This window comes from Macaca nemestrina, chromosome 17, assembly GCF_043159975.1.
Source record: "Macaca nemestrina isolate mMacNem1 chromosome 17, mMacNem.hap1, whole genome shotgun sequence".
NCBI lineage: Eukaryota > Metazoa > Chordata > Mammalia > Primates > Cercopithecidae > Macaca > Macaca nemestrina.
In genome coordinates, this window is record NC_092141.1 from 13,004,183 (window position 1) to 13,580,898 (window position 576,716).

At 41.6% G+C, this 576,716-nt stretch overlaps 2 protein-coding genes and 2 long non-coding RNA genes across 15 annotated transcripts; 2 read left to right on the forward strand and 2 right to left on the reverse strand.

Moving 5' to 3' along the window:
- The first annotated feature begins 2,597 nt into the window (after positions 1–2,597).
- LOC105473538 (Rho GTPase activating protein 44) lies at positions 2,598–205,950 on the forward strand. Of its 5 annotated transcripts, XM_071082365.1 has the most exons (22): positions 2,598–2,998; positions 108,341–108,380; positions 110,105–110,209; positions 122,573–122,649; positions 129,459–129,570; positions 133,261–133,337; positions 143,274–143,391; positions 154,216–154,284; positions 156,749–156,830; positions 157,225–157,352; positions 162,542–162,653; positions 163,052–163,133; positions 165,905–165,985; positions 169,299–169,412; positions 170,090–170,181; positions 172,358–172,538; positions 187,472–187,489; positions 188,254–188,475; positions 193,878–194,053; positions 198,356–198,733; positions 201,458–201,509; positions 204,358–205,950. In XM_071082365.1, exons 1-21 carry the CDS (start codon positions 2,946–2,948, stop codon positions 201,463–201,465), a joined length of 2,325 nt encoding a protein of 774 aa, XP_070938466.1. In that variant the 5' UTR covers positions 2,598–2,945; the 3' UTR covers positions 201,466–201,509; positions 204,358–205,950. The 5 variants fall into 5 exon arrangements, with proteins under 5 accessions (XP_070938466.1, XP_070938464.1, XP_070938467.1 ...); XM_071082363.1 differs by lacking the exon at positions 201,458–201,509; XM_071082366.1 differs by lacking the exon at positions 187,472–187,489.
- Positions 205,951–206,618: 668 nt separating this feature from the next.
- LOC105473539 (elaC ribonuclease Z 2) lies at positions 206,619–236,953 on the reverse strand. 2 transcript variants are annotated; one of them, XM_011727355.2, is made up of 24 exons: positions 236,641–236,953; positions 235,991–236,041; positions 235,781–235,851; positions 234,687–234,751; positions 233,606–233,663; positions 232,372–232,440; positions 230,842–230,961; positions 229,797–229,855; positions 220,038–220,096; positions 219,871–219,943; positions 219,106–219,218; positions 217,637–217,732; positions 216,591–216,729; positions 216,424–216,506; positions 214,363–214,481; positions 212,634–212,730; positions 210,760–210,898; positions 210,157–210,195; positions 209,921–210,030; positions 209,195–209,294; positions 208,996–209,116; positions 208,657–208,735; positions 207,922–208,066; positions 206,619–207,276 (listed from the first exon to the last, which is right to left on the reverse strand). In XM_011727355.2, the coding sequence occupies exons 1-24, from the start codon at positions 236,883–236,885 to the stop codon at positions 207,049–207,051; spliced, it is 2,478 nt and encodes an 825-aa protein (XP_011725657.2). In that variant the 5' UTR covers positions 236,886–236,953; the 3' UTR covers positions 206,619–207,048. The 2 variants fall into 2 exon arrangements, with proteins under 2 accessions (XP_011725657.2, XP_011725656.2); XM_011727354.2 differs by having other exon boundaries at positions 216,424–216,509.
- Positions 236,954–237,176: 223 nt separating this feature from the next.
- On the forward strand, positions 237,177–480,905 carry LOC105473541 (uncharacterized). 5 transcript variants are annotated; one of them, XR_011615396.1, is made up of 7 exons: positions 237,177–237,730; positions 242,804–242,922; positions 289,742–289,847; positions 442,064–442,167; positions 445,996–446,193; positions 479,767–480,172; positions 480,322–480,905. It is a non-coding gene; the product is annotated as an uncharacterized lncRNA (long non-coding RNA). The 5 variants fall into 5 exon arrangements; XR_011615397.1 differs by lacking the exons at positions 479,767–480,172; positions 480,322–480,905 and adding an exon at positions 446,339–448,881; XR_011615394.1 differs by lacking the exons at positions 442,064–442,167; positions 445,996–446,193; positions 479,767–480,172; positions 480,322–480,905 and adding exons at positions 374,099–374,199; positions 374,969–375,091; positions 400,386–400,993.
- Positions 480,906–517,116: 36,211 nt separating this feature from the next.
- LOC105473543 (uncharacterized) lies at positions 517,117–529,748 on the reverse strand. 3 transcript variants are annotated; one of them, XR_011615398.1, is made up of 6 exons: positions 529,615–529,748; positions 526,115–526,233; positions 522,712–522,880; positions 522,054–522,110; positions 517,977–518,101; positions 517,117–517,245 (listed from the first exon to the last, which is right to left on the reverse strand). It is a non-coding gene; the product is annotated as an uncharacterized lncRNA (long non-coding RNA). The 3 variants fall into 3 exon arrangements; XR_011615399.1 differs by lacking the exon at positions 529,615–529,748 and adding an exon at positions 527,786–528,027; XR_982298.3 differs by lacking the exon at positions 517,117–517,245 and adding an exon at positions 521,384–521,456 and having other exon boundaries at positions 518,033–518,101.
- Between the last annotated feature and the right edge of the window lie 46,968 nt (positions 529,749–576,716).

The following is a 576,716-nucleotide window of genomic DNA, read 5'->3' on the forward strand; positions in this document are numbered from 1 at the left end:
TTATGAGTGAGAGCATGCAGTGTTTGGTTTTCTGTTCTTGTGTTAGTTTGCTGAGAATGATGGTTTACACCTTCGTCCATGTCCCTGCGAAGGACATGAACCCATCCTTTTTTTATGGCTGCATAGTATTCCATGGTGTATATGTGCCACATTTTCTTTATCCAGTCTATCACTGATGGGCACTTGGGTTGGTTCCAAGTCTTTGCTATTGTGAACAGTGCCGCAATAAACATACATGTACATGTGTCTTTATAGTAGAATGATTTATAATCCTTTGGGTATATATCCAGTAATGGGATTGCTGGGTCAAATGGTATTTCTAGTTCTAGATCCTTGAGGAATTGCCACACTGTCTTCCACCATGGTTAAACTAATTTACACTCCCACCAACAGTGCAAAAGTGAGGAACTAAATTTTGAATTTTAATTAGTTTAAATTTCAACAACCGCTTGTGGTGAGGGGCTACTATATTCAACAGTGCAGTTCTAGAAGTTACCAGAGATAGTGTTGCTAAAAGTCATACAGTGACCTTAATGTCTTACTATTATTTATACACATAAAAAGCATGTTGTACTTTGCTTTTTTAAAAATCTCAAAATGGAAATAATTTCACTTAATATAGACATCATATAGACATTATAGGTACAACATAGTTGCTTAAAGGCAAATAATGGTCGGGCGCGGTGGCTCAAGCCTGTAATCCCAGCACTTTGGGAGGCCGAGACGGGCGGATCACGAGGTCAGGAGATCGAGACCATCCTGGCTAACATGGTGAAACCCCGTCTCTACCAAAAAATACAAAAAACTAGCCGGGCGAGGTGGCGGGCGCCTGTAGTCCCAGCTACTTGGGAGGCTGAGACAGGAGAATGGCATGAACCCAGGAGGCGGAGCTTGCAGTGAGCAGAGATCTGGCCACTGCACTCCAGCATGGGCGACAGAGCAAGACTCCGTCTTAAAAAAAAAAAAAAAAAAAAAAAAAAAAAGCAAATAATGCCTTCGTTTATTCACTGGCTAGAGCTGTCTGACCTAATAAGCAGAGGCTAAATTCACAATTAATTAAAGATTTCATGTTCATTCAGCCAAGACATGCCTCAAACCATTTTTTGTTTAGCTGGCCAGCAAGATACTTAGAGCCATATTTAGGACATCTTGCAACTATAATCAACATATGCAAAATATCCCGTTTCAAAGAAGATCCTTCCTTTATAAGATTAGTAATTCTGTTGTACGAATAGGATTTTTCTCTATTATGCTAAGTATAATCATTTTGTAGTAAATGAATATGGCAATGTACTACATGAAAATTTATATGTAATTTGATTATTGGTAATTTAACAAATAGTTCTCTTACCGGAGTTCAGGAAGCATATTTCTCTATCTAGGGATGAGGAAACAGAGGTTTGGAGAGGTTAGGCAATTTTCCTAAGGTTATATAACAGGTATGTGGAATTCTGACGCAGGAACTCCTATCTGTTTAATCCAAAGCGCCTAGCACCCAACAATATTGCTCTTACTTGATATATAATGATAAAACCTTGATATATAATGATAAAACCTAATTGCAATCACCTATCTTTTTCTTTTTTCTTTTTTCTTTTTTTTTTGAGACAGAGTCTAGCTCTGTCGCTTAGGTTGGAGTGCAGTGGCACACTGCAACCTCTGCCTCCTGGGGTCAAGCGATTCTCCTGCCTCAGCCTCCCGAGTAGCTGGGATTACGGGCCCCCACCACCACGCCCAGCTAATTTTTGTATTTTTAGCAGAGACAGGGTTTCACTGTGTTGGCCAGGCTGGTCTCGAACTCCTGACCTCATGATCCACCCGCCTTGGTCTCCCAAACTGCTGGGATTACAAGCGTGAGCCACTGCGCCCGGCTCACCTATCTTTTTCTAAGGATAGAGAACGAAGAAGCCACAACCCCTTTCAAGGAACCAGCTGACGTCCATGGGATGCTGTGGTGCAGGACACTTGTGGGGTGCTACAGCTCATGCCCCTTGGTTTCCTGCTGGTGGAAGGGAAATGGGACTAGATACGAGATTGGCGTCTAAGCCATACAAAAAAGCTGTCTCAGACAGGTTGGGCCAGTAAGCACAATGTCACTATCTATATTGGCTTCTGGTTACCTATTGGGTTTGGTTTGGTAAAAATTAAGAATCAGACTTCTGGGATGCAAGCTATGCCGAGTTCAAAATCTGCTGTCAGCCCCTGTGTTTCAAGCGTAACCCTGAACCTCATCATTAATCAGGTGACCTTAGACCGTTTTATCAGCTACGTATCTGCTAGCATAAATCTCCCTTCTGTGAATTGAGAACACAGATGCCTCACATTCACTAAAAATACAATGAGAGACAGATGCTCACTTTCTTTATTTGCTGTTGTATTCTTGGTCCCACTTTGCCATTTTTAAAACAGGAAAACGTTTCCCTTACTTGAACGCTAAAGTGCAAAGCTGCTGTGGACGCTGCCTTCTTCCACCTCCGCACTCCACTGTCCTTGCAAACTTTGGACAGAGGAAAGGTGGGCACGGGGCGCCAAACTACAAGTCCCGGCATGCACGGCGTTCTCCGCACAGGCGCACGGGGACAGCCCGGCCAGCCGGCCAGCCAGCCTGCGGAGACTCCCGGGTCCCCGCGCCGGACTGGGACTGGGGGCAGGCAGCCCGGGCGGAGCGGGCCGGTGCCGAGGGCGGCCCCGGGCATTGCTCTGCCCCGGGCATTGCGCGGCGCGCGTGAGGGGGATGCGGCAGGAGGCGGCGCGGCGGGAGGAGGCGTAGGCGGCGGTGCCCTCGGGAGGGAGCTGCGCGCGGGCCAGACGGCTCCCGGAGGCTCCGCAGTGCCGCCGCCGCCGCCGCCCGGGAGGCTCCGCGCGGGAGCCATGTAACCCTGCGGCGGGCTCCGGGCTGCTCCGTCCTTCCCCAGCTCCTGGGCTAGCGCGGCAGCGGGGCCACGATGAAGAAGCAGTTCAATCGCATGCGCCAGCTGGCCAACCAGACGGTGGGCAGGTAGGTCACCCGCGGGCACCGGGGCCGGTGCGCGCCCGCGAGGCTGCATCCGCCGGGGCGCGCAGGTGATGGATCCCGCCCGGCCTCCTGTCCTCCTTCCTTCCGTCCCTTCCCCTGCAGCAGCTGCCTCCAGGCGCTGCTCGCAGACGCGACCCCTCCTCCCTGAACTTCCTAGACCCCGGAGCCCTTCACACGCGCCGCCTTCTGCTCCGGGCTCCGGTTGCCAAGCGCAAAGTGTGACGCATCCTTTACCTGCGTCCCCGGCTGCCCCTTCGCTTCGTCCTCCCTGCCTTTCCCCGGGACTCCCTTCTCCCTCTGGCCGCCTATCTTCCTGGAAACAGGTGTTTGCTCAGATTGTGCTGGAGGCAGCTGAACCGCAGTCGGTCTCCGGAGATCTCTTTCCTCCCCTCCCCTGCGCCGAGTTCAGGGCTGCTCCCGGGTCCAGGGAAAGTGCTGGGCCTGGTCGGCCTGCCCCTCCCGCCGTGTTTATTTTCAGGGACTATGACTGTACGAGATTCTGGATCACTTTCCTGGCCGGGTTTCTTAAGGCGTTTGGTTGGGGGAAAGAGTGAGGGGTGGGAGAGGAAGGAAGGTGCTGGTGGAATGGCGTTGCTGCCTGCTTGGTGTTAAGACTGATTTCAGTGGAGGGAGGGAGGCTGCAAAAACGAGGCCCAAGTCCTCGGGAAGATGAGAATCGCAGCCAGGTAGGGGAGGGGGACAGAGGCCCCACAGTCAGAAGAGTCAGGCCCGGGGAAGCTGCAAGACCCCGCCTGCTGCCATCACGGTGAAAATGGGCTACATCTGGACTCCAGGAGCGGCTCTGCAGGGTGCCAACATCTATTAAGGTTACGTAAAAATCCTGGTGGGTCTCTCCCAAGACTAGGCATTCTTTGAGCACAGGATCGTTAGGTAGAGGGGATTTTTCCTGGAACCCGTACTCCTGGGGAGGGATTTCCGCTGCTGCTGTGGCAAAGGAATTCAGGTGTGCAGTTCTAAAGCAATCAGAAAGCAAAGAATCCAGCCTTGGGTGCAGTTCAAATGCAAGCTCAACGCATCGAGGGCTCTCCACTAGGTTTACCGAGAAACCAAATACCTTTCCGGGGTGGGAAGTGGAGCCTGAACTGGCACCTGGTAGGATGGGGGTGGGGACAGCCCTGGGGAATAGGGGACATCTGAACTCCCATCTAAGCATACTGCCCTAGTTACAGTGGGCATTTGAGGGCAGGGGATGCGGTGGCTTCTTATGCTTCCAGGGACTCCAGATGGTTTCCAAGTAACAATGTCTAAAATTGACTTGGATTCATTTTTCCTTCCCAAACACATGTGCTTTAACGTGAGGGGGAATTTATGAATAGCAGAGTCAGATTAGCCCAGATTTCTGGCATGGTATTGCCACAGATATAGCCTCACGTGGACTGCCTTTTGATGTGTTGGATGCCGAGATAGTGTTTCCTGGTATTCGTTGTTTAGCAGATGACAGTCAAGCCGACCCGTCTTTAATATCTTGGCTTCTTCATCACCCTGCAGGCGGGCATTGACCATCACCTGAGACCAGCCCAGTGACCAGGAGGCCCCTGACACTAGACTTGGGTTGCTGGTTTCTCTGGGTCTTGGGGTTTCCGTGCAGTGCTAGAATCTGAATGTTCAGAACGTGTTTATGCCTCCTCCCTGGCTTCCTGAAACACAATTCTATTTTTTCAGGACCTGTTTTGAAATGGGGGAACTTTTTGTGCCATGGCATCGTATCTTATTTTTCAGCCTCATCCATGAGGGGAATGCAAAATGGTGAGGGGAGGTTGGATTTCAGAAAAAGTGGTCTTAGGGATTGAGAGCACGTTCTTGGAAGTCCAAGCAGCTGGTCACCAAGAGGTTCTTTCCTCTTCTTTGTTGGGACTCTGGTGGATGTTGGCATATGGATGAATTCTGCGTTTCTCCGTTGGTAGCCATTGTGTTGTGCACTGGGCCAGGTGAGGGCCAGCCTGTATGGCTTTTGATGAAATCCAGAGCAAACCTTTTAAAGCAAAAACCAGTTCGTGTGACCTTGCTGCTGAAAAGCTTCCAGTGACACCTTATTGCGCTTAGCATCTCACATCTTGCCAGGGTCTTGCAGGACCATCCCTGGTTGGCTGTTTTTCTTAACTCTTTTTCTCCCCATTCTCATCTCTTCCACTCTTTCCACATTCATGGAGCTCTAGCCATGTGGCCTTTCTTGCCCCAAACACACTGAGCTCATATCCACCTTGAGGGTTTTGTTTTGTTTTTAATGTTTTCCCTTTCTTTTTTTAACTTGGCTGAGAATGTGCTCCTTCCAAGTAGCTTTTTCTCATCATTTCAGTCTTGGTTCCAAGACCTTCAAGAGGCCCTTCCTCCCCTATTTACCTCCAGCTCATCATTTTTTCATTTCTGGACAGCACTCATCACTGATTGAAACGCTTTTATTTTTTATTTTCTTGTCTGCCTGCCTCCAGCCGAATATATTGATTGCTGTCGTATGCCTGTGTAGACAGTGCAGTGCCGTTTAGGCTACTGACTCTCAATCGATGTTTATTGCCTAGATTAAAACAGCTTACCCCAGGGTCCATGAGGGTCAGCGAGAGATGCAGCATTTCTTCTATTATTGAGAATGTTTTGGGTTGTGATCCTGTGAGTATTGGAGTAAAACAACCCGCAGTTGCTTGTTAATTTCTTAAATCAGAAGCACATAGGATTGGAATTTGGACTTTAGGTGTACAGTTATAAAGCACTTGTTTTTTATCCTTGTGTGTTTCTAAAGTTTTCCTCTTTCTGAGGGAGGACTGAGAGGACTGAAAGTCCTTCCTCACGGCTCGCCTTCCCTAAGTTGCAGGTTCTGGAGTTCTGAATATAAAACTTCAAGTCATTTTAACAATGTAGGAGTTACCCTACTTAAACATACTCTGTTGGGTTACTAGTACTTTCTCTTGAAGTGCTTACATCCAAGGCGTATTGAGGGCGTCAGCAACTATGAAAAGATTTGATAAAACCCATTGTATTTAACTGAGAAAAGTTTCAGCCCCTCCTTGGTCTGTTTCCTTAGTCTGCACGTGTTCCTTCTGCTTTGAACTTTCCCCTTTCTGTCCCTTCACTTCAGTCTGTCCTTTGGGAGGCACTCCCTGGCCACTGTATGCCTCATGGTTAGGAGGACAGGCTTTCCACTGGGACAGGTTTAGTTTGTTGCTGACTGTGGAATCCTAAGCTTAATTCTCTGCACGTTAATTTTCTAACTTGCAAAATGGGAGTAATAAGGATTGTACTGTGGTAATGTGGAAACTGCAGTGATAACATGAGGTACTGTGAGAAGTGGCCGGGCGTGGTGGCTCACGCCTGTAATCCCAGCACTTTGAGAGGCTGAGGCAGGCGGATCACGAGGTCAGGAGATCGAGACCATCCTGAATAACACGGTGAAACGCCGTCTCTACTAAAAATACAAAAATTTAGCTGGGCATGGTGGCGAGCGCCTGTAGTCCCAGCTACTCGGTAGGCTAAAGCAGGAGAATGGTGAACCCGGGAGGCGGAGCTTGCAGCGAGCAGAGATCTCGCCACTGCACTCCAACCTGGGCGACAGAGCAAGACTCTGTCTCAAAAAAAAAAAAAAAAAAAAAAAAAAAAGATATTGTGAAAAGTACCTAGCAGTGCTCAGCACTAGAAAATGCTTCATAAATAGTAGCTACAAGTATATCTGGGCAAATGTTCTGAGTGCTATTGAATTATATACACTATGGTATATGTACATTTATTAGATACCTACTGTGTGCCAGACACTGCTCTGGTTCAGGGCGTATTGCGGTACAGGGCAAACAAAATTCCTGTTCGCTTGGAACCTGCATTCTAGACCGAGTGCCGTGGCGCACACCTGTAATCCCGGCACTTTGGGAGGCCAAGGAGTGTGGATCACCTGAGGTCAGGAGTTCGAGACCAGCCTGGCCAACATGGCAAAACCCTGTCTCTACTAAAAATACAAAAATTAGCTGGGCATGGTTGCAGGCGCCTGTAATCCCAGCTATTGGGGAGGCTGAGGCGGGAGAATCGCTTGAACCCCGGAGATGGAGGTTGCATTGAGCTGAGGTTGCGCCACTATGCTCCATCCTGGGTGACAGAGTGAGACTCCATCTCAAAAACAAACAAACAAACAAAAAAAGGAACCTGTATTCTAAAAGCATGCTATGGTTATAATGGCTCACTTGTATTATAATTTTTATATTTTGTTATTTACTTTTCCCCACTAGACTTTAAACTCTTTGGAGGCAGGGACAACTGCCCTAATACTGCCCTGTGTAGAAGGTCCTCTGTCATTCTTTGGCAATGGAATGAGTAAGTGAACAATAAGATCCATGAGCTATAGATAAGGGAGTCTTTTGAAGTAGTTCAAAGATGGGGAAAGCTCCTGATACCACGTTTCTTGAACGTTGTGATGGTGGTCAGAGGAGAAAGGAACAGCTGCACTGCTGGGCATTGGAAGGATAGAGCAAGATTTAGGGGAGAATTTGGTTCAGGCCTGATTGATGGCAGCATTTTTCTTTTTACCTTCGAGAGAGTCTAGTGGCTGCTGGAGTGAGAAGCATACCAAAAGGCATAGAGTATTTTTCTTGGAAGTGACATTTGGTTGGTGTTGGGTGGAGCAAAGCCCTGAGCTAAAATTTAGCAAGAGACGTACCAAGAGAAAGAAAATGGAAGAAGTAATGGCACCTTGATTTGATGGGGAGGACTTTTTTTTTCCAGTCTGCACAGGGGGTTCACAGCGGTCCCATCCTCAGAGGGCTGTCACGAGGTTGGAGGGAGCCTGGTCCACTGAAGTGCCCACCAAATGGTTGAGGTGGTTCGTTGTCACTGAACATCCATTCAGTCTTCCAAAAATAATGTTGGCCTCCTAAGTAGAAAAGGATTCTTAGAAACGATTTCAACAGCTACTGCCCAGTGATGGCCCAAGTGAGGTTTATGCTTTTGTTTAAAATGGATGATGTTCAAAGTGTCTGGGAGTAGGTGAGGAGCGGTGCGTGTGCGGGAAGGAGAAGGCTAGTTGGGTCGGGATGAAGTGTGTGGATTTAGAGGCTATGAGTTGGGGAGTGAAGACAAAGTTTTGTCCCTGGAGCCCTGTTTTCTATTCCTTGACTGCTTCGCGTACATTGCAAAGCAGGCTTGGTTTCCGATGCACAGCTTTGCAAGTATCGTTGCTGCTGTGCAGCTCTTGGAATTCAGCTGCAGAGGCCCAGGCATCAGCCAGTGGTGGGGAGCCTGGGAGCTGGATGCTGAGGCCGCAGCAGCCTCCAGGAGCACTGGTGCTGCAGACATTTTTGTTTGGGCCAAAGCTGCCAAAGTCAGTGAGGATCTTTTCCTTGAAGGTTTCTCTGAGACACTGCCCTGCCTTGTAGTAGCCCTTCTGAGAGCCATGACCCAATGAATAGGACATTAGAGGAAAATCAGAACCAATTCCAAATTTGGCTTTGGACTGCTTTGTTCCTTCCTTTCTATTTCCCTTACAATGAGTTAGACCTGCCAGACCAACACAGGTCCTGCCATGGGCTTCCTGTTAGCCCAGCAGGGCTGGGCAGACCCAAACCTGTCCCCCAAGGAGCGCTGCGCACATTGGGTCTCAGAGCAAAGTTTTTCATTAGAGTTTTATGGAAGCCCAGGCCTTACTGCCTGTTGTGCTGTATATATGTGAAAGATAACAGAGTGTACTAACCCACTGATTACTGGGCTAGCAAATCTGGAGAGAATATTCTTTGCTCTTATCTTCTAAGATCCTTACTGTGTGGGTCTGTTGGGTTTCACCTTCTGCTGAGCTGCTCTCAGCAGTCAGCCTGAAGCTGCCTAGATTTCCTGCAGAATTCCGTTATCCCAGACCTGCAAGTCATTGTGAGGAAGCCATGCTCTTAAATAGCAATTAATCATATTCCTTTCCATTTTGTCTCCATCAAAGAAACTTATCAGTGATTTTTTTTTTTAATGATGGGCAATAAGGACCATTTTTTTTTTTCCTCTAGAGAAAACGAATCAGTAGCCATACGAATATGCTGGTAATTTATAGTCATTCCTTTTAGAGGGGATTAGTAAGTATCCCTTTTATTAGTAATCAAGAGCAGATTATTTCAGATGCTATTTGATAAAGACAGCAAATAATACAATTATGCTTCAGCTCTGTGTGGATGTAGTTGTAGATCAGGCAGGAGGTTGTGGGGGAGAGTCAGAGCGTCAGGCCTCTTCCTTGGGGCGTGGGGCACCCTATTGAGCCAGCACCTGGAACTCCACCGCCTTTGGGAAGCTTGTGGCTGTCTAGCAATTTCAAATTCCTTTTTCTGTCCAGGAAGCAGATGTTTTGCTTTCATTTTCCAACTTTAGAGCTTATTTTTAGAATAAATGTTTATTTTCCCACAGAATTCAATTTACTTTTTTTAACCTTCATTTTGGTTATATAAGTAATATTTGTTTATGGTAGAAAAATCGTAAACTTATGGATGGACTAAAAGGAAAAAAAAAATCGCCTATAATCTCATTACCCAGAGACCATAGCTAATATTTTGGATATAGTCTTTCAGTTTTTGAGCAGTATATATATATATATATTATTTAAAAAGTGTAGAGACCATACTCTGTACACTGTTTTGTACCCTGTTTTTTTTCCTTCATATTACATCTTGGATATGATCCCATGTCAATAACTGTTAATCCCCAGCGTAATTTCTCAAGGCTATATAATATTCCACTGTAGTTAACTCATTTTCTTTTGCCATTCACTTAGCAAATATTTCTCATGAATTTAGCTTCTTAGGATGAAGTCTTAGAAATGTAATTGCTGGGTCAAAGAATATGTGAATTTTTAAGACTGTGAATGTGTATATTATACACACACACACACACACACACACACACACTACTTTCACTGCAGCCTTGAACTCCTCTGCTCAAGCGATCCTCCATCCTCAGCCTCCCCAAGTGCTGGGATTACAGGTGTGCAACACCCTACCTGGCTCCACCTCTTTTATTTTCTAGTGAGGCTGAATTTTTTTTTTTTTTTTTTTCAGACGAAGTCTCACTCTGTCACCCAGGCTGGAGTGCAGTGGCATGATCTTGGCTCACTGCAAGCCGTGCCTCCCGGTCCTGCCTCAGCCTCCCGAGTAGCTGGGACTACAGGTGCCTGCCACCACACCTGGCTAATTTTTTTTATTATTATTATTTTTTATTTTTAGTGGAGACAGGGTTTCCCCATGTTAGCCAGGATGGTCTCGATCTCCTGACCTCGTGATCTGCCCGCCTCAGCCTCCCAAAGTGCTGGGATTACAGGCGTGAGCCAGTGCGCCTGGCCTTGAGGCTGAACATTTTTTTTTTTTTTTCTTTTTTTTTTTTTTGAGACGGAGTCTTGCTCTGTCGCCCAGGCTGGAGTGCAGTGGCCGGATCTCAGCTCACTGCAAGCCCCGCCTCCCGGGTTCACGCCATTCTCCTGCCTCAGCCTCCCGAGTAGCTGGGACTACAGGCGCCCGCCACCTCGCCCGGCTAGTTTTTTGTATTTTTTAGTAGAGACGGGGTTTCACCGTGTTAGCCAGGATGGTCTCGATCTTCTGACCTCGTGATCCACCCGTCTCGGCCTCCCAAAGTGCTGGGATTACAGGCTTGAGCCACCGCGCCCGGCCTGAGGCTGAACATTTTTAAAGTTCTCTTGACATTAGTTGCCTTTTCTAAATTGCCTGCATTTGTCTTTGCCCCATTTTTCTAAAGTCATGTTCACAATTGTTTTCTTATTGATGGTAATTTCTTATTGATAAGGTAATTTTTAATATATTAAGCATATGTATGCTTTGTCACACACATCTCCCTACTGGTTTTAAAAATTTTTGTTGTATGTCTTTCTTTTTTTGGCCATATATAAATTTAACATTTTGTGATCTTAAGTCTATCTATTTGTAGTCTGTTCTTCAATGTTATGTTTGGGGATACTTCGCCAAGACGCAGATTATATAAATATGCGTGCATTTTTATTACTATTTATAATAATTTCATTTTACCTTCAGATCTCTAATATGTCAGTCATTGATTTTGATGTATGACATGGCTTAGGTATAATACTTAGGCTTTTCAAAATTGATTATCCTGCTATTGAATAGTGTAATTCATACCCACCGTATTGAAATATCATCATCATTATGTACTAAAACATTTCATCTACTTTTATCTTTTTCTAGGATTTCTAGTTTGTTATCTTGTCTGTTGGTTCTGGTAGGAATTTAAGACAGACTCAGCTACCCGGATAAGCAGTGGTGGGTTAATCCTTATCATGAGACCCCATCCATTGGGTGGGAGTGGAGTCAGGCTGAACTCCTCAGCTCAGCTTCAACCCGGGCCGCTCCTGGGTCTTCAGAGCTCAACAGCCTTTGCCTAAGGATCTTGCTGTGTCTTAACCACAGTTAACCTCCAAGTTGCTCCGTTATGAAAGAAAGTTGATCAGTTTTCTTGACTGTGCTCATTTGTTTATTGTCTCTCAGTATTACTTTTTAAAAGTATATATTAAGATGGAGAAAAATGGACATTTTTACAATATTGAGTATAATGAGAATTCTTCTCATCTGGGAATAGGGCATGTGTATTCCAATCTATTTATAATCCTATAAAGTAGTTTTTGTCCGTTTCGCTCCTATACAATTTTGCTTTTACTTATAGGTAATTTGTCAGTGTTGTTACTGTAGCTGCAGTGATTTGAATCTTTTCTTAAATTATATATTTTTTCTTACTCTTTATTGCTGCAATGTAGCAATGTTGTTGACTTTTATGTAATAATCTTAACAACTGCCTTCATGAATTATCTCATTACTTTTAAATACTTTTTTAAAAAAAATTAAGTCTGTGGGATTTTCTAGGTAGACAATCGTATCTTCTGCAAATAATAATTTTATATTTTACTCTCTAGTGTTTATACTTATTTTATTTTCTCATCTAATTGCGTTGCCTAGGACTTACAGAACAGTGTTAAAATATTGTGGCAATATGTGGGCATTCATGTCTTATTAACCTCAATTAAAATACATGATGATTGGTTTGAGATGTTTTGTTTTTTAATTATGTTACATATTGCATAATTTTATTATTTTACTTTGAGTTTTTTTTGACATCAAACTTAAATTTGATTTATCATGGCCTTTGCAGATAATCACAATGTGTTTTTTTCTTGGATTTTAATATCACTCAATAATTTATTCCATATGTATTTACTGGGCACTCTTATGTTCCAGGCATCATTGATACATCAATGATAGAGTCGGTACCCATGAGGAGCTTGTGCTTTGGGTGCTTGAACCTTAGTAGATTTTCTGATATTGAGCTCTCCTTGCCTTCCTGCAATTAATCTTGACTGTGGTGCGTTCATGTTTTTCTGTACTGCTTGATTTAATTTATTATTTAGGATGTTGGCATTCAGCATTCATAAATGAAAGCATTTGATTTTTTTCCCCCATATGTGTCATGTTTTGTTAATTGTGTAAAATGAGTTGTTCAGTGTTCTTTTTGTTCCTATAGAATGGTAAGATGGAGAAGTACTCGTTCTTTGAAGATAAAAACAACTTTCCAAGGGTGTTTTCTAGATGTCGTTCTTTGACAGTTTTCCAGATTTCTTGAATGGTTATTGGACTGTTCATGTTGTCTGTCTTTTCTTGAGTCAGTTTGAATAACATATTTGATAGAAAAGCATTCATTATGTTATGATTTTAAAATTTAATAGAATCTTTTTGAGTATATCGTCGTATTTCCATTGTCGTTCCTAATTTACAATTCTCTTTTTCCCTTTGACAAGTTTTGCCCCTGAGGAAGTTCTCTCCCTACCCCGGTCAGCTCTTTGGTTTAGGCTATTCTCATTTAGATTTCTTTCTTATTAGCTTTTGATCGGCATATATGTTTTCTAGTAAATTCTGCTTTTTTCAGATTCTTTCCTCCTGATTTCCCTGGGTTTACTTTGTTCTTTTCCTGGTCTTCAGTCTTCCATGTGGTATTAGGATAGATTAGGCTCTGCTATGATAACACATGAGCTCTGGAATTTCAGGGACTTAACATAGCAAAAGCTTCCTTTAAGCTCATGTGAATGTGATGTAAGTCAGGAGGACTCCCATGGACAGCTCTCCTCCTCTGTGTGTGATTCTGGAATCTAGTCTATCCATCTTCCCCTCCACCTCAAAATCTCAGTATGTGGTTTTCGGTAAGTGCTAAAGGTAAAAGAGAATATAGAAGTTATATACTGGCTCTTAGATGCCTGGGCCTGGAATTCACAAACGTCACTTATGTTCACTTTTCATGGGCCCTCGCTAGTACCCGGGATATGACTGGAGACAGGAAGCCTTCACCCCTGTTGAATCTCCAGCAGTCTTCTTTCTCTCTACTTCCACTGTGCATAACTGTCTTTTGAATCTGCAGTCCTCTCTGCCCTGTCCTACCCTCCGATGTTCAGGTATGCTCACTGCAAACTCCGCCTCCCGGGTTCAAGCGATTCTCCTGCCTCAGCCTCCCGAGTAACTGAGATTATAGGCACATGCCACCATACCAGGCTAATTTTTGTGTTTTTAGTAGAGACAGGGTTTCACCATGTTGGCCAGGCTGGTCTTGAACTCCTGACCTCAGGAGATCCACCCACCTCAGCCTCCCAAAGTGCTGGGATTACAGTTGTAAGCCACCACGCCCAGCCCGAGAAAATTAATTTTTTATTTTGAGCCCTTTCTACAACAGGGAGAGGAATAATGAAGAGAACAGAAATTATCCTACCGTACTGGAATGACACCTACTTTATGGGGTTCTTGTCAAGGTTAAATAAGATTATAAATATAACATCCTTAGAATAACCCCTGGTTGTAATAAATAAATGACAGTCAATAAATGACAATAAATGACAGTCAATAAATGACACTCAATAAATGACAGTTACTACCAGTATTCCTTGCTGTGCTAAAAGTGTCTTTGACATGAAGCATTTATTTTGTTACATTTGTATTCCTCATTACCTGAAAATTACAACTTGAAATTGATACCCGTTTGTCCTCTTTTCCCAAATCAAACCCAGTTTTTCTGTATGTAGCCAAGAGCATGCCTGAAGGCAGTACCTTGAGGTATCAGTAATTGTAATGGTTTCACTCATTGAATCTCCACTGGGACTAATAGTTATTGTATCACTCAATTTAAGTCTAGCTTAAGCTGCTGTAACAAAAGCCCCCAAATCTCAGCTGCTTACAGCACTGGCCAGTGGAGGGTTAGAGGCAGCTCTTCTGAGACCCAGGCTGCTGTGGGCTCAGTTCCACACATGGGGCAGTGATGGCAGAGGCAGTAAATGAGGATGTGATAAGTTATATCCTGGCTGTGAATATTTCTTCTGGAAGTGACACCTGCCACTTCTACTCTCAAAGTAGAAGGCAATCCTGATACTGGCCAAAAGAAATAGAGCCACAGAAGCCACATCTGTGTCATCTGTTTTTGGGAACTAGGTTATGCAGTTTATAAGCGTTATTTTAATTCACTCATTGCAACATCTCTGTGAATGGGACTATTTACAGCTCCATTTCACAGATGGGGAAATAGAGGCTAAAAGCAGCAGAGCCAGATTTGAACCAGGGCCTAAGTAGGTCAGTCGTAGGCAAATGCCTGTCCTGCTCCTCTCTCCCTAATCTTGTTATTTCTGCTGCCTCAGAGTCCCTCAAAGTTACTTCAGTTTAGGTGGTTTTAGAAATGCTAATTAACTGCTCATGACTTGAATAAAAGTAAAAATGTCACATTCATTTAAGATAATTGAGTGTCTTGTATATACCCTTAACCACCAGGAGCATCAAGTGAAATTTCTGCCAATAGAAGATTCTATCACTTTGTTTTTTATTGCAATTTCAGCAGAAAAGGTAAGAGAAAGTTCTTTGTAGCTCTATGCTGAGAGACAGCAGTTTATCTGCAAAAGCCCCTACAGACTCCCGTGTAACACGTTAACCAAACAAGGACCTGAAAACATACAATCTAAGAAAGGAATGTGAAAAGTGGACAGAGCTTTTAGCACTAGGAATCTCGTGCACACTGTTGCCTTTGCAGATATGTGTGCACACTGGCTTGGTGTTCATAGATGCCATTTAAGGGTGTCCTCTGACGGACACTTGTGCAGTATGGCACAGGCCTTCCTGTTTTATCCTCCCTCTTAAGAGTAAGTTCCCCTAAGAGTAGGTACTCTTAAGAATCCCTCTTAAGAGTAGGTTCTTGGCCGGGCGCAGTGCCCCAAGCCTGTAATCCCAGCACTTTGGGAGGCCGAGATGGGCGGATCACGAGGTCAGGAGATCGAGACCATCCTGGCTAACACGGTGAAACCCCGTCTCTACTAAAAAATACAAAAAACTAGCTGGGCAAGGTGGCGGGCGCCTGTAGTCCCAGCTACTTGGGAGGCTGAGGCAGGAGAATGCCGTAAACCCGGGAGGCGGAGCTTGCAGTGAGCTGAGATCCGGCCACTGCACTCTAGCCTGGACGACAGAGCGAGACTCTGTCTCAAAAAAAAAAAAAAAAAAAAAAATAGGTTCTGGTGTCTCCCCCATTTTCTATACAAGTCTCAGAGCAGATGAGTGCCTTGTTGCTGTTGGTTGCCTCGTTGGTGAGGGAAGTGGTTTGAGATTTGCTTCCAGAAATGCTGGCTCTGACATTGATATTTTTCATCACTGTACTTTAATGACTCTGCAGTAGGGAAAGAAGCATAAAAAATTAAATACCTAATATTAATGGAATGATTAAGTAAATTCTGGTACATTTACACAATTGTAACTATTAGTGTTTTTATGACATTCAGAAAACGTCTAAGGGCTGAGAGAGATGTTTATGATAAGGAAACAGGATATATGAGTGCGTACAGGGTTAAGATTGTACGGTATTTTAAAAAATGCATAGAAAAGTCTGGAAGGAAATCAGGAAAGACTAGAAGATTAAGCATAAAATGTTATCTCTGGGCAGGATTATGAGTGATTTGATTTCTGCTGCTTATGCTTTTCTTTAACTTCCAAATTTCTTAAAATAAACGTGTATTTTATTGAAGAGAGAAAAAAAAAAAAAAAAAAAGCTTCCAGGACTCAAAGTAGACAACTGTAGTCAGAATTTCTTAGAATGGTATTTAATTTTAAATTTGGGGCCCTGAAATGTCTAAGTACAAATATGTTTCAAGTTGCCTTGGCTCCTGGTTTTAAATGTGAGAAACCTCTTATCTTTAATGTTCTGGAAGGAACATCATGTCAGATCTCATTTTCTAGGATAAAATAGTCTGCCATTGGAAAATGATATGCTAATAGCCTTTTGGGTCATTGCTACTAATTTTAAAGACATAACATTTTGAGACTTGGTCTGCATGACACATAGCTGAAATTTGCTGGTTCCCCCATAATCGGTTAGGGTTCTCTGGGTGCAGCAGCAGAAATAGGCTCGAGCTAATTTTAGCAAAAAAGGAGTTTTGGGAAGGGTGGGGATAGTTAAAAAATCAAAGGGAAGAGCTGGACAGTACGGCCTGGGAGTGACCACAGAGTGTCCCTGCTGCAGGGCGAAGGACAGCCTCGTCAGAGGCCACTGGCAAAGGGGTTGCTTCAAAATTCTTTTCTGTCATTGGGTCACTCAGGTGATTCACATATGACAGTCTAGTTGTTTAAGTCCGATCTTCACTTGGAAGCAGTGGGAGAATAGGAATTCTTTTGATTGACAGTCTGTCATGACAGCAGTGAGGAGAGGCAGAGTGCAAAAGGAAAATCAGACTCTTGGCCCGAGGACAGGAAAGGGACGGTGCTGTTTAACATACCCAGTTGTTGACCAGGCCCTTTAATCAGTGACATCAAAGATTCCACCTTGATCAATTTGCCAGGGTTCTACTTACTGATTTAGTGTGTTTCCTGGCATTGAAAGTAGTCCATTCTTTTTTCTTTTTTTTTTTTTTTTTTTGATACGAAGTTTCCCTGTGTCGCCCAGGCTGGAGTGCAGTGACGTGAGCTCCATCCACTGCAACCTCCGCCTCCTAGGTTCAAGTGATTCTTGTGCCTCGGCCTCCCGAATAACTGGGACTACTGGCATGTGCCACCATGCCTGGCTAATTTTTTTTTTTTTTTTTTTTTGAGGCGGCATCTAGCTCTGTCACCCGGGCTAAAATGCAGTGGCGCGATCTCGGCTCACTGCAACCTCCGCCTCCCGGGTTCAAGTATTTCTTCTGCCTCAGCCACCTGAGTAGCTGGGATTACAGGTGACTGCCACCATGCCCAGCTAAGTTTTGTATTTTTAGTAGAGATGGGGTTTCATTGTATTGACCAGGCTGGTCTCGAACTGCTGACCTCAGGTGATCTGCCTGCCTTGGCCTCCCAAAGTGCTGGGATTACAAGCGTGAGCCACCACGCCCAGCCAAGTTTTGTATTTTTAGTAGAGATGGGGTTTCACTATGTTGGCCAGGCTGGTCTTGAACTCTTGACGTCAAGCCATCTACCTGCCTCTGCCTCCCTGAGTGCCGGAATTACAGGCATGAGCCACTGTGCCCGGCCCCCAAAGAAGTCCATTTTTATTTCCTACTTAAATTATATTTTATCTATTTCTCCTTTTTAATTTATTTAAATTTTATTTTAGAGACAGTGTCTCACTCTGTTGCCCAGGCTGGAGTGCAGTGGCGTGGGTCATAGCTCACTGTATCCTCAACTTCCTGGGCTCAAATGATCCTCCCATCTAGGCCTCTTGCTTTTTAAATTTCTATATCTTAATTATAGTCTGCTTCTCCAGCCTTGACTTTTACAGGGCCTCCTTTCCTTGTGCTCTTGCCCTGAATCTCCTCTTCCTCTGACTTCCCGCAACACAGCCCAGACCATATTTTTGAATACATGAACTGAAGAATGTAATTTTCCTTCTTTTTCAGGTTTCATTCTGTGGGGAAAAAAATCCTAGCACTGTTGGAAATACTGCATACTATAAATTTATCTTAGAAATTTACAAGCTATATTTGTATTTGAGGTTCTAAGAAGTTCTGCAGTTAAGAAAACTCGTGATCATTTGTATCTCTTGGATTGCTTTCGGTTATAACAACAGATGTCATAATTTAGAGTCGCTTAAACAATGAGGGAACTTTTATTCTGGGATGATAGGGCATCCAAAGGTAGGAAGAGTCCGGGTGCCTTGTCAGTAGGTCAGATGCTATCTTTCTCTCCATTTTTCTTTGCTTAGCCTTCGTCTGTGTCTTGGCCTGTTTCACTGTCAAAATACAGGTGTTTGCTGCAATTAGGTTATTTGCTTCCATGTTCACAAACCAAAGAGGAGACAAAGAAGCAGCCCAAGTGGTCCTGATCGTGGAATAAGCGTGCTTCCCTCTAGTCTAGGCCAATTTATTTCACACGTTTACTGTTGACCATTAACACATGCTGGAGGGAGGGGTTGCAGAGGTCTGATGGCGCCCATGCTTCTGTCTTTGAAGCCAGAAAGTACTATTATAATGACTGGCTAAGATCCATCAAGACCCCATCTGAAGTTGGACGTGGGGATAGCCTTACCTAAGTTGGGAGACCTTCGTGGCGAAGGGATGGATACCTGGACAAATCAGAGTTTTCATGGGAAGAAAGGAGGAAGAAAGCATTCAGCTAAACAACCAACACTATCCACTGTGACTTGGTTTAAGCCAGCATTTTGAGCGTGAATACTGTTTCTCATGGGATACCCATTCTTCAAACTAGAGTTTGTAGGATGTGTCATGGAGATTGTGCTTCAATGAAGTTCAAGTATTCCCCCTTAGCATTCAACACTTTGACCTTTGATCAAGCCGTTGCCTCTCCTTTCCATTTGTCAAAACTGTTCTTTCAGATTCGAGAGCGCTGGTTCACACTGAGGTATAAAACTTGGTATATTGTATTCTAGTTATACTTCTGCACACATCTGTCTCTGGTACTAATCTATAAATCCCCGGCACAGTGTCTGGAATGTAGACGTAGAAGAGACTCAAGAACTGCTTGTCAAATTCATTCTCAGAGTGCAATTCAGACATTCCCCCCTTCCTAGCCTCTTCCTTCATTCTTGAATAGGAATCTGGTGTCCACTATATCTGCTATGTTCTAAGTTCTCTGCTAGAAGTATGAGGGTGGTTAGAAAGCAATTAAATACGCTACTAAAATAGAGGTGGTATCTTTGATGGTAGATGAGGTGTTCATGGCATGATGAGAATATAATTGAGTTTGGCTGTAGTAGGGGGTTGGAAGAGGGTCCTAGAACTGAGAAGGGGGAAGCGTTGTTTCTTTCTTGGTGCTTCCACAGCACTCCGCTCATTTTCTTACACCACTTATTTTTTTCCTGCCTTGATTTTCAGTTGCTGTCAGTTCTGTTTTCCTTACTCAACTAGAAGCTGTATGTCTTTGCCGGGATTGGGGTTTCCTCATCTCTGTGTCCTGACTGGTGTCCACAGTGCTTTGCAAATAGCATAAGCAGGTCTTTATCAAGAGCGTGAAGAAGACACTGTATGTGCTCTTCTAAAAAGTGTCAAAGATGGATATTCTTACGGTCCCTAAATTGGGGTTTTTCGATGCTAAATATGTGTCTGTTGGCTTATAGTCATGCCTTCATAATCTCCAAGATTTTTCTGTACCAACAGGAATCTGACTTTGGTGTGAGAATTATTAGTAGTTCCTAGTGCATTGTCTTTATCTCCAAAGCATTCTCAAGCCATACCTATGAATTGCGTAGTCATATATGCTAAGAGAGGTATATAAGACATGGCAGCTTATTGAGTACAGATGTCCTTCATTAAACAGATATTTATTGACCACTTAACTGTCACAGCTTGGGTCTCTGCAAAGTGGATACTGAGAATAGCATGCAGCATGTTTACTAGGGGTTGCTCTTAGCATCAGTATCTGTGGAAGGGAGTGAAAAGAAGCAGGACTAGGAAGAGGGAGTTGAGCTGTGATGCAGTCTTCACAAAGGCTTCAGCTGGTTCCATGTCAGGGGTGAGTTCAGAGCTATCCTGAGTTGGGAAGAAGGAAACTGAGCCTTTTAACCTCTTTATTGATTAGTCATTGCACGTGGCCTTCCTTTGAAAGGTGGCGTGACCTTCAGCAGGTGCAGTGGCAAAGGGCAGATGACCAAGGGTGGCCATCTGACAGCATTTCTACCTAGCAGTGGGGAATAAGTCCTGTATTCCTGATGGGAAATCTGGTGTACACTACATCTGCTGTGTTCTAAGTCCTCTGCTAGAAGTATGAGGGTGGTTAGAAAGCAATTAAATAAGCCTTTAAAATAGAGGTGGTATCTTTGATGGTAAATGAGGTGTTCATGGCATGATGAGAATATAATTGTGTTTGGCTGTCGTGGGGCTTGGAAGAAAGTCCTAGAACTGAGACCTGAAGGGGGTAGCATGTTAGTAGGCTAAGGAAAGTGGGAATGGCGGGTATCATTGCCAAGGGATATAGAGTATGTCTCTTTTAAGAAAGTAAAATAAATTCTTCATGTTTGGAATATCATTGGGAGTTGGGGTGAGGCTTGCAAATAGGATGACCATCTAATATATTATACAAACTGGGACCATTTCTGAGGGTGATTATGTAACTAATAATGCCGGGGATAGCAGATGAAAACCTGGGTGAATTGTGTGGTCACTCTACTTATAAGACACGTTTGTGCAGATTTGGATTCCATCTGAGAACCAATGGTAAATTACTGAGTGGCCACTTGACCTCTCTGCACAGTTTTCGGTTATGAGTGTGGATTCTGATGTCAGATTCCCATAGGTGCATATTTTGGCTCTATCACTTACTAGTTGTAAAACCATGGACAAGCCATTTAGGTTTTGTCAGCCTCAATTTTCTTATCTGCAATATGCAGATAATAATAAATCTATCTTATGTTCAAAGATAAACTTAGGCACCTTTAAATTTTCATGACTTTATTTGAGCATTTAGGGATTCATGAATTGGGCAGCACTAGACCACTGGCGGTTCAGGGCTCTGTTGATGGGGGGTAAGAGGGAAACTTTTATAAGGGGTCATGGAAGCAAAACAAAAAATATTTGATTGATGGAAGTGGAAAGTCTGGTTAGAGGTAAGTTTCTGTTTTTTGCTTGGTAAAGTCTCTAGTTAGAGGTTAGTTGGTAGTTTCAGATTGATGAAGCTTAAGTTTCATTTTGCAACTTATATTGGGTTGAGTTTCAGTTTGCTTACATAGGAACCCAAGGCACAGGAACCATGTCATCTCAGCATAATGGCCTCCTAATTAATTTTATTGACACTTATATTATATGCATTAATACACATAAAGTGGAATTGAAGCATTGAATCGGAGCGATGCTGAGCAGACAGGAGGGCTGAGGAATAGTTCCTGGGACAGAGTAAGTCCTCAGTGACTGTGAATTGCCATTGTTATTATTTTAAATGGGAATAGCAAGGTCAGGCTTGGGTTTTAGGGTGATCACTCAGCATCCAGAGGGGAGAACCAGATGTATAGGATGTATTAGTCTGTTCTCACACTGTTAATAAACACACACCCCAGACTGGGTAATTTATAAAGGAAAGAGGTTTAATTGACTCACAGTTCCACATGGCTGGGGAGGCCTCACAATCATGGCAGAAGGCAAAGGAGAAGCAAAGGCATGTCTTACAAAGTGGCAGGCAAAGGAGTGTGTGCACAGGAATTCCCCTTTATAAAACTATCAGATCTTGTGAGACGTGGTCACTATCACAAGCAGAGCATGGGAAAGACCCACCACCATAATTCTGCTACCTCCTCCTTGGTCCCTCTCACAACATGTGGGAATTATGGGAGCTATAGTTGAAGATGAGATTTGGGTGGGGACACAGCCGAGCCATATTATTCCACCCCGGTCCCTCCCAAATCTCATGTCCTCACATTTCAAAACAAACCATGCCTTCCCAACAGTCCCCCAAAGTCTTTTTTTTTTTTTTTTTTGAGATGGAGTCTCGCTCTGTCACCCAGGCTGGAGTGCAGTGGTGTGATCTTGGCTCACTGCTAGCTCCGCCTCCTGGGTTCACACCTTTCTTCTGCCTCAGCCTCCTGAGTAGCTGGGACTACAGGCACCCACCACTAAGCCCGGCTAATTTTTTGTAGTTTTAGTAGAGTTGGGGTTTCACTGTGTTAGCCAGGATGGTCTTGATCTCCTGACCTTGTGATCTGCCCACCTCGGCCTCCCAAAGTGCTGGGGGCGTGAGCAACCATGCCCAGCCCAAAATGTTAACTCATTTCAGCTTTAACTCAGAAGTCCACAGTCTAAAGTCTCATCTGAGACAAGGCAAGTCTCTTCCGCCTATGAGCCTGTAAAACCAAAATCAAGTTAGTTACTTCCCAGGTACAATAGTTACAATGGGGATACAGGCATTGGGTAAATATACTCATTTCAAATGGGAGAAATTGACCAAGACAAAAAAGCTACAGGCCTCATGCAAGTTGAAATCCAGTAGGGCAGTTATTAAACCTTAAAGTTCCAAAATGATTTCCTTTGACTCCATGTCTGACATTCAGGGCACACTGATGCAGCAGGTGGCTCCCACAGCCTGGGGCAGCTTCGCCTTTGTGGCTTTGCAGGTTATAGCCCCGCTTCTGGCTGCTTTCACGGGCTGGCATTGAGAGCAGCTTTTCCAGGCACACGGTGCAAGCAGTCAGTGGGTCTACCATTCTGGGTTCTGGATGATGGTGGCCCTCTTCTCACAGATCCACTAGGCGGTGCCCCAGTGGCACTCTGTGTGTGGGCTCCAACCTCACATTTCCCTTCCATACTGCCCTAGCAGAGGTTCTCTATGAAGGCCCTGTCACTTCTGCCTGTACATCCAGGCATTCCATACATCCTCTGAAATCTAGGAGGAGGTTTTCAAACCTCAGTTCTTGACTTCTGTGCACCCACAGGCGCAATACCATGTGGAGGCTGCCAAGGCATGGGGCTTGCATCCTCTGAAGCTACAGCCCGAGCTGCACATTGGCCTCTTTTAGCCATGGATGGGATGCAGGGAACCAAGTCCTGAGACTGTACAAAGGAGTACAAATGAACCTGAGTCTGGCTCACAAAATCATTTTTTCCTCCTAGGCTTCTACACCCATGATGGGAGGGGCTGCCATGAAGACCTCTGATATGCCCTGGAGACATTTTCTCCATTGTCTTGGCGATTAACATTTGGCTCCTCTTACTTACGCTAATTTCTGCAGTGGGCGGGCCTGAATTTCTCCTCAGAAAATGTGTTTTTCTTTTCTCTTGCATCATCAGGTTGCAAATTTTCTGAGCTTTTATGCTCTGCTCCCCTTTTAAACGTAAGTTTCAATTCCAAACCATGTCTTTGTAAATACGTAAAACTGAATGCTTTTAAGAGCACCCAAGTTACCTCTTGAATGCTTTGCTGCTTAGAAATTTATTCTGCCAGATGCACTAAATTATCTCTATCAAGTTCAAAGTTTCACAGATCTCTAGGTCAGGGGCAAAATGCTTTAAGTCTCTTTGCTAAAAGATAGCAAGAGTCACCTTTATCCAGTTCCCAACAAGTTCTTCATCTCCATCTGAGGTGAACAGCATTTGGTCAAAGCCATTCAACAAGTCTGTAGGAAGTTCCAAGCTTTCCCACATCTTCCTGTACTCTTCTGAGTCCTCTAGACTGTTCCAGTTCTGCCTGTTACCCAGTTCCAAAGTCGCTTCCACATTTTCAGGTATCTTTACAGCAGAGCCCCACTCCCGGTACCAATTTACTATATTAATCTGTTCTCACACTGCTAATACAGACATACCCAAAGGAAAGAGGTTTAATTGACTCACAGTTCCACATGGCTGGGGAGGCCTCACAATCATTGTGGAAGGTAAAGGAGAAGCAAAAGTGTGTCTTACATGGCAGCAGGCAAGAGAGCTTGTGCGGGGGAACTCCCCTTTATAAAACCATCAAACTTCATGAGACTTATTGACTATGACAAGAACAACATGGGAAAGACCCATCCCATGATTCAATTACCTCCCATTGGGTTTCTCTCACGACACATGGGAATTAAGGGAGCTACAATTCAAGATGAGATTTGGGTGGGGACACAGCCAAACCATATCAGGGGAGAAGACTGGTGCCAGAGCGACTAGGTAGGATGTGATGCACTCAACCAGGCAGTGTATCCAGGCAGTGACTAGTTAGGCAGTCAAAGTGAGATAATGGTCATCTAGATCAGATTTGTGGCCTTGAGGAAAGGAGCCATGGAAGGGTTTCAGAGATAAAGATAAAGGCCATGGTGGAACTTGCGGGAGCAGCAGGAGATAAAGCTGCTGCTGGGGTTGGTGCTTGGGCAAAGGGTGCTTGTGCCAGTCACTGAGAAGGAGCCTGTGAGAAATGCAAGGAGAGAAACCTAACAGGCAGGTGGGATGAGTGGCTGGAGCTTGGGAGGGAGATCTAGGGGATGGTTGTGAGGAATCATCAGTGGGTGGAACTGAAGCATTTAATCAGGGCAGTGCTGAGCAGAGAGGAGGGCTAAGGAATGCCCTGTGGGGCATTAGAAAACACTAGGTGTTGTGGAAGTAAAGAGAAAATACTGGTAGCTCCCATTTAGCTTAGAGTGTTACTCATAAGGGAAATCCTCATTTGACCCACTTTGTTAGTTTCCCAGAACTGCCATAACAAATCACCACAAACTGGGTGGCTTAAAACAACAGAAGTTAATTCTTGCACAGTTCTGCAGGATAGAAGTTTGAAATCAAGGTGTCAGCAAGGCTGTGCTCTCTGAAGAATCTAGGGGAGAATCTCTTCCATGCTGTATTAGGATAAGGAATATCTTATCTTGGTTCCCAGTTGCTGGCACAAAGCTTCAAACATCTTTGGAATATCTTCAGTGATAGGAGTGTCTTTATTATGCTAATATGGTGACTCATAATGGGGGGATAGAAAGCTTGAGGATGAGGGCTGGTCACTAGAAAGAACAACCATGTGACAAATGGGTTAGAACTTTGAGCCACCTCAACTTCTGGGGAGGGGAGAAGCAGAGATCGAGCTCCGTCCTGTGGCCACTGACTTAATCAAAATCATGCATATGGGATGAGATCTCTGGACATTGAAGCTCAGTAGGGCTTTTCAGCTGGTGAGAGTACATTGATGTGCTAGGAGGGTGAAGCACCTGGAATAATTCCATGAGGAATCCCCTCCTCTTCACCCCAGACCTTTCCCTGTCTATGTATCTCTTTCATTTGGTTGGTCCTCACTTGTATCATATACAGTTGACCCTTGAAAAAGGAGGGATTTAGGGAGACCAACCCCTTGTGCAGTCGAAAATCCAAGTAGAACTTTTGACTCCCCCAAAACTTAACTACCAATAGCCTTCAGTTGACTGGAAGTGTTATCATAATACAAACAATCAGTTAGCACATATTTTATTGTTATATGTATTATATACTGTATTTTTACAATAAAGAAATCTAGAGGAAAGAAAATGTAATTAAGAAAATCATAAGAAAGAGAAAATATTTTTACCATTCACTGAATGGAAGTGGATCATCATGAAGGTCTTCATCCTGGTCTTCACATTGAGTAGGCTGAGAAGGAGAAGGAAGAGGATGGGTTGGTCTTGCTGTCTCAAGAGTGGCAGAGGCTGTAGAGGTGTAGAGATGGAAGAGGAGGCAGGACAGGCAGACACATTTGGTGTAACTTTTATTGGAAAAAGTCTATGTATAAGTGGACCTGCACAGTTCCAGCCCATGTTGTTCAAAGGTCAACTGAATGTACATCTGAAATGGGGCAGTTTTGTGAAATATTCTGTCCTTGCTGGGTCTATGTTAAGTCTAGGTGGTTAGTGTCAGCATTGAGATGAATTTTAGGACACTCAGTTGATGCAGGAGAATAGTATTGGAACAGACATACCTTTCTTTTAGTTTCCACTGTTGGCAGCAGTCCTTAGTTTTGTTTGGCTTATAGGCACATTCCTCCAATATCTGCCCCTGTCATCATGTGTGTTCTCTCTCTATCTCTCTGTGTCCCTTCTCCTCCTCTTAAAAGGGCATATATTGGATCCAGGGTCTACCCTACTCCCACTACAACCTTCTCCTTAACTAATTACATCTGTAATAACAACCCTGTTTCCAACTATATTCACATTTTCAGGTTCCTGTGGTTAGGACACCATGTCTTCTGGGGGACACGATTGAACCTACAGCACCCATGAAGCAAACATTTCTCATTCAACAAACAGTATTTTTTTCTGCCTGCTTTGTGCCACGGTCAGGTGTGGGGGACATGAGGCAAGCAAGCATGAGTAAGTCTGGTAATCTTACCCTCGAGGGGCTTATAGTCCAGTAGGAAAAATAAGATCTAAACATACCGCTGATACTTGAGGCTGGTTTTTACTTATGCCCTAAGATAGTATGAGATGCTAGAATAATTGGGAGGCCAGAAATAATCACGTATGGCTTGAGTAATCAGCCAGGATGCAAGGAACAAAAGGTGATTTCAGTTGGACTTCGGAAGGACGCATGGGATTTCGACAGATGGAGATGAGGGAAAAAATACAAGTGAAGATTTAAGCTAGCAAAGTACACTAAAGCAAAGGGGACATGCAAATCTAAGACCTGGATCTGGATGTGTATAGAATTTACTCCTTGAAACATTACTAATGCCTTAAATAGATTATGAGACATCAATAGATGAATTTTACCTGAATCAGATCCAAATGCACCAATATGCTGCCACCTCCAAGACACGCTGACAGGGGAACAGAGCAAGATGCTCAACATGGTATATGTATTTGACCTAATTTCTGTAAAGAGAAATAATTTCTGTATGGGGGATAAATAGGTTCACAAACACACATGGTTAACATGCTCACAAATGCATAAAAGATCTGTGGAAGAATATAAAAAATTGTGAACAGTACCTCTTGAAGACTGGGGAACAGGGAAGAGAAGCAGACTGCATTTCTTACCAAATGCAAGAGCTACTTTCAGCTCTTTTTTTAAACAAGTTACTCTTTGAACTGACCTTACTTTGGCATTTTGAAATACCTTATTTCCCTTAACAACTTAAAAAATCACAGTCATATGGTGTTCTATAAAAGTCTCTACTTATCCGGAGTATTGCCTTTATTGATCCACCTACTCAGCAATGGCAGGTTCCATGCACCCATGCAAGGGCCTTTGGGTAATTGGACCTTGATTTACTCAGCTCCATTACTTCTCACTATTGGCCAATGCTACAGTCAGGCCAGTCTCCTTAGAGCTGCTCTGCACCGTCCTGCCCACGCTATGTTTTATGTTTTGAATTTGCTTTGCATGCTCTGTTTCTAATCTACTGCCCTGGGTGGGGGTGGAAGAAGCTGAGGAGAGTCGGGAAGGAAATTGAACAGTTTTCTCACAACAGTTTAACCCTATCAGCCAACCGCGATTCAAGAATATTTATCACTTTAAGATACGTGAAAAGTAAAGGAGGTTTTTTGTTGTTTTTTTTAAGAAAGATAAAGAGAAACAGCAAATCAAAAGGAAAAATAAGGAGACAGCAGGAGATAAGAAGGAAGAGAGAAAAATAAGAGGAGTACCTCAGTGGAGGAATGTGCCAGATAGACATGAAAAATTAAAACCACTAACAGTATTTGTTATATGGAATGTAGGGGTGCAATAGATGTATGCTTGTCTGTATGCACATAAACATGCATATATATGCATACAAATACATGTATTTCTATCTGCATGTGAGCTTCCTTGTCTTTCACTGGGAGTTCTATTCAAGTAAAGAATTAATCTATATCTGCTGCAGGTACAGAAAAGTTACAAAAACTTGGGAGATGGATGCTCAGTAACAGGAATGGGTGTGTGACTTGGCACGTCCCCCACCACACAAGAAGAGTGTTTTCAGATTCTGATACGCTCTCCTTGGGTGGTGGGAGGCATGTTTATGTCCATATATACAAGGATACATATATTGCACCCCACATTGCATATAACCACGTGGGCAAATTATTCCCAGACTGCTGCAGGCTGGCATTTCTCCTGGCCCACGGTGAGTACCAGTGTGGAACTGGGACACATTTACTCCAACATCTGCCATCGTGACCCGTTACCCGCTTCGACCTCACCTTCTTGGTGTTATATTTCGGGATTTCATCTATATATTCATAAGGGCAATCCCTTCCTTTCTTTCGGGGTTATTGATTATGTTTTATCTTCTTATTGCTAACTGAAAGCTTAATTGTCTACAGTAGTGTTTGTCAGGCTTTCTTAATCCATGTCCCTTTTTGATAAGCCTGAAATGTGTATGCTTTTCTGTTTGGGGTCTTTCAGACTCTGATACACTCTCCTTGGGTGGTGGTGGGCCTGCCAGGTCACACATCCTTCCCTGTTACTCTGTAGTCATCTCTCAAACTGGTGTTTATTTTATTTTATTTTTTATTTTTTGAGATGGACTCTCGCACTTTCACCCAGGCTGGAGTGCAGTGGCGTGATCTCGGCTCACTGCACCCTCCGCCTCCTGGGTTCAAGCAGTTCTCCAAAGCCTCAGCCTCCCGAGAAGCTGGGATTACAGGTGCCCACCACCACGCCTGGCTAATTTTTATATTTTTAGTAGAGACGGGGGTTTCACCATGTTGGCCAGGCTGGTCTCGAACTCCTGACCTCAGGTGATCTGCCCGCCTCGGCCTCTCAAAGTGCTGGGATTATATGCGTGAGCCACTGCACCTGGCCCCAAGCTTGTTTGTGTAACTTTTCTGTACCTGGAGCGGATATAGATTAATTCTTTACTTGAATAGAGGCCACAGTGAAAGACAGGCAAGTTCATATATTGATAGGAATATATGTATGTGTAACATGCATACATATATATGTATATAAAACATGTGTATATATGTATGCATGTTTTATGTGCATACAGACAAGCATGCATATATCACACCCTCACATTACATATAACAAATACTGTTAGTGGTTTTAATTTTTCATGTCTACCTGGCAGACTCCTCCACTGGGTGAACTCCTCTTGTTTTCCTTTCTTCCTTCTTATCTCCTGCTCCCTCCTTATTTTTACTTTTGATTTATCTTTCTGAAAAAAACCCAAAAAACCCCAAGAGCAAACAAACAAACAAACAAACAAAACCCCAGCAAAAACCCTTCTTTACTTTTCACACATCTTAAAGTGGTAAATATTCCTGCATCATGGTTGACTGATAGGGTTGGATTGTTGTGAGGAAACCGTTCAGTTTCCTTCCTGACTCTCCTCACCTTCTCCCACCCCTACCCAGGGCATTAGAAACCCTGGTTTGATTTCCCTTGAACCTCCCCACCACCTGCTTTTACTTCTCCTCTCTCCTGGCTTTAGAGAAGTGAGGACAAAAGGACTGTGCTGCAGGTTGTTCTTTTGATTTTTTTTTTAAAAAGATTCTTGTCCTGGCTTTCCTGATTCTCCAGAGTCTCCTGGGATTTTGTAGAACAAAATAGAAGAGGGAGGAGAAGCAGGGTTCCCCTAAAGGTTATCCTGTAGGCATTCAGAATGTGCAATCTCATACACGGCTGTCTATTGTATTTCCTTGCAAACATTCCCCCTTGCACTTATTCTGTGAGGGAAATAAGCAGTTTCCCCACATAGCCAATAAAAGTGCATTGTGTTCAATACTAAGAGAAATACAGAAATAGCCTTGGTGGGATAGAAAAGGCTGGAAGCGTGAACAGTACAATGTAGCACATAACAAAGAGGTAAAGACTAAAAGATTAGAAGGATGTTGAGTGGGATAATGTTATGATCCCTGAGGAAAATGATAGATTTTTAAACTATTAGGAAATTAGAGCCCCCATGACTCCATTTTACAGGAGAGTAAACCAGTCAGGAGAAGATAAGAAATTTGCCCCAAATTGAAGCAAGTAAGTGGCAGATTAGAACCCAGTTGAATTCAGGAACTGCCCAGGTCCCATATTGGCCGTTGGGTGGTATATACGTAGGTCAGATAACAACAACATGACAAGAATCGAAAACTCTTGTTTCCTCTCCTTTTATTGCTTGAGAAGCTTCATGGAGGAGGTGGAACTTGAAAGTGAGCCTTTAAGAATAGTTCAGAGTTAAATAAGGAGATGAGCAGGCAGTCTGTAGGAAGAGAACCAAGTACATAGTGTTGGGAATAGATGTTGTGTTTCACAGTCACTGGACAGATGGAACTATTTAGAAGGAAGTGGGTATTGTGGAGGTTGGTGGAAGGTCAAATGCTGGGGAGACTGGGCTTTTAGTGGGGCTGTGGAAGCTGAGCACGGGAGTTGAGATGTGGTCTGTGAGGCAGTGGGAGTTACTGGACGCAATTGAAAGGGGAAGTGAGATTATAGGCATGGCTGATTTGGAACAGTACCTTAGTTGCAGTATGCAGGGCGAATTGAAAAACGGGAGCCTGCCATGAAGGAAGCCAACAAAGAAAATGTCAAGTAGAAGGCAGATCTGTTTGAGCCTCTTGGTTTTTAGGCATATTTGGGTGGTGAGAAATAGTTTTCTCTGCTCCTCAGCATTTTTCTTTTATTCATCTTGAAGCTATAAGCTTGAGCAACGAAGGTGACCTTCTGCAGTTGAGAAGGTATAAAACTAACCACACACCCGCCCCTGATAAAACTTTTTAGGACAAAATTAGTGGACACTTAAATTAATTTGAGTGGAATATGATGAGGAATTATTATTAGGGTAGGGAAAGTCATAAATCTTAAATATGATGAAAAGGATGACAATTGGAAAGGAGCTTTAAGCTGTGCTTATTTTCAGATATGATTGTTTATGTAAACTAAAAAATTCCTGCAAATGAATAATTAGAATTATTAAGAGTTTAGCAAGTTTGCTCAATTCAAAAGAAAGGTGGAGTGTATTTATTAACATATCAGATACAGTGGACTTCAGACCAAGGAAAATTACAGAGATAAAGACATTACATACTGATAAAAGAGTCAGTTTACCAGAAAGACAAAATAATTCTACGTGTGTATGCATCTGAGAATAGAGGCTCAAAACACATGAAGAAAAACATGATAGAACCAAAAGGACAAGAAGACAAATCCACAGTTATAGGTGAGGATGTTGACACTTCTCTCTTAGTTATTGATAGAATTAGTTCACAGAAAATTAGCAAGGACATAGAGGAACTGAACAACACTATAAACCAACTGGAATTGGCATTTATAGAATACTTCACTCAACAGTAAGATCTACAGGAGATACATATTCTTTTCTAGTACTCATAAAACATTCACCGAGGTTGACTATATCCTCGGCCATAAAATACATTTTTAACAGATTTTAAAATGTGAAATCATACAGAGTATGTTCTCTGACCATAATGAAGTTCAAACTAGATAGGAAACCCCAGTTGTCAGGTAATATAGTTATCAGTAAATAATCCATAGGTCAAAAAAGGAAATTTCATGGTAAATTAAAAAGTATTTAGAACTGAATGAAAATGAAAATACAACATATCAAAATTTGTGGAGTGCATCTAATGATTGGAGAGAATTTAATAGCATTAAATGCTTACATTAGAAAAGATGAGTGGTTACCCCATTTACCCTGTGATTATTACGCATTGCATGCCTGTGTCAATAAACCTCATGTAGTACATAGGTATATATACCTACTGTATACCCACAAAAATTAAGAAGTAAAAGAAGAATGGTAGCAAATCAATAATATAAGGTTCTACTTTAAGAAAATAGAAAAGGAAGACCAAAATAAACCCAAATCAAGCAGAATGAAAGAAGTAGTAAAAAGATGAATAGAAATCACTGAAATAGAAAACAGAAAAAATGTTAGAATAGATGAAAACAAAAGCTGATGTTCAGAAAAGATCAATAAAGTTGATCTGGCCAGACTGACTAAGGAAAAATATAAGTGAAAACACAAATTACTAATATCAGGAATAAACAAGGGGATATCACTACAGACCTGGAAAGTTGCTTAAAGGATTAAAAAGTGTCACACACTATTCTGCACATAAATTGAACAATTTGAGTAAAATATACCAGCTCCTTGAAAGCCACAAATTACTGAAATTCACCAAAGAAGAGCTAATTTATCTTGAAAAGTGGAGATAATTGGAATACTTTTATTACTATAAATAAATAGAGTTCTTTTTGAAAACAAAACTCTAGGACCAGGTGTTTTCACTGACAATTGTACCAAAACATTTGAAGGAATAATACAATCTCTTTCAGAAAACAGGAGAGAGAACACTTCACATCTGTTTTGTGAGGCCTTTGTCATACTGGTAATAAAACCAAAGATATTACAGAAAAGAGAATTTATAGACCCATAGTCCTCATGAACATAGATGTAAAAAATCTTCACAAATCAAATGCAGTAATATGTAAAAAATATAAAACATTATGACCAAGTGAGGTTTATCCCAGTAATGTATGGTTGGGCCAACTTTCACAAATCACTGTAATTTCCTGTTTAAAATGACTCAACTGCTACAGCTAAAGCAAATGAAAAAATTCAAAATCCATTCATGATAAGACATTTTACCAAACTAGAATTATTAGGAACTTTAAACTGGTAAGGTACATCTGGAAAACAAAAAGAAAAAAGCCTACAACTCACATCACATTGAATGGTAAAAGAGTGAATGCTTTTCCCCTAAGACAGAAATCGAGGCAGGGATGTTTGCTTTCATGTCTTCTACTTAACCTTGTAGTGGTGATCCTAATCAGTGCAATAAGGCAAGAAAAATAAATAAAAGATATACATATTGAAAAAGAATAAATAAAACCACCACTATTTGTAGATGATGTGATCACCTATGTATAAAATACTGAGAACTCTATGAAAAATCTCCTAGAACTAATAACAATTTATGAAAGTCTCAAGATACAGAAATGTCTAAACGCCACTTATATTTCTATATACCTGCAGTGAACAATTTAGAAAACAGTATTTAGAGAAGTAGCAAAATAAGTGCAGTGTCCATGTGCCAAAAGCTACAAAACACTGTTGAAAGACATTTTAAAAGACTTTTAAGTGCAGACACAGCATATTTGAGATTGTAGGATTCAATCTGTTTATGATGTCATTTCTCCCCATATTGATCTATAGGTTTAGTGCAATTCCAATCAGAATTTCAGCAAAGTATTGTTGTAGATACAGACAAGCCAACTCTAAAATTTGCATCGATAGGCAAAGGAACTAAAGTAGGCAAAACAATCTAGAAAGAAGAACAGAGTTGGAAGGATCACACTATCCAGTGTTAATTACAGTAAAGCTACTATGAACAAGGCAGTGTGGTATTGACAAAGACGTGTACATTTAGATCCAACTCAGCAGACTAGAGAGTCCAAAACAAAACCTATACAAATACGATCAATTGATTTTGAACAAAGATGCCAGGGTAATTCAATGGAGAATGAATTTCACATAAATTAGATCATATGGCATGTGTTCTTTTGTGCCTGGCTTCTTTGTCAATACATTATTTTTGAGATTCGTACATGTTGCATATATCAGTAGATTTTTTTGGGTCTTTTTAAGTATTTCGTTGCTCAAATATCCCATAATTTATCCATTCACCTATTGGTGTACATTTGAATTATTTCCAGTTTTTGCCTTTTTTGAGAAACATATGCTATCAACATTATTGAACAAATCCCTTTATGAATTGTGTTTTTATTTCTTTGGATAAGTACCTGGTAGTAAAGTTGCTGGATCAATTTTGTAAGAAGTCACCAGTTTCCCAAGGTATTTATATTGTCTTGTACTCCCACCAGTTATGTCCAGTTGTTCCATACCCTTGTTAATATTTGATATTGTCAGGTTTTGTTTTTGTTTTTGTTTTGCCACTTCAGTAGCTGTGTTGTAGTAGTTTATCATGGCTTTAATTTGTACTTCCTTAATGGGTAATGATGTTCAACACCTTTTCATGAGTTTATTGGACATTCCAGTGTTTTCTTTTGTGAAATCCTGTTCAATCCTTTGCTTATACCAAAAATGGACTGTTCGTCTCTTCTGTTTTGATTTGTAGGAGTTCTTTATATATGTTGCATGTAAGTCATTTGCTGGTTGTATTATTACCAATGCTACCTCCTCATTGTTGCTTGCCTTTTCATTTTCTTGATGTCTTTATGAAGAGAGTTTTTAATTTTGACCAAGTCCAAGTTATCGTTGTTTCTTTATGGTTAATAGTTTTTGTATCCTATTGAAGAAATCATTGCATATGCCGTAGAAGGAGACATTCTACATTTTCATTTGGAGGCTTTATGACTTTACATTTAGATCTGTAATCCACTTCAACTAAGTATTTGAGTGTGTTGTAACATAGGAGTCAATTTCATTTTTTTCCAGTTGAATATCCAATTTATCCAGCAGCATTTATTCCCCATTGTGTTGCAGTGGACTCTGTCACAAATCAGTTGATAGTATAGTATATTTAGGTCTGTTTCTGGACTGTATTTGTAGTTTATTCATCTTTAAACATTTTTTCTTAATTGATAATAATTGTACACATTCATGGGGTATATTGTGATGTTCTGATACGTATAATACCCATATTTTAAATGTTTTATATATTCTTTTGTAACTACTCAGGATTTAATAACGCAATTTTTAAAACTTGAACTAAAAAAGTCAAAAAGGAAAAAAATGACCAGTTATGATAAGTGGAGAGTATTAAATTCCAGGTTTAAGTAAAATTAAGGTTAAGATGTATTTATAAGTTATGACCTGGAAAATGGAGTTGATAAGCTGTTGTGGTGTTTGTACTGTGTTACTGGCACTATCGTGGGAAGTGAATAAGATGGATCTTGTCCTTGAGGAACAGACGAATGAGTGAGAGACCGTATAGTAAGTCTGTGTTCCTTCAACACCACATGGATACCTTCAATGAGGCACTCAATGTTGAATGATGTGATTGCGGGTTTTTCAAGAAGACATGGCTATCAAACAGGCAGATTTGAAAGACAGAGCTTACAAAAGAAGATTGAATGATAGAGATTTTATGTTATCCCAGTGTGATAGTTATAGAAGACATGAGAATATGTGAATCTGGGAAGAAGAACCTTTGTTTCTTTCACTTGTTCAGGCAGAGGCTTTGAAGACCGTATCTGAAACCCTGAAGAATGGATAGATGTCTCTTGGCTTTTTGGAAGAGAAAGAAGTTATAAAGGTTTTAACTGTAGTTAACTGCCCTAATCTTTATGTTTTTCCAAATATACCCATTAGATTTTAGTTTGGCGTATGGGAAGATATTTGGCACTGATGACAATCTCACTGATTTGGAGAATTTATCATCTATTTGAACAAACAGCTGAGTCAGAAGAGGTGGCATTATAGACTAGCAGAAGGCACTGGCCAAATCTGACTGAAATCAAAACAGGACAGTTGTTTTAATCCTCAGCAAGGATTAAAGACAAAAACAAAAACGTGGGCATGGGGATGAGTAAGGGATGTGTTGTCTTCAGGTGTTTCCGTTTACCTGGATATCAATGATAGAAAACAATGTTATCAGTAAAACTGAAGTTTTGAGATTGGATTGTTGTGGTTTTTGTTTATAACCTGGGTCAGAAGGTTATTCACAAATTTAAAAAGTTATAAGTGTGCCTTGAGCCTTGCAATGTGCATGGCTTCGTATATGCAGCTCTTTCAGCTTTGATACCCTTAAGGCAAACAAGATTCATTCTATCATACATTGTGCAATGCTAGAAAACCAGTCTTGTTACTGTACGAGTTACAGAAGTTGAACAGACAGCATAGGTGGGGCACGTGGCTTTCCCTGGCCTACCATGAGCTAGAGAGCCGTTACAGTGCCTGAGCCTTGATCTCAAACTTTGATCCTAAAACGCCAACTGAAGAAAATAGAAAAGCAACAAATAGGAAACAGAGCATTATGTTTCTTTCCTTTTGGATGTTTTCTGAACAATGTGAATCACAGTTGTTAAAATTTTACTTTCACAATGTTGCTCATTAAAAAAACAACATCTCAGCTTTGTATTGTAGAGCAACTGACTTACTATAGGAAAAGGTAAGTAGCCTAGTTATTGCTTTGATTTTGATTGGCATCTCCCAGGATTATTCTGACAGTACCATTAGAAGATTTATACACTACATTACCAACTTACATATAAAGACCTATAGTCCCGGTGTGGAATGGTCTTGGAATTTTGTTAGCTCTAGGTGCCAGTTCTAGTTGATTGATACTTTGTTGAGGCACTAACATAAAAGTATTGACACTCGGAGCCTGGGTTTGGTCAAGGAGGGCTACAATAAATAAGGGGTTGGCAAACTTTTCTGTACAGGGCCAGATGGTAAATATTTTAGGCTTTGTGGGAAACTACTCTGCTATTATAGGGAATACACAGTCATGGACAATATGTAAATGACTGAGCATTGCCATGTTCTAGTAAAAGGAGTTATAGTCATGGATAGTTGAGTTTCATGTAATTTTCATTTGTCACAGAATATTATTCTTTTTTTGATTTTTTTTCCAGTCATTTAAATGTGAAAATTATTCTTGTGCACCATACAAATCCAAGTGATGGGCAGAATTTGGTGTGTAGATTATAGTTTGCTGACCCCTGCAATGGGTCGTCACTGGTTTCCCTTGGCTTGGGAAGAAGAGAGATAGCATTCCTGCTCTTTACCTGGGTTAAAGCTCCGATACCTCGGGGAGTTCAATGCCAAGAGGTCTATGAAGCATACGTAAGGCCATACTCTGTTTAATAAAGCATTACTGTTAATTATTTATGGAAAGAAACCATAGTCTAGAATGCAAGCCATTGGCAAACCAGGATAGAATTGTTTCATCACGTTAGGCCTTGAGTGGAAGTGATGAGAGCTCAACAAAACAATTGTGCAGCCACAGAGCCAGGAAGAACATATGTTCAATAGTGAAATGTTGGTTCTCCTGGCTGCCCTCCTTGCCTGGCTACTCCACTGTCCTCCCCTTCCCAATGCACACATCTGACTCTGAGGCTGGACTTAGGTAATTCAATGTGAAGTCTATAAAAGGGGCAGTTGCACAGCTTGTGTTCTGTTCAAGTATCCAGATGGCGGTGGTCCTAGGCAGACCTCTCCCCTTGTCTGCTGCACTGTGAAGATAGATTTTGCTTGCTTTCTATCTTCTTTCATCTGCAGAGGCCCTTAACTCAGAAATCAGCCATGTTAAAATGTGCAACTTTTTGTCGACTCTATAATATAGGGTATATTGTATCTGTCAATCCCTCTTGACAGCAGATGCCATAGCAGCTTGTTTTTTGGGAGGACATGATTGTCCTTATGATAAAATGACTCTTCAGAGTCTCAGTTTCCCTTAATAGTTCTAATCAACTTGGTGACCATCAAACTCTCTTGAAATACTTCCCATGATGTTTCTGCCTGCTGCTGAGTTGGAGGAGGTGACTCCTTCTATGACTTCTTGGTACCACTTTGACTTCTTGACCGCTTAACTCAAATGAGCCCCAATTCTTGCCTCACAACCTTATGTCAGATCAGCTTATTCTTCATTCTCCAGAACAATAGTATTTCTTTCCTTTTCTACTTTCCTCAAACTTCTGCCTCCCCAGTGCTTTCTCTTATGGCCAGCCTCACCTTCTCCTTCCTAGAGAAAATTGAAGCTGTGTCAGATGGGTGGAACGATCTTAACTTTTTGCTAAGAAGTTGAGACTCACTATATCTATAACCATCCCTCTCTTCTGCCCCACCTGTTCTAATAAAAAAGCTATTCTTTCTCTATCCTTCCATCTGTGCTCTGGTTCTCATGTCTTCCTGAACTTTGTTTTATTATCAAATATCCCTTCTCTCTCTTGTATATTCAACTGATCTTTCAAATAGTTTGCTCCATTACATTTGAACATGTTTGATCTCTTCCATCTCAACAACAAAAGTTCCCTTGACTCTTCTCCATACCTCCATCTATCTTTCCTCCCTTCTATATTGCCAAACCTTGGGGAAGACTTGTCTGTATTCACTGTCTCCATTTCTTTGTCTCACATTCATGGTATATGTCACCCTATCTGGCTTCTGACCCTATTGCTCTACCAAACCACTCTGCCCAACCGCAATAAAGTATCAAAGTCACCAAACTCCATCTTGCTGAATCCAGTGGGACATCCTGTGAGTCTTTCTTATTTGACCTTTTAACAGAATTTGGCATGGTGGATCACTTTTTCTTGAACTGCCTTTGTGTTCCCCTTGGCTTGAATGATACCACATTCTTCTGGGTTTCTTCTTGTTTCTCTGGCCACTCCTTATGGGTCTCCAATGCAGGAAATAATGGATATCCTTGTCGATCACTCTACAGTCTCTCCCTGCGCAATTTTCTTCATGCCCTTGGCTTCAGGGACCCTTCTACGTGGATGACTCTCAAACTTACTTCTCCTGAGCCTTCTTTGAGCTGCACGTGGTCGATCCACCATGGAAAAGAGCTTGAATTTTGAGCAGAGGAGTGATATGATTTTGCTTACATTTTTGAAAAGACCACCCTTCCTGCTATGTGCAGAGTAAATAATGAAGAGGCAAAAGTGGAGGCAGGGAAACCTCTTAGGAGGTTAATGTCCAGGAAAGAAGTTATAGGGGCTGGGTCTAGGGTGTTGTATCCAGCCGGATGTTCAAAACAACCTCACACGCCCCATGTCATGACCTAATTCATGATTTCTGCACAGACTTCCTGTTGTCAACTTCCATCTGGTTGAGTTGGAAACCTCGACCCTACTTCCTTTTTCTAATTCATCGTTTGATACTCTGGCCCTCTTCCACTCTGCTTCTAACACAGTAGCCAGAGTTATCTTCAATACAAATCTGATGCCATCCCCAGGATAATTATTTTCAGTGCTTCTCATCACTCAGAGGAAAAAGACTAGAAAAATCTGAATATGTCCATCTAAGGTTCTTCACATCCTGGCCTTGATGTACCTCCCTAGCCTCCCTTCGTACCTCCTTCCTTTTGCTTCTGCACTTCTCTGCCTTCTGCTTGTGTTGTTCTCTGCCACTTTGACCATGTTTATCTACTCATCTCCTAGTCTTCCAGAATTTTGGCTGAAGTATCACTTTTGGGGAAGGTTTTCCGTAGTACTTAACTACCCCGGTTTAGGTCAAATTCTCTTATTTTATGTTCTTGTGGAACTGGGTTTCTTTCCTTTTGCAGGCTTATCTTAGTTTCCAACTACATACTCATTTATGTGATTATTTGATTACTATCTTTTTTGAGATGGTGTCTCACTCTGTCACCTAGACTGGAGTGCAGTGGTGTGATCACAGCTCACTATAGCCTCGACCTCCCTAGGCTCAAGTGATCCTCCTGCTTCAGCCTCCTGAGTAACTGGGACTACAGGCGCATGCTGCCATGCCCAGCTAAATTTTGTATTTTTTTGTAGAGATGGGGTTTTGCCATGTTACCCAGGCTGGTCTCAATCTCCTGGGCTCAAGCCATCCTCCCGCCTTGGCTTCCCAAAGTGCTGGGATTACAGCATGAGCCACTGCTCCCAGCCCTTTGATTACTAATTTTTTAAATGACATGAGGGACTGTATTAGGGTTCTTTAGATAAAACAGAACCAATAAGGAGTGTGTGTGTGTGTGTGTGTGTGTGTGTGTGTATTATATATATAGAGAGAGTGATTGATTGATTTTAAGGAGTTGGCTTCTGTGGTTGTGGGGATTGTTAAGTCTGAAATCTGCCGGGCAAGTGGCAGGCTGGAGACGCAAGGGAGAGTTGATGTTGCTGTCTCAAAACTGAAGTCTCTTTTTTCTGGGGGACCTCAGTCTTTTCCCTTCGAGTTTCCAACTGATTTGATGAGGCCCACCCACATTATGGAGGGTAATCAAGTTACTCAAAGTCTACTGATTTAAATGTTTCTTACATCTAAAAAATACTTCACAGTGAGATCTAGACTGATATTTGACCAGTAACTGGGTACTATAACTAGCCAAGTTGACACACAAAAATTAAACATCACAGGGACCATGTCTGCTTTAGCCCATTATTATATTCTCAGTGTCTGCCACAATGTATGACATGTAGAAGACAGTCAGTAAATATTGATTGTATGGATTTGAGAGCGTTAAATTTCTACTTTCCACCTGTAGCCAATGCCAGTGAGTGTTGTACATTTCATGGCTATAAGGACTGTTCTTTAGAGTAGTCTTTTGTGTTTGTTCTAAAATATTTTGCTGATAAACAGTTTTGTGATTTAAGAGAGATCTCTAATTTTTGACAAATTTGGGTTTTAAAAAAAATATTTTTAAGCTTTTATTTTAAGTCAGGGGTACATGTGCATGTTTGTCTGTTACATAGGTGAACTTGTGTCCTGGGGTTGTTCGTACAGATTATTTCATCACTCAGCTATTAAGCCTAGTACTCATTAGGTATTTTTCTTGATCCTCTCCATCCTCCCACCCTTCACTCTCTGATTGGCCCCCGTGTGTGTTGATGCCTTCTATGTGTCCATGTGTTCTCACCAGACAAATTTGTTTTCTTGTAATTCATTTATAGACCCTCTTAGCCTGTTTCTTTGTAGACTCTTTTATTCTCATCCCATAAAAAAGTCTTCTCAGCCATTCGACTTGACCGTTGGATTGGCTCTTTTCTTACATTCCTCTTGTGTCTTTTTTCCTGTATTTTCTTGGGTGTAGTAGCCAGAGCCAACTTTGTTTTCAGTGTAATTGGACCATGACTTTATTTAAGGAGATAATTGCTTTTTTATTTCCTAATGCTCTTCAATTTTATTGGCCATTTTGGCGACAGCAGCACATTGTGTTGAATATTCTATTTCTAAAACCAAACTTCTCATCCTGGCCCTGTGTCCAGAGTTTTCTATTTCTGTCTCTGGTGCCAGACACCAAGACAAGAATGCTTGGATTTATCCTTAACTTTTCCCACCCTCACCATTCCTAGTCTGTTACAAGATTCTCTTCATTCTTCTTATGGTTCTTCAACATTGATCCTTTTTATTTTTCCATTTCTTACAACAAGCCTTTATGGGCTCATGCGAGATAATGGATTTCTTCTTGGTGTCTCTGTGACTCTTGCCTCCCAGCTTCAGGTTTTTGTAGCCAGCAACCTCAAATGAATCTTCCTAAGCATTAGCTTGAGTGTGCTTTCTTCTCCCTGCCTGCCAATACCCAGTCACCACCTTAAGCTTCGTGGTCCTCTGCGTGCTTCAGATTCAAACTTGATTTCCTTTTCCTACTGGACCTTCCATACAGAGGATTAAGTTAATTTTACTTCTCAGGCCATGATATACTATCATTTTTGGTCTCTGTAACCCTGTTCTCTTATTTATTTAATTCCTTTATTCTCTTTTAGTGACAAGTTGAATATATTGTTTTTTGTCGTTGTGTGTTCTTATAAAATATGTGTTGTTGTTTTGGTTATTTTAATTTATATGACATGTACTCTAGATCTCATTTTATTTTGTTTTATATATTTCACTGCTTTTTCACATCCTTCCATGATGCCGTGTAAACACGCAGTCTAATGCGTCTAATTGCTGATTCTCTTTTTATTCACATCATTATAAGGATGATAAGAAAATAAAGTTATAAGTCAATTTTTTATGAATGTCAAATAAAAAATTCCAAAATAAAATATTAGCTAAACAAACCCAACTTTATATTTTTAAAATATATCACAATTAAGTAGTACTTATTTCCGGTAATGCCCACATAATATAATAATAATAGAATAATAATATATTCAATATAATAACCTTTCAATTTTATTTATTTCATATATATCTATATATGTTTATTAGAATTTAATACTTTACTCCCTAGATGTCTAATGTACTGGTTAAGTTAATTTTTCTATATTTCATGGTTTATATTGCCATTATGAATGATATACAGTTATGCTATATTTTATAGTTGGGTTTGACTGCTGTAGAGTCATGAGATTGATTTTTTAAAAAATTAGCAACAACACTGATGAAGTCTCTTACTGCCGAGATGGGTGGATCTCTTAAGGTCAGGAGTTCGAGACCAGCCTGGACAATATGGTGAAACCCTGTCTCTACTACAAATACAAAAATTAGCTGGGTGTGGTGGTGCACACCTGTAGTCCCAGCTACTCGGGAGGCTGAGGCAGGAGAATTGCTTGAACCTGGGAGGTGGAGGTTGCAGAACGGAGATTGCACCACTGCTCTCCAGCCTGGGCGATGGAGACTCCATCTAAAAAAAAAAAAAAAAAAAAAAAAAGTCTAATAGTTACTTATCTATTAATATTTTAAAATATTACATTGAAGCATATGGCAGTGCTGATGTTTGACCGTATTTTTGCCTATAATGTCTGTAATTTTAAAGATTTCAACCTAATAGATGATCATATTGTCTACAAATGATAGTTTTTTTTCTCTTTCTTTATACCTTATATTTTTTGTTTCTCTAGATTTTTCAGAACTTCTAGACTGTGTTAAGTAGCATTGGTAATGAATATCCTACAGTTTTCCTGTTAACTACATTTCTTCTAGGTTTTGGGTTCATGTGGAGGTAGTTTATCAAGCCTAAGAAATTCCTTCTTATCCCAGTTTGCAATGAGGTATTTTCATTTTTTTTCCTAATCACAGATGTTGAATTAGCAAATGCTCTTTCTGCATCTATTGAGATAATCATATAGGTTTTCCTTTGTATATATACATGAAGTAAATGAAATTGATAGGTTATTATATTGAATCATCTGGGCATTACTGGGATAAATACTACTTACTTATGATATATTTTAAAAATATAAAGTTGGATTTGTTTAGCTAATATTTTATTTTGGATTTTTATATTACATCCATAAAAATTGACCTATAGCTTTATTTTCTTATAATCCTTATGTGGCTTAGGAATCAAGATTGCAAAGTTTAGTTGCATTAAACAAGTTAGGCAGCTTTCATTTCTGTCTTCTGGAACAATTCGTATAAGGTAGGTATTAACTCTTATTAAAAGGTAGAACTCACCTGAAAACTATTGTGTCTTGGGGGGTCCAAACTACCTGTTCTTCCTATATCACCCTCTTACCTAATTGAGCTGGTCCATCATTCCTATTTCTATTTCAGCATATTTCTGCTTGCTGTTCTACTTGATGTAACAACTTCCCTTTCCTCTGTTTGTCTAAACCTTACCATTTAAGGCCAGGGTACATCCCAAATCACTCTTGAAACCCTTTCTGATGCCCTGGGCCTTCAGCAGCCCTCTTATTTTTGGCTTCTTATAGTATTTATTGTCTCTTTCACTCTTTTGACCCTTGGCATGAGCAACATTGCATAAATATTTATCCCCATATTTGTATGTATCTAGAACCTCTGCACCTCCTCATTTAAACCTGGATTTTAAGTCTCAATGGTACATTGAACCCAACCTTAGAAGTTCTATTTGTTAGTGGTGATTGTTTGATTGTATCACACTCAACTTCGATCAACCTGACCTGTTGGTATTGACATAATCACACCAACATATTCTACCTTAAGGCTTTTTCACTACCCTTTCTTCTTTTGCATCGTACCTGCATGCATGATTCCTAGTTTTATTGAGTCTGTGCTCAAATGTCATTTTCTTCATATGGCCTTCCTTGACTACTCTATTTAAAATCATAGTCCTACTGCCGCACATTCATGATCCAACTCCCATCCTCTGCTTTATTTTTTTCCCCACAGTACTTCACATTTCCTAACTCTACATATGTATTGTTTGTTTTCTTTCTCGTCCTATTGTAATGCAAGGTCATCAGGGTCAGAGATTTTAATCTGCATTGTTTACTGATGTGTCTTGGTACCTACAAGAGTGCCTGGGACCTATTTAATACTCAGTAAATATTAGAATAAATGAATGAAACCAAATATGTTAGCCTTCAGTTAAGAACTTGTCCTGCAGTGTCGTCCTCCTACCGCTATGTAACAGCAAAGGAGAACTGGTTATTTAAGTCCTGGGGTTTTGGGATTGCAAGGGGATTGAAGCCTTTTTCGTAAATATTTATTCAGATGCTTCCCCATCTTTGCCAAAAAGAACGATGAGTCTTTTTCCTCTGATTGCTAAATTCTCTTAAGCCCAAGAACTTATTTTTTTCTTTTAAGATGCTTTGTTGAGAAAATTATCTCTTTGGATACTTTTGGATAATTTTTGGATGATTGCTCTTTGGAGCTAGTTACAAGAGAGGTCTTCTTTTTTTCTTCCTGATTCTTTGACTGCTCTTGGGCTCTGCCTTCAGTCCTGTCCCTCTTACAGTCAGATGTGGCTGGGAGGAGAGTACTGATTCCTCAGATTGTTACCTCTTCGCTTCTCAGATTGTTTTAAATTTAGTGTCTCATGGCTCAAACTTCTTATCATTGGAGATATTTCCTAAGTCTGTCTTACGCTTTACTTTACGTGGTAACATGAGGAATCAGGAAGATGTGGTGGGATTAGTTTCTAGGTCCAGTCTAGTCACCATTTGCCTTGGGACCTTAGGCAAGTCATTTTATCTCTGGAGAGTCAAGACCTCCCCCACTGTAAAATGAGGGAATCAGATTAGGTGCCCTGTAAGGTCTTTTTTTTTTTCCAGCAGCTAAACACAAATCTAAGAAATATGTTATTATCTTTTTCTTTTTGATAGGGAGCTATTCCAGATAGCTCTCATCTGGTGTTTTGCTTAATTTACACACAATGATTAATTTACACACAAGCTTAGCCTGTATCCCTTAGCAACACCTTAGCAACTGCCTGCTTTCAGAAAGTCGTTCAGTTAAGGTTGTTTAAAGGGACATTATCCCATCTATCAAAGCAGAGAAGTGAAGATAAAGTTGACTTTGGGGACACATCCCCTTCTGACTTTGCAGTAATTTTTATTTAAATGTATTACATTCTCCTGATCGGATTTTGTCCACTTGCACAGTTTTTAGGAACCCTAACAGAAGTTTATTCTGGCTAGCTTTCAAAGGAATTACGTATTGAGTGTTTACTATGCTCCAGAACGTGATCCTAAGTTCATGCCATACCTTATCTCATTAAATTCTTCAACAACTCTTGTGAGGTCGATAGGGTGGTTACTGTTTACAGATTCAAGAAAACATCTTAAGGCTGCCCAGCTAGTCAGTGAAGAGCCCAGCAGTGAGACTGGGTTGCCGGACTCCAGACACCGTGCTGTTCACCCGTGCTGTGCTTTCTCCTGTTATTTTACCAAAATCTCCTGTTTACCTCTGTTGACAATCAGCAAAGCTGGACACTTGTTAAAGTGGTAGGGGCAGTTTAATGGGTAACATACTATGACAGTAGGGAAGATGTTTCAGCATGAACTGGACTCAGCTTCATTTGTACAGAGGTTACTGGTGTTTTAAAGGGAGAATAGGGGAATGAGCAGAGGCTCCATAGAGTCAGGGAAGTGAAAAAAATTACAAAGGCTTGCTGAGTGTAGATGCTGATTAGACCAACTGTGTCTATTTACTGTCAATGATCTAAGAAGTCAGGATTGAACCCTCCCATCGAGGCCCTGTTCTTTCTGATGATTGCATTTCGGAGGGATGGATGGCTTTCAGGTCCTCGAGAAAGACCCTCCTGAATTGTAGGAGATGTGTATGCATCTCACAGGGACACAGGAAGGATTCACCATTGTAAGCCCTTTTTACTAAGGAGTATAAGAAACAATGGTCAGAGGCCTACAGTCAGGTGTTGGCTAGAAAAACAGTAAATTCTTTTGAGTCTTCTCAGGCAAGCATGTTAATAGGGGATAGAGTCATTTGAGGGATGAGACTGTGACCTGTTAGAAACTGTTAGTATTTGTTAAATCTAACAAACTCAAGGAGGAGTTTGGATGATGCCATCTGTGTTGAGAGTCTTTAGTTCTTATAGGCCAAGACTGAATCCTAGCCAGAAGAAGGCTCTGATTGTAACTGCCCAGTGGGTTCTCTTTGCCCACTGCCCAGAAAGAGCCAATTTACCAAGACAGGGGACCTTCAATAGAGAAAGAGTTTAATTCCTGCAGAGCCAGCTGAATGGGAGACTGGAGTTTTATTATTACTCAAATCAGTCTCTCCAAAATTTATTCAGAGACTGGGGTTTTTAAAGGATAATTTGATGGGTAGGGGGCCAGGGAGTCGGGAGTGTTGATTGGTCAGGTTGGAGATGAAATCATAGGGGATTGAAGCTGTCCTCTTGCACCAAGTTGTTTCCTGGGTTGGGGACACAAGGCCAGAGCAGCCAGTTTATTGATCTGGGTGATGCCAGCTGATCCACTGAGTGCAGGGTCTGAAAAATACCTTAAACACCAATCTTGGGTTTTATAATACTAGTATTATCTATAGGAGCAATTGGGGAGGATAGTAATCCTGTGGCCTCTTGGCTTTATGACTCCTGAGCCATCACTTCTAACCTTCTGGCTAATTTGTTACTTTTACAAAAGCAGTCTGGTCCCTAGGCAAGAAGGGGCTTTGTTTTAGGAAAGGGCTCTTCTCATCTTTGTTTCAAAGTTAAACTTTAAACTAAATTCCTCCCACAGTTAGTTCAGCCTATGCCCAGGAATGAATAAGAGTCACCTTGGAGTTTAGCAGCAAGATGAAGTTGGTTAGGTCAGATGTCTTTTATTGTCATTATTTTCTCACTCTTATAATTTTTGCAAAGTCAGTTTCACAAGGATCCTAGCTAGAGTTTGGTGAAGGAGAAAATCTTTGTCGCCGCTATCGTTTGTAAAAGGAAAACATTGGAAGTCTGTAAAGATCATTTTGGATTGTCCATGGTTGGTTTCTAGAATGAATTTTGTTCCAAGTCATAAAATCACAGATCTCTCTTGTTCTGCTAGAAGCACAACCTGGCATGGCCTGACCTTTTCCTTCCCCCACGATAGCTATCCTCTGTTTCACTCATGGGCATCACAGCTTCTGTGCCTGGGCACAGTACTATTTGAGAGCTCCCCTGTGTTCCTGCTCCATTCCCAGGCTCTGGCAGAGCTGGGGAGACTGTCCTAGCTAGAACAGCTTAGGGTAGTCTTCATTCTGTTTCTCTGTTTTATCAGAGAAGGCAGTGCCACTGGATGGGAGCAAAGTTTGGGGAAGAAAGGGGACCAAGTAAGAATTACTGAGGATGACTCTGAGTATCCTTGAATAGTGCCCTGTGTCTGTGTAAGGCTTTAGCACTGCATAGTGTTTCATATTGATGGACTTTTTCATATGTGTCTGTCTGTATTCATCATAGTCCTGATGACATAATAGCCCCCATTTGACAGTTGGGAAGCTGATGTCCAACTAGTTTAAAGTCAGTGCCTCCCTGAGTCTCTTCACTCATTTCTGTGTGTTTTGTTTTTGTTTTTTCCTTTTGTACATTTTAGAATTCACATTTCCCATGGGTGGTGTTGCAGACCTGATTACCTTGAAGAAGGATGTTTCTGTGATGCTTGATGGGCCCCTTGGATTACCACCTGGTTCTGCTCTTCCTCCTCTTTCATTTTTCACTTTTTCTAACCCCTGGTGATGAAATGAGTCAAACTCTGTACAGTATTTGAAGAGATTTATTCTGAGTGAAATATGAGTGACACAGTCCTCAGGAGATCCTGAGAATGTGTCCCCAAGGTGGTCAGGCCACAAGTTGGTTTGATACGTTTTAGGGAGACATAAGGTATCAATCAATATATGTAAGGTATACATTGGTTTGATCTGGAAAGTTGGGACAATTGGAAGCGGGGCTTCCATGCCATAGGTGGATTCAGAGATTTTCTGATGGGTAACTGTTCGAAAAAGTTATCATTAGAAAAAAATGTCTGGGTTAATGTAAGGGGTTGTGGAGACCAAGGTTTTATCATGCAGATGAAACCTTCAGGTAGCAGGCTTCAGAGAGAATAGATTGGAATTTTTTTTTTTTTTTTTCAGACTTAAAGAGGCTGTTCTATCAGTAGCGCCAAAAGGGAGGAGGGTATAATAAGGCATGTCCAGCTCCCCCTTCCCATCAGGGCCTGATTTACTTTTTCAGGTTAACGTTGGAATGCCCTTGGCCAAGAGGAGGGTCCAATTAGATGGTTGGGGGGGCTTCAGAATTTTATTTTTGGTTTATACCTCAGTTTTTAGAATTTTAAGCATTTTAATTGCTAGGAGCTGCTCCTCTCTCCCCTCTCCACTGTCCACTTTTCTTGCTCCTGGCACTAAGCCACCAAGTCCTTGCATTTATTTCATTCTTGCATCTTCTTCCATATGTCTAACTGACAATATGCTCCTTACTCTGCTAAACATATACATTGCATTTACATTCTCTGCGTAAGGAATATATGTGTTATGAATTTCTTAAACATTGGAAAGCTAGCCATAACACTCAACATTTTAACATGTAGTGACACAAAAATCCAGCAGTGAGCTGTGATGGCGTTACTGCGTTCCAGCCTGGGCAACAGAGCAAGACCCTGTCTCAAAGAAAAAAATCCTGCACAAAAATAAATAAGTAAAAATTGTGTATTTTGCTTATTCATTCTACTAGTGAGTGTTTGTTATGTCTTCCACACTGTGTTGACACTGGGGATAAAACATAGTCCCATTACAAAAATGTACTCTTGAATAAAACAACATAAGCCAAAAACATATACAAACATAGTCCCGTCCCTCATGACATTTATTTTCTAGTAATAGTGATTTTCTCAGAAGAGACATAATATTAGGGTGTCAGAGAATAAGGTGAAGAAATCAGTGGGAAATAGACAATTTGGGTAAACAACACGATTTTTGTTTTCTTCATGATGCTAGCGTCTCTTTATTATTAATAATGTAAATACATGATACATAATTTTGTTTTATCCTATAATTATATCTACCATGTTAGATTATAAAAGTACAGCTTATTCTAATCATTGCAAGTTTAATTGCCTTTAATTATTTTGCGTTTTTGGTTGCTAAGGAGACTGAAAGGCAAGCTTGCTAGAGGGTTGTAAAGGTCTGAAAAACAAAATGCATTTTTAATTCATCCCAAATAATCTTGCATTAGAGAAATAGAGATTCTGTGTGATGTCGAGAAAGAACATCCCATAGAAACCCTTTTGGCTGCAGGGCCTGGCCTTTTGACAAATTTAATTTAGAACGGACATACCAAATCTTGGGGAAAGGTTTTCAACGAAGGTGTACATGATCAAATGGTGTCAGTTCGTGTGAATTTTAATTGAAAAAATCCAGTTGAGTTGAGGCTTGCCAACACCCTCAGTAATAAGAAAAATGTGTGCACAGATATATGCAGATGTGTATGTAGGGTATTTTTTTAGTCATGTTCAAACAAGATGACTAATAAGAAATATCGGCCGGGCGCAGTGGCTCAGGCCTGTAATCCCAGCACTTTGGGAGGCCGAGGCGGACGGATCACAAGGTCAGGAGTTCGAGACCAGCCTGTCCAATATGGCCATTTCTGCTAAAAATACAAAAATTAGCTGGGAGTGGTGTCGGATGCCTGCAGTCCCAGCTACTCGGGAGGCTGAGGCAGGAGAATTGCTTGAACCTGGGAGGCGGAGGTTGTAGTGAGCCGAGATCAGGTCACTGCACTCCAGCCTGGGAGACAGAGCGAGACTCTGTCTCAAAAAAAAAAAAAAAAAGAAAAAAAAAATCAGGTTCTGGGTGTTGATAAAAGGCAGAAGAGATAAATCAATACCGTAGGCACGATGATAAAAGTTGGTGAATAAAAAGGAGAAAATTAGACTCCTCAATTACTGTTTGTCTTCTGTCTTCTGAGAACAGTAATCTTCTGACTTAAAAAGGTAAAATGAGTATTTGTGATTTGGAGTTAGTACTCAGATTTTGTAAGAAAACATTATCTTGTTTTTACCATTGTTACGTGGCATGGTCAAATTGCCAAACAATTGGTGGTAATTTTATTTTCTATAATTAAAAAAATTAATTTTGAAAAACACGTGACATAGAATTTACCATCTTAACCATTTTTTTTCATCTTAACCATTTTTAAGTGTACAGTTCAATCTTGTTAAGTATATTCACATTGTTGTGTGATTGATCTCCAGAACTTTTTCATCTTGCAACACTGGAACTCGGCACTCATTAAACAATAACTTCCCATTTTTCTCTCCCTCCAGGCCCCAGTAACCACTATTTTACTTTCTGTCTCTGTGAATTTGACTACTTTAGTTATCTCATAGAGTTGGAATCATACCATATTTGCCTTTTTGTGTCTGGCTTCCATCTTTTGGCTATTGTGAATAATGCTGCTACGAATATGGGTGTGCAAATCTCTCTTCCAGATCCTGCTTTAAATTCTTTTAGAATTATATATTCCCAGAAGTGGGAATGACTGGCAACTTAAGAACTTGTAGATAAGGACAGAAATGCTTGAAGAGCAGAATGGAGCAAAGTTATGCCAATTTTTTTTTTTTAAAGAGTTTAGCAAGTGTGCTCAATTTAAAAGAAAGGTGGAATGTATTTATTGATATATCAGATATGGTGGACTCCAGACCAAGGAAAATTATAGAGATAAAGAGAGACATGGCCGCTCCCGGTGGCTCACACCTGTAATCCCAGCATTTTGGGAGGCCGAGGCAGGTGGATCCCCTGAGGTCAGGAGTTTGAGACCAGCCTGGCCAACATGGCGGAACCCTGTCTCTACTAAAAATACAGAAATTAGCTGGGCATAGTGGTGCATGCCTGTAATCCCAGCTACTTGGGAGGCTGAGGCAGGACAATTGCTTGAACCCAGAAGGCAGAGATTGCATTGAGCCGAGATCACCGAGATCATGCCATTGCACTCCAGCCTGGGTGACAGAGTGAGATTCTGTCTCAAAAAAAAAAAAAAAAAAAAAAGAGAAAGAAAGAAAGATACTACACACTAATAAAAGACTCGGTTTATCAAAAACACACAATAATCCTATGTGTGTATGCACCTGAGAACAGAGGCTCAAAATACATGAAGAAACAAGTGATAGAACTGAAGGATCAGGTAGAAAAACCTATCGTTATAGGCGAGGACTTCACCACTCCTCTCTTCGTTATTGGCAGAATCAGTTCACAGAAAATTAGCAAGGACAAGGGGAACTGAACACACTGTAAATCAACTGGATCTAATTGGCATTGATAGAATTCTTCACTCAACAATAAGATCTACAGAGGATACATATTCTTTTCTAGTGCTCATAAAACATTCACCAACGTTGACCAGATTCTCAGTCATTTTAACAGATTTAAAATTTTGAAATGATACCAAGTGTGTTCTCTGACTCTAATGGAGGTCAACTGGAAATCTGTAACAGAAAGATAACTAGGAAACCCTGAATGTTAAGGAATATAAGTAAATCATCCATAGGTCAAAGAGGGAGATTTTATGGGAAATTAAAAACATGTTCTGAACTGAATGAAAAGGAAAATACAACATGTCGAAATTTGTGGGGTGCAGCTAATGTTGGAGAGAATCGAATAGCATTAAATGCTTACATTAGAAAAGAAGAATGGAGACCCCATTTACCCTAATGTGATTATTATGCATTGCATGCCTGTATGAGAACATCTTAGGTAACCCATAAGTGTGTGCACTTACTGCGTACCCACAAAAATTGAAAAGCAAAAGAAAAGAGGGTTGATTTTTAACATATAGTTGATTGGCATGCTGGACTCAAATCCCAAGCAAGATGCTAGGACCAATGACTAATGAGTTGACCTGAGGAAATTTAGGAAAGGAAGCAGTGGTCACTAGGAATTAGCCTGAGAGGAGTAAGAGTAAGTCATGGGAGGGTAACTGCATGTTGTTGTTGTTTTTTTTTTTTTTTAAATCAGGCCACTAAACCTATAGATCAAGGCAGGTAGTAGAACTGGTGAACGCGCAAGGCTTTGACAACGGTTAACAATGACTTTCTGGGAGATACGTGAACAAGTGCGGGATGTATCATGGGGATGTATCGTTAGAGTTAGTGAACCTGGGTAAATAACGTTATTATACATTGGGGGCTCCTTTCTGGGTAGGGGTGGGAAATGGTTTATGATATTGTGCTAGGTGGGCCCTGCCTTGTTTACTGATGGTTTGAGTCAACATTATAATCTCATATTTGAAGATGATCAATGTGCTCCATTGAGAACCCATCCTTTGACTTCTCCAGCATCCTCCCTCTCATGGACCCCTCCACTTTCTCATCACCCTGTGCTGCTTGCGTTTGGCCGCCCTTAGCCAATTTCCTTCCCCTCCCATCTCTCTTTGATAATAGATAACCAGTGGGTTACTTTACTATTGTTCATTTCCTCATCATTATAAATATTTAAATAACATCTTATAAAAACAATTTGGTCATTTTATACATCTTATTTAAGAATAATTACTAACACTATCCTTCTCACTAAAAATGGTGTATTTACAGAATTTCCCAAGACCTGAAATGATTTGTTTCCCTGAAAAAATAGTGAGAAAAAAAAGTAAGGTACATATACATTTACATTTGTGTGTGTTCACATTTTTACAGTTTTGTTAAAAATGCCTTTGTTTGCATATATAATATCGAAAAGAAAATACATCCAAAAGTCGAAAGGTTTTGACTATTTCAGATGTATTTTTCTTTAGTAATTTCCTGCATTTTCCAAATGGTCAACTTTCTTTTGCAAATACCTGTATTAGTTTTTGACTATGATTCATTTTCCACGCTAGAAATCAGTGGTTCCAACTTTAAAAAGTGCCCTAGTGCTCACTATTTTAAAGTGAATCGGTCTTATATGCGGTGGCAGTGGAGGGAATTGGAGGTGAGGTTGACTTGCCGGAAAAATTCCCTCTGAATTTGTAGTTTGAGTGCAGGAAGATTCAAAAACCTTATCCACTCCCCGCCCATCTCCAGTTTTGTTTATTTATTTTGAGACGGAGTTTCACTCTTGCTGCCCCAGGCTGGAGTGCAGTGGCGTCACCTTGGCTCACAGCAAACTCCGTCTCCTGGGTTCAAGCGAGATTCTCCTTCCTCAGTCTTCCGAGTAGCTGGGATTACAGACACCCATCACCATGCGCGGCTAATTTTTGTTTTTTTTTTTTTTTTTTTTCAGTAGACATGGGGGTTTCACCATGTTGGCCAGGCTAGTCTCAAACTCCTGACCTCAAGTGATCTGCCCACCTCGGCCCCGCAAAGTGCTGGGATTACAGATGTGAGGCACCGTGCCCACCCCAAATTTAAAAACTAGTTTTATTTATATCAAGTTTGTAGCCTGATTTCATGTCCACCAAACCTTCTTTGTGTTCTCTGAGAATTTTACTTAATGGAGTAACAGCAGGAAAAAGATCCACTGCTAGACTGTTTATTCAACAGTTAAAACTGGCACACAAATGAAAGGGATATTGGCCATTTGTCATGGTCTGTTCCCAGAGTATCTTATTTCTTCCCAGGGGTTTATCTTTAGAAGGTGGTAATCTTCCTATCTCCAAATCGAGGACTGTGGTCCTGCCCCTTTGAGGCATGTGTCCCTTAGTGTCACTCACTCTTCCAAGGGAAACCTCTTTGACCTGGGCCCGGCTATCTCCTCGGTCACCCCGTAGGTTCTTTACCATATCCTGGGAGCTTTATTAGTAGAAATGAACTCTGGTTTGTTTAAAATGATCTCTTCTTGAATTACCACAAACAGCAGTTCGTTTCTTAAGAAAACGCAGTACCGCAGTGTAGTACATTCTTTAAACTGATGAGACTTGGTTTCAGATACCTTTTATGATTTCCATGTCTGAACTTGCTGGGAATTATTTGTAGATTCTTGGCTGGATTATATTCTGCTTCAGAGTTTTTCAAACCAGATGAACGGAAATCTGCAAAGATTTAGTAGAGGTTTTCACCAATGACCCTAGGCTTCAAGAGTTTTTGTTGTTGTTGTTGTTGTTAAAATGTGAAGAATTCAGTACTTTAAGTTGCGAGGATATTCATTTTCACTTTCCTTCAGGCTCCTCTTCTCTTTCCACATTATACCTCATCTTCATGTGGATCATATTTATTTTCAAATACAGTTAAGGGATTAACCCAGGAATAAAGCAAGTCAAGCACTGATACTTCCAGGAAAATCATGTTAGTTTTGTTCTGTGACCCGAAGACTGACCTAAAAAGGGAAAGAAATAACCGCCATTCACACTTAGTTATTTTCTCAGTTGTAAAAGTTTCAGATACAGCCCCCTTCAGCTCTCAGCACATCCCTCATACTTTATTGTTTTTTTAGTGAAACACCAGAGTACATTCTACCTATTGCCATTTGCTGTGGATGTATGTATTAACACTTGATTTCTTAATTAATTTTTTATGGCAGAGATGTTTTTGTGTCATCAGGAAGTTTAATAATAAACATATTTAATTCTAGATCACCATTGTTATGTATTGATCTGTTTTAGTAACCTCTGTGCAATCTGATGCAAATTGTTTTAGTCTGGCAGCCTGTATGTGGTTAGTTTATTGAGATCAAAACATCCATAGGACGATGCTTCTGGCTGGATCCTAATGCTTCTGCCATATCTTGGTTTTACTGTAATCTTAGATTTAAAAGGAATGACACATTATGTACCCAGGATGCTGACCTAGGGAGCCACAGTCAAACAAGTCACTTTCGTTTGCCACTAGTTGGCCGCTCTCCTCATCAGTCTTTTAGTTGCTTTATTTGTCCCCCAATTCCTTGGGATTCAACTTGTATCCCAGGTCACCTCTCCGTCTTCTAATAGGAACACCCAGTGTCTGGCCTGGGAGAGCAAAGTAGGGTGACTGGGGAGAGGTATTGGGATGGTTCATCTGGGTTGAGGAGGTAGAGAAGAGGTGCAGTTCCTGGGGGAGCAGCTTAGGGCTCCCACTCAGCATCACCACGAGGGGGACTGCAGGTTTCACCTGCTCAATGTGCCCCACACAGGAGCGGAGATTCATGTCAGAGACATAAATTAACCTGAGACGGCACAAGTAGACAAGCAAATTCTGGTGTCTTAGTCAAGGATATTGAAGCTGCAGGAGAGAACCCCAGCTACACAAACCCTGCTGATGACCGCGATGTGAACACACCATCCCGTTAGTGTGCAGTGGTACCCTGACCTGACCCAGCTCAGGAGTTCTCAGGGGTCGGTTCCCCGTCCTGCAGGACTCTGACCTTGGCCTGGTCCCCTCATAGTGTGTTTGGGGGTGATTAATGTGCACTGTCACCCGTGCCCGAGGGACGTCTGGGCAGGTGAAAGCAGCAAGGGTGGGAAAGCCCCTCCAAGTGAAAGTCTTCACACTGTGCAAATATATAATAACCTTAGAAGAGTTTTACTTGAGGGAGGTGCCTTTTCCAGTTTGCACAGAGGCACATCCTGGCCCAACAGCAGCCTGTACACAGGAAAGCACAACTTGGTGTAAATATGCTATGGAGGAAATTCACCTCAAGAATGAGGTCCCAGAACTAGGAAATGGATTACCAGTGCCTTTTAAGTTCTTCCTCAATACATAGTCTTTGGAGGGGCCAGGCATGGTGGTTCATGCTTGTAATTCTAACATTTTGGGAGGCCAAGGCGGGTAGATTGCTTGAGCTCAGGAGTCTGAGATCAGTCTGGGTAACGTGGTAAAACCCCATCTGTACAAAAATTAGGTGTGGTGGTGTGTGCCTGTAGACTCAGTTTCTTGCGAGGCAAAGGCAGGAGAATTGCTTGAGAGCCCAGGAGCCAGAAGGTGAGCTGAGATTGTACCACTGCACTCCAGCCTGGGCAACAGAGTGAGACCCTGTCTCTCACACACACACACACGCAAACCAACGAAAAACCAAAAGCCAAAACATAGTCTTTGGAGGGACACGCTCCATTTTCACTTTCTCCACTTGTGACCCTGAGCATGCTACTTTACCTCTCTGAGCTGCAATTTCTTCGTTGTTAACATGGAGATAATTGAGGCAGTTTCGTTTGTTTCTAGGTATGAAGCTCATATGATGTGGGAGGCCCTCTGAAAAGAATTTTAAAAAATTGTTCAGGGTTTGCAGATTTTACAAGCGCATATAGCTACGCAAACATGTTGAAGAAGAGCCTCCTGGTAGAAGGAATAGTGTGTCCAAAGCTGAGGAAATTCGAAACAGCATTACCAGTTTAGGGAAAGGAAAGTAATTCTGCATGACCTCTGAGGTCAGGAGAACACAGACAGCGGTGTTACGCAGCCATGAATCGCAGCCTTGGCTGAACATGAGAATTGCTTGGATCCCACTCCCAAAGATTTGATGTCATTGGTCTGCGACACACCTGGCCACTGGGTTTAAAAAAAAAAAAAAAAAAGTCTTTCCAGGGCTGAGACAGGAGGATCACTTGAGGCCAGGGGTTTTAAGACTAGCCTGAGCAACATAGTGTAGTGAGACTCCGTCTATAAAAAATATATATATCAAAAAATTGGCTGAATGCTAGCTACTCAGGAGGCTAAGATGGCAGGATTGCTTGAGACCAGGAGGTTGAGGCTGTGGTGAGCCATGATCATGCCACTGCACTCCAGCCTGGGTGACAGAGTCAGGTCATCTCAAAAAAAAAAAAAGAAAAGAAAAGAAAAGAAAAAAAAAATCTTCCCAGGTTATCCAAGCGTCCTGCTGAGGTTGAGAATGCTGATGTGAAATGTGGTTCTCCAACTTTCATTTGCATCAGAACCACCTGGAGAATCCATCCCTAGAGTTTGTGATTCAGTAGGTCTGGAGTGTGGCCGGTAAATTGCATTCCTAACAGATTTCCAGGTGTCCTAATGCTGGAGGTTGGGGACTATATTTTGAGAACAGCTTGCTTAACTGCTAGCATGTGATGTTGACTAAACCCTGACTGTGTATCCTGAAGACAGAAAAACAGGGAAGAACCTTAGAATAGATTTAGAAAAATAATTCTCCCAAGAGTAGTAGCAGGAAGTGGGAATTAATGTGTGTTAAACTCTTAGCATGGGATGGTAGAGAGTCATGTGGTATGTGGAGATAGCCCATTTAACACTCTGAGTAACACACATCATCCCTCAAGCCATCCAGGCTCCTGGTCACTCCTGTCACCTCTAGGTGCAGAAGGTCAGTATATTCTCCTAACTAAAAGGCTTTGCTGAAGCAGCCATCCTTATATGCTGAGGCTGGGAGAGGGTAATTTTCTATTAATCCCATTCATATAGCTCTCCTCTCTGACCTTAGCAGCCACATTGTCAGCAGCTGCCTATGGTGGAAGCCTTGTGTAAATAAATGCTGTGTCTGTGACAGAGAACATCCAAATGTCCCTTCTGCCCTATTATTGCAGCAGCTTAAGAGAGGTTATGCTGGCAGTTGACTGACCTTAAGGCCTCCTGACCTCTTTCTAATGCTAAACCTTCTCCCTGCCTCCCTCTGCTTCTCCCCCTACCTCCTTCTGTTTCTCCCCCCACCTCCCCATCTCAGGAAACCATCTGTACCTAGCTACCTTAATTAACCTCAGTGGACCTCACCACGGTTCTCTTCAGGTCTATGGCATCATCTGCCATAGCCGCTGTTCTCTGTTGAGAGTTGCTATCTGTTCATTCATTGTAAGCATTTTTTTTTTTCCTTTTGTGTCTTTAAGCATGGTTTTTAACAGCTGCCCTAAAATTCTTATCTGCTGATTTTGGCACCTCATCCATCTTTTTGTTGATCTCAATTGATTAACTTTTCTCTTGATTTGCATTGTGTTTTCCTGTTTCTTATGTCTAGTAATTTTAGTTTATATCCTGAATGTTGGGAATGACCCATTCTAGAAACTGTGGATGCTATTATATTCTTCCATAAGTCTATTGGTTACTTTTTTTTTTTTTTTTTTTTGGGACGGAGTTTCCTCTGTCATCCAGGCCGGAGTGCAATAGCATGATCTCTGCTCACTGCAACCACCACCACCTAGTTTCAAGTGATTCTCTTGCCTCAGCCTCCCGAGTAGCTGGAATTACAGGCACGTGCCACCATGCCCGGCTAATTTTTGTATTTTAGTAGAGACGGGGTTTCGCCATGTTGGCCAGGCTGGTCTCAAACTCCTGACCTCAAGTGATCCACCTACCTTGGCCTCCCAAAGTGCTGGGATTACAGGCATGAGCCACTGTGCCTGGACTACTTTTTGGTTTAGTAGTAAGTGTTGACTGAGCTCAAACTCCAAACTCTGTCTTCCCTCAGTAGGTAGCAGCTGAAATTTCTGTTTAGTTTTTTAGCCTTACGTGGACTCTTTGGAGGCTACCCTGTGCATGCGTAGTTCAGGAGCCAGCAAGAAATCTGGAAAGTTCATGTGTAGATTGGGGGCCACTATGCTGTAGAGCTCAGTCATCTTTTTCTCTTAATCTGTTTTCCGTTGCTATGACAAAATACCAGAGACTGGGTAAGTTATAAAGAACAGATGATTATTTGGCTCATGTTTCTGGAGGCTGGGAAGTCTGAGAGCCTGGCACCAGCTTCAGTGAGAGCCTTCTTGCTGCATCATAACATGGCGGAAGGGGAAGTAAGCACATGGGGCACAGGCACCAGGGGCTGCACTCACAGTATAGCTACAGACTCTTGTGATAACTAAGCTGCTACCACAATAACAACATTAATTTGTTCACGAGAATTCTGCCCTCATGACCCAGTCACCTCTTACTAGGCCCCACGTTTCAACACTGTTGTCCTGGGGATTAAGTTTCCAATGCATTAACTGTGGGGTACACATTCAAATCATAGCACTCACCTTTGAGCTAGGGTAGCTTCAAACTCTGTTCCCTGGTTCTTTAAGAACAGTAACACTGATGATACATACATACCAAGTTTTGGCTCCCCTTCATGGTGTAGAATGTGTTTTTTCCTTAGGCAAAAAGCTAGATAATGAAAAACTCACTCATTTTCATTTTCTTCTTCCAAGTGTTCAACTTTTCCTTTTTTTTTTTTGCTTGCATTTGTACATTCTCCAATGTCAGCAAGTAGTTTTATGTGTATTTGTTTGGGCCAGGCCTTATGGTTATCTGAGGGAAGGTTGGTCTGATAAGAGATACTGTGCTGTTATCAGAAGCAGAACTGACGTGTACTTTTATAGCATTTGCCAAGAATCAAACAAAACTAAATTGATGGCCATGTTTGCTGAGAGCTAGGCTCAGATTTAGTCCCTTTATTCTAGTCTGACTCTGTCATCAGTATTGAGAGCTTCTGTTCAGTTCTGAATCTTGGAGGGTCTATAGAAGATTGCCAGCTAAAGAAACCCTCCTGGACACCCTCCTATCCCCCATCCTCCACTTCTGTGAATTACTCTATCCTATTACCCAGTGTTCTGGTCTTCATAGCATTTGTCACTTTATGACATTCTGTGTGTTCATTTACTTGAAAAAAAAAATCATCTCGGCTGGGTGCGGTGGCTCACATTTATAATCCCAGCACTTTGCGAGGCCGAGGCGGGCAGATCACAAGATCAAGAGATCGAGACCATCCTGGCTAACACGGTGAAACCCCATCTCTACTAAAAATACAAAAAATAGCCAGGAGTGGTGGTGCACGCCTGTAGTCCCAACTACTCGGGAGGCTGAGGCAGGAGAATTGCTTGAACTCGGAAGGCAGAGGTTGCAGTGAGCTGAGATCATACCATAGTACTCCAGCCTGGTGACAGAGCAAGACTTCATCTCAAAAAACAAAAAAACAAAAAATCAAAACTCTTTCTTTAGAACCTAAACCCATAAAGACAAGGACCTTATCTGTCTTGCTTCTCATTTTATTCTCTGTACCTCTAAATCTTTGCACATAGTAGGCTCTTGGTTTTTATTAACTAAATTAGTTCATGCTTCATCTGACTATCCCACTGAGTTGCAGGACTTTTATGCATACCTGGGAAGGCTGGAATTGGTTGAGTATCCCAGCATTTGTGACATTTTAATTTATACTGTAACTGTATTAACAACTGCCTTTGCCAGATATTTACAACACACACACATGCACTATAACTCAAGAAATCCCCAGAAGCTCTCCCTTCAGTTCAGCAAATTTCAATGGAATACTTATTCTGGGTAAGCTATGAAGCTCATCCCTGTATATTGTGTAAGATCTGGGGTTCCACTGGTGGTAGGAAATACACATAAGACAGGGTTGTTCTGGTATTGAAAAATCTATTTAGGAAAACGTATCTGAAAATAGGTGAGTGAGAACTTTGACCTTGTTTTTAAACTCTGTTTTTCACCCCGTTATGAGGAAGGTGATATAGTGAGAAGGGTGGTTTCCAGGAAAAAAAAAAAAATTCAGCTGGCAAATGGATAAATTTAAGTATATTCGAGGGCTTCAGTAATATAATGCAGACTGTGATCTACTTAGGAATTAAAATCTACTAAAGAGTTCTGTCAATAATTTATCAACTACTTTAAGTTGGAAAACAAATTCATAAGCATGTTAACTTTTTTTTTTAACAGTGCAAATTTAAAGTATAAGCATTTCCACAACCCTGGATCTCCCAGGCCCCCTGTCCCATAGGCAGACCCCACCTATTAACAGTTACAATGGACACACAGCTGTGCACGCATCTGTTTGTGTGTGCGTACCCTCTTCCTTTTTGAAAAACATAGACACATGCTGTGCATACTTATACTGCTGTATACAATGGACACACAGCTGTGCACACATCTGTTTGTGTGTGCATACCCTCTTCCTTTTTGAAAAACGTAGACACATGCTGTACATACTTATACTTCTGTACATAAATACATTTATTAGCCCATGTAGGTGTGTTGTGCTTTTTAAAATGACTGTGTAGTATTTCATTACATTGATACATTGTAATGTATTTAACTAGTCCCCTATGGAAAAACGTTTTATACTAAATACATAATATTTTGAGACTAGATAAACATCTGTCAAAGAAGTAGGAATGAAAATTACTTTCACAGTGTTTTTGGTTATCTTGAAAACCTGAGACATCTTCAAATGCCAGGACATGTCGCATGCTGTCATTCATGAAGGTAAGTATATAAGTAAAAAAACAGAATGAATGAAAAACAGGACCACAGACTATTGACAGTCACTTCAACTGTGGAATCCTTTTATTGTTTATTTAGTTCCTTTAGGCAGTTGAATTTCATTTTGTGTGCACAGCAGTCATGTTGACTTATGCTGCAAAATAGTTTTAAATAACCTCTTATACAGAGGAAAACTTTTGTGGTGCTGGAATGGAGCTTAGAATTTTCTATTATGGCATTTTTAGGCCATTTAAGGTTAACCCACTAAGTAATGCAGCACAGACAGTGTCGTTGAAGTGGAAACTTGGGTTAGCCGTGTTTCCGACTCTTCTGAATTACATCCTTTTTACCTGTCATTATTAGCTCAGCATAATGTAGCACAAATTGATTTTCCTAATTTGATAGGTTAAGTTCTTTAAAATAATAATTAGGGATAGCAGTATAGGCTGATTTGCTACAAAATGTGTTTTGCAATGCTGATTGGGCCACACACATGATTGGCAAATGGAGGAACTATGTCTCTACAAAGTGGAGGTTGCATTGTTTCAAACAGTTTCCCCAGTATGTTAGTGCTTTATTTTACCAAGCAACTGGAACTGCATGAAAATAAAACTAATATAGCTGAACTTACGAGGTGTGGAGGAATACACTATCATTTATGATGCTTTATGTTGGGGTGGGAGAGATTTGGGGAGAGAATTCTTTTTGATCTTTGTGCATTTTGTTCTTCCCTCCATAACTTCATAGCCTCAGCCCTCCCCTACACCTTCAAGCTACTGTTACTGTTTTTAAAGGTGGAGACCCAGCTTAACTCTATTTTTCAAAAAGTAAATTAGGTTTTCTGTGGCTTTGCAACTGTGCTCATGTCTTTATTAGCATTGCTATTGCTTGTGTTAATGCTGTCCTAACAATATTGTGTAGGCTTGCCCCAACCCTGTCTTTCTCTTGGGCCTGGTTATTATTAGTGTACGCTTTTGCCTAATGTGTCGTTTTTCAGGAAAACTCGTATCTCATTGGAGCAGAGGTGTTTCTGTTCTATAGATATAGACAGTGTTGAGTTGTTCAAACAACTGGACAAGTGTTACTTAGAATGTGATGTTGAATAGAGTCAGATATCAGACTGTTTCTTATTACTTGCTACTTTCCATTAGAATGGAAAATGTGAGAACTCATGTTCAACTTATTTGATTAAATATAGCATAGAATCTTTCTCTTAAATGTTAATAATATATTTGAATCAAAGGGTAGAAGTGCCATTTTTTTTTTTCTGGGAAAAAAGCCATCTCTCCTGGGATCTCCTTTACTGCCTTTTCGGGTATAGATAGATGTTCAGACTTTAAAACGATTTGTTAATTCTGCATGATAACACCATGTGCCGCCTCAAACCACATTGTCAGTACCGACCCACTCATTTCTCACTTTTTATTAAATTTGTTGATTGGGTATGAAACACGAGTATCCTTGAAGTATTCCTGCTAATACATTTTTCCTGTAATTCATGCCAAAACCGATGAATTTTTTTTTTTTTAAAGTCAGAAAATACTTCTGGAAATGGCTTACCCAATTCTCTGTTAGTGACTGTGTAGGTCTCTGCCAGGGCGCTTGTATACTTCTGAAATCACTCATTGGCTTCATCATCTTTACTAGACTCAGCCCCTTGAGTGCAGAGACTCTTTCTTTTTGGACAGTATCATAGATTCCCGGAAGGAACTAAATACATGTTTATCAAAAGAAATGTTGACGCCAGGCATGGGTGGTTCAGGCCTGTAATCCCAGCACTCTGGGGGGTCAAGATGGGCGGATCACCGGAAGTCAGGAGTTTGAGACCAGACTGACCAAAATGGAGAAACCCCATCTCTACTAAAAAAAAAATACAAAATTAGCCAGGCATGGTGGCACACACCTGTAATCCCAGCTACTCGGGAGGCTGAGGCAGGAGAATCGTTTGAACCCAGGAGGCGGAGGTTGCAGTGAGCTGAGACGGTGCCATTGCACTCCAGCCTGGGCATCAAGAGCGAAACTCCGTCTCAAAAACAACAACAACAAAAAATGTTGACTAGATTCTAGCATTGAGATCCTAGCCCACAAAAGAGCATTCCAATTTCTAGGCACAGAGACCATTCAAAATGTATCCATTATGTTATAATAAGAATGAGTTTTTTTCTAGGGTCTGCATGTCAGAGATCTTAAAATGAGGGGTGTGTGTGTGTGCGCACGCACGTGTGTGTGCACAGAATTTTTCATAATCTGTATAAGGCGCTTTTCAGAGTCTATGAAAAGCACTGGGTGAAGCCAGCATTTAACCTATCCCTGTTGCTCTTCCTCTGTTCTATTCGTCACCCACCTTTCCAGCCCAACCCTGTACCAATCTGTGAGTCTGTGCCTGACAGTTTTAATGCTTGACACTCCTTACATGTATTTGTAACCTTGGCTGGGCTTGTTCACCTGAATCTGATTTTCTGTTTCTGGTTTGATTTGTGGTTGCTCCCTGGAACCAAATCTCTCTGCTTCTGACGTTGGTGCAGCAACCTAGTCTTTACTTCCTATTTTTGTCCTTTTTTTTTTTTTTGCTAGGCTTCAGTGTTTTCACCTTGGATATGTCTGACCCCAAAGGGCCCTGCTCTTGCTAATCAGTAAGAATTGCCCAAACTTAGTTCTTAACAGATTCTTATAATAAAGTTTAACAGCATCCACAAATTATTGGCTTTCTAAATTTCTAATTCCTTTGGGATCCAAAAATAGGATGGCATGTGTCATAAAAAACAAGGTAGCATTTACGTATTTATAACTTTGCTGTCTTTTTTCAGGCCACATTTAATGCTGGATGACTGAGTGTGGCATGGTCGTCCAAGAAGTGTTTGTTCGAGTGAGTGATTCTGTGATTCTGGGATGATTCAGTTTGTTTGTCGTTGACATGTTCATTTCATCCAAGACTGAAAAATAGCCCATAAAAGAGCATTCAGATTTCCCTTATGCTTCCCTTTAAGGGCAGCAGATTCACTTTGGCCTGCCAGGTTGGAAGATGATAATAAGCATTGCCGAAGTTGAATGTCACTGACGTATAAAGATTTGTCAAAGGATAGCTCAAGTATACCTAGAACATGATCAAATATTAGAGACAAGGAAACTCAGAGAACATTTTCCAGTCAGCTCCATTTAATAGACAAGGATGTGAAGGTGTAGACTGATGAAGGAAGTTGCTCAGGATTCAACCCACAGCTGAGTGATAAGGACCTGGGCCCAAGTCAGTCTTTCATAGTCACAAAATGGTATATAGCCAGTTGCTTTTCACTGCCTTTCTTTATGCAGTGAAGAAGGGACCTCACTTTACAATCAACAAGAGGACAAAGAGCAGAGCACCATTTTTTTAAAGAAATTGCAATTGCCTTACTCCGTTTCATTGGCTCATAAGGGATCCTGCCTTCTACCCAAGAGTGGGTAGTCCCGGAGCCCACATGTCCATGGGCAGGGCTCAGGGGGACGTCAAGGGCTCTCTCTTGCTCTGGCAAAGTTCACCTCTTTGTTGGCCTCCACATCACCATGGGGTGGAGTGGAGAGAGGGCCCAGGGGCTCCAGAAAGAGTCTCACCCTCCTTTTTCCATCCCCTTGGCACCAGCACTCACAGCCTGATCTCCCCCTGATGTCCGCCTGGAGACACCAGGATCGATCCTCATCTACCTGGGTCTGCATAGACTGCCAAGACTCCTGCCCCCAAAACTTAACAAGCACAGGTATTTTGTGTTCGCTGCTATGCCCCTAGGGCCTAGGTCAGTTCCTGGTATGTAGCAGATACTCAGTAAGTATTTGGTGAATGAACGAACGAGGACCTGGCTAAGGATAGAATCTTCTTGGAATCACTGAGTGTCATGCATGTAACAGGCAGGCCAGGACCTACAAGAACATCATAGACCTGGACTGTACTTCCCACGTCGACTTCGAACAGTGTGTCAACTTTTGGGAATCATTTCTGCTGTCCTCATTGGTAAAATGAGAGTAAGATGATATGATCTGTAGAGTCTGTTTCAGCTTTAAATTTGTGGTTCTGCGCTCCTCAAGAGTCAACAGAATGTGACTTGGAACAGCTTTGTCAGCATCAGAAGTAGCAGTGTTTATTCCTCGGGTCCTGCCTGTCAGCCACGTGGCCTGCCCACGTAAAGGCTGGCACCTCTGCCGTGGCCTCTCCCCGCATCTCCCACGTGCAGTTGGCCCGATCTCTGTCCGTTGAAATTAGCTTGAGTTGGTTATAATAGAAACATCCCAAACTGTAGAGCTATAAACCAAATAGAAGTCTTGGAAAAAAAGCAGAGGCTTATTTTTCATTTACAGAGAAGTCTAAAAGGTAGGAAAGCTGTGCTTGCCGTGGGGGCACCCACTGTCATCACACCCTCCTCCCTCACTGCTCCGTGACACACAGGCCATTATCTTTACTTTCTTTTTATTTTTCTTTTGAGACGGAGTTTCGCTCTTGTTGCCCAGGCTGGAGTACAATGGCGCGATCTCGGCTGGGATGTAGCTGGGATTACAGCCATGCGCCACCAGGCCCAGCTAATTTTGTATTTTTAGTAGAGACAGGGTTTCACCAAGTTAGTCATGGCTGGTCTCGAACTCCTGTCCTCAGGTTATCCGCCTGCCTCGGCCTCCCAAAGTGCTGGGATTACAGGCGTGAGCCACTGCGCCCGGCCCGTCTTTACTTTCTAAATAGGAGAAGGAAGAGGCTGTGTCTCCACTCCCCCAACTGAAGAAGGCTTTCCAGAAAATCAAGTCGTGCACGCTTTTGTGTTCATCTCATCGGCCCAAAATAGAGACGATGGCCGCAGCTGAGTCGAAAGGAGGCCAGGGAATATAATCGTTTGGTGGAATGTTAGTGTGCCCCGCTGAAAATCAGTTGGTATAAAAATGGGCTTGTCCTATTGATTTCTTTGTGCTTTCTTTATTTCGCTGTGGTTTGAAGGGTTTAGAAATGAATTGGGTTCCACCTCAAGGGTTCTTGGAGTCATGTGAGCGGATGAGGCTGAAATGACCCATTTGTTCCTTGTCTGGGTGCAAAGCTTGCATGCAAGGCTATGTGAACCTTATCAGATAAGGTTCAAATAAGGTTAAAATCTATCCCACATAAAACCACCCTCCCCTAAGATGAGGCAAAATGATAGGGAGGGTGGTTTTGTGTGGGATAGATTTTAAATGCTGATTAAACACATTTCACCACGAAATCTTCACTTTTGAAGCTTTTTTTTTTTTTTTTTTTGTCAGTTTGAGCAATTTTTATGTTTCTGGAAATTTAAACCAAAAATCTCTTCGTTTTCATTTCCAGTATTTGTCATTTGTGCCTTTGTTTTTTCTTGATTAGTTTTCCCAGGGGCTCGTCTATTTTATGTCTTTTTGAAGAACCTCTATTAATTTTCATTAATTCCCTCTATTGCTTGTATCTTTTGTATTTATATGAAAACATACATATACGTATGTATAAATACCTTTTATACATACATATATTTCTTATTTTTTATGCTCTTTGGTTTGTTTGCTGTGGTTTTTTTTTTTTTTTTTTTTTTTGAGATAGAGCCTCACCCTGTCGCCCAGGCTGGAGTGCAGTGGTGTGATCTTGGCTCACTGCGAGCTCTGCCTCTTGGGTTCACGCCATTCTCCTGCCTCAGCCTCCCAAGTAGCTAGGACTACAGTTGCCCGCCACCACGCGCAGCTAATTTTTTGTATTTTTAGTAGAGACGGGGTTTCACCATGTTAGCCAGGATGGTCTCAATCTCCTGACCTTGTGATCCACCCGCCTTGGCTTCCCAAAGTGCTGGGATTACAGGCGTGGGCCACCGCGCCCAGCCTGTTTGCTGTGTTTTAAAAAAATTGTTTTGTGTTTTGAGGGATAAATGAGTATAGATTGCATGGTCAGGTGGATTTTTTAAAGAGGAACGTAAGAGCAAGATATTCTAAGTGTGAGGAACGGTATTTGTAATAGGGTTCTCTAGAGGGACAGGACTAATAGGATAGATGTATATGTGAAAGGAAGTTTATTAGGGAGTATCAACTCACGTGATCTCAAGGTGAAGTTCCACAATGCGCCATCTGCAAGCTGAGGAGCAAGGAGGCCAGTCCCAGTCCCAAAACCTCCAAAGTAGGGAAGCTGACAGTACGGCCTTCACTCTGTGGCCAAAGGCTAAGAACCCCTGGCAAACCACTGGTGTAGGTCCAAGAGTCCAAAAGCTGAAGAACTTGGAGTCTGATGTTCAAGGGCAGGAAGCCTCCAGCACGGGAGAAGGATAGAGGCCAGAAGACTCAGCAAATATCACTCAATATTAACCATCACAGCACTTCACTTAGGAAGTATTTTGAGGCATCATCTACGTTTATAGCATATTAAGCACCGAAGGACCAAAACATGTCATGAAATGCCCATGTCCCAGGGTCCCTGATCTATAGAAGGAGGTGGGGGCAAAACATGAACTGCTAGAATAGAGTGGAGAAAACAAAAAATAGAATGCATGAACATCGAGAAGGCAGAAGTGGATCGTTTGCAGGAAAGGTTGGACGATCACAGAGGACAGAAAAGTAAATGTGAGGACAGAAAGAATGAGGGAGCTGGAGGCACTGGGGCAGGAGCGAGGTATCCTATCAGAAACTGTTTTTGTCACTGGCCTGTCAGTCCTTCATGTCAGCTAGATGTTCTCAACTACCCAAATCCACTGTAGATAAAATTCCCCAAGACGTGAGAGTTAACTCACATTTTCTCTGTTATCGGGGCGGCGTTTGTTGCGTGGCTGCAAACCTGTTCTACACCACCGCTTTGCCACCTTCACTTCCTGCCAATTTCTCATTTCCACTTCAGCTGCTGGAGCATTCTGTCTCCTGCCCTTCCTTTTCCCTTCTTCCTAGTGGACTCTTCATTTACCTCTGCCTGGCTTCTGATCTGCCTCTTGTCCCAGTTCCCCATTTCCATATCTTCTGGCCCCAGCTCATCCTGTTCCCGCTGACCTGATTTCTCACCTTATTTCCTGTCAATTCCTTCTCAGCTGTAGCAGGTATGCCTCAGTCTCCCCAAGGCAGGCTGCCTTGTGGCTTGGCAGAACAAAAGGCGGGGGGAGGAGGCTGGATTTAGAAACAAGTGTTGTGTCTGCTGGTGGTGATGAGCAGGCTTGCAGGAGCCCTTCCCAGATGACCTCCGTCCAGATGGAGGTGGCACGGGAGGGTGCAGGAGGAAAACCGCAGTTTCAAACAGCTTCTACAGGCACAGCAAGCAGGGAGAATGAGCAGTGTTAGCTGCTTAGGGATGGGGATGCATAAAGTTGGCTTGTATTAAGAGTGGCCTGATCTGCTGCAGTCTTTTTTCCCCAAAGCGTACCAGAGCCCTGAACTAAGTTAGAATGATATCATATAGAGAGAGTTTCTAACCGTTTCCCCCCGCCTCCCCTTTGACAATATTATGACAGGTATGCAGAAAGATTAATGTATAAGATGTTGATGGGTACATCATTTAAAATAGTGAAACACTGGAAACAAATGTCCATTGGAGAAGATAAAAGGAATGATGGTACAATTAGTGGTTTCTGACACAACTAATAAAGAAAGTGAGGTGGACCTATAAGTAGATGCATAAAAACATCTCTGAGACATGCTCTATGGAAGACGTCAGGTCACAGAACAGTGGAGAGAATATGAACCCATTATGCCAAAAAGAAACAGTATCTCGGCCGGGCGTGGTGGCTCATGCCTGTAATCCCAGCACTTTGGAAGGCCGAGGCAGGCGGATCACCTTAGGCTGGGAGTTCAAGACCAGCCTGACCAATATGGAGAAACCCCGTCTCTACTAAAAATACAAAATTAGCCGGGCGTGGTGGCGCATGCCTGTAATCCCAGCTACTCGGGAGGCTGAGGAAGCAGAATCGCTTGAACCCAGGAGGTGGAGGTTGCAGTGAGCTGAGATTGTGCCATTGCACTCCAGGCTGGGCAACAAGAGCGAAACTCCGTCTCAAAAAAACAGAAAAAAGAAACCGTGGCTCTATGTCCAGACACATCTGTATATGTATATAGATATATATAGAAAGGACAGGAAGGGGAGGCTTTAGGATTACTTTAGGGGACAGGTGTTCAGCAGTAGAAGACCACCTTGAACATTGAGTGGGTAAAAGAAATCTACTCAGCATTGTTCTTTCATATTTCACCTCGAGCTTTGTAAACTCTGCCAGAGGAAGATCTCTGGGGCCAGGAGTTCAAGACCAACCTGGGCAACATAGTGAGACCCCCATCTCTAAAGATAAAAATAAATAAATAAACAAACAAGCAAATAAACCCTACAATGGACCTTTGCAAAGAGAAATTAGTCCTTTGTTGTGTAAGTTGCAAATATTTTCTTCTAGTCTGTCATTTGTCATTTATTATCATGCCGTTTATCCTGTAGCAATGTAAGAAAATTGTGTCAGGAAGTCTTTCTTTTTTTCATTACAATTTCTAAATTTGGAGTCCTGCTTGGGAAGGCCTTTCTCACCATAAGATTCGTCATTATCTTCATTTTCCTCCCCTGATTTTTTTCCGGCATTTTATTTTTTTACAACTAATTTAATTCATTTCATATTTTTTTTCTGGGCGGGTGGTCAGAGTAATGGAACACATTCAAATGGATATCCAGTTGCCCCAAAACTATTTATTGAATAATCAATGGATCCAAGTTTGTTTATTCCCAATTCTCATACTTGTTTGGACTGCTTGTTAAAATTTGTCTAAATTTGAGTGTCTGTCTACAGAAACCCAATTAAGTGAGCCATTAATGTAGAAGATTTGAGAAACACTTGTGTGATGAAGCATCTAGCAGAGCCCTGGCACTAAATGGAAGATGCTATTGTAACACAGAAACAAAAATAACAGAGATAGTGTGGATATAAGGCTTTGAAATGCGTTGGGCAGGGTATCTGGATAAAAAAGTCATGCTTGTGGTTGAGCTCCAGGTGAGGCCCTGGATTGCAAAAGGCAAAACAACACAAAACCCTCAGGCTGCTTTAAGAAAAGTAAGCTTCCTCTTCTTTTTTTTTTTTTTTTTGGTAGAGACGGAGTTTTACTCTTGTTGCCCAGGCTGAACTGCAATGGCACGATCTTGGCTTACCGCAACCTCCACCTCCCAGGTTCAAGTGATTCTCCTGCCTCAGCTGCCCGACTAACTGGGATTACAGGCATGTGCCACCACACGTGGCCAATTGTATATTTTTAGTAGAGACGGGGTTTCTCCATGTTGGTCAGGCTGGTCTCGAACTCCTGACCTCGGGTGATCCGCCTGCCTTGACCTCCCAAAGTGCTGGGATTACAGGTGTGAGCCATCGCGCCTGGCCTAAAAAGTAAGCTTCTTATAAGGACTCAGCAGTAGGCATGCTTAGTGAAGCTAATGATAGCCAGTATCCCTGCAATGGGAGATAAACCACCACTGGGAGCCAAGACTTCTCCATAGCTGAGGGGCCACATCTCCTATGTTCTTCTGTCTTTCTGTCCTCAATACCTGTATTCCTGTAGATTTTTCTGCAGATGGTGCATTGAAATCACTGACCCTTACAGGTCTAGCCCCACTAACTGTCCTCTCCTGTTTTAAAATCCCAGGGGAATCTAGTAAACCGTACCTCCTCACCTGTTCAATCAACTCTGGCTGCAGGGATGGGAGTTGTCACATTGTCTATCGGGTGGCTGCTTCCAGAGGTTTTAGGGCAGATGAATCTCAAGTCTGTTGAGCATGGCAGATAAATACCCTTCTTCTCTGCTTCCCTACAGGTAGGCTGAGAGCAATAATTTTCTACTATTTTTTAGAAGCAGTATGACTATATGTAGGAAAATATCAGAAGTTGGCCCTAGGCAATTGTGAAATTAAGGAAGTTTATTTTTACATTCCTGTCCTCACTATCTTTCCCCATAGAAATTTTTATTTGGAAGGCACTTTGGGGATTGCCTGCATTTCTAAACTTGTGAAAGGCTGTTAGAACATACGGGTTATGAAAGTGACTTCTGAGGTCAGACTGGGTTCCTAATCTGCTTCTCCAAGCTTTGTGACCTTGGGCAAGTTTTGTAAGCTTGCTAAAACCTCAATTTCCCCATCAATAATATGATGTTATTAATAGTCCTGACCTCAGGGGTTGTTGTGAAAGTTAAATGAATGTCGAGCTTTAACAATCTGATGCTTAGTGAAAGCTTAATGTTTGTTTTGGTGCTTTCTAATGAATAAAGACCCTAATCATGATAATGCATTCTTGTTGCTCTTTCCATATATCCCTGTCCTTTCTCACATTTTGAGATTTATTTTCTGTAGTTTGTATTCTGAAAATAATATGTCATTAGAAGTATAATGAATATACTTTTTTCAAGCAAAATTTCTCTCTTCCCACCTCTTGCCACATTTTAGATATATATAAATTGCCTCAGCACTTTAAACCTCAATGACATGTTGCTAATTAGTGCAAAGCCATTAATCATCATACAGACCTCTGTTCCAAGTCCCTGGCAATCCACTTTCTTCCCCTTCTCCTGGGTGCTTGTTCATCTGCAAGGATCTGGTTAAATCCTTCCTGCTTAGGCCGAAGTGGCTGATGAGGTCTGTCTTAGTTCATTTTCTGTTGCTTTAACTGAATACCACAGACTGGCTATTTTATAAAGAGTAAACAGGGTAATTTATAAAGAATAGAGGTTGATTTAGCTCATGGTTCTGGTGGCTGGGAAGTCTTAAGAGCATGGAACTAGCGTCTGGTGAGGCCCTTCATGCTGTGTTATAACATGGCAGAGGGTGTTACATGCAAGAGAGTAAGAGTGTGCATGTCAGCTCAAGTCTCTCTTCCTCATCTTATAAAGCCACCAGTCCTATCATGGGAGCCCCATCCTGATGACCTTACCTAGTCCTAATTATCTCCCAAAGGCCCCATCTCCAATCAACATAATGAATTTGGGAATTAAGTTTCCAGCCCATGAAAGTTGGAGAAGAAAAAGATGGCCTTCCCATGCAGCTGTCCTGGAGAGGTTTTTCTAATATGGTAGAATAGCTTGGAGCTAGATGTCTTTTATAGGAAATGACTAGTGACCATGTTTTCTATAACAGGATACCCTAACCACCACAAACTTTATTGCTTCGTTTGCCCATGTTACTTATTTATTTATATCCTGCCCCATTCCAAAGGGGACTTGCAGATTTAGTTAGCAGGTATCACTAGGTGTTGCTAAAGAGTCTGATTTGGGACAAGATCTGCTTTTGGGGACTTGGATCACTAATAAACTAGACCACCTCAGCCACTATTAGTGGCTTGAGGATTGGCTGCCACTAATCCTGCTCATCCCCTTACCACTGATACTCCTTGTGCAAGGAACCCAGTAGGTTCTTGCATATGTATATTTTGAGATGCCAGCATTTACTCATACTTGGAAGGAAGAACAGGACTAAGTCTTATGCCAAGTCTGTAGTAAGCCTTTGGCTATGTATTAGTCCGTAGTGTGTGGGCACAGAAATCCTATGAATGGAAAGTTCCAACCAAGTCTGCTATTCTGAAAACACCCAGGTCAGCCAAATTTGTGAACTGTGTATATAGCAACCCTATCTCCTTCCCTTTCTTTACCTACCCTGCCCTCTGTTAGTCATGTGGACTCTAAAATCCTGCAACCACACCCCTACCGACTATCACCTCAGTTACCTGGGATGGATGATTAAGAAAGTCTGCAAATTACTGGCTGGAGTTATGACCACATTGGCTTGGATCTTGCAGGTGTGCAAAGATTCTTTTCTGTCTCTAAGCATGAGGTCAGACTAAATCAACCTTCTCAGGCCCTTTTCAAAAACGTTTAAGTCCACAGCCTTATCTTAGCATTTTGGGTTTTACCTTGGAAGTAGCAAAAGGGGGCAAATTAGGATGAACTAAAGAAAAAGAACTCCCAGGGTAGGAAGCTGTTATAGGTTTGTGGGTCAAATTGTATCTCCCCCAAAAGATGTTGAGGACCTAACCCCCCAGTATCTATGGATGTGAGCTTATTTGGAAACAGGGTCTGTACAGATGACTAAATTAAGATGAGGCCATTATTCAAGTGGGCTTTTGTATTAGTATATTTTCATGCTGCTTATAAAGACATACCTGAGACTGGATAATTTTAAAGAAAAAGAGGTTTAGTGGACTCACAGTTCCATGTGGCTGGGGAGGCATCACAATCATGGTGGATGGTGAAAGGCACATCTTACATGGTGGCAGGCAAGAGAGAATGAGAGCCAAGTGAAAGGGGGAAACCCCTTATAAACCATCAGACCTTGTGAGACTTACGACCACGAGAACAGTATAGGGAAAACTGCCCCCGTGATTCAATTCTCTCCCACGGGGTCCCTCCCACAGCGAATGGGAATTATGGGAGCTACAATTCAAGATGAGATTTGGGTGGGGACACAGCCAAACCATATCAGCTTTAATCCAGTATGACTGTGGATCCTTAAAAAATGGGATATTTGGACATAGAGATAGACATGTGCTGTGAGAAGATGACGTGACATCATAAGGAGAATGCCGTTGACGAGCCAAGGAATGCTTGCAGCCACCACAAGCTAGGCAAGAGGCCTGGGACAGATTCTCCCTCGCAGCCTTTGGAAGAACCAACCCTGCTGACACCTTGAATATAGACTTCTGGGCTGCAAAACTGTGTGGCAAAAATTTCTGTTATTTAAGACACCTAGCGTGTGGTACTTCATTATGGCAGCCATAGGGAACGAATACAGGAGCCTTTCATAAGTCCTAGATCTGCCCCCCTTTTTCCTGGCATGAACCCATTTCTCCATCAGTCAGTGCAAAAAGCCATCTTGTCATCATCACTTATGATTTCGTGGTTGCTTTACTGCCCGCATTTTGGATTGGCACCGGGGCCAAGATTGTTTCCTGACTCTTCTGTTGTTCTCTCTTAATACTTCCTGAGATGTCTCATTGTTGTTCTTGTTGAGTCATATCTGCCATCTTTTGCTGTTCTACAAATGTACCCAGGACTTGTTTGGAGCAGGTATAATACACACAGATGCAAAAACGATTGCCAGGAAGGAAGAGTGTTTTATTACATTCGCAGTCGCCAAGAAACAGTAAGCACATGAGCCCATTCAGGGCCACATGGGAAAGCACTGAAGCCAGATGAGCAGACACGGAGAGAGGGAGCTGCACGCAGGAGCCTCGATTGCAGTTAACACCGAAAGGAGTGGGCAAAGCAAAGTCAACACATGGCACAAGTTCACTATCACACTTAAATCTCCTGTGTGGTTCATGAAAAAAAAAATTTACTATCAAGCAGGCTCTGGGCTATAAGGGTGGTCCCCAGTTGTACCTGGCTCCATGGAGATTAGGGCAGAAGAATTGCCTAGCAGAGGCCGGGCACGGTGGCTCAAGCCTGTAATCCCAGCACTTTGGGAGGCTGAGACGGGCGGATCACGAGGTCAGGAGATCGAGACCATCCTGGCTAACACGGTGAAACCCCGTCTCTACTAAAAAAAAAAAAAATACAAAAAACTAGCTGGGCGAGGTGGCGGGCGCCTGTAGTCCCAGCTACTCGGGAGGCTGAGGCAGGAGAATGGCGTGAACCCGGGACGCGGAGCTTGCAGTGAGCTGAGATCTGGCCACTGCACTCCAGCCTGGGCCACAGAGCGAGACTCCGTCTCAAAAAAAAAAAAAAAAAAAAAAAAAAAAGAATTGCCTAGCAGAAAAGCAGACTCCTGGAGGGCTGGACTCTAAGTAGTTGGTTGGCATATCAAAGGCATGCCCACAAGTGAGTTACTTGTTACCTCTAGGAGTTAATTAATCCTGGGAGGGGCAGTTTCTTGAGTCCACAGACTCCAAATGCCACAGCATCAAGAATATAGAAAGTAGGAACATATAATTAATATATGGACATTATCCAGCTGTTCAGTTTTATATAGTTATTCTTCCCTCCCCACTTCAATTTACACTTTAAAGAATTCCTTATAAGGTCAACAAGGCTCCTGACAATAGCATTTGTGATATAACCTGTTGTCTCTTGTCAGATAACTGTCTGAAAAATCCAGACTTGTTATATAGCACCCTCTATCCATGGATTTTGGCTGTTCCATTTCTTGGTATTTCCTCTTTCTTCAAAAGCTGTGACCTTCAGAGGAAAGCAAAGTTGGAATGTTGTCAGTAGCCTAAGTTTTATCTCCAGCATTTCCAGTGCTGGGCAACATGGTGAAACTCTTATCTCTACAATATCTACAGATATATCTATAGATATATCAGGGTTTTGTCTGGCCCTCTCATTTGTCCTCATATAAGTTGGATATCTTTTTTATTTTCCTGCTTATTTTCCATGTCCCAGTCCTCTGGTTGTAGCCTCTGGTTTTCTTCAAGGAGCTATCCCTTCCCCACTCTTGACCCATGTGGTGTAAGTGGGACTAACTTCACCCTTTGATTCAGGGAAGGGATGTGACTTGGGTCTAGTCAAAATCATTGATTCAGGCAGAGCAGGTGAATCAAATTAGACCAATCAGTATATTGTTTTGTTTTGTTTTGTTTTTTGTTTTTGTTTTTTTGAGGCAAGGTCTTGCTCTGTCGTTCTTGGTGCAGTGGCGTGATCTCAACTCACTGCAACCTCCACCTCCCAGGTTCAAGTGATTCTTGTGCCTCAGCCTCTTAAGTATCTGGGACTACAGGTACTCACCACCATGCCCAGTTAACTTTTGTGTTTTTATAGAGATTGAATTTTGCCATGTTGGCCAGGCTGGTCTCGAACTCCTGGGCTCAAATGATCTGCCCACCTCGCCCTCCCAAAGGGTTGGGGTTACAGGCCTGAGCCACTACATCTGGCTAATTTTTGTATTTTTGTAGAGGTGGAGTTTTGCCATGTTGGCCGGGGTAGTCTCAAACTCCTGAGCTCAAGCGATCTGCCTACCTCGGCCTCCCAAAGTGTTGGAGTTACAGGTGTGAGCCACCATGTGCCTGGCCATGGTATATTGTTTTTCTATTCCTGCTGTGATAAATTATCACCAACTTAGTGACTTTAAAACAACACAGATTTATCATCTTACAGTTCTGGAGGTCAGAAGTCTGGCACAGGTGTCACTGGGCCAAAATCAAGATGGCAGCAGGATGGTGCTGCTCTCTGGAGGCTCTAGGGGAGAATTAGTTTCCCTGACTTCTCAGGCTTCTCTAGAGGTGGCCCACATGCTTTGCCTTGTGGTCCCTTCCTCCGTGTTCAGAGCCAGTAGCACTGGGTTGCGCTCTCCTCATACCACATCGCTCTGATCCTTCTGTGGTCACATCTACCTCTGAATTCCTCTTCTGCCTCCTCTTCCACTTTTTTTTTTTTTTTTTTTTTTTTTTTGAGATGGAATCTTGCTGTGTCACCCAAGCTGGAGTGCAGTGTCGCGATCTCGGCTCACTGCAACCTCCGCCTCCTGGGTTCAAGCAATTCTTCTGCCTCAGCCTCCCGAATAGCTGGCACTACAGTGCCCACTACCGTGCCCGGCTAGTTTTTGTATTTTCAGTAGAGACAGGGTTTTGCCATGTTGGCCAGGCTGATCTCGAACTCCTGGCCCGAAGTGATCCACTCGCCTCGGCTTCCCAAAGTGCTGGGAAATACAGTAGTGAGCCACTGTGGCTGGCCTTCCTCTTCCACTGTTAAGGACCCATGGGTGACACTGGACCCACCAGGATAATCCAGCAGACTTCTTATCTCAGGGTCTATCTGAGCCATCTGCAAAGTCTCTTTTGCCGTGTAAGATAACATATTCAGAGGTTCTGGGAATTAGGATGTGGACTTTTAGGAGGTGGGGCATTATTTTGTTCACTACAGTCAGTGGGACTGTACACTACAGTCTGGGACCTTGGCTGGGTCCCTTGGGATTCCTGAGCAGATGGGCTTTCAACCTGAAGCTGCCGCCAGCCACTTTGGATCTGTGAGGGGAGAGTCTGCCAAAGAATGGAGTCAACCTTAAGGAAAACAGACCTGAGACACAAGGGGAGCAAGACCATGTCTCGGTGTTGTCCTTAGGGCCACTGAGGCCAACTCTACCCTCACTCCTTTTAGTCATTGAGTCAATCGACTGCCACCATCATTACATGTGTCCTCCTTCTGAGGATGGTAATGCAGGTGCAACATAAATAAATTCCTCCTTCATTGTCCTTTGGAGCATAGGGTGCAGCCTTTTATCAAAAACATCTGCATTGATGACCCACAGGCAGAGTGTCATGGTGGCACATTGTTCCAGTACTGGAAATTCTGTTTCTTCCTTTCCCGTGGATCATCATCTTTCAGGTTCTTATCAGGTCTTTCGTCTCTGAAATAATGGGGTTGGATGTACACAGTGTTCTTGGTATCTACATATGAAGGTTCAGTAAACTTGCACGGGATGGCTGAGCTGGTAGAATCCTTTTTAAGATGATTGGGGCCAGGTGCAGTGGCTCAGGCCCATAATCCCAGTACTTTGGCAGGCTGAGGTGGCAGGATCACTTGAAGCCAGGAGTTCAAGACCAGTCTGGACAACATAGTGAGATCCTGTCTCTATAAAAATACAATTTAAAAAAGTGAGCTCTGAGTGGTGGTATACACCTGTAGTCCCAGCTACTCAGAAGGCTGAGGCGGGAGATTGAGATTGCAATGAGCCATGATTTGCCACTGCACTCCAGCCTGGGCCGCAGAGTGAGACCCTGTCTATTAAAAAAATAAAATTTAAATAAAGGCCAAGCACAATGTCTCATGGCTGTAATCCCAGCACTTTGGGAGGCTGAGGCGGGAGGATCGCTTGGGCCTCGGAGTTTGAGACCAGCCTGGGCAACAAAACGAGACTTCATCTCTATTAAAATAAATAAATAAATAAGATTAAGAAAATAATTTTTAAAAATTAAAAAAATTTTTTTTTAAAGGTCATTGCACCTAATTTCCTTACTTAACAGATGAAGGAACTGAGACCTGGAGAAGCTAAGCATCTTCACTGGAGAATAGACTGCTTGGAAACAGCCCAATGAGAAATAATAACTTCTGATTGCTAATCCTATTATATACCACATTTCTAAAATTCCTTGACCTAGTTAAGTGAATTCATGTAAGTGTGTTTTCCCCTACAATGTATAAAAAATCTGATGTCATTCACTGAGATAACTTGAGATATTTGAGTCTCAGTGTGAGAACTGACATAATATTTAGCATGTCATCTTTTGCTAAGTGTATTTTTATAAAATAAAATTATTGTATTGTGCCAATTTCCTCCCATTTTACCTCTCACAAGTGGATAGTTCTAGAATCTTTTTAAAGCCATTTCTAAGATCAAGGAGAGACCTGGAGACAATACTAAATCCTTGAGCAATATGAAAATTCTGCATCCAAGTATTAAAAAGGATTCTAGGGAGAAGCTGGTCTGAGTCCATGTCCCTGATTTCTTCTGGGGAATAGCACAGTGGACAAAAATGGTGGCTATTGTTATCTAATGCTCTCTAACACACCACCTCAAAACTCGTGGCTTAAAATAACATTTGTTTTCCTCTTGAATCTGCTATTTGGGCAGGGCTCAGAGAACAACCCATTTCTCTCACACTCAATGTGGGCTTCAGTGCTGGGGCTGGTGTCATTTGGAGTCATGTTCACTGTCTCTCCATCTGTGCTGGCCATCAACTGGGACCTTAACTGGAACTGATGGCTAAAGACCCTCATGTGGCCACTCCATGTGGCTTGGACTTCCTCACAGCATAGTGGCAGGGTTCCAGGACTGAGCATCCATGTCACCTACCCTGGGATGTCATTACTGTCACCTTTTATTTGATGAAGCAGTCAAAAAGACCTTCCCTGGTTCGAGGGGTTAGAAATAAACTTCATGTCTCCATGGAGTGGTAGAAAGGCTCTGGTGGTCATATGGGCTGGAAGTACTACTCTGGCAATTGTGTCTGAGGCCAGGATTTCATCTAAGATATCCAGAGATGAGACAACGCTAAGCTCAGTTTTTCATTTGGGTGTGTGGTTTTTCTTTTCTTCTTTGGCAACTGGGATGTGAATTTAGAGGCCAGAGTGTTACTCTCCTCAGGCTTAGGGTAGCTACTGTTGGTTTTGAAGGAGCCATTTGATACTGTCAACCACAAGAGATTCAGAGAAGGCTGAACTGGAGGTCTGAATTACTCCTTGTGATTAGGAAATGATGAGTATTTGCATCTAGTATTCTTCTAGTGCCTCACCTGACTCCGCCAACACCAGCCTACAAGAAATTGTATCTTCCACCATCTGCTGCTGTTGTACCACTCAAAACCAATATCTAACCTGTACAAGTACTGAGGGATCACACGACTGTGAGTAGGCAGAGAAACATCACAGCTTGCTTAGGAAGTCTTAGTAACATAAAGTTATGAGCACAAACTCTAAACTAGAAAATATGGCAGCTATTGAAATAGAACTGAATAAGGAGATAGAAGAGTACTTTAACAAAATGGAATAAGGAAGATAATTAGCATGCAAGAAAATAAAAGACTGTATGGAACTAAAAGCATTGTTTCCACAATATAAAAACTATTTTTTTTTTCAGATATACTAAAAGAAGATCACTGCTAAGAACATAATCACTATTCTGGAACATCAAGGGGAAGAAATTCTTTATCCCATAGAGTACAGACACTTAGAGATATGTAGAGGAAAAAGATACAAAACTTGGAGGACAGACTGACTGACTTAACATCAGTAACAAGAGTGCCTGGAGGAGAAAAAGAGCCAGAGAGAAGAAGAATAGTTAAATAAAAGTAAAAGAAAAGTTCTCTGAGTTCAGGCGAGGTGAATGAATATTTCAAACTACATGTATAGACATTTCCTGGTGAAATCCTAGAATTTTACGGATAAAGAGAAAGTTTTATACATCTGGAGAGGCAGAATTAGAAGAATCAAACTAGTGCCAGATTTCTCATCACCAGCCCTAGAAAGTAGAAGAAGACAATAGAACAATATCTCTAGATGATTTATACAAAAAACATTGTAATACAAAATTCTACATCAAGCTCAATAACCATATTTTTTTTTGTTGTTTTTGTAAGTTTGACACATGAAGGCTTGCAGTTTATTATTCTTGTAACTCATTAAAGGCTTCGTGGCCTAGAGTTTCTTACTCATATAATTTCGCTTGGGAAAGCAATTGGTAAAGTGTCAATTTCAGTAGAAATCTCAACAAGCTGGAAGATAAGAGGTCAGAAATCAGTAGTGAGCAGTGAATCTTGTGATGAATATGTCATTTAGTATAAGGAGATGAGATCATTTTTACCAGGACTTTATACTGTGTCGTAAGTAATGACTATTACAGCAAAGTAGACAAACTGGAAGGGAAAACCCTAATAATAGCTTGAAGTCAAATCTCAGCAAAACTCAAGAGTGGGGTGGGAGTTGGGGGTGGAAGACCTTGGAAAAATAAACATGTTCTAAATGTTTCCTCTAATGGATCTGGGGAGAAGACTGAGGAGGCAGAATAGGTGGATGGGAGGACAGAATTCTCTCTTACTGATATAGTAGAGAAGTTAAATTATGATTTTAGGGTTTGAAAGTTCCTGTATGAATTGAATCAAGATTTTAATCTCCTGGGTAAATTGTCCTACAACAGGGAGGTTAGCTGATCCTCAGTAGATAACTTACAGATCTGTATCTCATCAGCTGCCTTGATATATTTTGACCCTAAATGAATTGAGGTTATTTTGCTTGGAAGAGTTTTACTCGTAAGCTCCAACCTCAAGACACATAATCAGCACCCAGCCTTTGCACCCCACAGCATCAGCCTAGACCCCAGTTGCCTAACTTCATGTGTGGCTGCATATCTGCTAAGAAGCCTTCACAGTGTAGAAGAGAGAGAGAGAGGAAAAAAAAAAAAAATCTACCCTCTTAAGATCTCTGGTTGGGGCCCTGGAAATTAAACCGGCAAAAGATTAACAAGAGAGAAACAGAATTTATTAACATGTGCAGTATGCATACTTGCAGGAGAGAGAAGCTCAGCGATGAGCAATTCAAAGGGGTTATTGGAACCTGGGCTTGTACAGCATCTTAGCAAAGAAGAATAAATTTATAGAGAGGTGAAAAGACAAAGGGAAAAGGTTTTTAGGCTTCTAGGAGCTGTAAACCCTGGGAAGGTAGATGTGCGGGGGAAACTCATGGAAGATAAGGACTATCTTAGCAGTGTTTGTGCGGGTCTGTCTTGGTGCTGACTTTTCATCTTCATGTCCGTAAAACTTCCCCAAGAGAGGGGATTTATGGCAGTCTTTACTTCTTGGGAGTTTCTGCTTTTGGCCTGATAAGGGGAGCTCTGACAAGGCTGCTTTCTGCATCTGTTGATGGTCACATTTGCCTACAGCTCACAATCATCCTTACCGAAAGTGGCATATTATAGGGTAGCCTATTCTGATTTTCTACAACAGTGTGGCTTGGAGATTGATTGAGTCATGCTTATGAAGAATGTGGGATTACAGAAAGCGAGAGGAGAGATCTAGTATGTTCACCTGTCACTCACAAGGAAACATGACAGGTCACAGTTATAAGAAGGAACCAACTGACAGTTCCAGCAGCATTATGGGGGATAGGGAAGGATACCAAAAGAAAGGCCACAAAGCACTCACATGAATGTTTTATCTAGGCACGGACTCTTCTCTCGTCTCACGGAGGTAATCAGGGAAGAGCAGCCTTTCAAGCAAACTAGCTTTTTATGATTCTGTCATAGCCCTGCCCTGCTAGAAATGCCAGGGGTGGGAGGCATGTAAAGAGTAAGTCCCTGTTTCTTGTTTTAGTCCTCTCGCCAAAGTGAATTGTCTCCATAGTCCTGCTTACAGGAAGCGGGGCAGGCTTCCCGGGGGAAATTTGCAAGTCATAATTGTGCACCGGGATATTTTGTCATTTGAGCATCGCAGACTTGCACCTTGGAGACCTATATTTACAAGCTCCTTTCTGTTGGCCTTGATCACAGGTTTATCTTTAACACAGTACCCAGAACATTAGGCTGGCGAAAGACTTTGGCAAGTCTTGGAATCCATCCTTACACATTAGACAGAGTCACACATAAACTCCACCCAGGGAATCTTGTTTTCAATGACAGATATCAAGGAAAATAATGTGAAGGAGGGATTAGAACCCTCTTGGGACACTTTTCTTATAGATTAGATGCTATTCAACCAGATTGATGCCATGGTCTCTGACAAACCACATAAATCTGATTGAATAGCACCTAACGTCTAAGAAACCAAAAACTGAGAGTAGAGAGGTGATGTGGTTAGTGTAGGCAGTGCTTCCTGCTCTATTCTACAGCTCCGTGATTATGTTATAATCAACCCTTATAACCACAAAGGTCCCAGAGCCCTCAGAATTTGCAGTGGCCAAGAGAGGGTTGATAAGGGAGATGAAGAATATGCTTCGGGATGAGTCCGCTTGGGCTACAATTGCAAAAGTACCAGACTGGGGGGTTACATGACAAAGACTCTGTCCTCCTATTTCTGGAGACTGGAAGTCCATGATCCAGGTGTCAGAGGGTCGTTTTCCTCTGAGGGCTCTCTCTTTATACTGTAGATGCCGTCTTCTCTCTGCATCTTCATGTGGTCTTCCCTCTGTGTGTGTCTGTGCCCTTCTCACTTGCTTTTCTTATAGGGACACCAGTCGTACTGGATTAGGGTTCACCCTAATGACTGCATTTTACCAGAATCCTCTTTGAAAGACCGTATCTTCAGACACAGTCACATTCTGAAGTAATGGGATTAGAATTTAATATGAAATTTTGGGGGAACACAGTTCAGCCCTTACCAACTACAGAAATCAGATAAAACCAAAACCACCATATCCATTATATTTACATTCCAAAACCACATGCAAGATCATGGAGAAAGTCCATTCTTCACAACCCTAATCCATGTGCAATAAACTGAAAGACTAAAAAGCCAAAAAGTCATTTAAAAAGTCATATATATGCATTATTATGTATATATTAGAAATATATATATATTTTATTTGTTTTTTCAATTTTTTTTCCGAGACGGAGTCTTGCTCTGTCACCTAGAGCTGGAGTGCAATGGCGTGATCTCAGTTCACTGCAACCTCTGCCTACCGGGTTCAAGCATTTCTCCTGCCTCAGCCTCACAAGTAGCTAGGATTATAGGCACGTGTCATCACGCCTGGCTAGTTTTTGTATTTTTAGTAGAGACAGGGTTTCACCATATTGGCCAAGCTGGTCTGGAATTCCTGACCTCATGATCCACCCACCTTGGCCTCCCAAAGTGCTGGGATTACAGGTGTGAGCCACCGCACCCAACCGATGTATGTATATGTGTATATATTATACATAAAATATATGTAAATAAAATATATAATGTATAAATATATAATATATAAATATGTATACATCAGTGTATATAATATATTTTTATATATTATATATTATATATTACATATAATATATCTATATATTATATATTACATATAATATATCTATATATTATATATTACATATAATATATCTATATATTATATATTACATATAATATATTTATATATATTATATATATATTACCATAAAAGAACATAAAATTATTTGGAGGACACAAGAAATACATATTTAAGGGTTTGGTATAATAAAAGTAAAGACATTTGAGGTTAAAACATCTTATTTGTGAGAAGAAAGTTTTAAGCTTGGGGCTCAAAAATAACCTTGGGAAAGATTCATATTGTTGGAGAGACTCAGAGAGCAGTGAAGAATATAGGATTTGGATTAGAGATTTAAAAATAATGTCTAGATATTTTGGAACGAGCAAGAAAATTTCCCATTTTAGGACGAAGGAAAAGGTAACATTTGGAGAGAATCTAAAATATATACTGTATTTTCATAACTCCTCTTACAAATGTAGTCATTTGGTTAACATTAGCAGTATTAAGATAAGCTATCTATAACTTGGTTTGTTCATAAATTTATTACATGTAGTATACAAAATATTCCAATCTTCACTATTTTGTCATTTTTAATTTTTTTTTTATTTTTACAACTGGAAAAATACAATATAAAATTTACCATCTTAACCATTTTCAGGTGTACCGTCCAGTGGTGTTAAGTGCGTTTACATTGTTGTGCAGCCATCACCACCGCCCATCTTCACAACTCTTTCCATCTTTGAAGCTAAAACTGTGTCCATGAAAGAGTAACTCCCCACTCCCCTTCTCCCATCCCCGACAACCACTTTTGCAAATACATTTTACAGTCTATGTAGTGTTCATTGTAGAAGAATTAGAAAATTTAAAAGAATAGGAATAGAGAACTAGTAACATTTTGACATATACCTTAATGTCTTTTTTTCTCTGCATATACATATATGTAACTTTTTTTTTTACTATGCATACTGGTTTATAGTCTGCCCCTTCACACTTAGTATATCTTCAGTAGCTTTACATGTCAAATACATGTCATGCTTTTTAATATTGAAAGTCAATTTATTTAACCCCCTTTCCTTTTATTCCAGTCTGTGAAGGGTTGGGGACAAAAGACGAAGTACAAACATAGACCTTTATAGGGCAATCCTGATTACTGATTACTTTTTTTTTCCATCCTCAATTATTTCTTGTCAACAAATGCCATCTTTTTTTTTCTTTTTTCTTTTTCTTTTTTTTTTTTTGAGATAGAGTCTTGCTCTGTCACTCAGGCTGGAGTGCAGTGGCGTGATCTCAGCTCACTGCAACCTCCACCTCCCAGGTTCCAGAGATCCTCCCACCTCAGCCTCTCAAGTAGCTGAGACTACAAGTGTGCACCTCCACACCCAGCTAATTTTTGTACTTTATTGTAGACACAGAGTCTCTTCATGTTCCCCAGGCTATTCTTGAACTCCTGAGTTCAAGCAGTTCTCCCATCTCAATATTGCGGGATTACAGGCATAAGCCACCGTGCCCAGCCTGAATTCCTTCTTTACTTTGAGGAAGGTTTTCTCCATTTTTAGTCTTTTAATACATATTGCCAGATTGCCCTCAAGAAAGGTTGTATCAGGTAATACTTCCAGCAGCAGTGGATGAGCAGGCTTATTTCCAGACCTCCAGCAACCCTGTGAATTGTCCTTAAAGAAATAAAATTGAAATAATAGGTGGATGTGGTTTTCAAAATCGGGTAGTGGAGAAGGGTTTATAACGAAAAGGTATCGGCCCGCTTAGCCTGATCCAGCTCCTAGTCCTGCTCCCTGGAGACACTTTTAATACCTTCTGTGTTTATTTCCTCTGATGCTTTACCTCCATCTCTCTGCATAATAGGCTTACACTGCTAGTTTACACACACATCTGTTATTTACACACTATTTACTTCCTGCTGGTGAGATGAGGTTTTGGTTCCATTATACCACCCACTTCCTCCTCCGTACCCATTTTTTAAATTGTTATATTACCTTTTTACTTATATTTAAAACTCCCTGTAGTTAGCATGAGCAGTCCCGTTTCTCTTGACTGGCTTTAGTGAGCATTATAATAGGAATCGGACTCTTCTACTCTTTTCTTTCCTTCTCTACTTTTGGCTTTGATCAATTTTTTTTTTCTTTTTCTCTCTCTCCTTTCTTTTACTTTCTTTCCCTCCCTTCTTCCTTTTCTCTTTGTATTTGTTTGCATTTTGAAGATTGATAAAATTTACATTTCTTGTTTTGTAATCACATAGTTTGGCTTTCTATGCCTTGTCCGTAAGTTTACTCTAAAAGTTCAAAAGTCAATTAAGGCCGGGTGCGGTGGCTCAAGCCTGTAGTCCCAGCACTTTGGGAGGCCGAGACGGGCGGATCACGAGGTCAGGAGATCGAGACCATCCTGGCTAACACAATGAAACCCCATCTCCACTAAAAATACAAAAAAATTAGCCAGGCGTGGTGGCGGCGCCTGTAGTCCCAGCTACTCGGGAGGCTGAGGCAGGAGAATGGCGGGAACCCGGGAGGCGGAGCTTGCAGTGAGCCGAGATCGTGCCACTGCACTCCAGCCTGGGCGACAGAGCGAGACTCCGCCTCAAAAAAAAAAAAAAAAGTCAATTAAGTGCTTCTATCATGGCTCCTTAAATGTAGTTCCTGGTGGACCTAAGTAACATGTTGATTACAACATGGACACAGTTGGTTCTGTGTTCCCATCAACTCTCATGTCAAATTGTAATCCCCAGTGTGGTAGGTGGGGCCTGGGGGGAGGTGGCTGGATCATGGGGGTGGTCTGTCATGAATGGTTTAGCACTATTCCCCTTGCTACTTGTATTAGCCCATTCTCGCACTGCTGTAAAGAACTACCTGAGACTAGGTAATTTATCAAGAAAAGAGGTTTAATTGGCTCATGATTCGACAGGCTCTACAGGAAGTGTGGCAGGGAAGGCCTCAGGAAACGTACACTCATGGTGGAAGGTAAAGGGGAAGCAGTCATGTCTTACATGGCCGGAGCAGGAGGAAGAGAGCAAAAAGGGAGGTGCTACACATTTTTCAATAACCGAATCTCGTGAGAACTCACTAGCATGAGAACAGCAAGGGGGAAATCCACTCCCATGATCCAGTCACCTCCCACCAGGCCCCTCATCCAACACTGGGAATTATAATTCAATGTGAAATTTGGGTGGGGACACAAATCCAAACCATACCAGTCCTGTTCTTGTGATGGTGAATGAGTGAGTTCTTCTGAGATCTGGTTGTTTAGAAGTGTGTAGCACCTTCCCCCCGCCCCCTCTTATTCCTGCTCCTTCCATGTAAGATGTGCCTGTTTCCCCTTCACCTTCTACCGTGATTGTAAATTTCCTGAGGCCTCCCCAGAAGCCAGGCAGATGCCAGCATGATGCTTCCTCTACAACCTGTGGAGCTGCAAGCCAATTAAACTTTTTTTCTTTATGAATTACCAGCCTCAGGTATTTCTGTATAGCCATGTGAGAAAGGACAAATACACATCCCCTTCTCTGTGGATCCAATATCAAGATACCTATTCCTTATAAAGGAGAATTTTCTTAGTGCCAAGGCCAAATGGATTCTGTTTTCTTGCATTCTACAAAGTATTCAATCGTACGTGACTTTTCTTTGATTCATATTTGAATCATAACTTTCCTGGGCATATTTTTTTTTGCCTGCAATTTTATGGACTATCTTGTTTTTCCTGTCATGAGAATCATATGCCTTCATACCTTCCAATTTACTTATTCCATCTGTTATTTTGACTGCTTTCTTTATCTTGGAGCCCACTGAATTCTAATTTGGATAGTCTGCTTTCTAAGCTTCCTGCAGGTCTGACATCCGGGAATTTCTTCTTGCTGGACTTGGATTTAAGTCCATCATATCTTATTGAATTAGGTTTTTATCTTTATTTTTCTTGGAGTACATTCTCAAGAAACTTTCTCAGAAAGATATGTAACCTCCTAAATCGAAATCTGATTTAATTTTGCTTTTATATTTGACTGATAAGTTACCGTAATACGAATTTTTAGATTCAAGTGAATTTTCATTCAGAACTTTGGAATTGCTCTGTTATATGCTAGCATCGATTATTGCTGATAAATTCTGTTACTGGTTATTGTTACAGCTTGATAGTTTTTTCCTCTCTGAAAGCTTTTTAGGATCTCTCTGTTTTTCACTCTGCCCCTCACAGTTCAGGCCCTTTCAGTTTGAGGACTTTTGTGTCTCTTCAGCTCTATGAAAATCAATATTTCTCTTTATCTGTTTTTCTCCCTCTTTCTTAAAATTTTCCATTCTATTTTCCCTTTGTTTTCAGGAACTTCTATTCAATCATACATGACTTTATTTTGCAAGTCTCAGCAGAAAGTATTAGGAATTTTTTTTGGTTTTTAGTAAGTTTTCTCTGTGCTTAAATTAGTCAATTCTGCAGTAACATTGTTTTGAAAATGTGGATTTATCCCAACATTAGAGTAACCATGCCATTTTTCCCCTCCTCTCTCTTGTCCCCTAATTCCCATGAGGTGAGTTTCCTCTCCTTAGCTTAATTCTCTTTATTTAATGTCCTTTCATTGCTGCTAAGGGATAGCTTTTGGTGACTGCTTTGCCATTTCAAACTTTTTCCCATGTCTCTACGTGGCAGATCCTGCCCAGCCTTCAAGGCTTGCCTGTGCCCACTTCTTCCAGGAAGCCTTTCTCAATCACTCTCCAAACTATCTGTCTAGTGAGTATTTCTGTACTTAGGTTTATATACAGCTTAGTGTTATATGAAGAGCTTTAGGGAGAAGTCAATAATTGCTCTAGTGATTTGTGTGAACTATGTGCAATTTCAAGAACATCAAATAATTGCATTTTTACTCTGAATAAAACTAATCTTAAAATGTGTTCCTCTGCTGCAAGTATATTACACTAGAATTGCATTGAAGTATAGTATAAGAAACCACCAGCTGGGTGCAAACCACCAGCCGGGTGCGGTGGCTTATGCCTGTAATCCCAGCGCTTTGGGAGGCCAAGGCGGGTGGATCACCTGAGGTCAGGAGTTTGAGACCAACCTGGCCAACATGGTGAAACCCCATCTCTTCTAAAAATACAGTAATAAGCTGGGCATGGTGGCGGGCATCTGTAATCCCAGCTACTGGTGAGGCTGAGGCTAAGGCAGGACAATCGCTTGAACCCAGGAGGCAGAGGTTGCAGTGAGCCGAGATCACGCCATTGCACTCCAGCCTGGATGACAGAGCAAAACGCAGTCTCAAAAAAAAAAAAAAAAAAAAAAAAAAAAAAAAGAGAAAGAAGGAAAGAAACCACCACTTAGAATGAATGGCTTTAGACAGAGTTTGTTTCTGTTGAAAGTAAGTCCAGGCATAAGTGGTTGTTGGGGAATGGAACAGTGAGTCAATGATGTCATGTCTACCATCTCTGCAATTCTCTGTGCCAGTTCTTCATGGTTACAAGATGGTTGCTGCCACTCCTGCCATTACGTCAGCATTCAAAATAGGAAGAAGAGAAAGAGGCTGGCAGTTGAGTCTTATTCATTTTTATTAGGAAAGCAAAGCTTTCACAGAGGACTTTGCAGTATACTTCTGTTTTTGTCTCATGGCTGAAGACCTACTCCTAGTTTCAGGGGAAACTAGGACAGTATGGCTTTCTACCCTCTGTCGTGGGAGGCAGCGAAGAAGCAGAGGTGGAGATGAACTTTAGGAGAGCCAGCTAACAAGGTAACAGAGTCCGCCACAATGGGCAAGAGAAGGCATTAAAAGCAGTTGTGCCCAGGCGCGGCAGCTCACACCTGTAATCCCAGCACTTTGAGAGTCCGAGGCGGGTGGATCGCCTGAGGTCAGGAGTTCGAGTCTAGCCTGGCCAACATGGTGAAACCCCGTCTCTACTAAAAAATACAAAAATTAGGCCAGGTGCTATGGCAGGTGCCTGTAATCCCAGCTACTCGGGAGGCTGAGGCAGGAGAATTGCTTGAACCCGGGAGGCGGAGGTTGCAGTGAGCCGAGATTGCGCTATTGCATTCTAGCCTGGGGGACAAGAGTGAGACTTCGTCTCAAAAAAGAGAAATGTATTCATGATATTTTCTTATATTCTGTGTTATTCTGTCATGCGGGTCACACGGACCAGTTAGAGCTAGAAGCTCTAGCTACTTTCTTGAACTACAAAACACCTTGCCTGAGAGCATATCTTGGATATTCAAAACCAACCCATCCATACCCCCACTCAGCTCTTTTTATCAGGCCCCTGCAGCTCTGACCGCTTTCCTTGTGTCCTAAGTCATCCCAGGACCAAGTACTGGGCACTGAGGACCTTCCTATAGCCTTGAGTCCACCAAAATTATTAAAAGCTTCCAATCCCAAACCTGTTCAGCTTGCTTACCTTGCTTTACTAATTCCCTCCCACGAAAACCTCAGGAAAGGCTTTTGCTGGTACTCTCCCCTCACTCCCTCTGCCCCTTGACCAGCCCTGGTGTGTCCCCATGTGGCCCTACCTGCTGATTCTAGGGATCTGTGAGTATAAACTTGACAGCCATGTTCGTCTCTGTGTGTCTTATCATAGCCAATAAAACAAATCTTGCGTACACGTTAAAATAGTGATACATGGATCACGAGGTCAGGAGATGGAGACCATCCTGGCTAACACGTATTTAAAAAAAAAAAAAAAAAAAAGATAGTGATACAATACTTGTAAAGTGCCAGCAGAACACCTGCTAGGCACTAGGCAAAAGGGACTGCTGGGAGGAATTTTAGGAGGAATGTCTGAAGGTAGTGTGAAGGATGAATGGGAGGTGGAGATGGGGAGATGGGTTAGAAAGATATTGTGGGCTGGGTGTGGTGGCTCATGCATGTAATCCCAGCACTTTGGGAGGCTGAGGTGGGCGGATCACGAAGTCAGGAGATCAAGACCATCCTGGCCAACATGGTGAAACCCTGTCTCTACTAAAAATACAAAAATCAGCTGGGCGTGGTGGTGTGCACTTGTAATCCCAGCTACTTGGGAGGCTGAGGCAGGAGAATCGCTTGAACCCGGGAGGCAGACGTTGCAGTGAGCTGAGACTGCACCATACACTCCAGCCTGGCGACAGAGTGAGATCCTGTCTCCAAAAAAAAAAAAAAAAAAAAAAAAAGGAAAAACAAAAGATATTGTGATAGTCCAGGACTAAGTCTGACTGGGCCTAGCTTGGCACTATGCAAATAGAAAGGGACCAATAGTTGTTGAAAATATTTGTGATACAAAATTAAGAGGATTTGACAGTTTTGTCAGTGTTGCAAGTTGGAAACTTATTTATTTATCTGAAATTGTTGTAATAAGACCATCTCTGCATCATGGTTGAAAAAGCAGCAAATGCAGCAGGAAAAAAGTTCTGAAAGAAGAAATTTTGCAGTCGAAATTTACCCAGCAAACTGCAACATTTTACATCGCCCCTTTATTTACTTACTAAAGACGTTTTGAAAACGAACGCCATCATCTAATCATTTACCATCGACTGGCCCTGTTCATACAGCAATTTCTATTTGGAAAAAGTTGATTTGATCGATCACATGCCCTTGGAAAATAGGGGTGTCTACAAAAGACCTACCCTGGCTTAGACTCTTTAAGGGAAAAAAGGAAAAAGAATCTCAACCATTTTAAGATCATCGATGGTTTATAAAATTTTCAATGCTTAGTTATTTAAAGAAAATTTAATTAAAATATATTTAGGAAGTATAAAGTTTGCTAATATGCTCAAAGAACTTTAAAAAATGACCAAAGATCATCCTGGCTAATACGGTGAAACCCCGTCTCTACTAAAAACACAATGAGCCGGGCGTGGTCCTGGGCGCCTGTAGTCCCAGCTACTCGGGAGGCTGAGGCAGGAGAATGGTGTGAACCTGGGAGGCGGAGCTTGCAGTGAGCCGAGATCGCGCCACACTCCAGCCTGGGCGACAGAGTAAGACTCCGTCTCAAAAAAAAAAAAAAAAAAAAAAAAGGAGAAAGACCAAAGATATATAAACATTATTGTAATTAATAGGTTAAAAAAAATAAAAAAACTGTCTCTGCCTTAAATGCAGCCTTGCTGCTTTGTTCAGTGACTTCTTGGATGGCATCAGAGAAGTCCTCCTTGCTTGACTCTAGTCCAAATAAATGTCTTTTTGGATGAGGCCAGAACTCCCAGGTAGCAGGTTAAGGAAGATATTGCAAGAGTTAAGAGGTGCTGTAGAGATTATTCAGCTCCGCAGTTCCTAAAGTGTATTCATGTGGTGTTCATCCACACCACAGTTATGAATTAGCTGTTACGTGAAATATGTTTTCATATTTTTAGAGATGGGGAAATGACAGGTTAACTAAAATTAAGCCATTTTACTTATTGCAGAACTTTTCAGAGCCTTTAATACTGTAGTAGGACTCTGTTAATGGAAATTATTGTATTCAGTGTTTCCCTAACTCATTTGTTCACGGAACCTTTTTTTTATTTTTTCAGAGCTTCTTATGAATCTATTTTTTCATGGGACGCTTTTTGGGAAATGCTGTGGTGACCTAACATTCTGATGTATAACACTGATGGCAATCAAGATTTTTGTGGGTGGTGTTGATTGTTCTCCTGAAACTCATAAGTAGAACAGTGTACAATTTCAAGATCAGTTTGCCCAGGCTCTGTTTTGCTTTCAGTCTCTTGTATACAAAAAGTTTAAAAAGATATGACTTGTACCCAGACGTCATCTACACAGCGCCTGTCATCCTGTGGAATGACTCATCCCTTGAAAATGGTGGATAGTGCTTTTTACCTTGGTAATGAATAATGATCCTTGTTTCATTTACAAAGGTGAGACCTCAAAGACCTGCCTTCCTAAAAATAGTATCACCTATGAGGCCACTGCCTTTCCTTGAAGGTTGGCTTCCATGGGTCAGGCCTTCACTAATGCTGTAGTGAAGTGCTTCAGGGATAGTGAAGGAGGGAGGTCTCAGAGGAGTGGAAATTGGGCTAAGTGACCTCTGTTGCTCCTTCCAACTCAACAGTCATGAGTCTTTTCCCCAGTCAGTGAAACCTGTTCTAGAATCTTCTTAAATCCTTTTGATCATTAAATGAGTTTATGACCTTACATTTTTAAGAAAAATTTAAGCAGAATTTGTTTCTAGCACAAATCTTTTTCCTTCAAAGAAGAGAGCTTATTCCTCTCTTATCAGCTATGTAGCTACAGTACTTGTATTGGTAATTTTACTGTATTGTTTTTATTTCAATAGGTTTTTGGGGAACGGGTGGTGTTTGGTTACATGAATAAGTTCTTTAGTGGTGATTTCTGAGATTTTGGTGCACCCATCAACCGAGCAGTGTACACTACCCAGTGCGTAGTCTTTTATTCCTCACCCACCTCCCACCCTTTCCCCCAAGTCCCCAAAGTCCTTCGTATCCTTCTTATGCCTTTGTATCCTCATAGCTTAGCTCCCACTTATGAGTGAGAATATATGATGTTTGGTTTTCCATTCCTGAGTCACTTCACTTAGAATAATGGTCTACAATTTCATCCACGTTGCTGGGAATGCCATTATTTCATTCCTTTTTAAGGCTGAGTAGTATTCCATGTTGTATATCACATTTTCTTTATTCACTCATTGATCAGTGGGCATTTGGTCCGGTTCCATATTTTTGCAATTGCAAATTGGGCTGCTATAAATTTGCATGTGCAAGTATCTTTTTCGTATAATGACTTCTTTTCCTCTGAGTAGATATCCAGGAGTGGGATTGCTTATTGGTGATTTTAATTTGCATGTAGTTGATGTATGAGTACTTGCTGTAGCTAGCTGTTAGGATACCCTACAACTCAGCACTTGTTTTTAAGCAAAAAGTAGTAAAAACTTTAAAGAAATGTTACAGTTAAAATTATATATGTATATATGTTATATATATACATATAAATATGTGTGTATATAAATACAGTTAAAATATAAATATATATATATATATACACACACAAAGGGTTTGGGGCACTCATCCCTCATGCAGTTGAAAATTTATGTGTAGGTCTTGACTCCCTGAAAACTTTACTAATAGACTACTGTTTACCTGAAGTCTTACTGATAACATATATAGTCAATTAATACATATTTTGTATGTTATATGTGTTATATACTGTATTCTTATAATAAAACTGGAGAAAATATTAAGAAAATCATAAAGAAGAGAAAATATAGAGAGGGGTTGGTCTTGCTGTCTCAGGTGTGGCAGAGGTGGAAGAAAATCCATCTATAAATGAACTCATGTTGTCTGAGGGCATGTGTGTCTGTGTGTGTGTGTGTGTTGTGTGCACTTATATAGATACACCCCATAATATACAGATTCTAATGAATATTTCTTTTTGTTTTTCATCTTGTAGGAATCATTTATGTAATATGCTTACTTAGTACTTTGTTTTTGTTAATTTTCCTATTTATTATTTGATGCATAGATTCCATATGCTTGTATATATATTATGAAACATGTTAAGAAGAAAGCTATGAACCTGTACACAAATTTAGAACCAAAACATTACCGATTCTATTGAAGCCACGTGTATTTCCTTCCCAAACCCAGTCTCTTTCTGTTTTTCAGAGATAACCATCATTAAAAATTTTGTATTTATAATTCTCTTGCTTTCTTTTCACTTTATTACATATACATTTATCCTTTCCCAATAAGGTGTTTAATGGTGTTTGCTTCTGAGCTTTATGAAAATGGTTATCATAATTTAAGTAATCTTTTTGTTATTTTTTTTCCAATCTACATTGTACCTCTAAGAGTCACTCATGTTGTTTGGGTAAACTTTATTTTATTGCTCTTTATTACCATATGATATGGCATTATGTAAATATATTCCAATTTCTTTATTCTCCTCTTGATGGCCATTTTTTGGATGCTGGTCCACTTACTAGTGATAGTGAAATCAACTTAATGAGTATGGTGGAAAAGATTAGCGTGCATCAGATGTAGAGGAAATATTGTTCTGTTAAAAGGTGTTTCATTTGGGTACTTAGTTTCATTGTCAAATATACAAAATAATGACATTGTTTTCTACAATGCTTTTAACAAGTTATCCTTATAATAGTGGGTTCTCATTACTCCATATCTCCACCAGTTGGAATTGTCAGACTTCTACATTTTTACCAAAATAGTAGATATAAAATGGTAACGCTTTGTGGTTTTAATTTGTATATTCCTCATTACTAATGAAGTTGACCAAGCTTTTATATATCAGTAATCATTACAATTTCCTCCTTTAAAAAGTGTTAATCTTTAGCTCATTTTCTTTAGAGTTGATTTTTTTTTTGCCGTTATATTTTCTTATATATGTCTTTTTTCTAGTGTCTTTCTTTTTATTGTTTTTTCAACCACCATGACAATTAATTTTAATGTAAATATGTCTTTTAATTGTTTCTCTTATGGTTAGTGTTTCTTATTTTTATTTTCTGTGATGTCATTCAATGGTCTAAAGTATAAGATATTCTATATTTTTTTCCCTAGGCGTTTTAATGTCTCACCTTTTACATTTACATCTTTAATTCATTGGTGTTTGACTTTTGTGTGGAAACCCTATTTCTTTATTTTTTCTCATATGGACAAACAGTTGACGCAGCACTACCAATTAAATAAGTCATGTCTCCTCTCCCTCTCCCCCAATCTTAGATAACACCCTTTTTATCTGTCATTTTTTTCCATTTTTGTGGGTTTGTTCCTGAACACTCTCTTCTGTTTCAGTGACCGATGCAAACATTTATATAATGCTTTCTTAATTACTGTGACTTCAGTAAGTTTCAGTATGTGGTCACTGAAGCTCCCTCAACTTATTCTACTTAAGGATAATCGTAGTTTTTCTTAAGCCTTTGCATTTTATTTATTTATCATACACATTTTATTTATTTATCTTGTTGTTGTTTGTTTGTTTTGAGACAGAATATCTCTCTGTTGCCCACGCTGGAGTACAGTGGTATGATCATAACTCACTGTAGCCTTGTACGCCTGGGCTCAAGAGATCTTCCTGCCTCAGCCTCTTGAGCAGCTGGGACTATAGGCGTGCATCTCCACACCCAGTTATGTTTTCATTTTTTGTAAGACAACGTCTCACTATGTTGTCTAGGCTGGTCTTGACCTCTTGGCCTTCGGTGATCCTCCTGCCTCAGCCTCCCAAAGTGCCAGGATTATGGTCCTGTGCCAAACCTTCCAGATAAATTTTAGATTCTACTTGTTAAATTATTTTTTTTAATTCTTATTGAGATATTTAATTGAAGCTGCACTGCTGTGAAGAGAACTGACATGTTTTCAAAATTAATTCTTCCCATTCATATATACACTGTGTATCTCCCTTTACCTGGCTTCATTCATGTCTTTTACTAATTTTAAAATTTTTCCCTATAAAGACATTGCTCATCTTTTGTTAAACTTATTTCAAATTTCTTTGCTGTATGGAATGAGTTTTTAAATTAGACTTTTGAGTATGTACTGGTTATATTAATTTTGTTATATTGATCTTGTATCTAGCCATCTTTCTCAAGTTTTATTATTTATAATAATTTCGATAGATTACTTTGGATTATCTTTGTGAACAAACATATAATCTTCAAATGTCAGTATAGGTTCTTCCTTTTTAGTTTTAAAATCTTCTATTTTAGTTGCTTACTGGGCTGGGTAGACAGTAATAGTAGGAATCCTTGCCTTACTCGTGATTATAAAGAGTATGGTTTTATTTTTTTATTTTATATTTTATTTTATTTTATTTTACTTTATTGTATATTTTATTTTATTTTATTCACCCTCTCTCCAAGGGCATGTTTTTAACATTTCCAGTAAGAATAATGTTTTATAGGTGCTTTTTAAAAATTAAGCTAAGGATTTTCCCTGTTATATTTTTCATTAACAGACATTGAGTTTTATTAAATACTTTGTCTGCATTTTTGAGATAGTCTTATTTTGCCCTTTAATTTGTTCATGTGATGAATTATACTTGCAGGTTGCTAAAGTCAAACCATTCTTACATTCTCTAGTAATTAATCAAACTTTTTCATAAGGTGCTAATTTTTTTTAGGACTTTTGTGTCATTAATACATGAGGACGGTCTATAATTTTCTTTATACTGTCTTTTTCTAATTGTGGTATCCAGTTATGCTTGTCTCTCAGAATGAGTTGCACTGTGTTACTTCTTTTTCTATTCTTTTTCGTAATAGTATATTAGGCATATTAAGAATTTATATTCTTTGTATAGGTTTAGAAAGAAATATTTCTTGAAAATTTACCTGTAGAACATCTTGGTCTACTGTTTTCTTTTTGGAATGATGTTTAATTACTGGTTTAATTTCTTTGATATTTATAGAACGATTCAGACTTCCTCTGTATTCTTTAGTAAATTTTGTCTTGCTTTTGTTTTTCTAAATGGTCATTTTGTCTAAGTTTTTTTTTTTTTTTTTTTAAAGTTTATCACAAATGTTACCTTTCAAATCTCTGGAGCTTTTCTGTTTTTATTTCCTGTTATTATTTACCTGTTTCTTTTTCATTTTTTTTCTGAGTAAATCTTGTAGAAGCTTGCCATTTTGTTAGTTTTTTTTTTTTTTCAAAGAATTAACCGATATGATTTTTTCTATATTACTAGTTTCTTCTTTTTATGGTTTTTTCTTCTAATTTCTTGAAGTTTATTCTGCTTACAGTTATACTTCTTAAATATTTTGAGCCTCTCTAAGAAATTGAATTTCTGTATTTTTTTCTAAATATCATTTTGCTACCAAACAAATTTGATAGACAGTATTTTCATTGTCTTTCAACTCTAAATATTTTAAATTCCTAACAGTAATTCTTTTTGACCTGTTATCTATTTAGAAGTGCTTAAAAGATCCAAATTTGTTTACTGTTAATTTAAACTTGTTATTTATTTGAATTTAAATTACACTGGGGTCACAGAACGTCATCTTTGTGACTTCTGTCCTTTGATATTTGTTGAGATGTGCTTTACAAGTTTATAAGTGGTTAATCTTTGGAAATAAATTATTGTGTGCATAAATCAATCTAATAAATCTTGTTATCTTATCCTTTTCAAATCCTCTATGTCCACTTTATTTCTGCCTTACTTCTCTAACTGAAAAAGGAATAATGACATCTGTTGTGGTAAAATTTCCAGGGCTTCCCTGAGCTTCTGTCAGTTTGATTTTTATATTGTGTGATTCTTATCAGGTACCACCAAGTTCAGAATTCTCTTAACTTCTTGATGAGTTAAACTTTTCTAACATTATATTGCTGTCCTCTGTCTTTCATAATGTTTTTTCTCCCTCAAAGTCTATTAGATTAATTTGAAATAGCCTGGTATGTGTTTTTATTTCTCTTTTGATCTCCCTGATTGATTGTGTTTTAGATACAACTTTTTAGATTGTTTGTGTTTTAGATGCAACTTTTTATTGTTAGCACAGAGCTAGATTTTTTATATCTAAGCTGAACATCTTTTGCTTTTAACTAGAATATTTAGTTTACTTATGTTTTGTGATATTTTTGAGTTTGTGTTTACTCTTTCACTTTGTGCTTTCTATTTTTTCTATATTGCTTTATGCAGCACCATTTTTAATTATGTTTTCAATCATTAAGTTTTTATTGTTTGTTACTTTAGAAGATATATACTCTATTTCCACTCTTTCAGTGGTATCCTTGTAATGTTTATTGTATTTTAGTTTAACGAAATCTGTGCTAAGAGCTTAGAACACTTAACTTCAACCATTTCACCTTCTTGATTCACATATTGTCTTGTATCTCAGTTCCATCTTCAAAGTTTCTTTTTTTACTTTTAAAATTTACATGAAATAAAATTTACTTTTTTGGTAGACTCTTATTTGTTTTAACATAGGCATAGATTTATGTAACCTCCACCACAAACGAATTACAGAACAATTCTGTTACCTCAGAAAGTTCCCTCATGCAGCATCTTTGCAGGCAAACCCTCCCCACCCCCATCTACATCACCCACTGCGCTGCTTTCCATCCCTATGGTTTAGCTTTTCCAGGGTGCCTTATAAATGGAATCATTCAGTACATATGCAGCCTTTGGGGATTGGCTTTTTACACTGGGCATAATGGTTTGACATCTATCCATGTTGTAGCATGTATCAATGGTCCATTCCTCTATCTTGCTAAGCTTTTTTTGTTGTTGTTGTTTGTTTTTTGTTTTTTTTTGAGACGGAGTTTCACTGTGTCGCCCAGGCTGGAGTGCAATGGCACAATCTCAGCTCACTGCAACCTCTGCCTCCTGGGTTCAAGCGATTCTTCTGCCTCACCCTCCCGAGTAGCTGAGACTAGACACGTGCCACCATGCCCAGCTAATTTTTGTATTTTTAGTAGAGATGGGGTTTCACCATATTGTCCAGGCTGGTCTCGAACTCCTGACCTCGTGATCTGCCCACCTCGGCCTCCCAGAGTGCTGGGATTACAGGCATGAGCCATCACGCCCAGCACCTGCTGAGCATATTCTGTCATATACGCCTATTCTCTAGTTTATCCATTCACCTGTTGAAGGGCATTTGAGTTGCTTCCAGATTTTTAGTATTACAAATAAAGCTCTGTGAACATTCACAAAGTAGGGGTGTGTGTGTGGGTGTGTGTGTAAAATAAATGTTCTTTTCTCTAGAGTGGCTTTGCTGGGTCATATGGCAAGTGTATGTTCAAGTTTATGACAAATTGCCAAAGTGTTTTCTACATTGGCTGTACCATTTTTCTGTGCCCAACTCCCAGCAATGTGTGAGAGTTCCAGTTATTCCATATTGTCCAGTACTTGAAGTGTGTGTGTGTGTGTGTGTTTGTTGTCACTCAAATACTAGTATCTCATTTTCTCTTAATTTGCATTGTCTTAGGGGCTAATAATGTTGAACCATCTTTTCTTGTGCTTATTTTCCACTTATCTGTCTTCACTGGTAAAGTTTGTATTCAGATTTCTAGCCCACTTTAAATAGGATTTTTTTTTATTGTTAAGTTTCAGAGTTCTTTGCATGTTCTGTATACAATTCTTATATATGTGAGTTACAAATAATTTCTCTCTCTTTCTGAGCTGTCTTTTCCATCTTTTAACAGTGTCTTTCACAGTACAAAAGCTTTTAGTTTTAAAGAATTCTAATGTATCATGTTTTTTCTGTTGTGAATCATGATTTTGATGTCTTAACAATCCATTGTCTAAACCAAGGTCGCAGATATTTTCTTCTGTTTCCTGTAAATATTTTATAACTTTTTTATGGAAGTGTATGATCTATTATAAATTAATTTTTGTAAATGATGTACAAATGGGCCAGCGTTCATAGTTTTGCCTATTTATGTGTTCTGTCGCAATTTGGTAGACTATCCTTCCTCCATTGAATTGCCTTTGTACCTTTTTCAGAGATCCCTGATTATATCTGTCTAGGTCTGTTTTGTATATTCCTTATTCTGTTCCACTGATCTGGGTTTCTTTCTTTTTCCCAAGACCATATTCTCTTGATTGATTACTTAATTTTATACTAAATCTTAAAATTGGATCATGTGAGTCCTACTTTTCTTTCTAGAAAACTTATTTCATTTGTATTGTCATATCAATTTTAGAACCAATTTGTCTATAACTATAATCTTGTTAAGATTTTGATTGGGATTGCATTTAATCTGTGATCAGTTTGGGGAGAATTGATAACTTTGACATGTACAAATACCACGGACATGCTTTTTCTCTCTATTTAGATCTGCTTTTATTTATTTCATATGCATTTTGTACCTTTCTGCCTACAAATTCTGTACTTTTTAATGGGTTAACACCTAAGTGTTTTTAAAGAAACTGCCAGTGGTATATTTTATTTCAGTATTCATGTGTTCATTATTAGTAAGTACAATTTATTTTTATGTGTTTATCTCATATCATGCAATCTTGCAGAAACCATTTATTAGTTTTTGTAGGTTCCTTGGCATTTTCTACATAGACTATTTTATCATCTGCAAATAGAGACATTTTTATTTGTCCCTCTCATATCTACATGCTCTTTATCTTTTCTTGTCTTATTACACTAAGTTAAACTTTCAGGACCATGATGAATGAGTGGTAAGAGCAAATGCACTTGGCTTGATTCCTGTTTTGGAGGAAAGCATGTAGTCTTTCAAAAGTATAGATTTTTTCATAGATGTTATTTATCGAGTTGAGGAAGTTTCCCTCTACCCCTGGTTTTCTGAGACTTTTTTTTTTTTTTGCCAGGAATGGATTTTGAATCTTGTCAAATGCTTTTTCTACATCAATTGCTATGATCATGTGGTTTTTCTTCCTTAATCTTTTAATACAGTGAGTGGATTACACTGATTGATATTTGAATGTTGAACCAACTTTCTGTCCTTGGAATAAACCCCACTTGTTTTGTTATTCATAATGGTGAATTAGTCATAATGGTGAAAACTTATTTTTATACATGGCTGAATTCTATTTGCATTGACTGATAGATTGATTGACGGATTGACAGGGCCTTGCTCTGCTCTCCAGGCTGGAGTACAAAGGAGTGATCATGGCTCACATGGAACCTTGACCTCCTGGTCTCCAGCGATCCTCCCACCTCAGCCACCCTAGTAGCTAGGACTGCAGGCATGTAGTGCCACGCCTGGCTAATTTTTTCTCTCTCTCCTTTTGTTTTTGTAAAGTTGAGGTTTTATTATGTTATGCTGGCTGGTCTCAAACTCCTATCCTCAAGTGATCCTCCACCTTGGTCTCCCGAAATGTTGGGATTACAGACGGGAGTCACCATGCCCAGCCTATTTACTTTTATTTTGTTAAGGACTTTTACAGCCATATTCATGGAGTGATATTGGTCTATAATTAGTTTTTGTCATGTTTTGATATCAAAGTAATATTAGATTCATAAAATGTATTAAGAAGCGTTCTTTCATTTTCTGGAAGAGATTGTTTAGAATAGGTGATATTTCTTTTTAAAACATTTGGTAGAATTATCTAGTGAAACCTTCTGTGCCTAAAGATTTTTGCAGGGAAGTTTTTAAAGTACAAATTCAAATTTTTATAGCCATAGAGAATATTCAAATGATCTATTTCATATTATGTATATTGCGGTCATTTTGTTTTTGTTTTTTTTAGGAATTAGTCCATTTCATCGAAGTTGTCGAATTTGTGTGTGTAGGTTTTTTCAAAGGCATCCTTTTGATTTCTACAGGGTATGTAGTGATATTCCCTGCTTCATTCCTATTGTTGATAATGTTCTTTTCAATCTTGCTAGAGATTTTTAAAACTTTATTGATCTTTTCAAAGAACCAGCTCTTTAATCGAGTTTCTTTAGTTTTTTTTTGTTGTTGTTCTTGTTAAAGTCATTATTTTCTTCCCTTATGCTTATAATTTCCTTCCTTCTGCTTGCTTTGGACTTCATTTGGTCTTTTTTCTAGGTTGTTGGAGTAGGATCTTTTATTGACTTGGGACTGTTCTTCTTTTCTAATGTATAGATTTAATGGTATAATTTTTTTTCCAGCACAACTTTGGTTGTGCCCAACATTTTTATATGTTATGTTTTTATTTCATTCAGTTTAATTTTTAAACATCTTCCTTGAGACCCTCCATGGATTATTTAAAAGTTGTTTAGTTTCCACGTGTTTGAAAATTTTCTTCTTATCCTGCTGTTACTGATTTCTCATTTGACTCCATTGTGGCCACAGAACAAACTGCATGTGACTTGCATTCTTTCAAATTAGTTGAGGTTTGTTTTGTAGTTCCAGATGTTGTCTATCTTAGTATATGTTCCGTGAAACTGGAAAAGAACATGTATTTTGCTCATGTTGGGTGGAGTGTCCTGTAGGTATCAATTAGATCTTATTGGTTAATGGAGGTGTTGTATTTTTTGTATATTGTTGCTGATTTTTTAAATTTAGTTCTATTAATTGTTGAGAGAGAAGGTGTTGAAGTTTCCAACTATAGTTGTGTATTTGTCTATTTCTCCTTTTCATTCTATCAGTTTTTTGCTTCATATATTTTATAACTCTGTTTTTTGGTGGATATACATTTGGGATTGTTGTGTCTTAGGGCTTGACCTTTTTATCATTATTTCATGCTCCTCTTTATCTCTGGTAATTTTCTTTGTTCTGAAATTGTCTTTATCTGACATTAATGTAGATACTTCTGCCTTTTTGGATTAAAGCTTCCATTATGTCTTTTCCAATTTTTTATTTTCATGCTGCTGGTATAATTTATTTGAAATTAGATTCTTGTAGACACCATATTTTAAAATCCATTCTTCTAGTTCTTATCTTTTAATTGGTATATTTAGGCTGTTCACATTTAATGTAATTATAGACATGTTAAACATAAATCTGCCATTTTTATTTTTTTGTTTTCTGTTCTTTCTGTTTTTCATTTCTTGCTTTTATTTTTCTTGTATTTGTATGAGTTAATTTATCATTTTTGAGAATTTCATTGATGTATTTCTTGTGTTTGTCTTGTTCCATTTCGTGCTCTAACAGAATGCCACAGTCTGAGTAATTTATAATAAACTGAAATTTTATTTTCTCAGAGTTCTGGAGGCTGGGAAGTCCAACAACAAGGGGCTAGCATCTGGTGAAGGCCTTCTTCAAACATTATAACATGGCAGAAGGGAACACATGGATGAGAGAGCAAGAGGGGACCAACCTTGTCCTTTTATAAGAAACCCACTTCTGTGATAATGAACCCACTCCCACAATAACAGCATTAATCTGAACACTTCCCATTAGATCCCACTTCTCAGCACCACTGCATTGGGAATCCAGTTTCCAACACAGGAACTTCAGGAGACACATTCAACTTATAGCATTCTGCCTCTGACCCCCAAAATTCATGTCCTTCTACCATGAAAAACACATTTGCTCCATCCCAATAGCCCCAGAATCTTAACTGGTTCCAAAACCACCTCAAAAGTCCAGAATCTCATCTAGATCAGATATTGGTGAGATTCAAGGCACAATTCATCCTGAGGCAAACTTCTTTTAGCTGTGAGCTTGTGAAATCAAAACAAGTTATCTACTTTAAAAAACCGTGGAGGGAAAGGCATGGGATAAATGTTCCTATCTCAAAAGGCAGAAATAGGCAAGAAGAAAGGGATAATTGGTTCCAAGTCCAGTACCCAATAGGGAAAATGTTAAATCTTAAAGCTGGAGAATGTTTTTTTACCCCATGTATACCTTTTGAGCACATGGGTGGAGGTTTTGACCTCAAAGCCTTGAGCAGTCCTGTTTTCACGTTTTTGCTGGGCTCAACCTGTGCGAGCTCTTCCAGACTGGGGCTATGTTCTGGTAGCTCTACAGTTCTGGGGTTTGGGGGCAGCCCTGTCCCCATGTCTCCACTAGTGGGTACACTTTGCAGTGGTTTTGACCCCACAGTTCTGCTGGGCATCACCCTAATAGGGTCTCTCGGTAGTGGTTCCACTCTTGTGACATGTCTCTTGTGACTTGTCTCTGCCTGGATCCCTAGGCTGTCTGATACATCCTTTGAAATCTAGGTGGATGTAACATTGTGCCCGGGCTCCAAAAATTTATACCTCCACAGCTTATGAACTCTGTGCACCAGCAGAGTTAGCACTATATGGATACCACCAAGCTTACCACTTATGCTCTCTCGAGAGCAGCAGCCCAGACTGCACTTGGGGTTACTTGAATCACAGCTGGTATAACCAAGGAGCACTGCACGGGAATGCAGGGAGCAGAGTACCTGGGCAGTGAACCCGTGGAAGGCATCTTGAGCTAGTCTAATGAAACCATTCTGCCCTCCTAGAGCTCTGGGCCTGTAATGGGAGGAACAGCCTCAAAGATCTCTGAAATATCTTGCAGGTCATTCTGTCATTGCCTTGATGAATAGCACCTGGCTTCCTTCTATCCACGCTAAGCCCTTTCTCATAGGGGACACTTGGGACGTTTTTGTGTTCCAAATGGTTACGTTCTGCTTCTCTTTTAATCATAAATTCCACCTTTAAATATTTTCTCTCCTCTTGCATCTTACTGTATGCAGTTAAAGGAAGCCATGCAGATTCTTCAATATTTTGCTTAGAAATTTCTTCCACCAGATATCCTAGTTCATCACTCTTAAGTTCCGTCTTCATTAAAACCCTTGGGGATGGACATAGTTCAGTCAAGTTCTGTATAACTTTGTAAAAAGGATGGCCTTTACTTCAGTTTCTAATAAGATATTTTTCATTCTCATATAGACCTCATCAGAGTGGTCTTTACTGTCCATATTTTTACCCACATTGTGGTCATTAATATCTAAGTAATCTCTAAGAAGTTTTACCCTTCATACAGCTCTTCTCTTCTGAGCCCTCACCAGAATCACCCTTAACTCTTTGTTCACAGCAATGCAGGCTTTTTCTAACCCGCTTTTCCAGACTCTTCTAGTCTGTGTCCACTATCTAGTTCCAAAGCTTTTTCCACATTTTCAGGTATTTGTTATAGTGGTACCTCACTCTCTGGTACCAATTTTCTTTGTGCTGCCTTAAGCGAATACCATGGTCTCTAATTTGTAATAAAACAGAAATTTATTGGCCACAGTTCTGGAGGCTGGGAAGTTTGAGATGGAAGAGCTAGCGTCTGGCAAGGTCCTTCTTGCTACATTATAACATGATTGAAGTCATCACATGGGCAGGAGAGAGCAAGAGGGAGCTCACCTTGTCCTTTTGTAAGAAACCCACCCTCATGATAATGAACACACTACCACAATGACAGTATTAATTCATTGAGGGTTGTGTCCCTGTGACCCGTATACCTCCCGTTAGGCTCCACCTTTCAGCACCGCTGCTTTAGAGATCAAGGTTTCATCATAGGAACTTTGTGGAACACATCCAAACCATAGCAGTATTGTTGAGGTGGCTGTAGATGTTACATACAATATACATAACTTACCATAGTCTACTACTGTCATCATTTTACCAGTTTGAGTGATAGCTTCCCCAGTTCTGGTATTTAGAGTTTCCTTCTTTTATCATGTTTGGGTTTTTTTTTTTTTTTTTTTTTTTTTTTGAGAGGGAGTCTCACTCTTGTCACCTAGGCTGGAGTGCAGTGGCATGATCTTGGCTCACTGCAACCTCTGCCTCCCAGGTTCAAGCAATTCTCCTGCCTCAGCCTCCCAAGTAGCTGGGATTACAGGCGCACACCACCACACCTGGCTAATTTTTTGTACTTTTAGCAGAGATGGGGTTTCACCATGTTGGCCAGGCTAGTCTCGAACTTCTGACTGCAGGTGATCCACCTGCCTCGGCCTCCCAAAGTGCTGGGATTATAGGTGTGAGCCACCGCGCCCAGACTTTGGGTTGATTTTGGATAACTTTCTTTAGCAATAGGAAGCCTGCCGATGATAAATTCTGTTAACTTTTGTATATCTGAGATTGTCTTGATTTCCCCTTCATTCCTGAAGCATATTTTCATTAGCTAAAGGGTTCTAGGCTGACAGTTTCTTTCTTTCAACCCTGGAAAAATGATGTGCCACTTTCTTTCAGTCTCCATTTTTCTTGAGAAATCTGCTGTCATTCTAATTGCTTTTCCTCCATTGTTAAGGTATCATTTCTTGCACCTTGGTTTCAAGATTTGTCTTTAGTTCTTAGAAGTTTGACCATGATGTGTCTTGGTGAGGATTTCTTTATGTTTATCCTCTTTGGGGTTTGTTCAGCTTTTCAAATATGTAGGTTTGTGTCTTTTGCCACATTTGGGGCATTTTTAGCCTTATTTCTTTTGAGTATTTTTTAGCCTATCTTTTTTTAACTTTTTTATCATGGCCAACTTAGTCTAATATAGCTACCATTTTTTCCCCTCTTCTTTTGGGACTCTGATGACATAAAATATTTGATCTTTTGTTATAGGCCCACAGGTCCCTGGGGCTTTTTTTGTTTGTTGATTTGTTTGGTCTATTTTTGCCGTGTTGTTCAGATTGGAAAATGTCTATTATGCTTCCTCCAGTTCACTGATTCTTTCATCTACCCCCTTCATTCTGCTGTTGAACCCATCAACTTTTTTTTTAATTAGATGGTTATATTTTTCAGATCTAAAATTTTTCTTTTTTATATCTTCTATTTTCTTTCTGAGACTTCCTATTTCTTTCATGCATGTTTATTACTACACATTGAAGCTTTTTTTTTTTTTTTTTTTTTTTTGGAGACAGAGTCTCCCTCTGTAGCCCAGGCTGGAGTGCAGTGGCGCCATCTCGGCTCACTGCAGGCTCCGCCTCCTGGGTTCACGCCATTCTCCTGCCTCAGCCTCCTGAGTAGCTGGGACTACAGGCACCCACCACCACACCCGGCTAATTTTTTATATTTTTAGTAGAGATGGAGTTTCACTGTGGTCTCGATCTCCTGACCTCGTGATCCGCCCACCTCAGCCTCCTAAAGTGCTGGGATTACAAGCGTGAGCCACCGCGCCCGGCCACATTGAAGCATTTTAATGATGAATACTTTAATTGGAATCTATTGTCTTTTTTTCTTTCAGTTTGAGTTTTTTTTTTTTTTTTCTCTTCTTGGTGTGATGAGTAATTGAAGTCTGGATATTATGGCTATTATATTATGCGACTCTGGATCTGATTTAAACTTTGTCTTGGAGCTGGCTTCCTCTGATGCTGCTCTAGCAGGGGGAGCAGGAGTCCTGCTTTGTTTCTGATGAGTTGGGGTAGAAGTCCAGGTTCTCCACTTGGCTGGCCTTCACTGACCCTTCAAAGATGGAGGTGCTCCTTGTTAATACTGGGTAGGTGTGGGAGTTCTGGTTCTCTACTGGGCCTCCACTGATACCTCAGTGGCTGGTGGCGGGGTGGTTATGAGTGTCTGATTGTTGCTCCCTACTTGGCTTTCACTAATACTGCAGAAGGGAGTGGCCTCATTACTGCTGGGCATTGGCAAGAGTCCTGTCTGTCCACTAGGACTCCTGTGACATCACCCCAATGGGAAGGCGAAGAGAAGCTTCATTATCACCACATGGGCGTGGGTGTCCAGGTGACCATGTGATTTCCACTGCTCCTGCAGCAGAGGAAGATGGACTTTGTCAGTTGCCTAGTAGTGATAGATGCTCCCACTCCCTAGGGATGGATGCTGTCTTTATGTGTCTCAGTGTTCTCTGATGCTCCCACACTGATGAGGGGCACGGGCTTGGGTGCTTGTTACAGCCTGGCAGGGGTAGAAGTCAGGGCTCCCTACTCGGCTTTTGTTGGCGTGGGTGGAATACGACACAATTCTTTTATGTGGTGTTGGCTGCAGTGAGCAGTTTTCTAAAAAGTGTCTGTCTTGCTCAGCTGTTCCTTTCTTGGTCCTTTGTCTACAGAGACCAGGCTTTTGTTGGGGTTTGTTTTGTCTGAGCCTGTTGGTGTTTTAGGTGTTGCTGTTGCTAGTTTCTTAAGCTCCAAGGCTGAGACATGTGAAGGACAACAGTTTTACCATGTTATTCTGAAGGTTCCCAGCCAGTATGCCTTCCTTCTCCTTTTCGGGGTCTTGTGTTTCTACACTATCGTAGGTTTTTCGTTGTGTGAGTGGGAAGAATTGCTACAATACATTCACTCCTTCTTCGTGGAAGCAGAAGTCCTACTGCTTATTTTTTAATATGTCATTTGTTCTTTGATATTTTATACATGCATTGCAGTCTTTGATCATTGCAATAGTCGAAATTCTTTAGACTTCTCATATGTCGTTCCTTCTTTCTCTGTACTCTTAAATCTTGATGATTTGTTTTCATGTAAATTTGCTGTGTTTGCGTGTGAGAGAGAGAGTGTGTGTGTGCATGTTGTTAGAGAAAGTGAGAGTGAGAGAGAGAGAGAGAGAGAGAGAGAGAGAGCATTGAATTAGAATGCTCTGTTCCTGAGAGAATTAGCACTCTCCTCTAACATGAGGCAGGCGGTGCTAACGGGTTAGTTGGGTCCAATTCCTCCAATATCCAGGTTGTCTCAATGTAGAAGTTTCAGGTTCAAGCCCTCCATTTTCTTGTGGACCTAACACTTGGTTGCCAGACCATGGTGGTGGCATTTGCATTAGTTGCCAGGATTCAACACTGTCTCTGTGTTTGTTGTTAATTGATCCTTTCTCAGATTTCTGCTACATTAGCTTACTTATTTGGGGGAGGCCAAGGGTTATGGCTGGAGAAACCTTAATTCTGATGCTTAAAATATGTATGTGTCTGGGAACAAAGGCATACATTTGTTGTCATGAATCCAGGTTCCAATCTATAGCGGGAAAGTCTTCAGGGCATCTGATTTGCTGTGTTTGCTGATATGTTGGGTTTTTAAGTTTCCTAGTAAATTCTAGTTTTATCTGTGCTCTTCTTAAATGTTTCTGCTACTCATGTCTCTGTTTTTCTGGTACCGCCTTAATTGAAGAGATTGGGGAGTAATTATGAGGCTCTGTTGTTAGTTTTCTTACTGATATATTTCTCAATGTTCTTTTTAGGGCTGAAAAGACGGAAGTTTTGAGTGAAGACCTTCTTCAGGTAAGGCGGCCATTGACACCGGCTCACAGATACCAGAGATATACGGGAAGCTGAGGCAGGAGAATTGCTTGAACCCAGGAGGTAGAGGTTGCAGCTAGCCAGGATCGCGCCACTACACTCCAGCCTGGCGACAGAGCGAGACTCCATCTCATTAAAAAAACAAAACAACAAAAAAAAAAAACCCAAAAAACTAAGCCATCCCCAATGCAGTTCAAACTGCTCTAGCTGCTCCTTACAAACTGTTGGGAGAAAAGTTTTTTTATCTTTTAGGACTGTACTTTGCATGATGAATACTGGTTTGGGTTAAGCTCTTTCAGGAGAGGTTTAAAGTCATTTCACCACGGTTAGCCCAAGGGTCCTGGAGTCTGTGATCCCTGCCCCTCCAGTTCTCCAGCTTTAAAAGTGATCTCTCATTGTGGTTTTGATTTGCATTTCTCTGATGGCCAGTGATGATGAGCATTTTTTCATGTGTCTGTTGGCCGCATAAATGTCTTCTTTTGAGACGTGTCTGTTCCTATCCTTTGCCCACTTTTTGATGGGGTTGTTTGATTTTTTCTTGTAAGTTTGTTTAAGTTCTTTGTTAGAATGGCAATCATTAAAAAGTCAAAGAAACAACAGGTGCTGGAGAGGATGTGGAGAAATAGGAACACTTTTACACTGTTGGTGGGACTGTAAACCAGTTCAACCATTGTGGAAAACAGTGTGGCGATTCCTCAAGGATCTAGAACTAGAAATACCATTTGACCCAGCCATCCCATTACTGGGTATATACCCAAAGGATTATAAATCATGCAGCTATAAAGACACATAGATGTATGTTAATTTAAAAAAGTAAAAGGAACTCGGCAAACTTAACCTCCGCCTGTTTACCAAAAACATCACCTCTAGCATTGCTAGTATTAGAGGCACTGCCTGCCCAGTGACACATGTTCAACGGCTGCGGTACCCTGACTGTGCAAAGGTAGCTTAATCACTTGTTCTTTAAATAGGGACTTGCATGAATGGCATCACGAGGGTTTAACTGTCTCTTACTTTCAACCAGTGAAATTGACCTGCCCATGAAGAGGCAGACATGAAATAATAAGACGAGAAGACCCTATGGAGCTTTAATTTACATACATCTATGTGTCTTTATAACATGTATGTTTATTATGGCACTATTCACAATAGCAAAGACTTGGAACCAACCCAAATGTCCGTCAATGATAGACTGGATTAAGAAAATGTAGCACATATACACCATGGAATACTATGCAGCCATAAAAAAGGATGAGTTCATGTCCTTTGTAGGGACGTGGATGAAGCTGGAAACCATCATTCTGAGCAACCTATCGCAAGAACAGAACCAAACACCGCATGTTCTCACTCATAGGTGGGAATTGAACAATGAGAACACTTGGACACAGGATGGGGAACATCACACACCAGGCCTGTCATGGGGTGGGGGGTGGGGGGAGGGATAGCTTTAGGAGATATACCTAGTGTAAATGACGAGTTAATGGGTGCAGCACACCAACATGGCACATGTATACATAGGTAACAAACCTGCGCATTGTGCACATGTACCCTAGAACTTAAAGTATAATAATAATAAAAAAAAGAAAACTGCCTCTCCGGGAGTGCTTATCTTCATGGAAACATGAGTTGTGATTGTCCCCACCCACAATCCCTCCTCCCCTGACCTTGCGCTCTCTCAGTGGCACCACCCGCTCTTCTCTCTGCAGGTGGAGAAGCGTCTGGAGCTGGTGAAACAGGTGTCCCACAGCACGCACAAGAAGCTCACCGCATGTCTGCAGGGCCAGCAAGGGGCAGAGGCTGACAAGCGCTCCGTAAGTGCCCTCCCAGCCCCGGGGAGCTGAAATCTTGCCTACTGAGGACAACGGTCCTACTCCTGTGACCCCCCTGGATGTAGCTGTTTATGTAGCTGCTTACGTGCCTGAGAATTGACTCAGCAGCTCTAGCTGCCTGTTTTCTGTTTTCTGTGGATTGACAACCCTCCCTACTGTTCTCGCTCTTTAGCCCAGCCTGAAGCATCCCCTGCCCTCCCCAGGCAAGGTGAGGTCCTCTCCCTGTCCTCCCCAGATTGGAGCAATTGGGAAGACGGGCGTGCATGAGATCTCACCTCTAGGGAAGTTTTATCCTTGATGGATATCTGAACCCCGATTCAGCTCATTCATAGATTGCATTTGCCTCAATAGCATCTTAAGATCTCTTGGAAAAAAAGTATATTGTGGTTTTAGAGGTTACAAGTGACCTATAAAGGCCCTTGAAAATTGTGTTCGCTATAATGAGACACAATAAAAAGAGCCTGCTAAGTAAAGCTTCTCTAATGCCTTTGTCTATAAGCCACATTAGAAATAGCAGGCATTGTATAATGCGATTCCGTTTCAACAGTCCTGGGCATGAGCAGCCTCTGTAGGTTTACCTTCCTCTTGACCCCATGCCTCTCAGCCCCACCAAAGATTAAAAGATATTCTTAGACATTCACTTGGCTTTATTACAAGGGATATGCAATCTAGGCTTTCTTCCTTCTTCCTTGAGTTTATAATCTACACGATTGGTATCTTTTAGACTTTTTTCTTTTTTTTTGACTTGCGGTTATTGCTGACTTCCACATCCCCTTGGTCCCCCGATACCCTCGGCTTATGTTAGCCTCATTTCTGTTGGACTGTCATGTAATGTGCCACAATACTTCTTCCCAGCAACTGCTGCAGTGCAAAAACCTGCTCTGCTTGCCCTACCAGTCATTTCTTTCTTTTTTCCAAGCCCTGGTTTCTTCTTTCTTAATATTCCCAGCAGGAATCATTTGTGTGTGTATAAATAAAACCTTCACAGCTCTGAAAAATATCTATAGAAATAATTCTGTACGTATCAGGAATTCAGCAAGGGGAACTGTCTGAAGGGAGAGTTTGCAAAACGACTTTGGGCATGAAACCCTTTTATCAAACCCATATCTAATGGGGGACTCCAGGAACGGTTCCGGATGGGGATGCTGGAGCCAAGCCTGCCTTTCATCTGTGTCCTTTTTTTGTTGTTGTTCCAAGAGGCACCATTTTTAAAATAACTGGTCCAAAGTACAGTATGTTTTGGTATCGAGAGTATCATCTGAATGTTACCACCAGAGGCTTGAATTTGGCCTTTGGTGTTGGTAAGCGGATTAGTACTAACATTATTTTTCTGGGATCAGATGAATTTACCTGGATTGGTGACGTTTTCACTGAATTGAGAATCCCCAGTAAGGGGACATTTGGGTCCCTGAGTGATCTGATGTATAGTTCGTGGATAGAACATTTGAGGTATGCCAAAGGCAGATCAGGAGATGATTGCCAAGGAGAGAGAGTTATTCATGCTTCCCAAGAGAAGGGGACAGGCCACATCACCCAGAGGGCCACAGGGGAAGCTCCAGGGTTGGTCAGGAGGTAAAAGAGAGGACCGTGGGCCAGAGCCTTTGTTGTGGTGTCTGCAGCAGATATAGGATTGATTAGTTTGAATTATTAAGGACTATTTCTAGTTGTCTGGGACCTGACCTCCCAGTCGGGTAATTAGGGCAGATGGACAGTGGCCTGGAGTATGAGAGCCCCTTAGAGGAGGTTGTTGAAATGTGAACTCTAGATTAAGCTTGCATTTAAAAAGCATTCTGTGGGTGAGTTGTTTACTATTTCTAGGAATTGCCTAGTCTGGGAGGGGCAGTCCCTTCAGGATCAGCAAGGGTCCAAGATGTTGTCAAAGCATCTGAATACAGAAAATAAAAAAAATGGTTAATAACTATACTGCTTCCTAGAGACTTGAGAAAAAGGCACATAATTGCCTCACTTAACAAAATGTCTGATGTAGCCAGTTCCAAGGTTTATTTAGCAGCTTTGGGTCAGCATCTATGTGACGCTTGGGCCTCCATTTACAACTGTAATGTGGCTGCTGCAGCTCCATGCATCACATCTTCACATAACCACATCACAGGCAGGAAGTGGGAGGGCGCTAAGACCATGAATTAATTTCATGTATGTTTCTCTAGCGGCAAGGGAGGCTGAGAAGGTGAATATGTATCCAAGATAAATGGGTTTGCTGTGACTGGCCATGATTCACCAACTAGGACATACTCTATCTGGCTTCTCTTACTAGAGAAGACACACAGTGGTTATTATCAGGCTCTGAAGGCTGCAGTCACGTGCATGCAGTGATAAACGTGTAAACTGGGAGAAGTCTGCAGGGGAAGTAGGTGCCCAAGCACTTACAGGTCAGTGATTTCACTCTATGGATTTTTTTTTTCTTAAAGACAGAGTCTTGCTCTGTCGCCCAGACTGGAGTGCAGTGGCGCAATCTTGGCTCACTGCAACCTCCACCTCCCAGGTTCAAGTGATTTTCCTGCCTCACCCTACCGAGTAGCTGGGAACTACAGGTGCGTGCCACCATGCCCATCTAATTTTTGTATTTTTGGTAGAGACAAGGTTTCACCATGTTGGCCAGGATGGTCTTGATCTCTTGACCTCGTGATCTGCCCGCCTAGCCCTCCCAAAGTGCTGGGATTATAGATGTGAGCCACTGTGCCCAGCCTCACTGCATGGATTTTAAGTGCTTGATTTTGTCAATGATTTCTTATGCTGATCCATCTTTCCTTGTCATCATATGACTGAATAAATGGTCTGAAAGTCAAAGAGCCATTTAAAATATGAAACAATCAAAGAACTGTGGGAAAAAATTTCCAAACTCATTTTTTTTTCAGTTTTTCTCTAAACACATGAAGAGATGTGATAGGAAACATGACATTTATAAATCACCTCAAATAGTGAGATGCATATCCAGTTCTTTGTCATGATTAAGTAGAGAGAGATGTCAAGATCGGAGCAATTGGTGAGAAGGAAAAGAAATAAAATGAAAAGGATCAGGTAAAGGGAAGGTGGGGTGGGAGGGAGGGAGTGAATGAACAGACGCTGTCTTGGGAGTTAAATGTTGTGAGAGGGTCCAGAGATGGACAATCACAGGGAGAGTGTGGGTCTTGGAATCTCAGGTTCAGAAGAGACTTTATGGGGATCCATGCAATATTCTGCTTTTTATTTGAGCACATGTAAGTTGCTACTTGAGCACATGTAAGTTGCTTTTTGTTATTTCTCTTTTAACAAGCTCAGTAGCTCTTTAGTTGTGTGTTCCAACTCCTAAACTTTTGTCATACCACTTTTAAAAGTTTTACCCTGAAAGCTGTGGCTGCCAGCCAGATGTGGATAGGCATACAAATGGGATTTTGTTGACGTTATCTCAGTGAACAGAGAGAACATTATTGTCTTGTGGGTACTGAGTACAACTGGATTCCTTATGTGGGATGAAGAATAGAAAGCATATGAATTACCTTTCCATGTTGCCATCTTTTTTTATTTTTATTTTTATTTTTTTTTTGAGATGGAGCCTTGCTCTGTCGCCCAGGCTGGAGTGCAGTAGCGCCATCTCGGCTCACTGCAATCTCTGCCTCCTGAGTTCAAGCGATTCTCCTGCCTCAGCCTCCCGAGTAGCTGCGATTACAGACGTCCACCTCCACACCCAGCTAATTTTTGTATTTTTAGTAGAGACAGGGTTTCACCATATTGGCCAAGCTGGTCTCGAACTCCTGACCTCGTGATCTGCCCACCTCAGCCGCCCAAAGTGTTGGGATTACAGGCGTGAGCCACCACGCCCGGCCTCCATGTTGCCATCTTTAGTCCTGGATAATAACTAGTTAGTTCCTAGGTTTCCAGGACTCTTAATATAATGAAGATGTTTAGTTTTTTGAAGTCCTTACATTTCTCATTAGGAAGTCATGCCCAACAAATAAAGTGCTACCGTGTGAAAGTGTTTCTCCACCTTATTCAGCAAATATTTAGAAAGCACCAAGTCTGCCATGCAAGGCGGTGTGTATGCTAAGTGCTGAGTCAGCTGAGCAGGATTTCTGTGCTCCAGAAGCTCACCACCCAAGGGGAGACAGGCATCATACTCACAGTGCATTTGCTACTCAGACCATGTCTTAGTGCTGAGAAGAAGCGCTTGCTAGGAATTAAATAGTGGGAGGTTTCCGTGAGCAAGTGGCCGTTAAGGACAGGTAAAAGGTAGCAGCACCAAAAGGGGTAAACACACTTCTCAGACAGGGAGCAAGATGTGCTGGGTTCTGAGAGATAGGAAAAGTTTAGCTGTAGTTTTATTTTTATTTTTATTTCTTGAGACGAAGTTTCACTCTTGTTGCCTAGGTTGGAGTGCAATGGCACGATCTCGGCTCACTGCAACCTCCGCTTCTCGGGTTCAAGCAGTTCTCCTGCCTCAGCCTCCCAAGTAGCTGAGATTACAGGCATGTGCCACCACACCCAGCTAATTTTTGTATTTTTAGTAGAGACAGGGTTTCACCATGTTGACCAGGCTGGTATCGAACTCCTGACCTCAGGTGATCTACTCACCTCAGCCTCCCAAAGTGCTGGGATTACAGGTGTGAGCCACCACACCTGGCCAAGTTTGGCATTTTTGAGAAAAATAAAGGTGGCCAGAGTGACCAGACTGTAGAGAATGGGGAAGATGTGGCATGGGGCGGGACTGCAGAGGACGGGATCACGCCTTGTAGGGCATGGTGAGGGTTTGGACTTTATCCCTAAGAGTAGAGGAAAGCCAACATTTTAACAGGGAGAGACATGATCGGATTTGTTGAAAATTGTATGAATAAAGGACTCACGGGTGGGACCATGGCAGAAGTGAGGCCAGTTACACAGAGATGGGAACAATTTCAGTGAGATGCAATGAGGACCTGAAAAGGGAGAAAAATCAGTGTCCATGGTAGATCCTGGAGGTAGAGTATCAGGGCTTGATAACTGAGTGGATGTGGCCATATGAAGAGGAGAGAGGGGTTTCATGGTCTCTACCCCAAGTGACTGTTGAATCCATTGGAGCTGCTGAGATCACCTCGGGAGAAAATGCAGGTGAGAAGACAAATGGCTTTTGAATCAGGAACCCCAGGAACTGCAGCATTTCACACTCTACCAGGAGGAGGACCCAGCAAAGAGGGCAGAACAGTAGAGAATGGTACTGTAAATCCATGCACTTGCTCATCTAAATCCCAGACATCATTCTTTATTCTCTCCTTTCCATATGCCCCATGTCTAGGCTGTCAGTAAGCCCTGCTGACTCTTCCTCCAGAGAATTTCCATTTGGCTTCAACATTTACCACCCTAGTCTAAGCAGCTGTCAGTTCTTTCTGAACACAGTGACTCCTATCACGTCTTCCACCCTAAACCCTTCCCTCCTGCTTCCTCTTCCCTTCTCTGCAACCGCAGGAACCAGTGTTTGAATTGGAAATCCAGTCACGTCACCCTCCTGCCTAATCCTGCTCCGGGATTCCCATTGTAGAATAAAATCTGAACTCCTTATCTTGGCCCTTGGACACTATGTGTCTTCTACCTGCATCTCTGAGCTTGGCTCTGGGCTTCCTTCCCCTCTGTCATCGTTCTTCAGCTGTGCTCACCTGGTACTGAGCATGCCTAGCTCACTCTCCGCTTCAGCCATTGTGCTTTCTCTATCGTCCGTAGGGAATGCTCTTATCCAGCATTTCAAGCCAGCAACCTGTTCAGTTCTCAGCTCAGATGTCACCTTTTCAGGAGGCTTTCTTGACCACCTAATGTGTCTGCTTCCTCACTCACCCTAATCCCATCTCCGTATTTTATTTTCTTTATAGCACACATTAGTATCTGAAATCACTGTGATCATTTCCATCATTGTGATGGGACCAGGGATCTTGTGTCCCCATCAGTTCTGTTCTCCGTGCCTAAGAAAGAACCTGCCACGACAGGACAATGATACAAGTAGATGTGTGTCGTGAATGGATGGTCTGTGAATATTTTAGGCACAGAACTTGCCTACCACGCTAGCATGCCCTTCCTCTTCTGTAACAGGCAATTCTGAGGTTAAGCTCTGCAATCTGACCACCGAAGGGTGAAGCCCAATTCTGTCGCTTCCTAAGTTAACCTGAGCTTGGGCAAGTTCATTACCTCATAAGCCTTAGCTTCTTCACTTGGAAAATGGTCAGAATCATAACAATTCCCTACCCAGCAGAGTTGTTTGAGAGGTCAGTGAGGTAAAGCATGTGTATGCCTTGCACAATGTTAACTTAAGTAAATATTAAAGAAGTGTAACCTGGTGCTGTTAGCAGTGGCCCACTGTTAGGCTGGAGTGGCTGTTAAGAACCATTGAGACCAGAGCATCAAGCCTGGGCTGTATGTCTTGTTGGGGCTGAACCACAGAAGAGCTGGTTGCCTGGGCCTGGAATTAGAGGACAGTAGACAACAATTTTCAGAGATAGGGAATATATGAGAGAGAGAGAGAGAGAAAGAGAGAGAGAGACAGAGAGAGACAAAGAGAGAGAAAGAAAGAGAGAGAGAGAAAGAGAGAAAGAGAGAGAGAGAGAAAGAGAAAGAGAGAGAGAAAGAGAGAGAAAGAGAAAGAGAGAGAGAGAGAGAGTGTGTGTGTGTGTGTGTGTAGGAATGGGGTGGATATTAGAATGAGGCTTATTGTCTGGGTCATCCTACAAACTGTGTTGCTTATGCCCAAGATAATTTTAGAGAGAATAGTTAACTCAGACATGTCAGATTGACTATATATTGAAACCCTGGGACAGTCTGTCTTTCCTTCCCTTAATTCTTAAGGTTCTATCTGAACTCTAGAGCTAGGGAAAAAAATTATTTTCATAGCTCCTCTTTGTCTCTGAAAGTCACTGGCCAGCATGAAGTTTGCTAAGATCTTTTTACCTGGACACTAATATTTACCAGGGATCGGGACTGGCTGTGTCAGTATGGATCCTTGGTACTGGAGGGAAAATGATTTTGGGAGCTTTTCTAGATCTTTCAGCAATTTAATTCTTCTAAGACTGGATATCCTTTTTTAAGAAAATTTAATTTATTTCAATAGGTTTTTGGGGAACAGGTGGTGTTGGTTACATGAATAAGTTCTTTAGTGGTGATTTCTGATATTTTGGTGCACCCATCACCTGAGTAGTGTACACTGTACCCAATGTGTACTCTTTTATCCCTCACCCCCTCCCACCCTTTCCCCTGAGTCCCCAGAGTCCGTTGTATCATTCTTATGCCTTTGTATAAGATTGGGTGTCACTATACTTGAAATGGGGGCGACCAAAGTGTGAGGGAGAAAGCAAACAGTGTCTCAGTTAGAAGCAATCTTAGGTTATATGAGATTACTACAATGCCTGCCATTTCTTGAGCTGTTAATGTTCCTTCACCTTAGGGAATCTTTTTAGAAATAGAAATCATTTGTAGTCTGTTGTGGATTACAGTTCATTAACTTCTTCTTACGTACTGTCTTTGATTATGGGGTTACACTTGCCCCCTTTTGTTATGAAAGTAATATCATCTTAACGCATTCCTTTCTTTTGTCATTTGGTGACGTCCTTGTAATTTCTAGATTTTTTTTTTTTTTTTTTTTTTTTAAATTTGAGACAGAGTCTTGTTCTGTTGCCCAGGGTGGAGTGCAGTGGTGCGATCTCAGCTCACTGCAACCACCGCCTCCTGGGTTGAAGCGATTCTCCTGCCTCAGCCTCCCGAGTAGCTGGGATTACAGGTGCATGCTGCCACACCCAGCTAATTTTTTGTATTTTTAGTAGAGGTGGGGCTTCACCATGTTAGCCAGGATGGTCTTAATCTGCTGACCTCATGATCCGCCTGCCTTGGCCTCCCAAAGCGCTGGGATTACAGGTGTGAGCCACGGCGCCTGGCCAATTTCTTGATTCTTAAAGCATCTACACAAATAAAAACTCATGTTGATTTTCACTAACTTACCCCCACCTTGGAATCCAGGCTCTCAAATTCACCTTAACATCTCTCCTAGAGTGACAGTTACACCATTGATAGGGTACTTGAGTAAATACATTTTCTCATCTTCATTCAATGATCTGTGTAGCCATTAAAATAAAAGAACAAGACAGTTCCATATGTAATGATAGGAAATGATATGAAAGGTATCTATCTCTATGTGAAAAGGAAAGCAAGGCACAGAGTGGTGTGTAAATTGAGTATGCTAACGTGGGGAGAAATACTAAAAGCAGACGCACACATGTATGTATAATTGAATCTGCTTAGAATATTTATGAAAGGATACACAAAATCTGGTCACTGTCACGGTCTCTGGTGAGGGGAATGAGGTGGTTGAGGGATGAGTGAGTGTGGGAGAGACTTTTTACTATAAATCTTCTGGCATCTTTTAGTTTTATTTATTTATTTTTTTGAGACGGAGTCTCACTCTGTCACCCAGGCTGAAGTGCAGTGGCACGATCTCGGCTCACTGCAACTTCTGTCCTCCCAGGTTCTAGCAATTCCCCTGCCTCAGCCTCCCAAGTAGCTGGGACTACAGGGGTGTACCACCACCCATGGCTAATTTTTTTTGTATTTTTAGTAGAGATGGGGTTTCACCATATTGGCCAGGCTGGTCTCAAACTCCTGACCTCATGATCCACCCGCCTCGGCCTCCCAAAGTGCTGGGATTACAGGCGAATTAATTCTTTTACTATAAGAGATATGATAGAGAATTGAGAAAGGGCAGGAGGGAAAGGTTATGCTCCTTGTTAAAATTAAAAAGCACATCCGTTGAGAATTCACTTAATTCTGTCGTCTCTGCTACCTAAGAGGATCTCAAAATCATTAGTCCAGGTGTTAAATGACTCAAAATGAGAAAATGTAGCTTCCTTGGCTCAGGAGCAGGGTGCCTCCAGCCCTGTAACTCCAAACTGTGTTTTCCAGTCGCACTTTGCAGAACGGTTGCTTGGCTGTCCCCTTTCCATCCTCCCTCCAGAAGTCCAATCAACCTCATGTTCCTCCAGTGGCTGGTCTTGTCTTGTTGATCTTGACCTTCATTCATTTGGTCACCCTTGGGCACAGTTTTCTGTTCTACTCACTGACAGGATAATCTGGCTAGTCTTTTTCCATAGTTGGAAAAACTCTACTTACCTTCTGGTAGATGTATTTCTTCAAAGGATGTCAACTCTTGGACTGTCAGAAGTCCCCTTTACTATAGGCAAATCCTCTCTGTCCAATTTCAAAAAGATTCGAAAACGCTGAAGTCTTGCCCTGATGGCAGGTCACAGGACTGTGAATGTTTAACACAAACCAAAATGGTCTTTTTATGTGAGCTCATCAGTCCTATGATTGTACCATCTGACATTCAAGACGAAGCGTCTTCACTGACTTGTCACTGGGACATTGTAGACACTTGCAAATTAAACCTGGTTTCTCAAGCATGGCACTATTGACATTTTGAGCCTAGTAATTCTTTGTTGGAGGAGACCGTTCTGTGCATTGTAGGATGTTTAGCAACGTCCCTGGCCTCTACCCATCAGATGCCAATAGCATCTCCCATGCGGTACCAATCAGAAATGTCTCCAGATGTTGCCAAATGACCCCAGCGGGACAAAAATCACCCCTGGTTGAGAACCAATACCATAAGCTATGCCCTCTCTGTGAGGCTACAACTGGAATATTATGCCTGCTTCTCTGAAAAACACACTCTGTTTGTCTACACTTACATAACACTTCTGTGACCACATGTGTGGGGGGATTTTCTCCACACACCAAGCCGTTCTCCAACTCTCTGAACACCAGCTGTGTGTCTTGCAATTTATTCTGACACTGTATACCTGGAGTTAGTGTCAGATCTCACAGGTTAAGGACTCAGTCCTACAAGACTGCCCCTACTTAGCATGTCAGTTGCAAATCTAGCCTTCTGCTGTTTCTGATCAACCAGCTATAAATTAGGGGTTCTGCAACCCCCTCCTCAGGTTTGATAATTTGCTAAAATGGCTTGGAGAACTCAGGGAAACACTTTAGTTGTATTTATCAGTTAGGATATTATAAAGGATACAAATGAACAACCAGATGGAAAGAGTAACCTTAGGGCAAGGTATGATGATGTTTATTGTTTATCTTCACCATTAGAAGTAAGTTCTGTGGCTGGGTGTGGTGGCTCACACCTGATATCCCAGCACTTTGGGAGGCCAAAGCAGGAGGATTGCTTGAGCCAAGGAGTTCGAGATCAGCCTGGGAAACATAGTGAGACACCATCTCTACAAAAAATTTAGAAATAAAATTAGCCAGGCGTCGGGGTGCGTGCCTGTAGTTCTAGTTGCTTGGGAAGCTGAGGCAGGAGGATTGCTTGGGCCCAGGAGCTGGAGGCTTCAGTGAGCTATGATTGCAACACCGTACTCCAGCCTGGGTGATAGGGCAAGACCTTGTATCGAAAAACAAAACAAAACAAACAACAAAACAAAAGAAAAGAAAAGAAAGAAGGAAGAAGAAAAGAGAAAGAAAAGAGAAAAGAAAAATGTTCCATGAGAACAGTGTCTAGTTTTATTCATCACTGGTGTGGTCCTGCCCTGCATAAATGTTGGATTAGTAAATGAATTATAAGTGGAAACTCTCTGTGTGTTAACACCAGGAGGCTCTGGGCTGGGTGTAGTTCAGTCACTTTCTATTTGAAGAACTACCTTTGTAGCCATGTAGACTGGAAGACCTGAGAAGGTGCTAGTGGTTCTTACCTTGTTTTTGTTCTGTCTGTGTACTGGCTGATCTTAGTTCAGAAAGGAGAGAACTCTTTGATACTTAGCATGGGGAACAGGTTATGCTAAACTCCTATCACAGCTTGTCTGTCCCTCCCTGTAACATAAAATGTAGCACTTAAAAGTGTACAGTGGTTTTAACAGGCTATTTACCACCACTATCTAGTTCCAGAATGTTTCCATCATCCCCAAAGGAAACCACATACCCTTTAAGCAGTCCTTCCCCATTTTACTCACCCCTGCAGTCCTGTGACAAGCACTAATCTACTTTCTATCTCTGTGAATTTGCTTATTCTGGATATTTCATTAAATAGAGTTACACAATATGTGTCCTTTTGTGTCTAGGTTATTTCATTTAGCATGATGTCTTCAGGATTCATCCATATTATAGCATGCAGCATTCCCTTTTTCATGGCTGCATAATGTTCCATTGTATGGACATACCACATTTTGTTTATCCATTTATTCATTGGTGGACATTTGAGTTGTTCCCCCCTTTTGGCCGTTGTGAATAGTGTTGCTCTTCACATTTGTGTACCTCTTTTTTGAACATCTGTTTTCAGTTACTTTGGATATATACCCAGGAGTGGAATTGCTATACCATGTGATAATTCTGCTTAACTTATTGAGATACTAAGTACACTTTCACAGTGCTGCACCAGTTTAAACTTCCACTAGTAATGCATGAAGGTTTATGCTCACCAATCCTTATTTTTTTTGTTTTGTTAAGTATTAATATTATTATAGCCATTTTAGTGAGTGTAAAGTGAGACCTTGATTGGGGTTTCCCTAATGACTAATGAGGTTAATTATCTTTTCATGTGCTCTTCAGCCATCTATCTTTTTTGGAGTGTGTCTTTATTTTGGTGCTTACTCTTTCTGGGTTGTAATTGCATGTGAACACTTTTCTCTCTCTTTTTTGACCATAGCTGCCTCATTTATTTATTTATTTATTTTGGAGACGGAGTTTCAGTCTTGTTGCCCAGGCTGGAGTGCAATGGCACAATCTTGGCTCACTGCAACCTCTGCCTCCCAGGTTTAAGCCATTCTGCTGCCTCAGCCTCCCGAGTAGCTGGAATCACAGGCATGCGCCACCACACCCAGTTAATTTTCATATTATTAGTAGAGACAGGGTTTCACCGTGTTGGCCAGGCTGGTCTCGAACTCCTGACCTCAGGTGATTTCCCCACTTCAGCCTCCCAAAGTGCTGGGATTACAGGCGTGAGCCACCGCACCCAGTCACTGCCTCATTTTTAAAATAAGGCAAATACACTTTTTAAGAGATATATTATTTTTGGAAATTAAGGCATTGCTCAAATCTTTGTTAACATCATTTTAAATTTTTCTCATTTTTCCTTCTTGCTGTCCTACCTCATTTTAAAATGCAGCATGTTAGCCTTAGGCTTATTTCCCAAAGTGGCAAATACAATTCAGTTCTCGTTTTCTGAATTTTGACGTCTCTAAGTCTAACCCATCATGGTACACTATGAATTTCTAGGTTTAAACCTATTTTAAAGTCAGCTTGTTTCATAGCTGATAAAATACCTCGGCAAGTATTTGACTTCTTGCTGTTTTAGATGCAACAGATGAATATGGAAAGTAGCTTTCATTACACCATTTGCTTTCTTTTCAGAAAAAGTTGCCTTTGACAACACTGGCTCAGTGTCTGATGGAGGGGTCAGCTATCCTGGGAGATGACACACTTCTTGGGTAAGGTGACACCTTGCGTGGGTTGGCGCCAAATCTAGGTAAGTCCCCATCTATGCAAAGGGGACTAGACCCTCTCAGGGAAGCACCTGAATTCTCACTGGGGACTTCGGTGGAAAAAGACGAAAATGTTACCAGTGGGAAATCAGAACTCTTGGCTCTGAAGTCGTATTGTCTGTGCAGTGAGGCAAGGCCCAAGTAGAGAGATTAACATGAAACTGGTGAAGGACAATTGAAATCCCTCGGGCCCTAGCAGAAGCAAATATGAAACCTCTCAATTCAAATGTCAGAACTTACAAGATTCTCAGAAAAGCAGCCCTTGCTCATGTTGAGCTTACAACAAAACAAACTGAAAATAGAATCGTCATGAGAGAGCATCAGCAGACACAATCAGTAGGAGAGTCCGTACCCTGAGAACTAAAAATAATAGAACTGTATGGAAGAAAATAAAAAATAATTGTTTAAATGGAAATTTTAAAATTAAAAAAACAGAATCCTTGACAAGAGAATCAAACAATATTAAAAAAGAATAGGCAGGATTGAAGGCCAACCAAAGAGAACTTTCCAAAATTATGCTGAAAATGTTAAATGATCTTTAGTCGAAAGAAACTGAAGATTATACACAAATAAAGAATCACTGAACTTGAAAACAGATGTAGAGCCGCCACCCAGAATGAAGAGAATGAAGTGCAGAGATAAGGACGTAGGCATTCTTAAACTGAGAAACATGGGTGATAGAATGCAAAAGCTTAACATTCCATCTAGTGGGCATTCCTGAGGAAGAAAATAGGGAGAAGGGGAAGTTTGTGGTTGAATTTTTCTTTTCCAGATTTAAAGAAAAACATGTCTTTAGGTTTAAGGAGCACAAAATGATTTGATGGAGATCAACAAGAAAAAAATTCGTCCCTGGACATATTGTAGTAAGACCACAACAAGATCATCAACAAAAAAGAGAAAAATATAAAATTGACCAGAGGAAAAGAAGATCATTACTATAAAATAGCAATTAAACTGATAACAAACTATGTATTCGTCAGCCACAGTGAACGCCAGGAGATAATGGAGTAATATCTTCAAGTATTGAGTGAAAATATAAGAAACTTAGTATTCTATGATAAAATAGGAAAGAGTAAGGATATTTTCAGGCAAAGATTTGAAGAAGATACTACCTACATATTCTCACTGAAAGGGCTAGTTAAGGCTATATGAAATAGATTACATCTCTTTCACAGAAATAGAAGAAAGATGAGAAGTACAAGTACCAAGGTAGGAAAAAAATTGTGTTGTAGGAGAGGAAACTTTTTTTTTTCTCTCGAACCATCTTAGGTTCTTTGGTTGGGCCCTGAAAATTAGATTGACAAAAGGTAGATTAACAAGAGAAAAGCAAATAGATTTTATTAAAATGTGTAGCACATACACGTGGAAGAACTCAGGAATTAGTAGATCAAAGGATAGTTAGAACATGGACTTACGTAGACTTTTTTTTTTTTTTTTTGGAAATAGATTCTTGCTCTGTCACCCAGGCTGGAGTTCAATGGCACAATCTCGGCTCACTGAAACCTCTGCCTCCCGGGTGCAAGTGATTCTCCTGCCTCCACCTCCCAAATAGCTGGGATTATAGGCGAGCACCACCACGCCCAGCTAATTTTTGTATTTTTAGTAGAGATGGGGTTTCACCATGCTGGCCAGGCTGGTCATGAACTCCTGACCTCAACTGATCCACCCGCCTTGGCCTCCCAAAGTACTGGGATTACAGGCATGCTTATGTAGCATTTTAACAAAGAACAATGTTTTTTAGAGATGTGACAAGACAAAAGAGAAGGACTTTAAGTTTCTGTGGTGACAGAATCAGTATTTCAAGCTCCTGTATTGTTTGAAAGGAGGATAAAGTTATTACATTTAAATTTAATGTCCAAATAGTAAAAAAATAAATTTAGTGTCAAATATGCATGTTAGAAAAGTAAGACTAACCACAAAAAGAATAGAAATAAGATAATATAACTTTCAAACTAACAAAGGATAAAAAGGATAATTAAAAAAAAATACATAGAAGGCACTACAAGAGAAAAAAAAACAAAACAAAAAACAAAAAAGAACACACATAATAATTGGAAAACAGAAAATAAGGGTGGTAGCAATCATTGCATATATCTCTGCAATCGTAAGAGATATAAATGGAATAAACTCAACTGTTCAAAGAAAATTTCAGGTGGACAGACATGAAATCCTGTTGTATGGTATTTCCAAGAGTCATGCATATAATATAATGACACAGCAAGGTTGGAAGTAAAGATGACAGATTGAACATGCATCTGATTTTCTCTCCTTCCAAAATCCACTAAAACTACAATATGGAGATTTTTTTTTTTCTTAAAAGACATAAACCCACAATGGCAGGAAAAAGCAGAAAGACAACAGCAACACAGTTTTGTGAGCTGTAAAGCATATGACTGGGAACTAACCTGTCAAGTCCCCAAAAGCTGACTCCCAAGCCAGAAGTAGATATGCAAAGATCCCATGTAAATTACATCAGGTAATGCTTAGAGTCGTCAAGAACTAGCACCAGGGATCTCTGGAATAGTGGGTCTTTGGGGGTGGAGTGGGTGCTGAAACCCATGAACGTGGTTGAAAGCTTTTCCGTTACCACTTGGATCACTAAACCCTGCCCCATCCACACGTCTAGGTGGCTGTCATCCCCCCTCTCCCACCTGGGCAGAATTCTCTAGAGGGGATAAGAGAGCATCTCTAGAATGGGGGACTCTCGGTGCAGTGGAGTGTATGGGTACCATTCAGTAAAGAAGAGGCTTGAGTGATCTAATGTGTACTGGATGTGGATGCTGGTACTCCTCAGCCCTCTTCTTCCAGTCATGCAGCCCCCAGGCCTTTATCCTCTAAGCAGGAAATTCGAAGAGGCTTCTCTGGGGAATCAGATTAGTCCAAAAGGAAGGACCTAAAGATCTGAGGACGTTGGAGAGGGTCAGTGCCTCAATAAGTGACCCAACCAGATCTTTCTACAGATGAATTCACATACTCTGAGCTTTTTAGTCTCTGCTCTTAAATATAGAGAGGCACCAAAGATCATCAGACATCTGAGGAAATTCTCTAACCTGAAAGCTGGAGACCAAAACAATGGGGTGGATAAAATGCAGCTTGGAAGAAACAGAGATTGTGGAGGGGAGGAAAAAATGTTAGGAGAACAATCACTTATGTTTTCAAGTGGTAAGGGAAGATAATATGTCCATGAAATGAAAAACAGAATGTTAATGCAAAATGTTTATGGGCAAGAAATACCCTGAGACCAAAAGCAAGCTTGCAGAAATGAAAAAGTATGACAGAAGATCTGAAATTCTCAGTAGGAGGTTTAGAAGATAAATATGAAGAAATCATCCAGATAAGCAAGAAGACAAAGACACAGACAATAGAAAAAATTAGAAAATTCGAGGACCAATCCAGGAAGTCTTATGCCCGAATAACAGGAGTTCTTAGAAAAGGAGAGGAAGATATAATAATAAATAATCCAACAGCATTTTCCAGACCTTGAGGACATGAGTTTCTATACTGAAAAGGCCCGTTGAGCTCCCAATACAATGGGAAGAATTAAGTTTATGTCACAGAGCTCACCATCATGTATACTGGTGACAAAAGATTCTACAACCTTCTAGAGAGAAAACATGTCACATTCAGAGGATCAGAAATGTGAATGCTTCCAGACTGAGCAAAAGCAGCAATGGCAGATAGAAGATTCTTAAGCAGTGCCTTCAGGATTCTGCTTCTGAAGGAAGCATGCTCAGCCTAGGAGTTCAATATTCTGCCCAAGTGTCAATCAGTGAGAGGTTAGAGGAGAATGCCATGACATACGTGGCAAAAAAATTGACTTCCCATCTATTCTTTCTCAGCAAGCTAAAGCAAGACAGCAAGATGTGTCCTTGGTGAGGGAGAGACCAAAAGAGAGGTAGACCCAAGATAACAGAATGCCCAGCATAAGACAGAGGAAGAGAATCCCAGGGAATGGTGAAGAAAGATGCCAGGAAGACAGATGTGCCTTAGGGATAGAGGAAAACTCAGTCCGCATTGAGACAGGTCCAGGAGGGATTAATTCAAGAAGATCAAATTCATTTACATGATGTATGGTTCAATATTTTTTTGGTAATGTTTTTAATATATAACCGAAGAAACAAAATTAGCACACAAAACTCATAAATTTGGTGTTTATCACTGCTTAGGATGAGGTTTAATTTTTTTTAAGTAAGTTAAGCAAATTTTGGTTCAATATCTTGACAGACAAATTAGGAAAGTGGCGAAGTATTTTGAATTCAATTGGGTACATAGAAAACAAGCAAGCCAAACAAGGCAATTATTAATTCCAGGGAGAACAAATAAGAGTGCGGGGAAAACCAGTAATTATAGTATACTACCCAGATTAACTCCAAATAATATGAAGTCAAAGTGTAATATAAATAATAAGCATCTATTAATATAAATAAAGGGAAGGAGGGGAAATGGAAACATAGCTAAATTCTCATTTTCTGTGATGTCAATAGCTAATATTTAAATTTTTTAAATTAGTATTAGAAATATGGAATAAATACCAGAAAACCAGATATGAGACACCATTAAGCTGGGCATAGTGGCTCACGCCTGTAATCCTAACACTTTGGGAGGCCAAAGTGGGTGGATTACCTGAGGTCAGGAGTTCAAGAGCAGCCTGGCCAACATGGTGAAACCTCATCTCTACTGAAATACAAAAAGTTAGCCAGGTGCAGTGGCACGCACCTGTAATCCCAGCCACTCGGGAGGCTGAGGCACAAGAATCGCTTGAACCCGGGAGGCGGAGGTTGCGGTGAGCCGAGATCGTGTCACTGCACTCCAGCCTGGGTGATAGAGCAAGATTTCGTCTCTGAAAAAAAGACATCATTAAAAAGATGCAAGGATAAAAAGTACACCTGGGCGCTGACATTTGCGGCAGATAGGAAAAAGAGTGAAAATCTTCATTCACACACCTATGTATATGAAGTTCCTACAAATAAATAGATCCTAAAACAAAAATAGCCAAGGAATATGAACAGGCACTTCACGGGACAGGGATATTCAGTCTTACTAGCAGTCAAGGAATGTAAATTAAAATCAGAAGGAGATAATAATTTGTACCCACTAGTTTGGCAGAAATTAAGACACCTACCAAGATCAAGAGTTGGCAAGGGTATAGAGCAATGGGAACTCCCATTTGTGCTAGTGAAATTTTCACACATGCAAAAAGAGACAGCACAAGCATATTTACTGAAGCGCTGCATGTAATAGCGAAAAACTTGTTTGTGGGACAGCTTGACATAATGGTGGTATATTCATAGAACAGAATTCTCCATTGCAAAATGATCTAAATCTACATGTACCAACATGGGTAAGCTCCAAACATAATGATAAAATAAAAACGCAAGGCTGCCTGTAGTCCCAGCACTTGGGGAGGCCGATGTGGGTGGATCACCTGAGGTCAGGAGTTCGAGACCAGCCTGGCCAACATGATGACACTCCATCTCTACTAAAAATACAAAAAATTAGCTGGGCTTGGTGGCAGCCTCCTGTAATCCCAGCTACTTGGGAGGCTGAGGCAGGAGAATGGCTTGCACGTGGGAGACGGAGGTTGCAGTGAGCTGAGATCGTGCCACTGCACTCCAGCCTGGGCGACATGAGTGAAACTCCATCTCAAAAAAAAAAAAAAAAAAAACAAGAAAAAGCAAGTAGCATCAGGATATGTTCAGTGTAAAACCATGCATGTAGACTGAACTAAGCAAAGCAGCAGTATTAATATTGTATGGGGACACATACATGTAGAGTAAAAATGTGAAAATATCAACAGGAAAGGAATATCTTCACTTTAAAAAAGCTGTTACCTCTGCTCATACTTTGCTGAATTGTAAAAACTGATTTTGTTTGTTTGTTTGTTTGAGGCAGGGTCTCTCTCTGTCACTCAGGCTAGAGTGCAGTGGCGCTATCTCGGCTCACTGCAGCCTCTGCCTCCCAGGTACAAGCAATTCTCATGCCTCAGCCTCCCAAGAAGCTGGGACTACAGGCATGCACCATCACGCCTGGCTCAGTTTGGTATTTTCAGTACAGACGGGGTTTCACTATGTTGCCCAGGATGGTTTGTAAAACCTTTTTACTTGAGTTTCAGTTAACGTGGGTGCCAGACAATGAGAGAATGGTCTGTATACAAGTTGGGTAGAAATTAACATCTTTGAAATAGCATATTGTGTCATCTGGGAAGATGGCATTCAGGTCTTTCTGTCATTTGCTCATTATTAATCCACTTTTGGAATTTTTTTTTTCATTGGATAATTGTCTATATATCCCTGTACTAATTACAGTTTCATGGCTTAGGAGTCAGGATTTTCTTTCTATCAGAACCTATTGCAATTGAGTTTTTGCTGTGTATTTGAAGGTGATGGTTTGTTACCAGGCAGATTTTAGCTATCCAGTGCTCTTCTCAGAGAGAGAAGCATCTGTTTCTCAGCATGACTATTTTTAGGCATGTGAATTCGACATGTGTACCTGTTTTCTCCATGTGTCTCTTGTGTTTCCCCACATGTCCCCTTGTGCCCCAGGCACACCGTGAGTGACACCTTTTGGAAGCATTGATTATTTCAGAAATGCAGAGAGCTGGAGCAGGTTGGCCCAGGGGGAGCCCTGGAGATCAACCAGCTTATTAACACTGACTTGCAAACCTTGACAAGTAAGCTAGGAGGTGAGGAGAGGGTAACGCCAGTGAAATGTTGTCTTCAAGAGTATTCACTATTTGTTTCCCCCTTGGATTACAGGAAGATGCTGAAACTCTGTGGAGAGACAGAGGACAAGCTGGCCCAGGAGCTGATACATTTTGAATTGCAAGTTGAGAGAGACGTGATTGAGCCCCTGTTTTTGCTGGCCGAGGTAAGCAGCAGGAGTGAGGCCGGGCCCGAGTGAGCAAGGAGGTACCGAATAGGAGCCTCTCAGTCATTGTATTTCCAGCTTTCTACTTCTGTCCCTTAACCTTCTCCCCGATGTTGTTTTTCATCAGGGATTCTTAACCAACCACACGGTCAAGATTCCCAAATATGTCGTTTCAGCATTTGCTACCCCTTCTCCCACCCATCCTCTTCCCTGCAGGCATTCCTAGAAGTAAGGTGGAAAGCTGGCAGTTTACCCGCTTCCCCACCCACAGCCTCGACTGTCTTCACCCCCACCCTCCACCCATCTCAAGTCTTCAGTGATGTGAACAGCAGCCACTCCTTACTAGGATTCTGGGGGACCAGGCGTAAGAGACTCTCTGAAGCCTCTTGCAGTTTATGTTTTTTTTTTTTTTTTTTTTGAGATGGAGTCTCGCTCTGTCTCCCAGGCTGGAGTGCAGTGGCATGATCATGGTTCAGTGCAACATCTGCCTCCCGGGTTCAAGTGATTTTCCTGCCTCAAGCCTCCAGAGTAGCTGGGATTACAGGCACCCGCCACCATGCCCGGCTAATTATTGTATTTTTAGTAGAGATGGGATTTCACCATGTTGGCCAGGCTGGTCTGGAACTCCTGACCTCAGGTGATCCACCCGCCTTGGCCTCCCAAAGTGCTGGGATTATAGGCGTGAGCCATCGCACCCAGCCGCAGTTTATGTTTATACAGATTCCTTCTCTTTGCACTTTAAAAGACACTCAATTAAACTGTTAATTATTATTAATAATCAATGATTAATTAATTAGTAATTATTAATAACAATTTTACAATTATTTTTAATTGGTCATCTGTTAATAGATTGAGCATCTCAAACCTGAAACACTCCAAAATCTGAAGTGTTTTGAGTACCGACATGATTCTCAAAGGAAATGCTCATTAGAGCATTTTGGATTTCACATATTCGGATTTGCGATGCGCAACCAGTAAATATAATGCAAATATGCCAAAATCCAGACAACTCCCAATCCCAAACATTTCTGGTCCCAAGCATTTCAGATAAGAGACACTCCACCTGTATAAAATCTAACCAGCGCTATCCCCTAGAACCCTGTATGAGTCAGGGTTCTCCAGAGAGACAGAACCAATAGGATATATGAAAGAGGGTTCTCCCCTATTAGGGGGAGTTGGCTCACATAATCACAGAGCGGGAGAGCTCCCATGATAGACCATCTGTAGGCCAGGGAACCAGAGAAGCCAGTAGCATGGCTCAGTCCAGACACCTCAGAACCCAAAACTCAGTCCAGGACCTCGGAAGCTGATGGTGCAACCCCGAATATGAGGTGGAAAGCCATAGAGACCCCCATTAAATGCCAGAGAACCTGGAGTCCAATGAGGGGGAAAGGTATCTCACTACGGGAGAGAGGGAGGGAGAGAGAGGGCAGAGAGAGAATCCTCCTACCACCTGTGTGTTTCAGCTAATTGGATGGCCCCGCCCCATTGCGGGTGGGTCTTCCTCCCAGCCTGCTGATTCACACATTGGTCTCTTTTGGAAACACCCTCTCAGCCACACCCAGAAACAATGCTTCACCAGCCTTTGAGGCATCCATCAGTCCAACCAAGTTGACACCTAAAATTAACCCTCGCAGACTCCCTACCATGGTGGAAATATTCTCAGTCTGTGCCGTTTGATAGCCACTGGCCTTAAGTGGTTTTTGCGCACTAGTGCGATTCAGGAACTCAATTGCTTAGTTTCGTTAATTTAAATTTAGAATTTCATAGCCACGTGTGGCTAGAGGCTACTGTATTAAACTGCATTGCCCTAGACCCTGTCTGGCTTCCTCTCTGAATCACATCCAGCACCTCCACGTCCCCTGACATTCTTTCTGGGACAGAGGTGTGGGCCAGTAATTACTTATGGACATGAAAGTATTCAAGGAGAAAATCCTGGATGAGGTGCTTTGGGACTGACCAGCTCTTGGCTTCTCAGGTCATCTCCTTGCCTGGAGCATTCATGAGATCCCCTCTGTGCCTCAAAAGGAGGGTCCTGGCTCTGGCCAAAGCCTGAAGCAAACCAAGGAGCAAGTCCAGTGTGGGTGCTGGCAGTCACTTGGCTCATTCAAGATACCCAGTGGCCCTCCAGCTTAGCTTCGGGGCTGGCTGGTGACTCAGGTTGTCCAGGGACTTCTCCTTCCTATTGGAAGTTGTTACACGCGGAACATGACTCATCCCTGCTCGGGCGAGTGAATAGAAAGCACTTCAGAGAACTCTGGATTCTCCTCGAATTTTTTCCTTATATAAAAACCGCAGCCTGAGATGATTTTAGTTCAATTTTCGGCCAATTTTCGTTTTGCATTCTCACATCCTGCCCTACTTTTGCTGGGCCCGGAACCAAAATCCTGCACTGGGATGTTCAAGTGAAGCCATTTTTAGAATGAAAAATATAAAAAGAGCATCCACATACAACCAAAATGGAAGAACTCGTAGCCGAGAAAAGCCATGATGGCAATGTTTATTCATTATTGACTGGAAAAGTCTTACTTTATTTCTATAAATATAAACATTTGCTTCCTTTCTTTTTATAAATAGAGAATCTGTATCCTAGATGCAGCCATAGCCTCTCCACGTTCTTCCTCCTTCAGCTGTCCGTTTTGCCTCAGGTCTGTGTGTCAGACATGACTGCGTGGCTCCCTGCATTTTTTCCCACTTTTGGCCTTTCTGGAAGTGAAGAGGGATGTGGTTGAGCCCTGTTTTGTTTTTTTTTTTTTTTTTTGGTGGTGCCAAGGTGAGGGCAGGAAAGTGGCCAGGCCTGCATGAGCAGAGAAGCACAGGACCTATGAGGGGGTCTGGGTTGATGGAGAGCCTGGCTGGTGTCCAGCAGAGATGGAGCAGAGTTTTTAGCTCAGGAGAGGGCATCATTAATTTCATCTGATGTTGGTCAAAGGGTGCTAAGTTGCCTTTAATGTAAGAGGAGTAAATTCTGGAGACCTGATGTGTAGCACTGTGTGGTGATAGTTAATAATACGGTATTGTAGACTTGAAATTTGCTAAGAGGATAGATCTTAAATGTACTCACCATCAAAAAAAGAAAATAGAAACTATGGGATGTGATGGATATGTTAATTAGCCTGAGTGTAGTAATCATTTCACAATGTGTGCACATGAAAACATTAAACCGAACACCTAAAATATATACAGTTCCTGTCAGTTTGACCTCAGTAATGCAAAAGGGAAAAAAGGATTTCATCTGAAAATAAGGATTGGGAGACCGCTAGTAAACTTGTTGGGTGACTGCCAATAGTTCTTTAAGACTTGTTCTAAGGAATAGTTCTTTTTTTTTTTTTTTTTTTTGAGACGGAGTCTTGTTCTGTCACCCAGGCTGGAGTGCAGTGGCATGATCTCGGCTCACTGCAACCTCTGCCTCCCGGGTTCAAGCGATTCTCCTGCCTCAGCCTCCCAAATAACTGGGATTACAGGCGCCTGCCACCATGCCCGGTTAATTTTTGTGTTTTTAGTAGAGACAGAGTTTTGCCATGTTGGCCAGGCTGGTCTCAAACTCCTGACCTCAGGTGATCCACCTGCCTTGGCCTCCCAAAGTGCTGGGATTACAGGCGTGAGCCACCGTGACTGGCCAGGAATGGTTCTTAAAGAATTTATCTTGAGCTTCAGTTTGATTGTATCTTTTATGTCCTGTAACCACAGGTGGAAATCCCAAATATTCAAAAGCAGAGGAAACACTTAGCCAAGTTGGTGCTGGATATGGATTCCTCACGAACCAGGTAGAATCTCTTTACTTTCTTTTTTGCTTCTTTGAAGGGACAGTGGTCATATTTTGGGCGGGTGGGTTTTAAGCAGGCGAGTGTGTTTTCATTCACCAAGTTTTTCTTGACACCTAATGTGTGCCAGGCCCTGGAGGTAATCATAGTGAACTCGAGACACTGGGTCCCTGTTCTCATGAAGGCTGCAGTGGAGTTTTGGAGGTAGACACCAGGCAAGTGAAGAAACAAGACGGTTCTAGAAAGCTACAAGTCGTTTAAAAAATGTAACACAGGGAGGCCGGGCGCGGTGGCTCATGCCTGTAATCCCAGCACTTTGGGAGGCCAAGGCAGGTGGATCACAAGGTCAGGCGATCGAGACCATCCTGGCTAACACAGTGAAACCCTGTCTCTATTAAAAAACAAAAAAATTAGCCGGGCGTGATGGCGGGCGCCTTTAGTCCCCGCTACTTGGGAGGCTGAGGCAGGAGAATGGCGTGAACCCAGGAGACAGAGCTTGCAGTGAGCCGAGATTGCGCCACTGCACTCCAGCCCAGGCGACAGAGCGAGACTCCGTCTCAAAAACAAAACAAAACAAAAAAAGGTAACACAGGGTAGTTTTGGAAGGGGATGATGGTGAAAGGGAGCAACAGCATTAAGGGTAAAAGAGAAAAAGCTTTTTTGAGGTCGGTCACTTTGGTCTTACACTTAGATGATGAAAACTTGGCAGCCGTACAGAGATCTGGTACAAACCATCTATGGCAGAGGGCACAGCAAATTCAAAGGCCTGTTCAAGGCACAGAAGGAAGGTCGGTGTGGCTGGGGTGGAAGGAGCAAAGGGGAGAGAGGTAGGAGATGAGAGCCAGGAGGTAGGATGAATGCTATGTCCTGTCCATAACAGGAAATTTCGCATTCTGGGGATTCACCTTTTCCTGAAGCTAATAGTGTGGGTATCTCCTTTCTGTAGCCTTTCTCTTAACTTGAGTCCTTTCAGAGAGCAGTCAAGTACCTATAGTGCTGCTCTTCCACACCCATCTTCCACAGTCCACCAGAAAATTCCTGTAGTAGCAGGCGGGTGCCAAAGGCCCTGAGACGGCATTGCCTGTGGCTGTCAGAGCAGGAATTGTGTACATATGTCCTTTTATTTTATACAGTGGGGTATGTGTATATAAGTTGAAAAAGGCAGGTGCATGAGTATTAATATGGAAAGAACTATTTGGTTCTCCCTTAGGTTTTTCGTAGGCCAACTTTATTTTTTAATTTGTTATTTATTTATTTATTTATTTACTTATTTATTTTTGAGACGAAGATTTGCTCTTGTTGCCCAGGCTGGAGTGCAGTGGCATGATCTCTGCTCTCTGCAACCTCTGCCTCCCGGGTTCAGGTGATTCTCCTGCCTTAGCCTCACGAGTAGCTGGAATTACAGACACCTACCACCATGCTCAGCTAATTTTTGTATTTTTAGTATAGACAGGATTTTGCCATGTTGGCCAGGCTGGTCACGAACTCCTGACCTCAAGTGATCTGCCCACCTCAGCCTCCCAAAGGGCTGGGGATTTTTTATTATTTTTAAAAATTTTGAGACAGGATCTCACTCTGTGACTCAGGCTGGAGTGCAGGGATGTGATCATAGCTCACTGCAGTCTTGAACTCGTGGGCTCAAACACTCTTTCTGCCTCAGGTCTCCCAAGTAGCTGGGACTATGGGCACTACACCTGGCTAATTTTTTTATTTTTTGTAGAGACAGGGTCTCACTGTGTTGCCCAGGCTAGTTTCAGACCCCAGTGTAGGCCAATTTTAATCATCTTCACATCTCTTTTTCATTTTCTTGAAATAAACAGAATATATTTGGGCAGACTGACGTAGCATACAGAGTTCAGAATGTTAGATTTCAAGGTTCACATCAACTATTTTCTAGATATGTGACCTTGGTCAAGTCACTTAATCTCCCAGAATATCAGTTTCTTCACCTGGACACAAGGAGTAACATTCGTGGGTGGCTGTTTTGCGTATTACTATCACTTCCCAAGTGCTTTATAAAAAGAAGCTGAGGGCTGGGCACGGTGGCTCACGCCTGTAATCCCAGCACTTTGGGAGGCCGAGGCGGGTGGATCATAAGGTCAGGAGATCGAGACCAACCTGGCTAACTCAGTGAAACCCTGTCTCTACTAAAAATACACAAAATTAGCTGGGTGTGGTGGCAGGCACCTGTAGTCCCAGCTACTCGGGAGGCGGAGGCAGGAGAATGGCCTGGGAGGCGGAGCTTGCAGTGAGCTGAGATCGCGCCACTGCACTCCAGTCTGGGTGACAGAGCGAGACTCCGTCTCAAACAAACAAACAAACGAAGCTGATACTGTAAGTAATTGGTGCACTGGAATTCTGCATCAGGAAGAATAAAAGGTACAGAGCAGTCCCCTAAGACCAGACATAAAACAGGTTAAATCAGCAAAGAAACAAGGGTTTCTTTGGTTAACTTAGTGTTCCCCAAACCCTCAGTCCACCTGAATGATTTTTGCCATCTGTGTTGATATATCTTTTAGGAGAGTTGATTACTTTTTCAAAATAAATCTATTTTAAAAAGAAAGCCTTTAGTGCTACCATGAATTGGAAAGCGGTATCCTTTGCTAGAAATATCAGGTAAGCATAAAAGTGAACAGATGAAAGCAAAGCCAATGTTATTAAATTTTAGAGCCTGTTGACTATGAAAGAATGTCATCCTGAAGCTCATCTCCCTTTGTGCAAAAAGAAGAAGGGGAGGCGTTGGGTGGTTTTAAAATTATTCTGATGCAAATCTGAGACTATCTCTTTAGTGTGCTCGGAGGAATAGAGAGCAGAATGAGTGGGAAGTATTCGATTTGCTATTACTTCTATGACCTTGTGCCACGTAAAATTGCATCCCATAATATGAATGTTCAAGTCCCCTATTTTGGGAGTCATGTAAGATGGTTGAAGAAGTGCAGATTGTCCCATTGTTTTCATGAGGTGGACACCGTGCTCCTGGGCAGAGTGACATCCTTCTGTGAAACCTGGGACTTAGCTCTGAAGTCTTTTCTTTGCCTCTACAAAGAAAACCTGCATTTCCACCACAGAGCCTCTTGTTAGCGGGCTGAATGCTAGTATCAAAGCAGGTCATTACCATACATATTTTTGTTTTGTCTTCTTATGAGAAGGAGAGTTACTCCTGGTCACACTGATAGTCCATTTTGTCTAGTGTTATGTTTTCACTGGTGACACCAACTAGTGTGTAGGTTCTGCAAACGTACACACTGCTTGGTGTCATTAGGGACCTCTCTCCTGTAATTTAGCAAATGTTTTTATATCTTAAGCTTATCTCCCTATATACTAAAATCTGAGGAAATTCTACCTCCCCTATGCAAATTTCTGTTCTTATAAACTTCAACTTGGACCCTTTATAACCTTTGTTGTTTTAGACTAAAAAAGTCTTTTTTGCATTGTTTTCATATAAACTTGATCCATCTCCTTTATCACATCAGTGATGTTTCATAGCCCACTTTGTGTAGTTGTGAGTTTAGGGATAGGGAATTGCTTTGGGGGATTGTTTGTTTTTTCATTTTTTGGAGATGGAGTTTTGCTCTTGTTGCCCAGGCTAGAGTGCAGTGGCGTGATCTCGGCTCACTGCAACCTCCGCCTCCCGGGTTCAAGCGATTCTCCTGCCTCAGCCTCCCAAGTAGCTGGGAGTACAGGCGTGCGCCACTGCGCCCAGCTAATTTTTGTATTTTTTAGTAGAGATGGGGTTTCGCCATGTTGGCCAGACTGGTCTCAAACTCCTGACCTCAGGTGATCCGTCCGCCTCAGCCTCCTAAAGTGCTAGGATGACAGGCGTGAACCACCACATCCGGCCGCTTTCAGGGATTGTTGACAGTACAATCCCCTTGAAAACTCAGTTGATTTCCCCTTCAGGTCTCTGCTTTGGTAACTGTGGCAGGAGATCTAACTCAGGGCCTCAAGTTAGAGATTCCCCATCAGTATCAGTTGATGATACTGGATGAAAAGGGAATTTTTAGCAAAGTTATGCTCTTTGTTTCCACTTTACTCTCAGACTGGGCATTTCTAGCCTGAGTCTATGTGTCTTGTAGGACCTTGCTGAACACCATAAGAAGCCAACCCGGCCGGGCGCGGTGGCTCACGCCTGTAATCCCAGCAGTTTGGGAGGCCGAGGCGGGCAGATCACGAGGTCAGGAGATCGAGACCATCCTGGCTAACACGGTGAAACCCCGTCTCTACTAAAAAAATTACAAAAGATTAGCCGGGCGTGGTGGCGCACGCCTGTAGTCCCAGCTACTCAGGAGGCTGAGGCAGGAGAATGGCGTGAACCCGGGAGGCGGAGCTTGCAGTGAGCCGAGATCGCACCACTGCACTCCAGCCTGGGCGACAGAGCAAGACTCCGTCTTAAAAAAAAAAAAAAGAAGCCAATCCAACACAACTTTCTGCCATTTTCCCTAACTCCTCACTCTTAGCCAATATGAGGGCTGCATCCCAAGATATATAGCAATGAGAGCGAGATCAAATGCTGTGCTATTGAACAGCAGGGATCACCAGCTCCTCTTCTGGAACAGCTGCGTTCTTAATGCTCCCTGCCCGCCACTCCCCGCATTTCTTCATAAAGCCAATGGCACAGGCTAGCTTCTCATCCTTGCAACATCCTACTTCTCATTACCAAAGATTTCTTTCATATTGTTCTGTCCTTCACGAAGTGCGGTCTGCAGAACTACAACAGTGAATTCCACATACAGCCTTTCAAGACAGGAAGTAACTCTGTATATATTATCAGCACATCTTGAGCAATAGTCCCATGGCTGGATCTTTAATTTCTGCCACAATCCTGGTGGATACTGTCAAATCCCACTCATTTCTCCAGTGTTTAATTAGATCCCAATAAGATGTGTCTGTTTATCACTATTGAAGTAAATTTGGCTTGTCTCCTTCAAAAGCCAATGATACAGACCTCAATATTCTCAGAGAAACTAATGCTTACAGGAAGTTTTACACTGAATTAAAGGTTGTGAATTGAATTGAATGATACACAAATTTCTTTTTTTCTTTTTTTTTCCTTTTTTTTTTGATAGGTTTGGTTTAGCAGTGCTTAAAGAAGGAGTCTAATTTTTCTCCAAAGTCAGCCTGACTTTTTTCTGGTCATGTAGCTCAAGGTTAACCCTCCTGAGCCCAGGACACATACACTTTCCATTTCTGCCGAACCAGCTGCCTCTGGGCCCTGTGGACTGAATGGTATCTCCCCAAAGTTTGTATGTTGAAGCCCTAACACCCAATGTGACTGTATCTGGAGATCGGTTCTTTAGGAGAACCTTATGAAGGTTAAATGAGGTCATAAGAATGGGCCCCTATTTCACTAGGATTGGTGGCCTCGTAGGGAGAAAGGGTGAGCTCTCTCTGCACACACTCAGAGGAGAGCTGTGTGAGGACAGAAACAGCAGCCATCTGCAAGTCACAGGTAGAGGTCTCCAGCCTCTGTCTTCATCTTGGATGTCCAGCCTCCAGAATTGTGAGAAAATAAGCCTCTGTTATTTAAGCCACCCAGTCTGTGGTGCTTTGTTATGGAAACCCTACCTTCTTTGAAAGCGAGTGAACTAGTGTAAGACAGGAGGGTTTTGGAGTGGAAACTGCAGCCTATGGAATGAAGAAGTGGAATTCTGGAGGCGGGGCAGTGTGAAGTCTCTTTAGAATTGGCAGCGGAGTCTCGATGGCCATCAAAACTCGTTCCTCATCTCTCACCCCTCCTCATACAGGCGTCTTTTTCTCATATCCGATTTCTTCAAGGTCACTGGATGTCGCATGGGCTCATGTCTCCCCACTGTGAGCCCTCTTCCTTTTGCCCCGATTCTGAAAGTGCCGAAGAGAGGCTCCATTTGTCTGGACTTTGCTCATATGCAAAGTCTTCCATGACTTCCACGAGACTTCCATGACTCGTCAGTTGGGTCAATGTGAGGAAGGATGGCACAGGCTTGACTTGGATCAGAGGCCCTCACCTGGGCCACTCACTGCCTGGATCATGCAGAACCTGGCAGTCCCCTTTTCGACCACACATTCGTGCAGGAGTGGAAGCAGGAACTTAAAAAGTAGGGGATGCCCGTGGCAGAGGAAGGGGCAAGACTAGACAGAAGGAACAGTGAATGCTCCACTGAAGACACTCTCCTGTCTGCCTTTTAAAATTCTTCTTCTGGACATTCCATTGTCCTCAACCGACCTGCATTTACCTTCTTTAGATATTCCTGGTACCTGAAATTTTAAACCCTTCTTCCTCACCCTTCTCTCTCATCTCTCCCAAGCCTTCATTAAAGCTTGTTCCCGTCTTCATCTCCCCCAGATCAAATAGTCACAGTCCTCCTTCCCCAGAGAAGGATGGTGGCACATCAGCCACTTTGGCAAGAAGAAATGATCCTTGTGCTCTTCAACTTTGAAAGCTCATAGTTTCCTTGGACGATGTCTAGTGTCCCTGTTTTTCCTCTGACAGGGCAGTCCAGCTCTTGAGTTTATGTGTAGAACAAAGGTCTGAAAAGACTCCCAAACCTTGAAATTCATAGTTCTTGTCACTTTTCCTAAAATGACTATCTGTACAAACTTTTCCCAACATGACTCTCTGTACAAAATTCATGTCACCTTTCCCAACATGAGTATCTGTACAAAACTCTTCTGTTCACACCACAAGAGTTTACCTTGGTATTTTGTTTGCTATTTGTGTTCCACAAAGAGAACGTATTTTGGACATTTTGTCACTGTTTTAAAATATCAAAATAGACCAGGCACGGTGGCTCACACCTGTAAACCCACCACTTTGGGAGGCGAATGAGGGTGGATGACCTAAGGTCAGGAGTTCAAGACCAACCTGACCAGCATGGCGAAACCCCGTCTCTACTAAAAATACAAAAACTTAGCCGGGCGAGGTGGCAGGCGCCTGTAGTCCCAGCTACTCGGGAGGCTGAGGCAGGAGAATGGCGTGAACCCGGGAGGCGGAGCTTGCAGTGAGCTGAGATCCGGCCACTGCACTCCAGCCTGGGTGACAGAGCGAGACTCCGTCTCAAAAAAAAAAAAAAAAAAAAAAAAAAAAAAATTAGCTGGGCATGGTGGCGTGTGCCTGTCATCCCGGCTACTCGGGAGGCTGAGGCAGGAGAATCGCTTGAACCCAGGAGGTGGAGATTGCAGTGAGCCAAGATCGCACGCCACTGCACTGCAGCCTGGGTGACAGAGCGAGACTCAGTATGAAAAGAAAAATTACATATATATATATATGTAAAACTCACATATTGTTAATTGCAAATAAAATTTCTTATAAAAAGGGGAAAGGTGTATGTTTTTAAAGTATCAAGATATTGACTACAGGATGCAGTTTGGAGGAAAAAATAAATGAGAATAAAAAGAAAAGAAAGAACTTGGGAAAATGTCTTCATTTTAATATACATATATTTAGTGTGATTCTGTTTTTTAAAAAATTTAATCCTGAGTTACAAAGCCATAAAAATCTACTTAGTGTTTGTAGTCACTTTATGTATATTTTTAACACTTACATGTTGGTTAGTTATTTTTTCTTCAGGTAGCATGAGTCAGATGGTGGTTATAACTTAATTCCATAATCTACCATTGCGTTATAGTTATTGTCTGAGATGTAAATTACAGCCATGGCATCTCATATTTTATTTTCCAAAACTCCACAACGCTTTAATACTTTATTTGAAATGACTCAACTGGGAGAGTGTTAATCAAATATATCACTTGTATAGGATAAACCTTTATAAGAAAAAATTACCCAGGAATTCTTATTACTCTTGATCTGTTATTTTTTTTCAATTTAGATGTTGAAACATCTTTCAGTAGAATATTTCCTTTCTAGTTTGCCCTGAATTCTTTTCTTGGAATCAGGAATCTTTCGGAGAACATGTGTTCATCTCTGGAGCTTCAAGCCAGCTTGATGTCTCAAAACCTTTTTAAAGTAATTTTCCCGTGATTGCATTCTTTAAGTGACACAGAATCCTCATTTTTGCTCCTTTTTCTTACCAGCAAAGAGACTTTTAGTTTCCCTTTCTTGTGTTATAGAGTCTTGCATTCTTCTGTTTTTCCTGCAGATAGCAAAAGAGAAAAGAATAGTGGAGTAGAGAAAATACTAAATGATTAGATTCTCGACTCTTGACATGAGAATGACGTTCCACTTTCTGCCCCCGCATCAGAGGCTGCAGACTAATGGTCTGAAATCCAGATAGCTTCTGTCTTGTTTGGTCTGTAGGCTATTGGCCTGCATGGTTTTTGAAAGAAATTATTTGTTGCCACACTTCCCTGGGAGAATTCACATGACAATTTGCTCCTTCTCTAGTCAGTTGAAACATCTGGCAACCCACGGCCCAGCTTCCTACCCACCTCTGCTCCATCAGCTGGAGCTCGAGAACAGCTACCCTCTCTTAGACAAGGCAGGATCCCTCCTACCAAGTTCCCAGCTCCCCCTGCTCCCTCCTGACTTCCCAAGACTGAAGCCAGCCTTGGCTGCTGTTTGTCCTCCTGATTACAGGATTGTTTTTCTTAGAGCTGAGAAATAGTTTTATATTTCCTGTCTCTATTACAAGTAGGAAATAGAGGATCGTGCGGACTAGTTTTTAAGATAATGGCCCATTTGATTTATTTTATTTTATTTTTTTAACTTGCTGGCCTCTATAACCCATTGAGTTTACAGACTCAGGAGAGGAACCCACTGCTGAGACCTAATTCAGCTACTACTATCTAGCATAATTGGAACCATCTTTTAGGGCCTACTTTTGGTAACTCCCTACCGATAACACAGCAACCAGAAATATTTGTATTTCCCCCTAAAGTTTTCTGAGTAGCTTCGTCAGAAGGCCCAATTTTTAAGAAAACATTCATGAGGAATCTAAATGTTGCCATAAAAATTGTTTTGGGCTTACCAGTGGAGATTTTTGCTATCAGATTTGTTTTTTTTGTTTGTTTGTTTATTTATTTGAGACGGAGTCTCGCTCTGTCGCCCAGGCTGGAGTGCAGTGGCCGGATCTCAGCTCACTGCAAGCTCCGCCTCCCGGGTTTACGCCATTCTCCTGCCTCAGCCTCCCGAGTAGCTGGGACTACAGGTGCCCGCCACCTCGCCCGGCTAGTTTTTTTGTATTTTTTAGTAGAGACGGGGTTTCACCGTATTAGCCAGGATAGTCTCGATCTCCTGACCTCGTGATCCGCCCGCCTCGGCCTCCCAAAGTGCTGGGATTACAGGCTGGAGCCACCGTGCCCGGCCTTCAGATTTGTTTTTAATCTTACCAGCATGTCTTCTCACTTAGCATCCGTCCCTGGCTTCAGCCAGGAAGGAGAAGATTTCCATACTCAAATTCCCACAGGATAGGCAGGGGACTTAAAGCAATGATAGAGACCGTGCTTAAAGGGCAGTGATAGTTATTTTGAAATATAGAATATCCAATATATTACTATAATCACCCTGATTAAACTTCAGATGTCTCACCACAGAAAGTCACGAGTGAGGTGATGGATATGTTCACTAGCTTGATTTAATCATTCCATATTGTGTGTGTGCGTCCATGTGTACATATATCCCAACACATCACATTGGACCCATCGATGTATATGATTATGATTTATTCATTAAAAAGCACATTAAGTTTTTTAAAAAGACAGCAGTAGCGATTGTCATTTGGCTTTAGTGTTTGGAAGACAATAGTGAAAATGGTGACAAATCGGGGGATGCTTGTCCTATCTGAAGGGGCCGCAGATTCTCAGCTTCAGTCAGCAGTTGACGCATGGAAATGTTGGTCCACTGCCTCCTTGCCTAGTACTTGGTACCTTTTCATGACCTCCCTTTTCAAGTGAGGGTATGTAGTTCCCTGGGTGATGTTTGTAACCAGGTGTTTTCTCGGTGCTCCCATGGGATCCCCAGGGCTCTACCTGTCTCACGTCTCTTTTTCTCCTATTTTCCATCAGGTGGCAGCAGACTTCCAAGTCTTCAGGTTTGTCCAGCAGCTTACAGCCTGCGGGTGCCAAGGCTGATGCCCTCAGGGAAGAAATGGAAGAGGCTGCCAACAGAGTGGAGATTTGCAGGGTACCTGCCCTCTTTGCTCCTCTCTACTGGGACAGGCTGGGGAGCCCTTAGGGATTTCCTTTTTGTTCGCTGGAGTTCTCTTAAAACTCTGCCAGTGAGCCTCTGGTTGAACTGAATGTCCCCAAGCCCACCCGGCTAGCATCTCCAAGGAGTCCAGGATGAACCCAAGGAGTTGGGGCTTTGATGGTGACCTAGACAGGGAGGCAGCATTCAATTATCATTGGTGGTCCTGCATGCTAGGCAAAGAGAAATGACCTGTATTGCTGTGTGAAGCTTTTGTGTAAATCATCTGAGTCCCAAAGAATAAATTCTGGGTACCAAAGGACAGTTGAGAATTTGACCATAGAGGAGCCTAGACTCACTGTTTATACTTTATTTCCTTTTTGGCTGCCTTTTGATATTTCCTGAGTCACTTTATCCATCCTATGCCTCCTGGAAGACATGTATCTATGAAGTTGAAATGCTAGCCATGAAGAGAGTCACAGCAAAGAGAACTTCCCACCTGTTAAAAGAGAGGACATTGTTCTGAAAACTGCGACTCTGTACTTGTGTAATGATGTCCTTTGTTATACTCATTCAGATGTTTCCCATCTCCTTTATTTGCAAATATTTTATAGGACTAAATTAGCAATAGACTGTTCATGATGCTCTGCGTGTATGTACATCTCTTTACCTGCCTATATGTCAGCTTGGGTTTCCAAGGAAACCAAAACTCTATTTAGACCCAAGGAACAAAAACATCACATTTCTGTAACTATTCTGGGAACCTGTCTTAATCACATCCAGTTTTGAAGGAGAATAACCCGTTTGCCTGTGGACATCTCTGTTTTTCATGGCTCTGTCTAGTCTTAGCTTGTCCTTTGGCTTTTTCTCTTACGGCCACACTGTGCAAGTGGCTTTGACCTTGCATTCAGGTGACATTCAGAATCAGAGAGAATTTCTCTCTAGAATTAGAAACATGGAAAGATTTTTAAAGAACTCACTGTCTCCCATCCAACAGTACTATGGAACCAAGCAAAGTAAGACTAGTACTTCACAAGCAAGATTTTTTGTGAGTGCAGCTGATTTGTTATTTGAACTCCTGCATAAATGCCAAATATCTGGCATGTGTGGTATTCCTGGAGCATAATTATTCTCTCCTTGCAATTTCATTTTTACTGTGTATTCTTTTTTTATTCTTTTCTCTTTTTTTTTTTGGAGTCAGAGTTTCATTCTTGTTGCCCATGCTGGAGGGCAATGGCACAGTCTCGGCTCACTGCAACTTCCGCCTCCTGGGTTAAAGCAATTCTCCTGCCTTAGCCTCCCAAGTAGCTGGGATTACAGGTGTGCACCACCATGCCTGGCTAATTTTTTTTGTATTTTTAGTAGAGACAGGGTTTTACCATATTGGCCAGGCTGGTCATGAACTCCTGATCTCAGGTGATCCACCCGCCTCGGCCTCACAAAGTGCTGGGATTATAGGCATGGGCCATCGTGCCTGGCCTACTGTGCATTCTTTATCTACCATAGATCTATGTTCCTCTGTTAAGAATTCTTTTTTCTTTTAATTTCTTTTTCAATAGAGAAGAGAGGGTAGTGGTAAGCAGGGATGCTGGATGTGAATATCCAAATAGATCAGAATAAAAGTTCAGTAGCTTTATCCATTCCTGTCTTGCTTCTTGTATTTGCTATTGTGCCAAAAATATATTCATTTCCTCTTCAAAGATTAATAGTACACGCTCAGCATAATCAGTTAAAAAAATACAAAAATATATAAAGAAAAATGCTAATATTCTCCCCCTTCCTGTCCAGCAAACTTTCTGTTTCCAAACAGGATAGAAACCTCGCCGCCAATATTTGTTAAGACTTCATTATGACAGTGCATTTTGTTAGGTGCCAAGCAGTCATAACAGTTATAAGGATAAGGAAGCCAGTGCTAGATAACACCTGTGATATCATACTCCAAACTTTTCTTCATAATCATATGCAGTCATAGATAGCATTTTTCTACTTATTTATATGTTTGTTTTTGTTTTGTGTTTGTTTTATTTTGAGACAGAGTCTTATTCTGTTACCCAGGATGGAGTACAGTGGCACGATCTCGGCTCACTCTGCCTCCTGGGTTCAAGCAATTCTCATGCCTTACCCTCCCGAGTAGCTGGGACTACAGACGCACGCCACCACTCCTGGCTAATTTTTGTATTTTTAGTTGAGACAGCGTTTCGCTATGTTGGCCAGGCTGGTCACAAACTCCTGACCTCAGGTGATCTGCCCACCTCAGCCTCCCAAAGTGCTAGGATTACAGGCATGAGCCACCACACCTGGCCTATATGTTTGTTTTTAGTAAAACGGTCATATTGTTTATATTAATCTGCCATTTACTTTTCTCAGTTAACACCACATCCTGAACATCTCTCTAGGTTAGTAGCTGTAATTGTAACTTAGTCTTTTTTATAAATTGCGTGATATTCCACAGTAGGGATACACACACACACACACACACACACACACACACACACACACACACACGATTTATTTAGCTATTTTCCTATTGATGGATGTTCAAACTGGTGTGTTTTTGTTTTATTTTTTTAGCATTCCCAAAAATGATACAATAAATATATACTTATATGTATATCCTTATACCCTGGTAATTTTTTTTCTATAGAATAGATTCCAAGAAGTGACATTTTTGGGTCAGAGTCTATGCATACATTTTTAAATTTTCATAGCTATTGACAGTTTACTTCTGTGAAAAGGAAATTGCATTTTACATTTCCACCAGCAGTATATAAAACTGCACATTTTCCTTCATCTTCTAATGTATGTTGCTCCTATTTTCAGTTTTTGCCAATTTGGTGAGGGAAGAAAAACTACCTCTTCACTATTGTGTTCTTAATTTCCCTGAATATAAATGGCGATGAGTATCATGTATTTACTGGACATTCTTCATGTATTTATACGCATTCTTAATTTGTTGAATTGCCTATTTGCATTGGCAATTGGCCCAGTATTTCTATTGTTTTTCTGAAATATCAATTTATAAAAATTCTCTATATATCAGCAGTTTTAAACTTTTTTCTGCCTGCTGTGCTGCAGATACCTTTTCCAGTCTGCCATTTGTCTTTTGACTTTATGTTGACATCTACCATTAAAAATTTAATAATGTGTTTCCTTTGCATGGGAAAAGATCCTGGGTAGCCCTTTAGGCATCTTCTATGCAAAAGTTAAGTGATTTTTCTTCTTTAATTTTATGTTAAAGTTTTAAATTCATTTTATACACCTATTTTATACACTTTAATACATCTGAAATTTATTTTTGTATATGATGTGAGGTTGGGGTTTCTTTTTTTTTTTTTTTTCAGATGGATCGTCATTTATGCCAGCATTATTTGTTAAATAAGCTACCTCCCCCTGACGTGAAATTTCACTATCTAATTACTCAAATTTATTTCTGGACTCTTATCTTTCATTAATCTGTTTGCCTGCTCCTGAGACAATAGTATGCAGTTTCTATTCTAATGATTTCATAGCAAATACAATCTTCAGTAAGGTAGCCCCCACTCCTTTTTTTGTAGTTATCTTGGCTAGTCTGTTACATCCATTTTAATATATGAACTTTGAAATGATCACATCCAGTTCATGAAACCCTACTTTGTGCTCAAGGGAGTCTCATTTGTGTGCTGAGCTGATCTCCTTGAGAGTGCTCAGTGCTGATTTTGTTAAAGTTCTCTTCTGATTATTCTTTTATTTTTACTTTGCTGATTGCCAACTGTTTTAAATATCTACCTTGGTCTTCCTACCTCCCCTTGCTGGGGTTCCTTGAATGGAATCTCTTCATGGTTTTGTATTTCCTCAGCAGGCAAGTGTTTAGGATCTCCTATATTGTGGCAAATCAGCCAAGTGCAAATTTGTAGACTGAAAGTTAATGAAGTAGTAATCTGATTCCTCTTTTTTGAGGACCAAGCAGAGCTCCCCAGATCTTTGGGACCCAGAGAGATTTAGCCCACCAGGAAAGCCAAGTCAAGGTGGGTTCCATAAGACAAAACCCACTGAGACCTCAGGCAGGCTTGCAGGTGCAGCACTGCCTGCCTGTATTCTTTCAGAAGCCCATCCAAACCCTGCCTTGCTCCCTATTTCAAGACGAGACAAGCCCAACTCTTCATAAGTAGTACCTGCTTTCTCTTTTCTTCCCAAGGCTTTCTATAAAAGACCCCTGAATCAATATATCCAAGGAAGTATAAGTAGTTGATAATTTTTCAGTAAGAGGAGAGAAAGTGAAGAAGGACCCGTGAGCAATGATGTAATAATAGAGGACAGTGACTACAAACCTAATCCACTTGGCGACAGCAGTGTCAGTTTTGTTTTGCTTTGTACAGGAGACTGGCTGCAGTCTTAGGATTTTCACTGTAAGGTGACACTTTCCATCATCACCTTTCCTGCTTTTATCTCCCCATATTTCCTCACATAAATTCTTATCCTTGCTTCACTCACATCTCTGTTTTTCTCATTTAGCCTTGTCGTCTCTCTCTTTTAATTTGTATCTCTTCTTTTCTATTTTATTCTTCTTCGATGTATAATCTTTCCTTTTTGAAAACCAAACTTGAGTCTGGGAAAGACAACAACAGAAAGACAGATGTCTAGCTCATTTTTTCCTCCCTATAATCTGAAGAGCACATATATTGTTAGACTAAAAGGCAACCTTGAGTCTGAACCTACAACTCCTTATTACAAAATTAGTGCCATGTCATGGGAAGTAAATGAGATCCTGGAAGAACCCATGACTACTCTCTAATTTGGAAGGCTGTGGAATGGTCGAAAAGCATTTATGTTACTTGGAATCCCTTCTGCCAAAAGCATCTAGCCTGGCAGACCTATGGGCAAGCATGGCCACACCCAGTGAGAAGCCAACTGGTGGCAGAGCTTCCACTGGTGTGGATTTTCCTGAAACACGGCTGGGACCTTCCTTGGCGTGTCAGGCAGTAGTACCACAAGGAGTTTGGGCACAGCCAGATCATTTACCTAACATGGAGGACAGAAGACATCATGTACAAAGAGATGTTCCCTGGTCTGTTTACTTCAACAAATTAAAATAATTTTTATTATGATCTCTGAAGTTGACCGCATGCATCCTCTATAGCAGCAGCCCCACAAGATCTGAGTCACTAAATTTATATCAGACAGAACTTAGGTCTGAGAAGATTCTATCAGAGTGGGTGGGAGGGGCAGGAAAGAGATACTTACCATTTTAAGGTCAAAAAATAATCCTGAATAGATTATTTTTCTATGTTGACGATAATAATAAAGTATGCAAAAATAGAACACTTTTAAAAAGTATTTACATATGATAACAATAAATTTCAGACAGCATGTCTTGGTGCCTCAAATACGACTAAAGAGCATATGGACTAGGCGCGGTGGCTCACACCTGTAATCCCAGCACTTTGGGAAGCTGAGGCAGGTGGATCACCTGAGGTTAGGAGTTTGAGACCAGCCTGAGCAACGTGGTGAAACCCCATCTCTACTAAAAATACAAAAATTAGCTGGGTGTGGTGGCTCATACTTATAATCCCAGCTACTTGGGAGGCCAAAGAAGGAGAATCACTTGAATCTGGGAGGTGGAGGTTGCAGTGAGCTGAGATCGCAACATTGCACTCCAGCTGGGGCAACAGAGTGAGACTCCATCTCAAAAAAAAAAAAAAAAAAAAAGAAATCAAGGGAATGTGGATTTTAGGCACCAATTGATAAAGGTGAGATAAAATTGTCAAGTAAAGTGGAAAGGGAACTGAATGAGATTAGGAAATATTTTTTTAAGTAGAAAAATAATGTAGGTATGGCATCGATTTTAGTCAACAACCGAATTGACACTGCAGAAAGGTAAGCCAATGATGTAGAGAAGAATTTGAGAATTTCTTCTAGAATGTTAAGGTGAGAGCCAAAAAGAATGAAAGAAAAGATGACAGATGTTGAAGATAATGGAAAACCAAGGTACAGATAATAGGAGATCCTGAAAAACAAGCAAAACAAATCAGAAGAGCATAGAAAAATAAAATTGACCTGCATCAGAGATCTCTGTCTCAAATCTGTGATTCTGAAAAACAGAGATTTTGCGCTTTTTTTAACCTTTGAAATGATTTTTTACACAAACCTTCTTGAATCAGTAAACTTTATTTTTTAGAGCACTTCTAATTTTGCAGCCAAATTAAGTGGAATATAAAGAGACCTCCCATATATTTCATTGGCCCATAAACACACACAGCCTCCCCCAGTGTCAACATCACACACACAGTGGTAGAGTCTGTTACAATTGATAAACCTATATTGGCGCATCATTGTCTTCCATAGTTCATAGTCTACTCAGGGGTTCACTCCTAGTGTTGTATATTCTGGGAGCTTTGACAAATGTATGCGACTGTATCCACCATTGTAGTATCCTAGAGAATAATTTCATTGTCCCCACATCCTCTGTGCTCCTCCTATTTATTCCTCCCTGCCGACCCTTGACAACCACTGCTCTTTTTATTGTTTACATGGTTTTGTCTTTTCCAGAAAGTCATATAGCTGGAATCCTACAGTATGTAGCCTTTTCAGACTGGCATCTTTCACGTAGTAATATGCATTTCAGTTTCCTTCAAGTCTTTTCATGGCTTAACAACTCATATTTCTTTTTAGCCCTGAATAATATTTCATTGTCTGGATATACCACAGTTTATCCATTCGCCTACTGAAGGACATTTTTGTGGCTGCCAAGTTTGGGCAATTATGAACAAAATGCTGTAAACGTCCACATGCAAGCTTTTGTGTGACATACGTTTTCCATTCATTTGGGCAAGTGCCAAAGAGCATAATTGCTGGATCATATGGTGAGAGTATGTTTAGTTTTGTAAGAAACTGTCCTACTGTCTTCCAAAGTGACTCTACTCTGCATTCCCACCAGCAATATATGAGAGGTTCTGTTGCTCCACATCTGTGCCTGCATTTAGTGTTGTCAGTATTTTGGATTTTGGCCATTTCAATTAAGGTTCTGATCCTTGTTCAGTCTCTTTGTTTTTTGTCTTTTACTGTATCTGTAATTTTTTGTTGAAAGGTGGACATGATGTGTTATAAAATAAAGAGTGGTACATAGTTCTTTGGAGATATGGTAAGGTGTGGGAGAAGGGGAAGCATTCGTAGTGCTGTGATAGATCTCTTTCTTTGGTGAGCCTGTGCCTTAGGGCTGTGAATTTCACCAGTGCCTCTCATTTTGTTGTTGTTGTTGTTGTTTTAATTATTATTATTCCTTTCTTAGGTGGGACAGAATGGTTAGAGTGGGTTGGAGTTGAGTATTTCCCTTCCTCCTGCTAGGTTAGGCAATTTCAAAAGCCCCATAGGCTTTGGTAAAATAATTTCTCTGTAGGGCAGACCTTGTTAAGGATGGAGTACTCTAGTATATTTCAAAATGACTCCTTTTTTCCTCCCAGTGCTGAAAGCAGGAGAGGATTTTTCTCTGAAATTTGCTGTGAGAACCTGGTCCTAGAGCTCCTAGAGGTAAAAGTGGGTCCCCCTGGAGGATTTAACTTTCAGACTTGTCCATGCTGGGCCTCCATCAATTAGTCAATTACAGTATTGGTTTTCCTGCCCCAGTACTGATTTTGGCTGAGGTTTCTGCTGGTAGCTTTCTGTTTCAGTGAGTTGTAATTCTTGCGTTTGTCTGCCTGTGTCTCCAATTTTCAGGGCAGCAGTTTGCTCTATGAACTCACTTCTCTGCCAAATCTAAGAGTTGTTGAGTTTCAGTTTGTTCAGCTTTTTACCTGTTAGGACTGACTTCAAAGCCCCTTACATGCTGGACCAGAAACTGGAAGTCAGCAATAAAAATCAAGGTGTGCTTTTCACCAAGAAAAATTATTTAAAAGACCAGTATTTATAAATACCTTGGAGGTTTTTTTAAACAACAGAATATTTAAAATTCTACCATTGGCCAGGTGCGGTGACTCATGCCTGTAATCCCAGCACTTTGGAAGGCCGAGGTGGGCGTATCACCTGAGATTCTAGAGTTCGAGACTAGACTCACCAACATGGTGAAACCCTGTCTCTGCTAAAAATACAAAAATTAGCTGGGCATGGTGACACATGCCTGTAGTCACAGCTCAGGAGGCTGAGGCAGGAGAATCGCTTGAACCTGGAAGGCGGAGGTTGCAAGTGAGCCAAGATTGCACCACTGCACTCCAGCCTGGGCGAAAAAAAAAAAAATCTACCATAAAATCATGAGCTATTCTACCACAAACTCATGAATTGTAAATATTGCTAACAAGATTTGACAAGAAGACAATCTTTGACAACAAGAAGACATTATAAAATTGAGAGTTGTTTCTAGATTAGAAGAGTTCATATTATAAACACTTTGAATTTCCCAGAATTAATTTGATTAGTACTGTAGTAAGTAGATATAATTGTAGTAAGTTTTTCAAAGAATGAAAAAAGATTTCAAAAGTTAATGTGGAAGAATTACTAGAGCTTTGAATTACTAGCTCTTAAAATACATTATATAGTCACATGATTAAAACTTAGGAACTATTTCAGAAATTTATAGATCAGTGAAAAAAAGACATTGCAGCATGAAGAAAATCCAAATACAATGTGGTTTCATCTGATAAATAAGACATTTTCATACCATAGAGCAGTCTGCTCAATTCATGAACAGTTCTGGGACATTTGGTTAGCTATAAATTAAAAAAAAAAAAAAAAAAGCTGCCTGGTGGGATTATAGGTTAATTTGGTTACTTTTTAATTTTTCTGAGTGTGGATTAGTTGTAAAATTGGAAAACGTGATTTTTCAAAATGCATTAAATTCTGGTGATTAATGATGAAAGGGTTTTTTACCTTTATAAAGAAAATTTGCTAATGATTTAGACAAGTGAGAATTTGATTTATAGTTTCCTTCTTACTTGAAGTGTGTTTTTTTTTTTAGAATCTATATTGTTAGCTTAATAGCACAGTAGTCCAATCATGCCTTTAAAAATCCTTTCTTTTTCCTGAGGGCACATATAGATTTTTGTAGGGTCATCAGTGAGAGAAGGACAGATGCCAAATTGTTGAAGGTGTATTTGATGCAACGTTTAGTCCTTCAGGCCCTCCCTTCCTTTCCTCTGTCTACTGAGCCATTTGTATCACTTAACTCTGTTTTTCTCTGACTTGAAGTATCGTCCTCCAGCTGGCTGGCTGGTGATGGACATCTCCTGAGCACAGCTGCTGCAGGGAAGACAGATAAGGTTGATTCCCAACTTGGCAGCCTACAAAGCATTTATTTAAGGGACCTCTGGTGAAATGGAGCCGAGGTGATCTTTGAGCCCATTTTATTATTCTTTGGGAAATTTACCATCCTTGAACCTTAATTTTTTTTTCATCTGTTCATTCACCAAATAGTTGTGGCACCCCTGCTATGCTAAACACTTTGAGACAGTGGGTGACAAACAGATAAGATCCTTGATCTCCTGCTACCTACAGATCTGAAATTGGAAATTCAATACTTAACCTAAGAGAGTTAGAAGAGAATTCCTTGTAACATTGTGCCTGGCATCTAGAATGTTAATTTCCTTTACTCTTTCCTTATTCTGTGAGACTGGACCAAGCATAGCATTGTCTAATCTGTACTTCAAGCTCTCTAGAGAACACATTTCCTCTTTTAACTCTGTGACTCTGTTCTGTTGCCTTGTGTACAAGAACTCTTGAATGATGTTCTCAGCAATTGCTTGCCTGTCACAGATACTGAAAAGGAAACAGATTGCTCCTGCACATCCCAGTGTTCTTAATAAGAATAGGCTTAATTAGCAGCTAGAGAGACTGAGGGTTATGGGGTTGGTGCAGATTGCTTGGGGTTTCATGAAACAGGCTCTTCCTGATGCATATAGTTACCTGCTTTCATTGGTTCAGCATCTAGGTCAGTGCTCTTGTGCTGTTGCCATGTTTGCCCCAACCTGAACACATAGACTCTTCTCTCCTCAACTAAGTACCTCTTCTAAGGATCTCCATCCTAGAGCGGCTGCACAAGGAGGAACCTTAGGGATCGTATGACTTGAGCAAGCAAGTTCGGACAAGTGACGTGCTCAAAAATACAGTTAATGACAGTCCGCATTCCGCTCAAAATGTACTTCTATTATGCCATGCTATGAGTGATTCCATAGAACTGAAAACTGTTCTCCTTGGAGGACAAAACATTCCAGATTTCAGTGCAGCATTAGGTCATCTAATCTCATGGACAACTGAATCTAATACTGCACCATTAGATTTGTGTGCAGTATTGCAGGAGTCCAGATGTTGCCAAGTTTTGAGTCAACAATCCTTTCCCTGTGCACCTGTCTTATCCAAGCTTCCTCCACGCTGGTGCATTTCCATCTCTTTCCCATATGCTTGTGATCAACCAGTCAGTATTGAGTCAGTATTGAGAATGAAGGGAAGCAGACCAGTGGAAGGATCAAAGAGAAGAAATGGCATTATCAAAAGAGCAGTAGCACAATGTGTACTTGGAGCTTGCTTCAGAATTGGGGGGCACAAGCTATAAAGATGGATGGAACTAATTTGCACATCAGTCCTCTACACCAACTTTGACTTTCACTCTAGCTGTGGTCCACGTGTCAAAATCTCTGGGGAAATGACTGACCTCGGTGTTCTTTGCAAGCTTACACATTCTTCAGAGCTGTGGTTGACAAGTATGGAAATGCTTATGGGAAACTTGTAACATATCAAGCATTATTAAAATTGAGATTAAGCAGTGTTTAAGACTCTTTCCCCTATGATGTGTTGACGTATGCATTAGCCACTCTCCATTGGTTTATGTTTTACCTTGGTTGTATATTTTGCCTTGCACAGGACCAGCTCTCAGCCGACATGTACAGTTTTGTGGCCAAAGAAATTGACTATGCAAACTACTTTCAAACGGTAAGTGCCCAGAAAGGTGAGATTGCTTAAAGGCTGTTCGTAGGAGAAGGGAATGTGGGCATGGAATTAAGAGTCCCTTAGTTGAACACATCATAGAAAAAGGTGGGAACTTTGACCATTTTACTAGTGAATAAATCCTGCCATGCTCCTGATATGGATTTCTCCAAAAACCTTAGAATCAAACTCACTCCCATCCCTCGGGATTATTGCAACTCAGTCCAGTGATTCTCAACCAGGATTGATTTTGCTCTTTCCCCTGGTGGGCAGTTGGCAATATCTGGAGACATTTTTGATTATCACAGTTGTGGAGGGAGGTGCTACTGGCATTTAGAGGGCAGAGGCCAGAGATGCTTGTAAATATCCTACAATGCACAAGACAGCCCCCACACCAATGAATTATCCAGTCCAAAATGTCAGTAGGGCTGACATTAAGAAACTGTGGTCTGTACTAACAAGGGGCTTGAGATAGGAAGGCAATTCCTTCACCCAGCACATTTTTTTTTTTTAATCTAGATTTTTATGAAAGACAGTGACTGATAGGTAAATGATGATTGATGTGGCCTCTTTGCCTGCCTCTCACCAATCAAAGTGATTTAGACAGTAAGAAACAGGATCTGAGTCATCTAAACTTGAATAAACTGGTGCAGATAATTAAGGCCCAGGTTGTTTACCAGGGTAAATGCAAAGCAAGTTAGAAAACTTTGAGAGAGAAAAAAGTTCAAATAAAAACGATCAGTTATGCTCACCTGCCTTTAAAGTTGGGAATAAAAGGCTAAGACCTAAAAGCTCTTGATATATAATCGGGGAAGGAAAGGAATGATAAGGAGGGAAGGTAAAGAGAGGAAAAACAAGAAATTCTGCAAAGTTTAAAATGCTTTGATAAGTATGGTGGAACAACTGTGGGCTGTTAGCAATTTTCCAACATTTCATTAGTGGTTCAGAATGCAGAGAAGCCGCTTCTACTGGAAAAGGAGTTGATATGCATTACTTCCAACTTGGAAAGTTTATTTAATTTTTTTTTATTGTTATTTTTTGAGATGGAGTCTCGTTCTGTTGCCCAGGCTGGAGTGCAGTGGTGCAATCTCAGCTCACCACAATCTCCACCTCCCGGATTCAGATGATTCTCCTGCCTCAGCCTCCCGAGTAACTGGGACTACAGGTGCATGCCACCACGCCTGGCTAATTTTTGTATTTTTAGTAGAGATGCGGTTTCACTATGTTGGCCAGGCTGGTCTGGAACTCCTGACCTCGTGATCTACCCGCCTCAGCCTCCCAAAGTGCTGGGATTATAGGCATGAGCCACTGTGCCTGGTGGAAAGTTTATTTTAAAGTAGTAGAAATTTTTCAGGTGTATTCCATTGGTTGTATTCATGAAGCTAATATTTAATTTTAGAAACTCTAAGACATTAGAGTTTTACATTAGTTTGACATTAGACGTTACAATTTAGACTTGGAAAGAGAGCCTAATTGTCATTTGGGTACCATTTATTTCAATATTCTGATTTTTTAAAAAATTCATATTAGTTTTACTTTAATTTTACTTAAGGATATTAGTGTCCACCCTCCACAACAAGCCCTCAAACAGATTAATTTCCTCTCTTTTCCTTATACATGCCCAGTTTTGGGGAAGGGACAGGAGGATTCAGTAATCAAAGGAAGTAATTAGTGTTCATGAGTTTCATCTGCTCTTATCAACATGTTGGCCGCTTTTAACTAATCATATGGTCAAAATAGAATACTTTGAAGGAATTTGTTCTTTGGACTGCATCATTTTCACCAAAGCAATCTCACCTCCAGGGTATTTGAAGAAGATTGCACATCAAGCCACAAGTTTTCTGATCAGTGATGTGTTAAATTAACTTTGCAGAAACAAAAGATGTGTACAAATGAATGATATTTAACTCGTACATATCTCATAAATCAATTATTTTTCATATTTATTTAAACAAATTTGTTTGTATTTTAAGAGATGGGGTCTTGCTATGTTGCCCAAGCTGGTCTTGAATTTCCTGGGCTCAAGTGATCCTCCAGCCTCAGCCTCCTGAGTAGCTGGGATTACAGGCATGAACCATCACACCTGGCTCAGCAAATGTATTTCTAAATGTGTTTTCCGTTTATGTTTGCTACGGTTGCCCCTTTCTTTGTTGCCTTTTGCACTGAGGGTGGGGTGCCACAGGAGGAAGGGTGGTGATGAAGGCAAGCTTTCTAAGCCACGTTCCAGCTCTGAAGAGCTCCCCCTGTTCCTTTCTGGTTCTCCTGCTTCCCAAATTTCCACTTGTAGTGACTTTGTTGTTACGGAGGCTAAAGAGGAAGCACGCTCAATATTTTAGGTAGATTGGAGGAGGGAACGGGTGACTACCTCCTTCCCCATGTGGAAGCACCTTTCTGCAAAACGCTTTGCTTGCCATGGCAGCCTGGGTCCTTGCGCCTCGCTAAGGGTGATGCTTGCCTTGTGTCTTCTCAGCTAATCGAAGTGCAAGCTGAATACCACAGGAAGTCCTTGACACTATTGCAGGCTGTGTTGCCTCAGATCAAAGCACAACAGGGTAAGTGCAGGCCTTCCCTGGAGAAGGGAGGGCTGGAAAGCCTGCTTCCCAGATGAGATGAATTCCCTGTATGTCGTTGGCCCTTACACTCTGCCCAAAGGATCATCTATAGATGAGCCTTTAGGACTTACTTCCAAGCTGGTGCCTTGAGTCGGGGGTGTGTAGGAGTACCCGTAGAACATTAACCCCAGTGGCCCTGAACGCAATTGGTTGGCCATCCCCTGCCCCCTGGCCCCAGTCCTCCTGTTATCCCTAAAACCACAGAATGGAGGCTCAGTTGGGCCTCCTTCTCTTTGGAAATCTCAGGAGAATCTGGACGACAAAGGAAAGCGAGATTCCAGCATGAGTGACCTTGGCGAACAGCTGACTGACTCTTTCTCACTCCTCCCCTCAGAGGCCTGGGTGGAGAAGCCTTCCTTCGGGAAGCCGCTGGAGGAGCACCTCACCATCAGCGGCCGGGAGATCGCCTTCCCCATCGAGGCGTGTGTGACCATGCTGCTCGAGTGTGGGATGCAGGAGGAGGTAGGGATGAGCATGGCCACACGCCGCCCCGGGTAGGTCTCCTCTTGCACGAGACAGAGCCTACAGGATCCTCCCTCCTGTACCATCTCCACTCCAGCCCCCACAAATCTTGATGGGTTAAGACAGTGGCTCAGCCCCGTCTTCTGCAGAACACAAATCGATCCTACCTTTTACCGTGAGCCTTCATTTGTCAAGAAGAGAGGATTACGATGAGGAACAGATGGTCATATTCTAGCCATTCTTTCCTCTGGTTTAACATGTTTGGATAATTTGGGCATTCTGCTGCTATTTTTTTTTTTTTTTTTTTTTTTGAGACAGTCTCGCTCTGTCGCAAGGCCGGAGTGCAGTGGCGTGATCTTGGTTCACTGTAACCTCTGCCTCCCGGGTTCAAGTGATTCTCCTGCCTCAGCCTCCTGAGTAGCTAGGACTTACAGGCGTGTGCCACCATGCCCAGCTAATTTTTTTTTTTTTTTTTTTAGTAGCGATGGGGTTTCACCATGTTGGCCAGGATGGTCTCGATTCCTTGACCTCATGATCCACCCACCTCGGCCTCCCAAAGTACTGGGATTACAGGCATGAGCCACTGCGCCCGGCCCTGCTGCTGCTATTACTACTACTTCTCCTTCTTTCTCCTCCTCGTCTTCATCTTCCTTCTCCTCCTCTTCTGCTTCTTCCTCTTGCTTAATAAGTTACCTAGTTTTAGGTAATTTTAAACGTTAAGACTCTTAATCTTTTTTTATCACAACTCTTTTATAGAGATCCTGAAAACATGATTGATAGATATATTAGAAAGTACTTTTTAAGAGCCACGTGTAAAAAATGTCTATGAGAAATTGTTTCTTTCTTTTTGAGACCGAGTCTTGCTCTGTCACCCAGGCTGGAGTGCAGTTGCATGATCTCAGCTCACTGCAACTTCCACCTCCTGGGTTCAAGCGATTCTCTTGCCTCAGCCTCAGAGTAGCTGGGATTACAGGCGTGTGCCACCATGCCTGGCTAATTTTTGTATTTTTAGTAGAGACGAGGTTTCACCATGTTGGCCAGGCTGGTCTTGAACTCCTGACCTCAAGTGATCTGCCCACCTCGGCCTCCCAAAGTGCTGGGATTACAGGCATGAGCCACTGCACCTGGCCCAAGAAGTTCTTGATAAGCGTTGTTTTATTGCTGTGTAAATCATTTCCTGGTAGATACATCTCATCTTTGGTTTCTTCCATAGACTATTTGAATATTTTTCCTGCATCTTCCTTTGATCTGATTTGCCAATCAGTATTTATTTAGGGCATGCTGTACATGTTTTATTGAGCAAAGTATGAGATAGTGAGACAGGAGACTATAAACTTATTGCGGGAGATGAGCATAGCATCCCTCAGTTAAGCCTAATTTACGTAAAACAGTCTGTAAGTCTCTAAGGGAGACTCAGACAAAGTAAGGGCTGTGGATGAGAAGGAAGCCAGTGAGCGTGCGGGTGTATGTTGCATGCTTCCTGTAGGCCAGCCTGTTCTAGATGCTGGATATTCGAAAAAGAATGGGAATAAATGTATGTTTTTAGCACATTTTATGTGCCAGGCATTTGCATGTTTGTTATCAATTTTTTTTTAGCTTAGCTTAGCTTAGCTTATAAGACAGGGTCTTGCTCTGTCACCCAGGCTGGAGTGCAGTGGTGCGATCTTGGCTCAATGCAACCTCTGCCTTCTGGGTTCATGCGATTCTCCTGCTTCAGCCTCCCAAATAGCTGGGATTACAGGCTCCCAGAGCCTGTAATGGAGTTTCAGCATGCTGGCCAGGCTAGTCCGGAACTCCTGACCTCAGGTAATGCGTCTGCCTCGGCCTCTCAAAGTGCTGGGATTATAGGCGTGAGCCGCTGCACCGTGCCTCAATTTAAAACCGAGAAGGTCTGTACCATCCCTGAGAGAGAGTTTTGTGGAGAAAGATAAACTGGACCTTTTTTTTTCCTATCATTTTTTAAAAATTATGGAAAACCATAAACGCATAAAGATAAAATAATGAACCTTACCACTCAGCTTATGGGCAATTTTGTTACATTTCTGCCTCCATTTGCTGACCCCAAACCCCTGCCTTGGATATTTTGAAGTACATCCCAGACATTATGCCATTTCATTTATAATACTTGCATATGTATCTCTATAAAATAGAGGATGTTTTAAAATACAGTTTTTGACTGAGCACAGTGGTTCACACCTGTAATCCCAGCACTTTGGGAGGCTGAGGTGGGAGGATCACTTGAGCCCAGGAATTGAAGACCAGCCTGGGCAACATAGTGAGACCCTATCTAAAAAAAAAAAAAATAAAAAGAAATTAGTTTAAAAATAAAATAGGCCGGGCTTCGTGGCTCACACCTGTAATCCCAACACTTTGGGAGGCCAAGAAGGGCGGGTCACCTAGGGTCAGGAATTCAAGACCAGCCTGGCCAACATCGTGAAACCCCGTCTCTACTAAAAATACAAAAATTAGCTGGTGGTGGCGCACGTGTCTGTAATCCCAGCTACTTGGGAGGCTGAGGCAAAAGAATGGCTTGAACCTGGGAAGCGGAGGTTGCAGTGAGCCGAGATCACGCCACGGCACTCCAGCCTGGAGAGTAGAGCGAGACTCCATCTAAAAATATATGTATATACACATTATTATACCCCAAAAATAACAGTAATCTATTAGTATCATCAAATATCTAATCAACATAAACTGGTTCTTGAAGAGCAGTACCTTTGATGTCTCCCAGCTCCCGTCTCTGCTCTTTCTGGGCTGTTCCATTTCTCAACAGACCTCGCTGTCTCACTTGAATTTTTCCCTGTTTTGTGTCAGCAGTTTTAGTAACAAAGAGGTTCAAGTTTCCCCTAGCCTAAAAAAATATATCTCTTTTCAGCCCAGCCACAGCCTCATATTTCTTCCCAATCTCTCTGGTTTTGTTTTTTATGCTACCCAATTTCTTAAAATAGCTCTCAACATTTGCAGCGCCTGCATCCTTGCCACCACCTACAGATCTTCCTCTGGTGTTGCTTCGCCCTGGGCTAAAACTGTCTTCCGGGATCCCCAGGGACCCCCAGGTTGCCAAATCTGATGACTTACTGCCAGCCTCTTGGGCCACACCACTGCCTGGTGTTACTAATGTAACCCTCCACAGAACTTCTAGCTCCCTCAGCTCCCTGGTTCCCTCTGGCCTCTGACCACAAGGGCCTCAGGGTCCTCCATTCAGCACCATGGTCCCCTCTGGCCTCTGACCATGGGGCCTCAGGTTCCTCTGTTCAGCCATGGTCCCCTCTGGCCTCTGACCACGGGGCCTCAGGGTCCTCTGTTCAGCACCATGGTCCCCTCCCTGCCCCGCTAGAGCTGCTCCTCAGCCTCAGTGAGGATTCCCCCTGTGAAAAGGCTTCACTCGTGCTCACTGCCATCCTTCAACATTTCCATGCACACTTTCCTCTAACGCCCCTGAAACAGGACTCCTTAGCTAACATAACAGTCCCCTCCTCCTCCTAGTTTTTATGCTTCTCTCAGTTACGCAATCAAAAATCTAAAGCCTTGTCTGTGACAGCTGTTTCCTTCTCTTTGGCATTGTCCATCACCAAATCCTGTTGGCTCTTCTTGCATGGCAAGGGCATGGTTTTATGAAGATCTGAGTGACTCCTTTCATGTATTCTGCAGCTTGCTGTCTTTGTCGTAGCAGCCTTACCGATACACTCGTCCAAACGTTCATGTAGCTTCCTCACATATATGCCCAAAGAGCTTTGCACATCTGTTTATCTGATGTACCCTATACTGAGAAGGGAGTTAGTGGTCCTAGCAAGGCATAAGCTTAATATTCCAGAGTGGAAACACTTTTTCTAAAGGAAATTGGAAGTCTCTAGGGCCATAAAAGAGTAAAGGAGCAAGGACTATTCTACCTGCTTGTTTATCAGCCTGTGGGTTGCATCACTGAGTGCAAGGAACTAAGGTGGAACAGAAACCGATAGGTCTTTTTTTCTTTTTTTTGAGACAGAGTTTTGCTCTGTCACCCAGGCTGGAGTGCAGTGGCGTGATCTCGGCTCACTGCAAGCTCCGCCTCCTGGGTTCACGCCATTCTCCTGCCTCAGCCTCCTGAGTAGCTGGGACTACAGGTGCCCGCCACCACACCCGCCTATTTTTTTTTGTATTTTTAGTAGAGACGGGGTTTCACCGCGTTATCCAGATGGTCTCGATCTCCTGAGCTTGTGATCTGCCTGCCTCAGCCTCCCAAAGTGCTGGGATTACAGGCGTGAGCCACCACGCCCAGCCAACTGATAGGTCTTTAACCCATGTGTCACTTACCTGTGACATGGTTTCTTTCCAACTCTGATCTGCATTCATTTTCTCCTCCACACAGTCCTCTCCTCTTCTCTTTCGCATCATAACTCTCTTTCACTCTCTAAGGTGCAATGGTTCACTTGGAAGACGTGGCAGTGATTTGAAAATAACTTTTGAAGGCATAGACTAAAAGTATAGGCCAGGCGCTGTGGCTCACGCCTGTAATTCCAGCACTTTGGGAGGCTGAGGCAGGTGGATCACTTGAGATCAGGAGTTCAAGACCAGCCTGGCCAACATGATGAAACCCCATCTCTACTAAAAATACAAAAAAAGTAGCTGAGCATGGTGGTGGGCGCCTGTAATCTCAGCTACTTGGGAGACAGAACATGAGAATTGCTTGAACCCGGGAGGCGGAGGTTGCACTGAGTCAAGATCACGCCACTGCACTCCAGCCTGGGCAACAGAGCCAGACTCTGTCTCAAAAAACAAACAAAAACAAAACAAAAAGTATAGCCCTGGTGCCTCCCAACACACCCACACACCCACCCTGTAGACCGTCTCACATTCAACTTACCAGACTGACCAGGTCTTAGTCAAATTATTCTCCAAGATTTATCTTACACATACAAGAACAAGATGTCTAAGTGCCCAAGGTTCATTTATCCTCTAAATAGCTACTGAGCCAGTGTGATGAGCCACCCCTGCACGAGGCTGTGGGGACCCAACAAGTTCCTGCTCTGAAGCTGCTTATGTGCAAAGAGGGAGACATTGAGAAAGCAGGCAACTAGGGGATTGGGAAATGGTGTTGGGCGAATGCATCTGAGAGGTTTTGGAGAAAAGAAGCGGGCAGTCGTGGGGTCTGTGCGCTTTGCTGTTGTACCTTGGAGTTGCTGTGCGCTGACCCTCTGTCCTGCTGGTAGGGACTCTTCCGAGTAGCCCCCTCTGCCTCCAAGCTGAAGAAGCTGAAAGCGGCCCTGGACTGCTGCGTGGTGGACGTGCAGGAGTACTCGGCAGACCCTCACGCAATTGCAGGTGGGCACCTCTTGGGCGCTCCTGTGTGCCATGGAGGCTCACAGGGAAGGGATGGGTGGGGAGGCTGTGTGGCTACAAGTCCAGGACACTCGAGCCAGTGGCTGCCCAGTGCACTTCAGATGTGTCCACTCAGTGCCCAGTTTCAGGGCTGGGTACTGTGGCCCCTTGAAGGAAGGCCTCCTTGCATGCCAAGGGAAGACGAGGTAATTGCAGGAAGTAAGGGGGGCCAGGTCCCCTGTCAGAGCCTCATATGCATTTCCATAGGAAGCTAACATTAGCTGTTGACATGGTGGTCAGGAGGCCCATCCCCAGATGAAACCCACGTGGGCAGTGCTGGCTGATGGGTCTTGTCTCTGCCATGTCATAACCGTTCAGACCAATATTTTATTCATGCCTAGGAGCTTTGAAATCTTACCTCCGAGAGTTGCCAGAACCTCTTATGACCTTTGAACTCTATGACGAGTGGATCCAGGCTTCCAAGTGAGTACCCCTTGTTTTGGAATGTCCTGTGAGTTCTAGTTTATTTGGAAGTATGTGCTGAAATTATAGAAGCATGTAACCGATGATCTTGCAACCCCGTTTCTTGATCTCGCCATGAAGGAGTGCTTACGCATTTGCCCAAGGTGGCAGGTCCAGGGACACTGATGGTAGCATTATCTGAGATAGCAGAAGCCTAGAAGTCACTAAAGATTCATTGGAGAAGGGGGTTGGGAAGTGGCTAAGTGAACTGTGGAGTGTCTGTACCATGGCACACTCTGGAGCAATTAAAAATAGGTAGAGTTGTTCATGCTAACATAAACAGATAGGAAAGCAAGTTAACAAGGACTCCTGTGACATTCTATTGTTATAAAAAGGAAAATAAACACCCAGCACACTTAAAACAATAGAATTTTGAAAGGACCTATATTTGTGTGTAAGTGTATGAAAGAAAATTCTAGAAGGGCTCACATAGGCTGACAGCAGTGATTCCTTCTGGCCAGAAAAGTAGGACAAGTGAGTGGGCACAGGGTCTTTACCCTCATCTATAATAACTGAATATGTTTTAACAATAAGTAATAATGAACTTAAAGGGAGGTCACATGTCATGACACGTGGGCAGCGGCCTCTCTCTCTGCCCTCCTGAAGATGCGCCCAAGGGAGAGGCTGCAGCCCAGAGCCAGGCGCAGGGCTGTAGCAATGTGTCGGGAAGAGTACAGCTGCATGGAACAGGTAAAGCCCGCTAGCCCTGATACATGCTCTGGCTCCTACGCGTGGTTTTTGAGTCCTGGCTTATTTCCTCAGTTATGCATGCATCAGGATGGCATTGTATGTTCTCTTGGGCGTAGGTAAGAGCTGTCTTAAGTAGATAGTATTGTTTGGAGGAATGTACTTTTACTGAGCGAACGGACCGGTGTAGCGAGCAAACACACAACACCAGCGTGGGAGAATTGCTACCAGCGCAAAGATGGTGGAGATGAGGGTAGAGAGAGTCCAGGTGGGAGATGAAAGAGGGAGAAGAATGTTTTCTGAGAGCAGGACTAGAGCAAATAGCCACCTAAGGTGGGGGCCTGTGAAAGGAAATGATTTCTAGAGATTTCTAGTCACAGGATTTAGTTGTTGGTGTGTTTCTCAGCAACACCGTGAGAAACAGGTGTTGTTTATCATCCCCCGTCAGAAACAACAGTGGAATATGTGTCTGATGCTGCTCCTTCTACTTTTTCAAGAACTGGGCCTGGAAGAGACCCACCTGACCTGGAAGGGAAACCAGGCTCCAATGTGTAGGGCCAGAAAAAGCCAACTCCAATCAAGTTGCCTAATGCTATTTTATTTCCAAAGTAGAATGGAGATCATGCACTTTAAAAGGCTGGCTGAATATATGGTTCTCTTTTATCTCATTATGGAAAGGGAGTGCTGCGTTTCATCATATTAATAATCACAAGTGTTACCATTTATTGAATGCTTATTAGAGACTTGACATGGTTTTAAGCTCATTATATGTTTTTAACTCATGTAATTTTGACAAGACCTCTGTGAAGTGGGGTGTGCTGTTTCTCCTGTTTTACATTTGAGGAGTTTGAGGTATGGAACAGGTATGTAACTACAGGTTACCTGCTGGCTAATGAGTGGTAGAATGGGAACTTGAATCCAAGGAGTCGGTTTCAGGGCCTTGACACTTAACCGCAGCACTTTTTGCCTCTCTAGGACAAGAATGTGGTCCTAGGGATGAAGCCAAATGAGAACATATCCTTTGATGGAATCTGTCACTCTTATTATTTATTGGATATATTAGTGATCTTGATGATATACAGTTAGATAAAGGCAGGATAGCTCAGTGCTTCAGGACCTGTCCAGAGATACTTCTGTTCCCACTTCTTTTGCAAATGTGGGTCTCCATTAAGACATAGGAATGATCCAGATGACTCAAAGAGGTCAGTGTCTTTGAACCAGGGAAAAACAAGAACCTGTTTCTGCCGCTGGATGACATGCATGCAGTACCTAAGATCACATCCTCTCAACCAAGTAATTTTGCCTAGAACAGTGATTTCCAACCCTCTGCGTGCATCATTGTGTCCTGGGAAGCTTTTTAAAGATACTAATGCGTGAACCTTTTTTTCAGAGATTTCGATTGAATTGGTCTGGGTTCTGTGATTCAAAGCTCCCAGGGCTATTGGGTTGATAACTATGAACCTCTGATGAAGCTGAGTTTCATCAGAGGCCAACACTCACCTTAACAAGACATTGCACTTCAGGCCAGCTCAGCAGGACACAGACAGATCTGCCATAGGATCGGACATCTGGGAGTCCCAGGAGGAGCCAGGGAAGCAAGGGCTGAAGTTAGGGATTACCAGGACAGTGCAAGACAGCCTGAAACTCAAAAAGGACACATCATTGCAAGCCACTTAACGTGATCTGTTTCCATGCTGGAGTCATGAAGAATACAGGTTCAGAATAGCCCATGGGCCGAGCTCCCTGACTGGTGTCTGTGTCCTCCCGCAACCCCATAGCCCTGTCACACCAGAGCAGGTCTGTGGCTCTGGCACATATTCACTTGGGGCCTCTGATGTGTGCAGAGGAAGCATTGTTAAAATAGCACAGGACAAGACAGAAGGAGAACATAGAGGGGTAAATAATAACCAAATTTTTTAATGCTAGCTTGTTGATATGGTCAGTTACAATGGTTGGTATCAAATAGTATAATGATTGGTTAATATGATTTCCAATGAGACTATTGATTTGTGCTCAACCAATGACTTTTCCTATCAATTTCTCAGTATCCAGGAGCAAGACAAGAAGCTTCAGGCTCTATGGAATGCTTGTGAAAAGTTGCCTAAGGCCAATCACAACAACATCCGGTAAGTGGATACTTACCAAGTGTAGACACATGGCTTGGGCTTATGTGAGCCTCAGATACACAACTCCCCAGCTAAAAGTCATGGTAACTACCACGCATAGCATTTTATGATGTCCAAGGCATTATTAACATACGTGGTCTCTCTTTTGTTTTTTGTTTGTTTGTTTTTTTGTTTTTCCCCCCCCTTTTTTTTTTTTTTTTTTGAGACGGAGCCTTACTCTGTCGCCCAGGCTGGAGTGCAGTGGCACGATCTCGGCTCACTGCAAACCCCGCCTCCCAGGTTCATGCCATTCTCCTGCCTCAGCCTCCCGAGTAGCTGGGAGTCTAGGCTCCCGCTACCACGCATGGACTCTTTTAAACCCCAAACCACCCTGTGAGGGAAGGCAGGGATAATTATTGCCATTTTTTAGATAAGGAAATGGACTCAAAGAAGTGAACCATTGGCTAATTCAGTGAAAGGAGCAAAGGTGAATGCAAGCTATCTTAAGATGTTGGGGATTTATGGTAAAGACAGGTAGGTGTTGGTGGACACCTGGGGGAAGCTGACCTATGTGGGAGCTGGGGGAGGCAGAAGTGTCCTTAAGCAAGTCCACAGGAAGGAGGGGTGAGGGAGCGTGTTCTCCAGTGCTCCACCGTTCCTGAGCCCCAGCTGTGTTCCACGTCTGCCTCTCGCTTTTCTTGCTACCACCCGAGCTTCCACTTCCAGCACTCTGCAGATCCTTCTCCATGCCTTGCCTCCTGCTGCTTCACACTCTGCTTCTTTACCGCTTTGTCTTGCCAGCGCCCATCCCGGCCCTGCCGCCTTTCCTCCCAGCTTCTTAGGAGGCAGATTTTCAGCATCAGCACCTACTGCCATCTGCCTGGTTATTTCTATTTTCCTGTTAAAAATCCCCAGAACGATGGGATGGCAGTTCCTCAAACAATGAAACACAGAATTACTGTAGGATCCAGCAATTCCACTTCTGGGTATGTACCCAAAAGAATCGAAAGCAGGGACTTAATATTTGCACACTCGTATTCGTAGCAGCAGTATTCGTAGTAGGTAAAAGGTGGAAAACCAAATGTCCATCTACAGATAAGTGGATCAACAAAATGTAGTATGTTCATGTAATGGATGCCATTCTGATTCTTGTCATCACATAGATGAACCTTGAGGGCATTATGCTACATGAAAAAAGCCAAACACAAAAGGAAAATGCAATATATGATTCCACTTATATGAAGTACCTGGAGTGGTCAAACTCAGAGAGAAACAAAATGGGATGGTGGTTGCCAGGGCTGGGGATGGTTGCCAGGGGCTAAGGGACAGGAGATTATTGGTTTTTGTTTTGTTTTGTTTTTCTTGAGTCAGAGTCTCACTCTGTCTCCCAGGCTGGAGTCCAGTGGTGGAATCTCGGCTCACGGCAACCCGCACCACCCGGGGTTCGAGTAATTCTCCTGCCTCAACCTCCTGAGTAGCTGGGACTATGGATGTGCACCACCATGCCTGACTAATTTTTGTATTTTTTTTTTTTGGTAGAGACAGGGTTTCACCATGTTGGCCAGGCTGGTCTCAAACTCCTGGCCTCAGGTGATCTGTCCGCCTCGGCCTCCCAAAGTCCTGAGATTACAGGCATGAGCCACCGTGCCTGGCCAAGATTATTGTTTAATGGGGACAAAGTTTAGCTAGGGAAGATGAAAACATTCAGGAGATGGATGGTGGTGATAGTTTCATAACACTGTGAATGTACTTAATGCTACCGAACTGTACATCTAAAAATGGCTAAAGTAGTGAATTGTATGTATATTACAAATCAAGTCCCGAAAGCGGGAATCGGATGGGTTCAACTCTTGGCACGTTGCTGACCATAGCCCTAGGCCACTGGTCAGTCCATGGGTTGGCCTAAGCTCTCAGCTTAAGTCCCACATCTTGGTCCAGACCTGTGTGGCCTCTTGGAGGGTGAGGGATGGCCAGGAGAGGCCGTGGGTGGAGTTTTCACAGTGACAGCTAAGTGATTACATGGTAGGACATGAGTCTGCTGGACTTTCTACCGGGCTGATGAAGGTGAGCAGAAAATCCCGAATGAATCGCTTCGCTATGATCCAAGCAAAATGGGCTTAGGACCACAGCCTATTGTAACTGAGAGGCCAGAGAAAGCATGTCCTCTGGGGGTCCTGGGGCCTCTTGTCAGGGCCTGGCAGATTTTGAGTGTGGTTTGCCAAAGCTGTTTTTTTTTTAATTTGCCCATAGCTTCTTCATTGTATTTGTTTTATTTCTATATAGCTTCTTTGTTGGCTGTTTTGATAAAATAACTTTATTAAGCTATCATTTTCATACTATCAAACCTTTTTAACATGTGCAATGTAGTAGTTTTTAGTGCGTTCATATAGTTTTGCAACTATTAACTGGTGTCTCATTTTAAAAAAGAGATCCCCTTACCCCAAAAAGAAATCCCCTTCCCATTAGCAGTCACTCCTTATTTCCCCAACCATGCCCCTAAGCAACCACTAATGTACTTTCTGGCTCCATAGATCTGCATAGAAATTCTAGGCATTTCATATAAATGGAATACTATAATATGTGGCCTTTTGTGTCTGGCTTCTTTCACTTAGCATACTGTTTTCAGGTGTATCCATGTTGCAGGATGTGCCAATACTTCGTTCCTTTTTATGGTTGAATAATATTTCATTGTATGGACATACCACATTTAATGTATCGGATCATCCCTTTATGGACATTTAGATCATTTCCACCTTTTGGCTATTATTAATAATTATGATTCCGTGAACATTCATGTACAAATTTGTGTGTGGACAGCTTTCTTTTGGGTAATATCCCTAGGAGAGAATTGCTGGATCATATGCTAAGTCTGTGTTGGACTTTTTCTTTATTAGATCTTTCTAGAGCACCCAACTGAGGGTAACTCCAGGAAACACCACCCCTAGCACGTAGATGTTCCTGCCAAAGGTACTTAGACATACTGTTGATCACTCCTGCACACAGGGAAGATGGCAAGAAGTAGTGGGGTTTGTAAAAAGTGAGGCACTTCAGGTCATTATATACTGAGTCAGAAGGAAAGATGGAGACTTTCTGGCCAGTGTTAGTTGAAGTACATGTTGACACCTGACCCAGTGAGATCTGAGCCTGTCTGTTTTTGGAAAGAGGATGCAGAATTTCCATTTTCTGACACATGAGCCATGTTCATTACATTACAGGTGCATGAGTCTCCTAGTCAGTGAGATATGTGACATGAGAGAAGCTTCTATCCAGTCCCCAGGGGCACCTGGCTGGTGTTGAGCCTTGGTTGAACCTGGCCCTTCTAATTTTCTTTTAGATACTTGATCAAATTTTTATCCAAGCTGTCAGAATATCAAGATGTAAACAAGATGACTCCCAGTAACATGGCAATTGTTTTAGGACCTAACCTCCTATGGCCACAAGCAGAAGGGTGAGTACAGGGTGGAGAAGCGATGTGGGTGATCGAGTGGGACTGCAGGGCCTGGGCAGGGTGGGCAGGACAGCTGGGGCCCCAGCTGAGCGCCAGCCTCGTGTATTTTCCAAACCCTGTTTCTGCGTTGGCCTGCTCCTCTTTTAGGCTGAGGAAGAGGCACAGAATTCTGCAGATCTTTCTTTTTGTTGATGGTCCAAAAGCTCCAAGTCTGGAGTCAGGGTCTTCTCTGAGCTAATTAAGTCAGCATTGGGATGAGGGGGAAGGAGGGCGTAGGACACGGTGACACAGGCCACGCAAGCTCTTACACTGTGTCATAAGAGGACACATCCCAGCCTCAGGATTCGGAGGGATAGAGAGCTGTCTCCAGAGACAGGAGAGTTGGAAAGAGGTTGAGAATCACAGGGATGGCAGGGAGGAGAATCACACCTCACGTTGAAAGTGGCTGTGTAGGTCTTGTTCATGTGCCCTGGGGTTATATCCCCATTCTGCAGATGGAAAAAGAGAAGTTCAGAAAGGTGAAGTGTCCCTCCCAAGAGAAAGTCTGCTCCCAAACCTCCGCCTGCAGGGTTCCAGTCCAGGGCCCCTTCCTGGGCTCTGCAGCCAGAGGACCTTGGGCCTCAAGTCCTGCCTCAGCTGCTAACTCCACCCTCTCTGCCTCTGTTCTCTGTTTACAGGAACATTACAGAGATGATGACCACAGTGTCGCTGCAAATTGTTGGGATCATCGAACCTATCATCCAGCATGCGGACTGGTTCTTCCCTGGGGGTAGGTGACAGCACCTAGGTATAGGGACAAGAGGCAGACAACAGGAATATCACTGCAGGTTCTGAGCCTTTGAAGCCAAGTACCACTGCCCACAGACTTTTTTTTTTTTTTTGATTCCCCATAAACACACACACACACACACACACACACACATGCAGACACACACAAAGGCACACACATATCAGGGTACAGTCATGGCAGCTTCCTATTCTGTGGTCTCTATTTTTTTTTGAGACAGAGTTCTGCTCTTGTCCCCCAGGCTGGAGTGCAATGGTGCGATCTCGGCTCATCGCAACCTCTACCTCCCAGGTTCAAGCAGTTCTCCTGCTTCACCCCTCCTGAGCAGCTGGGATTACAGGCGTGTGCCACCACGCCCGACTAATTTTGTTTTGTTTTGTTTTGTTTTGTTTTGTTGTTGTTGTTTTGAGACAGAGCCTCGCTCTGTCGCCCAGGCTGGAGTGCAGTGGCACGATCTTGGCTCACTGCAAGCTCCGCCTCCCAGGTTCACGCCATTCTCCTGCCTCAGCCTCCCAAGGAACTGGGACTACAGGTGTCCGCCACCATGCCCAGCTAATTTTTTTTTTGTATTTTTAGTAGAGACAGGGTTTCTTCATGTCACTCAGGCTGGTCTTGAACTCCTGACCTCAGGTGATCCATGTGCCTCGGCCTCCCAAAGTACCGGGATTACAGGAGTGAGCCACTGTGCCCGGCCTGTAATCTCTATTTCAAGGGACACTCTGGCCTGAAGGTGTCCCACTGCCTGTACTAACCAGGTCCAAGGATTTTACTGGTCTAATATCCATACCACGGTTTCTTCAAATCTACAAATCTTAGAATGCTGGGGCAGGGAGGAAAGAGAGATCCTGTGACCCAGATCCTTCACTTTGTAGATGCAGAGGGAGACAGGGTCCTGAGATGGATGGGGACTTTTATTCAGGACTTACAGATCACCTGAGTGCCTTGCAGACCCCCCTTTTGCTACCCTAGGTTGTGCCCTTTGAGTTGTCCCTCAGCATGTGAAGGTGGGGTTCAATCTCAAAGGCAATGAGATTCTTTCTTTTATTCCTGCTTCAAAATTAGGCTCTGAAGGCAGCTTCCTAAGAGGGAGTTTCAGAGATGTTCTGTGCCACAGAAGCCTCACTCCATAAGTGGATGACTCTTAGTGGTGACAGCTTTGAAGAGATAGCAGTTGTTACACTAAATTCGGCATCTGCTTAAAAAAATAATAATTCGTTCTGTACCTTATGTTTGGTAGACATTAAGAGAATGCTTTTTGCTGTGTTGCAACAGCTGTTAAGGCACGTGGGGATATGTTAGTAATTCTATGCTCTGCCCATTAGAGGTAATCAATTAATGCTGTTCTAACATTGAAGAATTTTCATTGTCTTGCTTTTGCTTCATGTGTTTTAAGGTCTGAACTGCCGACTCCCTAAAAGTTGCTTTGATAACAGAGTTGGGTGGGTGTGGGAAATCGAGATAAAGAAATAAAGGAGATAGGAGTCAAGACAATAATCCTATAGATTCTGTGGCTGAGCTAATTCATTACCACTGCAGACAGGCAGAATTGTGCAGAGCTAATTTATTCTCATTGACTAGGAAAGGATGGGATGAGTACTTCTGTGTATCTCATTGACAGCCTAAAAACAACTTTAATGAAATCTCTATTTCTAGTATCTTGAATTTATTCTGTATGGTTTTCCAGAAAGGCAATATCATCTATAAATATTAATATTGCCTCTTTATTTTCTTGACTAATTCCAATTGGCTAGCGTTTCTTAAATGGTGTTAAGTAATGGTAGTGATAGTGGGCATTGCCATTTCTCCTGATTTGATTAGGACAGCTGTCGGCTTTCAGTCCTAAGCACGAGGTTTTAGAAAGATGATTTCATATATTTCAGAAAGTATCCATCTGTTTCTGTTTTTACAAAGTTTTTTTTTTTTAATCACAAATTGACATTGCTTTATTAAATGCCTATATAGGTGATCACGTGTTCCCCTTTTTGGCCTGTTAATGTGATGCATTATGTTAATAAGGTGAATTAATATGTGGAACCATGGGATGAAATTTTCTAGGGATGACATATGAGGGAGTGGGTGTCTGGACTCATTCCTTCCCTGACCAGGAAGGGTATGGCAGACCAAGAGTTCACGTGTACCAATTCTTTCTTCCCCGCAGAGATAGAGTTCAACATTACTGGCAATTATGGGAGTCCAGTCCACGTGAACCATAATGCCAACTACAGCTCAATGCCCTCCCCAGACATGGACCCTGCTGACCGGCGCCAGCCCGAGCAGGCCCGCCGGCCCCTCAGCGTCGCCACAGATAATATGATGCTGGAGTTTTACAAAAAGGATGGGTATGAACTGGTATCTCTTTCTCAGCACTGGGGATTGGGGGAGGTGGTAGGGGTGGATGGGTGACACATAAGAAAAACAGAATTATGGGAAAGCTGCACTGACTCTTAGCAGTTTAGGTGACTCGTAGCAATTAAACTGTATCTGCTCTGTCTAGGATGAGTTTCTTTGACTTGCCTCCCTTTAGACCAGAGGTCAGGGTAGCCTTCTTAGCTGACACGGTTGTGATCAGTATTAATTAGTTCTCATCAAAAGAAAGAAAAAATAGTCACTGAGGGGAATTAAAAAAAATACATACACACTTTATTTGGAATCAAAATGTATACATGTAGATCAATTCCAGAATTTGTAGTGGCTTTACTTTGATTATAAATCGGCTCATCTGCATTCTTCAGAAGCATCCTGGCATAAACAATACATTTAATGTAGTTTAACATTCCCAGTTTCAGCCTAAAACTTGAAACAGGCTGAGTGTAAAATCCTTCTAGGTTTTTAAGATGTTTTCCTATCTTTTCATATTAACATCCGTAACTACTTCAATGCAGTTATTAAGAGGCTTGTAAGTACATTCAGTTTAGTTTGCATAGGAACAACCCTGTCCACACTCATGTTAAATTAGTTTATATAATATTGAACTACATAATGATTCCCATAGCAAGAAAGATGGGCGTAAACAGGTTTCATAACAAGCACAGCTGACTCACAGTAAGCACCAGCTCAGCCATGGCAACCAGAGGACGTGGACTAATGAGCGTGTTCAGCAAGCTGCAGGCATCCACGAATACCTCTTACAGGAGGATATTGTGTGGGTCAGGCAAGTCAGTTCAGTAAACTTTGGTTAGAAATTAAAAATTACTACTGTAAAATAAAATTTAGCAACTGCTCCTTTAGGATAGATGAGAGCATAAAGCATTGAATGGGAGTATCGGAAATGCAGATAATAGGAAGTAAGCTAGCTAGAACCTTCCCCTTTCCTGACAGACCACTGGGCAGCCAGAAGGATGTGCTTGAAAGGTCCATGGCCTAAAGGGCACAGGAGGGAAGGCTGAAAATCCAAGAACTGTTAGAGGTGTGTGAATCTTACTTTTCACCCCGCTTCTTTCTGAATGGGAGTTGGTATTGGAGAACTAAAGTTGGCGGACTAGACCTAGGCTTGTTTCCTGGGATGATGGTAAAGCCTTCACAATGGCCAATATTTCTTCTTTGTTACTTCACCTATCAGAGACCATTTGTATGTGGCAGGTGGGAGTTGTTTGTGTGCTCTATGCTGGTGTTTATTGTTCTCCACATGGTGGAGAAAGAAAAAAATGGAAATTCTTAGAAATTCAAATGAGTAGGAAAACATTGCATTCTTTTTTGTTTTGTTTTAAGACAGAGTCTCGGCTGGGCGCGGTGGCTCATGCCTGTAATCCCAGCACTGGGAGGCTGAGGCAGGCGGATCACAAGGTCAGGTGTTCGAAACCAGCCTGACCAACATGGTGAAACTCTGTCTTTACTAAAAATACAAAAATTAGCCGGGCATGGTGGTGCGCATTTGTAATCCCAGCCACTCAGGAGGCTGAGGCAGGGGAATCACATGAACCTGGGAGGCGGAGGTTGCAGTGAGCCAAGATTGTGCCATTGCACTCCAGCCTGGGCAACAGAACAAGACTCCATCTCAAAAAAAAAAAAAAAAGAAAAGAAAAGAAAAAAAAGAGAGTCTCTGTCTGTCACCCAGGCTGGAGTGCAGTGGTGCAATCTTGGCTCACTGCAACCTTGCCTCCTGGTTTCAAGTAATAATTCTCATGCCTCAGCCTTCCAAGTAGCTGGGATTACAGGCAGGAGCCACCATGCCTGGCCAATTTTTGTATTTTTAGTAGAGGTGGGGTTTTGCCATGTTGGCCAGCCTCGTCTCGAACTCCTGACCTCAGGTGTTCCTCGCGCCTCGGCCTCCCAAAGTACTGGGGTCTCAAGTGTGAGCTACTGTATGCCTGGCCTCAGAAAAAATGTCTTTAATCTATAAAAAGGAATATACTTAGAATCTGAGAGAGACAGAGAAAAGTGGAGAGTGCATTGGAATTTGTTTTTAAATCTTATTAACTCAGGTCCTTTGTGAAATCTCTGTAAGCTGAAGGGATGCTCTTGAGGGTAAATTCTGGTCCTGGCTGGGTGATACAGCACTCCTGATATTCCAGGTGTTTCTACATCCAAAATGTGCCCCTCCATCCCTCCTCCATCCTCTCTGCCAGATCTGTTCTGATTCCAGTGCCTCCTGGGTGCACTCCAAATGGCCTCTAAGAGAGAGTTACCACTGCAGGTGCATTGCGGTACTCAGAGTTCACTGGCCCACTATCTGCAGGCAGATGCAAAAACTTGAGCAATATCTTAAGCAGATGCCTTATATCTGATCAAGCTCTCCTGCTTAAGAATTTTGTAAATGATGCGTCCATTCTGTATACTATTCTTATTTAAAGTTGAAACTGCCACCATCTACTTTAAGAGTACAGGAAATTTATTACATAATTTATTGTTGTACGTGAAATAAAATATATGTTTCAAAATGTGTATTAAATGTTAAATTCAGGCTGGGGGCAGTGGCTCACGCCTGTAATCCCAGCATTTTGGGAGGCCGAGGCGGGTGGATCACCTGAGGTCAGGAGTTCGAGACCAGCCTGAACAACATGCAGAAACCCCATCTCTACTAAAAATACAGAATTAGCCCGGTATGGTGGCACATGCCTGTAATCCCAGCTACTCGGAAGGCTGAGGCAGGAAGATCGCTTGAACCTAGGAGGTGGAGGTTACAGTGAGCCAAGATCGTGCCATTGCGTGACAGCCTGGGCAACAAGAGCAAAACTCTGTCTCCAAAAAAAAAAAGTTAAATTCAATGAAGGTCTTACCGGTTTAGGGTGGCTCTCCCTGAGTTGTCTGGGGTAGAGCATCTGTGCGTACGTTTTAAGGAATTGTAGTGAATTATAGAAGATCAGTTCTTCCCTGACCTTAAAGAGAAACCTAAAGTTGTGGGTGTTTGTGGGAGAGGAAAGAAATTTACATCTCTTGAGTCCCTGTGTTATCTTAGTAACATTACGGCAGCTCTCTATATTGGCCCCATTTCTGATCTTTTGAAATCTATGAGATGCATTTTAAGGTCTTCACACTGCTCATCGAAACCCTGACAAATTAAAGCTCATGTTATTGAAGGCTTTTGGCCAAGTTAAAAAAACAGATATATATATGAATTATATATCAATAAAGCAGATACTTATTTAAAAAGAAAATTAGAGGCAGAAAAACTGGGTAAAATTGCAAAGAAATGGTAAGTTCCCCGTCTGTGTCAGTGACACTTTCCTAGGCTGATGGCTGTTATGTCCTAGATGTCATACAAAGCGTCTTACTCCCCTCACAACTCTGGGCTTTGGTCCTGATGCCTTTCTGATTCAAAATGATGCAGGAAGCTGGATTTCTTTAGCAGGGCTTGGGGTCCAATTCAGGAGCTTCTATATACATTTTTCATCATTGTGGTAGGTTAAATAATGCCCATCCACTAAAGAAAAACAGATCTAAAGCCCTGGAAACTATTCATATTTCCTTATTTTGGAAAAAGGTCTTTGCATATGCTCTTGAAATAAGGAGATTGATGATTCTGGATTATCAAGATGGACTCTACATGACATCACGTGCATCCTTATTAAGAGGGAGGCAGAGAGAGATTTTACTGCACACACACAGGAAATGTGAAGATGGAACAGAGAGAAATTTGAAGAGATGGCCACAAGCCAGAGATTGCCAACAGCCACCAGAAGCTAGAAGAGGGAGCAAAGCCTTGCTCCCTTCTTGATTTCCACCTGGTAATACTGACTCTAATTTATTTAGAAAATCAATTTCTGGGCGAGGCGTGGTGGATCATGCCTGTAATCCCAGCACTTTGGGTGGCCAAGGTGGGTGGATCATCGGAGGCCGGGAGTTCAAGACCAGCCTGACCAACATGGAGAAATCCTATCTCTACTAAAAATACAAAATTCGTCAGGCATGGTGGCGCATGCCTGTCATCCTAGCTACTCGGGAGGCTGAGACGGGAGAATCACTTGAACCCAGGAGGCAGAGGTTGCAATGAGCCGAGATAGCACCATTGCACTCCAGTCTGGGCAATAGGAGCGAAACGCCATCTCAAAAAAAAAAAAAGAAAAAGAAAAAAAAGAAAAGAAATTTCCATTGTTTACCAACCTTGTGGTTGGTTCTTGTGATAGCAGCCACAGGGAGCCAGTGCTGTTGTCCACTGCAGCTCCACACCAAGAGCTTTGGTAAAGATGGCAGCAGATGCTTTGATTGTCCTCCCAGAGAGTGTTGGAATCTGAGTGCCCTCCCTTCGAGTCTGAGTTGCTCTGGTGAGTTACTTGACCTAGTAGGATGTGGCAGAGGTGATGTTCTGGGACTGCTGAGGCCAGGTCAGAAGAAGCCTTGTAGATTCTTCCTGGGTCTCTGGGGACAGTCACTCTTGGAGCCCAGTACCATCCTACATAGAAATCCAAGCAGCTCCTTGGAGAGAAATGGAAGTCCTCAACCCTCAAGCCCAGCTGAGCACTGTCCTGACAGCCAGCACAACTCTAAGCTCTGAGAAGGAGTCATCCCGGAGTCTTCAGCCCAAGTCAGACCACCTCTGCCAATGCTGTGTGTGCAGACAGGACAGCCTTGCGCCAATGCTGTGTGCAGACAGGCTGGCCTTACACCAATGCTGTCTGTGCAGACAGGACAGCCTTGCCGAGCCCTGCCAGAACTCTAGACTGGTGATCCAGATAGTCATGCTGAGTTTTAGGGTAGTTTGTTACATAAGAAAGATAGCCAGAACAAGCTTAAAAAAAAAAAAAAAAAGAAAAGAAAATTCTGCAACCCCGTCACCTGTCCCAAATCTCCCCATCTGATTTAAATGTTCTGGCCTGGAATAAGTATGTGATTCTAATGTGCTGGAATTGGGAACCACTGAATAATTTTGCCACTCTGAATAAAGCATTTGGCAATGGTACATTTTTTTTATTATTATTATTTATCAAAACTTTCCTACTTTAGCTATTGAGTGTTGGTGTGATATATAGGATGTCCTAACTCTGCCAGCACTCTGAGCAACAAAGTATTAAATCACCCTATTGTTTTCTGTGCTTTTTAAACTCCTTCTTAGAAAGTTTTGGGTGCAGACTATGTTTTTAGTGTCTTTTTTGTTTGAGTTGTTTTATTGGTTTATAGAATAGTGAAATGTGTGTCTTAGGTCATTAGTCCTAAATAATAAATGAAAGTAACTCTACAGTCCCTTCTATTTCTCTGACAGTGCTAGACTTCCTGGTCAAATCAATTCGTTTTTTCTACCGCCTTCAAAAGAGTTTGCCAAAGTGTCTACACTCTCTTGCTGGTTGGTGAGGGAGCACCCATGGAGCCAGCATTGGGCTTTGGACTCTAAGCATTTATCAGATGCCTCCACTGGCTGCATACCCAAATGAGCCTGGACAAGCTGGGCCAGGACTGTTGAGGGACCCGTGGAGAAGCCCAGAGGCAAGAACAGAAGTGACAGGCTGGGCACAGTGGCTCACGCCTGTAATCCCTGCACTTTGGGAGGCCCAGGTGGGCGGATCACTTGAGGTCAGGAGTTCTAGACCAGTCTGGCCAACATGGTGAAACCTCATCTCTACTAAAAATACCAAAGAAATTAGCTGGGCGTGGTGGCAGATGCCTGTAATCCCAGCTACTCGGGAGGCTGGGGCAGGAGAATTGCTTGAACCTAGGAGGCAGAGGAGGTTGCAGTGAGCCAAGATCACACCACTGCAGTCCAGCCTGGGCGATAGAGTGAGACTCCATCTCAAGAAAACAGAATAGAAGTGACATGGTTAATGTGTCCTCCTCCCTAGCATCATGTCCCTCCCTTCCCGATAGCTGTCGGATAGCTACCATCTTCCCCTTCTCTCCTCTCCTCTCTGTCTCCACGCTCTACAAGATGCCCATCTGAGACTTCAGTAGCCCACTGCCCACTCCCTACCTCCGTGTTTCCTCAGTACCTTCCTCCCTACTGCCTGTTTTCTTCTTTCTGGCTCTGGCCCCTGCTCCCGCACTTGCCCTGCTGGCTTGTCTATCTGTTCTGTTGCCCCTGCTTAGTTCTAGCCTCTCATAGCCTGAAACCCACGGATGACAAGGCCCTGAGAGCATCTGTGAAGCTGCCCCACAGACCCCATCAGATCCCGATGGGCCGGCGATCTGCCATGGAGATCCAGCTACCTCAGGCCTTGATTCTCAGAAGACCAACAGCATACAGCTCCTCTTTGCAGGCCTGAAACCCGACGCACCTACAGCCATTACACTTGCTCCAGCATGGTCTGATCCTCAGGCGTTCTCTACCAGAGCCAGTTGACAGCAACCCAGAAGGTCTATGGGATATTTACACCAGGGCCAGCAGCCTCCCTTGAGCTCTGTTTAGTGGGTAGCCCATTCTCAGACTGTCCTTGAGAGTTGCACTGCAAAGGGCTTGTCCCACTCCGGTGGATTTTTAATCTAGATGTTCAGTAATTTGGAAAAGGCACCCTTGGTTGAGAGAGTTCTAGAATAATTCAAGCTGTGCCTTATGGTATACCAGTTTCCACTGGTGGTTGGTTATATTATGAGTGGGGAGGAGGGTGGAATCTGATGTGTAATAAGTTCCTGAAACACCTGATCAACACATTGAAGCCAGTTTCTTTAGTGTATGACTTCTTAGAGTCTTTAACACACTGTTACAAGCCATAGACCTCCACAGGGGGCTGCGGCATGCATCATTTCCCAAATTTAGTAGATCACAAAACCTGAGATAAACTGCACCAGTGCCCCAAGGGACTTGTTTTTGCAATTGCAGACATGGATGTCCTGTGTCAATCCTGTGGTGGAGAGATGAACACCACATTAAAATCCCTGAGGCCAGGTGCAATGACTCACACCTGTAATCCCAGCACTACAGGAGGCTGAGACAGGAGGATTGCTTGAGGCCAGGAGTTCAAGACCAATCTGGGCAACATAGCGAGACATCATCTATATAAACAATTTTTTTTTTTTTTTTTTTTGAGACGGAGTCTCGCTCTGTCGCCCAGGCTGGAGTGCAGTGGCGTGATCTCCGCTCACTGCAAGCTCCACCTCCCGGGTTCACGCCATTCTTCTCCTGCCTCAGCCTCCCGAGTAGCTGGGACTACAGGCGCCCACCGCCACGCCCGGCTAATTTTTTGTATTTTTAGTAGAGACGGGGTTTCACCGTGTTAGCCAGGATGGTCTCGAGCTCCTGAGATCTCCTGACCTCGTGATCCACCCTCCTCGGCCTCCCGAAGTGCTGAGATTACAGGCGTGAGCCACCACGCCCGACCTATACAAGCAATTTTTAAAAATTAGCCAGGCGTGGTGGCACGCACCTATAGTCCCAGCTACTCAGAAGGCTGAGACGGGTGAATCCCTTGAGCCTGGGAAGTGGAGGCTGCAGAGAGCTGTGATAGCGCCACTGCACTCCAACATGGGTAACATAGTGACACGCTGTCTCAAAAAAAAAAAAAAAAAAAAAAAATCCCTGAAAGAGATTATGTCATGGATAAGTAATGCAATAATTTTAGTTGAGAGCCTGAACCTATGATAAGACAAACTTACCTAGAAAGTCATCTGCGTATGAATATGGAAAATGTGACTCCTGTTTTGGGTTAGGGTTGTCTACATGGAGAGGGATGTTTTTGGTCCAGGCTCCTTATCAGCCTTCTCCCTTGGAGTTAGACATTGTCGGATGCTGGGCAAGTCTGAAATGTTGTCAGAGGACTTGGCCTTTACATGTACCAGAGAGGATAAGGTACTTGGTTGCTACTTACTCCCAGAAAAGCTGGAAAATACTGAATTCAGGCCTCACTGGGTGCGTGTAGGCCAGGCTAAGTCTTACGAGCTTTGAGTCTCCTTTTCATTCACCTTCACTGTCCAGGACATCATCTGCTGACCCTGTGGTTCCCTGCCACAGTTCATCTTACAGCCCCTGAATATGCATGTCTACAATGGGTGTTTGAGAAGCTTCTGCGGATATCTGGAAAACTACCAGGGTTCCCTGCCCCCTCTTTCTTGGCCGGCCTGTGCCAAATGTCACTGATCTCTAGAACAAAAACCAAAACCTTCCAAATCTCTATAGACTCGAACACTTCACAGCCATATATTGGCTGACACCTTCCCTAGCTAGGATTCTTCCTGACCGGGAGTCAAAAACAGCACTGCAGATGTCTGTTCTTCAGAGGTCTGTTCTGCTAACCCCAGACAACTCAGCTAGAATGATCCACAGCAAAATTCTGCCTGGCGATAAGTGTATTCTACCTATAGATACCTATTCTTCTTGGAGCTGGGATCTTCCAAATTTTATATATTTTTTTGGCTTATTTTTCTCCTTTTTTTTCCCCCTCTTCTTCCTTCTCCTCCTCCTCCCTACTCTGCCTTTTTTTTTTTTTTTTTTTTTGCTGGGGCAGGTCTTTGTTTCTCTTTAATTTTTATAAGGTCTCCATCCAGGATGCGTCAATGGCTGAATAATGGCCAGGGTTAGACTTCGGAGTGTGAATCAGAAGATCCTGATCCACAGCTCTTTTTGCTTTTTTTTTTTTTCGGGGATAAGAGTCTTGCTCAGTTACCCAGGCTGGTCTCAAACTCCTGGACTTAATGATCCTCCCACCTCAGCCTCCCGAATAGCATAACCCATAACTTTTAGTGGGCAGAGACGCAATAGAATGTCATACACGGTGGTTGCAATGTCTGGAACTGAATTTGTCCACGCTCCCCTCCTGCCTCAATTCCTCAACAAAGACAGGCTTATTCTGACCTCTGCCATCATGGAGTGCCTGGGAAGGCATTTTTCTTACATGGTTTCCTTGCTTTCCCCATCACAATACCGGTGACCTTCTCATTTGGAGTAAAAGGCATGACCCCATTTTCTAAGTTCATGGGGCTTAGAAGTGAGCAGACACAATCTTCCACCGGTTTACCCTTAGCTGCTCTAGTTGACCGCTGAGCACCTCCTCACCAACACATCACTTCATTGCTTCCCTCTTGCACCCTGAGCCGTCGTTCCACTGGTCCCGGGCCTGATCCTTTCCCTATGTGGTCTACGAGGTTGTAGACTTTAAAAGAAGCATGCCATTTCATCTCTAGCATCAAGGAGCCATTTATAGCTCTTCTCTTTCTACTTGTCCCTGCTTACACTGTGTGAAAATAATAACCCTATAAGCAGAGTCTGAGCATTAGAATCAGGCTCTCTCTGAGTTCAACTCCTGGTTACTCAACTCTGAATGCCTCAGTTTCTTCATATGCAAAATGGGGAAATCATGGTAAGCACCAACTTGAGTCATTCTGAGCATTAAATGAAATAGTGCTTACGAAGTGTTTAGAATAAAGCTCAGCACATGGTAAATGTTAGCTGTTCTTTTTTTTTTTTTTTTTTTTTTTTTTGAGACAGAGTCTCGCTCGGTCGGCCAGGCTGGAGTGCAGTGGCTGGATCTCAGCTCACTGCAAGCTCCGCCTCCCTGGTTCACGCCATTCTCCTGCCTCAGCCTCCCGAGTAGCTGGGACTACAGGCGCCCACCACCTCGCCCCACTAGTTTTTTGTATTTTTTAGTAGAGACGGGGTTTCACCGTGTTAGCCAGGATGGTCTCAATCTCCTGACCTCGTGATCCACCCGTCTTGGCCTCCCAAAGTGCTGGGATTACAGGCTTGAGCCACCACGCCCGGCCTGTTAGCTGTTCTTAGTACAGGAAGCAGAGTTTTTAGTGACATCCTATGTTTTTAAGGTGGCAACATGGCAGAGCCCACTGACAAGGTGTCCCGATCAAGCCTTTTCCTTGCCACCTCAGGTGCTTGAATGTTTTTATCTGTCTCCACCTTACCATGAGCAACCGAGCTAATTCTACAAGCACGAAATATACAAACACCAAGGGCTTAGGGACAAAGCACAAAATATCCTAACAGCCAAGGACAGCTGACCGTTGCAGGAGGCTCCCCAGGAGGTAGAAAATCCTGTGTAAGCAGGAAATGCTATGATAATTCCAGGCTGAGCCTCCTGCGCCCTAGTGTATTTTGTTTTCCAAAGAACTTTACAGACAAGATAACTCCTGCCTCCTTTACTGCCCCAATGACCTGGGTTGGGCGGTAAGACTTAGAAGGGTTTGCAGGCATCCCCTCTTTGTTTGTTCCTTAAACCTGCAATCATCTAAGTAGGCTTTTAGCATCCCCTATTCTGAAACCCAAATTGGCTCATCCAACTCAGCAGAGCCCTGCAAGACTAAGAAACCTAGGGAAACGGGACTGATAATAACCTCCAGTCCCCATTTTTTGTTCCCTGTTCTATTTCTTTTTCTTTTTCTTTTCTTCTTTTTTTTTTTTGAGACAGAATTTCACACTGTAGTCCAGACTGGAGTGCAGTGGCGCAATCTCGGCTCACTGCAAGCTCCGCCTCCCGGGTTCACGCCATTCTCCTGCCTCAGCGTCCCGAGTAGCTGGGGCTACGGGCACCCACCACCACGCCCGGCTAATGTTTTGTATTTTTAGTAGAGATGGGGTTTCACCGTGTTAGCCAGGATGGTCTCGATCTCCTGACCTCGTGATCTGCCCGCCTCGGCCTCCCAAAGTGCTGGGATTACAAGTGTGAGCCACCGCGCCTGGCCTCCCTGCTCTATTTCTATCAGAGAACTCACCCCAAACATCTTTTCATGTTTAGGGTCACTGTTAGGAACGGAAGAAATCCGATGGGAAACCCCATAAATCTGGGTGACATGAGCCAGATGGGGTCTTCCCAGCATCTCTGTCATGCTGTGCCTGAATCAGTAGAGTGTCCTCTTCCCCTCTTTATCAACATATTTTAGACTTGTGTTCATTCTGTTTCTTTCTCTGAGGAGATTCTTAAAAACGAGTCATATGTGCTTGGTACCTATAAGCACAAAGCATTATCACTGACACTACATCTTACTGATTTCTTAGTCAGGGCTAAGGGCTTTATGGCCACAGTTTCATTGGCTCCTTACAACAAATCGAAAGAAGAGAAGCATATTATTCCATTTTACAAAGGATGATTGGAGGATAATCTGATAGAACTCCTCCATATTATAGAGTTAGTCATTGGAAAATCTAGGATTCATACCCAAATTCTCTGCTTTCAAAGCCCTACTGCCCTGAGCCGGAGAGGGTGCGGAGTCACCACGTTATACCCAAAAAACCCAAGCCAGATACTAGGCCTTTATATTCCCTCCATCAAGATGTCATCCGATTCTCTGAATCTCCAGCTTGTCCGCACCATAAAACACCATTGGCTTAGCTAGCTAGACCCTGTTACAACCCACTGTATGACCGACCACTCAGCTTCTGCCACCAGGTCATGGTGCAAGGCCATGCTAAATATAGCTCAGCACTCAATAATTGATTAACTGTCTTCATGGAAATGCCAGAAACAGGAAGGGAGGTATTAGCTCCATTCTATGGACGAAGAGAGAGCTCTACTGAGTCAGCGAATGGTTAACTGGGACTAGAGACCCAGGTCATTCCAGAACCGATTCCGTGATACTGTCTCATGAAAAATACCCACGTGTGCATTATGATAAATCCTATGCAAATATAAGACGCTGGCAGGGAGGGAAGATGGTTCTCCAGTGGGACTACCTAGCCAAAGTGAGGACTTGTCACCTGACTCACGCCCCGTGCATCCCAGTGATGAGCGGTGACCACTCTGGATTCCCTGCCCCTTGTCGTCTTACTCTAAAAGAGAGCAGTGGTCCAGCCTGGGTAATGTGGCGAAACTCATCGCTAAAAAAATTACAAAAATTAACCAGGCGTGGTGGCATGTGCCTGTAGTCCAAGCTACTCGGGAGGCTGAGATGAGAGGATCATTTGAACCCGAGAAGCTGGGGCTGCAGTGAGCCATGATCATGCCACTGCACTCCAGCCTGGGTGACAGAGCAAGACCCTGTCTCAAAAAAAAAAAAAAAAGAAGGAAAGAAAAAGAAAAAAGAGAAGAGAAGAAGAGAAAAGAAGAAAGAAAAGAAGAAAAGAAGCAGTGGAGAAAATCATCTCAGGTTCCATTCCCCAGATGCTGTAGGCTCCCTACCTCCTACCACCAGGAGTCACAGAAAAGCCGGAAGGAGGGCTTGTGCCTCCTGCTTATTGATTTCTAAACCCTGCGCTTCACATTCTTGCTGGCCTGTGGCTTCTTGCTTCCACCTTGATTCAACTATAAAGGGATTGAAAAGCCAAATTGTTCTCAGTTTTCAGCAGAAGCATGGGAAATCTTTGCCATCTAGACTGTCCTTAGGTATCCATGCAGGGATGTCTGCTGGAGTCAGATACGTTTTATTAATTCCACTTCTATGTTGCTCCTTTCTTAAGAAACAGCAGCGGTGCCTTGATTCTGGCTACTGTTTCTTTATGCAATAAGACAATGAACAGAAGCTTGTGAACTGCTGATACAACCTTTTGGTTGGATCCCCCCGTCTGTGAGTAGATTCTCCTTCTTGGCGGCACACTGAGCAGTTTTATTATGTCTGTCTTCAGGTTGAGTTTTATCTAGACATTTGAACATTTACATATACCATCTTGCTTTGGAAGGCAAATGCACTTTTAGGCTTCCAAGAGCGTTGCTGCTACCTTTGTGATTGATTTACTGTGTAAAGATTTATATTGCTGTCTGAAAATGTCAGTGAACATTTGATGTGAATTCACAGTGAACATCTGATGCTCCCTCTTATGACAAAGTCATTTCAGCTGGGAAAGTCGTGATTGCATATGGCACTGTAGCCTCTTTGCAAGAGGAGAAGTAGCATGTTGAACTCATATTTCTCAGCTGCTGAAGTTTTGCCAGTGTTATTTAGCAAGTCTCACCCAGTACCTACCCCATGCCCACCTGACACCTCCCCTTGGTAAACCAGAAGATCACCAAGGAGGCTGATGTCTGAGATTCCTGATGCTAGAAGGTACTGTTGGGGAAATAGAAGGTACCCCCCACCAACTCTGACCCAGACCTTCTCACCAGGTGGAAAACCTTTTACAAGTAGAAGAGAAAGGGGCAAGGAGGAGAAGATGGGGTAGGACTTAACATTTTTAGGGCTCCTTGTGCTGGTCACCGTGTGAAACATCTCACTTGCCTGCAATCCTCACCAACCATTGCAACTAAGTGGTATCAGTTCCGTTCCCCAAAAGGAATGTTAAGCTCTTTGTTCTTTTCATTCCCATACATTCTGAAGCCTGCAGACCACAGTTCGCTGATCCTCGGCAGCCTGCTTTAAATACCAGGGGATGCAACCAGACTCCGTCCCAGAGTTTCAAGTGGCCTCCAAAAGCATTTCTGGATATCCTGTAGGAAGTGTTTGTTTATTGGTAGAAGGTTCGCAGACCCCAGATGACTTTGGAAACTATTGGGTCCAGGAAGGAGACATCCCTCCCCTTTCCCTCCATCCCTGGTGCCTCCTTGAAGCCATCCAGCAGAGATGAGCAATAATAGCAATGGTACTAGACATGAGAAGGTGGTCCTAGAAAGGAAGGGGATCAGGAAGCCATTCCCATCCCACTGTGAGTTTGGTTTCAGCATCACTCCCCATATTTCCGTAAAGCACCTAAATCCCACCATCCTACCTGCTACAACCAGATCTCCTTACTTGAACTTTTGGTGTTATTAAATCTTGTTGCACCTCTACAAGGTAAATATGACCTTTCTAGGTGAGCAGGACTTCATGGTGTAATAGTTTTGTGCTTCTGACTAGTGTAGGTGACCATTTGGCAGGGAGGAGGTGAGAGTGAGCACATTGTAGCCCTCATACACCTATTCCTCTGTGCAGATACGTGATAGAGACAAATGCTCGTTGGGAGTGTATGTTTTCTCTCTGAATGAATGAATGTCTCTCCCTTAATGCTAGAAATGTGAGCCCTTACCTTAGTCAATGAAACCTTGGCTGAGGATGACAGCAGCAGTACCTCCTAGACCAGAGGAAAGGGAACTAACCACCTTCTAGTCTGTGTAACTTAGAAGTGAGTGGATAAGGCCGGGCGTGGTGGATCACACCTGTAATCCCAGCACTTTGGGAGGCCGAGGCGAGTGGATCACCTGAGGTCAGGAGTTCGAGACCAGCCTGGCCAAGATGGTGAAACGCCGTCTCTACTAAAAAAACAAAAATTACCTGGGTGTGGTGGCAGGTGCCTGTAATCCCAGCTACTCGGGAGACTGAGGCAGGAGAATCGCTTGAACCCAGGAGGCAGAGGTTGCAGTGAGTGGAGATCGCGCAACTGCACTCCAGCCTGGGTGACAAGAGAGAAACTCAAATAAATAAATAAATAAATAAATAAATAAATTTTTTTTGAGATGGAGTCTCGCTCTGTTGCCCAGGCTGTAGTGTAGTGGTGCGATCTCGACTCATTGCAAGCTCTGCCTCCTGGGTTCACGCCTCAGCCTCCCGAATAGCTGGGACTACAGGCGCCCGCCACCACGCCCGGCTAATTTTTTGTATTTTTAGTAGAGATAGGGTTTCACCATGTTAGCCAGAATGGTCTCGATCTCCTGACCTCACGATCCACCTGCGTTGGCCTCCCAAAGTGCTGGGATTACAGGCGTGAGCCACCACACCCGGCCATAAATAAGTAAAATTACAAAAAAAAAAAGTGAGCAGGTGAATACTTGTACCAATTGCTTTTTCCCTTCTGCCTCTTTCTTCCCCATTCCACACTGATATCAACTCTTCAACTGCTGTCTTTAACTGTGTGCATAGTAGGGTATGACTTGCCCTTACACAAATAGGAGAGACCAACTTTAGAGAGACCAACTAAATCGTATTAATTTTATAGCACAATAAAATCCCACCCCAAGACCCTGGACCGTGGAGAGAGACCCCTTGCAGAAAGACAACCTTTATGTCCAAAGGAAGGCCTAGATTTTTTGAAACTAATATCTGTATGTTTCTGTCCCTGCAGCCTTAGGAAAATCCAAAGGTATGGTATCCTCTGGTAGCTATGAGGCCATGCTCAGTCTCTTCAACTGAGCCACCTATGCATCGTAGTGAGTTCCACCAGAGGGTGAATGCGCCGCGTCTGGTTGCTTGGCCGACTGATTTGAAGCTGTGTGCTCATCATTAAAATAGAATCAGAGCCCAGAGGGACCATAGGCACAAGCAGCCCCTTCCCTGCTGTGTGGACAAGCGGGAGTGGCCTGCAGACGTGTGACCTGGCCAGGGTCCCAGCAGTGGTGGAGCTGGGGCTAGACTCCAAATTACAAAAAGAAGGATGCATATTTAGATGTCTCCTGCTGTCAGTTCCACGCTCCCCCCTTCGCTGCCCCTCCCACCTCGTCTTGCACTTGGGAGGAGTGTCCCTGCCCCCCAGTTAGGCCACATACCGCTGTGAGGAAGGCTGGCAGTTTACACCCAGGGAGCTTGCCGGGCCATCATCCTAAGCTGGCTTTGGCAGAGGGTTGAAGCACAGCTTGTGGTCGCCAGCGCTGCCGACTGTGCCCTGCTCCTTGCCTCAGTGAGGGGGCCGCTCTTGCCAGGCCCGGGCTGCCCAGGGCTGTGTCTTGGCCTCCGGGAGCAGCCAGGGCACTGGGAGCACAGCCCCCAATGCATCGCTTCCCGGGCCCCCGGGGTGCTAAAGCTGCGCTGCTCTTCTCCCAACGCGGACCTGCTTGAATGTGGGGGAGGGAGCCTGTCACCTGTCATCTGTCACGCGTGGGTAAGCGGTGTCTTTGTGTCCCTCGCCAGCATGGGCGTGAGAGTCATGGACACAAACTGGGTGGCCCGAAGAGGCTCCTCGGCCGGTCGGAAAGCGTCCTGCGCCCCGCCCTCCATGCAGCCTCCCGCCCCGCCTGCCGAGCTGGCCGCGCCCCTGCCTTCGCCGCTGCCGGAGCAGCCCCTGGACAGCCCCGCGGTCCCCGCGCTCTCTCCATCCGGCCTGGGCCTCCAGCCTGGGCCCGAGCGCACCAGGTAAGCGCGGACCAGTGCCGTCCGGGCGGGCTGGTGTGCGGTGCAGGGGGTGTCTGGGTTTGCTGCGCTGGAGGCCTCTTGGATTTCGTCGTTTCCCACGCCCCTGCCCCCATTTCTAAGCATTCACATTTGGCTTCTGAATCGCGCTGGTACCAAGTAAGTCATCCACGGCTGCCTGGATTATCACACGAAGTCCAGGCTTCCCCAGCATAACATCGCAAGCAAGCAGAAGGTGGCAGCTTGCGAAGGCGGGGTGAGGAGTCTTAGGTTCCCCAACTCTCTGTTTCCCCCTTCCTCTGTCTTTGACGTTACAGTGGTCCCCCATATCCGTGAGGGGTACGTGCCAAGACCCCCAGTGCATGTCTGAAACAGCTGATAGTCCCGAACCCTATACATACTGTTATTTTTTCTTATACACACATGCCTATGATAAAGTTTAATTTATACATTAGGCACAGTAAGACGTGAGCAATAACTAGTAATAAAATAGAAGAATTATAAGCATATGCTGTAATAAAATTATGTGAATGTGGTATCTCTCAATTTTTTTTTTTTTTTTTTTTTGAGATGGAGTTCCGGTTGGTCACCCAGGCTGGAGTGCAGTGGCGCAATCTCGACTCACTGCAACCTCCGCCTCCCAGGTTCAAGTGATTCTCCTGCCTCAGCCTCCCGAGTAGCTGGGATTACAGGCATGTGCCACCACGCCTGGTTAATTTTTGTATTTTTAGTAGAGATGGGGTTTCACTATGCTGGCTAGTCTGGTTTCGAACTCCTGACTTTATGTGATCCACCGCCTTTGCCTCCCAAAAAGTACTGGGATTACAAGCGTGAGCCACCATGCCCAGCCTGAAAATATTTTATTGAACTGTATGCACCTATTTTTGGGCCACCGTTGACCACAGGTAACTGAAACTGCAAAACCACGGATAAGGGGGACTACTGTATCCTGTTTCGAAGTTTACAATTTCTGTGTTTCTCCTCCGCCTCTTTATAGTCATAGCAGCCATTTTTTTTTTCTTTTTGTGCTGCTAAAATGGGTGCAAGTCAGGGAAGGAATGGAGGTGGCGGTCATTCTGGGCCTGATGACCTTCGCAGCTTGCCACATGGTTGAATTGCCATTATTTTAGGGGAAGGAAAAAGAGAGGAAAGCATTCCCTGGCTAGCTTGATGAACATGAACTGAGAACTTTCTCTTTTCAAAGATAGAAAGACATGATTGCTGCCCTTAAAAAGTTCACGTTCCAGTGAGCAAACAGGCCCTGACAAATAATGACAGCACTTGGTTATGCATCCCCAGGGGGGCAGGGGAGGAGACAGTACCTGGCCCTTCCTTGAAAAGGGCATGACAGGGGAGGCAGATTCTGGAAGTGAGAATTGCACCAACTTTGAAACAACTTTGCTGTTTGTCTCAATCTTTTCTCAAGCAGCAATTTAGAACACCAGGAAAGCAACATGAAATCAGATGCCACTGTGTCTCCTGTTAGAGGACATGGCATTCTTCCATGACCACTGCCAGAAAAGTTTTGGAGACTTTGGGAAGCTGAATCTTCTAACCCAAATCTTTCTCCAAACACACGTGCATACACATAGACACACATCCTCACACACCATCACCACCAGTACACAAATACACACCCACACCCACACCAATCCCCTACATCAGAGGCTTCCACTAGGCTTTTTAGTTTTGTTTCCTTTTGTTTAATGGGCAAAAAATATTTTCACAACCGGGCAGGGTGGCTCCCACCTGTAATCCCAGCACTTTGGGAGGCTGAGGTGGGCGGATCACCTGAGGTCAGGAGTTCGAGACCAGCCTGGCCAACATGGTAAAACCCCATCTCTACTAAAAAGACAAAAATTAGCTGGGTGTGGTGGCATATGTTTATAGTCCCAGCTACTCAGGAGGCTGAGGCAGGAGAATCACTTGAACCCAGGAGGCGGAGGTTGCAGTGAGCTGAGATGGCACCATTGCACTCCAACCTGGGCAACAGAGCAAGACTCTGTGTCAAAAAAAAAAAAAAAATATTTTCACTGTGAAACCAGGAGATGACAAAGGGACAGGGGGATAAATAGTCTTAGAGCATAGAAGGGGGCACCTGACCCTGCATATGCTGGGTTGCTATTGATGACTTGAACTCAGAGGATGCTCGGTCCTGGTTGTGCACTTGCTAGGCCACAGATGGACCTGAGAGCTGCAGAAGCAGGCACAGCAAGTTCATTGGGGAAGCAGAGCCTGAGAATGGTGAGGTCGACCAGGAGGACACAGACACACAGGCAGAAAATGAGCTGGGACCGTTTCCTTTTTGGACACTCATCGACTCCATCCTACTTTCCCATCTTAGAAAGGGGACTCAGTGCCATGTGGTATTTGGCATATAAATAATATTTCTAAAAAGTGCTCCTTGAAGATGGATTCCCCCAGGCTCTGAAGGCATTCCAGGAACATTCTCGATGGGTGGTCTCGCAGAGTCACTTGTGGGCAGGGAATGGCACCCTCTGGTTTAGATTATTTTAAAGGTCACTCACATTGCTCTGTGGCCAAATGTCTTTGCCCGGGCTGACCGGTTTTGTAACTTTGCTTTGGATGTTAGTGTTCTTTTTTGTTTGTTTGTTTTACACCACTCTTTCTTCTCTCCCTGCATGGATTTCTGCCAGTACAAACAGGTGGTCCATTGTTTTGTTTGTGTTGTTTTGGTTTGCTGTGTTGTCTGTTTCCTGCATGTTTGCAACCCGGATGATGTTTCCTTGAGTGACCAGATTCTCTTTCTGGCTCCGCCTCCCCTGAGGATGGCAGGCCCTTCCTTCCCTCTAACTGGTTCCCACCCTCCCACTCCCTACTCCATACCCTGCCTTCAGTTCTTTCCCTGGCTCTGGCCAGCCAGGCTCTGCCTCCACCTCCTGCCCAACTGCTTAGCATGCATGCTAACCCCAAAATTCTCCTTCCTGCTTCTTGGCACCAAGCTCACGGGCTGAGTCATGCTTCTTCAGCGCTAACTTGCCCTCAAACGTGCCTTAAGCGTGCCTTGCTCATGTAGTACCCCTAATAGCCACCCTACATCCCACCTCTCCCCATTGGGTCAGCTACACCTCTGCTAAAGAGAGAGGACAAGACTAAGTAGGTCAATCCTTGTTTCTGTGCTGGAGAAAGTATGTTCGGGCCAAGCGTGGTAGCTCATGCCTGTAATCCCAGCACTTTGGGTGGCCGAGGCAGGTGGATTCCAAGGTCAGGAGATCGAGGCCATCCTGGCCAACATGGTGAAACCCCACCTCGACTAAAAATACAAAAATTAGCTGAGTGTGGTGGCGTGCATCTGTAATCCCAGCTACTCAGGAGGCTGAGGCAGGAGAATAACTTGAACCTGAGAAGCGGAGGTTGCAATGAGCCGAGATTGCGCCACTGCACTCCAGCCTGGTGATAGAGCGAGACTCTGTATCCAAAAAAAAAAAAAAAAAAAAAAAAAGTGTGTCCAGTGGCAGGGAACAGAAGGAAGAGCTCATTCCTAGATCCTTGGATAAACATGTGTCCAAAGGAAGGAAGAAGAGTCTACCCACCCACAAGAAGCAATTTTTTGGTTTGCTAGTTATGAGATGTTTTTGGTTGGTTGGTTGGCCTTCCTCTTTGGCATTGATGCCCGGGTACCTGGTAACCTGGAGCCTGAGGTCCTTGTCCAGCCTGAGTGAGGCAAGGGTTTTCTGTTTCTGTTTTTCATGAACAGAATAGAGAAAGGAATTATTGCTCTTTTGGTTCCTCTGAATAAAATGGTTTTTGCCCCTTGGGGAACTAGGTTTAGTGTGTAAGACTCATCCCAAGTGGGAGAGAATGTGCCTCCACATTGAATGGGATCTTTCCTTTATTTATTTGCATGAGGAAGACGATCTGTGTTTTGACGCCGTGGGCTTCTCCGGCCCAGCTCCCTGCTCCCAGTCTTTCTCACTTCAGTGGACAAGAATGCTCTGTTGCTATTGGAATTTTCTCCAAATTAACACTTGGAGTTTCTAGATCAGTTTAGGAAAGAAATAGGCTGTGCCCGCCTTTTTTTTTTTTGACAGGGTCTCACTCTGTTGCCCAGGCTGGAGTACAGTGGCGCAATCTCAGCTCACTGCAACCTCCATCTCCCGGGTTCAAGCCATCCTCCTGCCTCAGCCTCCCGAGTGGCTGGGATTACAGGCACGTGTCACCACACCTGGCTAATTTTTGTATTTTTAGTGGAGACGGGGTTTCGCCATGTTGGCCAGGCTGGTCTCAAACTCCTGACCTCAGGTGACCTGCCTGCCTCGGCCTCCCAAAGTGCTCAAAGTGCTGGGATTACAGGCGTGAGCCACCACACCCGGCCCAGGTTGCGCCTGCTTTTGTGGGATAGAAACAGCCATTGCAGGGGATTTCGGTTCCCAGACTCTTCACGCCCCACCTATGGGCATCAGAATCCAGGTAGGTTCTAGCAAGGATGACAGATAGCTCCCAACGCTGGGGCATCTCCCCTGATTCACTAAAGGCCACCAGGAGTATTTTCTTGGAAAGGATTGAGAACACTGTGGGGAAAGTATGGAGATCAATTAGTCATATCTACCATCAGCGTGTCAGGAGGGCAAATCCCTGGTCTGTGGCGTGGAGTGAGGTGTCTTCTAATACACGCTTCATCCTTAGGAGAAGGCTGAGGAACAGCCTTGCAGTAACGATGGATCCTCTTTAGGACCTGGTGGCCTAGGCTGCCTCGTTGTCAATTCCAGGGGTCAGAGAGCAGAGCCCTCACTGCCATCGACCTCCACCTCTCTCGAAGCCTGGGACTGGGACTTGAACTGGCTCCCATTTAAGGGCATGGCCTGGATCTCTGTCCACCCTAGCCTCCGCTGGAATGGGTATTGAGTTTGAGGATGAGTCCTAGAATACCTCCTGCCTTGGGGGGTGGCTAGAGGCTCAGGGCCAACAGCTGGAAGAGCTGGGCCACGAGGTTGGCAGCAGAAGTCTGTGTCATCAGCACTCATTGGGCACAGTGGCCCTAAGAAGTCCTCTTGGCTATAGTAGGAAAAACACTTTGGTGTCCCAGTTTGAGAATGTTCTAGAATTCCCGGGTTGATGGCAGGATACAGTGGAGGCGCTCAGGCCTCTGCCCTCACGTTGCTCACGATCTCCTTGAATAGAGGGGGGCAGAGGCATGAAAAGGGTATTGGCAGTGAGTGCCAAGTGCCACAGAGATGGGGGCAGAACCCAGGCCGTCAGAGCTCCAGAAAGGACAGTCACCCCATGGGGCACCTGCCGAAGGCTTTAGGAAGGGGTCGAGACACCAGAGCTGGGACATACTTGCACGGGGCCCAGAAGGACACACAGGGTGGCCATCGGCAAGGCTGGTGCTACAGCTCACTGAGTTCAGGGCTTCTCTTTTGTCTCATATGCTTTCCTTTCAGCACAACAAAAAGCAAGGAACTTTCTCCAGGGTCTGCACAGAAAGGAAGTCCAGGCTCCAGCCAGGGGACAGCCTGTGCAGGGACTCAACCAGGGGCTCAACCAGGAGCTCAGCCAGGCACCAGCCCCAGCCCCAGCCAGCCGCCTGCAGACCAGAGTCCTCACACCCTCCGGAAAGGTATGCCCTGCTTCCCTTCTCCTTGGTCTCAGGCCGGAGGTGGCTATGACATTCCCTGAAGACTCGTTTTCCTCTATGAACTTGGATATTGAGAAACCACGTGGTTTAGTGACTAATGCCCATCTGGGCATTAGAGCTTTGGAAGTTAAAAGGGATCCTTTCTCTGTTATTCCTCAGTTTACTCATTGGACAGGTGGGCTCATTAGGGGCATATAGAGGACAGCGCTTCTCATACATCAAATGTCACCAGGGCCAAATTCGTTGTCCACAATGATGTGTGTTTTCCAGAGACCTGTCAGGCCCTACCTCTGTCATTTGAAAAGCTGTATAGGGTCATCTGCAGGAGCCTCCTTTCCCCCAAGGCAACCTTGCACAGCTGCCTACCCCTAGATCACTCATACAAGGTGACGGGAGGGAGTCAGGATAGCTCCTATAGTACCTGAGTCTCAACCCTGAGTACTTCTGCTCCGGAAGGCCCGAGAATGCCCACACTGACCAGTTATTATCTCTTTAGAGAATCGCTCCCACAAGCTAAAGGTCTGCTCCGTGTGACATTTCATAAATGGGGAGCTGTACTGAGCGTACGTATCTGAACCTTTTTGGTTCGTTCTTACCTGTGTCATCTCTTTGCAAAGTCTTTCACTCATCTGAAATAATACATCATCGTGTGTGTTCTACATTCAGACCGCTCGCACTTCTGGGAGCGGCTTTTAACTCCCGGATTTGTCGAATAGGGCTGGGTTTAGCTCATCCACACGTGCCTTCATGACAGGCCTTTTTCCAGCCCCCTTAGTTCCCATCTGCAGGGGCAGTTTCATTCTCTTTGTCTGCCCTCAAGCCCATGGATCTTATTCGATCTCTACTCGAGTAATTCCTTCTGCATTCTACACAAACGTGTTAAGTCCTGCTATGTACAGAGCTCTGTGCTTTCCAGAAAGAAAGGCAACGAGAAGGCAAAGGTGTTGGCACTGTGCTGGGAGACACCCAGGGTACAGTGAGGATACCTGGGAGCATGCTTTCTAGACTCAGGAGTTAGGACGGGTGGCCCAGCAGAAACGACATGGTGAAGGTTGAATAGGAGTTGGGCCGAAGTGGCGGCATGAGATTTCAGAATTTCAGAGCATTTCTCCAGCACCAATGGTTTCTCCTTGGTCTAGATACCATATTCTTGGGCATATCTTTCTTTCTTTTTTTTTTTTTTTTTTTTTTTTTGAGACGAAGTCTCGCTCTTGTCCCCCAGGCTGGAGTGCAATGGCCCAATCTCAGCTCACTGCAACCTCCGCCTCCTGGGTTCAAGCGATTCTCCTGCCTCAGCCTCCCAAGTAGCTGGAATTACAGGCGCCTGCCACCACACCTGGCTAATTTTTGTATTTTCAGTAGAGATGCGGTTTCACCATGTTGGTCAGGCTGATCTCGAACTCCTGACCCCAGGTGATCCGCTCACCTCGGCCTCCCAAAGTGCTGGGATTATAGGCATGAGCCACTGCACCCAGCTGGGCACGTCTTTGTTTTAGAGTCCTTTAATTGGCTGGACGCAGTCGCTCATGCCTGCAATCCTAGCATTTTGGGAGGCTGAGACGAGCAGATTGTCTGAGCTCAGGAGTTTGAGACCAGCTTGGACAACATGGTGAAACCCGTCTCTACTAAAATATAAAAAAGTCGGCTGGGCGTGGTGGTGGGCACCTGTAATCCCAGCTGCTCAGGAAGCTGAGGCACAAGAACTACTTGAACCTGGGAGGCGGACGTTGCAGTGAGCCAAGACTGTGCCACTGCCTTCTAGCCTGGGCAGCAAAGTGAAACTCTATCTACAAAAAAAAAAAAAAGCCTTTTAACTTTCCCTGCAGCACTACAATACAGGGGTGATGGCTAAGTCATTGTCTTATCCAGTGGGAGAGCCAAGGCTCCGGTAGCAGCCAACCAACCTCCTAATGCCAGTGACAGGTTGACCCTTTCCGTTTGTGCGGCACACCGGACCTGTGCATGCAGTGTAGCCTAGAGTGACTCAATTCCCTTTTCCCAAGTGACCTTCAATAGCTCGGATCCATCTTTTGAAAGGTATACATTTCTTGTGTACTCTCCATCATGCCCACAGATGGCACACTTAGCAGGCCTTTTTTTTAAAAAAAAAATTTTTTTAACACCTCAGTCTTTTGACAGCGTGCCTACAATTTCACATCCTATTCCTGTCACCACCGGAAGTGGTAAATGTCATGACAGACATGGTGATGCATCCTCCATCCCCCAGGTCCTTTGTGAGAAGGCATGTGCGAGCATTGATACCTAGGGTCTCCACCTGCTTCTCATCCAGGGGTACCCCTGCGTCTGTCACCCATGACCACGTGGCTGCCATGAGCTGCAGTAGCGGCTGCTGGAAACACTTCCGCTGTACTCAGGAAGTAGAGTTGAAAAGTGAAATTGGAAAGTTAAGTGGTTTTGTTATGTCGTGATGATGTGGGTACTTGACATTCATGATCTCATTTAATTATTACACTGCTGCAGAGAAAATCTTTTTCCTCCAATTGCATAGAAGATGTTTGAATAAGTTGACCCAGGGAATACAGCGGGTAAGTGGCAGGATAGAAATTTGAGCCCACATTGGTAGGATTCTGAAGGGCATGTCCGTCTATCCACACTGCAGACTGACACACCCAGAGAATACATGAGGTATCCTCCTAACAGACTTTGTTCCCTGGAGGGCATGGGGGTGGGGTGGGGTGAAGGAAGAGATTCTGACCTCTCCCTTGGGACTTACAAGGTAATTTCTTCTAGAATCAGACCCACACACGGCCGGGCGCCATGGCCCACGCCTGTAATCCCAGCACTTTGGGAGACCGAGGCGGGTAGATCATGAGATCAGGAGATCGGGACCATCCTGGCTAACACAGTGAAACCCTGTCTCTACTAAAAATACAAAAAATTAGCCGGGCGTGGTGACGGGTGCCTGTAGTCCCAGTTACTCGGGAGGCTGAGGCAGGAAAATGGTGTGAACCCGGGAGGCAGAGCTTGCAGTGAGCCAAGATCACGCCACTGCACTCCAGCCTGGGCGACAGAGCAAGACTGTCTCAAAAAAACAAAAAAAGGAATCAGACCCACACACAGCCAGTCCTCGCTTAAGCCTAACAGGTTAGTGATCACTGTCTCAAAGATATTTGCCCATCAAGTATCTCCTGGACGTTTGAATTTGTTGTCTTTACCAATTCATTTTCAGTTAAAGGTATAATGGATTTGTCATCCTATAGGGTGACTGGGAAAAGGGAAATGAAGGTAAGGCAAAGGAGGTCAGGGCAGTGATGTGCTTTGAAAAATGCAGTTGATTGGCCGGGCACGGTAGCTCATGTCTGTAATCCCAGCACTTTTGGGAGGCTGAGGCGGGCAGATCACCTGAGGTTGGGCGTTCAAGACCAGCCTGACCAACATGGAGAAACCCTGTCTCTACTAAAAACACAAAATTAGATGGGCGTGGTGGCGGGCACCTGTAATCCCAGCTACTCGGGAGGCTGAGGCAGGAGAATTGCTTGAACCTGGGAGGCGGAGGTTGTGGTGAGTGGAGATCATGCCATTGCACTCCAGACTGTGGCAACAAGAACAAAACATCGTCTCAAAAAAAAAAAAAAAAAAAAAAAACAACGAAAAATGCAGTCAATCCACAGACCGGAGGGTACAATTCTTGAAAGAAAAGAACAAGAATGAGAAGAAAGCCTCAGCAGCAAGGATGCAGGATTGAGGCACAGCATATAAAGTAATGGAGGAACAGGGGTTCTGTGGCTGGACGATTTGCTCACCTATCATTGTTAGGGGAGCCAGAAACCACTGGACAGGTTCAGCCAAAAGTCAATTTTGCATCCCGAGGACCTGCCCCTGGGTCAGGGCTCCACTGTCCATTACAGCAGATTGAACTGGAGTCATCCTCTGCTGGACCCTGCCCCACTGACTCACTCTTGCTCTGAGTGTAGCCACAATACGTCTCACCACTGGGAAGGCAGCCCACTCCTGTGGATGGGAAATTTGTTCTCTAGTTTGGCTGGGTGTGCATGTGTAGATCAGGGCAGAAAGCCAGAAAAGAGGAGGAGAAATTAGTTAACAGATGGGAAGATAGGAAAACGTGCAATTCTAGGTTAATTTTTAAAACTTGTATTGGGTGCTCTCCATGTGGCAAGAGGCCAGGGGGCAGGGCAGGGAGGTGTGGTGGGTGGCGAGGGGCAGGAGGTGGGGACAGCTTTGAACGCTGAAGGGTGTGTGAACAGGCCCCACAGTGGCTTCATTTAACAACTTTGTGTTTTGTTGTTGTGTTTTCTCTTTCAGTTTCAAAGAAGCTGGCACCAATTCCACCCAAGGTCCCCTTTGGCCAGCCGGGGGCTGTGGCAGACCAGTCCGCTGGCCAGCCATCCCCAGTCAGCCTGTCCCCCACCCCGCCCAGCACCCCGTCGCCCTATGGACTGAGCTACCCTCAGGGGTACTCCTTGGCCTCGGGCCAGCTCTCCCCAGCTGCAGCTCCTCCCCTGGCCTCTCCTTCTGTCTTTACAAGCACTTTGAGCAAATCGCGTCCCACTCCTAAGCCCCGACAGCGACCTACTCTGCCGCCTCCTCAGCCTCCCACAGTAAACCTCTCGGCCTCCAGTCCACAGTCCACGGAGCCCCCCATGCTAGATGGCATGTCCCCTGGGGAAAGCATGTCTACAGGTAACCAAGCCACAGGCTCCCTCATCTTTTTTTATGAACTTTAGTGAAATGTACCTAGGGGAGGGATTGCTAGTGTCACTGCCAGGGAACAAATTCCTGCGTGCTTTGAGATGACTGGGCTGGCACCAGGGGTAGCTCATAAGATCTCCTTAGAAGCCCACCAGTGGACAGCAACCCTGGAATCCATGTGTCCCAAACGGGGGCTTCTTATGGGATCTCTCTCAGTCTAAGCCCACCAGCCTGGAGTTCTGTTTTTGCTTTTAATATCGGGGATTGAAGACACTGAGTCATTTGGAGTGGGGCGTCAGGAGAGGCTGGTTATGATCACAAAACGGTATCAAAACTCAAGTATTCCCTGGATAGAGCCCGAGCAACCGACAGGTATAAATGCTTATCTGGAGGACGGGCTAAGAACCAAAGATGTTCTTCACTATTAGTAAAATAAACCTTGCTAGAAAAATACGCTTCTAGATAGATATTTAGAGAAGGGTGAATTTCAGAAAACCTGCATATCTCCGTTCCCCTCGCCCAGGTTCCCCCTCCCCGGCCAATTCCCTGAGGAGCTAATTGGACGAACCCACAACGACTTAATTTAGTTTGGATTTAAATTTAGAAACAAAGATAAGTCTCTTCCCCCAGAAAAATCTGTAAGCACAAAATCACAAACACACACCACGTTTAGCCAAAACCGTTCATTGGCTGGAAGGAACGGGACGTATTTGGAACATCTCCCCAGACACTTCAACCACATAAGATTATAAAGTCAGGGGCATATTTGTGGTGGCTGCTTAAAGTCATTTGAGCATTTTCCTTGTTCAGGGAGACAGGCACAGGGGTTGAGCTGTGTCTTGGGCTAGAGCCAACCCACTTAGTAAAGTGCAGTAGCATGGCTTTGAGCTGGAGCATATGTGTGCCTAGTGTTGTCCCAAGTAGCAGAAGGTGAGGCAGCTTGGGTTGGAACACACACACACACCACACACCACACACCACACACCACACACCACACACCCACTTCTTTCAGAGAACAGTGCTGTCCTAGGGTGCACTGGGACTTTTCGTGGATCATGTACTTTTCCCTCCACGTCCTTCTCCAAAAGAGTGATTTATTTCTTCCGTGTTTAGACGGAAGCAGTGACCCTGTGGGGTTCAGCTCCATGCTGCCTTTGAAAAGGCTAGTCCAGGCGGGCGAGGTGGCGGGCGTCTGTAGTCCCAGCTACTCGGGAGGCTGAGGCAGGAGAATGGCGTGAACCCGGGAGGCGGAGCTTGCAGTGAGCTGAGATCCGGCCACTCACTGCACTCCAGCCTGGGCGACACAGCGAGACTCCGTCTCAAAAAAAAAAAAAGAAAAAAAAAGAAAAGGCTAGTCCAATTTGCAACTGTGTGCTGGGTCAGATTTAAATATTACAGGGAAGAGCCATCTGGTGATTTGGCTTCTTTATTGTTGGATGTAATTAATGTTGAAGGTGCAGCTGCTATCATCTACCCTGAGGCTTATTAAAAATTAAGCAGGCCGGGCGCGGTGGCTCAAGCCTGTAATCCCAGCACTTTGGGAGGCCGAGACGGGCGGATCACGAGGTCAGGAGATCGAGACCATCCTGGCTAACACGGTGAAACCCCGTCTCTACTAAAAAAAATACAAAAAACTAGCCGGGCGAGGTGGCGGGCGCCTGTAGTCCCAGCTACTCGGGAGGCTGAGGCAGGAGAATGGCGTGAACCCAGGAGGCGGAGCTTGCAGTGAGCTGAGATCCGGCCACTGCACTCCAGCCTGGGCGACAGAGCGAGACTCCGTCTCAAAAAACAAACAAACAAACAAACAAAAACAAAAAACAAAAAACAAAAAAAAATTAAGCAAATTTCTCCCTGGAAAATGCACTGAGCACCCCTCCCATCTTGGTGGGTCTTGGTGCTGAGGCATTGTCTCCTCAAGGAGCCCATGATGGGCGGGCACATGCTTGCTGCCCTCAGGGAAGGTCACAGCTGCAGAGGAGCTGAAGGTCACCAGGTCTCCAGGGCCACTCCTCCCAATGTGTCATATCTGCTGACTCTTCCAGCCACCCCAGGGAAGGGACACAAGGTAGTGTTAATACATAAGCAATAGAATAAGCAGAAGATGGCTGGGCATGGTGGCTCACGCCTGCAATCCTAGAGATTTGGGAGGCTTTGGAGAATTAGGCGTGGTGGCACGTGCCTGTAGTCCCGGCTACTTGGAAGGCTGAGGCAGGAGAATCGCTTGAACCTGGGAGGTGGAGGTTGCAGTGAGCGGAGATCGCGCCACTGCACTCCAGCCTGGTGACAGACAGAGACTCTGTCTCCAAAAAAAAAAAAAAAAAAAAAAAAAGAATGAACAGAAGATATCAATGGAGAAGCAGAAGGAGAGGAGAAATTGGGGAACAAAAGTGGGCAACAGAAGGCCCGGGAGGACAGTGCCTTGAGGGCTCTGAGAAGCGGAATGGTTCACATTCCATCTTGCAGGTTGAAGAACTCCTGACCTTCAGGATTCATAACGTCCCTCGCCCTATGCGGACCCTGTTTTAATGTCCTTTTGGCAGCAGACTGTTTTGTCCTATATGTTCAGGTCTCAGCCAGTGTAGAATCCATCATGGTTTGGTGTGGCCTGCCTGGGACTGTGATATTGGCATAGCTTTTGTGTGTGTGTGTGTGTGTGACATTCATGTTTTGTCATGTTGATTCCTTTCTCCGAATCCTATCATTGTGTTCTTGCAGCTGTGTGACATGAATGGCGCAGTTTTGGATACGTGTGAGGGGGATTTTCAGGGTAAGCTGGTCCCGGCCTCGCCCCTCCACCCCGCTAGCTAGCCAGGCCAGCTGCCCGCTCCTCCCCTCCGCTCCTCCTCTCTGCATGTGGCTCAGACCATCCGCATGGCAGCTTCACTCTCCAGCCTTCCCTGGCCTCAGCAAGGATGAGCTGACCACGAGCTTATTTGGCTTTGGGGGACCCCTAGCCTCTTTTTCTTTCTTTTCATTAGGAGGAGCTGGGGGAGAACCCAGCCAACCCCTTTTCCGTACCTTCTTTCTCACTAGAATCACATCTGCAGCTCCTCCTCCTCCGCTCTCCCTCAGGTTTAGACCGTGGAGCGGTAACACATCTGTTCTTCCTATGAGACGTTTGTGCTGGAGACACCTGTGCCCAGCACCCTGGGGGACATGCACCTGCTCACCTTTGTTTAGGAAGGTGTCCTGAGGGGAGGTCATACCTGCTGCAGCTCAGCACAGGGTCCACACCAAGGCTTGGACCCCATTTTCAGTGGCCCTGAGTTCACACCAGCAGATCTCCCCTTCCAGACTTAGATCCTAACGTCTGGCTTCCTCCAGGCTGAGACTGCTGGCAAATCCTGAAGAATCCGTATCAGAGCTCATCCTGCTCCCCTTCTCCCTCATCCCAAGTGGATATGGCCAGACAGATCCTTTCTATCCAACTCAATAAAATGTGGGGGAGTATTTATATCAGTATCTGTTTGGTCTCCTCCTCCTATAAAAAGTAAACGCTCAAAGCATAACTGAGGGAAGGGCACGAAGCCAGGACTTTGGTGTATTTGCCCCAGTAAGTAGGGGTGGCCAAAGTAAACCAGGTGTTCCCCCCGATTCGGCCCATGGTCCTGCAGAGACTACCGAGAGACACCAGGGTGTCTGGTGCTAACAGACAGTTCTCCTGGCAGGTGCTTCCAGAGTGTCCTGGAAACAAGCAGCCAGTGTCCCTTTTCCCAGGAATGCCGATGAGGGCTTCTTCCCCTGAATCCCATTCCCTCGCATAGTGACTGTTCTCCCTTGAGAGTCTCTTTAAGGCAGCAACAAGGATAAAGGTATGACAGCTCACACAAGTGCTTGTTCTGGGCCCGTCTAAACTCATCACCGCCCTGTATTATTCCCATTTGACTGCTGAGGCACAGGGAAGGTAGGAAGCTTGTCCAAGCTCATGCTCTTCCTGCCTGACACATTTGGGATTTTTGAATCTAAGCGGGAGAGCTTGTGTTCTTACCTGATAGCGAACCCTGCACAGCAAGGGGGGCCCCGGGCCACTCAGCCTCACACCTGTGCAGAGACATGACCCAAGCAGCCGGGGAAAGGCAGAGGTGGGCCTGAGGCCACCTGCTTCAGAGGAATAAGTGGCACTGGCTGTTCCTCCAGCCCCACCCCCTAAATCTCTGCTTCTCATCAGGCAGCAAAACAAAGACTGGAAGGACATGAGGGCTGCCTAGGGGATGGGGCTAAGGGAAGACCTTTGTCCCAGAGCTTCCATGTTTGTACGATGTCTTTCAGGACAGTGTCCAAATGTATGTCTGTACACTTAGTATGGTATTCCTCAGTCTGAACATTTGTTCCCCTCCTCTGCCTCCTGAAGTGCTGCTCCCAGCCTCGCAAAGCTAAGTGAGGGCCAAAAACTAAGCAGGCAGGCTGGGCGTGGTGGTTCACGCCTGTAATCCCAACACTTTGGGAGACTGAGGCGGGTGAATCACCTGAGGTCAGGAGTTCGAGACCAGCCTGGCCAACATGGTGAAACCGAGTCTCTACTAAAAATGCAAAAAAAAAAAAAAAGCCGGGCGTGGTGGCAGGCGCCTGTAATTCCAGCTACTCGGGAGGCTGAGGCAGGAGAATTGCTTGAACTCAGGAGGCGGGGGTTGTAGTGAGCTGAGATGGTGCCATTGCACTCCAGCCTGTGCAACAAGAGCAAAACTCCATCTCAAAAAAGCAAAAAAAAAAAAACTAAGCAGGCGAAGGAGGGGGACAGCATGACGAGAGTAAAGAACCCAGGGGATCTGTGTTCTCTGGCTCTCTGGTGTACCACATCCCGGAAGAGTCAGCAAGCACAGCCTTGTCAGTTTCCCCCCCGGGGCGGCGGCTGCAGCAGCAAGGCCATTTTTAACATGCTGTGGCAAACAGACTTTGTGTCTACTCAGCTGCCAGTCTAAGGACTTCTGTCGTCTTTGCCGACTCACAGATGTCCAGACACTGAGCTGTTATTTCGAGTACATTTCTCCTGTTCATCTTGCCGGGAAAAAAAATGACCTTTTAATGCTCCTGATAAGGATGTCACTAGAGGTGGGGGTTTTCCTGCAGTTAGGGACAGTTGGCACCCATGACGACCAGGGTCCTGAGGGAGACCTTCTACTCCGCCCATGTCAGCCACCCAAAACGCAGCCATTTCTTAGACTGAGGACACTGGTTCAGGGTTCCCCGATTCACTCGTAGACTTGAGAGGAGAAAGGGGTACCTTTCCACTGTCTCAAGTCCTGTCCCTGCAGATTCTGGGGAATGAAATGCAGTCTGATATACATCCCCAAAGAGATGTCATTGAGACTTAGCATCCTTCTTATCAAGAATAAAGGACCCTGTGGCTTGGCAGGGAGGCGCTGTTCTGGCCTTCCTGTCTGAACCACGGTGGCACATCCTGGGTTTGCTTTGGTTCTGCAAACTTACGGGGTAGAAGCAAAGCAGGCATGACCACAACCTGATTGTGCCACAAAATGCTTAAACCAACCTCCAAATGATCTATCCCTAGAATACCACCACCCCTGCTTCCTAAGGCTGACATTGTTTGCCTGCAACTAGGTTCTCATTTGCCGGGAGGCCCCCTTTGAATCGCCTTTCTCTCTGCCGCCTTCCAGATCTTGTCCACTTTGATATTCCCTCGATCCACATAGAGCTCGGGTCGACACTCCGCCTGAGTCCCCTGGAGCACATGCGGCGACACTCAGTGACTGACAAGAGGGACTCGGAGGAGGAGTCTGAGAGCACCGCCCTCTGACATGGCACCGCCCATCCTGCCTCGCGTGTACATACATCACGGGCCCTAGGAACGCCGCCAGGAGCAGCGTCCGTGAGCTTGCCAAGTGTTCTCTGCTGGCTCTTTCCTGCCACTGCCAACGCGAGGTTGGAGTCTGGCAGGAAATTGTGATCGCCAGTCCGTGTGGTGATGCTGGTGGTGCAGATTTTGTTTGTTCCTTTCGGGTGGTGACTTCGGCCTTTTGTTTGACCTTTGCCTTTTGACTTTGTGCCTCTTTTGATCCACTTTCAGCCTCCATGCCAAGCAACACCCCCCTCTCCATCCAAGGCTGGTCAGGAACGTCCTTTGCAGGGTCGGAGTGGTGCCGGAGAGGCTCACTTTGCCTGGTGAGACCCGAGGGCTGCTACCTTTTCCTCGGACGGCTCATGGCAGGTCTTGCAGGAGCAGTTTAATGGCCACAGAAAGGAAGCAGGACAGCAGGGTCCCTGCCACCCACACCTAGACCAGGTCCGGGATTCTAGCAGTCCTGGGGCACTGACCTTTGCCAGCCACTCGGGGGAGGCCTTGCCACTGGAAAACTTTCCAGGCTGCCCCCATCAGTGGGCTCCAAAGTGGCTGAAAACAAAAATGTGTTTCGCTTCCTAAGTTTTCCTTTTTCCACTGTGTGACTGAAAGCTCCTATATCATTTTCTACTTCTGAATCTATAAAACAAGCCTGACGGTGTCTGGAGGCCCCAACGGTGGCCTCCATGTCCCCAAATCTATTGGCTATATGAGAGTAATTTTACTCCTCTAGGTACCTAAAGGCACCCAGCTCACTAGTCTGTGGGGTCCTGGAGCCTGCCTCTTCTTTCTGGAGGTTCAAACTGAATAGCAATAATTATGTTACCCAAAGCATGTGGAGGAAAAGTGAAACCGGCCACGGAGACACCGGGCCATGGGCTCGGCCTGTGGTGTGGCCTGCTTTGCTCACCAGCGTCAGCCGCTCATCCCTTCTCATGAAGTCCCATCCGGTCATGGGGACGAGGGCTGGGAGGGTACTGGGGAGCCTCTTCACACTTGGGGATTAGGGGAGTGAGAAAAGATTTGGGCCATGCATGCAAAGTAAAAGTTTAAAATTTTATCCTTTTAAAATAGATATAATATACCTATACATGATATAATATTTGTATATATGAAATCTCTCTATATTTGTTTAATTTGAGCCATTCAATCTAAACCAATGTACAGGTGTACAATGAAAAATTTAAATGCTTAGTTATTTTTCCCAACACAGTGTAAAGTCACCCTCCTCTGAGAGTGGGATGTGCAGACTTTTGATGTTACAGCTTTGCTCACTTCCTGGCAAGGGCAGTTCACGCCTCAATTTGTAATGGGAGTCTGGGGTAAGGGTGGGGGTTGAAAGTTATCTTTAAATACATGTACAAATCGTTGTCAAAAGTAATGTTATTAAAATAGATTTATTATCCCTGGGCTTGGCATCTGTTCTGGCTTTAATAAACCTGCGGGGACGTGGCTGTCAATCTCGAATGTGCGCCCGGTTGGCACCTGAAGGTCACCACTAGTGTAAAGCAAGTCACTGGTTGATCTCTCGCTTGTCGCTTGAGTTTTTAAAGCACTTTTCACGTTCTCCCGGGTAGGGAGAATATACAGCAAGTACTAGATTCGACTTGGAACATGCTCTCCATTTGTCAAGCACTAATCTGTGTCTGTAAATCCCACCAGGAGGACAAAAGAAACCAGCTCCGTGTGCCATTTCTCAAAACCTTCCTTCAAGGGCAAAGTGATCCTCACTCTCAGTATGGAAGCAACAGAGCAAATCTATTGTCTCCACTTTTACCCAGAACAACCAGAAGACTTGCATTTCCCTGACCACTGACACTAGCCCGGCCAGGCTCTCACTGATAGGGGAAGCACGCCCTGCTGTGAGCTGGCACAGCTTGAGTTCTGTCAAAAGACTTGGCGAACGAGGGTGGCTCTCTCAGGACAGGTTCCAGAGGTGCTCACTACGATGGGGGATGACTTCCAAGCCAGCCGGGTACCAGGCAGCTGCCACGCTGCAGCGCAGAGAGCCTTCTCCAAGGCGGTGCCCAGCAGACCCTGCTCTGTAGCAGCAGCAGGAGGAAGCAAAAGAACTCACAATTCCAAACTCAATCTTTATTGCAGCTGAAATACTATTTTCGTTGAGTCTCGGACACTTAGACCCAGTGTTCCTGCGACTCTGCTTGTCTCTGGCGTGCAGGGAATCACTTAGCTGGATGAGAGGAAAGGTGCTGCCGTCTGTTTCCATGACTTCTTTAAATACTGCCTTGAAGTGAAATTAGTTCATGTGCTTGCTTCCGTGTAGCAGCCTCCTGTTCCACGGCTGTGCCAGGCACCAGTCCTAAGAGGCGTCTATAAACTAGTGCTTATCTGGGAGTCCAAGCCTCGGCACAACTCCACACCACCTATTCTGAGCTGCCTCCTGCGTGGACCGTGCTCTTCAGCTTCTACCAGCAAGGAGGGGAGATACGGGTGCGTGCGTGGGGCAGAAGACACACAGCCGTCAGAGTTCCGGGTCACTCCCAGATCTTCACTGGGCTCTGACCTTCTTGCTCTGTGGCTCCTCTGTGTGGGCCCATTTCTGCTGGGGCTCCCCATCCTCCAGGTCGTCTGTCAGAGCCCTGGACAGGAGGGCCGCCCGCACCTGCCGCAGCTCCCGCTTCTCCCTGCGCTCCTCCATCTCCTCAATGTCGCCAGCAAACAGGGCTTTCAGTGGGGGAATCAGCTTGGGCACTGTTGGAAAGTCTCCAAAGGAGACCTAGAAGACACAATAGAAGACAAGGACATGCCTCAGAGGGGCAGAGGTGGGGACAGGAGCTGGGAGAGATGCAGTAATGCGCTCACACAGCAGCGCCAACGCCCCCTCCTTACACACAAGCCAACAGGTCACAGTTGAAATGGAAAAAAGCATGGCATGGAGGGAGCCCTCTAAAGAAGGGACAGAGTCTCGCCAGGCCTGGCTAAGGGCCTCCGGAGAGGGAAGGGAAAGCAGTCCAGATGCTCTCAAAGTCAAGCTCTTGAAAAAGGAGGCCTGGTTCGGGCCCCGCCCCTTCATTCCGGAAGGCCAAAGCTCAGGCCTGGCTTTCCCACTCACAAGAGGCAACCACCTGTCTCACAGGTCTGTGCTGAGGCTCAAATGCCATGACTGTGTGAGCAGTCCAGGCCTGAAAAGACTCTTCAGAAATTTCCAGTGGACTGAGACTTAAGACTAGCTGGCCCCTGCAGGAGGTGGGTCTCACCAACAAACCCAGCGTGGTTCGACCTGGTTAGTGACGGGTAGATACCCTTTTCCCACGGTGGCCCCAAAGAAGAAAGCTAACTCCAGCTGACTGTCCTACTCAGTGTGTAGAATCCCGTCTCCCTGCCCCGTCCCCGCCCCGTGCTGCCCACGTGACATACAGACCTTCATGTGGTCAAAGGCAATTCCCACTTTCTCGTTGAAGTCGGGGCTAAAGAGGGGGACCTTGGCGTAGCGCTGGCTGAAGTGGTTCAGCATGATGAACTCCGCGTTCATCCGCATCCCCACATGGATGGCTTGGGACGTTGTGCTGCGGGCAAAGGACAGAGCAGACTGAAGCTGAACCCAAGTGCAAGGCTGCAAAGAGTGGCACAGACCCTGGCAGTCAACTGCCAGGGTACCTGGGGAAGCTGGTGGGTTTTCTTAATGGGCACCTCTGTAGCCAGCACAATCTCCCCTGAGGGCCAGAGCCTTCACACACTCCCCTGAATGAAGCCCACCCTCTGTATTGGCTGCCAAATCTGTCTATGAGGGCACCCAAAGAGAAAGCACAGGGCCCACCTGGGGTAATGCACTCTTTCGTCGAAATTAACAGCCCAAGATTCAGTCCCCCAGCCCCCACCTTCTCCTGGCAATTCTCTGACGTGGTTTAGAGTTTATTCAGCTATTTCTAAATGCTTTCAAAAAACTGTGCCTCACTCTAGAACCTTGCCTAGAAAATTGTGCAAAAATAAAGGCCAAGGGCCTGTGAGCATTGCCATAGGTCAAGGAAGCCCCCATAGCCCTTGATAGGAAGCAGGGCAGCACCACATCAGTGGAGACACAAATGATGGCTGCTCAGTGTCACATAGTAGGGGAGGGGGAGGATATGGGGGACAAGGACTAACCGGCCTTTGCTACCTGTGTGTCTTTTCCACTGCTTCCTCTTCCAAACCATCTTCCAGGGTGGCTTCATGGATCAGGAGGGTGGCATCTTTCCCTGGAGAAAAAGCACAAGGATCAGGGCGGAGTTCTCTGCAAGAACAGCACACAGGCCTCAGTCACGTGCTGTTTCCTGGTCTCAACACTCGGCTCCCCTGGCCCTGGGTCTGCCTATTAGGATGACAACCAGAGACTCTGAGGGCAGGGACTTGAGTCTCCTGCCTCTGCTGCTGTTTCCCCACAAACTCAGCTGCATTCACCTCCAGCGACACAAACCCCAGAGCAACCTCACGGTGGCTGGCTTCTTCCTCTACTCACCCATCCGGACCAGAGCCTCACAGGGCATGGTGTCCCCGGAATAGACCACTTTCCAGCCAGAGGTGTGCACCAGCGCACAGCCAAACGCATGCCTGCAGTGCCGCACCAGACAGGTCTGAAACTAAAAGGGCGGGGCTGGAGGGCTCTGCAGCTCTGCTCCCCATCTCACCCCCACGATGCCTGCGGTGGTGCCCCTTACCTCTTCCAAATCACATGTTCTCAACAGCGAACTGATCAATCTTTCCACTGCAGGACTGGAGATCTCAGCCCCTACCTGAAGGTATTTGGCAGGAATCATACTGTAAAAAGACAAAACATTTAAAACATTTCTTGGACATCTGGAACCAAAGTTTAAGTCTTTGGCTGCAGAACCCCAAAATCATTCTTAGGTAGAAACATGATTGAAATCATAGTCCCTAAGATGAAGAAACAGCTGTCAAATACAAAGAGCCAAACCCAAGCCTCTGGGCCACTGGGAGAGACCCAGCAGGTGAATACCGCCTCCAGCTCAGGCAGCACAGGCCACGGGCGACTCCAGCAGAGGGGACTCCTTCCCCTTGGGGTGAGGATGGCGCCACCTCCCGCTGGCCACACACCTGGTCTGGACAGTCTCTGTGCTAGCCACTATTTGGGTGCTTGGCTCCGGAACTCTCATGAAGAAAAGCTTGTCAATGTTTAGAAAGCAGCTCAGAACTCAAATGAGGACTGGGAAGAAATGCTTCTAAGAAAATAAGCATGATGTGGGAACTATCTAATGGCTTCTGTCCTTCAGCCAGAGCACTTCTCTCCTGCTTCTGCCTTCTGGGACAATGTCAAGGGCAAGGCTCCTGGGGGATAGTGGTAACTGCCCCAGTGTCAACCTTGAGCTTCTGAAGGAGGTGGAAGCAAGCAACAACCCAGGGGCCAGGCTGCCCTGGATGCTCACCTGACGTGGTGCAGGACCTCCTGGCACTGGTTGTGGTACTGCTGGAGCCAGGGTTTGAGCTGGGTGGGGGCAACAACCAGCAAAGGGTGAAATGGCTTTCCCAAAGACGCCTGAAACAAAAAATCCAAGTGCTGACTCAACGATGGAACATCTCAATAAACGCTGGAGGCCAACAGGCGTGGCGGATGATGTGTAAACCACTGGAACTCAAAACGTCGATGAAGTGCCGCACTTACCAAGGCTCGTTCTCTCTGCAGCAAGATATTTAGCAAGCCCTGGCAAGGAAACAGGAAACATGCATTAGCCAGGCCCGAGGATGATCTCCTTTGGGTTAGGGTCTGCAGCCCTCCCTCTTGCAGGAGTTGCCAGCCCTATGTCACCCACCAGCCTCCCACATGGCCGCAGTGGGGGTGGCACATGCTAAGCCCCCTGCGCCATGACCCTGAAATGTCATAGGCAGAAAGCAATGGGACACGTATTGGGAAGAGGGCAATGGCCCAGGGCCCAGCACCCCAGGAGACCAAGGTGAGGGTCTCATAGCCACACTTCCGGCATCTGGCCAAAGCTTCCTCTGAGCAGGCCGTGTGAGATTCAAAATTCAAGGCTGGGTAAACCCAAAGCTGTCCTGCTGCAGGAAAGGAACTAAATAGAGAGAGAAGACATTCCTGTGGCACAGAAGAACCACGTGGAGTTTTGTAAAAGACCATTTTCTAGCTAGAGATGAGTAAGAAAAGCTTGGGCAAGTTAGGGAAGCAGAGGAAAAGATGCGGCCAAAGGGCCAACTCAGTGTGGCAGTGCCTCCTCCAGGCTCCAGCTTTGTGGTCCAGCCCAACACTCACCGTGTGGTGATCTGCGTGCAGGTGGGACACAAACACGGCAGCCAGGCTGCCCAGGACCCGGTCCACCTGGTCTCCATAATGACGGTACAGCTGCCCAAACGTGCCCTCACCACAGTCCAGTAGCAGAGACGTGTCGGGGCTACAGAAGAGAAGAGCAAGAGTCACCGCCACTGGGAAGGCTGCTGACAGTTCAGAGGCTGATGTCTGCTTTGGACAAGACCAGGAAGCAGCTGTAGAAATGTCTGGCTCTCATGCTTTTCTTTGAGGAGCTAATATAAAAGCCAATTAATTGAACCGTAAAGGTAATTTTACATGTGTCATCCTGTTTACAGCAAAGGATTATACATGGAACCCTGAAACCCTTTCAAGTATACTTACACAAAGGCTGGGCATCAAAAAAAAAAAAAAAAAAAAAAGTTTATAGGAGGCTTAAAGCATTTAGTCCTAACAATAAATCTGACTACACAGACTAACTGTGGCCACAGCCTCTCTTGAGAATACCAGGGCAGACACTGGGCCATATGAGACTGTTTCTAGGCCCAGCTGCTGTCGGACTTTTCCCCCTTTGCATGCGGTCGGGGTTTCCTCAGTTCATGTCCTCAAAGACACCTGGGGCCGGGCGGGCTGCAGGTGCTTCATTCAGGGAGCTAGTTAACGCAGACTCCCAGGTGTCACTCAGGGTTTCTGACTTGGTTTTAGGCAGGGCTCTGGGAGCTTGGATTCTGACAAGCTTCTTGGGCTATTCTGATGTGCAGTGCATTTCAGAAGCTCTGCTCCAAGGCAGAGAGAGTGCTGACCCGCTCTGGCCTTCTTCCTTCTCTGGGAGGAGCCAGGAAGACGGAGAGGGCTGCACCCATTTTGCAGAGAGAAGCCTCAGTGCTGAGACATGACCTTCCGGGGAAAAGGGAGTTGGGACACAAGGTGGCAATAGCACCTTCCCATTAGCTTCAGCCGGTTCAAAAGCCACTTGCAGGGGGGTCAGGTCAGCAACTTAAAAAGCCCTTCTTCCCCCAGGATCTCAGCCCCCGGGAGAGGCTGGCTCACTCCAAGCTGCTTTATTGCATGTCCTCGTCCACAGAGAAACACACCCCCAGATAGTGTATTTCTGATGTCAGGGCACATCTTGTCACTGCTGTATGTATTTAATGCACTATTTGCTTGTTTCTCATCCATCACTAGCATCTAAGATGACAAAGCAAAATTTAAAAACAAACCTACTAATGCACAATCTTATTTTCTTCACATACTATCTGCAGAGGTAACATGTACATTTCACAACGCGTTTGACTAATCTCTCTGCTGATAAATGACCCCAGGCAAACCCAAGAGAATCAACTAAAAAACATGTCAAGGGGAATCCAATAAAGGGGCTGAACACAAATGTGCAGAACCCTAAAGCTTTTTAACATACTAGCAACAGATAGCTGGGGGACAATACCAGGTAGCAATCCAGACCCCAAGTCCCCGCTCAAACTTCAGATGCCCTACTTACCAGCTGTAGGAACTACAGCAAGTCACCTCTCTGAGCATCGGTTCACCCCTCAACAAAATGGGTAGTTACTCACCACTTCATAGGATTAATGTAAAAATTAAACGAGATGATTTCTTAGGTGTAATGCACACAGTAATATCAGCTATTTTTATTAAAAGACATCATGGGATGAACTGTGGTGATTCCCAGGGTAAAAACATTGCTACTGAGGCTATAAAATGCAGTAAGGCCACGCTCCTCTCCTAGACACTCCAGGCGACATGACAAGTGACAGGGCTTGATACCGCTGCATTTTCAAATCGACTGGTGAGTGCAGCAGGACTTTTGTTTAAAAAGGAAACGCGCCTTTGATGGAAGGATGCTTCCTGGGAGAGCAGCATACCTTATGTTGACAAGTGTGGCACTGACATTTCGAATCTTCATCGGGACGGCAGACCCTGTTCCAAGGAAGACGATTTCTGGGTACTGACTTCTTTTCTCTGTGAAAAAATCCATGTGAAACAATCCGTTCCTTGGGGTCAAAAGGGAGCCAGCATGCAGCCCTGAGAAGGTGCAACGCTTTGAGTATCATTGGTTTGTCCCCAAACCTCATGTGGAAACGTGCTCCCCAGTGTGGCGGTGTTGGGAGGCGGGGCCTAGTGGGAGGTGTTTGGGCTACGGGGACGGACCCTCCTGAGTGGCTTGGAGCTGCAGTAGTTAGGTACTGGCTCTCAGGAGACTGGAGTACTTCTCAAGTGAATGGATTTGTTCCCGGGGGAGGCGGTTGTTATAAAGCCAGGGTGCGGCCCAGGTGTTCCCATCTTCACAAGCGTCCACTTCCTACTTGCCCTCTTCTGCCATGTTATGGCACAGCGTGAAAACCGTCACTGGGAGCTAGGGCCGTGACCTTGCAGAACCACGAACTAAATAAACCTCTTTTCTTGATAAATTACCCAGTCTCACATATTCTTTTATAATAATAAAAAACATACTAAGACAGATGGGTAAGCCACACAGTTCCGTCCAGCTTCCCAGGAAGGGGACTGGCAGGCCCCTGGCAACCGCCCCCACACGAAGGACTTCACACCAGTGTGGGACCCACTGGCTATTTGTCACCAAAGGGCTGAGAAGAAGAACAAATAAATTCTCCAGTCCCTTCTTCAAAAGAATTGCTGTCATTCTTTTACATTTAAAAAATGACATTTCTTTATGCTGGGAACTGTCATTTATTTCAAGAGAGCAGTGTGTGCCTTGCATCCAGCTCTTACTGCAAGACCATGCACTTCGGTCTCATCCTTCCAGTTCTATCAGGTAGGAAATGCTCTGCTTCACAAGGGAGAAACAGACTCAGAGGCCCAGGTTTCCAGTGAAGATGGTAAGAGGCAGGGTCAGGATTCAAATCCAGGGAGACCCGATGGTTCCAAAGCCTGTGCCTGGCCCTCAGCCTCAGTTGAGTGACGTGGCCAAGATCCTCCAGGGATGTGCATCCACAAAGCCAGGACGAGATCCCTGCCAGCCAAGTCCCTGTTCAAAGCTCTTTCCACAGGCGCTCACTAAACTGTTTCACTCAATGCGTGTCTTGTCAAGAATGCTGGGGTGCCATCGCCAAATGCTCTGATTGGGTGGAATTGGGATTCTTTTTTTTTTTTTGAGACGGAGTCTCGCTCTATCGCCCAGGCTGGAGTGCAGTGGCGCAATCTTGGTTCACTGCAAGCTCCGCCTCCTGGGTTCACACCATTCTCCTGCCTCAGCCTCCCAAGTAGCTGGGACTACAGGCGCCCGCCACAACACCCGGCTAATTTTTTGTATTTTTAGTAGAGACAGGCTTTCACCATGTTAGCCAGGATGGTCTCGATCTCCTGACCTCATGATCTTCCCGCCTCGGCCTCCCAAAGTGCTGGGATTACAGGCGTGAGCCACCACGCCCAGCCAGGAATTGGGATTCTTAAACTCCACAAAGCCCCCTCCTCCAATGGCCATAATTCTAACACAGAGCCAAAGTAGAGAAGCCCTGGATTAAACTGAAAAGCCAGGTTAGAATGTGCCCCGCCAGCACTCTACTCAATGCTGTGAAAACAGCAGGAGGGGGCAGAGCCCAGGAAAGAAAGGCTGCTCTGTGGGCTCCCACTCACCTGCTGGGGCTGGGCCGTCCTGTGCACTCCTCCTGTACTCCTGCACGCTCTCCTGGAAGTTGGGAAGCTGCAGCGCCTCGTCTATGAATTCCTCAGGATTGCAAGTAATAATGGCATCCCTGCAGGGGGAGAGAGAAGCATCTCAGGTGACGGACGGCGTATATGGCCTCAGCAGACCCTAATGTGGATGTCCAGAATAAATTCAGGGGGACAAGCTGCAGGAAGTTCCTTCCGATCAACACTGAAGGGTAAGTGACTAGGATTTGGGGCAGTTCTGCTCCACCGCCTTTTGGATGCTGCCTCGCTCTGCCTCAGGGCCAGTCACTACTGATGCTCAGGGCAAGACGTTTTTTTCTTTCCCTGTGGCCAGTGCTGCTGTCCTGGTGCAGGACCCCAACCTCTACTTCCTAGGCTGTGACAACCAAAAATGTTTCCAGACATTGGCAAACATCCTCTAAGGGGTAAATGGTCCCAGCTGAGAAGCAGAGCCCCTAGAGGAGGGACTCTGAAACTCATGTTCACATCCAGGAACCTTGGCAAAATGCAAAAGCCAATTCAGCAGCTCTACACTGAGATCTCACTTTCCTAGCAAGCCCCAGATCACACGGAGTGACAACTTCTTGGACAGGCGGCTCTTCAACCTGGCACAGCATTAAAATCATCTGGGAGCTTGTCTAAGTCCCAAGCCTAACTTTCAAGATCCAATTCACTAGGTCTGGGGCAGGCCCTATGCATTATTTTTCACAAGCATGAGGTAAATGTGAATGTCGGCTAGGGCTGGGAATCGCTGCTGTGTGTTAAGAGCCTGTGCAGATGCTGACAAATGGACACCAGGTTCTTTAACCCCGTGATGTTGCTGTGGGCCCGAGTCTTGCTACTACAGTCTCTTAAAGGGCCCCAAGTATCCAACCTCAACAGCACACAGCATCCAGTCATAATCCAGCACATGCTCTATTCTAATACAAACACTGTGGAGTGGGCAGGCAACTTAAAATCAAGGTTCAGATCTTTAAAAATTAAAACAGGCAGGGCGTGGTGGCTCATGTCTGTAATCCCAGCACTTTGGGAGGCTGAGGCAGGTGCATCACCTGAGGTCAGGAGTTCGAGACCAGCCTGGCCAACATGGTGAAACCCTATCTCTGCTGAAATTACAAAAAATTAACCAGGCGTGGTGGCAGGCGCCTGTAATGCCAGCTACTCGGGAGGCTGGGGCAAGAGAATTGCTTGAACCCGGGAGGCGGAGGTTGCAGTGAGCTGAGATCACACCATTGTACTTCAGCCTGGGCAACAAGAGTGAAACTCGGTCTCAAAAAGAAAAAAAAGTTACAATTAAGATGTGGGGCAGTAAGGCTGTTCACTTTCCTGGTTGGAGTGTACTGGAAGAGGCTTTCAAGATGGCATTTTACATTTATTAAGTACCTTAACAAGTGTCACACTCTGGGCCGGTAATCCCACATTTAGGAATCACTTGAAGGGAACAGACTTCCCATCAAAGATTTATATATAAGACATTTATTGTTTCATTAAAACAGCAAAATATTGGAAACATCCCAAATGAGCAAACATCCCTATTTGGAATACCAATAAAAATCTTGTTACTTAAGACTATTTAGTGACACAGGAAAAGACTGTCAGGCCATAAACCCACATACACAAATCAAGAAACACAAAATGTTATCAACCATTATCTCTGGGCCGCAGGATTATGGGTGACTTTGTTCATCATACATTTCTTATTTTCTATACTGTGAAACACATGAGCTCTATCACTGCTATTTCCATGCAAGGCAGTTTTAGAAAAGGAGAACTACTGGCCGCAATCCGCCCACCTCAACCCAGCCTGGAGTAGGCTGCTTTTCTAAATAAATTCGCACTGGCACACAGCCAAGCCCATTCATTAGCTTATTGTCCGTGGCTCTTTTGTGCTCAAAGCGGAGTTGAATAGTTGCAACAGAGACCATATGGTCTGGAGAGCCTCCTGAAACATTTACTATGTGGCTATTTACAGAAATGTTTCCCAACCCGACTGAGACGATTCCATTAGTTCAAGATGGCACAGACCTCTGCCACTCCCTCCTGGGACGGAGCTGGTACTTGAGGAGGCATTCACCCTGAACCACGGGCACGCTGAGGGTGGGGCCCTCCTTCTGAAAGAGACAAAATGCATTCATGGAGAGAAAGAGAGGGGGTGAGAGCTGGGCCGACCAGGGGCCGGTCTGAGACACTACCTTACGGGGGAAACTGGTGAGCAGGGGGAAGATGTCTGGGTGGATGAGGTTGAGCTGGGTTTGAATCTTGTAGCTGCGAAGGTTGTGAACTGAGGCACAGTTCTCATTCAGGACCAAGTGCTGGGTGTCAGGCCCAAACCTGCAATGAAACAGAGCTGGCATTTGCAGCGTTTGTTAGGAAGCACTTCCCCGAGGAGTGGTGCTGAGCTCGGGAGTGGTAATGTGGATGAGGTGTTCAAACAGTTCAGTGACTTGCCCCAAACAGTGTTACTACATGGCCAAACATGGTCCCACTCCTGCTGTCTCAAAGCCCGGCGTTCCCTAGCTCAGCTGCCTTTCAGGTGTGCTGGGAAGAAAGAGAGGAAAAACAAGAAAAAGATGATGTCCAGGGCATACAAATAGGGGACTCCAACCCTGAGGAATGAAAGAGACAGCAGGAGAGCAGGCCATGCAGCGAGGGGCAGGTAAAGGGGCCATGTGGGGAGACACAGGCAGGGGCCAAAAAGCAGCCCAAGGTCACCCCGCACCCGAGCTCAACTCATACACCTCCACCTGGCCCTGGCCAGCGATGTCCTGAGGAAAAAGTGAAGCTCCCTCTCCTTCCAGTGACTAAACATCTACCTCCCAGGGCTGCTGGGGACGACCCTAGAGGAAATGAAGTGAAATGAAGGGTGTTTCACACACTGCCTCCCACAAAGTGGGCATTCAGTAAATGGAAGCTGTCATTTCATATCTGCAATCTCTTCTTTGGGATTCACTTCTGGAATCCTCAACCAAACGGCAGTATTCGTTCAGACACCCTGAAGAGTGTGGAGGATGTAAAATAAATGGAATCGTGTGGACACTGCGCCACCTAGCGGTGCACTGTCTTCCTAAGTGTTGCACAGATCTGGGACGCCTAGAATTCTGGCAAGGCAGGAATCCCACAGAAAGTTTAGGCAGGCGCAGAAGGGTAGGGAGCATTTGAAAGAGCAAGAGGGGAGGAGAGGGGAATCCACCACTGCCCAGAAGAGTTACCCCAAGTGCCGCTGGGCTGGGCTCCATACCTCTCCATCCACTGCTGGTACCTGCTGTCCGCAAGCACAGATTCTGGGGCCATGTGAACCACCAAGGCCACGGGGGCATCTGCCTTTCCTTGGTACCTGGGCAGAAAAGTGGGGCTTTACAAAGTGATGCAGACTCAGGACACACAAAGACAGGGACCATGCAGTCAGGGAGGGGCATCGTGTGGCCCTCTGTGGGCACTGCAGTGAGGTGACAGGCTCCACACCCAGGCCATGCTCTCACAGCAGACCCTGCTGCTGGGCCATTTCCAATGGACACGGGGTTCCTCTATCTGGCAAGCTCTGCTCTGGGCCTTCCAGTCAGCCTGAGTGATCCTTTCTCAGCACTGCAGTTCCTTATAGGGGTCTGACCTGCAAAGCCAGACCCAGGCTCTCCCTGCCTCCTCCTGCTCCCGCTCTCCTTTCCTTCTCACGAGCATTTCCTCGAATAAACCTCCTACACCTCCAACGCCACCTTGGTGTCTGTCTTCCAGAGTACCTGAGACACAGGCACGGAAAATGAAAATCGTCTGAAATTCCACCACCTGGACAACAGAGCACTTACTAACATGCCGATGCGTTTCCCTCCAGTTCCCTTTAAAAAGAAATGCACACGGTAGCTACTTTTATCTACCCCACCATCACCATGCATCTGCACATGGCTCTCAAACAACACCTCATTCACTGAAATGAGTTTTGGGCTCTGCTGCCCAACACTTGATTAAAACACAAAGCCCGGGCTACCAGGGCACCCACATTCACCCACAGAGAATAAAGCAGACCAACTCCTAACACTCTGACTCGGAAGGGGTACAGCAGCCCAAAAGGATTTGTTGTGGTAAGTAGGAAAAAACAAGTGAAAAAATCCAGGTAGATACAAACTAGGAACAGGAAAAAAACAAGTAAACCATTAAAAGTGAAGGAAAAGACTCAAACTCAGATACGTGAGTCAAAGATGATTCCACCTGGGGTGAAAGCTGAACTGCAAAACTGGATAACTTTGATGGAGGACAAAAAACAGAGTGGCTGGTGGCCCAGAAGACATTCCCCAGCTGTGATTCCATCCCATAACACAGACTCTTGACCACGACAGTCTCACACGCTCTGACTCACCTCATTTGTTTCAATGCAGGTAATGGAAGAAAATTAATTCAGTTCAAAATAATCTGGGCATTAGTTAGAACTCAAAAAAGTTCTAGAATTTCTTCTAGTATAAGAGCTGTAAGAGTTCTAGCTGAATTTCTAGTCCTCAGTGGTTTCTAGTTTTCAACCTTTTCTAATTTCACTTTGAGGCTGTGTACACCGGAGCCCACCAACTACCAACAGTGACTTAAGGCAGGAGTCCCGGCCTCTGAACTGTAAACCCAGACAGTGGGCCTTCCCAGAAACACGGCTCTTGCCACAAGATGCCCATGTCGATGCTGGGCTGTGCTTCAGCTCTCACTTCTCCCACCCTAGAGACCCCTCATTACCTCTGAAAGGTGGCATTCTCACAGATGGGTTGAATGAAGCCTTCATCTGGACATTCTACCACCACAAAAGCAGCACCAGGATCTGGAGGAGTACACAGCTCTTCAGCCAAAATCTGCAAAATCAAAAAAGCCCGTCCACTGCGGTCACAGCTCAGCCACCAAACTGAACTGCCTTCAACGCAACTGCTAACATGACATATCCTATCCAGCGGGCTGAGAGGTAAACAAAGCACAAAACCAACTTTACACATCACCATCAACACCCTTCTGGTCTCTTTGTGGATATCTAAATAGGTAACTGTCAGGCTGAGGCACTTCAGGCCTACACTGGCCAGGAAAGGAGGCTTGGCATTAAGGTTTTCTTCAATCTGTGGCCACTGGTCCTAATCTCCTTAGAAGTCAGAGGAAATATCTTGACAAAGAATAAGGTGACATTCCTCTGGACCATAAACCCCAGGCCCATCCATATGGGGTCTGTTGTTAGACACTGTCCTGAGCTCAAGTACCAGGGAAAGCATGCACCCTTTAAGGAGGAGGATGACCAGCTCCTAAAAGGACAATCTACAAAAATGCTCGAATGCAGCCGTGTTGACATGCAGGACAAACACAGATAAAAGAGGCCATTTTGTCACTTAGCTGAGTGATGTCCAAACTGTTCTATGTCCTTCAAAAGTGGTGTCTGTAGGGCCTGAAGCAGACAGATCTGCCCAGCATTCCGGACCCTACCTGTAACTGCTGAATCATCAAGAAAACCAGGCATCTCACCTCTCTTCCCTCATGAGTGATGCTTTTCCCCTCCTTGACAGCAGCAATGATGGGAGCAATGGCAGCTGTCCCACTGAAATGAAGAGGCACGGCCTCCGTGAAATGAGACTTCCTTAAGTGGAAAGGTGTACCCAGTGGGTCCCAAGAAGCCTCGCCCCCACACTCACACTGGAAGGCCCAGCTCCTTTGCTTTGAGCACCAGGAAGCTTCCTCTCTTTAAGTGAAGCTGCAGCAAAGAGAACATAAATGTGATTTTAGCGGCTAATGAAGAAGTTTGGTTTTAATCAATTTTCTTAGAAGTGTGTTTTTCCAGATTAAAAAAAAATAACGCTGGCCGGGCGCGGTGGCTCACGCCTGTAATTCCAGTACTTTCAGAGGCTGAGGCGGGAGGATCACCTGAGGAGTTTGAGACAGCCTGACCAACATGGAGAAACCCTGTCTCTACTAAAAATACAAAATTGGCCAGGCGTGATGGTGCATGCCTGTAACCCCAGCAACTCAGGAGGCTGAGGCAGGAGAATCACTTGAACCCCAGAGGCGGAGGTTGCAGTGAGCCAAGATCGCGCCATTGCACTCCAGCCTGGGCAACAAAAGCGAAAGTCCATCTCAAAAAAAAAAATAAATAAAATAATATTATTTGCTTACAATTCATTAAAACACCTTTATTGCTTTCAGAAGGTATACTATATTCTGAAAAACTCATTTATTGTCAAATGCTTTAGTACTAAAAGCCAAAATGACTTAAATCAGTGTTTTATTTCCCAGCATTAACTCATTATACATTTAATAAAATGTAATTCAATATGAAAGTTAATATCCTTCAAGTATCATTGAGGAGAAACACTGTTCTGTCATTCTACATTCCTCCATAGCTAAAGGAATGTCACCAGGGCACTGCCTAACACAGCAACCAACAAGCAAACTGCCATGTAACATAATATTTCAATGACAGTGATAGGCTAACAAAAGGATGGATGATTTTATTTCTCTTGTATTTTTCAATTATTTGGCAATATAACGTCACTGCTTTTATCTTGGAGAAAAATTACAATAAAAAATCCCTAATAGGCCAGGCACAGCAGCTCATGCCTGTAATCTCAGCACTTTGGGAAGCCGAGGCGGGTAGATCATGAGGTCAGGAGATTAAGACTGTCCTGGCTAAGGCGGTGAAACCCCGTCTCTACTAAAAATGCAAAAAATTAGCCAGGCGTGGTGGCATGCGCCTATAGTCCCAGCTACTTGGGAGGCTGAGGCAGGAACCCAGCAGGCGGAGCTTGTAGTGAGCCGAGATCGCGCCACTGCACTCCAGCCTGGGCGACAGAGACTCTGTCTCAAAAAAAAGAAAAAAAAAACCCGTAATATATTATTATTTTAGAAAGGCAAACAATAATTCTATCAGGAAACTTCATAATCATTTTATAGAAAAAAAAAATTTCACACACAGTAACAGAAAAAAGTCAGAAATGACATGTAGGCCTTTGAGTGCCGAATGACATTTGATTTTCATTTTCTCCTTTAAATCTTCATCAACTGAGACGCAAACTACTCTGTCTGACAGCTTTGAAGAGAGCAGTGGATCTCCCAACACGGAGGTTGAGATCTGAGAAGGGACAGACTGCCCGCTCAAGTGGGTCCCTGACCCCTGAGTAGCCTAACTGGGAGACATCCCCCACTAGGGGCAGTCTGACACCCCACACCTCACAGGGTGGAGTACACCCCTGAGAGGAAGCCTCCAAAGCAAGAATCAGACAGGTACACTCGCTGTTCAGCAATATTCTATCTTCTGCAGCCTCTGCTGCTGACACCCAGGCAAACAGGGTCTGGAGTGGACCTCAAGCAATCTCCAACAGACCTACAGCTGAGGGTCCTGACTGTTAGAAGGAAAACTATCAAACAGGAGGGACACCTACACCAAAACCCCATCAGTACATCACCATCATCATCAAAGACCAGAGGCAGATAAAACCATAAAGATGGGGAAAAAGCAGGGCAGAAAAGCTGGAAATTCAAAAAATAAGAGCGCATCTCCCCCGGCAAAGGAGTGCAGCTCATCGCCAGCAACGGATCAAAGCTTGACGGAGAATGACTTTGACGAGATGAGAGAAGAAGGCTTCAGTCCATCAAACTTCTCAGAGCTAAAGGAGGAATTACATACCCAGCGCAAAGAAACTAAAAATCTTGAAAAAAAAGTGGAAGAATTGATGGCTAGAGTAATTAATGCAGAGAAGGTCATAAACGAAATGAAAGAGATGAAAACCATGACACGAGAAATACGTGACAAATGCACAAGCTTCAGTAACCGACTTGATCAACTGGAAGAAAGAGTATCAGCGATTGAGGATCAAATGAACGAAATGAAGCGAGAAGAGAAACCAAAAGAAAAAAGAAGAAAAAGAAATGAACAAAGCCTGCAAGAAGTATGGGATTATATAAAAAGACCAAATCTACGTCTGATTGGGGTGCCTGAAAGTGAGGGGGAAAATGGAACCAAGTTGGAAAATACTCTTCAGGATATCATCCAGGAGAACTTCCCCAACCTAGTAGGGCAGGCCAACATTCAAATCCAGGAAATACAGAGAACGCCACAAAGATACTCCTCGAGAAGAGCAACTCCAAGACACATAATTGCCAGATTCACCAAAGTTGAAATGAAGGAAAAAATCTTAAGGGCAGCCAGAGAGAAAGGGCAGGTTACCCACAAAGGGAAGCCCATCAGACTAACAGCAGATCTCTCGGCAGAAACTCTCCAAGCCAGAAGAGAGTGGGGGCCAATATTCAACATTCTGAAAGAAAAGAATTTTAAACCCAGAATTTCATATCCAGCCAAACTAAGTTTCATAAGTGAAGGAGAAATAAAATCCTTTACAGATAAGCAAATGCTTAGAGATTTTCTCACCACTAGGCCTGCCTTACAAGAGACCCTGAAGGAAGCACTAAACATGGAAAGGAACAACTGGTACCAGCCATTGCAAAACCATGCCAAAATGTAAAGACCATTTAGGCTAGGAAGAAACTGCATCAACTAACGAGCAAAATAACCAGTTAATATCATAATGGCAGGATCAAGTTCACACATAACAATCTTAACCTTAAATGTAAATGGACTAAATGCTCCAATTAAAAGACACAGACTGGCAAACTAGATAAAGAGTCAAGACTCATCAGTCTGCTGTATTCAGGAGACCCATCTCACATGCAGAGACATACATAGGCTCAAAATAAAGGGATGGAGGAAGATTTACCAAGCAAATGGAGAACAAAAAAAAGCAGGGGTTGCAATCCTAGTCTCTGATAAAACAGACTTTAAACCATCAAAGATCAAAAGAGACAAAGAAGGCCATTACATAATGGTAAAAGGATCAATTCAACAGGAAGAGCTAACTATCCTAAATATATATGCACCCAATACAGGAGCACCCAGATTCATAAGGCAAGTCCTTAGAGACTTACAAAGAGACTTAGACTCCCATACAATAATAACGGGAGACTTCAACACTCCACTGTCAACATTAGACAGATCAACGAGACAGAAAGTTAACAAGGATATCCAGGAGTTGAACTCATCTCTGCAGCAAGCAGACCTAATAGACATCTATAGAACTCTCCACCCCAAATCAACAGAATATACATTCTTCTCAGCACCACATCACACTTATTCCAAAATTGACCACATAATTGGAAGTAAAGCACTCCTCAGCAAATGTACAAGAACAGAAATTATAACAAACTGTCTCTCAGACCACAGTGCAATCAAACTAGAACTCAGGACTAAGAAACTCAATCAAAACCGCTCAACTACATGGAAACTGAACAACCTGCTCCTGAATGACTACTGGGTACATAACGAAATGAAGGCAGAAATAAAGATGTTCTTTGAAACCAATGAGAACAAAGATACAACATACCAGAATCTCTGGGACACATTTAAAGCAGTGTGTAGAGGGAAATTTATAGCACTAAATGCCCACAAGAGAAAGCAGGAAAGATCTAAAATTGACACTCTAACATCACAATTAAAAGAACTAGAGAAGCAAGAGCAAACACATTCGAAAGCTAGCAGAAGGCAAGAAATAACTAAGATCAGAGCAGAACTGAAGGAGATAGAGACACAAAAAACCCTCCAAAAAATCAATGAATCCAGGAGTTGGTTTTTTGAAAAGATCAACAAAATTGACAGACCACTAGCAAGACTAATAAAGAAGGAAAGAGAGAAGAATGAAATCGACGCAATTAAAAATGATAAAGGGGATATCACCACCGACCCCACAGAAATACAAACTACCATCAGAGAATACTATAAACACCTCTACGCAAATAAACTAGAAAATCTAGAAGAAATGGATAATTTCCTGGACACTTACACTCTTCCAAGACTAAACCAGGAAGAAGTTGAATCCCTGAATAGACCAATGGCAGGCTCTGAAATTGAGGCAATAATTAATAGCCTACCAACCAAAAAAAGTCCAGGACCAGATGGATTCACAGCTGAATTCTACCAGAGGTACAAGGAGGAGCTGGTACCATTCCTTCTGAAACTATTCCAATCAATACAAAAAGAGGGAATCCTCCCTAACTCATTTTATGAGGCCAACATCATCCTGATACCAAAGCCTGGCAGAGACACAACAAAAAAAGAGAATTTAAACCAATATCCCTGATGAACATCGATGCAAAAATCCTCAATAAAATACTGGCAAACCGGATTCAGCAGCACATCAAAAAGCTTATCCACCATGATCAAGTGGGCTTCATCCCTGGGATGCAAGGCTGGTTCAACATTCGCAAATCAATAAACATAATCCAGCATATAAACAGAACCAAAGACAAGAACCACATGATTATCTCAATAGATGCAGAAAAGGCTTCTGACAAAATTCAACAGCCCTTCATGCTAAAAACGCTCAATAAATTCGGTATTGATGGAACGTACCTCAAAATAATAAGAGCTATTTATGACAAACCCACAGCCAATATCATACTGAATGGGCAAAAACTGGAAAAATTCCCTTTGAAAACTGGCACAAGACAGGGATGCCCTCTCTCACCACTCCTATTCAACATAGTGTTGGAAGTTCTGGCTAGGGCAATCAGGCAAGAGAAAGAAATCAAGGGTATTCAGTTAGGAAAAGAAGAAGTCAAACTGTCACTCTTTGCAGATGACATGATTGTATTATTTAGAAAACCCCATTGTCTCAGCCCAAAATCTCCTTAAGCTGATAAGCAACTTTAGCAAAGTCTCAGGATACAAAATTAATGTGCAAAAATCACAAGCATTCTTATACACCAGTAACAGACAAACAGAGAGCCAAATCAGGAATGAACTTCCATTCACAATTGCTTCAAAAAGAATAAAATACCTAGGAATCCAACTTACAAGGGATGTAAAGGACCTCTTCAAGGAGAACTACAAACCACTGCTCAGTGAAATCAAAGAGGACACAAACAAATGGAAGAACATACCATGCTCATGGATAGGAAGAATCAATATTGTGAAAATGGCCATACTGCCCAAGGTTATTTATAGATTCAATGCCATCCCCATCAAGCTACCAATGAGTTTCTTCACAGAATTGGAAAAAACTGCTTTAAAGTTCATATGGAACCAAAAAAGAGCCTGCATCTCCAAGACAATCCTAAGTCAAAAGAACAAAGCTGGAGGCATCACGCTACCTGACTTCAAACTATACTACAAGGCTACAGTAACCAAAACAGCATGGTACTGGTACCAAAACAGAGATATAGACCAATGGAACAGAACAGAGTCCTCAGAAATAATACCACACATCTACAGACATCTGATCTTTGACAAACCTGAGAGAAACAAGAAATGGGGAAAGGATTCCCTATTTAATAAATGGTGCTGGGAAAATTGGCTAGCCCTAAGTAGAAAGCTGAAACTGGATCCTTTCCTTACTCCTTATACGAAAATTAATTCAAGATGGATTAGAGACTTAAATGTTAGACCTAATACCATAAAAACCCTAGAGGAAAACCTAGGTAGTACCATTCAGGACATAGGCATGGGCAAAGACTTCATGTCTAAAACACCAAAAGCAACGGCAGCAAAAGCCAAAATTGACAAATGGGATCTCATTAAACTAAAAAGCTTCTGCACAGCAAAAGAAACTACCATCAGAGTGAAAAGGCAACCTACAGAATGGGAGAAAATTTTTGCAATCTACTCATCTGACAAAGGGCTAATATCCAGAACCTACAAAGAACTCCAACAAATTTACAAGAAAAAAACAAAGAACCCCATCAAAAAGTGGGCAAAGGATATGAACAGACATTTCTCAAAAGAAGACATTCATACAGCCAACAGACACATGAAAAAATGCTCATCATCACTGGCCATCAGAGAAATGCAAATCAAAACCACAATGAGATACCATCTCACACCAGTTAGAATGGCGATCATTAAAAAGTCAGGAAACAACAGGTGCTGGAAGGGATGTGGAGAAATAGGAACACTTTTACACTGTTGGTGGGATTGTAAACTACTTCAACCATTATGGAAAACAGTATGGCGATTCCTCAAGGATCTAGAACTAGATGTACCATATGACCCAGCCATCCCATTACTGGGTATATACCCAAAGGATTATAAATCATACTGCTATAAAGACACATGCACACGTATGTTTATTGCAGCACTATTCACAATAGCAAAGACTTGGAATCAACCCAAATGTCCGTCAGTGACAGACTGGATTAAGAAAATGTGGCACATATACACCATGGAATACTATGCAGCCATCAAAAAGGATGAGTTTGTGTCCTTTGTAGGGACATGGATGCAGCTGGAAACCATCATTCTTAGCAAACTATCACAAGAACAGAAAACCAAACACCGCACGTTCTCACTCATAGGTGGGAACTGAACAATGAGATCACTTGGACTCGGGAAGGGGAACATCACACACCGGGGCCTATCATGGGGAGGGGGGAGGGGGGAAGGATTGCATGGGGAGTTATACCTGATGTAAATGACGAGTTGATGGGTGCTGACGAGTTGATGGGTGCAGCACAGCAACATGGCACAAGTATACATATATAACAAACCTGCACATTATGCACATGTACCCTAGAACTTAAAGTATAATAATAAAAAATAAATAAATTTTAAAAAAATAAATTAAAAAAAAAAAAAAAATCTTCATCAACTATGTGCATCTTCTTTTAACTCCCTGAAGTTAAAAAGTTACTCATGGCCGGGCGTGGTGGCTCACGCCTGTAATCCCAGCACTTTGGGAGGTCCAGGCTGGCAGATCACCTAAGGTGAGAAGTTTGAGACCAGACTGGCCAACATGGCGAAACTCTGTCTCTACTAAAAATACAAAAAAAAAATTAGCCGGGCGTAGTGGCAAGCACCTGTAATCCCAGCTACTTGGGAGGCTGACTTGGGAGAATCGCTTGAACCTGGAAGGTGGTGGTTGCAGTGAGCCAAGATTGTGCCACTGCACTCCAGCCTGGGCGACAGAGCGAGACTCCACCTCAAAACAAAACAAAACAAAAAAAAGGCTGGGCGTGGTGGCTCATGCCTGTAATCCCAGCACTTTGGGAGGCCAAGGCAGGCAGATCAGGACGTCAAGAGATCCAGACCATCCTGGCCAACATGGTGAAACCCCGTCTCTACTAAAAAAATACAAAAATTAGCTGGGCGTGGTGGTGTGCTCCTGTAGTCCCAGCTACTCGGGAGGCTGAGGCAGGAGAATTGCTTGACCCCGGGAGGCAGAGGTTGCAGTGAGCCAAGATCACACCACTGCACTCCAGCCTGGGCGACAGAGCAAGACTCCGTCTCAAAAAATGAAAAAAAAAGAAAGAAAGAAAAAAAAAGTACTTGCAGACTTAAGGCAGGGAAACCCATCTCCCTAGAGCTGAACTCGACCCATGGAAATATGTTCCTCTCTGAGGAATGCAGATATTTGGAAGGCTGCTGAGAGCGAGAACGCAGCCCACAACGCTCCAACAGTGCACCAGCTGCCTAAAGTCAAGGTCTTCCATCAGATGAGTTTCTCAGGTCCTCATGCCAAGAGACTCCTGGAACTTGACCTAGCTCAGCTTTATTGCTTTCCAAAACCCCACCTGAGAGCAGCAAATTAATTACAAGAGGGGAAAGGGGTTACGGGCTAATCCAGTGACAGCAGCCCTCAGAAGCGGCAGAAGACAGCAAGGAAGGAGATGGAAAAGCCAGGTCTGGCAGCTGGCAGCCCCTAGGAACGGCTGCCTGATAATAGGGCAACTGCCTGGGTGTGTAAAAGTGAGCTTGTCACTTCTCATCATGCTCACTGTTAGCTATTCAGGAAAAAGCAGGAATATGACTTAAAGATTACCATATAAAACAATTTAAAAAACAGTATAAACATAGATTATCAAAAATATTTTTAAAACTTTAAAAAATGATTTTGCTGTCTAAAACTCAAAAACGTACAAGTAATAAGCCTGTTAACAATAGTACTTAACTTTTAGGAAAATCATATTATTCATATACATCGACAGAAATGATACCGGCAATGATCTTGCCACTAAAATTACTACTTACTTTCATTATTATTTTCACTTGTAGGTTTTAGAATTTAGATAAAAATTCCAAATATATTTCAAAATCAACATTAAAAAATAATCTAATCCCACAAGAAGGCAATGAAATCTTTTCACATATTTAGACAAATTTGTTGCGAATTGTATTGATAAAATTTTAATGTGTAATTCTATTAAAAATAAGCCACCAGTCGGATCTTACAAACAGCTCATTGTAACAAAAATTTTTAATGGGATCTGACCAATTTCAGAGTTACAGATCTAGGCCTTTGTGAATGCTAGCTAATATTCCAATCAATCTGATGTTAGACCTTAGCTATTGCAGGGGAATGAAATAAAGTACAACAGAGTTAAAACTGACTTCAAATAAAGGCCTGATGGAGTTGAAGGAAAACAAACACAGCTGCGTTCAATAATTTCTGAATTCTAAAAGGACCAATCGTTGATAAATATAAAAGAATATGGACCAGGCATGGTACTTCACGCCTGTAATCCCAGCACTTTGGGAGGCCAAGGCGGGTGGATCACCTGAGGTCAGGAGTGAGACCAGCCTGGCCAACATAGTGAAACCCCGTCTCTACTAAAAATACAAAAATTAGCTGGGTGTAGTGGCGTGCACCTATAATCCTAGGTACTTGGGAGGCTGAGGCAGGAGAATCACTTGAACCCAGGAGGTGGAGGTTGCAGTGAGCCAAGATCATGCCACTGCACACTCCAGCCTGGGCGATGGAGACAGACTCTCAAAAAAAAAAAAAAAAAAAAAAAAAAAAAAAAAAAAAAAGGTATGGAGGCTGGCAGGGCACTGGAAAAAAATTTAAAAGGAAATAAAAGTATGGGGTTATTTTGAGAAACAGGGCATCTAAACTCTGAAACCTACAAGTGATGACAATTATGAAAGGTCAGTAGTGATACTTGTTGCAGGCTCATTGCCAGTATCATTTCTATAGAATTTTTTTTTTTCTTTGAGATGGAGTCTTGCTCTGTCACCCAGGCTGGAGTACAATGGTGCAGTCTCAGCTCACTGCAACCTCCTCCTATGTTCAAGCGATTCTCCTGCCTTGGCCTCTCAATTAGCTGGGATTACAGGTGCACGCCACCACACCCAGCTAATTTCTGTATTTTTAGTAGAGACAGGGTTTCACCATGTTGGTCAGGCTGGTCTCGAACTCCTGACCTAGTGATCCACCTTCCTTGGCCTCCCAAAGTGCTGGGGTTACAGGCGTGAGCCACTGCACCTGGACTTCCATCAGTTTTTTTGAAGATCTGCTCTCTCTTCTTGTCTCAGGTAACAGGAGCAGCTACCCTCAAATTATTGAAAAAGTGCACACCAGAGTTCGCTGACCAAGCCCCCAGTCATGTACAGCCCTCCAGAAAAGCTCCCTTACCTTACAGATGAAAGCTACGACCAGGGAAGGGTCCCTTACCCCTCTTCTCTGGCTAACACCTGAGGAAACACACATTTAATTATCACAAGGTAAATGTGAAAGTCGTCAAGACATCACAAACTGATTACGACCTGATACCTAATTTCACCTCGCATAAAAATCAAATGGACACTACTGTCCCAATACAAAGGCTGAAGACACTAATACACTCAAGAAGACTTTTCTCCCCCTACTTATGCGGAGGTTTTTTGGGTAAATGAAAAACACAAAACTCTTGCCAGAAAAACTTTAGAATGGCAAGTGAAATTTTTTTTAAATGACACATTTCACCTGGGACTGGAGGAGAGAGAGAAAAACATATTGTAATGTGCTTTATAACGCATATAACGTGAAATAACACAAAAGTTCAAAGGCCTGCAGAGAAAATGTTGGGGTCAGTCTTCACCCAGTGCCATCCAAACAAGGACAGCATATAGGGGTCAGCCAGCTCTCAGTCACTAGATAAGACCTCAGGACAGAAAGAGGAGCTGCCGAGCTTTGCCAACGCTGGTCTTCTGTTAAGGACAGCAAACTCCTGAAGCAGCCCAACTCCTGAGTTAATCTAAACTTGGACTTTTAACTCCATTTCCCAGTGGGCTGTCATTCTGGAAGAAGAGGTGCAGATCCTCTCTCTGATTTGACTGCCTCATTGGCTTTGCAGTTATAGTTTCCACATTAAACGGAAAATTTGCATGAAAGTTACATTAATGAAAAATACAAAACGAATCCGTTTGTCAGGCCCTGTTCTCTGGGAAAACAGAACAGTTTTGGGCCTACCCAGACCCTGTGGCCAAAACTGCGGACTGGTTGTTACTAAAGCTCCAGGCTACCACCTTTACAACAACCCTTCTCATTCCCCCCAAGGGCCAAGTCATAAGCAGCCCAGGAAGAAGTATCTGTTTACACACGTGGCTTTCTTATAATAACGACTCTCTTCAAGCGTTACGAGGCAGAGAATTAAGAAAACACGAGCTTTTCCGCCGCTCTGTTTTGTTTATACTATTACCACGGGGAAGGTGCGGCTCACTCTCATTTGACTCGGAGTCTGAAGATCGCTCTGGACTGAGCCTGCCGAGAGGCCTTTCTGGACTCTGCCATGGTTGGTGCTTTCCACTCCTCTGTTCACCTGGTCAGTACAGACACCACCACATTACACACTGCACAAGGTGAGCGGAGAGTCGAGGCCCAGATGTTTATATGTGGGAATGCCAGAATGCCAATGAAATCAGCACACCTTTTACTATACAGTAGGAAATAACTAGTTAGTTAACTTCCTACCTGGTTTCTGGGGTGCACTTACGTCCATTAATCTTCATGTTTCTGCTTAGCTCACAGCCTTGACCATGGTACCAGCTCAACAATGTGTTATATAAACAGCATGTGAGTTTTAGACATGCGTATTTATTATGACTCCCACAAAAAACATAGGCCTAAAGGGTACCTATCTCCAGAGGGAGCCTTGTTTTACATTTAGTTAAGGCTCAAGATCATGGGAAAAAAATTCGCTGCTCTAAGAAACTAAAGCACAGCTGCAACGATGATGAACATAAGTTCATTCATTGAGGGCTGCCAGGCACTGAAAAAACGATGGTCAGCAAAACTGAGCATGTTAACATCGATCACACAAGTGACACGTGAAAGTTACCTGTCACATGCAATGGAGCGGAGAACAGGGTGCTAGAAATGAACAAAGGGATGCAACTGAGGCTGGAGGTGGCTACAGCAGGCCTCAGGTGTAAGAAGGCATCTGAGCAGGAGGAGCGAGCCAGTCAATGGGACTGCTGATCAGCCCATCACCGCACTGGCCTAGGAGCACCTGTGCCATTGCTCTAACTCATTCCTCCCCTCCCTGCTACCTTCTGCCTTCAGTCAGCATAAGCCTCATCTCCGCCAGGTTCTGGACTTCTCTGGCCTTTGCTGGGTGCTCTGGTCTGTTACCCATCAGCACTACTTGGTAAGCATCGCATCAGTTAGTATTATCAAGGAAATACCCCTACTGCTTGGTACTCTCTTTATACGTAAGTAAAACCAGACAAGAATGTCTTTAGCCAAGCTCAAGGACAAGACTGACTCTTTTCCTAAGCTAAGACCACATCATCTGGCCCTGGTACTTCAGAATTTGTAGGAGCTTCTAACTCCCTTGTAAGTTGCTGTAATCATTATTTATTTTAAAAAATCTATCTGTGCAAACCTCTTCATGATCCTCTCATCAAAAGAGGGTACTTACGCCTGTGGGAAAAAACCTCCAAGCAATGAATGTGCAAACCTGAATGCAATCTATTTACTGAGAGTGCTTGATTATCTAATATTCCAAAGCAAAATCACTAACATTAGGCATGAGTTAGATGTGCTTATCCGTAAGATTATAAGCTCCTTAAGGGCAGGGGCCATACCTTAATTCCTTAGCTGAAGTTTCTAATCATGCTCAGAACACAAAACAGGGTGCCCAAAGCAAGTGTTCAGTTTCTATGTTCACCCATGTTTTCTTTACTCGGACCTATACCCTCCTCCTGGGAAACCTGGCTTTCATACTCACTGTGTATGGGGATCTGGTAAACTGTCATGGTTTCATCCTTGTATTCGGGGGCAGAGTGGGGCCGCACAGCTACAAGAAAAGCACACAACAGCAAAGCGATTGCATCAGTGAAGATGTGTGGGAAGAGTAATTTCCAGGATCACCAACCACTGAGCAACTGAACTGCCTCAGAATTATGGTGGGAATCTGACATGAAAACCAGACTTTCTAAGGAGATTACCATTTTTAGGAAATAAATAGAAGTGTATTTTGGTCAGCCATTTATATTTACTACAGCCAGATGAAAAGACATTATAATCAATGGTGACTATCCGTTAAAAATGTAAGAACAAGAAACCAGTACTCGACTTTCAGAGGCCCAAGTTAACAAACAGAATTGTGAAGCCAGGGAACCCATCATCTCAACCAGAGGAGCTGATGTATATTTTGAAACAAAGTATTAGTGTTTCTATAAAAGAGGAGTATTAAGCCACAGATGCACACCAGTGCCAGGACAAGGGCCCTGCTAGCATCCTCAGTGAGGCCTCTTCCCATCAAGAGTCTTCCCATCTGCTACACAGCTGGAGCTGCGTTTCAATGTACAAAGTTGGCCATAAAACCTTTAGGAGCCCCTCGTCACCCCCGCCCCCAACTCAAAGCAACTCAATGACGAGAAGCACCTCTGGAACTGAGGCAGAGCCCTGCTGTCTGGAGAATGCTACCCAGCATGTCCACAGGTATGCATCGGCTGTTCAATCACTGCTGCCGACCTGGCCCCTATTTTTGCAGCATGAGGTGGGAGCACAGAAAATGTCACTATTTAGAAAACACATCTCCAGCCAGGCGTGGTAGCTCACTTTCTCACTTTGGGAGGCTGAGGTGGGCAGACCACAAGGTCAAGACATCGAGACCATCCTGGCCAACATGGGGAAACCCCATCTCTACTAAAAATACAAAAAATTAGCTGGGCGTGATGGTGCGCGCCTGTAGTCCCAGCTACTCAGGAGGCTGAGGCGGGAGAATCCCTTGAACCCAGGAGGTGAAGGGTGAAGTGAGCTGAGATCGCGCCACTGCACTCCAGCCTGGTGAGAGAGCGAGACTCCATCTATTAAAAAAAAAAAAAAAAAAAAAAAAATCTCACGGTGGTGAAGCATTTGATTTTGAGATTTAATGTTGATTTTTTAATGGATTCTAATTTGAGAGGTCAGGGTATATATGAGTGAGAAATACCAGATAATGAGTCACAAAGACATACCCAGTTCTATTCCTTTCAATGGACCAGAAAATATTTTGATTGCTTCGAGGTATTTTTCCTAATGAAAAACAAAGAAATGAGCAGTTATGGCTGAACAAATGTAGAACACAGCAACTATTCAAGTATTTAAAGGTTACCAATAGGTATCAACATAAAACAAAGCTTAGTAAGTATTTTGAACATCATTTACTACAAATATTTACTGAGTATCCATTATGTCAGATGCCAAGGACACAGCAGGAAAAAGAGATGGAGTCCTTGCTCTAATCATGCCAGTGGAGGAGACAAAATGAAACATGATAACACAAACAGCTTAGTGGCATTATGCTAAGTGCTCTGCAAGGAAAATGAAAAATACAGAGGGCCGGGATCCAACTTGTCTGGAGAAGGAGACAGTTCTGGAGTAAATGACCCTCTAGCTGAGCCCTGAAAGTTCAGTAACAACACAGGCAGCAATTAGAAGAAGCAGAGGGAACTTGTGGAAGGGCGAAAGTCCTGAAGAAGACAGTTAGAGGGGCTACTGTAGTTTACAGGTGCAGAAAACAGAGATAAGGAAAGCCTCGATAAGAGACAAATGGATGGATTTCAAACGTTATTTTGGGGAAAGACTTAACAGGTCCTGGTGACTTTTTTCTCAAGAACTGGAAAATGAACTGTTACATTCAACAACACACACACGACTTCCCACGAGTGTAATAAGCTGGTCTGAAAGGTAAGAAGACGTCAGAAATGTACTGAATAAAACAAAAGCTGACCTTTCTTGTGTGCCTACTTGGTGCCAAACAAATCTAATAAAGCAATCTAGTGCTTTATATGGGCTACATCATTTAATCTTTAACAACTCTACGAAACATGATAGTAATTTTACAGATCAACAAACTAAAGCTCAGAAAGGTAAAGTAACTCGTTTAAGGTCACACAGTTAATCAGGCTTTGAACTCATTTTAACCTGAAAGGGGAAGCGTTTCAACGACCAGGTATCTCTGGAGGGCAGAAGACTGATTTGCAAAAAGGAAAACTCTTGTTACTGACATTACAAAAGAAAAGGTTGGTTTCAAAAGACGTGTCAGGAAAGACTCACCAGTTGCGGAGGTCCAGAAAGTACACACTTGGGAAGCCCGGTTTCCTTTAAAGTAAGAATCATTCCTAAAAAGGATGCATAAAATCAGATCTCTCATCAACTTCACCTGCCGTCACTAACAGGAGGAGCACCCTGTACTAATCCAGCTATTTATCTACATCTCCTCCTTCCAGCTTTGGAAGTATCACCAGGGAAGATGTACAGAGCAGAAGTGATGCCAGCCAGAGGTGTAATGGACATCAAATATTCTTTAAATGCCTCTAGAATAGGCTGAACTGTTACTAGGGTGAAGTAGCAAGGCACCCAGTGTGCAAAATTTAAGGAATCATGAAAGTGAAGGGCGGCACCCTAAGTGCCTCACCCTAGTCTCAGTCCTGAGAAGGGAGATTGGTCTAACACTTCACTCCTTCCTGTACATGCCACCAAGCCCACAGAATTTGGATGCAACACAATCCTGACCTTCTAGTTGAGAGACATAAATGACCGGGTAATCTGGACAGTGGGTATGCGTGCGGCTGCCAATGGCGTCTACGGTAAACATATTAACTATAATCACCACCACCAGACTCTCCAGTTTACTGCCACAAATCTCTGGCCCCACAACCCAAGAAACTAAGTGGATGGTAACACTTAAGAGGGGGTATCCATATTAAAATCTGTTCTTCTGAGTCACAGCTTTTAATGCTCTGTGCTGCAGCTGACTGGGCTGCTATAAAAAGAATTCCAGCCCAGGTGCGGTGGCTCATGCCTATAATCCCAGCACTTTGGGAGGCCAAGGCAGGAGGATTGCTTGAACCCAGAAGTTTGAAACCAGCCTGGGCAACATGGTAAAACGCAGTCGCTACAAAAAATACAAAAAAAATTAGCCAGGTGTGGTGGGGTGGGCCTGTGGTCCCAGGGATTTGGGAGGCTGAGGTGAGGGGATCACTTGAGCCCAGGAGGCAGAGGTTGCAGTGAGCCAAGATCACGCCACTGACAAAAAAAAAAAAAAAAGTCTAGCTGCCCACCCCACACCAGACGCGGAAAAACAGTCAAGCAGGTTAAATTCCCGGAGACTTCCCACCAGCCTCTGACACTGCAAAGAATATACTCACCACTTAAGCCACCAACATTAGACCAGTGCATTCGAGTCAGGAATATGTTGTCCAGGCGAGCAACTTTCAACCTAAGAAGGAGAAAACATTTAAACAGGATAACATGAACAGAACAAGGACCACTTTTGCTATAAAAAACACCTGGCCTCTCATTTCAGCTTTCAAGCCCCGTAATCAACTCCCCCCTCCAAAAGCAAGAGACTGACTCACTTGTGCTCCTGCATGAGTCTCTGAACGCCTTCTCCACAGTTGAAGAGGTATCTACAAGACAAACATTACACAAGACATTCAGAAGGTTTTATTCTGTAAACTGACACCAATTAGTTGCTTTATGGTAGACGCTGGAAAAAAAACAAAAAAGAAAAAAAATTAAAAGTCCATGTTGGACTACCGAACCACATTTCTGCTATTAGGATGGTGGGTTTTGAGTCCTCCATAGGAGAGGTGGAGAGGAGTGGGGGCCCGTGTGTGTGGGTGCTGGGACAAAACGGGTTCTTTCCCCATCACTGGCTACACACCAGATCTGTCCACTCCACACGCTAACAAAGACCTTGGGGTGCAAGGAAGAGGGTGGAGCTCCGAAAGTGCTGACAGCCACGCCGGGCCCTAGGGCTGGGAAGAGGACGCTCTGACCCAAGTCTGAAGTTCTTCACAGATCCCCAGAAATCACATGGATGCAAAGAATCTGGGATTTCCCACCCACCATAACTTTACGAACCCCCGCAACAGTGAACCACATTTGTGAAGTAGGGAAGCAGAAGCCCTGGGAGGTGCCCCGATGCTCAGAGGCTGCACCGCACTGAGGGCCCGGCAGGACCGGGTGTGGCTCGTTGAAGGAACCCCAAGCGCGGCGCACTGACCGGTTGAACTCGGAGAAGACGTAGAGCGCGGCGCCCGCGTCCCGGCTGCCCACTGCCACCACCTGCAGGTACACGGTGTTCGCGCCGCCGGAAGACCCCGACGGGCCGCGCTTCTCTCGCGTGCGCAGGTGCCGCAGCGGGTCCTTGGGCGGCCGCTGGCGGCGGGCGGATCCCTGCGACATGGTGCGTCCCTGCGACATGGTGCGTCCAGCCGCGGACCGCAACAGCGAGCAAAGCGCCCACATGCGCCCGTCTTCACTAAAACTAAGAAAAGCCGCCGGTCACCTCAGTCCGCGCGTCCCACGCACCGCCCCCCGCTCCGCGTGGCAGATTCAGCCAATCAGCGCGCCGTGCACCGAGCTGCCCGCCTACGCGAGGCTGCTCATCCAATAGAAAGGAGTCTTACTGCTCGGGCCTTGTCAATTGTCAGCGGCCATAGAGTAGAGGAATACTAGAGCGTCTCAAGCGGCCCCGGTCTGTTCCGGTTTCCTGGCCTCCATTTTTTCCGGAAGCTGTTTTTCTCCTGGGGCGGGACTTCCGGAAGCACCGTGTCAGGAAAAGCCTTTCTGTGGAAGGCGGGTCTTAGGAGTTTGGAGTTTCGCTGAGACGCGCCTGTTCCCACCAGATAAGAGCTGTGCCCTCAGGGCACGTCAGCTGCTTAGAGTTTGAGTTTGAGGTGATTGTAGGGGTTGTGAGGATTAAATGTGAGGAGATCAATTGTATTGAGCATTAGCATAAAAGGCGCTTTTGCTAATTTTGTTTCCATTGTAATTCGTATGCATACGTGTTAGAACATGATCATTTTTACGTGGTGGCGCGCGCCAGTAGTCCAGGGAGGCTGAGGCAGGAGAATCGCTTAAGCCCGGGAGGCGGAGGTTGCGGTGAGCCAAAATCGCGTCACTGCACTGCAGCCTGGGTGACAGCGAGAGCCTGTCTCAAAACAAAACAAAAGGAAACAAACAAAAAATTTAGTGTTTTCTGGAAAGAAAAGCAAGAGTAGAGGACAAGCTCTAAAGCAAGAGAGTCTTGGCTCATTCGTTAGCTGCGTGATCTTGACCTCTCAGAGCCTCAGCTTTCTTATCTCTAAAACGTGAGTAATAACAGCAATAACAGTATCTCCTGCTTCAGAATATATTTAGAATTCAGTCACCTGATAATATATCAATAGCCCTTTGAGTGGCTCTGTCACAGAAGAGGCACCCAGTAAATGATAGAAAATTAAAATACAAAATGTTTCAACTCATATACAATATAGCTGACCAGGGACATCAGAGAGGTAGATGTTCCAATACCAGCTCTTTGAAAAAAACACCTAATCCCCTCTTATGTAGCTAATGAGGATTTCTCCCTGAAAGGGATTTCAGTTAAAGTCGCTAGAAATACAGGGAGCTCCCTTAAAAGAGGGAGATAATTTACGTGGAAGGTCCACTCACATATGATTTTTTTAAGATAGTTTACCTGGAAGCTTCACTGAAATATGATTTTTTTAAAAAATAAATACTGAAAAATGTCACTTTTATTCAGGAAGTAGAGGAGATTCAAGTCATATAGATTCCTACTCGAAATTCTTGACACCTGACTTTCCAGGATCACATTTTCATATGTAGACCAGTTTCCTCTTGGTTTCTTCAGTTAAGTCAAAACTACACATCCCTCTTTCCCCATATATTTTTGCTCATTAGTGTATTTCTTGAGCTGTTTTCATTCAAATATGAATTTTTTTATGAAAGATCACTACCCACTGTGTGAAAACATTTTGTACTTGAAATAACCATCCCAGTGAGGGTCAGGAAAACGCTTCAGATCTACTTTACACAGTTAGAGGACTTTACAAACTGAGAAGATGATCGTACCACCATCTCCATAAGTATTCAAAATAAAAACGATAGTTTTTAAAAGCTGCTTAAGGGCTGGGCACCGTGGCTCATATCTGTAATCCCGGCATTTTGGGAGGCCAAGGCGGGAGAATAGCTTCAGGCTAGTAGTTCAAAACCTGCTCTGTGGCCAGGCATGGTGGCTTACACCTCCCAGCATTTTGGGAGGCTGAGGCGGGTGGATCACCTGAGGTCAGGAGTTCGAGACCAGCCTGGCCAACATGGCGAAACCCCGTCTCTACTAAAAACACAAAAATTAGCTGGGAGTGGTTGCATGTGCCTGTAATCCCAGCTACTGGGGAGGCTGAGGCAGGAGAATCACTTGAACCCCCAGAGGCAGAGGTTGCAGTGAGCCAAGATCGTGCCATTGCACTCCAGCCTGGGCGACAGAGGGAGACTCCATCTCAAAAACAAACAAACAAACAAACCAGCTCTGGCAACAAAGCAAGACCTCATCTCTACCAAAAAAGACTAAAAAATTTAAAAATAAATAAATAAAAATTAGCTGGACATGGTGGCACGCACCTCTTGTCCCAGCTACTCTGTAAGCTGAGACAGGAGGATCACATGAACCCAGGGGTTTGAAGCTGCAGTGAGCTGTGATCATACCACTTTACTCCAGCCTGGCTGACAGAAGGAGATGCTCCTTAAAAAAAAAAATTATTAAAACTGCTTTTAAAAAGTGTAGTGCAATAGAATACTGATTATTTTCCTGCGATGAGTGCTTTGATCCTTTTAAAAAAATATATCAAATTTCACACACACACAAAACATTGGTTCCTCTATTTTATTGGTGCCGTATGTTCACGTCTATCCATTGGGTAATCTCAAACTACTTATCTCAAAATTATAGGAGGAATCACTTTTGGTTATCTACTTATATAAAATTCTGAGGGCTGGATGGTATTCAGGTTGTTTCTAGGGCCCAGTGTACCTTTCTGCACTTACACTCTGGGTCATATTTTTATTCCTGGTATATGAAGACAATAGCTAGTACTTCTTCAATCTGAGGTTATACTGGAATGTAAATTTCATGAGCCTGGGATTTGTCTAACTGGTCCTCTGCTGTATCATTATCTCCTAGGACAGAGTCTGGCTTGTGGCCGACAATAAATACCAGGAAATTAGAAGCAAGCCAGTAGCTTAAACGAGGTTTTCAATTTACAACTAAGCAGGGCCTAAAATTCAATCAAGACAACAATGAATGTGTTTTCTGAAGGCAATTGGTTTGACTGGTGCCTCCAAAAGGACAGTTCAGAGAGTCTGAAACAGAAAAGTGTCTCTGGACTTGCTGGAGTAGAGGTCGCCTGACCATCGGGACAGCAGAGAAAGTGGAAATCGAGGTGACAGACTTTCAGAAGTCAGTGATATCAACAATTAATATAATCCAGCCACTTCCTCTTGCTTTGAGTCTCTTTTTGTTATTCATTTTGTATATGGGCAGCTTGTGGCTTGAAATAACCTTCAGTTCTTTTGTTGCTCACAGTTCTCTGCTCCTTGCAGTGGCTGCTGGGTGGCTCAATGGGAGTGGAACCTTTAACATGGCCCCACTCCCAGGTGTGGGTCCTGGGTAATGGCTCTGCTGGGGGTGCTTTGGTTCATTTCCCATTGCCTCTTCATCCATGTAGACTGTCCACATTCAGTAGTCAGACTGAGCTTCTTTGAATGGTGGTCAGCCTCCAGGAGGAGGAAGTGAAATTGCAGTGCTTCTGAAGAATTAGGCCCAGAAGTCAATGCAAGACACACACAGCACCCACCTAGATTCAAAGGGAGGAAAATTCTATTCTACCTCTTGAGGGGAGAAGTGTCAAAGTCACATTGCAAAAGGGCCCTTGAAATGGAAAAGTCCAGGCTTTCGTGGAACCCTTTGATTATTCTAGGAGGTTCTATGAAGAGATGGCTGCCAGGCAGAATCATCTGGCCAATGAATGCTGGGAACAATACATTTTCATATGCCTGTAGTTACAAAGGTATAATTTATAATTTGACTTTCTGCTGTACACGCTAATAACTATGGTTGCCATAAGCTGGTCCACTCATCTATGGCCATTTCTTGGGTGTATTCATAAATCAGACTTTTGTACCTACAAAGCTGGGGCAGTTCCTGGGATCCTCAAGATCTGGTGATCTGACCAAGGGACACATACTTTGGGGCTCTGTCTGAAATACCCTGTGGCCTTCACACAGACGTTCATTCATTGATTCATTCAATACACTCATACACACACACACACATGAGTTTCTAGACACTGTTCTAGGGTTCTAGATACTGTACTAAGACCTTGGTGTACAGAAAGACCAACAAGGTCTTGCTCTCAGAAAGCTCAGAAAGTTGGTGTCTTGGGCACTAGGATGGGGCCCCAGGGCACACAAGAAAATGTTATAATAGGCTGGGCGCGGTGGCTCACGCCTGTAATCCCAGCACTTTGGGAGGCCGAGACGGGCGGATCACGAGGTCAGGAGATCGAGATCATCCTGGCTGACACGGTGAAACCCCGTCTCTACTAAAAATACAAAAAATGAGCCGGGCGTGGTGGCGGCCGCCTGTAGTCCCAGCTACTGGGGAGGTTGAGGCAGGAGAATGGCGTGAACCTGGGAGGCGGAGCTTGCAGTGAGCTGAGATCCGGCCACCACACTCCAGCCTGGGCGACAGAGCGAGACTCCGTCTCAAAAAAAAAAAAAAGAAAATGTTATAATAGAATCAGGACAGGGATGCTTTTGTCTTCATTGGGTCTGAGGTGTTTCCGGTTTAGAGCCGTAGAAACCCAACAACTCCAAACTTGATGGCCACAATGCATCGGAGGGAGAATTGGTTTTTGAAACAAAAGTTACTTTGGGCTGGGCACGATGGCTCACACCTGTAATCCCAGCACTTTGGGAGGCCCAGATGGGTGGATCACTTGAGGTCAGGAGTTCGAGACCAGCCTGGCCAACATGGCGAAACCCCATCTCTGCTAAAAGTACAAAAATTAGCCAGGGGGTGCCTGTAACCCCAGCTGCTTGGGAGGCTGAGGCAGGAGAATCACTTGAACCCGGGAGGTGGAAGTTGCAGTGAGCCAAGATCATGCCACTGCACTCCAGCCTGGGCAATAGAGCGAGACTCAGTCTCAAAAAAAAAACAGTCTACAGTCTACAGTCATGCACAGCAATGTCCTAGACCTTCACATTCACTCACCACTCACTGATGCACACTAGGCAACTTACAATCCTGCAAGCTCCATTCATGGTAAGTGCCTTATTCAGGTGCTAATCTTTTTTTTTTTTTTTTTTTTTTTTTTTTTGAGATGGAGTTTCACTCTTGTTGCCCAGGCTGGAGTGCAGTGGTACAATCTCGGCTCACCACAACCTCTGCCTCCTGGGTTCAAGCAATTCTCCTGCCTCAGCCTCCTGAGTAGCTGGGATTACAGTCATGCACCACCACACCCAGCTGATTTTTTTTGTATTTTTAGTAGAGATGGAGTTTCTCCGTGTTGGGCAGGCTAGCCTCGTACTCCCATCATCGGGAGATCCACCCACCTCAGCCTCCCAAAGTGCTGGGATTATAGGCGTGAGCCACCACGCCCGGCTTAGGTGCTAATTTTTTAATACCACATTTTCACTGTATCTTTTCCATGTTTAGATAGATTTAGATACAGAAATACTTACCATTGTGTTACAATTGCCTGCGGCATTTAGTACAGTCACATGCAGCACTGGTTTGTAGCCTAGGCACAATAGGTTGTACCATACAGCACAGGTGTGCAGTAGGCTGTACCATGTAGGTTTGCGTTTGTGCCCTCTGTGATGTTTGCACAATGACAAAATTCCCTAACAAGGCATTTCTCAGAACGTATCCTTGCCATTAAGTGATGCATGACTCTACACCAGAAACCAGAAAGAAAGAAGAAAGGAAAGTAACTCAGCCTGGCTCAGGCTTGGAGAGGCTGCAGCTCTGCCGTAATTAATGCCACCCAAGCTTTGTCATGTTTAGATCCTCAGGGCCAAGCAGGTGCCCAGGAATTCCTGGAGCTCAGTTAGTGTGTACTGAGGGCATGGAGCATCTGCCCAGCCTGAGTCACCCCAGGCTGCCATCCCCAAATACCACAGACTGAGTGGCTTCCCCAAGATGTCAATTTTCTCAGTTCTGGAGGTTGAAAGTCCAAGATCAAGGTGTGGGCAGGGCTGGTCTCTCTCTCCTGAGGCCTCTCTCTTTGCAAATGGCCTTCTTCTTGCGGTATCTTAAGGTGGTCTTTCCTCTGTGCTCACATGGCCTGGTGTGTCTCATGTGTCCTAATCTCCTCTTCTTATAGGGACACCAGTGAGCTTGGATTAGGATCTACCCTAACAGCCTCGTTTAATTAATCACCTCCTTAAAGGCCCTATCTCCAAATGTCGCATCGTGAGGCACTGGGGGTTACAGCTTCAACAGGTGAGTTTTGACCAACCTGGCCAACATGGTGAAACCCCGTCTCTACTAAAAATACAAAAATTAATCAGGCATGGTGGCGGGCGCTTGTAATCCCAGCTACTGGGGAGGCAGAGGCAGGAGAATTGCTTGAACTCGGGAGGCGGAGGTTGCAGTGAGCCGGGATCATGGCACTGCACTCCAGTCTGGGCGATAGCCTGGGCGACAGAGCAAGAATCCGTCAAAAAAAAAAAGGAATGGTGTCAGAGAAGGCTTCTCACAGAACATATGGCACGATTCGGATTTAGAAAAAATTGAGAGATTTCCAGGATGGCAAGATGAGGAAGGCTATTCTATCCAGAGCGGGCGGCATGGAGACAGGAAAGGTAGGAGTGTGCCAAGAAGCGATAGGACACACAGCAGTTCACTGAGGGTTCACGTCATCATACGCACACTTTCCACACACGTGTCCAGATCACCTGCTCCTCCCAGCGCTCTTGTGAGGTGTAGCCTATTGCTATTCTCATTGCACAGATGAGAAACTGAGGCTGAAAGGGCTTACTTGCACAAGATTACAAAACTAAGTGATGCAGGTAGCATGCACACCCGGGCTGCTTAGTTGCTGAGTTCAGTTCACATTCCTCCCAGGCCACTATTTTGCCTCAAACAGTTGCTATTACTGTAGGATACATTCAGGATGAAGTAGGATGAAGGAGGGTCGGCGAGGAGGCTGGCAGTCGGCGAAAGTCACAACATGAAGGACGTTGGAGGTTTCCTTTTAGCCTTTCATCCTTTCATCCTGCAGTCCTGCCTCCAGTTCTCCGGGGTCAAAGGACAGGGCGCAGAATCGCGTCCTGGAGGCGTGCGATGCGCGCCCGTGGTCACTAGAGGGCGCAGAAGCGCCGGCCCTGGGGAAGGCTGAGCCAGGAGGCAGGATCTCAGATCGCTGCGAGTTTGATTTATTCTCAGGGTTCTGAGAATTCTAGAATTCTTCAGTTTAGCACTTTCCACTGAAGGTATTGTAAGATCATGCACACAATCACTGCAGGGCTGAGGGGGACCCTTACATAACTAGGAATGCTCCTCAAGTCAGTGTCTACATTTGCATTCCTGTTTATGGCGCTAATGGTGCCACATGATCCCCAAAGGACCAGAGTTTACTGTTTAATTCTTCACTCAAACTGGAGCTCAGAGATGCATTCTCAGGGGCCTCAATGTGTGTGTGTGTCCCTGTGTGTATGTGTTATGTGTGTCTGTGTCTATGTGTCTGTGTATGTGTGTATGTGTTGTGTGTGTATGTCTATGTGTATGTGTGGGGTGTGTGTGTGTGTGTCTGTATGTGTTGTGTGTGTGTGTGTGTGTGAATGCAGGTGTGTATGTGTGGGTTGTGCATGTATGTCTGTGTGATTGCATGTACCTGTGTATATATGTGTGTGTGTGTGTGTGTGTGAGAGCATGTGTATGTGTGTTTGTGAGTGTGCGTATGTGTGTGTCTTTCATTTAATTGGGTTCTTTATCTTACTCGCATTTGGGAAATGCCAGTGCAGGATCCCGAGCTCCCTGGAGGTATCCCTGAAGGTGAGCCCAGGTGTGTCAAGGTGTCCCGTCTGGAGACAGTAATAACCCGGCGTGTCAGGAGCTGTCCAGGGAGGAGGGTGAAGATGGTGCGGCTGGTTTCTGTGGAGATGATGTGGTGCAGTCAGGGGTTCATGGACTTTGGGGTGCTGAACCTGACCCGGAACAGCCAGGTAACCTTGGGCAAATGTCTTAACCACTCTGCACCTTGCCCTCCAGGATTGCCATGAGGATGAAGAGGTAAGGTATAGGCATCTCTCCATCCTTCTCCTTTTCCCCATCCTCTCCCTCTCTTTCCAGCCCCCTCTCTCCCTCCACCTCATTCCCTCCCTCTCTCCTCTTTCCGTCTTCCTTCCTTCCTCCCCCTCTCTTCTTTCTCCCTCGTTCTTCCTCTTTCTTCTCTCTCTTCCCCTCCCTTTCTCTCCTTCTTGTTCTTTCTTTCCTTCTCTCTCTCCCTCCCTTGCTCCCTCTCTTCCCTCTCTCTCTCCTTCCCGTTCTCTTCCTCCCTTCCTCTTTTCCTTTCTCTTTCTCTCCCTCTCCTTTCTTTCTTCCTTACTTTCCATCCCCTTTTCTGTCTCCCCATCCCTTTCCCCCATTTTCTCCTTCTCTCTCTTTCTTTCCCTTTCTTTCTTTCTCCCTTCCTTCCTTCCTTCCTTCCTTCCTTCCTTCCTTCCTTCCTTCCTTCCTTCCTTCCTTCCTTCCTTCCTTCCTTCCTTTCTTTTTTTTTTGACAGGGTCTCACTCTGTCACCCAGGTTGGAGTGCAGTGGCGAGATCTTGACTCACTACAACCTCCTCCTCCCAAGCCCACCTCAGCCTCCCAAGTAGCTGGGACTACAGGCTTGCACCACCACGCCCAGCTAATTTTTGTATTTTTGGTAGAGATGAGGTTTCTCCATGTTGGCCAGGCTGGTTTCAAACTCCTTGGCTCAAGTGATCTGCCAACCTCGGCTTCCCAAAATGCTGGGATTAGGATGTGATCCACCATGCCCGGCCCCTTTCTGTCTTTCCCCCGCTTTCTCTTTCTCTTGCTCCCTCGCGTCCCTTTTTTCTTTCTCCCTCTCCTTCTCTTTCTCCCTCTTTTCTTCTCTCTGTCTCTCCCCCTCCCTCTCTCAATCTCTCTCAGTTTCCCCAGGTTCAGAATGCTTTCCCATTTCTTTTTCTGGCAGTTAATACACTAAGTTGTCATCATTTACTTGTTATATGTCTTTCTAGACTGTGGCTTCAATGGGGCAAAGGACAAGGAGTTTGTATCTCATTCTAAGGGAACAGGAAACCCCCAGAGGGTATATGAGCAGACAATGGAATGATTAGGTTTTCATCTTCAGAGGCTGGCTCTTGCCGCTGTGTGGAGAGGAGGCAGGGAGGACACAGGGGTACAGTGGGCCTGTAGGGGCAGGCTTGTAACCTGGACGGAGGTGGGAATGGCAGAGATGAAGAGAAGCGGACAGATCAGGACCTGGTTTTACACGGAACCCTCAGAGCCTGCTGATGGATGACGGGTGTAGTCAGGGGGAAACAGTATTCAGGAATCAAGGAGAGCTCCAAGGTTTTGACCTGGCCAAGTGGGCTGATGAAGTTGCCTTTTATGGGGATAGTAAAAGACAGATGGGGAGCAGATTTTGGGTAAAAAGCAAGCGTTCTGTCTTCCACGTGTCATATGTGGATTGCCAATTGTAGGTAGACCCAGCACGTGCTCTGTTCTACCCCTGACTCTGGAGTTCTAGGAGAATTTAGGATTCGGGACATAAAATTGTGGTTCATTGACATTCGTATGTTGTATAAAGCCATGGGGCTAGCTGAGATCCCCTAGGGAGAGTCACTGTCTCGTATAGTGAAGAAGACATGTCCCAGGCCCAGCCTGGAGACTGTGACATTCCCAATATTGAAACTTAAGCAGAAGAGTTGGAGCCAGGAAAAGGAGGCCAAGGAGGAGCTGCCAGTGAGTCATTGGAAAACCGGTAGCACGTGGAGTCTCAACAAGAAGAAATGAAAGCATTTAAGTAGAGTGAAAATTTTGGCAAATGCTGCTGAGACGTCAGATTTCATATGAACACAGGTGGGCAAAGCACCCCCACTCTGCATGCTTAGCTACCGGTCATGGCACCGTTCCTTCCCCACACCCATCCCCACTTCACACAGCACCTCAGCATCCTTCTCAACACAGTGTTATTTCTTCTTATTTTATTTTTTTTGAGATGGAGTCTTGCTCTGTTGCCCAGACTGGAGTCTGGTGGCATGATCTTGGCTCACTGCCCCCTCCACCTTCCAGGTTCAAGCCATTCTCCTGCGTCAGCCTCCCAAGCAGCTGGGACAGCAGGGAGCCCCCACCACGCCTGACTAATTTTTGTAGTTTTGGTAGAGATAGGGTTTCGCCATGTTGGCCAGGCTGGTCTTGAATTCCTGACCTCAGGTGATCTGCCCGCCTTGGGCTCCCAAAGTGTTGGGATTACAGACGTGATCCACTGCACCCAGCCCATTTATTTATTTCTAATTTTTGCCATAGACGGAACAAATCAACACAGTGTTTCTGGAAACCACTACTCATGGACTGAAGATGGCATGTAAATGAAAACTATTTGCCATTCTTTGTGTAATCTCATCTCCCAGCTATCTAGATGAAGACATTGCATCCTAAAGAGATAGTTACCTTGGCAATACTTGACCACTACACATCCAATATTCACCTTTCAGTCTAGCAGTGTAGTGATAGGGCCATGAGGAAAGACATATTTGTGTGGATTCTATGACATTTTTGTGGAGTCCTTCTGCTGTTAGTCAGGGTTCTCCAGAGAAACAGATAGGATGTGAAGATGAAACGATAGATACATAGACTAAATAGATGATAGATTTCGGTATCATCTATCTAGATAGAGGTAAATAGATGATAGATTTAAATATACCTAGAAACATAGATGATAGATAAATATACATATAAATATAAATCTTTCGTTATTTATTTATTTGTTTGTTTGTTATTTTTTGAGACGGAGCCTGCTTTGTTGCCCAGGCTGGAGTGCAGCGGCGTGATCTTGGCTCACTGCAACCTCCGCCTCCTGGGTTCCAGCGATTCTCCTGCCTCAGCCTCCCAAGTAGCTGGGATTACAGGCATGTACCACCATGCCTGGCTAATTTTTGTATTTTTAGGGGTTTCACCATGTTGGCCAGGCTGGTCTCAAACTCCTGATCTCAGGTGATCCACCCGCTTCAGCTTCTCAAAATGCTGGGATTACAGGCGTGAGCCACCATGTCCAGCCAGATACATAGAAATCTTTTAATAAATATTTTAAGGAATTGGTTACAGTGATTGTACAGATAGACAAGTTCAAAATCTGCAGGGTAGGCCAGCAGGCTGGAGACTCGGTGAAGAGTTGCTGTTCAAGGCTGAGGATAGCCTGCTGTCAACATTCCTTTTTCCTTTGGGAAGGTCAGTCTTTTCTTGAAAGCCTTCAGCTGATTGGATGAGGCCCACCCACACTGCAGTGAGTCCTCTGCTTTACCCAATGTCCACTGATTTAAATGTTAATGTCACCTAACAGATCTCTCACAGAAACATCTAGAGTAATGTTTAACCAAATACCTGGCTACCACGACCTAGCCAAGTTGACAGAATGAACCATCACACTATTGGTTGACGTTGGTTACTTCTAAGAAACTGAGTTAAAAGTGGTCTCGTTTGATGTCGCAAGGAGGGGTAGGGGTAGAAAGAGCAAGCGTGGTGGATGCTGGCTGTCCCTTGATGAGGAAGCGTACCTCCGCCCGCCACGGTGAACTTGGCTTTGGTGATTTTAAAAGCACTGGAAAATTGAGTGCCCTCATGAAAGCAGTAACAGTTGCAAATTACTGAGCACTTACTGTGTACTCGGCATCCTGCTAGGTGCTTTTCATGGCTTATCTTGTTTGGAATTACTGTGGTCCCATCTGGCAGACACAGTGCACAGCTTTGCCCTGCCTGGGGTCAGCTACCTCCTCAGGCCTCTAACCCAGGAAGTTGGCTGGACACAAGGCCCATGTCTCTGGGACCCGCCGATCTCTCCGATCCCTGCTCCACAAATCGGGAGATGTTTTTCAAGAGGATAATGAGCAGGAGTTCCTCTTCTCCTTCCTTGGCTTTCACTCAAACTTTTTGTCCTCTTCATTTCCTCAGGGGCTTAGGCTTTTGAAACCAAATCCTGGAAGACGTCTTTGTTCTCAGCTCTCTCTTCTGCCTAGTCCCTCCCGAGAGTGGGCCTAGCTGTTTGGTGAGGGAAGGGCACAGGAGGACTTTTCTGGGAAGAAAAAATTGGTTAATATTTTTTAAGACATTACCCCACCTCGTTGGTGACAATTGATCATGTCAGCATATCTCCTTTCCTGGCCATATATTTTACTTTCTTTTCCCTTCCGTCCCTGCTTCCCTGCGCCTCCATAATGTCATAAAGGAAGGGAGATGAGCTCAAAGCTTTGAATATACCTGACCATTACTGACTCAAGACAATGCTACAGGCTCCTGTTTTATAAGAGGAAAAGAATTCATGGAAGCTTTTCTGGAATGCGGCTTTATGTTCATATTCTACCCACCCCTGTCTCTCTCCTCATAACTAAAGGGAGCTGGTAGCAACCACCCTGCTTTGCAGCTCAGCTGGTAGAATGCCTGGAGAGCAGCCAGTGGCCTGGGTTCAATCTCCTGATAAGTCATCAATTTCTTTCTCACCCAAAACATCTGGTTTGGGATCCTGAGTTATGAGCTAATATTAAATATAAAAGTTTATAGCATCACATATATAATGCTGTTGATTAGAAACATCAAGAAAAGTAATTGACTAGAAGGGGCTTGGTGTGACCAGCTGCTTGAACATCTGGATGGGATCCAAGGGGCCTGAATTGAATTCCCAATTCATCCATTCGTTCTTGGCCAGCAGTATCTGGTTTGGAATCTTTAGAGATTTGACTCTCCTCCTTGGCTATGGCTTTTTCTCAATGCTTTATATATAAGCATGTGAGTGTGTGTTTCAGTTAACTGAAAAAAGCTAAAATAAAATCATTGTAGTTTTTATCTTCTCTTGCATCTGTTCATTAGACATTTATGGTTTTTATGATTTCCCGAGCCTCAGCGTGTTACCAACAGTGAACACTAGGGGGCAGTGTACACTCATGTTTTTCCTCCATGGGCTAAGATTTCTGAAAAGCCGTCCCAATCCACCTCTCCATCTGGTTTGCAGTTGAGTTGCCCAAGAGCGGGAAGGGTTCCTACCAGCATGGGGCTTTGTTCTCAGAAAGCTTCTCTGAGATACATTACTTAGATACATCCGTACAATCCCTCAGTCAACTGCACCCTTGTGACCTATAGCCTGAAGTTAACCAAGCCTTTTCATGACAGCCTATGTTCTGTTTGCTGAATAGCTGCCTCTGCTTCCTTTCTCTTTTCTGTTGGGTTTGGTTCCTGCCAGAATAACACGGATTTGCCCATCTCCCCTGACACATTCCGGTCCAAGGTTTAAGCAGGGCAGTCATTTCCTTACTGGAATCCCTTCCCAAACAGCTTCTTCCCAAGCTGATATATCAGGCAGAAAGTATTTTGCATCTCCTGTGCCAACTCAGGCTGAGGTAGCTGCTTGGAGTATTGTTTTGAGAAGGTCTCAGGGTCCAGGCTCAAGATCAAGAATGTTGTGCTCGATTGGTAATGTCTTCCTCCCTTCCCTTCCCTTCCCTCCTTCCTTCCTTCTGTTCCTCCCCCGCTCCTTTCCTCCCTTCTCCCCTCCACTCCTTCCTCCTTCCTTTCTTTTTTCCTTTCTTGCTTGTTGAATTCCTTTGAAGAGCGAGGTACTGGGCTAAACATTTCAATAGTGGACAAGATCGTCTTGGTTTCTGCCCTCACAGAATTTACAAACCAATAAGAGAGACAGTGAAAAAACTGGGCACGTGGTAAGCCCTATGCTAGGGAAGCAATCGTGTGCTGTGGGGCACGTGGAAGAGGTACCTCATCCAGTCTTGAGCGTGAAAGATGAAACAAGGATGCATACCATAAAACCAAGGAGGGAAGGGGCAAAGAGACAAGAGTCAAGGGGGAAATGTTAGAGCAGAAAAATGCAGGCAGCTCTCGCTTTTCACTTTGCTGCTCTGAGTCCATCTTTGACTACAAACCACCCATATCCCTCACCTGCGGATGTCTTAGGTGGCTTTGGGCTATTGGAGTGGCAAAGTTTACCGCCTGCAGGGCCCAGGAAGGTGACATGGGTGATCCAGAGGATCAGAGCAAGCCAAGTCTTCGTGCTCCATCTGAGGGGGTGGTGCTCCGTCTTGGGCCAGGCAATGGTGGCTCTGTAAAATGCAGGCTCAGACGGTATCAGATCTCGGGACTGTTTTGCAATGGAGTCTGAAAACTAGATTTTATGTGAAATTTCCTGAAAATATTTACTAACACTTTATGGGCCAAAAAGATGAGGCATGAAGGCAAATTTGGGCCCTTTAATGGCGCTTTTGCGTCAGTGTCCGCCACCTAGTGGTGGATGTGAGTTGCTTCACTCTGTTTTTCTGTAACAGCAACCGGAACCAACTTCCTTCCTTGCTCCCTTCTTAAATTTGGCTTTTGATTTACAACAACAACAACAACAAAATTGTTATGAAACATTTAGAGTGCCACCCTGATGGCGGTTTTTAGCCTTTCTCTTCCGGAAATCAGTGAAATTGAAGTTGGGGGCGGATGGGGGTAATGTTGAAACGGTTGTTCGGGACTTGGTTGGGGGGTGATGACAGTGACAGGCTTGAACACCTGCTTGGCTGGTGTGAACTTGCAGGCTGATTCCAACTGATTGAATGAAATATGATTAACATCTTGACCTGTCTGGAGTCCAGATCCAGAGACTTCGAGTGCTCCTTGCAACTTTAAGGATATATGATTCCATCGTGAGAATGGGCCTTCTCAGCCAGGGTCTCCAGAGCCTTAGGGCTTTTTTTCTGAATGAGCTTCATGGTGGTCTTTGAGCCCCCTCGAAATTGTGTGCAAAAGTGTTTGCTTGTGCATTTTTCTTGGAGAGAGCTGCTAGCCTGAGTCAGATTCTCAAAGGGCCTATAACTCAGGAAGGGGAAAGGCAAGGCTGAAAAATGGGTTTCTCAAACTGAGTGAGTACCCCAATGCTTGTTAAAATGCAGACTGTGGCCGGGTGCGGTGGCTCATGCCTGTAATCCCAGCACTTTAGGAGGCCAGCGTGGGTGGATCACAAAGTCAGGAGTTCAAGACCAGCCTGGCCAACGTGGTGAAACTTTATCTCTACTAAAAATACAAAAATTAGCTGGGCATGGTAGTGGGTGCCTGTAATCCCAGCTACTCGGGAGGCTGAGACAGGAAAATCACTTGAACCTGGGAGACGGAGGTTGCAGTGAGCTGAGATCGCGCCACTGCACTCCCGTCTGGGTGACAGAGGGAGACTCCATTTTAAAAAAAATGCAGATTACTGGGTCCCACCCCCAACGTTTCTGATTCAATAGGAATGGGTAGGACCCCAGAAATTGCCTTTCTAGCAAGTTCCCAGGTGATCAGACCACAGGGTGCGGACTCCTGATGGAAAGCAATAGCACTTAGAGAAGAGGTCTCATGCATTCTGCCCTGATGCTGGAACTCATAGTTGGGAGTCTGGCTTTCAAGTGCAAAGCAAAAAAAACAAAACAAAACAAAAAAACACTGTGTTTTATTTCTTGATGCCGCCTAACTCCTGATCCCATCCTTTGCTTTGTCAAAAAACACTTTAAAGATTCTGGGTAACAACTCTTCCTTTTGGATCTTTGACTTGATTTGCTGCTTAGAAGCCAAAAGACAGTGAGCTGGCTTCTGGAGAATGGGAGACTGAGGAGTGTGATGGCGCCATAACAAGGATAGGCAGTATCTAAGGGCAATATAATCATATACACATTAAGAATATATCATATATCCTTAAAGTTGCAAGGAGCACTCAAGGTCTCTGGATCTGGACTCCAGAAAGGTCAAGGTGTTAATCGTATTTCATTCAGTAGATTGGAATCAGCCTGCAAGCAGCAGAGATGCGTACTGCCTGTCTCCTTCCCCACCGCTGCCACTGCATTAGAATTTGCTCAGAGGAGTGTCTTGGTGGTGGTGGCATGAATTGGTTCTGAGGGACATATCCCATGTCCCCTTAGTACCCTTGCGTGATGTACCTAAAGTTTGTCAAAGGAATGACTAAGACCCCTTTCAACTCTAGAAATTTCTGAAATCTGTGAAAAAGACACATCAGAATCTTTAAATTCTATTTCCAGGTAATCTTTGTCCACCTGCCATGTCTGCTTTCCTGGGGAAAGCTCATAGCCTTCTGCTGAGAAAATCACCTTGACATAGAGAAAATCATCATCCAAAAGGAATTCAGCCCTCATTGCATGTTAGATGCCTTCCTTGCCAAGGGCACTAAATGTGCCAACAGATGTCAATGTGCTCTGGGAGGTCATATTTGCATAGTGTGAGGCTCCAAGAGTAATGGGGATCCAGGCCTCCCATCCTTCTCTCCATGGAAGCTGGGAAGGTTCCAAGCTTCTAGCACAGCACTCGAGGTGGCCAGAGCTTTGTGGGAACCTGAGTAGGGTATTTGGCCTGCAGAGTCTGGGCCTGTGGAAGTCCTCCATCACCTGACTTCCTATCCCTACCTTCTCTGTTTCAAACTGTCCCTGTCTGTCTGTCTGCAAAATTAAAAGGTGGATGTTTGCCTCTTGAGACTGTTGTTTGAGGAAGTGGAATAGCATGCACGAAAGGGCTTTGGGATCTCTGTGAAGTGGGCTCTGCAAAGTAAGAGAGGGTGGGTTGAATTTTCCAGATGGCAGAAATAATAGTCCTCCAAGAGGTTAGGACTCTCCAGTACTTTAGTGGTGGCCAGATGTACCTAATGATGTGTCTGGTGGGATCCCTTTGCAGCCAGGAGCTGAGTCAGTGGGTAAAGGGTAAAGTACTCAGGGATGGGATAAGCAAGGTGCCTCCCTAACTTAGGGAAAATGGAATTTCATGAGGGGAAATCACTTTAATCTTTGTAACTGTTCTGCCCTCCACTGGGTGCTGCATGCTGAGAGTGCTTGGCAGTGGGAAGTGTATTAGTCCGTTTTCACCCTGCTGATAAAGACAGACATACCTGAGACTGGGAAGAAAAAGAGATTTAATTGGAATTACAGTTCCACATGATTGGGGAGGCCTCAGAATCATGGTGGGAGGCAAAAGGCACGTCTTACATGGTGGCGGCAGGAGAAAATGAGGAGATGCAAAGGCGGAAACCCCTGATAAAATAATCAGATCTCGTGAGACTTATCCACTACCACAATAACAGCATGGGGGAATCCGTCCCCGTGCTTCAAATGATCTCCCACTGGGTTGCTCCCACAACACTTGGGAATTATGGAAGTACAATTCAAGATGAGATTTGGGTGGGCACACAGCCAAAACACATCAGGGAGATAGGGAAGGGCTGCTTTGATCCCTGTTCTTTTTGGAAATAGAAAGGGGGATGCTTCAGCACTTTGGGAGAGAACATGTGGACTGGGAAGATTCTGGTTTCACAGAATAGCGGGGAGGATGCCACTGCAGGACATTGCAGGTTCACCTTCCTGTACTTTTCTGGGTGTCCCAGCATTAGGTGAAGGAGAGAGGCAGAGTCATGTGGGGAAAGAGCCTTGGATGGGAGTCAGATCCTTCAGCTCTTGTCTCTGTTAGGGCAGAACCTAGATATGATTTGGGACAAGTCTGTTCATCTCTCTGAGACTGTTTCTGAAACAGGCCCAATTTCCTTATAGAACTAATATTTTTGACTTTTTTTTGAATAAACAGAGAAATTGACCCTCCTGTTGTTGAAATGTGAAATTTCCATTTGTCTCATTTTAGTTCCTCCTCAAGAAACCAACCATCAAGCAAGGGACTAAAACTCGTCAAATCACTGCATCCAGATAATGAGATGCCAGGCCCCTCATCCATTCTGATTGCTTCCTTATTCCTCCCTAGTTCCTGTTTTCCCATCTTCCCTGCCATTTTAGTTTCCCTCCAATTTTAGTTTGTTGGAGAGACAGATTTGAGGCTGATCTCCCATTCTCCTTGGCTGTTGCAGGTGATTAAATTCTTCTCCAGTTGGCAATACTTGTTGTCTCAGTAATTGGCTTTCTGTGCAGTGAGCAATGGGACCTAGACAGAAACCCTGGCATTTTGGTAACATTTGCAGATCCATAAAGTGAGGACATTGGATCTGATTCCTTAATAAAAATGGAAATCTAACATTCTTGCCTTTCTCTTTAATAGGGAGGATTAGAGAATTTAGAAGTTGAAAATAGTTTGTTTTTTTTAAACACTTGCTTTCAAGTTTATTGAGGTATCATTCCCACACACGAATGCATCCACTTTAAGTGCAATGGATGAGTTCTGTCAGAGGCATATGCCTGAGTAAGCACTACCACCATTAGGAGATAGAAGGTTTCCTCCCCCTGGGATGATTCTCTGTGTCCCTTCCCAGGCAGTCCCCTGTCATCCCCTCCTGGTCCCAGGTGACCTTGCCACTTTTGACTTAAACCTAACTTTTCTGCATGCTCACTGTATTAGTGCCCCATTGCTGCCAGGGAAAACTGCCACAACAGTTAGCTCAACACAAACATATCCACTTACAGTTCTGGATGTCAAAAGACTAAAGTGGGTTGGCAGGGCTACCTTCCTTCCAGAAACTTTAAGAGAGAATCTGTTTCCTTGACTTTTCCACCTTGTAGATGCTGCCAGCATTCCCTGACTCATGGCCCTGCATCCCTTCAGTTTGCTTCCATCACCTCTCCCTCTCTGACTCTGAACTCTCCTGCCTCCCTCTTCTAAGGACCCCTATGATTAGAGTGGGCCCACTTGGATAATCCAGGATTATCTTCTCATAGCAAGATCCTTAAGTCAACCACATCTGCAGAATTCCTTTTGCCATGTACTCATAGGTTCTGGGGATTAGGATGTGGACACCTGTAGAAGAAAGGGAAGGGATTGTTGAGCCCACCACAATTACATAGCCCAGGAAAAACATCCAAGCTGACAGCCAACCTTTCCAGATCAGACTTCCCATCAGGGGGCCATGTTTATCTTCTCAGCCACATCTGCTTTTCTGCTTCAACTTCACAACACAAGGAGGTTTTCTTCCTGTTCAAATAAAAATAGGACCAGCTAATATGTGCTTCATCTCATATGTGCTAGACACTTTTCTGAGCACTTTATATACCCTTAACTCACTTAATCCTCACAGCAATTATATGAAGTAAATGTCATTTTTATTCCTGTTTTATCACTGAGAAAACTGAAACACCAGAAGCCTAAGGAGCTTTCCCAAGTCATGTAGCAAATATGTTGGATCAGGGATTCAGCTGAAGGAGGCTAATGCTGGCCTTCGTCCTGTGAGTCACTGCACATATCAGACTGCCTCTCTCCATGTTTCCTTAGCCATACACTTGGGACCAGACAGTTTCCTCATTGCTTGTGAAAAGAATCAGAACAGACCCAAATGTACCACTTAGGCCTATTGATCATCTTGAGTCAAAGGCAGTTGACAAACAGCAGGTGCTGACCTTCTTACCTAAAAACAGGACATAAATTTCCCATGAAGAATGCCCTTAATGTACTAAGAAGAGGAGAACATTCTCATCACCAGAGATGAAGAGCTGATGGCAAGATGAATCTGTACAAAGAAATATACTAAAATAACCCTTGCTTTTTATTAGTTACCCCCATATATTTCCTAGTCACTTTCCCCGTTTACTGCTCCTAGCCCAAACCCTTTTTCCTTTGCCTTGATAGTTCTCCACAGTTTATTGTTAAAATGGTATATAGACTCTCATGCCTAATGATTTCTTTGGATCCTCATTTTTTTTTTTTTTTTTTTTGTATATGAAGGTCTCTATGTATACATAAAGATATTAATATCAGGTGGGGTGTAGTGACTCACACCTGTAATTACAGCACTTTGGAAGGCCAAGGTGGGCAGATCACCTGAGGTCAGGATTTCGAGACCAGCCTGGCCAACATGGCAAAACCCCATCTTTACTAAAAATGCAAAAAAAATTAACCAGGCATGGTGGCGTATATCTGTAGTTCCAGCTACTTGAGAGGTTGAGGGAGAAGAATTGCTGGAACCCAGGAGGTGAAAGTTGCAGTGAGCCAAGGTCACTCCACTGCACTCCATCCTGAGCAACAAGGCAAGAGTCTGTCTCAGAAAAACACACATACACACACAAAATATTAATATCAAATAAAATGTGTATGCTTTTCCCCTGATAATCTGTGTTTTATCAACTTAATTCTCGGGTCCAACCACAGAACCTAAAAGGGTAGAAGAAAAGTTTTTCCTTCCCTAGAGTTCTCACGCACTTTATTTCCTCTCTATTTCCTCTCTGTGTCTACCTTGATTATTTTTATTATTTTTGTTTTGTTTGGTTTGGTTTGAGGTGAAGTTTTGCTCTGTTGCCCAGGCTGGAGTGCAGTAGACTGATCTCAGCTCACTGCGACCTCTACCTCCCAGGTTCAAGCAATACTCCTGCTTCAGCCTCCGAGTAGCTGGGATTACAGGCATGTGCCACCACACCCAGCCAGTTTTTGTAGTTTTAGTAGAGATAGGGTTTCGCTGTGTTGGCCAGGCTGGTCTCTAACTCCTGACCCCAGGTGATCCACCTGCCTTGGCCTCCTGAAGTGCTAGGATTATAAGTATGAGCCATCGTGCCCAGCCTACTCTGACTATTTTTAAAAGCCACATTCAAATCTCCCCCTTTTACATAAATGCTTCCTAGGTCACTACTGGCTTCTTGATGAAACTGCAGGCTCTTCCTCCACCCCCACTTCACCCTGAGGAGTAGGACAATTGTGCATATGAAGGGTGAAAAGCTTGGATGGATGAGACTGGAGAGGTTGGGAGAGAACTCGTAAGACCATCTACTCCCTTTCAGGTGTCACATGGTGTTGGTTTGAAATCTTTCCAGAATGAAAAGAACAACTTACAGGCTTCAGCGAAAAAGAATAGCTACTAGCTCAATGAAGTTTGAGGGCCAGAGGCAGACTTGGTAGGGAATCTTCAGTTATGACAATACCTAGGCACTTGCTATAGTTTGGAAGTTGGACCCTCCTAACCTCATGTTGAAATTTGATCTCCAGTGTTGGAGGTGGGGCCTGGTAAGAGGTGTTTGGGTCATGGGGGCAGGTCCCTCATGAATGGCTTGGTGCCATCTGATGGTAATGAGTGAGTTGTCGCTCAACTGGTTCCTTCAAGAGCTGGTTGATAAAAAGAGACTGGCACCTCACCCCTCTCTCGGTTCCTCTCTCACCATGTGATTTCTGCACACACTGGCTCCCCTTCACCTTTCAGCATAAATGGAAGTAGCCTGAGGCCCTCACCAGCAGCAAATACTGGTGCCATTCTTCTTGTACAGCTTGCAGAACCACGAGCCAAATAAACCTCTTTGTTTTAAAATTACTCAGCCTCAGATATTCCTTTATAGCAACACAAATGTTCAAAAGATATCACCAGGAATTTGTCTGAGTTCCACGCTCCTCTTTGTTGGTCTAATTCTCAGATGGACTCTACCCAGGAGGGAGCAGATGGATATTGGAAGCTCCAGGCAGATGGTCTATTATCTTAGAATCCCTGCCAGAAAGGGAATGCCTTGTTCACAAAGGTTCCAATAAAAGTCTTGGGGATGAGGCTCATTAGCTTTGGTTAGTTTGGATCGTATGCCCAACTCTGAACCAATCCCAGAAGTAGGGGGACTTCTTATTTGCCAACACAGTTTCCTTGCCCACCTACAGAATGAAGGGAAAGGGCCAGTCCATCCTAACCTTATAGACTGATGGCGAGAAAGAAATGGCCTCCTGAAGCAAAATAGGGACGACATTATCACCAGAAAAAAATCGTCTCTGGCCATCCAAAAATGACAGATGGCTCTTCATACAGTCTTTTGAATCTGGTAATTTTAGAGGTCTGCTGTCCTCTTTCTGGATTGGCCTTGGAAATATCTCTTTTGTCAGAAGACTGGGTCTACCCCTGCCTATCAGACTGTTTCTCCTCTTAATGTTGTTTTAAATTCTGTGTACTTACAACAAAGGAGTCACACAGTCACATAGGCTTAATCAAACCTTGACAAACATCTTTATAGCTCATACGCGTTCCAGGCCAGTAACCGGAAAGCCAGTTAACCAGAATATAAGGTTGTGTTAGATCCTGGCGGGCTGTACCAGATGCCCTTTTCAAGGCTCACACACCCATTTCCTAGCTTTTAGGAATATCGTTCATAGGTATGAGGGCTCACAGTCATGGTCATCACTGAGAGTTGTCCATGGCTAGAGGGAACTGCTTTACCCCAGGTCACGAGCCGTCTCCAGGTTCAGCCCAAAGTCAATAACTGGCTACAATGAGATTACAAAAGTTCAGCCCTCTTACCTCCACTGGAGGCATCTCTGAAGAGTTACTCCAATGCAGAACTCCCTGTTGTGCTGGCTGAGGCCTCAGTTGCAGCTACATTGTGGGTCAGTTTTCCCCTCTGCCAGTTCCTGCCTTCCCTCTTTCCTTACTGGTGTCTTTTCCACAGTGAACTTTCTATATACAACTCATTCCAGAATCTGTTTCCAGGGAACCCAATAAGACATCTGGCCTCCTCTCTTTATGGTCAGTGCACTTATAGCCCTACAAGAAATAAGTAAGTTTCACCTTTTAAAGTCTCTAATTTGGGGAATAGGTTTTCTGTTGTCCTGGTCTAACCTCTGTCTTAGGTAGGCTCTGGGTGCCTGGGCTTTGGGGCATCTTCCTGGGACAGTTTCACCAGAAACAACACACGGATGCAGGCATGCAACTGAATCGGCTGACTTCATATTAGTTGGATGAATATTTGGCTGAATTTTCAAGTGATAAATGCAGAATAGACTCAGGATGGAAGTGAAGTGATTATACTTAGCGGGAGAGAGAAAAGCAGATTTGTTTTTCTGAGAGCTGTTGTCTCATGGGTGTATGCTCATCCCTCAAGGCTCAGTTCAATGTTACCTCTTATAAGAAGCTTTTCCTGCTTGTTAAAGTCACTTGTCTGGCCTTTCTTTTTATGTTTTACATGTTTTTGTGAAGTCCTTGAACACAGACACAAATCGTTACAATACTGTATAATGTCTCCTCCAGAAAGGTGTTTTCCAAACTTCTTTTAAGAAAACACATGGAACATGAGATTTATTATAGGAATTAGATCCTACACATTGTAGGAGGAGCTGGGGAATGAAGATCCAGAAAGAGGAGTTGAAGGATTGGAGAAATGTCATCCACCAGGCCTCCTGAAGCACCAGCGTAGTGCTGTTACGTTAAGCTTACCCTAAAGTTGTCTTCTTGTATATATTTTACATTCAGTCTCCAAGTTGCTCCCTACATAGTGAACTGGAACCTAAGTGGATGTATAAACAGGTTGTGTCCTGTTCTTGTGCCAATCATGGAATTTTGGCCAATCACAGGCAGCCAACTGTTCAAACCCTGTTCAAATACGGCAGAGGCTAAGCTGTAACTGATTTAGCTGCTGCTGTACCTCACTTCCATTTTTTGTACATCGTTTTCCTTTTTCTGTCCATAAATCCTCTCTGACCACAGAGCAGCGCTGAGTCTCTCTGAACCTATTCTGGTTGGGAGAGGGAAGCGTTGCCCAATTTGCGAATCGTGCTTTGCCCAGTTAAACTCTGTCCATTTAATTTGTCTAAAGTTATTTTTTTTATTTTTATTTTTTATTTTTTTTTTTAACAGTGAACAAGTCAGACTTTACAGGGCAATCTGGGAGGCAGGCATGTCTAGCCGCTAGATTTTCAAATGTTTTTACCACAACCCACAGTAAGAAACATCTTTCATATCAGGAACCGGAAGGAAGACGCACAAACACATATATGAACAATTGAGAACAAAACTTCCACAAAATAACACTAATTCCTACCTTGTCCAACTGAGGTGTTATCATAAAAAATGTTTTCTCTTTGTTATTGGTTCTTGACACAGAACTCCTAAAACCCTTGGAATTTCCTGAGCAATAGGAATGTCTTTTGTATGCTAACAAGGTGACTCTTGGGGTGAAGTATAAGATAGCTTTAGAATAGGGGCTAGTGGTACAATTAAAGAGTTGGACTTTTCAGCTGCAATCCCCAGCCTCCAAGAGAGCAAAGAAGGGCTAGAGATTGAGATCAATCACCAGTGAACAGTGATTTAATCAATTATGCCCACATAATGAAACCTCTCTATAAAATACAGAACTGCAAGGGTTAGGGGAGTTCTCTTGTTGGTGAACACATCTATGTACGGGGAGGGTGACGCTCTGCAGAGACAGAGGCTTCTGAGCCCTGGGTCCTTCCTGACCTGACCTTCTACACTTCATCTGTCTCTTCATTGGCTTCCCTGATAATAAACTGGAATAGTAAGTATAGCATTTTCCTGAGTTCTGTGACTCATTCTAGCAAATAATCAAGATCCTGGTGGGCTGAGGGAGGTCACCAAATGCCGATGGAACCTCAGCTCCAGCCACTGTCCAGACTTGACACCATTATGAGAAGGAATTCAAGGACGAGTTGGAAAATAGTGAAAGAATGGAGATTTATTGCAAAGCAAAAAGGACACACTCATTGCGTACCCAAGAAAGTTACATGCAAGGGACTTTGGGGTTGTTACTTTTATGGGTGTCTTTAACAGGAGGTGGAATATTCGTGAAAGTTCCTGGAAAAAGGAGATTTCTTGGAACTGTGGTGCCACCCAGTTTTACACCAGATATGGGTGTTCTAGGAACTGTCATGGCGCTAGTGGATGTGTGTTGAGTATGTTAATGAGCATATAATAAGGTCCTAGGAGAAACTAGGTCAAAGCCAGTGCCACGTTGGGTCCAGCCTGCTTGGTCCACATCCTATGTTTCAGGGTCTTATCAGTGCAGGTAGCCTGGAGACCCCATTTGTTGTTGGCGTCTGAAGTAGGGGGTAGTCTCGTGGGGCTGAGCCTTTAACCTGTGGGGCCAGTGCTGACTCCAGGTCGTTAGTGTCGGAATCGAATTGAGTGGTTGGACATCAAATTGGTTTGGAGACTTTAAGAATTAGTTGTTGCTGTTGAGGTAAAAGTGAGAAAACACTAACAGTTCCTATTCTTTTTTTTTTTTGTTCTATTTTATTTATATTTTTTACAATGCTGTTTGTGACTAATTTTATAACTCTTTATCGGCCACACTGTAAAAAACACTCTGTAACGCACTGGAAGCTTCTTAAGCGCAGGAACATTGCAATTTGCCTTAGCATCTCCGTGCCTAACACAATATCCAAGACAGAGATGTCATGTATTACAATTTCATCAAATACATGTGTGACTGAATGAATGAAGTTGTCTGACTTTTGGTATGATTCATACTGGTTCGGGATTCACTTTTATGAATTTACCCAGTGTATTAGTGCGTTCTCACCCTGCTATAAAGAAACACCTGAGACTGAGTAGTTTATAAAGAAAAGAGGTTTAATTGGCTTATGGTTCTGCAGGCTGTACACAAAGTATGATGCCAGTATCTGCTTCTGGTGAGGTCTCAGGAGGCTTCCCATCGTGGTGGAAGGCAAAGGGGAGCCTACATGTCACATGGTGAAAGATGGAGCAAGAGAGAGAGGAGTGAGAGGGGGAGAAGGAGAAAAAAGAGAGAAGGAGGGGAGGGGCCACACACTTTTAAATAACCAGATCTTGTGTGAACTGAGTGAGAACTCACTTATCACCAAAGGGATGGTGCCAAGCCATTCATGAGGTATCTATCCCTATGACCCAATCACCTCCCGCCAGGCTCCACCTCCATCACTGAGAGTCATATTTCAACATGACATTTGGAGGAGACCAACATCCCAATCATATCACCCAGGGACATTCAGACTTACTTAGTGTGAATTTGTTCCTCAAATTCAAGCCTCACCTATTGGAAAGTTAATGTATTAGTTCACCAGGAGAACCATTTTGGGTGGGGTAACTGGTCTTGGTCAGCAGGGGAAGTTTGCTTACTAAGTACAGAATTTATCAAATGGCATTGGTTGTTCTAGGCATTATTTCCTTCAAGGTGGGGTCACTAGAATTGCCCTTTCTAGATGCTTCTCTCAGGACCTGTCTGCCAAGGGCAGCTCCACCCCTCGTTTCTGAGAACTTCGTAATAATAGATGCCTTGTATTTCTTAAATTTCACTATTCTTCCTCTTCTTCTTCTTTTTTTTTTTTTTTTTTTGAGATGGAGTTTTGCTTTTGTTGCCCAGGCTGGAGTGCAATGGGGCGATCTCGGCTTACTGCAATTTCTGCCTCCTGTGTTCAAGTGATTTTCCTGCCTCAGCCTCCTAAGTTGCTGGAATTACAGGCGTCCGCCACCACGCCTGGCTTATGTTTTTGTATTTTTAGTAGAGACAGGATTTTGCCATGTTCAGGCTGGTCTCGAACTCCTGACCTCAGGTGATCCACCCAGCTTGGCCTCCCAAAGTGCTAGGAATACTGGTGTGAGCCACCGCGCCCGGCCAATTTCACGCTTCTTAAATGGCTACGGAGACAACATGGCTTCTGGGTGGAGACTGAGGGAACATCTCAATCTTATCTGTAACACATTGCCAAGAGGCAGTTTTCCCCTACTGATGGCTAATTGCTCCAATTTCACGTTCCTTCTTATTAGCTTCAGTCTGAGAAGGTAATATTTTCTGACCTTGTCCTGAAATTCTGGCACTGAACCTTCTCTGAAACCTGTTGACCCTTCTGTACTGACTACACACAAAAAAATAGTTGCTGAGTCATTAGACTGATATTATCAACCACAGTTTTGATTTGTGGCCGACCCGGTCTGACCTGTGACATCTGGGTTCCAAAGGCTGTTAGGATCATCCGTGGGGTCAGCTTTATCCAAGACGGGTGAAGACCTCTTCCCCGACCAGGTACGAGCCTCCAGCCAATTCACTATCACATAATGGTCAATGCAGATTTCCCAGAACAGAAGACGAATGCAGGAAACACACCTCCTATTCATTTTCCATGTGGAGCATATAAAAATGTACTTTCCTCTTGCAAAGGCTCTCTGACTGACCCATCTGGTTTGCATTTGTGTGAATTGCTGCCTGCCGAGAAAAGGGTTAATGACAACAGGGAGGGAGAATTCTGTTTCCAGGCTCTGCTTTGTAGGAGTTCAGTTTCTCCCAGAAGTCAAACCCAATCAAAAAACGATCCAGGAGGCTGAGGAGCACTTCCTGGTAGCCCTGATACAACTCTATGTTAGCAGGATAAACGTGGCACTGAGAAAAAAGGAGAGGAGAGGATGACATTTTGGCCACTGAAGGAGGCAGCAGCAGCGGCAACTGTGCTGCTAGGAGAAACATCTGCTGCAAGTATGGCCTGCGTAATAACCACTAGCACCGTAATAGCATAATGAAAATCACATTTCTGTAATTGTATAATATACAGGCCCAGGATTTTAGCATCACTTGTCTAAATGTGATACAAATTGGACACAGAAGCTTGGTTCCTTTGGCAAACGCTTATCCAGGGATTATTACATTCATAGAGACATAATTTCAGACTGGACTTTCAGTCTTATTAAGGCGGACTTCCTTTTCAGATGGTCCAGTCTAAACGTTAACCCTTTCATGTTCTCCTTTCTAGTCCTGCTGGAGGTTTTCAAGAGTGTACCATCCACCCCCAAACAAAGAGGAACACTTGGATGTGCGGGCTGGGGCACTCTGGGTGCCCTTATTTCCTTAAGGGCTCTTATGAGAAAAGAATTCACATGAGGCTAAAGTGAATCTTTTTTCTTTTTTTTTTTTTTCCCCAGAAGGGCCAGTCTCTAGAGATGTGTCAGCTGGAAAGATGGCCAAGCTTGAATAAGCAGATTTGTATAAATCTCATTATTACCATATTAATAAAATGAGCCGCTGGGCACAGTGGCTCATGCCTGTAATCCCAGCACCTTGGGAAGCCGAGGTGGGTGGATCACGAGGTCAGGAGTTCAAGACCAGCCTGGCCAAGATGGTGAAATCCTGTCTCTACTAAAAATACAAAAATTAGCTGGGCATGGTGGCGGGCGCCTGTAATCCCAGCTACTTGGGAGGCTGAGGGAGGAGAATCGCTTGTACCTGGGAGACGGAGGTTGCAGTGAGCCGAGATTGCACCACTGCACTCCAGCCTGGGCAGCAGAGTGAGAACCATCTCAGAAAAAAAAAACAAAACAAAGAAAATGAGCCAGGACCTTTGATCACTTCATATTTTACACAGAGGCTGTTATTATAATGCAAGGACTTGTCTTTCTGCTGTTAGACCAGAAGGAAAATAAAATGGGATAGTATATTAAAATGCAATGTGGGACAAACAGTGCCACATGTGACCAGTGAAAATGTTTGCAGTTCTTTCTCTATAAGATGATTTTGCATCCCGTATTTGCTAATACTGCACTCCACTGAGCCCAATGAGAAGTTATCAATACTTTATCATGTGAAAGTGTGTTGAAATTTCTCATATGTAGTCTAGTTCAGCCTTCAAAGCAGCCATGTCAGATTAGGCAGGGCAGTTATGATTTCTTTCTATTTTTCAAATGGTTCAGTGGCATGTGTAGTGCACACAGATAGTGATGGGAACAGCTGCATATTCACACTTCTGTGCAAGTTTCCACCCTACCACACTGGGTGTCCTTTCACATAATTCCCCTCTGCTATCAGCATAATCCGGAAATGCAACAAAGTAACATCCATAACGCCCAAGCAACATGAAAACGACAGCTACTACTAAAATCCATTTGCATTAAACCAGCACTAACATGAAATCCAGACATTTGATTTTTTTTTTTCTTCATGTCGCAATGGATATCTCAGAATAACAGGGCACTTCTGATCTGGTTTCTATGAATTTCTTATGAGCTACAGCCGTGCTATTCAAAGTGTGGTCCACAGATCAGCAGCAGCAGTGTCACCTGGGAACGTGTCTGAATGCAGAAGCTCAGGCTCCAGCCCAGACCCACTGAATACAGAGCCTATGTTTTCATGACAGCCCTACATGATTCATATGCGTGTTGTAAGTTGAGAGCCGCCGCTTCTACAACTCATGCTTTTGCTCAGCCTTGCCTGTTGTAGGTAGTGGGTTTGTGGTTTAAATCTAAGAGGGGAGAAGAAGCGCATAGGCAGGACATATCTGTGTGCTCACTTTCAGTAGGGACTGGAGAAGATACATTGGAGACAGGGAAAAACTGTGGAAGAGAGAACGTGGAGAAGAGTTTGGAACCTCAGAGGAGGTTGCAGATAGCTGCCTGTGGACATCTGGTTTGTGGTCTCAAGGAAACAGAGACAATATTGATTTTTGAAACAAGAGGGGCTCCAAGTGCCTGTTATTCGGGAGCACTTTGTGAAATATCACTTGAGAAACCCTGCAGGGCTCCTGAAGGGGGACAAAATCAGGCTAACCATTTCTAGATACAGTGACCTGCCAAATGGGCTGTTGGGCTGGAAGAAATGCAGATTGCTTATTGCTTCCATTTATCCCTGGGCTCCTCTCCTGTCATCCTCCCTTCTCGGCTTCTGCAGTCTCAGCTCTGGGCAAGAGACTTACGGCTCCCTCGATCCAGGGACCTCCCCTCTAGCTGTACTAACTTGGCTCCCTCTTGAAACTCAGAATTTATGCAACCCAAGCCCGGATTCCTTCACTGGCAGGTCTGAAACCGACGCCCTCCTCTCCTGCTCTGCTCTTCCAGGCCTGCATCTTCGCTTTGCAGGAGGTGCCAGACATCAGATTGCTCCATATTCTGTGGCTTCAGGACCCAGGCAAATGTCCGTGAAGGAGAAACTTGTAACCACTGAGACTTGGGATGAATGCAGGGCCCTGGACTCTGTTGTGGGCAAATACGTTGAGCGATTTGAAATGGCTCTCCCGGGAGCTGGTTGTCAAATTTTTGGTGTGTTCAGGAAATGTCTGCCACATTTTACATCAACATTTTCAAACGGCAAGTGAGTGAAGTGTTGAATTGTAACAATGAGTGAGTGAAATGAATGGATCGCAGCGCCAGTGGTAAACCAGCTTGGGTAGTAGGAGTAACTCATTTTTTAATTACGAAAAAAAAAAAAGCAAAGCTTTGGTGTAGCACAACTGTTCCTGGTGCTTTGCTGCATGGAATTTAAATCCCATCCTGATGTCACGTGAAGCCACAGTATGTGGAAGTCTTTTATGTGGATAATGGTTGGAAAGAATGGAGTGCGTTTTGGCTATTTGCCATCCCTCATATTTCAAGGTCGAGAAGGGCCAAAGTCAATCAAAATTGAGTTAAATATGCTTCTAATCGTCTTCTTATTCAATGCCCCTGGGTTTGTTACTGAAGGACTTCAAGGTATTTATGTTATTACCTTTGTGATTCTCAGCTGCTTAGAACTCTACTGAAATTCACCTTCCTCCCTGAAGCCCTCTGCCCAGCTGGGATCAATGTCTCCTTCTATCTCCTGGTACAACTTCTCCAGTTATGTTATGTGAGGTCCTGCTTTCTCATATGCTCTCTGCTGGCTTAGATGCATTCTCTTTGTTCATCTTCCCACCACGCTTGCACAAGAAGAAATGGGAGCTCAGCTCCATCAGCCTGCTCAAGGTCAGGCAGCTATGATGGGGCAGGAGCAGCATTTGAACTCAGGACTATGTGTTCCTGAAGCCTGTTCTTGTCTCTGTACTAATGATTCTCAAAGTGTGGTCCTTGGATCAGCAGCATCACCTGGGAACTTGTTAAAAATATAAGTTCTCGGCCTGGTGTGGTGGCTCACGCCTGTAATCCCAACACTTTGGGAGGTCGAGGTGGGCAGATCACGAGGTCAGGAGATCGAGACCATCCTGGCTAACATGGTGAAACCCCCGTCTCTATTAAAAATATAAAAAATTAGCCGGGCATGGTGGTGGGCGCCTGTAGTCCCAGCTACTCAGGAGGCTGAGGCAGGAGAATGGTGTGAACCTGGGAGGCAGAGCTTGCAGTGAGCCGAGATCGCGGCACTGCACTCCAGCCTGGGCGACAGAGTAAGACTCTATCTCAAATATATATATACACACACATATGTATTTGTGTGTGTGTGTGTGTGTGTGTGTGTGTGTATATATACATACATACACTCAGACCCTACTCCAGACGTATAGAAACAAAAACTTTGTGATTGGGGCCCAGAAATCAGTGTTTTAACAAGTCCCCTGGGGATTCTGCTGCATGCTCAAGTTTGAGAACCACTCTTCCATACCCAGCTTGCTGCTAATGTGTGGTTCTGTGATATATGTTATCTTGGTCACTAGACTGTAAGCTACCTGAGGGCAGGACTTCTGCCTTATTCACGTGGGAGCAAGACACTAAACTAGGTGCTGCTGTGGAAATGTAACAAGAGTAACAACAGACATTTATTGAGCTCTTTATGCCACATGGCATGCTAAACCTTCATGTGGTTTATGTTATTGAATTCTCAGAATAACCCCTTGAGGTCAGCACTGTTATTATCTGCCTTTTACAGAGGAGGACACTGAGGCTCAAACGGGTGAAGTAACTTGCTCAAAATCCAATGCCTTGCATGAGGAAGCTGGGATGTAAACCCAGAGGATCTGACTCCAGAGCCCACACTCTTACCCAGCAGGCTGCCCTGTTCAGTGCCTACTTCCCATATTGACTATAACCATCTGAACTCTTCCATACATCATGTGAAGAAAAAGTCTCAATTGTAAATGAGGGGAGAAATGTACACAGAGCAGCTTGTGAGGATAGAGAGGGCATGGATGTCTTTCTGAAAGGAAGGCATCATTTTCTTTTTTTTCCTCTAGAGACAGGGTCTCGTTTCGTCACCCAGGTTGGAGTACAGTGGTGTGGTCGTGGCTCACTGCAGCCTTGAACTCCTGGGCTCAAGCAATCCTCCTTCCTCAGCCTCCCAAGTAGCTGGGACTGCAGGTGTATGCCACCATGCCCAGCTAACTTTTTTTTGGTGTCGTGGGGGTGGGGTCTTGCTGTGTTGCCCAGGCTGACCTCGAACTCCTGGCCTCAAGCAATCCTCCTGCATTGGCTTCCCGAAGTGCTGGGATTATAGGCATGAGCCATTGAGACTGGCTGAAAGCCATCATTTTGTTAGAGAAACAAGAAGCATTCTCAAGTTCCCTTAATTTCGTTTCTGATAGATGAGTTATCTTGACCTCCTATACAGGATAGGGCCAAATCTACTCAGTCCTGTTGTATCCAGGGTACTTAAAGGTCTTGAATTCCTGCACCAGAAGATGCAGGCTTCTGGGGAGTCAGGGTAGGGGGTCATTGGGGGCACAGGGGAAAGGAAGGTCTACAGGTTAGGACTCCAGCAGAGATGCTTGAATTTAAATCATGATTGTGCTGCTTGAAATCAATGTCACTTTAGATATAAGCTGCTACACTTTCTGGAACTTGGTTTCTTCAACTGTAAAATGGAAATAATGATAATAACTGTTTTATTTGTGTTGAGCATGAATGGACCACTGGGAGTTGCAGCATAGGGAGGTATGGAGGAGATGCCCACCAGTCTTGATTTCCAACCTGAGATTCTTTTTTTTTGGTTTTGAGCTGGAGTTTCACTCTTGTTGTCCAGGATGGAGTACAGTGGCGCAGTCTCAGCTCACTGCAATCTCCTGGGTTCAAGGATTCTCTTGCCTCAGCCTCCCGAGTAGCTGGGATTACAGGCACCTGCCACCACACCCAGCTAATTTTTGTACTTTTAGTAGAGATGGGGTTTCACCATGTTAGCCAGGCTGGTTTCGAACTCCTGACCTCAGGGGATCCACCCACCTCAGCCTCCCAAAATGCTGGGATTACAGGTGTGAACCACCATGCCCGGCCCAACCTGAGATTCTTTTCTGCCAAACTTCCTTCTGTAGAACACAAGCATGTGATTTCTCAGTGCTTGCCGGAGATGCAGACCTGTTCCTCTGAGGCTGGAAACAACTTCACAGTCCTTTTCAAACAGTAATTATCTACAGAAAAGTGCCCTGAGACCCTCGGAGACCAGGAACTGAGAACCCTTTATAAGGACACGATGCTATTTCTCATCCCAACCCTCAAGATAAAGGCATTTCTCTGCCTGGATTTGTAGAATCCAATTTGGATGCCTAAGTTCTGGGTTTCCCCCACGGAACAGCCTCCTTCCCTCTCCTTCTCACCCATTCCTCTTCAGGCACCAAAGCCCCTTCGAAAATGTCTTCACCTTTCATGTGACACCAGCACTCAAATCCCCCATTCCAAATAAATGAGAAAGAAACCCCTTTCCACCAGGTTTTGCTTGTGCCCCGGTAACCCAAAGCTAGGATACAGTTTCAAGGCAGGGCACATGTGTGTGTAATTGCTTCTTGAGAGGAAGACCAGGAAAGCCTGCTCCAAATGAGGTGTTAATGATAAGCGCGGTAAGATTTGTTACTGTAGCGAAGTCCCATCTGGATGGACTATATTAAGTTGCTTTTTAATGTGGCCCTTTGATGTGGCCCTTCATAGAGTCCCTCCCCTGCTTGTTAGTTAGGGAGCATCCCACGGTAGAAAAAAAAAGCAAGAACAAATCCAAAAACAAGAATAAGAACCACCCTTTTTTCTCAGCGGAAACACTGCAATCATGCTAGTTTACCCACGGTGTCAGCTTCTTTCAGACCCGTGACCACATCTAGGGAGGGGCTTCCTTAGAGGAAAAGAACTTGAAACTGTTTCTGGATGCATTGTTTTAAGCATCAACGATTGAGCAGTTAATGAAGAATCAGAATATCTAGAATTTAGTCAGAAACGTGAGGTTTAGAAAAGACTAACTTGAACAAATTTCAGGAAGATTTATGGGTAGTAGTTTTTCCATCTGTAAAATAGGCTTCATAATACCTGTCCAATCTCATTTTATCCTTCCAAAAATGCTGGGCAAGGTGGCTCACATCTGTAATCTCAGCACTTGGGGAGACTGAGGGGAGAAGATCACTTGAGTCCAGGAGTTCAAGGCCCGCCTGGGCAATATAGTAAGACTCTGTCTCTACACAAAATAAAAATGTTTTTCAGGCATGAGGGTGCGCACCTGTAGTCCCAATTACTCAGGAGGCTAAAGTGAGAGGATCGCTAGAGCCCAGGAGGTTGAGGCTGGAGTGAGCTGTGATGGTACCACTGTTCTCCAGCCTGGGTGACAGAGCCAGACCCTGTTTAAAAAATAAAAATAAAAATAAAAAAATAAAAGAAAAAAACTCTTCCAGGTGATATATCTGTAGAATGGTAACATTGAAAGGAACTATAGTTAGAGTTTAGGTCCAACCACCTCATTTTCTGAAAAACAAGACAGAATCGCGAAAAAGAAAAGCATCCTGCCTGAGGACACAGAATTGCTGAGTATTAGGAGGAAGAGAATTGCTGAGTATTAGGAGGAAGAAGAACCCAGATTTTCCAGCTTTGAGAGGGAAAGTTCAAATTTTGGCCAAAATAGAGCCTTGCTAATCCCTAATCTCTCCTCTGCAAATGACTTCAGTCTCATTTTCCTAAGCAGCAGAACCATTTGGCTGGCGCAAAGTGTGGCTGCGGCCCTGGCATTCTCCACTGAGTGAGAAATTTATCCCACTTCTGTTCTCATCCTACGTGCCAAGCAAACAAACCATCTTGTTGACTGCAGACATGGCCTCGGAAATCCTAGCCGCCAGAAAAAGCATTTTGTCTCTCGATGAGGAAACCAGTGCCTGGAATTCAATAGATGTAATTTGAATGGGCTGAATCCAAGTAAAATTCTAAATTTTCTTAGCTATGACATCTTATTTACTCTTTCTTTTATGAAGACATGCTGTAGAGTGAATGTATATGTCCTCCTGAAATTCACATGTTAAACCTTAATGCCCAAGATGATGGTATTTGGAGGTGGGGCTTTTAGGAGGAAATGAGGTCATGAGGATGGAGCCCATCATGAAAAAAATTAATGTCCTTGTAGAAGAGGATTGAAGGAGCTCATTCTTCCCTTCCACCATGTGAAGACAAGCAAGAAGACGGCCATCTATAAGAAGTGGGCAGTCACCAACCACCAAATCTGTCCGTGTCTTGATCTTGGACTTCCCAGCCTCCAGAACTGTGAGAAATAAATGATTATCATTTATAAGTTACCCAGTGTATGGTATTTTTGTTACAACAGCCCAAACAGACTAAGGCAAAACAGGACAATTAGCTTGATAAAATAGGGAATAGTTAGAGCCTTCCACTGTGGTTGGGACCTGTTTGAGTGTCTGCGTTCCTGTCAGAGAAGCGATAGTTTTAATCATGTAGTCTCCTGAAAAAAGGAAAATTGCGGGTCCAACTTTGGAACTTATTTCAACCAACTGACTTTGCATAAATAAATAAATTTTCTTTCTCTTGTTTAAAAGCAAAAAGAGATTTCTAGAACGTTTGCTGCGTGTGGCAAATGGGAGACGTTAATGTTTTCTAAATGCTCTCAAGAAAGACCCGATGTTCATTGGTGTTCATCTATATTCTGAGAAGGGATTTGGCTGTAGTGTGCTGTGGTGAACACAATGGGATATGTTTCATTAAGACTGCACCTTCTTCTTTTAATTAACTTCTTGTTCCTGTCTTTGGTGAAATATTAATTATTTTTTAATCATCACTGGGATGCACTTTAAGGAGAAGCAGCTGGAATTATCCAACCTTAGTTTCATTATACAGATAGGTGTTATAATAATTAACTTAATTAGCTTGTCACTGCTTGCATAAAATATGACTGTATTTGGAGAACAGATATTGCTTTGCTGATCCAAGGTTAATTAAAAAATAGAGTGTGCAAGAGGTCAGGGTAAATGGAGTTGGCGGCACCCTGATATCTGGCCAGTGTGATGAAGAATGTTTCTGCAGTGGGCTGGGACCAGAAGCCAGGCAGAGCAGGGTTTTGAAGCCATCCTTGGGTGTCCACACCTGAAAGGGATGGAAAGTCACCAGATCTGGTAGACTGTGGCCCACTTGTGATGTTCTCTGTCTGCGTCAGTGGTCCTTATTCTGGACTCTGGGGTATCCACAGGATAGAGGGAAAAATTAATGGAGCACTTTCTTTTTCTTTCTTTCTTTTTTTTTGCTCTGTCACCCAGGCTGGAGTGCAGTGGCGCCATCTTGGCTCACTACAATCTCCACCTCTAGGGATCAAGTGGTTCTCCTGCCTCAGCCTCCCCAGTAGCTGGGATTACAGGCACGTGACACCACGCCCAGCTAATTTTTGTATTTTTAGTAGAGATGGGGTTTCACTATGTTGGCCAGGCTGGTCTCGAGCTCCTGACCTCAGGTAATCTGTCCACTCCCACCTTGGCCTCCCAAAGTACTGGGATTACAGGCATGAGCCACCTTGCTGGAAACACTTTCTTTAAGAGGAAGATGGTTCTTTGTCATCCCTTGAGATCTGGATGGCCCTGATTGCAAGATAATAAAACCAGGAAAGAATGTGCTGGGTGGATGCTGCTAACATTTACTGAATGCTTTTGATGTGCCTGGTACTGAGTTAAGTGATTCATATGTCATAATTCACTTAATACTTACAACAATTCTTTTTTTTTTTTTTTTTTTTTTTTTTTTTAATAGAGCCTAGCTCTGTTGCCAGGCTGGAGTGCAGTTGTGCGCTCTTGGCTCACTGCAACCTCTGCCTCCCGGGTTCAAGCGATTCTCCTGCCTCAGCCTCTCGAGTAGCTGGGACTACAGGCACGTGCCACCATGCCCAGCAAATTTTTGTGTTTTTAGTAGAGATGGTGTTTCACCATGTTGGCCAGGATGGTCTCGATCTCCTGACCTCGTGATCTGCCCACCTCGGCCTCCCAAAGTGCTGGGATTACAGGTGTGAGTCACTGCACCCAGCTGATCCTCACAAAAATTCGATGAGGCACATAGTATTATTCCTATTTTAGAGCTGAGGAAACTGAGGCCCAGAGAGATTAAATAATTCATCTGAGTTTACATGGTCAGTGGTAGAGCCAAAATTGAAACAGAGTTTGGCTCCAGAAGCTAATTTTTTTTTTTGAGATAGAGTCTCGCTCTGTCACCTAGGCTGGAGGGCAGTGGCGTGATCTTGGCTCACTGCAAGCTCCACCTCCCGGGTTCACGCCATTCTCCTGCCTCAGCCTCCCAGGTAGCTGGGACTACAGGCGCCCGCCACCACGCCCAGCTAATTTTTTGTATTTTTTTTTAGTAGAGACAGGGTTTCACCGTGTTAGCCAGGATGGTCTCGATTCCCTGACCTCATGATCCGCCCACCTCGGCCTCCCAAAGTGCTGGGATTACAGGCGTGAGCCACCGTGCCCGGCCAGAAGCTAATTCTTAACCACTGCTCCTCAATAATCGCTTTGGAATGGAATACTACTATACTCTGTTGCCAAGTCATAACAGTAATAAAAACAAATAGTTATTCCTGGGGAAAGGAGATCTAAAATGCAGACTCACACCTCCAGTAGCAGAATCCCTTGCAATTCAAACACTGATTTTCTGGTGTTCCAGAATGTTTAATCCTAATAAAAAATGCCGAGGAGCTGGCCTGGGTCTGGAAGAGTAATTTTGCTCACTCCTTGTCAATAGATGGGTGTGCTTAACGTTTATAACTGTTTTTGTTTTGTTTTGTAATTACATAGCAGTTCATTACAAGTTGATTTGGTTCCCCTCTCAGTCAAGCCTTCTAACAACTCATTTGGAAGAGTAAATATCCTGCCCAGAGAAATTCACAGCTTTGGTCACGATGAGATAAGAGCACGCTGCAGCCCTTGAATGTGGCTCGTCTAATAAGGGTTGGGCTGTCTGGAAAATAATGGAAATCTCAAACAGAGGTTGTTACAAAACAGTGCAAGATGCTGTTGGCATCAGCCCTGAAAGGTTAACTGTGCTCTTTGGTGACTGGAAGGAAATTTCATATTCAACAGATGCTACCTACATTATAGACTGAGATGGATGATGATTGACCTGGAAGGCTTGTCTGCATTTCTGAGAAAATGATCTCAAAATCATTTGCTCTGATTCCTCATGGACTCCTGGGTTTGATTTCACATGGTGGTTTACTGACTCTCTCAATTGGAATGACTGAAATTTATTTTAAACCTAACTATTTGCTCAACCCTGCTATTATTTTACTTTAGGCTGTTATTAATTTGCCCTGGAGTGGTGTGTGGTTTGGATTCCACCGTGCTGATGTGGTTTGTCATATATGATGCTAAACATAGGACAGAAGCTTGGAAAAGAGGAGAATGAAAATGGTACCCCGAAAAGTCAGTTACTATTACTGTGACTGAATTAGCTGTCATGTGCTGCTACTATTTGGATCAATATTGTCCTTTTTTAGATTATGTGATCCAAAAGGTGCAGAGTAATTTAGAAACAGGGGAAGCATCATGGGATTTACGTACACAGGAAGAAAAATAAAATCCAGAAGAAAAAAGGATAAATTGCTATTGCATATACAGAATATTACCTCTCACCATGGAAACAGTGATGCCTTCCATGAGACGCACACTCTAGGGTTAGAGGGAGCTTGGCCCTGAGAATCAAACACCATTAGATTTCTTGCTTGAGTTCTCCCCTTCCTTGAGCTGATGAGTGAGGTGAGATGGCAGAAAACATTGTCACCCAGGCAGCCGCGGTAACCCGGAAAGATGTTCTAGTAAAGTGAGTAGATTAACGAAGTATGGTGTGTCTGTATAACAGAATACTACTCACCAATGGAAAGGAATACATTGGCCAGGAGTGGTGGCTCAAGCTTATAATCCCAGCACTTTGGGAGGTCGAGGAGGGCAGATCACCTGAGGTCAGGAGTTCAAGACCAACCTGGCCAACATGGTGAAACCCTGTCTGTACTAAAAATACAAAAATTAGCCAGGTTTGATGGCAGGCGCCTGTAGTCGCAGCTACTTGGGAAGCTGAGGCAAGAGAATTGCTTGAACCCAGGAGGCAGAGGTCTCAGTGAGCCAAGATTGTGCTGCTATACTCCAGCCTGGATGACAGAACAAGACTCCATCTCAAAAAAAAAAAAAAAAAAAAAAAGGAATAAATTGTTGATATGCACAACAACATGGATAGGTTTAAAAGGCCTTACACCAAGTACAAGAAGCCAGACTCAAAAGTAACATATTACAGAATTGCACTTATATGACATTAAAAAAAAAGACAAAACATTTGGGACATTAAATGGATCAGTGGTTGGCAATGTGATGTGACAGGATACCTGACTATAGACGGATGGCAGGAGGCAGTTTTTAAGGTGATTTAATTATTCTTTATTACTATTATAGCATTATTCACACACATCTTTACGCATGCTGAAACTCATAGAAGTGTACATATACCAAAAAAGTTACAATTACTGCCTGGTCTTTTGAAAAATAAGTATTTAGGCCGGGCGCGGTGGCTCACGCCTGTAATCCCAGCGCTTTGGGAGGCCGAGGCGGGCGGATCACAAGGTCAGGAGATCGAGACCATGGTGAAACCCCGTCTCTACTAAAAATACAAAAAATTAGCCGGGCGCTGTTGTGGGCGCCTGTAGTCCCAGCTACTCGGGAGGCTGAGGCAGGAGAATGGCGTGAACCCGGGAGGCGGAGCTTGCAGTGAGCCGAGATCGCGCCACTGCACTCCAGCCTGGGCGACAGAGCGAGACTCCGTCTCAAAAAAAAAAAAAGAAAAGTATTTAGATGTTTTATTGTTATTTTAATTAAATCACTTCCATATTTAATGCTAACACTGGCTTAAAACCATGTCCCAAAGATCTACCGTGTTTCCATCATGTTAAATTGCCGCTCTGTTTTCTTGTATCTGAGAATTGTCGGGGCTTTCCATGAAAGAATCAAGGAGTCTGGAAGTGTTAGTGGATTGGTTGATCCCTTAGGGGACCTCCACCAATCAAGCCTAGGAGAGTCACAAGGACAGGTGTCAAGGCGCTTTCTCATCCAAGTCAGCTCTTTTTGTTTTTGAGATGGAGTCTCATTCTGTTGCCCAGACTGGAGTGCAGTGGTGCAATCTTGGCTCACTGCAGCCTCTGCCTCCCGGGTTCAACCGATTCTCCCGCCTCAGCCTCCCAAGTAGCTGTGATCACAGGCGCATACTGCTACGCTTGACTAATTTTTGTATTTTTAGTAGAGACGGGGTTTCACCGTGTTGGCCAGGCTGGTCTTGAACTCCTCACTTCAGTTGATCCACCCATCTCGGCCTCTCAAAGTGCTGGGATTACAGGCGTGAGCTACCACACCCGGCCTAAAGCCAGCTCTTTTCAACCATGCTTGCATTCTAGGAACAAGGACCATGCAAAGGAATCGTTGGGCATGTGTTTGTTTTATGAGAACTTCAGTTACCTCAAGTAATGGGGGCTCATTGAAAATGTATGCTAGCATAGAACCCAGGAAAAGCCGGACATGGAGGCCTCGAGGAGTTGGAAGTTGTAGGTGGGTGTCTTCGTCCATTCTTGTACTGCTATTAAGAAATAACTGACACTGGGTGATTTATAAAGGGAATAGGCTTAATTGGCTCGCAGTTCTGCAGGCTGTACAGAAAGCATAGCAGCTTCTGCTTCTGGGGAGGCCTCAGGAAGCTTCCAATCAAAGGGGAAGCCGGGCATCTCACAAGGGCAGGAGCAGGAGGAAGACTAGGGGGAGGTGCCACACACTTTTTTGTTCGTTTGTTTATTTTTTAGACAGAGTTTCGCTCTTGTTGCCCAAGCTGGAGTGCAATGGAACGATCTCGGCTCACTGCAACCTCCGCCTTCTGGATTCAAGTGATTCTCCTGCCTTAGCCTCCTGAGTAGCTGGGATTACAAGCGTGTGCCACCATGCCCGGCTAATTTTTTGTATTTTTAGTAGAAATGGGGTTTCACTACGTTAGCCAGGCTGGTCTCGAACTCCTGACCTCAGGTGATCTGCCCACCTTGGTCTCCCAAAATACTAGAATTATAGGCGTGAGCTACCTCGCCCAGCTGCTACACACTTTTAAACAACCAAATCTCATGAGAACTCATTCACTATCATGAAAATAGCACCAAGGGGGATGGTGCTAAACCATTGATGAGAAGCCAACCCCATGATCCAATTACCTCCCACCAGGCCCCACCTCCATCACTGGGGACTACAATTCCACATGAGATTTGGCTGGGCGGGGATGGAGATCCAAACCACGTCAGTGGGCTTGAATCCAAGATGGCTCAGTGGACTTCCACAGCTGGAGCTGGTCAATCTTTGCCCTAGGTTCTACCGTTCATCATGATTAAGCTATCTTCTCCTGTCTCACTACTAAATGGTTTATTCTTTACCTTAATTCTTCATATCCTTTCTCTATCTCGTAGCTTTTATTCACTAAATCCAGCTAATGGCTACAGCTGTACCTCAGTTCAGCTCTCACTGCTAACTGTGTGTTTCTTGCTGCATAGGAACTGGTCCAGCTATGGTTTCATGCCAGTCCACACCTTAGGTTGCTGGCCAGCTTACAAATGGGATCCAGATACTAGGTGTGGGAAACGCCACCTGGCGTTTCATGCTGCATCTTCTTGGGACAGTCTTATTTGGAAGAGGCTGTGGGCTTGGAGGCACCATGGTAATCCCATGGAGGATAATATTCCACAATTAGCAAACTATATAAGATAGGACATAACAAAATGACACATTTTGTTTAAGAAACAGTAAGAGCCAGGCCGGGTCGGGCGGCTCATGCCTGTAATCACAACACTTTGGGAGCTGAAGCGGGTGGATCACCTGAGGTCAGGAGTTCGAGACCAGCCTGGCCAACATGGTGAAACCCAGTCTCTACTAAAAATACAAAAATTAGTTGGGGGTGGTGGCGGGCACCTGTAATCCCAACTACTCAGGAGGCTGAGGCAGGAGAATTGCTTGAACCCGGGAGGCAGAGGTTGCAGTGAGCTGAGATGGTGCCACTGCGCTCCAGCCTGGGCGACAAGAGCGAAATTCTGTCTAAAAAAAGAAAAAAAAAAAAAAACCAGTAAGAGCCAAAGACTGTGAAAAGCCTGCCTGATTTATTTTGTGCTCGTTTTGGGTTGAAGCAGAGACAAATGAGGACATATGATGTGATGGGCCGTAGGTGCCCTGAGATGTGGACATCTGGGACAACTTCTCTCATGGCGATTCCTGCAGTATCAGAGAAGTTCTTAAGTACCTTGAGCTGCCCATGGTGGAAGGATTAGTTCTCCTACCGCACTAGCAGCTTGGATAATTTTTCATCCACAAGGTGTGCCGATGCCTGGCTCCTGGGATAGAAAACTAGGCTTGGAGCCATAATGGGAAGCAAATCTCTCTGGATTGGGGTACATGAAGTGATGAAAAGCTTTAACGGTGGGTGAGAGAAGGAGTGTTGATCCCACAACCAGCGGCATGGCGTCTATTAAAACCAGGCCTCCCGCCCCATCAGCCACACAGGTTTCTCTTAACTCTGCCCATCAGGTATGAAAACTTCTAGGAAAATAGCATTGACCAAAGCCCAGGGCTGCGACTGGGGAAGTGATCCTTGGTGTGCCGAGACATGAGTCCATGACATCTGGAATGATCCTTTGGGGACATTTGGGGCTCCAATTAAATATTATTCAGCCTGGGTGGTCAGGCAAACCCTCAGGGACCCATGTGACCGGCCCAAAGTTTTCACCACTCTCCACACAGAACAGTATTTTCAAAGTAGTTTGAAGCACGTTGTACTCCCATCTAAAAAATAACCCCTTCCAGCCGGGCGCAGTGGCTCGTGCCTATAATCCCAGCACTTTGGGAGGCCGAGGCGGGTGGATCACGAGGTCAGGAGTTCAAGACCAGCCTGGCCAAGATGGTGAAACCCATGTCTACTGAAAATACAAAAATAGCTAGGTGCGATGGCAGGTACCTGTAATCCCAGCTACTCGGGAGGCTGAGGCAGGAGAATCTCTTGAACCCGGGAGGCGGAGGTTGCAGTGAGCCGAGATCAGGCCACTGCACTCCAGGCTCGGCGACAGAGTGAGACTCCATCTCAAAGTAAATAAATAAATTAATTAATTAAAAAAAATAGCCCCTTCCACATTTAAACACATTTTAAACTGAAACAACCATAGCCCCACTCCTCAGGGATAACCATTGTTTACATTCTGCTGTGTGTCTTTCCAATATTATTATTGTACATATATATGGAGGTAAAATAGGCTCATACTGTCAGTCTGCACAGTTCAATATGGTGGCCACTAACCACGTATAGCTCTTCAAATTAGAATGGAAAAAAAAATCAAAATCAAAATTCAAATTCAAATTCAGTCTCTCAGTTGTAGTAGCCACTCAACTGAAGCTCAGAAGCTGCACATGGCTTTTGGGAAATACAGATAAAGAACATTTCCATTAACTCAGAAAGTTCTGCTGGACAGCACTACCATAGCCATAGTCCTAAAAATCTTTAGTCACTGTGATCATCTTTTCATGTTACGAAATACGACTGTGTAGTATCATTTTTAATGACTGCATAGTATTCCATTGTGTACATCTACAATCACTTTTTTTTTTTTTTTTTTTTTTTGTGAGACAGAGTGTCGCTTTGTTGCCAGGCTAAAGTGCAGTGGCTCAATCTCGGCTCACTGCAACCACTGCCTCTCGGGTTCAAGCGATTCTCTTGCCTCAGCCTCCCTAGTAGCTGGGACTACAGGCATGCACCACCATACCCAGCTAATTTTTGTATTTTTAGTAGAGACAGGATTTCACCATGTTGGCCAGGATGGTCTTGATCTGTTGACCTCGTGATCCACCCATCTCAGACTCCCAAAGTGCTGGGATTACAGGCGTGACCCATCGCGCCCAGCCTATAATCACTTTTTAAAAACCTTTTCTCTAAAGTTGGAAATTCAAGTTATTTCTAGTTTGTCACTACTATAACAATGGTTCCATAAACCTATTTTTTTTTTTTTTTGAGATGGAGTTTCACTGTTGTTCCCCAGGCTGGAGTGCAATGGCTTGATCTCAGCTCACTGCAACCTCCACCTCTCGTGTTCAAGCAATTCTCCTGACTCAATGTTTATTTGCATGTGTGATTACTTCTTTACTATTACTACTGGAGCAGATTGCAGTTTTTACACATTTTTCATTCCTACTACAAAATTGCTTTCCAGAAAGATTGAATAGATTTACACTCCTCAAAATACGATATGGAAGTGCTTCTTATCCTAATCTAGACAACAATTGAGAAATTTGTTGCCATTTTGACACTTGAAGCAGCATTGTCCCAAAGATGTTTTGCTTTGGAACTCTTGGATTTCCAGTAGGATTTATATCCACTTGTATTTATTTTGTGACTTGCTTTTGCTGAGTTTTTAACTGAAATGTGTATCCCTTTCTAATGGAGTCATATACGATTTTTTTTTTTTTTGAGACAGGATCTTGCTTTGTCACCCAGGCTGGAGTGCAGTGGTGCGATCTTGGCTCACTGCAACCGCTGCCTCCTGGGTTCAAGCGATTCTCCTGCCTCAGTCTCTCGAGTAGCTGGGATTACAAGCATGTGACACCACCCCTGGCTAATGTTGTATTTTTAGTAGAGACGGGTTTTCAACAAGTTGGCCAGGCTGGACTTGAACTCCTGACCTGAAGTGATCTGCCACCTTGGCCTCCCAAAGTGCTGGGATTACAGGTTTGAGCCACCACATCTGGCCTCGATTCATACAAGATCTTTATATATGGAGGGGTCAAGTTTTACCACATAACATACAAAAGCTTTTTGTGTTTATCATTTGCTTTTCACTTTTAAACTTACGAATATAATAAAATCATATTTAGTTGAATTTCACAGTGTTTTCCTTTTAGATTTCTGCTTTTGATAAAATACTTTAGCTCTATCCTGCTAAAAATTACACATAAATATTTACTGTTTTATCGTTTACTTTTTTAACACCTAAAACATCTCATACATCTGGAATTTATTTAGGGTGTGGTGTGAGTTCAGTGTTTATTTACATTTACTTTTAAAATTTGTTGAATGATTTATTCTTTTTCTACGGATTTTAAATTTCACCCTTATAGAATACTACACACACATACACACACACACACACATATATATGAAATATATATATACATGGGCATGCTTTTATACTTCCTATTCTGGTTCATTACTGTTTTTCTAATTTGGCGCAAGTAACATATTGCTTTAATTATTTGTACTATGTGTCACATGTTAATATTAGTGTGGCAAGTCCTTTCTGTAACTCTTCTTTTCCAAAATATGTTTGGCTTTTATAGTGTGCATCTCCTTCCATATGAATGTTAAAATTATTTGGTAAAATTTTAGAAAATGGTCCTGTCAAAGGTTTCACTAGCGTTGTTAAATGTAAAACTAAATTTGTAAAAAATTAGTTTCTATCAATACTAAGTTTCCCCATCAGAAATATGGTATTCTTTTTTGCTTATTATCACTTTTTATATCTCTCAGTAAAATTTTTTTAGTTTTTTTCCATCATCTAGACCCTGAATATTACTTATGAATTTCACTCCCACTTTGCCAAAAACTTGAATAAAGTTTCATCAGGACATAGTTGGTACTGGGCTCGGTGGCTCAGCCTGTAATCTCAGCACTTTGGAAGGCCGAGGCAGGTGGATTGCCTGAGCCCAGGAGTTCAAGGCTAGCCTGGACAACACAGCGAAACTCCAGCTCTAAAAAAAAAAAAAAAAAAAAAAAATTGAAAATTGAAAATTAGCTGGGCATGGTAGTGCACACCTGTGATCTCAGCTACTCCGGAGGTAGAGATGGGAGGGAGCATCACGTGAGTCCAGGAGGTGGAAGCTGCAGTGAACTGTGATTGCACCTCTGCCTGGGTGACAGAGCAAGACACTGCCTGGATAAAAAAAAAAAAAGACATACTTGGCCTTGGCTTCTGGGGAGTAGTGGGGAATTAGGCCATAATAGATAGGAAAATCCATGGATGGAGGCACATGATATGATATAAAACATTTAAAAATTGCTTTTATAAATGAGATTTTAAAATGTCATTGTATTTCTTTGTTTTATTTTGAGATAGGATCTTGCTCTGTCATGGGATGGAGTACATTGACATGAACACAGTTCACTGCAGCCTTGACCTCCCAGGCTCAAGCGGTCCCCCCACCTCAGCCCCCCAAGTAGCTGGAACTACAGGAACCACCACTCCCAGCTAATTTTTGGACTTTTTTGTAGAGACAGACCATGATGCCCAGGCTAGTTTCAAAGTCCTGGGTTCAAAAGATCCCCCTGCCTCAGCCTCCCAAAGTGTTAAGATTACAGGCATGAGCCACTATGCCCAGCCCTCCATTATATTTCTGAACATATTATTAAGAAAATATAGGCAAGGTGGCCAGGCGCGGTGGCTCATGCCTGTAATCCCAGCACTTTGGGAGGCCAAGGTGGGCAGACCACAAGGTCAGGAGATCGAGACCATGCTGGCTAACATGGTGAAACTCCGTCTCTACTAAAAATACAAAAAATTAGCCGGGCATGGTGGCGGGCACCTGTAGTCCCAGCTACTCGGGAGGCTGAGGCAGGAGAATGGCGTGAACCCAGGACGCAGAGCTTGCAGTGAGCCAAGATTGCGCCACTGTACTCCAACCTGGGCAAGAGAGCGAGACTCAGTCTCAAAAAAAAAAAAAAAAAAAAAAAAGAATAATACAGGCTAAGTATAAATGTTGAATATTTATTTTATATAATTAACTTTAATAGCTTTGTATATTTGTATTAGCTATAATCATTTTTAGGTTGGATATCTTGGGCTTTGCAAAGAGATAATCATATTGTTTGCAAGAAATGTTTGTCAGTACTTAGAATTTTTACTTCTTTTTCTTATGGACCAATATAGTATAGTGCTAAAAAAAAAATAGGTGTTTGAGACAGACAGACCTGGGCTAAATTTCAACCGTACCACCTATTAACTTGAACCTTCTGCAATTCATCTAATCTCTGAGGGTCAGTTTCCTCAAAGAAGCATAATAATACCTACTTTAGGGAGATCTTAGGAGGATTAAATGAAATATTGTCTATAAAGCACATAACCCAGTAGCTGGCACATACAGCTGCTATTATTGCTTGTCTGATTGCATTGGCTGGAACTCCCAGAACGTTAAATAATAATGGTAATTGTGGACATCTAGACTTTAATGGTAATAGAGTCATTTCTAAATGAAAATACCAGGCACTGTTGATGATGATGATGATGACGATGAACATTTATTAAGCATTTGTGCCCCATTCAGCATATATATCATAGAGACAATTGCAGGAAATTACCCCAGCATCTTGCATACTTGCTCTTGATAACATTGCTTTTATTCACTCATTCCCTCATTCAGTTAATTCATTCAACAGACATTTGTTGAGCATGTCTAGAGGCTCTCATTTATTATGCCTCAATTCTAGCTATCTTCATTTTGGATATGGTGTTACTTATGTGTTGAAGGAGGGAGAAACAGATACAGAAATAGTCAGTGGAAGATAACCGCATTGAGGCTTCATGTATAAACCACTCATAGAGCTACCTATGTGCATAGATTATGGCACTGTCCTTTTATTATGTCCTTTCTTGTCCTTTATGCTTGGGCTGTCTGGCCTCATTGAAAGCAAAGAATGAGGTTTAGAGTTTGTAATGAGATGAAGGATGGGACTGAGCTTTTTCTGATGGAAGCTCATCCATTCATTCAACCATCATTGGCTGATGCTAATAAAAATAAGATGGATAAAGTGTGGATTTTGTCTTGGAGTTTTCATAACTGAGAAAACCACGAGTGTGAGGAATATTATTCCAGAACATATAAAGATGATGAAAACAGAGAGAGAGAAGTGCTGGTTCAGGAAGGCAGGGGGCTTGAGGGCTTGTTTGAGGGTGGAGACGTGGGGCTATAGAGACGGTGGAGTTAGGACTGGCCTCCCCAGAGTTCTGGTGTTATGAGAGATTGGCAAGAATTTTCTGGGTGGTCAAGAAAGGGCATACTGGTGGTGGGAACGGTTATGCAAAGACGCAGAGACTTGTGGGAGCGGGTCGCTTAGTCTGCCAATAAACAGCCGTTCTTCCACAGTGGAGTTGTATGGAAAATAAGTGGATTTTGTGACTGAATTTTATTTGATGTAGCCCAGCTACAAATTAGAGCTTATCTTGGAGAGTTTAATGAGGTCAGCAGAGCAGAGAAGGGAAGCAGCTATGCCTTGTTAATATTCATAGTCATGATATTTACTGGGACAAAACAAAAATAAAGCCCAAAAATATAGTCTTTTCTGGAAAAAGATTGGGGAACAAATGAGAAACTGAAGGAATTTACTGCCCCTAGCAAAAGCAAAAAAATGAATTAACTTCCTTCACATTTGCTCAGTCCTTCTATTTCCCTTCCCATTTTTCTTCTCCTAGACCCTTGCTGAGCAGCAAGTTTCTTACAACATGGATGAGAAATATTAGCTGGGAGCATAGAAGAAGATTATTTAACTCTCTCCCTAAAAGCATATGCAAATGGTGTACACAGGAATGAATTCAGAATTTGGGTATTAATTCATTTTTCCTCCAGAGTCAGCTTCTCCTTCTTTCTCTCTGTATCCTGCTTCCTTTCAGGTATGTGGGTTTGGCAGGCTATTCATGGGTGGAACCCACAGACACAAGGAAGTGATTTTATGGGCTTTCTTCTGGGCTCATGTACAATTTAAAAAAATTCCTTTTGATCCTCGAAGATCCCAGCAGCCAACTCTGGTTAACATCACCAAGAAGCCAGCCGCACCCAGAGCTGTCCTAGGAGCTAGACTTCTCACGTGCCAAGCTGCTGGCAGTTCTGTCTCCTTGCCTGAGACAGAAGGCATCTTGAGAAGATTCAAATGAAGGGAAATGGAGAGTTGGAGAATTAGCATATGCATTTAATTAATGTTTACATCTGTGAAAAGCATTTTGTACCAAATAAATATCAGATACATTTCTTAAAACTTCCATCGCCGTCTTCCCCTCTCTTGGGGAAAAGAGTTAACTAGCTTTAATCCTTGTTTTCTATACGGAAATTCCTGCGTGTGGGTCCAGTAAGAGCTTAAGATTGATCCTGTCCTGGTCATCTGAAACTTCTTCCTGTTTTTCTAAAATTCCTAGAGGTGTTTGTAATGGAACGACTCCTAGGGCACATTGAGGGGTTGGGGGAAATGCAGGGAAAGTAGAAGTCTGGAGAGGAGCAAGTGAACAGATTTTCAAAAGGGGATGCCTCAAAAAGTAACCATCCCCGTGAGCTAGAGAGCAATTATTGTCTAATGAGGCTGGACCAGTCCTTTAACCTGAGACTCTCTCCTTTGGCCTTTGATGAGGGCCACTGAGCAGGGCATTTGATGGCTTTTTGAGCCCTTACAAATAAAAATGGCCATGTATTAGTTATGAATGTGTTCCCGACTGGACCCATTCCTTTAATGGGACTACTAGGCTAGTTCTATCAAGGAAGTACTGGAATCCTAGTGTATATTAACCAACATCTTGCTTAACTACTTCATTGAATTTGAGTAAGGTTTCTGAGCTATGCACACAAAGTCTCCCCATGTAGATAAATTAGAAAATTATAGGTTGGTGATAATATAATGAGAAAGAATTGCATGCCATTGAACACCTGGGTTCCAAATATGAAGAACAAAGATTAGCATCAATCGGGGAGATTACCTTATTGCTGAACCGCAGGGCCCTGTCATATAGGACATTTTTATTTATGGCATGTTTGAAGGCAGATTTTGATTCATTATGTTCGTAGATAACATAGTGGAAACACTAAATAATGGAATTGTACCCATCAAATGAGCTGGAACCATGAATCAGAAAGCTATAGCTGGAAACAGTAGAAATTGATCTTCTATTTTCTTCTCCCTCTTTCTCCACATCCTTCTCTGTCTCTCCTTCATCTTTACAGCATGTATAAATTTATAAACTCCATGCAGTACTGCCGAAAAATTAAATGAGATGAGGAAAAGTGGGAGAGGTAATATTATTCCATATACTCTTCAGATGAGACTCAGAATTTTAGGGAGGTCCAAGATCACATAACTCCTAAGTAGTATCAGTAGGGGCAGAATTCAAATCCTAGCTCCCCCTCCTGTTTTAATTTTCTTTTCCTTTCTTTTTTTTTTTTTTGAGATGGAGTCTTGCTCTGTTGCCCAGACGGGAGTGCAATGGCACGATCTCAGCTCACTGCAAACTCTGCCTCTTGGTTCAAGTGATTCTCCTGCTTCAGCCTCCCACATAGCTGGGATTACAGGCATCCACCAATACACCCTGCTAATTTTTTGTATTTTTAGTAGAGACAGTGTTTCGCCATGTTGGTCAGGCTGGTCTCGAACTCCTGACCTCGGGTGATCCACCTGCCTCGGACTCGCAAAGTGCTGGGATTACAGGTGTGAGCCACCATGCCTAGTCTAGCTCCCCTCTTTTGCATACATAGTATGCTGAAGTTCTCTAGACATATTCTTTGAGAATGACAATGGCTGCTTTGCTGAGCACAAGCATTCAATGTAATAAAATGGCGGCTACAGAATTAGGCACATGCTTAATATGTTCTTTCAATCAGGCAACCAGGCCTGGGATAAAGCAACTCCTGCTAACATGTACTTCTGCTGAGTCAAACATCAAAAAGATCCCAGAGCTAAAAATAAAGGGGTCATAAAATGTATTCAGGCCACAAGATCAAGAACCAGCACTTTAGATGGGCAACCGCATATGCTGAAAATAATGATTCAGTGCTGAAAACGAAAATTTTAGAGCAAAAAGGGACTAAAAGAAATAATGTAATGTAATCCCCCACTTGGATGTGGAGAATGCTGAACAGAGAGAACTCAGTTGCTTTGCTCAAGATTACCCAATTAATAATTGGCAGGATTGGTTTCTTGTATCTGGTTCAGGGTTCTCTATTCCATCATAGTGTTCTGACTTATTATAATGGCAATGACTTACATTTGTGAAGTAACTCTTTACACTCTAAAACTTCTATTATATTTAAAAAATGTAAGGCAAATATTATGCCCATATTACAGATGGGGCAACTGAGGCAAAGAGAATCTAGATGATTTGCCAAAGGGCATACAACTAATGAATGATAGACTATGACGCAAGATTTGTCTTGGACCCTTTGCCAGGCTTGCAGCAGGGGGCACCCAGTCTATTTGGCTCTCTGGGCTGCATCTGGCTTGCACAGTTCCTGCGGTCGTGTAACTGCACACTCAGCTCCTGGTGGGAGGGAGTTTGTGAGTGAGCAAGTGTGGGGTTCAGCTGGCCGCTGCAAGCCCTGACACAGGAGCAAACTCTGTGTGGGGCCTGAGGCCACACCAGGCATGTTGCCCTGAGGGGACCACAGTTGCGTGCAGGCAGGGATGCCTGCAATCCTGAAGCCCCAGAGAGAGTATTACAGTGTGCTAATTAGTTCTTTTAGTTCCACTGTCTGCAGCCCAATAGATGGCTGCAGGACTGGCTTGGCCCTGATGCTTCTTCCATCATGTGGGGTGGCTGCCCTCTACCAGCAAGGGCAGAGGGCCAGTGTCACAGTCTTTCTGGGTGCCCATGTTTGGTGCATCCTGAGCTCTTGTCCCGCATCCAAGAAGAATGAGGTCATGCTGACAATTGAAGGGTGTTGAGGTGGGAGAATTTTATTGAGCAATGAAACTGCTCTCAGCAGAGAGGGGATGGAAAGGCTGGGTTGTCTCAGTGTGGCTGAGTCTGGGGATTTTTATAGGCACAGGATGGGTGAGGGGCAGACCATAGGTAGTATTAAAAAGGATAATATTTGATTGTTTAAAAGGCATTATTCAGAAAGAGCCAATCAAGAAAGGGCAGACAAACAGGAACAGAAGTTCTCACTCAGGGTCGCAGGTTTCATCTGGAACCAGCAGTCCAGGCTGTTTTTGGCTTGAAGGTGGAGTTTCACCAGGGACCTGACCCTGTTTGCTTAGGCATTTGTCTGCCTCCTGCCGCCCTCAACAAGACAGTCAAACCTAAGTTTTTTGGCTTCCAATCTACTTGCCTCTGAGCTGTTTTACTCATAATACTTCTGATGCCAAATGTGTGGGATTTTTCTTCTACCTCGAAACCCATTCTCTGGTTTTCCTGACACCAGCTACGTGTCCTACAATTCCTTTATGCCACAGCTACCTGGAGTTGGCAGAGACCCCACAGGTCAAGACTCAATCCCACAAAACTACCCCAAGTTCAGACACCAATTGCAAGTTCCAGGTTTCTACCTGTACTTCTGACCAACAGGCTATAAACAGGCTGCTCCCACAACCCAGTTCTCATGTTCCATAATTTGCTAGAATGTCTCTCAGAACTCAGGAAAGAGCTTTACTTAGGGTACAACAGACACATTGGTTTTCCATCTCTTGATGCTTAGGGCAAGGTATGGGGATGGGGCATGGAGCTTCTATGCCCTTTCTTGGTGTGCCACCCTCTCAACACCTCAGTGTGTCCCCATGTAAAAACTCTCCAAACCCCCTTTGTTTAGGGGTTTTTATGGAAGGCTCATTATATAGGCATGATTGATTAAATCATTAACCATCAGAGATTGACTCAGTCTCCAGCCAGTAGCGATCAGAGGATAGGACTGAAAGTTTCAACCCTGTAATCACACCAGAGTCTTTCTGGCCACCAACCCCCATCCTAAAGCTATCTTGGAGCCCTAAGCTACTAGATCTCTCGTAAGAATACAAATGACACTTGCTTTTGCATTTTTTTTCTTTTTCTGAGACAGAGTTTCACTCTGTCACCCAGGCTGGAGTGCAGTGGCGTGATCTCAGCTCACTGAAACCTCGGCCCCCCAGGTTCAAGCAATTCTCCTGCCTCAGCCTCCTGAGTAGCAGGGACTACAGGTGTGTGCCACCACGCCAGGCTAATTTTTTTTTTTTTTTTTTTTTTGTATTTTTAGTAGAGACGGGGTTTCACCATGTTGGCTAGGCTGGTCTCAAACTCCTGACCTCAGGTGATCCACCTGCCTTGGCCTCCCAAAGCACTGGGATTACAGGTGTGAGCAACTATGCTGGGCCACTTTTGCCTTTCTTTAGCATAGAAAAGGCGAGGGTTTTAGGAGCTGTGTGCCAGGGACCAGGGAAAAAAGATGAAATATCTTTATTTTTTTCACACTGCCTATCCCTGCACTTGCCACAGGGGAGGTGTTTGAATAGACTGTGCAGGCTCTTTGGCTGGGTTCACCAGGGTGCACCTGAAGGAAGTGGCCCTGGTCTGCTGCAAGTACAGGAGCCTCACTCAGCATCCTCAATACATTCTTGGAAACTGGTTTGAAGCAAAGCAACATACAGCAGGTCCTTGAATAACATCATTTCCTTCAAGGTTTTTACTTTGTTATCAAGTTGATGAGAAAAACAATATTGTTTTGTTATTTGTCGTTTTGCTTAGGTTGTAGTTTCCAAGAACCGGTCAACACCATCAAGTGAGGATTTACAGTACTGCTTCTGCCATCTTTCTCATGGTACTTGTTTGTCAAAGGAAGAAGTGGTGGAGGGTGAGCTATTATCCTTACTCAAAAAATCAGCAATCTTCCCTTCCCTTTCCTTCTCTTCCCTTCCCTTCCCTCCCCTCCCCTCCCCTCCCCTTCTCTCCCCTCCCTTCCCCTCCCCTCCCCTCCCCTTCCCTTCCCTTCCTTTCCCAACTCCATTGTGCTATAGATCATGAGTTTTTGTTGTTGTTTACCTTGACTTGCCCAATTCCAATTTTGTTGCTGTTCTGTAAAGACTAACCTCATAGCTAGAGCAAAGGACTGACAACTGTTTTTTGTTTGTTTGTTTGTTTGTTTGTTTTGCTTACTGTGTTGGGCAGAATAATGGCCCCACCCACTCAAAGATATTTGTGCCTTAATCCTCAGAAAATATGAATACTTCATGTTATCTGGCAAAATAAACTTTGCAAATATGATTGATGAAGGTAAGGGTACAGGCCTTGAGGTAGAAAGGGTATCCTGGATTATTCAGGTGGGCCTAATCTAGCCCTCTCTGACTGTGGTCAGGTCGAGAGAGAGAGAGAGAAGTGATAATGGAAGCAGGGTTAGAGAAATGCAACTTTGCTGGCTTTGAAGATGCAGAAAGGGACTGAAATCCAAAAAATTCAAGGAGCCTCTAGAAGCTGGAGAAAGCATGGAAATTGGTTTTTTTCCCTAGAACTTCCAGAAAGGGATGCAGACTTGCTGATGCCTTGGGTTTAGACTGGTGAGACCTATGTTGAACTTTGAACCTACAGAACTGTAAGATAACACATTGGTCTCGTTTTGAGTGACTAAATTTGTGGTTTTTTGCTGCTATAGCAAGTTACAGCTTCTCCTCAGAGACAGGGTGGACCCCTACTCAAAATTTGGTTCATATGTCAAGCCTGGTGATGATGCCCTCAATATATACATTTGCCAACAGGGTAATAAAAGGTTTGTTACTTACATAATAAGTCTTTCAGTGTGGCTCCCAAGCAGGTCCAGAAATAGCTTGAAAAAGCAGAGAAAGGAGACTGGCTTGCAAGTATTATGGTAGTTAGGCGGTGGGGATGGAGTAAAGGTTCTCGTGCACGGTTTGATCGTCCCATTGGCTCCAAAGGAGAGAGCACCCAGGCTTTCTTAGCAGCTTGCCAAGGTGTGGGGTAGTAAAGGAATAAGGTGGAGTGAGGCTTAAATAATGTCAATAGTCAAACAGCAAGAAATGGAGTCAGACTCTATTATACAGCAACAAGAGAAAGCTGGTACACTAATCTTCCTCTAGCTCCATCTATGCAGACTGTGAATCTGCCCATTCATCCACCCTGTATTCTATTATGTATCCACTGCATGCCAGATATAGTTCTAGAGATTATGGATGTAGCAATGTCCATGAAATAATATTTTTTCCTGTTGTACTCACAGTCTAGTAGGAGTGAACACTGAATTGACTCAGAAGTATTTGATTATTTGCTGAGGATCACAGTTGTAGTATTTTGAGGACCATAAGAGACCACAATGGAGAGGGAAACTTTTCTTTATACTAATTTTAGGAGAACTTTCCCTGGAAAGATGAGAGTTGGCATAGTTGAACTGGCAGTTCAACACCCAGTGGTAGAGACGAAAGAATTCTAGGCAGAAGAGAAAAGCAGAGACAAAGGCATAGATGCATGAAGTTATGTCTGTGTTGCAGTCAATGGGATTAAAACATGAGGATTTTTTTTCACCCTTTGATTGTGGGCTTGGGATTGGGGAATGAGGATTAGGGGGGCAGTTTGGAAGGAAAAGCTGGAATAGTAAGAGAGAGTGGGGTTAAAGATGACCCACTGTTGGTTAGCTGCATGTTGACCTAATGTAAGGTTGTGAGTTTGTTTTCAGTCTAAAGTCATTGACTCATACCCAGTTTAATATACTTGAAGGAAAACATATGAGATCTATAAAGTAGACAAGATTGGAAAGAAATTGTTTCAAGAAAAGGAAGTTAATCAGTAACTGAGTCTAACTGGTATAGACTACAGTTTCTTTTCCAATAATGGCCCAAGGAAATGATGCACAAAGTATGTGGAATTATGATTGCTCATTGAAGAGGGAGTTTGCTTTGGGGGTGGACTGAGGGGTTGGCGAAGGAATAAAGATGCTCATCATGACTCAGATTATGTCTTCTCTCCCTTGGGTCCTCCTCCTGGTGACACCCTAGAACATCCTGGGACATTGCTGTTTTTATCTTTTTTTTTTTTTTTTTTTTTTTTTTTTTTTTAGATAAAGTCTTGCTCTTGTCCTCTAGGCTGGAGTATAATGGCATAATCTCAGCTCACTGCAACCTCGGCCTCCCAGGTTCAAACAATTCTCCTGCCTCAGCCTCCTGAGTAGCTGGGATTATAGGTGGCTGCCACCACGCCTGGCTAATTTTTGTAGATTTAATAGAGATGGGGTTTCACCATGTTGGCCAGGCTGGTCTCCAACTCCTGACCTCAGGTGATCTGCCTGCCTCGGCCTCCCAAAGTGCTGGGATTACAGGTGTGAGCCACCGCGCCCGGCCATCATTGTTGGTCTTTAAACTCCATTTCTCCCCAGAGGGCTGGTACCTTGGTAGTAGCCTCTACCCTCATGTGGGTATCATCTGGGGCAGTCTGGATTTGTATAAGAATTCCAATGTTAATGATGGAGTTCTGTTGGAAAGAGGGACAAGTCTTCTTTCAAATTCTCATCCCCACCTGGTGCTGCGTTCTCCCTTCTCTCTCCCTCTGTTTTGTATTTTAGATTCAGGGGGATCTTTCACATATATAACAAGTTCTTGCTTTGAACTTAAAAATAAACGCTATGAAAAAAGAAATGTGTGTTCCAATCTGACTTGAAAATGCCCAAATGTGATTAGTATTAGACTGTGAAATACCTCTGCTTATCTCCAGGAGCCAGCTGCTGGGAGCATTTTGAGGGATCAGGCTGGTTGTTGTGGGTGATGTTTTTTTAAAACAAAACATAAGCCCCAAATGATCTGTGTATAGACTCTCCATGAAGTCCCCTTTGTCAAAAACTCTGTCTTTCTAATTTTTATTCTCCCCTCATTTGTCCCAATCCCAATCATGGAAGACAGTGTGGGAGTCAAATAGGTTCCAGTTTCAATCTGGCCATTTCCCTCTTGCTTCTCTCTGTATTTCAGCCTTTCTCTTTTCTAAACTTGCCTGGCTGCACCTAAGGACTTTCCACTTGAGGAAACAAATTATTTGGGTCATACAGGCCACCACTGCTATTTATGAGCCAAAAAAATGCCACTTGGCATTTGGAAAACTGATTTATTAATACACGCAGGGTCTTGCATGTCGACAACTGCAAATTATGGATAACAGATTTGCATCTTCTATAATTTCATGGCCTCATTCAAAAGGACCTAATGAGCTAACAAAAAGGGCTAAATGATAAAATGTTTTTTTTCTCTCAAAGCTCTTTTTGACTTACCTGCCTACCTCTCCCATCAAAAAGTAAGAAAGAAGAAGGAAAGAAAACAAAAAATATTAATTTACTGAAAAGCTTAACTTTAAAGCATTATGAGATTTTAAATCCGTGAATTACTCTGTATGATATACGAGTCAATTACAAAAAGAATAGGAAATAGTAACAGGTTTGCATCAATCTTCAGCTAAACTGTGTTCAGGGAAATGAAGCTAGAATTCAATCGAACAGGGAGCTAACATTAAATTCCTTCTGAACACACTACTCTGGAAGAATATTTGAGGGACACTAAAAGTGAAAAATAAGGTATATTTGTGTTTGGTGAATGTGCACTATATTTGAAGAGACAAGATACTAAAAGTTGTGTATTGACATCGAAAACTTCCTTAGCAATGTACTCCCAAGAGAGGTGAAGCAGCAGAGGGTCATTACTTGGCAAATAAGCAAAAAGGATAATAATTACCGCTAACTGGAGGCATTACTGTGGGATTGTAGGGATCTGTATTAGTCCGTTTTGTGTTACTATAAAGGAATACCTGAGGCTAGATAATTTATGAAGAAGAGAGTTTTAATTGGCTCATGGTTCTGCAGGCTGTACACAAAGTAGGGTGCCTGGATCTGGTGAGGGTTTCAGAAAGCTTCCAATCACGGCAGAAGGTGAAGAGGAGCCAGGCTGTCACATGACAAGAGAGAGGGCAAGCCAGAGAAGGGAGAGGTCTCAGGCTCTTTTAAACAACCAGATCTTATGTGAACTAACTGAGCAAGAACAGATTCATCACCAAGGGGATGGTGCTAAGCCATTCATGAGGGATCCACCCATATCATCTAACACTTCCCAGTAGGCCCCACTTCTAACATTGGAAGTCACATTTCAACATGAGATTTGGAGGGGACAAATAGTATGTCAGAGTCTGCAAGGATTTCTTTCTCTCACCCCAGCCCCCTCCATTCTTTTTTTTTTTTTTTTTTTTTGAGACAGCATTTGACTCTGTTGCCCAGTCTGGAGTGCAGTGGCATGATTATGGCTCACTGCAGCCTCAGCCTCAACCTCCCAGGCTCAAGTGATTCTCCCACCTCAGCCTCCCAGTCCTCAGTCTCCTGGAACTACAGGTGTATACCACCATGCCCAGCTACTTTTTAAATTTTTTTTTTTTTTTTTGAGATGGAGTCTCGCTCTGTCGCCCAGGCTGGACTGCAGTGGCCGGATCTCAGCTCACTGCAAGCTCCACCTCCCGGGTTCACGCCATTCTCCTGCCTCAGCCTCCCGAGTAGCTGGGACTACAGGCGCCCGCCACCGCACCTGGCTAGTTTTTTTTTGTATTTTTTAGTAGAGACGGGGTTTCACCGTGTTAGCCAGGATGATCTCGATCTCCTGACCTCGTGATCCGCCCGTCTCGGCCTCCCTAAATTGTTTTTAAGAGATGAGATCTCCCTATACTTCCCAGGCTGTTTTCAAACTTCTGGGTTCAAGCAATCCTCATGCTTCAGCCTCCCACAGCACTGGAATTACAAGTGTGAGCTCCTGCTCCTGGGCCCTGAGAGGATTTCAAGTAAGAGATAGATTACTTCAAGGCTGGGCGCGGTGGCTCAAGCCTGTAATCCCAGCACTTTGGGAGGCTGAGATGGGCGGATCACGAGGTCAGGAGATCGAGACCATCCTGGCGAACACGGTGAAACTGCGTGTCTACTGAAAAAATACAAAAAACTAGCTGGGCAAGGTGGCGGGTGCCTGTAGTCCCAGCTACTCGGGAGGCTGAGGCAGGAGAATGGCGTAAACCCGGAGGTGGAGCTTGCAGTGAGCTGAGATCCGGCCATTGCACTCCAGCCTGGGAGACAGAACAAGACTCCGTCTCAAAAAAAATTTTTTTTTCTGGATTTCAAATACAATCAGGATCCTGGTAAGTTGGAAAAGCCAGGAGAACATCTCACAAGAGAGGGGATGAAAAGAAGACTTGCAGAAGGATGTTCTGTGGGTGCTCGGGATTTTGTGTACAGAGGTTCTTTGTTAGTTTGGAGAATTAATGGAGAGATGTGACTCAAAAGAGCATCACAAACATCCAATGCCTAGGAAATGCCAATGAAAGATACTCGAGATTCCTACACAGAAAACTACACACAGTTACTGAGGATAAATGGAAGGAAATACCAAGTTCATAGATTGAAAGAGTCAAGGTTGTTTCTTATTTTCTTGAAATTGATCTATATATATTTAATTCAGTCCAAATCACATCCCAGCAGATTTTATAATTGTGGAAATTGACAAGCTGATTCTATAATTTATATGGGGCCAGGTGCGGGAGGCCAAGGTGGGTGGATCACTTGAGGCCAGGAGTTCAAGACCAGTCTGGCCAACATGGCAAAAACCCATCTTGACTAAAAAATACAAAAATTAGCCAGGTGTGGTGGTGCATGCTTGTAATCCCAGCTACTCAAGAGGCTGAGGCAGAGAATTGCTTGAATCTGGGAGGCGGAGGCTGCAGTGAGCTGAGATCACACCACTGCACTCCAGCCTAGGAGATAGAGTAAGACTCCAGAGCTAAGAATGGCCAACGTCAAAGATGAGTAAGATGTATTAAACTTTAAGATGTATTTAAAACTATAGTACTTAAGGCTTTGGGTTACTAACATGATCCATGGATCATATTAGATGTACTACTGAAACTATAGTAATTAAGGCTGTGGGTTATTAATACGTTCAATGGAATAGAGAGTCCAGAAACAGACTCACACATATTTGGTCACCTGATTTATGACAGAGTTGCCAGTTGCATTACTGCTGACTGTAAATTGGTGCACCTACTTTGAAAAACACATGAATATTCTGAGACACAGCAGTTCCATATTTCAGTATATCAACGGAAATGTGTACGTGTGTACCAAAAGACATATCCACGGGTGTCTATAACATCACTGTTTCTTATAACCCCACCCCTCATTACCATTGGAAACAACCTGAATGTCCATCAACAACTAAATGACTAATAAATTATAATTCATTCACACCACGGAAGACTACATAGCAGGTTCGGTAAACTTTTTCTGTAAAAGATCAGATGGTAAATCTTTTAGACTTTGCAGGCTGTTCAGGTTCTGACACAACAACTCATCTCTGCTTTTGAATCATGAAAGCGGCCACAGAGGATACATAAGTGAACATGGCTGTGCTTCTAGAACTTTATATACGGATACTGAAACTTGAATTCCATACAATCCACTTTAGAAAATATTCTTTTTCTTTAGATTTTTTTTGACTATTAAAAAATAGAAAAACTGTTATTAGCTTGCAGGTTGCACAAAAACCTGTGATGAGACATACATGAAGAAGGACCAGCAACTGCTACACACTCCACAACACGGACAAACCTTACAGATTTGATGGCGAATAGAAGAAAAACAGACTAAAAGCAGCATACACATTATAATTCCACTTATATAAAGTTCAAAAACAGGCAAAACTAATTTATGATGATGAAAGTCAAAAGAGTGATTACCTTTGAAGATGGAATTATACAGCAGGCTTCTGCACTGTGGCTGATGCTCTGTTTTGTGATCTAGGTGGTAGCTAGTCAGATGGGTTCATTTTCTAAAAGGTCACCAATCTGTACTGTGAATTTGCCGTATCTCAATAGAACAATGTTTTTGGTTTATTTGTTTTAAAGAATCTAGGAGTAATTTAAGAGGCAATATCATGCAATATCTGAGAGTGTAGATTCTGTACACAGACTGCTAAATCCCAGTTTGATCATTAGCTGTGTGACCTTGGGCAAGTTGTTTCACCTCTCTGTTCTTTAGTGGTTCTCAACTGTAAAAAAGTGATCACAGTCGTACTCAGTTGACTCAATAGTCCTTGATACTTATAGTACTGCTGTAAGAATGATGAGTTAAGCCATATAAAGTCACTTAGAACAATGCTGGCATACCCTAAGAACTCAGTAAATGTTAGATACTATTCTTGTGGCCAATAACTTTTTTGCTGTAGGTCTTAAGCTCCAGTTTGTTAAGACATTTATAAACTCTTGATTCTGCCACAAATATACTTTTAGATTAAGCAAGGCCAGCAGCACAAAGAAGCCTTTTAAAACTCACATGTGGTCCAGCCCAGCTCACCAGGAATCTGATTCTGAAGAGTCTGGGAATAAAGGCTCAGAGTCATAAATAATATAAATATCCCTTGTCTTATTTAGAATGCACATATTGCCTGTGAATAGTTGCAGTGTCAGTAGGTGTTAGCTGAAGACTCTGAGATCTGGGATTCCAAACAAATATATACTTCCATTCTGAGCTAATCATTTTTATAGAAAACAGACGAGGCTTGTTGGGTAGGTGCATGAACAATATCTTATGCTGCTCGCCTGTTCTCTAGGCCGAGGTCCTGCATCCAAAGAGTGCCAGAGGCAGGATATCTTGACCTCCAGGAATTTTATAAGGTAAACCCTGCTCATCCACCTAAAATATTTTCCTGGAAAAAAAAAGCCAAAAATAAATAAAGTCCGAAATATCATCTAATTCCTACCCTTTATGCTCCTTAAATGACTACTGTACCATCCTGGGAGGCATTATATTCCATGACTTAAAAAAACGAAGCAAATATGCCAGGCACAGCGGCTCAGGCCTGTAATTCCAGCACTTTGGAAGGCCAAGGCAGGCGGATCGCTTGAGCTCAGGAGTTCATGACCAGCCTGAACAACACAGTGAGACTTTGTTTCTACAACAAACACACCCACACACACACACACAATTAGCCAGACATGGTGGCATGCTCCAGTAGTTCAAGCTACTGGTTGGAGGTGACAAGATCACTTTTACCTGGGAGGCGGGGGTTGCAGTGAACTGAGATCACACCATTGCACTGCAGCCTGGGTGCTAAAGCCACACGCTGTCTCAAAGAAAATTTTTTTTTAAAAGAAGCAAATAACATTTTTACCAACTGTAAATATCCATTCATCTGTTCAATCATTCAACAAATTTTATTGAGTGCTTAATATATGCTGTATAAAAGGCAAAGGAAGTTCCCGAGTAAAATAATTTTTTGACTGTATTCTTTGTTTATGGTGATGTTTCTTTAAAATTTCTGACCGTGGAATGCTACAACCCCTTCCTGTTCTTCTTTTTTATTTTTTCTAGTAACACCCATTCATATCACAGGATACACTTTGCGAAATGCTGAGTTAACTAATCTTTTATTGCTGAATACCAAGGTTTCCTAACTCTTTGCTGTCATAAATAACACTGCAGCGAACATTCTTGTACCTACAGCTTTGCACACATGTTGGATTATCTTTTTAGGATACATTTCTAGGAGTGGAATTGTTGAGTTAAAGGCTCTGTTTCTTTTTATGTGCGTAAAAGACCCTATGTCAGTTTACAAATCTTAGGGAATCACAGACTCGTAAAATATCAGAGTTGGAAGGGATCTTAGGGAGCATCAGCTCAAGCGCTCCTGTCACCGTGGGAAGACCAGGGCTTGAAGCCAGGTCAGTCTTAATGCACTTCTCACAGCTCCACGTGGGCTCCTGGGGCAGCTGTCCAGCAGAAGAAAGACATTACAGGGAAGTCAGCGAGGCGTCACGAGTGTTAGCATTTGCCCCTTCTGGCTCAGACTACGCTCTCCCTATTTTTCCTCAGGGTCTTTCTGGTTTAAGCCTTTGTGTCATATTTATGAGCCACGGGGTATTTACCAAGAAGAAAATGTCAGGAAAACAAAGATCCAATCTAGCACCCATTCTTCCCCTTGAAAACCAGATAAGAAACCAGGTAGTTTGCAAAGGGCACAGGTTTTGTGTGTGTGTGTGCACGTGTGTGCATGTGTGTGCATGTGTGCACTCTCCTGTAGTAATTGCTTTGGGAAGCTTGGGATAAGACACACACACACTACACCATGCGATACTGATTTCTCTTCAGTGCAGCTATGGCCCTCAGGCTTATACTGCCTTAAGAGAGGGCTATGTTGGGGATTGTGTGAGTTATTTCCTAGTCTGGCCCGCTGTTTCCAGTAGAATTAGCTGCCATGTGGTGAACGCATGTTTTTGAAAGATTCTTGGTAGGAGGTAGCATGCGGCTCAGGTCAACTGATTGGAGCAGCCTTCTAGGCAGGGGAGCAGAGTCGAGAGTGACTAAACCCAAACCAGACCCAGAAGCTGGGGCACTGGCCAACTCTGCCTCCAGACAGGGATGAAGATGCATTCCCTGGCGTCTCCCTTGGTATCTCTCTTGGTTGTATTTGATTTGAACAGAATCCAGCTTTCCTCAAAAGGAAAAAGGAGCGGGAGCTTCCAAGTTGCCTCTAACTTTAATTTGGGGAAAAACGACATCTTTTCTCTGTTGTACAGACACACATCACCACATCAGAGCAAATACCCCCGAAGCTCCATTCTGATTTCCGGCTTGGAAAAGTTCTTGATGTTTCACAGAAAACCTTCCCACATCCTACCACACCCATCTTATTTTTCCACCCGCCTCAGTCATCTTCTGCCTCATTACTGAGGTATTATTAATGGAACGGGAAATTGATGAAGAAATTCTTGTCGGTGGCTGGCTGGAGCTGCCCATCCAATGCCATCTGCCCAGCCTCAAGCCATCCTGGTTTCTGTGGCTCAGGAGATTCCTTTGAGACCTCAGGTGGGAGGTGATGCCAGGGAGGGCCCTGATGGGATAGTTTGTTCAGGGTATGAGAGCCCTCTTTGGTTTGCCTTGGAGTCAAATTAAGCCCCGATAATACTTGAGACAGAGATGGTGTAAGCATCTCTTTCTTTCCACGGCTTCTATCACATCCCTGGTCACACATCAGAGATTCAACAAACATTTGTTGAATAAATGAGCAAATGGCTTGGGTCTTGTCTTGATTTCAGATATATAGTCTTTTTTGGTCTATGATTGTGGGCACACACCTGTCTGTGTTTACTTTGACTTCCAGCCATGTTCACCATTTGAGAATTTCATGAGGAGGCAGGACAGGGGATGGGATACCATCTTCAATGTTAAAAAAATCATTTTTCTTCTTTGCGGAGTCCCTTCCCCGCCTCCACCTGTTGCCTGCAGTGATGCTCTTGGGCTTACCAAAAATGAAAGACTAATGCCAGACTTGGTTTCCGGCAGAGATATATTTGACATTGAGTTACAACTAGGCCCTTTGGGAAGCAGAGACAGACAGAAAGAAGAGGAAAAGGTCAAGTCCAGGTAATGGAGTAAAATTTGGACCTGGTTCCAACATTTAAGGTTTCCATGTATCCATGGGCAGTTTGGATATTTCATATGTGCCAGCGGAGGGGATGTGTTGGCACTCATATTCAGCCTACATACAGTATTCTTGACACTACACACTCTGTCACAGGTCAGAAGCATCGTTTTTGTAGCACAAGGACAGTAACCGATCACCAAGTTGGGCATCCGCTCATTGGGGATGGTAATTTGCACAGTCTTCATACATGGCAATGTGGCTTGAAAACTCAATTCCATATTTTATGTTTCTCTATTCTTTTTTGAATGTCCTGGATGTGTGAACAGTGAGTGTGTGTGTGCATGTGTGTGTGTGTGTATGTGAGAGAGAGAGAGAGAGAGACAGAGTGTGTGTGTGTGTCTTTGTGTATGCTCTCAATATGGCTCTAAGGGCTGAACTGAGTAGATGGTATTAAACTAGCACAGGCTCAGAACAGCGGCTCATGTTTGTAATCCCAGCACTTTGGGAGGCCGAGGCAGGAGGCTTGCTTGAGGCCAGGAGTTCAAGACAAGCCTGGGCAATATAGTGAGTCTCTGTCTCTAAAAAATAAACATTAAAACAATTAGCCAGGTGTGGTGGTGTGTGCTGGTAGTGCTACTTGGGAGGCTGAGATGGGAGGATCACTTGAGCCCAGGAGGTTGAGGCTGCAGAGAGCTATGATTGTGCCACTGCACTAAAGCCTGGGTAACAGATCAATACTCTGTATCTAAAAAAATCAAATACATAAAAATAAAACTAATGTACTTGTATTTATGCCAAAATGCCCTCTCCTTTTCTCCTGATAGCTGAGTAGAGAAACAAGCTTTCTGAGTGAATCTCTTCTTTCATTTTCCTGGCCTAGAATGGTGGACAGGTGCGTAACCACCACTTGGCCAATTAAACCCTTCCCCTCCCATCTTCTTTTCCCTGACTTTGCATGGAAAGGAGGGAGGCATAATAATGTGACCTGCAGTGTCTTCCCCATTTTGAGGTGTGGGCTGGGGAGGGAAACTGGGAAGGTTAGAAATGCTCCAGGTGAATTCACCTCCTTCAAATTGGCCACGCCATCTCCTGTGACTTCCTGACTTTGCTCTCTCAGTTTCTAGGAACTCTTTTTATTGCTCCTTATAAATTGACTACTAAAACATGGGTGGCTGTAAGTACTAGATAGAGCCCATAAATCTAAAACCAAGGGGACCTCCCCCTAGTAGTTCCCATGGTCATCCCCAGTCCTCAACTTCCTCATCTTTAAAATAGAAGTGCCCATTGATACGGCCCTAGGATATAAGATGGGCCTGGGAGAAGCTGTGTCTAGTCTGCAGAGTTCCTGGGCTCCTGGGCACCTAACATCACAGGCATTGTGCCAGCACAGCCTTTTGATGTCCTCCTGGCTCTGTTCTTTTCTTGTTTTATAAGCTGTAAATCATCAAAGACTCAGCACTTGTTCCTTTTAGACATCACAACTCACCCCTTTTGCTCCTATCCAGATCCCCCTTTTCCTCCTTAACTCTTCCTTAATTTATAGACTTCCATGTAAAGAGAACTACAAACAAACTGACATCTCTGAATGATGGCACATTCTTTAAATCAAAATTCAGGCTCACGGTAGTTTCACATTAGCAAAGGATAATTCTCCCTTCACGGCGTTGGCTAGGAGTCAGAGGAGATTCAGTTTGCAATGTGGAATCCGGCTTGATCCTCATTTTACCTCCTCGGCCTCCCACATAATGTAACAGCAACATCAGTTTTTTCTTGAGTTGGAACAAAAGTCTTTTAGATTTGCTCTCTTGACTTAATCATCTTTAGGTATGTATGAAATCGGTGAGTGAATGACAAAAACAAAAACAAGTTGGTGAGATTGAGAGTTCGTGGTTCTTGACCTAATGTCCAGGAAGGCACTGCCCCGAGACACTTTGATGTGTGTGTGTGTGTGTGTGCATGTGTGCATGTGTGTGTGCACACAGTCGTATATTCAGAAAGTTTCTTTCCTTCTAATACTCAGTGACTGGCAAGAACAAATTGAGAGCTCCATATATTAAAAAGAAACTTTAGAACAAAGATGTCAAAGAAGAGTAGTTTGAGACAAAGGCAGAAATATGAAATGTCTTACATGCTTTGTAATTGAAAGAAAGATAAAATGATGTCTAATAAGAATGAGTCACAAATAATTTAGTAATAAGTTATAGTCATATAAAGAAAGAGGGAGGAGGGATGGGCTGAGGGGAGTCAGAAACCAGAAGAAATATTAGAGAAGGATGGGGATAGCAGAGGGGAGGTAGAGAGTATATCTTAGTCTGTTTTGTGTTGCTATCAAGGAATACCTGAGAATGGGTAATGCACAAAGGAAAGAGGTTCATTTGGCTCACAGTTCTGCAGGCTGTACAGGAAGCAGAGCACCAGCATCCACTTCTGGGAAGGCCTCAGCATACTTCCATTCATGTGAAAGGGGAGCAGGCATCACACAGGGAGAGAGGAGGAAAGAGAGAGAGGAGGAGGTGCCAGGCTTTTTTTAACAATCGGATCTCAGGAGAACTAATAGGATGAGAACTGACTCATTACCACGAGGACAGTACCAAGCCATTCATGAAGAATCCGTCCTCTGATCCAAACACCTCCCTTCAGGCCCCACTTCCAGTGAAATTTGGAGGGGACGAATATCCAAACTACATCAGACTGTGAAGAGAGAAAGAGGAAGACAGGAAGAGACAAACAAAGATAACAAAGACCCAGGACACAGAGACCCATTCATTGATTCTACCGATTTTTTTTTTTTTTTTTTTTTTTGAGACGGAGTTTCGCTCTGTCTCCCAGGCTGGAGGGCAGTGGCGCCATCTCGGCTCACTGCAAGCTCCGCCTTCCGGGGTCACGCCATTCTCCTGCCTTAGCTTCCCGAGTAGCTGGGACCACAGGCGCCCGCGACCTCGCCCAGCTAGTTGTTTGCATTTTTTAGTAGAGACGGGGTTGCACCGCGTTAGCCAGGATGGTCTCGATCTGCTGACCTCGTGATTTGCCTGCCTCGGCCTCCCAAAGTGCTGGGATTACAGGCTTGAGCCACCGCACCCGGCGCTATCGATACTTTTTGAGTAGAGCTCAAAACGATTTTTTCCACCAGAGTTCTATATTGCGCCACACCCTTCCCCATGTGTTACTTTCACTCTCTCCATAAAGCCAACATAGGTGGATAAGGGAACTTGACTATGGATGGGGGAAGCAGGAAGCTGAGGTCTGCAAAGGCAAAGGTAGAAAGGAGAGCAATTCTAGGTGTACCCGGTCGGAAGGTGCTGTGTGTGGGAGGGAGTGTTTCTCAGCACCATAACCCACGTGGCTGAAGGTGCTCTGGGCTGCCCAGGCAGATGGGCACCCTTGACCACCCGCCTTGCAAGAGTTAAGTCTTACAGGTGGCACCTCTGACTAAACACCATTTTCCACTGCTGTGATGAAATTTTGAGTGACTACTGGGTAACTGGAGGTTTAGAGAAAGCTGGGCTGAAGATTAAGTCATTTTTATGAGAACCACTTGGAGTTTTTGTTATAAATGCATACACCTAACACCTCACTTCCCAGAACCCAAATTTGGTAAGTCTGGGAAGGACAGGAATGTAAATTGTTGAGGCACCCTGCAAGTGATTCTTGTTTTGTTGCTCTTTTTTCTTTGGTTATTTTGGAGATCTCTGCCACCTAGGTTGGAGTGCAGTGGCACGATTGTAGCCTCGACCTCCTGGGCTCAAGTGCTCCTCCCACCTCAGCCTCCCGAGAAGGTAGGACCACAGGTGCATACCACCATGCACAGCTCTTTTTTTGTAGAGAGGTGGTTTTGCCATGTTGCCCAGGCTGGTCTTGAAATCCTGAGCTAAAGCAATCCACCTGTCCCGGCCTCCCCAAGTTCTGGGATTACAGGTGTGAGCCACCACACCTGGCCCCAACTAATTCTGATGCAGGAAATCCTGGGCTGAAACTGAACACCTCCATTCATTGCATGTTTCAAGCCCCGGCTTCTGCTTTTAGGTTCCATGCTCCCAGAAATGTTAGACTCTGAAAAAAGTCACAAGAAGGGTTGGATGGTGTTAGGAAATGATGAGTGTCATTGATAACTTTAAGGCCATTACTTCCCCTAGATTTATTTGCTTTCTTTGTGTGGTAGACTGTTAATGACCCTCCCATAGATTTTGACCAACCCCGGAAAAAAATCAGAAAACTTTCTTCTGCATCATAGGTGGGTATTTCCTGTATATCCTAAAATACACCCTCCCTAAAACCCTGTTTCTGCCTGAGTGTTTTTACCTGGCCTCTAGGGTATTGTCAGTCAGTGCTGGACCTTGCCAGAAGCACCAGGGAGTTATCGCTAGGATGGACTCTCATGCAGAGATAAATGGGAGTTGGTGGATAAATACCCCAGCTTCCTTGCCTCCTGAAGAGACGGTTCTGAAGCATCTTCTATTCAGTCTATAAAAAGCCCCAGTTGCCCACGCAGGAACTCACTCAATCATGTCAACAACTTACACCCAAATCATTGTCCCAGAATCTACTTGGGGGGAACCAAAACTAATACTTTTTTTTTTTTTTTAATTTTTAAATGCTCCTTGTAGCCTTGAATACATTTTCAAATACAGCTGGAGGGGAGGAGAAACAGCTTTTCCTCACCCATCCCTAGGTTCACAGCCGAGGATCCTGTAACAAGAGACAGATTAACAAGAGAAAAGCATACACATTTATTTAATGTAAGTTTTATGTGACATGGGAGCCTTCGTAAGGAAATGAAAACCCAAAGAAACAGTTAAACTTGTGTATTTTTATACAAAGTTTGGTGAAGAGCGGGTAGTTGTGAAGAACTATAATTGGACAAAGGGAGTCTGATCTAAGGGAATAAACTGGGGAAAACTCAGCAAGGCCTGTGTGATCAGTGTGAACTTTCAAAGACAAGAAAGTTCCTTTCCTCTGGGTACACGAAGGGCAACTCTGGAATGAGAATCTTACGACCTGCTTCAGGAAAGAAGGGTTGGGGGGTGGGAAATGAGAGGGAATTTCCTGCTTCTGCTGTTTTCTCAAATGCCAACATGCCATATTTTGGGGTAGCATGTCCTGAACCACATCATGGCCAAGATGTGTGTCAGCAATAACAGGGCACAATAAAAATTCGCTTAACCGTGAGTCAGAAAAACAAACAAACAAAGAGAAATTTAGTAACAACCTTGCAAACTCCCTAGCTGCTGTACATATTTCCTTGTCATCTTATAATTCAGATAACCGCTCAACCAAAATGGCATATAAGAGACCAAAAAGATTTTTTTGTTAAAACGCTTCATTTACATCTCATTCAGATTTGATCAAGGGGTACACTATTATTTGAGCTTGACATTGCCTTGGCCTGTGGGTGACCAGTGGTGCTGCCACAATTTTCAGTACCTGAGCACCTCCAACTCCGTAATCAACTGGTGCAGAGCTTCACACAGCCATGAGACTACATTGTCACCCCATGGCATTCCCTTGCATTTGAAATGGGCTTTGTAGAGCTTCCATATATGTTATCTTGCTTGTGCTAAATAACCATCTTGTGGAGCAGTCAGGGCATGCTGCTCTATTCTCTATTCTATGGAAATAGAGGGTTACAGAAGGCAAATAGTTTGACCAAAGTAAAAATGTGGAAGTGTCCATTATTCATTCATTCACTGGACAGTTAGTTCAAGCTAAACAGCCTTTCCTAAGCCTGCAGAAAGAACGCTCTATTCAAAATTGTTTTCTAGACATTTTTCTTTTTTGCCTTCTATTAAATGGTTGATACTTTTTATTAAACAGATTCACCCCATGAAGTCACAGGTCTTCACAACCCTATCTACAAATTGTAGAGAAGTGAATCACCTCTGCCCCCTTCTTCCCTATTGTCAGCTTGTCAGCAGCAGAATTCCAGAGATGGTGAGCAACCAGGGTGATCCACAGGTTCTTTGGCACTTCCAACAGGCAAGACCAACCCTCAGCCCTCCTCTTGCCCCCTCCCCGTGCCTGCTGGTGCCCATTCTTTTGAGCCTTTAGGTCTTGTGGGAGTCTTGCTCTCCTGCCCACTCTATAGAAACACACATTCCCACCACTCCCAGCACCCTCCAGCCTTCCAACAACGAGCATTTATAGCTGCAGCACTGCAGCTGGGAGCCATAAGGCATGAATGAATGTGTGTCCACAGTTTGGAGCCGATTTTTGTCAGGAAGGTACTAAACACTTCATAAATTAAGTCCTTGGCGATCAAGCTACCTCTGATATCAGATTAGTCATCGCTAGCCATTCCCTGCACAAAACCCAGGGGACAGATACACCGGATGGTGCCAGGATTTTTCCTTTTCTTTCTTGTTCTTTTTAATAGAAAATGTGTGCAGAGGAATAAGCCACTCGTCCTGCACTGCACAATACAGATGAGTGTGATACACATTCCTCCTGGTTTTCCCAGCTCTCCAGCCTTACTGTCCTTTTCTCAACATATCCTGTGTGCAGAATGGCTTTTGGCGGAGTGGGAGAGGCTGGCAAAGACCCTGCCTGCCTTGGACTCTTCCCTAAGCTTTGGGTGCACCAGGAACTGTTGTCAACACTGTGTATGCTTAGAGAAATTCAGTCCTTACTGCTGTCTTACAAGGGACTTCCTGCTATTGTCTCCATTTGACAGCTGAGGAAGCTCAAGGACTTGAGTAACTTATCCAAGGCCGTGTAAGTAGTTCATGGCAGAGCAAGGATTCATTCCACCTGCCAGGGCCCCCAGCCACCCACTGCAGTACCTCTGCTCAGGTACATCAGACCCATAGTCAGAGCTACTCTGCAGGCACAACAGGGCAGGAGACGTTGGGGTAGGGGCACTAATCTCAGTCCAGTAATGCCTTCTTATTCATTTATTGATGCAATAAACATATGTACTCAGGACCTAGCAGCAGTTTCTGCTACTCTATTAAATTATATTGAAATATATAATTACTTTACTCCAATATATAAGTCATGCAAATTAACTCAAATATATGTTCCAATAAACAAAGTAATTCAAATCAGAGCTTCCCTCATTGAACAGAAGGTGGGGGCACAAAATGCCAAAATCCCCCATCTCTAGAGGTGGCTCTGAGGCGCTCCTCAAACCAGGTCACTAAGGATATAAATTGATAGTTTTCCACGTATATTTAGGAGGCACTGGTATTGAATATGGGCAAGGGCAAAGCAGGGTGACAATGGCACCAGTAGTTGTGTTTTCTTCAATTTTCTGGAACCCCTGAGCTCTGAACACAAATTCGCGTGATTCTTAATGCATCATAGTTAGTTAAATGACAGGACAGGTTAAAAACAAAGTGTGCTGTGCAGGACCATGAAACATTTCCGTATCCCATGTGAACCACGGGTGCAATGGGAATAGTTCAAAAAAAATAGATGTTAGTAACTCAGGTACACTGTGTTCCTCTGCAGGGATTCACTAAGGAAAGCACAGTTATAGCTATGCACAGCTTATGGACAACTGTTCTTAAGAGTAATAACATTGAATTTCCCAGTATGCTTTTGCCTGCAAATGAGAAGAACATAACTTAAACTAGCTTAGACAGAAAGGAAATTTATTGACTTTCACAAGCAGGGGACAGCAGTTGATCTGCCCAGAGCACAGTGAAGACTAGAGGTGTTGTCCTTCTCTTTCCTGTCTTTCTTGTCTCTGCTTCTTAATACTTGCTGATCAATTTCTCTCATCCTGCAGGTGGGCAACCTGCATATGCATTCTGGGTTATGGGGTTGCCATCAGCTCCAGCTGCCCATTTTCCCAATACCTAGATTTCAAAGCCACGAATTACTTTCTTACTAGCTCCAACAGAGAACTCTTGGGACCTGGTTGGCTTGGATTGAGTCACATGCCCAGCTCTGAAATAATCTCCAGAGTCACTTGTTCTCTGATTGACTAGCTTAGGTGACATGCTTGCCTTTGGGAGAGGGCAGTGGGTACCATGATTTTCATCCTCCTGGGAGCACAGTAGGAAAGGAATTGTTGCTCAGAGGAAGGGAAGCAACGTCATATATTCACTACGAATTGCCATCATTATTATTTGAGATGGAATTTCGCTCTTTTACCCAGGCTGGAGTTAAGTGGCGTGATCTCGGCTCACTGCAACCTCCGCCTCCTGGAGTTCAAGTGATTCTCCTGCCTCAGCCTCCAGAGTAGCTGGGATTATAAGCACCTGCCACCAGGCCCGGATAATTTTTGTATTTTTAGTAGAGACGGGGTTTTACTATATTGGCCAGGCTGGTCTCGAATTCCTGACCTGAGGTGATCCAACTGCCTCGGCCTCCCAAAGTGCTGGCATTACAGGCATGAGGCACTACACTCAGCCTACAAATTATTTTTTTTATTTTTGGGGGACAAGGTCTCACTCTGTCAGGCTGGAGTGCATTTGCACAATTACAGCTCACTGCAGCCTCAGCATTCCCAGGTTCCAGTGATCCTCCCACCTCAGCTTCCTGAGTAGGTGGGGACTACACGTGTGCACCACTGTGCCTGGCTCAGTTCTGTATTTTTTTTTTCTCTTTTTGTAGAGATGGGGTTTCACTGTGTTACCCAGGCTGGTTTCAAACTTCTGGGCCCAAGCAATGCCCCCCACCTCAGCCTCCCAAAGTGCTGGGATTGCAGGCGTGAACCTCTGTGCCCGGCTACTACAAATTATTTATCAACATTCCGTGACTAGAGTGACCAAAAGCCTGAATTCTCTCATTCTTTGATTTATTATTCATTTGTAAAATCTCTGAGGTTATGTACTGGGGGCCAGGCGGTGTCTGTGTTTTGGTGTCCAAATTAGTCTCCTTGGGCTGCCGTAACTAAGTGCCACACACTGGCCAGCTTAAACAACAGACATTGTCTCGCAGTTCTGAAGTTCAGAAGTTCAAGATCAAATCAGGGTTGGTTCCTTCTGAGGGTTGTGAGGGAGGATCTGTTCCATGTTCCTCTCCTGGATCAATCACTGGCAGCCCTTTGGTCGTAGAATCATCACCAGGCTTTCTACTTTCATCTCCATGTGGTGCTCTTCCCTTGCACATGATGGTCTCCAAATTTGCCTTTTTTTTTTTTTTGGAGATGGAGTCTCACCCTGTTGCCCAGGCTGGAGTGGTGCAATGGTGCAGTCTTGGCTCTCTGCAACCTCCATCTCCCAGGTTCAAATGATTATCCAGCCTCAGCCTTGTGAGTAGCTGGGATTACAGGCATCCACCACCATGCCTAGCTAAGTTTTTTTTGTATTTTTAGTAGAGACGGGGTTTCGCCATGTTGGCCAGGCTGGTCTTGAACTCCTGACCTCGTGATCCGCCTCGGCCTCCCAGAGTGTTGAGATTACAGGGGTGAACCACCGTGCCTGGCCCAAATTTGCCCTTTTCATAGGGACATGAGTCATGTTGGACTAGGGCCCACCCCAACTACCTCCTTTGAATTTTAGTACCTCTATGAAGACCCTATCTCCAAATAAGGTTACATTTTGAAGAACTGGGAGGTAGGACATAAACATATAAACTTTGGGGGTAGGGGGGCTGAATTCATCCCACAAGGGTATTGTAATCATAGGATAGGTCAAGCAGTCTAAGGAGGGGGCAGGATGAGGCTTAGGATGAAATTCTCCAGCTCTTTACGTCCCAGAAGATACTCCCTCTCCTGTTACAAAAATTCACTGTATTCCTAAACTTTGACTGAGAAGGAATCCTGGTCCAGATATTCTTTTAGTCAATGAGCCTTTGAGCAACAGAAAAGATAATGTTTAAATCTAGTTTTCAACTACTTTCTTTACTAGGGATAAAATTGATCTAAAGTTTCACCTTAAATTTGACCATCTCATCTTAAATAGTTTCGGTGGCTTTCTATTGTCTAAACATTTAGACCTAATAGATCTGGAAGGAAGCCCAGGAAGCTGAGTCACAAATAGATCTTAGTTAGATAATTCTGATACAGGCCACGCTTTGAAAAATGCTGGCCCATGGGATAAGAATTACACTCATAAGTATACCATACGAAGTTCTCCGTGACCTGTGTCTTGCTTCCCTTTTCCATCTTTTCTTCCATGCCCCCTCTGACACCTCAACAAACATTACCCTTTAGAAACTCCTTGGCCAGGCGTGGTGGCTCATGCCTGTAATCCCAGCACTTTGGGAGGCCGAGGCAGGCAGATCACCTGAGGTCAGGAGTTCAAGACCAGCCTGACCAACATGGAGAAAACCCTTCTCTACCAAAAATACAAAATTAGCCAGGCGTAGTGGTGCATGCCTGTAATCTGAGACACTCGGGAGGCTGAGGCAGGAGAATCGCTTGAACCCAGGAGGCAGAGGTTGTGATGGGCCAAGATCAAGCTATTGCACTCCAGCCTGGGCAACAAGAGTGAAACTCTGTCTCAAAAAAAAAAAAAAAAAAAAAAAAAAAAGGAGGGGGGATGGAAATTAAACTAACAGAAAAAATTAACAAGAGAAAAGAGACACAGTTTTATTAATATTTATGTCCACAAGAGTTCACAGGAAATAAATGGAACTCAAAATAGTGGTTAGACTTGGGGGCTCATAGGCCCTTTGAAGAGCTCTATAAGAGGGTTTTGGTATGAAACACAGCTTGGGCTTCAAGTGATGACACATTGTAGGGAAGTGTCTAGAAAATATATCAGGGACTAAAGGAAGATAAGGGGTATTCTAGTAAGATCCATTTACACCAACTTACCTTGGCATTAATTCCCTGTCTTCAATAAGAAGAGTCACTCTTCTGTCTCTGGTAAAGGAGGATCACCTTCTCAAGGGGAGATATGTCCTACTTTTAGGATATAAGGGGAGGGCAGGAAACTCTTTTTGCATCTATTGATTCTTAGTTATCTTCAGGTTAAAATAATTCTTATGCCAAAATAACATATTTTGGGGTGGCATATTCAATTTTAATCAGGAAGATGGATAAAAATGTCAAGTAAAACAAATAATTACAAATTTTGGCAAATCTTACAAATGAAACAACGACAATATGGGAAATAGGTTGAGAACAAAGCAAGAGACACAGTTTGGATATGGTGGTCTTGGAAGGCCTCCCTGAGAAGGTGACATTTAAGCTGAGACCTGAAAGAGGAGAAGGAGCATCAGTGATCAATGAGGGAAGGGATCTTCATGCAGAGAAAGCAACATGGGAAAAGGCCTTGAGGTATGAGAGACTGAAATACAGACTGCGCTGGTCACGGTGGCTCACACCTGTAATCCCAGCACTTTGGGAGGCCAAGGCGGGTGGATCATCTGAGGTTGGGAGTTTGAGACCAGCCTGACCAACACGGAGAAACCCTGTCTCTACTAAAAATACAAAATTAACTGGGCATGGTGGCACATGCCTCTAATTCCAGCTACTCAGGAGGATGAGGCAGGAGAATCACTCAAACCCGGGAAGCGGAGGTTGCCGGGAGTCGAGATCGAGCCACTGCACTCCAGCCTGGGCGACAAGAGCAATACAGACTAGCCATGGCCAGACCACATAGAAAAATACAACTCGAATCTACAATCTGCAGCAACCTGCACAAGAAACCATTTCATTAACCAGCTCAGAAAGCCAGACAACTTTCTAAAAGTCAGATTTATAGGAAGTCAGACCACTCACAATTGTCAACAATCAAAGAAACCAAGCTAAATCCATATGACAATTGGCTTCAAATGGCCAGGAATATATGAGGGGACTAAAGGAAGATAACTGGCAGTTTACCTAAGTTTTGTTCCTGTTTCTAAATTAGGATCAATCTGCCAGGCTCCATGGCTCACGCCTGTAATCCCAGCTATTTGGGAGGCCGAGGTGGGTGGATCATTTGAGTTCAGGAGTTTGAGACCAGCCTGGCCAACATGGTGAAACCCTGTCTCTACTAAAAATATGAAAAATCAGCTGGGTGTGGTGGCGCATGCCTGTAATCCCAGCTACTTCGGAGGCTGAGGCAGGACAATCACTTCGACCCGGGGGCAAAGGTTGCAGTAAGTCAAGATCGCACCACTGCACCCCAGTCTGGGTGACAGAGTGAGACCTGTCTCAACAAATCAATGAATAAATAAATAAATGAATAAAGACGAATCACAGAAGGCTAAGCATGTTCCCCTAACCAATCACAGGATGCCCCGCTTTTAGCGGGCCTACCTGCAGCTTCCTTATGCCAACAGCCTCCAATCAGGGCACACGTGAAGCCTTCCCTTTTTCCATTGTAAAACTTTCCCACTCTTCTTCCTGTTTCTGAGTCTGTCAAAATACAAGTGATGATGGCTAACTCCTTTCTAGTAAACTCTAAGCAGCTAGCTTTGCTTGCTCTCATTTGGTTGGTCTTCATATATTTCCATAGGTGAAAAGGAGAAATAAGAAATCAAGGCATTGAGAAAGCACAGGGACTGAGCCTAGCGGGCTGGAGAGAGTGGGATGGGATGCAGCTGGAGACAGTGAATGAATGGAAGCCGGGTGAGGGAGGGCCATTAGTAGGGGTTAAAACTTTATTCTAAGTGCAATGGGAAGTGCTATGGTCTGAATGTCAATGTTCCCCCTCAAATTCATATGTTGATGCTTAATTTCCAATGCAAGAGTAGTAAGAGATAAGGTCTTGGGAAGACTATGCCCTCATGAATGGAATGAGGGCCCTTATGAGAGAGGCCCATGGAGGCTTGTTTGCCCCTTCTGCTGTGCGAGGGCACACTGAAGTTGCCATCTAAGAGAAAGTGGTCCCTAACCAGACACCAAATGTGCTGGTGTCTTGATCTTGGACTTCTTAGCCTCTAGAACCACGAGCAGTAAATTTCTGTTGTTTATAAATTACCTAATCTAAGGTGTTTCAGTACAGCATCCTGAACAAACTTAAGCCATTGAAGAGTTTTGAGCAGACAATATTCCACTCTGATTTACATTTTAAGATCACTCTTGCTCCGGAGCAAAGATGGAAAGGGTCAAGGATGGAACTAGGAAAATCTGTCTTGGACCAGGAGGGCAGTGGAGGTCGAGATACATGGGTAGATTTAAGATAGATTTTTGGTTCAGGCCAAGTGTGGTGTCATTTACAGAGATGGATATGATCGATGGTTGTTGGACAATTAGTTGTTGATGGGAAAGGGGAGACATTTAATTTTGCGATACATCAAAGTACAGATGACAAATAAGTAGTCAGATATTAAAGTCTGGAACTCAGGGGACTAATCTGAAATGAAAACATGTCTTTTGGCATATCAGCACATGGATAATTTTAACCATGAGAATTGATGAAATCTTCTAGGGAAAGAAATGGAAAGGAAATGGGCCCGTCCATCTGGTGATTGCACAGAGGAAGATGAACCAACTAGACTGACAGGTAGGAGGAAAAGCAAGGATAATGTGGGACAGAGCAGCAAAGAGAGACAAGAGTGATTCACTGTCATGAATGTTTTTGAGAGGGCAAGACGAGACAGGGAAAGATCTCTTCATCGCCTTGCCAAATAGAGGTCACTGTCAACTTTGTCGAGTAGTTTTTGGAGTGACAGAGTTGGAAGCTGGATGGAAGGGGGCATAAGAATAGAAGTGAGAAAGTGGAGAGAGTATGGCTAACCCTCTTGCAAGGTCAGCCTAGAAGGAAAGTAGCAACACATGGCAGAGTGGGAGACCACAATATGCCTCCCCCAAATATAAAGAATTGTTGAGCTGAAGACAATTAAGAAGCAGCAGATGCAGGAAAGCTCTCTGCTCGCCCTCCATTTGCCTAAAAGCAGGGCAAAGATTTGGAAAGGCAAAAGGTAACCTGGCCCCTCTCTACCAGGGAGAACAAAGCTTAACCACTGACGTCACCTTTACATGTTTATCAGCCTGGAGATGGTACCAGAGAAATCTACGTTCACAAGCTTCACTAGCTAGCCCTTATCTGCCATTTCTTTGCTTTTTTATTGCTAGTAGAGACTCAAGGTTCTTTTTGCTTGTCTTGTCACTTCTCTAAAAATTTACTATTCTTTGTTGAGGGTGCTATATAGACTGGAATTCAAAGTCACCTCTTTGAGAGCTACTCATTCTCCAGGTGTCTTCCATGTAGAAGTAAAATGTACATGTGCATAAAGTTCTGATAGTTTTTTTTTTTTTTCTCGTTAATCGATCATTTGTAACACGGATCAATTCCAACCAAGAACCTCTGCGAGTTACTGTCTTTTCTCTACAACAGAAGATGGTGGGATCATCTTTCTTTTTTTTTTTTTCTTAAAAGAGGAGCTGCATTAGCTTCCATGCAGATGGAAATGATCCAAATATTCATGGTATCTTTGCTTTTTAAAAAATGTCTAATTTATTTGTGTCATTGTAAAGCAATATTCAACATGTTTTGTTTTGCTTTTATAGGTAATAGAAAAATTCAGAAAGTTTCAATGATTTCCATAAGGCCACATGGCGGGGGGAGTCAGTGACTGGATCATGACTTTACCCATGTGGTCTCCAAGAATAAGGCCTTCTTCAGCCTGCCCTGCCCCACTTTCCTGATGTTGATTAAAACCCAACAAACCATTATTAAGTGGCCATATGCCAAGAATTTTGCAAAATCAGAGCGGAGTATTATCAGAAAATGTTTAAACCCAGAGCAGAGTATTATCAGAAAACATTGAAACCCACTACAAAGATACACTGGAGAGAAAAAAAAAAAAAAAAAAAAAAAAAAGACAATTTGTGAAATTAGCCAAGGAGGAAAAGGATTCCTTAATCCACCAACCAAGTTCATCAATAGTTAAGTGATAACTCCTTCCCTTCCCCGGCATCCTGTATTTCCCAAACAGGGGCTTATGAATGGAGGGTGGGGAATCTTAAACGTTAACTTCTCTGCACTTTTTTTTGGCTTCATTTGTAGATTTCACACCTTCTCTGCTTCCTTCCTCCAGGGTGTTTTTATTATTGGAGATGAGAGCCAGGTGAGGAAGCAGGGCTTGGGGCTGGGTAGTAGAGGGTTCACCTAAAGGAGGGCTTTGTTGGGGATCCCTTGACACCAAAGATTCCTGCAAGCCCTGCCTAGGACAGCAGATCATTTGTGGGTGAATGAGGAAGCACCCCTTGAAGCCCCTGGACTTGGTTTTCCATGCCTTGTTTTTCCCCAGAAGGTTGTCCCCATAGCCCCAACCCCAAACAGCTCAAGTGAGCAGACTCTTGTTTCAGACTCCGCTAAGAATTCTCGGGAGAGTGTCTCCATCTCCCACCTGAATTATCACCTTTTTTTCTCAGAAGGTTCTGTGATGTGTGCGGGTCAATTGTCAGGACGTCTAAGTTAGCCATGGCTGTGTTAGCTTAGCCGTCTCTACTACCCATGGCCACTGTCCTAGCCTCACCAGGCTTCTCTTGGGGAGTCTATGGCTTTGAGTCTACGAAGTCTGCAGCACTGAACCTGGCTCTACTGCTTACTGGGTCTGTGATATTGGTGCTCCTGAACCTCTCCAAGCCTCAGTTTCCTCAAAAGGGGATAACTCTACTCACCTTACAAGTTTAATATATATATAACACCTACTTTGTCAGGCATGCCGTAAACGTGAATTAGAATCCTCATAACCATCCTAAAAGCAGGATTCTAACATCATCAACAAGGAAAAACACTCTATTTTCTCCAAGGAAACAATGCTTTTCCTAAAAAGTTGAGAATTTAGACCCGGACTCAGCTGAGCTGTTTTACTGATTTTTGCAAGAGCAAGAGTAAGATGACCCATACAGGGAAAATCATCCTAGACTAAACTTCTAAAACCATAGATGTTGCCTATCAATTATAACCCAGGTGGGGCATCTTTTCTGCTGCGACATGCGTACCCGTCAGCAAACATGCGATGAGCTCCCACGTTCAGACCTTGGTCTGTCAGCTGTCACCACTCCCTTATCTCCTGCTGGAAAGGCACACCAAAATACAGGCAAGTGAAAGCAATATTTATCCTGGGAAAACTTGGGATTTGCCCTAATTTTCAAAAAGAGTGAACTTGAAACTTAGGCATTTAAATTAATTATTGTGTAATATATTACACGTGTTGGATTAGCTTCTAGTTAAAGCTGTGTGTGGCATTGGAAGGTACTTCGGTGTTTTAAGCAGGATCTGCAGGAAACAGCAATACCTGTAAGACGAGATCTTTCTCATGTGTGGAGAAAGCCGGAAGTTTCTTTGGACAGGAAGTTAGGATGACTCCGATTGGACTCGGTGTGTCTGTAGGTCTGGCCCTGTGGGAGCTTATGACATTGAGAGACCTACAAATCCCCTGACACTCTGGGTCCTGAAACTGTTCCCCACAGCACAGGAGATCTGGCAAAAAGCTGTGTTTGTGTCCTATTTCCTAAGAGAATAACATTTTAAACCAGTTGTCCAGGAATTGTTTCAAGGCAATCTTCTAAGTACTCATAGAATAAACAACTCTTGCTTTCTGCTTTACTCAAATACTTTGTGTCAAAGAGATTCTCAGTTAAGCATGAAAGGGGACTTGATTTGAAGTCCAAGCTCTGGCTCCAACAGCTTTTTTTTTTTTTTTAAATATATATATATTTAGATTCATCAGCTGCAGGTAAAGGGCTGGATGGCCCTTAAAGTACCTGCCAGCTCTACCTTTCTATGATACCAGTGATTTTGATACCATTTATTGACTGCCCACTGTGTTTCAGGAATTGTTTTGTTGTTTAAAGTGCTATGCTGTTATTAGCTCATTTACTCCTCTCGGTAATTCTTTGATGAAGGTGGTATTTGTACTTCCATTACACAAGTGAGGGATCAAAGGGAGAAACAGAAACCTCTAAGTTCACTTTGTGAAATGGGATCCTCCCCTTTGCAACATGGCTCTGGAGACTTGCTCTTCGCAATGACATTTCCAAGAGAAAAAATTACCCAATGACACTTGGTAAAGCATGGTAAGTGTATTCATCCATTTCCATGCTGCTGATACAGACATACCTGAGACTTGGTAATTTATAAAGAAAAAGAGGTTTAATGAACTTACAGTTCCACCTGGCTGGGGAGGCCTCACAATCATGGTGGAAGTCGAAAGGCATGTCTTACGTGCCTTACGACGGCAGGCAAGACAGAATGAGAGCCGAGTGAAAGGGGGAACCCCTTATAAAACCATCAGATCTCATGAGACTTATTCACTACAATGAGAAAGGTAGGGGGGAAACCGCCCCCATGATTCAATTATCTCCCACCAAGTCCCTCCTACAACACGTGGGAATTATGGGAGCTACAATTCAAGATGAGATTTGGGTGGGGACACAGCCAAACCGTATCAGTAAGGAAGACTATTCAGGACCACTTCGACAGGCATAGGGACCACTCCAACAGGGTCTTGCAGTGGGGGAGAGAGACTGAGCTCAACTTTGAATCTAGCATGGGCAAGTGGGAGTTTACAGCCAAAGAACAGGGTGGGGGGTCAGTGGGTGGAAAATTACCAACAGAAAACAATACGAATAAGGGGGATCCTGACTAAACCTACCTAACAGGATTCTTGCTGAAGACCTACCAGGGTGACCTGACATCACCTGGTGGGTGGTGGAGGTTGGGGCACCTGAACACATATCAAGGATGATTTAGATATCCAGGATTGGGTGGTTCTGGCTAAACTGACTTACCAGGGTTCTTTGCTAAAACTCGATTTTACGAGAAAGTGCATAGATGGGCCTAGGAGAAAATTCACAAGTCCAACTAAAGTTTGGCTAAGCAAATAATCTTTGTCACACTGGATTGCCAATTTTTTTTTTTTTTTTTTTTGAGACGGAGTCTCGCTCTGTCACCCAGGTGATCTCATCTTACTGCAACCTCTGCCTTCCGGGTTTTGAGCAATTCTCTTCCTCAGCCTCCCGATACTGGGATTACAGGCATGTGCCACCACGCCTGGCTAATTTTTGTATTTTTAGTAGAGACGAGGTTTCACCATCTTGGACAGATTGGTCTTGAACTCCTGACCTTGTGATCCACCCACCTCGGCCTCCCAAAGTGCTGGGATTACAGGCGTGAGCCACTGTGCCCGGACTGGACTGCCAATTTTATGAGGCTATAATAGAAATGAGAAGTAAGGCAATGAGTGAATAATAATCATTTATCACTATCAAATCAATAGCCAGTATTTATTGTGCAAAAGGACATGACATTTTCTTTTATTTAAAACATAGTCACTTAGTTTACAGACTTGAATTCTCACATTTTCTTAGCAGAGGAATTAATTTCTTAAGAAACGACAACACTAAGGGGCTATTAAAATGCCAGAGCATTTTAATATGGATGAGAATTTGATAATAGATCATTTCGCTTGAAATAGATGGGCTCTTAAGTTAGGCTTAGACAAGGATTCTTTTTCATTGCTCTTCACGTTTAATACTGATTGATCAATGATAGACAGAAAAAGGAAAGTGATGTACAAAACACGGAAGTGAGGTACAGAAACAGCCGTATTGGGGCCGGGTGCAGTGATTCACACTTGTAACCCTAGCACTTTGGGAGGCCGAGGTGGGCAGACCACTTGAGGCCAGGAGTTTGAGACTGTCCTGGGCCACGTGGTGAAACCCTGTCTCGACTAAAAATACAAAAATTAGCCAGGAGTGGTAGTGTGTAGCCCTAGCTACTCGGGAGGCTGAGGCAGGAGAATCACTTGAACGCAGGTGTTTGAGGCTGCAGTGAGTTGAGATCACGCCACTGTACTATAGCCTGGGAGACAGAGTGAGACCCTGTCTCACAAAAGAAACAAACAACAAACAAACAAACGAAACAGCCAGATTGGCTGTAGCTCAGCTGTTGTCTTATTTGAACAATTTGAACAGTTGGCTGCCTTTATTGGCCAAAACTCAGTGATTGGCATAAGAGTAAGTTATGGTCTGTGTAGACTGTAAGTTAGACTGTAGTTCACTATGCATAGAGAAACTTGTAGGCCAAACTTAAAATAGGCAAGGAGACAGCTTTAGGCTAAAGTTAAGTTAACAAGTTTATTTACAACCTCTGTGCACAGGGTTTTGCCTCCACCTGCAGCATTTGAAGTTGTTCCTGGGGGTCCAGGGTATGCTCGTGAGGAAGGATAGTCCCGGCCCCTGGAGAGAGTCTTCAGGCCTGGGGAGGCATCCATTGGGCTTCTTCTTTCTTGTGCTGTGTTGCTTCCTTAGCTAGGCGCTGCATCCTGCCTTCCCCCGGACACCGCAGTTACTCACACACTGGGGCTCTGGAGGGACCCGGGCCCCAGAGCGGGGAGTATCTTCCTCTTCCTCTCTGAGACCCTCTCTTTATTAGGTGACAGAACGGTGTTTCCTCCACGAGAGTGCTGGGAGCTTTCAGTCCTAATAGAACTTGATTTTAGTCTCTTTGAAAAGCAAACATGAGTCCGGGAAGGCTGGCCTGGAAACAGTGGCTTGCTGTACACACCATCGTTTTTCTCCTCTGATTGGGAAGTCCTTGTTACGGGTCACACTGCTTCCCTGACACTTTTCTTTTCCATTGAGTTGTGCCTGGACCCTCAGGCTTTCTGAATGTAGATTTCTGGCCGACAGCCCCCAAATTGTGTTAGGCATGCTTGAACATGCCTGAACTTGGAGTAGAAATAGCTTAGGACCAGGCTGGGGATAACAGAGCAACCCACATAAGGCTTATTTCCTTAAAAAAATAGATGGATTTGTTTAAAATTCAATTTCCTGTTAAAGGAATTCCCAAGTCCAGTATCCACTGCTCTTCTCTGCAAAATTTTAAAGAAATTATTACTTAAAAATAATTCCTCTAAAGAGACTCTTGACTGCAGTTAATATTTTTAGCAAATATTTTTGGTTTCTTTAGAAAAGAGGTTTTTTGGTTTTTTTTTTTTTTTTTTGGTGGAGCGGGGACAGCCTGGTGATAAGTATCAGCTGCATTAACTCTGCTTAAGGGGCGGGGTGGTGCCAGCAAATCCGCCAAACACAGGCTTTCAATGAATCCCTTCATTTTAGGCAACCATGCTTCCCCTCCACCAGTTACATTGTGCAGATGGTCTCTGGTCTTCTCTAACTCCCTCCTGTGCTCCAAGCTGCTGCATTCAGCCGCCTGTTGCTCTGCCCATCCCACCTGTCAACACTCAGGCATTCCTTCTATGTCTTCTGAGGAAATTTGTTGAAATTAGTGATTTCCCCCCTTCCTGTTCTTTTAATTGCTCAAGGATAATGTTTTCATAACGTCTCATTTTTATTTCAGAGAACTTTCAGGAAGGCACCATTGGTCTTGAGCCGGAAGCCCGCCTTTTAGTTTTGAAGAGAGAGGGCAGTACCCAGGCTGTGGGGCTGCCTGGCAGATCGCGGAACATGAGTCCCCTTCAATGTGGCTCTCTTGTCTGCATGCCAGGGAGCTTTCCAGCAAATCCATAGTTGGTTCCAGTTCTCCCTTCAGCCACTTTTATTTTTTTTTATATTTTTTAATTGTGCAAAGTACACATAAAATAAAATTTATCATTTTTATGTGTACAATTCATCAGCATTAAATACATTCAAATATTGTGCAGCCACCATCAGAACTTTATCATCATCCCAAATGGAAACCCATACCCTTTGGCAGTGACTCTCTCTTTTCCCCTCCTTTCTCCCCTGTGGAGAGGAGGAAAAATATCTTTTTCTCTACCTATCCTCCATTCCTGGCTGAGGTCCCACATCGCAAAGGAGATTAATAAGAGAAAAGCATACAAATGTATGTAATAGAAGTTTCTTCATAAACTTCATAAGAAAGTAGAGTCCCAAGAAGTAGCCAAACCTGAATATTTTTATGCTAGGTTTGATGAAGAATGGACCATCATGGAGAAATAGAACAAAAAGAGTGTAATCCAACAGCAATAAACTGGGAGGAACTTAGCAAGGTCTATTTGTTCAAAATCTGTGTCCTTGTGTTTTCAGAGAGGAAGATGTTTCTTTCCTCCGGGTATAGGAGGGCACCTCTCACATGAGACTCTTATGACCTGCTTCAGGGGAAGGTCAGAAAATCCTTCCTGCACATACTCTTTCTCAGATTCCTTTAGCTTAAAATATTCCTTCAGCTTAAAATATTCAATATGCCAAGGTGCCATATTTTGGGGGTAATGTGTCTTGAAATTCCATCATCTGGAAATCACGAATCTACTTTCTGCCTTGTGGATTTGCCTATTCTGAATATTTTATATGAATGGAATCGTATTCTAATCGTATTCTAAAAGGACTTTTGTCTCTGGCTGGCTTCACTTCGTGTAAGATTTTCCAGGTCCATCCATGTTATAGCCTGTGTAAGTACCTCATTCCTTTATTTAAGGCTGAGTACTATTCTGACATATGGATATGACCCAATGGTTTATCCAGCCATCTGTAGATGGACACTTGTTTCTACCTTTTGCTATTGGGAGACATTGTGCTGTGAACATAGGAGTATAAGTTTTTGTCTGGACCTCCAGCAGCATTGGCTCTGTGTTCCCAGAGAGCTCTCTGTGCCATCATCCCCTTGTTTCTCTTTCAGATCTAGAATTCCTTCATTTCATTTTTAAAAAAATTTTTTGAGAGGGAGTCTCACTCTGTTGCCCAGGCTGGAGTGCAGTGGTGTGATCTCAGCTCACTGCAACTTCCACGTGCTGAGTTCAAGTGATTCTCCTGCCTCAGCCTCCTGAATAGCTGGGATTACAGGCGCCTGTCACCACGTCCGGCAAATTTTTGTATTTTTAGCAGAGACAGGGTTTCACCATGTTGGGCAGGTTGCTCTCGAACTCGTGACCTCAGGGGATCCACCCGCCTCAGCCTCCCAAAGTGCTGGGATTACAGGCGTGAGCCACCATGCCCTGCCCAGACCTGAAATTCAACCCTGGTGCAGTCCATCTTCTGGAACAGGTAGGACAGGCTGTGGCGGGAAGCAGGAGAGCTACAGGGAGTACCTTGAGGGAGCTCCACACAGGTGCCCCTTCTGTGACTGCAAGTTATACCATGCAAAATGTTTTCTTAGGTTGAATGCCCAACCCTTTCTCTCCCTGTCAAACTGTGACTCACGTTTTATATCTGGTTCAAATGTCACTTCTCTGACTTAGGTTCTCGGCAGTATTCTTTTGGGTATAAGATACTGAAAGAAAAGATGGTGTAAATCCTAAAGAAATCCATAGGCATTAAGGATAGGAGCTATGGTAATAGCCAGGGCTCATAGTAACTGTAAGCAAGGAATGGAAAGCTACCAGAGCCGCGCTGCCACTTTCTTCATCTCCCTTCGTCCCAACCCTCCCTCTTGTCTTCTCTCCATCTCACACCAGATGCCTAAGTATCTTTGTCTTTATTTTTGCTTTGTCTCTACTGTGGCACATGACCCAACATGGCCATTGCTAGTCTTTCCACATTGTAATCCTTCAACTTCAGTTACTGTTTTCTGGCTACCTCTCTTTCTGTCCTTTTGTTGACTCAATGCATGGATTTCTGGCTTCATCATGGGTAGGTCCCCTCCTGTCATGTGTCCCACTTCCTGGTCTTTGACCCCTGAAACCACGGTCACATGACCTCCTGTCCCCTGTGGGTAGACTTTCCAGATGTATCCACAGGAATCCCCCAAGCATATGTAATGTCTCTTGCTTTTGTATTCTTTTTTTTTTTTTTGCCCAGGCTGGAGTGCAGTGGCACAATCTCGGCTCACTGCAACCTCCACCTCCTGAGTTCAAGGGATTCTCCTGCCTCAGCTTCCCAAGTAGCTGGGACTACAGGCGTGTGCCACTATGCCCAGCTAATTTTTATGTTTTTAGTAGAGACAGGGTTTCACTATATGTTGGTCAGGTTGGGCTCAAACTCCTGACCTCAGGTGATCTGCCAGCCTTGGCCTCCCAAAGTGCTGGGATTACAGGTGTGAACCATGACGCCCGGCCGCTTTTGTATTCTCATAGCACTTTGTCATGTGGACACATAAGCAAGCGGATAACATTCAAATACCACATTTGCTCTAGGAAAATGAACTACTGCACGGCAGGGACTGTTCTGGGTATAGCTGATATTTCCAGCACAGCAACTTGCATGTTGTTAATACTAATATGCTTTAAAAATACAGAATCAGATGAGATTAAGCTGCTTAAGTTTCTTCCAAATGTATGAGAACATATTTAAGGGCAATGTCAGGGAATTCCAAACTAGAGGCTGGATTTGGACTAATAATTTGAGAGCGCACTGCGTTGATCCGATTTGTTTTCCTTGTCTTGAGCAAGGTGCTTCAAAGCAGAAAGATAGGGGTGTTATTTCTCAGCCATAGGGGTGAGAGAGTCACTTACACGTAGAGAATGTGCAGAAAGGCAGTTCTAGCGGATACAGAGCCCTGCAAAGAGATCGCCTAGCGAGTTCAGAGATGGCAGTGGGCAGGCTGGCGTCTGGGTGTGTGTGTGGCACCCTTAGAGGACAGCACTTTCTCACCCATCATCCCGCTTCCTGCTGGAATCCTTATATGGCAGCCACCAGTAGAACCTTCATTAGGCCCCTCCCTCGGGTCAAGCAGGCCAAGGAAGCTGAAACCTGAGCTTGTACAATAGCAGTCCAACCTTTGTTTAATGTGGCTGGGATTTAATGTGTCTAATCCAGTTGAGTGAGGTTGAATGGAGAGAGGAAAATATTGGCGGTAGGTTTGGTGAGGAATGAAGCTAGCCAAATCGGCACTTTAACCTGATCATGATCAAATGCCTCTGTTCCTACTCCTTTTACTTTCAAATCAGTTTACTCCAGGCCAGGCGAGGGGAGGAGGTGGCTCACACCTGTAATCCTGGCAATTTGGGAGGTCGAGATGGAAGGATCCCTTGAGCCCAGGAGTTTGAGACCAGCCCGGGCAACACAGTGAGACGCCCAGCTTTACAAAGAAAATTAGCCGGGCACAGTGGTGTGTGCCCAGTCCCAGCTACTAGGGAGGCTGAAGCAGGAGAATCACTTGAGCCCAGGAGTTCAAAACTGCAGTAAGCTGTGAGTGTACCACTGCACTCCAGCCTGGGCAACACAGTGACATCTCGTCTCAAAAATAAATAGATAAATAGATAGATAGATAGATAGATAGATAGATAGATAGATAGATAGGTAGGTAGAAAAGGAAAAGAAAAAACAATCAAATCAGGTTTACTTTCCAATCAGTTTTTTTCTGGCCTTCAGATTCTGTGGTTGTCTGCAGGGAGAAACAGTGCACACATTTCAGGTACAAAGATTAGGGCAGTACTGACATGGCAAATATACTTCTCAAAGTACAGTGGACTGAAAGATGTGGATGCAGTTAGCTTGGGGCCAAATGGCTGCTCTGTGAATACGCAAAGACAGTCTTGGACCTCCAAGAAGAAGTAACTGGGCTGGGCATGGTGGCTCACACCTGTAATCCCAGCACTTTGAGAGGCCGAGGTGGGTGAATCATTTGAGGTCAGGAGTTTGAGAGCAGCCTGGCCGACATGATGAAACCCCGTATCCATTAAAAATACAAAAAAAAAAAAAAAAAAAATTAGCTGGACTTGGTGGCACACACCTGTAATCCTAGCTACTAGGGAAGCTGAGGTAGCAGAATCAATTGAACCCAGCAGATGGAGGTTGCAGTGAGCCAAGATTGCGCCAGTGCACTCCAGCCTGGGCAACAGAGTAAGACTGTTTCAAAAAAGAAGTAATTGGTTGCAGTGAGCCAAGATTGTACCAATGCACTCCAGCCTGGGCAACAGAGTAAGACTGTTTCAAAAAAGAAGTAATTGGACCAGGCAGTGGGAAATAGAGATGGGGTCTTTGGGATGAGAATAAGGGAAGGATTCTCCTTTGGATCTAGTTTCTAATATTTCCCCAACATGTGGCATGCAAACCAATGATGATAGACTATTGTCATTGGTTGTATGAACTGCTAAGTATTCATTTTAATGTGGATTAAAAAAAGCAACATAACTTGTACTCCAAGTGTGTGATTCTACTGATGTTTCTAAGATCAGGTGAAAATAGGCAAAGCCGTGACAATCCAGTTTATGCAGAACATATTGATCCCAGGCTTGGTATAAGCGCACGCTCATCAATATTTTAAACCTATAATCGAACTTTCTTCCGTGGTATTTTTGGAAGTACCCGTACAATGAATAACCATTGCTGTATTGCCTTCACACCCAGGAAGCTTTCTTCAGCCCTCTCTCTTTGGGACTATCAGGCTCTGCTGGGGATGAGAGTGATTTGGAAGGACTGTTGAGCCCACTCTCCCAGACAGACCCCACGGAAATGAATGCTTGAGTGAGAGTGGACGGTTCAAGGTGTGTTTAGCCTGCATGGCGGCACCGGACCCTGAAATAACGCCACAGTGAACCAAGGAAAGCCTGGGCCTGTGTCAACAGTGCCCATGCAGCTGAGCCTCTTGGAAACATAAAAGGGGAATCTAATACATGTTTGAGTTAGGGGCTACTTCTTTTCAGCTTGAAAAAGTTATTTAAAAATTCAATTAATTGGCCGGGTGCGGTAGCTCACGTCTGTAATCCCAGCGCTTTGGGGGGCTGAGGCGGGTGGATCATGAAGTCAGGAGATCAAGACCATCCTGGCCAACGCAGTGAAACCCCATCTCTACTAAATATACAAAAATTAGCCGGGCATGGTGGCGCATGCCTGTGATCCCAGCTACTCGGGAGGCAGAGGCAGGAGAATCGCTTGAACCAGGGAGTTAGAGGTTGCAGTGAGCAGAGATCGTGCCACAGCACTCTAGCCTGGCGACAGAGCGAGACTGTCTCAAAAAAAAAAAAAAATTAATTAATTTTATTTTTATTATTTTTATAAGAGACGAGGTCTCACTCTAGTGTCCAGACTAGAGTGCAGTGGTGCAATCATAGCTCACTGTAGCCTCCAACTCCCGGGCTCCAGCAATCCTCCCACTTCAGTCTCTCAAGCAGCTGGACCACGGGTGTTTGCTACCGCACTAGGATAATTTTTATTTTTGTTACCTTTTTAAAGAAAGGGTCTCACTGTGTTGCTCAGTCTGGTCTTAAGCTCCTGGCCTCAAGTGATGCTCCTGCTTCAGCCTTCTGAGTAGCTGGGATTACATGTGTGAGCCACCACATCTGGCTGTTTTTAAATGACCAGTAATAATTGTATAAATGTATTGGGCTCAATATGATGTTTTGATACATGTTTACATTGTGGAATGATTAAATCAGGCTAATTAACTTATCCTTCACCTTTTATACTTCTCATTGTTTGGTAGTGAAAACATTTAAAGGGTACTCTTTTAACAATTTTTAAATATGCAATACATTATTATTTATGGTCACCATTCTGTGTACTAGATCACTAAAACTTATTCCTCTTGTCTTTCTGAATGTTTGTACCCTTTGCTGAACATTTCTCTTTTCTCCATCCAAACCCCTCTCTCAGCCTCTGATAATCACCATTCTACTTTCTACTGCTATGAGATCAACCTTTTTAGCTTCCATATATAAGTGAGGTAATGCAATATTTGTCTTTCTGTGCCTGGTTTATTTCACTTAGCATAATCTCCTCTAGGTTCATCCACGTTGTAGCAAATGACAGGATTCCTTCTTTTTAAAACGCTAAATAGTATTCCGTTGTATATATATACCGTGTTTTCTTTTCCATTGATGGATTCATAGTTTGCTTCTGTGTCTTAGCTATTGTGAATAACGCTGTGATGAGCGTGGGAAAGCAGGCATTTCTTGGACATATTTATTTCGTGTGTATACTCAGTAGTGGGGTTGCCAGATCAGATGGTAATTCTCCTCTTAGTTTCTGATGGAACACCCATACTGTTTTCTATAATTGGTTGTATGTGGTGGGGACTTTTGGTGGTAAATTATCAAGGTTTCTTATTTTGAGTATTATTCTAACATTCTTTTTTAGATACCATTTTAAACTTAAGAGCATTATTTTGTTTTTTAATCTCATATACTATTTTGGGCTATTTCTGGATTTTTGACCAAGTGTTTCTACTTTTCTTTTTTTCTTTTCTTTTTTTTTTTTTTTGAGACGAAGTCTCACTCTGTTACCCAGGCTGGAGTGCAGTGGTGTGATCTCGGCACACTGCAACCTCTGCCTCCCGGGTTCAAGTGATTCTCCTGCCTCAGCCTTCTGAGTAGCTGGGATTACAGGCAAGCGCCATCACACCCAGCTAATTTTTGTATTTTTTGTAGAGATGGGGTTGGCCAGGCTGGTCTTGAACTCCTGACCTCAAGTGATCCGCCCACCTCAGCCTCCTAAAGTGCTGGGATTACAGGCGTGAGCCACCGTGCCTGGCCTCTACTTTTCAAATTGCAGTGGTGAAGGAGTTAAAACCATGCCACCCCCACATATACCTCTCTGTCATATTGACTATTTAAATTAAAGACACTTGAATGACAGCGGATAACAGAAGATTACACTGACCTTTATGCTGTTTCTTAAAAGCCGGAGATGCAATTCCCATGTGAGAGGCATCCTCCCCACACGAAGAGAAATAACATGCTTATCCTCAAGGATATAAAGTTGAGACTAAAAGAATTCTGTAAGCCTCTGTTCAAGTAACTTCTCTTTCAAGTTTCCCCACATATTTCAGATGCTTCTTCACAACTTACTATTCTTTGTTCAATTCAGCACATAACTGACTCTAACTACTTCTCTGGCTCTTCCTTTCCTTAGAAGGGCCCCTGTGCCAGCTGGACATGGTGGCTCACGCCTGTAATCCCAGCACTCTGGGAGGCCGAGGCTGGCGGATCTTGAGGTCAGGAGATCGAGACCATCCTGGCTAACATGGTGAAACCCCATCTCTATTAAAAATCCAAAAAAAAAAAAAAAATTAGCCGGGCGTGGTGGCAGGCGCCTGTAGTTCCAGCTACTTGGGAGGCTGAGGCAGGAGAATGGCATGAAACCGGGAGGCGGAGCTTGCAGTGAGCCGAGATCGCAACACTGCACTCCAGCCTGGGTGACAGAGTGAGACTCCATCTCAAAAAAAAAAAAGAAAAAGAAAAGAAAAGAAAAGAAAAAAGAGAAGGGTCCTTGTGCCACATAAAGTCTGTGGTAAATAAACATATATAGGCATACCACGGAGATAATGGGGGTTGGGTCCCAACCACTGAAATAAGCAAATATCTCAATAAAGCAAGTCACATGAAATTTTTTGGTTTCCTAGTGCATATAAAGTTTATGCTTGCACTAAACTGTAGCCTGTTAACTGTGCAGTAGAATTATGTCTAAAAACAATGTATAGACCTTAGTTGTAAAATGCTTCATTGTGGAAAGATGCTAAAGAAGTAAGCACCTGATGTTGGGAAAATGGCACAGACAGACTTGCTTGACTTATGGTTGCCATGAACCTTCCATTTGTAAAAAAACACAGTATCTCTGAAATGCAATACAGCTACACACAGTATGCCTGTATTTTTCTCCTGTTAATCTTTTGGATGTCAATTTAATTCTTGGGTCCAGTCTAAGAGGATGGAGGTGGAGTTTTGTCTTCTCTGTAGTGTGGTTATCAAGTTTCCTTGAAAACTAGATTTAAGGGGTTTTCTTTTAAAGGTAATTTGTTGTTGTTGTTGTTGTTGTTGTTTTTTGAGACGGAGTCTCATTCTCTTGCCAGGCTGGAGTGCAGTGGTGCTATCTCGGCTCAATGCAACCTCCGCCTCCCGGGTTTAAGCGATTCTCCTGCCTCAGCCTCCCAAGTAGCTGGGACTACAGGCGTGTGGCACCATGCCCAGTTAGGTTTTGTATTTTTGGTAGAGAACGGGGTTTCACCATGTTGGCCAGGATGATCTCTTGACCTCGTGATCCACCCGCCTTGGCCTCCCAAAGTGCTGGGATTACAGGCGTGAGCCACCACGCCCGGCCTAAAGGTAATATGTTTTAAGAAAAATATGAAGTTCTGATAAAGTGCCTTGGAATGTGACACCTGGTGCCTCTAGGTGATGTGTGGATATAGTAAAGATCTGGAAAGTAGCAAAAGTTAGGCAGACACCGGCTTATATCATTTACTTTGTTCTTACACCTCCTTCTACTTTTGGAAACTGTGTGTCCCTAGGTCAAGATTGAATCCCACCTCTGTCTTAAACACAGAAGCTGGTGTTCCCCTCATTCCCCTCTCTGAACTTTAGTGGTACTGTCTATCCCATTAGTTCCCAATTTTCTTTTCTTTTCTTTTTTTTTGAGACAGAGTCTCACTCCGACACCCAGGCTGGAGTGCAGTGATGTGATCTCGGCTCACTGAAACCTCTGCCTCCCGGGTTCAAGCGATTCTTCTGCCTCAGTCTCCTGAATAGCTGGAATTACAGGCATGCACCACCACGCCCAGCCTTTTTTTTTTTTTTTTTTAAGTAGAGATGGGGTTTCACCATATTGGCCAGGCTGGTCTCTATCTCCTGACTCAAGGGATCTGCTCGCCTTGGCCTCCCAAAGTGCTGGGATTACAAGCGTGGGCCACCATGTCTGGCCCCAGTGGGCCCTTATAGTAGTGGTCCTATGTGGTTAGTTCTGCTTCTGTATGCTCAAGTCCTGCCTTCCCAACAAGACCTAACACTCCTTGAGGGGAAGGACAGGGTCTATATCTCCAACCCCAAGTAGGGGACAAGAACCATCTTCCCCCACCCATCGCTATATTCACAGCTGAAGCCCCTACAACAAAAAATAATTAACAAAAGGAAAGCATAACACATTTATTTAATAAGTTTATGTGACATGGGAAACTTCAGAAATGAAGTCACAAAGAAACAGGTAAACCTGTGTATTTTTAATGCTTGGTTTGATGGAGAACAGAGTAGACCTGGAGAAGAGTGATTATAGTTTTTAAAAGTATGTAAGAAACTTGTGGGAACTTAGCAAGGCCGATTTGTTCAGATTCTTTTCTGTGACCCCGTGTCTTCCCAGAGAAGAAAGTTCCTTTCCTCTGGGCACAGAAAGAGTCCCCGTGGAATGAGAATTCCAGGACCTGGTTCAGGGGAGAAAGGGAGAATAAGGTGAGAGTGACCTTCCTGTTTCTGCTGTTTTCTCAAATGTGAACATACCATGCTTTGGGGTATCCTGAACCCCATCTCCCACCCACCCTGCCTCAGCCCATAGTCTCTTGTACTGTTTAATGACAAGAGCAAATTCCTTATCCTCGCCAAGATTCGGTTCTCCATCTGTAAACGGAGATAACGATATGCTCACTTCATACTCTTACTTCATTGTTGCCAGGGCTAAGTGAGTGAAGCTGGCATATGCCAGCAATAGATAAATGGTGCCTGATACAATTAATATTTCTTCGTGGGGCCATACCAAAGGACAGAGCACTCTGTTCTTCTAGATTGTTAACTTTCAGTCTTAAATAAAAGAGCTAGGGAAGAAAAAGCTGTTAAGGGGCCAGCTTGAGAAAGAGACAGTAAGTAACAGTTTGATTCTCAGGGGGTGCAGCCTCCCCAGGGTATGGGCAGGAATTTACCAGGCAGCACACACACAGGGCACACTGAGCACAGCCTACTTACCTGCTAAGACTCAGGGGGTGTCCGAGGCACTCAGAGCACTGAGCGGGCTATTGTGGGTCCTGAACCAGGAACAAGCGTCCCTGTAACTGAGCAAAATGCACCCTTTCTCTGGGTTAAAATTCCCAAACTCAAAAGTTTTCAAGTGATCTTACTTTATTGTTATTTTCTTTAACAGAAGACGTTGAGGTGTGAACTGAAAGTCGTTATTCCTCCCTCGAGCTTGACTGTTGGATTACCCAGAGGAGCCCAGTGTCCTGCAATGAATGGGCATATTATGCCTTCCATTAAAAGTTGTGGCTCTTAATTAAAAACGTGATCGTGAGTCTTTACGGAGACATTGTTTAGGTTTTCTTTAGCTGTTAACACGTAATAAATCATTTTAAAAGGACCTTTTCCCCTATCTTTTAATGGTTAGTGCATTTTTAAAAAGTGATTTCAAAATAAAACTGGGATTAAATTTAGTGTTTGACAAGGTGCTAAGGGGCTCACCACCTCTGCCAGGATAAGACAAGGGAGCTTTACTTCATTTGCTACTGACCTTCTTGTTTGCCTGGCTCTAGCCTGGCTTGATCGATTCAGATGGCAGGGTGACTTTGGTGTCAGAAGTTTAACTTGCAGGTTATCAGGAAAAGCTGCAGGCAGCCTACGCTACCCCATTTTCCCTTTATTATCTCGCACTTGCAAAGCGTTCAACTCTGCTGAGAAGAAAAGCCTGCTTCTTTTATGAACTCTCCAGTAATGCTATAAAGCAAGGAATGGCGTGGGTCGCGGGCGGGCGCACGTGAATAATCCATGAATGCGGGAGACCCCGCCCTCATTCTGTGTTCCTAGCATAGGTTCCTTGAATGTGCAGTGAATGGCTTGAGACTTTGGCTCCCAGTCCTCCTGGGAGTTCTGAGCATACAGAGACAGGGACTGGCTTGTGTCTGAATGACGGTCACAAAGACTTCTGCATTTATTGTGCAAATTCTTAGGGCCTTTGGGTTGGATGGAACAGAGGACTCAAGACGGAAGGACAAGCCGGGAGATGTGGCACCGTGGGTGTGCAATGTGCCTACAGGAATGCCTGCAGACAGCATTCTTCTGCAAAGGAGGAAAACAGTACTTCATGCGGGTATTGTGGGAGGACACGTGCGAAAGGGTTTTTGCAAACGGAGAGTCACCAAATAGGAGAAATGATGATGATGCTTCTGCCAATTCTGTTTCACAATCATTTGCAAAAATCATTTCTTTGCAAAATTTCTAGTTGGCTGAGAAGACGGTTTCGACTCTCTGCGTCCCTCTTTCTAATAAGATTTCCAGATAGAGAAAGGCACTGTGTTGTTTGCTGCTAGGCGAGATCCTTTCTGTCCACGACATTTTCCTTGCTGCGAGGTGCCCATCTCTGAGCTGGGGTTCGGCCTCAGAGCCTCGGTGTTGCAGTTCCTCGGAGAGGCCAGGAGAGGGCGGGCTGCCCCTCTGCTCGGCCGCACCTGGACGCCGGCGGCTCCTGGGCTCCCCTCTCCCTGTCCTGGCTGTGACCCCCACTCTTGTGTGCCAGGGAGACCACACACATGGCGGGCAGTGGTTTTTCACCGTGTTTACTGAAGGGAAAGGGAATTTAAGAGGAATTCTCCAGAAATTACAAAATGCCAGACGTCTCATTCCTGGTTACAGCCCGTTCCAGCGTTTATCCCTGATTCAACCTGGGCTGCCTCGGCTCAGACTCTCACCTCCCGCAGCCTCTCTCCTCTGGCTTTGCCCAGCCTGCTGTCTGCCTGCCTCCCTGGCTCTCGCTCTCAGTCCTCCCTCTGGGTCCCCCCACCCAGTCCCCACCTCAGAATTTTCTTTTTGTGTCTCAGGCCGGTCTCTCCCCATCATCTCCCCCACCTCAGAGAATAGGAATGATCTCATTGCTTTCACACGTTTTGAGGAAGACAGTAGCTTCCATCCAGCCTCAGCCGACAACCCCCAAAACTTACGACTTCCGCGTTGACCTGGGAGTGCACCCGCCGACACGTCACTTTCCACTCTGAGAAGGAAGGACCGTCATTCCCTTACACCTCTAGGAAAAGCTCTGTCCTCTCCTAGTCAACTCTGCAGCCTTCGACTTTAGAGAAAAGAATCTTCTAGCAGGAGGGCTTAAAAGGGGTCCCTGATGACCAGTCCAGTGCGCCAGGCTTGGAACACAGTGGGTGGCAGTGAGCCCCCGGGGGCAGCTGGTTTCATCTGGAGATCCGTGTTGTCTCCCCTATAGCTGCAGGCCGGTGGTCCAGTCCTTCTCTCTGGAAACATACGAAGTGAACCTCATCATTTTCCTGACAGTCCTTAAGTTATTTGGAGACAGCAGTCACATCTGGCGTGTTTCCTTTTCCGTGTTAAAAAATCCCCGTTTTTGGGCCGGGCGCGGTGGCTCACGTCTGTAATCCCTGCACTTTGGGAGGCGGGGGCATCACTTGAGGTCAGGAGATCGAGACCATCCTGGTTAACCCGGTGAAACTCCGTCTCTACTAAAAATACAAAAAATTAGATGTGCGTGGTGGTGGGCGACGGTTGTCCCAGCTACTTGGGAGGCTGAAGCAGGAGAATGGCCTGAAACCGGGAGGCGGAGCTTGCAGTGATCACACCACTGCACTCCAGCCTGGGCGACAGAGCGAGACTCCGTCTCAAAAAAAAAAAAAAAGAAGTCCCCATTTCTTTCACCTGCGTTACCACACCAGCTGCATCACACTTGCTAACTTCTGCTGTTCACTAATTTACTATGTGCCAACAGTAAGTCCTCGGTAAGTAAAAATTCTAACACTGTTATATTTCTAGTATTATACTCTTAAATACTATCATTTGATCAATTCTCTCTACACAGAAGTGTAAAACAGATGCAATGAATGAAATAGAATGAAAACAAAATCTCGTTCCTTTCCCGGTCTGCTAATTCCATTCCTACAAGAGCACCTGTGCACATTTTGTGTGTATCCTTCCAGGAATTTTCTATGCACGGACAAGTGTACATTTGTATATAATCTCTCCCCCATGAATAACGTTATACTAATAGGTACAGCTATGTCTTATTTTTTTCCCACACAATAATAAAATTGGAACATCATTCTAGGCTTTCCATCTCAAAAAGTAGAAACCTGCCTCATTTAAAAACTATTTTTATGGCCGGGCGTGGTGGCTCACTCCTGTAATCCCACCACTTTGGGAGGCCAAGGTGGGTGAATCACCAGGAGATCGAGACCATCCTGGCCAACATGGTGAAACCCCGTCCCTACTAAAAGTACAAAAATTAGCTGGGCATGGTGGTGCACGCCTGTAGTCCCAGCTACTCAGTAGGCTGAGGCAGGAGAATCACTTGAACCGGGGAGGTGGAGGTTGCAATGAGCTGAGATCACACCTCTGAATTCTACCCTGGCAACAGAGAGAGACTCTGTCTCAAAACAAACAAACAAACAACAACAAAAACCTATTTTTATTATATATGCACCTATGTACAATTTGTGGTAAGTGCATGGGTATGGCATATACACTATAGTTTTAGCAGAGACATTTGATACCATCAAAAGAGTAAACATAACCCATATATAGCCTCTGAAGCATAATAGAATGAATACCTGAGACTCTACCACTCAACATCAGAAATAAAACGTGAGTGATAGTGTTGAAATACTACTGATATTCCTCCCTATTCTCTCTCCATTTCCCCACCAGGAATCCCTCATTTTTCTCAGTCCCTCACTCTTCTTACTAGTTTTAGCATCTATGTATTTGTCTCCAAGTAACGCATTGCTTTGTTTTGTCTGTTTTTTACTAGCATAAAAATGGTATCATGTTGAAGAGATCTGTAATTTGCTTTTCTTTTTTTCGAGCCGGAATCTTGCTCTGTCACCCATGCTGGAGTACAGTGGTGCGATCTCAGCTCACTGCAGCCTCTGCCCCCTGGGTTCAGGTGACTCTTCTGCCTCAGCCTCTCGAGTAGCCACGACACCCAGCTATTTAGCTTTTTTTTTTTTTTTTGTATTTTTAGTAGGGATGAGGTTTCACTACATTTGCCAGGATGGTCTCGAACTCCTGACCTCAGGTGATCTGTCTGCCTTGGCCTCCCAAAATGCTGGGCTTGCAGGCATGAGCCACCACAGCCAGTCTGTGATTTGCTTTTAAATTCAACATTACATTTCTGATATCCATGTCAATATACTTAGCCCTGTTTGATTTCCACTATTGAACTTATGTCACTATATAAAAAATTTATCTACTGATTTTGGGTTGTTTTTCATTTCCTGCTATGGTAAATAATGCCATAAAGACTGGATATATCTCTTGTATTTTTTTTTAATGGTTGTATTGTGTAACTGGTCATAATCATTTATTCTTTTATTAATAAATATATGTGTGTGTGTCTACATTTGTTCTTCTCCAGTTATCTTCTCTGTGCAGATAAGGACCATGTGTATGCTAATTCTGAATACCTCTATCTATCTAATTGTTGACTATTGCCTTTCTGCTTGGCAGATAAGAATTTACATTACTTTCTTTTGGAGACAGCATTTCACCCTGTGGCCTGGAGACAGACAGGCTGTAGTGCAGTGGTGCAATCATGGCTCATTGTAGCCTTTAACTCCTGGGCTCAAGTGATCTTCCCGCTTTAGCCTCCTGAGTAGCTGGGACTACAGGCAAATGCCTCCATGCCTGGCTAATTTTTTGGAAATTTTTGTAGAGACAGAGTCTCACTATGCTGCTCAGTCTGGTCTTGAATTCCTGGCCTCAAGTGATCCTCCTGCCTTGGCCTTCCAAAATGTTGGGATTACAGGCATAAGCCACTGTGCTCCACCAAACGTTTTCATTACTTTTACCACCACCAATCTGGTACACTAATTACAAAATGCTTATATTATTTCCTAGCTCCTTTAGTCACATCTGCAAATTCAAACGTTAGCCTTCAATTCCCATTTCTCCATTCTGTAGTATTGCAAAGTTGTGTGTCTTATCCTTTTCTCTGCTAGTTCTCTTCCCCTGCGACCTCCCAAACTTTATTCAAGTTTCTATTATCAAAGTTTATAATATTTACATGTTGTTACGTAAGTAACACTGCCTCCTCTGCCAGAATTGATTCTAAAAGTTGAAAACTAACCCACAATACTTACCATTCATAGGTATGCAATTGTATGCAATTACTGTTCTCTGCAGAACCAAGTAATGTGCTGTGATTACATTTTGTGGCTATATGTAAAATATGATGATCCTTGGGACACTTACAGGACAATCTTTCTCTAGGTTCAAGTTCAAATGGGGTCTGCTTTTTCTCTATCCCATAATTGTCTTTATCATCTTAATAATATTTCCCCAGTTTTCAATCCTGAGAGATATCCTATCCATTTCCCCTACTCAGCCCCTACCTAAACTCACTCTGTATCTTAATTGGTTATGATCCAAACCTGTTGCTGTCATCCTGGTATGATTATCATACAGAGCTAGGTAATTCCAGAGTTTACCCTGTCTCTTTTCTTTCTTTCTTTCTCCTTCCTTCCTTCCTTCCTTCCTTCCTTCCTTCCTTCCTTCCTTCCTTCCTTCCTTCCTTCCTTCTTTCCTCCTTTTCTGTATTGGATTGATTGTCTGAAGATTCCACATCTTTCTCTATCTTGGTTTATCCTCTTGTTTTACAAGTCATTTCATAAGAGTAGGTTCATTGGAAGTAAACTTTCTGACCTCTTTAAAATCCTAAAAACTACTTTACCCTTACATTTCATTGATACATGAATCAGTCAGAAGACAAAGAAAATTGATGTTATTCAATTTGTTTATAAAGTCACTTACTCAACAAACATTGAATAAGTATTATGTACCACGCACTAGAAATAAAAAGATCCTAAAATTTAGCCGCCCAGACCATCAGGGAGGTCTCTCTTCTCCCCTCCCCCTGGATGGTGGCTAGGATGTTCATCCTCTCCGTCTACATGGCTTCTGGAGTTTGATAGCTCAGCTGGTATTGTTCTTCCTCGAGAACCTTACTGAACTTTCCCTGATTCATCACCAGCCATCCCTCTGTGGTCTGACCACATTCTATCCCAGAGAACTAAGTGAATCCTCACTGCTCGAGTGACCAACCTGTAGTCACTACAGTCTGGGGAAAATCTCTCCCCTTCTCAGTTGGCCTTAAATCTCTCTCTCTTTCTCTCTCACTCATATACATGCACATCTCTTCTCTCTGAACTCCAAACACAATCTTTTCAGTGAGCTTAGGCTTCTGAAAACATGCAGATCTGTTGACTTGAAGCAACTTCTGTTTTCAGTGCTACAAGAGTCATGAAGGCAAGAAAATGGGAAAGGAGAACACCGAGAAACAGATGTGGAGGCAGGCTAAGTGGGTGCAGATACTCGGGGCGGAATTTGACCATATCTGGTGACAATGAAGACGCACGTGTTCCAGGAGGGCAGCTGGTGGTTTTAGGGGGGCACAGCAGCGTTCGCTGGTTTTTGTATTGTCTACAGCTGCTTTCAGGCCATAATGGAGAGTTGAGAAGTTGTGACAAAGACCATTTAGTGTCAAAAGCCTGAAACATTTCCTGTCTGTGTTGCTGACCCCTGCTTCAGATGAACAACTCGACTTCTAGATATGCACGCTTGACTCTCATAGATGTGTTTTAGAGGACACGTTCCCCACAGCACTGCATGTAACAGAAAAAACTGGAAATAAAAGAAGTATCTTTCAATGGATAAATACATTATAGTGTTCTTCGGCTGTGGAATACAACAAAGAAAGAAAAATGAGTGAACTAGGACTGAATACATCAACTTTACTACAAATACCCTGAACAAAATGGTGGCCGGGCGCAGTGGCTCACGCCTGTAATCTCAGCACTTAGGGAGGCCAAGGCGGTCAGATGACGTGAGTTAGGAATTCAAGACCGGCCTGGCCAAACAGGTGAAACCCCGTCTCTACTAAAAATACAAAAATTAGCTGGGTGTGGTGGTGCACACCTGTAATCCCAGCTCCTTGGGAGGCTGAAACAGGAGATTGACTTAAATCCAGGAGGCAGAGGCTGCAGTGAGCCAAGATAGTGCCACTGCACTCCAGCCTGGGCCATAGAGGGAGACTCCATCTCACAAAACAAACAACAACAACAACAACTACAACAACAAAAAACAAACAAAAAACACCAAAAAAACCCAAATACCCTGAACAAAATGTTGAGAGAGAAATGTGTTCCATATGATAAATCATTTACATTTTAATGAAATCAAAAGGCATTATACATTTTGTTTACCAATGTGCAAATTTACATACATATTCTCTATATGTGCAATATATATTATATATATGTTATAGAGAGAGGGAGGAATAGAGACAGGAGAGGGAGAGAAAGACAGAGGAAGAGAGAAAAAGAGAGAGATGTGCTATATTAAACATCTGTGTAGACTTTAAAAAACACAAAACATTATGGGTGTGTGTGTTTGTGTGTGTGTGTGTGTGTGAGAGATCTCCAGAAAAGGTGAGGAATAGCACTGGTGAGAATAACAAAAGGTGCTTTACCTAGAATGCTTTATCTCTATTATTTTTTAAAAAATGAAGCTGAAATGGCAAAACATTAACATTTGTTAATTCTGGACAGCGGGTACACAGATAACGTACGTTTATCATTCCCCTTCTGAGCCACTCTTGTACTTTAAAAAGCTTCTTTAAAAAATTCAGTAAGGGCTTAGCAACTTGTTTGAAACGCAGGCCGTGAGAAGGAAGAAGACAAGGGGAAAATGATCCTGGGACATGCTTGCAATTTTCTTCCCTGGTTCAGCTCCGTGACTGAACACCGTGGGGGAGGTCACCCCTCCGCGTCTTTCCCTCTAGATGCTTAAGGGTGTTTGACATCCTATTCACATTTCTCTTGAAGAGGTCCTGCTGTTTGACTGCAGTTTCTCCCCAGCAAGGATAGCAATGCAGCTTTACAATGAAAGCCTTTGGTCTGCTTGACTTTCGTTGTGCTTGGATGTCAGAGACCCACTCTGCCTTTAGTTTAGACTTGATCAATTGCGTCCATGTTTAAGAATCGTCAGTGGAAATCCTCCAATCCTCTGTGATAAACCTGCTCTGTAAGGAATTCAGTGGGGGCAAAACTGTGTTTATTTATATCTCTTAGATCATCAGAAGTGTCTACAAGGTACTCTAAAACTGGTAGAGTGAAAACGGTCACTTGAGCTTGATTCGTTTTGTAACAGCTGTTCCTGAGGGCTAGTTAGGATCTCTAAATTTCCAGAGTTGTTTAATCCTGTTAACGAGCCTGAAAGAAAAATGGATTCTAGCTTAGGCCTGTTTTATACATTAAAATGACAAAACATGAATTTTTTTTTTAATTGAGATTTGGGCTATCCTACATTTGAAAAGTTAAAAAAAGCGAGTATGGTGAAACTTCTAGTTTCATCAACTTGGACAGAATCACTGGTTAAGTAGAATTGAAAGGAGCTTTGGGAGAAGAAAAGTGTGTCATCTCACAAACCCCTAAGGAGGAGGCCCGAGACACAGTTAGATGTGAATCCTTATTCCTAGGTCTTCAAATTTCAAAAGCTTTAGGGAAGAAAGACCTGTTATTCCAAATCTGACTCATTATGAAGGACAATAACCTGGAAAGGATAAAATGCCCTCAGAAATTAAATTCTGACAATATCCTTACAAATGATTTTTGATGAAGAAAAGAGGGAGGTATCTTTAAAAATCAATATGGCTAGACTGTCTGATTAATTCATATTTTAAGAGAACATGTACAAGAGATATAAGGGGAGGCATAGTAGGAGGGACAAATGGAGAATAGTGGCTGGTATGAATGTGCAAAGGCAGAGAAGCACTGAGGCTTGAAAGAGCCTCAGAAGACACGAGCTTCCTCACAGGCATCAGAGAATTATGAAGAATGGATGAAGCCTCTCTTCGAGGCGAATGTGAAATAGATAACACAGAAAAAAACGGAACGACTCTGGTATTTTAAAACTTATTTTTAATCTGTTTTCTGTATTTGCCAATCTCCAAATTTGAAAGAAGCTGAATGAAATTCTTAAAGTGGGAACTGAAACTCTGAGGGGCAGTAATCATACATGCAATATGAACATTTTAATTCTTTTCATATTTTGGTCATCAGAATCATTCTTATCTTAGAAAATGATTTGACATGTTTTCTCTCTTTTTCTACGCTCTGAAACCATCGAATTGACATAAAAGGTAGCTGTTAAATACTTGACAGGATTCATTTTTTATTTTTATTTTTATTATTTTTTTGAGATAGAGTCTCGCTCTGTAGCCCATGCTAGAGTGCAGTGGCGCAATCTTGGTTCACTGCAACCTCCACCTCCCAGGTTCAAGTGATTCTCCTGCCGCAGCCTCCCAAGTAGCTGGGATTACAGGCATCTGCCACCACACCCAGCTAATTTTTGTATTTTCAGTAGAGACGGAGTTTCACCATGTTGGTCAGGCTGGTCTCGAACTCCTGACCTCAAGCAATCCACCTTTCTTGACCTCCCAAAGTACTGGTATTACAAGCGTGTGCCACTGTGCCCCACCCATCAGAATTCATTTATTTTATTTATGTATTTATTTATTTTTGCTCAGAAGACTTAGACCAAAGTAACTGTGGTTATGAGCTCCCAAGAGAATTCATTTCTAAAGCTGCTTAAAATTAGGACTCTTTGTATGGATAGGTCTTGAACAGTTTTCTTTACTATTTTTTCTATCATTAGGCTTTTGATTTTCTATGTATTTAGTGTCAATTTTTACAATTTATGTTTTCCTGGAATTTTTTATTAAAATAAAAAGCATTTTTCTTTATTAAAATAAATATATGCAGCATTTGTTTAGGGTTTTAAAAATTATCTCTATCTATGGCTGTAAATGGCTATAATATTCCTGTTTTCAGACTCTGACTTATATACTTGTGTTTTTCTCTTTTTGATTCATTCAACATTACTTCTGGTTTTCTTCAGTTTATTGACACTTGCCTTTATCCTTATTCATTTCTCTTTTTAATGGATATATGTATACATGTGTATATTTTTAGGCCTCCCACACGAAAAGTTTTTAGTTTTTGTATTTCCACTTTTCCTTTTGATAATGAAAGGCATTTAAGAATAATTTCTGTAACCTTAAACGCTATTGTTATTTCCTAAAGAGTCTGTAATTATAGGTTTAAAATTTTTAAATTTCAAAATATGTTTGAATTTATAGAAAATTGCAGACCAGCCGTGGTGTGGCTCATGCCTGTAATTCCAGCACTTTGGGAGGCCGAGGCTGGCGGCTCACCTATGGTCGGGAGTTCGAGACCAGCCTGACAAATATGGAGAAACCCCGTCTTTACTAAAAATACAAAATTAGCCAGGCATTGTGGCACATGCCTGTAATCCCAGCTAATCAGGAGGCTGAAGCAGGAGAATCGCTTGAACCTGGCAGGCGGAGGTTGCGGTGAGCTGAGATTGCACCATTGCACTCCAGCCTGGGCAACAAGAGCAAAACTGTGTCTCGAACAAACAAACAAACAAACAAAACCACCCACACAAACTAGATGTTTAAAAAAAGAAAAAAAGAAAGAAAGTTGCAAAAATAGAGAATACCCCAACTTTTTTTTTTTTTTTTTTTTTTGAGGCAGAGTCTTGTTCTGTTGCCCAGGCTGGAGTGCAGTGGTATGATCTCTGCTCACTGCAACCTCTGCTTTCTGGGTTCAAACGATTCTCCTGCCTGAGCCTCCCAAGTAGCTGGGATTACAGGTGCCCACCACCACTGGCTAATTTTTGTATTTGTAGTAGAGACAAGGTTTCACCATGTCGGCCAGGTTGGTCTCGAACTCCTCACCTCAGGTGATCCTCCCACCTCGGCCTCCAAAAATGCTGGGTTTACAGGCGTGAGCCACCACGCCTGGCCAGTCCCCCAACTTTTAAAATGTAATAGTTGGAGTTGTGTTGGAGATATGTGAAATAGGCCTGATTTATACTTTAAAAATATGAAACATGAAACTTTTCAGAACAATTTCTACACTCATGATATAGTTATTAAAGCTAGGAAATTAACATTGGTACACCAACACTAAGTAAACTACAAACTTTAATCAATTTTTTCCATAATGTTTTCCAATCCAGGGCACCACATTGCATTTAGGTGTCAAGACTTCTTGATCAAACTATATTGTTCCTCAGTTTTGTTTTTTTTTCTTTCAAGACTTTGATGCATTTGAAAAGTACCCATCAGTGAGTTTGTAAAGTGTTACTCCACTTGAATTTGTCTGATGTTTTCATGATTAGATTGAAATAATGAATTTTTGGTAGGAATACCATTGAGGTGATGCACCCTTTCAGAGTACATTACATCAGAAGGTACATGATATTAATGTGTCTTATTACTGGTGATGTTAATTTTGACCACTTGGGTAAAGTCTACTTGGATTTCTCTGAAATAAACTTTCCGTCTTCCCTTTTGTCATATATATCAGGGGATATACCTTTAGAGTATTCAAATATCCTATTTCCCCTCAAACTTTTACCAATTAATTTTATTATGCATTAATGGATTTTGTCTATAATTACTGTTGGTTATTTTCCATCTTCAAATATTTTATTTCCCCTCAAAATTTTGTCAGTTAAATTTAATATGCATTAGCGGATTTTGTCTATAATTATTACTGTTGGTTATTTTCCATCTTCCTCTTTTCTTTTGCATTTATTAATTATAATCCTCTTGTAAAAGAATAGCCGTCCCTTCTCTGCCATTGACTTATTTATTCAATTATTTATTTATACCTGTATGGTCTCTTGGATATTGATTTTAATAGATTGATTATAATCTAATACTATCATTGTTTTCTTTCTTGTTCAATTGGTTCCAGTTTGGGCTACTAGGTGCTTTCTCAGATTGGCTCCTATGTCCTTTTGACAAGCCTCCATCCTTGCTTCAGCACTTTCTTACTTTTTAGCACCACACGATGCTACAGGTTCATCATGTGTTTTTTGTGTCTCAACCCAGGAATTAGCTACTTCTCCAAGAAGCCCTGCCACCTTTCATTAAAGAATGGTATTAAGAAACCAAGGTCTAGGCACAGGGTGTGCTCATTGTACTGAGATGTCTTTACTTCTAGGCCCTCTTCATGGAAAGAGCTTGAGAATACTACATGAATATGTATTAACCCATGTAAGACACAGAAACCTGTTTATCAAGCTATCTACATATCTGTTAAAAAACACCCTATGAATTCATATTGATACCTCTAATTCAAATGCCACACCACAGGGCTGGGTGCAGTGGCTCACCCCTGTAATCCCAGAACTTTGGGAGGCCAAGGTGGGCAGATCACCTGAGGTCAGGAGTTCAAGACCAGCCTGGCCAACATGGTGAAACCCCATCTCTACTTAAAAAAAAAACACACACACAAAAGTTAGGCGGGCATGGTGGAATGTTCCTGTAGTCCCAGCTACTCAGGAGCCTGAGGCAGGAGAATTGTTTGAACCCAGGAGGCAGAGGTTACAGCGGGTGAGATAGTGCCACTGCACTCCAGCCTGGGTAACAGCGTGAAACTCTGTCTCCAAATGACAAACAAACAAACAAAACAACCCCACAAACAAACAAACAAACAAAAACCACCACAGGACTCATTTTAGCGTTTTTCTTTTCCTTATTTGTAACTTCTTTCTCTGACAAAAGAAACCTGGCTGTCTTATTATCAAAATATACTTATTTCTTCAACAGTAGAATATACATAGTCTTAGAATTATTAGCCCATACTTCCTCAGTGAGAAAAAAATACTGACTAGGGCACAGTATCAGTATACAGTTCTTTTTGTCTTTAGCCTGATTTACCATATCTCTTTAGCCTTATTTACCACATCCAGTCAAATATAACTTTCCAAAGCTACATAGAGTACTTTTCTTTCTTGTACTTTTCATGATGGCTGCTTTATTAATTTGTAAGGCAGTCAGGTTCATTTTTTATAGCTTGGGTTCTATTTCATGTTGTCATACTTGATTTATTCTGAAAAATTCACATATAATAAAATTTAATCACTTTATGGTTGGGTATCTGCCATGCACCTGCCACGACAATTGTGATACAAATCACTTTCATCATCCTCCAAATTCCCTCATGCTGCCCCTTTTCAGTCAGCCCTTCCCTCCTGTCTAACCTCTGACAACTACTTACCTGTTTTTTGTTTGTTGATTTTGCCTTTTCCAGAATAAGCTATAAATGCAACCATATAATATTCAGCATTTTGGTTCTGACTTCCTCTCCTTAGAAAAATGCATTTAAGATTCATCTATGTGTTGTATGCATCAGTAGTTAGCCCTTTTTTTAATTGCAAGGTGTTTGTATGTGGAGGTATCACAATTTGTTCACCCATTCATCAGTTGAGGGATATTTTTTTTCCCCCCAGTTTTGTGTTATTATCAATAAGCAATTACATATTGGTCTTTGTGTGGACATGTTTTTTCATTTCTCTAAAATCAATTCCTCCAAATAGGATCGCAGGGTCGTAATAGGTATATTTGTATCTTATGGGATATTGCCAAAGTGTTTTCCAAAGTGGCTCAACACTTTCCCATTTTTACCAGCAATAAATGTATGAGAGCTCCCATTGCTCTTCATCCTTGTCAGCACTTAATGTTGTCAGGTTTTTAAGTTTTAGTCATTCTTGTAGATGTGTAGGGCTACTACATTTTGGGTTCAATTTGTGTTTTCTGAATGATTAATGCTTTACAGCAGGGGTGTCTAATCTTTTAGCTTCCTTGGGTCACATTGGAAGAAGAATTGTCTTGGGCCACACAAAAATTCACTAACACTAATGATAACTGATGAGCTGAAGGAAAAAAAAGGTTCTGTGCATCAATCTCATAATGTTATAAGAAAGTTTATGAATTTGTGTTCTGCTGCATTCAATGCTGTCCTGGGCCGCGTGTGGCCTGCGGGCTGTAGGTTGGACGACTTTGCTTTGAGCATTATTTGTTATCTGCACGTCTCTGGTGAATGTTCAAAACTTTTAAGCTTCTGCTTCTTCTTATACTCATCTTTTGTAGTAGGACAATTATTCTGAGTCTTTTGATTGCATGCTTTTCTTTACCTATTAATTATTCTCATATATTTAATTTTTCTTCACCCCTGAAGAGTTAGTGATGGTGACAACTGCAGCTGTTGGTTTGATGGCGGTAGCAATGGTAGTGCGGGCAGTCATTTTTTTTTGTTTTTGAAATGATTGTCGGAACTTACAATATTGTTCCTGAAGAGGTGAGAACTTGGGGTGGTGACAGTTGCCTTCAACTGTATGATGTGCTTCATATGTAGAGAAACTGCTGGACTTTTTCTGTATCGCTCTAAACTTTTGAACAATAGGTAGTGGGCATTAAAAGGCAGGTTGATGCAGGATGCAGTGGCTCATGCCTGTAATCCCAGCACTTTGGGAGGCCGAGGTGGGTGGATCACAAGGTCAGGAGGTCAAGACCAGCCTGGCCAATATGGTGAAACCCTGTCTCCACTAAAATTACAAATAATTAGCCAGGCTTGGTGGTGGGCACCTGTAATCCCAGTTACTTGGGAAGCTGAAGCAGGAGAATTGCTTGAACCCAGGAGGTGGAGGTTGCAGTGAGCTGAGATCTTGCCACTGCACTCCAGCCTGGGTGACAGAGCAAGAGGACACCTCAAAAAAAAAAAAAAAAAAAAAAAGGTAGGTTGATAACAGCTTAACATGTGGAAGAATTTCTAACAATTGTAAGTGGCCAGTGGTGGAATGAGTTTTCAATGAAGAAATGGGTTCCGTGTTAGATGTAGGTACAGAGGGTCACTTGCTAACGTGACATAGAAAGTAACCTATATGGGGTAGGAAACTGGGAGCGAGAGTAATTTCTGTGATCCTGTTGGACACAAAGATTCTCATAGTCCTACATATAGTCCTATATAAGTTGTGACAAAGTGAAAAACATTATTGGGAGTTCAGTCTTCTGAGTCACAGGCCACCTCTCACCTCTTTTAGAGTGACGTCATGCTTAAGAGCATGGGCTACATAATCAGCTTGCCGTGGGCCACACCCTGGCTCTGCCTCCTGCTAGCTCTGTTGAACACGAACAGATCACTTACTGCCTTTTTGTGTGAGTTAAAGGAGGTAATGCCTATAGGGTGGAGTGTCTGCCTGGTGCATAGTGAGGGCATTATTCATCACAGCTATTGTTATAACAAGTTCCCTCCCTCAACTGCCTCAATCTCTTTGCCTTCATTTTATAATTTTTTTATCATTTATTTTTGTATTACCTGGCAGTCCTCGCTACATTGGGGAAGACGTGATATCTTGGTTCTTTTGTCCAGAGACTCACTGTGTATCTTGGAGCTCCCTTTTGGGGAGACCCATCCCTTAGGCACATTCTGACTTACTGTAGCCTTACTTTTTCAGCTCTGCTACATGAAGTATCATGCTCTCCAAAACTGTGCAGGTAGGAAATCCTTCATCTTTCCCTTCACCTTTGTAGGTAATGAAGGAGCCAAAATTCTCTCACCATCATGAATATCTACCAGGAGTTTTCACAATGCTGCTTGACATTGCTGTCTGCTCTGGGAACCAGATAACCAATTTATTGCACTTCAGCCTAAATAACCTAAGTCATGCTGTTTCTTATCTTGTCTTGGGCCTAGCTTTGGTATTAGTGTTGGCTTAATATCTGAGGAAGATATTTTGTTTAAATTCTCACTTTGATAGAATTTTGGAGCCGAGGGAATTTTTTTTCAAAGGAAAATTTTACAAGCCCTCATGCCTTGCTCCTTAGAGCTCCATCCAGTCTGCAGCCACACCTCTTCATTTACCACCAATAAAAGCTTGGTCTCAGGGTGGGCCACACAGTCTGTTTCCACTTTCTGCACTTTGGCTGACACCTAAATGGGAAAGTTCCCTAAAACCATGACTTGGTGAGATATCCTAGCTGCCACTTCCAAGGGAGTGTTTCATACTATTGTCCAATCACCTGATGTCTGGTCTAAGAGGGCCAACACTGGGAATCTCTAAGTGTCTTCAGGCTTTGTTTTTCAGAACCAATAATTCCATGAAATGTGAAAGGAAAGGTTGATTTCTGCAAGTCCCTGCTTTCAAGTTTCACTGCAAGCCATTTGCACAGGAAGTCAAAACATCTGTATTGGAAGGGATTGGTCATTTTCTGAAAAATTCTATCTTTTCATTAATCAAACATGCCATATCTTCTTCCACTTGGCAGAACTAAAGACATCTGGAAAACTGGAATTGTAGGATCTTAGAGCTGGACAGAACCTTATGAATCATCCAGTCTCATCTTTCCTCAGTGCAGGATTTCCTTAGAAACATTACAAATGGCCCTAAATTCTTTCCTGGGTTGAGGTCTCAGTGCTTCCTAAGACATACCATCTAATTGTAGGCTGATTTTTATTGTTAGATACCTCTTTCTTTTTTGCAGTGGCAAAATGTCACTAATAACTTTCTAGTCATTCATAAGGACGGGCAAAGATTTCGTGACAAAAGAGACCAAAAGCATCATAACAAAAGCAAAAATTGACATATGAGATCTAATTAAACTTAAGAGCTTCTGCATAGCAAAGAAAACTACCAACAGAGTCGACAGCCTACAGAATGGGAGAAAAGTTTTGCAAACTATGCATCTGACAAAAGTCTAATATCCAGCAGCTATAAGAAACTTAAATTTACAAGAAAAAAACAAACAACCCCATTAAAAAGTGGGCAAAGGACATGAACAGACACTTCTCAAAAGAAGACATATATAAGGCCAAGAAGCATATGAAAAAAAGCTCAATATCGCTGATCATTAGAGAAAAGGAAATCAAAACCACAATGAGATACCATCTCACACCAGTCAGAATGACTATTATTAAAAAGTCAAAAAATATTAGGTGCTGGCAAGGTTATGGAGAAAAAGAAACACTTTTACACTGTTGATGGGAGTGCATATTAGTTCAACTAGTTCGATTAGGTTTGTGGAAAGCAGTATGGCGATTCTTCAAAGAGCTAAAAGCAGAACTACCATTTAACCCAGCAATTCCATTACTTGATACATATCCAGGGGAATAAAAATCTTTCTGCCATAGACACATATGCACAATTGTTCATTGCCGCACTGTTCACAATAGCAAAGACATGGAATCGGTGCAGATTGGACAAAGAAAATGTGGTACATATAGTCCATGTAATATTATACAGCCATAAAAAAGAACAAGATCATGTCTTTGGCGGGAATATGGATGGAGCTGGAGGCCATTACCTTAGCAAACTAACACAGAAACAAAAAACCAAATCCGCGTGTTCTCACTTTTAAGTGGTGGCTAAATGATAAGAACACATGGACACAAAGAGGGGAACAACAGACACTGGGGTCTACTTGACGGGGGAGAGAGAGGGGAGGAAGAGGAGCAGAAGAGAGAACTGTTGGTACTGGGTTTAAAACCTAGGTGATGAAACAATGTGTAGAACAATCCCCATGATACGTGTTTACCTATGTAACATGTACCTTTATATGTACCTCCAAACCTAAACTAAAGGTTAGAAATAAATAAATAGGGCCGGGCACGGTGTCTCAAGCCTGCAGTCCCAGCACTTTGGGAGGCCGAGGCAGGTAGATCATGAAGTCAGCAGTTCAAGACTAGCCTGGCCAAGGTGGTGAAACCCCGTCTTTACTAAAAATACAAAAACCAGCCGGTCGTGGTGGCGGGCACCTGTAATCCCAGCTACTTGGGAGGCTGAGGCAGAGAATGGCTTGAACCTGGGAGACAGAGGTTGCAGTGAGCTGATATCGTACCACTGCACTCCAGCCTGGGCGACAGAGGGAGACTCTGTATCAAAAAATAAAAGAAAAATTAAACAATTAGAAAAATGAGTGGGAACACACACCACACACACACACACACACACACACACACACACACCCCTTTCTAGTCATTTGTGTTAGGCAAAAATTTGGCCTCAGTGATCTCTGCCTCTTGGTGTTATTCCTGTGAATGTGTTATATTACAAAGGGACTTTGCAGATGTAATTAAGGTTGCCAATCAGCTTTTTTTCTGAATGATTGTGCAGGCCTAATCTAATCACATGAGGCCTTGAAAGCAGAGCTCTTTCTCCAGCTGGTAGCATAAGGGAAAGTCAGACAGAGATTCATGGCAAGAAAAGGATGGGTTGTGCTATTATTGGCGTAAAGATGAAAAGCGTTACGTGCCAAGGAAACTGGGACCTCAGTCCTACAAGAACCAGAAACAAAATTCTGTCAACAATTCAAAGGCATTTGTACCCTTTGATTTCAGCTTGTGGGACTCTGAGCAGAAGATGCAGCCGAATCACACCATGCCTGGACTCCTGACCCATGGACCTGTGAAATAATAAATGGGTGTTCTTATTGCTTAAGACAGGACCCCTAGAGTCATCAGTGACTCTTGACTCTCCTTCGCATCCACATGCTAGTTGTGACCTGTGCATTCCGCTTCAGGGTGGCTCATGTAATGCCCGTCCTGTCCCTCCCAAATGCCACTGACAGTACTTCAGCCCCTTCCTGAGACTATGGCCATGTTCTTGCCACCTGCTGTTCTCCTGCACCACACCACACATGAACAGTATAACACATGGGTGGCCAACCATCAGTTTGCACAGAACTGAGGGGCTTCCCAGAATGTGGAACTTTCTGTTTTAAAATTAGGAAAGTCCTGGGCAAATCAGGATGAGTGAGTGGATCACTCCGCTGTTGGTTGTCTACACATGACTGAGATGACCCTGTCATAAAGGCTGGTCATACTAGATATTTGTTTCTGGAGCCTTCTTTGCAGCTTGGGCTTGGGCATATAATTTCATGTCGGTCAGTGGTATCAAAGGGAAATCTTCTAGGACGTGAATTAACAGAGATGCGCCAAGAGAAATGACCCTTGTTGTTGGTTTCAAGTGTTTTTGTATAAAGAGATGATGCCTGGAGCTGATCATGAGTAGTTAAGCCTAAGGACCAAGTCAATATGCTGATGAGAAGAAAGAGAGAAGGAGCCGGGCTCCTTGAACACATGGCTGGCCCACAGTACCAAGCCTTCAGCCATTTCCTTCTGGACATTGTGTTGTGGAAAAGAATGTCATTGCAGCCACCTTTAGTCAAGGATTTTGTTTCTTGAAGTTGAAAACATCCTAATGGATAATATACCATGGCTATTACTCATTCTGCCTCCTGAACACCTGTTTATATATCCATGAGCACTAGAGAATAGAGACGTTGGTCATATTTGCATTGCCATTTTGAGTCCTTATTTGAAATTCTAGTATATAGAAATTAGTTTTCTCTCAAAGACAAGTTCAGTAGGTGGAGTAGATAGCAGAGCAACATAGAGACTTTGACAGTGAAGATTAGGAGAGACAAGGGAAGTTGAAGGAAAGCAAGCCAGAACTTCAGAACTGTCCTCTTCCCTCTTTAAAGACAAAAGGTGCTGAGGAGTATATGACAAATTGGCAGTGCATGTAGGGCAAGACATTATCCAGAGCAAGGCTTGGGGGATACAACCCTGCAAATTGGGGGAAATATTACCTGGCATTGGTTAATGTGGGTTTATGTATTCAGCATATCTAACTGCTCCACTCTGAGTCTCAGAGATAGGCAGTCAAGAGAAGAGGGTGCCTACAACGCTGGGCCATAAGTGTGAAGTTACTGAACACTTAGATCCAAGACCAGTTCTGAGGGGAAGCTGCAACTCCATGTGCATTCTGTCAGCAACAATGCACAGTAGATTTACAAGCATCTCGACAGTTGTGTTAGTAAGCACCAAATATGAATGAAAACCAATTTTATCCATTTCAGAGAAATGCCATTGGTAATGTTCATATTTGGTGAAGAGCCTTTATAATTATGAACATAAACATATTTATAAGAGGTTTCATGAGCAACTGTATTTGAAGGTCTTAAGTTCAGATATGTCAGATTTTCCTCCTGTGAGGTTTTCAGGGGGATGACCCTCACAGTTGGACATGGGGTTGCAGAGCAGAGAGTGGATTTGTCTCTGTCTCTGCAAGCATGGTAACATCTTTGTGTTTGTATCTTCAACGTTTATCAGGGACGAGTGATAAATATTTTTCTACAACCTAAATCTTGTTGGATCTTGTTGCTTCATTGCCTAAAAACTTCCAGTAGCTCTCACTTCCTATAAAATTAAACCCTTAGCATGACATACAAGGCCTTCCACAGTCGCATCTCAGCTTATCTGGCCAGCCTCCTCCCCAGATCCTCTGCCATTGCCTCCTGTACCCTCTGATGTTACACAGAATAGTCACTGTTCTCCAAACATAGCTGGCACTTCCTCATCTGTGTGCCTTTACTGATACTGTCCCCTTCGAAAGCATACTCTGTACTCCATGTATCCTGGTAAAGTCCTACACATCATTTACATCTAACTCAAGGCCAGCTCCTTTCCATGATTTCTTTTTGTGCATACGGCTTAAAAGCAGGTGAGCACCTGGCAGAATGCCTGGCATGTCCGATGTACTCAATAAGTGCCTGTGACATTGAGTTGAGATGAGATAAATTGCAATACACCTCTTTGTAAGTTTGAAGATGGGTACTAGCTCTTTCCCGAACATACTCAAGACAAATCCATTGCCTTTTCCACGTAATCAATTCAATATTTGAAGGTAGCCATCCAGGATCTATTTAACCTTTGCTTTTCCAGACTCTTCCAGTGATTACAATGACTATATGAGTCACTGATGATCAATCCTTATTAGTGTGCAGAGCTTTTTACGCATTTATGTCATTTGACCCTCAGACAACTTCATGAGGAAGGTAAAGCAGATAGAAATCTGTCATGATCCCCATGGTAGAGATGAGGAAAATCAGTTCTAGAGAGGACGAGTGACTTGCGCAAGGTCACATGGCTATTCAGTTGAATAAGGGGAGTCAGAAGAATGACCTTCTCATGTTCTTTTACTTGCCTTTTTGAGTCGTAACCATCTTAGTCTTTCTATTCTGAGGTACCTCTAGTGTGGATTTAAAGGGTTTTTGTTTGTTTGTTTACTTTTGGTCCTCAAGTTAGACGGCAGTTCTGTTTTTCCTTCTGTGGTTGTCTTATTTGGCATTGGGTAGAGGTTGAGGGGAGCTAGAAAGCGTGGTTGTGACTGAGCACTCTGTGTCTTAGTGCAAAATGGACACTGAGGGCTTGTGAACATCAGGGAGTTTTCTAAGTGTTACTGATCAGTCCTAGTGACAGAAAGTATTGAAATTTTTTTTTTTTTTTTTACTTGAACCACTTGAGAATCTCCATCTGAAAGTTGCCAGGCAGTGATTAGAGCCATCCTCTGACAGAGTCTCCATGTGTAAGCACCCTAATTGTTCACAAGTCCTGAAACAAAGGTACATCATTTTAGCCAGGTGATCTCAACGGCCTCCCAAAGTTCGAGAACTGTTCTTCTGAGTCCATGGAGATACCACCTTTTCATGTGACAACCAACAGGCTTGGATTTCTCTTTCTTCTCCTAAATTGTGTGTATGCAAATGTGTGCTTTTTTTTTTTTTTTTTTTTTTTTTGAGACGGAGTCTCGCTCTGTCGCCCAGGCTGGAGTGCAGTGGCCGGATCTCAGCTCACTGCAAGCTCCGCCTCCCGGGTTCACGCCATTCTCCTGCCTCAGCCTCCCGAGTAGCTGGGACTACAGGCGCCCGCCACCTCGCCCGGCTAGTTTTTTGTATTTTTTAGTAGAAACGGGGTTTCACCGTGTTAGCCAGGATGGTCTCGATCTCCTGACCTCGTGATCCACCCGTCTCGGCCTCCCAAAGTGCTGGGATTACAGGCTTGAGCCACCGCGCCCGGCTGCAAATGTGTGCTTTTGTGTGTGTTGTATCTGTGTGGTTAGTGCGTGTGTGCTGTATCTCTGTGTGTTGTGATGTTTTGCTGTGCATGCTGTGCGTGGGTACATGCATTGTGTTGTATGTGTTTTGTTGTGTGTGTGTAGGGAGTATATGTGTTGTAGCCCTGTGTCCTGTTGTGTGTGTTTTCTGCTTGTATGATGTTAGGTGCGTGTGTATGTGTGTGTGTTGAATTTGTCTCTGGTGTTTGTAGGTTATATTACTGTGCATTGTGCTGTGTGCATTGGGGAGGTGTGTTGTGTTGGGTGTGTATATGTTGTATCTCTGTGTCGTGTTGTGTGTGTTGGCTGCTTGTATGATGGTTTGTGTGTGTGTATGTGTGTGTGTTGGTGACAGAGGGAGAAAGGATTGAGGAGGAGGAATCTGTCTTCTTAGGAATGGCAGGGATGTTAAAAAATCTTCTCTAAATCCCTAATCTCTTCACCCAAGATTAAGCAAATAAAATTGTTGGCTTGAAGAAGTCAGATCCTTGATGACTCCAAAGAGACAGCAGCAAAGTGAGTCAAGAAGCTTAGCTTTCTATCAGCAAAGAGATAAAGGGACTTCAGCTCTGAATGACAGTTTGAGCAATATACCCTAATCCGATTACCAGGGAATTCAGTGTCACTCTATATTAATGGTAGATTTTTAAAAATGAGGGCTAAAGAGTTAGTGTTCATTATCCAAAGACTTCAGTTATTCCTTAGGATGAAATCACCCTTGCCTGAAACTCAGGGTTAAGGGGCAGGAGACTGGGGTGAGGCTGGGGCGAGGGGCAGCCCAGCTCATCTCCTAGAAGGGTCCTTTGTTCCCCCAGGCTTTGTTTAAGCTGTCAGCTTCTCCACTGCTCAGAAGAGAGAATAGGGAGTGGAGCCCAGGGGGATGTGGCAAAGTGAGGGGACTGAATGAAACACCAAGTAAATTCTGCTTTGAGTTTTCTAGCTGGAAAATTGTCACATTGAGTACATTTGCTGCCTCCTTTAACCTCCAGGCTAAAACATTTCCTCATTTTAAAATTGTCCTATGGGATTTAGCATCTTTTACTACTTTATTTATTTGATATTTGGAGGAAAAGAAAGGCAACGTGGTGTGAAAGAATAGGAAAATATATTTCCATAACAGAGCTAATTAATCTCCAGGGACTTCGATGGAAATCCTGGTGTGAAACCGGGCAAAAGAACACAATTTGCAGATAACAAACACACTCTTGGGTCCTGAATTTCGTCTCTTTGGCTTCTCTGTTTCAAGTCCAAACCAGGTCCTTAAAGAGCAAGGCTCACTACTTAGCTGGAGCATTGATATTTTGTATGTTTCCTTAATGAAAGACTGATTTCTAGACTGGGTATCCAGAACTTTTATGGACTGGATTATGCTTTGAAAATAGTCTCACCTGGAAAGTGACTGGCAAACAGTTTAACTATTTCTACCCTTGGCCTTTGTTGGGAGGGGATGCCGTGTGAATCTTGGGCAGCAAGCTGCAATGTGGTCTTTATGAAAGTGACTCCCAATATTCCCCTAATATTCTAATGTGACCCTAGACTTGGACTGAGCATTCAGTTCACTTACCTGAGTGAAAATAATTCATTTTTAGCTCTGGTTAGAAATCAAACTTGTGAAGACAAGGAGGAAGCCTTATATGGTTCCATGGAACTTCTTGATCTCAGAGAACCCTTAATTGGAGTCTGTTTTTCCTAACATACACAAAAGTATGTGAAGCAGTCTCATGTAGAAGGTTCTCTTGTTTTAGCAGCTTGATGGTAAAGGGAAATGTCTTCATTAAACTCATAGGAATCTCCAATTTGTTCTATAGGGAGATTGGTGATTCCAGATCTTGTTGATCGTCATCACCATGAGGGTACTTGCTGAAATATAGAATCCTGGTTCAATTCTAGACCTAATCACATTTTCATAGGGCAGGGCTCATTTTAAGAGCTCCCCACGTGAAGCTGGTGATGAGCCAGGTTGGGGAATCACTGAGGCAGGACATCTTGAGGCAGAGGAGGACTCCTCAGGGAATGTAGCTGACGTCCTCAAGATGGTTTGGTCCCTTATTGTCTAATGATTGTGATCTTTAAAATGTTTTAAAATTAAAACTTCATTTTGATATATATTACATCTAGTTTGGAAAATCTATAAAGGGTGTAGCTTATGTCAGAAACATACATATTTCTATGGTTCAAATCATTGCCCTTTGTATTTTCCAGCCGATGAATGTAAGGCTTACAAAAAGCAGACAACTTGGTCAGGCTCACCCACAGACTAAGTGGCAGAGGCATGTTTCAAACTCAGTTTTGTCGGGTCCCAAAGAGTCCATGTTCTTTATCCTATATCATGCTTACAAGTAAAGAGGAAATGGGTGGGTCCTGATTTCCATGGCTCCTCTTGACCAGGTGGATTTTTAACTAAGGGTGTGTCTTCTTACAGCCTTCTAGTTTTCACTGTGGTTGTTGCTTATGATTACAGAATGCTCCAGAGGAGAATAGGGTCAATTCTTCCTATTTGGCATGCAGTTCCTTAGCTATTTGTGAGGGCTGAACTGGAAGCTGTAGACATGGATGTTATTGGCTGAAATACCACTGGAACATGTTGCTCTTCATATTTATGTATACTATTTGCTAAATTTCTCATTATCCTGAATGTAAGGCGAGTGCTTGCACTCAGTGCAGTTGAAAGAAGTTAGGCTGTTTGATTCAGCAAGAAAATCCTCTTCTTCCCCGAGGAGTTCATGGTTTACATGGCAAAGCACTTTAAAAATTGGGTGAGGTATTCTGCATTCAGGAATAACTGTAGGGTCTCAATCAGGGAAGGGAGTAATTGGGCAGTGCAGATGTGCACTTTGAAATAAGGCTGGTTTGATTCTAAAGGCTGGAGCAAAAATGGATGTCAGGATAGAGAATAATTGTATTGATATGGTTTGGCTGTGTCTCCTCCCAAATCTCATCTTGAATTGTAGTTCCCATAATCCCCATGTGTCATGGGAGGGACCTGATTGGAGATAATTAAATCATGGGGACAGTTTCCCCCATATTATTCTCATGATAGTAAGTTTTCACAAGATCTGATGGTTTCATAAAGGGCTTCCCCCTTTGCTCAGCTCTCATTCTTCTTCTTCAGGCTGCCATGGGAAGAATGATGTGTTTGCTTTCCCTTCTGCCATGTTTGTAAGTTTCCTGAGGCCTCTCTCAGCTATGCTGAACTATGAATCAATTAAACCTCTTTCCTTTATAAATTACCCAGTCTTAGGTATGTCTTTATTAGAAGCATGAGAACAGACTAATACAAGAAATTGGTACCACAGAGAGTGGGGTGCTGCTGTAAAGATACCTGAAAATGTGGAAGTGACTTTGGAACTGGCTAACAGGCAGAGGCTGTAACAGTTTGAAAGGCTCAGAAGACAAGAAAGAAGATGTGGGAAAGTTTAGAACTTCCTAGAGACTTGTTGAATGGCTTTGACCAAATGCTGCTCCTCTCAGATGGAGATGAGGAACTTGTTGGGAACTGGAGTAAAGGTCCCTCTTGCTATACACAGAGACAGGTAATATTTTGTGCCTGCCCTAGAGATCTGTGAAACTTTGAACTTCAGAGAAATGATTTAGGGTATCTGGTGGAAGAAATTTCTAAGTGGCAAAGCATTGAAGAGGAAACAGTGCATAAAAGTTTGGAAATTTTGCAGCTTGGTGATGGGATAGAAAGGAAAAACCCATGTTTTGGGGTGAAATTTACTTCAACTGCAGAAATTTGCATAAGTAATGAGGAGCCAAATGTTAATCACCAAGACAATGTGGAAAGTGTCTTCAAGGCATGTCATAGATCTTCATGGCAGCATCTCCCATCACAGAATCTGAGGCCTAGAAGGGAAAAATGGTTTTGTTGCCTGGGCCCAGGTCCCCCTGCTCTACACAGCCTTGGGGCATGGTGCCCTGCATCCCAGCTGCTTGAGTTCCAGCCATGGCTAAAAGTAGATAATGTATAGCTCAGGCCGTTGCTTCAGAGGGTTCAAGCCTCAAACCTTGGTGGCTTACATGTGGTGTTGGGCCTGCAGGTGCACAGAAGTCAAGAACTGAGGTTTCAGGGCATGTATAGAAACGCCTGAATGTCCAGGCAGAAGTCTGCTGCAAAGTCAAAGCCCTCATGGAGATCCTCTGCTAGGGCTGTGTGGAAGGGAAATGTGAGTAGTAGCCCTCACATACAGTCCCCACTGGGGCACTGCCTGGTGGAGCTGTGAGAAGAGGGCCACCATCCTCCAGACACCAGAATGGTAGATCCACTGACAGCTTGCACCATGCACCTGAAAAAGCTGCAGATACTTAATGCTAGCGTATGAAAGCAGCCAGGAGTGCGGCTGTACCCTGAAAAGCCACAAGAACAGAGGTCCCCAGGCCATGGGAACCCACTTCTTGCTTGCATCAGCGTGCCCTGGATGTGAGACATGGAATCAAAGGCGATTGCTTTTGAACTTTAAGGTTTAATGACTACCCTACTGGGTTTCAGACTTGCATGGGCACCTGTAGTGCCTTGTTTTGGCCAATTTGTTTTATTTGGAATGGGTGTATTTACTTAATGCCTGTACCCCCATTGTATCTAGAAAGTAGCTAACTTGCTTTTGATTTCACAGGCTCATAGGTTGAAGAGTCTTGTCTCAGATTAGACTTTGGACTTGGACTTTTAGGTTAATGCTGGAATGACTTGAAACTTTGGGGGATTCTTGGAAGGGCATGATTATGTTTTGAAATGTGAGGACATGAGATTTGGGAGGGTCAGGGGTGGAATAATATGGTTTGGCTATGTCCCTACCCAAATCGCATCTTGAATTGTAGTGCCTATAATCCCCACATGTCATGGGAGTGATCTGATGAGAGGTAATTGAAACATGAAGGTGGTTTCCCCCATGCTATTCTTGTGATAGTGAGTAAGTTCTCACAAGATCTGATGGCTTCAGAAGGGGCTTCCCCCTTCATTTGACTCTCATCCTTATCCTTCCTGCTGCCATGTGAAGAAGGACATGTTTGCTTCCCCTTCTGCTATGATCATAAGTTTCCTGAGGCTTCCTTCAGCCATGCTGAACTGTGAGTCAATTAAACCTCTTTCCTTTATAAATTACCCATTCTCAGATATGTCTTTACTCACAGTGTGACAATAGACTAATACATGTGGAGTCTGAGTTGATAATGAGTTGGTGAAATTGAGAGGAGACCTTGTTACAAATGGAGCAAGGGAGAACAAAGAATGAAGAAGGTAACAAAATGGGTGAAGCTGATTGGAGACAAATGTTACAAATTGAATCAGTGGGAACAAAAAATGGATTGAGACAAATTGTTAAAAATATAGCCAGTGGGAACAAAATATAAAAAAAGAAACAGAGATGGTGGAATTGGGATTAAAAGAGATGAGATAACGAAACGGCCATATGCTTCAAAATGGAAAATTTAGAGGAGAATTAACCTCTGTCAAAATTTGGAAAAATTCTCCAGATTTACTTCAAGAGTTGTGGCAGTTGCCCCCCACAAAATAACTTGCCCATCTGAACTATTCTATTGATGATAAAATGAGCACTAAGTAAACCTTGGATAATAAGTAGGTAATATGTGATATACTGATAATAGTATATTCCAAAATGACATACTTTCTGCATGACAGTAATACTTTATACATATAAACTACTTCCCTTTATGTGTCTGAAGCAAAGCTGGGTGGAGAATGAGATTCTCATGGAAAAACCAATGCAGGAAGTGCCTAAACCTGGGTTGTACTGGAGGATAGGGGGCAGTGCCTTTTGATAGGAGAATGTTTTTCTCCTCATTATCTCTAGGGGGCAGGAAGGCAGGCAGCCCTTGGAGCACCATGTTTGAACAGACAGTAGGTTTACTACTGTCTTTTAAGTGAATACATTAAAAAACCTTAAAAAAATATGAGAACTGGAACAGTTAAGTAAGCAAAGAAAAGAAAACAGCAAAGCTAAGTCATAGCCCATAGATGTCAGTAGAATCAAAAGGATCTGGCTAACAGGAAGCGGGATTCCAAGCTGCTTCCACTAACAAGAATAGGGTTTCATTGATGCTGCTTCTACGCTTTGTCTGAGGCAGAGGTTGTATAAGCCCATTCAGCAGGAGTCTCAGCCTTTGGATTTCCATATCAAAGACAGACTGTAGTTCTCTGCTTGCCTTGGTGGCAGTTTGACAGCCAATATCCTACCTCAGATCAATGCACTCTGCCAGTCATGACCACAATGGGGACTTCCTAAGTTATCTGTGCTGAGAAATGTATTCTTTTCAAATTATTTGCGAGGCAAATTTCAGCAGGGAGGAAAAACCCTCGAGCTTTTGGCTCTGGAGGTGAGATGAGACTGTATAATCAGCTGAGCTCACCTCCCTCTATGTTTTCTTCTGGTATCAGAATTAAGTGGCATCTAAGAATAAACAACTGTGAAAGCAAGGTATTTTGATATTTTCAGCTTTAGCTACTGTTTCCAGCTCTTCAATTGATTTTATAAAACGCACAAAGGCTCAAATGAGGATAAATTATTCTCTGGAGGCAGGCCACACTCAGAAAAGAGATCTAGTTTTCCTTCCTTTCCATCTCTCCTTCCCTTTTCTCTTCCTCTCATTCTTCCTTCCTCCTAGTTTTTCTCCTTCCTTTTTAAAAATTTTCTTTTTATCTTGTCCTCTGCATAAAAAGGGCACAGGAACAGCAACACATCATACAAATGTGATTATTATATTCCAGGAACCACTAGATGACTTGGCCACAGTGGGCTTTCTCTAGGAAGGTTAAAGGAGAACTTCATTTATTATATCATGTTATGATAAGTTTTGCTCCAACACACCCTCAAATAATATTTTTAAGGCTCAAATTCTTATTGTAGACATAACTTTTAGATATTGAACTATTAGAAGAGCCAAATCTTTCAAAGAACTCTGGCTGCATTTGGATAGCAAAGAGACTTCTATGTCATTGAGTAATTAAGCCATGCATTCTTGTGCATGATTATATGATAATCATTCATAACTTCTTAAGATTCTTTCCTCCTTTTGTTGCCATACCTTTACGTCAGTGTTTCCCAGACTCTAAGTATCTAGGAACACTGATGCTCCTTCTATGAGAAGTAAGTAGGGGTAACTCTAGATAAGCGGCCTCTGGTTGTGTAAGTTTGGGAAATGTCATAACATACTCTAAAGTCCCACAAGGCAAATCTATGTATCAAAGGCTCTATAAAGACCTGCAGTAAATAAGGTTTCTTAACTAAGTTAACCCACTGTTTCACTTACAGATTTGACCAGAGAACATTAACTTGTGTATTCTCCACTAACAATTGTAAATCTAGGGCACTGTTTCAGTCTACCTTTCTCTTCTCTGACCATGTTACCTCTCGCCTCTGAATCTTCTTTCTCCTTTAATACCCAGACCTGGACTTCTTCGGTGCTCAACTTTTACTTCTAGGTCTTTTCTCCTGTGCATTGTTTTGAGGGTTTTATAAACTTCTATGCATTTATACAGAATATAAACTCAACTCCCTGGAAGGTTTTGGTCCTTCTCTTTTGTTCCCATTTGCATTTCCAACTGATTTTCTTATAAATCCATGCAGAAGTCCCACCACTTCACTCTCTTCAACTGAACTAAATTCGTCTTTTTTCACAATCTAGTTTTCACTTCCAATCTCTCTATGTGTTACTGATACCACCTTGCTGCCTTGACAGGAGGAAATCTTGAAGTCATGTTTAACTCCTTTTTCCCCTCTTGGAAATATGATTACTGACATTTCCCATACATATCTGAAGACCTCTTGCTTCTATGGAGAAACATTTAACATTAAAAGGATGATAGCAATCTTTATTTATTGACTTAAATCTTTAAACAAGTTTGAGGAGTCCAATCTGTGAAATTAAATAACTACAAGTAATGGTTGGTATCATAAAATGTCAGTTAAACTGGAATAGCATTTCTTAGGGAACTCTGTTGGAATTCTCTATCCTCCAGCCTCCCACCTACCCCAACTTAGAGTTCAAATGAACACATAAGGAAAATGAACATCAGAATAAAATTAGAAAGAAAGCAATACTCTTTCCCAAACTGGGAAAAAATGGAAGTTGGTGAGGGATACATTCTGAGCAACTGTAGGACATAGGGAGGGGAGAATGCATTGAGTCAGTTCCTGAGTCCAAGGCTGATACATACACTGCTCTGCCACGCAGCAAGGAGTCTTGGTGTCTGTGGCTGTAGGTTTTATTGGGGCAGCAATGCTTATTAATTGGGATTCTTAATATTTGAACTCTCTGTGTGGTCTGGTGAATGGGGGGCCCCCTACATTCCCTTCAGCTTGTTCTTTAAAATGTGCCTTGGTCACATTAGCTAAGCTCCTCATAGAAATTATTTCTTTGAGTTCTGGAGTTCTGTTTCCTAGCTGCCACCTCCCACCTCCCATGGCTTTTTTTTTTTTTTTTTTTTTTGACCTTATGCACAAAAGCAGTACACAGTCACCAAATAAAAATACAAATTGACCAAGAGAACAAATAAATAATACCTGTAATTTTATGCAACCAGATGGCTTGGTTTGTATCTTGCCACCTACGTCTCTGCTCCGGTGTATGTATGTGTGTTTGTTTACAAAGATCATTCTGCTATCATTTCCTAATCTGCATTTTAAGATTTATAATATATTTGAAAATCTTCCCACACAATAAATGTATTTCCACAGCCTTATTTGTGAGGGCAGCATAGTATTTCACTTCCAAAGGTCCTCTGGTGTTTTTTGGACAGTGCAATTAATGGAATTTCTTGTGTCATGAACAGTGTTGTTATGAATTCTCACAGCTAAAACTGTGTGCATGAGTTTCGTTTTTCATTTGGATGAAGTATTTAAAGTGGATTTCCTAAATTAAGGACCAGGCAAACTTTTAAGTTTTATAAAGTGTATTCTGACAAATTAACCTCCAAAGAAGCACTTACTATTGCTTCTTTCTCTTACATAAATGTTTTATATGCTTCAAATTGAAAAATATCATTTTATTGTTATTTTTATTTTTAATTTTTTATTACTTATTGGGTTGAATATACCATTACATCTTCATTCTTTAATATTGCTTTACTAGTTAGTAATTCATGGGAACTACTAGCTCATGTCTTTTCTCTATTTCTATTGGGATATTTAACTTTTTGTTATCAAGTTTTAAGGGCCCTTTCTATATTAATGGCTGATATTTTATAGTGAGTAAGGATTTGTTTGGCATTTATTCTGTGCCAGAAAGCATTCTAAGCTTTTACTCATATTATCTTTGTTTTAAGGCTTACGACTTCTTATAAAGTAGGTACGATTGTTATTTCCTTTAGTTTTGGAGGAAGAAATGAAGGCAGCATAAGAAGTTTGTTGAAAGGTACATGGTTTATAAATTTAAGAGCTAAAACTTTGCTGAAGCAATTTGGTTCTTATCCTGCTTGCTATCCAGCCTTTTTAAGAGCATTAATATTAAACACGTTGATCATCTGAGTGTGTTATAACTTAATTTTGAATTTTTAAAATTGACCCACAAAATAGTTTTATTTTATGCAACGAAATCTATTGGTGTTTCCTAGTTTTGGTGTTATCGTTAGGCTTCTATTTTCCCCAATGCTTATCGGTTGTTCTGAAACCTTTTTAGCCTAAAATTGGCAATATCCTCTTTTTCCTATGTAAATATTTATATGTATTTTTGTCGCATCTGGACTTTCTATATTGTTTTATTAATCTATTTCTACATTGGTATCATCCTTTTTGTAGTTAAAAATATATTTTAATATCTAATAGGGAAATCTTTTAAAGAAATCTTTTAAATAAAAGGTTTTATTTTGGGTAAAGAAAAGGTATTGTTTTTTCTTGGTTAGTCTTTTATTTCCTTCAGGAAAGACTTTCCCGTATCTTTAGAAATTTCTGAATATTTCTTTCATTTATTTTTAGGTGATTAAATATGTTCATTAATATTTTGAGACTGATCTTTTCTTTTTATCATTTTTTTTTTGTTGTTGTTGTTGTTGTTGGTTCCCATTTCCCATCTGGGGGATGCTCTGCTGCATTCTAGCTATGTGGTTCATTAGGAGCTGTCATGTTCTAATAGACCTCACCCTCCATTTAATTGGTTAAAAGTTGGGACTCCCATCCAAGCAAGGAGAGCCAGTGAATTTCCCTGTATCTTTAACCTTGGTACCTAGAGAATACGTTCCCTTCTGGTAGTGGAAAGAGCCGGGAGCTGGGGAATGACATATTTCAAACCAGTTGGAAGAACCCAAGCTACAATGAAAGACACTGAAGCTGCTGCACAGATAAAAGAGAGTAATGGGGTAGACCATCAGACAGTGTTCAGGCCTTGGCTCTAGAAGACCTGAGGCCTAGCTACTAGCTGTTCCTGATCTTCCCTGACAACTCATGGGAACAAAGGACCCAAGGTCACATGGGCTGCTAATTATCCTTCCAATAAATTCTACTTTGCCTAATTTAATTCAGAATCATTTCAGTTATTTGCAACCAAAGGAATCTTGAATGGTGTACCAGTCATTATTGATATGTAAAATGTTTTTTACATATTTTTATTTATAAAAATCATAGTTATAAGATTTTTGCATATTCTAAGTGATTTTTGCATATTCTAAGTGATCAAACAAAAATAATTTATTATTTTCAATAATTTCTCATTTGGATTTTTCAGATTTTCAGAAATTAAAGCATATCATTTGTGAATGATAATATTATTGCATAATTCCAACATATATACACACATATGTATGTATATATTGTATATACATATATATGTATCTATTGGTGTTTCCTGGTTTTGGTGTTATTGTGTATATATATGTATATATGTGTGTATATGTGTGTGTATATACACGTGTACACACATATTTACACACACACCATTTCCTTTCTGATTGTGTTTGCAAGGACTTCCAAATTTAGTAACAGCAGTGCTGATACTCATGTCATTCCTGATTTTCTCTTTTTAGTTTTTTGGAAATGGGGTCTCACACTGTCATTCAGACTGGAGTACAGTAGTGTGATCATAGCTTCCTGCAGCCTCAAACTCCTGGGCTCAAGTGATTCTCCTATCTCAGCCCCCTGAGCAGCTGGGACTACGGGAATGCACTTCCGTGCCTGGCTAATTAAATATTTTTCTTTTTTTTTTTAGAAATGGAGTCTTACTATGTTGCTCAGGCTGGTCTCTAACTTTTGTTCTCAAGTGATCCTTCTGCCTCAGTTTCTGGGGCTGCTGAGATTACACGTGTGAGCCACTATGCCCAGCTTCTGATTTTAATAAGAAGGTCTCTAGACTTGCAGGGTTAAGAATGATCTTTGGGAGGCTGAGATGGGTGGATCACCTGAGGTCAGAAGTTCGAGAGCAGTCTGGCCAATGTGGTGAAACCCCGTCTCTACTAAAAATACAAAAATTAGCTGGGTGTGGTGGTGCACGCCTGTAGTCCCAGCTACTCGTGAGGCTGAGGCAGGAGAATTGCTTGAACCCGGAAGGCAGAGGTTGCAGTGAGCTGAGATTGCGCCGTTGCATTCCAGCCTGGCGACACAGCGACACTCCATCTCAAACAAAACAAAACAAAACAAAAAAGAATGATCTTTGCTGTTGGTTTCAGATAGATATATGTTTTCACATTAATTTAATATATTTTATTCTTATTTTACAAAAACCCATGATTTTAAAGAAGTTAACAGCAACTTTTTTCTTTAGAAACTTTTTTTAACATCTAAGAAAATGACTATCTTTGCTTACCCACAGTGGATAGTTTCTGAGACCTCTGGTCTGAAACTGAGGATGGTACTGGACTCTATATGTATTACATTTTTTTTTAATACCTTCATACCTATGATAAAGTTTAATTTAAAATTAGACACAGTAAGAGATTATTAATAATAACTAATAATAGAGTAGAACTATTATACTGTAATAAAAGTTCTGTGAATCTTGTCTCTCTCTCTTTCAAAATATCTTACTGTACTATACTTCCCCTCACATGGTGATATGGTTTAACTCTGTTTTCCCACCAAAATCTCATCTCAAACTGTAATCCAGAGGAGGTAACTGGTGGGAGGTGATTGAATCACGAGGGGTGGATTTCTCTCTTGCTGTTCCTATGATAGTGAGTGAGTTCTCATGAGATCTGATGGTTTAAAAGTATGTGGCACTTCCCCCTCACCTCTCTCCTGCCACCATGTGATGTGTGCCTTGCTTTCCCTTCACCTTCAGCCATGATTGTAAGTTTCCTGAGGCCTCCACAGCCAAGTGGAACTGTGAGTCAATGAAACTTTTTTTTTTTTTTTTTTTTTTTTTTTTTTTTTTATAGATTACCCAATCTCAGGTAGCTCTTTAGAGCAGAGTGAAACCATCTAATACACTTAGATACACTGGACAAAGGGATGATTCATCCCCTGTGTGGAATAGACTGGATAGCAAGAAATTTCATCATGCTACTTAGAACAGCACAGAATTTAAAACTTATGAATTGCTTGTTTCCGAAATTTTCCACTTCATATATTTGGACTGTGAGTAACTGAAACAGAGAAAAGTAAAATCATGGAAAAGGGAAAACTGCATATGCTTTAGAAAATCTTATTAGATTCATCGATATAATTAATTATGTTCGTAGTTTTTAAAAAGGACTGATCCATTTTCACAATTCTGGCGAAAGACTATTGTGCTGTCTTCAATGTATGTGATTGATCGATTGATTTTCTTTATACTACCTTGTCTAAGACTATGTGATTTATTTAATATGTGGTTAGGTTTGTTTTGCTAATATTTTCCTTACCAGTTTTCTTGTATATTCATAACTAAATGTTGGTCTAAGTTTTTTGTTTGTTTGTTTGTTTTGTTTTTAAGGCAATGTTTTTCAGATTCTGTTATCAGGATTCTGCCAATTCTCTGTCCATTTACTCGTTTTGGAGCAATTACAATGCCATATGAATTATCTGTCTCTTGATATTAGCTAGGACTCACTAGTAAAATTCCTGAGTCCAGGTTTATTTAGGGTTCCTTAAAATCATTAACGACTCTTTTGGCAGCTATTTCTGTTTTCAACCTTGTGTCAAGTTTGGAACCTTAGTTTTTGCTGGAGAATACTCATTTCATTGAAATACTGGCAAATACTCATTTCATTAGTAGATTTGTACATAGTGTTTATATTAAAATTTTCTTTTACATCTGTGGTTACATGCCCTTTCTCATTTATGATTATTTTTTGTTTTGAAGTTAAGCTGACTTAGAGCTCTGTCCATTTTGTGGTCAGTAAATCAGCTCTTGGATTTATTAATCAATCCATCTTTTATTTCTAGTGCATTACATTTTTCCATTGTCTTTATTAGTACTCTCTAATACTTACCTGTTTCCTTTCTGTAAATTTCCTGTGTTGTATGCTTAGGTAATTGATTTTCATTCTTCCTAGTTTATAATGAAACAATTTCAAGCTTTGTTAAAAATAAATAACATCTTTAACTTTTATTTACTTTATTTGGTCTAAAATATGATGAATAGTGCCAATTAAAGCAATAAAAAAGCTAAATCTAGCCGTCTCCCTACTAGTACTTACTAATTATATAACTCATATCTTTTGTAAACTTTTTAAGGGCACTAGTTAATCTTACAATGACTTAGAGAGTTTAATTACAGCTTTTCACTTCAGTGTTTTGTCAGTTTTTCCAAACATTCAAGCAATTTTTCCTTTATTCATTTCAATACAAGCCATTTTGTTTGTAAAGATTCATATCAACTAACTTCTCTGTTAATATTTTCTGTTTTTATTTTTTTAACTGACACCTAATAATTGTACATATTTATGGAGTAGGGTATGATATTTTGCTACATGTATACAATGTATAATGATCAAATCAGGGTAATTTGCATACCTATCACATCAAGTATCTGTTCATTTTAAAGTTTATGAATTTAAAGGGACTCTCCTTTTTCCCGTTTTATAGCTTTTGCTCAGAATTTCACTTGGTTTAATACTAATTGGGGGACTCCAGCTTCTAGGGGTGCCAGTTGTCTGATTCAACGTTTTCATCAATTTAATCTTTCTGATGCCCTTTGTTGAGTATGATACAAAAGTATCCACTGGATTTTGCCACAAGAAGTCCATTGGCAGTGGTGAATCGGGGGGTTTCAGTGGAAATGAGCCTGCCAAACTTTGGAGTGCTGAGCTCTCCTGACTGTGTGGAGCTACTGCAAGCGACTCTTCCCATGAGTGTGTGTTTGTGAAGAGGGTGTGAGGTGAGAATGAGATAGGATGAGAGACATAAAAAGAAAAATAATTTGGGGCAGAGGGTGCAGGGAGAGAATTAAGCACCTTTAAATGCTAATGGGAAAACCCCAGTATAGAACAGTGTTGAAATCTCAGGTGAGAAAGTAGATCATTCATGAAATTAAATCCCTGGAGGAGCTGTTGAAAATAGGATCTAGATCATAAGGGGAGGGATTAGTTTTATGCAGGAAGAGAGATGCTTCTTCCATCGTCCTGATTAGGAAGGTGAACGTGACCTTTAGAAACACTGGGAAGCTTGAGGTGGCAGCAAAGGAGAAAGCATTTCCTTCTGTCTTGTGAATTCTATTTTACCATAAAATAGTAGGCCAGTTGTCTGTTGAAAAGAAGAAGGGATATGATAATGTACAGATTTTCAGTGAGTTTGAAATAGTCACACTGAAAAACAAGAGTTAGACTGTTGTTGTTTTTTTTAGGTGGAGTTTTGCTCTTGGTGGCCAGGTTGGAGTGCAATAGCATGATCTGGGCTCACCACAACCTCCGCCTCCAGGTCTCAAGAGATTCTCCTGTCTCAGCCTCCTGAGTAGCTGAGGTTACAGGTGTGAGCCACCGTGCCCAGCCAAGAGGTAGATTTGATGAAAGAAAAACAGACAAATTGTCACAGATTGCTGAAAACTCAAGAGAAGGCAGAAATCATGGATTTGAGGTCATACTGTTTCATGAGGTTGTATAATTTCCTTCACTGTTATTTAGCAGCCTGGAAGTAAGAGCAGAGAAAGTGAAAAGTTAAGTTGATCCATGGTGCGTGGATTTCACAGGGCCGATGGAAGAGAATCACAGCACAAGGGAGTTGAAGATATTGCTGAGAGTGGCTGAAATAATAATGGGATGCAGAAGGAAAAAGAATCAGGGCTGGGCTCAAAGAGTGGACTGAAGTGGGGGAGGTTCTGGAACTCAGTTCTTAATGAGATCAAATAACATATGCCATGAAGTAATGGGGAGAAAACTGAAAACGTAAGAAGTGTATTTTCAAAAAAATAATTTTATTTGGAACATAATAATAACAGTTGGTCCTGCTGTCTTTTGTTTTTCTGTTCTATGCGATAAGATGCTTTATTCAGAGTCCTTGAAATCTACAAATTACCAAAACTTACTCAAAAAGAAATAGAAAAGCAAGTCCAGGTGTGGTAGGTTACTCCTGTAATCCCAGCGCTTTGGGAGGCTCAGGCAGATTGATCGCTTGAGCCCAGGAGTTCGAGACCAGCCTGGGCAACATAGTGAGACACTGTCTCTACAAAAAATAAACGAAATTAGCTGAGTGTGTTAGTACACATCTGCAACCCCAGCTACTCAAAAGGCTGAGCCAGGAGGATCAATTGAGTCCAGGAAGTTGAGGCTGCAACGAGCCATGATCGTGCCACTGAACTCCAGCCTGGGAGACGGAGTAAGATCCTGTTTCGAAACAACACCACCACCAAAAAAAAAAGAAAAGTTAGAAAGCTCTATATAAACAAAATAAATTTAATGTAGAATAAAACAAAACTTCCCACAAACAACCTTCAGTTCCAGATGACTTGTCTGGTGAGTTACATAAACATTTAAGAAAGAAAATAGTACCAATTTCACACAAACATTCAGAAAATACAGAAGGGAAAAATTCCTAACTAATTCTATAAGGGCTTATACTACTCTGATATACAAATCAAAAAAGGATTACAATGAAATAAAACTACAGACCTATATCTTTTATAAAATTAGATTAAAAATTCTTACCAAAGTTTCAGCAAATCAAGTTCAATAATACATAAAAAATAGTACGCCATGACCAAGATGTGTTTATCCTGGTCATAAAGGGTTGATTTAACATCTGATAGTCAATCAATATATTTCAACATAGTAAACAAGCAAAATAAGCCACACGATTATGTCAATAGATGCAGAAAAAAATATTTGACAAAATTCAACGCTTATTTTTAATGAAAGCCATCAGTAAATTATTAAAAGAGAAAGCTTTCTCAACCTGAGAAACTAAGATGGTACTCAGTGATGAAAGCTCAATGTTTTCTATAGGAACAAGGCAGGGATGTCCCCTCTCCCCACACCTATTCAAAATTGTGAAGTTCTATTCAATGCAACAAGGCAAGAGGAAATAAATAAATGGTATTCAGAGTGGAAGGAAGTAAAACTGTCTTTATTTGTAAATGTCTTGTTGTTGTATATAAAAATCCACAAAAGAATATTACAAGAATTAATAAAAAGTTTAGCACAGTTACAGCAAGTCAAAAATACAGGAATCAACTGTATATCTCTATACCAGCAATTAACTATTAGAAACTGAAACAAAGTTTCATTACGGTAGCGTCCAAAGATAAAATATTTACGAGCCAACTGAATGAATGATGTTCATGACCTTATATATTAGAATGTATATTAAGATTATAAAGGAAAATGAAAGGCCTAAAAAAAATGATTAGATGTACCATGTTTATGGACTGCAAAGGATCCAGAGATTTGGTACAAAGCCAATTAATACCCTATCAGGCTTTCTGTTGTTATTTTGGGTTAATTTTTTAATAGACTATTTTTTAGAGCAGTTTTAGGTGCATGGGAAAACTGAGCAGAAGCACATTATACTTCCTGCCCCAACACAGGCACAACCTCCTCCACTACCAACATAAACACCAGAGCAGAATAGTTGTTACAGTTGACGAACCTACACTGATATCTCATCATCCAAAGTCCATAGTTTACATTAGGGTTCGCTCTTGGTGTTGTACATCCTATGGATTTTGAAAAACGTGTGATGACATACATCCACCATTATAGACCATGCAGAAGAGTTTCACTGTCTCAAAAATCCTTTGTGCCCTTCCTATTCATACCTTCCTCCTCCTACCCTCTGGAAACTACTAATTTTATACTATCTTCATGGTTTTGCTTTTACTGGAATATCATATAGTTGAAATTGTACAGCACTTAGACCTCAGATTGGCTTCTTTCACTTAGTAATATACCTTTAAGGCTCCTCCATGTCTTCTCATGGCTTGGTAGCTCACTTATTTTTAGTGCTGAATAATATTTCATTGTCTGGATGTACCAGTTTATCTATTCACTTAAGGAATTTTTTTTTCTTTTTTTTGAGACGGAGTCTCACACTGTTGCCCAGGCTGGAGTGCAGTGGCACGATCTTGACTCACTACAACCTCTGTCTCCCGGGTTCAGGCGACTCTCCTGCCTCAGTCCCCCGAGCAGCTGGAATTACAGGCACCTGCCACCATGCCCGGCTAATTTTTTGTATTTTTAGTAGAGACGGGGTTTCACTATGTCAGCCAGGCTGGTCTTGAGCTCCTGACCTTATGATCCACCAGCCTTGGCCTCCCAAAGTTCTGGGATTATAGGCATGAACCACCAAGCCCGGCCACTTAAGGACATTTTATTGCTGCAAGTTTCAGAAATTATGAAGAAAGCTTCTGTAAACATCCATGTGCAGGATTTTGTGCAGACATAATTTTCAACCCATTTGGGTAAATGCTAAGGAACAAGATTGTGAAATCATATGGTAAATGCATATTTTGTTTTGTACAAAACTACCAAGCTGTCTTCCAAAGTGACTGTACAGTTTTGCATTTCTATAAGTAATGAATGAGAGTTTCTGGTTTCCCACGTCTTCATAAACATTTAATGTTGTCAGTGTTTTGGGTTTGGCCATTCTAACTGGTGTGTGGTGATATCTCATTGTTGTCTTAATTTGCAATTCCCTGATGGCACACAGTGTTGAGCATTTTGTTTTTAAATCTGTTTAGCATCTGTATGTCTTCTTCAGTGACGTGTCTGTTCAGATCTTTCATTCATTTTAAAATTCATATTGCTTATTTTCTTATTACTGACTTTTAAGAGTTATTTGTATATTTTGGATAATAGTCCTTTATGAGGTATGTCTTTTGCAAATATTTTATCACAGTTTGTGGCTTGACATTCAATTCTATTAAAAATGCTTTTTGCAGAACAAAAGTTTTTAATTTTAATGAAGTCTAGCTTATTGTTTCTTTCATGGATTGTGCCATTGGTATTGTATATAGAAAGTCATTATCAAATCCATGTTACGTAGATTTCTTCTGTGTTATCTTCTAGTTTTATACTGTTTCATTTTACATTTAGGTCTATGATGTCTTTCTAAGCTAATTTTTGTTAAGGTTATAAGACCTCTGTTCAGATTCATTTTTTTGCATGTAGATGTCCAGTTATTCCTGCACTATTTGTTAAAAAGTTTGTCTTTGTTCCATTGATTACTTTTACTCTTTTGTCAAAGATCAGCTAACTATATTTATGTGGGTCTATTTCTGAGCTCTATATTTGTCTACTCTTTCACCAATATCACACTATTTTGATTACTGTAGCTTTATAGTAAGTCTTGAAGGCTGATAGGGTCAGTCCTCCAACTTTGTTTTCTTCTCTGCCAGTACTGCATTTATTCTGGATCTTTTGCCCTGTAACATAAATCTTAGAATCAGATTGTTAATTCCCACAAAAATAACTTTCTAGAATTTTGATTGGGATTAAATTGAATCTGTAGATCAAATTGGGAAGAATTGACATTTTGATAATATTGAGATATGTGAATGCAGACTATATCTCCATTTATTTAGTTCTTTAATTTCTTTCATCAGAATTTTTATAACTTTCCTCCTATAGCTTCTGATTATGTTTTGTTAGATTTATATTTCATTTAAACTTTTAAAATTTTCATTACATATTGAATTTTCAGTGCTGCTAATGCAAATGGTGATGCAGTTTTGTTCATTTTTTTTTTCTTGAATGCTGTCTGCTTTCTCCAATATAATGCTTAACATATGAATCATATTTGTTTTAAGTTCCAGGTTTGATAATTCCAACATCCCTGATATATCTGTGTCTGATTTTGATGCTTGCTCTGTGTCTTCAAACTGTGTGTGGTTTGTTTTTTGTTTTTGTTTGTTTGTTTTTGCCTTTTAGTATGCCTTGTCATTTGTTTTGATGGCCGAAGATGATACACTGTGTGAGAGAGGGAGAGCGTTCTGTAGTCCCATGGTTAGGTCTCAGTGTTGAGTAAGCCTGTGCTTCTGGATTGTGAACTTCACAAGTGCTTCTTAGTCTTCCCTCCCTTCCCACATGGGACAGAATGGCTAGAGTGGCCTGACATGGGGTATTTCCACTCCTCTAGGTCAGTTAGCCTCTGATAAAACCCAGAAGGTTACGCTACAGCTAGTTTCTCCTAGGCGTAGACCTTGTTAAGAACAGAATTCTCTGGCGTATTTCAAAATGGTTTCTTTTACCCTCCCCCGATGGAAGCACCAAGAGATTTTTTGTGATTGTTTATGTCAATGAATTGAATCGGTTCATTGAATTCAATGAATTCAGTTCAATTCAATGAATTCTTGTAGGTAATAATCACAGAAGTGTGTGGGCTTCTTCATGACTGGGTCCTCTGGATTCTTAAACTCTCACACTTGTCCATACTGAACCTTCAGATTTTCTTCAATTACAGTATAAGTTTTCCTATCTAGGCACTTTTTCTGGAGCAGATTTCTGCTTGTGGGTTTCTTCTCTGGTGAGCTGTGATTCTTTGCATCCTCCTGTTTTTTTTCCAACTTTGGGGCAAGCTCTGTGATCTCACTCTGATGAATCTAAGAAAAGTTATCAATTTTTCTGTTTGTTCAGTTTTTACCTATTTTTAGAATAAAGCGACAATTTCCATGCCCCCTGCATGCCAATTGGAAACTGGGAGTCAGAGTAGTATAATATATTTTTATAAATGAAGATTTTATCAGTTGTCTTGTCATACCTCTCTACAAAACATATATTTAAATTATTTCTTTTCATTTGACTACAAGGCTTCAAATATTAAGTTATCATCATAGTGAGAAAGTAATTGATTACACAATATAAACATGTTGCAAATTTGGTAAATAATTGTTAACCATAAAAAGTAAAATTTTCTGATTTAGAACAATTTGTTAACCCAGTCCTTTGCCATTCACCTTCTTAATTTCAGGGAGGTACACCAAGAAGCCTTTACTGAGGTTATTGAAATGATACTAATTTTACTTGTTTTTCATTTATGGGCACCTTTTAAAAGAGCTAAAATTAGATGGAGCTCAGTTTGAACATCCCTACAAAAATTGAAATCATACCTTTATTATTTCCTCCAGAAGCCAGTGAACAACTACTTATTTATTCATCTCAAAGTTTAATTTTCTCTATCATCTCAAAATGCCTTTACAAATAATAGCCAGACACTTGAGAATTTATATATGTAATATATACAAATTATATATAATATACATATACAAATTTTATATAATATGCATATATAAATTTTATATAATATACAATATATGATGTATGTACATATACATGTATATATATATACACATAATTTTATTTTATGCTTGAAAATAATTTCACAGAATTAGAATAACATTTAAAATTTGAGAAGGAGTGAGTAATTCAAATTAAATAAAAGCATTTTCTAAACATTAGGGCATCATTAGATACATCATTTACATTGCATACTGGAACATTTTTGTCTTTATATACATACATTAATAGATAGTCTCTTTTTCATGTGCAAGATTACTGTGCTTGTGGAAATAATATGCAAATAAAGAAGAGAAGATTTGGGGTCACTAGTAAGCTAGTAAATGGGGAGCTTACAACTGACATATTTGCGGTTGCTGTAAAGTGCTATGTAATATACCAGTGAAACAAATACAAATCTGAGAAGTACATGGTCAAAGTGGATGAACAAGCAGACGGTGAAAAGCAATCAGCAGGAGACTCTTCACCAAGTAAAAAGTAAATATAGATTTATAGTAGCTCATGACCTACTCTCTGAAGTGAATGCAGTTATTTCTCTTGTAAGCCTAAGTATTTACACAAGGATTTACTCAAAAATCAAGAAAATATAAAATTGTATTTTACTTCTAATCTACTCTTATACTCAAAGTGGTAACATTGATCTTTTGAAATAAATCTTGAGTGTTTTCGCTTCTTTTTCCTTGAAATGATACAAAATGTGCCCTCACTAAGCTCTTTGTTTTTCCGGAGAAGGGTAGCCATGCAGAAGGGATGTGCTTGTGGTAGGTTGGTATTCTCCCTGATGTGGGCGTGTGTGTATATGCAAATTCTGACTACCCTAATATTATGGCAGACAGACAGAGGTAAGGCATGGATCCTTGCCCTGAGTTTGTGGCTTTGTTAAAAGTAAGATTCCACTGCCTTTCGTATGTCATCCTGACAATTTCTTTTCTTTGCTTTCACCAGATTCCCTAAGGAGTGATGTATGCATTGAAATTGTTAGAGGATAGAAGAGGTGAAGTCGTTAAACAGCAATGGCTATATCTCCTGCTGCCCCAATCTATAGAGTATGTCTGAATTCAGATATCTCGACATAGTTCACAATACCCTGCTTTGACTTTAATAGAAATATTATAGCATGAGAATGACTCAAAACCCTGCATGAGTTTCTGGGGCCTTGATTAAAAGAAGTTTTGCAGACACCAACCTTTTGAATGATCTGCCCTCGAGACATTTTACACCCTGGGGTACTGCAGCACAATGAGATTTGGGATGAATGAGAGACATATCTTTCTTTTATAAAGTGAGAGAAAGTGACACTAAAAGGAGCAGTGATAAAAGAAAACACCTGACACCTCTGCCATGGTTCATTTTTAGGCAGCTTCATTTCAGGAAGGAGTCCAAGGACATTGGGAAATCTGCAATTTGAGTCACTTAAATTCTCCTTGGCTACATACCTCTTGGGAAGCGTTTGCATGCCCCCAGAGGAATAATACCTCAACTTACAACAACTTCTCATTAGATGCTAACCTTCTTCTCTACCTATATTAGTTTCCTAGGGCTGTTATCACAAATTTCCACAAACTTACTGACTTAAAACGACAGAAATGTATTCTCTCACATTTCTGGAGGCCAGAAGTCTGAAATCCATTTCACAGGGATAAAAATCAAGGTGGCCTCAAGTAGGGGGGTGCTCCCTAGGGAGGCTCCAGAGTACAATCTGTTCCAGGCCTTTTCAGCTTTTGGTGGCTGCCAGCACTTCTTGGTGTGTGGCTGTGTCACCCTCCAATCCCTGCCTCTGTGGTCACAGTATTTTCTTTTATTCTTCTGTGGCAGATCCCCATCTTGCTTCCCCATGTGTAAGAACACCTGTGACTGCATCCAGATAATCCAGGATAATTTTGGAATCTCAAGATTCTCAACATAATCACATCTGCAAAGACCCTTTTTCCATAGAAGGTTAACATTTACAGGCTCCAGTTGATTAGGACCTGATGCTTTGGAGGCCGTTATTCAACATACTGCTGTAATTAATAAATATTTTTCATATGCTTTAATTTATTTTTTGCTGTGCTTTCAGCACAGAAGTGATATACACTGAAAGAAGGTAACTAACAGTTACATTAATTTTTTAAGTTCTGGCAGTGGTGAGTTTTCTTGTGTTCTGGACAAATGTTGCTTGTTAGTCTTTATTTTTATAATAGTTATGAATTTTGGTCTGTGTGTGTGCACACATGTATGAAAGATGTCCTCATGGATATTTAATGACGCATTGGCCAATGTGTCACTAAAATATCAGGTGCTCTTTAAAATTTTGGAAAGCAAAGTAAAGTGGGCCATACCAAAGAAAGATAATGCTCATCAAGTCAATTTACCAGGTTCTGATTTTTACAAAACCTTGAGCACTAAATTATATTTCCTGATGCCCAGGCCCTTTTTAGGTACTCCCTAATTCAATCTTTCCTTAAGGTAGTAAATCCCAATAATTATCAATGATTCTAGATACCATGGAACCAATGCCCAGTTCTTTGTTGGGCTATTGCAACCATAGATACTTGGCACCATTTGGTCCTGAGTTTTTGGCGTTCAGAGCCATTTACCCCATAAACATCATGCATTCTAGAAAAAGCCAACTCTCCAAGAAATAGAAATGATAATAAAATGAAAGTATTATTTGGGTATGAAAGGCCTCTTATTAACTAAATGGGCCTGTGGCATACCAGACAAAGTACTGCAATGGTATCTTCAGCACACAACCCAAGACCAACTATAAATGATCCATTCAAGTCACTTAGGGTCCATGTGTTAAAGGACTTCCAGATGTCCTTGAAGGCAGACCCTCTGTTCTATAATCTGGATCTCATCCACCATATGGTGCTGATTTGGTTGTCGTGATGGAGCAAGGATGAAACACAGGCTGCTTTGCAAGCTCCCAAAGAGTTGGAAAATTGTTTAAGGCCTCATCATTTATCAGGTTGGAAGTCCCAATGGCAAACACTTCCTGACTTCAGTGAAGTAAGGAGATGCATGGCACGCTCTAAGGACAGCCTGTTTATGAAGAATATAAATTATTATTTCAATGCCCTGGAATAACCCCAGATATTTTGGGATCTTAGCAAAATTCTCAGTTCATGGCCAGATGTTTTGAGCTGAATTGGAATTGTTAAATGTAAAATAATTATCAGAACCTTCAGTGTCTATTCATCTTTAGGGGTTTTACTTCATTACTAAAGGTGTTTACTTCTCTTGATTATGGCCAATGGCCACTCCCACTGCAGTGTTTCAGTGACACTTAAAAAATCAGAGACAATTAGAATCTAGTGGGGCATTTAGAGAACATTTCAACACTCCTATTTTCCAAATTAGGAAATAGGCACGAATAAGGTGAATAATTCATCTTTGAGTCACAACTGGAGTCAATGCCTCCAGATTTCTGGTATAGAACCCATTGTACTCCTAGGGATGACCTCTCTGCTGTGGGTTTCCTCTTAAACAAGGTTATCTTGCTGGGCTCAGTGACTCAGGCTTGTAATCGCAGTTGAGAGACTGCAGTGGGAGGATCACTGGAGGTCAGGAGTTGGAGACTAGCTTGGGCAGCATAGTAAGACCTCATTTCTACAAAAAAAATAAGAACAAAACAATTAGCCAGGCTTGGTGGTGCTACCCTGGGTAGCTATGCCTGTAGTCCCAGCTACTCAGGAGGCTGAGGCAGGAGGATTGCTTGAGCCCAGGAGTTGGAGGCTGCAATGGGCTGTGATTACACCATTGCATTCTAGCCTGGGCAACAGAGTGAGACTTCATGCCTAAAAATAAGTAAAATTAAAATAAGAACAAAAACACAAGATCATCTTGACTTGGCAGTTAAAGAGAAGTTCATTACACTGAAATGCTCTGATTCTGAAATGCAGGCACGTTGAGTTAGACATGCTCATTGGAAGGAAAATCCAGAGCCACCTTGTCTAAGTCTGTTATCGCTGCTATAACCGAATGCTACAGACTGGGTAGGTTATAGAAAACGCATTTATTTCATATAGGCCTGGAGGCTTGGAAGCACAAGATCTAGGTCCCAGCATCTGGTGTCTGGTGACGGTCTTCTTTCTGTGTCCTCACATGACAGAAGGCAAAAGGGCAAGTTAATATAATACTAGCATAAGGGCCTTAATCCCATAAATAAGAGAGGAGCCCTCCTGGCCTAATCACCTCTTAAGGACCCCACCTCTGAATACTATCACCTGGGCAACAGCTAAATTTTGAAGGAGACACATTCAAACTATAACACACCTGTAATCACATTCTTGTCTGCTTTGCTAATGTTTCCAGCCATCAAAGTCCATGAAGTAATGTTCTGACCCATCTGCCTGCCTCTAGTTGCTTGCTCCTTCAACTTAATTTTCACATTTCTACCAAATATAATGTCCTCTATTCTTCAGTCTTCCCCCTCAAAAGCCATCTGTGGCTTCCTGTTGAATAATGATCAAACTTTGTCTTAGGGTATTCTAAGCCTAGCACCAAAACTGGCAAGTAGGTTTTAATTAGTGCACCAGCCCTGATGGATTTTGTCCTTTCTGCCTGGAGCTTTGTGTTGAAAAAGGATCTAAAGCTACATCTGAATTCAATGAGAAGGCATGTTGTGATTGATTGGGGATTGCTGCCATGACTTTGGTATCTGAGGGCAAAAGCCCAAGGCCACACATCTCCTATCCCTGCCCAACATGACCCAATCTCATCTTCTCATTTATCATTCCATCTCTGTGTCACACTGTATTATCAAACTCTTTTCTCCAGAAACTTCAAATTATGTTCAGTCAAGGGTAAGTAAAAACGTACAGCAATGTCTTCCTCATTAGATTGTCAGATATTTAAGAATATCCATATATTTTACTTCTTTAAAACTTTCGTATCTGTCCCGTCTTTGCCATCCCCACTACCTCTGACTTCATTCAGATCCTTGCTAACTCTCACCTATTCTGTTTTACTACTGTCCTATCTGACCATCATTTATTGTGAATTAAGCCCCTAGTGGCTCTCATTTCAATTTCCTTAGCTTGGTTGGAAGTCCCGACCTGCTAAGCTCACACACACACTTTAGCCAATGCTAACCTTTCCAACATTATCTCTGCCCCATTTTCCAATGCAACCTGCAATGGCAGTCAACTTTCAGTGCAATTTTCTTGAAGGCAAGGTTCATTTCTTACTTATCTTTGTATCTCACATCACCTATTATGTTGCTTATAATACTGTGGATATTCAATCACTGTTTGAATGAATGGATTAGTGAATGAAGAAGCTTGAGGATCTACGTTTTAGTAGATCTGTTCTAAGTATAAGAACTGCTGAAAATATGCTGTAACCTCTAAGACTTGGAAGTGGGAGGGGATATTGAGAGCCTTGGCCACACAAAGAATGGCTCACCAGAAGTAAACGAAAGTTCTGGAAAAATTACCTGGTTAGGTAAGACAGACCTTGACCTGCCGACCAGGGGAACTCTAACTTCTGTAAGGAAGGCTCAGACATCAGACTTTGGCAAAGCCAGCTACTTCCCTTCACTCAGGTCTTGCTTCAAGCATTACCTCCCTTATCCATTGTATTCCCTATTTATTTTCCTCAAGGAACCTTTCATCTATTTGCCTTATTGTTTTGACTCTTTATCTATCTTCCATCTTTCCAAGTAGTGTAATATGAACACGAGAGCACAGGCTCTTTTGTTTTGTTTACAGCAGTGTCCCCAGCTCCTAAAACCATGTCTAGTACTATTCAATTTGTGAAATAATTGGATCTATAAACTCTCAGTACTAGTATTCACTCGGATAAGAGAGGGGGGTAAATGAGGCAATCTAGGTGGTGACCAATAATTTAGGGATGGATAGGAAGAGAACGATTATCAAGAGAATTAGTCTATGCACTCTTGCTCCTAGCCTCAGGGAAGAGGGCTGGCAGTAATTAAGTCAAGTCCCTACCAGTTCTAGAGTTTGGGGAAGGGTGAGGCTTGGAATGCTTTGAAGGGAAAGTGGCAAGAGAACTCCTGTGGGCAAGCAACCCTGTGGGGATAGTGAGTGTTCCACAGGTACCAGATTCTGGATCAACTTGGCAGTCCAGAAGAATTGCAGCCATAGGACCTGGTTCTGGGTGGACCACGGTTTTTAAGCCATGAGATTCGTAAGAGAGCTTTGATGTGGGTATTACATATGTCCCAATGTTGCTGGTCTTAAATCAGGAATTACAGGAAGCTTAAGCCCACTAATGGAGTCACATACTTTTAAGGTTGGGGGACTGGGGAAGGCTATAGAAAGACAAAAACAGAGGAGATGAGATTCAGAGAAGGAAACTAGTAATTGTTGAAGCTTGTTGTGTGCCAGTCATCGTATCTGATTACTTACATGAGCCATCCCATTTAATCCTCTTCAACCCTACAAGGTAGATATAATCAACTCCATTTTATAGATGAAGAAACTAGGTCTCAGCAAAATTAAGGAAACTCCTAAAGGAGGTAACACAAATAATAGAGAAACCAGAGTTTAAGCTCAGGCCTAGACAACTCCCAAATCCATGCATATTTTTTTTCATTCAAGTATAGTAATTTTCTGTATTGCCCTGCCCCTTTTTCTTCTGTGATATGTATGACAGATAATCACACCACTGACATACTTCTATGTGACTATCAATCATTGAAGGTGTCATCTGAGACTCTCCCTCTTTCTCACCCAATAATGCATATCAGAATGTGACTATGATATCATGTGAATAACCTTAAATTTGTGTTAAAAAACAGATGACTATTAGATTTCCAATCTGCAATAAAAACTGGTCATAAGACACTAGGATCTTGGATAGGCAGAGGCTGGAAATAGGACATTTAATTTGTTCAGATCTTTTTGGGTCACCATACTTGGTAAGGAGTTAAATTTTCAGGGGGAGCTGAGATTGCTGTCATTAAAATTTACTAAGAAAGGCACAGGGAAAAGAGGAATTGGTCTGAATTTGGAACTCAGCCTGATAAAGTTGTCCTGGATCAATAAGTGAGAAATTAGCTGGACTGAATCCACAGTTTGGGCAATTAGTGAGGGAAAGCTATTTTTTTTTTTTTTGATAAGTTGGGGTGTATCATGGACTTAAAACAAGAGTCAGGCTGCATTTTGATGCAAAAACTGTCTGATTTGGGCTCTAAACCTACACATGGACAACTCTACCTTGTTTGAATTGTTCTCTGAGTTCTATACAAAAAATTTTTGGAATTTGTTAATTTCATATGCAATAACAACAAAAATGCAATGATCATTTTATTAGTTCCTAGAACTGGAATAAAAAATTATCACAAATTTGGTGAATCTAAATGACAGAAGTGTATTCTCTCAAAGTTCTGGAGGCCAGAGTCTAAAATGAAGCTGTCAGAGGGCTACACTACCTCTGAAGGCTCTAGGGGAGGATCTTTCTTTGCATCTTTCAGCTTCTAGTGGCCCCAGATATTCTTTGGCTTGTGGCCACCTAACTACAATCTTTGCCTCCGTCTTAATATGACAATCTTCTCTGTGCCAGTCTTCTCTTCTGCCTGGCTCTTATAAGGACATTTGACAAATCTCATTTGTTATGAGATTTTGGTCTCATTTGGATAATCTAGTGTGATTGAAATATCAAGATCCTTGAAATAATTACATGAGCAAAGACTCTGTTTTCTAAATAAGGTCACATTCACTGGTTCTAGGGGTGAGGAGGTGGACATATATTTGAGAGGCCACTGTTCAAACCACTATTATCATATTTTTCCATGTAAAGGACATTAAAATACAAGCAAACAAATTTACATAATGTGCAGAGTGTACAGAAGGCACCTGATTTTTTTTTTTTTTGGAATGCAGAATGTATTATAACAGAGACCAGATATCACAAACGGGTATTAAAATAAAGCAGGTGACTGCAGACATCTGGAAGTATGGTTCCAACCCGGAGTGAGACAATGATGCATCTTCTGGAGAACTTCTTGTTGAAAGGCTTGGGAGAAATGTGAGAAAGACTTGACTTCTAGGTAAAGAGAAAATGAATGAAGTGGGTTTTGTAGCAGACAGTGCTAGCTGCTAACCTAAAACCCCTCTCCCTGACTTCACTGGGGCAGCTGGAACAGCCAGAAACTAGTTTTCCCAGCCATCTATGCAATAGGGGTTGCCGTGCAACTCAGTTCTGGCCAGTGACACATAGCTGTGGATTCCCAACTTGTCATTTGAGAAAATATAATCCTTATTTTTCAAGCCAGTGTTTGCCAGGTGTTCTGGTCCTTGTAGTTCAAAGCATTCCCTATTGATAGAGTTGCTTTTCTAGAAGAATTCAGTCCCTTTTTATAAACAGGAAAATTCCTAACTACATCACAATCTCCAGGCTTAGAAGGTGAGAACCTAAGGATGGAAGTCTTTCTTTCTGACTCAGACTGACAATAAGCTTATTATTGGGTTTGGTACCTGGATTTTACTGACCTCTCATCTTCAAGGTGCTGGTCAGTTGCTCACTACATATAGTCTCAGGGTAGCCTACTTGTAGTTAAAGGCAAACTGTCCATACTGAAGCTGGTAAAGGAAGCTTTGCTAGAGAACTCTGCTTAAGAAATCTACTCTTATTATCCAACTAGCATTTTAGATAACCAGCAGTTTAAAGAAGGTGACAAAAAAGGGAAAGATGCACCTGGGAAGAAATATGTGAATTCACGATGGTCCTGAGAGTGGCCTTCAAGCTTTGTGATTATACCTATGTCTCAGGGTACGATCACATTTACTCAATTTTTACATATGCATATTTACCATTCTTTTCCACTGAATATTCTGCGCTCCATTTTTGTGTTCACATACGTGAGTTAATACATATCTATGTTTTTAATTATATGAGAGTGTTATTCCATTCTTGCAAAGAAATACCTGAGACTGGGTGGTTTATAAAGACAAGAGATTTAATTGGCTCACGGTTCTGCGGGCTGTAAAGGAAGCATAGTGGCTTCTGCTTTCAGAGAGGCCTCGGGAAACTTACAATCATGGTGGAAGGCAAAGGGGAAGCAGGCTCATCTTAGATGGCTGGAGCAGGAGCTAGAGATGGGGGAGGTGCTACATACTTTTAAACAACCAGATCTTGTGAGAACTCTATCACACTATACAGTACCAAGAGGGAGATGATGCTAAACCATTTATGAGACACCTCCAACACTGGGGATTGATTACAATTTGACCCGAGATTTGGTGGGGACACAGATCCAAACCATATCAATAAGTAATACATGAATACCTTTCTCAATGTAAAACAAAAAATCAGTAGTGCTGATAAAATTAAGAACATCATTGATTATCCTACCCTCGATGCCCAGTAAACAGAGATAATGACTCATAACTCTTTGGATACTCTTGTAGGTTCATATTTATGTATTTATAAAGTACAAGTCTAAAGAAATTTTTAAGTCCATTTTCAGATGTTCGCATGCAAGCATTTAATAGAAATGATGTCATGTAGTAAGTACTGTTGCAGTATCTTGCTTTTTAAAAAACTAAATGTCTTGTATGTCGTCTCATATCCATACATATGAATCTTGATTATATATTTTTAACAGTTACACAGTATTACCTGATGTGGTGGTTTTAAAATTTGTCCACAAATTCTTCTATACTTCCTTTTGCGAGAGGTGGAGCATAATTCCTCCTTTGTTTAATGTCAGTTGAACTTAATGACTGTCTTCTAATGAATAGAACAAAGTAGAACAGCTCATAACTTCAAAGACTAGGTGGTAAAAGAAAGGCACTGGGATTTCTTCTTTGCTCTTCTTTCTTGAATCTACTTCCCTGGGGGAAGTCAGCTGTTATGAACGTTCAACAGCTCTGTGGAGGTGCCCACTTGAAGAGGAATGGAGGCCTCCCTCCAACAGCCATGGAAGGGAAGAAGACTTCAGTCCCAGTCAAGCCTTCAGCCAACTGCAGCCCTAGCCAACATCTTTACTACAAACTCATGCGACCACGAGCCAAAACCACCCACTACCCAGCTTAGCCATTCACAAATTCCTCACCCATAAAACTATAATATAATAAATATTTGCTGTTTTATGTCATTAACTTTTGGGATAGTTTACTACATAACAATTGATAAGTAATACATCTAGTATGGTTTTAATTGACTTTAGTGATCCATTCCCATATTGATAACATTTATATTTTTGCATTATAGCGGTACTAGCTGCCATCCTTTTCTTATTTCTTATTGTAAAAGTTTCTAATATTTCATTTTTAGGTATGACACTTTTTGCTGATTTTGTTTGATGCTTTTTACCAAGTTAATAAAATTCCCACAATAGCCCAAATTTGGAAGCAACCTAAGTGTCCATCAACAGATGAATGGATAAAGAATATGTGGTACATATACACAATGGAGCACTGTTCAGTCATACAAAAAGAATGAGATCCTTTCATTTGCAACAACATGAATGGAACTGGAGGTCATTATGCTAAGTGAAATAAGTCAGGCACAGAAAGACAAACATCACATGTTTTCACTTATTTGTGAGATCTTAAACTCAAAACAATTGAACTTACGGAGATAAAGAGTAGAAGGATGGTTACCAGAGGCTGAGAATGTAGTGGGAGAGGGAGGAGGAGATGGAGATGGTTAATGGGTACAAAAAATAAAAAGAATAAATAAGACCTAGTGTTTGGTAGCACAACAAGGTGACTATAATCAACAGTAATTTAACTGTACATTTAAAAATCACTAAAAAAATATAATTAGATTGCTTGTAACACAAAGGATAAAAGCTTGAGAGGATGAATACCTCATTTTACATGATGTGACTGTTATGCATTGCATGTCTGTATCAAAACACGTACTCAGTAAACACATACACCTACTGTGTACCCACAAAAATAGAATAAAATAAAATTCCCTCATAACTTCAGTTTGCTATGTCTCCTACATAAATGATAAATGAATGGTAAATTTTATTGGCTTCTTTTATTTTACTTACTGAGATGACCAATTTTCCAAACCTATTAATTGGTGGAATACATGAATAGATTTTTTATTAATTAAGGTTAAAAATACTTGTGTTTCTGGGATATATCCAGCTTGGTCTTGATGTTTTTTATACATGTATAGATTTGGTTTCTTTTATAATTGAATTGATTTATAATTTTTAACCCTATGATCATAAATAAGATTGGCCTTTAATCTTCTTCTATTGTCTAAATCAAGTTTTGGTATCAAGATAATGATAGTCTCATAAAATGACATTTTGTCTGTTCGTCCATCCACTGATGGACATTTGAATTATTTTCACCTTTTTGCTATTGTAAATAATGCCGCTATAAACATTTGCATAACTTTCTGTGTAGATGTGTATTTTTGGGTTTATACTTAGGAGTAGAATTTCTGTGTTTTATGGAACTATATGGTTAATCATTTGAGGAACTCCCAGACTGTTTTCCAAATTAACTGGACTTTTCTATATTTCCACTAGAAGTGTGTGAGGGTTCTGATTACTCCATATCCTTGCCAACACTTGTTATTTGACATGTAAATTTTACTTAATCTAGTGGGTGTAAAGTGATATCTCATTGTGGTTTTGACTTTGCATTCCCGTGGTGGCTAATGATGTTGAGCATCTTTCCACATGTTTGCTGGACATTTGTATGTCTTCTTTGGAGAAATAATATAATATAATACAACATAATATATAAATATCTCTTCATATACTTTGCCCACTTTTTCATGCATCCAAGAAATTTAAACATAAAGGCACTCTCAAAAATGGTGAAAGTATTTTGGGAGGCCAATGCAGGAGAATCACCTGAGCCCAGGAGTTCAAGACCAGCCTAGGCAATATAGTGAGAACTTGTGTCTACAAAAAATAAAATAAAACAAACAAAAAATGGTGGAGGTTGTAGTGAAGGGAATTAAGAGGAGATTCATAAATCTAATGAAGGTACATCCTGAACTGTAGGCCAGCTAGTTTACAGAAATAAGATAACTGGGAGGAGCCTTCTGTGGTCAGGATAAATATAGATTATTTGAAAATTAAAATAAATACAAACAGAATAAATACCCTGATACATATTTATACAGTCAATTTCAGCCGGGTGTGGTGGCTCACACCTGTAATCCCAGCACTTTGGGAGGCCAAGGCAGGCAGATCACCTGAGGTCAGGAGTTTGAGACCAGCCTGGCCACCATGGTAAAACCCCATCTCTGCTAAAAATACAAAAATCAGCTGGGTGTGGTGTTGCACATCTGTAATCCCCGCTACTTAGGAGGCTGAGGCATGAGAATCACTTGAACCCAGGAGGCAGAGCTTGTAGTGAGCCGAGATCACACCACTGCACTCTGATGGCATCAGAGCGAGCCTCTGTCTCAAAATAAATAAATGAATATTTTAAAAATCAATTTCTTTGCCATCTCTTTAATATCTTGTCACTGGTATTTTCTAAAGGATATATTTTTAAATGTGATTCTTTGAATAAATTTCTTTCAATTACCTTCAAAATTGGTAAACTTTGGCAATTATAGCTTCAATTTCAATTAACATAACATCAGAGCTTATTTGAAATCAATTTTAAATGATATATTCACCAAAGATACTTTTAATACAGTTCTGCTTCTAGATTATTAATTTAGTAGAAACGTTATTTTTTCTTGTTACTGTGCTCCATCACAACTTATATCCCTATAATCAATATAAGCTAAATTATTTTATATTACAATTTTAATTTTTAAATATAATTTACAATATAACTCACAATAATGTCAGACACTTTATTTTTCAACAAAAGAAAATTCCAAAAGGTTTACATTGATTCCTGGTTTTCCAGGCAGATCATTGTGATATTTATAAGTAATAAAATCTCTGCCTCTTATTTTTCTGTCTATTGGTCTTTAACATCCACATAGACCTTCTGAACCAAGTTGAATAAGAGAAATGATAGAGGATTGCCCTGTTTCTAACTTCAGCTGGAATGCTTCTAATATTTCTCTATTAAAACTATTGTACATACTTTGGTTTAAAGAAGATACTCCTTTTCAAGTAGAAGAAATGCCCATTGACTCTAAGTGAAGATTTATTTTAAATCAGGAATCAATATTGGATTTCATCAAATGTTTAACCTTTGTTTCAACAAGTTACATTAATGCCTTTCAAAAATATTAAACCATCTTTCTATTCCTGAGTGTATCCAAGTAAATCCCCAAAAGTAATACAGAGACTAGGTTTCCTTTAAATGTGGAGCAAAAAGCCAGACAATCTTTGATAAAGTGTTGTTGAGGTGAAAGCAGAAAAGATACCTATGTAACAGCAAAAGCACAGAAAGCAGACTAAATATCTGTCAATATGACAAGAGTTAAATAAATTATGGCAGCACTCATACAATGGAATAAATTATAATCATAAGAATCATAAGAAAACTCTCCATTTACCTAAGTGGAGAAATTGCCAAAATACATTATAAAATCCAATAGGTAGTTTTAGAACAGTATGCACAGTGCTAGCATCTGTGAATTCAAAAGGGTTTGGAAAAGACAATCTATAAAATGGGAGAAAATATTCGTAAACTATGCATTTGACAATATATAAGGAACTCAACTCAATAACAACAGTCAAATAATCCAATTTAAAAATGGGCAAAAGATCTGAATAGATATTTCTCAAAAGATGATATACAAATGGATAACAAGCAGATGAAAAAAGTTCAACATCACTAATTATCAGAGAAATGAAAATCAAAACCACAGTAAAATACCACCTCACTCCAGTTAGGGTGGCTATTATAAAAAAAAAAAAACACAAAAAACAAAAAAACAAAAAAACAAAAAAACAGAACAAAACAAAACAAACAAAACAAGACAAATGATGGTAAAGATGTGGAGAAAGGGGAACTCTTACACACTGTAGGTGGGAATGTAAACTAGAATTGCCACATTGACAACAGTATGAAGGTCCCCCCAAAAATTAAAACTAGAACTGCCATATGATCCAAAAATCCCACTACTGAATGTATGTCCAAGGAGGTGAAATCGACATGTTAGAGAGACATCTGTATCTCCACATTTATTGCATAATTATTCACAATAGCCAAGATATTGATAGAGTCAGGAGACAGCCAAATGCCACCCAGGTCTTTGAGCACCCAAGATGTTCTATTATGCCAGGACCCCAGCTGTCACTTTATATTCTCAGTATCACTGTTTATATTCTCTGTAAAGTTTTGATTATGAAAAGGGATTTATGAGGTTAGTCTTAAGCTGTAGCCAATCTGATGTGCTTTGCATGTCTTTTTGTATGGTTCTGTCAGACATAGGGGTACCATAGGATGGGGTGCAGGCCTAGGATTCCATATTCCTACTGTTTAAGCCAGCCTGGCAGACTGATCAGTAGCAAATTTTGCTGCAGGCCTCCATCTTGTTTTCCGTACTTGGGATAACCACGTGGCAGTGCTTTGTTTTAGCCTCCACCATTTTACAAAGGCAGCCTGGGTTCAATCTTGGCTTAGGGAAAGAGCTCTTTCTAGTTAGATGTCTGTGTGACCTTTGTCATTTCTTGATTCCCTTCCCCTCCATGAACTGCCTTGAACTTTGCTTTCTCTGAGCACCTGGGAGGTTACCTTTGTAAAGTTTGAAAGCCAGAAATATTGGCTACTTGGTGCAGCTAAAGTTGGGTAATAAGGGATTTAAATTGATTTTCTTAAAGAGTGCTCAGCTTAATTAAAAGTGGATATCCAACCCTTAGGTATATTTAAAAGGTCTTTATGTTTTTCTCTTCTTGGATCTTGTTTTGCTGGAAAAATGTTTTTTCTCATTTGACTGAACTCTTTCTCCATTTTGTTTTTCCACTCTTAATGCATGCATAAGGGACACTAAGATAATTTCTGATGACCTGGGACTCCTTGGGAAAAACAGAAAAGGTGCCATGGATTCCATTTTGGAAGAGACCTCTGTTTTCCTCATGGACCCCCCTGGAATTAGAGGTGGATAGATCCCTCTCAAAATGTTTTTGTCTTCCAGCTATGTTTATTAGGCCCTAGAAACTGCAGTTTTCTTAGCCTTGTGCTTAAAGGGCTGCACCCAGAGGTGCTAATTGGCCCTAATTGCTAATTGGTCCTAATAGGCCAATTAGGAGATTGGCAATTGAAAAATCGTATAGCTGCTGAATCTTCTTCTGCCTGTCTGTGTAGTTATATATGTGTTGTATGTGTTATGTTTATAAAAAAGAGCCCTAATTAATTGACTTAAAGAAGGATAAATACTTGGATCAAATATATTTCAAAGGAAGATAAAAGCTATGGTACTGTTTGGTTCACATGACTTTAATATTTGAGAAATAAAAACAGTCTTAAAGATTATTGGTAAAATGCAGATATCATCAAAATGCAAATTTGTGCCTAGGGTTAAAGAATTGCTTTGAATTAGAAGAGATAAAGTGAAAAGTTTAAACAAGTTGTGGACGGATTGTAAAAACTAATCTTGCAAAAGAAATTCCATGTGTGAACATATTGACAAAATTCAAAAAGTATTATATAGCTTTTCTGTAAATTGATCATTGAAATAAAATCACCACAAGGTTCTTCTAAGGCACAAATCTGCTGTTTAGCAAAATCTGTAAAGAATTATAAAAGGTTTTTGCTTTTTTGAAATTTCTGAGTCATCATTTTGGCAAAATGAATAACTTATGGTAATCTGGAATTCTATTTTATAACATCAAGTGTTTTAAACCTCTAACATATTTAACAGACTTCCCCAAATCAAACTTTAGTTTCAAAAATGGTCTTTTCTGATTCCTACCTTTTGGATGCTATAGAGGGCCCCTGGCTTTTCCAGAATTTGGTAACTAGTTGTGAGTATTCTTAACTTATGGCATTAGTGCATATAAGTTGTTTACATTAGTGCAATAAGAATCTATTTTCTTTTTGCAACAGGATGCAATTAGAGAAGCTGGTTGCTTTCCCAAGGCTTTGACTGGAAAGGTATGCTTCTCTTTAAGGAGTCAAACTTGACTTGCAGAGCCAAGAAAAGCCACTTGGGAAAACTGACCTCATACTTTGTCTACACAGTCTCTGTACAGGGTTCCTAACCTGTAGTGAGTAAAGAATCTCACTTTCTAACAGACCCAGAACCCCGTGCTCTTGGGACCTCAAGAAGAGAGGATTTACCCAATTCACAGGTATTTGAGTATACAAACCCATGGCTGGGCTCAGCTTTAGAAAGTCCTATCTGAGATTCCTTGTGGAAAAGAGTTCCATCCAAGTCAATCTAAAATGCCTATGTAAAAATAATTATTATTCCTGCACTTTATGCAAATAATCAGGCCAAGTATAAGACGGAAGACTATTTTGCAAACAACTCAGTCCTATCATGATTTGTTTTTAACAAAAATGAGGGCTGAAAAGAAAGAAATTATATTTCAAAACTTAAACATTTGCCATTAAATCCTAAACTCATTAGTTTTTAAATTTTTTCCTACATTTTAGACTAACCCTGAGTATTCATGTGAACCAACCAGTGATCTCTGACTGTAGCTCAGAAGGAACAGTAGAGATGGGTAATTTAAAAATCTCGATGAATATTCTAGTCCTGAGCAATTATCCTAGAAATCCTGCTGGATGATGGAAATAAATAGATGTCAATCGCCCAGAGATTTCTTTTTTGAGAAACTAAGACCAAGGGAACTAACTGAAGTCAAGCACCATGCACCCACATCTTAGCAAGCATAACTATAGCCACCAGTTATCTGGGAATGTCACGGGGCATCCTGTTCTCTCCCTTTTTGGAGGAGGACTGAATTCCACAACTTCATCTTAGCATTTAGCCTATGATAAGGAGTCCATGTAACCTCCCCAAGACACATTTTTGTCCCAATTTCAAACTTTGGGTGGAAGCTGTAGGAAAGAAAACTGCAGGTGAGGGATCCAGAGGCAGATGATAACAGAAATTAAAAGGCACAGTACAGGTGAGCATGACTAATTCCTGCTGATTAAGCCAAGCCTCCCATTTCATTGATAAAGATCATGCTAGTATCCATGGAATAAATTAGATCTAGAGAACTTGAAGGTTACTGACAGGAGGGAAGATAGAGCATACATGGGTAAGAGTGGACAGTCCCACCCTCTAAGCCCCCCTGTTAACATGGGTGAAAGTCACTTTGACACCCATGGGTGGCACCTTGTCATGCTTGCTGGGACTCAGGGATAAAAGGACAGAAGAAAGAAAGAGGGATCCCTCACTTTCTCTCCCTCATGTATCTCAGGTATTCGCTAGGAAGAAAAAGGAACCAGGGACGCCTGATCCCCTTTTTCTTTTTTTTTTTTTTTTTTTTTTTTTTTTTTTTTTTTTTTGAGACGGAGTCTTGCTCTGTCGCCGAGACTGGAGTGCAGTGGCCGGATCTCGGCTCACTGCAAGCTCCGCCTCCCGGGTTTACGCCATTCTCCTGCCTCAGCCTCCCGAGTAGCTGGGACTACAGGCACCCGCCACCTCGCCCGGCTATTTTTTTGTATTTTTTACTAGAGACGGGGTTTCACCGTGTTAGCCAGGATGGTCTCGATCTCCTGACCTCGTGATTCGCCCGTCTCGGCCTCCCAAAGTGCTGGGATTACAGGCTTGAGCCACCGCGCCCGGCCCTGATCCCCTTTTTCTAGATAAGTAGCCGTTCATCTTCAGTCTGTACCCCTTTCAAATGCATCTGGAACCCCTGGGACTCCTTTGAAAAAATGTCTTTTTTTTTTCTTTTTCCTTCTCCGTCCTGTCTTCACTGATAGGTAATTGTGTTCCCACACTACAGGACACTTCCCTCAGATGCATTCTCCAAACTGGGGAAAGTTAATTTCCCAAATCTTAAACTGGTTGGTTTAGGATTGGGTTCCTAAGGGAACCTAGATTTCTTTTTTTAACCAGTCAGGCTTTTGGCCTCCCCTCTCCCTGTGCCAATTGGTAAAAGGTCTTCAGATTTTTCAGCTGTCCTTACTCCACCATTGTTTCATTTTGATACATGTTTTCTAATAAGCTGGTTGGTCTCTTCTCACCTTCAGTCTATCAAACTCTAAACTGTCATGCAACCAGAGCCTCAGATGATGGCCCCTTTTGCCAGGGACCCTTAAAAAGCCTCTTAGGGAGATCTGACTGCTGTTTTCCCAAAATAGCACCTTCTGCTAGCAAGAAGCAGTTAAGATTGGTCCTCATCCTTTTCCTTATTCTGATGGCAGTTAGATGCTCTTCTTTAGAGCAGGGCATGATAGATACAAGAGACAGCCAAATGCTGACCAGTCATTGTGCACAGGGGGCTTGCCCACACATGCCCAAAGTGAAAATTCCATCCCTTAACATATATGCAGGAAGGGAAATAAGTTAATGTGGAGTGACTCAGACTGAGGACCCACCTGTGCACTGCGAGAATGGGTTGGAGCCACTAGGAATTCATACCTTATGTAAGGGGGAGGAGCCTGGCCTCCTCAGCTTGTGTGTGGTGGCCTGGTATTCTATCAGTGATGTGGAAGCCTGTCGGCAGGACACCCTTATTTTCACTGAGAGCTTTCTTTTAATAAATTCCCCTCTCTTCACCTTTTAATATGTCCACGTGCCTAATTTTTCATTTTTCCTGGTCATGAGACAAGAACCCAGATTTTAGCTGACCTAAGGAGCAAAAAATCCTGCATCAGTATAGAATAAATCTTAATGTCCATCAGTGGATAAATAGATTAAAAATGTGGTATATAGACACAAAAGAATACTATTCAGCTGTAAAAAGAATGAAATCCTGTCATTTGTTACAACATGAATCAACCTAGAGGATATTATGTTAAGTGAAATGAGTCAAGCACAGAAGGACAAATACCATGTGATCTCACTTATATGTGAAACCTAAAGAAGTCAATCTCATAGAAGTAGAGTGGACTAATGGTTACTGGGGGCTGAGGAGAGTAGGAGGCAGAGGAATGAAGAGAGGCTGGTCAGTGGGTACAAAGGTACAACTAGATAGGAGGAATATGTTCTGGCATTCTATTGCACAGTAGTGTGACTATGGCTAACAAGAACATGTTGTATATTTCAAAAGAGCTGGAAGAGCAGATTTTGTGTATTCCTAATACAAAGAAATGATAAAGATTTGAGGTGATGAATATGTTAGTTACTTTGATTTGATCATTATACATTGTATATGTATCAAAATGTTATTCCATTCCTCATAAATATATACAATTATGTGTTAATTAAAAACAAAATAAAACCTTTTTATTTTATTGTAAAAAAAATTGGTGGGATGGATATATATATATATATATATATGCCACTTCCAAGCTCTGTCTGGAATTCACCTTATTCTTACCACCCTCACTGTGGCCACTCAGGTCCAAACCCCACTCATCTCTTATGGGGGTCACAGAGATAGTCTCCAAAGGGTCACTGATTCTGCCTTTTCACTCCACTGTTTGTTGTCAACAAAGTGGTCAGGGCGTCCTTAAAAGATAAATCAGATTCCATCCCTCTTGTGCCCTCTGAAGTCTTCTTACTTTCTTCCAAGTAAAAGCCAGAATCCCTGGTTCACTTATGGAACCTCCTCTCCTGTTGCTGTCATTCCATTCCCCCTGATCTAGCCATACTGGTTTTCACAGTCTCACTCAAGCACACTGGGCATGTTCTCATGGGATTTTGTTGTTTTTGAAAGAATCCTATTCTTCCCTTCCTGGACGGCTGGCTCTTCCCTGGGTAGCCACATAATTAGCTCCCCCAGTGCCTCCAAGTCTTATCTTTAAGGCATTTTCTCAGTGAGGTCTACCTTTACCTCTACTTCTAACATTTCAGCCACTCCCACATCAATATTTCATGTCTATCTTTTCTGCTTTTTTCCCCCTTTGTAACACTTGTAATCATTTATGTTTCTTACCTCTCTCTCTCTTTTCCTGTCTTCCTAATTAGAATGAACATTCTATGATGGTAAAATTACTCTGAGGAAACCTCTTTTTTTTACTACTAAATTGTCATAGCAGGTGCTCAACAAATGTTGTTTTGAAGGAATAACTGAATGAAATATTAAATATAATTAACATTTCAGGAAAACTACAAAGGAAACTGATAACATAGTTGCCTTTGGGGAAAACAACTGGGTGGTCATTGTTAAAAGAGGACAGGCCAGGTGCGGTGGCTCACACCTGTAATCCCAGCACTTTGGGAGGCTGAAGAGGATGGATCACATGAGGTTGGGAGTTTGAGACCAGCCTGACCAACATGGAGAAACCCCGTCTCTACTAAAAGTACAAAATTAGCTGGGCATGGTGGTGCATACCTGTAATCCCAGCTATTTGGGAGGCTGAGGCAGGAGAATCTCTTGAACTCAGGAGGTGGAGGTTGCAGTGAGCCGAGATCACACCATTGCACTCCAGCCTGGGCAACAACAGCAAAACTCTATCTCAAAAAATAAATAAATAAATAAATAAATAAACAAATAAAATAAAAGAGGAAGATCACTCATTGTATATCCTTTTGCTATGTATTACAAAATTAGAATATTTTACCTATTGAAATATATATATGAATTAATTGAAAATTTTAAAAATATTTCTTTAATTGGCAACCACTATTACTCAAGAAGTCAGCCTAATTAGCTTATTAATTTTCTGTGTGTTGCCAATGGAATTATGAATAGTGTTCCTTGATTCTGGTTTTAATATACATTTGTATAAGGAGTGAGCTTTAGGATATATGAATATATTTCAGAGTCGTGTATATTTTCTGTGAACTGTATGCGTATACTTTGCTCATTTCTTTGTTAGGTTGTTGTTTTTTAGGTGTATAATTTGCAGGAAAGCTTGAACATTAGTGATAATAGATGCAAATATGTTTTTCCATTTGTTGTCTTTTGCCTTTGCCCGTAGTAGTTTTGTCATGCATAAACTCATGGTTCTACGTAGTTCAGTTTATCTTTTTTTTCCTGAAAATAGTTTTTATTCTTTCCCATGGAACAGTTTAAGTAAAATTGCAGTTATCTGTCCTTTAAAGATTTGGAGGCTTTTCCCCATGAAACTTATGCAGAGTGTAACTCATGACACCCATCTCTATTTCTTCTACAGTAATTGGTATATTTAGACTTTTTATATCTTCTGGTGTCAATTTTTTAATAAATTATATTTTCCTAAAAAATATTTTAAGTTCTCAAATTTATTTTCACAAAGTAGAACAAAGTAGTTACTTGTCATTCTTTAATTTTTCATTGTATTTGTGGTTATTTCTCTTTGTTTCTTGTTTTGATGCTTAAGCTTACTTTAAGTTAGATAAAAGTTAATTTATTTTAATTTTATTTCCGAAGGAACCAGATCTTGAAATTATTTTTTAATTCTTCTATTTTATGTTTTATTTTCTTTCTTTCTTCTTCTTCTTCTTCTTTTTTTTTTTTCCAGACGGGATCTTGCTCTGTGATCCACACTGGAGCGCAGTGGTCCTATCATGGTTCACTGTAGCCTTGACCTCCTGGGCTTAGGCTATCTTTCCACTTCAGCCTCCTGAGTAGCTGGGACCGCAGGTGTGCACCATCACACTTGGCTAAGTTTTGATTTATTTGTAGTAAGAGGGTTTCCATATGTTGCCCAGGCTGTTCTTGAGTTCCTAACCTTAAGCGATCCTCCTGCTGTGGCCTCCCAAAGTGCTGGGATTACAGGCATGGGCCACCATGCCCAGCCTGTTTTGTTTCTAATTCTTTACTTTCTTTTTAAATTAATTTATTTCTGTTTTTCTTAGATTTTTGTAATTTTTAAATTTTTTGATTTGAATGTCTAATTTATCATTCTTTTATTTAAAAATGTTATTGGAGACTATACATTTTCCTCTGAGCACTACTGTAGCTATATTTCATAGAATTTAATACACAACATTTTCTTTATTGTTGATTTTCAGAAATTCTACAGATTAAGTTGGATTGCATCTTTGATCAAATAATTGATTAGAGAGGGTTTTAAAATTTCTAAATGGCTTTTTGTTTTTTGGCTTGATATTAATTTATAGTTTTCTTCTTTTTGAAATGTCTTTCTGTTTACTAATGGCTTAACAAATGGTTAAATTTGAAAAATATTGCTTTCACATAAAAAGGTCTAATTTTTTTCTTTATAATATACAGACCATGGTATGAATTGTTAACTCCTTTCTATATTATTTTTTCTTCCCTCTTCTTATTTACCGTTTGTCTGTTTTTATCCTTATAGTCTGAAATAGATGAATTAAAACATCCCCCCCTTAATGACTGTCTCTTTTTTTTTCCCCCAAAAAATTAGCCGGGCGTGGTGGCGGTGCCTGTAGTCCCAGCTACTCGGGAGGCCGAGGCAGGAGAATGGCGCGAACCCCGGAGGTGGAGCTTGCAGTGAGCTGAGATCTCACCAGTGCACTCCAGCCTGGGCGACAGAGCGAGACTCCATCTCAAAAACCAAACCAAACCAAACAAAAAAACTTATATATCTTCTTTCTCAATCAATATGTGCCTTTCCTTCCTGATTTTTTTTTTTTTTTTTTTGAGAAGAGTCTCATTCTGTCGCCCAGGCTGGGGTGCAATGGTGAGATGTCCGCTCACAACAACCTCCGCCTTCCAGGTTCCGCTGATTCTCATGCCTCATGCTCCCAAATAGCTGGGACCATAGGCATGTGCCACCACGCCCAGCTAACTTTTGTATTCTTAGTAGAGACGGGGTTTCGCCACGTTGGCCAGGCTGATCTCGACCTCCTGACCTCAATTGATCCACCCACCTCGGCAGCCCAAAGTGCTGGGATTACAGGCGTGAGCCACTGCGCTCCCCTACCGCTTTTTTTTTTTTTTTTTTTTTAACTTCTTGAACCAACTAGGATCTATTCAACTAGACTGTTGAATAGATGTGTTGAGAACAGACAACCTTAAAATGTTACTAGTCTTAGAGAGAAAGCAGACCGGGAGTGGTGGGTGGTTCAAGCCTGTAATCCCAGCACCCTGGGAAGCCAAGGTGGGCAGATCACACGAAGTCAGGAGTTTGAGACCAGCCCGGCCAACATGGAGAAGCTCATCTCCACCGAAAACACAAAATTAGCCAGGCATGGTGGTGCGCACCTGTAATCCCAGCTACTTGGGAGGCTGAGGCAGGAGAATCACCTGAACCCAGGAGGCAGAGGCTGCAGTGAGCCGAGACCGCACCACTGCACTCCAGCCTGGGTAAAACGAGTGAAACTCTGTCTCAAAAAAAAAAAAAAAAAAAAAAAAAAAGAAGAAGAAAAAGAAAAAGAAAAGAAAAGAAAAGAAAATTAGCTAGGAAGTATTCCATCCTCTTTAATTTTCTGAAAATGTTTATATAGAATTAAAATTATTTCATTATTAGATGTTTGGTAGAATTCAATAGTAAGGTAACCTGAAATGTTCTTTTTGCGAAGGTTTTTAACTACACCTTCAATTTACTTTGGAGATACATGACCGTTATGAATAGCTTTATCTACTTATTCTTTGTTTTTTTTGTTTTTTGGTTTTTTTTTTTTTTTTTTTTTTTGAGATGAAGATTCGCTCTGTCAGGCAGGCTGGAGTGCAGTGGCCCCATCCCTGCCCACCACAACCTCCACCTCCCAGGACTGTCTCTTATAATATCTCCAATAGTTTTTGCTTTTTGAATATTGATGCTATGTTAAAAAGAGTTACTCATAAGTGCTTTGTTTCATTTTTAATCGCAAAGTACTTTTTATCCTCCTCTAATGTTCTTTGTACAATTCAACTTCTTTTCTTAAAGACCACACCTCATAAGTGCTTTGTTTCATTTTTAATCGCAAAGTACTTTTTATCCTCCTCTAATGTTCTTTGTACAATTCAACTTCTTTTCTTAAAGACCACATCTCATAAGTGCTTTGTTTCATTTTTAATCGCAAAGTACTTTTTATCCTCCTCTAATGTTCTTTGTACAATTCAACTTCTTTTCTTAAAGACCACACCCCATCCTTCCCTTTCATTGACTTTTGTCAGTCCATGGTAGTCAGTCTTTCAAAATCATGTTTTAGTTAGGTTCCACATACAGAACATTTGTTTTGTGATTCAATCCATATGCCATTTTTTCTATTGATGGATGAATTTAGTTCATTTTTATTTAATGATATGACCCAGATTTGGTTTAAATTATGTTATATACTTTATGTTATGTTTTCTGGTTTTGTAAGTTTAAAATGTTACCATTATAAGTCTACGTATTTTGTTTTGTGGGTGTATTTTATCAGGCATCAGGAAGGCTTGAATACTCATTCTAGTGGTTACTTTAAAAAGTGTAATCTTTGCAATCTTGTTACGTTTCATAATTTCTCTAAATTTTATATTATGAGGAAAGAAGAACTTTCTTCCCATTCATCTCACTTAATTTTAATTGATCGTATTATTTTTCATGGTATATATTATTGTTCTTTTAAATATACTTACACATCAATAGCTAGATTTGTGGATCTTAATTTTTATCTTTGACCCTTAGTTGTTAAAGATTATGAACTCATGCACCTGTATTATACAGAAATAATCCTGAATTTACATCCAGGGATAAACACCCGAGGCAAGTGTGAAGTATAGTTGTTACATCATCCAGTGCCACTGTCCTGGGGACACAGAAGGGAACATCTGGCTACCAAGAATGGACTCTGGCATTCTGTCTGTTTTTAAACACCTACCACTTGGCCTGACTTGTGCTATGCAGATCGTACAGTTATGCTAAAATCTGGGGCATGGTGAGTAAGCAGGGGTGTGATATATTTTGTGGAAGTCCAGTTTTCTCAAGTCATGAGAATCCAGCAGTGCCTAGCCTTATTTTAGTTATGTATTGCATTAATATAACATATTGTTAGAAGCCGGAAGAAGGTAAAGGAAACACCAAATACATTTTCTGCTGTACCACTTCACTTGAGTTTGCTGTTGATGGAAGCCCAGCACTCCCCTAGCATAGCTTTAAAAGGCAACACAAAGCTTATTATGGTTGTGGCTCATCCAGACTCCCACCCAAGTACAGCAAGCAACAGGCTGTGACTCAATGTCCATTTAAAAATATCTGAGTCTTGGGCCGGGCACGGTGGCTCACGCCTGTAATCCCAGCACTGTGGGAGGTCGAGATGGGGGATCATGAGGTCAGGAGTTTGAGGCCAACCTGGCCAACATAGTGAAACCCCGTCTCTACTAAAAATACAAAAAATTGGCTAGGCATGGTGGCAGGTGCCTGTAATCCCAGCTATTTGGGAGGCTGAGGCAGGAGAATCGCTTGAACCTGGGAGGTGGAGGTTGCAGTGAGCCGAGGTTGAACCACTGCACTCCAGCCTGGGCAACAGAGTGAGACTCTGCCTCAAAAAGAAAAAAAAAAAAAGAAATATTAAAGCGTACATATATTTAGTAAAGAACTCATGTCCACAATATATGATTCAATTTTACAAATCAGCAACTAAATTTCCGAAGTAAAAATGGGCAAAAGACTTGATCAGGTACTATCCAAAAGAAGGTAATCCAAATTGTCAATAAGCATATAAAGGGCTGGTGCTGAACAATCATTATTTGTTGAGGAAATGCAAATGACAACCCAAATGAGATACCACTACACCCCCACCTGAATGGCTAAAATTAAAAAGTCTAACAATACTAAGTGTTAACAACAATGTGGGTTAACTGAAATGCTCATACTTGACTATTGACACTGTAAAGTGGTTCAGCCACTTTAGAAAACTATTTGGCTGTCTTATTTTTATTTTTTTCAAAGTCAAACTTATTCCTACCCTACCTGATCCATCAAGTCTCCTTCTAGCTGTATACCCAAGAAAAATCAGTGCATATATCTCAAAAAACATTTTCAGAAAAAAATGTTAAAAGCAACTTTATTTCAAAAGACAACATTTCAACAAATGTAGTTTAATGATCTAATTGGCATTTATTTGTGATTCATGAATTAGGCAGCATCTCATCTAAAAATAGAGAAGTGCTATGCTGTGCATGGCAGAACAGTCAGTTTTGATCAGGTAGCTTGAACAGGAGCAAGAAAACAGCATTGTACAAAAAGTGGATTTGTTAACATCAGGTTACTTAAGGTTACTTTCCTTGTAAGGGTTAGAGCAGAGGAAACTTCCTTACCGTGTTGACAAATGCTGGGTTGTTCAGGGATCTGGCTGTCATCTCTCCTGACTTCTTGAAGGTCAGATAAACTTAATTTTGATTTGATGACATGGAACTTTAGCACAAGTGACTTAATTTTGGTTTTGTGTGTTGGGGCCTAGGGCAGGAGCTGAGTCCAAACCAGTGGCCTTCCATACATTTTGTTTAACAATTATAATGGCCCAAACTATCAACAACTCAAATGTCCATATCAACAGGAGAATGGATACACTGTGATGCATTCGTGCAATAAATACTGCTCATTGATAAAAAAAGAATGAACTGCTGATACATGCGACACGGATGAGTCTCAGTCTTTAGGTAGAATGAGAAAAGCTCAGCCACAAAGGCATGGGTACTGTGTGATATCAGAAGAGACACCACTAATCCATGATAATCAGAATCAGAATAGTGGCTCGTTCTTGGAGAGGAGTGGTAAAAGGACACAAGGAATTTTTTGTAGAAATAAAATATTTTATGTCTTGTGACATCCAGTGTGCAATGTGCAATGATAACATGCAATTTACTGTTTATAAATTATGTCAATTGAAAAAAAGACAAAAGGAGAAAAGAAAAGAGTAAAGTATATGTCCCAAGCTTATAGAGCACCTACGAGACCTTGGGTTTATACCGAGTTGTCTTTGGTTTCAGACCTCTTCCCTTCCTGTTAGAACACAGACCTTTCCAGGGGTCACCTGGTTTGTTCCCTGGCACTGCTGCTGGGTGTCACCTCATCATAAATTCATCCAATGTTGCTGCACATCACTGCTTCCTAGTCCTCAGGAGGCTAATGCTCCTGACGGGTGCCGTCTGACCATGTCATTGCCTGAAGAGCTGACCTGCTTCACAGGCAGGGGACAGAGTGGCACATCAGAAAGCCACTGCTATGCACTTTACCTAAAATTGAGTGCTAAGGAATAATAATGGGGCTTTTATGCTTCATGCATGTTTTCCTTTCCATTAAATCTCAGATATGCTGTTTGCATATCTTAGTTCAGGCTGCTTTGAAATCCATAGGGGGAAGAAAACCCTTCATTAAGTTCAGCAGCACAGTCCGGCAATGCAGCAGCACTCCTATTTGTTTTTCCTTCTGTAAATATTTGTGCTCTCTCAGGCTAAGGAGTGGCCTGTGCTAGAGACTAAAATATCCCCATTTATATCCTCCAGGTGCAGCAGGAAACGCCTGACCTCTCACCCTGCCCCTGCAATGACCCCAACCTCACTTATGGGGACCACCCTCTGGGCTGCCCTAATGCAGACCCATGATCACCTCTCCAGGTTGACTGCTGAATAGCAGGAGAAGATGAACCTGAAATTGAATGGTTATTGCAACCCAGTTTTTTCGGTCGAAAGGTGAAGGTTACTTAGCTTTTGTTGCTGCCTTCAAGCTTGTTAATGAAAAGATGGAAAAACAATATTGACAACGGTGAAGTCCAATTTGTTCAGAAATGGAACCTGATTTATTATAGAAATGAGATAGAAGACAAATGAAAAAGTAAGATATGAAATAAGACCAATAATAGGAAGAAAATTGCAAAAGTCTTAAAGAAATATTATTTCTTTTTCTACTGGGTCCATCCATCTGGGTTTTCAAATTTCTGCAATTCCCAAGAGGATCATGACTTGAATGTTAATCCAAAATAAGAGTTCGTATTGTAGCTGCTGAGTGTGTTTGCCTAACTACCTCTCACTGCTAACTCAACTTACAGCTAAGGAAATTTTGTTTGTTCATTTAATAAACATTTATTGAACTACCTAACAGTCCCTGTATTTGGTTTATGAATTTAATTTTTAAACTTTCAATTTTTCACCTCTAGAAATTTACTTCCTTTTACATTTTCCCAAGTTTTTATCTTACTAATTCATGTCAAAGCTGTGATGCTCAATGTATTTCTAAGTTACCACTTATGTAAATTGCCCTATCTAGCTTATAAGACCATGATGAGGAACACATGAAGTAATCTTGATAAAAATATATGAGAATATTTTTTCATTTTGAATACATTCTTTGACTTTTGATGGAAAAGAAAAACACCAAAGACATTAATTTATCTTTATAACTCTAATAAGCTTATACAAATTAAAACAAAAATACAAAAATAGAACAAAATAGGGAAAGTGAATTAATATGAAATCAAAACTTTTTTTACTAAAAAATGTGTTTGTGAATTTAAAAATGCAATAAAGTGTATAAACATTGGATGAAGGTCATAAACAGCAAATAGCACTTTGAAATATCTTGTCATATTCTAAACGTCAAAGGAATTCTCAAAAAAGTCCAAAGACAAATAGTATAAGCCATAATTTCTTATCACTTTGCAATAAAATTAGAAATTAAATAAAAAGGGATAAGATGGGGGGAAAAAACCCAAATCAAATACAAAGAGATTTTAAAATACTTTCTGAAGTAACTTGTAGAATGAGAACTTCAATGATAGCCTATTTATAAAATAATGATTTATCTACCCATCTCCCTTTGTCTGGGTGAGAGCTTGGGGAAGGGTAGTGAGTGGCGTATTCACCTGCCTTCTTGTTTCTATAGCTCTTCCAGTAGCTGGAAAGGTATAATCTGCAGTTGGCTCTTGAACAGCATGGGGACATGGGGCATCAATCCACTGTACAGTCAAAAATCCAGGCATAATTTTGGACTCTTCAAACTACTAATAGCTTCCTGTTGACAAAAAGCCTTACTGATTTAATATAAACAGTCTATTAATACATATTTTGTATGTTATCTGTATTATATACTGTATCCCTACAATAAAGTAAGCTAGAGAAAGGAAAATTTTCTTAAGAAAACCTTAAGGAAGAGGATACGTATTTACTATTCATTAAATGGAAGTAGATCATCACAAAGGTCTTTGTCTTCATCGTCTTCATGTTGAATAGGCTGAGGAGGAGGAGAAAGAGGAGGGGTTGGTTTTGCTGTCTCTGGGGTGGCAGAGGAGAAAGAAAATTCCCATATAAGTGGACTTATGCAGTGCTAACCTGTATTGTTCAAGGTTCGGCTGTATTTCATTTTCTTCGGCAAGATAGGAACACTTGTACTAAATACTCAAAGTTTAGCCCCCGAAACCTATATCATTCAATATAATTATATAGGAGAAGGAGGAATTAGAGACTCTTTTTTTCAAGACAAAGGTATGTCTTGCTGCAAAATCCTACTCTTAAACACCAGAAGCTGGACATTCATTGTTTCAGTCCTCTTATCTGAAGTCCTTTTGCAACAATTCCTAATTACTTCCAGGGCAAGTGAGATGCCTGAAGAGAACAGGGGTGAATATTATTTTTTAGGCAAAATAGTAAATCCCATTAAGAAATTTACAAATATTACTACTATTGTACTTTTTTACTAGAAAAAATGGTAACATAAGAACTGAATTAAATGAGGAAGCAAAAGCCAGGGAATAATAAAATAAAAATAGAAATTAATAAAACAGAAAATAAAAAAGTAAAATTGATAAATTAGTCAAATGCTAGTTCTTTGAAAGGGATAATAAAATATATAATGTTAAGGTGGAATAGTCTTAATAAAAAAATTAGAAAAAATAGGCAATCTGGGAAGCAGAAGGGATATAAAATCAGATATCAAGAAGTATTAAAGCCACAAATAATACAATATAACACTTCATGATAATAAATGTTAATGTTGATGAAATGTTCACATTTCTAGGAAGTATAAATTGCCCAATTAAAAAATCAAATTAATAATAATAAAACCTAGCTATCTATGGAAAAAAATTATGAAAAAAAGAGGCTAAACACAGTCTTATGGTCAGTTTTTCTTGATTTTTATGAAACAGTTACTTATGTCCTGAAATAGGCTAAATCTTATTAAAAAAAGTAAAAATCTTTGATATCTCTTATGCTAGAGTCTAATAAATGTATAGTAAAAAATGCAACATAGGGAATGATCTGTTTGAAAGAGCAAAAATCTTGTAGAAAAATAACAATCTAGGCTGGGTTCAGTGGCTCTTGCCTGTAATCCCAGCACTTTGGGAGGCCAAGGCAGGTGGATTACAAGGTCAGGAGTTCGAGACCAGCCTGACCAGCATGGTGAAAACCTGTCTCTACTAAAAATACAAAAATTAGCTGGGCGTGTTGGCGTGCGTCTGTAATCCCAGCTACTCAGCAGGCTGAGGCAGGGGAATTGCTTGAATCCAGGAGGCGGAGGTTGCAGTGAGCTGAGATCGTGCCACTGCACTCCATCCTGGGTGATGGAGCGAGACTCTGTCTCAAAAAAATAAAAAAGAAAAAGAACGACAATCTAAATACAGCAGTACGTTAGGAAGACAATTATGTGTAACCAAAGAGGATTTGTCATGAGACTAGAAAGGTAAATATATAATAGAAATATATAATAGAAAAGCTGTTAACATAATTTTTCACAATGCAAATTCACAGAATTCTATGATCTTATATATGAATATCAAGATATTATAGATAAAATTCAATATTATATTGAAATATTGTAGATAAAATTCAATATCCACAACTGATAAAACTTTTTGTAATCTAAGGAAACTTTTGAACATCACAGAAACCATCTACCTTAAATTTTGTCATATATGATGGTGAAGTGTGGTATGTGGTGAAGTGTGGTATGTGGTGAAGTGTGATACACGATATGATGGTGAAAAGGTGATATGTCTTTTCAAGTTGGAAGCCAGATAAAGATGCTTTGATATGAGCAATTTTTCTTAATATTTTTCTGAAATTTTTTTAATCAATTCGATTAAATAAGAAAACAATATGAGCAGAAGATATAACTATTGAAAACAAGGACAGAAGTTTTTATCCATTGATAATAGGATAGCATACCTGAAAAATTCAAAACGAAATGAAAAGTACCTGAAGATAGTGAGCAAATTCAGAAGATTCTGGGAGTAAAGAAATAAAGCTATAGAATGGAGGGACGTGAAGCAAGAGGGGAGAAATCACAGCATGTTTGTATGCTGATGGGATGATACTGAACAGACTGAAAACTGAGTGACATAGAAAAGAAGAGAATTGATTGGAAAATGTCATAAGCATGAAGAGGGTGTAAAGGAAGAGAGAGGACCCAGAGCCTCATGAGTCATGCCAATAAACACATCAAGGATGAGGCAGACAGAATCACCAACAGAAGATCCAGTGAGGTTGAAGGAAAACCCACAGCATGCGGTCACAGAGGCCAGGAGAGGAAATGTTTTCAAGAGAGGGGGTCTATTGCTGAAAGGTCAGAAATGTGGAGGCCAGAGAAGGTTGCGGATTTTTCAGCAGGAAAGTATTTGATGTCTTCACAGGATCATGTGATGTGGTGGAGCATCACAAGAAGAATCCCATCTAGGTAGGTTAGGTAGTGAGTGGGAGGTGAGTATGTGTGATCAGTGATTGATTGCAGACAGCCCTTGCAGAGATTTTGATGTGGAGGGAAGGCGAGATTATGAGGATGTGAGGTTTTGGACTTTTTTTTTTTTTCCAAAGAGGATGGAAACTAGATCATGCCTATTTGCGAACAAAAATAATCCAGGAGGGGGTCAATTAACTGTGCTGTAGAGAGGGGATCATTGCTGAAGGGAAATATTTGAGAATGGGAAAGAGAATGGCTTCTTCATAAATGGCTAGAAAAACCTGTTCTTAGATACGAAGATACATGTTATTGCCAAATGAACCTCTGCAAAATAAATAGTAGTTTTCAATTAAAATTTTAACACTTAAAATATTTAATTTGATAAAATTAAATGCCTGAAAATAGGTAAGATGATTTGGAAAAAAAAAGTCATAAGGAGAGTGTTGCTCTAACATATATTATATACTGTTTATAAAGTTTCAATTATTTTATAATGTAAGGAATAAGCAAACTGGTCAGTGGAATAGAATAGAATTCTAAAATAGAAATTTCTAGAAGTGAGTCTCAAATAATAAGTTAGCATGTGTCAAATCAGTGGAGAAAACATTATTCATTAAATGTCATCTCACTCCTTGTTGACTCCCAACTGGTGACTCATTAAAAAAAGCAACAAGGTGAGATCACACTGTTAAATCATATGTTAAAATAAATTTCAGATAGATTTATGCTTTAATGAACACTATAAACATGCTAAAATAAAACACAGTGACCTTCTAAGCATACTTTCAAAGGCAAATTGAGTTGTGAATGGACTGATAGGTGGATTATGTAAAAATTAAAATCTTCATTATAAGATCCAAAAATGGTAAAGTCTACATGGCTATGAAAAGTATGCAGTAGAAAAGCATTTTATGACAAGGGTAAAATAAATTACAAAAATAATGTATTTCTAAGCCACAAACTAAAAGATTATGAAAGAACCTTCTTGTACGATCCTTATTTTGCAATAAAAATATTTGTATATGTACACAGCAAAGACTGGAAGAAAATATTTTAAAAAATTAAGTATCCTAGAAATGCAAATCAGAAGCACTTTTCATATTTGCTCATACACTTCACTGAGGGTTAAAAATATTATGAAATCAGCAGAGAGAAAGGATATGTCTTGTGGGGAAGGGTCCTCAGTTGCCTCCTGTGTCTCATTAGAACACAGCCAGGGTAGTGGTGATGGTCAGTGATTATTTGGTGTTATCAGATCTGTAGAGACTTGAACGAAGGGACTCCAGGACTTTTATTGTTTATCCTGCTGAAATGGCTACACCAGGACCCAGAAACAATTTGTTACCATTACAATTTTACTGCTCAAAAAGTTATTGTGTGTAGGACCAATGTCTGAGTTCTGAGCTGTTAAATACTTGGTGATTTATATTTATGTAACTACCATTTTCTTTCTTTTTTTTTTTCAGTTCTTTTTTTCTTTTTTTTATATTATAATTTAAGTTCTAGGGTACATGTGCACAACGTGCAGGTTTGTTACATACGTATACATGTGCCATGTTGGTGTGACTGCCCTGGCCAGAACTTCCAACACTATGTTGAATAGGAGTGGTGAGAGAGGGCATCCCTGTCTTGTGCCAGTTTTTAAAGGGAATGCTTCCAGTTTTTGCCCATTCAGTATGATATTGGCTGTTGGTTTGTCATAAATAGCTCTTATGATTTTCAGATACATCCCATCAATGCCTAGTTTATTGAGAGTTTTTAGCATGAAGGGCTGTTGAATTTTGTTGAAGGCCTTTTCTACATCTATTGAGATAATCATGTGGTTTTTGTCCTTGGTTCTGCTTATATGATGGATTACATTTATTGATTTGCGTATGTTGAACTAGCCTTGCATCCCAGGGATGAAGCCAACTTGATCGTGGTGGATAAGCTTTTTGATGTGCTGCTGGATTTGGTTTGCCAGTATTTTATTGAGGATTTGTGCATCGATGCTCATCAGGGATATTGGTCTAAAATTCTCTTTTTTTGTTGTGTCTCTGCCAGACTTTGGTATCAGGAAGATGCTGGCATCATAAAATGAATTAAGGAGGATTCCCTCTTTTTCCATAGCTTCAGAAGGAATGGTACCAGCTTCTGTTTGTACCTCTGGTAGAATTCGGCTGTGATTCCATCTGGTCCTGGACTTTTTTTGATTGGTAGGCTATTAATTATTGCCTCAATTTCAGAACTTGTTATTGGTCTATTCAGGTATTCAGTTTCTTCCTGGTTTAGTCTTGGGAGGGTGTATGTGTCCAGGAATTTATGCATTTCTTCTAGATTTTCTAGTTTATATGTGTAGAGGTGTTTATAGTATTCTCTGATGGTAGTTTGTGTTTCTGTGGGATCAGTGGTGATATCTCCTTTATCATTTTTTATTGCGTCTATTTGATTCTTTTCTCTTTTCCTCTTTATTAGTCTTGCTAGCAGTCTATCAATTTTGTTGATCTTTTCAAAAAACCAGTTCCTGGATTCATTGAGTTTTTGAAGGTTTCTTGTGTCTCTTGTCTCCTTCAGTTCTGCTCTGACCTTAGTTATTTCTTGCCTTCTGCTAGCTTTTGAATGTGTTTGCTGTTGCTTCTCTAGTTCTTTTAATAGTGATGTTAGAGTGTCAATTTTGGCTCTTTCCTGCTTTCTTTTGTGGGCATTTAGTGCTATAAATTTCCCTCTACACACTGCTTTAAATGTGTCTCAGAGATTCTGGTATGTTGTGTCTTTGTTCTCATTGATTTCAAAGAACATCTTTATTTCTGCCTCCATTTTGTTATGCACCCAGTAGTCATTCAGGAGCAGGTTGTTCAGTTTCCATGTAGTCGAGTGGTTTTGAGTGAGTTTCTTAATCCTGAGTTCTAGTTTGATTGCACTGTGGTCTGAGAGACAGTTTTGTTATAATTTCTGTTCTTGTACATTTGCTGAGGAGTGCTTTACTTCCAACTATGTGGTCAATTTTGGAATAAGTGTAATGTGGTGCTGAGAAGAATGTATATTTTGTTGATTTTGGGGTGGAGAGTTCTGTAGATGTCTATTAGGTCTGCTTGGTGCAAAGCCGAGTTCAATTCCTGGGTATGCTTGTTAACTTTTTGTCTTGTTGTCTGATGTTGACAGTGGGGTGTTAAAGTCTTCTATTATTATTGTGTGGGAGTCAAAGTCTCTTTGCAGGTCTCTAATGACTTGCTTTATGAATCTGGGTGCTCCTGTATTGGGTGCATATATATTTAGGATAGTTAGTGCTTCTTGTTGAATTGATCCCTTTACCATTATGTAATGGCCTTCTTTGTCTCTTTTGATCTTTGTTGGTTTAAAGGCTGTTTTATCAGAGACTAGGATTGCAACCCCTGCCTTTTTTTTGTTTTCCATTTGCTTGGTAGATCTTCCTCCATCCCTTTATTTTGAGCCTATGTGTGTCTCTGCATGTGAGATGGGTCTCCTGAATACAGCACACTGATGGGTCTTGACTCTTTATCCAATTTGCCAGTCTGTGTCTTTTAATTGGAGCATTTAGCCCATTTACATTTAAGGTTAATATTTTTATGTGTGAATTTGATCCTGTCATTATGATGCTACCTGGTTATTTTGCTTGTTAGTTGATGCAGTTTCTTCCTAGCATTGATGGTGTTTACAATTTGGGATGGTTTTGCAGTGGCTGGTACCGGTTGTTCCTTTCCATGTTTAGTGCTTCCTTCAGGAGCTCTTGTAAGGCACGCCTGGTGGTGACAAAATCTCTCAGCATTTGTTTGTCTGTAAAGGATTTTATTTATCCTTCACTTATGAAGCTTAGTTTGGCTGGATATGAAATTCTGGGTTGAAAATTCTTTTCTTTCAGAATGTTGAATATTGGCCCCCACTCTCTTCTAGCTTGTAGAGTTTCTGCTGAGAGATCTGCTGTTAGTCTGATGGGCTTCCCTTTGTGTGTAACCCGACTTTTCTCTCTGGCTGCCCTTAACATTTTTTCCTTCATTTCAACTTTGGAGAATCTGAAAATTATGTGTCTTGGAGTTGCTCTTCTCAAGGAGTATCTTTGTGGCATTCTCTATATTTCCTGAATTTGAATGTTGGCCTGCCTTGCTAGGTTGGGGAAGTTCTCCTGGATAATATCCTGAAGAGTGTTTTCTGACTTGGTTCCATTCTCCCCGTCACTAGCTTCAGTAGCTGATTTGCTCAGGTGAAAGAAAGGGTATCAGTGACTGAAGATAAAATGAATGAAATGAAGCGAGAAGAGAACTTTAGAGAAAAAAGAGTAAAAAGAAATGAAAAAAGCCTCCAAGAAATATGGGACTATGCGAAAAGACCAAATCTACGTCTGATTGGTGTACCTGAAAGTACCTGCCTGATCCTTCCTCTGGAAGCTTCGTCTCAGAGGGGCACCCAGCCATATGAGGTGTCAGTTGCCCCCTACTGGGAGGTGTCTCCCAGGTGTCTACCTGAGGGTCAGGGACTCACTTGAGGAGGCAGTCTGTTGGTCCTCAGATCTCAGACTCTGTGCTGGGAGAACCACCACTCTCTTCAAAGCTGTCAGACAGGGACATTTAAGTCTGCAGAAGCCCCTGCTGTCTTTTGTTCAGCTATGCGCTGCCCCCAGAGGCGGAGTCTACAGAGGCAGGCGGGTCTCCTTGAGCTGCAGTGGGCTCCACACAGTTTGAGCTTCCCAGCCACTTTGTTTACCTACTCAAGCCCTAGCAATGGTGCACACTGCTCCCTCAGCCTCACTGCTGCCTGGCAGTTTGATTTCAGACTGCTCTGCTAGCAGTGAACGAGGCTCCATGGGCGTGGGACCCTCTGAGCCAGGCGTGGGATACAACCTCCTGGCATGTTGTTTGCTAAGGCCTTTGGAAAAAAGCAGTATTAGGGTCGGAGTGACCCGATTTTCCAGGTACCATCTGTCAAGGCTTCCCTTTGCTAGGAAAGGTAATTCCCCAACCCCTTGTGCTTCCCGGCTGAGGCGATGTCCCGCCCTGCTCAGTGGGCTGCACCCACTGTCTGACAAGCCCCTGTGAGATGAACCCGGTACCTCAGTCAGAAACGCAGAAATCATCCATCTTCTGCATTGCTCACGCTGGGAGCTGCAGTCTGGAGCTGTTCCTATTCGGCCATCTTGGAACCTCCCCTCTGATATTCAGTCATTTACATTTTAAAGTAAATGGATTTCTTAGGGTTTTTTTGGAAGAGCTAGTTGTGATAAGGTTGAAGATAAAAGTAATTATAATTTAGTGTTGGAGAAAAGAAGTCATCAAAAAGGAGGCTGAAGAAAGAGGAAACATGAAAAGCAGTCTTTTTATTCTACACAATTTTAAATGCTAATAATAAATATTGAACTCTATTTGTATTCATTCAACAAGTATCTGATAAGGTTTGTGTTATGTGTCTGGCTCTGTGATAGAAACTGGAAATAGAGAAGTAAGCAAAACAGACAAGATTTTACTTTCTTGAAGTTTATAGTCTAGTAAGAGAAAGATAATAAACAAGTAAATGAACAAATAATTAAATACACAAACTAAGTGAAGATAGTGGCACTTAATATGAAGAAAATAAGACAAGGTGCTATGATAGCCGTGGAAAGTGGTCATCAAGTGGATTGGATGGCCAGGAAGGACCTCTCGACAGAGCTTATTTTTAGCTGAGACCTAAATGACAAGAAGACACCAGTCATGGAAAGATCTGAGATAATAGCACTACGAAGAGGGAGAATAGCCTGCCATTACCCAAAGATGGGAAGGAGCTTGTTGGATCCAAGGAGGAGGAGAAAGGCTGGAGTGACTGGAGAGAAAGGGAGAGAGGTATGTGAGATTAAGCCAGTGGCAATCAGATCATGCAGAGTTTTGACAAAGATGTGATGAGTTTGTGTATTATTTTAAATGAGTTGAGAACTCCATTGAAGGGCTTGATACATAACATGCTATGACATGGGCTTTGAACATAGCACGTGGGCTACTGTGTGAAGAATGGATTGTTGGAGGAAAGATGACAACTACTGAGTAGGTTGTCAGAGGAATCTAAAGGAGAGACAGTGATGGCTTGGCCCAGAATTGTGAAAGTGGAGTCTGAATGTGGTTGGATTTCAGATATAATTTGGATTTGGGGTATTATTCCTGCGATATTAGATGCTGGTTGAGAAAGGAAGAGGGATCAAGGATCACCTAATATCTTTCTTTGAGCAGCTGGGTTACTGACTCTCAGATGACAGAGATGGATAGGAGTAAGGAAAAATGAAAAGTTCTCTTTGGACATGTTGAGACGCTCTCTTGACATTCCAATGGGAATGTCAGGTTGTAGGTTATATGTGTCCGGAGCTACACATAGAATTCAAGTCCAAATATATAAATCAGAGCACTACCAGCTTATTAAAAACATTAGACTGGGTAAGATTGCCTAGGAAGAGTGGAGGGAAGAAGTAGAGAGACAGAGAGAGAGAGAGAGAAGAGAAAGGGAGAAAAGTATAAATTCATGATCACATTAACCTTCCAAAAATATTTTTTTTTCTTTTATGAGGGAATTTTCCTACTCCCTTGCTCAAGGGTCTCCAAATATTCTATATTTCCATTAGAATTCTATTTACTTTAATATTTAAAATGCTGAATGAAAATCCCATGTCCTTTCCGATTCTTCCAGTCCACACTGACCTTTCCATATTCTGGCAATTTTGGTACCCTTTGGTATACTGAAGAATTAACCCTATCTAAAATAAGTTGTGATCTTTCCTCTTAGCTACTGAAGATGATCTCTAGCCCTTAGAATGTCCTGCCAGATAGAAAGGTTTATGTTTGCCTAGCTACAGATCTAACAGTGTGATTAATGTTAAAGCCTTTGGACCACGTGATATCAGTTCTGGCTTCTGGAGGACCAGGGACTAAAGATATTTACTTGATTTCCAGGGGGGCTGGACACAAAGGTCAATGAATTAGTCAGGTTTCTCTTGAGGGACAGAACGAATAGGTTAGGTGCATATATAAAGGGGAGTTTAATAACGAGTATTGACTCACATGATCACAAGGTGAGGTCACACAATAAGCCATCTGCAAGCTGAGGAACAACAAAACATGTCTGAGTCCCAAAGCTGAAGAACTGGGAGTCTGATGTTCCAGGGCAGGAAGCATCCAGCACGGGAGAAAGATATAAGCCAGAAGACTAAACCAGTCTAATCTTTCCACATTCTTCTGCCGGCTTTTATTCTGGCCATGCTGGCAGCTGATTAGATTGTGCCCACTCAGATTGAGAATAGATCTGCCTTTCCTAGTTCACTGACTCAAATGGTAATCTCCTTTGGCAACACCCACACGGACACATCCCGGAACAATACTTTGCATCCTTTAATCCAATCAAGGTGACCCTCAGTATTAATCATAACAGTCAGCCATGCAGGCAATGTGGGCTTGGGCCTCAGTAAAAACTCTGGACACTGAGGACCTGCCTGGACTTCCCTGGCTGACACTACTGCCTGCATGTGGCCAAACATAGCAGCAGGAGTTAATATTGTCTATGACTCCATGGGGAAAGGATGACTAGAACTCTGTGTGTAAATATTTCCTGGGCACTGCCCTATCTGTCTCTTCTCTTGGCTGATTTTCATCTGTATTCTTTCCCTGTAATAAACCATAACCATGAGTATAAACAGCTTTCCATGAGTTTTGTCAGTCTTTTAGTAAATTATCAAATCAGAGGGAAGTTTTGGGAACCCTCCTGATATGGTTTAGCTGTGTCCCTATTCAAATTTCATCTTCAATTGTAACTCCCACAATTTCCATGTGTTGTGGAAGGAACCTGGTGGGAGGTGATTGAATTATGGGGGCAGGGTTTTCATGAGAGTGAATATGTCTCATGAGATCTGATGTTTGTATAAGGGGGAGTTTCCCTGCACAAGCTCTCTCCTCTTGTCTGCTGCCATGTGAGACATACCTTTCACTTTCCACCACGATTGTGAGGTGTCCTCAGTCACATGGACCTGTAAGTCCATTAAATCTTTTTTTTTTCTTCCCAGTCTTGGGTATGTCTTTATCAGCAGCATGAAAACTGACTAATACACCTCCAAATTTGTATTTGGTGTTAGAAGTGAGGACAGTCCTGTGTGAGGACTTTTATTTCTTGGTAGTTGGTGTAACTCTTCGCACCTAATTGTGGTAGTTAATTAGGTTTTTATTTTCTTTGTTATTTAGCTATTTTATGTGCTTTGAGTCCTTCTCCGCAGGAGTTGATCTCCTAGAGGGCACTTATTTCTTTTGTATCCTCCTTAATGCCTAGCACAATCTAGGGACTCCTAGTATTTACATTCGTACGTGTTTTGAATTTAATTGTTGTGTTGAGTCATTATCTTGCTTTTTCATTTAAAAAAATTGTGTATTGCTCAAGAAATACTTGGGAAAATTTAATCTTTATTTAATTTCCTTTTTGTATTTATTAAAATGAAGGCATTGTCTATATGTGTTTGACCAAAAGGAAGATATAGGAGGGAACAACTTTTAAGAATGTGATTTTCTATTCTGTTTGACCTCCACTGAGTAAATAATGTAGCTGCAATGTCCTGATGCATAGGCTATGGATTTGGGGGGCTCTGGCAACACTAGGAAGAGCCCCAGAAGTTCAGAAACAGGTACTGCTGTATTTGGAAGAGAAGATGCTTCAGGGAGAACTCCTGAGCCTCTTAGTTCTCTGTTTGTTGTAGCTGTACTTGTCCTATAAACCTATTCTCTCCAATATGGTGGCCATTACCCACACGTGGCTACTGGATGCTTGAAATATGACTAGTCCAACTTGAGATGTACTGTAAGTATAAAATTCAAACTGGATTTTGAAGACTTAGTAACAAGAAGAAAGTAAAATGTTTCATTAATGATTTGTATAAACTGATCTCATGTCGAGATGATAATACTTTGGATATATTGGGTTAAATAACACATATTATTAAAATTAATTTCACCAGCTTCCTTTTACCTTTTTTATTTTAAAACATGACTGCTAGAAAATTTAAAATTACTTATGTGGCTTACATATTTGTAGTACATCATACTTCTGCTGGACAATGCTGATCTAAACTCTGGAACAATTGCTTCCTATCCAGTCCTGCGACTGGGGCATTTATCTTTCTTTCCAGGTGACAATAACTCAAAGCCTACAGGATGCAAAAAGTTCTCTCCCCTTGTTTTGGTGCTAGGAAAGAATGCACAGATTTCCTGCCTGCTTTTTTGTTTCTAATAGTTATTTTCTTTATGGAATTTTTAAGAGATAGGGAAGATGAAGGAAAAGAGTGAGATTTTTGTTTTCAGTTGTCATCCTTCCAGATGGTCTTGAAAAGGCATGTCTAGAAACAAAAGTTTGGGAGGCACAGCAAGAGCTTTAAAAAAAAAAGTCCAGAAATCATCTTAAACATGTCAACTCTTCTAATACTTATTTAAAATAGAAGCTTCAAAAATGTTACTTATTTTCCCCCTTTTAAGTTTTCTGAAAAACTTTCCAGAGCCGAGCAGAGATTGCATACGCCAAGATTTTGTGAAAAGGACTTTTATTGCAAAGTTACTAGCTTTGAGAATTTGGTTTTAATAAAGAATCCACATAAACTTCCATGAAATGTCAGCAATGTGCTATTTTAGTAATAACCTTACCTGTGTCCTAGGGCCCAACGAATGAGGATCTCCATAACAGAGAAAAGAATAATTGGGGATTGGCAGGTGAAATTGTCTAGTCATGATATTAATGATTTCTTCAAAGAAGAAGCTGGCTCCTGACTTTATCAAAAACTCATTAAATGGTTGTCAATTTCATAAAAGGAAATATCTATTTTATTTCTCTAAGAGTATAGAGATAAGGTGATTTTTTAAAATATATAACTGCAGAGGCTATCTCTGGGCAAGTTTAACAACCACTAGTAAATAACCAGAAGATGATATGCTGGCCATGGCCAGATGTGAACATTCTGCCCACACCCCTCGTGGTGTGCAAATGGTTGGTCATTTTCTGGTGGTTATCAACTGTAAGTGGTCCTGACCCTCACAAGTGCAGCGAGCTTAATTATATCCCCTTTTAAAGCCAGTTTAGTCATTCAAAATACATTTTTAAAGGCTTCCAATGAAAAGCATAAAAAGAAAAAAAATCTTTTAACCATAATTTACTAATTCTCCAGCCTTGATTTTTGGCTTTCCTTGCTGCCTAAGTGGTCATATATTTTATAAGCCTTGCTAATTTGCTGTTAAATTTGCTATTTATATGATCCTAGATGATTTGTTGGACTTCGCTGAACAAAAAAGATTTTTATTAGCAGCCAGTGCTTTCAAAGAGGTGGTTTTTTTCACACCATCAAGGCCACTTTCTCAACTTATTGACAGCTTTATGAGTGTAGCTGGATAAAGAACAGTTTCCTGTATCCAAAAGCGTTTTGCATTCCATGGGGCAAAATCTTGGACTTTTAATTAGGATATAAGAGCCTTCCTTTCTCTCCCAACATTCCCCGGGGGCACAGAGCGGTAACACTTGCATTTAGATAGTTAATCACTTTTCCAGACTTCAGCCCACTGAAATTAGGAAGGTTTTCAGGTCAAATGCTTACCTGGCTCTGGGCCATCCCAGGATGGTATTTATTTCTGCACATCTGCATTTTGTATACACACACACACTGTTTCTCCTTTCTAACTAATTGAGGGTATTTTGCCTACTGCAGAAACTGTCAGATGAATCCTGTTTAGAATCTTATTTGATCCTGCATTTGATATTTTTCACAAGAGAATGAAATATACCCTGGACTTTTCTCATCTGAGATCGCTTTCTGCAGGGAGCAGCAGGCAAATTCTCCTCATTCCCTCATTCTTGTCCTGACCTCACGATCCAGCATGTTTAGAGGACTTTTAAGGTTTTATGTATCTGTTAGATTTTTCTTTGTTGTTATAAACCTACCCAGTACATGTTTTTCTTTTTTCAACATGGTATTAGGTCTTTGATTGTGAAAATGATGAGACACCAAACAGTAAGTGAACATTTTGGAGCTCAAAGTGATAGCCTGGTTGATATAATTTGCTCATATTTATGTGTCTTTCTCCCCTTTGGGGGAAGCATGCGTTTCCAGAATATGCCAGTTGGCTGGCTTGGGTTTCTTGCCCCATCTTTGCAGAAATTTGCCGTCAATATTCAGAATAAATGGGCTTCTGTCGGGCATATAAAAAAGCATAATCTTAGAGTCTTGACTGGTGGCATTGAGCTAATAATAAAGACACTAGGGCCACTTGAGACCTATTTACTTAAGAAACTGGTAGGTTTTTGATATAAAGATGCCCTCAGGAAAGTTTTCTGAGTTGCCCATTTTTTGTTTATTTTGTTACTATCTTGAGAAGACCTATTTCTTGACTGAAAAGTCAACAAAAATTAGCAGCCCCCACTATGCCCAAAACATGGGTTTTTATCCATGGCTCAGAATCTGGTGTTTTAGCAATGCCACTGGTAAACTTCTGCCAAATTTGACTATGTTTTAGATTGTAAAATAGAGACCTACCATAGTGATCTCAAGATTAAGATAGGCATGCGTCTGAGTACTTGGCAATAATTTTATTATTATTATTTTTATTTTAGATTCAGGAGGTACATGTGTAGGTTTATTACATGGCTATATTGCCTGATGCTGAGATTTGGAGTATGATTTAACTAATCACACAAATAGTGAACATAGTACCCAATAGGTAGTTTTTCAACCCTTGCCCTCCTTTCTTCCTCCCCATGTTTGAAGGTCTTGAAGATGAAAGCAAAAGTGCTTTCATCTTTATGTCCATGTGTAGTCAAGGTTTAGCTCTCACTTATAAGTGAGAACATGCAGTTTTTGGGTTTCCATTTCTGTGATAATCCACTTAGAATAATGGCCTCTAGCTGCATCCATATTGCTGCAAAGAACATGTTTTGTTCCTTTTTATAGCTGCATAGTATTCCATGGTTTATATGTACCATATTTTCTTTAATTCACCATGAATAGGTACCTAAGTTGATTTCGTATCTTTGCTACTGTGAATAGTGCTATAATAGACACATGAGTGCAGGGGTCTTTTTGTAGAGTGATTTACTTTCTTTTGGGTATATACTCAGTAATGGGATTGCTGAGTCAAATGGTAGTTTTAAGTTGTTTGAGAAATCTTCAAACTGCTTTCCACAGTGGTTGAACTAATTTACATTCTCACCAACAGTGTGTAAGTGTTCCTTTTTCTCCATAGCACCATCATGATTTGTTATTTTTAGACTTTTTAATAGTAGCCATTCTGACTAATGTGAAATGGTATCTAAAATTCATATGGGACCAAAAAAGAGACCAATAGGCAAAATGACCCTAAGCAAAAAGAACAAAGCTGGAAGTATTACATTATTGGACTTCAAACTATACTACAATGGTGTAGTAAGCCAAACAGCATGATATTGATACAAAATAGACATATAGATCAATGGAACAGAATAGAAAACCTAGAAATCAAGCCACATGCCTACAATCAATTGATCTTCAACAAAGTCAACAATGGAGAAAGGACACCCTATTCAATAAATGCAAACTGGATATCAAAGGAACATACCTCAAAATAATAATAGCCATGTTATGAAAAACTCACAGCTGACATCACATTGAATGGGCACAGTCGGAGGCATTCCCCCTAAGAATTTAGAAGACGACAAGGATATCTACCACTCTCATTATTCAACATAGTACTAGAAGTCCTAGCATGAGTAATCAGGCAAGAGAAAGAAATAAAAGGCACCCACATAAGAAAAGAGGAAGTTAAATTATCTCTCTTCACTGATGATATGATTCTATACCTAGAAAACCCTAAATATTCTGCCAGTACTCGTAGACCAAATGACTTCAGTAAAGTTGCAGGATACAAAATCAACTCACAAAAATCAAAAGTTTTTAACTATCTTCTCATACTTTTTATTTCCATCTTATCCTCGGTGCACACACCTACATATACACACATTAACACACAAACATTTGCAAACATCTAGGCAATTTACAAGTGCGAGAAAACCCAAACTAATTCTGAATGTATTGCTCTATGAACCATTTGCTTAGAATGTGCTGACCACTGCACTGAAGTAATGAGAAAAGACACAGGATGCAGTAAGCACCCTGAACACATTCTGATTTAGAGCTTGGCTGTATCAATTATTTGCACAAAGCTTTTAGCATGCCAGTATTTGCAACTAAGACAACTAATGCTGAGTGTTAGTCTATTTGCTTTTTTTAACAGATTATGGTGAAAGTTAGATCTCTTCTAATCTGTGTGAAATAAATATTTTCTTTACCGGCAACTTTGTATTGATAATCAGAGTCGGAACTTCAGCATCTCTGGGGGAACCCACTTTGCTCTCCTTGAAATCAATAAGACAAGTAAAATTGAATCTTAATATCTTCCATTTCTGCACTTATGATTCTGGCAATTACATTTTTTTTTCCTTCCTGGTCTAGGCAATCACTCTGCTTGCTCTAGTTTTAGCAACTTATCTCCTGGTGTTTCCTTTTCTGCTACGAGTTCCTTCTCTCACACATGGGTGATCTTCATCCTGTAGAAAGGAGGTCAACCCAGGAGCTAGGGAGTCTTTTGTTAGCTCTGCCCCCTATTAGCTGTGATGACTTAGGCAGATCAGTTCCTCTGGGTCTCAAGTTCTTTACTCACCTAGTGAAAGGAATTGGAGCAAATGCTTCCTACGGTACTTCCCAACTGTTAAATTTTGCTCTCCCCCAAAGGCAGCTGCATACATTGAAATTCTTGGTGCAGAAATAGGCCTCAAGGAACAATACATCTAGACTTGTTTCAGAGCTTCACTTTCCACCATTTTGCTACAGGGTGTGTTTCAGAAAAAAACTCTCAAACTGTGTTGTCCTCTGCTCTCACCACAACAACAATCAACACAGAAAACTTATGTGTCCAAATGTAGGGGTTTCTCCCCAACAAAAAACATGCAGTTGATTCTGCAGCAGACACCAGCTGGGTGTCTTCCAAGTCAATCCTGAGGTTATCTATCTGGATTCCACAGGTTGAGGGCTCCATCCTCAAGACCAACCCCTCCCTCCCACCAGTCACAAGTCTGGATCTCTAGAACTTTTGACGTCTTCTTCTGGCTTTAAGTTGGGGTTCCCATAATCCCCTCTGAGGGTTCAGTTAATTTGCTGGAGCAGCTCACAGAACTCGGGGAAACACTTATGTTTACCGGTTTATTACAAAGGATATTTTGAAGGATACAAATAAACAGTCAGATGAAGAAATGCATAGGGCAAGGTCTGGAAGGGTCCTGAGTGTAGGAATTTGTGTCCCAGAACAGCTGGGGAGTGCCACCCTTCTGGCATGTGAGTGAGTTCTTGTTAACTTCCTATCCACTTTCACGTGTTCAGTCATCTGGAAGCTCTCTCAACCTTGTCTTCTTGGGTTATGATGGGCTTTATGATGTCAGCATTCCTTCCCATACGACATAGAGCAGTACCCTGGAATGACAGTCATACGACCCACAATCACAAAGGCAGGGAAAGATTGGAGTCCTGCCTTGGGTCAGGAGAAGAAAAGGCAGGAGAAGGATAGAGAAATTGTCTTCTGAGACCTAACACACCCAGTATTATAACAAAAGACCGTAACAAGAGCTATGGTAGTTATGAGCCAAGACCCTGAATGAAACCCTATGCATGTCTCATAACACAACAGTGCCCTAGAAGATTCTTGTAGCCAATTTAATGAATTTGATGTATGGAATATTTTGGAAAATTTTTTTTAAGATTCCATCTATGTAATTTCACTTTAGTTCTTGGATTTTGTGGCCTTTCTAGTCAAACAATGCACACTTTTTTTTCTTCCTTTTCCTCTCTCTTTTGCTCTTTCTTTTTCTCTCTTTCTTTCCATCTTTCCTCCTTCCCTCACTTGTTCCCTTCCTTCCCTCCCTCTCTTATTTTTCCTTCCTTCCTTTCTCTTTTTCTTTCCCTCTTTCTTTCTCCTCCCTCCCCTTCCCTTTATTCTTTCTTCTCTCTCCTTTCTCTCTCTTTCTTTCCTTCTTTCTTTCTCTTTCTTTCTTTATTTCCCTCCCTCTGTCCCTCCCTCCTTCCTTCCTTTCCTTTTTTCCTTCCTTCCATCCATCTCTTCTTCTTCTTCCTTTTCTTCTTCTCCATCTTCTCCTCCTTCTCCTCCTTCTCCTTTCCTTTCCTTTCATTTTTTTCTTCTCCCTCTCTTCCTCCATCCCTTCCACTAGTGACAAAACAAGCTATTCACTCCTCGCTTGTTTCATAGAAAGATACTCTTTGACTCACTGTCCCCTGCTTATGCTGATATAGGCAGCCATACTCTCTAATAAACCTACATACCCTCAGATTATACATATAGGAGAACAATTGCTACCTCTATATTTACATAGACATAGTGCATAAGGATGTATGTGTCTCTGTGTGTGTGTGTGTGTGTGTGTGTGTATGCACATGTGCATGTGAGGAAAGAATACAGCAGATTTTTGCTCCTTCACCTCATCCCCATTTCCTGCTATACAATTTAATGTTGGGTGTGCCAAAAGAGACAGTCATCATTTTTTTCTAGATAGCTGTATTAGTTATTTATTGCTCTGTTACAAATTACCCCAAAATGTATTGGCTTAAAACAACAATTTTTTTAAAAATCTCACAGTTTTAGTATGTCAGGAATCTAATCTGAGCATGGCTTAGCTAAATACCTCTGGCTCAAGGTCTTTCATGAGACTGTTGGATAGAATGGAGCTATGGTCTCATCAGAGGACTTGAAGAGGAAGGGTGGGGTCCACTTCCAAGTTCCCTCACTTGGTCATTATCAGGCCTTTGTACCTTACAACATGGGTCTCTTCATAAGACTGCCTTCTGACATGGCAGCTGACTACCCTCACAGAGATAGACTTGAGGTACTGGAAGAGTAAGAGTACACATACGAGAGAGAGAGAGAGAGCCCACCCATTACTTTGCCATATTCTATTTGTTAGAGAGTTAGAGGTGAATCAATAAATCCAGTCCATACTCAAGGGGAAGGCATTACACAAAGGTGTGAATTCCAAGAAGTAAGGATCACTGGGAGTCATTTTAGAGGCTACCTATCTCAGGCCTCTAGTATCTAACACTTTATGTTCTTCCCACATGCAAAATACATTCACCGCCTCCCAACATCTTGAAAGGTGTGAACTCAGAGTCTAATATATCATCATCTAAACCAGGTTCTGGTGTAGAAGAGGCTCCTGGAGTGTAGTATCTTAAGTACCTATCTTTGAGTATAGTTACTCTTGGTTTGTCTACCTGAGAAACTAAAGAGACAAGTTATCCCACTTACCTGTGCCCAGAAAAGAATGGTGGTACAGGCATAGGATCACTGCAATAGGTATTCCAATTTAAAGGGAGAAAATGGGAGGCACAAAGGAATTACTGGTCCATAGCAATTCTGAAACTCAGCCAGGCAAATGTTGGAAGTACTTTAACTCAGTTTCATGGAGTGGGAGACTTTTCTGTGGCTCTTGGCTCTGCCTTCTGGAGTCTCTGTTCTGAGTCATTTCTTTTCCATGAAAGGTAGCATATGTTTATAGCTGAGAAACTCTTTCAATCTGCTTCCTGCCAGCAGAATTCTAGGAACCTAAAGGCCTCTTCTCATTTCCCACCATTTCTGTCTCCTTTTGTCTCTCACTGTCTTTATATCTTTTAAGAAGTCTGTGGTTCTGCTGTGCATCCTCTTCAGGTACATTCCACCAAACAAAAACACCCATCCACAAATCTCTTTGTGGTGAGTTCAGCCCTGTTGTTTGATTGAGACAGTCTGTGAGGCACACATACTCTTAGTTTGTTTTAGAGGGCTTTTGTCTGAATAAACGGTACTCTGAGACATACTTTTAATCTTTCTCTGGACTTAATAAGATATTTCACAGTTGTACCCTCAGCCCCTTCTTTGTAGCATATTTGCTGATGGTACTCTGGATTTGGTCTTTTCCCAGGAGAAGCCATTTCTTAATTTTAAAACCATCACTTGCCATTGGGAAGGGGTGAGACTTTTCAAAATCATCAAGCCTTAGTTCTTTTTTATTTAAGAGTCCTCTTCTCTATTTATCTCTGTCACATTTTACCATAAGCATCAAGGTGAAACAAATGGCAACCTCAATGATTTGCTTAGACATATTTGCTATATTACCAGTTGGTTAACCATGCTGTCCTCTCTCTACATAACTGCAGACAACAGTGTTGCTATACTGTCTGCCCCTTTATAGTAAACTTTTTTCTTACTCCAGTTTCCAATGAGATTTTCTTCATTTTGTTTTTCTTTTATTTTTTTGAGGTACAGTCTTGCTCTGTCGCCCAGACTACGGTTCAGTGGTGCAATCTCGGCTCACTCTTACCTCTGCCTCCTGGGTTCAAGCAATTCTCCTGCCTCAGCCTCCCAAGTAGCTGGGATTACAGGTGCCCACCACTGCATCTGGCTAATTTTTATATTTTTAGTAGAGATGGGGTTTCACCATCTTGGCCAGGCTGCTTCGTTTTTCTTTAAGCCTTCAACTGTAGTATCTCCAAAGATTAGTAGTTTCTTCCAAGTACTTTCATTACCACTCTCCATAAAGTCCGCTGCCTGCTTCCAAAGCCATTCCTACATTTTAGGGTTTTTGGTTTTTTAAAATGGAAGAACAATTATAATATTAAGGATTCAATGTACCTAAAGAGAACTATTGCTGTGTCTATCCTTGATTAAAGTGTTCAGCAAGACTCTGTAACTTTTCTGGAAGTCAATAGGGCTAAGATAAAATTTCCAAGTATCTAGGAATGTTTAATCTTGTACTTTTTGAGGGAAGGGAAATAAACTTGCTAGCCTTTTATGTTTCCTTATGCAGACAGACTCAAGAATTCTGGAATAGCAGCTCATTGTTCTTTTTAGATTTTGATATTTGGCAGGTTTTTCTGAGAATACTTTGACTGTGGGTAGTGATTAATGTAGATCATATCTATTTAAGGTTTTGGCCATGTAAGACATTTAGACTGAGGGTGGCATAACCACCTTAGGACTTTCCCAAGGCTCCAGAATAAAGGATAGAATAAAACCAGGAACTTTTCTATATTCAACAGACAATGATATGCTTCTTATATTTACCCATTTGCCTTAAGTTTTCTCCTTTATTTCTTTTACATACATCACACATGTTCGTGTATATGTATCTCTGTGTGTTTATGTGTTAGGGGTGGCTCTGGTGGTGAGAAATTCACATTATTAATAGTTAAGAAATAAATAATTTTGCTTGAGAAGCTACCTACGTTTTCTTGTTGCCAATAGTAACCTTCCTAACTTTTCTTCAAAAAAAGTTTATGCCTAAGCTCTTCCTACATCAATATACACCAATATATACATAACTATTTCTATCCAATAGTGTAAATGTTAGTTTTCTAGGCATTTGTTTAAGAATACAATGCTACTGGGGGATGTGGTAAAAATCACAACTATTTGCCCAGTAATTCAGGCAATGTATCTTCAATTGGTTTACTGCTACTGCTCAGAATCTTCTCCCAAAGTAAACCTCATTTGGTTTCAGCTCATTGTACAATGTCTTTCTCCCAGGCACAATTTCAACCTTCATTCTTTCTCTAAATATTTATTAAACACCTACTATGTACTAGGTAGAAACACTAACCAAGAGAGTTATGATCTCTACTCTTAGACAGTTTAGCGTGTACCAAAAATGTAAAAATGAAAATGAAAATAAATAAGTATAAGGTTGGAAAATGTGATACATATTTTGACAGATAAGAAATATCTGTGGTGGGCAGGAATAATGAGGAATGTCCTGGTTACAGACTGGTTAATCAGGAAAGATTTCCATGAGAAGAAAAGGATGAGGCAACAGAAATGCTGAGCCAAGTGTGCGGTTGGTGTGCAAACAGATACAGGGGTGGGAAGGCTTGTTCCATTTTGCTAACTCGAAGCAATTTATTGTTTCTGGAAAATCTAGTCTAACTAGGGGAGTGGCGAGAGTTCACACTAGAAATGATGGACAGAGTATGATTATGCAGTCATTATACATTATGTGAAGGAATTTGAATTTTATGCTGAAGTTAAGACGAGGTGACTTAGCCAAACATATATTTGGAAATAATCGCTCTGATAACAGCAGTGCTGGACCCAGGTTTTGTGGGGCCTGATAACATAAAATTTGGGAGCTCTTTTTAAGAAAAGAATAGGATGAATTTAAAAATACAGAATTAGGTTCACAGTGAATATTTGTTTAGAATGAAAAAAACACAACAAATTACACATTTTAAACTGCTGACACAAATCAGAAAATCCAGAAAATAAACATATTTTATGACTTTATTGCCAGCACATGTCTGTAAAAGATTTTCACCTATGTTTGTAGACACCAAACCCTTTCATTCATCTCTTCATCGGGCAGTGATTTTCTTCTATCACTTCCCATCGACACAATAGAAAGATAATGTAGTTTTTCCTCCATCATGACTAATAGCAATTTTATTATTATTAACAGTTTATTTTTTATTTTATTATTTATTTATTTATTCATGTTTTTTAGAGACAGGGTCTTGCTCTGTCACCCAGGCTGGAGTGCAGTGGTATAATCACAGCTCACTGCAACCTCAAATTCCTGGGCTCAAGCGATCTGCCTGCTTCAGCTTCCCAAATACCTGAGAATATAGGCACATGTCACCATGCCTGGTTACTTTTTCTTATTTTTTGTAGAGACGAGATCTTGCTATGTTGCCCAGGCTAGCCTTGAACTCTGGCCTTAAGCCATTGTCCCGCCTCGGCTTCCCAAAGTGCTGGGATTAGAGTTGTGAGTCAAGATGCCAATTATTAATAGTTTAGAATAATTTTTTCATTTTCACAATTTTTTGGTTGTGTTATACAGATTTTCCAGTTTGTCTGCCAAATTTGAGAAAACCACTAAAGGATTATTTTACATATTATGAATCATAAGACTTTCACTTGGCATATCAAGGTATCTTACCTTGGCAAATTTGACAAAACATATGACCATAGAAACATACTAAGAAGACTCTCCAAGTCTCAGAAGGGGCTGGTGCAAGCAAGGGACCAGGAAACTCAAGTCTTAGCAGTCTTAGAATACTTCTGCTGCTCATCAGCAAAAGTGAAAATGGACCGAGGAGATGTTGCTTGGACACGGGAATCTCAGTGAGGCCATGGGCTAAGGCATGTTACTAGGAATGAAAAAGAAATAAATGTTTGATTTTCACACATCTCCTTTAAGGAGGAATATAATTGATAGGATTTGGGTAACTGACTCTTTGTAGGGGTTATGCAAGGTGGAAAGGGAGCAAACAAGGAACACTGGCAACTTTCTGACTTGAGTCACTGGAGGAGTGGATGTCATTGAGGCTTGAAACATGACTAGGAGATAAGATCTGTGAGTATAATTAAACCTGAGCGTCTGTCTGTGTGGTAACTGAGTCAGCAATGTGGGTCTGGAGAGCAACCTGAGTAGTGATGGTGAAGCTGATGGGGTTGAAAAACTGATGGTGCCATCAATCAGCGGAACTTTGGAGTTGGAGTCAGGGATTTGCCCCTTTGCTGCAGCCAAAGAAGCCCTATAATTATTGAAAGCCAGGCTGATGGCCCTAGAAGTATCATAGAGACTTGGCATGCAGCAAGCCCTACCTCTCTGAATGTGCTGGCTAGAGTATATCATTCACTGTTTCCACTGCCACCACCACACCCTCTTGTTAAACCTGATTTAATATGTCTCATGACAAAAAACCCCGAGCCCAAATTTCATAGGCTTTTAGTGGGAAAACTGTCTCAGTTTACAATCAGGTAACAAATCAGGGCATTTTTTTTCCACTTCTCTAAGTTCTAGTTGATTCTTTTTATCATCCTCTCTGGTTATTGTAACCAGTCTTTTTTTTTCCTGACTTACACTCTCTTATTCTGACTTATTCTAAAATCATTTTAAACATTCTTACTTATGTTTTGTGTCTAATAAAAACAACCTGTGAAGTCTTTTCTGTTCTACTGTTCTTTACTACATCAGCTTATTCTCACTCATGGTGTCTTTTTTGTTGTATGCTTTGTCGTTGTTTTCTAGTTTAGTTTAGTCTTCATTTTGACCTTGTATTCACTGGAAATTTCTCAGTAGGACAGTAGGAATTCTTTGAGGTCTGCAGTGGGAACAAATTCTCTGAAAAAGATTATGTTTGATCCTGCCTAGAGGCACTGTGAATTCCTAGAATTACTTTAGACTAAATCTCAATTTATTAGTTACTTTGCTTGTTTTTAGAACACATTCTTATATTTCCAATCCATGTAAAAGCCAGCCCACAGCGGCAAATTATGAAGGGAGGCTTTTGCTCTTTACCCAAAGACAAGGTAGTGGTAGGAAACCGTCTTTGCTGTCTTTCTTCATAATGTAGAGTTCAGTATTTTTTCTTCCGATTCTCTATTTTGCAGAGGATTTTCCAGATCCACAGGAAGTTTTGTATCCAACTCTTCACTTCATCAGGTATATAAAGGAAGTTTTGTTGGGAAGGTGACACGTTCCTAGACTTAGACTTCTTCCTCTGGACAGTTGCTAAAAGTGAAGATTGGGTAACAGAGTAATACAGATGCCCTTAGGGTAGTCAGCAGCTTCAGAGCTCACTTTGCTGGATTCATGAATTGGCTCTGTAATTGGCCTCTAAGGATTCTCCTCATTTTTCTCGCCAGCTCAGACACACGTGTGGGTTATTCAGATTATTGCTGGACCTGGAAGTCAACCATGATTTTCTTATACGTTTCCCAGCCCTGCAAAGCATTTCTAATTGCTTTCTTTTCTCTTGTTGACAAGAGCATGGTGCATTTTTTACTATACACTCCAATTATCTAGCTTGTTTTTCATATCTATACGGAATCTATTTCCTTCACAACCATTTCTTGGAGACCTTTTTATTGTGTTTCAACTTTTATTTTAGGTTCAGGGGATACATGTGCAGTTTTGTTACGTGGGTAAATTACATGTCATGTGGGTTTGTTGTACAGATTATTTTGTCGTTGATAAAAGAAAAACTTTAGCTGAATTCAATTTAATGGAGTTTAACTGAGCAATGAACGATTCACAAATTGGGCAGCCCTCAGAATCACAGCAGATTCACAGAGACTCCAGCACAGCCGTATGGTGGAAGATTATAGACCGAAAAAGGGAAATGACTTACAGAAATCTGTACCTCTTACAGTGAGGTACAGAAACAGCTGGATTGGTTACAGGTTGGCGTTTGCCTTATTTGAACACAGTTTGAACACTTAGCAGTCTATAAGTGATTGAAATATGGCCATTGGGATTGGCCAAGGCTCAGTTATTATTACAGGCACATACTCCTAAGTTAGGTTTTTAGTTGTCTGACTATTAAGGTAGGTTATGGTTCATCCACAAGGACTCAAATATAGAAGTACGAAGTCCTTCTCAGGCCATATTTAGTTTGCTTTAACATATTCAGGTAATAAGCACAGTACCTAATAGGTCGTTTTTCCATTCTTACCGTCCTCCCATCGTAAACCCTCAAGCAGGCCCGTTGTTCCCTTCTTTGTATCCATGTGTAGTCAACGTTTAACTCCCACTTGTGAGAACATGCGATATTTGGTTTTCTGTTTCCTGTATTACTTGGTTAAAATAATGGCCTCCAGCTGCAGCCATTTTGCTGCAAAAGACATGATTTTATTCTTTTTTATGATTGTGTAGTATTCCATGACGTATATGTGTATACCACTTTTTCTTTATCCAGTCCACCATAGATGGGCGCTTTGGTTGATTCCATGTCTTTGCTATTGTCAATAGGACTGCAGTGAACACATGCATGCATGTGTCTTTATGATAGAACAATTTATTTTCATTTGGGTATACACCCAGTAAGGAGATTGCTGGGCTGAATGGTAGTTCCGTTTTAAGTTATTTGTGAAATCTCCAAACTGCTTTCCACAGGGGTTGAATTAATTTACATTCCCACTAGCAGTGTATAAGCATTCTCTTTTCTCTACAATTTGTTATTTCTTGACTTTTTAATAATAGCCATTCTGACTGGTGTGAGATGGTATATCCTCGTGGTCTTGATTTGCATTTCTCTAATAATTAGTGATGTTGAGCATTTTCTCATATGCTTTTTGGCTGTGTGTATGTCTTCTTTTGAGAAGTCATTTCTTGGAGACCTTGAACCTTCTACCTCATCATGAACCAGTGACTTTTCAACTACCGTCCCAAGATCTCTTTTCTCTTACTAGGGTGAACCAACTATTTCCTGAATCTCATGGCTTCCAATATTTTGAAAGTTTCAGCATTTTCTTTCTCATTTCATTAGACAAATTCTCAGTTATTGGACATTTTTACGTCCATTCACATCTAAAAATGTCTTCATTTCGCTCTCAAACTTGATGGATTATTTTGTATGAAGTATAGGTAAAAATAAATGACCTGAGCTTCCAGTTTTACTTCCAGCATCTGAAGAGTTCAGAAGTCATCACTCTTGTCCTCACAACAAGAAGAAAGCCGAACACATTAATAATCAATAATTTTTCTTGGACCGTATTGAGAATTGAAGTCCCAGGGCAAACCACCTTATAAAATCTGGAGAGGCTAGCAAATTCAGAGTCACAGCCAAGATATTTCTACTTAGAGCAACAGTCACTAAAGCCTTAAACGTAAATCTTTATCACTAAAGATATTCACATGACAGCGAGTATCTCCTAGGGCTGCACACTCATGGGTTTTACTTTCAGGAACCCCACCAGGTTCTTACAGTGAAGAACTAGGAAAGATCTCCTGGTTATTCGGGCAGGGGGAGGAAAAAGGTAATCTTTTGGAAATGCCTGGAGTATTCTCTATAATAAAGGACTACTCTCTAAGGGGCATGACTTTTCCAGGGCCTATGATAGCCAAGGAGAAGGTCACTAACCCACCTCTGGTCCTCTCTATCCTTCCTGTCTCACATAAGCAGAAAGAAGGAATGCTAGGAAACATTTGTGAAAGTCACATCCCAAGAGCACAGTTCTACTGAAATATTTAATCATAATATTTTAGAGTGCATTCACTACCCTACACTTTACTACCATATCAACAGGGCTCCAGTATAAAAACTGTATATCAGAGTTGTAAGAGGAGCAAGGTGAAGACTCTATTTAAGAAGGAGTTCCTAGGGAAGCCCAAAGACAATAGGGAAGACAAAAACTACAAAAACAGGGACACTAGAAGAATTTGAAGCTTCTGCCCACGTACATCTACAGCTAATGTTAAATAGCCCAGCACCTGGACAGATTAACATAAAAACTCGCATTAAAGGGCTTTTACCTCAGTTCATACAAGCAATACATAATTCCCAGCTTTCATTAAAAAATTATGAGGCAAAAAATAACACAGAGTGAAGACAGAAGGCAAGCATCAGGACCAGATTCTAATATGCACATATTTTAGAATTATCAGACTGGGAACTTAAAATAAATAAGGTAGTGGCTCAGATAAAAAAATGACAAGCTGCAAGAATGATTAATAAAGAGATTAAAACCCTAAGAATCAAAATAAAATGTTAGAAACCAAAACATAGTAACAGACATGGAGAATATCTTTGATGGTTTCATGAGTAGACTGCATGTGGCTGAGGAAAGAATCAGTGAGCTTGAAGATATGTCAATATCAGCGTTCTAAACTAAAATGCAAAGAGAGAAGAATTTTTTAAATACAGAAAAAATATCTGAGAAGTGTGGGACAATTTCAAAGGTATAAAATATACACAATGGCAACACTAAAAGAAAGAGATAACAGAGTAGAAAAATATTTGAAATAATAGTGGCTGAAAATTTTCCAAAAGTAATGACAAACACAAAACCACAGATCCCAGAAGTTCAGAGAATGCCAAGATAAATACCAAAAACTATGCCTACTAGGCACATTACATTCAACCCGAAAAAAACTAAAGATAGAGAAGATCTTGAAAAAAGCAGAGCTGCGATATGGGAATTTACCAACAGAAGATAAGTTATATAAGCTAGAAGAGAATAGAGTGGAATATGTAAAATGTTGGGAAAAGAACAGAACCCACCAACCTAGAATTCCATACACAGAGATTATTGTTTTTTAAATTTCTAATTTTTAAAATAAGAAAATAAGTGCTCCTTTTTCTCCACAACCTTGCCAGCATGTTATTTTTTGACTTTTTAATAATAGCCATTTTGACTGGTGTGAGATGGTATCTCACTGTGGTTTTGATTTGCATTTCTCTAATGATTTGTGATTTTGAGTTTTTAGAAATATGTTTGTTTGCTGCATGCATGTATGTCTTCTTTTGAAAAGTGTCTGTTTATGTCCTTTGCCCACATTTTAATAGGGTTGTTTGTTTTCTTCTTGTAAATTTCTTTAAATTCTTTTTAGATGCTGTATATTTGACCTTTGTCAGACGCATAGTTTGCAAAAAATGTTTTTCCATTCTGTATGTTGTTTACTTTGTTGATAGTTTCTTTTGCTGTGGAGAAGCTCTTTCATTTAATCAGATCCCATTTGGCAATTTTGGTTTTTGTTGCAATTGCTTTTGACTTCTTTATCATAAAATCTTCGCCGGTGTATTCCTTGGTATTTTATTTTTTTGTGGTAACTGTGAATGTGATTACATTCCTGATTTGACTCTTGGCTTGAGAACTTGTTGGTGTATAGGAATGCTAGTAATTTTTTGCACACTGATTTTGTATCCAAAGACTTTGCTGAAGTTGTCAGCTTAAGAAGCTTTGGGGCTGAGATTATGGGGTTTTCTAGATATAGGATCATGTCATCTTCAAGCAGGGATAGTGTGATGTCCTCTTGTCCTATTTGGATGCCTCTTTTTTTTTTTAATCTTTTGGTTGTCTTGTCTGAGACATCTCATATGTTGAATAGGAGTGGTGAGAGAGGGCATCCTTGTCTTGTGCTGGTTTTTAAGGTGAATGCTTCCAGCTTTTGCCTATTCAGTATGATGTTAACTGTGGATTTGTCATATATGGCTCTTATTATTTTGAGCTATGTTCCTTCAATACCTAGTTTATTGAGAGTTTTTAACATGAAGGAATGTTGAATTTTATTGAAAGTATTTTCTGCATCTATTGAGATAATCATGTGGTTTTTGTCTTTAGTTCTGTTTATGTGATGAATCACATGTATTGATTTGCATATGTTGAGCCAAACTTGGATCCCAGGGATAAAGCCTCCTTGATCATGTTGGATAAGCTTTTTGATGTGCTGCTGGATTCAGTTTGCCAGTATTTTGTTGAGGATTTTTGCATCAATGTTCATCCAAGATATTGGCCTGAAGTTTTCTTTTCTTTTTTTTTTTTTTTTTTTTTTTGTATCTCTGCCAGGAATAAAATGAATGCTTATACACTGTTGTTGGGAAGGTAGATTAATTCAACCATTGTGGAAGACAGTGTGGCAATTTCTCAAAGACCTAAAGACAGAAACACCATTTGGCCCAGCAATCCAATTACTAGTTATATACCCAAAGGAATGTAAATCATTCTATTAATAAAGACTCAAGCATGTACCACTATTCACGATAGTAAAGACATGGAATCAACCTAAATGCCCATCAATGATAGAGTAGATAAAGAAAATGTGGTACATACACACCATGGAATACTATGCAGCCATAAAAAAGAACAAGATCATGTCCTTTGCAGGGACATTATCCTTAGCAAACTAGTGCAGGAAGAGAAAACCAAATACTGCATGTTCTCACTTATAAGTGAGAGCTAAATGATGAGAACACATGGACACATAGAAGGGAGCAACACACACTGAGGCCTATTGGAGCAGAGAGGGTGGGAGGAGGGAAAGGATCAGTAAAAATAACAGTAATGGGTACAAAGCTTAATACCTGGGTGCTGAAATAATTTGTATAATAAACGCCCATGACACAAGTTTACCTATATAACAAACCTGCACATGTACCCCTGAGTGTAAAATACAAGTTAAAGAAAATTAGGATGAAATAAATACTTTCTTAGGCAAACAAAAACTGAGAATTTATCATTAATGGAACTTCCCTGCAGAAAATGCTACAGAAAGTCATTCAGGAAGGAGAAAAACTTTATAGGTTAGTAACTTGGATCTACATAAAGAAGGAAACAGCATCAGAGGATGCATAAATGAAGGTAAAACAGCATCTTTTACCTCTTAAGTTCCAAATAGACCTAAAATAACTTTATCTAAAGCAATGATAGTGACAGTGTATTGGGCAATTATAGCATATGAATAAATAAAATAAATGGCAGCATCTTGCCTGGGACAGGAAAGAAGAATTAAGAAAAGTCTGTTAAGGTAAATGCACTACATATAAAGTGGTAGAATATTATTTAAAGGTGAAATGATGCTAGTTGTAAATGTATTGCAAACTGTACGGCAAGAACTAATTTTTGTTAAAAGAAATTTAATTGATAGACTAAAGGAAGAGCTAAAATGGAATTATGCAAAATGTTTAATTAAAACCAGGGAAGACAGTAAGAGGAGGAAAAGAAGAAAAGAAACAACAAATACAATAAATAAAAAACTGTCACAAGCATGATGGATATTCATCCAAGTATTTCAATAATCACTTTAAATGTGAATGGTATGGATAAGCCAATTGAAAGACAGAGCTCTGCAGAGTAAATTTTTAAAAAAGAAGCTTAACTGTATGTTTACTCCAAGAAACTCACATTAAATATAAAGATAGACCAAAAGTAAAAAGAAGGAGTGACATATACTGTGGTAACACTAATCAAAAGAAAGCTGGAATTGCTATATTAATTTCAGGAAAAAATTATCAGGGATAAAGGGGATAATTACATCATAATAAAAGGGTAAAATTTCTCAAAAGATACAACAATCCTTAACCTAACAACAGAGCATCAAAATATGTGAAGCAAAAACTGATAGAACTGGAAGGAAAAAAATACATTACACCACTATTATTGTTGGAGACATCAATACCCCTTTTTCCATACTGATAGATGAAGGAGGCAGAAAATCAATGAGGATATGGTTGAACTGAATAGCTGTATCAATAAACTTGACCTAATGGGCATTTATAGAGAGCTCTATGCAACAACAGAAGAATACAAATTCTCAAGCTTATATGGAATATTCACAAAATTCTGTGCCACAAAACACAGTTTAACAAATTTAAAGTAATAGAAATCATACAAAGTAGTTTTTCAGACCACTACGGACTTAAAATAGAAATCAGTAACAGAAAGATAGTGGAAATATCTTAAATATGTGAACATTAACTTTTATCTCAGTTCATTTTCTGCTGCTATAACAGAATTACAACAGACTGGGTATAATTTATAAATAAGAGAAGCTTATTTGGCCTGTGGTTCTGGAACCTGGAGAGTCCAAGAGCATGGCATCAGCATCCAGTGCAGGTCAACCCACTGGAGAAAGGTGGAAGGCAAAAGGGCAAGAGAACACATGTAAGAGATCTCACTTTTGTAACAAAACTAGAGCAGAAGTCAATGAATTTAAAAGCACATAATAATAATAATGAAAATCAACAAAACCAAAAGCTAATTATTTGGAAAGACCAATAAAAATGGGAAAACTCTTGCCAGGATAGCCAAGGAGAAAAAAGATAAAAAACACAAATTACCAATAGCAGACATGAAAGAAAGATCATTGCCACTGATCACATAAACATCAAAAAGAATAATAAAGAAACAGTATGAAAAACTGCATTCCCACAAATTTGATAGTTTAGATAAAACGGATCAACTCTTTGAAAGACACAAATTATCAAAACTCAAAGAGAGGCAGATAATTTCAACAGGACTATATCTATTTTAGAATTAGTAAATAATCAATAACTATAAAAAGAGATCTCCAGACTCAGATGATTTTAGTGGTGAATTCTAGCAAACACTAAGGAAGAAATAATACCAATTTTCTACAATCTCTTCCAGCAAACAGAAAATTTAACACTTCCTAACTTATCCTATGAGGCCAACATATTACCATAACACTAAAACCAGATAAACTAATTATACGAAAGAAAAACCACAGACCAATATTTCTCATGAACATGTGGTAAATAGAATTATGCACCCTCTCACCCCTCACCCCCAATGGTATCCATATTCTAATCCCTGGAATCTGTTACCTTACATGACAAAAGGTACTTTGCAGATATTGTTAAGGCCCTTGAAATGGAATGACTATCCTGGATTAACTGAGTGGGACTAATGTAATTATAAGGATCTTTAAAAGAAGAAACGAGAGTGTCAGAGTCAGAGAGGAGACGTGATGACAGAAGCGGATGTTGGAGTAACCGTCTCGGAAGATGGAGGGTGGGGCCAGTAGCCAAGGAATACAGTAGGTCTGGAAAAGGCATGTAAGTAGGTTATCTCCTGAAAATTCCAGAAGGAATGAAGCTCTGCCAACATCTCAGTGTTAGCCTGTAACACCCACTTCACACTTCTGACTTCCAGAACTGTAAGGTAATAAATTTTTGCTGTCCTATGCCATTAAGTGTGTGATAACTTTTTATAGCAGAAAAAGAAACTTATACAACATAGATGCAAAAATCTTTAAGAAAAAATTAGCACAGCATGGTACTGGTACCAAAACAGAGATATAGACCAATGGAACAGAACAGAGTCCTCAGAAATAATACCACACATCTACAGCCATCTGATCTTTGACAAACCTGAGAGAAACAAGAAATGGGGAAAGGATTCCCTATTTAATAAATGGTGCTGGGAAAATTGGCTAGCCATAAGTAGAAAGCTGAAACTGGATCCTTTCCTTACTCCTTATACGAAAATTAATTCAAGATGGATTAGAGACTTAAATGTTAGACCTAATACCATAAAAATCCTAGAGGAAAACCTAGGTAGTACCATTCAGGACATAGGCATGGGAAAAGACTTCATGTCTAAAACACCAAAAGCAACGGCAGCAAAAGCCAAAATTGACAAATGGGATCTCATTAAACTAAAGAGCTTCTGCACAGCAAAAGAAACTACCATCAGAGTGAACAGGCAACCTACAGAATGGGAGAAAATTTTTGCAATCTACTCATCTGACAAAGGGCTAATATCCAGAACCTACAAAGAACTCCAACAAATTTACAAGAAAAAAACAAACAACCCCATCAAAAAGTGGGCAAAGGATATGAACAGACATTTCTCAAAAGAAGACATTCATACAGCCAACAGACACATGAAAAAATGCTCATCATCACTGGCCATCAGAGAAATGCAAATCAAAACCACAATGAGATACCATCTCACACCAGTTAGAATGGCAATCATTAAAAAGTCAGGAAACAACAGGTGCTGGAGAGGATGTGGAGAAATAGGAACACTTTTACACTGTTGGTGGGATTGTAAACTAGTTCAACCATTATGGAAAACAGTATGGCGATTCCTCAAGGATCTAGAACTAGATGTACCATATGACCCAGCCATCCCATTACTGGGTATATACCCAAAGGATTATAAATTATGCTGCTATAAAGACACATGCACACGTATGTTTATTGCGGCACTATTCACAATAGCAAAGACTTGGAATCAACCCAAATGTCCATCAGTGACAGACTGGATTAAGAAAATGTGGCACATATACACCATGGAATACTATGCAGCCATCAAAAAGGATGAGTTTGTGTCCTTTGTAGGGACATGGATGCAGCTGGAAACCATCATTCTTAGCAAACTATCACAAGAACAGAAAACCAAACACCGCACGTTCTCACTCATAGGTGGGAACTGAACAATGAGATCACTTGGACTCAGGAAGGGGAACATCACACACCGGGGCCTATCATGGGGTGGGGGGAGGGATTGCATTGGGAGTTATACCTGATGTAAATGACGAGTTGATGGGTGCAGCACACCAACGTGGCACAAGTATACATATGTAACAAACCTGCACGTTATGCACATGTACCCTACAACTTAAAGTATAATAATAATAAATAAATTAAAAAAAAAAAAAAAAGGAAAGAAAGAAGGGAGGGAAGAGAGTTCAAAAGCCAAAGCAACAAAATAGGTAAAAATGTTGTCAGCGCTGCAAAAGCCCCAGTGGTCACATAGCCTTTCTGACAATCTCAATATGTATCCTACAATAAGAATTTCAGAATATTATGACTTCAATATGTTTCAAAGTCAATCTGGTTTGCATGATAAGGCTCATTTCTCTTCAGCTCTTCTAATGTACATACTGTGCTTTCATGCTGTTTTTTTTTTTTCCTGCCTGTATATCTACATTTAACTCTTTACCTCCAAATAAAGAATGTCATCTCTGACCATAAAAAAAAAAAAAAAAAAGAAAAGAAAAAATTAGCAAACCGGATCAAAAAAATGTATATAGAAATTATACACCACGAGCAACTGGGCTTTATTCCAGGTATACAGGGCTGGCTCAACATTTAAAATGAATTAAAGTCATTCACAACATCACCAAGATAAATTAAAGTCATGACCACAACATCATCTGGTCATGTCAATTGATAGAGAAAAAGCATTTAACAAAATCCAATACCCATTCATAATAAAATTCTCAGCAAACAAGGAATAGAGGGGACTTCCTCTACTCTGTAAGGAATACTTACAAAAGTCCAACAGTTAACTTCATACTTCCTGGTGAGAGGCAGATGCTTCCCTACCAAGATCAGGAGCAAAGTAAAGATATTCCTTTGCAGCACTCCTATTCAACATACTACTGGTAATCTTCGTGCAATAAGACAAGAAAAGGAAATAAAACAAAAGATTAGAAAGGAAGAAATAGAACAGCCATTGTTCACAGATAATATTATTTTCTATGCATAAACTCTCTCCAAATTGACAAAAACAATCCCCCAAACCCTTCTGAAATTAACAAATAAACGTAGCGAAGTCATAGGACTCAAAGTTAATCTATGAAAGTCAATTATTATTGGAATTTGAAATAAAAATACCATTTACAATGGTATTTATATATATATTTTATATATATAAATTGTACTTTATTATAATTAACAATTTCTGCTCTGCAAAAAACAATGTTAAGAGAATAAAATGTAAGCCACAGATGGGAGAAAATGTTTGCACAACACATATCAGATAAAGTACTTGTATCTAATATGCAAAGAATGCATAAAACTGAACAATAGTAAAACAAAAAAATCTAATGACTAAACATGCAAAAGATCTGAACAGATACCTCACCAAAGAAGATGGTGACATATAAGTTTATGAAAAGATAATCAATATTATTTGTCATTAGGAGACCCCAAACTAAAACAATAATGAGATACTACTACCCACTAATTAAAATAGCTATACTTTAAAAAATGACAATACCAAATTCTGGAAAACATGTATACCAACATTGCCGGGTTAAATGCATAGTGATACAGCCATTTTGAAAGACAGATTGGCAGGGTTTTTTTTCACAGTTACAGTTTTGCCACAAAACTCAGCAATGTACTTAGATATTTGTAGCAGCTTTATTCATCATCACCACAAAATGGAGGCAACCAAGATGTCCTTCAATAGGTAAATGACTAAATAAACATTTGTACATTCATACAACAGAATATTATTTGGAATTTTCAACATTAAAAAGAAATGATCTAGCCATGAAAACACATTGAGGAATCTTAAACACATATTACTAAGTGAAAAAAGGCAGTCTGAAAGGGATACACTTTACATAATTTCAACTCTATGACATACTGGAAAATACAAAACTAGGGAAAAGACCAGTGGTTGCCACATGTTTGGGGGAAAGTGGGGAGGATTGAACGGGTAAAACCTAGATAATTTTTTAGAGTGATGAAACCCTTTAGTTTGATACTATAATGGTGGATACAGACAGAATGCATTTGACAAAACCATAGAAGGTTATAGTAGAGTAAACTTTGATGTGTGCAAATTAAACAAAATCAATCCAACCTCAGTGACGTTTATGACAGGAAAAGTTCAGACCTAAGTAACTCTGAAAATGGGTGGATTCTACAATTCTAAAGGTAAAAGGAACTGCACAAAAGGACTATACCTTAGTTGATAAAGTTGCTTCCCATGGGTGTAGAGTTAACAATTCGGATACTGTATATGTATACTGGAATTGAACAATTAAGTAACTGGATGGCAGATAGTGGAAAACAGGTTTCTTACTATGGGAATGGTAGTTTACAGATAAGCAAGGAGGGAGTTAGAATAATCCATATGGTAGTGAATTATAGCTGGAGACATCAGTACGAATTCATATTTAGCTTAATATAGACCCAGATGGTTACTTATAGAAATATTTATAGATGTGTGCATAAATATGTAACAGTATACACACATATATTTCTTTGCTCTGCCAGCTTAGAGAGCCTGGAAGCAGTAATACCCCAGTAGTAAGGAATACACCTTCCTCAGATCTTATTTTCAAATACTACCTTCAATAAAAGAGGCAAGGCTCTTTGGATAAATGGCTGATTTTAGGATCAGGTCAGGAAATATACAAGATGAGCCTGGAGTAGCTTGTCATGATAGAAAGTAAGGAGGTGCTCAAAAACCAAAAAAAAAAAAAAAAAAAAAAAAAAAAAAAAATTCCAAACAAAACCACAACAAACACACATTGATGGGGTTATGTCAAAGGTACACAGAAGCCAACAGAAAGCACTCCTATGGCCAAGGCTGGAATAATTTGACTGAAGTAAAAAAGTAATATTGGATTATAACTCAAATTATAAAATGAATATCAGTGAGTCCAAACTGATATAAGGAAATGATTGATTAATGGGGGAAAGAGGCAAATCTCTCAGCAGACATAGTCTAAATAACTTATATGGATGTTCTACTTTCATGGAGGTGGATCGTGAGTCCCCATTCCTTAAATGTGGGCTGTGCATAGTACAGTATGAAAAGGGGGAAAAAGAGTAACGTTACCACAGGAAAATCTGACAAACCTTACCCTAGCCAGGTGATAAAGGTCAACATCCATAGTGATGTCTTGTTGATAGTATTTACCCTTGGTAGGAAGTGATGAGAATGATGCTTTACTTCTGCGATCTTCTTCCCCTAACCCCATAACCTCAGTCTACACATGAGAAAAAAATTAGGCACCTTGTAAGAGAAGGACATCCTACAAAATCAGACCAATACTCCTCAAAACTGTCAAGGTCATTAAACACAAGGAAGTTTGAGAAACTGTCACAATCAAAGAGAGTCTAAGAAGACATGACAAGTGGCACACTGGATGGGGTCCTGGAACAGAAAAAGGACATTGGGTGGAAGCTAAGGACATCTGAATAAGTATGGTTCATTCATTGTAATAAGTGTGCCATTGTAACAAATGTAACAAAAAGATTGAAAAATATTAATAACAGAGGAGGCTGAGTGCCAGGTTTATGGCAACTCTGTAAAATATCTTACAAATCGTTCTGTACACCATCTTATAAATTATTCTGTGTATCTACACATGTTCTAAAACATGAAGTCTAAGTTTAAAAAATTACCCTCAGAACCATGAAAGCAGTATCTTTTAGTAGCCAGTGGTGTTCATGAGAAATCAGACTGTTGCTCCTTTTGGGAGATAAGAATTTTTCTCCCTTTCTCTTCTGGAAGTTTTCAGACGTTATTTATTTTGTTAAATCCATGCCGTTCTTAAGTTTCCTGACACCGTTTAAGATGTGGTCTTCTGTCATTTATCTTAATCTTCACACTATACTCTTTTGATGCTGAATAATTTTGTATTTTTTTCTGGAGTTTCTTTTATTGCACATTTGATCATTTTCTTTTCCTTTTCTTTTCTTTCTTTTTCCTGCCTTCCTCCCTTTCTCTCTTTTTTCTTTCTCTCTTTTTCTTTTTCTTTTTTTCTTTCTTTCCTTTCTTTCTCTTTCTCTTTTTCTCTTTCTTTTCTTTCTCTTTTTCTCTCTCCTTTTTCTTTTCTTTTCTTTCCTTTTTTCTTTTTTTTTCTTTCTTGCCCAGACTGGGATGCAGTGGTATAATACCGGCTCACTGCAACCTCCACTTCCCAGGTTCAAGCAATTCTGGTGCCTCAGCGTCTTTAGTAGCTGGGATTACAGGCGTGTACCACCATGCCTGGCTAATTTTTGTACTTTTAGTAGAGATGGGGTCTTCCATGTTGGCCAAGATGGTCTCAAACTCCTGTCCTCAGGTGATCTGCCTGCCTCAGCCTCCTAAAGTGCTTGGATTATAGGCGCGAGCCATTATACCTGGCCTCCATTTTCTGATCTCTTTTCTAGTTACTTCTTTTACTAAGATGTTTGACTGCCTGGAACTAACTCTTACTTGCCTTCTTCATTCTATTTACTTCTATAATTCTGATCAACGTTTTAGGAGACGTACCCTAACTCTATCTTGCAATCATTCTACTGATATTTTATTTTTAATTTCTAATAACTCTTTTATATATTTTTATTTTTCACCTTCTAGTACCCTATTTTTCCTTTTATAAAGTTTTTTTTTTCTTCTTTTAACTTTTATTGTACGTTCAGGGGTTTGTTATACGGGCAAATTCATGTCATGGGAGTTTGTTGTACAGCCTATTTCATCATCCAGGTATTAAGGCTAGTAACAAAACAGTTATTTTTTTCTGATACTCTCCCTCCTCCCGTCCTCCACCCTCAAGTAGGTCCAGGTGCCTGTTGTTCCCCTCTTTGTGTCCATGTGTTCCCATCATTTAGCTCCCATTTGTAAGTGAGAACATGTGGTATTTGGTTTTCTGTTTCTGTATTAATTTGCCAACAATGACGGCCTCCAGTTCCTTTCATGTTCCTGCAAAGGACGTGATCTTGTTTTTTTTTTTATGGTTGCATAGTATTCCATGGTGTGTATGTACCACATTTTCTTTTTCCAGGCTACCACTGAAGGGCATTTAGGGTGATTCCATGTCTTTGCTATTGTGAATCAGCATTGTATTTTTAATAGATTCATTTCCTCTCAAATTTTATTGAGGCTAAGACATATAACAATCTTATTTGTTATTATTTTACCTGATTTTGGGGGTTATTTCTGCTCATTTATGTGGTCTTTCTTTTTTCCACGCTGCTGGTTTTTATCATATACCTTATACTTCTTGGTTTCCTTTTTATATATAAGAATTAGGAAGCATGCTGATAGTTGTATGGAGTTGATGTAAAGTTTCTGTGTACATTTATAGGTAGGTCTGTCTTGCTGCTGGGCTTCTGGGAAGAGGGAGGCTGGTTTCCCTTCAAGGTGGCCTAAAGTAACAGAACTTACTGCCTATGAAGTTAAGGTTATTCAAGTGCAGAACCATAAGGGCTTTACTCAGTACCACGAGCAACTCGTAATAGAAACTCTTCCTGGGAAATTTGTTTAACTTACTTAGAGGAGGGATTTTTATAGTTTTTACTTTTGGAGGAAACAATAGACTTCCCAGGCTCAGGGTGAAGGCAAAGTAGATGGCACTGCCACTCATGGTTCCCTTCAAATAATTACCTTCTTCCCCGTTCCTTTCTTCCAGGCTTCACTCACCTTTTGTGCCTGTCATCTCCAATCTAGGATCACTTATAAAAGGGAGCTGGGGACCAGGCATGGTGGCTCATGCCTGTAATCCCAGCATTTTGGGAGGCCAAGGCAGGTGAATCACCTGAGATCGCGAGTTCGAGACCAGCCTGACCAATATAGAGAAGCCCTGTCTCTACTAAAAATACAAAATTAGCCGGACGCGAAGGCGCATGCCTGTAATCCCAGCTACTTGGGAGGCTGAGGCAGGAGAATCGCTTGAACCCGGGAGGTGGAGTTTGAGGTGAGCTGAGATCATGCCATTGCACTCCAGCCTGGGCAACAAGAGCAAAACTCTGTCTCAAAAAAAAAAAAAAAAAAAAGAAAAGAAAAAAGAAGAAAAAAGGGAGCGAAATGATGGGAACACACGAACACAAAGAGGGGAACAACAGGCACTGGGCCTACTTGAGGGTAGAGGGCGGGAGGAGGGAGGTGATCAGAAAAAATAACTATTTTGGTACTAGGCTTCGTACCTGGATGATGAAATAATCTGTACAACAAACCTCCATGACATGTATTTACCTATATAATAAATCCCTGAATGTAAAAATTAAAAAAAAATAAAAAAGAAAAGTAACCAAAGAAAAAACTAGGCTGCTAAAAAGTGAAAAATAAAAATCATGGGTCCTCATGGATCTACCTGGAGGTGTCTCCTGCCAGGATGCCCAGTTCTCTCCTCTATTTCACTCCGTATACACTCCCATCTGCCTCTGACATCCAAAATATTCTGGAATTGCTTGTCCGCTGGCATCAGCCATTCCCCTTCCTATGTGGCCATGGGTTTATTTCCTTGCATAATGACACCGACATTTTCCTGAAGGTTGGAAGAGAAGGGGAAGAGGAGGCATGTGATGGACCCGCCATCTTGAATGGAAGGCCTCAAATTACTTCTCCAATAAAAAGACTTCAAAAATCAATAATAAACTGGTGAATTACTAAATATAACACACATTGATTTAAGTTGCTTTTGTCTTCCAATTTATAAACAGATGGGAAGGTTATCCAGGATTGCATTTTATATTTATATGTCTCCTCATATTTTATAGGACTGAAGGGGCCCTTGGAGACCATTCCGCCTGTATCCATGAGGAGACCAGAGCCCTGAGCAGTGAGCTCTTAACTGACTGTGGAGAAGCCCTTCGGTTCTGGAGTAAGATCCGTCCCATTTGAATTGTAGCTTTTATGCTGACTGCGAGATTTTGAGCAAGTACTGATTTCTCTAAGAGCCATTATCTAATCTATAAAATGACATATTAATGGAACATGCATAATAGAATTATTATGAGAATAGAATAAGATTACGCATGTAAAGTGTTCAGTACCATGTTGCACCTAATACATACTGCTGTTATCATTAATTATTATTACCAAGCAGGTTTAAACTGCTAGTGTACCCAATTTGTTTTTATGGTAAATGATCATCTAATTTGTTATCTGTTCACTTTGTGACATTATAAGTGATACAAGTTGTATAAGGGAAACGAGAAAAGAAATTTAATTTTGTTAGGAAGAAAGATTAAGAGAAAAGATTACTGCTACAATGAGGCAAATAGAACAAAAAAGGAAGAAGCTGGGAGCAGAGTCCATGTGAGCAGTCCTCACAATCTCTATGTGTTTGTTTGTTTCGCCTAAGCATTTTGTTGCCTTTGTAAATGCCAATTATTAAGAACAACTTTCAAATGTTTGACAATAGCAGAACTCGGAATTAAGATTAGAAGAAACTAGATGGATGCAGACACAGTGTTTTAGAGCAATTGGATGGAAGAAAGAGAAATATTAGGAAGCATTTCACTTTTCAACATGGGACTCGGTCATAGTGTAATTATACAAACAGCCTTCTGAGCACAGAAAGCAAAACAAACCAAACTTCTGAGTGGGAAACAAAAAGAAGCCTTAGGACAACCATAAATGAGATAATGCAATGGAAAGAGAGAAGAAGCCGTTGGAGCCAAGATGGAGAGCGGGGTCTTGGGACTTGACACATTTAACCTCAATGTCCAAACGCAAAGATCAGTTCTATACTTATGATTCAGGGGCTCTCATATCATATAGTTATAATTCAGATTCCCTCTTCTCAGTGTTGTATTCATTTTACAGGGTCTCCCTGCTGACTCTCTGTTTTTCCCATTTGTTTGACCAACACAGGCAGGGTATGAGTAAGCTCCTCCTGGCGTACATTGTCCCATTTACTGGGTCAGTGTTTATATTCACAACACACTGCCCTATATGAGGTGCTCTTTCGGTTAACCCCACACAGCTGCTAATTAGCAGGTCACTTGCGGGTTAGAGGTGCGCTTGTGTTGTGCTTCTTGGCTGGCTGTTGTGTTATTATAACAACTGTAAATGCCATATGCAGCTGCCATACGGGCTGTGCTCAGAAGGCTGTTTGTATAATTACAGGCATTAGCCAGAGATGGAGCCTGCCAGCTGACATTCAGGAGGCAATAATAACTTAATTTCCCTCACAGCAAATTGGCTGTCTAATAGGGAATTTAGTTATTCTCCAGACTTAGGGATGGCTTGAGAATTCCAGCGAGCACATTTTAGTCCAGTTATTATGATCAGGGGCAGGGTAAGCACACTCAGAACCAAGTCAGTTTCCTGCCCTAAGATCCACTAAGAGGTGCAGTCACTTCATATGATATCATAACTCTTCATTTCCAAAGGAAAATCATATATGTATGTAAATAAATAAATATATATATATATATAACATACTTCAAAGAATACGTAAGCATTCCAAAGATGACGTATCTAAATATACAGATGTGTGTTTGTGTGTGTGTGTGTGTGTGTGTATACAGTTGTCCCTTGGTATCCAGGGGGAATTGATTCCAGGACCTCCCCTGGATACCAGAAATCAGTGGATGCTCCTCAAGTCTCTTACACACAATGTTGTAGTATTTGCATGTAACCTTTGCATGTGCTCCCTAACACTTTAAATCACCTCTAGATTACTTATAATAGCTAATACAATGTAAATGCTATGTAAATAGCTGCTGTGCTGTATTGTTTAGGGAATCATGACAAGAAAAGGAAGACTGTACTATTTTTTGGCTACAGAAATAATTTTTTTTGGAATATTTTCAATCCGTCATTGATCGAATTCCTGGATGTAGAATGCGTGGATATGAAGGGCCAACTGTGTGTGTGTGTGTGTGTGTGTGTGTGTGTGTGTGGTATTCAGGGAAATACACTTCATTTGGCTTCAGTGAGGGATTTGTCACCATAAGAACAACTTTAAAGGCGCCATGAAAGATTGTTGCCCACCGAATGTCTTAGTAGTGGGCACAGTTCAGAAAATTCTATCAGTGTTTGGAACTGAATCAATTTGAAATTCATCTGGGAGCATACTGCGACTGGAGCTGCACTGTGTCTTCGCTCATGTTTTCTCTCAGACAAAATATTTTCCCTTCCATTCTCCATCCAACAAACACTAGTGAAAATTCCATTTCCTCTGTGACAGCTTTCTTTCTCCTCCTCTTTCTACCTCCAGAGAGATAAAAAGATCACATGATCTCTTTCTGTTTGGTATTTTTTAGTACAATCATTAAAACATTTTACGTCCCTTATATTATAATTATTTGTGCCCAGATCTGTCCCCGCGTGTTGACCGGGAGACTTTTCTAACAGCATCTGTTTCTTATCCATCTTTATAACACCTATGGTGCTTTTCCCCAGCAGGTGCTAAAAGCAATCGTTAAAATGATTTAAATATGTATACATATGTATATATATAATATATAATGATAATCATTCTGCATTTTAAAATTTGCATAGAATTTCAATTACATGGCAAGGACAGAAATTGTTTTAAAAAGTATAATTTGGATTTATTTAAAAATAAAACCTACTTTTTGTGCAATATGTATAAATATATTTTATTAAATATGTATATGTTATATAATATTAATATTTCATGTAATGTTTGTATGTATATATTTATACATATATTTATACCTATGCACATTCCTAATCGTATTTATTCATATCCGTATCTACGATTTGGCTATTCTGTGCAATTTAAATAAGATTATAAAACTTTTAATGATCTAAAAAGATGTGATATCCTCTGAAATGACAAAAGAAAGTTACAAAGCATTACACGCACTATGAATACAGCTTTGTATTAAAATAATCTAGTAATTAATGTTTGTGCACCAAAAGTCTAGAAAGATAAGCATAAATGATAATATTGAGTGTTTCTATGTGGTAGGATTTAAATTGCTTTTTATTTTGCTAACTGTATTTTGTAAAGTGTTTACAATGTGTATATAATGCTTTTGTATTCAGAAAGAAATTACTATTGATATATAATTTGATTAATATAGTCCCAAAATTCCATATGAAGAAAAATTTTAGCATGTCTAAATTCTCTTTAAAATTATGCCCAGATCATAAGTGTTAGTTTTCTATGGTTAATGAACAGGCTTAATTTATTTTCTATATATTAATATCTCAGGGTTGAGACAGGTGGTGTGTTTCAGAGCTCACAGGTGCAACAGGGGGTGGGGGCAGGAAGTCAATATATTTTGAAGAGAAAATGCCGGCACTGGAGTTAGAGTAATATTAAATGAAGCACAGGCTTTGTGTGTTTAGCTATTCATTTATTTCTTGTTTATTTTGTAAGAGGGTCAAACTTAGATTACATAGTGTCAAAGGAACAATCAGCTAAAGCTTGGTGAGCTTATACCACATTTCAGACAGTGCTGTTCATACTGAAACCAGGTCTCTTTTAATCTTTATAGCTACTCTTTAAAGTAGGCTTTTACAAAATAATTGTGTCCATTTTACAGAAGAGAAAATTTAGGCCAAAATTAGACAGTTTTCTCATGTCATAATTGTGGACCTAGAACTCAAAACCAGTCTGTCTGACTCTATAGCCCAGGCTATGTTTGCCTTCCAAATGGCAAATATTGGTGAGCAAAGAGGGCTTCAGTGTGTTTTGATGTTGTGGTTCTTTATGTTTTGCTCTCAGGTTGATTTTATATATTATGTCATGAGCAAAGGCTGTACTGAGTGCAGTGGATGTGGCTGGTGCCCTTACCCACATCCTCTTCTCAGGGCCAGTGGTACTCAGGGGAATCACCTGGTCAGGAGATTGCACCCTCCCTCCTCATCCCGGTGGCAGAGAAGGAAGGCAACCAGAGGCAAATGATTGACATGGGAGCATGAGGTGGGCACTTACTAAGTTCTTATATTGTTTTAATGGTGTTTTGAGCTGATTCTCTAGTATGTTTCAAGAGTACAATCATATCATATACTACGAGTGACAAGTTTACCTCCTCTTTCCCAATGCTTTCACCTCTAATTTCTTACAGTTGGTTAATAATATTGGCTGGTGCCTCCAGAATGGGGAAGAAAACAAATGTCCATGATCACTATTGATGAACATTCTTCAATTGTCCCTGATTTCCATAGAAATCCTTCAAGTATTTTTTAATGAGGTAGGAGGCTGGCTTCTGGATTGAGTATTTTTGCATTTATGCACCTCTTTGTTTTATTAATTTATTAAAACAACAGAATTGTTAAATTGCAAAGATAGAGGAATCAACTCATTGTAAAAGTTGGTTAAAAAAAAAGGAAGAGAATCAACCATTTATTCTGTGTTTCCCTATTTGATCTGTGCCATGGGTTGCTAATTAGCAGGTGAGAGAAAACATCTCTTTTCAGAGTATTTCAACTGATTCATGAGAAAAAGAAATGAGAGAATTAGATTATTGGTATTTTGCAATCTCCAATGAATTAATGGATCTAAGCATTGGGCATCAATGACTGAACATTGTAAGGAAACAAACAACTAAATATTACATGTCTTCTAATGAGAGACCACAGTGCCACCTTTATCTTGTGGAAGTGTAAAACCCAAGTCTGATCAAGCCTTTAGATCTAGATGCTAACATGCAGGAAATACAGAGGACAGAGGGCTATATTAAATTGCACCATGAGTGTGCAATCTGTAAAATTCAGGCTGTGGGAATATTCACGCATCAAAGGCTTATGTTTCTCAACAGATAAATTGTAAGAAAAATAAAAGAATAAAAGGGGAACTTATCGATTAAAAGAAACTTAACAGGGATATCACGTTTTTTTAAGTTCACAAGTATGGTAAAATATATAGATATACACTTGATAATAAAGCAATACAGAAGTGCAAGGAGGAATTACTCTAAAGGTTAGGACGGTGATACTTTTATAGGGAGGGATAGGCTTATAATTGAGATAGAACACATGGATTTGTGAATTTGTAGAGGACTTGGTCTGGTGAATATTCAAAGCAGCCAGCTTTACAAAGCTAAGATTACCAGGAAGACAGTTATTTAGGAAGCAAAGTAGATGCATCATTGGCACAGCAGGTTGCTGGCAAACCAGTCTTCTGATAAAGCAAGACCTGATTTGTAGCATTTTGCTCATTTTTATGGTGTAAACACTCCAACCATGGCCATTTTCAAGCTACCAAGGAGATGTCACTAAACATGGAGATAGAAGGTGTGTTTATATATTCATCCATCTGACATTTCACTGGCTTGTGAAAGCCACTTCCAGGAGACTGCTGAGAAAATGGTCACCGAAGACAAAGCCCATGATCTTCCACATTTGCCCTTGTGGGGTTTATCGAAATGTGTTTTTATGAACATAAACTTTGCTCTGTTTTGATCAAAGCTCAACCTAAGATAAACGACCTTTGTAAGAATCAAGTCAGGAGATCAGCGGACGCTTGATCCTTTGCTTCCTTTCTCCTTTGCATTAAGAGATGTCAACCCTTCTACTGGAAGAGGGGCAAGAGTATTTCTGAACCCTGATCTTACGTTGTAATGAAAAACTTCTTAGAAGAAAATGTAGAGGGTGAAGCTGAGCGGGTAAATAATTTAGAATGCCTGAGTTATGGAAGGGAATGGAGAGAGAAGGCTAGGAAGTGAGATGCTGGTGACTTGAGGGATTAAATATATCTGCCTCTGGGTGGAAAATAGAAGGAATGCAGCAAAACTCCAAATGTCTGTATGTGCTACCCTGTGGATTAAGTCAACGTATACCTTTCAGGGAAATCAAATTTAATGGCTTAATGACTTTTGAAAACTGATTTAGAAGACATGAAATATTAATATAGCCTACCCTGCAGGTCTCCAGGCTTTCAGGGCAGTGAGAAAGCTCATGAAGCAAAGTTTCTCTAGAATTGCTGTATTGCTGTTTCCAAGGTCACCAGAAGCTGGGAATCTGGCTCTGCCTCTGAATTATTTAAAATCCAGCTTCCTGGGCCCCACTCCAGAACTACCGGATCAAAGGATTTTCGGAGCGGGACCTGAAAATACCTATTTTCCAAAAAACCTCTCCCATGGGTTCTTAGATGAGCAGTTCAAAAACTGGCATTTTGGAAAGCAAAGAAAGTGGTAAAACCCTTAGAACATTAAATTTAACAGAGTTTAACTGAGTGAAAAATCATTCACAAATCGGGCAGTCTCTGAAGCGGAATAGATTCAGAGAGGCTTCAATCCTGCTGTGTGGTTGGAAATTTACGGACAGAAACAGCCAGATTGGTTGCAGCTCAGCGTTTGCCTTATTTGTTACAGGGTTTGAACAGTTGGCTGCCTGTGATTGGCCAAAACTCAGTGATTGGCACAAGAGTAAGTTACAGTCGGTTTACACGTCCAGTTAGGTTAGTGTTCAGTATGTACAGGTAAACTTTTAGGCTGGGCATAAAATATAGAAAGAGGCAGCTTTGGACTAACTTAGTAGAAGTACTAACAGCTCATAGAAACATATTTTGGGGCAGAAAACATGGCAGGAAGGAGGAAGGACTGGAGTGAAAAAAAGAAGACAAAAGGAACAACTATTTGCCATAAAGCTCAAAATGTGGTCCAGGGACTCAGCCGCCTCTGGCACCCGTTCCCACGCGGACGACATCTCTTTGTCTCTGGTCTGCTCCATTCTAACTTCACGTTGAGTTTCTCTAACCACATATATGCAAATCTAAGATAAATATTTCTAGCATGACCCTGCTACCACTCCTGGTCCCTGGCACTTTCACAGGGGATAAGCGATTTAAAGCAGCCATTAATCTTGAATTATGGACCGTCAGACACAGCATGCACAGGGGCAGCGGGGGTCGCGGACTTGACTCAGGGACTCTCTGAGATGGTAAAATCACACCTCATAAATGCCTTTCTGTGAACAAAATGTGCCTTTCCTAACACTAAGGAAAATCAGGTAAGGAGTGAGAACAACACAGTGAAGAAACTATTTCTCTCAGTTTCCATTAGACCGAAGTTTCACCTTGTTCATTTCACTGAAGGAAATGCAGTGTGTTAAGTCTCCAGTCCCGTTCCTTGCAGACAGTAAACCCTTGGTACAGGAGAATCGCCTTCCCATTCTCTGTGAATCCAGTGGACCCTCAGAAAACATGAACAGTCTGCAGCTGCTTCAAGAACAAGATCCGGGAATATAATTATGCAATATACTTCAGTACTTGAATTTTGCTTCTGAGTCAAGGGGGGGACTGTGGAGTTGAGTCCCTAAGTTCAATAACTGTGGATGATTTCAACTGAAGTACTGGAATAAGCGCAGGGTTTTCACACTGGCCTCTGTTTTCACATCATTGGAAAACACTGTGAAGAGTTGTGGTTAAGAGCACAGGGGCCGGGCGCGGTGGCTCAAGCCTGTAATCCCAGCACTTTAGGAGGCCGAGGCGGGTGGATCACGAGGTCAGGAGATCGAGACTATCCTGGCTAACATGGTGAAACCCCGTCTCTACTAAAAATACAAAAAACTAGCCGGGCGTGGTGGCGGGCGCCTGTAGTCTCAGCTACTTGGGAGGCTGAGGCGGGAGAATGGCGTGAACCCGGGAGGCGGAGCTTGCAGTGAGCCGAGATCACACCACTGCACTCCAGCCTGGGAGACACAGCGAGACTCCGTCTCAAAAAAAAAAAAAAAAAAAGAGCACAGGTTTTGGAATTAGAAGGTGCTGAATTTGAATCTTGACCCTTTATGATCTTAGTTACCTTTTTTAGCCTTTCTGAGACTTTCTTGCTTGTAAGATGGGTATGTGTAAATATGTGCACTCTTGTGTATACATTGGTAATCATATATAACAATATATTCATACATATGTATACATTTGCTTCATGGAGCTGTCATAAGCAATTACATCATGGACATAAAGAACAGAATTCTTTGTACTTTTCCTCAGTAACAGTAATTGCTGTTTACATGTTATTACCTTCTAAATGTGCTCTCAGTACTCCACCATATATAAACTAGAAGGCAGAAAAATCTATCCTTATCATCTTGTTTTGAAATCCAGGTGATTAGAGGCTGTTAGTCGCAAATTGATGGTATCATTCTTTGCAGTATCATATACTACTATACTATTCTCTCTTCAAAATTATGTTCTTGTATTATTTACACATTTGGCCAATTACTGTGTCTTTGTGAGCGTGTGTGTGTGTGTGTGTATATGTGTGTGTGTGTGTTACATGAATAACTGAGAGGTTTGAATTTCTGTGTCCCGTATCTGTAAGGGGAAAACATCGCAGACAGCCTGTCATTTTAACAAATCTCCCTGGTGATTTTTTTAATACACTGAAGTTCCAGAGTCTTTCTGAATTCTCTTCTCTTATGTATTCATTCATCTGACAACTATAAACTGAGTGCCAACTTTGTCCCAAGAGTCAAAAGGGTTTAAATATTGCCGAGAGAGTCTAAGTTCACTTAGGCTATTCTCTAACCCTCAGAAACCTTGACTTTATCGCTCAGGAGATGAGAACACTTCCTTCACCCTGGGACCACAGTAGCATTCTCTTTGGCAGGCACATATGAAACCATGACAGCATGAAAGGACTGATGTCTGCCTGAAACAATGACTGTTTCAGTGTGGATAGACATTAAGGTGTGCTGGACCAGGCCTCAGGGAGGAACAGGGTCCTGAGAAATGAGCCTGGAAAAGGTGGGTAGAGGGCAGATTGTAAATAACCGTTCTGATTTAGACAGTGCCACCGCGTGTCTGGCACTTTGCTTTACAAATGTTATTTTATTTAATCAGCATAACATATAGGTGTTATTATAACCTGACATTAGCACATCAAGCATCTACTTTTAACTCCAGCCAGGGCAAAGACACTTGGAAAACAGAAGCATTCCAATCAGGCAGCCACGCTGGGCAGCAGAAAACTGTGCAAAGCAAAACGGAGATCCAAAGTCTGAAGTGTCAATTATATTTCTAACAATTGCATATGGACTTCATTAGCCGGCTAAATGGTACCTATTTTAGCATCCCGCCAGCTGGAGGGATTTCCAGTAGGAAACGTGAGAAGGGAATAAGTCTAGGAATCTCAGGTTCCCCAGGGCCTTTTGGAATTCATACAGATGAAGCAAGATAAGGTCAGCTCTAACCTCCCTTCCCTTCTTCCTGCACCCTCTTCGTAGTTAGCTCATGAATGAATAAGAGCAGAGCACCTGTATCTGTCTCTAGGAAGCCGGGGCTGCTTTGCTCACATCCCTTTGGGCCTCTGAGGCTGAGTTCCCCTCAGGGATGGTAGGCAGAAGCAGAAAGAATCCATTCAGCGCCAGCTCTCTGTGGGAAACTTGTATCTCTTTGACATGAGGATTCTTTATTATATGCTTCCTATTACATCTTTAGCGGAGCTTTGTGTTGGCTTTTCCCATAGGTTAAATATAATGATGGGTAACCTAATCCTGAAGGTAACAGAATAATCTTAGAGGACACAAGGCTCTATTTAATTCTTGCCAAATGACAGAATATACCCAGGCTTTGAACAGGCCCCTGCAGAACTCCAGTAAGTTTTTGTGTCTTGCCGAGCTTGGAGCCAGCGTCTTCCCTTTCTATTCTTTTTCCCACTCCCAGGCAGGATCTGATTTCACACCAATTGGTCTGTAAGAGGATAATGGTATCACAATTCAAGACAGGCAACCATGGAGAATTGTTTTATATGCTTCTGATACTCAAGAAGTTTCGGTGGCCCGGGTTTGTTCTCAGTTTTCAAGGAGAGTCAATTCCAGGGCAGAGGACAGTGTGGCAAAGTAGAAAAAACACGGGTTTTGGAATCAGGTTGACATGGGTTGGAAACACAGCTCAGTCTCTTGTTAACTATGATCTTAATCAGTGTCTGGGCCACAGTTTTTTAATTAGTAAAATAATGATAGAGACATACCCCGCTAGTAGAAATTATGCAGGAAAAAGATGAAGGAAATGTGTAGAACGCCATTTAGCGGCGGGGGTGGAACATCTTTTCACACGTGGGTTCATTTTTAAGATCATTTGAAAATAGAGTGTTGCCCAGTCAATTCTTCCCAACTTGGGATTGCAGCTTTTTTTTCTGCACAGCCAACAGTCATTGTGTCTGACATTGGCAGAGTAGGAGGTAATAATTTTGATATGTTTGGAGACAGATTTTCTACCTGAACACTCTCTCTCTCTCTCTCTCTATTTATATACACACACACACATATATATACACATATATACACACACACACATATATATACACACACATAAGTATACACAAATATATGTACACACACATATATGTGTATATATATACACATACATATATACACACACATATACACATACATATATACTATACCGAGGACTTTTTATATAGTGAAATAGACATTGTTTTAGGTACTGACGGTTTATGTAAATAAGAAATGCACAGTCCCTGTCCTCAAGGAACTTACAAACTGATAGGGGAGCTGAGTGCTACAGAGATGGTGATAGATAGCACGTGCTTGGGCTGCAGTGGTTGACGGAGAAGACTGAAGTCAATTCTGTCAGCGATGGGAGAGTCAGGAGAGGCGTCAAAGAGAAGGTAACTCTTGAGCTAAGACTTAAGGATGATTTGCTGTTCTAAAGGAAGACGATCAATGACAGCAAGTTCTAGACAGAGAGAGCTGCTTGGGTAAATCAATGGAACTGTCTGGGCAGACCAGGAAATGGTTAAAAGTTCACAGTGGCAGGAGCGTGGAGCAGGAGGGAGTCCACAGATGATGCTGAGAGTTGTGCTGGGACCAGGTTCTGAAGGGTTTCCTGAACAAGTTAAAAGTTAGACTATGATCCCCAGTGCTATTATGGAATAAACAGAATTTTCTCTGTAAGGAAGTGGGATAATTATATTTCCGCGTTAGTAAATTACTTTGGCTGTAATAATGAAGAGCATCTCTTAGAAGTTAAGTTGTCTGATTCACATTTTCTGCTTGGGGTTCGTAGTATTTCTTGTGTCTTTGGCTTGAAGTTTTTCATCCAGTTTAGAACATTCTTAGCCATTACCTTTGTGATTATGACCTCTGCTTCATTCTCCCTCTGTTCTTTTTCTGTAAATTTTATCATGTGCCATACGTCTCTTAGAATCTTTTCCAAATTTTTCTTCCTTTTTTCTTTCTGTGATTATGTAATCATTGATGTAATCTGTTTTTGTAAATGAAGCTTTATTGGAACCCAGCTATGGCCACTCATTTGTTTATTGTGAATGGCAGCTTTTGCAGTCCAATCAGAGGTGAATAGTTTCAACAGAGACTGTCTGGCTACAAAGCCTAAAACATGTACTATCGGACCAGAAAAAGTTTCCTGATCTCTGGGCTGATCTATCATTAAACAATCTGTTGTGTTCTTTGCTTCAATTATCCTGTTTTTAAGCTATGCAATTTCTAGTTGATTCTTTTTGTTTCCAGTTCTTTGCTTAAATTCTCCTTCTTTGAATTTTTAAACATATCTATCAATTAAGACTATTTTAAAATTGATGTCTAAATAACATCAATCTCTTTTTGGCATCTCTTCTTGGCTTGTACATAGATGTTTTTCTTCTCTTGTGTTTTCGCCATTTTGTGTCTGATCCCCCGGTGTAATGTTCATTAAATGGTGACTGGTTTATGATATATTCCAGGGTAATTTTGAACCTTTTGTCTAGATAAGATTTTTTTTAGTTTAGATAGGATCCACTAGAGTTTCTTTCTTTCTTTTTTTCTTTTTTTGAGACAGAGTCTCGCTTTGTCGCCCAGGCTGGAGTGCAGTGGCGTAATCTCAGCTCACTGCAACTTCCACCTCCCAGGTTCAAGCGATTCTCCTGCCTCAGCCTCCCGAGTGGCTGGGATTATAGGTGCCCAACACCACGCCTGGCTAATTTTTGTATTTTTAGTAGAGATGGGGTTTTTGCGATGTTGGTCAAGATGGTCTCGAACTCCTGACGTCAAGTGATCTGCCTGTCCCAGCCTCCCAAAGTGCTGGGATTACAGGCGTGAGCCACCACACTCGGCCAGGATTCATTACAGTTTCTAATAGGTAACTAGTTTGGGAGTAGATATGAGTAATCCCACCAGGGGTTGAGCTGATGGGAGGTTGTTCTTCAATCTTGTGAAGGCTGGTGTATTTCAACTTACCCGTATTTTTGGAGACAATCTCTTTGAGAGTCACAATAAAATCCAGAGATGTTCACCAGGGTTCCTCTTCCCTGGTGGGCTCTGAATTCCATCTCCCATCCCCACTCACAGATGATTACGTTCTGCTCAACTTCTGAACCACTGCTGTCTGTTTACCTTGTTAGCTTGCTACCTCTCAGCTGCTGCCTTCGAATCAGCAAATACGTTGAACAGAAAAGCACTGCTTAATATTAGGCCCACATCTTTGCCTTTCCTTTCTTTCCAAGATCATGGTCCTTCACGACCTCTTGGCTGAGTAACTCTGTAAGGACTTCAAACAGATTTATTTGTATTTTCTTGAGCTTTTATGATTGTTATTAGAAGGGGAACTGGTGTACATCTAGCTACTCTGCCATTACTAGAAGTAAAACAGTGGATTCTACGTAACTTGCAATGCACAGAAATGCAAGACCAGTTCAGAAGAAATTGCATCCATTTGAGAAATAATGATGACTTGAACCAAAGGCTGTAGTAGTGAGTGATGAGTAGGATACACAGATGGAAAATAGATCCATGAATGACGTTTAACATCATTAGCCATCACGGAAATGCATACTAAAATAATAATGAGATACTACTACCCACCTATCAGAATGGCTAAGATAAAAAATGACAACACCAAATACTGGTGAGGATGGGGAGAAACTGGATCACCTACATTGCTGGTGTGAATATAAAATGGTACAGTCACTCTGGAAAATAGTTTGGCAGTTTCCTATAAAACTAAACAGGGTATTACCATCCAGCAATTACATTCTTTGGCATTTACCCCAGAGAAATAAAAACTTATGTCTATATTAAAAAGAGAACATGAATATTCATAGCAGCTTTATTTGTATTATCTCCAAATTGGAAACAACTCAGATGTCCTTCAACAGGTGAATAGTTCAACAAACTTTGACACATTTGTACCATGAAACACTACCCAGCAATAAAAAAGAACAGACTGTTGATCTGCACAAAAACTTGGATGAAGATTGAGAAAATTTTGCTTAGTGAAAAAAGCCGACACCAAAAATTTACATGTGGTATGATTCCTTGTGTATAACATTTTTGAAATGACAGAATATTAAAAATAGTGAATTGTGGTTGTCATCGGTTAGAGACCAGTGGTGGAGATTGAGGGTGCAGGAGGGAGGTGGATATGATTTTAAAAGGCAACTTTACTTGTGGTGATGAAACTCTTCAGTGTCGTGACTACAGTGTGTACACACAAACACAGATCAGATGTGATAAAATTATATAGCACAAATTGTATAGCACAAATACCCATGGACACACACACACACACACACACACACGTACTAATAGAACTGGAGAAATCTGAATAATGGTGGTATATTATGTCAATGTCAATATCCTGGTTGTGATATTGTACCAGAGTTTTGCAAAATGCTATCATTAGGGGAAACTGGATAAAGAGTACATGGGATTGCAGTCTGTTATTTCTTACTACTGTTTGTGAATATACAGTTATCTTAATAAATAATTTGAATAAAATCCAACAAACCAACAACAAAAGAATGTCACTCAGAATTTCACAAAGTTTTTAAAAAATTTATTTTTGCATATTTTGTTACGCACACACATTTTTAATGGAGGGTACATTATTATGCAAATATTTTACATTCTGATCTTGTGAGCACATTGTTCAACCAAATATATGATTCAGGGTCTTTATTTGTATGCAAAATAATCCTTTATGTTTCGTTGAAGCAGAAGTATCTGTTAAAGGATATTAAGTAGTTTATGTAATCTCCAGGAGAGCCCTGGTCCTTCTCTAGAGAACGTGTGTGACTCTAGACTGAATCCCAGAAGCTCTGGGACTGCTGCCCTGAAGGTCCAGACACCTCTGTCCTCATGCTTGCCAGAGGTCAGCTGTGTGAGCGTGACTTTTGACTTTTCTTGTTATTTACTTCTTAATCCAAATGCCCTCTGGTGTATCTAATACGTAAAACCTAGACCCTATGTCTGTATCTTTGAATGTGGAGATTAAGTTTTCTGGATTCTACCTTAGTTGTTCAATCAAATGTTAATCTAGTTATTTCTATAAAGATACTTTATAGATATGATTAAAGTATGATCTTTTAATGTGGAAAATGAACAAAACCTAGGGTGTGTATTTTTTACCAATTGTTTTTCAAATATTGAAGATTTTAAGTTTTGTTTTGAGGCTGAGGCACTGGTCTTACTCTAGTAATTAGACATGTGTGTTGTCAGACTTGTGCGATTCAGAATGCGAGACAGCAAAATCTGTGTTGATGTTTTAACAAAATCCTCCCACTGCCTACAAATAATTTCACCCTCCATAACATGACATTCAAGACCTGTGTTCTCTTCCCTCCAGCTTTTCACAGACCTTGTGCTGCAAACAAATCAGCTTTTCTTCCCTGAACATTCTATTCACTTACCTGTGTACATGTTTTCATTAATGCACTTTCCTCAGCCCGGTCTACTGTTATCCCCTTTCTCTTCTTATTAACATTTTAAAAATCTGTAAGGCCTCAGAAAAAAAATGTCCATTATTAAATGTGCTAACGTCTATGAAAATATCAACATAGTTTCATGCACATAATCAATAAGAATTAGTTACTTCATTTCCTCCATTTCTGACACAGTTCATGAAGCTTTTCTTTATTCTCCAGTTATAATTATTATGCTTACTTCTGTTATATTTTTAGCCACAACTATTGTGAATTTGCCTGTGTCCAGTTCACTGTGTTGGGTAGGTATGCATACACAAATGATATGTAATTTAAAAATATTTTTACCATTGTAAATTTTATTCCATGTTAATTTAAAATTTTATTCAAATATGTTTTTGTAATATGATTTGATATATAGCTTTCAATGATATATGTGCAAAATATATTTATTAATCTCTCCTTTTGAGGATATTGCTTTCTTTATCTTCCTTTCGTCCTTTTTCTTTCCTCCCTCCCCACATTCCTTCCTTTTTCTTCCTTTCTCATTCCTTCTTCTGTTTCTCTCCTTCACTCTTTCTACCTCCTTTTCTCCTCTTTTCCTTCCTTCCTTCCTTCCTTCCTTTCCTCCCTGCTTCCTTCTTCCTTCCTTCCCTTCTTTCTTCCTTCCTTTTTCTCTCTTACATTCATTCAACTAGACTAAAATTAATACCATATATGTTGTACGTGTCAGGATTAAATTAGAGAAACGAAAGCAGTAAAAGATTATATATATACACATATATATGTGTGTGTGCGTGTGTGTGTGTGTGTGTGTGTGTGTGTGTGTGTGTGTGTATATATATATATGGAGAGAGAGAGAGAAAGAGAGACAATGAGAGAGTAAGGAATTGTTTTACAGGCTGTGACAATGTCCAAGGCAGCCACCAGGAAGAGTGTACTGGATATCTAAGGTACAGATAAAATTTTTTCTTCAGGGAATCCTTTAAGGGTTTTCAATGATTGAATCAGGCCTGCTCAGATTATCTAGGATAATCTTTTTTTCTCTTAAGATTGCTTGATTGTGGACTTTAATCATATCTATAAACTATATAGAAATAACTAGATTAACGTTTGATTGAACAACTAAGGACTGCTCAATCTGGCCCAGCCAGATTGACAAACAAAAATAAGTATCATATATGCCTTTGGGGTGCATAAATGTGAGAGATTCTCTAAGTTAGACATTCAAAGGTGAAATCACCAGGACACTAGCACAATCATTTTCAACTTTATGAGATAGTCCCTAAAGTGGCTGAACAGATTTCCACTCCACTATCAATTATGAAAGTTGTTGGCCAGGAGTGGTGGCTCATGCCTGTAATCTCAGCACTTTGGGAGGCCGAGGCAGATAGATCACCTGAAGTCAGGAGTTCGAGACCAGCCTGGCCAACATGGTAAAACCCCTTCTCTACTAAAAATACAAAAATTAGCTGGGCGTGGTGGCACGCACCTGCAGTTCCACCTACTCAGGAGGCTGAGGCAGGAGAATTGCTTGAACCTGGGAGATGGAGGTTGCAGTGAGCCGAGATTGCACCACTGCACTCCAGCCTGGGCTACAAGAGTGAAACTCCATGTCAAAAGAAAGAAAGAAAGTTGTTATTGCTTCTTATTCTGTTCTGGACCCACTTTCTCTGGTTACACTGGGGTAAGGAGTCCAATAGGCCTCTCATGTATTATGTGTGGCATTTTCAGTATCCACTCTAGGAACACACTTCTGCAGTAGGAGGAGTTCCTATCAACATAGGATGAGTAAAAGTCACCCACAGAGAGGTGGAGGAATCTAGGGGAAGGGGACAAGTCATCCCCAAAATAATTTATCTACTGGTTTCCAGCCATCTCTGAAACTTCTAAAGATGATGAAAAGAAAGAAAGCTGGAGTACCCCAGGAAGCAGCAGAGTCCTCCTTCACAAGCTCACCAATCTCAGCCCCATCAAAGTTGTCTAGACTAGTTCACAAATTGGGAAGAAGACCATTCACAGCTAGGTCCCACTTGCAGATAAGAGACCCAGCAGGATCGGCTTTTTTTCAGAAGCAATTTCAGAGCCATTCCTACTACAAAAACAGTGGTCCCGCCATCACAGAGTACTGAACATTGCACCTAAGACTGTGTAAGGAAGTGGCATACAATCGTCATGGAAAATAGCAGGGAGTGATCAAGACCTAGGAGTGACTGCTACCATATTTGAGCCCAAGGAGACAGTTCTCCTTAAAGCCTGTCACACAGGAACAGAGCAGAAAGCTGCATTGATGGTCATGGCTCAGGGAGATATTTTTAGAGAGTCAAATTCTTTAATGCAGTATGAAGAAAACCATACACTCTCAGAATGAAATACTATCTTCTGCTTAAATTCTTCTGCCACCTGACCTAGTAGTGACCTCACTGTGTATTCTGTGATGTCAATTATGCTGCAGCCTGAGACTCAGTCAAATGGAGCCCCATCTCACACATGCTCAACCTGAGTGTCCCTACTTGTCCAAACACCCTATAGATTTGATTCTCCATGATTATGGCTAAAAGTCATAGATTGAGAGCTGGAAAGCACCACCATCACCATTTTCCTCTCCTCTTTCCCCAAAGAGCCCTGAACACACACAGTGAACATTTAGTCCAGCCCAGGGAAAGAAAGGACAGAATAAATATGTATCCTATTTGATATTTAAGGGAGGAAGAAGAGGTGTGACTGTTTATCCTGGCCATTAGCATAGGAAAGTCTGTATCATATCTATTTCTTAACGTATAGTTTATTCTTCCCAACTTATTTGGGTTCGCCATCTTAGGAATTTCTGGGCCGGGTGCGATGGCTCACGCCTGTAATCCCAGCAGTTTGGAGGCCGAGGTGGGTGAATTGCCTCAGTTCAGGAGTTCGAGACCAGCCTGGACAATGCAGTGAAACCCCGTCCCTACTAAAATACAAAAAATTAGCCGGGTATGGCGGCATGTGTCTGTAGTTCCAGTTACTTGGGAGGCTGAGGTAGGAGAATTGCTTGAATCTGGGAGGTGGAGGTTGCAGTGAACCGAGATCACACTGCTTCACTCTAGCCTGGTCGACAGAGTGAGACTCCCTCTAAAAAAAAAATAAATAAATAAAATAAAATAATTTCTAAGTGTGTGTGTGTGTGTGTGTGTGTATGTGTGTGTGTGTGTGTTCTATACAGGGAAGGTTAAGGTCGGGGTAGGGGGAGTACAGAGTACAGCTACTCACTACTATCTGGGGCTGCCTAAACATCCAGCTTGAGCAGATGAAGCTTTCCAAATAACCATGTTAGCAAATAATTGTTCAGGTAGTGACTATAAAATTACACCAAGTTTTCCTGTGTTTAAGAAAAAGATACAGCTCTTAAGAAACATAAAACTCAGGAGCCAAATAAAGATTGAGCTGGAGGTGTAGAAATGGATTTCCACTGGGGATGATAAAATTACAAAATGTCATGAGGACTTTCTCCCCCAAAATGCGAAGTAAGGGAGCAGTAAAGAAATAGCAACTTAAATTTATTTTCTTAAGAGACTGAATCAAAGTTTCCGTAAACTTTGTTTGTTAAGACAGAAGTTATGGATGCTTCATCACTTGTTTGGCAGCTCCCAACAAATATTAAGTTTTAGACTTCAGATTCAACAAATGTTTATTGATGCCCAGACTTTCTCAGGCATGGAGCACATAATTTCATTTAAACCTCACCGTATTTCTTTGAAATAAATAGTCTTACTAGTGAGGCAGCTGAATACCACTGAGTTTAAGTCATTTGTTAAAGCTTGCATAGCTACTAAGCCACGAAGCCAAAGTTCAAACCAGGTATGGGTCCATGTAAGTTAATGAATCTTTTGATAGAAAGGGAAAAGTAATGAGTTATTTCTGGAAAGTAGTCTAAGAAAATTTGTTCAAATACTATTATTACTTGAGGTGAGACACCCAGAGAAATGGAAAAATGACTATGAGCAAAAGCTGGGCTGGCCATTCCTTTCTGAAGTTTATCTTCTGTCATTCAAAAAAAAAAAAAAAAAAAAAAAAAGAAGAAAGAAAAAGCTCCGTGATCCCCAGACAAAGAATAATTTTGCAAAAGTTCAGTGGGCTTACTTGTCTCCCATCTGGATTTAAGCTTGACTTTGACTCTCTAACACATAAAAAGTTAAGGAGGTTCTAATGATCTGTGCTGGAAAAAATTACAAATGATAAATAAGGATAATTGGTTTATCCTATTGTAAGATCATTGGAAATGCCCTTTACCTATGGATACCCAATTTTTCAGCTAGTAAAGCAAGACTTACGTTTGGTGGTTCTGACATCAACAGTGTAATGATGGAACACTAAAGGTTTGAGGCTATCAGGCAATGAAGGTCGTACCAGTATTGGCAATGTAACTACAAGAATTTTGGGGGGCCAAATCCTCAGAACACCTGAGTTCTGGGTTTCAGATCAAGTCTCATTTTGGCGGGTGGGGGTGGAATATGTAACCTTGAGGTCTTTTGCAATGATTTTTATTTTTTTCATTATATATCACAATTTTGTTTGTTTGTTTGTTTTTGTTTTTGTTTTTGAGACGGAGTCTGGCTCTGTCACCCAGACTGGAGTGCAGTGGCCGGATCTCAGCTCACTGCAAGCTCCGCCTCCCGGGTTTACACCATTCTCCTGCCACAGCCTCCCGCATAGCCACCGCATAGCACATAGGTGCCCGCCACCTCACCCGGCTAGTTTTTTGTGTTTTTTAGTAGAGACGGGGTTTCACTGTGTTAGCCAGGATGGTCTCGATCTCCTGACCTAGTGATCCGCCCGTCTCGGCCTCCCAAAGTGCTGGGATTACAGGCTTGAGCCACTGCGCCCGGCCAGTATCACAATTATTTTTAAACACAGGTGCTAAAATTTGTCCTACATGGTTTTTCAAAAGAATAAATATTTCTTTTAAAATACCAAATACAAAGTCTATAAAAATAAGTAAACAGTATTATTTTAAAAATATAAAGATGTTTATTATTATTATTATTATTATTATTATTATTATTATTATTTGAGATGGAGTCTTGCTCTGTCACCCAGGCTGGAGTGCAGTGGCCAGATCTCAGCTCACTGCAAGCTCCTCCTCTCGGGTTCACGCCATTCTCCTGCCTCAGCCTCCCCAGTAGCTGGGACTACAGGCACCCGCCACTTCGCCCGGCTAGTTTTTTGTATTTTTTAGTAGAGACGGGGTTTCACCGTGTTAGCCAGGATGGTCTCGATCTCCTGACCTCATGATCCGCCGGTCTCGGCCTCCCAAAGTGCTGGGATTACAGGCTTGAGCCACCGCGACCAGCCAAAGATGTTTATTATTAATAATTTACAATATTTTTAACTATGCAGGTCTTTTTGATATGAAAATATTTTTAAATTATTTGAACGTCAGAAAAATACGTATATAATGATCTACGTTTTGATTTTCCTCCTATGTCATAGATGCTTATTTGGTGCAAAATATGGTTTGTTTCAACTAATGGTCTTGATATACTTTAACACCACTGTGTGTAAAAAGTTTATACTGTGTGGAAAAAGTTACACTTAATAGTACAAATTATGTTGTGTATCACCTAGGAAATGAAGCTAGAAATTATATAAAGCAATCTTTAGAGCAAAAGCATAAATTAATTCAATTTTTATTTCCCATGTAAAGCTTCATATATTTTAAAATAGAGTTTTAAGACATTTTATGTACTAGATGTTCTTACAATTAAAGATGTAATGTATCCTTATTAATTAAAGGATGTCTAGATTTTTAAAAAAATAATAAAACTGGCAGTTGATTTTCTTTTTGCTCTTCCATCTCCAGGTAATCAGTGTATAAAACTTAGTATGTGTTTTTCTACAACTTTATCCTTGTTCATACAGTTATGTGCAAACAATTGTAATACCTACTACTGTTTTTTTTTTCTTTTTTTTTTTGAAATGGAGTCTCGCTCTGTTGCCAGGCTGGAGTGCAATGGTGCAGTCTCGGCTCACTGCAACCTCCACCTCCCGGATTCAAGTGATTCCCCTGCCTCAGCCTCCCTGGTAGCTGGGATTACAGGGGTGCACCACCACGCCGGACTAATTTTTGTATTTTTAGAAGAAACGGGGTTTTGCCATGTTGGCCAGGATGATCTTGATCTCTTGACCTCGTGATCTGCCCGCCTCGGCCTCCCAAAGTGCTGGGATTACAGGCGTGAACCACCGTGCCTGGCCCTTACTAAGTTTTTTTAATGAACCCTCCCATACATATTACTTTGTTTATTTTGTAAACTGCTTTGTATCTTTATGTTAAAAAGTATATCTACATACAATTTCAACTAGCTATAAAAGTCCCACCTGTACGTCGCAGCATTTGGAAAATAAGGAAATAACAAGTAAAAATATAAATTACCAGTAATTTAATTACTCAGAGAGTGCTACTTTTTTGCTCTTGTTGTTGTTGAGATGGAGTCACTCTGTCACCCAGGCTGGAGTGCAGTGGCGCAATCTCGGTTCACTGCAACCTACCCCACCCCAGGTTCAAGCAGTTCTACCTCAGCCTCCCGAGTAGCTGGGATTACAGGCACCTGCCACGGCACCCGGCTAATATTTGTAGTTTTAGTGGAGATGGGGTTTCACCATGTTGGCCAGGCTGGTCTTGAACTCCTGGCCTCGTTATCCACCTGCCTCGGCCTCCCAAAGTGCTGGGATTATATGCGTGAACCACTGCGCCTGGTGGAGAGCTGCTGTTTCATGTCTTTTTATTATAATTGTTTTATATTGGAACAGTTTAAAAAAACCCGAAGCTGTAAAAATGGTACAGAGAGATTCCATGAGCCCTTTGTTCAACTTTACATGACCATAGTACATTCTCAAAGTGAGGGCATTGCCATTGGTATAATACTGTTAACTACCAAACTATAGACTTCATTTGAATTTTACCAGTTTGTACATGCACTTTTTTAGTGTATATTTCTCTGAAATTTTATTACACTTATAGGTTCACGTAGCTATTACTACAACCAGGATACAGAACTCTTCCATCAACACAAAAAAACTTCCTCCTCTTACCCATTAGTAGTCACACTCTCCCCACAACTGTAACCCTGGCAACCTCTGATTTGTTTTCCATCATTACAACTGTATTACTTTAAGAATATTATATAAGCAGAATCGTAGAAAATTTAAGCTTTCGAGATTCCCTTTTTTGGTTCAGTATAATGCCTTCGGGATTCATCCAAGTTGTTGTGTGCAATAATTTGCACTCTTTAATTGCTGAGTAATATTGTGTTGTATGGTTGTACCACAGTTTTTTTTTTAGCCACTCATCCATAGAAGGTCATTTCAGTTGTTCCTAGTTTTTGGTTATTACAAACAAAGCTGTTATGAACATCCGTGTACAGGTTTCAGTAAGAACATACATTTTCATTTCTCTAAGATAAACACCCAGTAGTGGGATTGCTGGATTATATCATAGGTATATACTTACCTTTATAAAAAAACTACTACACTCCTTTCTAGAGTGCCTGTATCATTTCGCATCCGCACAAGCAATATAGGATTCACACCTTTTAAATCTGTATCCTGTATATAAAATTAGGTGCTTGTTATGTAATTTGATATCACATCTTAAAAATTCCTTGAGTATTCTTTGAAATCACTATTTTATTGTCTGCAAACTATTTTATCTTGTGGGTATACACAATATATTTTATCAAACCACTCATTACTGGATATTTAATTTTCAAATTTTTGTTAGGAGAATTATCGTTACGATCAATGTCTGTATTAGTCAGAGATTGGCCGGGAAATGAGAAATCACTCTAGGTATTTTAGAAGGAATTTAATCTAGGGAATTTACGCTGCAGGAGGAGCTGAAAAACCAGTTGCTGAGCAACCCAGCATCTAGAGAGAGCAGGAGGTTGCTATCAACCCTGGAGGAGGAGTGATAATATGGGGAACTGGAAGGCAGAACTACAGAGTGGGAACTGGAAATATGACAAGGACTGCTTGCAAAGTAGTGGAAACACAGATTTCTGTCTGCTAGCAGCTGAAGCATAGATAAGACAGAGCTGCTTCCATTTAGGTCACAAAAGCAGGGACAGAGTTGAGAAGTATCTTGGATTCTCCCCTCCTCTGATCTTCTTTTCTGCTAGTGCCTCCTACAGCAAAAACGCTCCAGAAACCTGAGGACAAGAGAGCTTGGGAACAGTTTCCCAGCCTTGGGAACAGCCTGAGCAGTTTCCTCAGAATGGCAAAGGTGGGTGTGAATTGATAGTAAACAAGCCTGAGGTTGAAGAGCACATCATCCTGGCACACAAGTGTTTTTGATTATTTCCTTAGGATGCATGCTTAGAGATGGAGCTGTAGAATGACCAGATCAAAAGAAAAACCATTTTGAGGGCTTTGATATGTATTTGTTACATACCACTAAGTTGTCCTGTGGAGAAACTGCACCATTTACCCATGCCTCACAGTCCCTGGCACTGAAACTGCCATTTGAAAACAATACCCCCATGTGATAGAAAAATAAATTATTGGCCAGGTACAGTGGCTCATGCCTGTAATCCTAGCACTCTGGGAGGCTGAGGCGGGCAGATCACCTGAGCTCAGGAGTTCACGACTAGCCTGGCCAACATGGCGAAACCCCGTCTCTACTAAAATACAAAAATTAGCCAGGCATGATGGCGGGTGCCTGTAATCCCAGCTACTCGAGAGGCAGACACAAGAGAATCGCTTGAACCTGGGAGACGGTGTTTGTGGTGAGCTGAGATCGCACCACTGCACTCCAACCTGGGTGACTGAGCCAGACTCTGTCTCAAAAAAAAAAAAAAAAAAAAAAAAAAAAAAAAAAAAAAGAATATTCAAATGTTTTTAATGTGTTTTACCAAAACTTTATCCTTTTCATGAGAATTGATGGCTGACATTCCTTCTTATTTCCTTTTAGATGTTTACTCATTTTAAAAGCAGGTTTATGGAGGTATAATTGAGATACAACAAACTGCACATATTTAAAGTGAAAAATTTGATAAATTTTCCTTTATACATACACTGATAGAATCATCACCATCAAGAAAATGAACATATCCATCAGCTCCTACACTTTTCTCTTGCCCCTTTGTAATCCTCCCTTCTACCTCTGTGCACCTGCCCAAACTATCCTCAGGCAACCACTTATCCACTGTGTGTCACTCTAGATAGCCTTGCATTTTCTGGGAACTTATATCAAATTGAATCATATAGGCTATTCCCTCTACCTCTCTCTCTCTCACTCTCATTTCTTGTTCTAGCTTATTTCACTTAGCATGATTATTTTGAGATTTATCTGTGTCATGTTTTTTGTTCATTTATTTTTATTCCTAAGTAGTATTCTATTATATAGATGGACCACATCATCCATCTACCTTTTGATGGACACTTGGGCTGGTTCCAGTTTTTGGCACAAATAAAATTGCAATGAACATTTGTGTGCAAGCGCGTGCATGGACAAATGCTTTTTATTTCTCTTGGATAAATAATTAGAGTGGAATGAAAAGTATATGTTTAACTTTTAAGAAACTGCCAACTGGCTGTTTCAAAGTGGTTGTGGCATTTCACATTCCCTGTGGCATCTGGGAATTCCAGTCTCTCCCCATCTCTGCCAATGCTTGGCATAGTCAGTCTTTTATATGTTTAAACATTTTTCCTCATGTATGTTGCAAATGTCTTATTGTTTTGAAAGAGCTGCTTTTCTTAGCTCCCGTTTGATTATTCCATTCTCAGTGTGGACTATGTATTTTAATCAGGTTTTCTAAGTTGGTGCCTGGCCTGACTTCACCTTGGTCCCACCCAGCAAATTCCTCATTTCCCTCAGGGATTTCATAAAACTCTGTGTTCTTCTACAAAAGAGATCATTCCCATTATCTTCATGGTTCCTCAAAATAACCATGAATTTTTGTAAGCTAGAAAGCGAGCTAGTGTAATATCACAATGTGATAATCTCAGTTTCTTCTAAGCCTTTTTATACTGCCCCCTGTTTTTGGTCAGAGACAAGGTCTACAACTTCAAACATGGCCCTCAGAGGCAGTTGCACGGTCAAACTTCATTTTTCATGACAGCGATACCCAAATGCAGAATTTAAAGCATCTGGTAAACAACACCAAACTCTGGATGTATTCCCCATGTCACAATGGCACATTTGCAAATTGAGTTGCAGAGTTAGCCGTAGGGAGCTTCTCATTGGTCTCCAATGTAAATGTAAAAATGTAGCTCTCTGAACAACCGTAACTGTTGATTTGTGGTATGTGTTTGGAAAGCAAAGCATTTAGGCACTGGCCCAAATGTAAAGTGCAAATAAGGCCTACAAGGCAGATGTTTACTATCCTCAAACAAATGGACCAGAGGGCTCCATGGATACTCCAGCTGTTGATTTGCTCCAGTTTCAGAGAAAAGTATAAAATCACATAAAATCACAGTTGCTTTTGCAAAAACAGTTACGAGTGAAAAAGACATTGCCTTTTAGAAATATAATCTGATGATGATTTGTTTGGAAATACATTGAGTCCAAGCTCCTTCTCCACTCTCACAGGGAACAGGATTGCATTTTCTAAATAAGTGAATGGTTATTGGAATGTATGATATATATTTATTAAAAAGTTCATTTAGCAAAAAATTATTCATAATGTATATCATACACTTTCAAACAACCTTTGGACTCATACAGCTTAGATTATAGAAGTAGAAGATGGATGTTATCTAAAGAACATACAAACAGATATGTGATTAAAATGGAGATGAATGTCTCCACGGGAAAGTACAGAATGCTATGTGAAGGTGTGTATCTGGGACTTGCCCTCATCTGGGGTTTTCTCTGAGAAATGATACTTGATTTGAAACCTGAATGATGATTAACTGAATGAAGAGATGAGAGAAGTGAATTCTAGTCAGAGGAAACAACATATCCAAAGGCCCTGTATCAGGAGGGAACAGAGCCCTCTTAGTCCCTGAAGAAGGCCAGTGTAGATGGCATGAAAAGGAGGGTGATAGAAAAGGCAGGCAGAGGGCTGACACTGAGGGTTTTATTGACCATGTTAAGTTGCTTTGGTTTTGTCCTAAAAGAATGAGAAAAGTCACTAAAGGGTTTGATGTCGTGGTGATCCATCTGATTTATGTTGCTGAAAGATTGTTCTGGCTGCTTTGTGGAGAGCTGTTTAGAGTGGTATCTGATTGAAAGCTAAGAGACCTGAAAGCAGGCTGGGGCAGGAAAACCCCGGGTGCCGGAAGAGCAGGTTTGAGAGTTCAGTTCAGTTTCAGTCATGATGAGTTGCAGGTGACTTTGAGGCACTCTGAGGGAAGACAGATGGGCAGAGATATGTGTGGCTCTGGAGCTCAGAAGAAAGACCTGAGTTCGAATGATGAATTTGGCTGTCACTGTCGCACAGATGGTGGCGGAAGCTGTTGGTAGGTATGCCTTGGATTTCACAGACTTTACAGAATTGATAGTAGGTTTAAAACCAAATCATGAGGGATCTCAGTATTTAATGTCTGGATATTTAGGGCTTAGGAGGTCAGGAGAATGAGAAGTGTTCTGGAGGGTGGGGAAGTACCAAGGGAATGTGGCATGAAAATCAAGGGAGAAAAGTGTTTTCAGAAGGGGGTGGTTAATACCACCACCAATTACTGAGAGGTCAAGGACTATGAGGCCTAAAAAATAATGTACTAAGTTTAAAATATTTTATCGATTATTATTGAAACAGGTGGGTTTGTTTTACCCCTGTAAGTATGTTTTATGCTATATTCTTGTTATCTCCTTTAAGTTACGTTTTGATCTATATGGATTTTTTTTTGTTGTTGCTGTGAGCTTTCTCTGTGTTTTGGAAAGAATATATATTGCATATAGTGGTGTATGTATATATTTTAAATACTGGTTTAATTTCCACTTTTCCTAATTGTTAGAGTCATTCCATAATTATTCCTAAGTTCCCTTACAAAAGATGAGAAATTAAGCAATTTATATGGTCTCTTCCTGCTTTCCGTATCTACTGTGTTAAAAAAATTACATCATCTGGGATTATTTAGTACATTTCACATATTCTTTTTTAAGAATTTTTTTTACATTTACATTTTTTTGCATTTACAACGAATAGGCATCCTCTCTGTGTATGTTTATTTTTCTTTCATTTTCTCTTTTCTTTTCTTTTCTCCGTTTCCCTTTTCTTTCTTTCTTTCTTTCTTTCTTTCTTTCTTTCTTTCTTTCTTTCTTTCTTTCTTTCTTTCTCTCTTTCTTTCTTTCTCTCTCTCTTTCTTTCTCTTTCTTTCTTTCTTTCTTTCTTTTTTTCTCTCTCTCACTCTCTCTCTTTCCCTCCCTCCCTCCCTCCCTCCCTCCCTCCCTCCCTCCCTCCCTCCCTCCCTCCCTCCCTCCCTCCCTTCCTTCCTTCCTTCCTTCCTTCCTTCCTTCCTTCCTTCCTTCCTTCCTTCCTTCCTTCCTTCCTTCCTTCCTTTTCTGTCACCCAGGCTGGAGTGCAGTGGTGCAATCATTGCTTACCGCAACCTTGTACTTCTGGGCTCAAGCCATGCCATACCATATCTGCCTTATATCTTTTAGACTATATCTGCCCCATTCTTGGCCTCTGCATTTTTTCATTTCTTGATTAGATTGCATCTTTAGTTATATTTAAATAAAAATATTTTAAATGTGTGGATTATAACGTAATTGTCAAAACAAAATCCAAATAATGTAGAAGTTTAGGCAATGAAAAATGAAAGATCTTCACACTTCCACCCTCAGTGCAGAACCACAATTAAAAACAAAATTTCTTAGTTTCTTTTTTCTTTGAAAACACATGAGATGGGGATGTCTAGATTTTAGCCTACTTGGCAATTTGTGACCATATTTAATGTGAAATTTGTACCTCTCTAAACTTGTAACTGTTCACTCCTGGAAAATTCTACTTCGATGATTTCTTTTCCATCTTTTCTTCTTTCTGGAACCCTTTCAGCTGGTTGTGGAATCATCTTCAGTCCTCAACTTACATCAGGTAACACATTACACCCTTCCCTCACTTCCACCTAGTTGTTGCAAGTTGCGACCCTGGAATGGATTCAGGCAGTGAGACTGAATAGACACGGTGATCTGTAATATGGCTGCCTAAAAAGTAATCCCCCCATGAGAAAGGGTGTTCTGACTGGTGTAGCCCTAGATTTCTGAGCTGTTTGCAGGAAATTGGAAATGAAGAATCTTCTTCATTTGTAGGAGGTTTGTAGGAGGTCTCTATTTCAGGTGAAAAAGTCAAGATATGTGTTTCTCAGTTGAGTTCTATGAGTCTCATGGTCAGGAGTGACTCCTTCAGGTTTCAGGCATTTATATTGCCTATCATTTTTAGTAAAGTTGCAAATTTTTATATTTCTGAATTTTGGATTATTTTAATGGACTGCCTTAGGTTTAGTATTTTAAATGGGAAATCTCAAAACATGTTTACTGAATACAGATTATAGAAGTGACACATGATTAACCTCTTTTATTTAAAATGTAAATGTGAAGAATGGTAAGAGAAAGGTACAAAGCTCCCGATTTTATATCAGAATAATATTTTTGCCATTCTGGTAACTTTTCCCCTTGTCTTAGAGTTTACTATAGACAAAAAAAAAAAAAAAAAAAAAAATCCCTCTAAAATATCTATTGCTTTGACATTTTTAAGTAGCAGTGAACCGGCCTACAAATTTATTCTACCAGCATCCACAGCATTTTGCTCTCACAACTGTCCTGCTGGAATCAATAAACTGTTGATTAAAAACCTTGTTACTCAATACACTTAGTAAGCTTAAACTGTTTTTTAGAAACCTAATCACTTTCATGTCACTAGCTGCTGGGATAGAGACAAAAGCTGGGGCTAATTATTAACAACTTCACAAAGCTGATATTGAATTTCTAATGTATCCCAAATGCCCGTTTTCTCTGATTAGTTCCTGTGTCCCACTAGCTAGCACATTGTTAGCTTGGAGAATTGCTTCATGTTTAAGATCCTAAGGTTTCAGAAAAACTTGAAACAGTAACAGACTCTCTGGTCGTTTTGAAACAGTCTTGTACTGATGCAACATCTGGATACCAAGGGGAATAATCGCTGGCTGGTAGACCGCCAACAGCATCCTCATACACCACCTGCTTCAAGATGGCTGACTCCCAGCAGCTGAGTAAAGAGGAGGAAGAGGATCAGAATTGCCTTGTAAAACAGGCCAACCTGGTTTAGACATATTCTAACTCTGAGATATCTGTCTCCTCCCTTGAATTCTTTCCTGAGCCCCAGAACTGTATTTCCAATGGCCAAATACACAAATATTCTCCAAGTTGCAGAGGACCACAGCTATCTGCCTGAAACACTATATTGAAAATTGGAAACTAGAGACTGAGATTTTGAAGTGAAAACCAGTCATCAAGCTGTCCCTGCGGTTATGTCCTGGGAGTAAAGGTGACATAATTAAGGCATCCAATTAAGTTGGCATTTATTGGTGAATACTCTGACTTCTGAGTAGCTCACCTGCGTATGTCATATAATCTTATACTCAGAGCATGCTGGAGTCATTATGCTTCAGACATGAGTCTCATTGGTAGAACAAGGTCTAAGGGCAAGACAGAAAGATCATTTTCCCCTGAAATCTGCCTATCTCATTAGCCTTTTCATGGGTGATAAAACTTCGCCTTCTCTCCAAATATGCAGGGGTCCCGTGGCTATCAATACTAAGCATGCCGTTTCCATTACTGTTATAAATTATGTGCCAAGCCCCTGGAGACCTTTGTCCCAAGGTACAGATACTTACTGAAGATGAACTATTATATGACAGCAGAAGCAAAAAGGAACTTTAGGAAATAAAACTAACAGACTTTTTAATAAACCATTAATCCATTTAACATGTGTAAAATGGTCAGTTCCAGAAAGTGGAGTACCTAGTTCACAACGATTATTCCTGAAATTACCACACACACAGACACACCCCCCCCCTTTTCAAGTAAATAAGACCAACAGTTTAATATTCTAATTTTTATTAATGGTTTTGTTTGATTTTTTTCTACCTTTTCTAATTTTTCTGATTGAATAATCTCTGTTATATTCTGCCCATCCTCCCAGATTTATTTTTGGTTTTCTATTTTTCAGGATCTGAAATGCAGCAGAGCTAAAAGTTGATCCTGCTAGTTGTATAACAAAGATACTGTGGAATTACATTGTCATATTATTTGTAAGCCCAGATGTATAATGGCATTGGAGGTTCTTGGTTAAAATTTGATTAAGTTGCCACAAAGTGAGACTGGGTTTCCCATCAAGGTGCTGTGCATTACATGCTTTGGTCAAATGACCAAATCACCTCCACAATTTTATACAACATGTTCATTTCAAAATACTTATTTAAATAACTCATCTTATATCTTTACTTTCTATCGCCAATCACTGTCTTGAAGATTTTTACATAAATATAAATAGTTACGAGTGGAACCAATACACAGATAAGGCCAATTTCCTTCCTAAGCTAAATATTAGTTTTCTTTCATCCCATGAAACTTTAAGAAGAAAAGTACTATTCCTCAACAAACAGTGAAAGAATCTGTTGCTGGCTGATCTGCCTTACAAGCAATACCAAAAAAAATCTTTCAGCTGAGAAGGAAACAGTACCAGATAGTAACTCAGATCTGTATGAAGAAAAGAAGAACACTATAAATGGTAAGGGAGTAGTGAACATATAAGATTGCATAAAGGTGGGCAGATCACCTGAGGTCAGGAGTTCGAGACCCGCCTGGCCAACATGGGGAAACCCCATCTCTACTAAAAATACAAAAATTAGCCAGGTGTGGTGGCGGGTGCCTGTCATCCCAGCTACTCATGAGGCTGAGGCAGGAGAATCGCTTGGACCCAGCAGGCAGAGGTTGCAGTGAGCCAAGACCATGCCACTGCACTCTAGCCAGGGTGACAGAGACAGACTCCGTCTCAAAAAAAAAAAAAAAAAAAAAAAAAAAGTTGCATAGATATGTATGGTACTACCTTTTCTCTTTTCTTTAAAGATTTATAATTATGCATCGTATTGTTGAACTTCTAACAGAAAGGTGCAATATGTATGACAGCATTAGCACAAAAAAAGAAAAGGGAGCTATACTGGGGCAAAGTTTCTGTATTTTAGCTGAATTAAGTTAGTATTCATTTGAAGTACATTGTGATAAACTAAGATGCAAATTACTATTCCTGAAGAAACTACTAAAAATTATAAAAATATGTATCACTAAAAAAGACAAAAGAAAATAATACACTAAAAATAGTCATTTAATTTAAAAGGCAGCAAAAAAAAAAGGGATAAATATATGAGACATATAGCAAACAAAAGAGTATAATAACAGATATAAATCTACCCATTTGGATGATTCTATTAAAAGGTGAATTAAGTAAACAATTCAATCAAATGGCAGATTGTCAGGCTTGATTTAAAAAAACAAACAAACAGAAGCCAAATATATGCCTTCTGTAACAGATACATTTTTGATTTTAAGAAGTTGAAAGCAACATCCAACAGTAAGAGATATAAAATACTTATATAAATAACAGACAAAATAGACTTGAAGACTCCAAATATGACTAGAGACAATAGGCTACAGCATATGAATAGAAGGATAAATTCATCAGAAAGATGTAATAATTATAAGTGCATACACAACTAAAACATAGCCCCAAAATGCATTAAGCAAAAGTTGTCAGAACTGAAAGGAGCAATAGATAATGCGATAATAATAAACTTTAATATTCCACTCTCAGTAGTTAATCAAACAGCTAGACAGAAAATCAGCAAGAATATAGGGGATTTGAACACCACCATCAACTACTTTGACCTAACAGACATTTATAGAACAGTCCATACAACGACAGGAGAATACACATTGTCTCAAGTGCCAATGAAATGTTCCCTAGGATAGATCATATACTGGACCATAAAACCGTTAACAAATTTAAGAAGATTTAAATAATAAAAAAAAGTTCTTTGACTACAATGGAATTAAAGAGCAATGAAAAACAACAATGGATGCTTGAGGGGATGGATATGCCATTCTCCATGATGTGCTTATTTCGCATTGCATGCCTGTATTAAAACAACTGTTGTACCCCATAAATATTAATATATATGTACACCAACCATGTCCCCACAAAAATTAAAAAATAAATAAAATTTGAAAAAAGAAAAACAACAATGGAAAGAAAACTGGGAAATCTCCAAAGACTTAAGTAAACCAAGGGTAAAGAAAAAAATTACAATGGAAACTAGGAAATATTTTAAACTGAATGAAAATAAAATCACAATATATCAGAATTTGTGAGATGCAGCTAAGTTTAGAGAAAAATTTAGTGCTTTAAATGCCTATATTAGGAAAGAAAAAAAGATCTCAAATCAGTAACTTGAGCTTCTACTTCAAGCAACTAGAAAAAGAAACAGCAAACTAAGCCAAAAGCAAACAGAAACAAGGAAATACTCAAGACTAGAGGATACATCAATGAAATTACTAACAACACAACAGAAGTTAAAAGGATGACAAAGAAATACTACCCAAATTTAGTCCAATAAAGAAGATGACTTAGACAAAACTGAAACATTCTTAAAAAGATTCAAATTACCAACATGAATAAAAGAAGAAATAGAAAATCCAAGTGGACCTATTACAAATAAAAAACTGACTTGGTAACTAAACTCTCACAAAGAAAAGTTAGACTCAGTAGGTTTTGCAGATGAATTTTATTAAATATTTAAATAATAAATAATATCAGTGTTTTTTTTTCAAACACTTTCATGAGTCAAAAGAGGAGGAAGAACTTCTTATTTATCCTGGGGTAATATTAACTTGATATGAAAGTCAAAAAAGACATCACAAGAGTGGAAAGCTACAGGCCAATAGTCTTCATGAATATACACACAAAATTTTTTAAAGAAATATTAGCAACATAAATCCAGCAATATATAGATAAGATTATACACTATGGCTAAAGGGGGGTTTGTCCCAGAAAGCAAAATTGCTTTAAGATTTAAAAATCAATTAATGTCGTATACCAATTATTAATAGAATAATAGACAAAAAGATGTAATTATCCAAACAGACTCAAAAAAGTATTTGACAAAACTTGACACCTATTATGATAAAAGCCCTTAACAAACTAGGAATAGAAAGAGAAAAAATATCTATGAAAAATCTGCAGCTAATATTATACTTAAAGGTGAAAGACTGAATACATTCCCCCTAAGACTGGGGACAAAGTAAGTATGATTCTTTCACCATCTTCTGCCAATAAGGCAGGAACAAGAAATTTAAGGCATGTGGATTAGAAATGAAGGAATAAAATAATATTGTTCATGGGCCATTTGACATGAATGTAGAAAATTCAAGAAATTCATTAAAAATCTAGTAGAAATAATAAATGTGTTCAGCAAAGTTATAGGATACAAGATCAAAATATAAATATCAATTGTATTTCTATATGCTAGTAATAAATAATTTGAAAATGAAATTTAAAAATAATTTAGTTCCAATCACATTAAAACTAAGAAGAATAATGTTAGCACATGAATTATAAAAGTTTTACACTAAAAGTATAAATCTTTGCTAAGAGAAATTAAAGAAGATTTAAATAAATGGAAAGGCACACTGTGTTCATGAATTGGAAGACTCAACATTGTAAAGATAATGACCCACTGAAATTGACTTGTAGATTTAATACAATTCTCATGAACATCTTATATATATAACACAGTATAATCCCTTATCAAAATACCAGTAGAGTTTGTGTAAATCTTTGAAGAAGATCCTAAAATATATATGGGAATGCAAAGGACCAAGAATAGCCAAAACAATTTTGAAAAAGAACAGAATTAGAGGATTTTATTACCCTATTTAAAACATATTGTAAACCTCCAATGTTTGAGACAGTGTGCTCCTGGCATAAGAAGAGGCATTATAGATCAATCATACATAATTGATAGTCCACCTAAGACAAGGTGACAAGGTGCCAAGGCAATTCAATGAGCAGGAATAGTCTTTGTAACCAATATTGGACAATTGGACATCCAATGGACAATTGGATAGTCACAGAAAAAACTGTGAATTTAAACTCTTACCTTACACCATAAATACACATTTACTCAAAATGAATCATATACCTAAGTGTAAAGAGCTGAACTATAAAAATTCTAGAAAAAAATCTTATGAACTTGGCTTAGGCAACTCATTCTTAACTATAATACTGGAAGCATAAAGATGAAGAAAAAAATTAAGCTTCATTAAAGTTTAAGAACATAAAAATACAATGCTGAAACCATACAAATAGTTACAATCATATATCTAATAAGAGATTTGTATCCAGCATATAAAAAACATTTACAACTTAATATGAAGACACACAACCCAATTTTTTAAATGGATAAAAGATTTGAATAGAGATTTCACCAAGAAGATATATGACTGGCCTAATAAGTACACGAAAAGATGCTCAGCGTCAGTAATCATTAGGAAAATATAAATTAAAATCATACGATACCACTTTATACCCACTAGGATGGCTGTAAGAAAAAAGTCAGAAAGACAATAACAGGTGTTGGAGAGGATGTGGAGACACAGGAACATTGCTGTTGGGAATATGAGATGGCACAGCCATTTTGAAAAAGAGTCTGACAGTTTTCCAAAACAGTTAAACTGTGGATTAGAAAGAAAGAAAGAAAATTGTCTTATTCATAGACTATTTGACCTGAATGTAGAAAATTCAAGAAATTCATGAAAAATCTACTGGAAGTAATACATATGTTCAGCAAAGTTAAAGGCTACAAGAAACCACATACAATCTGCAAGTAGGTATCTACTCAAGAGAAATGAAAATATATGCTTCCAAGAAAGATACGTCTATAAATATTCATAATCTTGTGATACATCATAGCTAAAAACTAAAACTTCCATATGTCAGCCAATTGGCAAATAAATAAAATGTAGAATATCCATACAATGAAATATTAGCAATAAAACCCCCAAAATTATTGATACATATTAAATATGGATAAATACGGATAAACCATAGTCAGGCACAGCCAGGTTGAATCAAAAACCCCAAGTTGCTGAAAGGGCTCAAGAATAGGAATTGGAAAATGAGTGTTTGAGTTGTGGCTCTGCCACCTACTGTCTGACGAAGCTTCAGTGAGTCAGGCAACTAACGGGAAGAGCTTCAGCATCTTCACTCAAAACATGAATGGCTTGAACTGAATTGCATCTAACCTTCCAACTATAATATCATAATATAATATTGAAAACATTCGTATTTAACTTAACAATGTATCTGTAGGCAATGTCATTCTACCCTCCAATATCATTTTTACTCTTCTCCCGTTTTGCAGTAGCCACACATGTGGGGTGGATTGAGCCTATCTTCTGGCCACTGCAATTGATTCCGTGATGTGAATTAGGATCCAAGCCTAAGCCAGTTGTTTGTTGCTTGTCATTTTGCTGGACAGAGAACTGGTTCTAAAGCTCAGGATGTCTCTCTCTGTCTCCTGGAATTTCAGCTATAAGGCTTGTCTTGAACTGCTGCTGGCAGCTGTCTCTGCCCCACAACTGGAAACCAACCTGAGGGCACAGCTGGAGGGTACAGAAAAGCAGAGGAGAGAGGCATGCAGAGCAGTAGTGCTAAGGGCCTTGATCAAGCCATGCCTGAAGCCAAACATATCTTCAGATCTTTTATTCCCACGATTAAGTATATGCCTCTTATTATTTAAGACCATTCTCTATTACTTGCAATCACATGTATTATGTCTGATAAAATGGCTGTGCCTTAAATATCTAAGTCCCAGGTCATTAGAATCTTAAACTAGAAACGTTGAGGATGAGAACTTGTTCTCCCAAACATTATGTAGTACTGGTTTGGCTCTCTGATATGTGACTGCAAAATGATGGGGTGAGTGAATTTAGTCAAGACTGAAACCAAATACTTTGGGTATATGTTTAGAGTACAGACTCCAGGAGAGGATGGGGATTTTGTATATATTACTAACTTAAAGATGAAGAATAGTTTTTAGACCCTATTTGGCAGTTGGCTGGTTGGCACCTGGCTGCCTGGAACATCACAGCCACTCAATAAATATTTGTTGAATAAATGAATAAATGGATGAAAGGAGATGAGGCAAGAAAGCAGGGGGATGGTGGAGAGTATGTATTAGCATCACAGTTGTACTAATGTGGGCAATTTTATAACGCAAAAGTGGATCAAACTAATTTGAAAGTTTCCCAGTAGTCCATGGCCACATCCATGATTTGTCGATCTGAGACTTGTATCTCTCAAAACAAGCTATAAACCTTATGACAAAGAAGATTTAACTGATGAAACAACTTGATGACAAAAATCAGAAAAGAAAAAAGTTGGCTCAGTTAGAGTCTTTCATGATGTATGTAAGTCAGGACATTCTTTAGTGAGCCCTTCATCCTGGCTCACATTGCAATCCCACATAATTGTATCATGAGACTGTGCTCCTTAATTCTGTCTCCCACCTTAGTTTCCATTGCAACCCTTAGCACGATTCATTCAAGAGGAGGATATTTGCTTATTGACTCTGGTCTTCTCTTCTTATAAACGAAAGGTCCATTTGCTTCAGAAATTTCCCATTTGGTTCTCTAGGAATATGTACAAAGTAAGCTCACAAACTCTTGAAACAAAAGAACTTTAAAAACATATATTTGAAAGAAGACCACACAGGTGTCATTGGACATGAAGACGAAGTTTCACTTTTATAGGATATGACAACAATCTGCCAAAGGACTGGGCCCTAAATTTGAAATCTCAGGAGGAGAAAAGCCATATAAATAAATTAAACATGTTAACTGAACCTTGGTATTTGTGACATAAAGCGGAACAAAATTTTATAGCATTCGATTCCACTTTTTCTTCACGAAAACTATGTCCTGAGATATTTTGGACTCAATTTTCTTTTAGTCATTCAGAAAAAGAAACATAATACCCCTGTATCCATTTCTGCCAAGCACTCAAGATGGAGTGTTTTCTGAAATGTTAAAAAAATGAGTCCAACATAAACTTGATAGTAATACAAATAATTTTTTTCCTTAGACTAATCATTTCACCTACATGATCTCATTCTTCTTTACAGCATTTCATGTGATAGGATGTCGTGTAATAAGGCTATAAAGCTCAGAAGAACCATATTTCAGATAAAAATGGAAGTTGGTAATAAACAAAGCTGGCTTGTTTCACTGAGGATGGAGTGGTATACTAAAATGTAAACACCCTGAAAACTAAGCCTGGGTAGAAGGGTTGGAAATCCTCTCTAACACAGGCAAACACAGCGACTCTCTTATCCTTCCACTAGAAAGAAAGAGTGAAGCCTCTGATTTGGTGTTGATACATAAAACACCCAGAACTATCTCCACTACCCCTGTGATTGCCACTCACCTTAGAATGACAAGACTTGGCCAACTGGCTTCTGTATAATGAGCCGAACACCATTTTAGAGTTTTATTTTGCTGTTGCTATAAACCCAGGGGAAGACACCAATCCCAACTGAAATCTAAGAAGGAAGAAAAGAAATGAGATCTCAGCTATGAACAATCCATCAGCCTTTCCAGAGGGGAGATGTTGGCAGAGGTCACTCCGGTCAAAGCTGAGAGTGAATCCCTCTTCTTCTTATAAGAAATCTGCGGGCTGGCGTTGCGTTAGCTTGCCACAAATGCAAAACCTTAAGTCTTCCATCAGTAGCACCTGGTCTGCTCCTGATGGACGAACAGAAATAATTAAAGGTGTCAGAACTTTCTGGAAGAAATCCAGGTGACAAAATTCTCTGGGGTGAGTACAAAGTGAACAGAGCTTAGGAACACATTTCCTCGCTTTCACTTTATGTCTCTTCTCATGTCTCCCCAGGAATATGCAATCATTCGCAAATCACTCGTCATGGCAGGAACTGTGTCTGGGCTGAAAGCCTAGGGAACAGAGCAGCGTGGATATGGCCTCCTTCCCACAACCCATGCACTTTCCACACCTCAATGGCACGTTTCTTCTCAAATAACACACAGTGCATGCAAGCTGTGAGAAGGGGTGGGTGCAGGTAGGGAGTTATATTGAAACCAAACCTGGCTTATGCCTGAAATAGGAGGCAGCAAGTATTGGTTCGCATAGCAAAGACCTGGGTTGACAATTTCTAAACTCTACGAATATAAGGAGATGACTGTGCTTTATTAACAGGACTTTTGCCCTCCTGCAGAAAGTCTGCAAGGTGTCAGTCCAGACTGAATCTAGTGAACAACAGAAGAGACACATTGCTCAGCAGGTAGGTCCTGCCACCTCTTCTCCCATACAAGGCTCACACTCTTCTCTAAACAAATGTTGGACAAATAGTTAAATAGTACTGACTTGAAGTGACGGAAAATGCATGGCTTGACTAAGATCGTCTACATTTCTCTCTCACCCTCAATCCAGGAAGACAGATGTGTGCTTTTCAACACAGAAGGAAACAGCATGAAAACCAACAAGCAAGCAAGGAAACCAATGAATATAATAACAAAACTGATTATGTTGGGAACCTGATGAATACTTGAGGAGGAGGAGGACTTGAGAACTTTCTGGCACTGGAAGATCTTCACATGAAGGAACCAGGAGGCAGGGAAAGAACTACTCCAGGAACACTTAACAATCTAGACTCGTCCACTGTTACAGTACGAAGGAACTAGAAATTCTGGTGTTTGGAAACATTTTCTTAGTAGACTTCTTCTTGCTTTGTTTTGTTCTTCAACATGGTATAGAAAGCCTGATACTGAAACAGAAAACTGGGTACTTTTCCTGTCGGAGTGAGGGAGGAAGCAGGGGCTTGTGTCTGGAGGGTCCTCTTGGATGACTGTCAGTAGTGTAATTCCACAGGACCAAAGGTTTGAAAGAATGCAAACTGGGCTCATTTTCAAATGAGAGAAAAAGGCCTCAAGGTTCTTATTAGAAAGAGTTGTTGATCTATTAAATAAAAATAAAACCAAATAAATCCAATTCAATGAATTAAGATTTTCAAGAGATGTCAGATGTGGCCCCTGTACTCATGGACTTTTTCATCTGGCAAGGAGGAAAGATGTGTGTGAAAACATACTATGGGCCAGGTACGGTGGCTCATGCCTGTAATCCCAATACTTTGGGAGGCCAAGGTGGGTGGATCACCTGAGGTCGGGAGTTTGAGACCAGACTGGCCAACATGGTGAAACCCCGTCTCTACTAAAAATACGAAAATTAGCTGAGCGTGGTGGCACATGCCTGTAATCCCAGTTACTTGGGAGCCTGAGGTAGGAGAATTGCTTGAAACCAGAAGGCGGAGGTTGCAGTGAGCTGAGACTGCGCCACTGCAATCCAGCCTGGGAAAAAGAGTGAGACTCCGTCTCAAAAAAAAAAAAAAAAAAAAAGAAAGAAAGAAAGAAGGAAAACATGCTGTGAGCTATGCAGTGAAGAGAAGCAGATCATAGGCTCTGGGAGTTTACACTGGAGAAAGTTTTCATTCAACCGTGGAGATACTCAAGGCGATCTTTAAACAAGGTCTGATATCATGGGTAATGTTGGGGTCTATGCAGAGGTGGACATCAGGTAGGAAAGGATCAAGCAGAAGAACTGAGAAACGAAACGTAAAGTGTGTACAGACCGCAGTCGGCAATTGGGATTTATATTCTGCATGAATAAATTCTTGGAAAGTGACATTTAAGATTTTAAATGTGAGCTCAAAGAATGTAACTTTTACTCTGTGGGTGAAGTACTGTTTTGAGATGGGAAGTGACAGAAAATCAGAGCTGAGATTTAGGAAGATTAGTCTGGCAGAGGTTTTCAGAATGGCTGATGGTAGGGACAGACTTCAAAAAATTAAATAGTGACAGAATGGAAAGAAAAAGACATGTGTGAGATGAATGACCACTGAGTTATTGTTCCAACACGGTCAATATAATGCAAGCACGACCCAATGAGATGGCACCTGTGAAAAAACTCCATTAACTTTTAGTGCTAATTAAATGGCAGAGAAAGAAGTCATTAAGGGAAAGGGTGCTATGGCTCAAAAATTCGGAATTCTAATCTCAACTTTGAGGCCCTGACTAGTGACTATGTGTAACAATTTCCTCATAAAATTAAGAGGTAAAACAGTGTCTTGGGAAGAATCAAGTTAATAACACAGGTTTAACCTGAGTTTCCCAGAGGTTACAAAGCTGGGTGCAAAGGCGGTCCAAGTAGCATTAACACCAAACAAGCAAAGAAACAAAACCCAAAACCTCAAGTCTGAATCTCTCTCACTGCAGGGCTCTAGGACCTCAACTCCTTCTGAAATCTATGCCTCTTACTTATGGTACTTTCCAGAGAGGGCTACCAGATTTAGCACACATGTACAAAAGTTGCAAAATGCTCAAGTAAATTTTAATTTCAGATAAGCATGCATTTTTTTTTTTTAATACAAATATGTTCCAAATGGGTATCCACCTTGGTCACCTCTCTACTCCATTGGTGAGGGAGGAGTCTCACCTTATGGTTATGGGGATGGTCAAACATATGACACCTGACATTAGAGAGATGAGATTGGCAGCAACTTATTAGTCCCTTACAACCTGGCATGGGAGAACTCTGCACACCACGCAGCGCCACCTGGAGGTTAAACCTGGGAACCGAGTAAACATAACAGGAGCCCTGGGAGGCAGGCTTGGTAGTATCAAGAGGGTGAGGTGAGCCCTGTCTCTGGCAGGAGAATGAAATTGACTTGTTTGAACAATTCCATGGGCTGGCAAGGAACTGAAGCCCATTATCTAGGGAAAGGCAGGCACTGTCCCTGGTTTTCGTGATAAGGATGGCTGATTGGCTGGCAAAATTTATCTGTGGAATACAGTGAAGAGGGGAGCTTGCAGTTAAGCCACTTAAGACCCTCTTAGTTTTAAACGTGAAGGCAACGCGTAATACTGATTTTAAGTCTCATACCACAATATCGTTCATTGTTCATCTGAAATGAAAATGTAACTGGTGGTTCTATATTTTATTTGACCAACTTGTTTCTGTGGATTGCTGCACGTGAATAACCGTCAGCCTCATTTTCCTTGGGGAGAGTTGGCCACTTGAAACGCTCTGTGACTAGTGCCATTCATAAGAACCTTCTCTGAGGCCTGCCCTGCCCATCATTAACCACAGCGTCTCTGCAGGTGTGAGCCTACGCTCCTGGCTTTCAGGGCCAGATGCTTTGAAACCTGTGGCAGGATGTGTTAGGACCCTTCCATATCAATATCTCATTCTTTGAATGGGCCTGAAGAATCACGGAGCCTATAACCGAGACTCAAACATCATCCAGAAACACAATTACCCTCGCTTTTGTCCTTAACCTCTTTATCCTCAGAGTTTAAATCTAATTCCTCAGGCTAACCTAAGACATAGATGCGTCTCCAATATACCTTTGTTCTTCCCCAAGTTTTTCTTGCTCAAACACAACTCCTCTTTCAGCCACCAATATAAACATGCAAATATATGTTGATATGTGTTATGTATATTATCTATATATTATAAACATGCAAATGCCTATAAGACATTCCTGGGGGAACATATCTGTGTCTTCTCTACACATCGAAGATTCCCTGTAACCTGGGTGAGAACCCTTAAAGAGCTACTTACAGGTGTTACAGGTGGCAAAAGATTTGCTGCTTCTTCTTTTTTATTCTTTTTTTTTTTTTTTTTGAGACAGGATCTTGCTCTGTCTCCCAGGCTGAAGAGGGCGGTGGTGCGATCATAGCTCACTGCAGCCTGGAACTCCCAGGCTCAAACAATCCTCCTGCCTCAGCCTCCCGAGTAGCTCCCAAGAACCACAGGCATATGCCACCACGCCTAGCTAATTTTTTAATTTTTTGTAAAGATAGGGTCTCACTATGTTGCCCAGGCTGACCTGTAAGGTGTCCATTGGTATTTTCTTTCTGGGTCTGTGGGAGGCTAAGGCAATCAAGCTTTATGTTCTGCATTGTTGGTGCTTTGTCTCAGCGGATTGTTAATGGTTTTGGTGTAACAGGACAAAATGCCTCAAATCTCAGAAGCAGAGATTTTGGTGGGGAGTGTGCTCTGATAAGCCTACAGGGGTTAAAGGGTTTAGATGATTTGTTTGTTTCTTTGTAACTGGCAGAAACTCCTACCTCTGAGAGGAAAGAAGACCTTTTGTGGGATGAGTCAGGGATGCAGGGATGCAGTTGTGACTTTGGAAGCGTCAGGGAAGGACCCACTTGCTTCTCATGGCAACAGCTGAGCTACCTGACTTTATGCAACTGTGTGTGCTTGGAAAGTAGCCCACTGGGGAGGACCTCAATTGTTATTCATTATTTACACAACAAATACATATTGAGGATCTTCTATGTGTCACCTCTCGGGTGAGTGCAAAAGACATATTTTACTTTCTAGAGTCTACGGTTTAGTAAATCACAATCAATTCAAGCAATGAACAGTGTTGGCCTTCTGTAATTGGTCAAAGAATTCGGTGCTTCTATCAATAATTTATATGAAAACATAGAAGGTAAGGGAGGTTTTAAATATGACCATGTCATATGCTTGCTTAAAATCCTTCACTGGCTCAGCATTACGTCCAGATAATTTTTTTTTTTTTTTTTAAATGAAGTTTTGCTCTGTTGCCCAGGCTGGAGTGCAATGGCGCAATCTCGGCTCATTGCAACCTCTGCCTCCAAGGTTCAAGCTATTCTCCTGTCAGCCTCCTGAGTTGCTGGGATTACAGGTGCCTGCCACCTTACTTGGCAAATTTTTGCAGTTTTAGTAGAGACGAGGTTTCACCATGTTGGCCAGGCTGGTCTCGAACTCCTGACCTCAGGTGATCCACCTGCCTCGGCCTCCGAAAGTGCTAGGATTACAGGTGTGAGCTACCATGCCCAGCCTGAGATAAAGATAAAATTAATGAGTACATCCTTGAAGGCCTGCTTAATCAGGCCCACCTGCGTCCTCATTCTCATCTTGTTCCACACTGGCTTTTGTTTTCTCTCCCACAGGTCTTGTTCTTCCTGCCAGAAAGTCAGGACACACACGGTCCCCTCTGCCGGAGGGCCCCCCTCTACTTCTCACCTCATTAACTTCAGTTGCACTGCCCCATGTTGAAGCCACAAGCCACATGTGGCTATCGAACATTTGAAATGTGGTTTGTCTAAATTGTAAAATAGACTCTAGATTTCAAAGACTTAATGCAAAAAAAGACGTAAAATACCTCAATAACTTTTTACTGATTATATGCTGAAATGATATTTTGGATGTAATGGATTAGGTGTAATATATTACTAAAATTAATTTCCCTTTTTTCTTTTTTAGCAAAACAGCTCTAACAACTCTAGAAAAAGCTTTAATAAAGAAGTCATAAAATCTCACCACTCAAAATTCTTGCCCTAGATTTTGTTCCTTTCTTCCATTCTTTATTTTGAATGTATTTTTTATTCTTTTTTTTGTTTTTTTAATTGATAAAAATTGCTTACATATATGGTACACAACATTATGTTGTAAAATACATTGTAAAATGGTAATTAACATAAGAATCACCTCACATACTTACCATTTTTTGTAATGACAACGCTTAAGATCTAGCCTCTTAGCAATTTTCTTTTTTTCTTTTACAGACAGGGTCTTCCTGTGCTGCTCAGGCTGGAGTGCGGTGGCATCCCAGTTCGGCTTACCGCGGTCTTGACATTCTGGGCTCAAGCAATCCTCTTGCGTCAGCCCCCTGAGTAACTGGGACAATAGACATAAACCACAATGCCCAGCTAATTTTTAAAACTTTTGTAGAGATGGGGTCTTGCTGTGCTGTCCAGGCTGGTCTTGAACACCTGGGCTTATGTGATCATCCAACTTCAGCCTCTGAGTGCTGGGATTACAGGCATGAGTTACCACATCTGGTGGCAATTTTCAAGTATACAGCTATTGTACCATGCTGTACAATAGATTTCTTGAACATATTCCTCCTGTCTGGCTGAAATTTTGTGCTCTGTGACCAGTATCTTCCCAATCCCTCACACATCCCTCAGTCTAATTTCACTTTTAAAAAATACGTTTTAATGTAACTACTAGATGATCTAAAATGGTATATGTGGCTCCTATTATAGACCTCTTGGACAGCTCTGCTCAGCTCTCTACCCTGTCTTCATTATTTCAGAAAAGTCTTCCCTGCCCTCCCAGACTGGATAATTTGTAAAGAGGTATCAAGTCTTCTTTTCAGGCTGGCTAAATTCCTTTGGAATCACTCTTGTCCCTTAGAGTGATATAAGATACACCAGATTTCCTCTGATGAATACACAGTTCAATAGGAAGATTCCTGCCTCCACATGGACAATAGGATTTACATTATCACTTGTAAGAACAGCCTCACAGCAATGGCTATCATTGAGTTTGTAGTTAATTAAAAGCCTAGGGCTGACATAAACTCACATGTGTCTTGTCCCCATCCTTCACTGATACAATTGATTTTGTAAATCTATGCACTGGACTATGCTTTTATTTGCTGAACAAAATAAGAATGTTTTTCCTGAGGAATTGGGAGAATATGACATTCAGTTTTCAAATATTAGAAGTTATTCTACTGAAGAGAGACACAAGCTTTTTTTGCTTTGTTCTGGATGGTAGAACTAGGATCTGTGAGTGGCAATAATGTAGTACCAATTTTCAGCTTCATAGAAAGAACTCTTTTTTTATTTTTTGAGATGTAATTTCACTCTTATTGCCCAGGCTGGAGTGCAATGGCATGATCTCGGCTCACTGCAACCTCCACCTGCCAGGTTCAAGCGATTCTCCTGCCTCAGCCTCACGAGTAACTGAGACTACAGGCACCTGCCACCACTCTTGGCTAATTCTTTGTATTTTTAGTAGAGATGGGGTTTTACCATGTTGGCCAGGCTGGTCTCGAACTCCTGACCTCAGGTGATCCACCTGCCTCGGCCTCCCAAAGTGCTGGGATTACAGGCGTGAGCCGCTGTACCTGGCCTATAAAGAACTTTTGAATAAAAATTCCCCAGGGATTCAGCATTTTACAACACAAAGTCATCAGTTTCTTGTTATCCATAGGTATCTAAGCAGAGACTCAGCATAGAAGAGTTTCTTTAGATCTGGCTAAATAATGTTATGGGGCACCTACCAGAGGCAGGGAAGTCTATCTCCCATAGCCCCAATTCACTGTGTTTGGGTGATCCTCAAGGGGTTGTCAACTCTGTCCTGGACAGAAGGTGGGTGAGAGGCTGCCACGGAGCCACCTGGGTTGGGAGTTACTGCCCAAATTCCCTTTCCCAGAAATGACAGGGCATGTGTGTGCCTGGTTCACCCCAGGGGACAGAGGGTGATGGTAAAAGGCAGAGTTTTTCTCCCTTCAGCTGACATGGTCCAGTTGCCATCTGGGCAGCAGCAACCAGCGATGTGTGGAAGGTCAGGGATGGGGAGGCACGGCAGGGCCTGGGACCAGGAGACAGAGATCATGCAACCAGAAACCCATCCTGGGGAGAGTGGGAGGCAGTGGGAAGGGAGACTAAATGTGAGTCGAAGCTCTAAGTTGCCAGAGGATGTTCCCTGGTTCCATCAGACACAGTTTGCAAAATAACAATTCATCGGTACAATTATCAAGAATGTAAGACAGCTACTGCAGAGCATTAAACCTCAGGCCAGCCCTTCTGAGCGTGGGTCCCTGTGTGCATGAGTTTCAGCCTACTGGTTTTGGTCATGAAGTCTTTTCAGGAGAATACTGGATGGCTTTTTTTTTTTTTTTGAGACGGAGTCTCACTCTGTCGCCCAGGCTGGAGTGCAGTGGCGCGATCTCGGCTCACTGCAATCTCTGCCTCCCAGGTTCACACCATTCTCCTGCCGCAGTCTCCCGAGTAGCTGAGACTACAGGTGCCCGCCGCCACGCCTGGGTAATTGTTTGAATTTTCTGTTAGTAGAGATGGGGTTTCACCGTATTAGCCAGGATGGTCTCGATCTTCTGACCTCGTGATCTACCTGCCTCTGCCTCCCAACGTGCTGAGATTACAGCCGTGAGCCACTGTGCCTGGCCCTGGATGGCTTATTCTTTGGTCAATGGCCAGTCTGGTTTGGATCTGAATGCAGAGTTCAGGGGATAAAGATGACATTGAGAAGACCATGTCAGCCGCATCAGAGGAAAGATTTTCCGCTAGAACAGGTGATCAGATATTACAAGAAAAGGGGTGGAAGCCCTGCTGTGTGAATGATGAGAGTAGCTCAGCCAAGTCCTACGGAGGCCTTGAAGAAGGGAATCGCAGTTGCTTTGAGCTGAGAGAGTCAGCGCAGGAGACGCTACCTGACCCTTCGACTTCATCTCTGGTTTCAGTGACATGGGCCCCTGTCCACATTTGAGAGATTTGTTTCATCCCTAATAACACATGAGCACATAAAACATTTTTCTTTCATGCCCAAATCAAGGCCACAGGGCTCAGTATCTGTTCTTCTAACTTCTCTGTGGTCTCTCAGGTATTTGCCCAGTGATTATTGAAGAATTACTTTATGCTCATTCTCCTGGGAATACGAAAAAGAAAATCACACTCAAGTTTTCATTGTCTGAATTTAAATGATAATAATTTAAAACATCCATGTCTTAAAAAGCAACCAACACCGTCTCTGTTTGGTCATTGTAATGGGGAGGAAATAGCTCTCTCCAGATTTCTGTCATTATACACACTTATTTGTTTCTATTTATTATTAAAATATTTTCCTGCTATCTCATATGGAACAGCTTTTGAAGATTCCTGTGAGCCACAGCTGGAAAATTCCTTCTTTGAAGTGCCCCATTTATTCATCTTTTGTCAGTGGCAGCCTCTTTATGCTCAGACATTTTGCACTTTTCACAGTTATTTCAAAATCTATTTCATTTGACGTTGAGTCAATTTATCATTCTGTACACATTCCCGTTTCTCTTTTCCCTCATTTCTCTCACTTTGGCATTCTTCGAAGTTCATCGGAGTGCCTTTTTTTTTTTTTTTTCCTTTCAAGCTGTATTTTGGAGCCTTGAAAGACCCTGAAAGCTGCTGCTTCAAAATATCCATAACTGCAATTTTTCTGTGGGTCCTGATTAGGCCCAGAGCATATCAACGATGACTAAGAAAAGCTGAAGACTGAAACTTACGAATTCGCCTAATAATAAGACCAACTGGCCGGGCGCGGTGGCTCACGCCTGTAATCCCAGCACTTTGGGAGGCCGAGGCGGGCGGATCACAAGGTCAGGAGATCGAGACCACGGTGAAACCCCGTCTCTACTAAAAATACAAAAAATTAGCCGGGCGCGGTTGTGGGCGCCTGTAGTCCCAGCTACTCAGGAGGCTGAGGCAGGAGAATGGCGTAAACCCGGGAGGCGGAGCTTGCAGTGAGCCGAGATCACGCCACTGCACTCCAGCCTGGGCGACAGAGCGAGACTCCGTCTCAAAAAACAAAAACAAAAAAAAAAAGACCAACTGCTCTCTGACATAAATCGGAAAGTGAGTGGTTCATTGAAAAATATCAGCTTGACTCTATTTAGATTTAGTGTGTGGCTGTGATTGGTTAGCCTGGGAGCTGAATATTGCTTCCCCAGGCTTTCTCAATGGACCAGTTCTGCACATGGGCAAAATTTGCATCAAGTTGTCGCGGTGCGAAGTGAACCAAGGTGATAATCCCATGGTTCTGAGACGATTCCAATTTTAGCACACAGTATCTTCTAGCAATAGCTGTACAAAAGGACTTTTTTTTTTTCTACATTCATTTTAACTGAGTATGACTATTTTCAGTTGACTTAATCAGGAGAAAAGGCAATTTAGTATAATGGAAATCCAGATAGTTGATACCTTGGGATCATTCTCTTATTTGGTATGATAGCAGACACAGCATAAACTCAGCAAAAAATGCATACCTACTAGCTAACTTCTAGCTACTAACAATACAAATAACATTTAAGTTTACGTAAATCTTAGGAGGTGATCATTTCATTGTACATTATACACATCAGAACTCTGAGGAATTTCTTTTCAGTTTGGAAAAATTCTCGTAAGAGCTTCTTGTAACAATCTTTCATTAATGTCATCATATATGGTCAACTTTCATCAATGTTCTATAGATGTTTGAAATGTAATAAATCTTTATATATAAATTCAAAATATAAAAAAAGTTAAATTCTTCATATTTTTTACTGTGCTCATTTACTTTTGCCTAATTGATCTATCAAAGTCCAAAAAGACATTTAAAAGTTTCATTCAAATTATATTTTTATTAATTTCTCTGTGTTTGTTTTATAGTTATAGTGGTATCTGTAATTTGGCATCTAAATATTGATGACCACATCTTCAATGTGGGTTATATTTTGATTGATTTTCTAAAATAAGCCTCTTTCCAGCACTTAGTATTATTAACATTTGCCTTCATTTTCTACTTTGGCCGCATCAGTAAGCAGCTCCCATGCATGGGGGGTTGAAGACTAGTTAAGTTGACTCCTGGTTGGAGCAGACGTTGGGACAATGAGTGGCAGGAGAATGTCACCCTCGAGCCACTCTTTCATGTCCTCTCTGATTTATTAGAAAGGCTCTCTCCTGGTGGCCTTTGAAGTGGATCCGCGTAGCTTTTTCAATCCAGCTCCACTGATCTTAAACTTAGCAGAAGTTTCTCTAGAGTCGTGTCACTACCTTGCTGGTTGGACATAGTTTTCAGTGTTGTCATGATTTTTCTTGGTTTACTATAACAGAAAATATGTGTATTCAAATAATACCAAGTTTATGACGGTGGGATCCAGGAATGAGAATAATCATATCAGGTAGCAGGAGGCTATGGAAACAGCAATTAGAACTAAATGCAGGGATTAAAACCCTTTTAGAACTCAGTGGAAAGTATCTTTTTCTCTTAAGAACCAGGCAAGTAATACATTTACTCTGTAGATGGAACACATTGGATTTTTTTTTTTTTTTTTTTTTTTTTTTAGACAGAGTCTCGCTCTGTTGCCCAGGCTGGAGTGCAATAGCATGATCTTGGCTCACTGCAACCTCTGCCTCCTGGGTTCAAGTGATTCTCCTGCCTCAGCCTCCTGAGTAGCTGGGATTACAGGCACGCACCACCACGCCCGGCTAATTTTTGTATTTTTAGTAGACACAGGGTTTCACCTGGTTGGTCAGGCTGGTCTTGAACTCTTGACCTCAGGTGATACACCCACCTCGTACTCCCAAAGTGCTGAGATTACAGGCGTGAGCCATAGCGCCTGGGCCACATTGGAATTTAAAAACTAAGTATGCGGGTTAAGCTTCCCCTATCAGTACCCTATAATTATGAAATTCCAAATTTCTAATTAGTATGACAGTGAAACCCTAGGATTCCCTACCATAGCTAAAAGTGATTTTGCTCTTAAGATCTAGGTCACAGTATTTGAGAGGAAAATGAAGAAGTCAGGTTGCTTTTCCAGAGTTAGCATCAGATTGGTAGAGGATGGTGAAATGACATGAGGGACTGCATTTTAATCATCTACCACAGCACATAAAAAATTCTGACCTCCATGATTTGCTTTTCCTTAGACAAGAAGACCTTAAAAAATTCCTTCACTCCTCTCAATATTGCAAGCCTATGTTTAGGCCTGTTACTGCCCAGAAATACTCTAATTTCTTTTTTCTAACTCAGAACTTTGCAAAAGTAAAGTATCTAACCAAATGACATCCGAGAGTAGAAAGTCAGCCCCTCTATCAAAGGGGAATCAACCAAAATTGGGAAGAAATGAAGCCTGAGTCAGTCTTATTTTAGATACAATCAGAATCAGATCTAGATACAATCTGAAAGTTGGAATTTAAAATATTTGGGCAATTCCTCATCCTTATCTTCATCATGTGCACGCTTGGACTGGAGGTCTGGCTGATGCATACAGCACTTACCATCCACACCAAAGGAAATCCCAGATCTTTACAGTACTTGGAGAAGAAAGTCATCATCCTGACACACTATTTGTTATCGTGAAAAGTCTTTGTATAGCCATCTGTTTCTTATAAACGTGTTTATTTGCTCACCCTCGAGGAGCAGGGTCTTGGCTAAGGAGTCCCCAGTGGCATAAGGAACGTCATGATTATCATCAGCATCTTCAAGGGCTGTTGATGAAAGCCATGCTGTTCAGTTTCTTCATCGTGTAAATCAAGACACACAGGTCTTACTAAATGTTTGTTCAATGACTCATGTCGATGTAGCCAATGTCTTCAAAACTTGTTTTCAATCTCACAAAGATCCAAAGGTAAAAACATGAATATTTTGTAGTGTAGTGTGCTTCTATGCATTATCAAAATAACTGGTTTAAAAGTGAAAATTTATAAACATATAGCAAAGGCCAGGACACGAGGGAATGGTATTCTTAAACGCTATGTTGGGGACAGTGACCTGGTTTGGCATTTGTGGAAAGGAATCTAGCAATGTCTATCTACAAAAGATAGACATGTTCTCTGACCCAGCAATCTACCTACATAAATTTGGTGCACGGAAGTGAGACCTAGGATTAAATACGTGTGTATGGAGCACCTGTTCTGTGCCATATCTGAGTTGGTGGCTTCACATTTATCTCATTTAATATATCTAGTGTAGTCAGAAATGCGTCAGTTGATTTCATGGCTCTTTGTAAGCAAAGTTTTAAGTAGTTGCAAAGAAGAAAATTTGGAACATATGATGCCTTGAAATTTTAAAATTTGCTTCTGTGAATTTCACGGAACAGTGCTCAACAAACAAACAAAAAACAAGGACAGGAAGAAGGAAAAAGGAACCCAGAGATAATTGTGAGCTGAGAAACCAGAATCAGGTCTCCTTAGAGACTCATTTTTAACAATTCACATAGTTTTAATAAAATCTACTCTGAAAAGAGCTGTTTGTGACATATTGCCAGGTGTCAGTTATTTCACTTGAAGAATTTCCATGTTCTTTACTTCCTTTTTATTCCTTTGACCCGTGCACACCCGTCTCAAAGCAAGGTACTTTTCCTTAAAATACACACACACACACACACACATACACACACACTCACCACCTTTGCTGGTCTACCGTGATATGCTGGTCTATAATAATCATACAACTTGTTTTTACATGTGGACATTGATACATAATCTGCTTTAGATCATAAACATCCTGATTCGTGCCTTGCACTATCTCCATAACATGAAGTCTGGTTGAATTTTCAAGTCCATTTGTATTTCCAGAGCTCCAGTTTTAACTCCCCCAGCAGTAAGGGAACATCATCACCAGATCATGGGGTTCTAGAAACGAATGAGAAGAATCCAAACCTGAGAGTCAAATACTCAGTGTCTCATCTTGTCTTGGCCAGGGACTTTCTGCAGTGCCAATCCCTTTTGTTAGATTTTCTTTTTCTCCACAATGATAATCACAAAGTCCACTCTCCAGGCCCCCCCGCCCCCGGCCAATAGTCTGGGAACCCAAATATTTGTTGTCTGGATATTCTCAGTCTTTGGTTTTCTCTTGACTTCCTTCTCATTAACATTTAAATAGAAATGGCTTGGGATATGACAGTATTTTCCCCCAAATCTCTAGAATTAGGCAGATGGGTGGACGTTCCATTTTCACTTTCACTTTGTGAGTTTCTGGCCCTCTGAATTCCCAGTGGTCCTCCTTCCATCACAGCACCCAAAGCTGAGATCTCACTTCTGCTCTGCTCTGTCCCACTCATGGGAACCTCTCTTCCTGTATCCCACAGAGCCCCTGATGATGAGAGTTTTAATGATGTTTAGCAGGTAGGCAGTGAGAACTGATTATATCACAGAGAAGAGAACAATTTCCAATCTAATGTCAAACATTATAATTTTATAAATGTATTAGCTACTTCCTAAGAGAGAGACCCTCTTATAGGTTGCATCCCTTTATGGAACCTTCTGCTTCAGTCTCTCTATATCATGGTTCTCAGTCTTCGCTGTGTATTAGAATCAACTAAAGAGCTTCCAAAAATCCCAGTGCACAAGCCTTACCCCAAACCAATGAAATCAGAAGCATTTGGGGTGGTATCACCAACATTTTCAAACCTACCCAGTTGATTCTAGTGTTCAGCCAACTTTGAGAACCACTGCTTTAGATCTTTCTTATATATGTCTCTTATCTTCTCACACGCTTGAAGGCTTCTCTCCCAGAGTTCCCAAGAAAACCAAAAATTTATCTCATTTTATTAAAATGAATCAGATCTTTTAGGTATGTCTGTGTGTCCATTTATACTTTTGGTCTCATACTAACTCATTTATGCTGTGTACACGGGTCTTCATTTTTCCCTCATGGGTCGGGATGGGGGAGCAAAAATAGGCTGAAACAAAAGAACTATTTACCCCAAAGATGAATTATGTCACTGGCCGAGAAAGCAGACACAGCTGCAGTCAGGTTTTGTTTAAATAGCATTTTTTTTCCTTAACAGTACACATGGAAAAATTTCCTTCGGCCCCCTGAAAATAAAGGGCTTTGCACATTTAAAAGCTGTTTCTGTTTGTACAATGCCTACCTCTGCCTCCTTGGGAGATCAGAATTTCCTTCTGTACAAGCAGTGCGATCTCAAAGAGAGCTGTCCTCACCCCAAACACACAAAACCAGACCCTCCAAAGTGAGACCCAGGGCATTCTTGCATTGGTGCCTGGGGCTGGATAAAATGAGCTGTTAGGTCTTTTTGATCTTTTAACTCCTGAGATTCTGACTCATCTGCACGTGGGGAGAGAACCTGGAGCGAACTGACCCACAGGTGTGAACTGAACCTGACTAACCTCTCCTCTTGACATGTGTTCTCTTTGCATTGGTGTTATTCGGCGTTTTAATGGACACTTTTATTGAGAATTGGACAAGAACAGATGCCAATGAGAAAGCATGCTTTTCTACAGCTTCGTCCATCCAAGCTTGCTCTATCGCCCAAGATTTGGCCTTTCCAGAACAAACAACATTTTCAGCCTCTATATCCAGGTGCTTTGGAGGTCTCATAAAGATGCCAGCGAGTGCCTGTGGCTGTGTTTTTGGAAGCCTAATTACTAAAGCAGCCTAGCAGCGATCCAAGACACAGGATTCCTTCAGTCAATGGGACACCTTGTGCCTTCCACATGGGCAATATAGGTGGTCTTCTGAAGTCTTAGAAGGAAATAGTTTTCTTTTTTAGAAACCACCAGTTCTCAGCTAGAAAGTTGCGAAACACTATTGCTTGATGATAATCCACTGTTGGATGATTCTGTAATAATAGTGATTTAGTGACAATATGTGCAAATAATTTGCCTTTTTCATATGTTTGAGTAGGTTTAAGATGATTTCTATTAAAAAAATATCTGTCTGTTACCTATATTCCAAAATACTTCCTCCAACCTGAAAGAAAGGTACGAAGTTACAGTGAAATCTTGGGAGTCGGGCACGGCAAAGTGTACGCACATGGTAATGGGTTACACATGCCATCCATCATGTGTGTAGGGGATAATTAATGGGGTAACAGGCAGTTAAGTTCAAGAAGACTTCAGTGAAAATCACATGAATGATCACCTTCTTTGCACACAAGCTGTTTCTTTGCGTGGGTTAAGATTTCTACACCTATGAAGTTGTATTCTTTGTCCTCTCCAATTTAATAGTAATTTATCCCTTGTTCTTTGAGATATTATGTAATTCACTGGGGGGTTTGGGCATGGCTCTAGAACAAAATCCCTGATCAAATTTTCACTGAGTTCAATTTATTACCAGGTAAATCTTTCCCAGTCTAAACTGGAGCCAACAGAAAAAGGCTACGTAATTAGGACTAAATATTTCTTGATGGAATAAATGAATTTCTACTGCATATAACATACAAAATGTGGCATGCCTGCAATCCCAGCACTTTGGGAGGCCGAGGAGGGCAGATGACGAGGTCAGGAGTTTGAGACCAGCCTGGCCAATATGGTGAAACCCCATCTCTACTAAAAATCCAAAAATTAGCCAGTCGTGGTGGCAGGTGCCTGTAATCCCAGCTACTTGGGAAGCTGAGGCAGAAGAATCGCTTGAACCCCAGAGGCAGAGGTTGCAGCGAGCTGAGATCGCGCCATTGCACTCCAGCCTGGGCAACAGAGCGAGACTCTATCTCAAAGATAAATAAATAAATAAAAAACATAAAAAAATGTGACCTGAGGAGGTTACTATTTCCTACGAGCACAATGTACTCCTTTTTCTCTTTCCATTTTCGCTTCCCTACCATAGTACATTTTCTTGCATTTCTCTTACTTTCAGTGAAGAAAGTAAGACTGCTTTGATACACCGCTAAGCTAAATGGTAAAAACAAATCTCTTCTCTTGAAGCGAGAAGAGTAGAGTGACCCCAGCCCCAGGCCCTGATAAAGGATAGGATCTGTTAGGGCCCATTGTGGGCACTGGTTCCTGCATGCCAGAATGTCTACTGCTTGCATAGTAGCTGTTCTTGCAAAGTCTGTTCTCCTTCTACTCAATACAGATTGTATTCTTTGATCTCTTTTCAGTCTTGGAAACTACCAAGCTTTTCCTCCTTCAACTCACCTCTGTGAATTTCACGACACTATACTCTTCCAGACTTGTGTCAACTCCTCTGACTTCTCCTTTGGCCCCTACGCTGATTTCTTTCTCTCCCTGCTTCTAGCTGTCCCCTAGAAAGTCACGTAGAGTCTAATTATTAGCCTTCTGCTTATTACTTCATGTTTTCCCCTGAGAAAACTCATGGCATTTTTTTGTCATCTCTATTTCTTATCAGCATTGTTTGTCATCTCTATTTCTTATCGTGGTGTCCCACATTTCTAAATTTGTATTAAGAGATCTCAACATCCTTGAGCCCCACTTCCACCCGGAAGCCCCGCCATCATTTTAAGATCAACTTACCATGGAAGGAAATTATCACCCACGTCTTAGACTGAGGGCCTTACCCAGGCTTCTGTCAGAGCAGGAGAAAACAGGGTAGGGTATGGAAGAAGGGGTTCATTATGGAGATGAGACTTTACTACACTGTGGGGGCTGGTGAAGCAACTTGCCTGAGCCCCTTGATCCTGCCTCTAGTGTTTGAGCTTGAATTCAATAGAGTCAGCAGTTGGGAAGAAATGATGGCTGCGATGTATAAGAAAGCAAGGGAAAACTGAAACCCACATCTTTTTCTTGCTCCTCTAAATAGCTGACTTCAAGGATGTGGTGGGTCTGTTGGAGCACCTTCTCATGAGCTAAATATACAACTAGCCCAGTCATCATCTGAGAAACTGAAGGCGATGTGGCAGGAACTGGAATTACCGTGGGCTCATGGCAGCATGTATGAGCTGCAACAGGCACCGAAAACAGCTGATCATGAACACAACTGTGTTCATATCTGCCTTTCAAATCCCACACAAGAATCTCTTGTGGCCAACTCCAACCCATAACCCTGCAGGGAAGAGAGATCTGGGACCACAGCTCTAGCTTAGTCATGTGCACACTGTGCACGGTCACCACAACAAGTGCGATCACTGGCCCTCCCCATCATGTTTCACTTTTCCATTCAGTTGATTATTTCATCACCACGTTATTAAAAAAAAAAAAAAAAAAAACCGCAAGAATTTGGCACTGGCTGCCGTGGTGCTTTTTTGTTGTAAGTGTGTTTTCTCTACAGGGATTTTAGGTGTTCTGCAGGAAGCACCCTGGGGGTTCTGAGTAGATCAATCTCTGGGCCCCTCTCCCCTTCTTCAACCAGAATAGTTTTGCCTTTATCTGCTTTACATGTTTAACTTCTCAGTGAGGGCTCATTTGTAGGAAATTTACCTGTTGGTACTTACAGAAAAGAAATAGGGAGAGGAAAGAAAGAAGAAAAGAAAGGAGAGAAGGAAGGAAGGATAGAAGGAAGAGAAGGAGGGAGGAAAGGAAGAGAGAAGGAAGGAAGGAGGGAGGGAGGAAAGGAAGATAGAAAGAAGGAAGGAGGGAGGAAAGGAAGGAAGGAAGAAAACCAGTAGCCCACAAAATCAAGTCTTAGTTCTCTCACCTTAATCCTCCCATCTTGATCCTCCATATTCATCCAACTTTGTCTCCTATTATTAACTCCAGTGGGAATCTTCTGCTTTTGCCTGACTGGGTATCTTACCAATTTCTCCAAAGACTGTATTCATTACCAATTTTATGCTTTGACTCTCACACTTCTTCTTCTTCTTTTTTTTTTTTTCGGCCTACAATGTCCCATCTCCCTTGACCTTTTCTAAGACAACTGTAGGCCAGTGCTATTTCTGGATCAAGGTAGAGTGGTCTAGTCTGGTCTCTAGAAAACAGATGAAGGTGGCAATAGGGTGTCATTTCATTTAAACACACAAACGTACACATAAAAGCTAATGCATGCACACACACATATGTGCATATATGCACAGATATATACAGTTACTTGTATATGCAGTTTAATTTAATATTAAAATCCTTCTATAAATGACTTTATATCTATAAATTTATATGTAAATAATGTTATTTCATGGAGGTAAATAAAGATTAAAAGATACCAGGAACCATTTAGAAGAAGAGAGGAGGAATGTTAGTAGCATTTATTAAGTCCCTCCTAGGCATTAGTCTCATGACTTTAACCTCATTTAATTTTGAAAGTAACCATAAGATGTAGAAGTCATGAGCCTCATATAACCAGTTTAATGAGGAATCTAAACTCTTTGTAGGACAAACTTGAAACGGTTTTATTTTTTCTAATTATCTTGTCAACCACATTCTCTATTCTGGGCAGCGGGGATGTTTAATGACATCTCAGCTTAATTCTCTGACTTTTCGGTCTCTTGGTGTTTTGAAGTGTCTCATTTGGGTTCTTAAGAGTCAGTCCTGTTTATTTAAAACCTTCCATCTAATTCCTAATAACCTCTGTCTTTCCCTTCTGCCTGGGTGGGCTAGGTCTGTGGTTACGGTGGCTTTGGGAGCAGAAGGGATGGGCTGGGTGGTTGTCTCTGACGCAGCGCCTCCTTCCCTCCCTGTTTTCTGCCCTCCTTCTTCCCCTTCAGTTGTGGTTGGGAGGAGAGAGTGAAGACAGTGCCTTTTTACTGAATCCTGTGAATGAGCTCACAGTTCTTGAATGGGAGAATTCTATATGCTGTTTTGACTCATTTCTTTGAACTCTACATTTCTGAGCAGCAGCTCCTGCATGCCTACTTGACAAGGAAGTCATCCCCAGCAACTCCCTTAGGTATTTACGGTCCCCTGTAAGATCTCTTCCCATCGCTCTGGTATGTGCACCTTTCTGTCCTCAGGTGAGACTGTCCCTAGTAAAACAGTTACTGTAAATCACATCTACCCTTCATATTTGAGTTTGGAGTTACAGGTGTCCATCTTGCATACTTCATTGAATCTGAGAACTTGAAGGCGGCTGCTATCAACTGAATGTTTTCACCTCTCCCACCCCTAATTTATATATTAAAACCTAATCACCAAGATGGTGGTGTTTTGAAGGTAGAGATTTTGGGAGGTGATGAGACCGTGAGGGTGGAGCCCTTATGAATGGAATTAGTGCCCTTATAAGAGAGACCCTGGAGAGCTCCTTTCCCCTTCCACCATGAGAGGTACAATGAGAAGAGAGCTCTTCATGAACCAGGAAACAGGCTCTCACTAGACAGTGAATCTGCTAGCACCTCTGTCTTGGACTTCCAGACTCCAGAACTGCGAGAGATAAATTTCTTGTTTTTATAAGTTACCCAGTCTATGGTGTTTTGTTATAGGGGCCCAAACAAATTACAGGGGCAATCACAAATAATAAAGGACAAAGTATTTGTGACATTCCATAGAGAAAGTTACCAGTATCATGTCCAACTACCTAATCCCTCATTAAAATGCTTCCTTTTCTGATGAGAAAAAAAGGGAGGGGTATGAGGTGTTGGTTTTTATTGCCTTCTGTAACTCCATACCACTGAATCAGTGGAGTTCACTGGGTCATTTAGCAAATATTTACCAAATATGTATATGTAATGTACACCATTTTGATGTTGGGTATGGATAACTCCATAAAGAGAAGTTTACATGTAGGTAGAGAGGTAGAAAAATTAAAAACTGTACTACTCCAATGTACAAAAAAATAGCCTAGCTTTTTTGTTTTCTGTAATTGATATAACCTTTCTTATACGCCCTTATCCTGCTGTATGTTGACTAGCGGCAGGGAGAGCTATCTAAACTTTCCAATTAATATTTCAGTGTTTGGGGTTTTAAACAGTCCTTTTATACTTATTAGACCTTTTAGCAAAATGTTCAATCTATGAGAGTATCATTGACCCAAATCACCCATGCCTGTCCATTCATATGAGAGCCCTTAGGTGACCTCATGGCAATGGGAGGGACCTCAGAGCCATGTGTTGACTTCACAGCTGGCTGGGCTGGGCTGGGGGTGGAATTTGACCCCACTGAGGGCGCTTTGTAGGTACCCAGAGCTGTAGTCTATGATCTTGGTTCTTTACCTCTGGTAACTAATTCTCAACAGTCTGTGTCTCCATTTAAAATCCAAGTGAACGTGAATCCCCAGACCCTTTTGGCACCTTAACATTTCATCATTTGTGGTATAGAAATTTCTGACTCTCTTGCACACCATATTTAGGACATGAGCCACATTCAACAGTGTTAGCTCAAGCTTGTTTGTCTAATTCTCTCCATCCATCAATGCTGCACCATTGATGATCTCTACAACCTCCTTTTTTTGTGAATCGGCCCACACATGTGGAGGAGAGGATTTATACCTGATCTTCTTCTTCTACCTCAGTCACTCTTCTTCTTCCCCATACTTTTCTAGGTTGGAAGCAGCCAGTCTCTTACTTACTGTCAAATTGGACTTCCTCCACCACATACTTTCTTCTTTCTAGGGACTCTACACCTCATGGATTAGCTTCATGCCTCAGTGGAATGATATGACACAGGAAGAGACACAAGCTTCTGATAAAGGAAAGGGAACACACTGGGTGCAGTTATTAAAAATATGATTCTTATTTTTCAGTATAAAGAACTTTTTATATTTCATCTCAATGGAAGTTTAATAAAGCTTTAAGAAAATATTAAGGAGGTTAATAAAAGAGACTTTGGAAGGAAAAATAACTCTAAGCCTCTGTAAATCCTATTGCTGTAACACTTCAGCCAACTAGAAAGAAGACCTAATACCCCAAACTGATGAAGCATGAAGTTAGATGTGCTGCCTCTTCCTGACACACAAATGCACGGTAGTTTACAGAGTCTTAGAGCACAAATCTATCATAAGATGTCTTTGAAGGTGCATTTTCAAAGTTAACATTTACAGGTGGTTCAGTGGGAATTCAAATCAAGTACAAATTTCTGAGGAGTTCCTGAGGAGTAAGTAAGAATTCAAAGCGTATCTTTAGGTAGTAAATGTTTAAGTCGATGCCTAGTTTTCTTTCTGTACGTAAGCATGGGGTAGAAATTCCTTGTTCGCACTATACACGATTCCTGTGATATGAAAGCTGAGATTCTGAATTAAAACCGAGAGACGTAAAATGTATGGTCAAAGATTTACACTATTTCTGTGAAACTGCAGCTGGATTAGGAGATAAAAAATAAGTTAAGTTTTAACAAACTCCAGAAAAACCATTATCTCCGTAAATGGATGTTTTAGTGTTCATTACCTGCAAATAAGTGATTTGCTTATGGCTGGTAAAAATTTAGTCAAGTTTTGAGATCAGCTTCCTTACAAAACCTAGGTTTTAACTTTGAATGAATGCAAATGCTTCTGTTTAGCTTTATTTTGTATTTAATAGTATCTACCATGTGTTGTCATAGTCCCTGTCCTCAAAGAATTTCTGACCTTAGGAAAAGAGACATATCATTCAACTAAGAAATCACATGCTTTGACTCTTGCATGTCTAATTCTGATGGTTCTATGGGATTGGGTTGTAAGGGGTTTCAAGCAGGTAGCATCTTAGATCGATTAAGAACAAAGCGGCCAGGCGCAGTGACTCATGCCTGTAATCCCAACACTTTGGGAGGCAGAGGCAGGCGGATCACAAAGTCAGGAGATGGAGACCATCCTGGCCAACAGGGTGAAACCCCGTCTCTACTAAAATACAAAAAATTAGCTGGGCGTGGTGGTGGGCACCTGTAGTCCCAGCGACTCGGAAGACTGAGGCAGGAGAATGGTTTGAACCCAGGAGGTGGAGATTGTAGTGAGCTCGAGATCACACCAATGGACTCCAGCCTGGTGACAGAGCGAGACTCCATTAAATAAATAATAAATAAATAAATAATAAATAGCAAAACTTGATAGAGAAGATTTATTTTAAAATGTGCTTTCAGTTATGGAGATAAAACTACCTGCTACAAGGAGTTTGGAGGTAAAACTGAGTGTTCTGTGTTTGTCAGTGAATGAAAGGTGAGGAAGGTGTGAAGCCCCCCACCCTCATGTGAGCCACACACTGGATGTTAACACAGGAGAAGGCAGGGTCCCAGTCACAGTGGACAGTAGCAATGGGCCAGTGTAGAGAAGCTCTAAAGTTGAGAACAGTATCTATTATAGCTTCTGCTTGATGTACAAAATGCATTTTTGAAGAAAAAAATGTGGATCCAGTAATTAAGCAGTTAGAAAGACGTTATTTAGGCTTTGTTGCATACAGATGCCACCAATTTTCATGCCAAAAAATTTTTGACTTTATCATTTTTTTCTATTCCAGGCACTCTCTTGGGTTGAATCAAGAGCAAACTGGTGGGCACGGTGGCTCATGCCTGTAATCCCAGCATGTTGGGAGGCCCAGGCAGGAGGATCACCTGAGATTAGGAGTTTGAGACCAGCCTGTCCAACATGGTGAAACCCTGTCTCTACTAAAACTACAAAAATTAGCCTGGTGTGGTGGCAGTCATGTGTAGTCCCAGATACTTGGGAGGCTGAGGCAGGAGAATCACTTGAACCTGGGAGGTGGAGGTTGCAGTGAGCCAAGATTGGACCGCTGCACTTCAGTCTGGGCAACAGAGTGAGACTCCATCTCAAAAAAAAAAAAAATCTGGTTGAAAAGTATAGACATTTAGCTAGGAATCTTATGCAGTTCTCAACCGGACATGTGACTGTTGTGAGGCAGAGTTTGGTAGCAGCTGAGATGCACAAAGCGTTGGATTGGGAGGCATTGCAAAGGCAGAATGTTGGTTCTTAGGAGTCAGAGAGCATATGGGGGATAAAGAAAGGATACAGATTGTTGAAACAACACTCAGGTCTGAAAATTGTATAAAAGGTACCATGACAGTATTGTTACAAGACAAAGAAAATTAACGTTGTTGAACAGATTTTACAGGGAGGAGTCGACTTGTGCTGAAACTTGTTCACAATGGAGTAATGTCAAAGTTAAGTTGAGATATATGATTGAAGGCATGGGGTCAGGACTGCAGAACGAGATTTGGGACCTAAGGGACAGTAGTGGGTTGAATAATGGCCCCAGAGGTGTTTGCATCCTAATCCCCTGAAGCTGCGAATGTCACTTTATGTGGCAAAAGGGAATTAGCAGATGTAATTAACTCAAGGATCTTGAAATGAGAAGATTATCTTGCATTATCCTAGTGGACCTGATGAATTACAGGGGTTCTTATAAAAGAAATGAGAGAGATCAGAGGGAGGTAAGAGGTAAAATGATGGAGTCAGGAGTTGAGTGATGTGAGGTAGGGGTCATGAGCCAAGGAATGTGGGCAACCTCCAGAAGGAACCAGCCCAGCTGACACCTTGACTTTGGCTCAGCGAAACTGATTTCAAGCTTCCGACCTCCTGAACTGTAACATAGGTGTGTGCTGTTTTAAGTCACCAAGTTTGTGGTAATTTGTAACAGCAGCCATGGGAAATAAATGCAAGGACCTAGTGAACACTGAAAAGAGAAGATCTTCATTTGCTGTAACTAAAACACATCCTTTTAGATGTTTGGAGGTTCTTTCAGTTCTGTTTCAATAGCCTGCAACAGAGTGGGAAGTGACAAAATTTCACTCAGGTCACCCAGAAATTCAGAATCATACATAGGCTGCATGAGAACACAGACGATCTGTTGCTCTCCACTCTGTCTTTTTTTGACAGAGAGGGAAATCCCTAATAAGCTTTGTAGGCCCAAGGCCTGTTACGGTGCCTGATATACGATAGGTGTTTAAAATACATCAGGCTGGGCATGGTGGCTCATACCCGTAATCCTAGCACTTTAGGAGGCTGAGGTGGGAGAATCACTTCGGGCCACAAGTCTGAGACCAGCTGGGGCAACATAGCAAGATCCCATCTATACCAAAAAAGAAAAAATAATAATAAAAATTAAAAAATATACATATATTATTAATTTCTCAAACTAAAGAGAATTTCAGAATTTTATGTTTTTTAATTCTATGGAAGTATTTTGCCCAGTATAAAAATACAATTTACTTTTATTTTGCATTGAATATTTTGCACTATAGGCCATTTTCCTAAGGATCAGATTTTCAGTTCTTAAGTCAGTGTTTCTCAAGCAAATGTCCACGTATCCTGGTTGTGGGGGGTGGATCTGCGGATATATATCCTTGGGGCTTTAAAGACACTTACACATTACTAAAGTTTGAGGAACACCGAAATACGCACATGTTGAAAGAACAAAGGGATAAAGAATACATGTTTCCAAAAAACCCAGTTTGGTAGTTAATTTGGTGGGAAACAAATGTAAAGCAAGCGGTTTGGTGTTGTGGAAGTCAAAGAACTAATTGGCATATTAAACTATTTTATATTTCAAACCGGAACAATCATGTAGACATGGCATTGCAACACTTTTCTCCCCACTATTTGTTTTCTCTTTTACAATACTAAGTGTACTACAACAGTGAGAAGTAATATCTTAGCACCAGAGTACATCTTGCACCTATTATCTGTCCTGGCTGACAGTAAAAAGTTAATGGCAGCATCCCCCTTTGGGCCCCTAATAGATGGTACATCATTGTTTCAGAACACCTGAAAGAATGTCTGGGTGCACCTCCCCAAGCACCTGACAAGGGAGGGGTGGGGGCCCAAGAATAATTGCCATGTCACTGCCATGTGATTTATTGCAATGCTTAATTATGTCTACAGGGCACCATCTGGAGACCTAATTTGTGTGCTTTATGAGCAAAAATTGCAGTCAAAATGTTCCTTCTTCTGAATGTAACTGTGTCCCACTTTGGACTTCCTGCACATTAAAAAAAAAAAACTGGGTTCCACTTTGGACTTCTTGAATATTACCTTATGCTTGATCCCTACGCTATGTCCTAGTTCTTTTAGTTTAGAGGGTCCCAGCCACACAGAGCAACTCTTATTCTAGAGACAAGGGGGTTTTCCTTCTTATACTATGTTATTTAAAGGGTTAAACATGTAGGAAGTTTTGTCTTATACCAAAAATTCTAGAGTGAAATCACAATCAACATGTTTCTGAACTATTACTGGCCATCAACCAAAAGCAGTATTGCATTTATTGGCAACTATTTTTTTTTCTAATTACCAATTGGCAAGTAATTGTCCCCAAAATATTTGCCTAAAACAAATGATGGCAAATCACCATTACATGATGAGGATTGCTTTTGAAATATTATTCAGTTTTCAAATAAATTTTAACCTAGTCTAGGAATCTTTTTAAAAAATCATATTACTGTGCCGAGTTGATTTAAGAAATGCTTACTCCTTTCAATTAAAACCCAGAGCATTAATCAAATGTTTGACACTATAAATGTTTCCAATTAACATCTAGCTTAAAACCACATGTGTTCCAAGTGAAATTCAAAAGATCTATCTGTACAGGTGACCTCAGAGAAACCATTAACACATGGCTGGAGACAGCAAGAAACATTCTCCATTTGCGAGTCTGAGATAAAAAATCACTTTATGACTGATTAGTACTTCAAACATCCTTTTCTGATGTGAGCTTCTTAAACTGGAAGTTGAGTGTTTCTCACTGAGTCAAAAAGAAAAATTGAATTACAAAAATATATATAGAGAGACTGAAGTTTAAAACAATCCTATCTGGATGAGCAGTTAGTAGTTCCAAAACCTAACAAAGGCAAATGGTTGGTCACAATATGAGCCTGATCAGTGATCTTAGGTCTAAGAGAAATTTTCTGAGTTCTTTTTCACTTCCTCATGCAGAGGTTGCAAACTCAAATAGCTCCAGAGTCCAAGCAGGTTACCTAAAGGAATGAAATGAGTGTCAGGTGTACTGGAGGCTGCAGTAAACTAAAGGCAATGCCTCCTTCCCAAATGGGAGATCTCCTACCCAACTGCAACCAACTAGTGTCGTGTAGGATTAAATATTCTGCTATTCCAAGAGAAGTCAGAAAAAATCTTTTTCATGTGAACTCATACATTTGAAATGATGGCAGTTAATTCAATGGAAAACAAAAACAACACAGACGTCTTTGCAGCCTGCTTGTGACCTTTGTGTCTGCTGCTGTGCAGAACTGGGAGTGGGGCTGGCACAGTCAGAGACAGGAAAGGCCAGTATGAGGATGAAGGTGAGCCCCTTTCAGTAATAGGTCAGCACATCACAAGCTTTGGAGAGCATGCTTTGGCTGGCCCACTGTTGAATCCACCAGCTCCTGGCAGAAGAAGAGAGAGCACATACTTCCCAAACAATTTCTCAACTGATCGGTCAAATGTAGTTAAATTATTCCAGGTGTGCTATGCAGGGGGTTATTATGGCCATAAGGAAAATGGTAACATTAAGACAAGCCCATTTGCCCAGTGACCTGATGAATTGCATTCTCTCTCTCCTGTCTCTCAGTGGCCTATCAACAGCTGGGGTTGTCAATCCCACAGTGAGGACGGCTAACAAACACCTAGGCCTAGTCTGCTACGGCTAGAAAGATACATATTTCTCTTTCTTTTCCCCCTTCAAATATCTTTCCAAAAGAGAAAAAAGCAGAGGATCATAGTAAGATAAATGCCTGGCAGTCTACACAGAGAGAAATATTTGACATTCAGAAACAATTTCAAGACACCAAGAGCTATTACATTCATGTTTGTGCAAAGATATTTTTTCTATTTAAAGCAAAGCCAGGGTCTGTATGCCTTTGGTGGAAATTGTTCAATGGTTTTGAAAATAAGACAGATGATTGTTTTAGCTTATCAAAGAGATGACTCAGTTCATATCTAGAGCAAGAAGACTTGGGTTTTTGTCTTTTTTTTCTGCTCGCGGACTAGCTACATGGTTGTTGAGTAATTTGTATTACTCTTCCCATCCTTAGTCTAAAAAAAATTGATCAGATACCAAATTTTATATGTAAAATGTAACTAACAACACCTGAGTAAATAAGATCAGATAAAATAAAACCCATAAAGCAATGTGTAAACACTAGCTTGTTTCTTTATTTGAATTTTTTTTTCTGAAAATATTTTCTGGGTGTCCTTGAGGACTTGATTGCAAATGGCAGGAAACCTAATTAAAACTAGCTTAAGCAAAAGAACAAAACAGACAAACAAAACGATTATCTTTCACAACAGAAAAATCTGGGTATGGACTTTAGGCCTGGCTTATCCCAGGTGCATAGCAAAGCCACTGTGACCCAGTCTGTGTCTACATCATAGCACCCCCATATCGGCCTCACTCTCTATAGTTGGATTCTAGGAGTTTTAGGCTCATATTCAGTTCTACTTGAAAGAAATACCCTCATTTTCTTAATGTAGGAGTCTCAAATTGGGCCAGAGTAAGGTTTAATTTAGTGATAATTTGGTCGGAATGTTCAAGCCAATCTTCGTGTCTAAGGTAGTGTGACACTTTGAATGGTCAGGACTCAGTCACCATGTGAAACAGGGGTACGGTTAGCCCTACCTCAGTATGTGGAGTCTTTTGTCAGAAATTGGGGAGAACGCATATCCGTTATACTCTATGACATGATATATACTTATAGAGTTTCAGCTTAAAGCAACAGTTGAGACACCTTATACCTTCAATGAAAGTTAAAGAAACATCTGCTTTCCTAAAGAAACTGACTTTGCCTAATATTCCTTTCTTTGACTGTAGGAAAATTTTAAAAACGATTTTGTCCAAAATGTATTCTGCTAAAACCAGTTCTTCTGAATTAAAGGGCATTTTTTTTTTCACAGAATAGTTTTTCTCATGACTAACATAACTTTTTTCTCTTTTTTTTTGTTTGAGATATAATTTACATATCACAAAATTCACCCTGTTGAAGTGAGCAATTCAGATTTTTAAAGTATACTCACAAAGTTGTGCAACCACGATTGCTAGCTGATTCCAGGACATTTTCATTGTCCTAAAAAGAAACCCTACATCCGTGTGCAGTCAGCATCCATTTACTTTACTCCCAGGTCCTGATAACCATGAAGTTATCTTCTGTCTCCATGGACTTGCCTACACTGGATATTTCATATGTGCCTGTATCAACCACGTGGTTTATTTTCTGTATTCTGAGGCTTTAACATCTGGGGTCTTGCTGATGCTGGAGGGTCTGCTCTTTCTGGTGTTAGTTACCCAGTTCTTAAAGATAGTAAGCAGTTCGCCCATTTTTCAAATGTGGATCAACCAACCCACAGCCTATGCCCCCAGCCACCTTCTCTATGGGGCTCTCACGCTATCCCTTGTGCTAATCATCCCAGACTATGTACCAGTCAGTTAGTGTCAGCCCTTGTACTCCAGAGCCTGATAAAATTCTTCCTATTAGCCAATCTCAAGCCTGTTTATCTTACCTTGCCTGTTTCTTCCCATAGAAACCATAATAAAGGTCCTTGCCCACATTTTTCCCTTCCTTCTGCTGCCTGAGCAACCCAGGTGCTTTCTCATGTGGCCCCCTGTGGTGTGGCAGGCTCCCTCCTCTTGGGAACTGTGACTAACAAGCCATCTTTTCAATGGCAGTCACCTGATGCGTTGTTACTGCTGTATCTAAGTAATAATACAACCTATATGAAAGCAGTATATAAATGGGGTCCTACAATATGTTTTATATCTGGTTGCTTTCAGTTAACAATGTCAAAAGCTTCAAAAAGGTTTGTAAACCAAAACGTATCTGAGACAAGTCTCAATCAATTTAGAAGTGTATTTTGCCGAGGTTAAGGTCATGCCTGTGACACAGCCTCAGGAGGCCCTGAGAACGTGTGCCCAGAGTAATTGGTTTTATATATTTTAGGCAGACGTAGACATCAATTAATACATGAAAGATGTACATTGGTTCCACCTGGAAATGTGGGACAGTTGGAAGTGGGGACTTCCAGGTCATAGGCAGATTCAAAGATTTTCTGACTGGCAATTGGTTGAGTTACTATCTAAAGACCTGGAATCAATAGAAAGGAATGTCTCCGTAAGGTAAGGGGTTATGGAGACCAAGGTATTATCATGCAGATGACGACTCCAGATAACAAGCTTCAGAGAGAATAGATTGTGTTTCTTATCATACTTAAAGCATCTGTTCTATCAGTCTTTTTTTTGGTGTGTGTCTGGGGTGCGGAGTCTCAGTCTGTCACCCAGGCTGGAGTGCAGTGACACAATCTTGACTCCTTGCAGTCTCCGCCTCCCACGTTGTAGGGATTCTCCTGCCTTAGCCTCCCAAGTAACTGAGATTACAGACATTTGCCACCTTCCTGGCTAATTTTTGTATTTTTAGTAGAGACGGGGTTTCACCATGTTGACCAGACTGGTCTTGAACTCCTGACCTCAGGTGAACCACCCACCTCGGCCTCCTAAAGTGTTGGGATTACAGATGTGAGCCACCACACCCAGCCTGTTCTATCAGTCTTAAGATCTCTGTTGATGTTAATGGTAATGAGGCATGTCTGACTCCCCCTTCCCATCATGGCCTAAACTAGCTTTTTAGGCTAACTTTAGAATGCCCTTGGCCAAGAGGAGGAGCCCATTAAGATGGCTGGGGGGCTTAGATTTTTATTTTTCGTTTACAGGTTCATCCATGCTGTAACGTATATCAGTACTTTCTTCCTTTTGTGACTGAATAATATTCCACCATATGGATATGCCACATTTTGTTTCTCCATTGGCCAGTTGATGGGAAGTTGGGTTATCTCCACATGTTGGCTATTATGAGTAAATGCTTCTCTGAACAAATTTACAGTATAGGTTTTTGTGTGGACATGTGCTTTCAGTTCTTTTGGGTGTATACCCAGGATTGGAATTGTAATATCATATGGTAACTCTATAGTTAACTTGCTGAGGAATTACCATACTTTTTCCAAAGGGGCTACACCGTTTTATATTCCCATCAGTAATATGTAAAAGTAGCAATTCCTGGTTTTGATATGCATTTGCCTAATGAATAGCAATGTTAAGCATCTGCTCACATGCTTATTGTCCATATATATTTATATATTGGCCATATATTTATCTATATATAATTTCTGGACTCTCAATTATATTCCATTAATCTCTAGGTCTATCCTTATGTCAATGCCACCCATGGCCTTGATTACTTCAGTGTTGCACACTACCTTTTGATGGTGTTCAGGACATGCTACCTACCCCAAAATATGGCACTTTGGCAATTGAGAAAATAGGAAAAATTGGAAGGTCACTCTTACCTTCTCCCACCTTTTCCCTTGAAACAGGTCATAAAACCTAGAAATAATTTTCTGATCTTCCCCTGAAATAGGTCATAAAATCTTCACTTGAGAGCTGCCCTCTCTACCGCAGAGGAAAGGTGCTGAAGACAAAGAGATGCCAAGAAGAATTTGGACAGATTGGCTTTGTTAAGTTCACCCTGATTTAGTATCATTAGGTCATACTTCCTTTGTCCAATTATACCTCCCCACAACTGTTCACTCTTCATCAAACCAAGATATAAACATACACAGGTTTCCTTATTTATTTGGGTCTTCATTTTCTCATGAAGACTCCCTTATCATGTAAAACCCATATTAAATAAGTTGGTATAGTGGTCTCCTGTTAATCTGTCTTTTATTATAGGAGCCTCATCCATGAAATTAGAGATGGGTGAGCAAAGTCAATCTCTTCTCTCTTGTAGTTTAAATTCCACCATAATGTTTTGAGATAAGTTTTGTTGTTTTATTGTCAAGGTAAATCAGTAAAGTTATTTATTTTCTGCTTTCAGCAGATGATTTCCAGCCACTGCCAGTTTCTCTTTCATATATCTGATGAATTTTGTGTTCATAATTCTATGATTCTCTCATTAGGAGCTTTAAGCTACATTTCTACAATATTGTGATTTGACTCCCCTAAACTTTAAACTCAGGTTCCTATATTTCAGTGCAGGCCTCCATAATCTTAATTTCAATATTTTACTTTTCAAAACATTAAACTTTTTCATTGCCAAATTCAATTACTAAAGTTCATATTAAAGCTTGTAGCAATTCACACTAAGCCTTGGTTAAAATTCAGAAAGCTTACTTACTCTCTAGTGATACTATTAATGACTAATTGAGTTGTTATTCGGGAGGGACTCTGGGGCTATAATTATCCCCTATGATTTTCTAAAAATCAACTTTTTGAGTTATAACTTACATATCATAAAATAAACCCACATAATGTATACAATTCAATGGTTTTTAGAATATTTAGTATATTTACCAAGTTGTGCAACTATCAGCATAATCCAACTTTTGAACATTTAGGATTTTCATCACTCCATGAAGAAACTTCCTGACTCACAGCCACTCCTCATTCCCTCCACCCTGCCAGCCCTAGCTACCAGCAGTCCATTTTCTCTGTCTATAGATCAGTGGGGCTTCCTAGGACTGGCTGCTGGGTCAGCATTGCTTAGTGTTCAACCACTGCTTGGTCAGAAGTGGTATTTGAGGCCCTTTTTATGGACTGAATGTTTGTGTGTCTCCCTCCAAATTCATACACTGAAGTCCTAATTCCCAGTGTGATGGTATTTGGAGATGGGGGCTTTGGTAGATAACAGGGTTAGATGAAATCCTAAGGATGGGACCCTCATAATAGGATTAGTGCCTTATCCCATCAGTGTGTGCACATGGAGCCAACTCTCCCCCTCTCTCTCTTTCCATCTGCACACACTGAAAAAAGACCATGTGAGAACAGAGTGAGAAGGTGGCCATCTGCAAGCCAGGAAGAGAGCCCTCACCAGAACCCAACTTTGCTGGTGCTTTGATCATTACTCTTAGCCTCCAGAACAGCGAAAAAATTATTTTTTGTTGTTTAAGCCACCCAGTCTATGACAGTTTCTTAATGGCAGCCAGAGCTGACTAAGACACTTCCGGGATAATCAGATTTTCATCTTTTGCTGTTGGATCAGTATGTAGCTTGGAGACTATGTCCACGGTTCAGAGAATTTATAAGTTTGCTTTGCATGTAGCTAGGGGTTGTAATTGCCTGATGAGTTCTTCCAACCTGTTGCACAGGCAAAGCCGGTTCATTGAGACCAATGAAGTATTGCATTGAGGTACTGCAGGTATTGTTGTAAAGTAAATACCTCATTGAGGTATTTCAGTAAAGGAGTTTAATTGACTCAAGGCTGGCCACTCCAGAGATGGAGTTATCAGTCAAATCAGTCTTCTGAAAGACTCATGGGTTAGGATTTTTCAATCATAGTTTGGTAGGTAAGGGGCTACATAATGGGGAATGCTGATTGCTTTGGGATAAAACCATAGGGTTTGTTTTGGGATAAAACCATAGGGGGTGTGGAAAACGGTCCCCATGCACTAAGTCCACCTCTGTGTGGGAACCACAGGACTTTTTGAGTCAGGAGTCATCATTCTGGGTGGAGCCAGCTGGTTGTAACAATTCAAAAATCTGAAAAGACACCTCAAAAGGCCAATCTTAGGTTCTACAATAGTGATGTTATCTACAGTAGTAACTGGGGAGTTTACAAATCTTGTGAATGCCAGAACAATGGCTGGTTATTGTTAATGCCTGCATCTTAGCAGAATTCAGGCCCCTCTCGTAACCCTAGCTTTGTGGACTTTCATTAGTTTTACAAAGACAGTTTAGTTTTGGGGAGGGCTATTATCATCTTTGCTTTAAGGTTAAACTATAAACTAAATTCCTGTCAAAGTTAGCTTGGCCTACGCCCACAAATGACCAAGGGCAGCTTGAAGGTCAGAAGCAAGATGGAATCAGCCATGTCAGATTTCTCCTACTGCCATAGTGTTGCGAAGTCATTTTCAGGGTTAGTAGCTCGGAAGTTCTCTTTCTCATTGCTACTGAGATGGCATAGCCTTGGGTATGCTCATGGTCTTCCCCAGACCACTAGACAAGGCTGTGAATTTAGCAGGGTCATCTTTGACCCTCTCTTACCTTGCACTCCCCATTAAACTTCTGACTTTTTGGATGCCATTGGTGTTAACCTTGAGCTGTTAGCTACCAGTGATAGACAGCTGATTGCTGTATTGTTTTTGACAACATCCTGGGCATACATTTCTCCTTGGTCTTATCCAAATTAAGTATGGCCCCTTGGGTTTACTCAGATTACATCTCCCCCACCCCTATGGAATGGGGCCTGGGAGAGGAGATAGCTACTCTTTGCTGGCTGTCCCGTGCGGAGTCCCCATCCCCTTCTCCAGTATAGATTAGATTATATTGTCAATTCTTCTCATAGTATACATCTCAAAGAGTTTGCTCGGAGATACATGTGTCCCCCTAAAAGAAAGAGACTAAAGCAAAAAGTATTATTTAAAGAGTTTACTTGAGCCAAAGTGAGGACTAGGGATAAAGTGAGCTGCTAGGGACATAATTCCAAATTGCCTTGGGGAGTGCTTCATCAACCAGTGTTACAGGCAGGTTTTTGAAGGCAAAGGGAACAAGGAGTGGGCCAATACAAAGTTGTTTAACAGGAATCCTTGTTTGTTTACAGATAACATTGGTTAGTAATTGGCTGTACATTGTTGAACTATAGGGTATGAGTTACAGTGTTCAGCATATGTGTTTATGGCTATTTGGTAACAGTTAGTTTGGAGCCCACATAGTAGGTGCATTCAAGAGATCATTATTTAGGTCAAGAGGGAATGAGGCATGACTGCTATTCCATTCCAATGCCTATCTGACCAAAAGGGGCTCACATTCCTCAGATGAAAATATTGATTTTTCTTCTTTCTCATTTTCCCCTTTTGATAAAAAGTCTTTCTTTTTGAAAGCACTGGCAACAAAAATATGAGGGTCAAAGTGTCCCTCTTTACTGGGAAGGTTCATTCCCAGGTGGTCCTGAAGAATCTTTATGAGTGCCCCAAAGCCAAGTTAGTATCCTACACTGGCATAAGTGAGACCTCAACCAAGTCATTGATTTTCATAACTGCTTCGTTTATTGAGTCCCTCTGATCTTTGGAATTCCATGATTTTTGTTTTCTTGGAAGAAGTAAAATGAGAGATACAAAACATTAGTAATGCACTTACAAATTACAATTACAAAAAGTATTTGTATACTAGAACCTATTCCATTAGGAAGCCATCTAAAAACCTTGTGAAGAAAATTAAAACCCAGTTTTTCTGTAGAGATTTGTATCAAGATTCCATCCAAATTGTAGGATACTAATAAAAACTCAAAAACAATGATCAGGGCTAGAATGTAATAACAGGTGTACTATACTTTTCTTCTGAAATATAATTTTTCTTTCTTAGATGTCAGCTCTGCCATTATCTTCCCTTTGCTTGTGTTTGCATTACAGATGCTATCTTCAGTCTATCTGATTTGTCTTTTTTTTTTTTTTTTGAGACAGAGTCTCGCCCTGTCACCCAGGCTAGAGTTTGATGGCACGATCTCAGCTCCCTACAACTTCCACCTCCCAGGTTCAAGTGATTCTCTTACATCAGCCTCCCAAGTAGCTGGGATTACAGTGTGCGCCACCATGCGTGGCTAATTTTTTGTATCTTTAGTAGAGATGGGGTTTCACCATGTTGGCCAGGCTGGTCTCAAACTCCTGATCTCAGGTGATCCACCCACCTCAGCCTCCCAAAGTGCTGGGATTACAGGCATGAGCCACCGCACCTGGCTTGATTTGTCTTTTAAAGTTAGGTGATGTTGTGAAAGGTAGCTGAGTTGAAATTGGATAATGTCATCCATAAATGCACTTGACCTGGCCCTTGGAAACTGCAGGATGTCACAATGCGCTGGGAGGCAGGCAAACAAATGGGTGCCATTGTGTCCCCATCCATGCAGTGATTTTCTCTCTCATCCCTCAGGACACTTCAGGCTAAGCGTGACATGTGACTGGAGGGGCACTCAGCCCGGGTAAAGAGAAATGCATCAACCTACACTTTAAGTATGAATAAAAATTAATACAACGTTTTGGGATAAAAATTAATACAAATGGAAAAGGAACATTTTTTTTCTTTCATCTCAATAGATTGCCTTGTGCACTTCCTGGGTTGCCCACACCTCAGGCAATTTGAAAATCATCCATCTCAAAGTCCGTGCACCAGTGTTTCTCAATCTTGGCACTGTTAATATTTTGGACAAGAGAATCCTTTGCTGTGGGAGCTGCCCTGTGCCTTGCAAGAAGTTTAGCAGCATCGCTGGCCCTCATCCACTAGATAGTAGGAGCACCCTCCCTAGCTGTGACCATCACAAATGTCTCCAGATATTGCCACATGTCCCTGCAGTGTGCGGAATAGGAAACAGAATCATCCTTGGTTAAGAATCACTGTTGTGTCCAGAGTAAAGCCACAGACATAGAATTGCTCACACTCAACATCTTCTATTGTACAAAGATATATCTGCTGCTCACACAGATATATTAAATAACCACAGTGTGCACACCCTGAAGTTCACCTGTATTTTCAGATCTTTCGGTACCACCATATGAACACATATTACATAGAACATTTGAAAAGTAGAAGACACAAAAAAGAAAATTTTAAAAACTTATAACTGAACCTAAATGTGTTGTGTTTTCTTACAATTATTTGTGTAGAATTCATTGGCTGGTCAGCTCTTCCTTCAGTTTGGTCTTGGATGTAGCATATCTTTTTTTTTTTTTTTTTTAATTTTGAGATGGAGTCTCGCTCTTGTTGCCCATCCTGGAGTGCAATGGCGCCTCCCGGGTTCAAGTAATTCTCCTGCCTCAGCGTCCCGAGTAGCTGGGATTACAGGCATGCGCCAACACGCCCTGCTAATTTTGTATTTTTAGTAGAGACGGGGTTTCTCCATGTTGGCCAGGCTGGTCTCAAACTCCCAACCTCAGATGATCTACCTGCCTCGGCCTCCCAATGTGCTGGGATTATATGCATGAGCCACCGTGACAAGCTGCTTGTAGTATATCTTATAGAAATTCATTTATATTTCTATCACATAATTTAAAAATTCTAACATATAAAGTCAATACTTTCCCAGTTGTCAGCACTGATAGAAATCCCCCTTTTATATAATCTTTTAGTCAGACTTTGGAGAGAAAGAGAATTAAAGCTGGAAGCTAAACATGACATGAAAGGCAACCATTAAGAATATAAATGTATTTTACTACAATGAAAAAACTAATTAGCTTAACCTGCAAAGCATAGTAAGCAAAATTAATATTCAAATGACAAAACCCTGAGAAAACATTTACATCTATAAAGTGACAATATTAATATTTTCTTAACACATAGAACAAAAATGAAATAACATAATACATATATAATAGACTTTAAAAAGTTTTAAAAGACAAATATTCTACTAGAAAAAAGACAAAGTAACAATCAATTCAAATACAAGAAATATGAGATGTCACTTTCCTGTAAGATAGAAAATGTTTTTATAATAATGCCCTTTGTTAAATGAAATATCTCTTACACTGGCGATAGAAATATAAATTGATACAAAGCTTCCAGAGAATAATTTGAGAACAGGCACCAAAAGCTTTCAAAATGTACACATACAGCTTAGAAATTTACTCAATAATTCTGCTACTACAAACTTATTCTAAGGAAATATGCATGGGTTGATGTGAAAAATTCACCATAATAAAATTCATCAGACCCATCTTCATAATAGTAAAAAACTTAATAATTACTTGTGTTCAATATTAAGATATTTTAAAATAAGTTACATGACAGCACCCTAAACCATTATTAAAATTGTATCTTAGAAAACTATGTAATGTTATGAGGACTATTCACATGTATTAAGAGAAAAATATCATATGGTATTATGGTATAATGCCAAATAGTAAATATAATACATTTTAGTAATTTTAAAAGTTTCCATGTGGAAAGATCTACACCAAAATATCCATACTTCTGAATAGTGAATATCCTAGTTTATTTAAACCGTCTTCTATTTTTCCATTTATATTTTCAAATATTTCCACAGCAAACATTCGCAATAAAAATGCTAAAATTTGTTATAATAATACAGTGAGCCTCTCGAATTTCTTTTTTGGTTCAGAAAGAAATACAGAACAGCGTTTTCCTTTCCAAACTGCCACCAGCTGGGAAAATCATCATGTAAGTTGTTTCACACAACATGCTTCATCTGAGAAGGAAGCAAATCTTGAGAAGGACCTTATGTTCATGGTCAGTGATGTTCACTCAGGGATCCTTTTCATCGTTTTCCCCACCTGAGCCAAGCACGTCCACCTTCTGCTTGAGCAAAACTCTTTCTTGGAAAGAAGCACATTGGTATATTGAAAAGATGACAGCGGTACTTGGAATGAAACTTGAATGAATTTTCAGAGAAAATGTAGTTATTACTCGGTATCTAGGAAAATGTAGTTATTATTCGGTATCTAGTGGCTTTTTTTTTTTCAGACAGAGTCTCGGTCTGTCGCCCAGACTGGACTGCAGTGGCGCCATCTCAGCTCACTGCAACCTCCACCTCCCAGGTTCAAGCAATTCTCTGCCTCAGCCTCTCGAGTAGCTGGGAGGTGCCCACCACCACGCCCGGCGAATTTTTTCTTTTTTTAGTAGAGACGGGGTTTCACCATGTTGGTCAGGCTGGTCTTGAACTCCTGACCTCAGGTGATCTGCCTGCCTCGGCCTCCCAAAGTGCTGGGATTACAGGCACGAGCTACGGCGCCCCACCTGAACATCGTATTTTAAGAAAGCCATTGACAAATTAGAACATGTTCACAGAAGAGTTGTTAAGACAATGACAAAGACTTGAAGTCATGCTACTTGGAGCAATAAAGAAAGCTGTCATCTTAAACACTGCTGTGACCAGTTTAATGGTTCTTCTCATATCACCATGCTAGTTCACTAACAATCCCAAAACAGTGAATTAACACAACCTCATTCATATTACACATCTGTCAGGGATTGATGGGTTGATGGGGGTTTTGCTCTACACAGTCATTCAGATACCTAGACTGATGGAGGCTCTGCCATCTAATACCTGCATCATCTGGAACATTCAGCCTTGTTAGTCACGTGGCAAGGTCAGAGACAATGGGAAAGTTGCACACAAGCTCCAGAATGCTCCTGCCTCACAGTAACATGACCCCACGGACCTGTAAAAAACTGGAAAATATGGGCAAGCATGTAACACCTTATTAATCTTGTATTTAATCTTTATTTTTATTTTTATTTTTATTTTTGAGACAGAGTTTCGCTCTGTCGCCCAGGCTAGAGTGCAGTGGTGCAATCTCTGCTCACTGCAAGCTCCACCTCCCAGGTTCACATGATTCTCCTGCCTCAGCCTCCCGAGTAGCTGGGACTACAGACGGCCGCCACCGCACCCATCTAATTTTTTTATATTTTTAGTAGAGACGGGGTTTCACTGTGTTAGCCAGGATGGTCTCGATCTCCTGACCTCGTGATCTGCCCGCCTCGGCCTTCCAAAGTACTGGGATTACAGGCGTGAGCCACCGCACCTGGCCTATTTAATAATTTTTAAATGGCCCAATGCTTAGCTTTCTCCTCAACCTTAAGAATAGTAGCTGGGAAATCATGGATTTGCTTTATCCTCAACCTTAAGAATAGTAGCTGGGAAATCATGGATTTGGTCTGCTATTATATTTTCTCTAATACGTGTTAAAATAAATGACTTTTAGAATTACAGAATTTCATCCACATGCCACCTAAAATCATTCTACCTGCTACACAGTCTGTCACTTTTAGAGGAGAAACTAGCTTGCTGAATGTAATCCGTTGCAGTAGAGGAAGAACGAAATGACGTTACATGGGAAGGACAGCTCAAAGAGACTGTGAAATGCTGTGGGGTTCCTAAGTGGAAATTTGGGATCAAATTTGAGAAAAACAAAATGACAATTATGTCCCCAGAGTAAGACGATCATTCTGTTCTTTGTTTTGATTGTTTTGAGATGGAATCTCCTTCTGTTACCCAGGCTGGAGTGCCATGGCACGATCTCGGCTCACTGCAACCTCTGCCTCCCAGACTCAAGCAATTCTCCTGCCTCAGCATCCTGAGTAGCTGGGAGTACAGGCACCTGCCACCATGTCCAGCTAATTTTTTTGTATTTTTAGCAGAGACAGGGTTTCACCATGTTGACCAGGTTGGTCTCGAGCTTCTGACCTCAGGTGATTCGCCTGCCGAGGCCTCCCAAAGTGCTGGAATTGTAGGCGTGAGCCACCACGCCCTGCCAGGATAATCATTCTAACTTGGAAATATTAAAGAAGACGGAAATGCATAAGAATTCGGCTACAGAAGGTTAATAATACTATTAAATAAATGGAACATCAAAGTGAGTTTGAAAATTTGGGTTTTAAATTTCCAGTTTAAAAAAATTTTGTTTTAATTTTTATTGAGACTGGGTTTCACTCTGTTGCCCAACCTGGAATACAGTGGTGCTATCACTGTATTCCAATGGCTCACTGCAGCCTTGATCTCCTGGACTCAAGTGATCCTCCTGCCTCAGCCTCCTGAGTAGTTGGGACTACAGGTGGATACCACCAGGCCCAGCTAACACATTTATCTTTTTCAGAGATTTGAATTAGCCATTTAACCAGGCTGAGTAGTTGAGTACGGAAAGCTGCTTCACTCAAAAATCACTTTGCTTTGATGATAGCAATCAGTGATATTTGTTATCAGATGTTGCACAAAATTCTTTTCCCACATTATCTCATTTGATCTTCACAACAATGCTATATATTAGACTCGATTATATATAGCTGTATAGATGAAAAATCTGGGGCCTATTTATAGTGAAATACTTGCACAAGGTCACAGAGCTGAGGCTGAATCCCAGGTCTTTAACTAAAATCCAACCCTTCAAAGGAACTCGAATTTCCCACCTGGTTTTAGGGGCTTTCGTTATAATCTTTCCATCATTTTCTTGTCTCTTACTATCCTTTTGGATCTAAGCAAGGTGTAAACAGCAATCGTTGAAAATTTACAGAGTCAGTTCTAAGTTATCACTAACTAAGGACCTTAGTCAGATTGAAGTGGGTGGCTGGGATGGAAAGAAATGTTCTATTTAACTTAAGACTGTTACATAGATTTTCTGAGTGGTTACTCTGTCTTGTTTCATTTTCTTACTTTTATATTTTCTTTCTTTCTCTCTTTTAAACATTTTTCCAGTCTAAAAGCCAGAATCAACAGGATCAAAAATCAAACAAAAACTCTGAGCTTCCCTAAGGACACACATAGGGGATTTGAGAATGTCAGCTGTACAAATATGACACCATCTTTAGACAAACTGTCTGGAAGGATGAGTTGGGGGGGGTGGATCCAGCCCCCGTGTGTTACATGCAGATGTCATGTGGCCATGCCTGTAGCCAGCTTTATTATCTGACAGATACGGAGCACAAATATTGACTTTTGCTATTTTTACTGTAACTGCAGCCATAAACATTGATTACTTCAGGAGAGTGCAGACGGGAAGGAGGCAGCAGTGTCTCCATGGCCCAAGAGAGCTTTTGTCTTTGCCTCAGGGCAGCCCAAAAAAGAGTAGGACTATGCATACGATCCTTACGGAATGATTAAATACAGAAATAGTAAAATGGTGATGATGTGAAAGATCCCGCAGGTTTGAGGGACTTAAAAATATCCCTATGGGTTCTGTACTGTCATCTGTGTTGATTTAGCCCAAGCAAATTCCGAATGCAGGAAAGAGGGGAACTCAAGAGCATTTAAAAGCCTCCCTCCTTCCATGGCGCATGCCTCTCCTCTGGGCAGACTTCCTCCCTTCTGATGGCAACACACAGTAATTGATAATTACATTTTCCAATTTCTTCCCCTCTACACCCCAGAATGATTTGCTTGGCAAGAGAAATAATCCATCGAACAATGCATATTGCGTTGTCGGTCCTTCGTAGGAAATGAAGGGATGCCTCTTTTGGTGACAATCTGTTTATTTTGCAGATGCAAAAAAAAAAAAGCAAGGGATATTTTCTGATCTAGTGTTTTTGTTGTTGTTGTTGTTTGTTTGTTTGTTTGTTTTGGATTCAGAGCCTAAAATTTATGTCTCCAGTGTGGAGTCACCCAGATTTCCTTTTGGATTAGGTCTAATGTGTTCTGCGTGAGCGTCTGGAGTTAGAAAGATGATAGTGAACATTATGGACACTAACAGCATGATGGTGGGACAGACAGCCAGAAACTTGAAAGTGGGTCTAGAGGATGACTGGTTTCCATCTGCAAGAAAAGTTCTGTTGCCCCCTAGTATTCCCTTCAACTGAACTCAGCATCTCAGCCAGGCACGCAAAGGCTTCAATCAGTTTAAAGCGGAAGAGTCTCCATTTCAAAGTGCATCTCATGCCAGCGCCCAACTCTGGCCGAAATCAGCCCAAAGCAAACAGACTTGAACTTTCTCTAGAGATTCAGGGAGTAGGAATGAAACCAACCTAGACACCTTTTGGGGTCAAAAATCATTCAGCTAGATCCAGAAGAACAAAGCAACGAATGGTTCCTCGTGGCCTGGAGGGGAAAGAGGGCCGTGTGTTAAAGATGGAAGTATGTATTGTAGGTTTTTGTCGTTGTTGTTGTTTTTTAGACGGAGTATCACTCTGTCGCCCAGGCTGGAGTGCAGTGGCATGACCTCGGTTCCCTGAAACCTCTGCCTCCCGGGTTTAAGCAGTTCTCTGCCTCAACCTCCTGATTAGCCAGGATTACAGGCACCCACCACCACGCCCGGCTAATTTTTGTATTTTCAGTAGAGATGGGGTTTCACCATCTTGGTCAGGCTGCTCTTGAACTCCTGACCTCGAGATTCACCCACTTTAGACTCCCAAAGTGTTGGGATTACAGGCGTGAGCCACCTCACCCGGACTATTATAGGTGTTTTAATGAGACGTGAAATCTTTTTTCTTTTGGAGTCTGGCTGTCAGGTGGCTTAAGACATTGAGCACATTTGCAGGACTGGCTCTACCACCAAACCTGCTGGTATCTGACTTTAGAAGAGTCATTCATTCATTGATTAAATACGCTTGACCGAGGAGTTTCCACCCATACGTGGGGTAGAGCATAGGAACATATCACATAGAGGAAAGGGCATCTCCAGGTTCAAACACATACACTTTGTGTAATTTCGTAAAGATGTCTTGTTTTTATTTTGAGCCTTGTTTTCATTATCTACAAAAGAGAAACACGACATGGTTGTTGCTAGGCTGAAACGAAATAATATTTGTACAGTGTTTAGCATATACGGTAACCAAAATACCTAAGTCCCCACTCACGGCTATAATTGCATAGCAACTTCCTCATTTTCTCTTCACCAATATCTGAACTCTTTTACTTTGGATAACTGTTATTAGATAACAACGAAACAATTTCTGTGTTCAAAAGTGTATTTGATTTAAGTGTGTATTTTGGTTATCGAAAATGTTGGGCTATTTTGTAAGTTTGTGGACTGATATTGACATTAATTATTAGGCCAATTGGTTATGGCAAGAGTAAAGAAAGTTTACTCCTACTCTTCATTTTCATTCATCATCCCCTGTAAGAAATATTAATCAACAAAATACAGAACGGTATCTATCAAGTAGTTTGTAGCATAGTTTGGGCCTAAGCTTAAATTTAAGGCAATCCAGTGGGGCCATTTACAACGTCTTAGAAAATTGGCTGATATGTCCTATTTGCAAAGAAGACTGAAGTACCCCGTTTGTTTAAAATTAACATAAAATGTTATCCTGCCTGTCTACAAAGGTAGAGCATGTACATGCAAAGCATGTACCTTGTAGATCTCCTTCTTTGAGCTTTTGTAAGGTAAGTAGAAAGATGCTATATTTTAGAGTTACTCTCCAGCACTGGTTGCATAATTCACCATGATAGGAAGGCTGTTTTCCAGTTCTCAGCCTGTAAGGCTTGCTGTAATTTCACACTTGGTAATATGAGCTTGTTTTCTGGATCATCAGTGTTGGGGGAAAAAAAAATTCTGTTAATGGATGGCAGTCTCTAGAATTTTCCATTGAGATTGAATAATACAATTCATTATCCTAGTTACACATCTTAGGTCTCTACTTGGAATCACGAAGTTCTTGAAACCAAAATACCTAAGTCCTCACTTACTGTTATAATTACATAGCAACTTCCTCATTTCCTTTAGCAAGATCCACTGAACTCTCTTACTTTTGATAATTGTTATTAGATAACAATGAAACAATTTTTTTTGTGTGTTCAAAAGTGTATTTTATTTAAATATTCATTTTGACTATCAAACATACCAAAAATGTTAGGCTATTTTTGTAAGTTCGTGCACTGATGTAGACAGTAATCATTAGGTCCATTGGTGGTAGTAACCAGTTTCTTCCAATAGTGAGTCCTGCCCTTGACCAAATTAGCAATATAATGTGTTATCCTCTAATAAGATGGGCAGATGGAAGGAGTAAGGACAAGGTCAAGATATATGATAAACTTACTTAAGCTCAACCAGTTAGAATCCAGGGCAATGGACTAGTTCTAGCAGGGGCAAATTGGTGAAGACAATTATACATGCTGGGTGGACAAATAGTTCACTAAATTTCTAGACCTAAGCTTATGCTCAACTTCATACAGTAGGAAGCTATTTATAGACCTTTCCCAGTGGGGAAGGAGGTACTGTTTGTATCATTTCAGGGTTTCAGACAAATATGACCATAAAGTGGCTTGACTTGGATAGAAGTGGCCTTACAAGGATACAGGACTATTAAAATAATACGAGAATGAACACTGCATTTGAAATCAAAATATCTGTCTTTATTTCAAGTTCCACCAGGTGACCAACTTAAAGCTCTGTAAGCTTTGGTTTACTCATCCATAAAATGTGGATAGCCATTTATGCTGCATAATATTCAGAGGATTAAGTAAAATTATGTATAAGAAATAAAAATAATGCCGGGCATGGTGGCTCACACCTGTAATCCCAGCACTTTGGGAGGCCGAGTCGGGTGGATCACGAGATCAAGAGATTGAGACCATCCTGGTCAACATGGTGAAACCCCGTCTCTACTAAAAATAGAAAAATTAGCAGGGTGTGGTGGCACACACCTGTAGTCCCAGCTACTCAGGAGGCTGAGGCAGGATAATTGCTTGAACCCGGGAGGTGGAGGTTGCAATGAGCCGAGATTGCGCCACTATACTCCAGCCTGGCAACAAAGCGAGACTCCATCTCAAAAAAAAAAAAAAAAGAAAAAGAAAGAAAGAAAGAAAAATACAATGGACATATATGGTCTGTTTCTCTCCTCTATCCTTCACCACCTTCATGAAACATTCAAAAACCTTTGGTGACTTTCTGCTAAAGATAGTTAAAGCCAAAGATGTTAGCTTGCCATTCAGGATCTTAACTTGCCAACTATTATTTCCCACTATTTTTCCCCATACAAATATTTAGCAGACAACAACAACTCAATGTTTCCCTCGATGAGTCAGTTGTATTTGAGAGGTCTCATGAGGGAATCTGCTTGTCCAATTACACAGGACATCACTTCTCACTTTACACCTGGGAAGGAGAGAATCCTTGACTTTCAGATGTGGACAGTCTATGTGATCAGAATCCTGGCCCAATGCCTGCCCGTGGATCATGCTAAACAAGTTCTGGAGAGTTTGATATGTGAGCCTGAAGGCCAGTTCTTTAACTGTCAAATTTTTATATTATCCTACATCAGTATCCTTATGGAAGTTCACACTATAATAGGTTAGTTAGATGACTATGAAATCAGAGTGACCGGGTGCAGTGGCTCATGGCTGGGTACGGTGGCTCACGCCTGTAATCCCAGCACTTTGGTAGGCTGAGGGCAGATCACAAGGTCAAGAGTTTGAGACCAGCCTGACCAACACGGTGAAACCCTGTCTCTACTAAAAATACAAACATTAGCCAGGTGTGATGACACGCGCCTGTAATCCCAGCTACTTGGGAGGCTGAGGCAGGAGAATCCCTTGAACTTGGGAGGCAGAGGTTGCAGTGAGCCGAGATCATGCCACTGCACTCTAGCCTGGGCAATGGAGCAAGACTCCATCTCAAAAAAAAAAAAAAAAAAAAAAAAAAAAAAAAAAAGAAAAGAAAAGAAAAGAAAAGAAATCAGCGCCAAAAAAAAAAAAAAATCATTTGATGATATTACCAATGAGTGTGATCCTACTTCAATTATGTGTCATCATCAAGGAGGTCCAGACCTCAGTGGAAAATGGATTTGTGGGTGCCCCTGAGAGGCTCAGACTCTGTTGACAGAGCTCAAGGGGGCGCAGTTGTCACCGGGTGACATGAGTTGGTGGAACCTGGAACTGCTCTCACGCAGACAGAGTCTGGTAGACGGGAGACACACAAGAAATTAAATGTGTGTGTGTGCTTGCAGGGGCCTGTCTTAACCAATCCCCCAGGGGGCTCCTACTGGAGAGAAAAAAACAATGTAGTATTTAGCCATGGGCAAGTGTAGAAACGGAGGCTAGGAGAAATCCCTGCACACCTTTTTTTGGTCAGCTCATGAGTCATTCTCCCCCCAATACACAAAAACTCCACCTAAAACACATTAGATCACATTGCTTTTCTTAGTAGCATGTCATAGATTTTCTTCTCCACTTGTCCACGTTCTGTCAAAGATGAGGAATGATCTTGCAGAGCTCTTGGAGCTGAGAGCAGAGTGGAGCCAACCTGATCCCATAAGCTGACCTGGAAGCCTCCTGGGAAATTCTTCTTGAAACATCCCAGCCCCATTTCAGGGCCTCTCTGCTTTATCTGCAGATAACAATCTCAGCTCCTTACAGCTTGCCCATCACCTCATCTGTAGTGTTTGCCACTCTTAGTTTGTGTCAAACTCTAAGGAGTTGGGGGAAAAAAAAAACCATTTTGGGGCAGATAGTTCAAGGAAAAGTCAACATTGAGAAGTGACTTGGTTTTTCTCCTCTTACCCACACTACAGACCAGACTAAACTCAAAATAATACTATGAACGCAAAGAAAATCAAACCATCCTGACTCCTTTGCTATGTTTGAATAATCATGAGGACTCTTGTAGGAGTTTTCCACTAATTCATAAGGAAGCCCGCTCTAGCTTTTCTGAATGAGTTTATCAGTCCCTATTTTATTGTAAGGTCTATTGTGTTTTCTCAGCTATTCTAAAATGCAGCTGCATTATCACTGTATATGGAGTATAAATGTTTAGTCACCTCTGAGTTATTGACTGGAATGCTCCTCGGGGACATGTCACTGCTAGGTGAGGTGGGGGTGGCTGAGTGGAGTGGCAGCCATCTGGTTATGTTGAACACGCCGGGACTGGGAGGAAGCACTACAAGAGAGAGTGTAGCTTAAAAAGGTGTATTTAATGCTACAAATGTTTATTTGTTTTCATTTGTAATATTTGTTTAGAAATTTCAAATAACACTAAAGAAGAACTCAATGTTTTAGATTTCCAATAGAGGGCATAGATTTAAAAGGCTGGAAGATACCACTTAACAAGCTAATCCCAGAGCAAATACAGAAACAATTCTTAACTATAATAAATGCTTTACCAGTGAATAGCTTTATCACTGAGTATGACGATAACAAAATACAGAACGTGAAATTTTAAACAGGAAAATCTCGTGGATATGTTCAAGGTTTTTTCAAGGTTTTTTTTTTTTTTTTTTTTTTTTTTTTTGACACAGAGTCACTCTGTTGCTCAGGCTGGAGTGCAGTGGCACGATCTCGGCTCACTGCAAACTCTGCCTCCCAGGTTCAAGTGATTCTCATGCCTCAGCCTCCCGAGTAGCTGGGATTACAGGTGTGCACCACCACATCCAGCTCTTTTTGTATTTTTAGTAGAGACGGGGTTTCACCATGTTGGCCCAGCTGGTCACGAACTCCTGACCTTAAGTGATCCACCCGCCTCAGCCTCCCAAAGTGCTGGGATTACAGGCCTGAGCCACCATGCCTGGCTTTCAAGTTTTTTTTTTACATTTCTGTAATGCTTTGCTCTCAAAGTTCAGCACTCTGAGGGAACAATGTAACCTGGTAAAAAAAAGACATGGGAATCATTCTGCAAGAAGCGATCTGCAACTTGCTTTGCAAATAATATGAACAGAATAATGCTATTTTTTAAAATCAATATCGCATGAAGGAATACTCTGTATCTCTGCAGATACACACATGAAAGAGTCAGGAAGTGAATCTTCCATGCTAATAACAATGTAGTTCCTCTTGCAGAGACAGGACAGTCCAGAGAAACTTTATTTTTAGACTATTGGACTATTTGTTTAATATGATACTGTTAACACGTATTTATATATTATTTGTAGACACTAAATACTGATAAAATTATTTTTAAAATGCAATAATAATAATCAAATGACCTCATGACATTGCTAAGCCTGCCAGGTTGGGCAATTTGAGGAATTTCCTCCAGGTTTTTGGACCTCAGTTTCCCAATCTGCAGGAGATTAGAGAATTCTTCATGGGGTCTTGTGGGTCTCCCATTGCTCCTCAAAACAATCTCAGCCACAGGGAAGTGGGGAACAGAGAGGTATGGGAAGGTTGATGAGAAAACTGAGTATATGTGTGGGAGGGGACGCCATAATTCAAATCCAAGCAGCTCTGCTCTCCTTTTAGTTTTTTAGAGCATTTCTCTACATTCGATCACGTTTGAACAATAGTGGAGTAAAAAAAAAATCTATTGATAACTCCAACTCTACAAACTTCAAACCAAACAAAAACAGCCTTTAAGAGAATCATCTAAATCGGCAAGTAGCGTGCTCTGAGCTTCAATGTACAGTTTACATAAAAGTCAAAAGGAAGCTCTAGCTTCCATCTCAGTCTCTGTTTTCTGCCCCTGGAGGGAGGCAGCAAAGAAAATGAAGGCACACCTGAGTGTCCAGACCTCATTCACGCTGGTTCTTCTGGCCACAGCAGCGGGCTTGCATGTGGAAGTCTCATTCTGATGTATTGTGATTCTTTGTTTTAAAACTCAAGCTTAGCAATTTATTTTTTAATCAGTTGGAACCCTTTTCATGGCAAATGGTAGAAAGCTCAATAAAATTTACGAAAGAAGAAAAAGGTTGGCATTGTTTCACATGACGGAGAAACTCAAGGCTTTAAGCATTGATCCATCCAGTGCCTCAAGTGACATAATTGTCACTTCATTTCTCAGCTCTGTGTTCTATGTTCCATGCAGTGACAAAGTGGCTGCCTCACAGGTTCAGTTCAACCTAGGAGGGAACATTGCCTTCTAGTCATCTCTGGCCACTCCCATGAAAATCAAGGGACTTACTGATTGCCCAACTTGAGTCATCGGCCATGGAGACCCCAGTCACCAAGAGAGGAAGTTTGTGTTCTGATTAGCCAATGTGGACCAAATGGACTGGGGTTGGGGATGGGGGATACTCAAGGAAAATTTAGGGCACCATTTCTTGAAAAATGTAGAGAAAATAGTGAACCCATGATAATAACGTCCCAGTTGGCCCTGTGATTGTTATTGCAAAGCATTTTGAAGACAGAAGGAAATATGAGTGACCACTTCTGGGCTTCCTTTGTCCTCTGTGAGTCTTAAGAAAAGGAGCAAATGTCATCTCGCTGCAGCTTAAATTTCTTAACAGAGTTTACTTGTTTAAAAGATTTTTTAACACAATACATCCTTTTTTCAAAACATTATTATTTTCAGATTATACAGACATGTATCAGAACTCTCTTAAATGGACTGCCATAGACAGGTTCTACAGAGGGGTGAAGCTGCAAAATAAGTCTAAAGTAGAATAAAAGGAGAAGCAAAAAGAAAATTGAGTGTCTTATTTCATGAAAAATAGTAACTATGCCCAATTCACATAATGAAAACCGCTGAGCATGTTATCCTTAACAAAATAATTTTATTAAGCAAAGTCCTTCTCTATTTAGCACAAGGAAAACATTATTTTAGTCAATTAATAATTCCCAAAGTGTTTTCTTAATATTTTGACAGTAATTTCAAATGGATCTGCATGCATAGAAATGATTATTAAACTAAGGCATAGACACAGGCACACACATACTCACACCCCCATGATTATTATTATTACTCGTTGAAACTACAGCCTGAGGTAACAAGGAAAGTAAAGGTCAGACTTCCAAACAGAAAACACATGTATGGTGAGAGCACCATAAACTGCAGGGAAGACACAAATTTATTCTCATATTTTTCATCAAGTTTTTTTTAGAGTTGTGGACAACAGAGACCTTTCTTATTGATTAAATTTCATAATGTTGAATTTGATCAAATCATAAGACATCAATTAGACTATAATTTTTAAAACATTATGAATGATAATAAAGGACAAATGGAATCATTATCAAAGAACGCCCTAAGTATTAAATTATCCCATCTTTATCTTGTTAAGAAAACTTAGAAATCGTCTGTGGGTGCTGGTGTGTTTTCAATCACAAAGAGTGTTTCCTCTTCTCATAAACTCACGGAAGCCATTTTCCAGCGCTCCAAGCGCAGCATAGCTATAGGTGGGCAACAAATATTCTTCTTTTCCGTGTGCTATCTAGGTATGGCTTCGCAGGGTTACCCTGTTGACCTTTTAAAGAGTCCAGACCAAGGCAGGACCATCCTTAGCTGAAGAGTTCTTGAAGAGTTTCCCTGATGTGGAGCTGTTGTACTCAAATTCCTGCTGGCAGTTTCCTAAGAAACGCTAAAAGTTCCTTAGGAGTCTGAATTAACCTGTTAATAGACAGTGTCTTTCTCCAACTGGGAATTTCTCCACTTTCTTCAAGCCCCATCAGTATTCTAGGGGAGAGATTTTAAGTACAGGACAGACTTACTACTCATTGCAGAACCAGAAGGGGGTGCCACAGGGCAAAGGAATCTTAGGCCATTCAGACTGTTTCTACAGGGATGAGTAATAATCACCACACGGATTACGTAACTTCCGGCCAACCACGGATGAAGCAAGGGCTATGAACATGATATTCTTTAAAGAATATTTGGGTTAAGATGGCTGTCTTTACTTTACCGTTTACGTAGCCAAGAATGAACAGAGAAAAATCTTTACCAAACTTATAAATTGTTGTTATTATTATTATTATTATTTATTTTTATTTTTATTTTTGAGCCGGAGTCTCACTCTGTCGCCCAGGCTGGAGTGCAGTGGCGCCATCTTGGTTCACTACAAGCTCTGCCTCCCGAGTTCACGCCATTCTCCTGTCTCAGCCTCCTGAATAGCTGGGATTACAGGCGCCCACCACCACGCCTGGCTATTTTTTTTTTTTTTGTATTTTTAGTAGAGACAGGGTTTCACCGTGTTAGCCAGGATGGTCTCGAACTCCTGACCTCATGATCCACCCGTCTCGGCCTCCCAAAGTGCTGGGATTACAGGCCTGAACCACTGCACCCGGCCCAAACTTAGAAGTTATTGATGGTTGCCATCAATATGGCGGAAATAGTAAGGCACGTTTACAACACGAAGTGAAGAGGAGAAGCTATTGGCTAATGGACTTCACCGCTTGAAGGAAATGCCTGGCTGAGGCATAAGCTGAAGGTCCTCGGGAAGAACTCCATCTTATCTGGAAACGACTCCTGAGCTTAGACCAATTGGCCCCAGGGAAAGATGAGCCTTGATTGTACCTTTGGCAAAAGCTAAAAGTGCAAGAGATCATCCCGGGCAGAGGAGCCGGGTGTGGCACTCGTTCTTGACCTACACCTAGCAGGGATGGAACCAGTATTGCAGGAGGTGCTGGTCCAGCTGACTTCTCGCTCTGCAACAAACCCAGGAGTGTAACCTGCAGCAGAAGGTGGTGCCCCCACTTGCTGTTTTCTACTGCTTACTGAAAAGCGGATCTCAATTTCAGCGAAGCACTACCAGATTTTTCATCCTTCTTTTTCATGGATCTGAGAGACGTAAAAGTATTGTAGTTAGATTCAGACGGAACCCATTTTAAACACACTCTGTAAACAGAGAAAAAGATAAACATAGACAAAGAAAATATTCTGCCAAAGAAGGGAAACGACCTGAGAAACCTAGCAAATATAGAATGTGAAGTGAAATTCCTAACATGAGATAGAATAAAGTATTAGAAAATCTCTCACTGATATTTTTGACCAAGTTTGAGAGGATGTGGCATCTGTGGAGCTAGAGTCAACAGTTATGAAAAGGTACAGATCTGAAGTCAGGATTGTTTAACCAACTTTTATTTCAAATTCAGTAGATACTTGTGCAGGTTTTTTACCTAAGGGTATTGCATGATGCTGAGGTTTGGGGTATCAATGATACTGCCACCTAGGTACTGAGGATAGTACCAGTAGTTTTCAACCCTTGCCCCAATACCCAGTAATCACCAGTGTGTAGTGTTGCCATCTTTTTAAATTTTATTTATTTATTTTTTGAGACAGTGTCTCACTCTGTCACCAGGCTGGAGTGCAGTGGCGCGATCTTGGCTCACTGCAACCTCAGCCTCCCAGGTTCAAGTGATCCTCCTGCCTCAGCCTTCAGAGTAGCTGGGACTACAAGTGCGCGCCACCACACTCAGCCAATTTTTGTACTTTTGGTAGAAACGGGGTTTCACCATGTTGGTCAGGAGGGTCTCGATCTCTTGACCTCGTGATCCACTCACCTTGGCCTCCCAAAGTGCTGGGATTACAGATGTGAGCCACCGTGCCCAGCCGTGTTGCTATCTTTATGTCCAATGTTTAGTTCTCACTTATAAGTAAGAACATGCAGTATTTGGTTTTCTCATCTTGGGTTAATTTGCTCACGATAAGCCTAAGCCTCCATGGATGGCCTCCAGCTATATCTATGTTGCTGCAGAGGACATGATTTCATTATTTTTGCAGATGTATAGTATTCCATGATGTATATAGCATATTTTCTTTATCCAATTCACTGTTAATGAGCATCTAGGTTGATTCCATGTCTTTGCTATTTTGAATAGTGCTGTGATAAACATGTGAGTGCATGTGTCTTTTTGGTTAGAGTAATTTGTTTTCTTTTGGATATATACCCAGTAATTCTGGGTCAAATGGTAATTCTGTTTTAAGTTCTTTGAGAAATTGCCAAACTGCTTTCCACAGTGGCTGGACTAATTTACATTCTCACCAACAGTGCATAAGCATTCCCTTTTCTCTACAGCCTTGCCAAGTTGGTTATATTTTAAAATGTCATGAAAGAAGTGAACTGGACATAGGCTGTGTAGAACATTGAATCAATCAAGTAAAAGGAAGTTTAAGAAACTCTCCTAGAGCTCAGAGAGAAAGCAAGCTGACATTTAATGAATATTAGGAATTCCAAAAGTAAAAAAGAAAACCAATTAGGAAGAAAAAATAATCAAAATAATACTGGAAGATAATGTTGCTAAAATGACTAAGGATTATGATCTTATTTTAAAAGGCTTAGCAAGTACCAGGAACAACTTATTTTAAAGAGCCACTTGAATGAAAATTATTGAGCACATTTGTATTACAGGCACTGAGTGAAGCCAAAAAAAAAGTATTAGATGAAATAAACATGGTCCCTATTCCAACTGAGTTGAATATACCTTAGAAGACAAGCAAATCACAATCAGTAGCATAGAGTATGGGAAGCGCTATCACAGAAGTGAAAAGCTTAGCAGAGGTGCACTTTAATTGGCTTCGGGGATCAGGAAAATATCACTTTCCACAAGAAGTGATATTTGAGCAGACTTGAGGAATATGTAGGCATTATCTAGATAAAGAAAAATGTCTTCGGTGAGATGGGAAGTAATCCAGACAGAAGTAAAAGCCTGGGTAAAGTCTCAAACCTGAAAAAGAACATGCCACATTTAAACAACTAAGAACATTTCTGTAAGGTTGAAAAATCAAAGAAAAGGTGAGTTAATTAGGTTGAAGGAAAAACAGAGGCTACCTTATAAAAAATTTCATCCACTCTATACATTGCTTTACTCATAATCCTGAGATGAAGATTTGGACAATGCAGCACAAGGACCAGGACTTTTTATAACGATCATATGTATATTTTCAAAAAGGCTCTCTAGTGAGTGTGGACAATGAATAGCAGAAGAACCAGACAAATGGTGAGAGACTGATTGAAGGTCATCACAGGAATTTAGGGAGGAAAAGGCAATGTAAACTAGGAGAGTAGCCACGGGAATGGATAAAAATAGGTAGATATGAGAAATTTTTCAAAACGTAGAATCAACCTTAATTGGATGTGGGCATTAGGGAGAAATATGACAGTCAGGTATCTGGTTTAGAGCCGTTAAATGCCATTCTCTGAGGTGGGAATCTCAGGAGGAAGATTGGATGATGACTTCTGCTTTGAACATGTTGAATTTAATGTGTTGAATAGGCAGTTGGAACTGGGGAAGGAGAAACTAGGGTGAAGATAGGGCCTTGTGAGAGCTTAGTGTATACATGGCAAATGTTTCCATGGGAGAGGAGATCTTTGCCTAAGGAAGTACAGAGAGTGGGAAGAGAATAATACTAAGAAGAGAAATCCACTAAGAGGATGCCGATGATACCTGCAATTAGAGGCATGGGGAAGGCTTTGCAATTCTTCTTATACAGTAAGGGGGTCATAACCCGGAGATGACGCATTCGGAGGCTGCCAGGATGTAGTTGAAAGGCTGAACCTTTGAATAGCATGTGGAAAATCTTGGCCCTTTGAGTATCTGAAAAAGCTGCAGGGAAGGGTTTTCTAAGGGGAGAATGAGGTTTCAAACATGCCATGAATATGAAGTGATTAGAGGAAGTAGAATTTTTCATTGAAGGGGAGTTCAATGGTTACAGTAGATATGCCTTGGAAGAAGGGAGGATATTTGAAAAAATGTACAAGAACTACATGGAGGAGAGAAGATAAATGAATGGCAGAGGGTTGTGTCCTCTGCATTGAAAAAGGACAACAGAGATAGGAGGCATGATGAAGTATGACAAGAACCACATTGAGTTATATTCTAAATATTGGTTTTAAAATTTCATGTTTAGTGGAAAAAATACATTAAGCATCTGAGTGGAAGGAAAATAACTACCTAAATGAGAACTGAAAGCAGTTTGTCACCAGAATGTGTCTCCTAATATCAGATAACCATGGAGCAACACCCAAGGAATTTTGAGATGAAAAGATTGTGAAAATAATTTTATACCCAGCTGTTGTTTATGTGAGATGATACTAAAATTCTTGGATATGCAAGGATGCCTACATATCTAGCATGTGTATGGATACAATACAGTAACAAACATATACATCTTGGAAATTTACTCAAGAAACTCTAGTAAATTAAGAAATTAATCAGTTAGGAACCTAATCTCCATATCATCAGGATGGACAAAGCACACATATACCTCTCCATTTTTTCTCCAGATCCCAGTAAAATGACTAACGAAGTATAAGAATGAGATTAAATCCTTAGCAGTCCTGAAAAACAGAGGAGGTTTTATCAGCAGATCCAACATTTTAAGGAATTTTGGAAAACTATAAAGCAGATTGGTTTGACAGGGAAAATAGCGCCAAGAAAATCACAAACAAATAAGGACATCTGGAATGGGTCACTGAAGAAGCAAGTACCAGCCTTCCCCACAGAGCCCTGGAAAAACTCCAAGATCATCATCAGCAAGGGCTGGAAATATTTGTTGAATGATGTTGAATGAATGAGCAGCCTGTGTGGCAATTAGCGACATAATTAATTGAAGGAATGCCAGCCCAGCTGGGCTGGTCCTCAGCTCTGGAACACAGAGAACTGGCTATGGTATTTTCTCCTAAGATATAATAGATAAGATGAACTCTCTCTACATAAGTGGTGGCTCTTCCTTTAGGAAAAAGAAAAATAATAGAAAAGCAGCTTTGTAGAGGAATGAAATGTCCTGAAACTCCCTACTCCCAGAGAAATGTCTTCCCTGGCTTACTTGGATTTATTGAAGCAAATCCTTAACCTACTTACATGCTGTTTGTTTGTTCAACCTGGAAAGAAATCCATTTGCATCCCACCCACCTACGCAAAGAGGACTGGAGTATGCTGCCATTCAGGAGAGAGCTCTGCTGTAGGGATGGTACCCTCTACCATTGCTGAAGAAAGCCAGTTGAATGATCAATAGCGACCACTTCAATCATAATTACAAATAGGCAGACATTGAGGAAGAGTAAATCATTAATTAGAAACATCTATAGGAACAGGTGGAACAGATGGTCCTTGAGAGATTAACAACGGCAATAGAAGTTAATTTAACATTTCCATTAAAATTATTAAAAGTATTTGACAGAATATTGAATATGTGAAAAAGGACATACTTCTTTGAAAATGAATCAAATGAATAAGAAAGTTTGAGAAATTAAAATTGTGAATAATTAGAGAGAAAAAACTGAGAATGGCTGATTACTACAATAGACAGAGCTAAAATTAGTGATGAAATCTTGTAGAATATGTAATAGTAACAAAGATTAAGAATATTACTGTTGCTTTGTTATTAACCTCTTCCTCTCAAAACATATTAGATTTTTCTATCTTGGGGATTCAGCAGTTTATGAGTATAAGTAAGTAATAGTAGCAAAGATTAAAAACATTACTGTTGCTTTGTTATTAACCTCTTCCTCTCAAAACATATTAGATTTTCTATTTTGGAGATTCAGCAGTTTATGAGTATAAATTGTATCATGTTATATTACCATAGTTTATCTTTTTTTGAACAGATGCAATTTCTTTTAGAATACTGCGATCTTCTTTTCCTCTTCTAACAACAACCTTTTCTCCTCGTGAAACTTCTAATTCATGCTTTTTGAACTACTGAACACACTTGTCATGTGTCTTAACTTTTCTGTAGAAATAGCACTGTCTCACTTTTATTTTAAAATATTTAAGGATGTTCATGTGTTTCGAAGACAAAATTAAAGATTCTTATTAATTGTATTTTCTGTTGGTTTATCTGAATTTTTGAAAACATCAGTATCACAATATTTTAAGTAAAAATGAACATTATTTATAAAAGTACATGTTTGAGTTTAATTCTCTACCCTTTTTACTGTCGTTCTTTGCTCTTTTTCTTTTGCAGGGAGAGCATGGGCTATTTTATTGTAGGTACATAGGCGCACACTCCAGAGAGCCAGTCGGAGCTACAAGATTTGTTATGTAAATTATCTGTCCCCTTCAAGTCCATTTACCCCTTTCCCCAAAAACCAGTATCCACTCTTATAGCTGATCCCTGTGGTGTTTCTCTGCTTGTGGCTAAAGAATGCATTGGTCTTGCTGCTTCCTGATTTTTCAGCCTTACATATTATTTATTGACTTCCTGCTATGTCAAATGAGGATGTAACTTTGCTTTTTGCATCCCTTTGGTCTCTCCAAAGGAACTCTCCCTTATCTTCCCTTCAATCTTTCAATGTAATTATACTGTAATTTTAGTTTCCCCAAATATTCATTGCTTAAATTATTATAATCATGTAAATGCTATCGAGTGCTGAGCCTAGTAAACTGATAACTTTTCCTTTCCTGCACAACTCTTTACATCTCCTGGAATCAATCCGTATCTTTTTCTTCATTTGTTTGTGTGGTTTTCTATGTACTTAGCAATTTAACCTAAACTCTCCAGCAATTACCGGAATCTCTTTCCAATAAGTTCATTGACATTAGGCATTTTAATGCTTTCATCTTCTTGAAAAAATTTCTCTGTGACCCTTCTGACCTGTCAATATTGGGAATGGTTGTCCTTTGCAAGAGTTATGCTAACTTCTCTGACTTTCATCACCAATCTGGGATTTTTCTTTATTTCTCTCTTGTATTAGGTGCCTTTTTTCTTGGATCTCATGTCTTCTTTTAGGATTCCTTCAGAGGAATACAAAAACCTTGAATTTCTGAAACTTCTTTTTACCTGACACCAGATAGTTTTGCTGGGTACATATTTTTAAGAATAGGAATAGGAAAATATTGCTTGTTTCTCTTCTAGTTTTCAATATTTGCTATTGAGCAATCGGAAGCCACTGAGATTCCTAATTGGTTGTAAAAAACTTTTCATTTTTTTTTCTTCTCTGAGAACCTGTAGAATTTCCTCTTTATCTTCAGTCTTCTGAACCTGCAAAAGCAAGAGCTCTTCAAGTAAAGAGACTTAACATGTACCTCTTTTCATTCACTCTCTGGGACACCCAGATGATGGGTCCTTTGAATCTGGAAACTTTGTTCTGTCAAATATTCTTGAATTATTTTGTTGATAATTACTTCTCCTTTATTTCATCTGTTTGTTCTTTCTTGAATTGCCATTAGAAAATTATTGGACCTCTTGGCCGGGCGCGGTGGCTCACGCCTGTAATCCCAGCACTTTGGGAGGCTGAGGCGGGCGGATCACGAGGTCAGGAGATCGAGACCATCCTGGCTAACACGGTGAAACCCCGTTTCTACTAAAAAATACAAAAAAATTAGCCGGGCGTGGTGGCGGGCGCGGTGGCGGGCGCCTGTAGTCCCAGCTACTCGGGAGGCTGAGGCAGGAGAATGGCATGAAGCCGGGAGGCGGAGCTTGCAGTGAGCCGAGATGACGCCACTGCACTCCAGCCTGGGCAACAGAGCGAGACTCATCTCTAAAAAAGAAAAAAAGAAAAAAAAAATTATTGGACCTCTTAAACTGATTTCCCCAATTTCTTACTATTTTTCAATTTCTAATCATTTTGTCCCTTTAGTCTGTTTTCTAGACTATTTCAACTTTTCTTCCTATTTTTCTGTTTACTTTTCAATTTTACTTTTAATTTCTCAGAAATCTTATTTCTGAATATTTATTTGTATAGGATTTTTAATGATTGTAACATATCATCTTATCTATCTGAGAACTTAATGATAGTTTTTATTTATTTTTTTCCCACTTTGTCTCTGTTTTCTCCAAGTTGCTTTTATCGGTCGGTTTGGTTTCGTCTCTATATTTCATCCTAGGCTTTCTTTACATGTTTGATAATTTTCATTTTTTGTCTGCTCAGATTTATTGGGCAACCTACAAGCTGATTGGAAGCACTGAGATGGCTAGCCTGTCTTATTAAAAACTTCCAATATTTGTCGGCCTGGTGCGGTGGCTCATGTCTGTAATCCCAGCACTTTGGGATGCTGAGGCGGGCGGATCAGGAGGTCAGGAGATCGAGACCAGCCTGGCCAACATGGTGAAACCCCGTCTCTACTAAAAATACAAAACTTAGCTGGGCGTGGTGGCACCCACCTGTAGTCCCAGCTACTCGAGGAACTGAGGCAGGAGAATCGCTTGAACCTGGGAGGTGAAGGTTGCAGTGAGCCAAGATCACACCACTGTACTCCAGCCTGGCGACAGAGCGAGATTCCATAAAAACAACAACAACAACAACAACAACAAAACTCTGATGTCTTTCCTCTTGAACTGAGGAGGCTCTTTAGCTTGAACTCTTCCAAGGATGATGAGTGAGGAAAAAGGTTGAGAGTTGTATTGATCTATTTTCACACTGCTATAAAGGCATACATGAGATTGGGATATTTATAAAGAAAAGAGGTTTAATTGACTCACAGTTTCACATGGCTGGGGAGGCCTCAGGAAGCTTACAATCATGGTGGAAGGGGAAGAGGCACATCTTATATGGTGGCAGGCAGGCAAGAGAGGGCGAGTAAAAGCAAGGAAAACTACCTTATAAAACTATCAGATCTTGTGAGAACTCACTCACTATTATGAGAACAGCATGGAGGAAAACATCTTCATGATCCAATCACCTCTCACCGGGTCCCTCCCTCGACATGTGGGGATTATGGGGATTACAATTTGAGATGAGATTTGCATGGGGACCCAGAGCCAAACCATATCAGGGGCATCTCAGAATTTTTAGTATACATGCTCATTTAACCCATCTCTCTAAAGTTCGAAAATTTTACTTCTAATCCATTCCCTAGACACTCTCTGGTTTACTGTCTTCAGAACATAACCCTCCAATCTTTTGCCAGGGAAAGGAATTGGCCCAGACATTGAATAGAAACTAATTTCTAAAATGCCCCCCACTCACTTTTTTTTTTAAGACAGGGTCTCACATTGTTGCCCAGGCTGGAGTGCAGTGGCATGATCACAGTTCACTACAGCCTCCACCTCCCAGGCTCAAGTGGTCCTCCCACCTCAGCCTCTCAAGTAGTTGAGACCACAGGTGTGTGCTACCATGCCTGTCTAATTTTTATGTAGAGACGGGGTTTCACCAGGTTGCTCAGGTTGGTCTGGAACTCCTGGGTTCTAGTGATCTGCCTGCCTCAGTCTCCCAAAGTGCTGGGATTGCAGGCATGAGCCATTACACTGGGCCTCCAAATGCTTTTAGCCAAGTCTTGTTATTTTAGCCTCCTACTCTCTCTTTTTCTTCACTTCCGGGGGTAGCTGGTTTGCACACTTGCTGAGATTTTTGAGGGTTCTGTGGCATAATCTCAGCTTCTACTGCTGGCTTAGTTTCAACCTTCTTAAATAACAAGCCCTCTATTATTTATTTATTTGTTTTTGAGATTCCAAAATTCTGTTGCTGTTGTCCCCTCTGCTATATCCTTGTGGGTGTATGTCTTACAAAATCTCCCTTAATTGCCTTTTAATGGAGTGTCAGGAGGGATGGAAAGTACATGCATATGTTTAATCTGCTATCGTTACCTGGAAATTGATTTTCAAATATATTTGCTAATTGAAATAGTTATGCAATGTTGCACTTGATAATATCTGACCTTTCTAAATAAAATTTTGAATCTGTATTAAGGCTAATAGGATGCTACAGCAAGACCAACCCTTGAACTTCAGAGTTTAACACGATAACAGTTTAATTCTCACTATCACTAGATGTCCATTATGGATAGAGGGTGGCTCTGTTTCACCATGCCTGGGAATTGATAGAGGTGGACAGAAACTCAATTATTTCACAGTTGTACAATCTGAAGTGTATAACCTTGGTTCACATAGTAAGGACAGAGAGAGCTGGAGGGTCTCACATCAGCAAATAACTATTTTAGCCTGAAAGTGATATGCTCACATTTCATTGGCCAGAATGTTTCATGGGCCTTATTTACTGAACGAAACAGGAAAGTATAATCCCCGCTGGTGTTTGAAAGAAAGAGATATTAAGTGGGCATTAGAAGGCTCCAGCCTGTCACTTTTAGATATGCAGCCATGTACCATATAATGACTTTTTAGCTGACAACAGACCAAATGTATGATGGTGGTCCCATAATATTATAATATTGTATTTTCACTGTACCTTTTCTATGTTTAGACACACAAATACTTACCATTGTGCCACAATTGTCTCCACTATTCAGTACAGTAACACACTGTCCAGGTTTCTAGCTTATGACAATAGGTTAGACCATTGTGCACAGCCTAGTACTAGTAGGCTATGCACAGTGAAGAAATTGCCTAAGAATACATTTCTCAGAACATATCCTTGTTGTTAAGCAACATATGACTATACATTGAGCTGAGAGAATGTATTTGCTAGGGTAAGACTAGACTGCTATAAAAAGTAGATCCAATTCAATGTAGTGGCTTAAAAGGAAATGCAGTTTATTCATTTTCACTGAAACACACCAAAGGTAGCATCCAATGCCGACAGGTGGCCATGGTCCCAACCAGATGCTTCGACTGTGTTCCTGCATTTCACTCTTACAACTCTGTTCTAAGTATTCTAAATGAATAACTTGTGTGCTAATGTTCACTTGAAAAGCCTATGACACACACATAATGAAAGGGTAAAGACAGAATCTTCACATGAAGAACTTACCGTTGAAGAACCTAATGCTAAGTCCCAAACCTTTCTTCTTACACGTTCCTATTTGTCTTTCAGTCTTTCATGACTGAAAAGATGTACCATGGAGATGTGCCATTGTGTTTGAAAACACAAGAGAAGGTGTTCCTGGAGAAAGATGGAAGCTGCTTATGAGAGACAAGACAGACCCTGTGGAAGTTTAGTCATGAGGAAGATAAAGAAGATTTTCTGGGGGGATCCTCTAGAAACAAAACAAAACACAAATTGTAATGCATCTGTAGTTAGACTGCTAGGAACTTTGACTCAATGGACTGAAAGTTTAAGGCTTTGTTCTTTACCTGTGCTGCTTTCAAAATATGTGAACAGTGGATCCATTTTTGCAAGCAGAAGTTGTTTAACCATGAGATGAATGTCCCATGATTTCAAATGATATATAATAAACATTTTTCTTTTGTGTTTGGAATCTATTTTCTTTCAGCACATTACCTTAGTGGATTAGTCCATTTTCACACTGCTATAAAGAATACACGAGACTGGGTAATTTATAAGGAAAAGAGGTTTAATTGACTCACAGTTCCGCATGGCTGGGGAGGCCTCAGGAAACTTATGATCATGGTAGAAGGAGAAGCAAGCACATCGTACATGGCAGCAGGTTGAGAGGGAGAGTAAATGAGTAAGGAGGAACTGTCAAACACTTATAAAACCATCAGATCTCATGAGAACTCACTGTCATGAGAGCAGCATGGAGGAAACCGCCCCCATGATCCAATCACATCCCTCCCTCGACATATGGCAATTACAGGTCCCTCCCTTGACACGTGAGGATTGCACTCTGAGATGAGATTTGGGTGGAGATAGAGAGCCAAATCACATCCTTTGGATGAAAGTGATAATCAAACTTTTAAATGTATACAGTTGAAAGATAAAGTCTTAAAATACTTGAATTCAGAAATGTCAAGGAAAATAATGGAGAACTGAAGTATTTCTACACTGCCAATCAGATTTCCCTGTTCCCACTTGCTCCTTAGTGTCTCCTGGGAATCTCTAGCTTTGACCTGATTCTAATCCCTGATTAATTATAAAAGGCACCATGGAGTGGGGAAACACACACCATTAAATATAATCTCAGATAATAAGATGCTTTGATTTCAAGTTCAGAAATGTCACAAGAGGAGAAAATGTGAGTTTCATGATAGAAAGTGCTATATTAAGTGGATGATTATGACCACTGTTGGGATGTAGTTATCAATTGATTAAAGACAGGTCAGCTAGAGAGAGTTTGGCATAATGTATGCAGAAGTGCTTCTGGATCAGCTAGAGCTAAAGATCCAAGGAGATCCTTTCTCTGGGAAGGCAGAGAATGGCTGTGGGAGTAACAGAAGAATCATTTCTGCAGAATCCGAAGGTGAACTCGGAGCCTTAGAAAATGGATCTTGAAGTATAGCCCTGACTGAGAGAAGAAAATAACAACTGGAGGAGCTAGATAGATGGTCTTCTCAGTCACAGAAGCTTAATTTTGATCAGAGATTAAAACATCATGCTATGAAAAAGAAATCCCACATTTTTCTGGGGGCTAAAGCCTGGGGTCTTTTTTTTTTTTTTTCTGAGATGGAGTTTTGCTCTTGTCATCCAGGATGGAGTGTAATGGCACAATCTCAGCTCACTGCAACCTCTGCCTTCCAGATTCAAGTGATTCTCCTGCCTCAGCCTCCTGAATAGTTGGGACTACAGGTGAGTGCCACTATGGTCCAGATAATTTTTGTATTTTCAGTAGGGACGGGGTTTCACCATGTTGGCCAGGCTGGTCTCGAACCACCCACTCAAGTGGAGACCCACTTTGGCCTCCCAAAGTGCTGGGATTACAGGCATGAGCCACTGTCCCCGGCCTAAGCCTGGACTCTTTAGAGAGTTCACAATTGCTCATAATTCTCAATTTTTGATCTTTATAACAGACTGTATGGTAAACATGGTTGCTTTCACTGTTGAAAACAAAAATAACTTCAGAAATAAAGACAGGACAGCAAGTCACCTGTCCAGAGTGATTGTTGGGCTTAGATGTCTGTGTCTACCCAGGTCAAAATGGAAAAGTTGGCAAAAATGGCACTTTTACTTACCCTACATGGTGTCTTCCCTCTCTTCTGGCAGTGCCCCCTCCCACCCAGGCACTCTGTCTACCTCAGCGATTATTATACCTCCCAAAGGGAATCTTATGCCAGGCATGAACTCATGTGCTTATTAATAGAACATTTTCCAGAGTATAAGGGAATTTCAAAAGAAAATAGTCTTCAGAAAAACAAAAGGAGGCTTTCACATAGCATGATGGATTTTTGGCCTAAGTTGAATGGTGTGTTCACCAAAAGTGTGGAATAAAGAAGAAATCAGATGCTGAGGGACTCACAGGAAGATACCAAGAGTGACCTGCACCAACCATTGATGACCAGCCCTGAACTACGCATCATTTCATTTAACCCTTCCCAAAAAAAGCCCACTAAGGTAGATGTGTTCCTGTCTGTATTTCATAGACGAGGGGAAATCTATGGTGTAGGAACCTTAATGTCATTTTCAATGTCTTCCAGAGGTTAAGTGGCTCAGATCTGCTTTGAACAAATTATCACCTGTCAACAGAGCCCATGTTCTTCTTTCTCCACAAGAAACCTGGGGTCAGAACAATGGACAGAGGTCAGCCCAGCCTCCTTGTGACAAGCACCATTCCTCAGTATCAAAGGATTGCCTGGGGTGATCCCTGGGAGGCTGAAGGATTCCGCGATATTCTGAGGCCTTATATGCCAACTGAATCCCACAATTACTGATGATTTTTATTAATTGCATTTATTTCTAAAAACATTAAAGAGAAGTGGGATTTCCTGCTGACAAGAGTTGATATTTTGCAGTCAGAAAATTTTGCATTATCCAAATTTTGGCTATTTTGCATGGCCTCATTCTACATATCCGCTCCACCCTGCTTCCTGTCCCCACCCAACACTGCCCACATCAATGGCCAAACTTTGGCAGAGGCATGCAGAGCTGGAGCAGTCAGTGTTAACTGTTCCAAGAAGCCAGACTCCGCAAGCGTTCTCGGCATCGGTACTTGTCTGTGTAATGGAAGCTCCCCGGGGAAGGTTCCTTGTTCTTTGGAAAATAGTGTCTGCTCTTCGCAATAGCAGTGAATCTAGAGTGAATTGCTAGTCACTTGATGTGATAGGAGTAGGAACTGTAAGGAAATGAATAAGCTTCTTGAAGATGTAACCCCACAAAGAAGCCCAAGTTTCTTAGGAGAAACCCTTGTCTTGCCAGCTTCCTTCCTCTGCTTGAGCTAAATGTATAAGTAGGGAGGTCAGCCTTTGTTCCTCTAGCATGTTGCTAAGTCCTATACAAGACATGTCCAAAGACTTACTGAAACAAACATATGTAAAAATATTTGTGTTTGTTTTACCATAACGCCAATTAGTATGTCATCTATGACAGCATTTTGGACTCTGTAAGGCACTGCTAAAGAGTGAGGTACATTATTTTTTCTTTCAAAGTACCTGAACTAATGATTGTGTTCAACCATCTGTCCATCCTAAATTGAGATCCTTCCTTTCTTATTCTAGTTGGGTAAAGTATCGACAAAGCTAACGCTAGAATTTTAACAAACCAAGCTAATTGCCTATGTATCAGTCCCTGCTTTGAAGAGTGATGATCACAGAAGTGACATTTTTTTTTTTTTTGAGATGAAGTCTGTCTCTTGTCCCCCAGGTTGGAGTGCAGCGATCTCGGCTCACTGCAACCTTCGCTTCCCGGGTTCAAGCGATTCTCCTTCCTCAGCCTCTGGATTAGCTGGGATTACAGGCACCTGCCATCACGCCCGGCTACTTTTTGTAATTTTAGTAGCGACGGGGTTTCACCATGTTGGCCAGGCTGGTCTCGAACTCCTGACCTCAGGTGATCTACCTGCCTCGGCCTCCCAAAGTGTTGGAATTACAGGCGTGAGCCAGAGACGTGACTCTTTAGCTAGGGCTGAGGAATCTTCTGGATTCTTGAAACTGGGGGATGAGGTGGGAAAGCATCCCCTGATGTCTGAGACTAACCTGATGTTGACAGATAGACCTTGATATGATTGCAAGCCAGTCTGATGCTCATAGCTAGGTCATTTTGTTCTCCTGTCTCCTATAATCACGAAATACCAACTTCAGACAAGGTTACTGTGAAATCATAATAAAATAAAACAAGTCCACTTTATAATTTTGTCTTCGCATAGATGAACAAGGTCACTGTGACATTCGCAAAATACACAAATTATACAATTGCCCTCCTTTCTGACAGCATCCAAGCTAGAAACAACACTCACTTCTTTAGATCTTTCTCCAAATCACATGACCAAAGTTCAAATCCTATAATAGGTTCTTTCTAATACTTTCTTGCTGAGATAACCCACAGTTTTCTGTTGCGTATGTTCTCTGTCTCATGCAATGAGTAAAAAACTCAGCTTTTTAAAGCCTAGATGTATTCTTGTAGGACTTTGGCTGTAGGGCATTGATAATCTCATAGTAAACACTCAGCTTCACCACTGCTAAGCCAGAGTGATTCAGAGTTTCCCTTTTATTATCCTCCCTCACCCCATGCAATGCCTGTGATGTTCATGTGTATAAAGGCTGTAAGGGTGGAGCATGCAATTTTCCTTGAACACAGTGTTTCTGCATATCTGAGGCCAATTTAAAGCCTCTTATATCTAGGCAGGTGGTCAAGGCCCCTGCTTACCACTGTGGAGCTCAGAGTCTTTTCCGTCTCCTTCAGGAGGGCTCCCGTGATGGGCCTTGAGAATGGCCTTCATTCTAGAAGGCATATATACTCCCCTCTTATCTCCACAATGAGAGACAGCAGCCTTGTGTAGGGATTCTCACGGAGATGGTGAGTGGAATAATGGGAGGTACACCCTATTCGGCCTCTTCATACACACAGAAATGTTTGTAGTTGGGTTTAGGGTCAGGAAGTCAAATGACTGCAGCATCAAGTCTTGTTTGTACGTGAATGAAGTGGGCCAGGTCTGATACAATACAAGGGCATGGGGTCTTTAGTAAACTGGCAAGAGCATGTCCTCTCTAAAAAGGCACAACTTAATTTCTTAATTTAACCGCTGCTGGTGGCTGCCATGAGGCAATGAGATTCCAGCGTGGCCAGATCGTTTGATTCCTTCCTTCCTTCCTTCCTTCCTTCCTTCCTTCCTTCCTTCCTTCCTTCCTTCCTTCCTTCCTTCCTTCCTTCCCTCCTTCCTTCCTTCCCTCCTTCCTTCTTTCCTTCCCTCCTTCCTTCTTTCCTTCCCTCCTTCCTTCTTTCCTTCCCTCCTTCCTTCTTTCCTTCCCTCCTTCCTTCTTTCCTTCCCTCCTTCCTTCCTTCCTTCTTCCCTCCCTCCCTCTCTCTCTTTCTCTCTGTCTTCTTTCTCTCTTTCTTCTCTCTCTCTTTCTTTCTTTCTTTCCTTTTGAGACGAAATCATACTCTGTCGCCCAGGCTGGAGGACAATGGCACAATCTCAGCTCACTGCAAACTCTGCCTCCCAGGTTCAAGCAATTCTCCTGCCTCAGTCTCCTGAGTAGCTGGGATTACAGGCGTGCACCACCACATCCGGCTAATTTTTATATTTTTAGTACAGACAGAGTTTCACCATGTTAGCCAGGATGATCTCGATCTCCTCACCTTGTGATCCACCTACCTTGACCTCACAAAGTGCTGGGATTACAGGCATGAGCCACCGCGCCCGGCCTCTCTCTCCCCTTTCTTTTTCTTTTTTGGGGGAATAGAGTTTCACTTTGTTTCCCAGGCTTCATAATTACATGAGCTCATTCTTATAACAAATCTCAGCTTACATATTTATATACATCCCATTGGTTCTGTCTTTCTGGAGAACCTCTACGAATACACCTTGCAAATCCTTTCCCTGGTGCTTGTTATTGTGACAATTGTTATTGTGTGCTTGTTTAATAGCTTTTCTGAAGTAATTCTGCATAATCTATATGCTTTATCATGCATTGCCACTGAGGTATTGCTTGGTTAGCTCAGTGGTGAGCTAATGATTGAACAGAGATTTACTGAAACGCCTGTAACCGATAAATCTCCCTGTGTTTGTAGCTGGGTCTTCTGTGCATATTGGGGTATGGTTTGCAACTCTGTCTTAGCTTTCACTTCCCACTTGTGCAGCACCTCAAGGTCAGCCAGAGATGAAACCTTAAGGCCCTCTCAGTTCTTTCCTGAGCATGTTCACAGCCCTAAGTATGTATATAATCCTATGTATGCATGCAGCCTTCCCAACTCCTAGCAACATGACAGAGGTTTTCCAAGTTATTCCCTGAATTTTTCTTTAAAGCTATTTTGTGCCCCGAGTGGTACTGCTGCCTCTGGCAGTCATGATGTTAAAAAATTATCTCTGATTGTTTTCAACAAATGTCTCCAGGCAAAAGACTGTTCACACTGGGAGAGCTCTAAGTCAAGTCAAATAAAGGTAGTCCTTTTCAAATGGGGTTTCTAGAAAACCAGCAGGCAGGAGGTGGGTCTTTTAAGGAGTTTCTACCCTGATCTGTACTTTCTAGTGGCTGCCAGGCTGTTGGTTTTCGTTGTGACTGGAGCCTGGCGGCTACTGCAAACATGAGGAGAAGGTATGGAAACAGGAATAACTATAACTCCACAAAGCTTGCTGTTCTTACCAAGATTCAGTCATTTTTTTTCTCGAATAAATACTCCCTGGATTACTGGAAGTCTTTGGTTCATTTCCAATGTTGTGAAACAGTTGATTCTGACAGCTTTGCAAGTGTTCTTCTGGCTTTCATGGAAAAAAGAAGTTTTGGAAGTCCTGAGTCTACCATTTTTATTAATATCATTTTAAATTAAGGTTTGAAAATGTTAAAATCATTCATTGCAATCCTAAAACTGTCTAATGTGAAAATTAATCATAGTTCCAAAAGGTATTATATAAACAACACAGCCACGAAAGCTTTCTCAGCAACTTAACAAGATTTGCTTTCAAAGTAGTAAATGTAGACACTGCCTGGTTAAGACGAGCAACACTGTCTTCTCCTCTTTCTGATTTTTGAGTTTTCAGTGATATCTAAACATCATTAAGTGCTTCTGATTTGTTGATTATTATCTATGCCTAGGAAGTCTACATGCTGCTATTTATCCCAGAGAAATACTTACCTTAAAGAGCTGAGCCTGGCTGAGGTGGGCGAATCATGAGGTCAGGAGTTCGAGACCAGCCTGGCCAATATGTTGAAACCTCGTCTCTCCTAAAATACAAAAAGTAGCCAGGCATGGTGGCACGTGCCTGTCGTCCCAGCTACTCAGGAGGCTGAGGTGGGAGAATCACTTGAATCCAGAAGGTAGAGGTTACAGTGAGCCAAAATCATGCCACTGCACTCCAACTTGGGCAGCAGAGAAAGACTCTATCTCAAAAAATAAAAAAAAAAAAAGAAAGAAAAAGAAAGAAAAAGAAGAGATGAGCCCAAGGATTTGCAGAGTAGAAACAATTGGTAACAAGTTGAATTTCCATCTATATCAGGATAGTTAAATAATTTATGATTTTATGCAACAGAATATTATGCAGCTAATGAATGACTTAGTGGAACTTTGGGGCTTGACATGGAAAAATATTTATGACATAATTTTAGGTTAAAAAAGGTAAAGAATTGTACATTGTAGTCTTTTGATGCTAATTGTGCTTAAAAACCAAAAAGATAAAACATTATTTCTACATGTACCTTTGAGTTTGTAACTCTCTGTAAAAACATCTCAAAACTTATGCATAAAGTTAGTATTAGTGGTTACTTCTAGTGACAGTTGTGGAACTGAGGCCAGGTCTGGGTTGAAGCAGGGGAGGAAAAATGCAGGAAAAGGAATAGTAACTTTGTTTGAGATTTTAAACATCAACTATGGGTGTAATTAACATAAATTAAATCTAATATGAATATAACAAAAATAAAATATTATATGTGAACCTATAAAATATATTTTAAATATACAGCAAAAGCCAAATAGTAATTACACCTATGGCTTTTGGAGATCAAAGGTAAACTTACTTTTCTTCTATATACTTTTCTATTTTTCCATAGCTTTCTATAATAAACATATAATAAACATTGGAATAAGAAACATGTAAAAATTGATACAAACGTGTGTCAATAACAGTAAACAAGAAATTTCCAAAAATTATTATAAAATATTGCTTAATAGGACAAAAATTATAATTTTCACTCAAAATTAAACACTAGTTCCTCTTCTATCTTGCAGAACATGAGAAACCTATTTGTATAATAATACTTTGAGAAACCTATTTGTATAAAACTAACCCCTCCCCCCATACAATTATTTCATTAGTAAAATCAAATAAATCAAATTAGTAAAATCATGTCGAAAACAATTTTTGCTTGTCTTTGTTTTTGAATGGGACTTCTACATATTATGACTGAGAGTTACTTAGAAATTCATGGAAGGTTCTCCAGGAAAATTATACCTCTATCCCTAGGACATATTAAAATCCAACTATAGGACTGGTATGAAATAGTATATACTTTAATTGAATATATGTGGTTAAATCCTATAAGATGAACAGAAGTTTACTGAACTTTTCCATCAGAAGTTCTTACGCCCTTTGAAGTGATAGATTGAAATACATTTTATATACACATGACAGATGTGACTCAGGAAAGTTCACTATTTTTGTATAAATTTCTGAAATCATTGCCCAGCCCCCAAAAGCAATCTCTTATAGGTTTGTATTTTGTTCTTTTTTTCAAGAAGCTGATATTCTTTTTACAAAAATCACTGTAATCACAGGACTGGCATCAAAGAGTTTCTAAAGATGTCTTGAAATACAGCAATCTAATTACAGAGTCTATTCTCTAATCCCTCCTGATGTGACCTGGTTATTATATCCACCACAACGTTGCTGAAAGAAGATGACAGCACCATCTCTCCTTACCCCAGAGGAACATCAAGTTGATTTAAATGTTTTGGGTGCCCTAATGCTACTCATCTCCTCCTCTCTTCCAAACTAATGAGTGTGAACTAATGTCAGCTCCCTTCCTGGGGTTGTAGGAAAGAAAATGTGACCTCAATGAAAAATGTATTGCAAATGTCAAAATAAATTTCAGCTAAAAATGACATTTTTTCAAGGAGATGTAATGAGAAAACTGTTCAAAAGGCAGAGTTAAAGTTTCCTGGTTCCGTATTTAATTAACTCAATCTGACTTTTATTATGCTTTGTGTTATGTGTTTCCCTGTTCAGTAAACAAACAGCAGAAAATTAAACCAGGGCAACTGCCAACCAGCAGTAAATTTCATGGAAAAATAATGAATTGCCATGGGATGCCATAGGGTCTTGGGCAGATAAACTTATTTTTCCTGGAAGGTTTCCACTTGCATTTGTCACAACTTGATATACAAAAGGAGCAAAAGAAATGAAATATAGTAGTTGGTGGTAGGTGTACACAAGTGTAATGGCCTTGGAGAATAATTCAGCGACTGGTTTCTGGGATTTTCAACAGATTAGTCCTGTTTCTTCTTGAGGAACATGGTTGGATGCCAGGGAAATTCTCACCCTGCTTTTATGGATCTGTAGGACCTGCGGAAACTGTGCTCTGTCAACTTTCAGCCAAAGGAGAGCCCACTGCAAAAGAAGGATGACCCTGACGATAAGGAATGTACATGATTTCGGGAAAATACAGACTTCAAACCAAAAAAGGCTACTCCTAAATAACTCTATGTTATGTGACTAATAACTGCTTAAGTCCTTCAAACTTGATAGGAATCAAAGGTATTTCCAAACATTCAGCTATTTGGTTTTCCTACTTGATACGGTTTCCTGATGTATAGGTACTCTTCTAATGATTTGAGTTTATGTCCAGGCAAGAAAGGGTTTGGATTAAATCAGGAAAATAGAAGGTCTTTTTGAGTGACATGAAAATGATTACATAGGGTTTTCTATCTCATGGTGTAAAGGTCAGGTGTCTCTTTATCTGATTGTAGAGCATACCTCCCAGGTTCAAGTACTCATAGTGGAAGACAATTCTGGTTTTATCCCCACCAACTTCCCCTGGCATGAGTAGAACCACTGGGTTCCACAGAAGCGTAATCATTCCAGTTGCTGAGGAGGATGTTAGTCAGTTATTCTCCCAGATTTCCAGAATAATTCCCATGAAGGGACCATGATTCTTTCCAGCTTCTCTTGGAAGGCTGTTTGGCATGAAATCATCCACTATTTGGTGTTAGGTATTAGTTGAGTCTATACTTTTTCCTTAGTGGTTAAATAGATTTTGAAGAGTCATTCAATAAATAGTTTTAGCTGGGTTTGGTGGCTCACATCTGTAATCCCAGCACTTTGGGAGGCCAAGGCGGCCGGATCACGAGGTCAGGAGTTTGTGATCAGCCTAGCCAACGTGGTAAAACCCCATGTCTACTAAAAATACAAAAATTAGCTGGGCGTCATGGCATGCACCCATAATCCCAGCTACTCCGGAGGCTGAGGCAGGAGAATTGCTTAAATCCAGGAGGTCTTAATGAGGTTTCAGTGAGCCAAGATCGTACCACTGCACTCCAGCTTGGGTGACAGAGCAAGACTCTGTCTTGGAAAAAAAGAAAAAAGTTTCTAAGCACCAATTTTATGCCCATCCCTATTCTAGGTGCTGGGGCCACATCAGGGAGCTGAAATCAAAAAAAAAAAAAAGGAAAAAAACAACAACAACAAAAACCTGACTTCAAGGAACTTACTTCTTCTTGGGGAAAGACAGACAAGTAAAGTAAGTGAATATAGTATTTCATAAAGTGATAATTACTAAAGAGAGATATGTGGAGTTTGAGAAATCAGCCAGTTGCTATGGTAGACCTTCCTGAGAAGGTAGCATTTGAGAAAAGACTTGAAGAAAGGAAGGGCATGGCTTGAAGGTACCTTAGGGCAGAGCATTAGGGCAGAGGAAACAGCTGGCTGCACCTTGGCAAGGTTCTGGGCAGGAGCATGCCTGGTGCTTCCAGGAAGAGCACAGAGGCCTGTGTGGCAGAACTGGAGTGAAGGAGGAAGGAGGTAATCTGCAGGTGTAACAGTGGCAGGGCCTCTGCAGCCACTGTAGAGATTCTTAACTCTAAGCAAGATGTCAAGCTACTAGGGTGCCTTGAAAAGAGGTGACAAGATGTTATTCTGGCTTCTGTGTGGGGAATAGATTATAGGAGGTACAGGGGAATGCAGGCAATGCAGTTTGGCCTTGCTGCAAGCATGTAGGGGAGTGATGGTGGCTTGGTTCACGGTGTTCATTGGGAGACATGAAGAGCTTGGAATCACCTAAACTTTTCAGCCAAGTTCATAATCTAGACAAGGAAGAGATAAAACCTGTTGTCTTTAGTTATCTTGAACTTTGAAACACTATATGGAAAGTGCTTGCCACATAATATGGGGATCAATACATGTCTGCTGTTTTCCATTCCAAAACTTCTCACCTAAAAAGTTAAGCATGGAAAAAAAAAGACTTTGAATCTATAATTTGTAGTTTATGTACAGAGTTTTTAAAACACGCACAAAGAACAATACTGATGTCCGTAGAGAGTTAAGGAACACATACATGTAATAAAATTATACATTTTTAAATAGTAGTAGAGCTTATAAATCAAATTCAGGGTAGTTGTTGCACGAGGAAGGGGTAAAGTGAAAGGGACAAAAGATAGTGCTCAAAAACCAACTCCCTTCCCTTCCTTCTTTGATTTTCTTAAAAGTCACTAAAAGAAAAGTATCAACAGTTGTTAAGTGTGAGTAGTATTAACATGTCTTTATTATATTAATCTCTGTTTTAAAATAACATATACAATTTGAATTTTAAACTTAGTTTAAAATTAAATTGAATTTTAAACTTAGTTTAAAATTAAATTGAATTTTAAACTTAGTTTAAAATTAAAATTGAAAAAAATAGTAAGGAGGAAAGAAAAATAAAGGGAAGGCATAAGGCAGGGAAAGAGAGAGGGTAAGAAGAGAGAATCAATTGGATTCATCGTCATCTACTTTAAGTAGACTTTACGGTAGTCTGAAATATGGCTATTTACATATTTACCAACAACTAGATGTGAATTGAAATTATCTGCATAATTAGTAACAGTTTTAACTGATACTGAAATAGCACTTTATAAACTGTAAAATGCTTTCGTGTAATTTAAGGCATTCAGTTCTCAAAGCAACCCTAAAAGATAATGTGGCCACGATGAAATCTCTGTTTTGGAGATGAAGAAATTAACATTCAGAGTTGCTAAATGGTTTTCTCAAGGTCTCCTGGAATGCCACAGAGCCGGGCCTGGAACCCAAGCTTTCAGGTCTGAGGATTCACATAGCTTGCTCTCTTCTCAAGCCTTCGTCAATGTAGTCACTGTAATTTCCAGTTTAATAGTAAGTTTAATAGTAAATGTAACAGCGATTTTGTTCTTTTTACTTCATGAGAAACTTAGGGATTCTATTCTTACTGTAAAAATTCAATAGCAAAGGAAAGCTAAGTACCCTCTTGGTTCTCCAGCGTCTCCTCCCAAGCCCTGTGACCTAACTCAGTTCCACTCACCTGGGAGGTAAATGCCCTTAGCATTTAGGTGTGCTCCTTGGAGACACATTCCAGAACACTTTCATCATACAATTGTACCAATGGAGATCGAATTTTATCTTATTTTTTAACGTAAGGAGGATGAAATGATATCTCACTCTGTAATAGCTATGACTTGATTGCCTTTCAATGGCTAAACTGATGGTAATACCACGTAAGAAACAGTTGTCTTACATTCTTGCCAATACTCGCTAGGAATGGTCTCTTTTATCTTCTGTTTTACCATTTTGAGAGGGGAAAACCCAATGCTACTTTAAATCATATCCCCTGAATTGCAGAGGAAATGGAGCATCTTTTTATTTGCAACATTGGCCACTTGCATTTCTTCTGGGTCCTTTGCTAATTTGTCTTTTGGGTTGTTGGAGTTCTATATTTTTTTGTTGCTAATTCTTTATGTTTACATGTGTTTCAAATGTTTTTTCAGTCTTTGTGTTTTAACATCTTTATGGCATCTTTCTCATATAAGTGAATTTTATATGTTTATGTAGCCAGACTTTCCATTTGTACATTCTTTTTGAGTCATGTTTTAGGCTATTACTTTCCAGAAATAATAAACACTTTTTACTTTTATATGATTTTGTTTTTATGTTTAGTTCCTTAATTATACTTAGAATTTATTTCTGTGAGAACTCAAAAATCTGTTTCCTAAATGAGAATACAGCAATTTCTGAACCTTTAATGAAAAATGTATACTTTCCTCAATGATCTAAAATGCCACCTTTATTCTGTACAAAATTCTCAAATAAACTGAATCTATTATGAACTCCGTATGTGCTAGAATTGACAACACATTTAGACTGCCACATTTTAGAATCCATTTGTTAAGTTATGTACGACTCCTGTGCATTTGAAAACTCAAGTAATTGAGATTACAGAGCTAACACTTCAATTCCTCTTTCACTTCTATCCACCTGCCCCAATTCTAGGCTCCTCTCTAGCAATAAACACTACTATTGGTTATTATTATTGGTGTGTGTTTCTTCAGACCTTTGTCAGTCTTAAATTTAAGAACATTAACAGTATATGAATAGATCCTCTTTGTAAAAAATGAAAATGTTAAGAGAAGACCCCATATGCCTTTAATAATCATTTTCAACACCAATATCCTTTTTTATGGGCAGTAACTATGAATAATTTGGAATATTTCCTTCCAGACTTTTCACATGCATTTACATTTTATAGGCATATCAACAACAACAACAACAAAAACCACATACGCCCGAGGTTTACAATGGTATGGGTTTTATCCGTTATTAAAATATTGATATACTTCTACACCGTTTTACAGAGCGTTTCTGTCTCTGGCTGCCTGACTATCTCCCCAATATGCTGGGCCACCCACACCTTTCTCAGTGCCCCACCTCTCAGCCCCTGCAAATTCCTCATGAGACAGTAGCCGATTATGAGGAAACCTCAATGCCTCAAATAACAGTCCTTCAAACCCCAACCCCTGCACTACAGCTAGCATCTATTTTAGTCTATTGGTTTTCCTGCATATTGACTTGTTAAACGTGTTGAATATCATTCATGACTACATAGTACATGTAGTAGATCTCTAAGACCTACTAAATTGGTGTAAAAGTAATTGTGGTTTTGGCCATTACTTTAAATGAACAAAACCACAATTGCTTTTGCACCAACCTAATACAATTGAGTGTTAAAAAATCAAGTCAGAGAATGTGGTAGGCAGAATTATTTTCCGATTAAATGTTTGTCCTAGTCCCTGGAACCTATGAATATGTTGTGTTCTATAACAAGGGGGGATTAAGGCTGCAGATAGAAGTTGCTAGTCAGTTGACATGGAGATGGGGAGATAATCCTGGATCATCCAGTGAGACTGAGCCAATGACAATTTTCCAAAAAAGTGAACGAGAGAAGTTGGAGTGTCAGAGTCGGAGGGAGATTTGAAGATCTGAAGATGCTACATTTCTGGATTTAAAGATGGAATGAGGCCACAAGCCATGGAATTCAGGTGTCTCTAGAGGCTGGAGAAAGGCAAGGAAATGGATTCTTCCATAGAGCTTCCAGGGAGGAATGCAGCTTTGCCAATACCTTGATTTGATGCCACTGAGACTCTTAAGACTTTTTTCCTTATGTTCGGAGGGTACATGTGTAGGTCTGTGACAAGGGTATATTGCATAATACTGAGGTTTTAGCTTTTAATGAACCCATTGCTAAATAGCGCAGTGCAAAATAGATAGTTTTTCAACCCTCACCCCTCTTTCTATCTCTCTGCTTTTGGACTCCCCAGTGTCTATTATTTGTATCTTTGTGTTCATGTGTACCCATTTGTTTAGCTTACACTGTAAGTTAGAACATGTGGTATTTGATTTTCTGTTTTTTTAGTTATTTTACTTAGGACAATGGCCTCCAGCTTCAATCATGTTACTGTGAAGTACATGATCTCATTCTTTTTTATGGCTGCATAGTATTCCATGGTGTATATGTACCACATTTTCTTTATCTAATGAACCACTGATGGACACTTAACGTTGATTCCATGACTTTGCTATTGTGAATAGTGCTGCAATTAACATACAAGGGAGGGTGTCTTTTTGATGAAACAATTTCTTTTCCTTTGGATGGATACCCAGTAGTGGGATTGCTGGGTTAAATGGTAGTTCTATTTTTAGTTCTTTGAGAAATCTCCATACTGTTTTTCACAGGGATTGAACTAATTTAACTCCACCAATAATATATACACATTACCTTTTCTCTTCATTCTCACCAACATCAACATCTGTCATTTTTTGACTTTTCAATAATACCTATTCTGATTTGTGTGAGATGGTGCCTCATTGTGATTTTAATTTGCATTTCTCTGATGATTAGTGATGATGAGCATTTTTCATATGTTTGTTGGCTGCTTGTGTGTTCTCTTTTGAGAAAGTGTCTGTTCATGTCCTTTGCCCACATTTTAATGGGGTTATTTGGCTTTTTTCTTGTTAATATTTTAAAGTCCCTTATAGATTACGGATATTAGTCCTTTATTAGAAGCGTAGTTTGCAAAGATTTTCTCCTATACTGTAGGTGTCTGTTTACTCTGTTGATGGTTTCTTTTGCTGTGCAGAAGCTCTTTTGTTTAACGAAGTCCCGAACTGTAATAGCATTCATTTCAAAACACCTATGCTATCTCTAATCTCTAAACTCTCAGAAAACTGTCCTTTTAATGACCTCTTCATTGTGACGCTTAACGAACAATCTTTAGCTCCTCTCTGATGAGACCTGTGGCACTGTAGAGACTTGTTCTCTAGAAATACCCTCCTCCTTTAGTTTGTATGATTCTATTCTTTCTCTCTCAGTTTTCCTCCTGCCTCTGTCACTACTGGCATTATCTCACAGCCTCTTCGTTTTTTTAATCCTTTGCTGCATCTAAAGTATCAGCATTCTACACATTTTGTTCCCTCAGTACGCCATTGGGAATCTATATGGCCTCCTTTGGCAATCTCACCCATGATGGCTGTACCGTCTCTGGGCTAATGACTCTCAAGTGCTTGTCTCCTGATAATTATGAAGATAATCATATTGTTTCCATCTTCCCTCTCTGCTCTGATTTATGATTCTGTGATCTCCATGAAATGGAATAGTACTTGAAGTTGATTCGCAGTTATTAAAGCCCTTATTCTTTCCACGAAGTCTTCTTGCTTCTCCTCCTGGCTGCTCAATCTGCTCTCTTGATTTAGTCAAGCCTAAAGGAATTAAGATACCCTGGATCCCATTTTCCATCCTGTCACATAGGCCAACAGTGTGTTCACATCCATTCTAAGGTGAGACTGTAGGTACGATGAGAGCCTGCGAGAACTAATTCCCAAACACAAGTGTGGAAAAGACAGGAAGCACATCATCATTGTCATCATCATCATCATCATCATCATCATCATCATCACATCCTCTTTACTACAACAGCAAATCATACTTGAAAGGCTTCAAGTTCTTCTGCTACCCAGTGGATGGAACTTTTGAGAAGATTGGACCAGTTTGAGAGAATAAGGAAACCCCATTTTCTCTGGCGGTCTGATTTGTGACATAAGTCATTCTGTGACTACACCACCTGAAGAGTGTGCCTAGGAGATATCAGAACTGGGGTACAGCATGAAATTAGCATCACACACTGACTACAAAACAAAAACAACAAAATTTAAGAGCCAAGTTTTATTGAGTCTTGAGTCCAGGGTGGGTGGGACTCAGAGAGAGAACTATCTACAGAGGCAAATGCAGGAGAAACATCTGATAAAAAAATCTGTAGGAGGCAACAAGGGAAGTTGTCATTTAGACCCCCATGGGCTCCACAATTTTGCAAGTACTGAGCTTTTTAAAAACCTGGTTCTGCCCGGGAAGCGGAGCTTGCAGTGAGTGGAGATGGCACCACTGCACTCTAGCCTGGGTGACAGAGCAAGATTCCGTCTGAAAAAAAAAAAAAAAAAAAAAAAAAAACCAACCTGATCTAACACTAGCCACTGCCAGACATAGTTGGAGTGCTACTGGGCCTTATAGAGAGAGGTTGGCTCCCATGACCAGTCCAGAAAGAGAACTCTCAACTAGCAAGACCAGATCTAAGTCCATTTTGAAAGATCTTGATAAGCCAGAGTGGGGAGCCTTACTGACTTCCCAAGACTTAGCTTGGCCAGGATCTGTTTGCCCATCAAGTTAGAAGTTGAAGCTACAGACAAGACAGAGAGAGTCGGGGGAGGATGTAAGAGAATGAGCACGGGGTTGGAGCCAATCCATATCTTCTGTAGTCTTTCAACAGAGGCAGTTGCTCAATTCTGTTTGATCCAATGCAAGGAAAGTTTTGTCTGAACATACGGCTGAGCTTCCTAACTGGGCTCATATGTTCAGTTCTAAGAAAAAGCTACATGTTAGCGGAATAAGAAACAATCCCTATTACAGGAGATGCATAAGACTTCCCATCAGTACCCACTTAACCCGAACACATAGAGAGCCTGGAGGATAAACCAAAAAACAAAAACAAAAACAAAAACAAACCAGATTCTAGTCAGAGGGAGACCTAGATTTCTCTATCAGGGATTGGAAAGTCCTCTTAGGCAAGAGTGTTTGCCTTTAAGGTGCCGTGGAGACTAACTTGGAAGGAGAGGTCAGGGAATAGTGACAGGCGATTATTCTGAAAAATCATAATGAATCTCTTTTGCACTTCCAGGCACAAACTCTTCTTAACTCATTCTTAAATAACTACCTTAGGAGTGGAGTGTAGGTGATTACTTCTGAAAGAATATAAAGAGGCCGGGTGCAGTGGCTCACGGCAGTAATCCCAGCACTTTGGAAGGCCGAGGCAGGTGGATCGCCTGAGGTCAGGAGTTCCGGACCAACCTGGCCAACATAATGCCATCCTGTCTCTACTAAAAATGCAAAAAAATTAGCTGGGCGTGGTGCAGCGTGCCTGTAATCCCAGCTACTTGGGAGGCTGTGGCAGGAGAAATGCTTGAACCCAGGAGGCAGAGGTTGCAGTGAACCGAGATAGGCGCCATTGCACTCCAGCCTGGGCAACAAGAGTGAAACTCCATCTCAAAAAAAAGTGAAGAGAATGAAAGCCTTCAGTTTTTGGTATCCAAAGTAGGATTCTGGAACAAATGATGAGCTGGAAAGCCAAGCCTTCGCAGAAAAATTTCCGGCTCACTCAGATCATTTTCCCTAAGTGCAGAGATGATACTCTTTCTGCCTGAGTTATAAGATGGCAACTCCCACCTGCCTTGCTGGACCCTTCCTGATCAGGGAAAACTTAGTGAATCAGTTGACCCTATTTTGTTGTCATGTCAGTCTCCATTCTGCTGTTTTGCTGCTGCTGCTTGGTGCTTGGACAGGAAGTATCTTGGTCGGATGCAGCATCTCTCGCCTATAATCCCAGCACTTTGGGAGGCTGAGGTAGGTGGATCATTTGAGGTCAGGAGTTCAAGATCAGCCTGGCCAATACGGTGAAACCCCATCTCTACTAAAAATACAAAAAATAGCCAGGTGGTGGTGGTGCGTGCTTGTAGTCCCAGCTACTTGGGAGGCTGAGGCAGGAGAATTGCTTGAGCCCGGGAGGCAGAGGTTGCAGTGAGCCTAGATCGCACCACTGCACTCCAGCCTGGGTGACAGAGTGAGACTCTGTCTCAAAAAAATAATAAATAAATAAAAGTGCAGCGTATCTTCCTTCTGCTGGGAGTAGCCACCTCCTTACCTGCTTCTTTTGCAGTGTTGACACCTTATCCCCACCACCTGCACCCCCGCCCCACCCCTGCACCTTGCTCTTTCATGTGGTCAGAATGGGGCGACTGAAGCTTCTGCATGAACTTTCCCTCTACAGCCACAGTGGTTATCTAGGGGAAAAAGAAGAAAACTCAGCTAAACCAGTGAGTCTTTTATTGAGATTTATTTAACTACATTAAGTGGCATCTTTTCCTTCTCTGGTGGTAAAGCTGGGAATATGTAAGAGCTAAAATGACTGAAAACTTTGCTCTAGTGTTGAAGGAAAAGTCATATGACAGGAAAGAAGATAGTCACTGTTCAGCCTGAAGCAGAGTCCAGCAATGCTCAGAGAGAGTCCTGGTATCATTGCAACCCTCCATTCAGTCATCCCGAAGATACCAGGATCCCGCCCTTCCTGCAACTTAGCTACACACGTCAATTCAATTTCCATTTGGCCTAAGCTTGTGCAAGTTTCATCTCTTTTGCTTGCAGCTAAGAGTTCTGCCTGTGTCGTGGTCTTATAATTATCTGAATTAGAGCAACACTGAATGAGCCTACTTGCCCTTTCTCAGGCCTAAAATACCTTATAAAATATTTGTGAGAAATTAATATGCTTCCTAGAAAAGACTTAGCCAACGCTTGTCCTTTTGTAGGATATTTTAAGTAGCCTTTAAACAACAATAACTCCCTTTTGGAATGAACAGACAAAAGGAAGAACTGTTCTTCAGAGATATGAGATCCTGGGATATGATTCAACAGGACTTTGCCTGGGAATGGTTTTGCTGTATTTCTATTTTTCAGAGGGCAGAAAAGAAAAACCATGTTATTTTCTTTTATTGTATGTTCTAAATGCATATAATTTCCATAAAATCAACAAAGACTTCTGATGTAAACCTGTATTAGTTTCAGCTAAGCTTCTTTAAACGCCGTCACATACCTAAGGACTTGGGGAGACATATCTATTTTCACAATTCTTTCCAACTCTAACGAGCTCTGAAAAGTTTATTTCAAAATAATCCTTCTGTATTAAGCGCTGGCTCATTGACAGGTCCCCTTTTATCGTAATTTCATGAAGTTTATTTTCCAAATGAAGGTTTATTTTTGCATGGAATTCTGAGGTTCTGCATTGTGTATATGAAGCAATTAGTTTGGGATTTCTGGAATTTATTTTAGACCAGACAGATGTCTTCAATTTACACACTCTAGGAGGTGACAAAACCTATTAACATTTGAAAGCTATCAATTTGCTTTATCTTTGCTCTTAAGCACTCCCAGCTATGATCCAGGGTAATTCTTTTTGTTTGTTTGTTTGTTTGTTTATTAGTCTTGTGTTTTTCTGTAGACAGAAGTAGGAATTTAAGGAAAACACAGGCGATAGCTTTAGTAATTCTATCACTGTTAAAATCTAGTGGGTTACTTTAAGAGCCATGAATCACACCTGGATTAGAAATGTATTTTTTTTCCGACTAAAATTCTTTTCTTTTGGTAACCACCATTGAAGTCTAATACACATACATGGTAGCTGCATATCTTTTAAAGTTTTTCTTTATCATGTTGGTGACTTACGCCTGCTATTCCCTTGTCTACACTGTCTTTTTTAAATCAATGGTTGTTTTACCAGGTAATATAAACATATCTCTAACCTGCATAGACTTCAGCATGAATCCGAGTATCTTTTATTCATTAGTCAAATCCTTCGTAGTCAAAAGTAAGTGCACCCCCAATGTGTAACCAAGTCCTAGACTGTGTTGATTCGGGAAGGAGGGTTCAAATGATGTCCCCATTGATTTTTATTCTGAACTTGAAGACCAAACCAGTGGTATTTTTTTTTTTTTTCCGATGCATCCTGCAGCCACTAGATGGCTCAGGAGATATGCTCAGATCTTCTCCAGAGTCAATTACTTCGAAACCTAACCATCTAAATCGCTATTTATTTCTCACATTGAAGTCCAAAACTGCACGCAGATTTTCCTGATTATAGGATTTTAAAAATGAGAGTAGGACTCAGAACTTGATCTGAACAAACTCAGCCCACTAGTGGGAAATTTTGTTTACAAAATTTGCTTTTTATTATGACTGCCATATTTTATTTTCAGTGAATGTGGGGCATGTTATTACTGGCAAGGAGAAAGTTAGAGTCTAACAGATGTCATCGGTAGTGTCAGATCCAGATAAAATGCAGAATGATTATACATCCTGACACAATTGTTTTTGAAAGATAGGATAATCCATTATGGACAGGATGTCTGACAACTCTAGTTTTAGTGACATTGTACTTGGCTTTGAACACATGCTGTTTCCTTTATCTTGGATTAAGTTATTTACGTATGAGTCCAATAGAACTCAAAACGCTTAAACTAAGATTAGAAGGATACTTTCTTAACTACTTCCAACTACCTCAAAAATATATATCAAAATGTATTTAATGGTGAAATCTCATAAATATTTCTGTTAAAATGAGGAGGAAGAAAAATATGCTTACCCATCATAATTTAAAATTTTCCTCTGGATATTTTAGATAATGCAGCAAGTCAAGGGAAATAGAAAAGGTATTACTGGGAAAGGAGAGACCAAATTACCATTGTGTGTAAATTATAATTTCTTTCTCCTAAAAAAAAAGAAGGTTGCGATAAGAAAATAGTGTAAGTCAGTCAGTTACAAATAAATTGTACAAAATCTTTAAATTTTTAAAAATAATTCTACAAAAATCAACTTCCTATATGCAGCAATTATCAATTAAATTATAACAAAAATATATTATATTACAATATTCAAGTATACTGAAAAGGAATGTATATTACCATATGGCAATTACCATAAGACTCTCCTGAATGGCATAGAGACACTTTAAAAAAATGAAAAGATCACCCTCTTTTTGGATGGGAAAAATATTATAGATATATTAGTTCTACCTTTAGTTAGCGCATAGTTTTAATGATAGTCCAACAAATATTGTTTCAGAATTTTTTTTTCAAATTTCGCAATTTTTTTTGGAAGTTCATGTGAAGAACCAATGGAAGAAAAGATCCAAGAAAATAAGGATGAGAGGTAATTCCATTGTTTAATACTTTGTTTATAATTTATCATCAACCTAAAGTAATCACAAAAGGCATTAACTACTCAAAGTGAAGAATCAGTATTCATAGATATACTTGTGAGTTAGTATTTAGTAAGGTAGCACTACAAATTTTTGAATAAAAATAGATTAATTCAATAAATTCTTTAATATTTTTAAAATAACAAATTTAATTCCCTAACAGGTACAGTATTGCAAAATAAAATCCAGACGGACTACGGAGAGAAAATGATGAAACATAAATATATAAGAAAACTAAAAGTGCTGATTTGAACATTTGCTCAATAATAGGGTAAGAAAAATTTTTAAGCACTTACAAAGTATTTACATATTAACCAAACTGTTTTTATCTGAAAACTAGAGAAAGATAACTGAAATTATCAACAAGAAAATATTTTTAAGAGATTAATGAAAAGATGCAATTATCCACAATACATTGAAGTCTTAGAATTCTATGTTAAAAAAAAGTCAAAACACTACAGCAGAAATGAATAACAAAGACATGAACAATCAAATTACCAATGAAAATATACAAATGGCAAATAAACAAATTTAAACATTGTAAACTACACTAGTAGCCAAAGAAATGAAAATTACAATTAAATACTGTTTTTGTCTCAAATTTGAAATTACTAAAAGGAATAATTACACAAGTGTTAGGCAGGGTACAGAAAAAAAAAATGGACACTCTCATATTCCAGTGGTGGGTATGTAAATTGGAACATCATTTCTGCAGGGCAATTTGGCAGTGCATTTCAAACACATTAAAATGTGCATATCTTTTCACCGAGGAATGTCACATTTAGGAACTGATTAGATGTATATAAAAGCATCTGTACAAGGATGATCTCCATTTTATTTCTTATTACTATGAGGATTTGAGCCAAATTTAAGTGTTCAGAAATATGAGATTAAACAAACTATAGTATGTACTTAAAATTCTTTTATCTAGACATTCAACAAATATTTACTTACATTTACAAAGAGAAGATGCATTCACTAGAGATTTAAGAGATAAAGGGCTAAGAAAATGTTCCACAGGATACTGCTGGATGACAAAAGCAGGTCATAAAACAATATGCAAGAGGAGATCCCATTTTTTATGAAAGCTGCATTCCCTGGCCTTCAAGAGAGTGAGGTTACAAACAGCGTTATGGGAGCATTAACACCTGTGTTACGATGGCTTGTAGAGCCCATGATCGCAACTGTAGGGTTTTAGATCCCTTCTAAACATTTCCCCTAACTGGTACATTCCTGATAGTTTTAGAGATTTAACTTCTCTTGGTATTCTCAATGTTCCTTTCTTCTTGTCTACCAAACTCCAAACTCACTAAATAGTTTTGAGTTTGACCTCTCCTCTCTACCAAAGTCAACCTACACTGGAATATCACACCCCTCAATTTTAAAATAAATATCCCTGCTATGGTCTGAATGTTTGCATTCCCCCCAAATTCCTATGTAGAAACCTAATCACCAAAGGATGGTACTAGGAGATGGGGCCTGTGGGAGGTGATTATGTCATGTGGTGAAACCCTCAAGAATGGGATTAGTGCCCTCGTAAAAGAGTCCCCAAAGAGGCCCCTTCCATTTCCACCATATGAGGACACAGGGAGAAGGTACCATCCATGAATCAGAAAGTGGGCCCTCGCCAGACACCGAATCTGCAGTCACCTTGATTTTAGACTTCTCGATCTCCAGACCTCTGAACTACATACATTTTTGTTGTTTATAATCTGCCTAGTGTACTCACCACACACACAAAGCACGTTTGTGGGTAGCAGCTTTACTGGATGCTTGGGATGACGTGGTAGGATATGGCTCACAGCACTCAAAGACCTTTGGCTACCCACCTCACCCGGGAGTCCTCATGGATAGACAGTTCTCCACCTCACCTGTCTCTTGGTGACCACTTATATTCTTCAGGGTTTTCCAGAGAAACAGAACAAAGAGGATCTTGTGTCTCTTCCTTTTTTATATTATAAAGGCACTATCTCATCATGGGGGCTTCACCTTCATGAACTTATCTAAACTTAAGTACCTACCAAAGGCACCGTTTCCAAATACCATCACATTGGAGGTTAGGGTTTCAACATACAAATTTTAGGGACAGAAACATTGAGTCTATAGCAGATGAATAATAAAGGGAATATGCTTCTCAAATCCAGACTGCAGTGGGAGTATTTATTTCTCAACGAACTTTTGCTTGATTTTTGACACAAAGTCCTGAGTTAAATAATCAACCATATATATATGTGTGTGTATATATATATGTATGTGTATATATATATATTTTTACCAGAACTTGAACTTAAGACCTCAATATTTTTATGAAGATATTTTGATAAGCACTATTTTGTGCTTACTGTGAATAAACTAGATGAGTAGCAATCTTCCTACAAAGCTGTCTTATCCCTAATAATAGCGGAGTCATACAATGTTTTAAGAGTTATGCACCTGTGTGTGTTTATATATAGTATTTGTATCTCTTTTGTTTTTATTTTTTTTAGACAGGGTCTCATTTTGTCACCCAGGCTAAAGTGTAATGGCGTAGTCTTGGCTCATTACCGTCTTGACCTCCTGGGCTCAAGCAATCCTCTTGCCTCAGCTTCTAGAGTAGCTGGGAGCACAAGTACGAGCCACCACACCCGGCTAACTTTTTGTATTGTTGGTAGAGATGGGGTTTTGCCGCATTGCCCAGGTTGGTCTCGAACTCCTGAGCTCAAGTGATCTATCCGACTTGGCCCCCCAAAGTGCTAAGATTACAAGCCTGAGCCACTGTGCCCAGCTTGTACCTTTAAAAAAAACAAAAAACAAAACAAAAAAAGAACTAAAGATAACATTTGGGTTTAACTTAAATAATATTTCTTTTATATGGAAATTTGGTCTCCTGTGCAATTAATAATCAAAGTAACCCAGTATACATTCCCTCAAACTTAGTATTTGTCTCAAAATATCTTCCCAGCATTATTCTTAAATCTACACATGCATCATACAATAAATATAATAGATGTGCAACAGATGTAAAAGCACTGAAGAAAAGCATGAGGAAAAAAATGCTAGTATGTTTATATAAAAATAAAAGAATTGTGTATGTTGGAAATATCCCTCCAAAATTAAAATCAAAATGCAAGCTGGAACAAAAATCAGGTCACATTCTCACTACATATTAACTCCTTATAAAATAAGAAAATGACAAATTTCCTAGTAGAAAAATGGGCAAATGTATAAGGAGAAATTTACAAAAGAAGAAACAGAATGGTCAATAAACAAGAAAAATTGCTCATACCCATTATCAACTGAATCATGGAAAATCATTAAAAGTTAAATACGGTTTTTCACCTGTAAATTATGAAGATGAGAATAAATTATAATACTCTGTACTGTAAAATATGTGAGGAAATGATACTCCATGTTATTAATGGTAGAAACTGACATTAATACTAGCTTTTTGATGGACTACAAGCATTCAGAAACAAAGATGTTCATCACAGTCATGTTTTAATAATCAAAGGTTTAAAATATGTTGTCTAAATCTATCTGTCTTTATCTAGTAATATACAGCACAATGTTTTGATCGATATTTGCAAGCATAAAACTTAAGAGAAAATTAATACATAGATCAATTTGACTACATAAAAATATTAAAGTTCTATACTAAAAAAGCAAAACTAAGCACCAAAAATGAATGAAAAAAAGTAGAAGCAAACTAGAAAGGAGTTGTTATCTAAAAAAAAAAACGCCCCAGTAGAAAAATTAATAGACAATAATAGCTTTATGAGTTCTAGGCATGGAAAAAACAGAAAAAACATAAAGCATTAATGTACTAATTAATATTACATTTTTTTATATTAAAATATTAGAGTACATGAAATAATGTAAATTATGTTAGAAAAGCCAGTTTCAAAGCAGGAGAAGATATTTTCAATTTATAAAACTGACAAAGACCAGTGTCCTGATATTTAAAAATGTCTGCAAATTAATGCAAAAATTATGACAAAAGAAAATACAAGCAAAGAAAGTTAATAGAGAACTCATAGATGAAGAAAATAAATGGCCAGTGAATATAAGAGAAGACTTTCAAACAGATAAGTAGTTGGCAAACTTAAAATTGAAATGTCTACCTAATCCATTAGGCAGAAATAAGGCTTAACAACACTGAGTCTTGGTGAGAATGTAGAAAAATAGAAAATTTTAGAAAATCCTGAGGGGAGAGCAATTGTTAGGATTTAGAAAACTGAAAATGTCCATGCCTTAATCGTTAACAATATCAACTTTATTTATTTATAGAGAAATATTTGTTCATGTGCACAATGAGCTCTGTCTAATAAGGATGTTCACTACAGTACTGTTGGTAATGGAACAAAAAAAGGAAACACACCAAAATCCAACTGCTGAATGTTTAAATGCATTGTGATGTTTAAGTGTAATGAATTCTAATACAGTAGCTAAGAGAAACAAACTACATATATATGCGTATCAACACAGTTTTTTTTTTTTTTTTTTTTTTGAGACAGAGTCTCGCTCTGTTGCCCAGGCAGGAGTGCAGTGGCGCAATCTCGGCTCACTACAACCTCCACCTCCTGGGTTCAAGCGATTCTCCTGCCTCAGCCCCCTGAGTAGTTGGGATTATAGGCACGTGCCACCATGCCCAGCTAATTTTTTGTATTTTTAGTAGAGACGGGGTGTCACCATGTTAGCCAGCATGGTCTTGATCTCCTGACCTTGTGATCCACCTGTCTTGGTCTCCCAAACTGCTGGGATTAAAGGCATGAGCCACCTCACCTGGCAACACAAATAGATCTAAAAACATACTACTGAATGAAAAACAGTAGAATAAGGAACATAGAATTCTAACATTTTTATATGCTTTAAACATGCCAATAAATATTGTATAGGGCTCATAGCTACATATGCGGAAGTATATAAAAGTAAGCAAAAAATACGGTCAAAATATACACAGTAAATTCATGATAGGACTTACCTCTGTGGGAAGAGAATAAGAGGAATGAAGTAAAGATGGTGGATGAAGGGAATTTTAATTTAATTATTTTATTTTATTTTATTTATTTTATTTTGAGACAGTCTCACTCTGTTGCCCAGGCTGTAGTTCAGTCGTGTGATCTGGGCTCAGAGCAACCTCTGCCCAGGTTCAAGCAATTCTCAAGCCTCAGCCTCATGAGTAGCTGGGATTACAGGTGTACACCACCACGCCTGACCAGGAATTTTAATTTAATCTGTAGTTTAACATTTTAAAAGACCAAGCAAATATAAGTTACAAATGATTATGAAAAGTATATATGTGCATCATATTACTTTTTAATTTCTCAAAGTAAAAATTGTGATAAAATAAGATAAAATAGGTAAGTTGGCAAAAAAGCCAAAGTTGATAACTCATAGAAGAAAAAAGTGTAAATAACCTAAAAGCATAGGGGAAAAAAACCATAATTAGTAGTCAAGGAAAAAGATAATAAAGAACAATTGTTGCTCTATTTGTTTAGTCACAAAAATAATAATTGTTACTGTTGATAAAGATATGACAACTTCTTATATTGCTTGGGGTGGTTTAAATTAGCAAAATCTTTTGAGGATCAGTTTTTAAAATATTTCAAATAACCAAATAGTCACATCCTTTGAGTCAGTTATAAAAACATACAATTAAGATATTCAAAAAAGATTTGTATGTAGAATGTTTATGGAAATGTTATTCACGAAAGTTTAAAATTAGAAACAAAATAAGTATCTAATAATGCAGCCATTCAAAATCCTGCTGTGGAATAGTGTGGAAAGTTTACTAATGTACTAGATGTTACTATATAGTAGGTTTAGATATATTTATATACACATATGTATTTTATATTATATGTATGTGTGTACACAGTGTGTGTGTCATGTATGTGTCATTAACCAGAAGGTGGACTGACTTGCCTGAAGCTTTTGAACACTGTAGAAAAAAATCACTATTTTCTCAGAATTATTTCTAGAGATCCAATGTTTATGATCATAGTGAGAATCAAGTCTTCACACATTCTAAAGAGAAGTCCCCATGTTTGCAGCTAGGCCATTCTTTCAAGACTCATCAAGAGGTAGATGAATTTGTCCTATTATCATAACTCCATCACCATGTACGCAGGAGACTAGAAATTTGAGAATGTATTAGTCAATAGTTATTGCCACCACCATTGGATGGCAGTGCTTTCCCACGTCCCTAATGTTCTACCCACCCACCCATAAGTTGAGTGGGGAGAGGTCTGAAACAATCACTTATCAAGACTAAGCATCTATCACAGTCCATTTTGTGCTGCTATAACAGATTGTCTGAGACTGGGTAACTTATAAAGAACAGATATTTATTCTCTCATGGTTCTGGAGGCTGGAAAGTGCAAGAGCAAGGTGCTGGCGTCTGATGAGGGCCTTCTTGCTGGAAGGTCACACGGGAGAAGGCTAAAGGGTTAGAGAAGGTGAAGGTGGTGTTCTCACATGGCAGAAGAGCAAATTAGAGCAAACCCATTCCCACAAGCTCTTTTTATAGCGGCATTAGTTTGCTCATGAAGGTAGAGTCCTCCTGAACTAAACCCCTACTGTTGGGTCCCACCTCCCAGTGCCATTGTTTTGGGGATTAAATTTCCAATACACGAATTTTAGGAGACACATTCAAGCTGTATCATAGTCTGAAAGAAGGGGAGTCTGGCATTGTACCCCTGGCTGCAACCTTGCAGAGCATCTAAATCCAAGAGCTCATCAGCATGCATTCACCAGACCCGGGAGCAGTGAACTGGTTCTAAGCTGAGTCTGACAAGAGTCACAGGGAGTGTGAGAACATCCACGAAGGTTTCTTCTTGCCCAGAAAATACTGCAGTGAGTGTCTTATTTAACCCAGCCCATGGAGGCAGGGCGAAGAGAAGGGGAATGGAGACATTCAATTTCCCATGCCTGGGTTAAGTGAGCGTGCATTTGTTTTAAAACATAGGTTGTATTACTATTTGGTATGATGAGGCCAACAGATGAAGAGGTAACTACTGTTGAAAAGATAGTTTGTTAAAATGTAGAAGAGAAGGAGACGCACCACACCACACCACACAGGGACACCTAGGGAATCACCAGGGTCAGTCAGGAGACAGAAAGAGTCAGGGAAAAATGTCAGCAGGAGCTTTTGTTGTGGTTTCTGCAGGAAGGATTGGGACAGGCAGGGTAAGTAGATTCAGCCTTAGCTAGTTTGAATAATTTCATCAGGCTCCAGGGCATAGGGACTGTCCCTAGTTTTCTGGGACCTGTCCTTGGGCAATTAGGGCAGACAAAGAGTGGTCCCTGAGTGTGAGAGTCCAATAGAGGTGGAGAGGTGTGAGGAAGCTGGATTGGCTAGTTTGCATATGAAAGGTACACTCTGGGGCCAGTTCTTTACTTTCTTTAGAACATGGCTAATCCTGGGAGGGGCAGTCTCTCTAGGGTCAGCAAAGCCACAAGATGTCAAAGCATCAGAACTACAGAACATAAAAAGCCATGACTAATACAGCATTTGAAGAAAAGCATGCAGGGGCATATCTTCCCCAATGGAAAAGAATGAAGTAGGGACTTTCAGAAAGCCTCTCTCTATACCCCCTGAAGGTGCCCTCACATGGATACCTGCCATACAGAGGACACCCATGACCAAGTCAGAAGACAAAGAATATTTAGTGACAAGTTCTTGCCTTTTCCCTCTAATTTTGCTCCATTGGCCTGGCCCTATCCTCAGGGAGCAGCAGAGCCATGAGAAGAAGGAGGATGGAAATGGAAAGAGAATGGGGAAGTGAAAAGGGAATATGGCACAACACCCATTGCCCACATCCTTATCCTTAGGGCCTGATGCGGGCCTGAGGTCTGATTTGAAGGAAACTGAGAAACTGTATTGCCTGTGAGATTGAGCTTGTTCTTCTTTTCTTTTGCATTAATTTCTTTTATTAAAATATACATAATCATTGTAATTTGAACCATCTGCAATTATACAATCCAGTGGTGTTACAGTCAGTGGTGAATTTTCCTCCTGGAAGGACAGCTTAGCTGGTATGAGAATGTCTCATGACTAAAAGTGACCAGAAACATTTGACCTATCCAACGCGTTACCACGAGGCAGGAAAGGAAAGGATGGAGCCACATTGAGCATCTTCATCACTAAAGAGGAATTTTTTTGGTGTGGTGGAGTCATTCTAGCCTACCTATACATGATCTAGTTTTCCAGATGATTCACTTCCTTTTCCTCTGTTTTGTGTTCACCAAGGCCCCCTTTGATCAGAGGTTATGCTTGATAGGTGCACCAAAACTTGAGCTGCCATGCATGGAAAATAAACTTAAGCATCTGATAATTCTTCACATTGTTATAAATAAAGTTTCAGTGCTGCAAAAGAAACAGCACCCAAATATAAAATTTTCTTTTTAATTCTCAGCAAGGCAATGTACTTCCGTAGAAGGGTGTGCCCTTACAGATGGAGCAATGGTGAGCACACACTTGGACAAGGGAGGAGAAGGGGTTCTTATCCCTGACACACCCGGCCCCTGCTGCTGTATCATTCCCCTATTGGCTAGGGTTAGACCGCACAGGCTAAACTAATTCCAACTGGCTAATTTAAAGGGAGTAACAGGGTGAGTGGTTTGACAGGAAAAATGGTTATGGCAGAGCAGGAAATCAGAATGAGTCAGGGTGGAGAATGAGTTAGGGTGGAGAATGAGTTAGGGTGGAGCAGGTGATCAGAATGAGTCAGGGTGGAGCAGGTAATCGAAAAAGGTTGCTTTACAAGGAAGTTAAGTTTAAAAGTAGAAGGCAAATAATTGAATATACTGACCTATTGATTCTTTGAAGAGAAATTTAGAACTCATATTTAACAACATTATGGCTCTGCCATTCTAAATGATTTTATCAGCTTCATGTGCTTTCACTGAGTATCATTTAAGCAAGCAAGAAATACCTTTTCCAGATAGTCCATTAAAGTCCAAGGTCTGGATCTGGTGATGTAGAGAGTGACTATGAACTGCCTCCAGTCACTGACCATGGCACCAACAGGGGTCCTTGGGCACATCTCCAATAGCAATTACTCAGTCTCACCATAAGAGGTGTGTCTTCTCTCTCTCTCCCCTTTTTTTTTTCTCTTTTGAGACAGGGTTTTGCTTTGTTTCTGTTGCCCAGGCTGGAGTAAGTGGTGCGATCATGGCTCACTGCAGCCTCAATCTCCTGGGCTCAAGTAGTCCTCCTGTCTCAGCCTCCTGAGTAGCTAGGACTATAGGCACACACGGCCATGCCCAGCTAATTTTAAATTTTTTTGTAGAGATGGGATCTCACTGTGTTGCCCAGACCGGTCTTGAACTCCCAGGTTCAAGCTATCCTTCCACTTCGGCCTTCCAAATTGTTGGGATTGTAGGTGTGAGTCACTGTACCTGGCCTTGTGTTATTTTCCAATTTAGAAGTCCCTACCTCAGAGCTACCATATTCTCAGAGTCAGTCACTGTGTAGCACTGTTCTTTACATACGGTGCCTACTCAGCAATTACTTACTGCATTTCACTAGATAGAATGTTTCCTAGATGTTTTTCTCAATTCATTGCATCAAAAGATTACCCACTATCTCCTTGTGGTCTGAGTCCTTTTTTTTTTTCTGGAAGTAGTTCATTCTCAACCAGCTAAAGGTCAAAATATCTCCTCCAATTAGTGATCCCCTGACAGAGGGGCCTTTAATGCACTTTTTATTTTTAGACAGAGTCTCACTTCTTCACCCGGGCTGGAGTGCAATGGCGTGATCTCAGCAGACTGCAACCTTCGCCTCCCGGGTTCAAGCAAGTCTCCTCCCTCAACCTCCCAAGTAGCTGGGATTACAGGCACGTGCCACCACGCCCAGCTAATTTTTGTATTTTTAGTAGAGATGGGGTTTCACCATGTTGGCCAGGCTGATCTCAAACTCCTGACCTCAAGTGATCTGCCTGCCTCGGCCTCCCAAACTGCTGAGATTACAGGTGTGAGCCACTGCACCCAGCCTATGCACTTCTTTTCCTTTTAAAAATTATTTTTAAAAATTGAGATATAATTCATGAACCATAAAATTCACACTTTTTTTTTTGTTGTTGTTTGTTTGAGATGGAGTCTTGCTCTGTCGCCCAGGCTGGAGTGCAATGGTGCAATCTCAGCTCACTGCAATCTCTGCCTCCCGAGTTGAAGCAATTCTCCCACCTCAGCCTCCTGAGTAGCTGGGACTACAGGCATGTGCCACCACACCTGACTAATCTTTTTGTATTTTTATTAGAGACGGGATTTTACCACATTGGCCAGAGTGCTCTTGAACTCCTGACCTCAGGTGATCCACCTGTCTCGACCTCCCAAAGTGCATTCACACTTTTAATGTTTGTGGGTTGGTGATCTTTAGTGTACTTACGATATTGTGCAACTATCACAATGCTCTAATTCCAGAACATTTCCATTACCTCAAAAAGAAACCTCAAACCCTTCAGCAGTCACACCCCATTCCCCTCTTTCTTATCCCAGAAACTGCCAATCTCCTGCCTGTCTCCATGGAGTTACCTATTCTGAACATTTCACATAACTGAAATCATACAACATGTAGGCTTCTGTCTTTGAATTACTTCTGATTTCAACTTAACAGTAATTTAATGACTGATCCAAACAACTCATTAATTCATCTGACAATCACCCACAGAAAAAAAAGATGAAAATAGTTCATTTCAAAAAGGTTAAAGCCGGCTAAACAAAGACACCTATCTCCAACTTTTAGGTAGGGAACTAAGCCACAATAACCATTTAGTCTAACCCTCCCTTCACTCGCTTAGTTTATTCCAATTTATTATTGCCTAGACGGTTCAAGCGAAGGTGACAACATATACAAGTCTATCATCAAAATCCACACACTGCCCAGGGAACATATCCCTCTGGAGACAAGAGCTCTGGGGTCTGGAGTCCTAGTACTTGACCTCGAATCTTTCCTCCACCACTTTCTATCTATTTGAATTGTGGCCAAATTAATTTACCTCTCTGTTGTTTCATCTGTAAATTAGCAGTTCCTACTCCATAGGGCTGTTGTGGAGACTAAGCGAGTTAATGGATATTGAGAATATTAAAGAGGGCTGGCCTCACATGGCAAACGCTCAAAAGCTATTCATGTGGTAAGAGGAATAGATTGCTGTGGAAATGTTGTATTTAGTATTTATGTCCATTCTATTAACTATGCTCATGTAGGTGATGGCAGAGATCATTTCTCACACTTCTCAGAACCACACCAGTCTTTAGCAAAGTCTATTGTCATATCCAGCAGCGAGATCCAAAATAGGTAGCAGATCCAAAATAAGAGACAGGCTGTGCACGGTCAGCACTGGCAGAGCTGCTTTGCAGAAGTACCCTGATGTGAACCTTTTAGCTGGATTGTGGGAAAGCCCGGGCAGGAGCGGCTGCTGACTGCTGGGATGGTTGCGGGCAAACTCCGCAGGCACTCTGGGAAACAGCTTTACCTAACTGAAGGGAAGTGTTTCAATATTTTGCCCACTGGCAAACTGAATGTCAGCCTGACTTTATAACTACCGAATGAATCACGTTCTTTCTTACTACCCTAAACCTAAATGAAGCAGGAAATCAGTATAATTATAAAATAGTTAATGTCATTTACACTCCACCCAGTTCCAGGGGAGTTACAGCAAATTTTCTTTTAGTGAAAAAAAAAAAAAAGTATAATGCAGAATTGTGTTTAGATTTTGTGTATCTCTTACACTTCCCAAAAGGATAAATGAACTAGAACCTGGGGAAATGGCCCTGAACTAACCAGTTCCCTCTATTCGCTCATCTGTGTACCATGAGTATGTTAGACGAAGTAGGAGATGGTTTAGATTCTTTCATCTCTTTCAATTCTGTTATTTTTTCTTCTTTAGTTACACAGCTCCAGTCAAAGCTGTAGCCCAGTGCTTCAGGGCGCAGTCCAAATCCAAGAAAGTGGGAATGCTATGAAAAATCCATTGGGTAGAAAAATGCACCCAACCCACAGAGTGATTCATTTGCCCCCAAAAAGGGTTTTGCTGTTACAAATTTTTGTACAGAACATCTGAGCCGGCAGTAGTTCAGTCGAGACACAACGTGGTCAACATTCTTTGAACAAATCTGCTTTTAATGTGTAGAGTGTTCTTGTTTCCAGTTATTATTCTGAGAGATTAAAGAAACTGCCAAACTTTCACTGCAGTGGTCATCATTTATTACTGAGATAGTTACTGGGGACTTAATAGCACTCCATTGGAGACAATATCTTGAGCCTTATGCATTCAAAAGAAAAGACATGTATTTTTGGCACAAATTGATAGGGTTTCAAGATTTCTGTAATAGATACATACACAATCATATTGTTGAGTTGAAAGAAATGTGTTTCCAATAAGCAGTATTTACTGGAGTTTAACAACGATGTAACAGTTACCTGTCTATTACATGGTAGTCAAAGCTAAAGAAATGTGTTTTTAATAATCAATTGGCATTTCAAGTATATAAGATAACTGCCATATGAAATCAGAACCTAGATACAACCCACATTTGAGACTTGTTTTTGAGAGTCTCATTCACGATTCTGAAGTATTAATGATTGGTTATTGTAAAAGGAGTATTATTATCAAAGGGATAATAATTTGTATTCATTTCTCTTATACCATCTCTGCTTTTCTTCTTTTATTCTCTATTCGTTTTACTTCTCCTTAGCAGTTATTTTATTACACCTTCTATTTTAATTGGTTGGGATTGCATTCGGCCTGTATAAAGAAAACGATCCTTCCTCCCAATCAGAAAGAATAAAAAGTAACTGAGTAAATACCTTTGGCTTTTTTTTTAATCCATGCCAAGAGGAAGAGGTGAGACAAATCAGAGAGCCTCAGTGATGGATATACATGCACTGACAGATTCCCTTGGGATTAACTCTGCCTGTAACTTTGCAATAAGAATTTGTGCCACTCTGCCGAGTGCGGTGGCTCATGCCAGTAACCTCAGCAGTTTGGGAGGCTGAGGCGGGTGGATCACCTGAGGTCAGGAGTTCGAGACCAGCATGACCAACATGATGAAATCCTGTCTCTACTAAAAACACAAAAATTAGCCAGGCTTGGTGGCGCATGCCTGTAATCCCAGCTACTCAGGAGGCTGAGGCAGGAGAATCACTTGAACCTGCGGGAGTGGAGGTTGCAGTGAGGCAGGATCACGCCATTGCACTCCAGACTGGGCAGCAAGAACAAAACTCCATCTCGAAAAAAAAGAAAAAAGAATTTGTGCCACTCTCCCTCCTTGAGGCCATCCCATTCTCCAACATTCCCGCAGATGTTACCTCTTATATTCATCCATTTGGCAAATATTTGCAAGATGTCTTGCTGAGGCTAAATTGCTCTACCAGATGCTGGTGCTACAAAAACAGAAGGCAGAGTACCTGCTTTCAAGGAACTCTCAGTCCAAAGGCGAAGTGGGACTACACAAGCCGTAAGGAGAACACAGCGTGGAAAGAAGTGGGCACCATCCATGGGAGCCCGAAGAAGGCAGTGACCCACACAGCCCCAGCCAGCTTCATTCTGTAACACACACAGGTAGAGTGTGGGGTGAGGACCATTCAAACAGTGATCATGGTGATGAGGCAACCAGCTGTCCTGTATTTTGTGGCTTAGAAAGCACCTCCTCCCCAGTCCTTCCCTGGCAGGAGCGCTCTCCCTCTTGCTGTCATTCCTCTGCCTGAAATGCTCCTTCCCTGATGCTCTCCGTGGCTGTGCTCTGTTCATGCAGTACACATCTCAGCTCAGATCAAAAGAGTCTACTTGAGCATCCTCTCAAAAAGGGTCTTCCCAGTGCCCACACCCTCTCATTTTTTCACATCAGACACCAAGCGCAAGCTGTAGTGATCCCGTGAATGTAATGTTTTGTCAGCTGTCTCTCCCTGGAGTAATGCAGGCTTCATAAGGGGAGGAGCTTCTTTCAACCCGGTTGACTGCTGCAGCCCTCACAGGCAGATAGAAGCATATCTGGCGGTGGCAGGAACTTCATTCTCTTTTGTTGAATGAAAGAATTCATGAATCTGCCATGTCGTGTAAACTGCATGGCACCTAAGAGCCACCCAGGCAGGCAGCGCTGAGGCATTTTGGGCAAGGGAATGCCCTCTTCTTGTGGAAATAATGCACTATTTAAGGTATGACCCAGAAGGTTGGGTAATATATACCGCTTTGTGTCCATCATATGATTGCTTTGCCACCTGCCTAGCCAGCACTGCCTCTACAATAGAAACTTAGAGTGCTTCGTCTAGGAAGGATCCCTGGAC

Excerpts from the sequence above, each read along its gene's own strand:
- LOC105473538 (XM_071082363.1), top strand. The coding sequence starts at position 2,946 with ATGAAGAAGCAGTTCAATCGCATGCGCCAGCTGGCCAACCAGACGGTG. Across the intron at positions 108,381-110,104 it reads TGAGTGAAGACCTTCTTCAG|GTGGAGAAGCGTCTGGAGCT; the intron begins GTAAGGCGGCCA and ends TTCTCTCTGCAG. Across the intron at positions 129,571-133,260 it reads CCCTGTTTTTGCTGGCCGAG|GTGGAAATCCCAAATATTCA; the intron begins GTAAGCAGCAGG and ends CTGTAACCACAG.
- LOC105473539 (XM_011727354.2), bottom strand. The coding sequence starts at position 236,885 with ATGTGGGCGCTTTGCTCGCTGTTGCGGTCCGCGGCTGGACGCACCATG. Across the intron at positions 232,441-233,605 it reads ATTGAAAGGAATAGAACTGG|CTGTGCGGCCCCACTCTGCC; the intron begins GTATGTCTTTGT and ends CTTTTCTTGTAG. Across the intron at positions 219,944-220,037 it reads AAGGAGCTGGGCCTTCCAGT|TGGGACAGCTGCCATTGCTC; the intron begins GTGAGTGTGGGG and ends TCTTCATTTCAG.